At 32.1% G+C, this 465,294-nt stretch overlaps 5 protein-coding genes across 11 annotated transcripts in view; 3 read left to right on the top strand and 2 right to left on the bottom strand.

Annotated features, from left to right (window-relative positions):
* LOC118180464 (sulfotransferase 1B1-like) overlaps positions 1 to 46,986 on the top strand; it is a 144,482-nt gene extending 97,496 nt beyond the window's left edge. For both annotated transcript variants that reach the window (XM_085815720.1, XM_035349555.2), the window contains exons 5-7: positions 3,445 to 3,545; positions 31,477 to 31,660; positions 44,523 to 46,986. In XM_085815720.1, the coding sequence (XP_085671846.1) occupies positions 3,445 to 3,545; positions 31,477 to 31,660; positions 44,523 to 44,866 (629 nt within the window). In that variant the 3' untranslated portion in view covers positions 44,867 to 46,986. The remainder of the gene's footprint in view (positions 1 to 3,444; positions 3,546 to 31,476; positions 31,661 to 44,522) is intronic.
* An 8,436-nt stretch (positions 46,987 to 55,422) lies between these two features.
* On the bottom strand, positions 55,423 to 186,432 carry LOC118180445 (uncharacterized). 4 transcript variants are annotated; one of them, XR_004756665.2, is made up of 21 exons: positions 186,300 to 186,432; positions 181,199 to 181,296; positions 174,707 to 174,779; positions 169,280 to 169,387; positions 160,259 to 160,397; positions 152,744 to 152,869; positions 149,519 to 149,673; positions 143,689 to 143,754; positions 142,208 to 142,344; positions 135,957 to 136,012; positions 130,134 to 130,282; positions 126,000 to 126,073; positions 122,211 to 122,257; positions 119,394 to 119,527; positions 96,350 to 96,506; positions 90,637 to 90,763; positions 73,987 to 74,408; positions 70,558 to 70,616; positions 70,327 to 70,414; positions 68,122 to 68,208; positions 57,735 to 57,863 (listed from the first exon to the last, which is right to left on the bottom strand). XR_004756665.2 is itself a non-coding variant. In XM_035349544.2 (20 exons), exons 2-20 carry the CDS (start codon positions 181,270 to 181,272, stop codon positions 57,400 to 57,402), a joined length of 2,655 nt encoding a protein of 884 aa, XP_035205435.1. In that variant the 5' UTR covers positions 181,273 to 181,296; positions 186,300 to 186,432; the 3' UTR covers positions 55,423 to 57,399. The 4 variants fall into 4 exon arrangements, 3 of the variants coding, with proteins under 3 accessions (XP_035205435.1, XP_035205439.1, XP_085671847.1); XM_035349544.2 differs by lacking the exon at positions 68,122 to 68,208 and having other exon boundaries at positions 55,423 to 57,863; XM_035349548.2 differs by lacking the exons at positions 68,122 to 68,208; positions 186,300 to 186,432 and adding an exon at positions 186,105 to 186,265 and having other exon boundaries at positions 55,423 to 57,863.
* A 119-nt stretch (positions 186,433 to 186,551) lies between these two features.
* LOC118180484 (germ cell nuclear acidic protein-like) lies at positions 186,552 to 294,601 on the top strand. 2 transcript variants are annotated; one of them, XM_085815722.1, is made up of 11 exons: positions 186,552 to 186,644; positions 188,155 to 188,204; positions 200,406 to 200,451; positions 213,356 to 213,402; positions 220,636 to 220,681; positions 228,873 to 228,958; positions 231,797 to 231,969; positions 251,504 to 251,633; positions 268,936 to 269,035; positions 277,148 to 277,255; positions 294,413 to 294,601. In XM_085815722.1, exons 1-11 carry the CDS (start codon positions 186,610 to 186,612, stop codon positions 294,495 to 294,497), a joined length of 906 nt encoding a protein of 301 aa, XP_085671848.1. In that variant the 5' UTR covers positions 186,552 to 186,609; the 3' UTR covers positions 294,498 to 294,601. The 2 variants fall into 2 exon arrangements, with proteins under 2 accessions (XP_085671848.1, XP_085671849.1); XM_085815723.1 differs by having other exon boundaries at positions 186,580 to 186,644; positions 188,158 to 188,204.
* A 21,856-nt stretch (positions 294,602 to 316,457) lies between these two features.
* LOC118190396 (chymotrypsin-like protease CTRL-1) lies at positions 316,458 to 386,546 on the bottom strand. 2 transcript variants are annotated; one of them, XM_085815724.1, is made up of 9 exons: positions 386,388 to 386,546; positions 381,089 to 381,246; positions 373,823 to 374,054; positions 368,403 to 368,516; positions 361,141 to 361,354; positions 352,681 to 352,816; positions 343,582 to 343,747; positions 339,945 to 340,087; positions 316,458 to 316,659 (listed from the first exon to the last, which is right to left on the bottom strand). In XM_085815724.1, the coding sequence occupies exons 1-9, from the start codon at positions 386,452 to 386,454 to the stop codon at positions 316,492 to 316,494; spliced, it is 1,398 nt and encodes a 465-aa protein (XP_085671850.1). In that variant the 5' UTR covers positions 386,455 to 386,546; the 3' UTR covers positions 316,458 to 316,491. The 2 variants fall into 2 exon arrangements, with proteins under 2 accessions (XP_085671850.1, XP_085671851.1); XM_085815725.1 differs by lacking the exon at positions 316,458 to 316,659 and adding an exon at positions 325,907 to 326,378.
* A 40,046-nt stretch (positions 386,547 to 426,592) lies between these two features.
* Positions 426,593 to 463,699, top strand: LOC118183252 (5-formyltetrahydrofolate cyclo-ligase-like). The gene is made up of 5 exons (XM_035352728.2): positions 426,593 to 426,819; positions 426,936 to 427,067; positions 431,918 to 432,057; positions 441,312 to 441,442; positions 451,444 to 463,699. The coding sequence occupies exons 2-5, from the start codon at positions 426,942 to 426,944 to the stop codon at positions 451,665 to 451,667; spliced, it is 621 nt and encodes a 206-aa protein (XP_035208619.1). The 5' UTR covers positions 426,593 to 426,819; positions 426,936 to 426,941; the 3' UTR covers positions 451,668 to 463,699.
* Positions 463,700 to 465,294: the final 1,595 nt, after the last annotated feature.

The raw sequence follows: 465,294 nt of genomic DNA on the forward strand, positions 1-465,294 counted from the left end.
TCCGCGAAGTGAGAACTGAACTGAATGAGAAATATATCTGTAATGAAATTCGAGGAAATAAGTTTAAATGAAATGCTGCAAAAATGTGTATAATTTACTAGGCCGTACTAGGAACTCTTGTGTCCAGGTTAGATTTTTTATTTGTGTTGCTCCAGCAGAACGTCACTAAGTTAGCGATTCAAAATTATCTGTTGCTTATCCATATAATTCTTAGCCAATTTTACGGTCACTTTTCGATGAGGAACTATGTTTATTATGTTGGCTCTAAATCACATTTTTATGTTGTTTGCAGTAAGTCATTGAAGACTTTTAGTATAATTTTATTTTAAAGACCTTCTTCCACAACCATATAATTTACGTACTTTCGGCGTAGAGTATTGTTACAAATTTGTTTGTACAAGTGAATAATTTTAGTGAAACTTAATGTTAAATAGTAATATCTCTCGTATAATGTAACAAGAAAGGCTTCAAGAGAGAGAAGCTTCGTTGAAAGTAGAAGGTTACAGGAGCAAGTACATTTAATGCAAATGGCGAGATAGCCCCAAGCTGGTGATGGTTTCGGCGACTAATATTTAGCACCGAATTTGGGGCAACTTTTTGCCGATCCCTAATAACTGTGATTGGTCTGATCCCTATATATAACTGTAACTGTATCTGGCTCTATATATAACTGTAACTGTATATGCTTTCCAGCAATTTCGAGAAAGGTTCTGGAAATTTCTCGGCGGCCTGTGGAAAATTGTATAAGACTAGGGAGACATCTGTTTTTAGTCAAAGTTGAGTTCGGAGTATTGAAATATTTTCCTGAGAGCTTTGCTTTTTAGATAAGCTTTGCAGTGCGCTTCGTTTAACATTCTTAGTAGTTTGAAGTGGTAACTAATGATTGTGCTCTGTAAGACTTAGAAGAGTTGTACGAGTACCTTTCTGAAAAATTCAAAAACTGTAAAGTGCTTTTTTGGGGGAAAATAAATGTTATAAAGCTAGCGTCGGTTCTGTGTGCATTCAATCTGTTACGAACCCGAAAGCACATAACAATACGTAGTTGATTGCAGTACTAAATTCCTATACCGTAATTCATAAAACTCTTCAGTACCTTAAATTTCATTCCACCTTTTTTACTTCCCGCGAACCTATATACATAGATAAAGTAGGTTTTTCAGTTTCCGAATTCGATTTTGAGTTTTCAGTGATTAAGCACGAAATAGGGCTCCCAGTGTATGTATCTGCTGTTTTTCTGATGATGTGACGATTTCTTTTCTTCCACAATAACTCGTATCTAACTTGCAAAAACTTCCATTTTCCATATTTAAGATTTTTGCATTCAGATTAGATTTGAGGTAAAATTGGGCAACCGAAATTGGTACTTTACTTGAAGCTCATAACAGTTTTTAACGGACAACCGGAAATGGTATTTTACAAGAAGTCCATAACAGTTTTAAAATGATAGTTTATGAAAAGCTGTATTGAAATGTAATTCAAAATTTTAGCATTTAAGATAGTTATATCAAAGGAAATAACAGATTTGGGTTAAAATTAATAAATCGGAAGTGAAGCTGTAAACAGATTTTTGTGGAGAAAAATATATATTGTGATATAATCAAAAATTTCCCAGATTCGGTATTTAAAACAAGTGCATGAGATACAATCATAGCTAAAAAAATATAAGATTTTGACTGTATATAATAAATAATAAACCGTAACAGGTACTTTACTTGGAACTCTATAATATTTTTTTTGAAGAAATAAAGAATCACTATTATATCTAAAGTATTACAGCCCATATTAAAGTTATTTCTATTATATTTAGACATAATATTCATTGATATCAAGCCGTAGAAGAGAACACATTTTATAACAGCCTTTCATTTGCAGAAGTTCAAAATTCTTGAAATGCAGCCATGTTATAAAAAAAGTCTATTGTGGACACCACATGACTTTCTTGTACGCCTATTAAATTATAGGTATTTTTTGCTGTACTTCATTTAAACCTGTTTCCTCGAATCACTCTCACTTAATTATCTGATTCTTCAAGCCAAGTTGAAAATGACATCAAAAAAATGTTGAAAATGTTGAAGCTAAATTCCGGTCAATTTTTAGTCGTAGAGGAGTCAAACATTTTATTTTAACTTTTCCTTTTATTTTTATATAACGAGCATAAAATATTCACAAATATTAGCATAGGAACCAGGAGATTATATTAAAAGTTCAATTTCGTTATTTTTCCAAAATTAAATTATTTTTTTAATTTGAAATTGTAAAAACATGAATATTTTCATCATTTAAAAGATTTCTGTAATTGGAAATATATGTGCACGAACAACGATTGCGAAAATAAAGGCCGAGTAAGGACTTTTAAGGCGGGTAAACGGGATATATACATATATACGTTTTTTAGTATTGCCGAATTCAGTAACAAAGGGCAGTACACAACTAGATGCTATAACAGTCCCAAATACAAAATTTTAACATTCCACGGCCGATCGTTTTCGAGTTTTGCAAAGTACATACAGACGTACTTACAGACGTCACGAAAAAAATACATTTTGAATCCATTTTACAATCCGTTTTGGAATAAAGAGTCCTTTAGTCTATCTATACATTCATTGACACGCCAAGCAAAACAATAGTTAAAATGGATAATCTTGTTGAAATATGAAACCCGAAATTTTTCGCGATTATACTTTCTTTACTTCGTACAGGGAAGTAAAAATACACTTGGCAATCTCTTGCTCTGTTGATGATGAAGAGTACAAGAGCAAATAACAAATTCAGAATCACCTATTTTTTTACTTCTCACTGATCTTGGAACGCATAGCAGTCACTAATCAGCTATGATTTAAAAACTATATTCCAAAATACAAAATTTGATATTGCCAAATTTCAGTTTATTAGAATAAAATAAATTAGATTTTGTTTAGAAATGATCAACCGGAAGCGACATGTTACTTAAAGCTCTTTGCTATTTAAAATATGTAAATGGCGGGAGCTAAATGTTTTTGCCATATCAGATTTTTAGAAATTTACATTGGTCAGGAAACAGCTTTTGATTGGTAGCGAAATGTTCCATAATATTTAATTGTTACTAGGACTTCTCTTTCTCCTTCTTCCGCTACCATAGCAAATACCTGTCTTTGATCTCAGTAAATAGCAACTACATAAAGGTGGGCCGCGGTGCTTATAAGTTTGAGAAATTCTGGTCTTTAGACCAGAGTTTCGAAAGGTTCTAGCATATATTTTGCCTTTCTTAACCATGGGGGGGGGGGATTAGGCATTATCTGCCTTTCCTAAAGTACGCCCTTATCAGAAGATGTTATGTACTTTCTTATCAATTAAAGTTTGTGTTGACGTAACATCCCTTGCGTTCATTAGATTCAAAGTTGTTCTTCAAACATTGTAAAAATAAACATCTATTACAGTATCTTGATTGTTATTTTTTTGTTGCAGTGGTATACGGATCATGGTTTGATCACGTGCTACCGTACTGGGAGTTCTGCAAGCACTATCCGAATAATGTTTTCTTCATAGCATACGAAGAACTAAAACTCGTAAGAAAAAAATATTATACTTTTTTTTATTTTGAATAATCGCAGTCGAAATTCAAAAAGCAGAATTTAGTTCCAAGTAATTGAAATTTCAGGTTAACGAGAATTTTGAAAAATTATACTTGAAAAACTAGTAGATTTTGTATATAGCTATCCATACGAATCTATTTAATAAAGCATGCGAGAAATTATTGCTTATAACTACAATTATTTTGTTACATAAAAATTTTTGAAACATAATTAAAATAAAGCAAACCGAAGTTTACAGTCCTTATCTGCATTAAAAAATATTGCGGACAGTGGCATGAAATCATATGGATCAAACGACATGCTTTCGAAAATGATAAGGAAAATTAAGAAATTTTCCTCTTCGATATTTAAACTATCCCCTTCCTCATTTAGTAGTATCATTTTTTTCATTCCGAATAAACGAATAAATAAATATAAATAAAAAACTGAAAGGGTCTTCTTAAAGTTCAGTTTGGTTTATCAATAGAGATGGTCCGAGGGAAATAACGAAACATTTTATAGGCTACTAGATGAATATACATTTAGACTAGCATGGGAAAGTTATATATCATCTGTATATTTGAAATATCATAAATTAAATGCATTTTTATTTAAATCAATTAGATTAAAAAGTAAAAAAAAAAAATAATATTCTTAAGAACTTCATCTATTGCTTTTGCTTTCAAATAGCTTAACTTGTTAATCAATTGTAAGCAGATTAAATTTGGAAGGTAAATATCAAAATTGAAACAATTCCTCGCCCCCCCCCAAAAAAAACCGATTTAGAAGCAATTAATACGGGTCGGGTCGAGACGGGTGGAATAGTATAATATTTTTTTAAAAACTTTTTTGAAACGACTACCCACAGCTATACACACCTTTGGTCTTCAGTGGAGATAGTTGTCTCTTTTACAGAACTTGGATGTCGTGACGTTCAATACTGTTATATAGGGTGATCAAATAATCACATATATCAAACTTTCAAAACCTGTGAAAATTCTAAAATGGACATTAATGGCAAATTGCTTCAATGAATGACCCTTCTGTTGTTACCTGAAGCTGCAGTTTGTGCTGTTAGCTTTAAAAACCGTTTGGTGCAAGATGGAGATAAATTTTTTCAAAGCAGAACGTTTTATGATTGTGCATTACTTCGCAATGCATTCTTATGGAAAATTTATTGAAGCGTTTAAAGAGACGTTTCCAGTTGTTTGTGAACCAAACTGGAAACAAGAATTTTCCACTTTTCAACCCGATTTCGAGAAACTGGAAGCATTCACCTCAAGAAATGAAGTGACCGCTCGTCTCTTATAAGTTCGGACAAAGTGAATGGAATCAGGAATACAATGTTGCAGTCACCAACAAAGAGTGTGAGAAAGATGGCATCGCAACCAAATTATTCGTTGCGAAACAACTCTCAATCATAGAAATTCGTTCTCCTTTAATAAAAACTCATCTTTATTTTCCATCAAACAAATGGTTTTTAAAGCTGCAGTTGAAGTTGTAATTGAAATTCCAAGTGATATATTATAATTGTATTAGAATGTCGTCTATTGAAAGCATTTGCAATTAATATACATTTTGGAATTTCCTTATGTTTTGGAAGCTTGATGTGAGCGTCTTTGCGATCATCCAGCATAAATAATGCAATTTCAGAAGTAACTGCGATAAAGATTTCACTGTTTGCTGTATGTTTTAGACATCAGAAGCGATATATAAAGTGTCAGACAGTGAAGTTTAACTTTTCGGCAGTTATTCTTAAGTTTTACTCTTCAGTTAGATTTAAGTTTAATTATCTTCTGTTTTTCTTGACACATCAAGAAACTCACTTGAATCAAAAAGTTATGTAATCTGAACGGCAAGCGATATAGATTAGAAAGTTCGTTTAAACCACGATGCACATGAAGCTTGCATCGTTTTACCTATGACAGTCGCCTGCGCCTTTGTGAAGAAGTTGCCGAGAAGTATTGGTTAGACTTGATGAGTTGTTAAAGAATTAAGCGATATCTCGTTCCAACCGCAAATACCGGAATCTAAGCATCAAGGCAGGTAGACTGCTTTTGTAAGAGAAGTTGGTTTTAGTTTATCATCGTTTTAAGTTTCATAACGCTCATCAAGAGTCGCAAATAAAGACTTGATTAAGTTTTTACATTTGAGTTGTACATTGTGTAAATACTTAAGCAGTGCTGGGCGCCAAGTATTACATTACCTTCCTTGTGTATCCGTTAGGTGTTAAGGATAAGTTTTAAATTATTTCACAGCACAGAAATTATAACTTTATTCAAAATAAAATTATAGATTATAGTCCAAAAATAAATATAATTTGTATATTTATTTTTGGACTTATCAAATATTATAGTTCAAAAATAAATATATGAAGTATAATTTTAGATATTTACAACAGCTAAGATTGCAGCTGCTTCCTGAAGGTGACTAAATAATCCAGAAAAGAGCAGAAGTGACAATTGCTTCGCATTTTAGATTTCTGCCGAGGAGATATGGGTCATGATATCCTTGATAACGAGATAAACTTGGACTTCGGCTTATGGAGATAGAAATACCAAAAACGTCATTTCAGCGTCCTTTGAAAAGTTCCGACTAATCAAGTTAGAGAACTATTATCAAGGGAAGTTAATATGATTTTGAATGGATTTCACAGGATTTAGATATTCAATTTGACTTATCAAAAATTTCAATTTAGTCGAAGTTCTTATTGTACATTCCGCACAAAGATAGAGGGAGTCAGTTCTATATTTCTCGTTCTACTGGGTCGATTCACGTAATTTAATGTGCGTTTCCACTTCTCGAAAGCAGGACTTAGGATATGTATTAGATTTATATATATCATTGTCTTAACATAGGTGTTTTGACAGAAAATCGAACTTTTTCTGAAATGATATACTAACTTTTTAACATATTTCGATTCTACGTTTCAAATTACGCCTAAATATAATATTTTGAAAATTTTGCTGAGAAACTTGCCAAGATATTTAAAAATTTATCTTGACTCACCCTTTTCAAAGTTCACGCCAAGAATAATACAGTTGGCGAAATTTTTAATTTAGGGTAACATATTTTCCTTTCCCTTTCATTGTCCACCAACGGAAAAAGGGAGCATTGTTCATTATTTCAAATAATTTTAACGTGTTTTAACAAGTGCGTAAACCACATTTGGGGTTATTATCGCTTATAAGAAATATGCCAAATTTTAAAACGTGCGGATATATAAATTCATGTATATTTGGGGAAATTCCGAATAAAAACCTTTAATTTTTGCAAGTATGTCTAGAAATACATCTAATTTAAGATGATGGTGAAAATTTTACAGGTTATAATTCAAAATGGTTTTCGAAACATTTATAAAATTACTAAAATATACAAGTTTTAAACATAGATCAGAAAATATCTGTAATTTTTTTTTGGATTGAACTTAAATTTCAAACTGTGAAAGAAGGAATCAAGTAAGTTTAATTTAAAAATATATATATTAGCAAATATAAAACAAATTCAATTAACACCGAGGAGCTAAAGTTTTGAGAGCTAATCTTTTAAAACTACTTGCGCGATTTTTACAAAACTTGGCACTTTGGCATAATTTGAGTTGCGGAAATGAAATATGAAAAGCGTATGTCATTTCAGAAAACGTCCGATTTAGCGTCAAAATACCTGTATTAGTACCTACCCCCGCTATACATAAACCTAGGTTCCCAGATAAAAGCCCACTGGACGAAAGCCCACAAAAAAGACTCCACTGCGATAATTGCCCACGCGACAAATACCCACAGCGATGAAAGCGCACATTGATACGTTGTCAGAAAATGAATTCCAAATGTAGCCTCTTAATATTTCAACTACAGCAATTTGGAATAGTGTTTTTAATTTTCCTTTTATTTATTTATTTATTTTTGCGGGGGAGGGAATGGAACAACTCTTAAAGTCAACATATCTACTTAAATTTAAGTACAATTACCTCAAACTATAGTAATAAATATGTAGCATTTTATTAGAGATTGTGAAGATTACAAAGAACTATGCATATAATAACATCTAATAAAATTTTGTAACTACATAAATATATATTTATAGAGTCATCAGATTCAAAGTTCATCGTATTTAAATTCTAAGTATACATATTACATAAATTCATCATTCATTAATAGTATTATGTATAGTAATAGAAAATTAGTATTCAAATTGTAATTTTTTAATAATTTGTCTGGCATTTGCTGTATATTTGTTCAAGGCGTATGGATATCAGTTATATAACATGGAAAATACACAGAAAACAGCTAATGTTATATAACAGCTGATTGTGAAGGAAAAATTACAGTGCTCTTAATTACAGTTATAGTGCTTTTAAATTTCCCTATTGTAAATAGCAATTTAATCTAATGCCAATTAGAAAACGAATTCCATTATCCATTAGAAAATAATTATAGTGAATTATATCTATTGAAGACCATATTACCTTAAAAATAGTTAATCACTAAACACTGGTACTTCGGTCTGAGATACGAGTCCCGCAAATGGGCTGATTGTATGGAGATTTTCATTGGTTTCCCCATGTGTAACATATATACGAGCCATTTTCTCTTAGAAAGTCTTCCAAGAAGGCATCCCTTTCCTCAGGCAGATAATCCTCGAGGCTTTGCCGTGCTCACATACACCAAACCAAACTCACTAATCAACTTGATGTTCAGTAACAACAGAATAAGGATAAAAGTTGAAACCTTTTATTCAAGAAGAACTATTTACAAGAGAACACCTTGTGCTTAACATATAAGACCACTGCTTGTGGTGTTATGTTACGTAGAAGTGAAGGGGCCACCGTTCTGCCACCGCCGGGGGTTAAATTAGATCAAGTAAAATGCATTATATTACATAATATATATAGAGATACATAGTTGTACAGGTGCATGTTTTATGGCGTTATTTATTGTAATAGGTACAGGCATCATGTTTCAGGACATTATATATTGCAGTAGATAAAGGCGTGATGAAGATGATATGTTTCAGGACATTACATATTGCAGTAGATAAAGGCGTGATGAAGAAGATAAAGGCTTGATGTAGATGATGTTCTTTTAGGGCGTGTTTGCAAACATGATCTGTTTACATCAGTGTTTATTATCAAAATTAAGTTAGCACTATAAAATTGTTTACAAAGCTTACTTCATTCTGCATATTTATGCTTACTGCTTACATTTAAATATTGTTGTATAGATGTGCTGATACTTTAGCTACTCAGTATTGACGAATGAGTTGCTAAAGTATCAGTACAACCATACAACAATACTTAAATTATTATGTTGATATTTTAACAACTCAATCAACAAAACATTGAGTTGCTAAAGTATCAGCACAACAAATAAGCTTAACATTTCAAGGTAGTAAATTAAATAGAGGAATTCAAGATTAGCCTAACAGGCTTTCTCAGACAATTAACTTACTGACGCACTTAATGCAACGGCCGCAAATGGCTAAACCCTGACAGCAGAAGTCGACGTAGCCAATTCTCGCATTCCTTTTGAATCGCAAAAGCTTCGCCTTAAATACTCTTAACTCATTTGCATCCTAAACATGTTTACTTATTTACATTCGGGTGAGGAAGCGGAAAGTAGAATTGACAGTACATGCTGAAATAATACATAACAGAATAGTATTTTCTCCCTCCTTCCAGCATGCCTTCGTGGTGTAACGGTTAGCACACTCGACGCGAATTCGAGAGTTTCAAGTTAGAGTCCCGGTGAGGGCATTGCTCAAAAATCCGTAAAGTATAAAATTTTATATTTAATTCAAGTTGGCTCAGTCTAGACCAATGATTCTCAACAATTTTCCCCTCATGTGCCCTTTACACCATTGCTAAACGATCATTCAATCTCTTCTTCCCAAAACTTGAAAAGTACATATGCGTTTATTTAAATATGGATTATTTTTAATATAAATTAAACAAGTATAAAACATATTGGTAAATACCAAAATTTTAATAAAAGTGCTTTTTCATATTCATAAACTAAATCTAAATACTTAATACGTAAAGAAAAGGTTGACTAAATTACTCTCTGAAACAGTTAAATTCCCCTTAGGGCTATTCCTCCTGATTGAGGACCCATAGTCTACATACAGGTAATTTAATTTGTCACACTTCTCTTATACTAACTTTTGTTATATTAAACTTGGATTACGTGCATGTTTTTTGAAAATAAAAGTTAAGACACAAATTAAAAGAAAATTATGTTTAAAATTTGATGTTGAATTCAAAAATATTTATTTGGTAGCCAGACCTAATAAACCTAAGAGATCAAATTTGAAGTATACCTTTACTTCAATGTTCTTACTAACTTCTGCTTACTAAATTATTCATAGGAAAGAACCTTAAAAGCTGGTGAAACATTTCATGCTAGAAAACAAGATATAAGAAACTTTTGAACTCATTCAATAAGGAAAAAATTATTCAAAACGTAGCTCTATAATTATGCATTTTTTCTACTTGATCGCGAACACATGAGGTTTATAAGAAATATCTCCTACAAGTTATGTAGCCACTATTTCTGCGCTGTCAGAATATGAAATCCGTATAGGGAAAACAATGCATTTCGAGGTGAAGAAAATGACCTTAATTTGATAGTTTTTCTAAATAATAAATTTTTACATGTTATGTGTTTCTTTTTCTTAATCTAGGCGAAATAATATTCAACATGTAATAACAGCATAATACCCACAAAAGAAGTGTTCTAATAAAATTCAGTTTCTGAATGCTGTTTAAATTTGCTTCATTGAAAGTTTCTGTATATAAATAATTACGGTAAATTAAAACGAACTGTTTTTAAGCGTTTACAGTTAATCGAGTAACATAATATTTTTTATTGAAGTAAAAAATACTTTTAATGTGCAAGATTACTTTTCTTACAACGCTGGGCTCATGGTTCTTAAATCCTCTTGTTCTTGAGTTCAGAAACCTTCGTTATTAAAATTAGTCGAATAGTTTAACTTTTATATGGTTTCATATTTTTCATTTTAACTTTCATATGGTTGCGTTTTCAACCATATGAAAGTTAAAATGAAAAATATTACTTTTACATAAATTTTAATATATGTAATAATTTAATTTTTTTAGAAATAGTTCGGGTAGTTTTACTTTTAAACAATGGCTTTGCTTCGATATAACAAACATGTTTAATTAGTTCATCAAAAAGTTGTCAGAGACACTATCGAATCAGGAACTAGCATATTTTTCCACTCTGTAGTTTTACTGCAAAAACAGTGAATTATCCCTTTAAAAATAGTTAAGAAATATTTAATTCCATTCGTTTTTCAGTTATTGAAATTTTTTAAATAATTGAAATTCTAACTAAATCCATACATAAAACGTTATTCAAAAACTAGACTAAAGAAATGCAAGATAGGGGGTTAACTTCAGTTACAAGCGGAATTTCTGATATTGTTTTTTTCCAGTAACTAATAAAAAATATTTAAAATCCTCTTTAATTTATTCCTGACCAACCTTTAATTTCTCTCCTGTCACCCCCTCCCTTCTGAGGCCCCGTTCTTTGGCACCCCAGGTTCGACAGGGGATAAAGCAATTAAGCGAGACTCTCCTCTCTTTAACTGCTTTTTCACACAGCTGGGGGCAAAAGAAAAGGAATGCAATGGTTTCCCGCCGGAATAGCCAGCGGCCAGTTAGAAAACTGCGTGACAAAAGCCCACAAGATGAATGCCCACTTAAAAACACACATTTTCAGGAAATCCAAAATAGCTATGACTTCCTGAAAAATTTTATGAGTAATAATTATTATGATTAAAAATGAAATTTCAAGGGGGAAAGAAATTAATTTATGTAAAATCCAAGTTGTCAAAATTCAACTAGAATATTTGAAACCGTGCTTTAACCCTCCAAGTGGCCGAGCCGTATATATACGTTCAACCAAAATTGTGCTCTTGGATCTTGGATCATATCTTTACTGCTGGCTTTAGCTACTAGGAGCTCTTACCAGTATATTATCATTTTACCATAGGCCATAAAGTTAAAAATTTAAGAGGTGTATTTAAAATACACCGCGCCCGAAGGCGAGATCAATAAATGAGAGAACTCATAAAATAAGTTTTGCTAAGTTGCATATCATGGCATAGCATGGGTGATTATATACGTAAATGGTGGCGAGAAGCGAAATGAAATTCTAAACTTCTGCGTGAGTCAAGAAGAGAACGGAGCACGTGATCAGCGTCCGGCATTTAGATTGGTCGAGGAGTCAGAGTTCGAAAAATGAAGTTTTTGTAGTTTTTGGCAATAAATAAAGTTCGAACATAGTAAAAGCAACATCTATTTGTGAATTTAAGAGTCTTATGTCTTTTGAAACACTTGAAAATCTTCTAAACTTGCGATATAATCATTAAATGAATAGGAAACTGTAAAAGGTGAAAATGAGGTCATGTAGCTCACTAGGGCTAATGAGTGAGAGCAAGCACTTGGTGGTACCACGAACTTTGATTTTAAAACACACGATACGAAATAGTAAAAATAAAAAGTAAACATCTTGGTTAAATCATAGATTGATGTTACTATTGTGGATGAAGTTGCTTAAATTTTCTCCATTTCTATTTGTGACTCTACAGTTCCAAGAGGAATGTTTAGCATTTAAATCACCTGCTATTAAGGTGGGGTAGTTATTTTCAGTAAGTAGTTTCAGATTATTGAGATCAAGAGTGCTGGAGGGGGGATTGTATACGGAGATAAAAAGAAAAGGTTCTCTAAAACCACTATAGATAAGTACTGCAGCATTTTCTATAGTACAAGCGGGATTTAAATCATATTTGGCTGTTTTGATATGGTTTTTAATGAGAATTGCGTTTCCTCCCCCTCTATTATGTCTTCTGTCTTTTCTGTAGATGTGGTAGCCTTGTATTTTAAATTTGTCGCAAGAGCGGAGATGGGTTTCATTTACTAGCATAACATCAATGTTATGTCTAGTAAGAAAATTTGAAATTTCCACTTGTTGGTATCTGATGCCGTTTGCATTATAGTAACAAATCTTTAAGAAGCTATTTGTAGCTGAGATAAAATTTATTTGACTATGAGTTTGATTAAAATTCATAGTTTAGATTTGAGAAATATTCGAAGGCCGCCATACCGACCTCTAGTTTGTCTAATATTGTTTTTGCTGTTTTAAATTTCTGAAAGAATTCTTTAACTTGAGTGAATTGGATTTTTATCCAGTCAAAAAAGCTAAGTGGGTTTGAGTTTGTGTCTTCTGTTTTACTAGTGTTTTCATTTTCCTTGGAAGTATTCCATGCATTTTTTGGTTTGTTCTCAGTGAAGGAAAATCCTTTTTGTTAAATTTAAATTGTTCTTTTTTCTTTTCTTCTTTGAAAGCTTTAGATTCTTCGATTTGTTTCTGAACATTATAAGGATGTTTACTGCAACCTTTGAAGGAAGAAACGTGATTTTGCCCACAGAGGGCACAGACAGGGAGTTTGTTGTCATTTTTTGTTTGTTTACAAGTGAATGTTTCATGAGGCTCTGCACATTTTAAACAGCGAGGTTTATAGTGACATTTGTCCCGTGTGTGCCCGTACCTTTGGCACTTATGGCACTGCACGGGTCCAGGGCGAGCTTTAAAAGGCTCGATGAAGACATCCAGACCTCTGAGTTTCTTTAGGTCATATATTCTTTTACCTTCTTTATTTTTAGTACATTCTGCTATAAAAACAGGAAGATGAACTTTCTTTCCTTCAATAGTGTGAATTACTTGTCGAATTTTTTGAATTGGGATACCTTCTTGGGCAATTTCGTTTTTGATTAGTTCCATATTAGCTGTTTTTGGAAGTTTTTTAATTATTGCCTTGATAGGCTTTTCACTGTTGAGTTTATAAGTATGAAAAGGAATAAGTAGTTTAGTTAGGTATTCAGTAACTGTGCGGTAGTGGTCTGAGTCATAAACTCTTATGGTCAGTGTACCTCCCCTTAGGTTTCCACCATGGAGGTAGGAAGTAAGAAGGAGTCGCCCTAAACAAGTTTCTCCGTACCCTGCTCTGAAGCACCGGCGATCCCTACGTGGTGACCAAAACATTGGGTCATTTACCATTGAGTTCTATGGGATTTGACGCGTTCGGGTGTAAATATTTTGTAATTACGTCGCAAATATACATATAAATGTATATATTTTCTTTTTCTACAACACTTCAGAGTCCTAAGTATGTGAAAACAACATATTTTTAAACAACATTTCATTCTGAACGGAATTAAATGCTATACTTTTCACAGGACAGTTTTCTCAGAATGGTTTAATTTGAATGAAATATTTTCACAAGTTTTCGTTAATTACATTAGAAAAAAAAATTAAGGTAATTCGATTTTATTCGGTTAAGGTACAAAAACTAAGATCAAAGTTTATTGTATTATTAATATTAAAATTATGCATTATTTCTTTTCTATTTATAGAGCTTCTTCCTAAAATACTTTCTTAAATATGACATGATTTTTTGGCTTCTTTTAAATCGAAAAATGTAAGTCAATTTATAATTAATGCTCTATTCGGTTCATTTTAAATTAGAGAATTATTAGGAAAATAGTATTTGACTTTCTCTGAACATTTCTGAAAGGGAATAAAATAAGTTTTTTAAAACTTGTAACTGAGTTATTATAAAATGTAAAGGAAATAATTCTTTTAATTATACTTATCAGATTTTTTTTTTACCCTTCATTTCAACAATACATATTCCAAAACTCTTTATTACGTTCTTAGGTGCGCATCTCATAGCATTTGTTTTACAATACCTTTTAACAGATTGCTTTCCAATACGAACAATTCTTGCTTAAATAGTTTTATAACGTATTTGTGAACAGGATTTCAATTTATGATTACAATTCAATATTAAGGTTATTATATATTTAGATAACATTTATAATCATTATAAATTAGATACATTTAATCATTAGATTTCTTCACAGTACTATCACAGTTGTTTATAAGTGAATAAATTCTTCATTTCAAATACATTTATAAATAATTTAATGAATATTTAAGTATTTTTTCAAAGGCAGATACATGCTTTTTGCAAGCACATGCATAAATACCCATACATATTTCCTATTTATCATTTCCGGCATGTGCAAATCTTTAATTTCTGTGCATTCACTATATTTTTCGTGTAAAGTAATTTACACTAATTTAGCATACACCCGAAAGTTTTACATAAAAAATATATATGAATATAATTTGAATGAAAATTATAAGTATTATTTTTAATACCCACTCAAAGGTCAGTTTTTCTTCAAAATTCCCCCACGATGGCATCTCTCTCTTTAGGCAGATAGCCCTTGCATGCGTTACTCTATTTAATAAAAACTTAATCTGACCTATGTGCCTAACTACAAATATTTTAACATACATAATTTTATATTTACATTTAGCCATCAAGTTTCAAACTTTTCAAATCTTCTAGAAAATAAATTTTAGCAGATCTCTTTTAGCAATTTTCTTAAAATCTATATTTTTGTAGTGCAACAGCTTAGAATTTTATAAAACAAATTCATAATCAAAATCGCTGTTGTTAGTTATCGAAAAATAACCAAGATGTGATTTTTGCGTAAATGTCAGTAAACTATACAAATTGCTATTATCCATCACACTATGAATGTTTCTTTCATGCGAGAGTGTCCCTTTTTCGATTTCTATGGAACTGTCGTGTGTCGAAATACTATCAGAATTTTGTCAAGCGAGCTTCTGAATGTAAACAAAAAACACCCCGTCTGGTGACCCAAGCTTCAAAGCAGTGCTTCACTTCTAGCGCGGAATGGCCCCTCCTCCCTTTCCTACCTCCATGGTTTCCACGATATTTTTTTATATTTAATTGATCTTCAAAATCTTCTTTCATCTTATCCCAATCCCCCGTGAAGTCTGCTAAGACTATAGGGGAAATGTGTCCTGCTTTTTTGTTGGGTGTAATAAATTCACCTTCCTCTGCTTCCATATTGTCTTCAGGGTTTAGTTCCTCGAATTTATTTTTTTGAGCTGGTTCTTCAATTTCGGAATTTGATAGAGTTCTTTTATGAGTTTTTCTAGGGGTTATGTATCCTTCTTTATCTATTGTGGTTTTCTTTTTGATTCTAGATTTTTGACTAGCAGTAATATCAGATTGATTTGTTTCCTCTGTTGGATTATTTAGGGTTTCTTTTTGTTTCATTTCATTAATGTATAATTCTAAGATTTGTATATCCTTTTCCATAGCATTGACGTGGGCTAAGTGAACTTCAGTCGCATTTTTTGAATTAAATGAATTTTGATAAGCATGAAACTCAAAAAGCATAAGTTGCTTAAGTTTTTCTAAGTTATCGCAGGTAACTTCCAGATTTCTGTGATCACACACAGATTTGATACGGTTTTCAATCGCCTCTTTGTCCATGATATGCATGAATCCTAACTTTTAACCTAATGGCGAAAAGAATAAAGAAAACATACTTATCGTGAACATCAAGAAGAGACGACAGCAACTCAGGATCAGCTTCAGTAGTGAGAGCAATGTCGTTTTCCCTTACTTCACAAAATCGCAAGAAAAGCAACGCCGTAGACAGAAAGAACAATTTCTTTAATCAACAGCAACACCTCATGCCAGCACTACCAAATCGAAAAAATTGTGCTCTAAGCGCCCAGCAAGCATATATACGTCCAACCAAAATCCTCTTCTAAGCACCCAGCAAGCATATATACGTCTAACCAAAATCTTGCTCTAGGCGGCCAGCAAGCATTTATACGCTCGCGTTAGGATTTCTTTCCCCCAGCAATTTCGACGGGAGTGATTGCACTAATAGGCTCCCTGCTGGGAAGGGTTTCGCTTTTCTGAAATTTAGCTTGATATTTTTGGGTTGCTGCACATAACTGTTGAGTTGCCAAAAATCTATGTTTTCTTCGAATTTTTAATACTGCTATCGAATTAGCCAAGACAGCAGAAATACTTTCAACACGTACTGAAAGTAAAAATGGAATTTATTTCTACATCTAATATCTAAAATGGAGAATAAAAATAGTTGAATAATAACCGCTCATCGTCAACTAAAATCTGGTTTGACAGTTTGAAGCTAATATATAAATCCAGAGTACTTATTCAAAGTTCCTATTTTTAATTAGAATCGAATATCCGCAACACAATAAGTTGAACAGAATCATTAAAATAAATTTCAAAATGTTAATGATTTAAAGCACCTTAACATTTAATGAAGATTTCTTTTAATAGAAGCATATCGGTATAGTATTGAAAATTTATATATACAAGAGATGTTTTAATGACAGACTTTTGACAGCATAAGATTGATATTAACGTTATAAACATAGAAACATCTTTATTTTCGGAAATACTAGAATAATAAACATGTTACAAGAATTTTAAATAATCGTAAGCTTTAAACTGATACTCGTTGAAACTGGACTGACGTCACAGCAGGAGCGGCAGAATTAAAAGGCGGGAAAATTTTTAGAATTTAGAAAAACACTGAGCAGCAAAATTTAGGGATGGCAAAAATTTTGGGATTTAGGTAATACACAAGGCAGAGGCATTTAGAAGCTGAAAATGTTTTTTTAATTTAGTAATGCACCGGAAAGCAAAATTTAAAACCTTCAAAAGTTACGCCGATCGACAAAATGCCTAGCGCCGGCCATGGTTGCAACGCCTCGACGTATGCTATCATATGTTAGAGGTTCTGAATTTTATTAAGTAAGAACAGTAATGAGCAAAGTGATTTTTATTAAATATAAAAGTAAACGAGTAATAAAATAAATATTATCATTCTTTTCTATACAACTTTTCCTTATTTTCATTTATTATTAAATTTGTTATTATTATACCAATATCAGCTACTTATGGATCTTTCACTACATATTTTAAAGGCGATAGCTGAATTCATCTTCCGCAGTAATCTATAGTATAATAAACATATATTTAAATAGCTTATTGTTTCGTATATGTTTGGGAAAATGGACTAATTTTCATAACAGCAATCTTACAAATAATAAGCAATATAAATAGCTTTTTAAATTTTTTTTAGGTAAATAGCTTTTCCGTGCATTTCCATTTAACTTTATCAAAACTGTCTATAAACACAGACGTCTAGTGATTATCCAAACAGTATAAAAACGTAGTCGTTTAATACTTATGCGTAAAAAAAAATGTTATACATATTTTATTACAGTGTATTGTAAAAAGTGTTGCTTAAACACTGTCATAAAGCAGTGAATGAGAAGAAAAAAAAAGAGCTTCTCACTTTCCGTACAACTGTTAACAGGATCATTATTTTGTTTTCAAACAGAGAACGAAATTTTCAGAATAGAGAATTTTCAGAGGATGAAATATGTCGAAAGAAATTAATGGTGTTACCGCAGTTTCAGTTGCGCATTTTAAAAAATCCATACAATATGCACAAATCTATAACAATCACAGGAATGATTTTTAATACCCAATTTAGAAGACAGACCTGATATTTGATCAATATGCTTTCAGTTTTATCTTCTTCTCGGTATTAATAGATTGAATAAGTAATTCAATTAAACTTTTCCTTGAAAGCATCAATTTCATTTGTAAATGTTTTGCAATACTAAATACTAATATTATAAAAATTCCCAGCCTTAGTAAAAGGCCAACCACTGGCAGAGTGAATATGACTACTGTCATTGTGTTAAGCCGGCGTTAAAATCCCAGAGAATGAGGTGACTACTTAGTCGTTTTTGTATTTTTTTTTCCCATGAGCAATGCGAAAACGAGCTAGTTGCCCTTAAAAAATCCTCCTCGTATGCGTCCTTTGCCTTAGGGAAATAGCCCTCGTATGCTATATCAGGTGCGCTGCAAACTCGGGAAAGTTTATGTTCTTTCATTATAGTTAATTAAAAAAGCAATCAAACCCAATAATACTGTTTATGGATGTTTCAGAAGTTATTCAAGACTTAAAGAAACATACTACTTGTTCCTTTCGTAAGCGTTACTAGAACAGAATTTTTGATAGGATTAAATTAGATCAAGAAAATTGCAATCTATTGGCTATTCATTAAAGAAAAAAAATTAATTCCAAATTATCATTCATTTCAACACGTTATGGACAAATCTTTAAAAAATACGTATTTATAACAAAAACAAGATCAAAAGAGGAAAATATTTCAATTTTTCAATTTGATTGTGAAAAGTAGAAAAATTCAGTAAATTTTTCGTATGCTTTAAGAATTCTTCAGTTTCATAGTATCGACCTAGCGGTAATGTCGCTGAACTGGTAGTTTTACCTAGGTTGAAATCCTAGTGAACGGGTGGACTGCATGGGAGTTTTAATGGTTTTCTTTTCTGTAGCGTGAATACGAGATATTTTCCCTTCAGAAGTCTTCACGAAAGCCTCCTTGTTCATAGGCAGATAGTTTTAGTCTCTTAGTTAAGAAGAATCATATGTTACCTCACTTGCGTAAACAAACGAAAGTGAGTTCTCGCTCTATATTGGCTCTTATAGACTTTTGCATTGATTTAAGTTTAATGTAAATTTGAACGTGACTGTAAAATTAATTTTTTTATGTCACAAATATTATTAAATTTATATAGCATAATCATTGGTACGCAAGTGAGCTAACCTGTTCTTCTACGGACTTTGAGTCATTACGTCTTTTGATGCTGCAGACGTGAAAAATGTACATTGCTCTTTGCCGGGATTCGAACCCTGGAGCTCTCGAATACGCGTCGAGTATGATTCTAATTACACCGCGATGTATTACGTAAAGGAGGGGGAAAATACCTTATTAATTAAACTAACTATCATAGTGTCCAAACTCTGCTATTCTATTCTAAGCAAGGCATTGAAGAAAGTTGCTCTGCAGTAACTCTTATTCTCGAAGTAAAGGAAACAAACTACTGAAATATTATGTCCTTTGACTGTAATCAATTTTGAGTTTTCCTCGTTTGAAAATATAGTTATTTTAAAGGATTTTTTTCCTTTTATGAAAATTAACAATCTACTGTTTACTGAGATCAATGTACTAGGAAAAAGAAACATAATTTATCATATCAAATATACATGAAAACAATGAACAAATTAGAACTCACTTCAATTATCTGCAATCAATGCATATATTCTCTAGGAATACATCAAAGATGAATGCGTTGATTATATAATGGAATTCATAGATTTATATAAGATTAAAAGCACTTCCTTCATTAGGGACTTCAAAACGATATATAACGACGCAGGCGTGGAATTGCAATTAAAAAGCGCATAGGATAAGCGATTTTGTAGAAGAATAACAAATATCATAAACTTGAATTATTTTGTCGGTTATGGAACTTAGAATTTCAAAATTGTGAACATTACTGATAAAACAGTAATAATAATAAAAATAATAAAATAATATTAAATAAATAAATTATAAAATATTATTAATAATATATATTATTAAAATAATAAATTATGCAATAAGGCGCGTTTTTTAAATGTTTTGTGCGTTACTTTTATTTATTAAATATCATGCTCTTCGCACTTAAACCATAAAATTCAATTCAACAGCAATATCGCAAAATAATTTAAAAATAAACAGATCTTTAGAATTTCCGATTCAGAGTCTCGCGCGCTGAAGGTAAATTTTTTTTTTTTTTTAAATCCCTGATAATGTTGTCATTTTTCGCTTTGAAATTGTTGAGTTTGTTAATCAAAAATTCTTTAATGTGTGACAAAATATGAAATAAATAGTGGCCATTAAAACAGTGTTTGTGATAGCGCACACAAATGTTTTCTTAATCATAATAGAATACGGTACTTTTATTTTTTTCGTTGAAATGAAAGTTCGACTTTAATTCTCCATATTCATTGTATGCAAAATTCTCTACAGTGTTAAATTATTCTCTGCATATGATGAAAATTTACATACATTTTATACTTCTTATAATTTTGTAGAATTAAAAGAAGCAATATAGCTGGTATTCCCTATGTCGGACTTATACGAGGGCACTTCCATTTGTCGCGTAAATATAAGAACAAAGTTACACATACATGTATATGTTTTTAACTGTATTGTTTTGATTGACTCTCTGTTCTATATACATATAGGATTTTAATTCAGCCGGAGCCCGAAATGAAATGTGTTCCGCTATTTAAATTTATTGTTCAATTATTTGTTATTAATTTAATTTATTTTTTTATTTTATCTTTATTCATGAATCTGCTTTGTGAAGCTGAAGAAAAAAGGGGAAAAATATTAATTTTAACGTAGCATATATATCGTTGTGGGTTTTTGTCAGTGTGGGCTTTTATCAGCGTGCGCTTATATCTGTGTGAGCTTTTATCTGTGTGGGCTTTTACCAATGTGCGCTTTCATCGGTGTGGGTATTACTCGCGTGGGCAATTATCGCAGTGGGGTCTTTTTTTGTGGGCTTTTGTCGCGTGCGCTTTCGTCCAGTGGGCTTTTGTCTGGTCACCATAAACCTAATATACATCCAAAGTCACACTTTCGAGAGATGAAAAAAGGAAGTTAAATTTAGTCAATCGGTCCAGTGGAGCGTAAGATATAAATACTATACCCGCGTTACAGAGTGTACGTACAATTAATTATTCAAATCAGCATAAAGGAAATCGTATACCTGTATGCGAAATGAAATGATAACGTATAAAATGAGCATCATTTGAGAAAACTGGTAAGATGTGTATTATATTTTCTCATAAACTTCAGTAGGAACAAAACGCTCTATTTACATGCCGAAAATTTGCCTACTAAAAGTTAAGAGAGAAAATATATGCATGATTTTGCGGAAAAGATAATTCATAATACCTATATTATACTGGATAAAAATAGATAGTATAGTTTGTTATCACCACGAATTGACCTTTAGGAGTCGAAATTTTCTTTTACGAAATTCTTAGGCTGTAATTAAATATCATAGAATTTAAACTCATACTTTTTAGAGAGTAAGTTTGAGCTCCTGGAAGCTTGGAGACTGAGCTGGCATACTGTGATATGACGTGCAAAGGCATCCCGGATATTTTCAGGAGAAATGAATTGCGGAGTGCATGTGTGCTAGTCAAGTCGAATAATATCTTCACTTTCTAGTTACACATCCATTACAGAAAATGGATGAGCTGGAGATATATAGTCCATCAGGAGAAAATTTGGGGCTATAAACCTTTAGAAAGCCTTAAAGAGATGGAAGACCTCATTTGTGCGCATCTGACGAGTTTCTTACATCAGTCCGGCCTATTTTACGATTCCTCCTCAAGCCGCCACCAAAAAAACTGCGTCCTTCATGAAACATTTGATGAAAATTTGCACGTTTCAGATTCTCTTCAGATAAAAATATGTTCAGAATTAGCATTCAAACTGACTCCTGTTTCACTGAAGAAGAAAATTCAAACCCAATTATTTGAACTAGCGATGTAAAAGGCACTATCTTAAGTATTGCCGAGTGGGAAAGATAAACAGAGGGATACGGCATGCTGGGCATCTTTAATACAGGACAATTTTATGCCATATCGATAAACAGTTACCATAACTACTTTTATACGTTACAATGGCTTCTGCAAAGTTGCTTTGAAAAGACGCGTGATAATTCAATCACGTCTACGAAGGTAGACAATGATCTTCCAAAGCGATAAGACTTAGGATCACCTTGATTCTTTCGACGATTATTATTTTCTATGCTAAAAAGATGCTTTCATAACTTTTATATATTATTTTGTGAACTACTTAATTGTTTGGAAATGTCAAATTGTAACTCTCACAATTGTCACTGTGCCTACTAAGATGTGCAAATTAATTGGAAAAAAGCAATTTTTTTATAATTTATGTACACTGCTCAAAAAAAAAAAAAAAAAAAAAAGGGGGGGGACAGTGCTATATCTTCCGTTCTTCTGGGCTGATTGACAAAATCCAAACTGCGTTTTTCATGTCTCGAAAGCGCGACTTAGGATATATATTAGATTTATATATAACACTATTCTAACATAGGTATTTTGACACAAAATTGGACTTTTTCTGAAATAACATATCAATATTTTTCCATATTTCCATTCTACGACTCAAATTATGCCAGAATACCAAGTTTTGTAAAAATCGTACGAGTATTTTTTAAAATATTAGCTCTCAGAATTTTAGCTCCTCAATGTTAATTGAATTTGGTAAATATTTATCAATATCTCTTTTTTTATTAAACTTTTATTATTTTTCCTTTCACGTTTCGAAATTTAGGTTCATTCCAAATAAAATTTACCCATTTTTTGTGTTTTATTTTTTTTATTTCTATTTTTAAATAATTTTTATAAATTTTTCGAAAAAAAATTTGAATTATAACCTATGAAATTTTTACCATCATTTTAAAGTAGATGTATTTTTAAGCATATCTGCAAAAAACTAGACTTTTTTATTCAAAATTTTCTAAGATATACACGAATTTACATATTTTCGTGTTTTGAAATTTGGCATCTTTTTTTTGAGCGATAATAACGCCAAATGTGGTCTATGGATTTTTGTTACAGTGAATTGCCACAGCTATTTTTAACCTTAAATTTCAAGTAAAATTTTACGGAAAATTAATTATATGAAATTTTCTCCCTCAATGATGAGTAATAAATATGTATTAATACTATATGAAAAGCTATTTTTTTAATTATAGATGATATTATTCAAATTTTTAACTATTTTTTTAAATTTCTCTCTTTCTTCCTTTTTTTTTTAAAAAAAAAGAATAAGAGTACATTTTTGTAAGAGTAAATTTTTACCTTCGTTTTATAGTCTGCTACTTAACTTCGTTTAAATCGAATTGCCTAAAACTGAGAATTTTCGTTTGATGTTTATTTGAATTTTATGAAAATATTTTATGACGTTAACTGCATAATTTATTTCTAAACAAACTGTTGCTTATGAAGTGGCTGAAAGAGCGGCTGATACTATCATCCATATTTTTAAAGCACAGTATATTTTTATAGAAACATAATATTTAGAATAATCATTTTTATAAAAGTCAAATTATGATATAAACATACAACCCTCTAGAGACTGAATTAATGGAGTTCAATGTTTATGTAGAAATGATCTGGAGTTACTTAATGGCTGGATAATTCAGCAGGTTCTGTGAACAAGCAAGAATAATTATATAAACGACACCCAACATTCTGGATTCAATTAACAACGAGGATACGATGTTTATTAAATAAATTTAAGAAGTTTTAAAACATATCAACTCATTTTTTATCCTAAAATGTATTTTTGTGCGTAGCTTATTTTCATTATATCCTTAAAATTCTAATTTAGAATGTAACTGTCAAGAACTGAATCATGTGTGTGTGTGTATTTAATTATGGCAAAGCACACTAGGGCTATCTGCCTACGGGGAGGGATGTCTTCGTGGAGGACGTTTTAAGGGAAACTGGCTCGTATATACGTTACACATGGGGAAAACCACGAAAACACCCATGCAGCCAGCCTGTTCGCGGGATTCGAACCTCGGACCGAACTACCAGTGTTCAGCGACTTTACCGCTCGGCCGCTGGTGGGCAGAACTGAATCATAATCATCAGTAATATAATAAGTAATTATTACGGTTATTAATAAATCCTTCTTATAAAGTAATTGCAAATATTTCAAAAAACTTTCTGTTTGAATGCAAATATTTTTAATTTTATATTAATCAAGATTGCACACGATATTCGTATACACGTTACACATGGAAGAAACCACGAAAATGCCCATGCAGCCAGCCCGTTCGCGGGATTCAAACCTCAGACCGAACTACCAGTGTTCAGCGTTTTTACCGCTCGGCTGCTAGTGGGCTATTTAATTAAGGAATGGCCATCTAAGTTTAGAAACAGCGTACCGTAACAGCAATTCAATTATTGGCGCCGTATCTTTCATGTTACTCCCGATTGGCAAGCTATATGATTTTTAATGAGTATTCGGGTTTTGCTAGTAACTTCACTTGGAAATCGCGCTTAAACTAGGTTAGTTGGTTATTTGAACATAGAAAGAACATGGGAGCTATTTGGTTAAGATGCTTTCATAGAGAACCTTTGTAAAGAGAACCTAGAAAACTACGAAAACCAACCATGCAAAGCCTGTGCTAGACTTCGCAACAAACAATTAGTATTTCAATCTTCAAATGCTAGGCAACTGGTGAGGCTCCAATTTAATATTTTATTTGTAAATATTTAAAATATTGTTATATTCTTAGACACAAAAAGCAGAATTTAAGTTTTGTTAACTCGTTAGTAAACTACCAAACCGTAGTGCAAATGAATATTCAATTTCTTTTGCAATAATTGTATTCACTTAATATTCTTGGAATATGAGCTAAAGAAGGAACGTTCTCGGAAGATTAAAGGAAGTGTTTAAATCCAGTGATATTAGGTTTGTCTTACAAGCTCAGGATCAAAACGGTTCTGCAATTGCCCGAGTAGTTGACTTGTAAATGGCTGTGGATTAAGCAGGTGACTTTTAATCTTACGTTTTCAATCAGAAAACGTATTCCAAATGTTTTGTTTTGCATGACAATGCATCTTTTCATTATTCAATAACCAGTCGGAGAACCGCTTGTGTTCCGAAAATAAGTATGTGTACTCAATCGTCCTGCATCTTCTTGTGATTTTTTTTCTTTCAAAAAAACTAAAGTTGCCTCTCAAAGGAAAGTTTTTTGACACTGAAGATACAAAAGGAGTATGACATCTACTTTTAGAGGCATGTCAAAAACAGATCTCTACAAGCTTTCTCTTCCATTACATGTTGTGCAGTCAGACAAAAAGTTGCATCAGCGTAAATTCTATAATCTATTTTTATTACACTCTGATTACTTTATTAACATACAGTGAATATATACTAAATCTTTTACTTCAGCTTAAGTAATTCGGAATTTTTGAAGGGAAAGGTTGTCGGAACTAGGACTTCGAAAATAAATAAAATTAAATATTTTGATAACCCAATAAATTCAAGGTCGAAGTTTCAATATTTTATTTTCGGAGGGAGGGGAAATTTTTTCAGTTTTGGTCCATTATCCTAAGTATATTTGCTTCAATTCTTTATTTTTCCATACAAGCGAGAAATTTACACATGGTATACATATAACGCATAGCTTCAAATTAAAATTTAATAATACACAGAGTGGTTATAATTAAAGTTCCACATTGAAACGATCATAAAAGGAAAACTACTGGATCAAATGTTATCAAATTTGGTAATCGTGTAAAGGAGGTCATGGGAATTTATTTTCCGCGAAAAAAAAGAAGTTCGAAACCTCACCATCAGGGGTAAATGGCGCTGTATGCAATATTGTTAAACGAAATATGGGTCGGAATCTAACTTAACCTTTTGTTACATGAGTTTAATATGTTGTATACCCTTAAGAAAGTTTGAAGTAAGCAATATACCATTTAAACGCGTTAAATTCGATAAACGTCGAGTGCGCCATCCGTGTAAGTGAGAAATTCGTCCGTGAAAATCACGCATTAGCGATTAGAAAATGTGAGATCGCAAATCACTCACACAAGTGCGTACAATCTGGAAATCGTTTTCTGACAGATCGCTAATTTGTAATTTTTGAAGCCTGAATTCGGCCCTAAAACATGAAGATACTGATTCAAAACGCTTTTAATCGGTTTGGGCCAAAGAAATCCCTCATGTTATCTACCTAATTCCATTGCATTCTCCTACTGCATTCGATTGCATAGCAGTCATTCCACACCGTTTAGTGTTGAATATGACAACTAGTTTTATAAGTGAACCATTTTTCTCTGAAGAGCAGTCGACAGCTGGACCACTGTGACTGCAGCTCACTTAGAGTCAATGTTAAAATGTTTCGTGATACATGAACTGCAGTAACGTGGTATTTTAGATACTACGATTTTTATGCAGGGCTAGGCCTAACCTCACGTGTGTCGCACAGTTACTTAGGCAACATTTCACGAATGAACGTCTTATAAGCCAACACTTCCCCTCTTCTTACCAGACCTCAACCTCTGTGACTTTTGGCTATGGGGTTATCTCAAAAGAACTGTTTATGGTGATAATCTAAACAATTTGTCAGAAATGAAAAATGTGATACACTGACATGTCCGTAACATTCCTCCTGATATGCTAAGAGCTGCTGTTGAGAATGCAGTAACAGGATTTAACTTGATTTCGGAAAATGCTGGACGCTACATTGAACATGCTTTGTAACACGTTTCGGAAACCATTAAACACATTTTAAACAGATGTTTTCATGTCTTATTTCATTTAACAATATTGTATACAGCACCATTTTCCCCTTGGTGGTGAGTTTCTGAACTCTTCCCCCCCCCTGCGGAAAATAAACCTCCTTTACACGATTCCCAAGTTTGATAACATTTGGTCCGGTAGTTTTCCTTTTATGACTATTTCAAATTGGAACTTTAATCACCACGTAAATTTAAAAGTTTGACAGTTTGGTTCATGTCCCAGCTTTAAAAATATATATATAAATATAATCTTTTATATTAATCCTCTTAATTTTTCTCTCGCGTTACAGATTGTATAAAAAAACATGATCTTTAATATGATTTAGAATTTTTCAGCCGATATAAGAATCGGGTTACTCGGTGGTACAGAATAAACCCTGCTGGACTGTTTTATTTCTTTGTCATTTAGCAAGAATCTTTTAATTAAAATATTTATCATTTGGACTTCGATTTAAACTTTATTTATAGTTAAAATGACTAGAAAATGAAAAGCTGTCTTCAGCTGAAATGCAATTCATGTAATTGATATTTTAAAAAATTGACAAGAATGCAAAATTTATGGAAGTCTAGCAATCGAAAAATCTTAATTTTCTTTTGTGAGCACTGAAAATAACTGTTTTGTAAGCAGAAAATTAGGGAGAAAAGTAAGCAAAATTATGCAGGGAAAATTTAGCTGTCAGACATACCAAGATGTTTCAAAATGTTGGACGCTTTTGAATATACTTTCAGGATACTTCAAAGAATTTAGGCTTTCAAAGAGAAAACACTTGGACGTGTACACCAGCAAATATCATCCATTGAGCTTGTGTTAACAGAAAAGACAAAAACGATATCATTGCAGATTAAAGTGAAGAGGAACTGGTTTTAAACTATATGGTTGTATAAATTTAAATTACGTTATAGAACATCATATTGTATCATAAATGGAGAAACCCATGATTTTCTCAGTGGAATTATTTGAAGATTCAGGAATTTATCCACTGATGTATGTGGATGTCACCTAAAGATGTTTTTCCTCTCTCCTGATGAAACAGCGGCCGAGCGGTGAAGTCGCTGAACACTGGTAGTTCGATCCGAGGTTCGAATCCCGCGAACGGGCTGGCTGCATGGGCGTTTTCGTGGTTTTTCCCATGTGTAACGTGTATGCGAGCTTGTTTCCCTTAGAAAGTCCTCCACGAAGACATCCCATCCCTTAGGCAGATAGCCCTAGTGTGCTTTGTCATAATTAAATAAACTAAAACCTCTTGATGAAACCAGTCTTTCCTTTCATCTCATACCTTCAAAATGTTTAGCCTATAAAGACTGATAAAGGCTCTGACCAAATACTTCTTGAAGAACTTTCTAAGGGAAACCAGCTGGCATACACAGTACACATGAGAAAATCCACGAAAACTCCCATGCAACCAGACCGTTTACCGGGATTCGAACCCCGGAGTGAACTACCAGTGTTCAGCGACTTTACCGCTCGGTCGTTTGTGGGCTTTTATGAAATGGAAGGCGATAACTTTATTTAAAATGATTGTCAGAAATATCAAGATATTTCGAAAAGTTGGATGCTTTTTAATATACTTGCAGAATGCCTAAAGAAAAAGAGCAAGAATAAAGTAGTATGCCTGAAGAAAAAGAGAAAATAAATTTTTGCGTAAAATTTAATATTTGTATTTTTTTAAAATTTAAAACCTTTTATGATATTTGATTCTTGCGATTTCAAAAATAAAATACTTGACTAAAATATGAATAACATCTTAAAAAACCAAATGTAGGATAAAATTGTGTAAAGCAATGGGCACAATGATAAAACTGTTTAAAGCAGTGTATGCAAGTCATCCTAAGTTAAAATGTCGGTTATACATCTCTCTTATTTATATATATCTTTTCTGAACGGAACATTGAAAAGCGTGTTAACTGTGCTTTAGTGTATTTTCTCTTTTAATATATGCAGTTTTCAAACGCATCGTAGTGTGGGTTACAAAGTATTCTTCCGAAAGAAACGCAATTCGAATAAATAAAATCAAATTCTGAAAAATTTATATTAATAAATGTATTTAAAATGCTCAGTTCGAAGGAATAAATAGAAAATTTTAAAACAATTATCTAATTATCTGAAGAGACAATGCAACACAAACAATTAAAATAAAAGTATAAAAATTTAAAAATTACCTAAAATAATAACTATGATAAAAAATATATATAAAGAAAACTGTTTGAAAAAAAAAATAAGCGCTGCACCTTTATTTACGCAGTTCGAATAGGTAAATACAAATTTTTAAAACAGTTATTCGAAAAAAAAAAAAAAAATTATGCAACTTAAACAATTAAAATGAAATTCGAAATAGAAAAAAAATTACTTAAAATAATAACAGTTATAATTAAAAATATAATATAAAGAATATTATTTTGAGAAAAGGAACGATGGTGACTTTTTTTCCTCTCACGGGAAAGGAAACTAGATTGCCATATATTAAGAAGTTCGCCAAGTTAACTATTCTTGGAGCAAACTGAAAAAAAAATGGGCCAACAGAAATTTGTGAATTTCTCCGTAAATTTCGCTCCAAATTTTACAAAATTTCATTTTTAGGCGTAATTTGAGTTGTAGAATCGAAATATGTAAAAAAAAATTGGTATGTTATTTCAGAAAAAGTCCGATTTTGGGTCAAAATACCTATGTTAGAATAGTGATATATATAAATCTAATATATATCTTAAGTCGCGCTTTCGAGACCTGAAGAACGCAATTTGAATTTTGTCAATCGGCCCAGTAGAACAGGAGATATAGCACCGTCCTTTTTTTTTTTTTTTTTTTTTTTTTTTTGAGCAGTGTACATGCCTTCATATATTGTGATAATAATAAAATTTATAAGAAATATGTCCTCCTTTAGCAGAAATGACTTAAAGAAACTTAACTTGGACACAAACTTTTACTAGTCCTTACTTAAACGCTTGGGCACAAACTTTACTAGTCCCGAGCATATAATTCTTATTCTTTATTTTGCCAACACATTTTATTGCATTCTTAACAATGCGCTCTTTTGTCGTACAATTCATTTTGCTTGAGAATGTGCCATGAGGTTTTGATGTGTTGATGGGTAAGTCGAATGAATTTCCAGAACAGTCCAGCACAATAACTATATTTTCCAGCACGAACTATCTGACAGATTTCGAACTAGCCTTTGAACCAAGTCATGCTCAAGTATCCCTGAAAAGGTTTTCCAGAATGGCACAATCCTACATTTTAAATTTCTCTACACTTCGTTGAATTCCTCATTCAGTCAACAGTGACTTCCAGTGTCATCTGCAGTGAAAACCCCAAACCATTTGTTTTTACCATTAGGGTTTGTTGGATATGTTGAGATTTTATTGATTCACCTTTGCTTCGTCTAGCAACGTTAGATGTATAACCATGAGCAAATAAATGAGTCTCATTGCACAACATGCTTTTTGTCCCGTAATTTATGGCCGAAGATACTCAACAACAATCAATTTTATTTTATTTGATGTCAAACGTTGTTGTTTTATAATATAAGGCATTTCTCCTGCCTTCTTAGCATGCCTTTGTGGTGTAATGGTCAGCACGCTCGGTGCGTATTCGAGGGGTCAGAGGTTCACGTCTCGGCGACAGCATTGCTCATTTTTCATTTCTCTGCTTCGAAATAACCTAATGTCACTATAATACTTATAATTGGCTTTCTCACATTCCGACCAGCCGTACCTTTGAAGAATGAGTATGAATACCAATAGAAAATAGATCTCTTTTAAAGTGGCTAGTTTTTATTCGATTATGATGTTATTTTGGACAACGAATAGATCAGATTTTGGAATTGTTTTTCATTTCCTTCCACATTTGCCCTTCATTTCTGGAGAAAATGGTCCAATTTCAACGTGTCTCCTCAGAATTCGAGAAATACTCACTTTTCCATCAACAACTGCCAAAGCAATATTTCTTACAGTTACGGATGTGTGACTTGTTCAGTGCCATAATCTTTGCAATATTTCTAGGCTTTATATCCATTTTTAATACACTAAAATGAACGAATGCAAAACGTATTTAGAAAGTGTACAAAAGTAACTTCCTCTTATTAACAGAAATACTTAATGGTGCAATAATCCTAATTTATTATCTAAATTTAGTTCCAAGTAGTCGAAAGCAAACATCCAGACAACATTAAAGCAAATGAAACTGCTTTGATGGACCTACTGACCCCAGCTTGCAACCAATTTAAAATTCTGTGAAAAACTCGCTTTGGCCCAATTAATTTGCGCACTATATACTTATTGTAACTCACCATAACAATTATCATTATACCATAAACGCTTCAATTATCATTATACCATAAACGCTTCAATTATCATTATACCATAAACGCTTCCTAAATGCCGTCAATGAATCCTCTTAATAAGATGTAAGTTCTCATTAAATCATAAACTTATTTAAATCTAGACTGTAATAATTTTATTTTAATACTCATTCGTTCAGCATTGTCTCACCTATTCCACATTTGTGCTATTTCTGAGTTAATTCAGACGCAGGAACATATTTTAGCAATATTAAATTCAATTCAACTCCTACATTTACTTTTACAGAATCTTTAATCGGTAATGCGCGTTACGTATCATTTTCAAAGTTATCCTTTAATTTTGCATAGGAATTTAATATTCTAGAAATAATATTATGTGAAAATTTATGATTAAAACCAATATAATTTCACAAGGCTAATCAATACCCTATTTTGTTACTGTCAGGACCTCAAAGGCATGGTTCATAGACTTTGTGAGTTTCTGGAACAATCCTTAGAAGACGAGGTTATAGATGCCATTGTCGAACACTGCACGTTCGAAAGAATGAAGACAAACAACATGGTTAACAGAGAAGTTGTGCCCATTCCAGATCTTTTTGACATGTCCAAGTCAAAATTTATGAGAAAAGGTATTCTTTTTAAAACAATTACTAGAATTAGAATAATCTAATACCTTAAAAGTTTAGAAAATAAAGCATCTTAATATTTGCAGCATTTTAAAATTAGAAAAAATTATTACATATTTTAATAATTATAGCGACATAACGCTAGGATAAAGGCATGCATACTCATAAATTTTCATGCTTATCTTCAGATGAATATGCTGACGTTTCCTGTGTAACACGTGCATGTGCAAAAAGGTAGATCTCTCAATTAGCTTGGATAGAACACATAACATCATAATATATGACCAGAACTTGAGAAAAAAATATCACAGGCCTTTTATATGGAATTTATTTGACTGTGATATTTGATTTCGTAGCATTTACGTCCACTAATTTGATGAATGGATTTATGACCCCGAGCATTTGCCCTAGGTTTAGTTACCAGCAAACGGAATAGTTACATGAAGTTTCCATGTTTCTCTCTGTATAATATAAATGCCTACATAACGTTTCTTAGATAATTCTCCATTCAAGGCCCATTGAAGCCTTAAACAAGAAGTGGCATGTTGCAGCTCACTGTCGTAAGAATGTTTATACTTATTGAATATGATTAAATGGCTGGGTGCAGGTCAGTCCGACGGAATGGTTGTGTGTTTCGCTTTGCAAATTTTTCATACTTAGTGAGCTGAGGGAGCTCGAGAGTTATCATCCTTTCAAAAATCTGGCGTTGCAAGAACCTTTAAACACCTTAGCTGAAGGGTACGCAGAGCTACCGTTACAGTATACAAATTATTGTAATCATTTATCATGCTTCTTTTTCGGACACACAAGCCACTGCAATAAAGAAGGACTTGGATTTAATACTTGTGATGCCAAAATTCTTAGGTATTATGCTGTTTTTATAAGCATCGGCGATTTATCTTAACATTATGCTTTGCTGCAGGTTTTTTTATTTATTTACTTTTTTATTGTTGAATTTTAAATGATTGTTGAATGACATACAAATGCATATGCGTCATGTGACTAGTTTAATATTGGTCGCATAATGATTTTGTTAAAAAGTAGTTTATTGTCTATGGAAAGAAATATGTTTCGAGCAATTAAATCTATTAGTCATTTTTTTAACAACTTGAGTGTCTTTTGCCCTTGTCTGTTCGTTGGGCTAACATAAAAGGGTGTGTCCTAAAATCGAAGAAATACGGCTTGTTAATGTGCAGAACGAATGCAAATCTAGCATCTAGCATGGCATGTAGGAGCGATTGAATCTCAGCGTGGGAATTTTCTTCCATGCCTTACATGAGAAGGCTGGGAATTTCATAATGATGCTTTCTTCCAAAGAGAAATGCAGTAGATTTTTCTTTTTCAAAGTAAGAGTGAGACGTCCAGTGACTGGACTGATTTTGTAATGTTGTGATAACTGGGCTGAGATCTTTATTTGAAACAGAACTCCATGTTCATCAGCATTAAAATATAAGTTAATCTTTAAATTCAGTTCAAAATGAACTGACAGTTTCTATCTAGTTCTGTCATTCACTGAGTCTCTTAAGAAAGCACTTGAATTACTTACATTTGGATAATAATCCTTTATTTGGCACAATAAATGGATTTGTTTTTTACGACGACACACACTATGCTTACAAACTACATCTCAAAAGAAAAACAATTGTGGCGTAAGCGCCATCTACAGGTCTAGAGTTCTCAAAATCTTTTAAGGCTGAAAATTCATCAGGAGACCAAAACCTTCTCAAGTTCTGGTTGAGAATTCCACAGGACATAGCAGTTGCACAGGTCTTCTAAAGAGAGTTTAATTCGGGAGTCTCACAGTGCTTGCATGGATATAGCCATCACATCTGGGATATGTTTCTATCACAATGCCCATTCGCCTTGAAAGTCTAAGGTTAATTGTCATCGCTTATCAAAATCACGATGTTCTCCAAGTTTAGTTTGCCGATTGACTGGTCGGAATTGATGAGCTAAGTTCAAAAGGATAGGATGATTTCCATATTTTCCAAATTCGATTATGTAAATAATCTTCGTGTCTTCTCATTTTCAAAAGTTTGAGACTCAGAGGAAAGAATCTCTTCATTTGATTGAGGAAGAAACAGTAATCCCGTCCGATCAGGATATTATGAAGTGGTTGATGTCTTTGCTCGTCTGGATCACTGAAAACATAAGTGAGTTGATAATTGCTTCTCGATCAATATAACTTTCAGGTCTTGAAATGAAACTTGTGTTCTTCCTAAAATTCTAAGAGGCATCTTAAGTTATCTCACTAAGCATTCCCAAAACCCACTCCACCAGGCAGCCGTTTAGACAATAAATTACCATTTGGTAAATAACTTCCCAAAGAAATTTTGTACCTCTCCAACTCTATTGATTTTCTACAGAAGATTCAGTTCTCAGTTTGCCTTGTGGAATGTCATCGTAGTATCACAGTATTTGTGCTGCAAACGCCTCTCCATCCGAGACAGTTTTGAAAGGCTTGTAGAAATATCAAAGGTATCAAGTTAAGTGCCAATTTCAAATGTATCGCTCAGATTGCGGCACAAATGAAGAGCAGTATTTAAGGCTTCCTCGTGGTGTTTTGATGTTTAATGTATAACGGTTCTAAATAATCTAGCATAAACTTTTGAAAGTTATAGGGCTTTTGATATTCTGTCAGCTGGGAGTGGTGCAAGGATCTGAGGCACTGGCTTTGCACAAAATTTTGGCATAAAATGATAACACTCTTAATCCTTTTTTTCGCTTTTTAAAATCCATGTCTTTTCCCTTAGATACGCTTAGGGTTTGTGCTACATCTCCATGCTTTACTCTTTCATCGCAGTCCTTAATAATAAAATCAGACATGTGACAAGAAAGCAAGCTGAAGACATCCTACTATTAATATTATTCCCCTTTTATTTGAAATAGGGTTAAAAAAAGTCACAATGACAGAATTTTTGGCAGGGATTTTCCTTTATTTAAAAGCAATTTTTTTTGACGAAAGTACTCCATTCTGTGTACTTATAATCCAGTACTGATCAGCCAGCTGAAATTCTGCAGTTAAGCAGCCATTCTTCCTGTTGTGTGGATTCTGCATATTATTAATAAATCTCTGAATGCAAACTGTGATTAGTCATATCTTTCTGAATTTCAAAAGAGTTTGCTGAATTTCTGAATTTCAAAAGAGTTTCTGAGTCTACCTAAAATTAAAGTAATGGATTTATCTACTTTAAATTCAGATTCAGGTAAGTTCATGATTCGGTCGCGGCCAGTGGTCTTCTTTTCTTGTTCAGGACGGACTGTTCACCATAGTTCTTTGTCCTTCAGAGCAGTTAAGTTGTTTCTTTTAGACAGCAAATCCGAAGGTTCTTCTTTTTCGGAACAGTGATTCTACTATTCGAAACAATTTGGAATTAGAAAGCGTTTTTATTTCTTCAACTCTACTTTCTGCAAACACTTTCGAATTTCGAGAGTTGCATTTGATCCAGTAGCGAATAATTATGGAATGGGACCAGGAATAAATTAATAGCTTTAAGAAGTTCCAGATTATTTCGAATTTACTGAACTAATCTAGATGTTTGAAAGAAGTTTCAGCCTAGATAATATACTAAATTTCACCTACCGACGTACTGCAAAGGCAGATTATTCATCTTGCAAATTATGGTGTAAGGTGTATTTTAATTTTATAACAGTTTTTTTTTTTTTTTCTAATTTTGAAACTGTTTCCTTTCAATTCTTGCTTCCCACTTACGACTCCCTTTCAGAATGAATTTTTAGAATCGCTTTGAATGCAATTGAGTAGAAATAGTATTTAAAGGGAGTTCTACTTACTTCGAAAGAGGACTGCTTAGTGGCGCATGTTTGCCTTCTGGCTATCTCATTCTTGAATCTGTTGCGCTCGGCCGTATTGTACATGCCTCCTGATATGCGCCGGCTAGTTTAAGGGCCGGGTGTCTTAGATATTTGTGTCTAACTTCGGTTAAGTCTATTTTAGTTAACATTAGTTTAGTTTCTTATTTTCTTATCCTGAATTAAAAGCTCGACTCGGGCTTTCCTGTAAGCCCGAGAAGGGGCCATCTGTTATTTTTGTGAATGAATAAAAGGGTATTTTAACCTTTCCCCTCGTGTCTACGTTGTCTACTTGAACTCAGCGATAAATCGCTACTTAGTTCAGTAGGTTCCTCGGCATTTTATTATAGCCAAAGTAGTGAGGAACATTATAATGGATAAAATAGTTAACATATAAATTATTACTTAGAATTTGGAACACGGCTGGGTAAATTTCTTCGTACGTTTCATGCAGTATTTCAATGTTGTGTATCAAGAATGGATTCGACCTTAGTCCAAAACTGACCGGCGTCATTCGTAGAACTTCTGGTTCCATAGTCGTGTCATCCTTACTCCTTAGAAATCTGACAGCATTTCCATCTTCTGGAGCTAATACTATTTGCAGGAATGAACCTTCAATATTAATTGTCAAGTAGACTCTGTTCAATCAAATTTAATCAAAACTAAGGCAATACTAGCAAATGTAGTATTAAGTTCATACAAAGCTTCAGATAGTCATTAAGGGAAGCAAAATTAACATCACTAGATGAGGCATTAAAAAGAGTCTTTATTTTTTGGTTAAGTTATCTTTACAAATTACTGCTTCATAAGAGATATAATAAATTTTAGTTTCATTTTTATTCACTTTTAAATCAACTTTATCGGTTTATTACTCCTGCAACATGCTTCGGTATTATTTCCTCATTAAGAAGGATTTCTCTTAAACGTTTTAGACAATTTACTTCAGCATAGGCGATAATTATCGGATAAAGATTCAGTGTTTTTGTTACACAGAGGATTGACATGATAGGGACTATTAAACATTTTTATGGAATTTTCAGTTCTTTTTAACACCTCACACCTCGTTTTAAATCATCATTGCACGCAATTCTCAAGTTTTCTAAGCCCAATATTTTTTTTTTTTTTTATTTACTGGTATCTTCTATGTTTCCGTTTCAAGCAATAGCCTGCGTTTCTTTATCTTCACTGCGTTTGAGGCGTCAAATCCGTTGAATATATATATATATTTCCCAATTTTCTTTCCATTTCCATTAAAGATCCTGACATTCGTTTTATTCTCTAAGTAAGGATAATCAAAAAATTATCTAAACCAATTAATAGATTACATTGTTAAATTTTCAGAACCTGATTTTCAAGAGCCATTTTTATTTTTCTCTTTACAATATTTTCTAATTTCTTTACCAGGGCCTTTAACTATCGCTGTGGAAGTACATGGAGTTACATGGTTCATAGCTTTCAAAATTATTATTCCTTTCAAAATATAAGCACTCCTCTATTTTACTTTTAGGCGATTACTCATTAGTTTTTTTCTTTTCTCTTGAATCAAAAACAGTTAAGCGTTCCTGACTTGTCACTTCCAAATGTAATTGCTTATCAGTAAAAGTTTTTTGTGCTAGATCGAACAAACATTTAATGTTTACTTCCTGTTCTAGCTGAGTCAGCGGAAACGAAATAATTTGATATTGTTTTTGATGGTAATTTATATCGCTGATGTCATTCATATTTACGTTTTATATTTCATTCCCCAATAAACTTTTTGTCATTGTTTTCCTGTCCGCAAATATAATGGCTATGTTTTCGTTCATAGTTCTTACATTAAATGCGATCGCGGCGAAATCTGAAAACATGGTACATTTCCAAACAATTAAACGCAGAAACCAAGACTTAGTAAATTAGCTTTCCGTTCACTTACGAATGAAGTACATTTATCCATCTTATGTAGTACTTATCTGTAGAACAACACGTATACGCATTTTTATTTGTAGTACTTAATTCAAATGCTGTTGGTTAATGTTTAGAATTCTAACATTTAATGTACTACGAATCTTTTTAATTTTATTGATTTTTCGGTACTTAGCAGAATGATTATAAACATGATATCTTCAGGAATTAATTTACTAAAATCGCGAAAAGAATTCCACTGTAATTATATCTACTCCGACTGTTCGAGACTTCAAATCTGAATAGTAATTGTATCATATACATCCTGAGTTCTTTTAAGTTCGAACATCATTTCACAGAAGTCTAACCGTTTGTTTACTTTACATGATAGCGCACATAAATTCATTTTTATAAATCGTTTTTTAATAGCTCAGTTGCTAAATTATAGTTACATTGCAATATTAATCCTTGTACATATTTTAATGTGGAAATATTTAAGAACGGTTGAAATGGTTAAATTTGGCAGATTTAGTTAATTGTTTATTTTTATGAATTGCATCTTGCCCTAAAAATTCAAACAGTTTTCATATTTGTCCACAAAATGTTCTATTTTTAATTTCTGTTGTTTGACATTAGGATAATTAATATTTTATTTATCACTTCTTCAGAAGATCTAGATCTAAAGGATTCGCTAGAAGCACCAATTTTACTTTCGTTTCAATGTTTACGTTTAAAATATCCGTTTGCTTTCGATATGGCATTCGTAGCCATTTCGCGATATTCCTGACTTATCAGAACCTCAGCTTCAAGCATTTCTAAATTATTTATAAAGCTTTTCTGTATAGAATTTAGTTGAAAGATCTGATTAGCTTTCTCTACTGATTTTTAAACTCTTCCAAATCGTCATCAGCAGTATTGTCCCCCCTTTCATATATCAGTTTTATTTAAAGGAATTTGAATATTATTTCTTTTACTGTTTAACTCCTCTAATTTACTAAAAATTGCACAATTTTCTTTAGTCTTCGGATTTTTTCAGCACGATAAAACAAAAGTCAATCGTCAAACTCAACTCAAAATAAACTTCCTACCTGCTTATGCCATCTGCTCAATTTCTTAAGAAAGTAACCGAATGTATTCCATTAGAACAATAATTCTTTATTTCGCGTAACAAATTTCAGTCGTAGAACATTAAGGAATGGAGTTTCATGTTTACATGATGCATTAAAAGACTGAAATTTAAAATATTTTTAGAAATTTAATCGCGTTTCAAAAAATAAAATTAAGATATTAAAGTTTTAGGTTTGCCCAAGTAATTTACTAAGTAGAGGGCCGTTCAAAAGAAATAGAAATTTTGACTTGTATCCCAACAATTTTTGGAAATTGGTAGCCCTGAATGGTTCAGACGACGATATCCAAAACCTCTAGCCATTCAGTAATCATGGATAGTAGAATGGGTGCAACATGCCTTTGCTGTCAAAACATGTCCTAAGAATGGAAACGTTGAGTCGCACATAGTGCATTTCGGCGACAATTTAGTAACATGCATGCAACACCAGTCAACGATTCAAGCTCATCTAGAGTAACAGGATTGTTTCGATAGACAGCGTCTTTCAATGCGCACCACAGAAAGAAGTCACAAGGACTCAGATCGGGAGAATACGGAGGGCAAGCTATTCCTGTGTCAGTAAATTGCGGATAATCTAATGCAATTACTCTATTCCCTAAGTATTCGTGAAGAAAGTGGAAAAACTTTATTTGTTCGATGTGGTCGAGCCCCATCTTGCAGGAACCAGTCGATACCTGGTCGATCCTCCAACGCTAGTTGAGTGCTGACAAATTGTTCCAAAATTGTAACGTAACGTTCAGTAGTTATCGTTTCTCGTACGAAAAAGGGTCCAATAATGCCTCTGGCGCATACCGCAGCCCATGCCATAACTTTAGGCGAATGCAATGTTTTTTCTTCACAGAAATGAGGATTTTTGGTACCCCAAAATCTCCTTTGTTGCACAGCTTTCATGGGTTATGGCCTGATGACTTTGGATTTTGTATGGAAACAGCCGTAGGCTATTTTTAAATATTTTTTGTGTGCTCGTGTACTTCAAACCTGTCTCTGATGCAATCCGTCGGATGCTTTTCCTAGGATTTTGCTGAACAAGAACCAGAAACTTTGGCTACATTTTCAGGAGTGACTATAGTTTGCTTAGGCCCAACATTTCCCTTTCGATTATCAGCCACGCTGCCAGTCCATTCGAATTTCGCGAAGAACTTGCGAATGGTTTTCACATCGGGTCCAAGTGGAACATTGAATCGGTTTTGAAAATTGTGACGTGTTGCCGTAGGACTGTGTTCTAATTGGTGAAATTCCAGAACCAAAATACACGTTGTTGAATGGAATACATTATTTCACTTTCTTTCTGCCAACAGTTGTACTGATCACTTTCGATTTTCGAAGCACATTTTAAAGGCTATTGATAAGTCATTGCGATTAGAGCGCCATCTGCTAACGATTTTCATAACTAAATTTTATAAACTTTTGTACACCATTTTTACAGTTTTGCTAATAAACGTACAGTTTACCGCATAATTCTATTGATCTTTGTTGTAGAAATATTTAATCTTGAAATCAGGGCTTATTCGCTGATCAGCCTGTAGTAGCCTATCATTCCGTGGTGTCACTAGTCCGGCGGAGAGTTGATCGTTGCATTGTGTGCCTAGGTGGATCCTTTGTTGCATTGTGGGACACCGTGAATATGACTTCGTTCTTCATTTTCTCCTATACGGGAGAACGTGTGTCTTTTTATCACTCCAGGTCATCTGAATAGCGGACTTCCACGTTAGCTCACTGCTGTTGTTTTGTGGCGTCGTTTATGAGCAAGGATGAGAAGTGTGGTTTCGCAAGTTTCACTTCAAGGTGGTAAATGATCTTGGATGTAGACCTAAGGTCTGACGCGTGGAAGCAGGACATCTTACCGCCAGGCCAAAAGCAATCCATCCTGCCTAGTGTCATGGGCCGGTATTTGCTGGGTTTTCGTTGTTTCTGGGCTGCGGCTCCCAATGCGTGGTCTTGTATATTTGGTTGCTTTGCATCATTGTGAGCTAGGTTGCTGCTGCGCGTGTTACGTCTTTCGTCATTTTCCCCAAACTGGGCGATGGTATATGTTCTTGTTTTGCCCTTGATAACCAATGTGGCAACTCTCGATCGCAGCTCACATTATGCTGTTGCATACTACCTCGCATTGCCCTTTATTAGCAAGGATGGGGAGTGGAACAAAACGTGGACGTAGTCAGAGAGTGCAGGGAGGTGCCATTGCATCCCCCTAAGGAAATATAATTCTTGTTTTTTCTGTCTTTAAATGTTAATCAATAAGACTATGGCGAAAATATTTGCTCTTTTTCTTATTCTTATGTTAAGCTACATCTTTCAGATGCAAAAGTTGCTGGACAGATAGTTTTAATCTTGTACCGACTTCAAAGACTCTCAGATTCTCACAGTTTGTCATATGACTAACAGATGATCTGCCAACTGGGGTGAAGATAACAGGTAATTAGTTGTAATTTCAGAAGTTTCCTGGAAGCAAAAACCTTTTCTGTTTGTGCTTATCGTGTGACAAAGGAGCATCATCTTATGAATACCCTTGGGGTCTCTAATATAGACTTGTAAAAGAAGGTCTTCTTTCCCAAAAAGCGATTGCAGTTGTTGCAAAGCTTTACTATAACTTTCACCACCGGGCGGAAGGCTTTTGATTAACTCTTCAGCAGATGACCCTTTTTCCATAGACTGCACTAAATATGCAAATTTATCATGATCATCTAAATTGGGATCATTATCGATCTTTTTAAACTGGCCCCAAACTCCTAACCAGCTTTTAATATTCCCATCAAAAATCGGAAGTTTAAGCTTAAGATAACGTATTGAGTTAAGCTTTCATTAACAACAGAACCGTTTTCCTTTTCAGCTAGGAGCGAAACTAAATTGCTTTCTACCATTCTCCACTTATCAATATAGCATTCCGACTCATCAAACTCGTTATTTATCCCAGTTTCATCTTTTTAAATTTTAATCAATTCTTCTGTATAAGTCTGTCCTATTTCAATCATAGGTTTCGCTTCGTCCTCAACTAATTTAAGTTTCGAAATTTTTCCGTCTAAAGATAAATCATTTTCATTCTTCTCAAAATCATTTAAAGCTTTTGTAAACAATCTCTTAAATTGAGATCGTTTGCACTTCAAAACATCCATTATAAATAAACGAAAGAATTCTACTTACAGATAGCAGTCCTTCAAGCGGACGCCAAATGTTCAAAAATTCTCACCAAATTTGTTACCTCAAGAACTATTTATTACTCGGAAATAACTATCTATATCTCTTTAATTATTTATGACTCTACAATAATTAAATAATTCATTTACTCATACTCTCAAATGATGAAAACAAAAGTTACACTAACTCTCTAAAAAGAAGAACAACATAGTATATTGCCATTCTCTGAAACATAAACTGTTACAAAACATAGATAATAATAATATGAACAGATAATGAATAAAAAAAAACCTATAAAGAAAACGATTACATCTGCTTGAAGCTCGTGCAATATTACTCAGATGCTGCAGTTAGAAAAAATATAAACAAAAATATTAGAGTCAAAATATTGTTCAGGGCTCAAAATATGCAGAACAAATAGTCAAGTCAGATGCATTAATCTTTATACCCAAAACAACAGTACTGTATGATTTAAGAGCCAAAAAGGAGAAAGATTCTGATTACGAATAATAACAGCAGACTTGATATTTATGATATATAATCAAGATATTTCAATAAGGTATTGAAAAACGCTACTCCTTTTTACAAAGCAGTTTATTAGTTTTATGGACGAATAATTTTTTATTTGTAAGGTTTGTTCAACATAGCATAAAATGTTAAATAAATGGTATTTTTATAAATTGTTTATTTTTTCAATAAGTTCAATAAAAATAGTAATCAACGAATTATGAAACACGGGATTCCTTTTCATTAGGAGGAAAAAAATACGGGCAATTATAGATTCCCTAATCTTTTTCTCATTAAGACTATCATTTAGTTTTAATTTTTACAGTTGAAAGTTTCTATAGAATAAAAAGCAAATTGAAAAGAACTTGATCTAATTTCCAATTACATTGTATACACTAGAGAAATTTCGTTTGATGGTGTCATTTATCATTCTGATGCGTAATAAAGCTTTTAACTCAGCCGAAATCTATTAAACTGTTAACTGACAATAAAGTAAGCTATTGCAAATTATATGAGAAAATAAAAATAGCAAGAACTGCGATATATAATATATACGCGGTTTATTATATTAAATATTAATTAAAATAATTTGATTAATTAATATATATATATATATATATACATATAGACACCTGTTGCAATGAAGCAACTGAAATTATATTGGAAAAGCATTATCACTACACTAGTCGAAGCAGCGCTGACCTTATTCTCAGCATGCGTGTATGGTACAACACGTTAAGTACTGCGCAGTTGCGACAGATTTTGATTTTAAAATAACTTACATGAAATTGCAGTACGACACTGCTGTTATAATGCAGTTAATATTTTTCAATATGCAAATATGATTTATAGCCCAACTTCGCCAGTATTATGATTTTCTAATTGCTCTGTACAGAAAATGTAATATATTAAAGAAAGTAAAAGGTTTGCGGCAGATGTTTCTTTAAACTCATGGATCTGAATTAAATTTTCGCGATCCTAACATTTCGCTTTGCAACCCCATTTGGTGTTGCACCCACAGTTTAAAAAAAACCCTTTTTCGAATTATTCAAAAATTCCCATCTAATTACATAAATACACCATTCATCCATATATGGGTGAAGGAAATTGCGTTGTAACCTAGACAGCATCCACTTCGATGAAGTGACTTTTAACGTATTCAAAAACTCGGTGTTGTAAAATTTTAAGATTGACTTAAATACAAAATTTACCTAGATAATATTAAGGAAGACGTCCTCAGTTAATTTCAAATAAACCCGAGAAAGATGAATAACCCATGTTATAATTAACAGGCGGAGCGGGGAGAATTACATTTTTTGGGATTATTTCATTATGGTAAAACACCTGAGTGCTATCTGCCTAAGGGAAGGGATGCCTTCATGGAGGGCTTCCTAAGAGGAACAGGCCTTTGCCCATGTTACACATAGGAAAAACTATTAGTATTCAGCAACCTTATCGCTCGGCTGCTGGTGGTGGCAAATAATGGAAGAAAAAATTTACTGAAAAAACAGAGCTTGGGCAAATCACAAACTTCTAATTTGGGTAAGAAATCGACTAGAACGTTTCTTGTATATATATTCTGGTTGCATTCAATCGAAATACATAGTGTTGTATATTAGAGCTGGCAAATTTTATGATGTTATGTTATCCCTGTTATTACCCAATGCATTTTTCTTTTTCCTTTGTGTATTTTCTATAGAAGTTTAGTTTTATATTAATGGTTTGTGGCAATTTTTCCATACTTCCGCATTTTTCTTTAAAAGACACTAGTTAATTTGGGAGTTCACTACACAATCAAAACTGGATTTAACTATTTTTCCTATACAGCGAATTGTTTCTACTTTTCAAATAAAAACAAAAACTTTCAATCTAATTTGACAACTTGTAAGAGATTTCTAGATTTTTCCATTTTTTTTTAAGAATTTTTCCTGGAAAAGAAAGTAAGCCAATTCAAAAGGAAATAAATGTAGAAGAGTTATTCATTTTTTATGAAACACTGTAATTAATGCCACGACTCAAAACTTTTAAAGGATTCCGTTAAAGAATGTTTCTAACGTTAAATTGTTGATAAAAATATGGACGGTTATATTTGATTTATAACATAGTATATAAATCAAATATACTGTAAGCGTATATTGAGAATTTCATCCGAAGCAATTACAGTATGTTAGTATTTGTACATATTTGAAATTATGTACATATTTGAATATGTACATATTTGAAATTAGTATTTCATTGCATACTCATTAAGTTTATTTTTAATGTTTTCTAAGTAGAATAATCTCGATTTGAGGAATTTTATTGGTGGTTACCCACGATTTATTAAATCAGCATATTCGAACTGTATTTTAATTTAAAATCATTGTTATTTGTTTCCTAAAATAGAAAAATGCTTTTTGGGTGCAGGTATAATTGGCGACTGGAAGAATTACTTCACAAAAGAGCAGTCTGAAGCTTTCAACCAAATGTGCCACAGTCGTATGTCTGACAGTGACTTACCACTTGTCTTTGAGCCAGAAGAAGCGGCAGAGCTGCTCATAAATGAAGGAAGAATTATTTTCAACCATCCACAGAGAAGTACAGATGTAAACAATGAAAATATAATTCAAAGTGATGATGAAGACCATGATGAAGAAATTGAACTGCATTATTCCCAATATGAACCTCGCTATCCTGACAGATCTTCGTGGCTGCCATCTGTTCATTTGCATGTTTTACCTGATCCTCTAACTCTAGATGCAGTTGGATGACATATTTTGCAGGAAAGAAAACTTTTCTTTCATACAATATATACATATATATAAATGCATTTTAGAAAACAAAAACCATTTTTTAAGCTAATAGAATTTAGTTTTGAGAAGCAAACTCTTTCTACATCAGGTATTCAAGAAACATTACTACAAGCTGTGTATCCTTAAATATTGAAACCTAGATAATTAAACTCTTTCTATCTGGATAACTAAGGGGGAACCTATGTTCCAATAAAATATTTAGCAATTGAAAAATTTATGTAATATTTATAAAGGTATATAACATTAGTAACTGCAATATTAAATACATACTTATATGGTATGCCTATTAATTTAAGTACGAAATTTTAATAGTCATCTAATTTGAGGTCGTATGGATGGCTTAATAACAAGACTAGCAAAGTTCCCAAGTGAAAGTACAAATAACTTCATAATCCAGAAGATTATTGCTAGCTTCATAACAAGAATCTTTTAAACAAATCCTTATCAAATATGGTGAAATAAAATTAAAAAAAATGGTGAGCTGTTCCAGAAACATAGTTTTGAGGAAACTGCCATTTAAAGTCATCTTTAGTTTAATTGTAAGTCTTTATTCTACAATTCTTCATAATCTGAGGAAACATTTTATATACATTTATAAAACAATGGCAGAAAATATCGCCTGAAGATTCCAGAAAGATTACATATTCCCTGCAGGAAGGCGCATTGTCATGATTATTTTAAATAAATACAATTTTAAAATTCAGTACATATTTGAAATTAGAGGAAAACATTTAAATTCAGAACTCTATTGATTTAATTAGTACATTTGGCAACTTTATATGTGGTAGACAAACTGACATGTAAATCTTCTTCAAGATGAACAAGTTCTTTTCTGTGTTTGGATGTCAGTGTTTTTATTCTACAAACTATTGATTTATGTAAATATATAGAAAGGAGAAATAAATTTTTAAAATGCACATTCAAATTAAAAACAATTCATACACAGCACATCAGTTGGAAATTGTTAAAATCAGCATTTTTTAGTTTAAAAATTTACTTGAATGTAATTTTTAATTACAGACATAGTGATATGGTTTAAGTTACAATGTTCTTTAAATATCTGCAAATTTCGCCAGTAATGGAACATTTTAACATAAAAGAGCTAATCAATACTTTTACTAACTGGAGTTTTCACTCTACGAAAACAAAATAAAAAGTCAGATTTCATTTTTAGAGAACTGTTCTGTCTCTAATACTGAAACTACTTTCATAAAGTTTCCTACCTTATATTGGAGAATGCTGCAATAAAAAAAATAGATATTTACAGATATATAGTTTTTACTTTTTTAGCATCTAGCAGACTTAGCATGCACATTTTGCTTGAAAATAAACATTAAAAAAATAAAAATAAAAAAGAATTAAAAAAGAAAGAAAGAAATCTGAAAGCTTTCAGATTTTACATTACACCCAAAGGGGCGTTTTTTAAGGTTTTGTGTGTTACTTTATTTATTAAATATCATGTTCTTCGCACAAAACTCATAAATGCTTTACAAAATATGAAATAGGTAATAAAACAAATTTGAAATTCAGGCTTCCAGATGACCATATTTGGGTGGAAACTTCAATTATTCAAAATTTGATGGCTCTGTGTGAGTAACATGCATACATTTATGCAGATTTTTCATTAATTACTTTCTTTAAACATAATGCAGTGCTCTAATATTTGGTGACAACGATTTGAAAAGTGAACCGACATTTCAACGCAAAATGCCAAAACGAAATTAATAGTCCCTCTGGGCAAACTGCCCCTTTAGACTAAAAATAGCAAGCAAGATGGGTTACCTGTAAAGAACAATAATTAGATCAAATGCAGAACACTAAGTATATGGATTAGTTATGAGCTTTGCCTACAAGGAAATACCTTTCAATAGAATGAACAATAATATTTCCTTCTAGTGAAAATTAATTCCAGATGTAAAGTATAAACAGATACATTATTTGTATATTATAATGAGATATATTATTTTTATACAATTGTACATATATTTTTGAGTGAAATAAGATTCTGTATATAATATTTTTTATATAAAAAACTTTATACTTTTATGACTATAAATAAATATTTATATGTTACTTCATTTTGTTTAGATCTGCATGGTTTAATACACATTAGCCCCCCTCAAAAAAAAAAACTTTGAAAATATTTTTTAGTGTTATCATTATTTGTAGTGTTGTTAAAAGACTTTTTTTTTGGGGGGGGGGAGAATATTAGGAAGCCAAAAAATCAGTGGAACTCAACTTTTCCCCCCATGCACCCCTTTCACCACTGCTAGATGATCATCAACAAATATATATATATTAATTTCATTTTAGGTTACCGTAATTTTGGGTGGGTAAGCCGTACTGGCACCTACGCCACACGCATGATAATTGACTAAAAAAAATGAAAGTTCATTGGATAAGCCGCACCGCCGTATACGCCGCAGTAAAGCATTCCGAAACATGGCCCTTGATATTCATTTACTCAATAATTCCCTCTCATATTGATGTAATCATCATCGATAACATTTTATAACATTTACGACATAAATATAATCAGTAATATATAAATAAATAAGGAAGAAACATCTTACCTTGAACTTGCCGAAAACGAACTCTGATAATTTCTAATAGATATTTTTACAGGTTCGGTAAACTTCATTTATCATTTATCACCATAAATTACCATATTATGAAAAAAATACATAAATTAAATAAACAGAATTTTTAAATTAAACTAAACTACATTTATTTATACGAAACCTTCAAAATTCGACTCACCGATGTCAGAATTAAATAAATTTAACCAATTTATTTAATTCTGATTTTAGGTCAATTTCATCATTCTGTTCTAAATCCACTTCTTTCAACGTCACTATCTTCACTTTCCTTTTCTTTTTCGATGATTTCCGATTGAATGAAAGCTAACACAATCTTATTAGCTCGGAGTGCTTGCCAATGCTTTATCGATCCATAAAAGCAGGCTCTCATACGAAGCTTTTCTCATTTCTATCTGTTAGACCGAAGAGACACTCAGTCATTCGGACCTGAGACTCAGAGCGTGAAGGTGCGTAGTTTCCCTCGCTCTGTGCTACGTTCTGATTGCATTTCTGTTCAGTACTAGTGTTAGCACATAGAAGGTTTTCACATAGGTCTTCAGTGACCGACCGTGTTGTAAAACGGCCTTAGTGCATTTGTACTGATTTTAATTTTATTTTTCGCGACTTCGATAATTTACAAGTGTGAACCAAGATGGCTTTTCTGCTGCAAATGTTTAAAGAATTCGCCAGGCTCGGAGAACTCAAGAAAACTTCTACCTTAAACCCTGATGAAGCGCTTATGCTAAAGTTCCTGACCACGATTATGTTCTTTCTGATGGATGACGGGACTGACTTTCAACCCCTGTGTCCAGGCTTGAATTTTCAGGATATCCCGAAGCCGCATTCAGAGGAACAAGGACCGGAAGATATGGAGTTTCAACAAGTCAGAAATAAAAGGCCGTGCAGCCCCATCACCGGCGATACGGAACCTAAATTACCTAAAGCCGAATTTCAGAACAACATATATTCTGTCCTCCACGACGAAAGCGACGATAATCACGAACCGGAAGCTGAATCATCTTCAGTGATTCCTCAACCTAATAAAAAGCAGAAGGAAAAAAAAAAAAAAAAAAAAAAAAAAAAAAAAAAAAAAAAAAAAATCAAGCATAAACTTTCGGAATTGGCTAAAGAGGTAATTTCATTTGGAGCACAAGCCAAGTGTAATTTACAGGTAAGCATTCCTGCTCCCAAGCCCGTCACGACGCAGAACGCCACGACCGCGCCGGCCAATTAGGAGAGCCCCAACAAAGTCACCGTTCAACCGACCAATACAGAAGCTTCACAGGATGATCTTACAGATGGACTCCAATATCCCCAACGTAAAGCTAAAAACCCGCCGATTACGGTGAAAGATGCTGATATCACATGGAAGCAGCTAATTAAGCTGTTAGACGACCATAAATGCCAGGATTATAATGCACGCATGAAGGAGGATTATCAGTTTCACATAAAAGACTCCACGGCTGATTCCCACAGACAAATTACTGCTCTCTTCAACAGGAAAGAAATAAAATACTACACGCATGTCTTACCAGACGAGAAAAAGATTAAAGTGGTAGTAAGAAGCATACCTTCCTACACTCCGCCGGTTGACGTAGGAGAAGCTCTTACTGAGCTTGGATATCAAGTTGAAAACGTGATACAACTCACACGACGAGGCCCAGACATAGTTAAAATGCCCTTGTACTTGGTCTTTTTCCCTCGTAACGACAAAAGCAGGACAATTCATCAGCTTGAATATTTAATGAGTCTCAGAGTGAGTGTTGAGACATACAAAGGAAGAAGTGGCCCTACGCAGTGCTATCGCTGCCAGGGTTTTTATCATGCACAAAGTACATGCAAACTCCCGCCTCGCTGTGTGAAATGTGGTGCCGGCCATGAATCCAGGGAATGCACAAAACCCAGAGACGCATCCCCCACTTGCGCAAATTGTGGACTAGATCACGTCGCAAGCTATAGAGCTTGCAGTGCCTTTCCTAAATCTAAGCCGCAAAATAACATAATTTACTCAGAGCGGGTTATAACTAACAGCTCCGAGATGCAAATTTCCAGAAATTCCGCGGAAATTTCGGAACTTAATCAAAAACTCACGGAAGCCAAAGAAATGATTACTAAGCTCACCGCTGCTCTAAATATGCTTAAGGACTTACAACCAACTAAATTGGTTGAAAATGTAGTCAGGCCTCAATCCAGCCAAAATGAATAAATTTTCTCGCAACTCATGTACACCGGTCAAAATCATGCTGTGGAATGCACAAAATTTAACAACGAAACTTCATGAATTCCAGGACTTTGTCAGAAGAGAGGATGTGGATATATGTTTAATCACGGAAACTCATGCTATTCAGAGTAAAAATGTTCGAATGACAAACTTTATGTCCTTTAGATGCGACAGATGGCGCCACCGGGTCGGTGGCGTTATCATTTACGTGAAAAGGTCGTACGAGGCCTGTTTGATTAAAACAGACAACTCTAAGGCGTTTGGAATGGTGAAGGTTCAAGTAAAGCTTCCCAGGCTTGGAAAAATTAACTTTTGTGCAATATATAACCCTCCAGACAATCAATTGACGGATAATATCCTTGATGAATTGCTTCTCAGCCATGAACCCTGTATAATCGGGGGTGATTGGAACTCGAAACATGTTGACTGGGGCTGTCACAGTACAAACAGATATGGCAAGGTAATTCATAACTATGTGTATAATCAACCAGTTTATTTATTTATCCCTGAAGAAGCTACTTACTGCCCAAGCATCCCAGGCCGGCGTCACGATATTCTGGACTTTTTCCTCTCAACGGATAACATCCCTATTTCACTTCAGGTGCTTACTGATCTTCCATCAGATCACGTTCCTGTTGTAGCTAGAATAGGTGGAGCTCCCAAGACAAATCCAACTCTAAAGAAAATAGTGAACTGGAACCTATTTCACAATATCGCTAGTACATCGAAATTCAGTTTAGGCACTGCATTGACGCTGCAGTAAACATTTTTACCAATAAACTTCAGGAGTTCCTACAAAATGCAACTACAGGAATGGTGAACAATTATCTGGACGTCATATTTCCTGCACTTATCAGAGCGGTTATTACTCAATGGAACAGACTTCGCAAACAGAACAGTAAGGATTGAAATCCGGCTATTAAGACGGACATAAATAGACTCACAAAGCATATTAAAGCTCTCATCAGCGAACACCGAAACGAAGTATGGAGTTACAAAATAGATAACTTAAATCTGGATGACGGTTCATTCTGGAACTTCGCTCGGAACCTGAAAAGAGTTTATCACCATTCTCAGCCAATCAAAACTACACACGGTTTTGCATATACCGATCAGGAAAAAGAGGACACTTTCGCAAAGCATCTAAGCGAGCAGTTCACACCGAATGTAATTCCGAATAATAATGGCTCTGATAATGACAACTTTGTTCAAGAATGGCTTGAGATTAGCACACTGAACAACACGATTAGGCTCACTACTCCTTTAGAAATAAAAGATATCATCAAGCACACAAACCCAAAAAAGGCGCCTGAAAGTGATAAAATTACGAACAGAATGATGAAGAACCTGCCCCACTGTCTAATTACAAGCTGACTAGCATCTGCAATGCTTGTTCAACGCATTCGTATTTTCCAACCCCGTGGAAGCATGCAAGCATTTTTCTGATACAAAAACCAGGCAAGCCTCTTGATGAACCGGCCAGTTACAGACCAATTAGCCTCTTGTCGACACTGGGAAAAATTCTTGAAAGAATCATTTACAATAGAATTAAACCTTTTCTCGATAGTCTGGCGGATGAACAACATGGCTTTAGAAGAGGACTATCCACTTCTCATCAGTTAGTCAGAATCACTGAATATATTGGAGCGGCTTTACATAACAAAAATAGTGCAGCTATCTTCATGCTAGACGTGGCAAAAGCATTTGACCGCGTCTGGCATAGAGGATTTATTTTTAAGCTCATCAATTTGAATTTTCCTAGGGAAATTATTCTCATCCTCAGGTCATTTTTGAACTCCCGAACGTTTTCAGTGCGGCAAGGAGAATCCAGTTCAAACCCACATGAAATTTACGCATGAATTTACAAGGAAGTGTCCTTGGACCAATATTTTATACGTAAATAACTTCTAAAATTCAGTCAAGACCCTAATATTACGTTAGCATGCTACGCGGATGACACCGCCATCATCGCGAAGTCCAGACGACCAAACCACGCTTCGGAAAAGATTCAGCAGATTATTCCTAATATTGAAGCACGGTGTCAAAGATGGAAAATTCAGATCAACGTGGAGAAGTCAAAAGTTTTAGTTATCAGAAAATTCAAGATCGCAGACCCCCTCACCTGTAATGTTACTACTCTCTTCGGGAAAACAGTCCCTTCTGTAAGTATGGCAAAATACCTAGGAGTCATTTTAAATCGATCGTTTACCTGGAATGCACATATAAACAGTGTGTGTGGAAAAGCGTACGGCATTGTGAAAAAGCTTTACCCACTACTTTCTAAGGATTAAACCTTGCACGCAAAAGAAGGCTTTACACTGCAATTGTCAGGCCTGTTACCACATATGCCTCCCCGGCCTGGGCAAGTGCTAAGGCAAGTGAAATTCACCGGCTTCAAGTTCTGCAAAATAAGATCCTGAGAACCATCACGAACGCCCCATACTATATTAGAAATGAAGATTTACATCGCGACCTTCATATTGATTATATCAAAGACTACTTATCCAAGATAAATGGAAACTTTTTCAAGAAAGTAAAGACCAACAGTACAGCTAACTTTGAGTATATTCTGAGCTAGGACGATTTGCTGATCCATCTCTTCTGACAAGGATTCCAATCTAGATTTCGACCAATCACAGTGAAGTGCCAGCAGGCTACGAGCATCTTTGGAGTAATTACTTTGGATATGTTCTTGGTCGGACCAGTGTTGCAAATAGCTCGCGTCAGCTCCTGAGTCCAGGCGAAATATTGCGCCGTAATCCCCTTTTCTCCTTGTTATTTCTCCCCTCAGAGGAAACTCAATAAGGAATTTTCTATTACCAGGCTCCGCATGGAACTCCTTGCATGACTGGGAAGTATTGCTCCGACAATAGAAACCCAGTACAATACAGTATATCGCAGTATCGCAGCTCTTCTCATCCGTCCGGAATTTGTGAAGGAATGGAGTTCGCTTTGCATCCATTCCTCCCACTTTCGTAGTTCATGCTTGAAAATTCTATTGATAATCAGATCCAGCGGCTGTAAAATTTTTGTAAGCCCACCTGGTACCACTGAGACAACGGTGCTAAGTTTTTTTGTTTCAGATCTTACCTTATCCGCTAAATGAGATCGCATTGAATCCAGAAAAATTAGTCCTCGGGGTTAGAAAACAGCACCTTTCCTTTTCCGATAAATTTCTCTCAGCTAAAACAACAACACTTCTTCGCACATCCATCCTTTCTCGTTGGGGCAAATAATAACTTCTTTAGAGAAATTTCCTTTCGGAATTGTTTTTCTTTTGAAAATTATCAAAGGGGGTTAACTTCTCTCCATTGGCGGCACAACGCAAAACATAAGTAAAAGAAAAAGAAGTTTTTTCATTCTCGGTTGTTAACACTGAAATAATTTTTTCACCCATGGAATGAAGAGTTCTGCTCAGAGGACAGTCAAAAGTAATGGGCACTTCATCCATATTAATTATTTGCCCTCTTTTCAAATTTTGTTCTTTAATTTTCTTAGATGTGTACTCCAAAAAAGCTGTCTTTTTTTTTTTCAAGGCAGTCCACAGGAAGCTTTTATCCAACTGCTGTTTTGGTCCTGACAGATAATTTTCTCTAATACTTCTTGTTCGGACTTCCACTGCCGAATGCATCGCTTGTCAACTTGAAATTCTTTAGCCGCAGCGCGATTTCCAATTTTGATCGCTTTCTTCATTGCCGAAAGCTTAAAAGCAGCTGTATAAGTTTTGCTTCAAGTAGGAGCCATAATAATAATAATAATATTTTTAATGCGCGAATGATAAGACAAGCAAAAAGCAAGCTACAAAGAAGTAAAAACGTGTAAGAATGAATACAGCACTTGGCAAGTAAACGTAACTGTTTCCATTAAAACAAAAAGTCAATAGGAAAAACGCGGGCAAAACCATGGAGTTTAGCTGAAAGTACATGCATTACGGTGTATTTATAGAGAGCGCCACCTGTCTTAGTTAGGCGAGTTTGAACTTATTGCGCTGCCTTAGCGCAATCTGAGGTTAGAATATTGCAGCGAATTCTTATCGTTTCGATTGTGCATAGCTTACGATCTGAACTAGCAAAGTTTTAAGAACAGAGGAAAAATAAAATTTCCTCAGATACGCCACAGATCTAAATTTTCAACTTTTAAACACGTATAAGCCGCGGCTTATCTAACCGAAATTACGGTACTTTTAAATGTGTTTTATAATTTAAAATCATGAAAAAGTACAGAAAATATTGATAAATACCAAAACGTGAATAAAAATAATTTTTTATATTCATAAACTAAAACTAAGTACTTAACAGGTAAATAAAAGGCCCACTGAACTATGAAGTAAATTTCCCCTGGTTGAGAATCTCTGTTATAGATGTTTCAGGACTCTTCATGGAAATGCTCTTGAAATTTTTGCAGAAGGAATACATAAGAGGTGACTGCGAAGCTATATAATACCATTCCGGTTAAACACAATTTTTAAGCATAAGATATGCTTTACTTTAAAGTAAACTATTTGTACTACTTTAGGTAGACAATGTTGTGATGGAGTAGCTCCTTTTAATTCGCTTAGTTGTTACTGTGCATTCTGCAGTTTTCTGTTTTATTAGAGAAGTCTTCTTTATTAGTGTTACAATATAACAGATATTCCTGGATGTGTTGTCCATGCAGCGGCATGCACATTTTGTGGAATAATTAAGTTGTCAGATATATCCAGTAGAAAATAGCAAGCAGCCAGTTTCCCAAACCATTTGTCTAATAACAGTGGTTTTCTAAAATTAAATCCCTGACATAAATTTAAGAATATCCGAATCAGGAGGTTCTAACTCACAGGCTTTACAGCTTGATAATGTATTCCATTTGTATAATTAAAAAATTAACAAAAAGATGAAATATATAATTTGAAAATTTATGTTTTTGATGCTGCTGGATGTGGCAGTGTATGCTGGAAGCTACTCGTTGCAACATTGTACATAAAATTTCCTGAATTGGATATTATGTAGGCCTCTAAGTCTTCCAAAGTTCTCCTATACTCCCTTCATAGACAAATTAGTATGCAAAATTCTAGGGTAAAAAAATGTCAAAAGTACAGCTTCTTCAAAATATTCGTAAGTCATCTTTTTATTGTGTAGTATATATTCTAAGCTATTCATTAAGCATGAAAAATCATGAGACTTCTAAATCTTGTATAAATTATCCACTTTTAAAACTTTCAAACATTTTTTAAAATGTGACTTAATATGTGTTGATTTTAGGATTATTAGTTGTTCAATAGACACAGTTCATTCAAATATCCTTATCAGAAAGAAATTTCCTTCAAAAATTATAATTTCATTAGAAATGACAGTTTAGAAATCTATTTGAAGCAGACAGTTAAGTTAAAAACTCCAGACATGTCTTTTATGAATAAAGTACATTAGGACATAGATTAATTATAATTCATTTTTATTACTTTATATACTATTTATAAAATGTATTAAAAACTTGGTATTCATACATAAAGATGTATTTTTACAAAAAAATATAGTTTTATAATGATTGAGCAGTAAGAGTTAACATTTAAAAATATGCAATATTACAAATTACACATTATCCAAATATTAATACTGTGCACTAATATAATATTTAGATTTCTGTCCATTTTAAGTCAGAAACAGTCATAAAAGACTTAATATATGATAAACCAGTAAATGTTTTATTTATAACAGATGTATATGCAGTCAGGATGACTAATCTATCCATAAAGTTTACTGATTATGTTATTTCCATCTTTTTGGCAATACCAGCACAATGCAAAAACACTGGCATATTCGAGATATGTTTTTTTTCATCAGTACATGTTTTGTTTTTGTGAGACACATATAATGCAAATAATGACTATTTCACAGATCCCCCCATACATGGTTAAGATGGGCAGCAATGTGTTGCTGAAGTAATGAATATCAATAGAGTTATATAAAATTTCTTGTCAAACTTGAAAAGAAAGGAATAATATGAAATGTACACTAATGTATGAAACACAAAAGAAAGGCATAATATTCATAAAATATTAAAGTAGATGTACAGCAAGTCTATGAATTATTCCAGTGCGATAAATGCTTCAAAGAGGGACTAGAAGACATGATTAACAATGTGAGAAGAAATGGCTTCAAACTGCATTCGTCAAAGAAAACATCATTCATGTATTGTATTATCTACAGCATGATTGATAGCTAACTGCAAGAATGATTATTGAACAGCTAAATTTCTGAAAAATAATTTGTGCATATGATTTTAATTGAGAAATTAAGAATGAGAAAATTACAAGCAAAGATCACTCAAATGTTTATTATTAAATTCAGAATGGATAAAATGATGTGTTGATTGGTTAAACCATAATTTTCTTATTATGCTGATCATGGGTGATGAATCTTGGATTTATGAATATGATTTGGCATTGAAGTTTCAGAAAAACAGGGGAGATGAAAGAAAAAATATGAATTATTAGAAAACATTAAGGAATCAAAATTTTAATTTTTTTGGACATGCATAGAACTGTGCATTGTGAATTCATTCTCACAAACTTGAATATCTTGAGACACTTATGAGATTGTATATAACATATCATTCACAATGAAATGAAGTAGATGGATTTTGCATTATAATAATATACCATTGCAGCCAGCATTTATTGTACATGATCTCCTAGTCCAAATTTAATCACTTCATTTCAGCATCCTCCCCACTATCTTGATCTGCTTCTTAGTGAATTTTTCTGTGTCCCAAAATTGAAATGGAATTTCAGAAACTTTAAAGAATATGAACAAGCGTAAGAGATAATGCAATTGATGGACTTGGTAGAAAAGACCTGCAGCACTTCTTTCAGCAACTGAAATTATGTTTGCAGAAGTGCATCAGTAGCAAAAGGGACCCTTTCAATGATGACTATGTTGACATATGTAAACTAAAAATTTTTTGTTTACATATGTTTTTTTTGTTTACACATTTGTCCATGAACTTTATGGATAGACCTACATAAAATTCAATGTATTTGAACATTAGAAGAGAAGTTTAGAAGTCTCTTTAATTTCTGAAAAATTATTTAGGTGCAGCATAGCCTCAGTTATCCGATCACAGTAAGATCAGGATGGGTTCAGAAAATTAATTTTCTTACTAAAAAAAGACAAAATTGAGTAAATCAGTAACTTTTAAACATTACATTATTTAACTAAAGACAGATTTCTATCCAAACAGTATTTTATTTTTACATCACATTAATAAAAATAATTTATTTAGAATAAATATTCACAACTGTTAATTTTTCTGATTTGTGGTTCACAGTTAATACATCTTTTGCTCTATCAATCCTCCTTTTTTTAAACGACTGATGATTTTTAACATGTCTTATATTGAAAGCCTGTTCTTTTCCATTTAGAGGCAATAATTAGGCTTATAAAATAGCATGAATGAAACATGCAAGGTGAATAAAAAAAGTGAAGATACAGTGCCTTAGAAGAATAATAGGAATAGAAAGAAATTTTATGGTCCAAAAACTATATTTCTTAACAAATGAGAGCTGAAAGTCTTGATAAATTTCTCTTAACACATTTCTATCTTATCTTTTCCAAGATCTGATCAAGCATGTTTTAATGAGTTCAGATCACTAACTAGATAACTGAGGCATACTGTACTTTTAAAATATTTTAATCATGTAAGAAAGACAGCTATTAAGTATCATAAAAGCGAATTTCTTCATTGACCATATCCAAAGTATTAGAAGTTGAGGACTGGTGTATGTTACTTTGCTCAACATCTTCAGATATTCCTGTTTCATGAAGATGATGTGTTATGAGTTGTTTTCCCTTTCCAGGTAATGAAAGACTTGTGGATTTGCTCATAGACTTATCTTTTTCTGAAGAAAGTTTGTGAAAGCTTGTGTCATTAGAAGGAGTCATTGAATCTTGGGTTGAGGTTGGAGAGAACAAGAATGCCAACCTACTTGGCGGAATCTCACCTTCAGAAAGGGATACATCGTAACTTAACTCTCCTTCTGATACTGTTTCAGTTGAATGGGAGGTGGATGTACATTTCTTAGTTTGTACTTCTATATCTCTATCAGCAGGCAAATTGTCAGTCATTTGCGAGTCCTCTGGTCTAAATCTTGGTGTTAGATTTGCACTTTTATTTTTCACTGAAAAGAAATTATAAATGTCATACGAAGCATAAAAAGTACATATTTTGCAGGCCATGATTTTATAAGAAATGACTATACAGGCAATATTAGATTTGTGAAAGTTTAATGAAGGATTTTCTTCAAAGCTTGTTTCCACATATTAAAACTAATTTATGGAGGATTTTTGTTTAAAAAAAGATGGTGAAAAATAAGAATAGCATTAGTGTATGTTTTGAATAATGGCTATAAAAAACTATATCACTTTTATAAAGCTTACAAGTTGAGAATGAGTTTTCAAAATATTTTGACTCTGAATATTTATATCCTAATGAGGAGAAAATTTAATATTTCTGTTGAAATTAAAATACTTGCTTACCTAACCACAGTAAGATAAATTATGATAAACATTTTTCCTATGTGGTCAACTGCAGTATGAATGAAGTCTTAAAAAAATTACACATTTCACAAAAGAGAATTTTAAGACTTGCTATATAAATGACATGATTTGTAAGAAATTTAAAAATCCACTATGATATCAAAACAGATTTGGTCAATAATCATATTTTGAATTTAATGTACAATTTCTTTTCTAGAAATTATGTCTCTTTACACAATAAAATAAGAAATCTTCAAATATGATTCAATATTAGTTCTGAAGCACTGTAAATCAAGAAACATTTTTGAAAAACAGAATTTTAATTTTAGATTATCGAAGTACAGTTAAACCTTGGTTCATGACTTAATTTGTTCCTTCAGGTAGTTCATCTCTCAAATATTCATAAACAATTTTTTATAGGAATTAATGTAAATTGAATTAATCCATCCCTGAATCACAGATAATATCTTAGAAAAGAATATTTTGAATATACATTCCTAATGCAAAACTGATAAAACTCATTAAATCTATCACATACACAATTTTAAACACACACAAAATAGGATAACTTGAGCTAAAGCTTACTATATCTGTATGAAAGAAAATTGATGGAGTTCACAGAGAAAAAGTTAAAACATATTTTACTTTCTTAGGTTGCATGTATTAGTCACTTTTCAGTCAGCACTCAAAACTAAATCATTTTTTAATTGTTACTTTATTGCAGGTCCATTTATTTATATTGTTACTTTATTACAGGTTTTATTAATACAGAATAGGAAAAAAACACACAGCATCAATCCTTCCATTTCATGCATTATATTCGAACCACGGGGGGCATTCCTTCACACAGCTTACTCACAGATAAATTTTATACACTGAATACATTATATATATATACAATAAACATAAAATGTGCTTAAAAGTATAACAATTAAATTAAAAAAGTTATGTACCATTGTTTAAATGTGTATTTCTCTTTTAAACCTTTTTTACACATTATTCAAGTCTTATTTTTAAATTAGCATGTACTATTATCAAGCCTAATTTTAGAACATAAAAATGCTGTTGGCTAGTGCAGCCACCTATTGAGGGATTTGTAACTATTAGTTGTCCCCATATTACTCTCTTACCAGTAATCTTAGTTATTATGCAAAGAATCATGATGGTAGGTACAATAAATTGATATTAATTTTAAGGAAAAGAACAAAAAATGTAAACCTTTATTAAGCAGGCTTATAAAATATGCTGATATAATAATTTAAAGATAAACAAAATTCATAAACGGTTTCTACAGAGAATAAATATCATAGTGAACAATATATTATTCAATAGTTAGTACAATGTAAACACATATATACCTGCATGACTTTCTTAATATACTCAGATAGTAATGATTTTGGGCACTGTAGTTAATTTTGGTATTAATACAGGGTGTTTCATAGATCATGGAACAACCTTGGAGGGGTGCTGGAGCATACTAAAACATGCATTTTTTTATAGGAATGTAGGGTCTAAAGTGATGAATTAAGACAGGAATGCAAAAAAGCAACACAAGAGGAAAATGTGTTGATGTACAAAATCAACGCAAAGTGCTTCTTTGTAGCAATACAGTATTCACAATAAATGTTCAAAATTGCGACCACCAGCAGTAATACATGCTTGTTAACGTTGCAGAAGAGATTGATGAGCATTTTGAAAAATGACAGGAATTTTGCACATGCTTGCAGCCGCAATTGATAGTCACGCAACGAGGTCCTCCAATGAGTCAACGAGAGTCTCGTAAATGACGCTCTTCAGATGGCCCCATAAAAAAAATTCGAGCTGGATAAATTTGGCAAACAGGTCCACCACAGCCAATCCATCGGCCCAGAAATGTCCCGTCCAAGTAATTGCAGACCCGCCCGTGGTTATGGGCTGGTGCACCACATGTGATCACAAAGGACAGTCGGAACATCGTGCAGCAATTCTGGTAGCACCTGTTGCAGAAAAATATAATAACATAAGTCATTTGTATGTGCAGGTAAGAGGTATGGGCATATGAGGTGGTCGTTAACAATATCCGTCCACACATTCATGGAGAAGCGGGTTTGGAATGCATGTGGACGTGTGCCATGTGGATTATGAGTTGCCCACACAAGCATGTTGTGACTATTGAAGATGCCATCTGTGAGAAAGTTGCTTCATGCATGAATAGCACATCTGATGGGAAATCTGCCTGCGTCGCACACTGCTGCAAGAACTAATGACAAAAATGAACTCGGAGAGGGTAATCTGTCTCTTGCAAGGCTTGGACTCTTTGCAAATGGTATGCATGCAAACCATTTTCATGCATTACTCTCCAACGGTGGAATGACTCAGCTGCAGACGATGTGCAATAGCTCTTGTACTTGTCTGAGGTGATTCATGCGCATTGAAGATGGATTCTTCAATGCGAACTTGTCGTGCACTTCTTCTTCCACTCCTAGGTGTCAGAGGTGGCTTCAAATGATGCGTTTTCACACACAGACTGATGCAACCTCTTGAACATTGTATGCTTCAGCATATGCCTGTTCGGAAACCATTCTTGGTACAACCGTAGCACTGCTCTGTCGTTCCCATTAGCAGCATCATACATGAGATGCATGTCAGCTTTTTCCCTGTGCCTAAACTCACCCATCACGCTCGACATCAGAGTTGCGAATGATCTTCTGATGTATTGGATCGTGGTTTGTCTGACTCACTACCGCTGCACTGCCAGCAAATCACAGCTGTAGTTCCTATTACTGTTAGTGTTCCTTTTTTTGAACATTTATTGTGAATACTGTATTGCTGCAAAAAAGTACTTTGCGTTGATTTTGTATATAAACACATTTTCCTCTCATGTCGTTTTTTTGGGTTCCTGCCTTTACCCAGCACTTTAGACTCTACATTCCTATACAAAAAATGCATGTTTTAGTATACTAAACCACTCCTCCAAGTTTGTCCCATGATGTATGAAACACCCTGTATTGAGTATATTCATCGGGTCATATAATTATTCTAGAATATTTAAAACTGGGTTCAACTAACCAAAATTATATCAAGTTAACTGACCTTTGTGCTAAATCTTAAAGAAAAAATAATTATTAATCACTGGAATTTACATACATGGTACAGTCAAAAGTCGTTAATTCGGACACCCATAATCCGGAATGATCTATAATCCGGACCTCAAAGCTACAAACTTTCTGCGCATGCGTCAATGCATAATGCACGCGCATAACACTTCTATGCATGCGCGTTTAATGTATAATGGATGGTATAAGCTAAGCTAAAATTATCTAATTATCTTTTTCAGTTAATGTTGCAGATTGCGTTGTTCCTTAATCCTCGAATTGTATCTGGCTTATTATTTTTTGCAGACTATTAGAGCAATTTTATAAAAGTAAGCTTGAACTTTCGATTATGCCAGATAGAATTTCCAATGCTGGAGCTGCCAAAGGATCTACAGAGCGAAAGTATGTTTTGATGTCCATCAAACAAAAAGTGAAACTGCTGCAAAAAATGGATAAATGCATATCCTTTGTTCCTCTAACCATTCCGAAATCTGTTTATCAATTTCACGCTGCTCTATGGAGAGGGAACGTTGGGGGGGAGAGGGGAACGTCGCTGCGCGCAGTGAATTGGAAGTTGATCTTTCAGCACTATCCTTATCTTCAGGGCAGATGTTTTTATTTTATTTGGCTTATAATTCCTTTCTAAATGTAGTATTTCATCTCAATGTATTCCGTCTTTGATATGATTTGAATCAAATTCCTCGTCGTTATAACTCACTTCCGATAGTGAAGAAAGTGACACAGCATTATTGAAAACAAAAAAATTTCGATTGACAAATTAGTCGGTATTCTCGACACAGCAATTATAGGACTTAAACAGCAAAACTTTGTAACTGAACAAGAAATGATGTCTGTTTATAGAATTAAAGAGAAAGTATTGTAATGTATTCTGCAGTAATTTACAAACAAACAATCTTCTTAGTAGAACATAAATTTTATTTCTAATTCACGGTGATAGACAAATTTTATACAATTCTTAAGTGGCAAAATTTTTATACTACTCCTAGCTGTAAAATCTTCAGAATCTTATCTTTTAAAACAATATCTCACGTTGCTGACGTTTTAATACAAATATGGCGTTGCCACTTCAACAATAATTATATTTTTTTATTAAATAACAAGATATTACAACCTCTCCCCCCTCCAGATAAACTTTAATTTATATTTTTATAAATTAAAGTTTACGGTCTTTTTTTTTTTTTTTTTTTTTTCAAAACAACAATATCAGCACAATACAGAATTGAAATACAAGATATAACATAATAACATACACTGAGGAAGAGAGGAAGGAACAAAATATTTTTTTATCTATATAGAGAAACAAATTATTTAATCAGGCCAGGGAGTACGACTTAATGCGTCTACATTTTTATAGTTTTTACCACTTCTATGAACGATCGTGTAATTGTAGGGTTGTAGTACTAGTGTCCATCTCATAAGTTGTGGATTTAGACTCACATTATTTTTGAGCCAAACTAAGGGATTATGATCGGTCATGATGAGGAATTTAGTATGCCCGTCTAAATAACACTGATGTTTCTTTACAGCAAATATTATGGCGGCGCATTCCTTTTCTGTGGTACAGTACTTTTTTTCAGTTTCTGTAAACTTCTTACTGAGGTATAATACTGGATGTTCATTGTCTCGTTCATCTTTTTGAGCTAAAATGACACCCCTACCAGAGTTTGAAGCATCAGTTTGCAAAATAAACTCCATATTGAAATCAGGTGCATGTAGTATAGGCCTTTGAGACAGTTTCTCCTTTAGCTCTTCAAATGCTTTTGTGCACTCTTCTGTCCAATTTATTTTCCCTTTCTTTAAGTTTCCTTTCAAAGTTTCTGTTAAAGGTGCTGCGATAGATGAGAACATGGGAATGTAATGATTATAATATCCCGCTAATCCTAAAAATGCTCCGACTTGACTTTTTGTGAATGGCACTGGAAAATCAAGAATAGCTTTTACTTTCACTTCACTTGGCATTCTTATACCACGACCTACAATATGTCCTAGATATTTTACTCTATCTTGAGCAAATTTGCATTTTATTGGTTTATTAGTTAAACCAGCGTCCTTTATTTTGGACAAAACGGCTTTCAGGTGACTTAGATGTTCTTCCCAGGTGTTTGAAAAGATTGCCACGTCATCTAAATATGGAACAGCAAAGTTTTCACAACCGTGAAGGATTTCGGCCATCATTTTACTAAATGACCCTTTGTTAAATCCAAAAGAGTTATATATTTTGCGCTTGCTACCGTTTCTACTCGTTGTTCGATGTTAGGCAAGGGGCAGAATTGTGTTTTAGTCAATTTATTCAATTTTCTATAGTTGATACAAGGTCTTGGATCCCTCCCTGCTACTTCTACTAAAATCATAGGAGAAGTGTAATCTGAATCTCTTATTTCAATTATTTTATGCTGAAGCATTTTATCGATTTCTGTTTTTAATATATCCGTTTGTCTAGGAGACATTCTGTATGGTTTACAGTGGATTGGGGTGTTTTCTGTCAATTGAATATCATGCGTTATTAAATGAGTTTTCCAGGTTTATTAGAAAAGATTTTTGAAAACTTCAGCAGCATATCATGCAAATTCTTGAATCTGTTGTTCATTTAGCTTATCACTTAAGTAACTGTTTTCTTTATGTCCTCAAAATTGAACAATGTTGGTTCAGAGTCAATTGTTGGGAAATTTTTCTCCATACCATCAATTTCAGATTGATCTTCTGTAATCATAAGGATAACCGATTCTGCTCACCTATGATAAGGTTTTAGCGTGTTAACATGGTAGACTTGGTTAAAGTCATTTTTTCATTCGAAATCACAACATAATTAGTTTCGGATAATTTCTTCTCAACCTTCCCACTATCTTTCCATTCAACTGCTAGTCTGTTTGGTTTATTCGTTGATACAACTAATACTAAATCTCCTTCAGAGAATTCTCTTTTGATAGCTTTACGATCGTACCACACTTTTCTTTTGGTTTGCATTTCCAGCATTTTATCTGTAGCCAGCTCTTTGCATCTTTTTAACCGATTTATCAATTGAAAAACGTATTCAACAACATTATTTCCTTCGTCTTCAGGATTCATCCATTGTTCATATAATAATGTTACAGGTGTTCTAAGATTTCGACCATATACTAATTCTGCAAGTGTAAATCCCGTATTCTCGTGCGTTATTGTTCTTAAAGCAAATAGAGCTGTGGGAACTTGCTTCTCCCATTCAGGGGCTGCTTCGATACATAAAGCTTTTAAAATTCGTTTGATTGTTCGGTGAAATCTTTCAATAGGGTTGCTCTGCGGATAGTGTACTGAGCTACTTTTATTCCAAATTTTTCTACAAATTCAATGGCTAGATTGCTCATAAAGGAGGTACCTTGATCAGTTTGTATTTCTTTCGGGAAACCCATTCTACTAAATATTTGTAACATGGCTTCAATTACTGACGTTGTGCCAATACTAGGAACAGGTACTGCATCCGGATATTTTGAAGCTAAACAAATAGCTGTAATTAAATATCTATTGCCATTCGGTGTTATTGGTAAAGGACCGCATGCGTCAAAGTTAATTTTTGAAAATACTTCTGCAATAATTGGTACTAAAGTCAAAGGTGCTTTGGCTTTATCATTAGATTTTCCCACTCTTTGACATGGATCGCAAGTTTTAACATACTCTTCTATTTCTTTATAGCAATTAGGCCAGTAAAAGTATCTTGTTAATCTATCTTTAGTTTTGACGATGCCAAATGTCCAGATGTGCTATCATGACATAATGACTTTATTTGATCCCTATATTTTTCAGGAATAACAATTTCATTTCACCCTTTCATTTCCATTTTTATCTATTTTCCTTTTCACCAACAATCCGTTTTCTTTTACTTTGAAATCATTTGTCTTGCTGGAATTTTCACTTTTAGCTTTGTTAAGCAATGACGCTAGATCTCTGCTTTGATGCTGAGATTCAATTAATTCCTTTGAATTAACATTAATCACTTTCTTAATTTCTTTGTCTTCCTCATCAGCTTGCGGTAAAATATCTTGGTCAGTGTCAATAAACGTCAGTTCTTCTAGTTTCTCCATTTCGGTTTCTCTATTTCGATCTTCTTCACGAGATCTTTTTACTTGAGATCGTGTCGAAACTGCATTTATTTTTTCTAAATTTAAGAATGATTTATTTTTGAACAATTGGGCAGTTTTGTTACCCAATACATATCTGCCTGGATCATTTGTAACAACAGCTGCCTTTGTCTTTATATGACCAAATTTGCAATTAATTTCAACTTCCGCTAACGGTAGACACACTAAATGGTCATTTAAAAGATATTGTACCCAGACATGTTCTCCAGTCATTTTTGCGTTATCTATGTATTTCTGAGAAATAACATCAACAGTGGCTCCTGTGTCTCGAAGAATAGGCATTTCATACCCATTCACTAAACCGTTAACTGTATATGTCTCTAACAAATCATCATTCGAAGATACACAATTTACCTTTTCATTTGGTTTTAAGCGAGGACACTGAGGCTTAAAATGTTTGTATGATCCACACTCGAAACAATGTGGTCGATATCTTTTGTCATATAAATTTTCTTAGTTCTTGTTCTGAAATTGACTTCTTTGTCGGTGATCTTTCTGGTATTTTGAATCGTCCCATTTATCAGAATGCTTAAAATGAGAAGGATGCTCTATTTTTTTCACAAATTTATCATAACGCGGTTTAAATGATCCTTTGTTAATTTTCTCAGTCTGATTGACAGAAAATTTCGGTTTTATTGTTTTTCTCACATCTTCAATTTTCTTAAGTATTTCAGTTGGTGAAATGATGGTTGTCCATTGATCCATAAAATGTTCTTTGAAATCAGGAGAGGTACGCTTTTTTATTTGATCAACCAACATGAGATCTTTTAGCTGTTCAAAAGTTTTAATGTTTAATCCGTTAAGCCATCCTTCTAAATAATTCTTTAATTCATAGTAGAAATCATACCAAGTACTTTCAGTAGATTTTTGGTGTTTATTAAATAGTTGTCGAAAGTTTTCCGCACTCAATTTAAATAGTTGTAACAGTAAAGTTTTTACATATTCATACTTTTTCGCATCCCCTTCTGGTTCTCTAGCAATAAGCTGAACAATGTCAGGAGGCAGCAATGAAATAAGTTGAGTTACTTGATTTTAAGCAGGTATATTCATTATTTTAGCTTGATGCTCAAATAACAACAGAAATAAACTTATTTCATCTTCTTTAGGGTTGAAACGTGGCATGACATCGTGAATTCTGATTTTTAAAGGCTGCTCAGCTAACTGCGTAGTTTCTACTGGCTGTGCTGTTGCAGCCATTGCTTCCAACTGAAGTTTCTGTAGCTCAAAGGCTCTAATTCGCTCTTCTCTTTCACGCTCTTCTTTTCTTTTTCTTTCTTCTCTTTCGCATTCCCTTTCTCTTTCTTCCCTTTCGCGTTCTTCTCTTTCACGTTCTTTTTCTCTTTCTTCCCTTTCACATTCTTCTCTTCTTTCTCTTTCGCGTTCTTTTTCTCTTTCTCTTTCTTCTCCTTCGCGTTCTTTTTCTCTTTCTTGTCTTTCGCTTTCTTCCTTTCTTTCCCTTTCTTCTCTAATTGCAGCCAGTAGTTGAGTAAACTCCTCATCATAACCGGGACTTTCAGTAATCAGTTTATGCAACTGAGCAATCTTAAATTCAGGTTTCACGGTTAAACCTAACTCTTCTGCTAGTACTTTTAAATCCTGTTTTTTACTCCTAGCTAAGAATGACATGTTGACACAAGTTACTTTTAATAGGTTTCAATTTGAAATTCAATCTAAAAGCTCGTACTTGTATTAAAAATATATAATTTTTGGTGAGACTTAATTTCTCAAATACGAAATTCACACTAACCAATTGGAGAGAATTATTTAAAGAACTTTGCCAGGTTGGCACAAAATACTATAATACTATGCCGGGTTGACTTTTTAACTCACTATTCACAAGCCTCATTAGCTATAACTATATAAACACCTTTGCCAGTTAGGCAATACAATGGAATTTTACCCACGTCAATTTGACGTCTTTACTATCTATCTCCACTCCTGGTTGGCGATAACAAAAACAATTTTTGCCAGTTTGGCAATTCAACTTTTAGAATATACAATCTGTAATACATCGGGATGACGTTACTATCTACCACACGCCTGGATGGCGAGAACTTAGACTTTTGCCAATTCTGCAGTATAATCAATTCACTCTACGTCAGTTTGACATTATTATTTATTTTCACGCGCATGCTTCAATAAATTCAAAAACTCAGCTAGCAGTTCTTTTTTTTTTTATATAAATGCCAGGATGGCTTACACATATCAATTATCAACATAAAAATTCAATACAAATAGAAGTAAAGCATAAATAATAATTTTAAAATACTTCTTTACACAAATATCAATTATAAATTTAAGCTAAATATTTTTAGTGTCAGTTATTTTAAACACAATCTTACACGATAAACTATAATTCTGAAATAAAGTATTAAAATTCAATAAATGCTTTTTAAGAAAACCAAAAGTTAATCAATCTTATCTTCAATATCTCACGTTGCTGACGTTTTAATACAAATATGGCGTTGCCACTTCAACAATAATTATATTTATTTATTAAATAACAAGATATTACAGTATTATCACATAAAACGAAACAACTTACATCGAAAGAAATGTTTAATAAAGTAAACAAATAAATATTAAGCTTTCTTTTTTTGTAAATTTTGATACCCTTTAGATCATAATTGTTCTTTATTTCATAAATTACAGTTTCATATTTTTAATTTTATAATTTCTGCATGCCATCTTACCAGATTTAAACTGATGACCTATAATCCGGAAAATTCGGCAATCCGGAATCGCCTAAGTCCTGATGAGTCCAGATTAAAGACTTTTGACTGTAATATAAGTGCATTGGCATGATTAAGTACTCCGAAATATATACAAACATTAATCTTAAATCTAATAGGTTTTTTTGATTTCCCTAATATGTCATGTACTAGGTTTAGTATTAGGCACAGCATCAGAACCTTTGTCATTTAAAATCTCAGTTGGTTATGCTCAGTCATTGTTTCTGATATTTTGTCCAAAACTAACAGATAAGCTGGTTTCAAACTGTCAACTAATAGGCTGACTTATCTACCTTTAATTAAAACTGATAAATACTTACCATATTTGCACCACAAAAAATAGTCCTTCATATGGTGGCTCAAGTGCCTTTTCATACGATTAATTCTCGCAAACACACAACATGATTCTAAGTCTTTATGTACAAATATTTTTTCTTTGTTAATAGTTGGTGATTTAGCTGGTTTAAGCTGGTTCATATTTTTTTAAAAATTTGTTACAAATGATTCAAGTTCAATTTTTGTGGTAAGCTGGTTGAAAAACTCACCTGGTAACTTTATATGTGTACCAAATACCATCTGAGCTACAGAGTGATTAGTATCAGGATGTATTGCAGCTCTTAGTTCTAGAAGGGCAGGATTTCTGTCCATCTAATGTTGCTATGAGCCTTTATTACAGTTTTTAAAGTTATGAGAAATCGCTCCACTTTCTCATTGCATTGTGGGTAGTATGGAGTTGTATGCAAATCTTTAGCACCATATATTTTTGTAAGGCTTCTGAACAGCTAGGATTCAAATTGCCTTCCTTGAGTTGAGATTATGGAACTAGGTACACCAAGCCTGCTTTTTATGATCTAGCTGTCTAGCTCTTGAATATCTGTAGTAGTTATGTAATGCTTATGTTTTATGACTTTGGTAAACAAAGTTTTGATAAATTGGGATATTTGCACAACAATTCAAAACATTTTGCTGACTTAATGACAGCACTTAAATTATTATTTTGAATGGCTGTAACTTCTACATTGGATGAAAGGTTGGTTACACTATCAATTTTTTATTATATATGTAAATAAATAATTGAAAGTTATTTAAAAAGTCAGCTCCAATTATCTCTTTGGAAACTTTAGCCACAACAAATGGCCACCGAAATGGTCGGTGGAAACCTAAATCTAGTGAAAGCATTTTTATACCATATGTGGATATCTCAGTACCATTTGCTGCATATAATTTGTAGTCACAATATTTAGAATCATTTTTAGAAGGGAGTACAATTGACACATTAGTACCACTATCAACGAGGAACTGGCAACCCCTTTTTTACAAATAGGCAGAATTTGCGGTAATTGGATTCTTCTGCAGCAGAACTTACTGCCACATCTACTGCTGGGATGAGCAGTCACAAATGCTGGATGGGACACATTTCTCAGAGAAACACTTTTTTACCAAAATGTAAATGATAAAAACACAACTTGCTTTTGGGATAATATCTCTTATGAGACTGACTGCGGCTTCTGGGACTGTCTTTGCTCAAACTGCATACTTGCTATTTGTAATTCACACCACTTAATATATCATTTTAGAACCAGTCTTAGAAATTATTACTACCGAGGTCAAAACACAGCATCTAAAAAATGCACATGCATTTAATATCATTATTTTAACTGAATGTATACGAGAAAGAATACTAGCTCTACCATGCAAATACTGACTGGTTTGATATGGTTTATTTGATTAAAGCAAAGCATGTGAAGGCCATTCGCCTAAGGTGAGGGATGCCTTCAAGGAGAACTTTGTAAGAGAAACTGGTTCGTATGCGCCCAGTAGTGACTGGGATATTCAGATATGTAATAGCAAATAATACAAATGTCATTTACACATAAAATCATGTAAATTTTATTAATATTATGATTAAAATACATTCCAGAAATGTTTCTGTTAGCAAAATTAACAGGTTTAACAAACTGAAAACTTTAAACACCCTTTTCTCAATTTTGTATTTTTAATTACTTTAAACCAATTAAATTATTATAACCTAGATTACAATTAGTACAATGCTTTGCATTCTTTGTTAATAAATTATTAAAATTAATAACAGTTTTTAAATAAAATATTACACCTTTAAAGTATCACAAATTCGATAGAAATGCTATTTCATATATACTCAAATACCTTTTGAACTCTGAGCAGATGATGGCTGTTCAGCATTTAGGAGGCAAACATATTTTGGAGGAATCTCTCCTTCACTAATAGAGTAATCCTTTGAAAGATATGAAAAAAATTAATGCAGTTTAGATATAGTTAGTTATACAAATTCAAACTCTCTTAAGATCTTCATGAATACTGAACAATAACTTTAAAATATTTACTTGTTTATATAAAAAACAATAAACACATACAAACCTTGCTACTCATATCACTAGCTTCAGTTGCATTAGTTGAATTGTGGCTGTTGCCTTTATCTGAAAGAAAAAAATTGAAAAGCTACAGATTAAGATATCTAAACTTTAGATCAAACTGTATAACAGGAACTATTATTTCCCATTGGTATCAGATAATATTACTGTAACTGATCTCCAGTTAGCCCAATTCTAGACATCGTCAAAAGTTGTTAATCCGGACTCGTCGGGACTTCGGCGATTCCGGATTATCGATTTTTCCAGATTACAGATCATCAGTTTAAATCTGGTAAAATGGTATGCAGAAATTATAAAATTAAAAATATGAAACTGTAATTTATAAAATAAAGAACAATTATGATCTAAAGGGTATCAAAATTTACAAAAAGAAAAAGCTTAATATTTATTTGTTTACTTTATTAAACATTTCTTTCAATGTAAGTTGTTTAAGTTGCTTCGTTTTATGTGATAATTCTTTCTCTTTAATTCTATAAACAGACATAATTTCTTGTTCAGTTACAAAGTTCCGCTGTTCAAGTCCCGTAATTGCTGTGCCAAGAATACCGACTAACTTGTCAATCGAAATTTTTTCGTTTTGACTAACCTCTGTGTCACTTTCTTTACTATCGGAAGCAAATTATAATGATGAGGAATTTCTTTAAATCATATCAAAGACGGAATACATCGAGATGAAATACTACATTTAGTAAGGAATTATAAGCCAAATAAAATGAAAACATCTGTCCTGAAGATAAGGATAACGCTGACAGATCAACTTCCAATTCATTGCACGGCGCGGCGTCCCCCCCCACCTCAGAGCAGCGTGAAATTGATAAACATATTTCGGAATGCTTAGGTCATTTTTTGCAGCAATGCAGCAATTTCACTTTTGTTTAATGGACTTTGAAACATACTTTCGCTTTGTAGATCCTTTACATATTAGTAAATATATATCGGAAATTCTATTTGACATAATCGAAAGTTCAAGCTTACTTTTATAAAACTGCTCTAACAGTCTGCAAAAAATAATAAGCCGTATCCAATTCGAAGATTAAGGAACAACGCAATCTGCAACATTAACTGAATTAGATAATTTTAGCTGAGCTTATACCGTCCGTTATACATTAAACGCGCATGCGTAAACGTATTTTGCGCATGCGCACACGCGTATTTGCAGCCGTAAAGGTCTTATGCGCATGCGCAAAAAGTTTGTAGCCTCAAGGTCCATATTATGGGTGTCCGAAATAACGACTTTTGACTGTATACCCCAAAAAGTAAGATTTCAGTGAAAATTGAAAAAATGTGCAACAGTAACATTTAAAAAAAATCCCCCAATAAATTAAATTGTAAATATCACCACGAGTGTGAGTAACTGAGTACTTAATTTAGCAATACCTACCTGAAAAACTGAAGGTGAGGGCCAATTCAACTTTAACTTCTAAAAAAAAACAGGCGACAGCATCATGGAAAGAAGGGCATTTTTTATCCTAACAGTTTTTCTTTCTTAATTCTTCCACTTATTGGGCATATGCATCATTTGGTGCTCTGACAACACAATGGCAAATTTTACTTTGGCTCTCAAATGTGGTTACCATTCTAAAGAAGACAAAAGGTTCTGCCTCCACATTTGCACCCTTGCTTTTATGAGTAAAATATGATTCGTCTCTTTTATATAGCAAAAAAATACCCAGACAAAAAGAGGAATACATATTTATGTGATTCCTACTACTTAAATAAAAATTATCACATTTGCTGAAAAATGCTACGCATGCAACTAAATATGTTATTATCTATGAAACAAATGATGATGTTAATAATGAAATGTAGGTATTAACTCAGATTCCCCTTAAACATAAACTTCAGAGAATTGCATCAAAATTCCAAGATGGATATTAATATTAAGAGATATGATTAAAGCATTTTATGATTAAATAAAATAAAAATAATACTTCTTCAATTATTTAACCTATACTATCATTTTTGTCATTAAATTATCTGTAAATAATTTTGAATTTATATACAAGTCGACCCCTAAATTTCAGTAGCAAAAAATTTTCAATGAATACATGAAAATATATATGGAACTTTCTTTACACTTATACAGGCAGTAAAGATAAGAAAATGGTATTGCATTCAATTTTAGCACATATAGAAGTAAAAAGTCATTTCATCTTGCACTTGAAACAGTGCCTGGCAAATTCAGCGACTTGTACCTTACATGGCAAAATCAAAGACCGTATTTTGACTGCAAAAGCTTTATGTACACCATCGAATTTTCATTTTCGGAAATTGGATGTCGGGTTCGACGCAAAGGGCCAACGAGCATTTTACTTGAAACTAAAACAAAATGTGAATATCGCCAAATCTTTAAATGCGCCAAGGTGGCAAACTGAGAAGTAAATCTTTAAGACACTCCTACGAAAAATGTGTAAGAGCTCATTTCTATGGCAACAGACAGCTGCAGACAAACTAGCGAAAGCTGTTCTTACCATAGACAGACATTATGCAAAAATTATTGTTTCCTTCCATTTTATAATTTCAAGAATATGTAACAAAAATGCTTTTTTTTTTTATATATGTTCGAAAATTATCTGATATTTTTGTCACTGACTGTATCATCCCTCCCCGCAAAAAAGCTACAATCAAACTACCAGTTTCACACACAGATTTTTATTTAAATAAAAAAAAAAAAAAAATCAACTTATAATAGTAGATACATGTAAGGGAAAATGCATATAATACATAAAACAGATAATAATTATTCTGTTAACATAATTGTTTACTGCCTAAAACAATTTACTGTTTAAAAAGGCTTAAGACAAACCAAGGCAAACATAAGATTAATATGTACATAATCTCTCCTTACATAGAAACATTAGGATTCTGAAGAATTCTGCATTACAACAAATTCATGGATTTGGATTTGGATTATTTAATTATGGCAAAGCACACGAGGGCTATCTGCCTAAAGGGAGGGATGCCTTCGTGGAGGACTTTTTATGGGAAACTGGCTCGTATACATGTTACACATGAGGAAAACCACGAAAACGCCCATGCAGTCAGCCCGTTCGCGTGAGTCGAACCTCAGACCGAACTACCAGTGTTCAGCGTCTTTACCGCTCGGCCGCTGGTGGGCCCCAATAAATTCATGTCTGGCCTTCAAAGGGGGGATTATTTTTTTTGGATATTTTTGAAAATCCAGAGTTAACGGCTGTGATCTCAGTTAATCTGGGTTTTAACTCAAATTGCTTTTAAGATTTTGTTAAATGTTTCTTCTTATAACGATTCTATTTTTGATTTTAACTATTTTTGATTATTTTTCGATTTTAACTCCAATTGCTTTTAAGATTATTTTGATTTTAACTCCAATTGCTTTTAAGATTTTGTTAAATGTTTCTTCTTATAAACATTCTTAGGATATCTTAACACATACCAATGAAAGGTAGAAGTCTCAAATTCCATGGTAAAATAAGTTCTCCTTCAGATAGCATATCATCCATAAACATGCTGTCACTTACTGGAGTGCTTGATACTGATGTAGTGGTTGAATTTTCAGAATACGTAAACACAGGTAAAGGTCCCACAGTCTGTGAAGATGACTCTTTCAAAAAAACATGTTCTTCAGGTTCACAATTAGTAGAAGCATCAACTTTTTTTTTATTCTCCAAATGAACTTCCAAAGGCATCAAAGTAATTTCTGTACCAATTTTCTTTTCAGTTGTGTACACTGGAATAACACATTGATTTGCAGAATCTACTGTGCTACTTTCAGTAGTTAAAGTACTTTTTGTACTAGTAAGAGGAGGATTAATCTGAAGAGCAACATCTCTAGTTTGAACAGGAAGTGTAGAAGAACTGTAGAGGATATATATGAAATATTAATAGCTGATTTTTAATTTTTTAATGTATAATAAATAAATGAAGGATGCTTCAAAAAGACTGGATGACCAAAACTAGTCTGGACATTTAAATTAATATTATTATTTAAATTAATATTATTATTTAAATGTCTAGACTGGTTTAAATAAATATAGCAATTTTAGGTACTTGTGAGTTAGCGCAACCACCTTATAAGAAGTCGTCAAATATTTAAAATGTGCCACACTTTGGCTACTGTATCATAGCAATTCTTCAAGCAATCACATATAATTCTTGTGTTTTAGTAAACAACGTCACCATTTTCCTACTTATTCTTTTTTCTAATATCTCAAGTTTCAACAGTTTTTGCAATTAAATCCTGTTATTTCTTTTTCTTAAATTCACTTTTAATATATGTGCTAGTAAGATTTGCCTGTAATGGAAGAAACTGTGGTAAAATTTCTGCAAAAATAAAGCATCTTACCACAAAATTGTGAAAGGAAAAATTGCTTTAAATCTATCCTTAAAGCAATCACCTCGATATTTCCATCACAAGAAAAAAAAATCCACTCTTAAGTCGATTAATTGACCAATTTTTCTGGATAAATACTACTTATAATGTAAAATAAGTAAGCATGTAATTAATAACTTTTTCAGTTGCAAATCATCATTACTTTTTCTTCAATAAAAAACAAAAAATTGCGCTAAGGTGGTTGCGTTAATATTTAAGTACCCAAATTTGATAAAAGTACATTTTAATAAAATACAAAATATACATTATAATGCAGGCTCTCTATGAAAAACATTCCAGATAATTAGTCGTTCATTATCTTACTAAATTGTTTACTTATTTATTTTGTAATTTATTTAGGTATGGAAAATAATTCTCATTCAAAAATCGCACCCCCCCCCGAGACCAATATAAAATTCAGATTGAATATATTATTACTGAATGTTACATGACTGATTCTGTTACACTCTAAGGGTCTATCTTATTTGACTCACATATTAACTCTCCAAGCAGCCACAGATTTGATCCTGAGCTATTAAATTCCCAAAAAAAGGACATGAGTGAACAATATTTTCTTGATTATAATTTCAAAATGACCATCCTAATTTGTACCCTGATCCATTTTCTTAAAAATATATATGTTACTATAATTTTCTAGAAAAATTTTAAGGTGCTTGCCTGTGTATTTAAGGTTACCATAATTAATATTTTTGAATGTATAGATATAGTTTGGGCGCATAGAATATTAAAATCAAGATCCTGGGTCTCTGACCAATCACTCAAGAGATATTCAATCATGTAATTTTTTAAAGATCTTTTGCATTACAGAACAACACACAATTTTCTACACAAACGCATATGCAATAATGGAGCCTATCAACTACCATTAAACAGCTGTTCTCATAAAAATGTTGTTGCTTAAGCAAATACTATCAATACTTTTTTCAAATCTGTTTTGCTGTTTATCAAAATAATTAATCTGAGAGATAAATCTCTTATGTTTAGACAAATTTCTACTGTAGTTAATACAAGTTGATGACGAAAGCATATCTTCTAACTGGAAGCATCAAAGTGATGCACATAAATTTCCAGATAAAATTGTTTTGCACATGTTATTCCATGAAAAGATTTTATTTTTTATCATGAATATGTACTAAAATGTGAAAGGATTATAAATTAGACATGTTTCTATTCAAATTATCAGGTAATAAAATCACCACTTGATCTTGAGAATTTTTTTTATTTAGAGAAAAATGCATACATTTTATAAGAATGGTTAATTACTTTTATCTGTAACTAATAACTATTTTTTTAAATATTTTTGGTATGAAAACATACTTAGCTTGAGGCTTTTAAAAACTGGATTAAATTACTTTGAAAACACAAAACACCTGACAGCTGTGTGCTTAAGAGGAAGAATGTCTTTGTAGCAGACATTTCAGGAAGAAAACTGATTTGTATTCACATTACACATTAGATAAAACATGAAAACCTCCTGCATCCAACTTGTTCTACTGTTGTGAATAGGATCCAAAATAAATTACTAATTACTAAATTGATAATTTCCCAATTTTAAGAAATTAGCTACTGATCAGCAAAGTTTTTAAATGGACTGTGAATTTTTAATTTATATCAACTTGACTACAAAGCTATAACTTTCTTAACCCATTGCCAGTTTTCAGTTTGATGGTGAAAACAGACCCAAATGTCTCATAAATGTTTTAACTTTTGTCCTCAAAAGGGGCTTGCCTCCAAGACTCAAGTTGTCTCAAAACGGTTTTGCCTCCAGCAAAAAAATTTCTTCCATTCCTTTTTCTTCTGTTAAGCATTGAAGACAACAGAGTTGTAAAACTGAAGTGTATTCAAAGCTTAGATCCTCCTAACTTTCCCCTCCGGTTATTTGGAGCAGTGTTGAACAATACAGACTTCAACTTGTGTTTTGTAAAAAGGTTACCTACATCCATGACTTCTTCCATGACTGAGGTGTTCGTATGAAGTAGAAATTAGAGTTTCTACAACTGTTCAGCAAGATAGCCTTTCTTACTAATCTAGATAGTACAATATAAGCAATAAATATTTCTACAGAACCCTATATTAATATTTAATTTTCGTTTTATGCTTCTTATAATCACATTTATGAATACAGAAGTCTATTATGCAATGTTAGTTCCATTAAAAATATATGATTAAGAATGTTTCCTGTAAACTGAGTGGGTGAGCTAAGTATTATTAAATTGGGTCAGAAATAAAGAAAAAAATTTAATCTATCAAGTATAACTTTTTACCAAGTTTGATGTCAGTTATGTCTAATTATGTGCATTTTTATTTTATTTATTGGTTATTAACAATAATGCTTCATTTTAAAATCAATCAGTCTTTGATTCATGCCTAATTGATTCAAAAGAAATGCACAATATTGTCATTCAGATTGAATAATAATTGTTACAGATTTCACAAATGTCAAATTTATTAATATTATCTTTAAATTTTTAAGTTCTAAATTAAAACTGTATTTTAACTTCCAGAAGAAATTCTGAATTATTTGTTGGCAAAAATGTTGTTAATTATCATAGTTTTAATTCACAGGCTTGAAATTTTAATTAAAAATTTAATATTCTATAATATTATAATTATTTAATTCAAAACAAACTTTTTTGTTATAGGATAAAATGCTATATTATTAACAATTTTTAATTAGCAAGCAATCTTAATGCTATCATATAAATATTTCAATGGCACTTGCTATATAAATTTGAATGAAATGATCCAAGAAGAAATGTTTCCGAGAAAGTTAATATGGAAACATTCTGCGCATACAATATGAGAAGTTTACTGTCTGCATAAAGTTTTAGTTCATGCACATATAAAAAAACTGTAACATGTAAATAAGTGGTCAAAATAATACAAATTCCTGTAGATTTTATGTAAATGTTTATGGATTTCAACATCGAGTGATCAATGTGTATTTTTTACACGGGGGAAAAAAAAAAAAAAAAAGAAAAAAAAAGAAAACTGCAGAAGAGATTGTTTTGTCTTGTAAAAAGGTTAGGCTATTAGAATATGACAGAGTACATGAGAGATATTTGCTTAAGGCAAGGAATGCTTTCGTAACTGACTCAAAATTTCATTACACATGTGGAAAACCACGAAAATAAATCATGCAGTCAATGTCTTTGCCTAGGATCGAATCTCGGTCAAACTACCAGTATTCAGCTGTCCCACTGCCAGCGGCAGGACCTTCACACTTGCAAAGGCCCTTTAGCTTAAGAACTGTTTATCATCTCTTTCATTCCCTGATGTTAGATTTTTGTCATTAGGGGAATTTGTTTACTGTTGTTTGATTTCAACGAGTAATGGCAAAGCTATAAACCTGAAAGATAAAATACCCTCAGGAGGATTTATTTCATGCCTAATTGATTTGTTTCATGCATCAGGAAAATTACAGAAATGCCTATGCAGCCAGTCCATTCCTCAACATATGGAAGTAAGGCGATCTACAGGGTAAAAAAGTAAAACTGTAAGAATTGCTGAAAATTTAAAAATTGTTTTTGAAAAAATGTTTCATTAATTCTCATAAGTATACATGCTTATATGCATAATAATTACAAAAACTTTCATTGCTCTAATGTTACAGATTTTAAGAACTATCTCTTCTTTTTATTTTATTTTATGTTCATTTTGGATAAAGTTTCAGCGGCTATTATTTTTTCATTTAATGCAGGCTGGGAAGACAAACAGATGACGCCGACACAAAAATGAATTAGACGAATTCCCAATCTTTATTACCACGCATATAAAAATCTTCTCAGTAGATATTTATTCAATCATAATGAAATCTGATACATTTCTATGATTCAATCATAATGAAATATGATAAATTTCTATGCACGTTGGCTTTGTAAAAGAAATGACATAGGCATTTAAGCAAAGGTAAAGTGGCACGATGTTGACAGAAAGCAATTAGGGAAGGGAAGAATGTATCAATTAACTTAGCAGTATTTATACTGAGGTATAAGTAGAGCTAATCTGTGATTGGTTTATTTGAGGTTGTTACATAATATATAAGATTCTCGAATTTGGGAGAACACATGAATTTAGAAAAACAGTACCAAATCTAGAATGTTAATTTTGAGGTCGTCAATTATTTTAAAGCAGCTATAGTATTTTGTTATATCTTACATATATGTATAAATTAAGCATTTAGTTTATATATATAAAACACTTCTATATTAGCTCATTGCATCACTTTTAGAGCCCAGCAGCGGTCAAGTGGTAAAGTGGCCAAATAGTACTAGTAATTTGACCTAAGTTTGATTCAAAACGAGATCCCATCAATGGCAGAGCTGTAAAGTAGCTGAGAACTGGTAGTTCGACCTGATTTCGATTCCAGAAGATGGGCGTTTCATAGTTTCTTCAATGCATAACATGGATATGAGCCAGTTTCCTTTAGAAATTCACCCACAAAGGAATTTCTACACTTAACATATGGTTCTAGTGTGTTTTGCCACAATCAGATAATCCAAACCATTTATTCTAGACAAATGGGCTGGCTTCAGGGGAGTATCTGTGGATTTCCCCATGTGTAACATTGGTACATGCCAGTTTCCCTCAGAAAGCCTTCCATGAAGACCTCACCCCCCCTTTTTTTAGGCCGTTAGCGCCAGTGTTCTTTACCATAATCAAGTAATTTAAACCAATTAATACATCATTTGTATGTTTGAACTAAACTCATGAAGAGAAACTGCATTTTGTTTTCGGACAACAAAGTATTTTTGCATCCTGCTCTTTTTTAATAGGTCATTTGAGCCATTTTAGGTACAGTTGATGCAAACAAAGATATGTTTTCACATCAGTAATCTTTAAAATGTAATTTAATTAATTGCCTAGCTCTAAAATACACGAAACTTAAGTTGTACTTGCTAAGAAGTCATTTCATGGAAATATATAATATAGTAATGGTCAAGAATATTAGAAAATTGAAGTATAGTATATGTCATGAAGTATATATGTGTCAGCAGTAGAATGTTAGAGGCAAAGAAACAGTTTCAACTAATATGCTTTTATTCTCTCATAGTTACTTTTGTTTTTATTTTTAAGCTAAAACACAATTTAAAATATTTTCCTTTTCCAGCTTCATTTCTTTTACTTCTTTGTTACTTCATATATGTGCAATATAATCAGAGGGATGCTACTAATTATTTTCATGTATTTCCATTTAATTTTATTCATTAGAAATGTGAAAAAGGCTTACATTAATAAACAATTTCTAGTTATACACAATTAAAAAAAACCATAATTGGAACGCTTAAATTTTGCTTTCTAATAAATATACCTTAGTTGAATTAAATTTTTTAAATAAAATATTGGAGCATTAATTCAATTTTAGTACTAATATTAATTTTATGAGACTGAGAGTTGTTGAATTAAATTTTTTAAATAAAATATTGGAGCATTAATTCAATTTTAGTACTAATATTAATTTTATGAGACTGAGAGTTTAGAATTATCTGTTTAATATAAATTTTCATTATAATTATTAGGGAATTCCTCCTAAAGTGCACTGGTGTGTTAGTGGTAGCAACTGCCAATCTGAGTAGCAATTAGAAGATCTGTGGTTCGAATCCCAGTGACAGTTTGCCTGACTTTTTTTTTAATTATATTTTCTTATAAAAGAAACTTAATTTGTTTACATTGACGCACAGATTAAAACATGGCAGTCGAATATTCACATGTATTGAGTTCACTGGATCTAATGCCTCTCCCCTCGCTCTTTCATTGACAGACAACAAAAGGAATTATAGCATTTCCCCATATGGGCTCTATTGGTATGTTCATCCATTAGCATTTGGAAGATCCCACGTTTCTAATCTTAGCGAGGGCATGGCTATATTTTCATATTTCTTCAAAAAACTTAATGCCACTGCATGGTATATAATTTTTCGTGCAGCTTTAAAAATTATTTCAGTTTTCACAAACTTTTCAACCTTACTTTTTTCTGATATTGCTTTTTCATTATCACATGGGGATAAGTGAAAAAATAGATACTTCTGTCTACTTTCTTAAGTGAAGGAATTAGTAGAAAAAGGATTGTCGCATTTAAAACTTGTTTAAATGCTTTCTTTTTCTCTTTAAAAATTTTTACTGCTTATTTATTTATTACATTCCTAGCTAATACTCTTTCAAATATGAACATGATAAAAAGGAACTCCTTTCATTTCGAAATAAATGAAACTCTTGTATTATACTTTGAATTCCTTCATCTTTTTTTGCTATTAAGGATTCTTTCTTTCATCTTATTATATATATATATATATATCCAACACTTTTTATAACCTTATTACTAAAAAATTGTATAACTCAAAGAGTGTATATTTTTTAGCCCTTTTACATAATGTTTGAATTTTTAGAAAAAGGAAAGTCAAAATGCTTACATGGAAAATTTTTTTATTTGTCCCATTTAGTGCTATCTCTCTTTATTACAAGAGGCTATTTTCGCCCGAAGGCTGTACCTTTTTGCGAACGATTAGTGTTAGAGCAGGCAAAGAAAGAAATTGGCAATCTCCAAGAAGCATTGTTCCCCACTTAGTAAAATACACATGAAGATAAGAACAAATTTCCATGAAAATACTGTTTAGGAAGTTTTATTTTAGCATAGAACAATTTTCAATTACAAATGGAATTAATTTCGGGACATTTTTCACAAAAAAAATTTGTCAAGTTAAATTTGATACAACAAATTCATTATACATGTACACTATGTATTCAAGAAAATAAATTCCAGAAGAAACTATATCATAAATTAGGGCATTAATGCCATTACAACGTGAAAATATCTCCATGATTTTTTTTTTCCTTTGCCTCTTCATACAAGTAGTGTAAGAAATGTTTATTATGTCTTGCTCCACAATTTTAGATACTATAAACTATTAAGAGACTTACAAATTTTATTTATTTTCTTTTGTTTTGCTCAAAATATACAAGGACTCTCTACTTAAAGGATGCCTTTGTGGAGTACTTTCTAAGAAAAAAAATAACTTGTACTAATGTACACATGGAGGGAAAAACACAAAAAGATCTGTAAAGTCAGCTCATTCATCAGTATTTGGAGCCAAGTTGAACTACCATGGTTCAATGATCTTAATCACTCTTGCTCTAATAGTATTCATGAGCTTTGCATTTTTGTTGATCAGGCTAATTTATGTCGAAATCGCAAGAAATTTATCAAATTTTAAAAACTGCCTTCTGATGAAAATATTCCAGTAATTTTCATTTATCAGAAATTTCAAAATGTGTCAGGTTTCTGGAATTAAAACTGAGTTCTTGGATGCCCATACATATGCTCATACCAACATATCAGCATATATGTATGTGCACATGTGAGCATATAGCAGGTAAGTTTAGTCATTTTAAATATAAATCATGCAACACAGCTTTTATGATACATTGAGTAATCTTCAGTGTGATGTAATTAGTGCCCTAAATATGAAAGAATGTGAAACTTAAATTAGGAATTAAAGCAAATCATTCCATAGAAATATGCTATGCCTGTATTAATCTAGTAATGATTAATTATTCATGAATACTGTAGTATGCATGTCATGTAACAGTTTGTCAGCAGTACAGATATCATTAATACAAAGGGCATAATTTTGATATGTGTGCCTTTTGTTTTAGCATAGTTTTTCTCTCGTTACTTTTAAGCTAAGCCTTTAAGTAATTTTTCTTTTTCCAACTTATTTATTTCTTAAAATATTTCCAATAAAATCACAGTGATATTATTAACAATTCCCCTTTATTATATAATTATAAATTTCATCCTTTATTATATAAATATAAATTTCATCCTTTATTATATAAATAATTGAAACGTTTAAATTTGACATTCTAATAAATATTTTATCATTACTCTCTGAAAAATTCAACTCCTTTAAAAATGTACGAAAATGAATTAAATCGTGAATTTTTTCTAGTCTTGCGACAACAAAATTTTAGAACCATCAGTTGTATATCCACATTGGTTATAAGAAATTATCTTATTCTTCTCTGAGGGCTCTCATGGTGTAAGTGATAGTAGATTGGACTAGCAGTCGGAAGGCCTGTGGTTTGTATCCCAACGAGAGCATAGCAGATTTTCCATATTTTCTCCTCAGAAAAACGGAATGTCTCTACAGTGACGTCCAATGAAAATGTGATAGACAATAATTCGTCAACAAATGAATTAGGCCAACAGTGTCATGTGCTTCTTCTCACTTGCCCTTTCAGTGAAAAAAGCAATAAGGAATTATGCCATTCTCTCGCTATCTTGCGAAAATGGCAAGATAGCAAGTTGAGTAGAATGGATGTCCTTCTAGCTAGAATTTAGATGACCTCGTTGTTAGAAGCATAATGAGGGAACTGCTGAATTTTCGCATTTCTTGCTTTGTCTCTGCATGGTATCTTCCCACTCGTGCAGCTTTCAAATTATTCTGCCTTTTGCAAATTTGCTTTTTCTGGTATTGCTTTTCTATTATCCTACGTTGATAGGTGAAACAATGCAGATTTCTGTGTACTTTCTTAAGCTTACGTATCGGTACAAAAACATACTGTCACATTTAAAATTGGTTTCAATACTAAAAATGCATTTGATTGTTTGATTCTATTTTTTCTTTTTCTTCCTTAAAAGTTTTATTTTTCTTCCATATATTTACTTATTTATTACATCATAATCTAATAGCCTTTCAATACTAAAGCGATAAAAAAAAGTTCTTTGATTTTGAGATAAAGTAAACTCTTTCATTATGCTCTGAATTCCTTCATCATTCTTTCATTACTAGGATTTATTTTCTATAACCTACTGATTATATATGATTATATATCTGTAATATATCTAATTATATATGCATGTGAGTGTGTCTGATGATTTAATTAATTACTCATATAAATATATATGTAATTTTTTCAGTAGATAGTCTGGTATATATATGTACATATACCACACATTTTAAAAATAATTTCATTACACAAAAATTTTGTATCTTAGAGAGTAAATCTTTTATAATAGATTTTCATAATGCTTGAATTTTGAGGGAATAGGGAAAAGTCAAGTTGTTTACAAATAAACAAACATACTTTTCCCCATTCAGTGTTGTCTCCCGTTCACTGAGGAATTAATACCATAGAAAGGCTGTTTTTGCCCAAAGACTCGGCCTTTGTGTGAATGATTAGGGGAAAGAGGAAAAGAAAGAAACTTTTAATTCATGAATCGGCAATCTGTAAGAAGCATTGACTCCCAGAGACTAAAGACGACTATCTGGGAAGTTGTATTTTAGCATAAAATGGTTTGTAAATCCAAATAACATTAATGTGGTATCAGTTAGTTCAACATAGCCACCAGAGAGCATCACCGAGGTGAACGACGATGATGTCAGATGTTGTTTCTATGTGAAGGCGCTAACAAAAGAACTCTGTTAAAATAGCGAGCGTGAGTAGGTGCTGAGTAGCTATTTAAATACAGTACAAAGTCCGTAATCCGGACTCGTCGGGGCTTCGGCGATTCTGGATTAAGGGTTTTTCCGGATTATAGATCATCAATTTAAATCTGGTAAGATGACATGGAGAAATTATACAATTAAAAATATGAAACTGTAATTTATGAAATAAAGAGTAATTATGATTTAAAGGGTATCAAAATTTACAAAAAAAAAAAAAAAAGCTTAATATTTATTTGTTTACTTTATTAAATATTTCTTTCAATGTAAGTTGTTTAAATTGCTTCATTTTTTGTGCTAAACATGCATGCGTAAACATTAAACGCACATGCTTAAACGCATTACGTGCAAGGGTAAAGCATACAAAAAAAAAGTTTGTGGCTTTGAGGTTTGGATTATAGATCATTCCGGATAATCGAAGTCCGGATTATAGACTTTGTACTGTACTTAAAATCATGCAGAACTGTACATATATCTAACCAGCATGAGAACGCACAACGGTACTGTTATTTAATTCAAATCTGTAGCTTTTCTGTTATTATTCATCAAATGTCTGTGGTGCGGAAGACATGTGGAAGTATTATTTACTTAAGGATATCATCTTCAACTCCCACCCACAGAAAATCTGGGGGGGGGGGCTGTCCGGAATACTTCAAAATAAGGATGAGCGGCAGCTTAGAATTTATAGACACATCGGATTTTACTGCAATGGCTCAAAGTGAACTTTTTATGGCTACTGACATGGAATGGGATCCGAACAAGAAACAAGCAAGGTAAAACCTCTGGAGTTACATATGGATGTTAGTAGCCATGGTTTCGGTGCAGTGTTACTTCAATGCTCAGATGATGGATAGCTGCATCCCATCTATTCCATGAGTAAGAAAACATCACCCCAACAAGAAAAAAATGTCAAGTCATGAACTCGAAGTGCTAGCGATCATCTTGAAAAAATTTCAAAGTTATCTCTTAGGGAGAAAATGAAAATAATGTCCAACTGCGAAGCATTCCAGAAAACAATGCAGAAAAAAGAAGATCTGTTGCCAAAAATAGCTAGATGGGCATACTACTCGAAGAGTTCGAATAGGAAGTTATCCACAGACCCAATCAACAGATGAGACACGCTGACGCATTAAGCAGGCATGCTGTGTGCACAGTCACTTATTCGCAATGTGAAATCACCACTAAGATTACAATAGCACAAGAGACTGATGAGCGTCTTCAGTTATTAAAAACTCTGGTCGAGAAAGGACTCAGAAATGACTACCTGCCAAAAGATAATGTGTTGTATCTGCAAGAGGGAAGTCAAGAACTCATCGTTGTGCCAGAAGCGATAGACTTAGAAATTATTCGTAGCATACATAACAACAGACACTTTTGCTGTACAGAAGACAGAAGATATATTGAAAAGAGATTTTCATATTTCGAATGCTAAAAAGAAAATAGAGGAAGTTATAACTGTGTCGTGTGCCTCCTCCGTAATAAAAAGTAAATGCATCTTCACTTGGTAAGAAAGAACAAGAGAAGCGGTGTAGCGGAATGCTCATGAAGGAGCTGCAACAAGATGCTTACTTGTCGTGCGTAGGTGATCAGAGCTGGACTTATCCAAAGTGACCGCACATAGGTGGTCAGCTGTATCATGTACCTGTCTATACTGGAAGTGATATGATTCCTGTCCTAAACATAATCAATTCATCTGTATATACTCATTCTGTTTATCTTTATTTCTGTCGAACCAAGAAATAGTTGCTGTCTTGATATACCAGTGTGCTGATCCATGTTTTTGAGGTTGAAAACAGAGTCAGGATTGCCGAGCTGTGGTATCAGTTAGTTCAACACAGCCACCAGAGGGCATCACCTATGCGCTTGCAGGGAGAGCGAGACGAAAGACGTTGATGTCAAATGTTGTTTCCACTCAAAGGTGGTAACAAAAGAACTCTGTTAAAATAGCGAGCGCGAGTAAACGCTGAGTAGCTATTTAAATACTTTAAGGCATGCAGAACTGTATATGTATCTAACCAGTGCGAGAACAAGCAATGGTACTGTTATTTAATTTAAATCTGTAGCTTTTCTATTATTATTCATTAAATGTCTGCGGTGTGGAAGCGTCATTTACCTAAGGATATCATCTTCAACTCCCCACCCGCATTAATGAAGAGAAATTTGTATAAATGCAATCTATAACTCTAAGATAAAAGTAAGTAAAAGGGGGCAATGTAGGGTGACTGTCCAGGGCACTGAATGCAGAAATGTCCCATACTAATAATCAAGATGTTATGATCTCATCAATTATCATCTTTTGAGAAACGTTCTGTCTTGATTTCGTTACTTTTGATTTTTAGAGTAAGGCCTCAAACATATTACTGTTGGCCCTGGATTTAGATTTGCTAACTTTACTAAAGCATGCGATATCTATCTTCCAAGATAGAGATATTCCACTTCCGCCAAACTTTCAAGCAAGAAAAACTTGCTCGCATTTAGTTTACAAATAGAAAAAAATCATAAAAACTCCATGCAGCTGATCTATTCCGTCACTGAAAACAGAAGCCAGCAACTAGTTTTCCCACTTTGATTTTGGAACTAGATATATAATTACAAAGATCTCCATTGGAGGAGATCATAATTCATTATTCTTTTTCCACAGATGTAAAACCTGGTTAAATACGTTTCCTTGTTTATAAACTGGAGAAGATTTTTTTAATAATTCCTGATATTTTAAAGGAAAATTTTCATGTATTTTACCCCTGTAGAAGGTCTAAATAATTGTTCATAAAACCACACTAATTTTAACAATCTGAAAATGACACAAATGATGTGAACTCTTTCATAATTATATTAATCATTAGCATTAAAAAAAAAAACCCTTAAGTTGGGTTTAAGATTGCCTCAGAATTCATTTTTTTTTAATTTCCTAATTCAGATGTCATACAGTCTGGTAATAGTTATTTTTCCTATTACGGCCATATCAGTGGCCAATAAGGCCGCTAAATACTGGTAGTTCGACTTAGATTCAAATCCATGGAAAAATACAATGCAGCCGTCGCATTCGTTCATCTGGGTTCATCCTTATACATGAATATGAGTCATTTCTCTTTAGAAAGTCCTCCACGAAGGCACCTCTCTCCTAAAAGCAGATAGTCCACGTTTGTTTTGCTGTATTAAAATAATCCTAATCCTTAAACTACGGCACCAGTCACACTAAATAAAGATGAAAGGTTTCTAAACAAAATTTTTAATTGGTCTGCGGGCCCCAGTGACCAAACGGTAAAACTGCTGAGCACTTATAATTCCACATGGGTTCAAATCCTAGTGAATGCGCTTGTTCCATTAAAGTTTTCTTGGGTTTTTCTACGTTCAACGTGAATGAGATGTAGTTTCGAATCAGGAAGTCCTGCATGATAGTTTCCGTCCTCTTGCGCAGATTCGAAATCCGTTAAATATTTCTGCATTGAATACAATTATAATTATTTCTTTTTAAAGAAAATATTAGGGGGAAAATTTGTAAACATAAAATTGAGTGCGATTACAAATATTTTTAAGTAATTAACAATTTGAGCGGGGAAAACTTTTTTGTTACGCTAAATTTTTGAAAAATCATTTGATGACTTTACAGAAACTACACAGAAAACTAAGAGATAATCCAAAAGAAAACTGGAAGATGATTTACAAGAAAATTCTAATGAACCTGCTTAAAAGGCAGGAATGCATTGATAAAAACAATAAAAATAGAATTTCTCTCAAAATTACCGTTTTGGGGATACAAAACAGAAAAACTATCTGAAATTCAGATATCCATTCAGAAAAATTATCTGAAAATACTTGAACTTAATATTAACACATCTGCTGCCAAAGCTGATGTAATGTGTTCAAGGTCTTATTTACATTTTTAGTCTTTTAAACTATTTTCTGTTTTATTATTAAAATATAGATAAAACAAATTACTTTTTGGAGCAAACAAATTCATTTCAGTGTATAGTTGGCATATGAAACAACATTTTTGCTCCTCATGGCAATTACAGTATAACTTGGAACCAGATAAACAATACTCATCTATTCTTAGATTTTTCAGAAATGATTTTCAGAAATTCTTAGATTTTCACAATGAAAATGCAATATGTTATTTTCCAGTAGTCCCACCACAGCACTAAACAAGAATTTGAACAATCCATTTATAACATTTCCCAAGTGAATAAAATAATAATAATAAATATATAAAAAAATAAATAAAATATTTTTATTTAAATTATGCCCAAAAGGGCATTTTACGTGTTATCTTTATTTATTAAATAGCATGTTCTTAGCGCATAAACTATAAAATTTAATTTAACAGCAAGACCACAAAATAATTTTAAAATGAGCAGAGCTTTAGAATTTCCGATACACAGTCTCGTGCGCTGGAGATATATATATATATATATTTTCCCTGTACAGTGTTGCCATTGTTTGCTTTGAAATCGTTGAGTTTCTTATTAAAAAAATCGTAAAAGTGTTAACAAAATATGAAACTGATAATAAGACAAATTTCAAATTCCAAATTTGGGCTTCCAGATGACCATACTCAGTAGAAGATTTTGTTAATCAAAATTTGATGGCCCTAGGTACCATTGTTTTACTCCAATGCGAGAAACATACACACATTTATGGAGATTCTCCATTATTTACTTTCTTTAAATATAACACAGAGCAATAATATTTGGTGGCAACAATTTGAAAAGTGAACCGACGTTTATAATGACCCAACGCATAATACCAAAACGAAAATAATAGTCCTCCAGGGCAAATTGCCCCTTTGGACTAATAATAATAAGACTTTGCGTGTATGTTTGTGCGCTCGTTATTGTATTTACATTTAGAGAAATAAATGATCCATTCAGTATGCCAAGTGTATTATTTAGTCCCTTCCTGTAAAATCTAAACATTGCAAGCATTTGCTATGGCAATACTTGTACTCGATGATTTAAGCAAGGTAATAAATAATGAGTTATTTTGTAGCCTGAAAATATACACAGTTACTTATTTATGAGTTATTCTCGTAGATGGCAATGAACATGTTAAATATACTTGAAACTTTAATGAACTCAGTATTCCAAAGTATTACAAGATACAATACTTTGAAATAATAACTCAGTATTCCAAAATACATTGTAATCTCAACTTTCAGAGAAATATAACTACATAAAATAACAAAAAGAAGCAAATTTTAAAGAATTTACTATTGTATTTTTTTTTAAAAAGTGTGTTTTTAAATGTACCACATATTTTGCTTCATAAGAATTTAAGAAAAAAGCAGAAAATAAAAATGGTTCAAAATATGTACAACATGACAGTCCATGAAACAAAAGTTGATTATTTGACTAAATTTTAATAATAATAAAACTTCCCAATTTTAAATAGAAAAGGTAACAGACACTGCACAGGTTTGGATTAGTTTAAATTTCCCTATTTTTTAGTAGGAAGAATAATGAAAAATATATTTCATTTTTTAAATATTAATAATAGATTCATTTCACAGTATTATTAAAAAAATTAAGAATAAAAATATTTTGAAAAAACTCAAGCGCTCTTAGCATGCAGTGTGGTCATTCAGTTCCTAGTTTTACCTCTGAATATTTTTGTCAGCTGGTATCATTGTGTACATGTACAAATCGGTCAAAATCCCCTCTTTAAATCCATATTTCATTGGCACGTTTTTAATGATATGAAACCTCTGCCTGCACATACATAAGTTCATATGTTACACAGACTTAACAGGAATTGCAAATACTCTGTGCTTCTTGAAAAAGAAAAAAACTTTGAAATACAAATCTTTAGCAGATGTCTAGCATTGAATATATTCACACTGAATATGGATACATATAAGTCATCTGCAAAAATTTAAACCACTAAAATATTCTGCAATACTTTGAAATTAAAAATAATGAGATTGCCCTTGCCATTTAATAAAAACAAACTTTCATCATTTAAATAAAATAAAAAGAAATATACAAAGCATTGCAATCTAAATAAAGTGTTATCAGAATCATTAGGCTATATTTTTATGTTGATAAGAATGTAGAGATGGAACCAAATTAAAAAAATTCTCTATAGAAATACATAATACATGATATTAGAAAATCATTTCATTAATAAAACTTGTGTCAAAAATGTATCAAAATATTAAAAAAATAGTACATGGTGTTTTCAGCAATCTTAGCGATCATGAAATTTCTTTATTACCATCTAACGAATTACTCTTGCAGTCTTAACTTACCTTGAACCAACACCTGAATTTGAAGCTAAATTTGTGTTTTCACAAATGTGTTGATGTATCTGTTTCAAAATACTTTCAAGTTTATTTAGGTTTCCAACTGGTTCAGGAGCCACATCACCAGATCTCTCTGCAAGGGGTAAAAAACACCTAATTTAATATTTTGTAATTTGTCTTTTGTTATTAATTTCAATACATAGTTTCAAAGATATTTTTCAAAAATATTTTGTTTTATACTTTCCTTTGGGAGCTCCAGCATCGGAAATTCTATTTGACATAATCGAAAGTTCAAGCTTACTTTTATAAAATTGCTCTTACAGTCTGCAAAAAATAATAAGCCGGATCCAATTCGAAGATTAAGGAACAACGCGATCATCAACATTAACTGAAATAGATAATTAGATAATTTTAGCTTATACCGTCCGTTATACATTAAACGTGCACGCGAGAACGTATTCTGCGCTTGCGCAGACGCATATGCGGAGTCGTAAATGTCTTGCGCACATGCGTCATAGCAGCGCATGCGCAGAAAGATTTTAGCTTTGAGGTCCGGATTATAGATCATTCCGGATTATGGGTGTCCAAATTAACGACTTTTGACTGTATATATATATATAGAGAGAGAGAGAGAGGGATAGATAGATATATGTACCAAAATTCACGTTGTATATCCTAATAAATTATAATAAGAGCAACGTTTTCTGTATGAGAAAGAAAAGAATAGTGACTATATGCTACATTAGAATATTTGGCAATCATGTAGCATGCGAGCTACTGCTCTTAATTAACAATATATTTTTTTGATGAAGACACTATTCTTTTGTTGTTTTTTGTTATAATCACTTCTCTTTCCCGCAATTTTATCACACATTCAAATTTAGTTGAAAAGGAAAAATACAATAATATTGTACCCTTATTTTAAGATATAGGTAATAAATATATAAGTATGCTAACGATCAGGTATTGGATGACCTTAATAAACTACATAGTAGTGAAGCCTATATGTCATATGTCTTCAACAAACTATTATGGCTGAGCTTCTTTAATAGAGAGATAAATTGATGATGTAGTAATTATAGCCTTTCTGCAATGCAGTAAATTATGTTCGATGCTACATTTTTTATTTAAACCCAATATATTTTCAGCTATGTATGTAATTTATGGGTAATTGTATAGCACATTCAGTTTTTCATTTTCATAGCAATACTCACTACATCAAATGAGATACTTAAAAACTTATTACTGTCTGGTAACATAGCATTTGCATTAAATGATTATATGCAACTGTTCGATATTATAAATTATATAAGTATGTTTCAGATAAGCTTGGACAATACAATCAAAAGTCTTTAATCCGGACTCGTCGGGACTTCGGCGATTTTGGATTATCAGTTTGTACGGATTATAGATCATCAATTTAAATCTGGTAAGATGGCATGCAGAAATTATAAAATTAAAAATATGAAACCGTAATTTATGAAATAAAGAGCAATTATGATCTAAAGGGTATCAAAATTTACAAAAAAAAAAGCTTAATATTTATTTGTTTACTTTATTAAACATTTATTTCAACGCGCGCATGCGTAAAGCATACATTACGTATAGTCGAAATTAGAAAACTGCAACCAGAAAACTATTTGATGTGTATTTGTGATATTTATAATGACGACGAATTTGATTTAAGTCATATCAAAGACGGAGTACATCGAGATAAAATACTACATTTAGTGAGGAATTATAAGCCGAACAAAATAAAAACATCTGCCCTGAAGATAAGGATAGTGCTGACAAATCAACTTCCAGTTCATTGCCCTCCCCCAGATAAGCGTGAAATTGATAAACAGATTTCGGAATGGTTAGAGAAACAAAGGATATGCCTTTATCCATTTTTTTTTCAGCAATTCCACTTTTTGTTTGATGGACATCGAAACATGCTTTCGCTTTATAGATCCTTTGGCTGCTCCAGAATCGGAAATTCTTTTTGACATAATTGAAAGTTCAAGCTTACTTTTATAAAATTGCTCTAACAGTCTGCAAAAAATAATAAGTCGGATCCAATTCGAACATTAAGGAACAACGCAATCTGAAACATTAACTGAAATAGATAATTAGGTAATTTTAGCTTAGCTTATACCGTCCATTATACGTTAAACACGCATGCATAAATGCATATGTAAAAGTATTACGTGCATATGCGTTTATGCATGCGCAGAAAGTTTGTAGCTTTGAGGTCTGGATTAAAGACTTTTGACTGTATTTCTTTACCAGCATGCCCAATTCCCATTTCATAAAGAGGTTAGAATTTGTAACTTCAATCATTTAGCTAATTTGAACATCAATCATGAACCCATTTCATAAAGAGGTTAGAATTTTGAACTTTAATCATTTAGCTAATTTGAACGTCAATCATGAACCCATTTCATAAAGAGGTTAGAATTTTGAACTTGAAGAATCAATATGCCCTTTACTGAAAAAATTCTGCTTCAGTTTTCAGCGAGTAGTTTAATAAATCATCATCTACATCAAAAAATAGTGAAATGCAAACTAAAAAAACAGACTATTGTATTTTGAAATTGATTTAAGGAATATGCTAATCAGTCCAAAATTGATATTAAACACAACATATCTTGAAAACCTCTGTGAAATACACCAAGTATGATTTTCACATTAACAGACAGATGTTAATAAAATGATCATTAATCAATTATAATTATGAATTATTTGGTCAGAAAATCACAACTGCTGAATCAGAGTATTAATTAAAAAATATTGGGAACCACAAAGTAGACAATAATGTTCAATAATGTTCAATATGTCATAACAGATTAATGAATAATAATTATAATTTTGAATCTTTATCAGGGTTCATAGCCACATTTTGGTTAAAAAAATAAGCACCTAAAAGCACTTCTCAAGCACATTTTAAGAAAAAAATAAGCACCTGTCTAATTACATTATACATAACTGCATAACCTTAAAAATTAGACTCGTAATTTAAAATATTTAATGATGAAATTTCAGTTCAAAATAGAGGAAATAAATAATAATAAGGCATATTTATTCTATTCGCTTGGAACTTAATAATAAATACAATTTATTTTTCCACTTATATTGATATTTAACTAATTTAAATCTAAATTCTGAACATTTTCTAAATTTTCATTGTATATCAGTTTTCCCTTAACAGATATTGCAAGCAAAGTAATTTAAGTAAAAAAGAGGAACATTTCTGAAAGCAGAAGACAGAAATTTGCTTCATGCAGTCATCCTTTAACAGTAAACTTTAACTACCCGCATACTTAAAAATTGGCGAATATTCGAACTATCGAGCATAACTTGAAAAAGAGGAGCGGAGGGGGGGGGGATAGACTGTAGTCGTTCTTTAGATTTTTCTGCTAAATAAATACTTTTGACATTTCGGTATGTGCATCATATAAAAACAAATCAATGGAACAGAAAAATATTCTGCTTGCAAGCACAGTAAAACTCATTTAAGTATTCATAAACAAATCTTGGACCGGACATCAAAATTAATTATCTCTGCAAAATATCTTGTGCAATAAATGCACCTTAATTCTTCCCTACATGATATTACGCAATCGGATTCAACAGCTGCCGGTATAAGGAGAATAAAGAACTAAATAAAGGTAAAGAAAGAGACTTACCAATCTGGGGTGTTTTTCATTTTAATTTTCAACAGACTGCATTAAATTTCCGGAATAGAATCATTCTTCTCTTGGGTTGGTAGACCGCAGAACTTTTAGTCCTATTCAATCCAGATTGGGAAATGACAATAAAAAAAAGGGGGGGAAATGCTTGTTTTGCAGTGAACTGTAACAGTTTCAATATTCGAGATTTTGCAGAGAAAGGGGAGAACCTTTCAACCTTCGTACTGTATAATGTATTGGCCAAAAAAATGAAATTATTTTGACTATTCGATTACTTTCCCTTTATTTAAGCCATTCCGAATATTATTCCTTAGAAAGCTAATCTGTGTTAAAACACAACCATTTTTGGAAGTTTACTATACTTCAGGAGTTACTGCAACTATGTTATTATAAACATTCATACATATGCTCATAATATAAGCATAATGATCATAATAAACACGAATATGAACTGGCCAAGCGGAACGAGAATGCAAATTATTAAGATCTTGATAGAAATTCAAACGTGTGTAGTAGTGTAGTGTGGGTGGGAGGAAAAGAATGCCGAATGTACCGGAATTTTCTACTGCTTTCGCAATTCTTTGACCAACAGAATGACAGGCACCTGTCTGTACTCTTCCTGCACACCCAAGGTTATGTTAATGCAGAGAAAGGGGGAAAAGCTATTTCCGGGAGTATGATTCACCATCTGACATTCCATATCAGGAAGAAAAGTTGTTTATTTAGTTTCAGCTTTGGTACGGGGAAAAATTGTGTGTTCATTTAAAAAAAAAAGCACAAAAAGCAAAAAATAAGCACTAAAAAAAAAAAAGGTTTTAAATTAAAAGTAAGCACCTATAAGGGAATTTATATTTTATTTTCAAATATAAGGACTTATAAGCACTTATAAGGACCACTACGAACCCTGTTTATGACATAAGATCATAGCTATTAAGAGCCATTAGTTGAAAAAGTTAGAATTACTGAACTAGACTATAAAGTTCAGTAAATTAAGCCTAATAAATGTATAAATAAATGTATAAATAATGATTATAGTTCTCAATCACTGTGTCACAAGAACACAGCTGCTCATTTAAGACAGTCATCAGTCAAAAAAGTTGGGAATCACTGGAATAAATTAAGATATTCAGTAGGTCACGCATAACAGACATATGATGTAGTTCTGAAATATGATCATGACTGCTAGTCAAATAAAGTTGCTCATTAGTCAAATAAGGTTGGGAGTCACTGGGCTAGACATTGTATTCAATAAATTAAATATAATGGATGAATGAATAATAGCATATTACTTTGAATTGAAATTGCAATAGGGTTTTAAATCGAGAAAAGTACTAAAAAATAGTCATCTTAGAATCTAAAACAGAAAACTTGGATAAAAATAGCAAAAAATAGCTGCTTCAAAATTTAAGCTCAGTCGGATTAAAAAAGTTAGAAAATTGGAAAACTAATAGAAAATACTTAATATATTTACTTAAATTAAGAGTAATGTAAGAGTATAGTACACAATCTAATTTAGAGAGAATCTTCTTAAGATATGCTACCATTTTTGACGTCTTACTTCCCAAATGAGAATTCTCATCTTCATTATTACACCAGAGCACATTATTTTAAGAGCAATTTAAATGATTATTAATGCAACATTTAAAAAAAGGTAAATTTCTTTAGACATGTAAGATTGGCAGACCCATGATGTTAAAATATTATCTTTGAATTTAAGTTGCATCCAAATTATAAGTCTGAATAAAAAGTATGACTTAAAGTAATCTGGTAATTCTGAATTCAGTATGATAAGATCACAGATGCTCTTTTTCTCTATATACATACAAACATGCATCTTATACTTTTACACTAAATAAACATCAGATTTTTTTAATAAATTTCATTTTGATTTTCATGTTATTTTAGAGGTGGGGAACAGAAATACAAACTTGCGCAAAGATGCCTCATACCCATGTCACAAAAATAAATTCTCAACATATGTTGAGAAATATTAGGACTGAACAATTTTTATAACCTACCGCTGACACAAAATACACTTTTGAACTCACCTGTAAAACCTTCATTTTGCTTTTCTTTTGTTTGATTTGAATATACATGTTTGTCAGAATCTGTCTCCAACAAATGTACCTGAGTGGCTTTTGAAGCATTATCTATTATTATCGAAGCAGCTGTCAGTTTTTCCTCTGTCTGAATTTCTGTATGTATCTGAAGAGAAAAAAAAATAATATAAATAAATAAAATTTTAAAGAAGCATCTGACTGATTAGAAGAGAATATTTCATTATACAATTATTTAAATGCTATGAATAAATAAATAACTCAGAACTTCAATTATCCAAATTAATTACTTTAAAATAAATTTAAACTTCTTAATTTAATTACATGCTTTCAATAATAATAATATTTGTTGATTTAAATAAAAAAGTGCACAGCAGTGTCATATACTTTTTATGAAATTATTAAACTGATTATAATCAATCAGTATATAAGTAGACTAGCATGCAGTTTTATTACATGTAAAAAAATAATTAAATTTTAGCCAAATGAAAAGGGATTATTGCATTTTATTTTTATATAAGTAAAAATAGTACAGCACAAAGTTCGAAATCCTGATGTTTAATATCTGGACTGACAGACCTTCAGCAAAACAATTTTGGTTCTTCTGATTCCCCCTCTGAAAAGTATTCAGGAAGCAACATGTTCAAACCAAGACATCGCCAAAATATATTTATGTGGCAAACCAGGCAAAAATGTGACAAAAAAATATATTTATATGCATACACAATAGGTCAGCACTAATTTACATCCTTACATTTGGAGGTAACTTTTTCTAGTGTTCATTGCGCTGAGTAAATTTTTTTTCATGCACGGTATCAAAATTGGACTGTGCAGTTTGCCAGCTGATGAAAAAAAAAACAGTTAAGCTTCTTCAGAAGTATGGCATTTTAACTAAGAGTAAAGAGTGAAAAGTTTACATTCTATGAAACTGTCCTTCTTATATGATTGGATTTTAAAGGCATGCAATGTAAAAAATTGCAAGCAAAGAGACAGAATGTAGGATGCCGAATTTGTGCAGTTGTATGTTTTTTAAGCAAACACAAATTGCTTTGTTCATGGGAAAAACAACAGCACAGACAATTCTTTGATATTTTTTTAAGCAAAAACATATTGCTGTATACATGGGGACAGGACAAAAGAAAATTACATGAGGAGTTGTTGAAAAAGTTGTTTTTTATTAAAGTTTTATTATTCATTGTTCACACACAAAATTTTTAGTATGCCACTAGTTTCAGAAGGGCTCTTGCCTTTTATATAGTAGCTTGGTGTACAATTAACTGCTAATGAGTTGGCAACTTGGCTGACTTCACTTCTTACACTGTACTTTAGTTGCACTATGCTGGAGACAGCAGAATCAATTTTTTTTTCAGAATTTTTTTTCTTATACAGAATATAATATTCAAGCAAAAGCAAATGCGCTGCAAAAATAATTTTTCTCCAAACTAATGGAAATTTTTTCACTCACTTTCAAACACTTGCTATGTAGGTAATCACATCATGTCCAATGACAATACATTAATTGATGATAACCACAACCACATTTGCAACCCTTGACTGGTTGTGTAGGGAGGATTTTAGCATTTTTCTATCGAACATAAACAATGAGAGAAATGTTGTGAGCAAGATGCTGTTTATGCATGCTTTCTTTTGTTAGCATTATAGTTAGGTATGGAGAAAGTATTAGACTCTGAGAAACTTCAGTTAACATAACAAACTGCACTCTTGTTTAATTTTCTAATTTGATCCACCTTATTACCTTTTTAAAGCTATTACTATTACAGGTATTTTACCAAAACTACAGCTGAATTTTCAATTATGTCAAAAAGAGTTCCTAATTCTGGGGCTGCAAAGCAAAAGCATGTTTTGGTGTCAATCATGCAAAAAGTAGAATTACCGTAAAAAAAATGAATAAAGGCATATCCTTTTCAAAATTATGCAAGGAGTATGGCAAGTCTCTTCCAATCCATTATAAGACTTAAAATATTTTTGTGGATTTTGACCTTAACTTGCAATGAATAACAAAAAAATCATTCATTATGCTTGTCCCAGCCTTGCAAGAGACAATACTGTTCATGGCATCAGTCACGATTTTCTTAAACTGCAGAGTTTGGAAACTTCGGAACCTGGCAACAGAATATTTATATATTTTTATATTTCAAACCATTGTATGTTGAATAATAAAATTAAATGTGTACATAAATGCAACAATTCGGTGCCAAAACTTGATAGATGCAAGAATTTGAATACTATTTATATTCCTGTTATCTTAATTTAGAGGCAAGCTTTTTTTTTTTTTTTTTCCTTTACATTGGTTATAATTTTGTGTCCTTACATGCATGTTTGAAATGTCATTCCAAATGAACAGGTAAGTTCCATTTGGATGACATAACACTTTTTAAATGAAAATGACACTGTAAGAGCAAATATTACTCGCTTATTGGGAAGTTGACAGACACTAATAATGATAATTCAAAAGATGTGAACAATGATGATTTAGAATACTTTTGTGACAGACTTTGGGTTTGTTGATTGATTTCGAACTGTTTAGCAAACACATTAGATAACAGTATTCATAATTTATGTTTTGACGCTGAATATAAATCCAATATTTTACAATGTAAAGAATATAAAGACAGCATCAAATTTGACATTTTTAAAGCACATACAGCTTCAAGAAAGACAGAATTCCAATTTCTGTGTATGACTACATTTAATCCTGTCACAGATGTTATTTAATTCGGTGGTTACATAAAACTAATCCATGTGACAGCCTGGGATTTCTGCTTCATTCACAACTGTAAATGAGCAACATCCATCTTTTGATCTTTCTACAGCTGAACTAAGAAAAGTTAAAGATTATTGAATATATTCCATGCAGAAAGAATGTTTCACAACTGAAACAAAAGCTTTGGATCTGGAGTTCGTTTCGGACCTGACAACTGATAAGCTCATGATGGCATTTTAGAGGTTTATTGGTCAATGAGGAATCCCTTACACCATTTATACTGACACCACCACAAACAAAGAATTGGCCTTGCATTGGAAGACCATAATGGCTAATACGGTCCAAATTTTTATGCTATAAACACCACTGACTGAAAATTTATTGTGCAATAGGTGGCTTTGTGGAAGTGTTTAATAGGATTTACAAAATGCTGTTTTAGAAAATCACTTGGTTATTCATTTCTGAATGAGGAAGCACTTTCTACTGAATTCGTAGGGCTAGAGGCCACCCTGAAGAACAGACCATTAGTGTATGAGTGAAGAAGTGTTGATTCTGAAGAAACTCTGACTGTAGGTTATTTTCTCTCTGGTCAGAAACTGAAAATAATGAAATCAAAACCTGAATTTGAAAATGCGAAACTGACAAAAAATTATAATATGCAGCAAGATTTATTGGAGACAATTTGGAAGAGATGATCTAAGGAACAACTTTTGGAACTACATAGTTATTATCAAATATGCAATATCCACAAATTAGTCCCAATTAAGGAAATAGATTCTGTGCTTCTACAGTTGTATGTAAAGCCTCGGCATATGGCATATGTGGAAAAGAGCCATCGTTGAAAAGGAGATCAAAGATCATGACAGAAAATGCAGATCATGCATATTGCATGTTGATTGCACGGAAGTGACTTGATCAGTGTAGCTGATTATATCCCTTGAAAATGGCCAGGGTGGGAAGGATGTTCCAGCCTCTCAATAGACAGTTTTGCTGTGATGTCAGTCATGATTTTCCTTAAGATTACATTCAACTTTGTAATATGGTTTAAGCAATGTTTAAGCAAGAATAATATTTTATATTTTGAATTATTATATGTTGAATAACAAAGTAAAATGTGTATACAAATGCAACGATGCTAAAGAGACAATCAGGATAAATCATGATTAAAGGGGTGATTAACACTACAACAAGAGCGTGCCACTGATGGGTCCAATCCAATGCTAAAGACTGAAGTCCATGAGAAAATGGACTTGAAAATGGAGTGCACATACTCAGTGGGTTTGTTAACCAAATTAAAAAATTTGATGTGTACACCATATGACTTCCTTGTACGGAATATTAAATTATACGCATTTTTTCTTGCATTTCGTTTAAACTTATTGGATTGAATTAAATCTACTTCGCTGACAGCACATAAACCATAATAGAATAAATGCATTCTTTAAAATTCACTCTATTTGTTTACCATAGTGACACTCTGGCGCTAGGTTCACTTAACATTACAGTCAAAAGTCGTTAATTCGGACACCCATAATCCGGACCTCAAAGCTAAAAACTTTCTGCGCATGCGCCGCGTTGACACATTCGCATAGGCGTTTACGCGTGCGCGTAAGACCTTTACGACTGCGCATATGCATTTGCGCAAGCGCAGAATACGTTTTCGCGTGCACGTTTTATGTATAACGGACGGTATAAGCTAAAATTATCTATTTCAGTTAATGTTGATGATTGCGTTGTTCGACGACTACAAAACGAAAGTATGTTTCGATTTCCATCAAACAAAAAGTGGAATTGCTGCAAAAAATGGATAAAGACATGAAGAAGATGACGGCGAGGTTAGTGAAAACGAAAAAATTTCGATTGACAAGTTAGGCGGTATTCTCGACACAGCAATTATAGGACTTGAACAGCAGAAGTTTGTAACAACAAGAAATTATGTCTTGTTTATAGAATAGAGAAATATTCTATAAACAAGACATAATTTATAGAATTATATTTTATAGAATTCTAGAGAAAGTATTATCACATAAAATGAAGCAACTTAAACAACTTACATTGAAAGAAATGTTTAATAAAGTAAACAAATAAATATTAAGCTTTTTTTTTTTTGTAAATTTTGATACCCTTTAGATCATAATTGTTCTTTATTTTATAAATTACGGTTTCATAATTTTAATTTTAGAATTTCTGCATGCCATCTTACGAGATTTAAACTGATGATCTATAATCCGGAATCGCCGAAGTCCCGACGAGTCCGGATTAACGACTTTTGACTGTATTATATTTCGTTCATATTATAACTCAGAATGCACAAAATTTATATCATTTAAAGAATTATCTAACCGTTGCCACATGTTCTATTCAAATGCTATAATAAAGCTAGAACGATGTATAAAAGAAATTAAGCAAACATAACAAAAAAACAGTTTTTCACAGACGATTGATTCAATTAATTCATTTCTCACTTCGCAACAAGGCAAAAATACATAAAACTCAAAATACCTGTATTAAAAATTACGAAGTAAATCTTAAATACTAATTTCCTCGAAAAAATTCCAGAAATACAGTCAAAGTCGTTAATTCGGACACCCATAATCCGGAATGATCTATAATCCGGACCTCAAAGCTAAAATCTTTCTGCGCATGTGCCGCATTGACGCATGCACGTTTTACGCGTGCGCGCAAAACATTTACGACTGCGCAAGCGCAGAATACGTTCTCGCGTGCGTGTTTAATGTATAACGGACGGTATTAGGTAAAATTATCTAATTATCTATTTCAGTTAATGTTGATGATTGCGTTGTTCCTTAATCTTCGAATTGGATCCGGCTTATTAATTTTTGCAGACTGTAAGAGCAATTTTATAAAAGTAAGCTTGAACTTTCGATTATGTCAAATAGAATTTCCGATGCTGGAGCTCCCAAAGGATCTAGAAAATGAAAGTATGTTTCGATATCCATCAAACAAAAAACGAATTGCTACAAAAAATGGATAAAGGCATATCCTTTGTTTATCTAACCGTTCTGAAATCTGTTTATCAATTTCGCGCTGCCCTGCGGGGGGGGGGGACGTCGCGGCGCGCAATGAACTGGAAGTTGATCTGTCAGCACTATCGTTATCTTCAGGGCAGATGTTTTTATTTTATTCGGCTTTTGTTAAGTCTACTTTTATTTTTATTTATTTATTTATTTTTTTGTTTTATGACATAAAATGAAAAAAAAGGAACTTCTTGGATTTTTTCCAAAGTTTGACCTTCATTTGCAATGAATAACAAGAAAGTCATTTGATGTGTTGAATGTGATGATCATGACATAGTGATAATTTAGTGAGTGGGAAACACTACAGCAAGGGCCTACCAATGTCAGATTCAATGCTAACGGCTCAAGAAAAAACTATTTCATGAGGAAATGGACTTAAACCTAAACTGACACATGTTTGTTATTTAACCAAATTAAGAAAACACCATATTATATATATAAACACCTTTGATACTGAAGCAACTGAACAATTTACAGTGAATTCCTTGTACACATTAATGGTAAAAATTACCTTCATAAAAAAATTATAATGCTGACAAAACTGGTCCTTTCTGGCAATATGTAGCCCAAAAAACCTTGGTGACCACTGAAGAACAGGCCTTAACTGATGTCAAAGATTTCAAAGTGGGATTAAGAGTTTTGTTTTACGCAAATGTTGGAATGCACAAATATAATATTTTCAAAATCAGAAAAAATACATGATCTCAGGCATTTAAATTAATAAAGACTTTCCCCATCAACTCTTGTTCAAATAAAAAGGCATGGATGACACAAAAATTAATGGATTATTAGTTTAAAATTATTTTATACTCAATGCTCAGTGACATTTGAAATTGGTTGTGTTACCGGATGATGCAGAAATCATCCTCATTATAGGCAACTGTTCAGTTTATACTTAATTACTTCATTCTTATTTTTTCCTCCAAATAGTACATCCACCATTCAGCTAATAGATACAGGCCTGCTGCATGTGTTGAATGCAGATTTCAATTAGCTATTTTAAAATCTATGCAAAAATTTTTAAGCAGTGGCAAGCCCTTTCAAGAATGCTTTAAATATTTTAATATAAATCCTACTCTAAAACAGTGTAAGATCATGGGAGGATGTGGCTGAAGATATTTTAAAAATTGCTTGGCATAATTTGGCACTAGCTGTCATATTTCATGGTGATGATGATATCTGCAAACTGAAATATTTTCCAATATCATAAGCAAAAGGTAAAATTTTCCAGATCATGGAATTTGTGAAGAAATGAAGATGAGATAAGTTTCCCATTGCTATTGCAATGGAAAACTTATACCATTGTGATACCACTCATTAGTGAACTAATAGATGACAAAATTGGTAATATGGTTTTAAATACACAAAGTATCACCACTGATACTGAAGAAAGTGATAAAGATGTTGTTGATAATCAAGGTTTTGACTCACAATTTAGTGGGAATTCTTGACACAGCTATTGCAGGACTAAAATAATGGAACTTTCTAACTAGACAAGATATTATGTCTATCTTTAAAATTAAAAAGAAAGTATTAACACAAAAATTAAAAGAGCGTAAACAACTTTCGTTAAAAGAAATGTTTAATAAGATAAATAAATATTGAACTTTTTTTGTAAATTTTGATTCTCATAAACAACTATTTCATATTTTATAATTCCTAAATGTCATGTTATTAGATTTAAACTGATGATGTAGAATCCAAAAATTTCCAAAATCTGGAATCACCATAGTCCTAACAATTCTAGAGCTTGGATTATGTACTGGAATAATTTCTTCATTTAAGTTCAGAAGTAATAAAATAAAGATTATAATTTTTACTGTTTTAATTTAGCTAAAACATAGACACACAAAAAAGTAATTTCACTGTTTAATTACTTCAATCTAAATTTTTTTTTTTTAACTCTAGTTTCAACTCTTCATGTCTCACAATGTATACCACAAGACACACACAAGTTATAACACTAGCAAAATTAATAACGGGTACTATTCGGTTTTGAGGGCCGTAAAAAAACGTCAAACTACTGTTGATGCCAGTGCTGCCAAAAATAATTGCGGCAACCCTAACGCAAGAAAGGAAGTATAATAGTAAATAACTATCTAAGATTGATGTTTTAATTTAGATGAAAGGTTAATTTCATATAATACTTTTTTATTATTATAATTTATATAAAAAAGGCTAAACATGACTTAATGGAAGCATAAGAGTAAATAACTATTTCAGATCATTATTATAATTTATATAAAAATTGCTAAACATAACTGAATGGATGCCTGCATCGCTATTTCACAACCGAGTTTTCGCTAAAGCATAGTTTCATCTCGTTGGTTGTTTAAACATAATTTTCTATAATGAATGATGTAGTTTCTTTGAAAAAATTCTCGGTAAAGTGCAGAATCGCCCACTTATTTGTTCGCCGCTTTTACAAGGGTAAAAACAATTGGATTTTTGTCAATTTTATTTTACTTTTTAAGTGAAAATAGGTCAATGCGTGCATAGATAAAGTCAAGGGTGTGCGCAGTGCCATTTTTGTGCAATTCTGGGACTTTTTTTTTAAGTAGGTCGATGTGTTCATGGATACCGAGTATGTGGAATTCTTAAAAACGCGTCAAGCAGTGGGTGATTCTGAACTTTAACCAAAATTCTATTGCAGACTTTTCGTTAAACTAGTATTTCAGTGGCGTCTTAAGAAATATAGGACTATATAAACTTACGCAATCTGAAATCAGCTCATATGCTATATTTGGCACGCTGTTAAATGTGTGCGCTTGCTAGATTTGGCGCTTTTGCGCATACATTTTCGCTGCAATTTTTTTACGGTCCTCAAAACGGAATAGTACCTAATAATGTTAAAAAATGTACAGGCGCAGTAAGATGGCTTCCCCACAAAGCAGCTTTTGGGTTGCCATAAAATGGCAAGGGAAGGCAGGGTTGCCATATTTGGCGAGAAATCGTCCATTTGGTGACAAAATAGGCGATATACCATGGGCAGACGGAGAACCTTCTGGAACGAATTCTTACTGGTTTAGCCCAGAATGTTCTCGAACACAAGCCGAAAGCTATATAAACCCTGCTGGTCCGCAGTCAGTTAGTGCGCGTGCCTCGTCTAGTGAGCTGATAGTCAGTCATTGAGCGAGTGTCTCGAAGTCTAGCGCCGAGTTGGTTGTCGAGTGCATTAAAAGAGTCTTTTAGTGCATTGTCGAGTTTTGTCTTAGTTCTGTCTTAGAGTTTTGTCTTAGTGAGTCGAGAGCTATACTCTTGTGTATCGTCGAGTGCATCGCGTGGAGAGTCTCGAGAGTACGTGGAGTTCCGAGAACGACCAAGCAGAGCTGGGAGCTGTACTCGGGTGCTTTGCAGTGAAGCTGTCTCCACCATTATTGCCTGACAGTATGAAGGCTGTGTTGTAAGGATCTTAAGTTTTACTAACGTTTATTTTATGTTAAATCTTTACTATCACTTCTTATTTTCTACTTCCGGCCAGAATTATAAGCGTTAAGGTTTTTATGCAAAGTTTGTCTGGCGAACGCCAAGTATTTAAGTTGTGGCCTTTTGCCAAGCGAGAGAGAGGAAGCAGTGAGTCAACGCAGGCCGCTTACCTTAGAAGTTACGCAGTTGCTGTTTGCCTTCCAGGCTAGAGGTTTTAATCCTCTTGATAAATTAAACGTATTGTAGTGTTCACAGTCTCTGTGCTACATACGCTTCCTGTTATTATAAGGCCAATCTTCCACGTGTATTATTCTAAAGTTAAATTAGAGTTTAGTTTTATTTTTATACTTTTACGTTAGACCCCAAGTGGCGGGTCAGTGTATTCCGAAGTACGGAAGTTATTGTATATAGAGAAAAATAAAGGGTTTTGTATACCCTTCGTCTGTATCCTGTCTACTTACCACAATTAGTGAACATAGCTTTAGTAAGCTCTCTGTTCCGAGTCAGGTCCTTGTATGTTCCCGAAGAAGGTTAGAAGTAACATTGACCCTGATAGTGGCGCCCAACGAAGAAGAATAAGCATGGCCGAGTTTCAAGAAGAACCTGTGCTGCCTGCAGAAACAGCTCAGAATCCAGAAATGCCAGCTGCCGCCCTGGAAGGATTTGGTTACATCGTCCAGACCATGCGCGCTTCGATGAAACCAGAAGCAACATTTAACGGAAACTCACCGGTAACCAGTTTTTTGGAAAAATTGGATGACCACTTCATGCTCTACCCCGTGCACGAGTTTCAAAAAGTTACCTTAGCTACCAGCGCTTTGAGGGGCCAAGCGCTTAACTGGTTCAAATGTATAGGCAGAAGTCTCTTGGGTCAAGCAGGAAGTCCCACCTATACTTACGAAAATTTCAAGACTGCCCTACTAAAACCCTTCCCTGTTGTAAGGGATCATGCGAAATTAGAAACGGAAATTTTCAGTATATATCAACAAAGAATCGAAAACCTCTCGAGCTTTATTTTAAGAAAAATTCACGTTTTCAAGCTCTTATATGGAAACCGTCCGGATCCTGAAATAATTAAAGTGATTTTGCCGAGGTTACTGCCCCAAGTGCAAGACTTTATTGAATTGAGAAATCCGACTACACTGGAAAAGTTATTTGAGCTAGCAATCCAGTTTGAAAGTAGAAGAACGGCGGAAGTCGAAAGAAGACGCCAATATCAACAGCGAAACCAATTTGGTACGCCAAGACTACAGCAAACTCAAGCATACGGCTACGGAGAAAAAGCGAATCAGTGGGCAAGGAAACCCGAGCATTCAAAAACAGCCGGCGAACGTCGACAGTTCAATAGCAACCCAGGAAAAAAGTCTCAAGGCCAGGGGAAAAAGAAGGAAAGCACGGAAAGGAAAAATAATTTAAACTAAAACAGATTTCTGCTGACGAGAGGGTGCGGAAATCCGAAGGCCACGAAAACCCCTCTTCCTACAAGTTAAATACAGTAATGGTGAAAAATTTGACTCTTCCGAAGATTGAAGTCTTGGTGAATAATATCCCAGCCACCGCACTCCTGGATACCGGCACGCAGTGTTCCTGTGTGGCAGAAGAGTTTTTTAGGAAGTATTTTCGCAAATACCGCATATATAATGCGGATAATACGACAGTGTTAGCGGCGCAAGGAGAAAAATGTTAGTGCGTAGGTAAAGTACCTTTGTATATCCGTATCAAGGACGAACAAATAAAGGTGATGTTTTTTATAGTAAAGAATCTGCAAACACATTTAATTTTAGGAATAGATTTTCTTTCAGAAGCCCAAGCTATGCTGGATTTTAATGAAGCGTCCCTTAAGCTGACAATGAAACCAGTTCGTACTGAAAACGCTGAACCGCCGATGTTAAAACTTGACCACCTGCCTAATGACGAGCAAGATAGAATCCGACAAATGGTAAGTGAATTTGCTTCGTTATTTAGTGATATTCCAGGATTTACTCAGGTTACTAACCATAGTATCGACACCAGAGATGCAATGCCAGTTCGCCAAAAACCATACCGGTATGATAAGAATAAGGAAAAAATTATAGAATGGCATATTACCAATATGCTACGTAAAAAGATCATAACACCCATCTCAAGTAGTTATGCTAGCCCGGTGGTTTTATGTAAGAAAAATAATGACTATCCTTTGGAGCATCCAAAAAGGTGGAGATTCGCTATTGATTACCGTAAATTAAATTCCATAACGAAATATCCGGTATATCCGCTACCGATCATAGAAGAAATTTTAAGGAACATAAAATCAACCAAATTTATGACGACTTTAGACTTAACGACTGGTTATTTTCAAATAGTGGTGAGGCCTGAGGACGTGCCTAAGACTGCTTTTATAACCAAGTCTGGCACTTATGCATTTTTGCGTATGCCGTTTGGCCTTTCAGGGGCCCCGGCAACATTTCAGCGATGCATGGACATTGTGTTAAGACCTGTTCTTGGAAAGTCCACATTTATCTATTTAGACGATATCATTATTACTAGTGATAATCTCGACCAACATGTACAGGATTTAAGACAGTTTTCTTTATTAAATGAGGCCGGTCTAAAAGTTAATGTGGAAAAGTGCAAATTTGCAGCCCCTGAATTAAAATATTTAGGTTACAAAATATCTCAAAAAGGGATCGAGACAGATGAATCAAAAATAATCGCTGTACAAAAGTATCCGACTCCAAACACGGCAAAGAAGCTCTCTTCTTTTCTAGGACTTTGTTCATATTATAGGTCCTTTATAAAAGATTTTGCGGCTATCGCTGAGCCATTGTTAAAATTAAAAAGGAAAAAGGCAAGATTCTCGTGGACGGCCGAAGCCAATAGTGCTTTCGAAAAATTAAAACAAGCATTAACGCAAGCCCCTGTGTTGAAATTTCCTGAAAAGGATGAGAATTTAGAAATTTCAGCGGATGCTTCGGATTATGCGGTAGGAGCGGTACTTTCGCAAAATCTGCCGCCCGTGGCATTTTTTAGCCGAACTTTAAATCAAACACAAAGAAACTATTCCGCGACCGAGAGAGAGGCACTTGCAGTTCTGTTAGCAGTGCTAAAGTTCCGGGTCTATTTTGGAAAGGCGCCCATAACAGTATACTCTGATCATGCGGCGGTAACTAGATTGTACTCAGGGAAAAATTTATCCCCAAGGTTAATAAGATGGGCACTCAAGCTGCAAGAATATAATCTGGTAATCAAGCATACCCCCGGAAAGGAAAATATCATAGCAGATGCCCTATCAAGAATTAAAATTGACGAACAAGGTAATGCCGTAAAGGTGGCAATGCTTACAGCATGTACAATAAATTCCCGAGAAACTGTAATAACCAAATTGGGTAAGGATCCTGAGTTTGGAAGGATTTATGAGTATTTGAAGGATCCTGAAAATTTTAGCCACCAAGATATTGTGGCGATAAGAAATAGGGCGGCCCATTACGAACTAATAGATGGTCTATTATTCTATACAAAAACTACGAATTCCAACAATGAATTTCGACCTGTTATCCCAGCTAGTCTTAGATTAAATATCCTGCAGGAGCTCCATGACAGCCCTTTAGCTTCTCATGCTGGTATTCGAAAAACTATCCAACGCATACGCGAGGCAGTCTACTTTCCTGAACTGCAAAAGTTAACAAGGGCGTATGTCCAGTCCTGCCCAACATGTCAAGCAGTTAATTGTATTAATTTCCGCCCGGCCGGGTTTTTAAATAGTATTAAATCCGAATTTCCAAATGAAATAATTGGCATCGATTTATTGGGCCCTTTCCCAAAAAGTCAGTTAAATAAAAGTTCCTATCTCTTTGTTATGGTTGATCATTATAGTAAATGGACCGAAATTGTTCCCTTAAAACGAGCCTCCGCGAAATTAGTTACTGATTCTATTTTAAATAAATATATTTTAAAATACGGGGCGGCCCTAAAAGTTATATCGGATAATGGTCCTCAATTTGTAAGTAATACATTTGAAGACATGTGCCAAAAACTGGGCATACGTCATTTAAAAATGGTCCCGTATCGGCCGCAATCAAATATAGCGGAACGGGTCAATAGAAATATAGTGAAAATTATCCGTAGTTATGTTAAAAATTTTCATAAAAGCTGGGATAACTATGTCAATGAATTTGCTTTCGCCCTTAGGACCGCAAAACATGATACAACGGGCAAAACTCCTGCTGAGTTATTTCTAGGCAGAAAGATTATAACACCGTTAGATAAATTATTTTATGTGCAACAAAGAGCCCCAGAATTTAAAATGGGTGATATAGAAAAACTAATAAAAGAAGCAAAAAAGAATACGGAAGTAGCACAAAGAAAACAGAAGCTATATTATGATTTGAAACGACGGGGAGTAACTTATAAAGTAGGGGATGAAGTTTTAAAAATTAAGCATTCACTTTCTTCAGCACCAGAAGATAAAACTGCCAAATTTTTCCCACGATTTGAAGGACCATATGTTATAGAAAAAATAACTCACGCTGTTGTAGTGTTAAAAGCCAGAAATGGTGAAACCTGTTCCGCAAACATTGATCAAATCAAGCCCTACTTCGATCGTAATAAAATGCAAATCTTTTCAGATCTTTTGCAGGATCCGGCACGGCAGACACCGCAGGTACAAGCTCCAGAGGTGGAAAAACGACAAGTACAAGGGCAAGCCAATGAGAGACAGAAGCAAGTGAAAAGAAAATGCCCCGCGGAAAAATTGAAGGTAACAAGAAAAAGAAGCCGTTCCACCGTCCAGAAAAGAGAGTTCACGAACACCCCCAGAATGAAGAAGGGAGAAGGACGACGTATGTGAAGAGAACCAGGAGAAATTATGGCAACTATAACCCGGCTCTAAAACGGAAGATAGACTCATCCGACAGGACTCTCCGCAGTAAATGTTAGAGCTGGAGCAAACCGCATGTATTCGTTACTGAGTAACGGGTACATCGTTTGACTCGAAGTACCGATTCGGTACTCAGAAATTCATTTCGTTACTCGCATCTGTTCGTTACTCGCATCTGTCGTACGATGCGGTTTCTTCGAGTACGAATGATGCGGTTGCTATACGAATACGAATGATGCGGTTTTTATGCGAATACGAATGATGCGGTTTCTATGCGAATACGAATGATGTCGTTGCGTCACAATGCGCTCATATTTTTCATAGATAATTTTGAATTTTTTTGGGCATCGGGCAAGTTCTTGTTTACATTATGTGTTTTAGTTGAAATACTATTTAGTTGTTGATATTTAAGAAAATGAGCAATTTTGATAGCGTGAAGCGTTATTTTGTATTTGCTTTTTACTATTGCTATTTATGTTTGTAATTTGAAAATTTAGATGATTCTTTTTTTTTTTTTTTTTTTATCCCTTGAGCGTGCCATAGTCAGATTTTATTGATTTGAAATATTTATATACTGCACTTAGGTATTGTTTATATAAGAATATGTAGGTTAATATAGGTTCTTTACTTCCTTGTATCAAAGAAAATGGTAGTAATTATTGTAATCGAGAAAATTTTTGGGTATCATATTTTAATGGAAATATCCGTTTTTGACGATTACGGAATCCATGTGAATTATTTTTTGGGCTGACGCCTGTACGTACGAACACAATGAAGGACTCTCTCTTTTTTTCTTTTTCTTTTTTTTTTTTTCCAAAAAAACTTATTGTTAAATGTAATCCCATTTACTCTAAGCTGATACTTATGACTAATGATTAAGTTGATACTTGAAAGGGATTTTTTTCGTGATGTGTAAGTACGTATGTATGCATTTTGCATAACTCAAAAATGGTTAGTTATAGAACGTTGAAATTTTGTATATGGTTCCGTTATAACATCTAGATGTGCACCTCCCTTTTTATTGCAATCGGTAATACTACAAAACGTAAATATGTATATATATATCAAATAAATTATAATTAAATGTAAAGTACATATATATATGTCCTTATAATTAAATGTAAAGTACACACACATTTATATATATATATATATATAATAAAAGCCAAGTAAGGCGAAAATAAAAGCTTTGGCTTTTATTTTATTTAATTATCACTAAATAAGTTACTTGACTTTTATTTTCGCAATCATTGGTTGTAGTCAGGACTTAATTTTTAAAATTAGAAGTGCTGGAGCTCTATGGAAGGCCATCAGGAAAGATGAATAAATAAATAAATAAATAAAATAGCTATTACAATAATAAAATAATTAGCAACTATAATATTAAATGATTATTATTATAATTCAATAAAAATTTAAAGACAAATGAAAATTTAATTAATTCTTAAATTAATGATGAATAACTAAGTAATGAAATACCAGACATCGTCTTGTTTGGGGGCTGTGGCTAAAATTGCAATTTAAGAACTAAGTCGAGCATTAGCTAAATTTAGGCTGTTGATGAGCAAATAATGTACTGTTTACCAGAGTATAGATTGAAATTTGGTTATGTAGCCCATTCTTCTAAAACGACGTTTCGTAACTGCCTTCCACCACCAATTCCCCCCCCCCTTTTTTTTTTCGGTTTTGGTTTATTTGGTTACAGCAAAGCACACTAGAGCTATTGCCTACGGGAGGGAGGCCTTCGTGGAGGATTTTTTGACTCATATGCAAGTTACACACGGGAATAACAATGAAAACGCCCGTGCAGCTAGCCCTTGGCCGGGAATTGAACCCCGGACCGAACTATTAGTGAACTTTACCACTCGAGCTCTGATGGGCTCTTTTTCTCTTTTCATTCGCTGTCTGAAAAACGGTTGTTCACTTTACGATAAAGTAAGCACCTGTTTACTTCAATTAAAATGGGTTAGACGATATGACTCTTCCTACTTTAATCTCACTTAGCTTTTGATTTCTAATATTGATTCAATGTTTTCTGTAGACAAAGTATTCTGATTAGTATGATTTCAAACATGTTCAAAAGGTGTGTATCTGAATATAATTAGGTTTTTATAACCTAGGGCCCATTTTATTAGTTTCACATAGTTCTAAAGCAATTGAACCACAGCATCGCTGTTTTGAAAGAAAGTAAAAATGTGAGAAATGTATAATGAACATTAATATACAAGCTTTATTAAAAGTAGTCAGCCTTTTAAAACGTGACCGTCTATGCTTTTAGAGGATTTTTGGAGCTCTGTTCATTTGCTCTGGCATCTTAAAAAAGTGATGTTCAATATCAACGAATGTTTATGTTCTCAAAAATACAGGTTTCTTTCAGAAAGCGATCTCTTAGAAGTCGTCAATAAATGATTCAGTATAGTTATTTTCTAATAGACCATAGAATAAATTTATTTTAAAGTCAATTTAAAAATGGCTGCTTATACTATCAGGACTTGTATTCTTCTTTACTTGCTTTGGAAACATGAACTGTCCTGACTCGGAACAGGGAGCTTACTCAAGCTATGTTCAATAAATTGTGAAGTAGACAATACACACAGGAAGGGTATACAAAACCCTTTATTTTTCTATCCTTACAGTGATTTCCGGAACTTCGGAATACAGAAACCAACCACTTGTGGTCTGAACGTAAGAATATAAAAATACTAACTAAAACTCTAACTGAAACTAACTTTGGATTAATTTACAAGTGCCTAACTTTAAGATTGGCCGTTATTTAAAAAAATCCGTATGTAGTACAGAGAGCTGCTAAAAGTATGATACGTTTAAAATTATCAAGAGGATTAAACCTCTGGCCTTGAAGGCAACCAGCAACCGAGTAAAACTACTATGGCAAGCGGCAGGCTTCTAATAACTCCTTCCTCTGTCTTGCTTGGCAAAAAGCCACAACTTAAGTACTTGGCGTTAGCAGATTTTGTTGTATTAAGCAGACTTAAGTTCTCTGTTAGCTACTGTAACATAATTTCGGATGTTAGTGTAACATAATTTCGGATTCTATGAGCCTTCCAGAATTATTAGCAAAATAGTAGAAACGTCTTTAAAAAGTGTTTTTATAAGCAAACAGCAGATGTACACTGAGCAGTGATCAACTGATATATTTCTTAAATGATTTGGTTTAGTTGATTATGACAAAAAACACTGGGGCTATGTGCCTTAAAGGAAAAATGCCTTCGTAGAGCACTTTCTTAGGAAAGCTGGCTCGTATGGTACGTGGTAAGTTGGCTTGTAAGCTGGTACGGGAAAAAAACCATGAAACACTTATGAAGCCAACCCGTTTGCCTGAGATCGAACTCAAGTCGGAACTACCAGTGTTCAGCGATTTTACCGCTCGACCGCTGGTGGGCCATTTCTTAAATGAATAAAGGTATACTCATAGCATTATGAAATAACACTGATTGAAATATTTAGTGCTTCACTATTATCTCTAATAAAGTAACATAAAACTTTCCTTACCTTTTATAGATTTCTAAATTTCTTTTAAGTTCTTATTCGTACTTAACCTATAGATTTGCGAATGTTTTTATCGATTTTATTTTTAAGTGTAAAAAGCAACTTGACATTTATAATATAGCATTCCTTGTCTCAACAAATAACAGTCTCAACAAGGAGTTTTTGGAGAGGGGATGAATCGGGGAAATTTCACCCTTTCGTCATTCGCGGTTCTGATGAAGGGAATGGGGGAAGCAGCAAACGAAATAACGAATAACGGACAAATAACGAAAGCTAATCTTTAATGCGGTCTCCCAGTTTCTGTATTTGTATTTGGGAAAGTTTTATGGTCATTATGAAAAAGTGAAAATTTGATATGGATTCCGCATGACTTCCTTCTACGACTATTTAAATTATGCTTATTTTTTCTGAACTTCATTTAAACTTATTTCCTCGAACTATTCTAACTCAATTAAGCGATACCCAAAGGCAAGTTACAAATGGCATCAAACATTGCAAATTTTGAAACTAAATTTCCTGGTCAATCTTTGTCCTACGGGACTCAAACTTCTTGTATTTTTATTTTTTCATAACGAGTATAAAACTTTACCAAATATAAATATAGAAACCAGAAGACGACATTAAAAGTTAGATTTCATAATTTGCCCAAAACTAATTCTTTTTTTAAATTTGACATTGACAAAATATGAATATTTTCATCATTTAAAATACTTCTGTATTTTTGTTGCACCGTATTTAAACTTGCTTCCTCGAGTTATTGACATTAAATTACATTAATTCCATTATCTATCGGAAAATAATTATAGCAAATCATCTATTTACGACATCTCTAAGAGGTCACCTTTTAAGAGATCTCTATTTTTGGGAACATAAACAAACATTGGTAGTGAACATCATCTTTTTAAGACCACCACATGTAAAATCCTCTAAAAGCATGAATGGTTGCATTTAATGAGGACCCATTACTTTTAATAAGGAATGTAACATTAATCTTAATTATACATGTTTTTGATGTGTGTGCCAAAATAGTGATAACGTACTTCTGTTGCTTTAGAAATGTGTGAAATTAAAAAATGGATATTATACAACAAAAATGTTATTATATTCAGATACACACCTTTTGAACACGTCTGAAATTCATTATTCTGCTCAACATAATTTGTCTGTATTAAATATTAAATAATATTAAAAAATCAAAAGCTTAAGTCGAAGTAGAAACAGTCATCTCTTCTAAAACATTTTAATTGAAGTAAACAGACGTTCGCCTTATCGTAAAGTAAACACCTATTTTCCAAACAGCGGATGAAACGGCAAAGAGGGAATTGGTGGGGGAAGGCAGCGAACGAAATAACACTTTTTCGAGCTGGGGATTAAATGAGAAAAGACGAAACGATACTAAGCCAATAAGACAAGATCTGGTATTTTACTTTATTATTTAATTAGTCATCATAAATTTAAAAATTATTTTAATTTTTATTTGTTTTTACATTTTTATTAAATTGTACTTAAAAGTATTTTATATTTCAGTTGCTAATTATTATGTTACTTTAATTATTCATTATTTTAATCACTATTTTTTGTTATTTTAATTATTAAGTTTTTCAATAATTTTTTTGTTATTTTAGTTACTAATTAATGTTATTATTGTAATATTTATTTCCTTTCTTTCTTTATTTTTTATTTTATTTTTTCCTGTTTTCCTGACGGCCTTCCGTAGGCCCTTCTGAGTTTAGAAACTAAGCCCTGACAGCAATAGAAAATTTAATAATGAATCATATCCAGTGCACCAAAAAATAATAGCCAAAATAAAGTGAATTATTTCTACCCAAAAAAAGGCGACGGAAAACTAGAATAGCTCACGTGTTCAATGCAATGCGACGTTTCAAAGCCCTTTTTAGGGCCGTAGACCGATTAAATAGGCTCAGTATACGGATACCGATCGATTTTACCGAAAGTAACGAGTAACGATACGATAGTAACGAGTACTGGTTCACCGAGTAACGAATACATACGGGTACACAATTTCTCGTTACTTCTACAGCACTAGTAAATGTAGCCGAACTGCGGAAGGGCCATCAGCGGCGGAGGAAAAGTTACAAGGAAAATTTGAACGGCCAACAACGAGGTCCAAGCAGGAACACGACAGAAGTTTCCCGGTTCCGCCAAGACCAGCTGCCATCAAACGGCCAAGACCACAAGCAGAGGAGAAAAAGAAGGTATTCAAGGGTGGCCGAACTGGTGAAAAAAGGAAGCTTCCAGAGGAAAGCACTGAAGGGCGAGCCCGTACAAGAAGGAGGATAAATCAAACTACTATCTGCAGTACCTTTAAAGACTGGGCCCAGAAAAGGATGTCCGAATATTACAAAGATAAGTAAAATTTTATGTTACCTTGCAAACTTAAGTTAATCTTTCATTCTTACTGCAAGTGGCAAATTTCAAGAAGTTTTACCTCATGCGAGGTCTACCTTTATCGCCAAAAGGGCGAGAAATGAGTTGTGACCGATTTTCGTATTATGTTTTTCAATTACTCGCGCGTAAAACTAAAGTTGATGTATAATAGCGTTGTGTAAAACCTTAAATATTGTAAAAAGTTATTGTATAAATTTTATTTAAAACATTCTAGCAAGAAAGAAGTTTTAGTCTGAAAGACTTTTTGAAATGTAGTATTATTTCAATGTAGAAAGAATTGGCACTTGCTTTGAAAAGAATAGAAGTTAACAAGGTACTACTAATGTATGTTTTCAAATGTGTAAAATTAACGGCATGTTGATATGTTCTTATATACATGTGAACTGTTATTTTAAATGTTAAGAAATACCGTGATATGGTAAAAGTGAAAGTAATGTTAAAAATTTGTTATTCGTGTGACTGTAAAGACTAAATCATGGCGAATATGTGTTAAAGGTTGAATGATGTAGTTAGGCTCTCTGACGCTACACTTTAGAGTTAGCCACTTTTAGAATAGTACCTCAGGGTTTAGAGTTGAAATTAGGGTGTGTTAAGAGATCTTGTTATGTTGAATTTTAACACGTTAGTGTTTTGATTGTAGGAGGAAGTGTGGCACACGTAGACAGAAACACATTCGTGTTTGGTGTTCTTTTACAACACATGTCAGAGAGCACGGGGAGAGATAATTAAAATAGTCATGAATGAAATAAGAACGTTAAGAGAAGTATAATTGTATATGTTACTTGCCATTTCATTGTGTAACATTTCATTAAACTAGTTTTCCTTCCAGATCTCTGGAAGGAACCAGAATTGAATAAAAGCTCCTGTTTAGATGCAGTACAGATGAAAAAAGATTGTTGTATATCCTGGGAGCTGCTATTGTAACAAATTTCTTTCTTTTAAATTTCTAGTTTCTAGCGAAGTTATGCTTGTAAAAGATTGGCCTCGCGTTAGATTCTAGAGCTAAAAGTTTTCAACAAGGTCGTTTTAGACCTCAGTTTCAAACTAATTAACTCTGGCGGGAAGTATGTAAGGATCTTAAGTTTTACTAATGTTTATTTTATGTTAAATCTTTAACTATCACTTCTTATTTTCTACTTCCGGCCAGAATTATAAGCGTTAAGGTTTTTATGCAAAGTTTGTCTGGCGAATGCCAAGTATTTAAGTTGTGGCCTTTTGCCAAGCGAGAGAGAGGAAGCAGTGAGTCAACGCAGGCCGCTTACCTTAGAAGTTACGCAGTTGCTGTTTGCCTTCCAGGCTAGAGGTTTTAATCCTCTTGATAAATTATATTTTGTATACCCTTCGTCTGTATCCTGTCTACTTACCACAATTAGTGAACATAGCTTTAGTAAGCTCTCTGTTCCGAGTCAGGTCCTTGTATGTTCCCGAAGAAGGTTAGAAGGAACATTGACCCTGATAGTGTCACTGAACGTGTCAGCATGTTTATAACAGTTTGACGACAGTAAAAGCAATTTTGGAGCTATCTGATTAATATTGGTAAATAAAGTGTGTTTCGATACTTCATCAAGTGTCGTCGTTATTTACTCCAAATCCACACGAACAAGTAATGAACATAGTGAAAGAAGAAAATAACGTAACAATAAATAAATGTACAACATCTCTGATGCCAATAGAGAAAAATTATTAAAAAAATCATAAATAAAAATTAACTAAAATAAAATAATAATAATAAAATAAAGAGAAATCAATAATCTAAATAGAGAATGAAATTCTGAAAAGTAGTTTTTGTCTCTTTATTCTGAAAAATGTTCAGTAAAAAATTGGTAGCCAAGATACAGATAAGCACTTTGAAGTATCTTCCTCTGCTAGAAATGATGAATGCACTCAAGAACATGCTTTACATCTTCATAGCTGCTACTATAGCTGAATAAAGTGCTTGAAGCAAGCTTGCTTTAAATAGCTCTTAAAATTACCATGTCCAATCCAAAATTGAGATACTTTTAAATCTGTTGAAAATTGATCAACTTTTATCATATAAAAAAAATTTTAGGGAAAAAAAAAAAAAACCTTTTGGCCCACTGCATTTACTATTAATAATTGTTCATTTTTTGCTAAATAATTAAAAATTATTTTTAAAAAAAAATTGCTGAAATATGTGGGAAGAGGCTATAATATGAATTATATATAAAATGCCCAAATTTTCTGCATTTAAAGTCAAAGCATTTTTCTTACCTTTCATACATGTGACAAAAATCTACATTGTAATGTACTAGTTTATTAGTTAAAAATTTCTGAAATTTATATGTATATTTTCCTCCCTTTTAACCTTCTATACTAAAAGAGTAATTTTTATAAAAAATGAACTTGCTGTTCATTTTGTCAACTAAATTTTTACTATTTTTTTATTATTATGATTTAATTTTGAGTACTTCATTTAAAAAAATAAACTGCATTTTTCTTCTGTTCTTCAAAACTGAGTGGGTAAATATGGGACTGACTACAATTTAGGAGCTATTTAGATCTCGGATAAGAAAATAAAGCATTCCTCCCCGAGCCCTTATGATATGAACTATCTTCTAAATCTGGCCTTGAAAAATAAATAAATAGTAATAAAACAAAAATAAATAAATAAAATATAAAAGATGGCATGAAAAAATTGTGTGAAAAATAAAAAAATCCTTTTAAAACGTTACGAATTAATTGAAAATTACTTTTCAAGATAATATGACTATCATTTACAAAGGTATAGTTTGGGAAAAATGAGTTTAAAATAATAACCTTTAACCTTTGTAAACTTCCATATTTATATACTTACTGATTCTAATTATTCCTTTACATCAAACTTGTGTCTTCTTAATCACTGCAATTTTAATACATATTTGGAACCAAAACAGTCCTACAATTACTATTTAACCAGCACTGTGCTGATTTAAGTGATACGTCTGGTTACTTTTATCACGCTTTATATAAATATCATTACTATTGCTATAATATTTTGTTTATTTATAATTTTTAATAGTTACATTATGCCACTATAGGTTCTTTTTAAAGATTAACAAGAGTAAAACTGTTTACCTTGTTGAATACAGTAACTTCTTTTAATTCAGGTAATGAATCAGAACCATACTTAGGTTTCAGATCTTGTAATACTTCTTTTATAAGAATTTTTAATCTTTCTTTGTCTTCCTGTATCCCATACTTATCATTTTCTAAAAGAAAAGTATTAAGCACATATTGTAACTGAAAGCAAATAAAAATAATTGTAGTTCCTACCCAAAATACTAAAAGCTTAATAATACTAGGAAAGATTAACACTGTGAAATGTTAGTGTAATATGAAATTCAAATATTTTGCATATTAGGAATTAATTCCGGTACAGCTTGGATATAGGACCCTCCTGGCAATATTTTTGGCTTGGCGACATATTAAATATAAGAAGCATTTTATGCAGTAAAAGTGAAAGAAAACACAGGTTAAGTGTTGTAGAAAAGATTCAGGGAGTGCTGGAGGGGAATTTAAACTTTTGGAGGAAGAAATTTTTGAAAGCAAGGATGATTTCGCAATAACATGAGATAGTAAGTTGTTTACATTACATTAGTATCAGGATCTGCAGTTGTTTCTAGAAAATACATGTATAAGTTAAAAATGGAAACAGAATTTTAAAAAAAGGGAGGGGGGCAGAAAAGGTGTTTTGAATTGATCGACAAAATTGATGATAAATTTACATGGAAATTTTCAATTCTGCCTAATTTATGTTCCTTATAATTTTGAGAAATTTGTTAAAGCCATTAACATTTTGCTCCTTGCAAGATTTAGAGAAGATATAAAAGATCAAACAGACTTTTAGAATCTTCAACTTGATGCTATAGAATCATAACACATGCCAAAATTACTTCTGACTGCCATACATTCCATCTCTGGCATAATTTTCTTAGAAACATGCCTAAAATCATCTGACGTTCATTTTTTAGATTTAAATGCGATTTGAGAATTATACTTCTCATATAAAATTCCCTCTTGATTAACCCTGCTTTCTTTTAAAAAATATAGAAACAACTGCTGATCCTGATACTAATATAATGTAAAAAACTTAGTGACTATCTCATGTTATTGCGAGGTCATCCTTGCTTTCAAAAATTTCTTGCTTCAAAAGTTTAAATTCCCTCCATCACTCCCTGAATCTTTTCTACAACACTTAAAACTGGAGGTATGGTAAAATATAATATACAAATGTAATAAAAGAAAGCAATGCAACAAAGTTATGTCAAAAGCATAAAACAGCATCTTTGAGTTTTAAAATATGCTGAACTGCAGCAGCATTGCTGAAATGGAATATATTAAACCAAGATCCGTTAATACATTAATACATTGGACTTATGGCACATTACAATATTTATTAAAATAATATTCTCATTACTGTTTCAAAACTTCAAATATACCATAACTACCAGCCTTTAAATTTGAGATTTCCGCATCAAAATCAGAAAAAAGTGGAAAATTATCAAGCTGTGAGGTGACGTGATTTCAAGATTGCAAATTGATTTAAAGTTGCTTTATAATGTAGAATTTAGGTTACCGAACTATTTATAATATGGTTCTTAAGTAAAATATATTATTATTTAACTTGAAATTCTAAATTTTTATGCTTTTTCACCAATCTCATTTCATTCTGCAATTTTTATAATCTTTTATACTGACAAGATCCTTAAGAAGGAAGAGAAGCTTTTATTTATCTAAATGCTTTTGAATACCATGAAAATAAAATTAATAACTACTGACAATTAATTAGTTAACAACTAACTGCAAATTTAAAATGGCAGATCACATGCATGCAAATGCAGGAAAAAAAAATTACTTCAAATTGGTTAGTTTACCATCCCTTCACTTCATTTTAGCAGCATAAATGTGGATTCATTTTCAAAGCCTGGCATGGTCACATTGGCCATTCATTCTGTAGTTTGACAGGTGAAGAAATGGAGACGTGTCTGGCTACAAATTAAAAGCCGAGAGGCAGGGTGAAAAACTGGGATTCTCATATATCTATGACCCATATATTTTTAACAAGAGGAATAATTTCCTTAAAAATTTAAGAAAGGAACTTAATATCCATAAATATCAAGCATATAACTTATTTAGGGAAGTGAAAATTTCATCTAATGCCTCGCATAATTATATTGGCCCTTTGTTCAGAAGTCAAGACTGGCATTAGGCCTTTTGCCACTCAATGCAAATTCTGCCACCTAGTTTCTTCACAAATTCTAAAAGTTTTGATACCCTCAAATTCTACCAACTGGTGTGACTGCATCAGTCTTGAGTGTAGCTTGATAGAGGAAAAGACGAAGCTGCATCAGTAGTGGCAAAACAAGAGACTAAAAATTAAAAAGTTACGATCTTACATACATACTTTAAACAAGAGCAAAACTTCTCTAAAGAAATTTAACAAAGGAAATTGCTATACAAATATGAATATCATGTACATATTATTTTTAAAAAAGTGAAAGTTTATTTTCTGTATGAAAACACAATCAACTCTTCTTTTCAAAGAATTATATGCATAAGCTGATTTTAAGAAATAAAAAACAGAGATTCTAGATCCAGCAACTAAAAATGAATTCTTTTAAGATGTAATCTCAAATTGTATCTTCTGATTAGATGCACTTTATTCATTTTAACAACTTTCAAGTACATAAGAATCAAATAAAACCATTTTGAATAGAAGAGAATACTTATATACACACTTCACATAACTGAGCACATTGTAATAACACGAAAGATAAGTTGTTGCTATAAATACAGGTATGTACAGAATTGATAAAGAAAACTGTAATTAAGAGAGCTTTTATAATGCACATATCAGAAAACTAAATAACAAATAAGCTGAAGATTTATTACCTGTTTGTGTACACATCGATTTTCTTTCTATATGCAAAGAATTTTCCCTTGGGAAAAAGAAAAAGGGTAAAAATATTATAAAAGTTATTCTAACGAGTTTTAATGCCAAATCTGTAAATAATATTTTATTACAATTACACAAGCATGCTATTTATGATACCTGCATATATCTACATAATCTTTAAATAAATTCTTAAATATAAAAATATAACTTAATATATGTATTCCAAAATGAAAATGATCAGGTTCATAGCTGAAACCTAAGCAAAGTAATATCTTTTTTTAACATCTCTATACCAAAAGATATAAAATATTACCTATTTGTAAGCTTTGGATTTTTTCATCATAACAGAACATGTGTCAAACAATTCTCTTTGCAAATATGTATGCAACAACCTGTCACTTCCAGTGAAAAAACGTACTTTCATTGTAAGCATATTTCGAACATGTAAAATTTTTCAAAAAATAAAAAATATATTTCTTTATTTCCATCAATAAAGAACAGAATAGTATGAGCCACTTAAAAACTTTTTATTGATACTATTTTAAAAATGCGAATTCTGTTATAAAAAAATGATAACAACAATATATTGAATTTAAGGAATATCAATAGGCACTGGTAATTATATATATATATTTTCAAAATATTGTTTAACACGATGTTGTCCTACATCAAGAATATTTTAATATCATTTTCCAGTTAGTTTTTAAAATTCTCTACTTATCATTAGTAATAAATTGCTCTACCTGTATGATAAATTTCTGAATAAAGAAGCATGTATGGTAGTCCATCACTGGAAAGCCTACCTATAATATCCCACAATAAACATTTATTTTCTTTATTCTTCTTTATATGCAGGTATCATATCTTAATTCTCTATTTTTCATCCTTACTTGAAGACAATGATATTTTTATATTCCAGATTGAAAGCATTTCCAATGCCTTTATATAGTATTAGCATCACCAAAATAATTTATTTCAATTAACCTTTTGATACATTTGGCATTCTATTTGGCCTAGCCCAGAAAAGCCATTTATATTACATGTTCTTTAATCTAGTACTGCCTACAGAGTGCAACTTACTCTTAATTTAAGATAAGAAAACCCAGCATTATGTAATACAATATAAAATCTAGCCAATTTCTTGATTTTTAACACAATAATGCACACTTTTCAATTCTCTACTAAGTGTTCCTGAATTTCAGGAATTATTTCAAAATGGAGTCTTTAAATGGACTTGGTACCCCAAAATCGATTAAATTACTTATTTTCCAATTTTTTGCTTAAGATATATCTTAATTTCCTTACTACCTTGAGAAGAAATTTTACAGTGACCTGATAATAATAAATGGCATACAAAGGCAAGCCTTTTAGGCCACACCCACCTCAGTGCCTGTTTTCTTTTGCTTCTTAACTGCATCAGTTATTTATTAAGAACCAGTGTAGAAGAAAACGAATATATTTAGATGTGACTGCAACTATCAGTACATTCTGTTTATACGTATTAACTCATTGACTTTACTGACAGAAGTTTAAAAAAAAAAAACTTTTTTTCACTTTTGAACTTACAGAGTCCCCCCCTTTTTTTTACTCATCTCAGCAAATCTTCCTATGTGTATTATCAGCCAATTTTGTTATGCTTCTTCAGAAATGGATATTATTTGTGACAGACAAAAATAGAAAGACGTTTCATTATGAAAGTGACCAAGTGCCTGATTGTAGCATTATTGAAAATCATGCACGAAGAAACATTAAACTCAATAGTAATAAACAAGCAGTAAAAATAATTAATTAAAATATTCCTAAATCAATTTAAAATGCAATTTATATATGAGAACAAATTGCTAAAAGAAGAGAAGAAATCTCATAGATGCTGGGAAGTTTTAAATAAAATATTTCATATCCGTTCAAATTTTACTTTTTTGAAAAAATAAATAATATGAGAAATTAATACTATTAATATTGATTATATGAGTTTTAGAAAATATATTATAATTAATTCATATTTTAAAATTGTTTTGCATGTGTTTTACAAAACAAAAACAGGGAAAGAATTCTATTTGTATTCTAATTTTTCTTAGAGTTTTTCAGGTCAGATAATAGTTCAAATAAAAGTTTGTAATTTATGTTTAGATTCACCAATTGAATAGTAAGAGGTTTTATTTTAGATATATACATACTAAAATTCAAATAAAAGTTTATAACTTATGTTTATATTCACCAATTGAATAGTAATAGGTTCTACTTCATATATATATATATATATATATATATGATTTAATGACCATTTAGAGAGTTAACATTCTTTAAACTGCACTTTCTCAGTTTGCATTTTTTCGATAAATCCTTTCACTTAAAGTCCTAAAACTTAAACAAATATGGGCTAAATTATTTAATATTTTTACTGCTTGTTTATTACTATGCACTTAACAGAAACAATGATAGGTTTTCAACATATCGGAAGTAAAAATTATTGGAATTGAAAATGTAATTGAATCATATTTTTCTTCAAAGTTTTTATATATAAATATGCTTATTTATTTTTCTTCAGAAACTAATTTGCTAGCTGCAAAATCAATCCTTAATGTTATTAAGAACATTTCAATAAATATAATAAAAACATTGGGATAAAATATTGAAAATTGTAAGAGAAGATATTTTAATAGTCAAGTTTTTCTTCAAAAAATTAAATTAAAAAAAAATTAACAACCTCCCAATTTTTTTTAGCTTATATTTATTTTGCCTAACAAAACCATTATATAATATTCCTAAAAAAGAGATGAAACTACTGAGGTCCATAATGTACGATTTCAATTTAGGGGAAAGGAAATAAACTGCAAATACCTAGTCTGGTGAATAAACAAGGTATGACTGAGCACAGTTTAAACACTTTTTTGCAAACTGCTTGATGATAATAGCATAGCACTAAGAAACCTGTATTGCTTCAGATTAGTATTAGGCTTTTGAATCTAGAATATATACTGGTTTTAATTCAAACATAAAATCAGTTTCAAGTTCTTTTTATAAGCATGCATTAATTTCAAGAAATTAAGTTAAAATGTGTCAATTGCCTTTCTAACCATTTACCCTTAGTTTAGGTTGAAAAAACATAGTCTTAAAATTTTGTAAATACACTGCTTAAGAATATAGAGTAGGTACTGTTTAGAGCTAATCTCTATTTAGCCACTCTTAAGTATGTGAGCTCACATACTTAAGAGTACTCTTAAGTATGTTAATTAAGAGCTTTAAAAATTTTTGCTTAGAATTTATTACTGTTTTCAGAATTTTTTTGAAAGGGGGTGGAATTCTACAAAGGCAATATGTTTATCTTCCATTTTTGTATAGATTAATGTGCCCACAATTTCAAAGCAATTTTTTTGCAAACATTCAAGTCATTCTTTTGAAAAAGAGTATAAAAACATGTACTGACAAGAAGCTACAATTCAAAGACAAGCATACAATCTAAATAATATGCATACTTTTAGGCAAATTTTTCTTTTAAAGAAAATAGCACATACCTGCAAATTAATTTTGCTTAATGATTGTAGAAGAAATCAAAATAGATATAAGAAATTTTGAAAGTTATTTTTAATATACTAATAAATTATAAAAATGCGACAAATCTAACTTTAAAGATGCTATAAAGCACAGTTTAAAAATGCTCACAATTTAGCTGTAATGTATTTAAATAAGCAGAAGTTCAATAAAACAAGCAGTATTAAAATAGGAATACATCCAAAATAAATATAAACAAAATAAATAAAAAACTTTATTCATAATTTTCTTACTTTATAAAGGTTGGAGAACTGCAATTGACTGACACAGATTTATCAAGCATTTCAAATGATATGCTTTCCCTTTCCTAATAAAAGAATACATTAAAAATCACAAAAGGGCAAAAAAATTGTGCTAATATTCTCAAGAAATGATAAGCTGCATTTACTCAACTCACAGTGAATTTCACTTAACATGGTCAGATAATATTTTTATAGACGTTATAAGTGAACAATACATGCTATTGAAATTATATTACAAAGTAATTAAGAGATACATTTTATATAATAATCTATGGTTCTTGGCATCTTTTTGATTTTCAAGGTTTCATCTAAAAGTGACTTTTGAACAAACAATACAAAATAATATGAGTGATAACCCAGATTCTTTAGTTCAATTCTGAAAGTAATTCAACATATAATGTTCAAATGCATATATTAGAGAGGTGGGAAGACTGATATCAATCAAGATGAGAGTTGAGTGGGAAGAACGCAAACGGTCACAGCTACTGATGAAATTGCAGCACTAGAATGAACTAGATTTCAATGAAGTAAATTTGACATAGGCTTAGGAATTTTTCAACTCATGTTATCAAGATATCAGTAATAATGTTTTCATTAATATGGATCAGCAACAAGTAAATGAATTTAACAATGGCAAATTGCTAAAGAAGAAAATCTTTACAGAAGTTATAGAAAATGTTTCACACTGCTGAAGAGTTGAAACACAAATTATGGATCCAGATCAAGAAAGAAGTATTCAAGCTCACTACATGCCTGACATTGCACTAAGCTGCTATAAGGAAAAGTATTATATATATATATATATATATATATATATATATATATAAAAAAAAAAAAAAAAAAAAGTCAGTTTCATGATAATTTTAATGAAGTAATTACCTACATTAAGCAAGGGAGTTTTGTAGATATTTTTTATAACAATAGGTAAAGAAATCTATTAATTCATTTACCTTTATACGACAAAACAGATCATTCCATTATTATATGGTAGAAAGGTTCCCTCAAAAAGAGCAACATGCCAACTTATGCATATAAAAAACAATTAAAAAAAGTTCACTGCATATGAAAAAATAAAGGATGGTTTTCAGATATGAAAATACAATGCAAATATACTGTTTCTATGTAAATTACTTCAAAATCTTTACTTAAATCTTTATTTTTACCAATGCCGTTTAATATTATTTCTTTATGAAATCTCATATTATACTAAAATATTTAAGCACTAACTGTAAACTTGAAATGACAGTTCTGAACTAAAATACTGAAAATAACATTGAAGAGAATTTTTTATAAGTTTGATTTCTACATTATAAGCTATTTCCTTTCCCTTTCAGCATACCTTCATGATGTAATTGGAGGCATGCTCTATATGTAATTGAAGAGCCTCACAGTTTGAATCCTGAAAAATCACATTGCAGATTTCTTCAGTTTTCTGGTTTCAAAAAATTCTAAAGAGACTCTACAACTTGATTATTGGGGGGGGGGGAGGAGGTTTGTAAAATATTTACATAAACTTATTTTGATACTAATTTACTAAATTTTCTGCTCCCGATCAACATAAAATTGTTCTCATGGTTGCTTTTGATCCATTTTAATTGTTATCATTTTTTAGTTACAAGAGATCTTTGAAAGGACTACCCATAATCATAGGTATAGCTAGGGTTTTCAGAGCATGGGGACAATTGAAGATTTTACCCCCCTCCTGTTTGCCAAAATGCAATAGGAAAAGGAAAGAAAATGCACTGTGGATGCTGTGTACAGGGACAGATATCCCTCTGCACCAGTGGATGTGGTCATCTCAGAGAGGTGATATTTAATACTGATATTTATTTTACAGGGATATTATCATCATAAGATGGTTCACTGTATTTCATTATGTTTCTGTAGTTTTTAGTTTAGGGATTTTTAAAGCATAAAATGAATGTCTAGTATATTTTCTTCAACAAAACTAATTTAACCAGCGAAAACGCACGTTGATTTTAGCTACGTGAGGATGCACTTCGGGCTCCATAGGCCCGAAGCGTTTTTTTTAACTAAACAAAAATAAAATTGGTTGTGTAATTGTGTCTAATGCCTAAATAAAATAAAATTGCTTGTGTGAAGAAAAACATTTAAATAATAAAAAAGAGTGTATAAAATATACTTTTAATTTAATAAGTCTAATAAAGTTGTATTTTAAAACAATTTTAAGACAAATTATTTATCATTAACAACAAAAATTAAACTGATTTCTTTTTGAGCACAAATAAAATTTAGTACTAATTTATGCAATATTAAATTTTTTTCAAAATAAAACTTACATTTCACATTTTTTTGCAAATAATCATGCTGTGTTTACCACAAACATTTTTCTCGCACATAGCGCAGCAAATTTGTGATTTTCGGTACGTTACGCCAAGACTGTAAACTTTTTTTGCAATTTTCAACAAACTTTTCAAAGGCATATCTTATCGGAGCCAGTTTATTTATTTCCCTTCTAAAAAAGCGATCTCTTATGTCATCAAATCTCAAACATCTCATTAGAAATAAAAAACTTTTGTTAGACATTGTTTAATGAAAAATGTCAAGAATTGTTCTATTAGTCACCCAAAGGTCGAGAACATTTACGTGAGAAGCTTTGTGGAGTCCTCCAAAATAAAGAAGACCGATAAATGCTCTGATTTCTGTAATATTTGTGGATTGTGCATCTCTCTACCTTCCAAATTTGACGGCAATGGATTCAATATAAATGTTTGCACAATCTACTAGAATTTTTACTATTATTTTATCAATAAGCAGTTGACAAGAATTCATAGGGAAGGACATAAATTTTGCTTCACAAACATTTCCGAGCAATTTCCTCACAATGTTGTGAGCAAGAGTTCTCACAGCAAGTCTTGGTTCTTTTTTATTCCATTTTGTCACATTATATTTGAAAAGATAGCAATTCGCTGACGGAGACAAAATTACTTAATTCATTACTAGATTCATCGCTTGAGTCTAATGCCTCTTCAGAATTCGATCGGTGATCACTAAACTGTTCTTCACCAACTATTTCTTCGTCCTCTTCATTAATTGTATCTTCATCAGTAGACACTTTGGCTAATAGTTTCTGTAGTGTTTTCATTCCATCGTCATAACTCAAACAGCAAGACTTTTTTTGCAACTGCCTAATCTCTTTCACAATTTTAAATGACAATGTGAGCGCACGCCTCGGGCCTGGGAAGCCCGGTTACTCAGTTTCTAAGAAAAGATGAAGGGTTAAATTCCGGATGCTTGTGAATGACAAGTACATAACCTTAAACGCAGCTACTGAGAAGGTTAAAAATTTCACCAAAGGGAGAAATTTTTGTATGTATTAAAATGTATTTTTTCATAAAACACTTTTTAACCATTTATAATTAGGCTTTTACATATTTTTGTGTTATTGTGTACTTGTTTTATTTATTCACTTACTTTTTTTTTTTTTTTTTTGCTGTAGTTATGCATATTTTGTTTAATTTGCATTTATGATCTTTTACTGTATTTGTATGTGCTTATTTGATGAATTAGGTTATAGAACTTTTATTTTGAATTTACTGATGTTAATCTGGAATGATTTTTTTTTTAAGCTTTCAGACATGTTACCTCCTTTCCTTGAGCAACCATATAAATTTGAGACGATAAGCAGTCAGTGAGTTCAGAAATAGTCAGTTGGAGCAAATTTCTTAACATGTTTTAGACTCTTGACCTTTTATTCAATGATTACTTTTTCTAGTTTTTGTTCTGCAAGCAATTTTGGTGACCTGTGATATTACTTGCATGTCAAGGAGAATTTGATCTTATTTGTGTTTTCCTCATTGCCTTGTTTACAGCCATCTATCTTGCCTGTAAGAGCAAGTTTTTTCCAAATAAAATTTTATCTTCTTGTTCATCTGGCCTAGTCTTTTTGTGATGACCTTTGTGGACCCATTAAACAAACAGTAACATCATTATACTATTCCTATACATAGAGAGATCATACTAATATATAAACTTAAAAGAAACAAAACATAATTTTTTAAGAATGATAAGTATAGTATTAAAACATATAACGATTAATAAAGCTTAGAAACAAATAACTAATAAGACATTTATAAAGATTTCATTATCATTAGCAATACTCACTGTTTCTATAATACCGGCTTTCCTTTTGATTTTATCAGAAGAACACTCCAGTAAATTGGATTGAAACTGCATAGTTTGCAAAATTTCTTCAATCAAATTCTGTATCATATTCTTATCCACTTCCTCTGATTCCCTTAATTCTTTAATATCTAAATAATAATAATCACATTAATAATTATAAATTCCATTTTTTATCCCAAAATTTTATTATTTAATAAATACAGTTAATCGTATTATATTGCCCATTAAATAACATATTGCTTCACTTATACAATCAATTTTTCAAAATCTCAAAATACCCCAGTTTCTTCTTCATATTATTTAGACATTTTTCTCTCACATTCTTTTTTTTGAGAAGGGATCCTTTTTTACCATATCATTCTGAGTATGCATATTATTTCGCCTTCAGGCAAAATCAGAATTCAAAAATCTAGTCAACAATTTATTTCAGCAACAGAAAACTACAGAATAAAATAGTAAATTTAATTCATCTAAAATTCAGATTCCTTTTTTCTAACCATTTTGTTTGTTACCCTATAATTGTTTCTTTAGTTCATTAATACTGATTATACTATTGTACTTTTTGAGCCTATTATCTATCAAAGGTAAATTGTAAAGATAAAAACTAAATAACAAATCAAGATAAAAATTATACAGGCTGCCCAGAGGCGTAGCTAAGGTTTTCAGCACCTGGGGACAACTGAAGATTTTGCGCCTCTTTCTGAGTGCCAAGAATAGAAAACCCTTCATTCTAACATTTCGTAACATCAATTTGGCACTCCCTGGATGCTGCGCCCAGGTACAGATGTCTCCCCTTACCCCACCCTAGCTACGCCACTAAGGCTGCCCCATAAACATTCTGGTACAAACTTCAAGGGCAGAAAAAACAGGCTTTTAAGGACATGGTCAAAAGGATTGAGAATTGCATAGCAACACATGACATTGTTCTGCCCTTAGTAGATAGATGGTGCTCTTGTCGCGTGCCGAGTGACTTCAGTGAAAAATTTAAAACTTGGTACTTTGAAACTGAAGTTATTTTCAATTTGTGCATTCCTAGAAAACATATGTTAAATGATGAATGTGTAAATTTCGGCAGAACAGAATTTTATGTGTTTTGCGATGAGGATATGGGACTATTGCATATTTTCATGATTCTGATTCTTGCTCATCATCTTTTGTGCTCTCAAAGAGCTGTGTATCACCACATAAAAAAATCAACCTTGCCTCTTCTGGTGCTCTTGTCGCGTGCCGAGTGACTTCAGTGAAAAATTTAAAACTTGGTACTTTGAAACTGAAGTTATTTTCAATTGTATAATTGTTTGGTATCCAAGAAGATAATATATTTTGTTTCAGTGATTTACAAATTGTTCTTCACTGGATCAGAGGCACAATGAATAAATGGAAGCTCTTCATTGCAAATCATGTATGTGAAATACAAGATCTTGTTACACCTTCACAATGAAAATACTGTAAAGGAAATGAAAATCCAGCTGACATACTCTCACGTGGATTAACAGCTTTTGATCTATTGGGAAATAAACTTCAGTTCTATGGTCCATGGTTAAAATAGAAAAATCTACCTTCATCATCTTTTGATTGAGCCTATGATAGAAGAGGTATTGGTAGAAAGCATCAAAGTGTTGTATGTTCTGTTACTAGCCAAGAGATTGAATATGAGTTGATTTCCAGGTTTTTATCTTAGCAAAAATTGAAGCGTGTAACTGCATTATGTTTAAAGTTTTGCAACAACAGTAAATCTACATCTTTGAAACTTGGGTTTGTTAACAATTCAAGAGGCAAGCAATTTGACTTTTTAAATTATTCAAAATTCCGAATTTAGAGAAAAAATTAAACTTTTGAAAGCAGGGGAAAATTGAATCAAAACAGTAAAATCCTGATATTAAATCCTTTTCTTGACACAAAACAAATCCTCAGAGTCGGTGGTAGAGTCAGGAATTCGAATCTTTCGAAAAACAGAAAGTATCCAATCATTCTTCCCCAAAAAATACCAGGTTACTGAATTGATAGTCAGACACTTTTACAAAGAGAACCTCTATTAACATTATCAGTTCTACGACAAAAAATATTGTATCGTTAACAGCTGACAAATTGTAAGAAATATAATTTGAAAATGTATAAAATGTTTTAAAAATTGAACCACTACCACCAGTCAGATAATGGCCAATCTCCCAGCTTCTTGTGTAATGCCGGATAGAGCATTCTAGAATACAGGACTTGATTTTGAAGGACCCTTTCTGATTAAGGGCAGAAAGGGAAAAAGTGGAAATACATATAAATGTTACATTTACCTTTACATAAACTTCACCACAAAAACCATTCATCTAGAAGTAGTCAGCAATCTAAGAACCGAAGCATTTATAGCATCTCTGAAAAGATTTGTGACATGCAAAGGAAAACCCAAGATCTTTTCAGATAGAGGAATCAACTTTGTTGGTGCTGACCATGAATTGAAAAAATACATGACTAAATGTTCTTCTGAAGAAGCATTTCAAAACTACCTAATTGATAAACTGATTCACTAACCCTTCACCTCTCTTACGGCACCTCACTTTGGCAGCCTCTGGGAAGCTGGTGTGAAGCAAATGAAAATTCACTTAAAGCAGACTATTGCAACATAGATTTTAACTCATGAAGAGTTTTACACCCTAGTTACTCAAATAAAGGCATATCTGAAGTCCAGGCCAGTAGTTTCCATTTCATCTGACCCTGAAGATTTTAGTCCTTTAAAGCCTGGTTATTTCCTAATTGGAACTATGTTAACAGCAATTCCTGAATCTGATCTTACTAATAAAATAAACTAACTCCTCCTGCTGAAAGATGAAACTTGACTCAGCAAATTTTTCACAGCTTCTAAAAACATTTTTCTGATGAATGTTGGTCTGGACAAATAATTGAACTATATAAAGAAGCCTAAGGAAAAGTTCATGTTGTGAAACTAAAAACTTCATTGGTGAAATGAAGCATCCTCTTCATAAACCTTCCCTATTATCATTGAGTGAATAAAACTAAAATTATGTATTCATTTTTTTCCTTTACTGTTACTAATCTAGTGTTATGTTCCGCATTTAGAGTACGGATTAACAATGACAGATTTATGGAAATTTAGCAGTTTCATTAGTTTTTACTATTTGTTTTGCACTCTGAAGAATTTTACTTGTAATTTCTTGTGCTAAATTTAGTATTGTTATCTGAATTTAAATTTCTTGTATATATGTTTGTTTTTCTATGTGATTTCATTGGTGAACACTTTTGGAAAGCTTGTTTAAATTTAATGGTTTAAATATTAACATTTTGAACTAAATGTTCTTGTAGAATTAAACTTGAACCTTGAAGTTTGAAATACTGCTTATGATTTTCATGGCCACTGCTAGATGCAGACATTATATAAATATGTTGTGTTTCTTCAATAAAATATTTTGTGCTGTTCAATTAATTACCTTGGATTATAAATTACATTGGTGATTATTCCCATCATTCTAGTGTTCTTGAATTATGAAAACAACATTAATGCTCTCCCATTTGAAATATAGAATTTCTTGAGTCATGACAGTCATTGTATCTTGTTAGATGATGCTGTTTGTTCATGACGGTGGTCGAGGGGACCTATTCAATTTCTTATCATTCAAGCAGTAGCTTAAAATGAGCATGCAACATTATACAAGCAGGGATCTGGCAGATATATCTTTAGTGAACAAGCACAAGCAGCTGGTTAACGGCAATACACAAGCAGCTCAACGACTATTTGGAGAACAATTCCTACATAAAGATTTACCAGACCACCATTTCTTTTTGAATGTGCATCACAATTTGTGTGAATATGGGTCTTTAAGAGATAGGCATACTTATGAAGTAAGAAGAGAACTTATATGTCTTGCATGGAAGTTATATGCTTAACAAGAAACTCATATGCCTTCCATGGAATATAATATGTTGGATAACATACAAATGAATCCGAGTACCAGCATACATGCTGTCACTACTGCCATAGAAAGATCACAGAATAACATACATTACATTTCATAAGCCAAATCCTGATCCTGATACCTATATCATCTCCAAAAGGTACATTCACTGCTCTCCACAGATCATCCTGCAACATGCATTTAGCACAGTGGTATCTCCCTCAATGTGTTCAAGATGCTCTTTTCTCATATTATATTTTGTTTACTGATGAGGTGCCTTTCACAGAATATGGTGCGTCATTAATGGACACATGGGAATCCCTACAAAGTGAGACTGCATGATACCCATTATCACATCTTGGTGAATGTTTGGACTGGTTTGATCAGCAACTGTTTAGATGGGCTGTTCCTGTTGCCATCACCAAGCATCAGCAAATTATTGCATCTTTCTTGGAACAAGTGGTACAAGGTTTACTCAATCCTGTGCCACAAAACTGCGAGATTGTGAGATGCAACAAGTGGTTTCAACATGATATGGTACCTCCCCATTATGGAAAAACCGTTCAAAGACATCTGAGTGTGTCATTTGGTGATTGATGGATTGGGCATGGTACATCGGTTGTCTGGCTCCACACTCTCAAGATTTGAGCAGCCTGGATATCTTTCTTTAGGAAGCACTTAAAGCTGTTGTATATGAAACAACTAACAAGTTTGAAATGGATCTGGTTGAAAGAATTGTCAGCACTACTGCAGACATCTGAGCAAATCCAGCTGCAATCCATGATCTGTCATGTGATGCATGCATTGCTTGTAATGGTGGAAACTTTGAACATCTTTTGTAACATTTTGAAATGACCTACTATACCATATGTAATATTTATGAGCAATAAATATTTTTGGTAATCTTCTCTTCTCTTCTTTTCTTGTATCTCTGGTATCACGTTCCTATGATGTTTCCAATTATGGATTTCTCAATCCTTTTGATGTACCATACCTCTCCTCAGTGTCTGTAACAATACTCTGTATAATGCAATAACCTGAATTTTCTTACATTCTTCCTTTTCACTGCTAGTATCCTAAGATCTTTACTGTGAAAGCTGAATTTAAAATGGAAATCAAATTCTATTTCATGAAATGTTATCTACTGGCAAAGTTTAAGAAGGATTTTTTGCAATTTACTTTTCCTAAAATATCTATTTCATCTAAGAGTATTAATATACATCATATGCATTTTGGGAAGAAAACTGAGTTATAATTCTATATTTAATCAGAATTGAACTAGTAGCTATTTCAAAACAAAATAAAAATGATATAAAAATAAAAATGTCTTTCTCCCTCCAGATTAAATAAAATATTTTATGAGAAAATATTAAAAATAAACTTAAATCTTTATTGACTTTTCTGCACAAGTTTCATGTGTCACTTTTAAATCAATTCCGAGACTCATGCATATTCATGATTTAAGTATATTAAGTAAAATTAAAAATGCCAATATGCATTGTTTTTATTTCTTTCAATGACTACATCTCAGTCTTCATTAATAAAATGAAACACAAGGAGTTGATTGGAGGGGGGAAGTGACTGACATCATTTTCCCAGTTATTGAAAAATGAGTTAAAATGGTGGTTCCCAAAGCTTTTTGGCTCTTGTAACCTTTTGTGTATCTGAAATTTCTCATGATACCCAGTATCAGAACACAGGCTTCCAACTGGTTAATTTAAATATGTGTTTGTGTGTATACATAAACACATATACACACGTGTATGTGTACACAGATATATATACATGAAACATACATTACTAATTCATAAACAATTTATCCAAAAATAGTAAAAATAAGTATAAGAGTAAATTACGATACTGAAATGTAATGCATTTTATAAAGTATATATCAACTTACCAGTCTGAGTATGAACTGACTGTTTAAGACACTCTGGATATAATGTCTGCTGACTTCTATTAAAAAAAATTTTATATATATATATATATATATATATATATCCTAAGTGTAATTAAAGTAGAATTATTTTAAAAGTGTGCATCCATACTGGTAAGTTATATTTTGAAAGATTAATTGATTATATTATCTCCTAAGTTTAATTAAAGTAGAATTATTTTAAAAGTGTGCATCCATACTGGTAAGTTATATTTTGAAAGATGTTTTGAAGTAATTTGAAAGCAAAATGTTAATAATGTTTTAACGGGGACTGGAGTTAAATCATCACGAAGAATAATATTACAATTGTAAAAGGAAAAATTAAAACATGTAATTATTGTCATTGATCGGAAATTAGTTGACTTTTCAAGGGGAACAAACCAACTCCCGTTCAATGAACAATAATTGATAAAAATACGTAAATATGAAAGTGTTTCGTCTTTACTCGAGTTATAAGTTAAAGCCAAACCGGCAATTCTAGTCAGGCCAAATATTTCCGCGAATAGTTGCTACTCAAAGAACTTATTCTCATGAAGCATTTTAGTCAATTCAATTTGGAGTAAAAATCAATTACTGTAGAGAAATCCTGTAAAACTCGAGTAACTGTCCCCGACACTATCATCTTTATGTATTTGAGTACTATATTATTTGTAGAAATTAAACATTGGAAATTGTCATTATGAAATCGAAATCAAAGTAAAGTTGAAATAAACATAGAAGATTATAAAAAAGATAAATAATGCAAACTTTGTAAAAACAAATCAAAGAAAACATAAAAATAATATAAAAATAATATAGAAAATAATATAAATAAGATCAGTGAATGTACATGAAGATATAAAGGCCAGAAAGGTATTAAGTAACTTACATTCTTTCTAGTGGGGGAGTTGGCAATGTGTTCTCTTCGTGTCTGACTCAGAATTGTAGGGTGTCCGAAAATTCTTAGCGGCAGTAGGGGCTTTGAATAATATCAGTCGGTAAGACTTGGGTGAAGTAATTTATGGCAGTGGGTGGGACTTGGAATTCTTGAGGGATGTATTTTGTGGAGTTCTTATCTGAGAGAGACCGTCTGTTAAGATTTTTTCGAAAATACTAGTGAATGGAAATTAATTAATTTCTGGCTAATTGTCGTGTCGCAATGATTAAGAATTTAAGAAAGGAAAAAGGCATTTTCATTGTCCAAGAGCTAGTAGACAGTCTAAAGGCAGGAAATAGGCCCATTTTTTTAGTAACAGTATATGTCTGAAGACAATTAGCTTTTTACAATATATACAATTGAGTAATTACACTATATACAAATCTTTCAACTGACAGTCATCCAACTTATACCGCCTTCTCAGGTTTAGGAATAAATTATCATATCCCTATCAGTTAAATAATTTAGAGTGAGTATTTAACGCCTGCTCTTTTAAGGCAATGGTTGATAAATTGAAAGGGAATTAGATTATTTTTGAGAATTTTGATAAGGATCAAAATTTCGCGTTGTAAATCTATTATATCTGTGCATATAGTTTTAATTCGTTGTATTTGATTAATTATAGTATTGTTAATTACTTTTTTGGATATGTTGTAGTTCCAATTTATTAATTTGTTAGTATTGAAATTGAAGTTTCTTGTTTTGTCAAAAAGTAAAATTTTTTTGTAGTTAATGATTTGAAGATCTAGAAAGTCTATGCTATTTTGTGAATTATTAGTTTTATTAAGTTTAAGACAATTCGGATAAATGTCGGAGTTTTCAATTTTACCAAAATTATTAATTGTAATAAGGTCATCAATATATCTGTAGGTGTGTTTGTAGTAATTTAACTCTTGTGGTTGTAGATTTTTTTGGAAGTTAAATTCTTTGACAAATAAAAAGATATTACAGATCGAGGTGCTGGAATGTAAGCCCATTGGCAATCCTCTGACTTGTTTAAAAAGTTGATTTTGAAACTTGATGTAGTTATGAAAAAGTGTGCATTTTAGGTAGGTTTTCCATTTGTCAAGAGTCATGATATTGAGTATATTAGGGAAAAGTTTTGGTAGATCAAGTAGACTGGTATAGATTTCTTCTAGAGGAAGTGAGGTATATAAGTTTTCAAAATCATAGCAGTTAATGTTTTGGATGTTAATGGTATGAATGGTATTAATGACAGGAGTGTTATTATGAATGATCCAGCAATAGTTATGATTAGTGTTACAATCATTGAAAATAAATTTACAGATTTTATTAAGTTGAATTGAAAAATAATAGTCTATATTTTTCTTGTAATTATTAGTTCCATTAGCTATAAATCTAAATTTTAATGGTGTTTTATGGAATTTGGGAATTGCATAAAGATTAGTAAATCTGTACTGTTTAGGAAATAAATTATATATATATATATATATATGTTACTATGAAAGACCAAAATTGGATTGTGTCGACATTCTCCAGTGAATCTCAACACATACCAAACACATTGGTGAAAGACTGAATATTTGTTTATATTATCATACATTCAGACTATCAACGGTGTATGTCAATAAATATAGATATGCCCTGGTGGAAATCGAAACTAAGCTGAGAAGACAGATAGAGAGAGGTCGTAAAAGCAAGGGACTTTTCTGCAATTCAAAGTGCCATAACAGTTTAAGATATTGCAATAAATAAGAATGTATAGCATCAATCACATAAATAATTAAATAAATCACATAAAAATATTGTTGGTATTATTTTCTTTTCGCATTTAGAATGTACTGTTCGTTTTAAGAATGAACTGTTAGCATTTAGAATGAACCATTTATTTGCATGTGCTTTCTCCTATTTTGACATACATCATAATATGTTTTAAAAATAAAGTTTAACTTAAAAACATAAAAAAAAAAAAAATTTTATCTAACATTTACTATCAGCGTATGGTGAGTGTCGACATTTGGCAGTATAAATGAGAAATATGGATATTTAGCAAATATTTCAGACATATACCAAGCGACTATGTAAATGTTGACATTCTCCAGATTCCAGTCTGTCAAAATAACATACATACATATGTGTATATTTGTATATACATGTATATTGTATGTATATACACATACACACACACATATATATATGTATATGCATAAAGACAGTATATAAATTAATATCACTGAAAATATAATTTCACATCATGTATTTACTTGTCAATATGCTATTGGACATACGCAAAAATATTTATTGCTCCGAATGCAAATTTATAATGTAAAAGATTTAATTAATGCACTAACTGATGGTGCTGTAATGGTCAAAAGTTTGCTTTAAATTCTTATCTTCAAGATGTAAATTAAAAAATAGCACTAATTATATAATATTTTTTTTAAATAATGTAATGAAAAACATGGATTATTTACTTTTTGAATTCAGTAAAGCAAATATGTCAGCTTATCACAACATCTGTGAGGTACGCTGTGCAGAGGAAAAAAAAAAAAAGAAAAATAGCCAGTTCATCATCTCCCGTTTTACTGGGCTGATTGACGAAGTTCAAATTGTGTTTTTGATGTTTTGAAAGCGCAAATTAGGATATATTAGATTTACATATAGCATTGCTCTAATATAGGTAGACACAAATACCTATAATATTAGTCTGAGTATAAAAGATACTCAGACATATTAAGATGTATTGTACCTCGATAACGTGAAGACTTTTATCTTTTATAAACATACTTTTCCTTTTCCTCAACTTTAAGCCAGTACTGTTTTCATTTAAGATTTTACAGAAGACAGCATCTTTTAGAAGATTCTTATGCTGCCATTTTCGATCGAGTCGATGATCATCCTCCTTGTAAGTACACTGGTGTGCAAAACTTAAGAACAATGTAAATTTTAATCAAATAGCCATGAAATTGCAGAAAAGAGGTTCTTGCAATCAGTACAATGAACACGCAATTCAGTAGAAAGGTCATGCGTACGCAAATGTCAGGAACAAACGTCACAGGTGACATGAGCGCAATGCAAAACTTGTGCAGTTGGCGCGCTCAAGACTACATTAAAAGGAAGGATGGGGGTCGCAATTAAAGATATTCGCTGCAAGTGCAAGTGAGTTCTTTCATGAAATATGGCTAGAAGAAATCACCTGGATGACTCCTCACATGGAAGAATGATCGGAAAGCTGGAGGAGAGCGTAGTGTGACCTGTGCGGCTGAAGAGTATGGAATCAACAAAAGTGTCATTTCGTGCCCTTGGGAAGCCTTCCAAACCATAGGTACAGCAGTTAGAAAGCTTGGTGGTGGCTGTTCCAGAAAAACAACTGCAGTGGATGGCCGACATATTGTCCTGCAGGCGAAAAGAGCTCAAAACCAGTCAGCAAGCACCACAGCTCAGCAACTGTGTACAGCAATGGGGCGACAGGTGTCGTGGTTTACTGTGTCCGAACACCTTCACAAAGGTGGCCTATTTGCCCACCATCCTGAATGCTGCATTCTTTTGAAAGTTAGTCATCAGCGTCACTGTTTAGAGAGGTGCAAGGAGAACAAAAACGAAACATCTCATCAATGGAGTCGTGTCCTTTTTATGGATGAGAGTCGTTTTAGTGCCACAAGCGATTTTCAACGCCAGTTGATTTGGAGAGAGGTCGGGAAACGATTTCATCCCAGTAACATCACGGAAAGAGACTGTTACAACAGTCCTGGAGTTCTTGTCTGGAGAGGCATTATGCTGCACTGGAGGACAGAGCTCCCTGTTTTCAACAGAGGTTCTGTAACCAGAGATTGCTGTTATCAGCAGGTGATCCTTCCCCATGTGCATGTGATCCCATCATCCGAGGTGCCATTCAAGCAGACTTTGTTTTATGGATGACAATGCACGGCCACACCAAACTCCTGCTATTTGGAAACTACTGAAAAGTGAAGATATCACTCGAATGGCTTGGTCCATAGAACATGTGTGGGATGCTTTGGGGAGATGCCTTGCGGCACAATTATATCCTCTGGGGAACAACAAACAACTGAAATAGATGCTGATTGACGAAGAGGAACTCTTACCTCTTGTTCTGTTGGACAATCTGGTGCTCAGTATGGAGAGACGGTGCGAAGCAACCATTGCAGTAAGGGGAGGGCATATCCCATACTAAGTAACATGTGCTTGTTGGTCTTCCTCTGTTTAAACACAAAATTCTGTCTCTCATTTCTGAATTTCATGTCTCTCAGATAATTTCTCATGGAGTTATGGCAAAAGGAACAGCTGTTGCTTAAGTTTTGCACATCAGTGTAATAATTTGTACAGACCGCAACCAATATTTGGCACCCTTGCATACAAAGTTTAACAGAATAGGACATTTTGAACACATCTTTAAATACTTAATTCTGCTATTGGACACTTTAAACCTTATCGCATATTTTTCCAACAACTACAATTTTTTGCTTCTACAGAGCAGCTTTAAATTCTACCAGGAATACAGTTTGGTCATCTGAAAAATTAGGTATATTTTCGTTTAGAGATTGTCCTAAGATTTCAGTAAGTTTGCATTTTTTTTTTTTCAATTTTTGTTTCCAACTGGTTTCCACTTTTTAGCTGATTAGGCTCAGATTTGATTTTATTATTTAGACAATCTTTATAAAAAGTTTTTCATTCTCTTAGCATTAAAAGTTTAGCATAATCAGGCACCATCCAATTTTTGAGTGTTGTTTAAATGACAATTTGGTTTGAAGTATATTTGTTTTGTTCTTTATATTTATTTGCTTTCGAATTTCGGATTTGCATTTAATGATTTTAGACCAATTTGATTTTTTTGAATGGTCTTTTTTACATAATGTAAAGTTTGGTTTTTTTTTTTTTTTGAATAGTCAGTTTAGCACAATGTTTAGTTTTATTCGTTTTCCCGAGTGTTTCGAAGGTGTGTAGGGAAAATCCTGGTAAATTTGAGAATAAATTGTTCGGTTTTATATGAATTTTAATGTCTTAAACAAAAATTTCATAGATTCTTTTTTTGGTTTTGATCTCAAATAGATCAGAAGAACGAAACGCGTTTTCGAAACATATTAATCAACTTTTATGAAGCTTTACTTCATTTTCCCCTGACGAATTCTAAAATGGAGCTTTAGTAAACGAGATTAATTTATACTTTTATTATTTCATATTTTTTCCCCTTTTGCATTTTCATTTTTATTTTTAGAGTTTGTACTGCTATGATATAAATCAAGTGTTATTATTCAGTATTACTAAAACAGTGAAAATGAGATATAATATTATAATTGAATATTATTGCAGAAATACATACTTATTACAATGCACAGAAAGTAGTTGTTGATTAGAAGAAGAAGACTGAGGCACACAATTATTTTCTGCAGACATAGGCAAGAATCTAGTCCTCATACCACTTCCACAAAAAAAATCTTTCTGTTCAGTAAAATGAAACTAGAAATGCATAAAATATAAAAATTTTTTAAATAAAACAAAAATATATTACCAAAATCAAAATTTGAAATATAAAAATTAAAACAAATGTTAAGATTAACATACAACATTCAGATATTTCAGATAAATTTATATGTAGACAAGATGACATAGCTTCGAAATTTCTAAATGGGAGCAGGAAGGTTTAAAAAGATTACTGTCTGCAGATTATCACAGCCTGAATTGAGAAATAATAATATCTGAAACATTTCAAAACTTCAAAAACCATTAATAATTTAACTTATAAATGAATAACATGAAGATAAATGTTTTTTGCAAGTTTAACATTTGGAATCATGCTAAATTTTTTTAACACAATACTTTTAAATAAAATTATACAAGTAATTTTCAAAATGAATGCAGACTTGGGTCCTTTTTTTCTTGCAATTTTCATTTTCTTCAAGTGATATCTTATATGCATATTATTGTAAAATTTTTAAGAAACACAACAGAACTCTAATTTTTACTTGTTCTTCTTTCTAGATCAGATAAAATCAGATTACTATTAATTTATTTAATTGTTTTTAAATTTTGTCACTGGTTTAAAGATTATAAAAAAATGACAATGAAAAATAGTGAACACATTTTAAGAAGCTGTTAATATATTTAGATGAACATATATGATATGTATACCACCTGCAACATCTGATAAATATTAATGAAAAAAAATTACATGCTGTATGTAAGTCTTTGTTTGCTTCATTGGTCATTTCTTAATTTGAAAGTGCTGCTTAGTGAAACAGATGTGACAATAATATATTAACTTCTTCTTCAGACATATGCATATAATAAAAACATGTACGTGTGAATCATGATTTTTCAGCATTAAAATAGCAGTCACATTAACCTAAAACACCTTATTCAGGCTGAGGTTCAAATCCAAGACCACTTTCCTGAAAAGAGATTCTCTTACTAACTGAGAGAGCACAGCCAATAATCAGCTCCAGATAATCATCAGATGCATCATTTGATCTTATTTAATTTATTTGTCCAGACTTAATTCGGTGTGTACATCATATACCATTAGTAATTTACATGCCCATGTCGTGGTAGAATATACCCCGGATACAACAGGTGCATACATAGAACAGATTAACTAAAACCATCATACCCGATTAACCCAAATTAAAATACAATTGCAACATTATAAACAATGTTTTATTCCATACATACAACTGAATCTATTCTTTTAACAAAAACATTTTATGATAAAGGTATTATACTTTGAATCATTAACTTGTATCATAGCACTTTATAAAATATTACATTTCCAACAGCTTTATATCTTTGTTATTTATTACTTACATCAGACGTTTCAAAAGATTTTGCACTAAAATTAGCTTTACCATCAATACTGATACTAGGTAAAGTCTGCAATTAGAAAAGAAATTATAATATTAAATTAGTATTTTCTTCAACAAAATCATAAAAACAAAACATGATACTAAAAACTTCCTTATTATGCTTTACAAAATAGTTAAATTTAAATAGAGAGCTAAAATTTAAAAACTCTGAAAAATTGAAAAACAAAGTGAATTTTTAATAGTACTGTATACCTGTTACAGGTTTATAACACATAAAAAGAAAGTAAGATTATTCTACTGGACTGAGGGCTCTTTAATAACAAATAAGAATAAATAAACAAATAATAAAATTATTCATGAAACAGACAAAAACTGCATAGTAATACTAAGTCTTCAATATCGACATCCCTACTAAGCAAGCTGAAACCATGCAATTGAGCTGAAACAAAGCAAAATTACTTCCGAAGATGTATGATAAAACCGAGACAACATCCTGACAAACATGCATGCTAATTATACCCTCTCATTGAATCTTATTTATCTGAAGATATTATTAAAGTATGGGAAAGAAGTGCAGGTTTACTTGAAACTAGTAAATTATCAAGTAAACTGACTGCTTAATGAACTTTTTGAAATCTGAAGCAGAGGGTAAAGACAGAATATCTCTAGAGAAGCAAGGTTTTATTTTCTGCCTCACAATCTGCTAATGAAATGCAAAATAATTTACAAGCAGGCAGAACTGTGTTAAAAATGACATTAGATGATAAGTGAAAATTATTTTCAAGGAAATCAAGCTTCTTTTTGTGTAGTAAAATCAAACACAGGGCTCGAGACTGCAAACGCAAAAATATTTGCAGCAAATGTCAGGGCAGACTTTGTGCAGTTATGTGCAATGAAGAAAAATTAAAGGAACATAAAAAACAAAAGGAAAACCCTTCAGAAGTGAAACAGAATTCGATTAGTGATGCAGCATTAAGTAGTCAAACATGTACACATGAAGGCCTCTTACAAACATTATATGTGAGATTAGGCTGTACAAATGGAGGGAAAATAACTCATACATGCATTGATTTGGGTTCACAATGATCATATTTAAGCAGACCTATAGCAAGAGAAATACAATAACAGAAAATTAAGGAGAAACAGGCTATTCATAATTTATTTGATGGAAATGAGCATTCCAAGAAATATTTTAGATAAAGAGTATATTCAAAAGCTGGTGATTAACACTGCAGTTTTGAAATCCTTGATGAGCAGGGAATTTGTTGACATCCTTATTGCAAAATTAGAATCATATGTTTAAGAACTTTCTGACAATGACATAGTTTTGATAGACGAATAAAGCCTTGAAAAACAATAAATCATCAGAACATGATCTGTTAAAAGGAGATGACACAGCAGGTAAGATTTTTAATCTATAATGGAAAATTTATACACTTGTACAATAACTTTTCCATTACAGATTAAAAACAATTAATATTAACTTTAATCTGTAATGGAAAAATTGTAATACAGTCAAAAGTCGTTAATCCGGACTCGTCGGGACTTCGGCGATTCCGGATTATCGATTTTTCCGGATTATAGATCATCAGTTTAAATCTCGTAAGATGGCATGCAGAAATTCTAAAATTAAAAATATGAAACCGTAATTTATGAAATAAAGAACAATTATGATCTAAAGGGTATCAAAATTTGCAAAAAGAAAAAGCTGAATATTTATTTGTTTACTTTATTAAACATTTCTTTCAATGTAAGTTGTTTAAGTTTTGCTTCGTTTCATGTGATAATACTTTCTCTTTTAATTCTATTAAACAGACATAATTTCTTATTCAGTTACAAAGTTCCGCTGTTCAAGTCCTATAATTGCTGTGTCGAGAACACCGACTAATTTGTCAATCGAAATTTTTTCGTTTTCACTAACCTCTGTTACTTTCTTCGCTATCGGAAGCGAATTATAATGACGAGGAACTTGTTTTAAATAATATCAAAGATGGAGCACATCGAGATGAAATACTAATTTGGTAAGGAATTATAAGCCAAATAAAATAAAAACATCTGCCCTGAAGATAAGGATAGTGCTGACAGATCAACTTCCAATTCATTACGCGCCTGCTGCGGCATTCCCCCCGCCGAGCAGCGTGAAATTGATAAACAGATTTCAGATTTCAAAACATACTTTCGCTTTAGATCCTTTACATATTAACAAATATATATTGGAAATTCTATTTGATATAATCGAAAGTTTAAGCTTACTTTTATAAAATTGCTCTTACAGTCTGCAAAAAATAATAAGCCGGATCCAATTCGAAAATTAAGGAACAACGCAATCATCAACATTAACTGAAATAGATAATTAGATAATTTTAGCTTATACGTCCATTATACATAAAATGCGCACGCGAAAACGTATTCTGTACTTGCGCACACTCATATGCGCAGTCGTAAAAGGTCTTACGCGCACGCGTAAACGCCTATGCGCATGTGTCAACGCGGCGCATGCGCAGAAAGTTTTTAGTTTTGAGGTCCGGATTATAGATCATTCCGAATTATGGGTGTCCGAATTAACGACTTTTGACTGTATACATATGTGTAATGTACAAATGTATAACGGAAAAATAATATAATTTTAATATACAAATGTGTAATGGAAAAATTATAATAATTTTAATATACAAATGTATAATGGAAAAATTATACATTTGGCATGTGTGCTGGTGGCTGTTCAAATACTATTCAGATGGGCTTTAATGAGAACACTATTAGAATAAAGTGGATGGAAAACATACCCTGCATGGATATTGATGCTAATTCTACAATGATAGTGTCAAATATGCTCGTTAATGATGCCCCTCTATCAGAACTGTGCAGACTTGAAGTTACCAAAATAACAAAGGAGACCCCAATGAAGACAAGAGGAAAGTGATTTACAAGCAAAAATGCAGTTTCAAAATTCTGTATCACTGAGCGAAGAACAGCATTAAAGTTGCACTTCTTTGGGCTGAAAATAATTTTACCACATCCATTATAAGGATTCAGCATTGAAGCATTACAATCTACCACCCAGAAAATTCTTTCATTAAAGTTGTTTTCCTTACATGATGCAGTTTTTAACGACTGGTATAATTTAGGGGTAACCAAAGAAGTTAAAGAAAATTTAGCTATTGACTATGGACACTATTTGCCACACACACTGGTGATTAAGGAATATAGCTCAACACTAATTTGGCTGGTGTTTGATGTGTCTGAGCATGCAAAATTATCTCCTTCTCTAAATCATTATTTGGAGTGCAGTCGAAATTTGACAGATTAATTTCTTCTCTCCTGTTGAGATATCGAGGAGAAGGCAAGATTGCTACTAGCAGACACTGAGAAGGCCTTTATACAGATCACAGTAAAGCCTCAAGACAGGGAGTGGCTTCGAAATTTTTGGTGGTGCAAAAATATTTCTTCATACTAGAGTAGTCTTTGGGATCAAGAAAAGTCCTCTGCTTTTGGAAGCTGTCATAGAATTCCATCTATAAAAGCACATGAAAATTTTCATTATGATAGGAAGATAATAGCTAAACTCTTGTACAGCGTCTATATAGATAACGTTGTTGCCACTTCTGATGATGATTCTGAGATGATTCAATTCATCAAAAAATCTCAATAATGTAATCTTTCAGGCTGGTTACATACTAAAGATAACTTAGGAAACTGTTTCACTCATAATGGTTCTGTTATGAAACTATAAGAAAGACCATATAACATTGAATCTGAATTTTCTGGAGGATTTCAAAATGAACAGAAATATTCCGTCTGCAACACATAAATTATCTGATCCTACTGGAGTTGTAAGCTTTGTTCTCTTGCACCTCAAAACACTGCTGCAGAACTTAAAGACAACAGGAATTTCTTGGGATGTTGAAGTTGACAAAACCATGAAAGAAAATTTTCTGAGCTGATATAAAAACAATTGTTTTTTAAAAGAAACCTCCATATTATGATGGATACATTCCAGCAAGGGCAATAAACAGTTCTGTAGCATTCCCCTTTTCTGTAATGACAGTAATAATATGTATGCTGCTGCAGTTTTTTGAGAACTGAAACTCTAAGTTCATCTACTGTTATCAAACTCTAGAGTAACTCCTGTTAAATCTATCATGATTCCTCATCTGGAATTAAAATAGCTGCCATGACAACAGCCATATTATGCTCTTCTATGTAAGATGGTTTATGATGGTAAAATGCTTAAATGTATTTTTGGACAGATTCTACAACAGTTTGATATGGATCCAAAAGAGGAGATCAAGATTATCTCTGTGGAAAACAGAGTCAATAATATTAGAAAATTGACAGATTTGAATGCTTGGAAATATATTCCTGGAGTAAATAATCCAGCTAACCTATCAAGAGGTTGCACTGCCAAACAACTTTGGAAGTCAGATAGTGGAAGGACCTGTACTGTCTGAAGAAAAATAGTCCAAATCAAAATCTACAATCATGAAAACATAACTCAAGAAACGAGAAAAAGGTGTAATGAAAACTTATATCAATGTAGAAATTGAAGAAATCCACCACTGAATTTTATTGTACAAAAAAACTCATTAGAATAGTTGTTTTTGATACCCGTGGATTAGTTTATGTCAACTTTGTGAGAATAAAAATCAGAAGACTTTTGAGAAAAATTCAGAAAAAAACGTAAGCTGTATTTTATGGAGAAAGCTAGTGCATATCTCAATAATCAATTAGAAGAGACATTTCACAATGGAATATTTAAAATCAGGCAAAAAAGAGCAATCTTATTTTGATATAGATCTTGAACAAAACTCTATCAATTTCAAAGGTGATAAGTTATGGATCCCTTTTTTTCAAGAAGGGGGGAGGATTGATAATTTTCAAAACTAATAGAGTTTTATTCAAAATCTATACCAAAATAATGTGGCTTTTTTGCCTAATTTTAAATCCTATCTGAATATTTTAAAAGAACTGCATTGGGAAAATCTCTTAATAAAAATTAGGCAAATGAAATTCATTTTAACATAATAACAATGATTTTTTTGTTTTGTTTTTTCCTAAAAAATATTTCTAAAATTCTACTTTATAACATACATTATCTTGTTTAAATTTCAGAATCAAAATGTTTGAAAATTGCCAAAATAAAAGGTAAGATAATTTAAAATATGATTGGTAGAAATTAAAATATTTTATTTTAATGTCAATTTTCTAAAAAACACAATTTACTATCATTATTTTAATTTAACAATGCTGTTATTACTGTTGAAAAATTGCCATGAAATTCACAAATTACTAGATCAAAATTTTTAGGTAAATTTATCTTAAAATAGCCAAAATATTGTTAATTTGTCAAATTTGCCAATGCACAACAAAAGAATTTACATTGCAAAAAGAGAGAGTTTATTTATTTGGGGAGGGGCAATATGGAAAGCAAATTTAAACATGTTAAACTGAATGTTAAACATGTTAAACTAAATTTAAACATGTTAAACATTTAAACTAAATGTTTGCCAAATGTACATGCTTAAATAAAAATCACTGAACAAAATCATCAAACTGTCATCACAATTTTTAGCACTTTTATAAAAAATTAAGGAGAAAAACAATCCTACATTGGTATAAATTTTTAATAAAACACTATTAGTTTTGAGAATGATCAGACATAAGTCCTTTTCAAGAGAATTTTTTTTTTTTTCTTTCTTTATGTGAGAGAAGCAGTGATCAAATTTAGAGTTTTATTCAAAATCCACACCAAGTTAAGTTTGCTTTTCTGTCTAATTTCATACTACATTAAATATCATACACTCACAAAAATACATATTAGAAAAACAAACCTGAAAAGTCAGCTTCTTTTCTGGATATTGCATAGAAGTAAAATGATAAACAGCATTGTTGTTGGTATAGTTTTCCAAATTTTTTGATGAATTTGCTTCCTTTCCTTTCCTGAAAACGGGATTCTTTTTTGTATCAGGAAGTGCTAATGGTACAGCTGAAATAGGAGGGAAAATACTATGCAAAACATTAGAGAAAATTTATACTGAAACCAAGTAATATACGAAAGGAAAAAAGACTGAACGAAATAAATACATTGCATAAACATCTAAGATACAAATTATATCCTGATATATATATTAATAGCTAAAATTAAGCACTGAGAATTTGAGGATGAGAAATCAGAAGTGAAATATAATACATGTTTCAAGATGCATTAAGTAAATAATTATTGAAATTATTAGACAAATTGAAAAGAAGAAAATTTCATATCAGAATGATATCTGTAGATTCAAAGTAATAATTTAGATTAAAATAAACAGGAATAATGCTGATAAACACAAAATAACACAAGAGATAACTGTGAAAAAAAGAAAATATGGTGTTGCAAATGATTGTAACAAAAAGCAAAAATGTAAGTACTTTTGAAATTTTCCTTCATTAAGTATGTAAAAAACATTGGGAGAATTTTTCATTTTTTATTCTCCATTATTTTTTTAAGTATTATTGATAATCATTCAGTAGAATTTATAGAGGTAATATGAGTAACATTGAAATATTTTGCAAGGAGACATCTGAATAATGTCTTCCTGATGACATGCAAGCAAATAAAAGAGAAGCTCTATAAATAAAAAATGAAGCAACATCAAAAGTCTCTAAGAACATAAAATTTGAAGGAGACATATTCTAGTGCATTATGCATTAACAAACAAAGACTTGATGAGACCTTTTGAGACTTAATTTAAAATCAAAATACAAAAAATGTGAATCAAATGCTTTCATTTAAATACAAGTTACCTTTTATAAATGGAAGAGTTTTATGCATTTTGGCTTTCATATAATTAAGCAGAATATTAGAATCTTCTATTTTTACATTCACAGTGTTAAAAAAGCATTAAATTTTGCAACTAGCCATCCAATTATTTAATTACTGCATACAAGACCTAATGCAGAAGGCTAAAACTATTTTATGGTAAATTTGACTGCAGGCTTATTTTACTTTAAGCATAAAATAACACACACTGATATTTTTTTAGGTCTATTAAATTACTGTTGAATTATTTTGTTAGTATTTAATTCTTTATATTTAAAGCAAAGAATCAAAAATTTTAAAAATAATGATGATGATAAAATATAGCTTAAGGATCTTTTCAAAGAACATCTATATTTCCAAATAATAAAAAGCAGTTGATGTAGCTTTTATCTCAACGACATTAAAAATAACTTTCACATCTGAAATATACTAATAAATATAAACTGTATAAAAATATTCATATGCAATTTACAGTACCCGAGGTTACTTATGTTTAAAGAAGTGTATAAAGATTTTTATAAACAAGATGAATATACTTCTTTCAATTTTCAGAAAACTACAGGGCTGTGGAGTTGGTAGGGAAAATGACCGACTCCAACTCTGACTCCTGGAATTTTAATAACTCCAACTTCGACTCGTCCATATGTATGTAAACATATAAACATGGGTACAGTTTATTTTTTTAATATAAAAGAAGTAGTAGATGCTACAGATAAAAATTGATGCATAGCAAAATTTTTATATTAATTAGCATTTATTATGAAATGGAAAAACTGGCATTAGAAATTTCTAAGAAACAGCAAAACTTCGGCAAGATCTTCTTTGTTAGAGGACCATAGATCCGATTTGATAAACTTCAAAATTGAAAAGAGTCTTTCCACATTGACTTGAGTAGAAGAGCTGTTACTGTTACGGCTACTTCCTTTAACTTTTCAGGATAGATTTTTGTAAGTTATAAAAAAAGTGTCTTGCAAGAGCAATCATATTTATCTGTTTTTTCAAAGGCTATGTATAAATCTTGTTTGTATTTTTTCATTTTTATATCTAAAGGCTCTTGGTTCTTTATTTTCATTCGCTTTGCCTTAGCCATTTCAATATTATCCAAATATTTCTCAAAATCTAATTCATCAGTGGAAGATGATGATAGAGACTCAGTTGCAATGTCTTCAGTTTGACTGTCCTGATTCAAATACTCCAGTTGTTCTGAGAATAATTTCATTCTTAATGAAAGTTCATAGATGGCTTTCTTTGCCTTTTTAATTTGTTTGTCATCCAACAAATTCGGCGTTTTGGATCTACATTGATTGAACCCAGCGCGATCTTATTGTCTAGCAAACTAGTTTCTCTTTTCTTTATTGAAGAAATGATTCCTTCTGCAATAAAACCTCTATTTCAGAAAGAACAAACATCGCATTCTTCCACTATTGCCTCTTGTTAATTCTTCAGATTGTAGCTTTATAGTGGCTATATACGGTATAGAAAGAAGAGTTTCCAATTCTGCAAGATCATTCCACAGTTTTTCTGTTAGTGAAACATTAAGGTTATCTACATTTTCTAACATTCTCGTCTCCTGTTAATTCTTCAGATTGTAGCTTTTTTGTGGCTATATACGGTGCTGAAAGAAGGATTTCGAGTTCTGCAAGATCATTCCACAGTCTTTCTGTTAGTGAAATATTAGGGTTATTCACATCTTCTGAAAAAGTTCTTAATCCTAACGACCACTATATCACCAAATATGTACTTCTCCATTGTGATGCTCCTTTTCCTGCTCGCTTCCTAAGAATGGCATCAGTTTTGGGAGTTCTTGCTGCTTACCTCAATTCACCAATGAGATTAGTAACTAAATGAATCAGTTTCATCAATAATGGCAAATATCACATTCATCCTGCTTCCTTATATTTATTTACTAATATGTCAATAAAATAGAAAATAGTAACTATTTATCATTGTGTATAGTCCATAAATAAAAATATTAACTCAATTTGTCATTAATTTTTTTTCAATTCACTTAAATTTTATTTCAAATTCAAACTGTTCAACAAAAGCTGGAGTCGGAGTGGACGTGTTTTTTAGCAACTCCAACTCCTTTTACCCAAAAATCTACCCGACACCGATTCCAACTCCGCAGGCCTGGTTTTAACTCCATCTTTGAACCATAAGTTTTTACTAATTTTATTCATTTTATTCTAGTTTCTTTTTTACTCACAGAGACAAACTGTACAACATTTGAAGCAAATGTGAATATAAATCTTACCACATGGAGTATATACAGCTTTAGATTCAGCTTGAAGAACTCTCTTCTTCATACTATTAAGGAGAAGAGATGATGAAAATCGATTTAAGAATGTAACATTTGATTGCTGAATCCTGCTTCTGCTATCTGAAAATTATAATTAATTTTTTTCTGGTATTAATGCTGGAAGAAGTGGAAAAAATATTATTTTACTAAACGTTATGAATAAACATATTTATGCATATATACATTACATTATCAAACGATAAATTTATTACAATAAATTGTTTATAAACATACAGTTAATTATTATATAATAAACTTCAGAATAACTAATAATATCTAAACTTTCTTCACTTAAAATTGCAGAATAATCAGGAAGAAATGCAAGTACTTTCTCTTACATAATCAGGTCATTCCTTGTATTAGCAAATCCTTAATTGTCTAATTTTACATTTGCATATTTCTCTTTCTGTTTCATTCATGGGCATCAAAATTAAATTTATATCTATAGCATCATATTTATTTCCTTCTTGGTATGGCTATTTCAACAAATTTTTTGTTTCAGAGTTATTATTTTCTTGATACTTTACAAAAGTATAAATTGAGGTATCTAAAGCATTTTGGAGCTGAAAAAACAATTGTTGAATTGCACAAAATGCTGCAGCTTTCACTGATACGCTGCATAGAAATTTGAGTTGAATTTTTTTTTTTTTTTTTTTTTTAATTTTACAGAAATATGTGCTATAAAATTGACACCTTTTAAACTGAAAAAGCTATATCATCTTAACACAAAACAGCACAAAACTATAATTTGCTTGGTAAAATTCAAGGTTAAAAAATAGAATTTTTTTTTTTTTTTTTTTTTTTTTTGGAGGGAAACAAATAGAGAGAGAGGCAGTACCCCCTTCCAAAATGGCAGGCTTTAGCCGTTTATAGGGGTTAGCTGCTATTAAGGCCAGAAGCAGTGATCTCTTTATTATGTAGGCACCTAATAGGTAGACCACTGTTGCCACCACTGATAAATTTCTTTCATAGGCCTATGAAAAGATGGACAAATTACATTCATGCCTTTTCTGGGATTTGAACCTGGGTCCTTTTTGATCAGTCAGAGTCACTAAACACTTTCTCATCAGGGCGGCTAAGGTACGTATATGAAAAAATAGTAGATATGCCAATGGAAAATTCATTTTGAAAACAAAGCTCAGGTCCATTTTTGCTTAATGCATTCTATAATTACAAATGACAAAAAATTAAAGAACATAAATGGATTTATGTTAGATGCAAAGAATTAGGGGAAAAGATAAACTGTGAGAAACACACTGAAAGTTCTTGGAAGTATGATGTATGCAAAATGTTTTTTTACAAAACATTCTTTTATGTTTTGGATTTCGAATAATGGAACACAAAGTAAAGGCCTTTTGCAGGGCCACAAAATGGCTCTTTTCTGGACCACAGAATTTAAAAAAGGAGAAAACTTGCATCATCATAAAAATATATACTGAACCCAAATAGGCATATATACACAGACATGTTAATGCATGCAAATATGTACTCTTGCAAGCACGTAATGTGTAAAAATATTTATTAAATACCCATATTTTAATATAATTATATTTCCATATGTCTACCTGCAAATTTACATAAGTGATATACGCACATGTACATTTACCTATACTATAAGCAGAAATAATAATAAACATATGCAACTAAATAAATAGAACATGAAAGAATAATGATATTTATAATGAATATTCATATCACTGTAGAAAATGATACAATAAATAAAACAAAAGGAGCACAAATTTTGATTTATTCCTCACACAGACAGGATCAAACTAACAATCAACAAATACAAACATAGCCATTATTTTTGTGAAAGGTAAAATAAAGAAAAATTAAAACAAACAACAACAAAAAAAAAAAAAAAAAAAAAAGAGCAATTTAATTAAAGAGTAATGAATTAACATGCAAAAAAAAGAGGTACTCAAAGTGAAACCTTAATCCTCTGTTTAAGCATTAAAAATAAGAAATTCCTGAAGAAGTTACATTAAAGAATTCTATTTTTATTACATTCACGAACAAACAATAGGGTAAGTGGTTGAATATAGCAAAACATACAAGTGATCTGCTTGAGGGAACGGGCGATTTCTGGGAAAATTTTTCAATGGAAACTGGCTCGTGTTTAAATTACATGTGACAATAGTATTATATGTCTTTTGTTTAGCAGAATCAACTTTTTATTCTTTACCAAAAGCCAGAAATATTTACATACTTTGGAAAATTTATAATAAAATATCTACTGTTTATGCAGCAATTTTGCTGTTATTTAAAATTTTAAGAATTACTTTTAATCCACTTATTCCTTCATGTAAACATAAAAGAAACACACAAAATCACAGTTGTGATCATATTAAAACCAGGGTGAGTTGGTGAAGCTACATTAGTCAATAACTTTCATTTATCTTGAATATGAAGTACTGACAGAACTTGAAAATATCATTTGTTTTTCAAACAGGCTAATTTTTGCATAACATGCTTATAAAATATACAAAAATAAAAAAAATCCAAATTCTTGAAAATGTTTTGCATGATAATAATTCATTAGGGAAAGAAGCATTTAATAATTAATTTCCCAATCCAAATTTCATATGTAGCTAAAGTTTCTTTGAAAATTATCAAATTTTTAATGCCGTGCCTTCACCAATTAATGAGATTTTAAAAATGGAAATGTATTGATTAAAAATATTTATTAAGAACTCCAGTGTGAAAAAGAAAATGTAATTTAATACTGAAATTTTTAATGGAACAATATAGTTCAAAATCGCCACAACAGTGGTGAAAATGAAATTAACTTAAAACAATATTTCCATCTATGTACAGGGGTTAGTGAGCCTGACTGCCTTAGTGATGGGCCCAGTTTCGAATACCAGAGAAGGCATGGTTGTAAATGCCTGTTCCTTCATAGGAGGCATGGTGGGCACCTATTAGGTGCTTCCATAATGAAATGGCCACCACTTCCAGCCCTTATAGTGGTGCAAACTTTATGGCTATTAAATAAAGTGCTGTCATTTAAAAAAAAAAAAAATTCCATCTATATAGTTAAAATGACAAAATAAAATACTATATAGTTAAAATGAAAAAAAATATTAGGTACAACATTTCAATAATAAACTCTTATTATTGCATAAATAACTTTCACAGTAGATCAGTTTTCCTGTCGTCATATGAACCAAGTAAATCACTGACCATAAACCTGTCTGAATTTCAGAATCCATTTATAAAGTGGCTAATTGATACTCCTTGTTAGGAAGTAGAAACAGACATTTGAAAGACATCTGAAACCTTCGCAGCATATTGTCCCTTAATAGATGAGGGCAGGTGGAAAAACTGCTGTGAATCTCAAATGGTAAATCAGGCATTTCAGTAATTTAAGCATATAGGTTTGTGAAGGCTCTGCCATCTAAGAGTTTAAAGGAAAGGAACTAAAAGGTAAAAGGAATATAAATTATTCACTAGCATAAGAGAAAATATACATCATAGCAGCACATGTGCAATAGCATGCTGAGAAATAATGAATTGAATATGCTCTCTTGTAAGTGTTCAACAGATGACCTGCGACCACCTAGCTATCAGGATTGATAAATTTCTTTCATAGCAGAAAAAAACATAGGAAAAACTACAGAAAAAAACCCGCCAGAAGAAATAGGTTTCTTCTACTAAATTGGTAGAAACTAGCTTTTAAAAGTGTTCCATGTTTACATTATTTTATTTATATTTTAGTCATATATTAGCATATGCATTTCTAATTTAAATTTAGAATCTAATTTTAAATTAGTTTCTTAAATTATATTAGAAACATTTATTTTCTATATAATTTAAGAAACCTAATCTGTGTGCTTGCTTGGGAATATATATGCGAATGTGCACGCAAACGCATATGTATGTTTGTATGTATGCATGTATTTTTTGTACAATCACAGTGAGATATCTTTCACATCTGTGAATTTACACACGACAGTGAAATTAATTTCTGTTCATACCAGTATCAAAAATAGAAAAAAGAAAGAGTAGAAAATAAGACTGAAATAAAAAAGAAATGAAATTACAAATCTGAATCCATATGAACACAAAAAGAATGTAAACGAATTGAGTTCTGTCTCCCTCTCTTTTTTTTTTTTTTTTCTTTTTCTGTCGCATGCAATAACCTATTTTGAAATTTTGGTGATGATTAATAAAATTTAAAAGAGGGAAAAATTTGAAAATTTTCTATTAATCCTACTGAACTTTAATCTGAACTACATTAAATAGTTCATGTGTTTTTTTCTGAAATTTTATCCTCATGATAGATAATACCAGTGTAAAATAAAATTTTAGAAAGACTTTATTCTTAGCAGTTTTAGGTAGTTTCTTCAGTGGGAGAGAAAATCAGTTGGAAGAAATTGATTTTTTTTTTTTTTTTTTTTTTTTTACTTTCTTAGTGGTAGTATATTTATTTTATTCATATATAACAAAGCTGTATTACTAATCAATTTAAATATGAGGTTTTAACGAAAGTTTCCCCACCACCACAAACATCGTTTTCGCAAACAGTTTGGATTGGCGCATTTTGTCAAACGATTTTTGCCATTTGAAAGAAGGAAACTTGCTTCAGAACACTATGCTTTGAAATTTGTAAAAATATACAGTTATCATTCAGTAAAAGGTATCTGAAATGGAACTATCATGCTACCAGATTAGAACCATGATTTACATACAGTTCTGATGCAAAAGTCAGCTACGGAATGTCACCAAATCATGAGTACACCTTTAGGTACTAATGCTGTATCATATGACACTGTGAGGGTTCGGTACCAAAAGTTCAAAAACAAGGACTATGACATTCAAGAAACAGAGTGCTCTGGCTGGCGTACTGATGTTGATGAGGCATGCCTGCGAGAGCTTGTGGAAAAAGATCAGTTGAAAGAGAGCTTCCTAAGGAGTTAGATGTTAGTGTCATGTCTATTAAACACGCTATGCATTGCAGAAATTTGACATACAAGTTCAATCACTAGATGAGCTGCATGAGCTGACTCAAGCAGATAAGGTCAGACCTGTTCGAGCCTGCACTGATCTGTCCGAATATCAGTGAAAGGGCAGAATTATGAACCAGAATAGACTTGTGATGAAAAGTGGATTTACTTCAATAACACAGGCCAAAAAGGGTTGACATGCATCCGATGAGACCATTGGCAGAGTCATAAAAGCAAAATTTGACGAACAAAAAGATCATGCTTTCTATCTGGTGGGATTCCCATGGTATTACCTACAAAGAGTATCTAGAAAAATGCAAAACCCTTAACAGTATGGTGTACAGCAAGATGCTAGTCCGTGTTGACACTGCTATCAAGGAAAAACGTCGAACTGAGTTCTGGCATAAGAAGGTAATGTTCCATCAAGATAATGCAAGACCACATGTGTCTGCATTCACCGGCCACGCTCTGTACAGATTTGAATGGGATCTTTTGGCACACCCACCATATAGCCCGGTTATAGCTCCTTTGGACTTCTACCTTTTTTCACACCTGCACCTACATCTTGCTGGTGCTATCTTACACTCTGCACATGACGTCTGAAAAGACGATCTGTTTTTGGACCCATGGCCACCAAGTTTCTCAACCAAAGAGTCTCAAAAACTACCAAAACGTTGGCAAAAAATCATGGATTTGGGTGGTGATTACTACCCACACTTAAGTACTGCTTTCATGTTTTTTCCCTAACTTTATTAAGAACGTTTTCTGGTGGAAATCTTATGTTACAACCAAATATTTATGTTTTATGCATTTACACTTGATTATCTCATATGAAATAATAAAATTTTACTCTTGATAAATAATTTTCTTTTACATAAAATAAGAATTTTGATGGCAGTGTATATTGCTGTAATTGCATATATTTGATATTAAAAGAAAAATAATAAAAGTGAAATAAATAAACAAAAACACATACATAAAATAACAAAATCTGAAAGGTTTCAGATTTTAACAGTTTCCCAAAAGGGTTTATTAAAATTTTTTTATGCTCTCGCTGAGCTTGTAGTCTACAAACCTGCTGTTACACTCACTCCAACTAACCCATCCCCCCTTTTAGCTTTATTATTAAGCATCATTTTCTTCACACTTATGCCATACACAATTCAACAACAAAATTAGAAAAATTTTAAAAGCAGGATAACAGAGAACACTGAGAATTCTTGATGCAGTATTAAGTGTTGGCATACCTTTTTCTGTTTTTTTCAATCTTTTCTCAGTTCATCGTATTAATGTTCAGTTTTCTTACTAAGATGGCTTTTTTATTATTAATGTTTTGTGTGCTTACTTTTTTTTATTAACTATCACATTCTTGGTGCTTACCCCACATAAAATTCCCTTCAACAGCAAAATCACAAAATATTTAAAAACAGCATAGGTTGAGAATTTCCAACAGACAGTCTTTGTGCTGCAGATAATTTTTTTTTCATACAGTGTTGCCACTGCTGGCTTTGAAATCATCGAGTTTGCTAATAAAAAATTTGCTAAAGTATAACAAAATATGAAGCAGAAAATAAAACAAAGTCGGGCTTTCAGGAGCCCATGGTTGGATGTAGGATAACGTTATTCAAAATTTGATGGCTCTAGGTACTGTTGTTTTTTCCACATTGCGGAAAAAACATACATATATTCACGCAGATTCATTTTTATTTGATTCCTTTAAATATCACACAGGGTGATAATATTTAGTGGCAACATTTTGAAAAGTGATACAAGGTATTTCAGTATTTTGATCACTTTAATAACAGTGCATAACCATGTGCATTGTATTTCTTAAGTTTTAACAAACATCATACATTTTCTGTTCAACTCAATGTTAAAATACACACTTTGCTTAGCAGTGCATATTTTAACATATTTGCTTAGCAGTGAAAGAAACTGTGTAATTGCTGCGGGAACATTGCATCTCTTTTTACAAAATTGAGCTGGAACACATTATGCAATGGTTACAAAATTTCTACCAGATCAAAAGAATCAAAAATTTGCTTGTAAATTTATTGACTGTTTGCAAGATAAATTAAAAAATGCATAATAAAAATAAATAATAGTATATATGTAAATAAATAATTTAGCATAATTATAAAGATATTATTCTTTTTCTTAAAAAAATCACCAAATTAGACTAAAGTGGTTATGCAAATATGTAAATAACTTAAAGACTTCATAATTGGAGTTTTGCAGTCCAAAAAACCCAACCAATGTATAATATATTACATCATTATGTTATCAAAATTTCAACTAAATTTCATGTCTCATTTATGCCCTCCTTTTTTCATGCACACACACAAAAAAGATAGTTTTTGGAAAATAGCACATCATCATTAAATAACTGTAGATAAAAACTGAGCTGAATACTAGGATAATAGACAAATAACATTTTTAATACAAAATTGTATCTTCCTTTTTATTATGCAAAAATAATAAAACACGCTATGAATATATACACACATAAAAATATTAAACTTACAATTGGGATCCCCATCCGTAATAAATTCTGCATGATCATCTTGCAAACTTGATGAATATACAGATGAATTTTTTTTAACACTATCCAAAATAAATGATTTTCCAACAGATTTAGGTCTGTTTTGTGCAGCAGGTAATTCCTAAAACAAGGAATGGAAATGTTTTTATTCTTTAATTAAATATGTGAACATTAGAGAATATTACAGTAATACTGAAATTAGATAGCTCATTATGAAGCACAGCTTTCCAATACATACAGATGTACAAAAATTACACTCAGATATGATGCCCACTAATAGAAATTAATGAAAAAATATTATCAAATACATTAAAAAGGAAACATTGTTGCATGCATGCAATATTGTTCAAACCTCACTCTTCATACAAGGTGGCACATTTCTATCACCTATTTTGAAAATAAAATACTCGGCTCTACAGGCTATGCAACTCCAAATATTTTACTTGACCTCTTTTGCTACATTTGCATTTTTACACTCATGCCATGCAGACTTTACTAATGTACTTTGTGCGTATTTAGTACAGTTATTTGGCATGTATGTAAATGGGAAAGTGTAGCAAAACAATTTTGAATATTTAACTATTTTATGGCTAATTAAAATTTTCTTTAAATGAAATTGGAATATAACATCCTTCTAAACTGTATTTGCAAAAATATTTACATTACTAGAAAATAAAAAAAAAAAAAATAATAAATAATAATTAAATAAAGTAAAAAATTTGGAAGACTTCCAGATTTTATATTACGCCTAAAGGAGCATTTTTTGTTTAACATTTTGTGTGCTACAATCATTTATTAAATATCATATCCTTCGCACTTAAACCATAAAATTCCATTCAACAACAACATCACAAAATATTAAAAAAAGCATATCCTTACAATTTCTCATACACAATCTTGAGCACTGGAGATAAAAATGTTACCATTGCTTGCTTTGAAATTGTTTTTGAGCCTCTTAATCAAAAACTCATAAATGCTTTACAAAATACAAAATAGATAATAAAACGAATTCCAAATTTGGGCTTCTAGATGCCCATATTCACTCCTCATTGCAAGAAGTTAGATAGTGCACAAACATTGACCAATGAAAATCTGGTCAGAAAAAACTGCACGCTCTGGTAGACATGTAAGGTTTCCAACGCATTACGATGATTAATTACATGCCATTCATTAATGTCATTTCATATACATTTTACGTATATATTTCCCTTTCAAATTTGTATACATTGCATGCACACTGAAATTTTTCTTATTGTTATTGCATACTGTAAACTATATTATAACTATATTATTAATGGGGAAGGAGTGATGTAGTATCTCATATATAATATTATCTTTGTTGTTGAGAAGTTTAGTTATTCTAGAATGGCAACAAATATAGATAACAATAAAAAGTTTGCTGCTTGATGTTTGTAATTCTAAATGTTTTTTCCTTTATTACTGTGAATTAAAATATTCCTAATCCATTCTGGAATAATAATTTAATTTATTAAATTTTGTCATGTATTGACTATGCGTAGGATCAATGAGAAGACAAATAACATGCTTCCCCACTTTATATTGAAACTCCTCTATGTTTTGCATAGGAAATGGGTTTTCACTTATAGTTTGAAGGCCTCAATTCCTTATAAATATGAGGTTGCTTTCTTTCAACATCCAGTTTTAACCAGATGTTGTGGGATCCTACTTCATATTTAATTGCTCCATGAAACACTACATGGAAAAATTTGATCAGTCGCTCAAGCAATTCTTTTGTACCCTATCTAAAATGTCTCCAGTAATCTGCAGTACCAATCCTATAAAGCAACTTTTCTATTTTCAGGTTCCTTTGAATAGGGCATGCTGCAGCTGTTCAACTTTTGCACCAGTTTCAAAAATTATTCCCACTACATTTATGTGTTTTATGTATTTCTGCAACTTGTTTTGATGAAGATGTTTAACTGATTCATTGGGTAAGCTCACCAAAAATGAATGTGGAGATACCTTTTTTCAATTATTTATACAGGTTCTGTCTATTTGAAGCAAAGTTTTTATTTGTTGAAAATGGTTATAATACAAACCTAATCTCCTATATCAAATTCTCTTTCTGTGCATCTCAAATTGTGATAACAAACATACTTCTGCTGGTTATTTTCCAAATTTTTTTAGGGAATATTTCCACCTCCTGTAAGCTATTTCTAAGCGAAATTCCATTACTGATTCTCCAGCTCCTTGCAGTAACACTGCTTCATCTACCTAACTTGATATAAGTATCTCCAAAAGTTCAACTGGTACTTGACCAAACATTTACCAAAATGGTGACTCCAGTAGTCGAGTTCGGTATCTCCCTATACCTCATAATAAATATAGTGTATGTCCATAGTAACTGTTTATAACAGCTTCCTCTCTGCTTACTTATTCACGTAATGCAAACACTGATTTCCTTGTTCTGATCCATTTTCCATCAGCCTGTATGACTATGGATAACCCGGCGTAGAAAATTTTAAAGGCTCCCTTGTTGACTCAAAATCTCTTTCATTAGCTTTAAAATTCATCCCATAATCCAAGGCAATCATTCCTGGAATTCCAGTTCATACAAAAATATCAATAAAGGTGTCATAGGCAACCTTCACGATCACCACTTTAAGTGGTACCAGGCCATCTATGTACCTCTGTTGATAACTACACAAAACTCAGACTGGTGCCCTCATAAGTATTTTGGTTACATCAGCCATAAAATGTTCATGTTTACAACTTGAGAAGAAAGTTCTGACCTCTTTATTGCTGTAATGGGTGCTCCTTCCTTCACTGCTATCTTTCTTTGGAGCTGGCATTCCTTGGAAGCTGCACACCCCTTCCAGAACTCATATTCCAATACTTCCCACCAAAATAACATTTTTATCATCTTCATCGCCTTTTTCGCTGCATAAAACTCCTTTTGCAAGTTTTCATGAGCCAACTTCCTAATTTCTTTCCTATGACATTCAGGAACCACTAATTGACCACGCTTCACATACAGTTTACAATGCAGCTGTGTCACAATGCAGAGCAAAACCTTATAGTCACTTCACGCAAGTATGATTTCCTAACATGGATGAAGTTAACATTTCTAAATAGCCAATCATAATTTCAGAGCCAGCTCAATTTACCACTTTGAAACACTTTCTGCTTTTTGCTATTTTAATTTGCTCCATATCTTCTAGCACCACATTCCTATCCATTTCAACATCACAAAATTTAACCACATACTTCTTTGTGTAGTACTTTGCTATTATTACCATTCATCATTTTTAATTTTTAGTGGTTATTTTTTGTAGTTTTTATTCTGACTAAATCCTATGGACTGCGACATTGTGACTCGTCCTCTGAGTCTGGTTCCAGTTGATGAAACTTATTGTAACAGGAAACTTCCAAACACTCCTTTGGAGTTTATATTTACATTTTTATTGTTACTACACACACATAAAATAAAACACACAATTTTTACATGACACTATGCACAAATACATTTTTTTTTCTGCCATCATCTTATGCATGGCATCCAAGCTGGTCATGCTCCCACTGTCCTGCAGTTATACTCAACTCACCAGTTCTCATGAATGGTTTTCCAGTCACTATGTCACATTTTCCACAAGTTTTTGATTAGGTTGAAGAAAACATTCTTGAATTGGTTATTTGCTTAAAGATAACTTTACAGATGCCTTAATGGAACATTTTCTAAAGGAATTTGTCCTTACATTGGTTCTCTATACATTACAATTCTTATTAATGAAATACATAAGCAAATGGTACTTTTCTTTATCATAATTACCTCTAACTCACATGGCAACTATTCGCATAATGATTCTTCAAGCAACCATGTTCATAAAAATCCTTCAGTCAAGCAATGTTGCCATTTTCCTCATACATTGTTTTTTGATGTGTTCCAGCAGCTTTAATAAACAAATCATGATATTTTATGCCTTACTCAATTTTAAAATAAAATATACACTTGTGGAATTTGCCAGTGGTGGATGAAAGTGACGTAAAATTTCTTCAGGAACAGAATTTTGAAGCAAACTCTCTAAAGGGAGGAATGATGAAATTAGTTTTGTAGATAGCTGGTGCTACCGAGGTTTCAGCAATGTTGTCTTTGCAATTCTGATTTTTTTAAGCAAAAATAAATCACTGTGTATGCAAGAAACAAAATAGCATAAAAAATACAGTGATTTTGGAGACAAATAAGTATTTTATTTTTTTAACATATCACATAATCCTTATTTAAAAATTAAAATTTTTATTTTAAATTGATAAAGTATGTTAATTTTTCATATGTTGATAATGCTTGCCAACTTACAATAATTCCCAATACTTCAGAATGTTTTCGTAAAAAGCTGCGAAAACAACCAATATGCACTTGATAAGTAACTTTTACTTCTCATCTGTAAAAAATTGCCATATTGTACCCATGTGGTTGCATAACTACCAACAAACTATTAAATATTCTTAACCTGAAATAAGTAAGTACAAAGTGAATTTCACATGCATATTTTCTTTTTTATTTTGTGTTAAAGATGAAATTACAAATTGGCGCACTAAAAATAACAAATTTTTTTACACAGTAATTTTATGTAAATATACTTTCTGTCAATATCTTCACAATTTAGTTTACAAATTATAGTGTATATATATATACACCATAACTATACATATTATATGTACTGATTTAGAACTACTAGGAAGTAATATCCGTATATATGCAGAGAATGCTGCATCCTATTCAGAGAATGTTGACTGGAAAAGTTCAATTAGTTACAGGTTAGTACAGTGATTCTCAACCTTTTAAAAGCTGCTGCTCCCCCTAAGGAGTAAAAAATTTTTCAACGCTCTCATGTGCAAATCCTGTAATTTAAGGTGTGGGAAAGAGGGCTCCCTGAATTATAAAAGTTATTAAAATTTTAAAAGTTAATTTTAATTTGTTTAACTCTTAAAAATTTAATTCTTTTCAGTAGACTTACACACCAAATTTGTTTGCTTAACTTGATAGTTTTGCCCTGGAAGGCAATTGCATTCCTTTGGTTAAAACTGAAATGACTAATATAGAATAATTCTTAAATGCTCTTTCATGTTTAAAAAAATTCTTTATTCTTAGTTAAATAATTAAAATAACAACACAAATACATTAAATGAGTAACATCAAATAAAAAATCAAGTATGATCATTAGGATGTTTGTGCTTGATGTTTCAGAGCCAGTTTCTGAACATTCGGTTCAATATATTTAGTGAGATAACGGTGCAAGTCCTTGCTTTCCACGATTTGGAGTTGACTTTTCTTTTTTGTAATTAGATCAGTCACAGCACTGAATCCTCGCTCAACAATGTAGAAGGAAGAGAAGGCAATTAAAATTTTTTTGATGATAGTCCACAATTTTGGGTACAGGCAAATGCCAAACTTTGAAGCCAAAATTCTGTGAGATCACCATTTTAGAAGCTGGTTTTCAAAGATTCATTATCTGAACATTCAACTAGTTCCTCCTGAATCTGAACCTCTGCTTTCTCAATATTTATAAAAGGGTTTATGATCCATTGAGGGACTTCCAGGGACAAAACCTCCACAAAACGCTCAGCAAAGTCCTTGTGCAAAGACTCAAGATGTTGACAGTAAACTTTGTTTCACTGAACGGGATTTCAATGCTGTTGTGCAGATCCGACAAGATCAGACACTGGCTGAATTCATTGCAACCAAAATTCTGCTTTAAGTGAGTTTTTTTTAGGAAAGCAGAAATAACAGATTCTGTTGTGATCAAATTCAGCTCTTTGTCTTGAAGCTGCAAATTAATTCCATTGAATTTTGCGAATAAATCGGTCATGTAAGCAACATCAATCTTAGCAACAACCTTGTAGCAATCTGTCTTTCAGAGCTACATCTTCCTCTCTGAGGAACTCAGATACGAAGCTGAAAAGATTCCAGAACATACCCACCTTTAGGTGCCTTCGGAAGCCAGCGAATCTCAGTGTGTAAAAGCAAGCAACTGAATTCTTCATCGTTGTCCTTACACAGCTGCTCGAATAATTGATAGTTGAGAACATTACTGAAAATTTTGTTCACAGTAGAGATGACATACTGTAATGACTGATGTACATGGTTCACTGAGGTTTTTTGCAACTAAATGCTGCCTATGAATCATGCAGTGGATAATTAAAACCTCTTCCTTCAAATGCTTCCTCTTGCGATGACAACTTGCCATTGCAGGAGCTCCATTGGTGGCAGCAGGCATAATGTTCGCAAGAGGAATATTTTTTTCTTTAAAATAATCTTTGACAGTGTTAAAAATAACAGGTGATCAAAAAGTCAGTATAAATTTGAAAACTTAGTAAATTATGGAATAATGTAGATAGAGAGGTAAAAATTGACACACATACTTAGAATGACATGGGGTTTTATTAGAAAAGCAATAATTAGAAAAGTAATAATCTGATCAGAAAAGCAATAATTAGCATAACAAATTAAGACAAAGCAAAGATGATGTTCTTTACAGGAAATGCTCAATATGTTCACCGTCATTCCTCAGCAATAGCTGTAGTCGAGGAATAATGTTATGAACAGCACTGGAAAGCATATTCGGAGTTATGGTTAGGCATTGGTGTCGGATGTTGTCTATCAGCATCTCTAGAGATGTCGGTCAATTATGACTTCAGGTAACCCAAAGCCAATAATCACACGGACTGAGGTCTGGTGACCTGGGAATCCAAGCATGACGAAAGTGGCGGCTGAGCACACGATCATCACCAAACGACACGCGCAAGAGGTCTTTCATATAGGGGTGAGCAATATGGGGTGGAGCGCCATCCTGCATAAAAATCGTACGTTCCAGCAGTTGTTTAGCAGAAAGGCTGAGGACGATGCGATTCTGTAACATATCGGCGTACCTCTCACCCGTCACGGTAGCAGTTACAAAACCAGAATCACGCATTTCCTCGAAGAAAAAAGGCCCGATAACAGTAGATGTGGTAAATCCAACCCATACTTTTGAACTTTTTTTTTTTTTTTTGGTTCTAATAAAACCCCATGTCATTCTAAATATGTGTGTCAATTTTTACCTCTCTATCTACATTATTCCATGATTTATTAAGTTTTCAAATTTATACTGACTTTTTAATCACCCGGTACATTCACTTTAAGTATCTGCAATCAACTTTTTCCAAAAAGCATCTCTTGAATAATTTTTCCTTCCTTCACAAACCGGACATATGCTAACATTAAAGCCTCATTAGTACTTGACAAGATTGCTTCATCAACCTGAAGATAAAATTTGGTGAGTTTCAAAAGTTTGCATTAGGAAGCTTTATCTTCAGCCATCTCATCAATTCGTCATCATACTGTATCATTGCTTAATTGGGCATTATTTTATAATATTGGGTGTGGCTGTATAGTGTAAAACTGTTTCTAAAACTTCCTCGGCAGCCGGCAGTATCAACTCTTCCCGATGGTATGAGCTTTTCTTGATTTAGCAATTAATTTTGATATATTATAGGAGGCTATCAAACCATCAATGCATGGTTTTCATGATGCTAGTAGTAAACCTGAGACAGATGGTGCTTTCAGGAACTTGTCCCTGATGTTCATGAAAAACGACAAATCTTTATTTTGTTTGTCAGGATGAAATTTTTGCTGACACTGCAGTGAACAAGATGGTTTCACTGCCTCATTAGATAACACTTTGTTACAAAGTAAACACATTAGCAGTTGCAAGTTTGGCAGCAAAGGAACGAATCTAAACTTCAAGTACGTGGAACTGTATTGACAACATTTCTTTTTATTAAATGGCATCATTAGCAGCAGCAAAATATGATGAGGGAAAGTTACTATTTCTCAAAATTAATAATTCATGATAAAGAACTAATAAGTGCATTTACCTAGGCGACTGGCCAAAGAAACAATGAAAGTAAATCGAAACAGAAGGGGGAAAAACAGAAATGAAGTGAATGAAAAGCAACACAAGAAACAAGGAAGAAATCCAAAATTCATATTGAAAGGATGCTCAATGCATTGCACTGATTAATAGTGTGGGGAAATAGCTGATACATGCGTTGTGCTGGTTGGGATCGCAGAAAACCGTAGTGTCGAGTCCTTCAAGGTCATCCTAAATTCACCTCATTATTCTTAGAAGCAGTCGCCTAAGTTCGTTTTATTGCTCGTACATATGGTGTCAACTGGATAATTGATTGAATAATTTTTTTGGCAGTTTTAAAATTAAGTTTGAAGGCCAAAACATGGTCACTGCTCTCTACCACCCAGAACAGCCCACTGCCCAAAACAAGGTCACCACTCCTCAGCATCCTCCTACTGCCCCTAAAAAAAACTATATTTCTGATACTAAAAAAACTATTTTTATGTACTAAGAAACTTTATGTACTAAAAAAGTTTTTTTAGTACTATATTACTAAAAAAACTATATTTATGATTTTAGAGAGAAAGTTTGTTACTAAAACAAATCCTTTCTGTAATGTTAATCTGCTTTTTGAATACAATTTGAGCATCAAATAACACAATTTTTAAAGCATAATATTTTTCAAGAAGAATATCACTTCCATGTTAATGCTAATTATATGCAAAAATATATCTTTAACAGAAAATTTCAGAGAAATAATGACTGTAATAAAAACAGTACAATAGCACCATATTATTTATTGAGTGGCCGAAGATAAACCAAATGCAAAGAAAATAAGAAAGTATAGTCTCCCATGTCCAGTTCAGCTTTTCTTGGCTCATATAATCATGAGTAATAATTGATAAGGTGGTATATCATGAAAAGTGCAGATCACTTCATTAGCAACTTCCAGCCCAGTTCTTAGAAAAGAGACTATTTCCAAAAATATTATAGATAAAGATTATATAAAATATTTATATTATAAATCATTTATAGTTTACAACTCTGTGTAAAGATTATATACAGTTCATACAGCAAATGATTTATATTTCTCTAAAAGATAAACATTCACAAGAAACCAATTTTTGAAGCTGAAATAAAGTTTACTACATACCTTCAGTGACGAAGAGGATTTCTGCCCATTTTGAGCAGCATTAATATCCCTACTTTTGGATGTATTATTTTTACAAGGCACTCTTTTCTTTTCTTTCTGTATTAATTCCTAAACAAAAGCAATTAAATCATTTCATAAGTACAGAATTTAAATGCAATAATAAAATCTACATACCAAACAAGTGTCTAATAATAAAATCGAGTAATTTAACAAAACTATAAATTCATATGATGGTTTAAATAAATTGCCCCTTTAGCTCCTCAAAAATATTCATCTCTTTATTAAATACAAGTGCCCAAATTTATATACAGCAATTCAAATTCTCTAAATGTAAAATCTTTCAGATATCATTACATGGTAATTTTCAGTTAATTGGAAGATAATCACCAAAATGTGTGCCGAAAGTGGTAGCCTGTTTATATTGCTTCATGAATAATATAACTGTACTTTATTTAATGTGCATAATGGTAAGGCTGTGCCTGATGCCAAATTTGTCAATTCTCCGATTTTTTTAAGTGAAAGCACATGGGGGAATTGTTTGCTCCAAGTACACAGCAATCTCTATACAAATTCTACACCATGTATAGCTTTGGCACTATGCACATTAAACATGATTCACATTATATGATACATTACTGTTATCACAAGTTCTGATTTTCATGAAGTTTTACATAGTGTTAAAGTTGCTGCCATCTATTTAGTTTTCACACAAACATTCAAGCTTGATGTTAAGTTGTGTGCCATTAACAGAAAAGTTCCCATTATACTTACATTTGTACAACTTTAGAATTACATTATATAATATTAAATTCATATACATCAGTTTTAAAATTTGAAACAACTAATAGAGACAACAACAAGTTTTGGTCAATGAGTCAATATTTTAAATTGTACGATTTTATGTTAATTAACCAGTTATTATGATATGAACCTTTACATCTTATGCTATGAACTTCTTTCAATAGTCCTCAACAGAATGCAAATTAGTTGCTGTGTATCTAAGCCAAGGGTTTGAATGTTTTTAGAACTTCTGGCAGCCTCACATTGCAATTATGTACTATCACCAGCTTTGCTTTTAAGTTTTATTCCAGCTTTACCCATCTTGCCAGCAAGCATTTAAAATATGTGGTCATTATTTAACTTGAGCCATCTTAAGAAGTTTATTTTGTGTATAGTCTCAGACCTAGATTTAAATAACTTCACCTTACATTATTTTAAATACCTGTAAGTATCAGAGGTTCATCTGTAGCACAAGTAGTGCCTTAATTTTTGCCTTCTGTTAATTTAAAGAGTTTAATAAAAAGGTTATTTTAATCTTCATAAGAGTATGTCATCTTAATTCAGACTAGAGTGATAACTAGTTTCTCAGTCTAGTAGGGTTTGAAACACATTGATTTAAGTTTCTGTGCAAGCAGTATCCTACAAAGCTATCTCAGAAATACAGTGGAAGGACAAAGATGAGAAAAAGGCCCATAAGGAATATGTGTGACTGAAAATACTATTAATATTTACTGAATTTGTCACTGATAATATTCTCAAACTTCTAAGCAATAATTTATAACTTTAATATAAAGTTAATATAATGTTTATGTTAAAAGCAAAGGAGAGTTAAATTTATATGAATAACACCAGTGTTGTTATATCTCATAGTTAATTTAGATAGATATATATCTAGATATAAGTCTCAAAGTGAAGTTTTATAGTGATAGTCTCATAGCGATAAGATATATCTCATAGTGAGTTTTTGATGGTAACTTGTGAAACCAATAATGTTACATTTTAAGACACAAACATAAAATAAACAAAGTTTAAATTTCCTATTTCAATAACTGACACACATACATTTACACAAAAACAATATATATATATATATATACTATATATGTATGTATTTAAAAAAAATTATATTACGCTTAAAGGAGCATTTTTTGGGGGGTGGGGACAATTTGTGTACTACAAATGTGCAAAAAAAAAAAAGCTTTCAGATTTTATGTTATGCCTAAAGGAAGCACTTTTTTTTATATTTTGTGTGTTACTTTTATTTATTAAATATCATGTTTTTTGCATTTAAATCACATAAAATTCAATTTCAACAGCACCATCACAATTTAAAAAAGCACATCTTTAGAATTTCCAATAAGACAATCTTGCAAACTGCTTTTTTTTTTTTTTTTTCTTTTTTCTTTTTTTCCCCCCTATACAGTGTTGCCACTGCTCGCTCTGAAATTGTTGAGTTTGTTAATCAAAAATTTATCAAAGTTTTGCAAAATATGCAATAGATACTAAAATAAATTCAAAATTCAGCTTCCAAGTACCTATATTAAAGTGGAGGATTACATTTTCTAAAACTTGATAGCTCTAGGAACTGTCGTTTTTTCACAATGCGACAAAAATACATACATTCAAGCAAATTCTTCATTATTTAATTTCATTAAATTTAATACAGGGTGATGATATTTGGTGGCAACAATTTAAAAAGTAATATGCAAGTTTATGATGAACTGATGAAAACTGCCATTGTGAGACTAATAGTCCTTCTGGGCTAATGTTCCTTTGGGCTAAAAATTTATTTAAAATGCATTGTAAAATTTCTTTTTAATTCATTCAAATCTTTAATATTTCAAGGTCAATTTTCAGAACAAAGCAAATTTTAATTGACACACGCATCAATAAATGAAGGATCTGAAGTTATCTGTTCAAAAACTATTAAAGATAAAAAGATTTGTTCAAAAAAATATTTATCTCCCAGAACACTATTTGGTACTCATGTATCAATTGTAAACTGGGTACTTTTCCGCTTTGCCGGCACAGGCGATAAAGTCGCCAATAATGGTACAACTGATGCCAAACAGAATATCCTTGCTGGTAACATTTACGCTTCATTTTCAAAATAAGTCGCAGCCATTTCTTATCAAATTGACAGTTTCAATACTGCATACAATTAGACAGAATTTTTACCAGATAGTTCAATTTTGTGCCCTAAGGCCATTTGCAGTAATTAAGTCAATTAGGATGCAATCACACTGCTCACTCGAAGGCAAAAATATAGAAAAGGCAAAGTCAAGGATTAAATTCATTAATTCTAATGAGTAAAACACTGTGGTTTTACATAATTTATGAGTAAGCTATTCGTACGAATTGAAATAATTCTTGCATTCCAAATCAAGATTTAACTTGAAATTAATGTAGATAATTACTGAGAGAATTATATTTTTGTAGCCTAGTTTGCATGAAATGAGATCATTTGGGATCACATGATATGAACCGGCGAATCAGGATGTTGAACCATGAAAGCATAGTAAATTCTTAAATTAATGTCTTTTTACAAATTTATTGTTTTTATTTATTGGCTTTTTACAAAATTTTAAACGATATTAAAATGTTTATGCCTTCAAAATTAAAAAACCTTAGAACTAACATTTCTTTATGTGTATACTGTATGTTGTCGCCAATAAAGTTTGCTTGGCGAGATTTGTGACGGCGAAACGGAAAAGTACCGTAAACTGTAGCAAAACAGCACAATTTAGTGCTAATTATAGATAAAAGTGACATACAACAAACTCATAACATCTATGCTTTCATTTGATATCACCCCAATTGATTCTCAATATGTCACCTTTTGTTTTTATGAACAAGGATATAAATTAATTATTATTACTATAATTTTTTCCCTTTTATTTTGGAAAAAATAATTAAAATTTTGGACCTAAATTCTTGCAAAATAGTAAGCAGTGGATTGTTTCCAAAGTTATAGGGATTCAATCAAAAAATGTGCATATTAATGAATGCAATATGGTCAGCTGAATATGATCACCTAAAACAGTAATAGATTGAAACAATAACTTGTGGGAAGTTTGTACTTGCAGGCATTCTAAAGTGTGTTTCCAATGAAATTGGAGGGCTTAACAATGTACAGAAATCAATAAAAGCCTTTTCATAAAGCACAAAAATGAAGTACAATGAATAGTGATTAATTGTTAAATTAAGAGGTGTCAGTTCCTCCGGAATTCTGCAGGAACAAGTAATGCATGTTTGGTGAGATCTCCACCAACTTTTATAGTTCGATGGCAGTCAACTTTCATCATCAATGGAATAAAAAGTATCCACCATTTTTAGCAAGAAATATACTAAGGTTACTTTTTTTGGCACTTACGTATTAGGGCAACCAGGCTGGCAGTTATCTTAAACATACACACACAATTCAGAAGTAAAACAACAAAAATCAGTGTTATATTTTGAAATTTTCACAGGACTAGTTTCTATGGTCTTACCAAACCACCATTTGCACTTTTGCAGCTGAGGATGGTGGTTCGGTAAAACCATCAAAACTAGTCCTGTGAAAATTTGAAAATATAAAGCTGATTTTTTTTGTTTGACTTCTGAATTAGTATTTGTTCAGCGTGTTATTGTGTCTTAAATATACACACAAAATAAATAATAGTAAAAAAGAGAAAAGAAAAAAAAAAAAAAATACTTACTATATACATATTTTACATTTTAATTTCAAAATGCGCCAACCCTGGCAACCATTCTCATAAAAGCTCTTTAGTTTTAGGAAGCAACGTTACTATTTTCATATACACTCTTTTTCACACGGCTTTTATGGAAAATTGTGACATATCTTGTCTTAAACTCAGTTTTAAAATATATATTTTCCAGATTAACCTGTAGCGAAAGAAACTACTTCAAAATTCCTGTAGGAATACAGTATTTAGCCACCAGCTCATATAAAGGAAGCAATTGCTTTTCATCCTTTCATATAAAGATTATCATGAATTTTCAACCAGAATAAAAGAAACAAATATTTGCTTATAAGTAAGCTTATTGACCAATTTTCAGTATAAATACATAATTAAACTACAAAATATGTATGTAATAAATATTTATTTATAATTATAATACATCATTCATTTTCTTCTGTAAAAAACCTCCAGCTTGAGCCAAGGTGGCTATGCTAATATGTAAGCACTAGAATTGCTTTGCTCAAGATTGCCTGAATAATTATTACGTGCATGGTAGCCAGTTTGGCACATTCTGTAAGTTTTGTGACTTCTACTAATACCAACTCTATCAATACCCAGGAAAGCAGACATTACAGTGGGCTGCTTAGAAGCAATCAAATCTGAAAGTGAGCAGTATATTTTGAAATGTAAATGAACATAAATAAACCTCTTTAATAAATACTACCTCCACATAAGACCTAAATCTTTCAGTAAATCATCTACAGCCATAGATTTTTATCAACAGAAGTTAATACTTATTTTTCATAAATTTCATCTGTGTGAAAAATTATTTGCTTTATCATATATTTCAAATAAAATTATGTAATTTAATTAGAGTAACTAGATACACACACATGTAATAAAATGACACAAACAACAGTAAAATTTAATATGATTTAATATTTCTTAAAACAAAAAATTGTACCAGATTTTCTTTTTCTACTTTCAAAATACTGTTTTCAAGAAGCCTCCTCAAGCGAATGACTTCAAATGGATCACTAAAAATATACAAGTCAAGTCTACATTTTAAAATCTATGTATGAATATCTATTTTGAATGTAGAATGAATAAGTTGAAAATTTTTGAAGAATATTTCAACAAGTCATAAATTAATGCCAATAAGCAAAATTCCATTTGTAATATGTTATCATTCAATTACAACTGAATTTTCTTTATAGAAGTCATTGTAAATATGGCTGTTTCAGAAATTTTATCAGCTGCAATAATCACCATATAAACTACAATGGTCCACGTTTACACAAAAAACTGATAATGTATAGCATATAAAAACAATAATTTAGAATGTCTTAAAGTGTATTAAAAAAAAAAAAAAAGACTGCTATAAGCTTTACTTCTTCAAATATTGATTTTAAACATATATAGTTAGATTCTCCTAAGGTGATAACCTACTATCCCTGATAGTTTACATCTTCTTATAGGTTTATACCATACAGATCATAATTATCTATAAAGTTCAACATCACGTAATTATGTTCTTGGAAATATTGATCACTTACAGAAGCAATCATCTTAGGATAGTGGTTATCACCAAAAATTTCACTCTGATTATAAAACAAAAAATTCTAAGTAATAAAATATTAATTAATCAGTCAAAAAAATTAAAATCTTTATAGGCTGAAGTTAAGACAGATGCAATTTCACAAATGTTATTCATTTTAATGCATATTTATGATCAGAATAAATTCATCTCTTTGAGAGGTTAATGACACAGAAAGAGAAATATGAAATCATCTGATTCCATCTTTTGCATTCCCATTTATTGACACTGAGATGCAACTTGAGTAAACAGCCTTAATGTGTTTTGCCTAAATAAAAAAATCCAATTAAGTCAAGACTTCTGAAAACAAATTTAGGGCACAGCAATAAAACAAAAGCAGCTTGTTTTAACATTTACTAATTTCAGTTTGAATAACAATCACTGCAGTTGGTAATTCAGTTTTCATAAAAATGTTGACTATCATATCTTAATGAATTTTATAAATAATATATAGAACATTTTTTTTTTTTTTATTGACTAAAGGATAATGAAAACTACTAATTACAAGATCTACACTTCAAAGTCTTATAAAAGTTTAGATGAGTGAAGAGGATTTATACAGCCTTTTCCATTCATAGAATCAAGATTGTTTTCATAAAGTTCAACTTGTTGTTTTGAGAAACTTTGTAAATGAAAGTACAGTAGAACTACAAATATCTAAATTAATTAGGTCCTTAGTGTATCTGAATAATTAGAATGTTATTTTTTGATGAACCAAATACATATAGTATATGCCTATATATTTGGTTCTAGATTACTTATTTCCTGTCTATGATTGATTTTCAGTAATGTAATGGAAATTTTGATTTAAAATAAAAAATTTTGAAATACTATCAAAATTTTTAATATACATAACTTTTGTTTATGCTAACTTTTGTTTAGTGGAATAACATGATTTGAAGTGTGGTGGAAGGCAAACCGAAGAAGGTTTACAGTAAACTGTAGCACTGAAGTTGGATGTGTTACGTGCGACCAGAATGTCGAGAAACGGAAGAACTTTGTTGAAAGAACTTTATTTAAATCATCCTTATTACCTACAAACAGGGTAAAAGTATCATCTACGTAGTGGAACTATACCAGGAACTTTAAAGTTTCAAACAATATTGATTCAAAATAATACATGTAGATATCAGCCAGGATGGGACTGAGGGGGCTAATCCCTCAGTTTGCTTGTAATATTCATTTTGGAAAACAAAATGCGTTTGTTTCAAACAGAGTTGAGTAAGAGAAATTACCTCATCAATTTCGATGCAAGAGAAATGAAATTCGCGAAGTCTGGTTTCTAGACATCTTAATGCATCCTCTACTGGAACATTGGTGAATAATGATTTTTATATCAAAAAAAAAAAAAAAAAAAAAAAAAAAAACACGAGTAAATTTCTAGAAGAAATGTTTTTAACCTTTTTTACAAACTCTATTGAATATTTTATGGTGTAAATGTTATTGTACAGTAGAGATGAAACTCTAGAAACTAAATATTTAGCTAACGGATACAAGGCATTACCTAAATTTGACAGAATAGGGCAGAAAGGAATACCACTTTTATGAATTTTGGGAAGACCATATATTCTGGCACAACTCACAACAGACGGGATAAGCGAATGTTTTAAGCTGCTTGAAAGAATTTGTGAAGATTTGATCACAGTTTTTATTTTTGACAGGTCCGAAGGTGAAGGATCTTTAGGGATTGGATTATATGGTCCTTCGTTTAAGAGTTTAGTGACACCATCGATGTAAGGGTTCTCATCCATGACGACTACCTGGCCACCTTTGTCGGCCTTTGAAATGATAATATCTGGGTCAGAATGAATTTTGCACTTAAAAATTGCAAAAAAGTACTTACTGAAACTCATGCAATCACAAAATGACAATTTTTAAGTTCTATTTGTGTTTTACATATTTGAATATTGTGCTTTGCTTATCTGATTTCATGCATTTTAGTTGCAAATATTTTGTTTTCTATTCATTTCAGTGTGAAATTTTTCTGCTGTTTTATTATTGGTTAGTTAATTTAGTTTGATTTTCTGTATTGTTTATCAAGCCTTCATCCATTAATCGTTTCACTAAATTATGTCTGAAACGACAAAAAATCCTGAATCATCTTGACTTTTTACTTAAGTTTAAATGTAAAAAATTGATCTCCAATATCATTCAAATCAAATCTAATCAAAAACCTTCCAGTCGCGTTTGAAGAATTCTGTTAAACTGTAAGCTAGCCTTACTTCGGTCCATCATAAGGGATACACATCAACGGTTGTCCAAAATTGAACATGAGCTCTATAAGCTTCATCTGAAACTCACTAATTCATATCCAAAATTCATTGCCCTTGAACATTCTCCCATCAATAAAAGTCTTGGTCTAGAATGGAAAATGCAGTTAACCGTCATAAAAACACCCTTGCAGTTAAATTCAAAAAACTTCTTTTACAGTCTTGTTCAAGTAATTCAAAAAGTCTTCCCATAATAAACATTAAGCCAACAGTTAATATTTCTAATGTTAGTTTATCAGAAGAACAAGAGAGAATTCTAAAATATAATTTTAACTTCTCACAAACCTCTAAACCCACTATTCCAAACATTTTGGCTCCTATCGAAAAAGCTTTCAAGTTCAGTAAAGTTTCAGATTCACACAAAGAAATGATTAGGCACCTTATCACTCATAATGTGAAATTTGCTCATAATGGAAAGGTGAAGGATCTTTAGGGATCGGATTATATGGTCCTTCGGTTAAGAGTTTAGTGAGATCATCGATGTAAGTGGTCTTATCCATGACAACTATCTGGCCAACTTTGACGGCCTTTGGAATGATAATATCCAGGTTAGAATGAATTTCATACGTTGTAGCTCTTTTTCTTGCGGTTAGATTTGGTTTCAGAGGTTTATTATTGAATTTCACATTATGAGCGATAAGGTGCCTAATAATTTCTTTTTGTGAATCTGAAACTTGAAAGTTTTTCGATAGGAGTCAATATCTTTGGAATCGTAGTTTTAGAGGTTTATGAGAAGTTAAAATTATATTTTAGAATTCTCTCTTGTTCTTCTGATAAACTAACATTAGAAATATTAACTGTTGGCTTAATGTTTATAATGGGAAGATTTTTTGAACTACTTGAACTTTAAGACTGTAAAAGAAGTTTTTTGAATTTAACAGCAAGGGTGTTTTTATGATGGTTAACTGCATTTTCCATTCTAGACCAAGACTTTTGTTCAAGGGCAATGAATTTTGGATATGAATTAGCGAGTTCCAAATGAAGATTATAGAGCTCATGTTCAATTTTGGACAACCCTTGATGTGTATCCCTTATGATGAACTGAAGTAAGGCTATCTTACAGTTTAACAGAATTCTTGAAACGCGACTGGAAGCTTTTTGATTAGATTTGATTTGAATGATATTGGGGATCAATTTTTTACATTTACACTTAAGTAAAAAGTCAAGCGATTCAGGAATTTTTGTCGTTTCAGACGTAATTTAGTGAAACCATTAATGGATGAAGGCATGATAAACAATACAGAAAATCAAACTAAATTAACCAACCAATAAAAAAACAGCAGAAAAATTTCACACTGAAATGAATAGAAAACAAAATATTTGCAACTAAAATGCATGAAATCAGATAAGCAAAGCACGATTTTCAAATATGTAAACACAAATAAAACTTAAAAATTGCCATTTTGTGATTGCATGAGTTTCAGTAAGTACTTTTCTGTAATTTTTAAGTGCGAAATTCATTCTAACCCGGATATTATCATTTCAAAGGCCAACAAAGGTGGCCAGGTAGTCGTCCTGAATAAGAACCCTTACATCGATGGTGTCACTAAACTCTTAAACGAAGGACCATATAATCCAATCTCCAAAGATCCTTCACCTTCGGACCTGTCAAAAATAAAAACTGCGATCAAATCTTCAGAAATTCTTTCAAGCAACTTAAAACATTCGCTTATCCCGTCTGTTGTGAGTTGTGCCAGATTATATGCACTTCCCAAAATTCATAAAAGTGGTATTCCTTTCTGCCCTATTGTATCAAATTTAGGTACTGCCTTGTATCCGTTAGCTAAATATTTAGTTTCTAGAGTTTAAACTCTATTATACAATAACTTTTATACCATAAAAAATTCAATAGAGTTTTTGTAAAAAAGGTTAAAAACATTTCTCCTAGAAATTTACTTGTGGTTCCTTGTGATGTAAAATCATTTTTCACCAATGTTTCAGTGGAGGGTGCATTTAGATGTCTAGAAACCAGACTTATTGATGAGCTAATTTCTCTCACTCCTGAGGGATTAGCCATGGGAAGTACCCCACTCAGTCCCATCCTAGCTGATATCTACATGCATCATTTTGAATCAAAATTGTTAGAAACTTTAAACATCCTGGTATTGTTCCGCTATGTAGACGATACTTTTACCCTGTTTGAAGATAATAAAGATGATTTAAATAAAGTTCTTTCAACAATGAATTCCATTGATCCTGCTACTCAGTTCATTTTTGAACTTGAGACTTGCAATTCTCTCCCATTTCTCGACATTCTGGTCTCACTTCAGTACTACAGTTTACCGTAAACCTTGATCGATTTGCTTTCCACCACACTTCAAATCATGACATCCGACTAAACAAAAGTTAGCTTCATTTTATTCCTATGTTTTCCATTCTCTTCAAGTTTACTCTTCCAGACTATCCCCGATAAAGAATTATATTTAAAAGCAATAGCTGTTGACATGGGCTTTTCACCCAACATTATTAATCAAGAAGTTAAAAAATTCTCATCTCAACACACCAAAAGGCACACTTTTATTTTAGGAGATTATAAAAATTCTGCTGTTATTCCCTTCTTTCCATCAATTACCCATAATATTGCACGTATTTTGCAGAAATTTAACTTTCGGGTCATTTATTCTCCCATCAATAAAATTCCGATATCCATACTCAAGGACCCCAGTTTGGATATGAATTCCTAGGGTATTTAAAAGATTCTTTGCGAGTGTGGTTTAATTTACAATGGGCAAACTAAGAGAACTTTAAAATTTTGCACTAAGGAACATGAGGCATATGTTAGAAAAAAGGAAACACAGAAGTCTTCTGTTGCCCAACATTATTGGTCTGAAAATCACACTTTCAATATTTCTGTTGCCAAAATTATTTAAAAAAATCTTCCATTGGGGAGCTGGATTTTCTAGAGGCATTTCACATTCAAAAAAATCTTTCTGTTCTAGTTAACGACCCTAATTCCAATCCATGTTTGCCTTCAGCCTTTAAAGAAATTATGTTTTAGTTCTCGTTTCATCAACAGATGGCGACAGTAGCTTATCTCATGTCCAGGCTTTCTGATCATTATATTATATCTTATCTCATTCATTTGCACTTTTGCAGCTGAGGATGATGGTTTGGTAAAACCATCAAAACTAGTCCTGTGAAATTTGAAAAGATAATGCTGGTTTTTGTTGTTTGTCTTCTAAATTAATATTTGTTTGGCGTGTTATTGTATCTTAATTATTACATGATTTTTGGCATAATATAAATAATTTTTTATTGTAGGCCAACAAAAGTTTAATATACATCTATCAAAATTAAGGTACTTTCTGATTATCCATGAAGTCTAAAACTGTTTGGGAGGATGCTATGCACATATTTGCATTGCCACATAAATACTTTTAGGCAACAACATAGTTGTTACATATTTTTTGGTGACATGGCAGGTTTCCTAAACAAAACATTTTTGCAGCCATTCCGGGGGGGGGGAGGGGTGCAGATAATCAGAAAGTGTCAATTAATTGATAAATCCAAATTCGAAGAAAATAAAACAAAGAAAGTGTCAATTAATTGACAAATCCAAATTTGAAGAAAATAAAACAAAGTCACATACTCATTGTTAATGTTACATTCAGGAATACTTATATCACAGCAATAAGGCTCATCAGTTATCCAAGGGTCAATCATCTTTCAAGATAATAGTATTTTAATCTGAAATATACATATATGGAGATATTACAATCAATATTTATACTGCAAAACAATTTAGCATAATAATATACAATTCTTAATGAAACTTCTAAACATACACATTATATTTATTTTAAATTTGTGGAACTTTGATTTTGTACCAGGTAATGGTACTAGTAGTGGGTTACCTCATATTGAAAGTTATTGTAGATACCAAAATAACTTTGGCAGTGATTTCCACATTAATTACTTATTATACAGCAACTGTGGCAAAAGAAGTAACTAATGTAACATAATGACTGGTCTCTCCTCTTCCTCCAGTATATACCACCTAGCTATCATCTGTAATATGGCTTCAGAATATACTAAAAAAAAGACAGTTAAATCATGCAAGGATGTATTTGCTTGTTATACTGGAGGTCAAACTCAACCTCTTTTGATATCTTATCTACTGTACTGCTGAAAAGGCAGAAATAAATTATTTATCTTGTGGTATGTATAATAAGGTAAGGCTATGGTTATAGCAGGTAGACAAACATTTATTGGCAGGTTATTATTAATTTTGTTGTCTATAATAGTTCTTGATTCAGATAAACGGTAAGTACCATAAATATACATTGATAATTGAATAAAATAATAAATAATCTGACAAAATACTGAGATCTGAAAGAAAACATTTTTCTGCCTTTATCTTTTTCAAATATCAATACAAAAAAATCCACTTGCAAAATAATTTAAAATTCTCCTGAGATAATGGTTAAAGTACATTACTTTAAATATGTGACTCAGGATATATGACACAAAATCCAAGATTTAGACTCATTGGGACTTCAGCAATTTTGAATGTTTCTCGATTTAAGATCATCTGTTTAAATCAAGTAAGGTGACATGTAGAAATCATAAAATTAAAAATATGAAATAGTGGTTTATGAAATAATGAAACCTTTATGACCTTAAGAGACTCAAAATTTATATATATGCAGTCAAACGTCGTTAATTCGGACACCCATAATCTGGAATGATCTATAATCCGGACTTAAAAGCTACAAACTTTCTGCTCATGTGTTGCTTTGATGCATGCACATAGGCATTTGCGCATGCAGGTAAGACCTTTACAGCTGCACATATGCATGTGTGCATGCGCATAATAAGGTTACGCATGCGCATTTAATGTATAACGGAGGGTATAGGTTAAAATGATTCAATTATCTATTTCAGTTAATGTTGCAGATTGCGTTGTTCCTTAATCTTCTTATTGGATCCGGCTTATTATTTTTTGCAGACTGTTAGAGCAATTTTATAAAAAGTAAGCTTGAACTTTTGATTATGTCAAAAAGAATTTCCGTTTCTGGAGCTGCCAAAGGATCTGCAAAGCGAAAGCATGTTTCGATGTCCATCAAACAATAAGTGGAATTGCTGCAAAAAATGGGTAAAGGCATATCCTTTGTTTCTCTAACCATTCCGAAATCTGTTTATCAATCTCACACTGCTCAGCAGCTGAGGGGGGGGGGGGAACACCGCAGTGCGCAATGAATTGGAAGTTGATCTGTCAGCACTATCCTTATCTTCAGGGCAGACGTTTTTATTTTATTTGGCTTATAATTCCTTACTAAATGTAGTATTTCATCTCGATGTACTCTCTTTGATATGATTTAAATCAAATTCCTCGTCATTATAATTCGCTTCTGATAGTGAAGAAAGTGACACGGAGGTTATTGATAATGAAAAAATTTCGATTGACAAATTAGTCGGTATTCTGGTCACAGCAATTATAGGACTTGAACAGCGGAATTTTGTAACTGAACAAGAAATTATGTCTTTATGGAATTAAAGAGAAAATATTATCACATAAAACAAATAAATATTAAGCTTCTTTTTTTTTTTTTTTTTTTTTTTTTTATAAATTTTGATACCCTTTAGATCATAATTGTTCTTTATTTAAAAAATTACGGTTTCATATTTTTAATTTTATAATTTCTGCATGCCATCCTACGAGATTTAAACTGATGATCTATAATCTGGAATCGCCGAAGTTCCGACGAGTCCGGACTAACGACTTTTGACAGTACATATATATATATATATATATATATAATAATATTTGTTTGATACTTATTTATGAAAGCAACCACCTTGTAAAAATTACTTATATGGGTGCAAGTTGGTGGTTTTTGTTCCTTTTTTCAGAAAGATTCCGAAACTAAACGCAATGGTTAGCCTATATTTTAGGGTGCCCCTTGGATTACCATTAAATTGTTGTTCCATTTATAGTACTTGTTGAATGTTATGGAAACCTTATTATGACGTCATTGGTTGCATGATTGTGGTGAATTTGGCCAGATGGAAAAATATTTGTAAGGTCTTCTTTCTGCATTGGATATCAGTTACGAAGTACATTGCATATTGTAGGCTTTGCATCATAAAATGGCAGCCGGTGGTAAACTGGATGTTTGGTGGTATAGAATGAGAGAGTGGAAAGGTTTTTTTTCTTTTGAAGTGGTTGAGGATAGAAGAAAAGAAACTTTATTGGAGGTAATTCAATGGAATTATAAGTGTGTTTGTACAGAGGAAATGCATATGGTCGAACGTAAAGATCGTTCAGATGGATTTGAGTGGGTTTGTCGCAAGAAAGGTTGAAATGCTCATCACATAAAGCATTCTATTAGAAAGGGAACATAGTTTAAGGAAAGTGTTTAGATGCTATTAAGGAATTTTGTGTGCCACTGAAGACACAGAAATTTCTAAATAGGGTAAGTGGATATTTCCTTTATGTAATGCATAGACGCATTTCCTTTTTTATGTTATTTCACTGTTTATTTTAAAATGCAGTTTATTGAGATTATATATTTTTTGTTTGGCTGCAGTGTAGAATTGGGTGCTCTTTCAATTTTTAAGTGAAAATAGATCGATGTGTACATGGACACCGAGTTTGTGCAATTCTTTGACTTTTTATTTTGGGTTTGTGTAGACATGATTTTTTGCGACTGTCCAGCAAGGCCAATTTTTAACAAAAGGCACCATTAAATATAATGTTACCAAGGGATTTATCATAAAGCAGTAAACATTATCAGCATATCAAACAAAACATGCTTTATCAATTTAAAATAAAAATTTGAATTATTAAAGAAGGATCGTGTGATACATTAATAAAATAAAACACATCCTTTTTCAAATCTTTCTGTAATTTTTTTGTGCTATTATTTTTCTGAAGTACACAACAATCTATTTTTGCTTAAAAAAAATCACAAAATTGTGCAGACTAGATTTTGTGCAACTCTTGGCAACAGGAATTATCTAGGAAATACAACACCTCATCACTTCTTTTAGAAAATTTTCAGCAAAATTCTGTATTCCTCCAGAAATTTTACTGCAGTTTCTTCATTACTGGCAAATTCCACAAGCTTATAATTTAAAACTAAGGCAAAAAAATATTACTATTTTTTCATAAAAACTGCTGGAATTTGGAATACAAGAAAAAAGAATGCATACTTGGTGGCCCTGCTTGACTAAAAGACTGTTACGAGCATGGTTGCCAGAGCTTGGCTCATTCAGAAAATTTGGCAACTTCTACTAAGGCATTAATACATAAGTACTGTTTGTTTTAATGAACGTTGCTTTCAATGTAATTTACATAAGTTGCTTCATTTTTTATGCCAATACTTTCTCTTAAATTCTACTGAAAGATAAAATTTGCTCAGCTACAAAGTTCCACTGTTAATTCCTGTAATTGCTGTGTTGAAAATTCCCAAAATTGTCAACTGAAATTTTTTCACCAACGTCTCAGTCACTTTCTTCATTGACAATAGCAATATTAGAACAGACACTGAAATAAAACTTTGGGAAAAAAAATATTCATTCAAGACAATGAAACTAGAAATATAAGATAAGAAAAATAGAATGGCCTTCACCAAACAGGAGAAAAAATAGTTCAAATCTTCCCCAGAAAAATTAAACTACGTTTTAAAAGCTAATAATATATAAAAAAATATAAGGAAATTTTGGTTACTTTTATGTTACAGTAGCTACTTAGGGCAAAAAAAATCTCACCTCCATGATTAATCACAAAATTTATTCTGAAATGATAATCAACACTAATTAATCTGTTATTTTAAAATAGACACTTGAAGATCATAACAACCTTCCCCTCATAAAGATTCATAACATACTTCATCATTACTACACAGATGGAATCTGAGGATTTTACAAAATATGTACCAATTTTTAGTTTATCAAGAAGCGACGAAAACCGAGTAGCATTCTTTCAAGAAACTTCATCTTATTTCATAACATAAAATGCAAAATCATAAAGTTAACTTATATTCAGGAATGCAAGCATATGAAGATACAATCTCAAAGCTTGCAGGGAAAAGGCATTTAAGTATGAAACTATACAAAAGAAATAAAAATAAGTGTAATTTTGTTACATTTTTTGTTTTCTTCATACTATTTTTACTATTTCCATATGCTTTTTGCTTCAGACCCTTTCCATATTGCAAAACTGTATTTCGCGATTTTGGTTCAATGTATTCATATTTAGTTTATTTTTTGTTAAATGAACATATAAAAGATGTTTAATCGAGACTTGTGTTCATGGAATTACTATTTACATGCATTACATTGCTTAAACTGATTAGAAAACTTATTATTATGCTTAGGCTCAAATATCCATATATAAAACATAAATAATCTTCGATTATCCGTCAAACTCTTACAGAAAATACAAAATAAAAAGTGTTCAACTATATTTGCAAAATCATAATGTCTCAGTGTGTTTCCACATCGAGCAAACAATATCAGAGAATACAAATTTTTGCATTTTGACAGTGTACCATTATATTTTAAGAATCTCTAAATATATTCTGGGTAAATATCACATAAATAATAACTATACGCAAAAATATTTCGTGAATGTCCTTTCTCCCATAGTGAAAATTATTCATAATTTAAATACACTCTTATTAAAAAACAGAGATTGGATATGCTTGAGATGATAAAAATATAATGATTACAGTTACATCTATTACCAATCAAATCATAACTTAAAGCCTAGCTTTCAGCTCATGTTTGTAAACAAACTTCAACGGTTACTTTTCCCGCGACAACATTACTTCACATTACTTCAATCACGCCTTACAACTCTCATAAACTGAATTGTTTAAATAATATCCCAACAAAATTAACATGCTGATTTATAAATTTTTTTAATATAATTTTTAAATACGGCTTATTTTTTACCATATATTTATGAGAAAAATTAACATATAAATCGAATTTAAGAATTGGCAACAAAAGGAAAACACCCTTTAAGGGGACAGCATTCGTCAATCAGTTCGAATGACGCAGGAGGGAATTTTGAAATCAGATATGGAGTATATTTATTATTTATGATTATTTCCAGTTTTTTTAAAAGCATGAAACTTAATTTTTTGTTGCTAGACACTATTTATTCATTTAAGATTAAGTTCTTTTCCTATTATTTTTATGTAGTAATTTCAGATTAGGTGTATACAGTGCTTTGGACACTTGTGTTTTCAGTTTTATTTTCAAATCTCATTTACTAATATAAGCGAAATGACTGTTTTTCTTTCACGTATACTATTAAAATTTTTGGTCAAAAAGTAGTTTATTCAGTTCAGTTAGTTAGTTTATGAAAATGAACTCGCATAAGTATTCAGACTTTTTGAACAAGAACAAGTAGTTTATGGTTTAATCCTAAGTAGGATTAAAGCATATAATAGTTTATGGTTTAACATTAATTTATTCCAACCCATTCATCTAAATGTGCTACAAGTTTTATTTTACAAGAGTAGATTTTTGGTGTTTTGTTTGATTTTTCATACAATAAATCTCCCATTCCTACATGTTACCTTAGAATAGCATCCATAATTCAGTACGTTTTGAAAAGCTTCCATCATTTTAATGCACCCAAGATAGTTGAAGGCTTTGTATCAGTGATATTTTTTGAGTACTTTTATCATCTTTAAAATCAAGAATAATTAAATTTTGAAGAGAATGTTTGGTTAATCATCTTGCTATATTCACTTTAGCTGTTAATATATTATACTAAACCATAATAATTTCCAAATACAGACAATAAGTCTTGTCAATTTTTTTAAAATTTAAAACACACATAATAAAATTATAACAAATATAGTCTTCTGAAACATCTCAAAATACTCTCGAGTGTTTAATTATGTAAGTTACTGATGAACACATTTGGAATAAATTATTTTATTGCAAAAAACATTTTCATAGTGTTTAATTTGAGTAAAATCCTAGTATACAGTACGGCCTTGTCCTGATTCTGAAAATTGCCGTCAACACCAAAAGGACCCGTTTACAACTCGTAAATATCGCATTTACTGCTCATCATAATGTAGTCATAAGTCACCAAATCCCACGTGTACCGTATACTAGGATTAAACCTTTATTTTGTAGCAAGCAAGTGTTAAAATAAAGAAAATATATTAGGAAAAAAAATGTGGAGTTTGTATTTCGATATTTAGCATAAGATCTATGCAAATAAATTTTAATGGATGCAATGGTCAATCACAAAGAAAATTCTTCATCGATGAGAAAATTCTAAAAATATGTCTGGCATTTGTAAATCCATAGTAAACAAAGAATTATCACATTGTAATGTTATATTTGTAGGTGAGTCATATTTAATATATTTTGAATTCGCTGAATAAATATTTGAGAAGTGAACGCTAAATGAAGAACTGAGCCTGAAAAAACTACTGCTAAGCATGAAGATGGAAACAGAATGTTTCAAAAACATATATGATTCACTGTATATTGCGTTATTAAAGAAATAAAGAAAGTAAAAATTTTTGTTACTTTTATAGTTACATTTTTGTTTTGTTTTTCTTGTTTCAGTAGCTCTGTTATTGAAGATGAGGAAAACTCCGATGAAGAATTCAGTAAATGTGAGTAATTTTATTTCATAACTTTTATGTAATCTTGTATTTATTTCTACTATTACAATACAGTACAAAGTCTTTAATCCGGACTTATCGGGACTTCGGCAATTCCGGATTAGGGGTTTTTCTGTTTTATAGATCATCAATTTAAATCTGGTAAGATAGCATGCAGAAATTATAAAATTAAAAATATGAAACCCTAATTTATGAAATAAAGAACAATTATTATCTAAAGGGTATCAAAATTTACAAAAAAAAAGCTTAATATTTATTTTACTTTATTAAACATTTCTTTCAATGTAAGTTGCTTCGTTTTTTGTGCTAATACTTTCTCTGGTGCTACTTTGGTCGACGGTTGCACGGATTTTGGCAATTTTTTTTTTTTTTGGTGAGTGATACGACTTATTGTAAACCCATTGGTGGATAAGTAATTTATGGTAACCGATACTTTGTGGTCATTTTACTATGCATAAATTCCGTGTTTTAAATATTATTTATGACTTCTAAATATTACAAATCAGTTTAATTTTGTATTTATATTTAAAATAAAAATTTATTGTTTATGATATTTTATATAATTTTATGTTGTGGATGATGTAATCAATGATGTCACCTTGCTTTAAAAGTAATTGGTTTTAATATCTATAAATTTAATCTAATGTTTTAAACATTATTTATGACTGTTAAATATTAAAATACAATTTAATTTTGCATTTTTTTTGGAAAAATGATTTTATTATGCATGATTATTTAAATAATTTTAATTCTAGTTGTGATGTAATCAGCTCCCTGATTGGTTACAGAATATTTGTGCATTACCTCTCCATTTTAAAATTTTATTATTCATCTCTTCGAATTCCTTAGATTTCGTAGGAAACGGATATATCTCTTACAAAGGTTTATGTTGTTATTTGTAAGTACCAAGAGTTATTGGTATCAAAATAAAAAAATTATCTTTTGAGACCTTACCAACCTTGCTTTCCTAATCAAAGATTTATTTATAAATTGCTGCAAGGGTCAGAGGAAATTTAATTTAAATTTCTGGAGGAAACCTCGCTAATTGCTTCTTCAATGAAGTGCGAGAAATGCGGATTACAGATGAAGATCGTTGGGTGGCCGTATATGGTATTGTGATCACGGTGGAAGAAATAACCGCTGTAAAGTTAAAAAAATTATTAGACATTCCTCCTTTTTGACCGGCAATAAATTAATTGTTGTCATTTTAGCTTTAGTGTATGAAGCATTCTTATTTACTTATTTTAAAGTATATGAATTTAAGTAATATTTTAATTCTTTTAAACATTGGTATGATGGTTTTTAATTCGATATTCAATTTACGTAATATTTTAATACGTTGGTGCAATGTTTTTATAGCGGTGTTTTTATTCTATTTCTTTGCTACATGAAAGTAATAATTTAACTTTACTTTAGTATTTTATACTCATAGTAAATGTATGGCTAATCTTTGGAATATGGTAACAGGTAGTTTGGCGACATTTTGGAGGCGATAAAGGTTACTACCTAGGACTTTGGGAATAATGTGAGAAGTACTCAGTTCCGATTACGCATTATTTTGTGTGAGGGAAATGAGAGATCATGAGATATGTCATGTGACATTAATGGACGAATCACTGTTCTTTAATCGGAAAAGGGGATAAATTTGTAAAAATATCTGCGGTACTTTATAGTATTAATTTCATTCTATGTTCTGTGAAACAGTGTTGTTTAATATTTGGATTCCATGGCCCTATATAAAGTAAATTCAAAATTTTTATTGCATTTATGTGTAATTGAAAAGAATTGCTTAATTGCGGATAAGTATGAATGTCCAACATGTGAGAATGAAATGAGATTGTGTGAAAGGAAGGATATTACAGATAAGTTTGAATGGCGGTGCAAGAAATCTGGTGAAAATGGACATTTTGTTATCAGCCATGCACTCAAGATTCTGTAGAAGATTAGGTAAGTTAGTATTTTTAATTATTTGAGGATATTATTTTTATGCATTGTTCTAAATGTAAGGAGTAAATAAATTAATATGGTATTATTGGAAAATTGTTATTAGCAATGATTTAGTTTAAAATAATTAGGATTGTAAGCTAATTTTATTAATTTAATGTATGTGCTTATTTATATTTTAAGTAGTGTTTTTTAATTTAATTATATTTTAATTTAATGATTGTCATTTTGAGAGTTATATGTTTGTAGTATTTTGGAATATGTTTGAGTAGAAGTAACTGTGCATGGAAAGAATTTAAGTATTTGTAACCATTTTTAATGTTTGCGTTATAAATTGGCAGGTGAGGTTTATAATAGATAATTTAGAGGGAAAAGTTTTTGGATATTTTATTTATTTTATACGTGCAAATGTTCATCCTTGGAAAGGGTATATACTTTTTCCCGATCAGGTTATTTCATATATGTCCTTTTTACCGAATTTAAAGATTCACAAAATTTTCCTGCATTTTCATGCAAATTTTTTTAATTTATGAGAAAATAGCTGTGTAGATGGATAAAGTCAAGAGTGTGCGCAATGCCATTTTTGTGCAATTCTGGGATTTTTTTTAAGTAAAAATAAGTCGATGTGTATGTGCGATACTGAAAAACGCGGCAAGGAGTTTGCAATTCTGCACTTTTTCCTAATTTTGCAGTTAATATTTGTCATGATTAAGCAGTTTTGTTCCATAAAATTTCTAGCATAAGTGTATTTCGGCTAGCAGATTGTTGGAAAAAGTGTTGAGTAAATAAAAAAAAAAAAGAAACATGTCTTTACTTGTTGAGACAAAATGGCGGCGAAAAAAAAATAGAGTTGCTGTAGCAGACTTGGTCGCCAAATTTTTGCCAAAAAATCGCCAAGTTACCATAATCGAAAGATTAACCAAATGTATTTATTTACATTTGCCTTCCATCTTAAAAAAACGTTTTCAACCAAAAATTAATCCATTATTTTTAATGATATTTATTTTTTTAAAGTTTCGAATGCTTTACTATGTGTAAAAAGAGCGTTTTTCAAGATGGCTGACGATTGCACCAAACTAAATCGCCAAAAATCCGTGCAACCGTCTACCAAAGTAGCAACATACCGACTAACTTGCCAATCGAAATTTTTTCGTTTTCAATAACCTCTCTGTCACTTTCTTCACTATCGGAAGCGGTACATCGAAACATGCTTTCGCTTTGTAGATCCTTTGGCAGCTCCAGAATCAGAAACTCTTTTTGACATAATCAAAAGTTCAAGCTTACTTTTTATAAAATTGCTCTAACAGTCTGCAAAAAATAATAAGCCTGATCCAATTAGAAGATTAAGGAACAAGGCAATCTGCAACATTAACTGAAATAGATAATTAGATAATTTTAGCCTAGCTTATACCATCTGTTATACATTAAACGCGCATGTGTAAACGTATTATGTGCATGCATAAACGTATTATGCACATGCGTAAATGTATTATGCGCATGTGTAAGCGCATTATGCATTTAATAATGCGCATAAAGTTTGTAGCTTTGAGGTCCGAATTATAGATCATTCCAGATTAAAGACTTTGTACTGTATTATTTTACATTACAATTACAAAATTGTTCTAAATAATATTAAGAATTTTTTTTTTTTTTTTTTTTTTTTTTTTTTTTTGCAGTATAGCAAAACAGTGTTATTTTTATTGTTTTTATACAATGAATTGTGCAAAACACAAAGTATGAATTAGGATGTTTCTTATTAATAAAACTGTTTCAGAAAGTGCCAAAATATAATGCCTAAAGTGACTAGGCAGCCTAATTTAATCAGCCTAATATTCGTTTTAGAGATTTAAATCTGGTTTGAAATACATTCTGAATTTTAAAATTGTATTGAAAACAAATTGCTATCTTCTGAAATAATGTCCATAATTGTAAAATCTATTATCTCTAATTCCTATAATCCTTCCAACATTATAGTTAGATCAAAGCCAACTTTAAATATGTGACTTTAAATAGCTCAAATACTCATGATATGATATTGATCAGCTAGGAGTCATTTGATTTGTAATAATATTATGTATTGAAAATAAGATATAAATAATCCATCTACAGTGCAAAGTTCGTAATCCGGACTCGTTGGGACTTCAGCGATTCTGGATTAGGAGTTTTTCCGGATAACAGATCATCAATTTAAATCCGGTAAGATGGCATGCAGAAACTATACAATTAAAAATATGATGACATAATTTATGAAATAAAGAGCAATTATGATCTAAAGGGTACCAAATTTTACAAAAAAAAAAAAAAAAAAAAAAAAAAAAAAAAAAAAAAAAAAGAAAGAAGAAGCTTAATATTTATTTGTGTACTTTATTAAACATTTCTTTCAATGTGCGCATGCTTAATGTATGCGCATTCTTTACGTGCATGCATAAAGTTTGTGGCTTTGAGGTCTGGATTATAGATCATTCCGGATAATGGACGTCTGGATTACGGACTTTGTACTGTATTATTTATTTTTAGTTGATAAAAATTATTAAAAAAATCTAGGTTTTTTTCTCTTTCTTTCTTTTTTAATGCTACTCAGTATTACAAAAAAAATTAATAATTACTACATCTTTGTCATTCATTTTCTTGTTCAGACCAACCAATAACATCATCTAATAAGAAATATGGGTAATGTGATTTAAAAATGCGATGCTGAGTATGTATATTATACGCAAGAAACCATAATACGGGTCTAATGAGCACATTACCGCACAACGCAAACTCCAAATTTTCATTGGTGAATCAGCTCTCTATGGCAGTTAGATTGTATTGAATCCATTAAAATATACACTTTTGATAATGCATGCATGCTTTGAATTAAAACTTTTATTATATCAGAGCATTCTTTGGCAATAAACAGCTTGTAAAAATGTATAACTCTGGGCTTACTTTAATTGATAAATATACTTGGTTCATCCTCTCAGTTCTTCAACTGTTAAATGTGGAAAATCTGCCAAGCTATTTTCTGTCATTTCTTGCCAGATAAGTCATTTTTTAACCCCATTTCATGATTTACTTATGCTTCTAAATCATCTAATGTTCTGCCTGCAATTATTCTACTAATTTCATCATCTTATGGTCTAAAGTCATTGCAAATACTACACATTATTCTAACATAGTCTCCTATGTCGGGCTTAATTTCTAAGATTAGAAGTGCCAGAGCCCTATGGAAGACTGTCAGCAAAGAGGAACAAGAGAAAATAAATAAATAAAATGACTATTAAACTCATTAATAATTTTAAAATTAAAGAGTTAATTATTATCAAATGAATTGATAGCTATTTATTTAATGTTTATAAATTGTTATTCAATCAATAATTATTATATAATTAATTAATTATAATTTAATTGATAATTATTAGATAATTAATTAATTATAATTTAATTGATAATTATTAGATAATTAATTATTATTTATTGAAATAATTAAATAAAATGTAAAGAGATAAATTGAAATTTAATGTGTGGTTTTTAATATAATTTTATTGTTAAAATAAAATTTTCAAGATAAAATTTCTACTGAAATTGTTATTCAATTACATAAAAGAAGTGCCGCAGTCTTCTTATTCAGGGCTCAGGTGCGTTCCGGCTAGAATTATGATTTATTACAGAAACTAAGAAGCACCGGAGCTGACACCCGGTGGGCTCCGGCTCAATTTAAGCTCTGATCTTAAAGGGGGGGGAGTTCTTTTATCATCACAAAAAAGTTAAATATACTTAAATTATAACTGAAGAAAATTCCAAGGCAAAACAGAATGAGGGTATAACAAAATGAGGATAACAAAAAATGAGGGAAATCTTGGTGAGAGAGAACGTTCTCTTTGACCGCGGCTCTCTGCTGATATAATCATAGCCATCAAGCAGATGTGTTTAAGGGGTAAAATGAGTCCTGAATCTGACTCCTAAGGATGAATGTAAAGTTGCTGGTTACGCTTCCCCCCCCATTAGTAAATACTGTGGGAAGACGATGTATAGGACATGCTTCAGCAGTTTATCTCAGTATTTCACTCTTATTGTACTTGCTGTGACTTAACGCACATTTAAGAACACAAATTTTCCTTCCTGCAAGGATAACTACCTGTAAGCATCGATAACAATAAACTAGATACGATGGCATGGCGAGAAATTTACGCATTCCTAAACAAACTCCCCCAAATTTATTGCTTTTCTTAAAGGGAAAAGTTTTCGCATGTGAGTGAGGGGACTTTAATTGAACGTCTCATGTTCTCATGAGTTCGTATTTCTAGGGAAATAGAGTATTGCAAAGTCTGCTTGTTGTTAAACTAAAACATTAGGAATTCTAAATTTTCTCCTTTAAATTGTGGTTCAGTTTTATAAAGAGAAGTACCAGAGCTCATCTTATTTAGGGCTCCGGTGCGCTCCGGCTAAAATTGTAATTTATCTTAAAAATTTAGAAGCACCGGAGCCGGGCTCTGATGCAATTTAAGCACTGCTCCTATGTATGGCTCTTGTGAATTAGGCTTCATGTGATTTTAAATACTTCAAATATTTTTTATTAGCCTATTTGCAATTTCTACTACCTATCGTGCAGATGTCACTAATTGTGACTCATGATTACTGGAGAAGCCCTCATGTGCTAATTCAGTAGTATGTGGCTTTGTTTCTGCAAAAAATGTGGCTTTCTGACATTCAAGTTAAGTTCTTCCATCAGTTTGCTACTATCTCTAAATTCCCTGTCAACTATTATATAAATTTCATATAACCAGCTTCTTAATCCTTCTGCTTGTTTTCTCATGTGATCTGTTACATGTTGTCTTATGCGAGACATCATACTAAAATTTTTTCTGTCAGCAAAGGAAGACCCTAAAGTATCTTAAATGCATCCTATTGTACTCGCAATTAACATTAGCATTACAAGCAGTCTGCCAGTGTGTAACAAATAGGTTGAAATAACTTCAAAAATAGTACTTAGGACTCTTCTCAATTTAAGTATAGGTCCTATCTAATGCCAAAATTAATTTGTCTTCTCTTTGAATGAGCATAGTTTTAGAAAACCTCTTGGTAAAAGTATATTTTAGGGTACCCCTTGGCAAAACTTGACGATTTTTGCGGTACACAGATGCCGAGTTTGTGCAATTCTTTGACTTGTTATTTTAGGTTGCGTATCGGTGATTTTTCGCGCAAAAATCACCGCTACACAAAGCCAAAATAACAAGACAAAGAATTGCACAAACTCAGTATCCATATACACATCAACCTATTTTCACTTAAAAAAACATCCCAGAATTGCACAAAAATGGCATTGCACACTCTCTTGACTTTATCTATATACACATCGGCCTATTTTCACTTAAAAAAACATCAGAGAATTGCACAAACTAGGTTTTGCATACTCCCTTGACTTTGTCCATGTACACATAGAACTATATTCACTTAAAAAGGTCAAAGGAGCAGCCAACAAAAAATATATAATCTGAATAAACTACATTTTAAATCAAACAATGAAATAACATAAAAAAGCAAATTTATCTTAGCACTAAATGAAGGAAATATCCACCTACCTTATTTACGAATTTACGCGTCTTCAATCAAACAAAATTCCTTAACAGCATCCAAATGCTTCTTAAAATTATCTGAACTAGAATCTGTACACTGCTCTCGCCACATAAATTCACAAAAATAAGAGTCGAAAATATCCGATGTTCGACCATACGCATTTGCTTTCTTCAAACAGGACACTTAATAATGGCTACTAAGTAAACATTCATGTACACACCAGTCAATTAATGCTTTTTTCCCTTTCGTTCCAAATCCTACAGAAACTTCAAATTAATCTTACCACACTAAGCCAATTTACTGTGTAAACCACAAAATAACAACGTACTAATCCATCACACACAAATCCGACACACACTTCCAAATTTTTTCCCATGATTCAAATTCACCATAACCAATTACATCATAATAGGGTTTCCATAGCATTCAACTGCTCAGGTTGTCATAAATGAGACAACAACTTGGTGAGAAATGAAACAACAATTTGATGATAAATGAAGCAGCAATTTCGCTATAATACACGGGGTACCCTAAAGTCAACTCTAACCAACCTCTTATATGATTTTGAACAAAATTCTCTCTTTATATGATTCAAGCCAAGATGCAGCGGCACGAACTCCTCTATTAAAGATTTTTGATTAGAATAAATGCATCTTTTATTACATCTTTGAATAACATAAAGTGTAATAAGAGAGCTCAGTTCGAAATTTTGTTAAGACTGATAATCTAATTCTAGCACTTCTGCTCGTAGAACTTCTAGCCGGCTTTTTAGAAAGTTTAGCATATTAAAATGCTCAATGCAAGTTCTGTTTAGTCACCAGTAATCATCATTTATCAGCATACTAATTCAGAAGTCAAACAACAAAAATCAGCGTTATATTTACAAAATTTTCACAGGACTAGTTTCGATGGTTTTACCGAACCACCATCTTCAGCTGCAAAACCGCAAATGAACCAGATAGGAAATAATGATTAGATAAGAAAAGAAAGCCTGGACAAGAATAAGCAAGTGGCGCCATCTGTTGGTGAAACCAGAACTAAAACATAATTTCTTTAAAGGCCGAAGGCAAATTTGGATTGGAATTAGGATCGTTAACTAGAACAGAAAGATTTTTATGAATGTGAAATGCCTCTAGAAAATCCAGTTCTCCAATGGAAGATGTTTTTTGAATAATTTTGGCAGCAGAAAAACTGAAAGGGGGGTTTTCGGACCAACAATGTTGAGCAACAGAAGACTTCTGTGTTTCCTTTTTTCTAACATGTGCCTCATGTTCCTTGACGCGAAATTTTAAGGCTCTCCTAGTTTGGCCAATGTAAATTAAACCACACTGGCAAGGAATCCTATAAATACCCCAGGAATTCATATCCGGAATGGGGTCCTTGAGTATGGAACTCGGAATTTTATTGATGGGAGAATAAACAACCCGAAAGTTAAATTTCTGCAAAATATGTGCAACTTTATAGCTAATTGATGGATTAGCCATGGGGCTTCCCATGGCTAATCCCTCAGTTTGCTTGTAATATTTATTTTGGAAAACAAAATGTGTTTGTTTCAAACAGAGTTGAGTAAGAGAAATTAGCTCATCAATTTCGATGCAAGAGAAATGAAATTCGCGAAGTCTGGTTTCTAGACATCTTAATGCACCCTCCACTGGGACATTGGTGAATAATGATTTTACATCAAAAGAAACCATGAGTAAATTACTAGGAGAAATGTTTTTAACCTTTTTTACAAACTCTATTGAATTTTTTATGGTGTAAATGTTATTGTCTAATAGAGTGGAAAATCTAGAAACTAAATATTTAGCTAATGGACTTGAGGTAGTACCTAAATTTGATACAATAGGGCGGAAAGTAATACCACTTTTATGAATTTTGGGAAGAGCATATAATCTGGCACAATTCGCAACAGATGGGATAAGCGAATGTTTTAAGTTGCTTGAAATGATTTGCGAAGATTTGATCGCAGTTTTTATTTTGGACAAGTCCGAAGGTGAGGATCTTTAGGGATCGGATTATATGGTTCTTCGTTTAAGAGTTTAGTGACACCATCAATGTAAGTGTTCTTATCCATGACGACTATCTGGCCACCTTTGTCGGCCTTTGAAATGATAATATCCGGGTTAGAATGAATTTCATGCATTGTAGCTCTTTCTCTCACAGTTAGATTTGGTTTCAAAGGTTTATTATTGAATTTCACATTATGAGCGATAAGCTTATCGCTCATAATGTGAAATTCAATAATAAACCTTTGAAACCAAATCTAACTGCGAGAGAAAGAGCTACAACAGTGGGATAATAACTATCCCACTGTTTCATGAGCTGAAGGAGTTCAGGGCTCTGGTGATTACTTGTGAATAAAGACTTAAATATAATCATAGTATTGTTTCATACATTTTCATTTGGACACTCAACCCCCGCATATATATAAATTTAATTCTATTCAAGTTTAGTATTTATCAACATTTCTATACTTTTTATTGTTTAATAAATAAAGCACATTAAAAATAATCTAAATCTGAATAGATGCATATGTAATTTTTAAGTTTTGGAAAGGAGGAGGGAGTGAACTTATTATTCTTATAGCAGTGGTGGAAGGCGTACATAGGGTGAAAGGTATTAAGAACCCCTGATCTAAATGATTTTAACAGCAGTGAACTCTTTAGTATATAATAAATCCATTGCCTATAAAAAAACTTAAAACGAGCTTCTAATGGTATAATCTTGTTTTGACTCTTGCGTGCAATGGATCACTTATAAGTGCCAGCAGTACAATTAACAGTAATCGCAGTATTTTTGCAGAAATGTAATAGTTTTTTCTCTTATTTCTGCAGAAGCATTACACTCATGGGAATTATATGATCATATGGTCCTGATTCTTCCGAAAAATTCTCATGATTTCTCAACTCGATAGAGCCCAAAGTATATCTATTATGGCATTTATAACCTTCCAAATAATATTTACCACAAACTTTGCTGTTTAACATCAAATTGGATTTTTTAAGATTTAAGTATAATAATCCCATATTTTATTAGTATTTAAAATCATCTAAAGATTTCAGAACTTCGCAGCAATGGCAAGTATAATACTTAATCAATTCATAATACGATATTTATGTTTAAACAAAAAAAAAACTAAAACAAAACACAGTTGTTCTGATCAGCAAATAACAGTCAGCAACCAAGTAAATACAGAGAAGATAAAATATTAAATTGCTTTCAGTTATATAAAACTTTCCTTGTATGTTATCCTAACGCAATTTTGTATAAGTTCATTTTGATTATTGTTTATGTCAAAGATTTTATGTTCTCACCTTGCATATTTAAAAATCTTTCAGTACTCATTTGTGCTTGATATAAAACACCAGCTAAAACCACATAAAATTATTATTCTTATATCAGCAGCCTTTATCGAAGATCAGAATGTAAACTGTGTAAAATGCAATATCTTCAAATGTTGAAAATGGAAGTAAAAGTTTTTTTTTTAAATTTATTTTATTTTTATTTATTTATTTATTTTTTAATAATCGTTCATTGTATTTACAAAAACTTGTTGTTGGAGCCAAAATAAAGGGTCTTATCACCACCTCTTCTTTTCTAGAGTTTTTCTTAATGCTGACATAGCTTAAAGATATAGCAGATTCATATGTACATTTTAAATACATGCAGTATTTTCTTTTGGACTTTAAATTTATGCTGTGTATTCTTTTTAACTTTTTGGTGAGCTTGTATCGGGAGAAATTAGATCAGAAAGTATAAAATTTATTTTCTTTAATAGTTTAAAATAAATTTGTTAATTACTTGATAACATTTAAGGTTCTCAAATTAATAATAATGCATCATTATACTTTTCTGTTAGAGAGCTACCGATTTTTTCTATGCAAGTATGAAAGGTGGTGATCTTTTTACCAGAACATGTCATGTGGTATGCATGCGTGTTTTTCCCCATCTATAAATTATTCTTATAACTAGAAATTGTTTGCAGTCAAAAATATCCACCAAAGTACCTGGGCATGAGCATAAAAGTAAAATACTTGCATTCTATTTACAGTTCTGTTTTATGCTTAGAATGGTACTATAATAGTGAAATCAAGTTCATTAGTAATGTTTTTAATTTATTCCATTCTTGTCTGCTAACAGATCCTTTTTTCCTAACTAAAAGTCCTTAATTTTGTTAAAGAAATGTGTGTATAATTTCTTTTCACAATGTAATTTATTTGTGTCATTTTATTGTTTTCCAAATTTGCGAAGAGTAATACTTCGAGGGATAAACTTAAATACTTCAGTGTTTATGCCAGGTTTTACTGCAAGCTGTGTCTCAAAGTAGAATGCATTATTAGTTAGACTGGTTTTGTTGTGAAAATTATAAAGTAGTTTGAGCTTTTTAATGCTTGTAAGAGCTACACCTGCAGCAAAAAATTCATTTAATCTCACGATCATGATCCGGGTGAGGATATGTAAAGAAATTTATAAATGAGTTTTCTTGTATTGTAATTTGTGTTGAATGCAATCCAGATTGTTAAATACACATTATTTATATGACTGAGATTATTTTTTAAAAATACATTTAATGTTTATTTCCTAAAATATATTGTTAATGCTATCCTTATTTCAAAATATACAACACATCAGCAGATTTAAGTTATTATTTAAGTAAAATTATTCATATTTTATGCTTTTTTCTTTTAGTTTTATTTGCTACTAAAGAAAATCTGTCAAGGTTGACTCTTAACAGGTATGCTAAAATGCAATTTTCTTTGATATTTTAAATTACTTATTTATTTTAATTTCTTGTTATTTTTATTTGTAGAAAATTTAGCAGGCCAGTCTGCATGCAGTATTTTAATTGCTCTTCTATTCGTACATGGTGTAAACTTCTCCACCATTCTTATAAATATCAGTTTTTTTTTTATCATTCAGCCACTGAAACATTCTAATGAACGTAATTAATCCAAAAGAAGAAAGCAAAGCATAACTACAAGTACAAAAAATCATAATTTGAAACAAGCTTTATTGAGCAGTAAAACTTTAGTTGTTTTGTTGCTGTAGGATGGTATCTTGGTCTACAAACAAAATTCATTCTTAAAGGTAATTCAATATCCAAAATGCTTCTATATGAACCCCTCAGGAGGCTCACTTTTGTGAGTACGGGTGTGGCAATCCCAAGGTACCCTAGCCCTTCAGGGGATCATCTTCTTGGTGAGACGGGTGTCATGATCCTCTGGAATGTTTTCCCTTCCCTTCTCCCTTGTGGTTTCTCTCTACGGAGTTTGGGGCTTGTCACGAGAAACTGGAACAGCCCTTCTCTCTAGTTCTCGAGTGGCGAGAAAACTGCCCACGTGTTTGCCGTGCGTGGAGACCCATGTCGCTGGAAAGGAGGGTCCTGGTAGTTGAGGGGCGAGGTACTGTCCCCAACACACTACTTTGGCCTCTGCTTCAGCTAAACGGGACGCACCTTAGTCGTCCTCACGGGTGTCAATCGGCTGGTCACTAGTCCTTGTGTCAGTGGCTTGGGGTCAAGCTCTCGGGAGTACCTGCTTTCGGGAAAGCCGACTGTGGGGCTTCAGTTTGCGTATAGGTCCGGCTAGCCCTAGCACAGGAATCTGTGTTCCCTTGTTGGGCTCTGTGGTGGGCAGGGCCGTCGGACCCGAATCTTTTTTCCTTCACTATGGCTAACTCACATATATACTTAATTAAAGATTTCGAGGTCACTCCAGTCACTCAACCTAGTTCTGAAAAGTCTACTGCAAAAAAAATTACGTACAGATGCAAATGAAAAAAATCATAACAATAGTCCCCGTTTCCTAGTCATCTCTAGTCCTTCTGGCGAAATGCATAAGATGTCTCCTTTTGTAATAAACAAATGCATCCAGTCTTGTATTGGTGAGCCGAGAAATATAAAGCGTCTCCGCTCCGGAGACTTGCTTATTGAATACAACCTCAGCCACCCAGTCTGCTTCTTTACTTCAGATAACTAAACTTGGGCAAGCGAATGTCACTGTAACAGCACATAAGTCACTGAACTATTGTCGTGGTGTAATCTCAGAATTCGACCTTCTGTATGTTTCTGAAGAAGAGATTGCTTCTGAGCTATCCAACCAAAATGTCTGCTGTGTAAGGCGGATCAAGATGCGTAAAGAAGGTAAGTTGATAGACACGAAACACGTGATCCTTACCTTCAACACGCCTGATCCGCCTAAGAATATTAAGGTGGATATCTAAATATTCCTGTAAGACCTTATATTCCAAACCCTATGCGATGTTTCCAATGCCAGCGTTTCGGCCATACTAAGACGTCTTGTCGTGGCAGCCTCACATGCGCCAGGTGCTCACAGATTGGCCACAATTCTGATAATTGTACCGCTGCGCCTTTGTGTATAAATTGCAAGAGTGACCACCCAGCATTTTCTCGCTCGTGCCCAAAATGGAAATCGGAAAAAGAAATCCAGACTACAAAAGTTACTAGGACCATCTCGTATACTGAAGCCAGAAGATTAGTCCAAAGCACACAGCTTCGACCAAATGCATCTTATGCCAATGCTCTTAAATCATCTCATACAGTTGCCACCCAAACATCAATAGGCACACAGACTCTACCAAATAAAACCCAACCGTCTACATCCAATAAGAAAAAAGAAAATGCCACCCATATAGTACAAAAAAAAAAGGAACAGTTATTCAAAGTAAGCCCAAAACTGCCACACAAAAAATATCAAATAAAAATAGAAGTCACAGCAATAGCTCTCTTGATTAGATGATTTCTGAATCTGCAGATTCAGACAGTATGGAAGTAGAAGAGGGACTAGAAGTTCCCAGGCATCTACTTCCATGAAAAACAAAAGAACAGCACAGAAAAAACAAAAACCATTCATAATGGCCACCCTCGTGTCATGGAACTGTCATGGTTTCCACCGAAATTTGCTTGACATCAAATCTATAATAAATGCGTATCATCCTGTGTGCTTAGCAATACAGGAAACAAATCTGAAATCAGAACAGCATGCAAAACTTCGGAGGTTTTCTTTCGTCAGGAAGGATAACCTTGCAGGTGAGCGTGCCAGTGGAGGTGTAGGTCTCCTCACCTCACTGGATTATCCCTCCAATGTACTATCTTTGGCGATATCCCTCCAAGTTGTCGCTACTAAAATAAATTTTGATATTGTTGTTTCATTTGTTTCTTTGAATTTGCCTCCAAAGAGCACATTTATCAGCAAAATTTAAATAATCTAATAGAGCAGCTGCCTGAGCCTTTTATCATAATAGGAGATTTTAACGGCCATAGTCCACTCTGGGGTAGTAAAGATACAAATTGCCGAGGAAGACAAATTGAGCAGATGATTGAAGATCATAGCCTTTGTCTCCTGAATAATGGGCAGGATATGTACTTCTATGAGCCTTCAAGGAGATTCCACGCTCTCTACCGTGCCATCTGTTCACCATCTCTGTTGCCATTTTGTACTTTTAGTGTCGGAAATGACCTGTACAACAGCGATCATTATCCCATTTTTGTGTCTCTTGCACGAAGAGGAGCAAACCCCTTGTCGAGAGTCCCTCAATTTATTCTTGACAGGGCAGACTGGGAACTCTTCTCTTCCGTTGCAGAGCTGACAGATGAAATGGTAGAAGATGTGCATATTGATGATGCTGTTGAAGCTGTTACTAATACTATTATTCAGGCAGCTATTCTGTCCATTCCTAGAACATCAGGAAAAATGCTCAAATATACGAAACCATGGTGGAATTGCGACTGTCATGAAACACTGAAACAACAGAAAAAAAGCATGGGGTATTTTTCGTAGATATCCAACTCTGCGAAACCTCATAGCATTTAAAAGAGCCAAAGCAAATGCATGAAAAGTAAGGAGGCAGAGCCAAAGGAATTCTTGGATTTCCTACATGTCGTCAATTACATCCTCTACGCCTAGTAAGCGGGTTTGGGAAAGAGTTCGAAAAGCATGCGGAATATATAAAGACCACTCACTTTCCTTTTTGGAAAAAGATGGCCGAGTGATTAGCTCCATAGAAGAAATTGTGAATACTATTGGTGAGACATTTGCTGCTGTTTCTTCCAGCAGAAACTATTCACCTGCATTTCTCTCTATCAAGCAGCACTCTGAAATAAATCCCATCGCATTCAACTCTTCCAAATCTGAGCCTTATAATAGAGACTTTACTATTCTTGAATTAAGGAGAGCTTTGTTGCAGACACATAGGTCTTCTCCGGGTCTTGATGGCGTGAATTATGAAATGCTAAAGCATCTGTCCTATAAGTCACTGAATGCCCTTCTCACACTTTACAATAGAGTGTGGAAGGAGCGTACTTTTTCCAGTGCATGGAGGAGAGCTGTTGTAATTCCTATTGCTAAGCCAGGGAAAGATCCAAGGAATCCCTCCAACTATCGACCAATTGGCCTTTACGAGTTGCCTATGCAAGCTGTTTGAAAAACTGGTAAACAGCCGCCTAGTCTACTTCTTGGAAAAGAATAATATTATATCGCCTTATCAAAGTGGTTTTCGAAAGGGGAGGACTACTGTAGATAATATGCTCCTCTTAGAGACATCCATTCGAAAAGCTTTTGTAAGAAGAAGTCACCTTGTCTCGGTATTCTTTGATATTGAGAAAGTTTATGATAAGGCATGGAGATACGGTATACTTCGGAATCTTCACGAGAGTGGCTTGCGCTGCAACCTGCCAATTTTCATTCAGAATTTCTTGAATACTAGGACTTTTCAAGTAAGGATTGGCTTTGTTATGTCAGATGTTTTTGAACAGGAAGAGGGTGTGCCTCAAGGCTGTGTGCTAAGTGTAACCCTGTTCATTTAAAAAATAAACTCTGTACTAAAAGAACTTCCTCCCACCATCTTGGGATCTCTATATGTTGATGATCTGCAGATTAACTGTCGAGGGGCAGACATGAGATACGTAGAGAGGCAAATGCAGATGCCTCTGAATAAAATTCAAGAATGGTCAGACAAACAGGGATTTACTTTTTCCAAGCAAAAAACTTTGTGCGTGCACTTTTGTAGAAAGCAAGGTCTCCATCCTGAGCCTGAATTATACCTCAATGGGTCTGTGATTCCAGTTGCACCTGAAGTAAAATTTTTAGGGGTGATGTTCGACCGAAAATTGACTTTCCCCTCTCATGTTTTAAACCTGAGAAAGAAGTGTTTAAGAACACTAAATATTTTAAAAGTGTTGGCGAACGCCTCCTGGGGTGCAGAGCGTTGCTCTATGCTTCACATTTACAGAGCGCTTGTTCGCTATGGCTCAGTTGTTTACGGATTCGCCCGGTCATCAGTATTGTTGAAACTGGATCCTGTTCACCACCAAGCTCTGTGGATTTTTTCAGGACTTCTCCTGTCCAGAGCCTATATGTTGACTCTAATGAACCATCACTTTATCTGAGGTATGAACAATTGTCCCTTTTGCAATATTTTAATATTCTATCCCAACCTGAACATCCCAATAAGCTGTGCTTACTTGATGATGTGTGTAACACCTTATTTGAAACACGTCCATCCTGTGTTCCTACATTTCTTTTAAGAGTTCGCCCTGTCATTGAGGAACTTTCCCTCTCTGATATGCACCCCCAAGCAGTACAGAATTGTGAAATCCCACCTTGGAAAAATGCACGGATTCAGCTTCTTGATGTTTTCAAGCATCACGTGAAAGCAAACACTAATGAGATCATTTACAGACAACTCTTCGCTGAGCACAGGCACAAATATAGCAGTTACCGTCCAGTATACACAAATGGATCTAAGTCAAATGATCATGTCGGGATGGCATTTGTAATCAGAGATCACATGGAGGGTAGACGCTTGCACCATGCCTTCTCTGTCTTAACATCTGAACTAACTGCAATATATTGTCTTTTGTACATCTCAAGGCTCTGCCACAAAAAGTTTATAGTTTATACAGACTCCTATAGTGCACTTAAATCATTAGAAGCTTTTTCTAACACTCAAAACCCAGTCATAGTGGATGTTCTTAAGATACATATAAATTTAACGAGTCGTGGATATGAAATCCTGTACTGCTGGGTTCCCGGTCATGTGGAAATTAAAGGGAAGGAGCTGGCAGATATCACAGCGAAATGTACTGTTGAACTGTCCAGTCGCCTCATCCCTTTTGGAGATATCTGTTGTGTTGTGAAAGAGAAGATCCGAAAAAAATGGCAGCAATTTTGGGATGTTCAGCTTCAAAACAAGTTAAGACATGTAAAGGCTAGAATTGAGCATTGGGAATCAACCAAAAATCATAAGGAGGAAGTTCTTTTGACTCGCCTCAGAATTGGTCACTCTAGAGTGACACATAACTATCTTTTAAAAGCTGAGAGTGAGCCTGTTTGTTCAAATTGTAATGTTTGTCTATCTGTTCGTCATATTTTAATTGAGTGTCCCTGTTTTAACAATCTTCATCAGAAATATTTTAATAGCTGTGACTTACCTCTCGACCGTTTAATTGGAAGAGAGACCAATTGTAATTTATTTTATTATTTAAAAGAGACTGGCTTTTATTACTTGATGTAATCTGTTCAGCAGATTTTGTATTATATTTTAATGTGTGCTTTTATCAGGTTTTTTATATGACTTCATCCTCTGGATTTGGTACATGTAGCTTTTTAAAATTTTTTATTAATAAGTATTTCATTTCATTAAATTAGGTCATCCCACCATTTGTTTGGCGCATGATAATCATCATTGGTTTTTGTGCCAAAAAACTCACTCACTCACTCACTCGCTCGCTTCTATATGAAAACTGTTTCCCTGCAGGGGAGTTAATGTGAAATGGAATAATCTGTTCCAAAATTACCAGGAATTGCTTATTTTAACTTTTATAGTATTTTGTGCACAATTTCAGATCATAAAATCAACTGATATCATTAAACTTAAGAACACTCCCTCCTGAAAATGATAATGACAACATTAAATTTAAAAAAATAGAAATGCTGAGTATTGAAAATTTGGTCTGATGTTAGAATCCCACTAATGAGCTGGCTGTTTGGGCATTTTTTAAATTTTTTCCTTGCGTAACATATAGGAGCCAGTTTTGCTTAAAAATTCCTCTATGGTGGCATGCTTCCCCTTAGACAGATAACCCTTGAGTGCCGTGCCATAATCAAATAACTATTAAAAAAAGATAAATTCTTTGAATTTTATGGTAACTTATGAAGATGAATTGACAGAATAAGTAAAAAATGGGAAGAAAAGAAAAGATAAGAGATCCTATTGTTTGGAGGGGAATTGTCCTTCTGAAAACACAGGTGTCTTTGTTAAACTTCTTTTCTACTTTTTAGTTTTGTTTCTTAGTACCATCAATTCTGCATAAGACTCATTCTGATCTGTGTCTAAAAATTTATCCAATGTGATTTATTTTTGTCTCTATTTTAAAAAATTACTAAAGCAAGGTAGCCCATTATCTCTAAAAATACATATACCAGAGGGGGCCTAGTTTGACATCAATAGGAATAATTTTTTATAGTTCAGGAAAAGTGAAGAGATTTTCCGAGAGCTGCAACTACATTTTTTGTAATTTCGAAAGCAATAAAAAGTTTTTTGACCAGAAAAAAAAATGTTTCAAATAACTTGATAATTAATGATATGCCATTTTATAATTAATGTGATGATTTAGCATAAGTTTAATTCTATTGTTTGTACTGTGTGTTTGGAAAAGTATGTTTTAACAACATACAAATTAAAAATTTTTGTGTGATGAAACTTTTTTTTAGACAGAAAAACTTTCCTTTTTTTCTTGTTTCTAATTTTTTTATTTTAATTCTAATCACATTCGTTAACTGATTTTAACATAAGTAAAAATACAGCAGTTCTTTATTACATTTTGGTAAATAATGAAGTGATTTGGGGAGGATGGGGGGGAAAGGATAAGGATTTTGATTTACTCTTAATTCTAAAATATGTCAAAGATGAGAACAAACATAATGAGATAAAAATAAAATTAGCCATTTCTTTCATTCATAAAAGGTAAGGTAGCCATTAAAAACACTGTCTTTCTTCCATTGCAAATTAGAGTTAAACATATTTGTAACTCCTCTCTTAAAGATTTAAGGAAGATTACATCATCAATATTATGTACTGCAAATGTAACTTTTTCTCTGTCTCTTTTTCATATTCTGAACGTAGTAATAAAATTGCAGAAAAGTGCACAGTTTGAAGTTTTTTTTAATTTAATGTAAATGTACTTTAAAAAGGAAATTAAAGATTATAAAAAAGTGTGTCGCAGCATGATTTTTTTTTTTTTTTCACATGTTGATATGGTATTTTTTAAATGAAATTATTATGCCTTATGATGTGAACCACATTTAAAGGGATCAGAAAGGTGCAGTTTGGCCTTGCCCAGTATTCATTTAATGGTAGATTAAATCTTTAAATTATTGTTTTATGTCAGAATCAGTTGTCAAATCAATCAGCTGCACGCTGTCGGCTTAATTGTCATCGTGAAAGAATTTCGAACCTAAGAATGCTCTTCCTGCCATCATGACAATTATTGACCAAGTTTTTAACTGCAAGTCATGCAAATGCTGTATTATTTCAATACAAATTTTAATATCTATTTTTAAACTTTCTTCATTTTTAAAGTCATGTAAGGCAGGAAAACAATCAAACATATTCTCTTCTAGCAAAGGACTTCAGAATATCAAGCTTTGTTTGAATTCTGAAAGACACAATTTTATCCATTAGATTGAAAATGGAAATGTTTCTTTTTTGTAATAAAAAATTATCTTGCTATACCTAGTAAATATAACTCTCATTCTAATTTATAAAATTAATTTTACTGTAGTTTTTTTTTTTTTTTTTTTTTTTTTTTTTTTTTTTTTTTTTTTAAATACTGCTTATTTCTTACCTTGTGTTTGTGAGGCAAATTAATATCGTAATCGAAATTAAGAAGAATTCGCATTAAAAGGAGAATGGTTAACATGTAGAAGCGGATTGCATTTGTCAAATAACTGAAGTGACCCAAGATGGGAATTTGAAATGAATATGGACTAATTTATTACTTATAATTATTTCCAATTTTTTAAAAGAATGAAACCTAATTTTTTGTTGTTAGAAACTACTTATTTGTTTAAATTTTACACATACGTAGTTATGTGAATACATACGTTCCTTTTCTATTATTTTTATCTAGTCATCTTGAATTAGGCGTATATAGTACTCGCATTTGTTTTTGGACACTTGTGTTTTCAGTTTTATTTGCAAATCTCAGTTACTAAATATTAGTGAAATGACTTTGTTTTTTCTTTCATCTATACCAGGGGTGGCCAAGCTCCTTGGTAGTCTGAGCAATTTTTCAAAATTTGAAATTTTTCGCAAGCCGCAGTTAAATGCATATTTAAAAAGTAGGCAAAAAAGGTATTAGAAAAATTTTTTTACAGAAATTATATTTATTGAAAACATATAAATAAAAGTACAATATGTGTGTATTGAATTTAAATATTAAAAATTAAACATATTTATTTTACTTCTCTTGATAATTCTTTAAAATTTGGTGAATAATTGATGACAGCACTTCTCAGTAATTCTTTGAGATGCTGGTTAGTTAATACTGATCGGTGTTTGGATTTCACGAATTTTAAAGTGGAATAAAAGGATTAACATAAGTACGTTGTTCCAAATATTGAAATAATTCGACAAGTAGCCTTTTTTTAATTCAGGATACTTTGATTCTGGTACAAATTTCCAAAATTCAGAAATCGGCATCAACTTATATTTTAATTGTAGAGCTTGATCTTCTTGCATCTCTATTAATTCTAATTCTCCAGATGCTTTTTGGGTCATAATTACATTGAAAATGGAAAACTCACGTTGAATTATGTTAATTTCAAATTCAGAAAAAAATCAAGAGACGATTTAAAACATTTCAAGCCTTGAAATCTATTTTAGAATTTCATCTATATTCCTTCCAGCTTTTTTATATACTCGTTGAGTTTTTCTTGTTTAATACTGGAACAAATTTTTGTAATTCGAGGAAAATGACAAAATGTTTTATTTTTAATGTCCCTTTGAAAAAGTTGTAATTTGGTTTGAAAACCAAATATACATTGTGAAAGGTCAGATATTATTTTATCTTTCCCTTGCAATTGTAAATTCAGTGTTTGCAAATGTTCCATGACATCAGTCAAAAACATTAAGTCTTGTAACCACTTGTCATCATCTAATTCTGAATAGGTTATTTCCTTTTCTTTTAGAAATGCAGTTACTGGATCAAACAAATCTAAAAATCGATTTGATACATTGTAGCTAGATAACCATCTAACAACGGAAAAGAAATTATTGTCATTTGGAAGTTCTTCGTCCTTTAATTCTTCAAAGAAATTTTTTAATTGTCGATTTTTTTTTTTTTTTTTTTTTTTTTTCATTGGTGCGAATGTAATTTACAATGTGTAACACTGTTTTCATAACATCAGGTTATTTTAAATATTTTGAATGAAATGTTCTCGGTGAATTATGCAGTGAATCAGTATGAATTGTGGAATTTGAGAATCATCTCTTAAAAGTCCAATAAGATCGATTTTTTGTTACCCAGCATTGCCGCAGCTCCATCAGTTGCAATGCTTACAAGTCTATTAAGAGGCACATCAAAAGTTTTCATTATGGAAACTAATGCATTTTTAATATCGACACCACAGGTTGACTCTTGAAGTGCTACTAAATCGAATAATTCTTCTTTAACAACGAAGTCAGGTGAAACAAATTGTATGAAAACTGCCAATTGTGAAAGGTCTCTGATATCTGTCGATTTGTCAAGGGCTAAGCTGAATGCAATGCAGTTTTTCAAATCGTTTTAAAATTATATTCAAAAGATGTATTAATTGCAGTTATGCGTCTTTTTTTTTCTGTATCTCAAGATGGGAATTTGTGAAAGAACTTTGTGCAATACTGCATTATTTGGATCTAAAACTTTAAGTACATCTTCCAAGTTTTTTTTAATAAACTCTCCTTCTCCATACAGGCATTTTGCACGAGCAATATACCAGGCAATAACAAAACTGGCTTCAGCCACATTATTAGCTTGATTGCTAAAGGTCATCAAAATTGACACAGTGACACAACAGTCAATTTTGATAAATTTGATTTTAAAGAAGCAAGTTTATCTGATCTTAATTTGGAATTTGGTGCATTCTGATTAAAAAACTGAGAATGATTGGTTTCATAATGTTGACTTAAATTGCTAGCTTTATAATTTTTGATTGTTGAATGACAAATAGCACATGATGCTTTTCCATTATTGTCAATAGAAAAGAAATTTTCCTCCGACTCATTATTAAAACTTCTATTTTCTTGCTCGTATTTTCTTTTTTTATTTTCGTTCTCTGTCGTCATTATTTTTAAAAGAACTGGAAATAGATAAAGAAATTTAGAAAATAGTTTAATTTTGTGTTATTAAAACAATAACATTATGTGTTACATACTAAGAAACAAATTATAGTTAACTTACCAAAAAATCCAGATTACAAATTATATCCGTAGCAAGGGTGATACAAATTGTTTCCTCCTGAGCTCAATGTCAACTGTCTGTTGTAATGAATGTTTACAAATTCAAAATCGATCTGGAGTCAGTCGATTACGCAGATCGTTATTCGTCGAGAAGCAATTGGCCGGATAAGGTCTTGACTCCCATATGTTTCTCATAATTTACGAGGCAGTCGAAGAAGAAGAAAATCCGACGAACAGAACTGTTATGCCACTGTTTATGTTCGTTCGCTCAGTTTTTGACGAGTCATACCATTCTTAACTTGGAAATGAAATTTGTTACAACGTCGCACTTTCATATTTATTGTCAGTTATTTAAAAGACATTTGAAACACATATGGAATGATAATTTTTTTAAATATAATAACACAAAAATGAAAAGGGAACTCGAGTACATTTATCTAGAACCACAACTAATCCTTCAAAGAGCTGCATGTGGCTCGTGAGCCACAGTTTGGCCACCCATGATCTATACTGTCAATCATCTTGTTTTGAAAAAAGTATTCAGACACTTTGAACAAGAACAAGCAGTTCATATTTGTTAAAAACAAAAAAAATAACAGGGCATCCAGCACTTTGTCAGATATTCTCAGCGAAAATGGCACTTTTTATGTGGTTTTGGCATGGATTTAACTAATTGAATTAAGAATGCTCTATTTTGTTTCATTTTTCCGTAAGAATTGCTTTTTATAGAAATCTCATAGACATATCATGTTTACTTATCCTTTTCTCCAGCTCGCTGAATACGTGTTAGATAAATTGGAAATCTAAAGAATATGGAAGAGTTTTGATAACTTCAAAAAAACCACAATTGAATATTTAATTATTACTCCGTACATGTTCGATAGGATTTAAGTCCGCAGAATATGGATGAGTTTGATAAATTCAGGACAGTTGTATAATAAGGTACAAATGAACATTCAGAGTTGTATCTTTAGTATTGTTATCGTGATAGAACTTGAATGTATCTTGCATTCGAAGTTTTGTTGCAGATGCTTTCAGATTTTCCTTAACAATATTTTCCATATTATTTTCTGTAAAAAGCAAGTTTGCCATCCCATAGGCAGCAGAACATCCTCAAACCATTATGCTTTCACCTTCATGATTAACAATAGGTTTCAAATTCAGTTCTTGGTTTAACATTCGCTTCAATAAAATTTGTTCAGTGAATCCAAATTTAATAAAATTTGACTCGTGCTAATATAACGTTATTACAATATGATAAATGTTAGTTTACTATGGATTTTGCTAATACCAGATGTATTTTCATTGTTTTCTTGTTGATGAATTTCCTTCATGATTGCCTGTTGTATCCATGTACCCTAGCAACTCTTCTGATAGGTGCAGGGTTAACTTTTATTGTACACCATTCATCTAAATGTGCTACAAGATTCGCAGAGTAGATTTTTGGGGTTTGATAAATGTCCATTCTTACATGTTAACTTAAGTCCATAATTCAGTACATTTTAACTAGCTCTTGAACAGATTCCATCATTTTAATGCATCTAAGATAATTGAAGGCTTTGCATCAAGGATATTTTTGAATATTTTGAATGCTTTTATCATCCTTAGAATCATGAATAATTAAGTTTTAAGGAGAATTTTTTGTTAATTTGTAGCTTATGGCCATGTTCACTTAGCTGTTAATATGTTTTACTGAATAGTAATAATTTCCAAATGCCTTTAAATAAAATAAATATGAAAATAATTTCTAAATGGATAACTCTTGTTAAGTATTTTTATTTAAAATACACACACACACACACACACACACACACACAACAAAAAAAAAAAAAAAAAAAAAAAAGTTTGACAAGAAATATAGTCTTCCAAAACACCCCAACAAAAAATTTTCGAGTGTTCAGTTACGCGAGTTACTGATTAACACATTTGGAATAAGTTATTTTATTGCAGAGAATATTTTGTAACAAGCAAGTCTGGAAATAGAGAAAAAATAATATATTAAGAAAAAAAATTGTGGAGTTTATGTTTCAGTATTTAGCACAAGATTTATGCAAATAAATTAAAATGATACAAGTGTCTGTTGACAAATGTGAGTCACTGTATATTGGATTATTAAATAAATAAAGAAAATAACAATTTGTTTTACTTTGAAACCTCTATGTTTTTTCTTGTTTCATCAGCTCTGTTTTTGAAGATGAGGACAATTCTGATGAAGAATTCAGTAAATGTGAGTAATTTTATGTAATCATATATTTATTTCTACTATAGCAGTATTATTGTAATTACAATACTGCATTACTAATTATAACATTAGATAACTACGTAATTATTAGATAACACTAAGAAAAGTTATTATTTATGAGTATAGCAAAACAGTGTAAAAACTGCATTAAAATTTGTATTTGCATTGTTTGTATAGTGTGAGCTGTTCAAAATACAAAGCATAAATTAGGTTACTTATTAATATCATCATTCCAGAAAGTGCCAAAATGTCTTTCCTAAAGTGACTAGGCATACTAATTTACTTAGCATGCATAATATTGGTTTTAAAGATTTAAATCTGGTTTGAAATATGTTCTGAATTTTAAAATTGCATTGAAAACAAATTGCTCTCTTTGTAAATAATGTTCATAATTCCAAAATCTATCGTCTTTAATTCCTGTAATCCTTCCAGCATTATGGTTGGGTCAAAGTCAACTTTAAATATGTTTTTAGAAATGTTGGCTATGTTAGCTCAACACTCATGAAATGATATTGATCAGCTAGGATTCATTTGATTTGTAATAATATTTATGTATTGAAAATAGAATATAAATAATCCATCTGTTATTTATTTTTAGTTGGTAAAAATTAGTTAAAAATTCTAGGGGTCCCCTTCCTTTCTTTCTTTTCCTTTTTTTTTTTTTTTTTAGTGCCAGTGCAGCAGACCAAACAGAGATGAGGAAAATCTTGTCTGCAGTCCCTCACAAGTCGCTGTTGTCAAGCTGTTACGATGTGTGAGACGACATGGTCTGACATCACAGATGCAATAATTTGTTCCTATTGATAGTGTCAAGAGATTTTAGCATTTTGCACTGTGTCATCAAAGCCTCTTGATTTCAGGAAGGCTGTTGAACCAAAGATCTTGTTTTTCCTCTGATATCGTTCCAGATAAAACGAATTGGAATATGTAATATACAATTGAAAAAATAAGGAACTATGACTAATTCAGTCTGCAGATTGTTTCCTACAGGAGGGAAGGCGATAAGCCTTTTATTTGGCTCTTGTTTCCTACAGGAGGAAAGGCGATAAGCCTTATATTTGGCTCAGCTGATGCTCCATTTTAGTTATGGTATATTAGTATTTACCTAGGTACCAATGAAGAAAAAAATGGTTTCATATTTACCAAATAAGGATTGATCCATTTCAGTTTCAACAATAATTTCTTTTTAAGAAATATTTTTAAAAAATAAAATAACTTTTTTTAAATGACCATGCAAATCTGTAAAATATGTGTAACTATTAAAAGTGTAAAATACAAATACTTGAAAAAAAGTTTAGTGCTATTTGATTATCTGCAACACAATTGAAAAGTCACAAATTTATTTCCGAATTTAGAGAGCATTTATGAACTCATTCGCTACTACTTTTTCATTTAAGCTATTGCACGAAAGGCAACAGTCATTTGCAAAATAGCAGTGCATTAAGAATCCCATACAAGAGCAGTTAGTCAATAAAATAAAAATAACAAGTTGCATGTAATAAAACACTTTCTTTTTCAAGAAATGCTTCTTCCCCCCCCCTTTTTTCGCTGTTCTTCCTATATACACAGTGGTCTGTTTTCTTTTAAAAAATGTCAGAGAATTGTGTAAACTCAATATCATATACCTGTCCTGTTGTGCATCGGCCAAAATAGACATGCTACATGCATACGTTGGTTACTTCTCTGTGCTGGTGCTTTTTGCTTAAAAGAATCTCAGAGAATTAATTGCACAAACTCAGCATCTGTACCAATTTGGTATTTTGCACTGCCCAAAGCCGATGTTTGCTACCTGTACATCTGGGTTGCCGCATAAATGCATTTTGACAACATACTGCTTTACTTTATAAATACTTTTTGAAACTTTTTGGTGAGGTTATATCAAGAGAAATAATAAGAAATTATATCAGAAAGTATCAAATTTTTTATTTACTTTTTGTCTAGTTTAATTAAATGTGTTAATTATTTGATAACTTTTAGGAAGTTAGTTTAATTTTCAAATTAATTTAATAATAAAAAAAGCATCCTTCCTTATTGATGCAAGCGTAGCAAGTGGTGGTGTTTTGATCATAATCTGCCATGTGTTTTGCATGCATGTTTTTGTCATCTATAAATTACACTGGTGTGCAAAAATTAAGGACGAGACGGTTTGTTCAGTATAACTTTGTACAAAAGCTTTCTGAATCAACACTTTTAATACCGTAAGATCCCCAATACGTAAGGACATGAGTAATGTAAGCAACACTTACTAAAAGAGAAATCAGAGGGATAAAAAGCTTTATTGAAAAAGTAGCATGGAGCGCAATGCGACTGAAGGCCGAAACATCCTTGTGATGGGTGTCCAGCAAGAAACATCCGGTCTTTAATAGGGGATATGATCTCCCCTGACTGCTAGGCAGGTTTCACAGCGTCTGCCCATGCTGAGAATGAGGGTGTCAATGAGTTGTTGAGGCATTGCTGCCCATTCGTCTTGCAGCGCCAATCGAAGCTCCGGAATCGTTACTAGTGGTAAGGTACGAGCTGCCAAATGTCTGCCTAGAAAATCCCATACATGCTCGATGGGATTGAGATCCGGAGATCATGCCGGCCAATCCATACGTTCAATATCCTCACTCTTTAAGAGCTGTTCGGCAGCTACTGTGCGATGATATGGTGCATTGTCGTCCATGAAAAGGAACTGTGGACCCATAGCGCCTCTAAAAAGACGCACATATGGAAGAGGAACCTCATTACAATAACGGGTCCCGTTGACTGAACTTGCGTCGAAGATGTGAAGGTCTGTACGACTATCAAGCATGATGCCTCCCCAAACAAGAACACCACCACCTCCATACCTGTCCCTTTCAGTGATGTTCAAGGGATGATTGCGGCTTCTCCGCTCTCTCCAGATGAGTATGCGATGAGAATCACTACTCAGACTGAATCTGCTCTCATCTGTAAAGAGTACTCATCCCCATTCATTGTCTCTCCAATTCCGGTGTTCCCGGTACCACAGAGAACACCTTCTCCAATGGGCAGGCGTTAGAGGTACACACCGTACAGGGTGTCGTGCAAACAGACCACCACCGTGCAGTCTTCTGGCCACGGTAAAACGCGATATCGGTCGTCCAGTCGCCTGTGTCGTGTGTCTAGCGATTTCCCCGCTGTCTGCCGCCTGTTTCTTCTGACCTGTAAGGCAGTATACCGGTCATCTGCGGGTGTGGTTCCTCGGGGACGACCACTACTAAACCCCTGGATAGCTGTTCCTGTAGTTTGAAATTGTCTCCAAAGTCGTGAAACGATGCTGTGAGCAATTCCGAACTCTGCAGCCACACTTGTCACACTGCGGCCTTCCTCCAACTTCCCAATGATTCGACCCCGGGTAAAAGCATCCAGATGTTGTCTAACAGATTGATTATTCACCATTTCTCGCTGAGGCAGCAACTCGGTGTGATTTTAACTGTTATACGGCGTGCAATCTCTTTGCCAGAAATACTGATCTTACACCGACAACATGCTTTATACTACTCAGACACTCCCCCATTACGTCTACCTGCATATCTGCACATGTGCTACCATGCATCACCTTACTTAATCTCCTGATTGGTCTTTCTGTCCGCTCTGCCTCTTCGTTCAGCTGATATGCTAATTTTTCGACTTCGTCCTTAATTTTTGCACACCAGTGTATAACTAGATATTGTTTGCAGTTAAATAAACTCTCAAAAATGCCTGCCGAGGTGCATAACAGAAAAGTACTTGCATTCTATGTCCACTTCTGTTTTACAGAGCTCGTATAATCCTAAAAGTACTTAAATCTTCTAAGATGTTTTGGAAACGATTTTTAGTCCTTAAAAGTCTTTAATTTCGACGAAGGGTTCTTAATTTTACTCATTTGACATTTCCCTGTGTTTTTTATGACAACTATTTTGAGTTTGAATTAACATTTTGGTGGAATATATTATGGCTATGCATTGACAAATTTAGTGGATTAATATTTGAATTATTTCCTACTTCTTAATATACTCATGGATACTTAAGTTTTTCGCTCAAGTCCCCGACTCGAAATGTAAACATTTCGAAATAATTTCTTTTGGGAGAATGAAGAGTTCATAAGAATAAAAAACAACCTTTTCCTTTTTGGGATACGAGTTCTTTCATATACAAAAAATGCTGAATTTGTCAACTTTTCAACATTTTAGCGATTTTGAGATTAATTTGGATGCAAAATAATTTATTTGAACATTTGCCACTTTTTGACGATTTTTTACAAACATATGATATCAATGATAAATATCGTAAAATAATGCTTATGTATTAAAATTATATTAATTTTTTTTTTTTTTTTTTTTTTTGTCTTCTGCTGTATTTTAAAATGACATTACTTTTGATTTGGTTGACTTCAGAATATTTTGATTCTGAAAAATAAGTGAGATGCTATAAAGCACAGTGTCTTTCTAAAACACATCCTTAAAAAAAAAAAAAAAAAAAAAAAAAAAAAAAAAAAACTTTTATTATTTAAAAATTAATTTCAAATGTCCTGTTTTATATTTTTTCATGATAACAGTTTTTTTTTTTTTTTCATGTAATTGTTTAAATGTATATCAGGTTTTTCTTGAAAATTCATTTTACACTTTTCTAATTTTTTTTCTTTTTCAAAAGTTTTCTGGCTTTTTGCTTTTACAGTTTGGTAAGCATAATTTTTCTTTCCAATTTTAGACCTTGCACCTTAAAGATAAGAATGCAAGATTTATAGACCTACAATTTTCTGAAAAATATGACAAGATGAAAAGTGTCTTCATGGTATTAACATGTAATGGATGTACTTTATAGGGAATTTGTGTTGAATATCTTATCTTATGGAGAAGTTTCAGAACAAAACATCTGAAGAAAATATTTTTTGAATTTTCTCATTTTGATCCCAGATAGCTTTCTCTTAATATGTTTATCTTCCCTTTATTTTCTGATCTTTCGACTGGATACAAGCATTGAAGCAATCAAAGAAAGCAAAGGAACTGAAAACTGACATCTTATTGAAAGATTCATCATACATGTCTCGGAGCACCACACATACCTCAGTCCTGCCCTAAAAATTTTGCCTTCACTAAATTCTAAAAATTCTGCCACATTGGCTTTGGTGCCAGCCCTGACTTTATAGTATTTCATATTTATTCTAAATACTCATACTATTAAAGAAATAAAATTGGCAGCTTCTATGCATACCAGGTACAAGCAGTTCCTTAGAATAACAGAATATTTTTAATTAGATCTGAAAATTCTAAAAGTGAAGAGGAACTCATTGAAGAAAAAATGAATTTTATAAAGAGAGAGAAAATGATTCTTCAAAGGTGCATTGTTGAAACATTGCCAAATTAGGAAAAACAGAGACTAGGGGGAACATTGATTTTTTTATCGAAATAAATGAACTTAGAAAAAATGTTAAGTAGAAGAAAATGATGTAAATTAGCTAAAATATCTAGAAAACTTTCACATTTTGTTGTTTGATGTTGCTACAAAATCTGTTTCAAAGCTTTTAATGTATAATTATACTAATATCATATTAGAATGAATATCATAAATTATAACTGCTGTAAAATGTTCTTTGTGCCTTTATTAATAGATACATTTTAGCTATAAAATTATAATTTTAACCATATAAATCTAAAACAATGAGAGTATCTAACTTTGTTATTTAATTATTTGTAACTGCCTATTCAAAGTTCTCTCTACATATTAAGCTGAGTTATCACATTTCCTTAATCCTTATTGTTAATGAAAAATACAACACAAAAATGTTAAAATTAACATAAAACTTTATTCTTTACAGCTAATAAGACTTAAAGTAATGCAAAATAATCTATCATCTGGTGCTTCAGCTTTATTGGAACTGTATATTAAATAATGCATATTAACTGGATTAGATAAAGTGCAGCTAACTTTCAACACTTAACAACCGTACTAACTTCAAGCATTCACATCTATTCTGATGAGTCCCTATCTGCCTCTAAGCGAGCAGCCATGGTGGCAACAGCCAAGTTTCTGTTATGTATCATCCTAATTATTATTTTACTTACATAATTTGACTTATGCCACTTGACAAAATTTATATAACTCTGTAGAATGAGTATGTGACAAACTGAGGCATAAAATAAAGAATCAATATAAAGCTAATTCTTAGCAAAATTTGAATAAAAAGCCACTGATCTTCTTTAAAATATATGGAAATATTAGAAATTTAAAATACAAGTGTTTCATTTAAAATACAAGTTTATATTTTAATGTTAATTGCTTGAAAAATTTATAGAGTTAATTTTATTTTTGAATTTGTTTTATAATTAAGTTAAATCTTAGATTATGCTTAATAATAATGCACCCTGTTTAGAGATTTATTTTATTCTTACAAATTGCAAAAGTGAAGTTCATGTGTAGATAAGTCCTTTATTGTATTCAGTTCCTATTTGTTTAATAAGTCCTTAATATTTTTTATTGATGGTCCTTAAAAATCCATAAAAGTACTTAATTTCTGCAAGCAGAAGCATGTATGAACCCTGGTTTTAGGCTTAGAATGGTATTATAACAATGAAATCAAGTGCATGGATGATAATGCCTTAATTTATTGAATTCTTGCTTGCATAGAGGTCCTTTTTTCCATTGATGGCCCCTAAAAGTTCTTAATTTCTTCTAAAGAAATGCATGAATAATTTATATTCAGAGTGTAATTTTTTGTGTCATTCTATTATTTTCCAAATTTAAGAATAGTAATGCTTCCAGGCATAAATTGAAATACTTCGGTGCTTATGCCAGCTTATACTGCAAACTCTGTTTCAATGCAGAATGCATTATTAGACTTTTTTTTTTTTTTTTTTTTGTGTGTGTGTGTGTGAAAATTATAAAGGAGTTCGAGTTTCGAGTGTTTTAATGCTTATATGAGCTACACCTGCAGCATATGTGCATTTAATCTCAGAATCGTGGTCTGGGTAAAGATATGTAAAGAAATTCATAAATGAGTTTTCATTTATTGTAGTTGTTGTTTAATTTATTATATTCATTTTCATATATTGAGTGCAATTCAGATTTTTATATGCAATATTTATGCATCTGGAATTATTTTTTAAAAGTGCATTTAATGTTTTTTCCCTAAAAATGTTTTGTTAGTGTCATCCTCAATTCAATATAGGCAACACATTAGCAGAATTTTTATTTATTTCTTAAGTAAAAATATTCATAATTTATTCTTTTTCTTAGTTTTAGCTGCTACCAAAGAAAATCTATCAAGGTTGACACTTAACAGGTATGTTAAAAGGCTTTTCTCTTTGATATTTAAAATTTTTGCATTTTTTATTCGTAATAAATTTAGCAGCCCTATCTGCATGCAGTATTTTAATTGTCTTTTCTGAATGCACAGTGAAACTCAGTTATCTCCATCAGTCTTATAAATATTAGTTTTCGTTATCATTCAGCCACTTAGACAGTCTAATGAACAGAATAAATCCAAAAGAAGAAATTAAAGCATAAATATAAGTACGAATAATCATAATTTAAAATAAGCTGTATTGAGTAGTAAGCTTTTAATTGTTTTGTTACTGTACAGTGGTATCTTTGTTTACAAACATAATTCATTCTTAAAGGTAATTTATTATCCAAAATGCTTGTATATGAAAACTGTTTCCCTGCATGGGAGTTAATGTGAAATGGAATAATCTGTTCCAGAATTACCAGGGATTGCTTATTTTAACTTTTATAATGGTATTTTATGCACAATTTCAGATCATAAAATCAACTGATATCATTAAACTTAAAAACACCCTCTCCTGAAAATGATAATCACAACACTAAATTTAAAAGGGGAGAAAAAAAGTCTCTGAACACTGTTAGTTTGGTCTGAGGTTAGAATCCCTCTAACAAGCTGGCTGGTTGATCACTTTTGCGATTTTTCCCGTGTGAAACTTATATAGGAGCCAGTCTCGCTTAAAAATTCCTCTATGGTAGCATGCCTCTCCTTAGACAGATAATCCTTTATTTCTGTGCCATAATCAAATAACCAAACCAAACCATTTAAAAAAAAAATTCATTTATGTTAACTTATGACGATGAGTTGACAGAATAAGTGAAAAATGAGGAGAAGGGAAAAGGCAAGAGATCTTATTGTTTTGATGGGAATTTTCCTTCTGAAAACACAGGCAAGTGTCTTTGTGAAACTTTTCTACTTTTTAGTTTTGTTTCTTAGTATCATTGAATCTGCTTAAGATTTGTTGTGATCTGTGTCTAAAAATATATCCAATGGGATTTCTTTTTGTCTATATTTTAAAAAGTTTCTAAAGCAATGCATCCCATTATCTCTAAATATATATATAAAAATATATATAACAGAGGGAGCCAAATTTCATCTCAGCAGGAATCACTTCTTAGAGTTCAGGAAAAGTGAAGAGCAAAGGTACTTTCACCAAGAGCCACAATAACATTTTATATAATCTTAAAAGCAATAAAAAAATTTTTGCCTAGAAAAAAGATGTTTCAAATAACTTGATAATTAATGATATGCCATTTTATAGTTGATATGATTATATAGTGTAAATGTAATTGTACTGCTGGTACTCTGTATTTGAAAAACTATGTTTTTACAACATACCAATTTTAAATTTTTGTATGATGATTCTAGGCCTTGTTTTTATAGACAGAAAAACCTGACTTTTTTCCTGGTTTCTATTTCTCCCCCTAATTCTGATTATATTTTAAACTGATTTTGACAGCAGTTCTTTATTTCATTTGAGTGAATAATGCACTGATGTTGGGAGGAGAAGGGGGAGAAAGAAAAGGATTTTTATTTACTCTTAATTCTAAAAGATGTCAAAGAAGAGAACAGAGTGCTCTGTTGAGAAACTGCAAGTCTGGCAATTTGAAAATTACTTTAAATAAGCCATCAAATTTCAACAGCTTTGCGTAAAATATAACTATTTAGCTTTCACATGCAGCTAATGTAAGGGCCAACACAATGAGGTAAAAGTAGTCATTTCTTTCATTCATTAAAGGCAATTTAGTCATCATAAACATGCAAATTGCAGTTACAGATATTTCTAACTCCTGTCGTAAAGATTTAAGATAGTGTAATCATCAATATTATGTATTGCAAATGCAACTTACTTTTTCACTATTCATTTACTTTTGCGTGTTCTGAATGTAGTATTAAACAATAATAAAACTGTAGAAAAGTACGCAGTTTGAATTACTTTAAAATTTAATGTTCGCATACTTTAAAAATGAAATTTAAATGTTATTAAAAAGTTTGTTCTAGTATGATTTTTTTTCCTTGTTGATATGGTATTTTTAAAATGAAACTATTATTCCTTCCGATGTGAATCACATTTAAGGGGTTCAGAAAGGTGCAATATGGCCATGTCTGGTATATCCTGTAGCGTGCTTTATAAGAGGGATGTCATTCCTAAAATTTTATGCCTTATCTCCCTTTCGCAGAAATTTTGTGGATCAAAATTTAGAATCATCACATTTAGATCACAAAGTATAGCTGAAGCCAAAAAATTGTTAACTGGAGTTTTTATTACATACAACACGCATTGCATCAAGAACAATTTTCATGTGCATGTAAAGCCCCAATTTAAATAACTCTTATCATATTTTCGTTTTGGCATGCTCTTCAAGGGCACCTGCATTTTAGATTGAACCTTACTTTCTTTCCTAATCACAGGTATATCCAGAAAAGTACTTGTTGTTTTTTCTTTCTTACTGTGCAGTATTAACCAAAAATGCATATTTTCAAAATTCCTATATTTAACCAAGAATCCATTACTGTATTATCCAGTGATAAAATGGAGGAAATGATATTAATGAAAGTACAGCATGAAATGGGCTGTTTCTATTTAAAATAATTTTTTATAAAAATAATTAAGCAATTCATTTGAAAAAGGCACAGGAAAAATAAAGCTAGGTAGAAGTGTACACTAGCAAAATTATCAGAAGTATTATACATTTAAATTTTGGTTTGCTAATTTGTTAATAAAAATTTACATTTATTTATAAAAATAATATTTTAAAATTTAAATACAAGAATATGTATAAATATGTATCTGTATATATGCATGTTCATGCAGTTACATTCATTTAAATTTTAATGGCTACTTTACTTGTAGATTAATGTGTTCATGATAACTGATGAAAAGTCATTTTGGGGAACAACAACAACAATTTAGGCTTCCCTGCCCCATGAACTAAACCACACTACAGGTCTACTCCCTCTTTGGGCACGTCGTGGAGGTTCAACCTCCACTATTATTCTCCAGAGGAGCAGCACACCACCTGGAATTCACCAGGCAGCACCGGTCGTCTAAAGCTCCTACCAGTCGCATGGGCGAGCCCGTCGCAGTGGGCCGTTACCCAGCAAACCGGGGGGAACCAAGCCCTCCGGCTACGGTTCAACACTGCTCGTGACATGCCAGTCCCCGAGGCCGGCCAATAAGTGACCTTTCCCAGGGGCTTCAGAGCCACCAAGTTCATAAATTTTATCCCCTGTGGCCGAGACTGCCTAGGTACAGATCCTAGCCAGTAGCTTCGCAGAGTTCTCTACGTCGACGTAGTCATTTTGGGGAAGCATGCTGACAAGGCCAATGGTTGAAATACTTTGAATCCTAGTTAATAAAAAAATGTCAAATTTCAAGGCTTTTTACAGGTTTAGCAAAACACTTAGTGACTGTTTTTGGAACGCAGTTTGGGAAATGTTTGTCTAAACAATCATAAGCATACCAAAAATCATACTCTTAATTTACGAGATTATAAGAATTCTGTTGTCATTCCTTTCTTTCCACACGTATTTTATAGAAATTTAACTTTTGTGCCGTTTATTCTCCTATCAATAAAATTCTGAGTTTAATACTTAAGGACACCATTCTGGATATGAATTCCTGGGGTATTGAATGGGATATGAAGAACAGTTAAAGGTTGTAAAATAAAATGCTTAATTGAAATCTATCTCTATGTTTAAGAAATTTAAGCATGTTAACTTAGCTGAAATAGTAAAATCAAAAGCGTAATTACAATCAAAAATTGTAAAACAGAGTTAAATTTTAGAGTATGTTGAAAACTAGAAAGAAACCCAGTGTCAGAAAAGTATAACAATGACATCTAAAATTATCTAAAGTTCATGCGTATGGTAGGAAAACGTAATAAACAAGTTCAAAATTAGAGTACTCTAAAAATTACGAAGGTATAAAATGTACAAAACATGTTAAAAATAATATTTAAAATTAAATAAAGCTCATATACATGGTAAGAAAATGAAGGAGTTAAGCTGAAATTAAGAACCTGTTTGAAATTAGGAAGATTAAAACGTATGAATGTCGTTAAAAATTAAATGAAAGTCATGTGAAAATATAACAAATTAGTTAAAATTCTTAGTATGTTGGAAACTAAAAATGATAAAAAATAGAAAAAGGAGTTAAAATTTACATCTAGAAATTAAATAAGTCAGGTATATAGTAGGAAAATGTAATAAGCAAGTTCAAAATTAGAGTACTTTAAAAATTACGAAGATTTAAAATGTACGAAACAATTTAAAAATTATATCTAAAATGAAATAAAACTAATATATATGGTCAGAAAATATAGGAATTAAACGAAAATTAAAAGTATATTTGAAATTATTAAGGTTAAAATGCATGAGAGAAATTAAATGAAAGTCATGTACATAGTTTGAAAATATAGCAAATTAGTTAAAAATTCAGAGTATGTTGGAAACTAAAAACGTTAAAATATAGAAAAGAAGTTAAAATTTATACCTAAAATTAAATAAAAGTCAGATATATCATGTGAAAATATAGAAATTATGTTGAAATTAGGACTATATTGGAAATTTTGAAGGTTAAAATGCATGAAAGATCAAGTAAAAGTCACGTATATAGTGCTAAAATATAGGAATTATGTTAAAATTAGGAGTATACTAGAAATTATGAAGATTAAAATGTATGAGGGAAATCAAGTAAAAGTCATGTATATAGTGTGAAAATATAAATTGGTTAAAAATTAGAGTATATGATACAGTGTGAAGGTTAAAATGTACAAAATGAGCTAGAAATGTTACATCTAAAATTAAATACAAGTCATTTATATGATTATAAAAAGTATGAAATAAGTTAAAATACAGAATATGTTGAAGATCGCTAACTTTAAAAAGAAGGAAAAAAGTTAAAAATTACATTTAACATTAAGTAATATAACACATAAATTGCGTGTTTTAGTAATTACACTTGTAAAATATAACAAATAAGTTAAAAATATGGCAAACAAATATGAAAAAACTTTGGTTAAAATGAATTTAATAATAAAAATGAGTAATGTAATTAAGATTACGGAAAGTATATCTGATATTATGAAAAGAAGATTTAAGAAATAAGGTAAAATTCTGAGTGTATAGAATTACTCAATCATTAAATTCGAAAATAATTGTCGTTAAGAGTACCTAAGAAATAATCAACATATACGTAGTAAAACAGTTGGAATGCGAAGAAAAACACAATAGCTAAAATTTTATTAACGAAGGAAATCATCTCCGTAAAATCAGTAAAATATAATAGTGATGACATGTGGCAGTTTTGCAGATATTCAGTCATAGGATAAATACAAGTAAGAAAATAATTATTTTCCAAAGAGGTGAAGGAAACATTTTATTATATACTTATATCTGTTTAAAGAAAATAAAACACCTACTTGATATATGTTTTTAAGAATTCAATATAAATAAGAAAGTTTACACATTATCATATAACTACTAAATGTCTAAATTAAAACATAGTACTCACTATGATTTGTATTTTAATAAACTTATGATTTGGTTTCAAATGTCTGTATGAAACCCATTATATGTTGCAGTATTATAGACATTAACCTTTGGGTAAACGCAAGTAAGAAAATAGTTATTTTCCAAAGACTGTGAAGGAAACATTTTATTACATACAGTGGATGGAACAAAAATATGGAAACACCTTCTGAAATGCATGTTTGAAAAGAAAGATTGATTTTAATGAAATATGTAGGTGGCGCTGGCATTTTTGACTACTGACGCCACCTATACAACTTCGTAAATGTGCTAAACAGTTCAGTTGTTGTCGGAGTACTGTTATGTGAGGTTGTCATTGCATTATGTCAGAGTTAACAGACTTTGAACGTGGGCAAATTGTTGGAGCACGTATGGTAGGTGCTTCCGTAAGCAAGGTAGCCGAGGTGTTTAGTGTTTCAAGAGGTACTGTATCGAAGATTTATTCCGCATAATTGAAAAGCGGAAAAACATCATCTGCTAAATCACAGCACGGACGAAAGTGTGTCCTGAGTGATCGTGACAGATGATCATTAAGGGCAATTGTGACGAAAAATAAGAAGACCACTGCTGCAAAAGTTACTGCTGAAATGAATGTTGTGTTACCGAACCCTGTGAGTACCAAAACAATTAGAAGGGAGCTTCATAAACAGGGAATTACTGGCCGTGCTGCAATTGAGAAGCCACTCATCAGTGATGCTAATGCCCGTAACAGGAAAAGGGGGTGTTTAAGTCATAAAGCCTGGACTGTAGAGCAGTGGAAGTGAGTAATATGGTCTGACGAGTCTTCTTTCACATTGTTTCCCCTTTTCTGGCCGAGTTTACGTCTGGAGAATGCCATCTCAAGCCTATAATACAGATTGCTTGTTGCCAAGAGTGAAACATGGCGAGGGTTCTGTTATGGTTTGGGCAGCCATATCGTGGTTCTCTGCTAGCCCCATGATAACTGTGTCAGGGCACATGACTGCCAAGACTTACGTGAACATTTTGGCCGATCAAGTTCATCCTATGGTACAAACTTTGTTCCCCGATGGTGATGGTGTCTTCCAAGACGACAAAGCCCCTGTTCACACAGCTCACATTGTCCAGGACTGGTTTTCTGAGCACGAGGATGAGTTGTCTCATCTTCCCTGGCCACCACAGTCACCAGACCTGAATATTATCGAACCTTTGTGGTCTACATTGGAACGGAAAGTGCATTCTCGTTATCCACCGCCAACATCGTTATCTGAACTTGCCACCATTTTGCAGGTAGAATGGTATAATATTCCCTTGGCAAACATACAGGAACTGTATTTATCCATTCCGAGAAGACTGCAAGCTGTTTTGGATGCCAACGGGTTTCCTACACCATATTAAGCAAAGAAACATGTTTTTTTAAAGGTGTTTCCATATTTTTGTCCAACCCCTGTATGTTAGGAAAAGGAAACACTGTAAGTCCTCCATTACCCAGCATTATTGGTCTGAAAATCACACTTTCCATTTTTCTGCAGCCAAAATTATTCAAAAAACATCTTCCATTGGTGAATTAGATTTTCTAAAAGCTTTTCACATTCAAAAAAAATCTTTCTGTTCTAGTTAATAACCCTAATTCCAATTTATGTTTACCTTCAGTCTTTAAGGAAATTATTGTTTCATCAATGGATGATGCCAGTAGCTTAACTCCTGTTTAGCCATTCTTATCTTATCACTATGTCGTATCTCGTTCATTTGTTCTTTGGCAGCTGAGGATGATGGTTTGGTAAAACCATTGAAACTAGTCCTGTGGAAATTTTCAAATATAACGCTGATTTTTATTGTTTGACTTTTAAGTTAATATTTGTTTGGTGTATTATTTTTGCCTAAATTTTAAGCAGTTAATTTAATTGAAATAATTCAGCCTTGTGAATTTGCTTGCAAGCTCAATTCTGTAGATGAATTTAACAGATTCAGAAACCAATCACTTTCACATTTTCTTTCTTCCCCCCCCCCTTTAAAAAAAAAAAAAAAAAAAGAATCGTTTTAGCAGGCAATAAATGTTTGCATTACATTTAACATTCCCCATATTATATATGATATCAGTTTTTTTAAACTTCACTGGTAGCTATATTGAATTTATTGAAAAGAAAAATTTTTACTACTTTAAATTTTGGGTATTACTGTACATTGAATACGCACATTTGCTTAAATACATAGGCCATTTTTATTTAGATTGTAAGTACTTTTTGCCATTTGTAAAAAATATATTTTACGTTTCATATAGAGAGAAAATAAATAATATTAATAAAATTTAGCCAGCTAAATATACTAAATTAAAATATGTTTCATTTAACTGAAACAAATATAATATAAAAATATGCTTTATAACAAATTAACTTTAAAAACTTTAAAAGAATAAAGCTAGAATGTGTTTCTCAGAAAGTTAATGGTATGGTAGCGTAATGTAATGAAAAAAAAAAAAAAAAGAAAAGAAAAGAAAAGAAAAGGGGAAAAAAAAAAAAGAAACAATAGACTTCAGTCATTTCTAAATGTCAATTGGGATTCATGAATTATTTTGCTCACTTTAAAATTTGAAATGTTTTGTTTTTGCATAGGATCGAGTTATTAGTATAGGCAAATTTCTTTTTAAAAAAAAATTTATATTTTGAATTTAATAATTTCTTTTTTACTCTTCTTTTTGCAGCAAACTGAATTCATTTTCAGCAAAAGCACAAATGAATGTCTTAGAGAAACAGAGATCAACAAGTGCCTCTCTCTCTGCTAATGAAGGTGATCATATATAAATTACATATTTCATAATAATAAATTTTTTTTTTTTTTTTTTTTTTTTTTTTTAATATTCATTCTAAGTTATCTTGTTCTTTAGTTAAGTGATAACAGGAATATATCTGAATATCATCAAGTATTTTTTCCTCACTTGCTATTTGTTAACATGCTCATCATATATCAGACCAGAGCTGATAGATTGGTTTTTTTTTTAAGCAAAATTCCAGGAATTCTTCACAGTGACGCATTTTCAACTATCTAGCTCTTCAATCTCAAGAAATACCTGCCTTAGGAATTTAAAAAAATAAAAATTCAGAAATTACTTTTATTTCCATTTAATTCTTTTCTGATCGCTACAAATAAAGATCAAATGTTGCTTATTGATAAGTCTGAAAATTTTTTATTTATCTTCCGTATTATAAAAATGCGTTACTCAACAAGGTAATGAAGTGAATCAATTAAAATGTAATTTTATCTGAACTTCTCAATAAGGTTTTGCAACAAATGTTTTATATCATCAGTCCCCCACCCCATAAAAAATACATTCAAAATTGCAGATGGTGCTGGCCAAGATGATCATGATATATTTTAGTTTTATGACTGAAGGAAAAGTAAACATTTGTGAATATTCCCTCACGTCAAAAATATTTCTTTATTTAACCAAACTACTGGTTAAAAGTTTTAAGATATGTTTTAAACAGGAATACTATGTAAAATAGATTTTTTCTCTTTTTGTACCTCAAATTCATGCCATTAATAAATTATGAGTAGTTCAGGATATCTTTTATGAAACACTCTTCAGCCTCCTCCCCTCCTGACAAGCATGTATTTAGTGATTAAATATTAAATGTGTCATTTAAAGTTGAAAAAAATGTAGCTAATTTTTATATATATAAAAATAATTATAGTAGCCTAATTATACTTTAAAGTTATTCTTGTAGTATAGCTGCTAACTCCCCCAGTTTTACTAGGAGACTTCCAGTTTTCTTCATATCTCTGTGGGGGGGGGGGCCTCCTGATAGATCACTAAATCTCTCGGCTTTCTTAAGTACAGAAATTTATTAATGTTATTGAATTAATTAATTAATTAATGTTATTGAATTAGCTTTTTTGGGACTGGAGCCTCAGTTCCTCAAAGTGTTGTATTGGGATTGCATGCTAACAAGATGAGTTGTCTTGTGGAGATGGGCAATTTGTGCTGCTGTGTCTAACTTTGGAAAAAATTCATATAAATTAAATTAGTGATCCAAGTGTTCTGACTTTTGGCATATTATGTGAGAAACACTCAGCGGTTAACAGAATTAATTTTGAAACTTTATCATTATTTTATTCCTTAAAAATTATGTAAAATAATAAATTTTAGTTTAGTAAAATTTTGGATCTTCCACCCATAAATATATAGAGAAAAAATATCCAGACAATAACATATTTTATTTTATTAATAAAATTATTAAAAATCTCTTTCATTAAAAAACACTGTAGAAAGAACAAAAAGGAAGCATATTTCAAAAAATATCTTAGGCTTTTTGATTATTCCCATAAAAATAATCAGCCAAATAAACACTTTCATTTGTTTTGATGTTACATCTGAAAATTTCACTAATTTTGAAGAAGGTGGTTTTGTGTGAAACTGTTTGTTTCTTTTACAGTGTATTTTATAAGATCATCATTATAAGAAATATTTCGTTGATAATACTTCTAATATTAATATTTGGTGTTCCTATAAAATCACAATTTCAAAAGTGTCCTAGTCCAAAATGTGTCAACTGAGGTGCTGTCCTGAAATGTAGAAAACATGCAAGCTGCAAAAATGTCTGTATTAGAATCACTACAATTATCATTTCCATTTTTTTAGAAATATAATCACTTTTATTAGTGTCAAAAAATGACTTATTTGCCATATTTGTATATTCTTCTTCAGTTAAGTATGTTTTCATTTTGCCATTTGAAGTATAAAAAATATTTCACTAAGTGGTACATAAAGTATTCATCTCAACCCTAACAAGTCTCTTAAGAGGAATAAATAAAACCTCTAAAACCATATAACATTTACCCACATATTGCCAAAAACAAAGGTATTTAGAAACATTGCATGTGTTTATATCAACTGATGGAAATAACAGCCAGCTGTATTTATTTACTTAACTCATCTCCATGATTCTCACTTTTATAGCTTTTATTCTGAAACCAAATTTAAAAAAAAATACTGCAACAAAATGAAGGTCAATGTTCTCCAGTCATGGTTAATTCCATTATACTAGATATAAGGCTATATCTGATGGCAACAAAAAATTCCAATTAAATGCCTTATGTAAAAATCCATATGTGGTACCCTGTCCTTAAGTCAGTTTAAACAGTGATTCGTATATGATACATCCAGCTATGAGATAACATCTGTGGCTGATGCATATATGACACATACATTTCAGAATCTGTAAGTTGGGGACCATCACGCATCTTTAACTTAATAAAAGCTTTTTTTCCCTACTCAAAATTTTGTCTTTATAAAAGTTTAAAAAGAAATTAATCCAATAACTTAAAATTTGGAATATCTAATTAAATATTAATGTATTTTGCATCAAAACCATATTATAAATAGTTCGGTAACCTGAATCATATATTATAAAATGAACTTATGTTGATTTGGAGTTTTGAATTTGTGCAAATCTTCTAAAAACTTGCAGTTTTTGATACTTCAGTGCTGACAGCTATGCTGTAACATTTTTAATTTTAGATTTTATAGCCAGTAATTTTTATCTCATATTATACATACATTAGTAGTAAATTTGATAGTATGTGTTAGAAGAGTTACTTTACCTTAGAGTGTTTTTCATTTTCTAGAATCACCAAAATGCTTGCAGAATCTGACAAACAGGAAATGCAAATCTGCATCTGACAGTAGATCTAGAAGCATACTCGGTGAAGAAATCGAGTCACTGCCTTTTATGAAAAACCGAACTGTTTATGCTCAAAAGTTATTTGAGTATTTTAATGAAAAAGTTTTTGAAAATCAGGTATGTGGAAATTTAGAAATCTTAAGTTTTGTTTAGCCATAAGGGAAAAAACATTTTATTAAATTGTTTTATTGTTTTGATATTAGACATACCTACAATTATTACAATAGTCCTTATAGTTCGTTAGTTTAAAGCCTTTCTATTTACACAATATATTTTTAAACTTTATCCCATTTCCCTTTTTATTTTTTTGACCAACCAGCGGGCGAGTGTAAAGTCGCTGAACATTGGTAGTTCGGTCCGAGGTTCGCATCCTGCGAATGGGCTGACTGCATGTGTGTTTTCATGGTTTTCCCCATGTGTAATGTATATATGAGCCAGTTCCCCTTAGAAAGTCCTCCATGAAGACATCCCTCCCCTTAGGCAGATAGCCCTCGTGTAATCACATAAACAATACCAAATTTTTTTATTTTTCTTATGGCACATTGTCTCTCAGTTTTCTTGTCTTTTTGTATCATATTATGCTGCATTTATGTGTTAAATTAACAAGAGTACTGTGAAAATAATTTTCAGGATTTGTGTCTAAAATAAACAATCTTATTCAATCCTTTCATATTATATGAGATGATAATTAAAATATGCAATGATCTTAATACATTATACACATACAGTTTATATATATATATATATATATATATATATATATATATCCGTTTCAAAAGTTATCTTGTAGTTAACATGTAACAGAAAATTCTTACTAATAGCCAATTATGGGGTAATTTATACCCACATAGGTTTTAATTTATCATTATTTTGCTAAAGCAGAATAAAAGGTGAAAGTGTAAATTCATCAATATTAATTAAACTTAGTCAAGATAGTCCACAACCTGTGATTCTCATAGTTAGTCCTCTCAACTAGATAGATCAACATATAGATCATCTGTTATGAATTATCTTGTAGTTCGCAATTGGCATGTTTATCAACCACATGACATTTGCCATTTGAGAGCACTGTTCTGAATCATACAGAACAGGCCAAAAAGCCTTAATTGTACAAACTGACAAATTACCTTCGTAGAGAGTGCAACTAGTCTTATTAAAGCTTTTTAATTTCATTTATCTTTGAAACTATAGCAATGCTTTGCATATCGGTGAAACAAACTGTAAAATTTGAAAACAATGTAATAATTTTTATCTATGATTTATTACTGTATTAGTTTAAGCGACATTTTTTATTCAGGCATTAAATTTGTAATGTTAGGATGAAGCTGAAATTGAAAACTTCTATTTTTAATAACTTATTTATTAATTTTCTCCAATTTTCCAATTTTAATAATCTTATTGCGTTTTTAAATTCAAAGTAATATAGTATGGTACTTTTCCATTTCGCCGATGCAAATCTTGCCAAGCAGACTTTATTGGCGACAACACAGTATACACATAAAAAATGTTAACAAATGTTAGTTCTAAGAATTTTTTATTTTGAAGGCATAAGCATTTTAATATCATTTAAAATTTTGTAAAAAGACATTAATTTAAGAATTTATTATGCTTTCATGGTTCAACAAGATGATTCTCCGGTTCATATTACATGACCCCAAGTGATCTCATCTCACGTAAACTACGCTACAAAAATCTAATTCTCTCAGTAATTATTTACATTAATTTCAAATTAAATCTTAATTTGGAATACAAGTTTAAATGCAAGAATTATTTCAATTCATACGAATGGCTTATTCAGAAATTATGTAAAACCACAGTGCTTTACTTCGCTAGTGTATTCTCATTAGAGTTGATGAATTTAACCCTTGATTTTGCCTTCCTATATTTTCCCCCTTAGGGTGAGCGGTGTGATTGCATTCTAATTGACTTAATTACCGCAAAGGGCCTTAGCATAAAATTATACTATCTGATAAAAATTCTATGTAATTGTATGCTAGTATTGAAAGAAACAGTCAATATGATAAGAAATGGCTGCGACTTGTTTTGAAAATGAGGCATAAAAGATTACCAGCAAGGATATTCCTTTTGGCATCAGTTGTACCATTATTGGCAACTTTATTGGTTGCACCGGCAAAACGGAAAAGTACCTATAGTACTATATGTTTTTGGTAAAATATGTAATATATTTAAGTGATAATTTTTATAAACACCTTTCCTGTGATCTGCAGCAAGGTTAGCAAAAGATCGTTATCATTGTTATTGTCTGTAAACTACCTGGTGTGTATACATTTTCATCCCTTCTTCTCATAGTTGTGGATATCATAGCTGCTAACTTACTAGTTTTTAACCAAGAGATTCCTAATTTTTTATCACATCTTCCAGTTGTTAAATTGTAGTCTTTACTAAGGAAAATAATTTTCAGCAATAAATGAAACTTGAAGTGTGCAGAATTCATACCCCTATCCCTAGTGGTTTTCAACATAATTTTTCTTATTAAGATTTTATTTGAACAAAATTGCCTTAATCTAATGTAGATATTTATATGAAAATTCAACTGAAGTTTAATCAAGTAGAATATTTTCTTTTTATTTTATTTTACATGAAGGTATGTACATTACTAAGTTTATCCGTATAATGCTGTGTATGTGCATTAAATTTTAGTTTTATTTTCATCACGTTTAAAAGTACTTTGATAAATTAAAACTGTCCCTCTCTATTCAGGGTTTTCTCAGGATAAAATTGTAGGAAAATTACAAAATGAAATTAGTCAAAGAATATAAGATTTTGAATATCTAATTAAATATTAATATATTTTGTATTAGAATCATATTATAATAGCTCAATAAATCTGAATTATTATAAAATGAACTTAGGTCAATTAGGATTTCTTTTCACTGCACAGAAGGAAGCTTCCCGTTTTTGGGCCCAAGAACCCCCTGATTCTTCATATTTGAAGACTGACTGCTATGGAATATTAACTTGTTTGGGATGTGTAATTTTAAAATAAAGCCTTCATTAAGTTATGTGTCACACATTTATAAAAGTGCTATATTGTTCCCTAAGTGTATCTTATAAATGAGTTCTCTTTTAAAGAAAATGTCCTATATTGTATGGGCATAACTATATATTCCAAATTTATTTTCTGTTAGGTCTTGATTCTGTTAGGTCATGATATTATTCTGTGTTCAAAAAGACTTACTAAACATAACTTGACATAAGTGTTATTGATATGATGAAATAATCTGTATTTATTATTCTAGGAACCACTTTTTGATATTATTTAACCCTTTCGACTCGACTTTTGCTTGATTAAAAAACTATGAAAAGTAGTTTAATTTAATGTTGACATACTAAAAGAAGTGTAATATGAGTTTAAAGTTTTTAACTTTCCCATTTCCTGGAAACCTCCTGGGCCAATATGTCCCAATTGTATTGTCAACTGAGACTGTTTGTTCCAATCGTCTAGGATATTTCCCTTTCTCAGATAACAAAATTAAAATTTTTGGTAATATATAATGTGAATATTAGAAAATGTAAACTCTGCCACATGCACCAATTCATATACAACTAAAATTTTCATATATGTTTCATAAACATAATATGTCAGCATGTAGTAATTTGATCACTGATGGGACATATTAACTCGCTGTTCAATACAACTGGGACAATATATCCCAATATATTTACCCAATAGACCATGAAATCTAATCTCTGGGACGCATGTGCCCATTAGGAAGAACGGATTAATCTAAACACATTTTGTGCACTTGATCTCAACTCACATATTGGCTTTGCCCTTTAGATGTACAAATGCTAGTCTCTGTTGCCATATAGTATTTTGTACCTGGTTACAGAAAAAATGTATGTTGGCTTCCAAACAATTAGTTACATTTTATAAATTTTAAGTTGAATGTTATTTGCATGTAGTGTTACATTTGAAACCAGAAAATTGGTCAAAATTTGTACTATAAATTAATTGTATAGTAATTATAAATTTACATGATGCAGACATTTTTATATTCTGTATTCTATCATGACTTGCTGTATGAACAGTGGCTGCATGATTAAAGCTCTGAAACATAATAATCATGACTTCTGTTTGTAGTAACTGAATGCACTGCCTACATGAGATTTCTTTCCATGTAATATAAATACAGTCAATATTCCTCAAAAAGTTTTTAATGATGACATTTCATCTCATGGACCAATAGCTTTAGTGATCTTAATCAAAATAATGCAATTTAATTGTGTATTGCTAATAAATAATGTATGATGAATTATAATGACATTTTATCATGAATCATTATGTATTGTTAATGTTAAAGATGTGTCTTTGATTTCCTTCAGTTAAGTACTAGAAGGTTTCTTACATAAATTCTTAACTGTATTTTTCTAATTTTAATTGTTTGCTCACAAATAATGAACTTTTCATGCCTTTACAAATATTTATTACAAATATTATTGTTACAAATATTTATTTTCATAAAAATAAATATTTGTAACACTAAAAATTAATATTTTTGTGTCTGATGGAGATGATCTGTCATTTTGGATGTGTTTCTCAATGCCTGATAGATTTTCATCATTTGTGATGGTTGATAGTCTACCTAACTGCGGCTGGTCTTGGATGTTGCAGTCATTACCTCAGAACCTCTAAAGAGATCAACACACATTATTTTGATTCATTACATTGTGCTGATAGGCTGACAGCAGCATACTGTTGATTGATGTTATTGAATTATCCCCGGATTTGTAGGAAAATTCAGTCACTCCACTATGCCAAGTAGAATCTCGTATTGATCATTTATGGGACTTTCTTACAACAGGAAATAATAGATAGGTATAGGTTAAGTGGTAATGAGAGAATTCTTTCTACTTACAAATTTCATTTATTTAGTTTTTACTTTTAACAAGCTGAATTAGATTGTGTGTTACTTTTTGACTGAGCTATGTATTTATTTTATTTTTTACTTTTATTATTCATTTTACTACTACTGAGGAAGTTTTGGTAATGGTTGCCAATCATTACTGCAGAATTCTAAAGCACACAGTCATCTATAATTGACAATAAATTGCTCTACTTGGTCGATTGATGGGATAATACATAAGTACCCTTTGTTCTGTAAGTTTGGGAAAGAAAGCTAAATTTTCTATTCTTTAATTCCTGTTGTATGGTAGAAAAAGTTTTTTTTTTTTTTTTTTTTTTTTTTTTTTTTTTTTTTTTTTTTTTTTTGTGTGTGTGTGTGTGTGTGTGTGTGTGTGTGTGTGTGTCCCCACTAACTGCTAAAATGTTATTTCCAGTAAATGTTATTCCTATTGTAAAATGTAAAACCATTTAGCCAAACGTGTTGGAGAAAAACTAGGTAATTGCATATTTTTCTAAAGGAAAAAGTGAATTTTTTAATTTTACTTTAATGTACTTAAACTTTTTGACATCATTTTCTGAAATAATGTAACGAAAGTTCTAGATCAAAGTTGAATCACTCATAATCCAAAAAATGAGATGCATGGCCTGGAGGGTTTTCCATAAATTTTAATTAAACTTAATATTTACATATATACAATGTAGGCTAGAATGCCTGAATCGAATATTTAATGCTCAAAAGGCAAGAACGGAATAGTTCCAGCTAAAATCTCAATCGAATTCTATTGCGTAGTGCATCGAAATTCTACCTTCAAGAAGAAGAATATTTTTTCAAGTCACGTGTTCAGAAGGGGAAAGGTTAAGTAAGCCAATAGATGGACACCTAACGCCATCTCTTGGCGATATCAAAGAATATTCCTTAACACACTCCCCACCTGAACTCTGACAAGAGTTCATCTAACTCAGCTATACATACAATCAAGTACATAAATCACTATTCTATAAAAATATTAAAAAATACTAATTAGTCAAACACTTCAATTCCAATACAGGTATCAAATAATAAATGTTATAACTAATAAATGAATTAAATTTAAAAATAATTTCCACTTAACTGAACAAACTTAACTAACAAATTAATCATTAATAGACAAAAAAAAAAAAAAAAGAAAGAAAGAAAGAAAGAAAGAAAGAAAAGAAAAACATAACTAAATCGTTAAAGTTCAAAATATCTAAAGTTCAAGAGGATATAGATGTTGAACAGTACGTTTTAAAGTCCCATTACCAGTTTTTAATTCGAATGATTGGACTTTACCATCATGTCCAGGAATAATTTTTATGATTCTACCAAGTTTCCATAAGAGTTTGTTTTTATTATCTCCTTCGACTAAAACAACATCTCCTACTTTTAGTTCTGGTTGAAGTTGCAGATTCTTCAAGAAATGGGCAGTTCTAAGATCTAATAAATATTGTTGCTTCCATTTCCACCACAACTGTTTTAACAGCAATTCTTGATAACGCTTTCTTTTTAACAGCGTTTCTCTTGTCGTTTCGCTACCGATGATTCTAGCAAAGGTCAAAGGATACTTCAAATCAGTTTGTCCAATGTTTAAGAAGTGCATTGGAGTCAACGGTTGCGGCTCGTCATTGTCGTTGTAAACGTAACTTAGAGGTCGTGAATTAAGAACTGACTCCACTTCGACAAGTAGTGTAGACATTTCTTCGAAAGTCAACAATGCTTTTCCTACGATTTTTCTTAAACATTCTTTAACAGATCTAACAAGTCTCTCATAAAACCCTCCCCACCATGGGGCTCGTTCGATTATAAATTTCCAATGGATTCTTTCTTTGGCAATGAAATTCTTGAATTTGTCATCTTTTAAAACTTTTGAAAAATTCTCAAGTTCTTTCTTTGTCCTCTTAAAGGTCTTGGCTTTGTCAGAGTAGATGATTATGCAGTTTCCTCTTCTGCTCAAAAATCTGCAAAATGCAAGTAAAAAGGATTCTGTTGACATATCTGATACAAGTTCTAAGTGTACAGCTCGGGTTACTGCACAAATGAACAAAACAATATAGGATTTTCGAATGTCTTTAGAATTCTTTACGTAAACTGGTCCGGCGAAATCAATTCCACAGACTGCAAATGGAGTTGATTCTTGGATTCTATCCTTTGGTAAGGGTGCTGTCATCTGGTCTGCTGGTTTAGCTAAATATTTTTGGCAAATTATACAACCTTTTAATGCTTTTTTGACTAACTGTCGTCCTTTAGGAATCCAGAAGCGTGATCTGACTTTAGCTAAAGTCGCAGCAATTCCTCCATGCATTATCTTCTCATGTTCTTTGCATACAATTAGAATCGTTAGTCGAGAATTTTTAGGTAAGATTATTGGATGTTTATTATCTAGTGAGAAGTCAGAAAATTCCAGTCTTCCTCTCAACCTCATGATTTCCTTTTCATCAATGTAAGGAAGAAAATTATACAAAGGAGAATTTTTTCCAACCGAATTGCCTTCTTTGAGGGATTCATATTCTTCGGCAAAAAACTTCTTTTGCTCTGATCTTATCCAGAAATTTTCTGCTTCTTGTAACTCTTCAGCTGTGAGAGTTCCTTGAATGTCGCTAGTTTTTCTTAATTTTCTAATAAAAAATGTTGTCCAAGCAGTGACTCTTAACACCTTCTCTAATTTGCTATATTTTGATATGTCGAAAAGATCATCTGCACTTTTTTCGATTGTACATTCAAGTTGATGTATATCACCGGATCCCTTTCGGTATTCCAGCTTGTTTTCATCTATTGTTTCTTTAATATCTAATCTTGGCCGAAGTTCGTGAGGGAGTTGAAGCCATTGGGGAACTTGCGTCCAAATGGTCTCATTTATTAACTTGGAAATCTTCGTTCCCCGAGATACGAGATCTGCAGGATTGTCGACACGTGGGCAATAATGCCAATCTTGAGGTGAACTCAATTTTTGTATTTCTTTGACACGATTCCTGACAAAGGGTTTGAAGGCTTCAGGTTGTTTCTGGATCCAAAAATAAGTAATTGTTGAGTCTGTCCAAAAATAGCACGGAATTCTCAATTTCAGTGCTTTCAGAATATTGTTGACTAACTTAACTGATAACAATGCCCCTATTAATTCTAACCTAAGTAAGGGATTTTAGTGGGGCTACCCTATTTTTAGAAGAGACAAAGGCCGTTTTGATTTCTTTATTTTCTGTCGTGAAACGTAAATATGCGACTGTACCATAGGCTTTGACACTTGCATCTGAAAAGCAATGTAGTTCGAGATTTTCGACATTAATGTTCGAGTGCATGAAAAGGTAACGAGAGATGGAGAATTCAGCCATTTGAGGTAGCTCTTCACACCACTTTCTCCATTCAGAGGACAAATCTTCAGGTAACGGTTCATCCCAATCTATTTGTGACAATCAAATCTTCTGTATTAAGCACTTTATTCTAACAGTAAAAGGTCCTAAAATTCCAATCGGATCGAATATCCGACCCAACACTTGTAGAAGAAATCGTTTTGTTTCTATTGGTTTAGATGTGAAAGACAATAAGTTCCGAACATCAAAATACAGTAAGTCCTTTGAATTATCCCATGCCATACCTAAGACTTTAAATGGGAAATTTTCTCTATTAAAATCTTCAGGATTTTCATCTGGAACGATAACCTTTTTTACCCACAATTCATGTAATTGTCTCGAGTTACTATGCCATTTGTGAAGCTGCATGCTTGCTTCCTTAAATATTTGGACCGATTCTAGACTCGTAGTTAATGCTTCATTGATCGTTGGTTGGCTTCCAATCACATCATCTACATATATGTTCTCATTCAAAAAGTTAACCGTTGTAGGATAAAGTTTATTATATTTTTTCAGATGATGTTTAATGGTAGCGGCTAATAGAAATGGACTACTATTTATTCCGAATAAAACTCTAGTGAACCTATATATGTCAGGAGAAATGGTTTCATCATTAGGGAAATCGGAAAACAGAAACCTGGTTGCGTCTCGATCTTTTTCATGTATGAGAATCTGTAAAAAGGCTTGTTTTATATCTGCGGTGAAGGCTATTAGATTATACCAAAATCTTAACAATATTTCGAATATTTCAGGGTATAAATTTGGTCCAACATGTAGACAGTCATTTAAAGAAATGGATCCTGGGGCATGCGATGATGCATCATAAACAATACGTAATTTACTTGTAGCTCGATCCTCGCGTATAACTTCCTTATGTGGCAAGTAAAACACGACATCCTCTTCATTTGAAATTTCTGAAACTGGTTCGATAATATTTTGTTTTAACTGATCTCTTAATATGTTCCTGTATTCGGAAAATAGATTAGGATCTTTTTTAAATCGTCTTCTAAGTCGATGAAATCTTTGTTCTGCGATTTCCCTATTATTATTTAGATTTGATGTGTCATGTTTCCAAGACAATCTAACTTTATAGCGAGAATTTTCATATGTTATATTTGATTCGAAATATTCGACGACTTCATTTTCAGTTGAATCGAAGTTTTCCCTCTTATCAATAAGTCCTGAGTTTTCCAAGTCCCAAAATTTTGTTATTTGTTTGGAAATCAAATCTTTCCCTACAACTACATTGAAAGCTAAAGAGACATCATCATCACCTTTTCGTCCATGTAGGCACCAGCCGAAAATAGTTTCCACTGCAACAAGATTTTTGCTTAAGTATTTAACGTGTCCCATTACTATGTTGTAATAATAATCTGCACCAATTAGAATGGCAATGGGTTTTTTACAATCGGGAAAATCTGTGAGCAGCAAATTTTTTAATTGTCTGTTTTGCTTAATTTCTTCTGATTTAGGAGGTGGAATATCTGTACCTGATATATGATCAGTTACTAATAATTCAACTTCTTTTCTAGAATCGGGAGAACTTCTATGTTCTAAAGTTAATTTAACTATGTCATAATTTTTTTTTATGGGAGAAGTATTCCCAAAAGTGTAGACAGTCAATTTTTCTTTTCTTATGACTTCGAGGTTTAATCTGTCCGCTAACTCGCGAGCACAAAACTTTTCATACTTCCACTATCCAAGAGAAGTCTGGCAAACACCTTTTCCTTAGCTGTTTTAACTTTTATCGTGCAAGTCTGTAAAAGAATTGTATTATTTGCATTATGTGAAACGGCCGAAACAATTTCTTCTTTCTGTTCCTTAGTTTGTGTATCATTTTTCGAAATTAATATACTATCCTTTTTACCACTTGGTGTATTTTTAACTATCCAACTGGATTTAAAACATATGGCTTCTGAATGTTTACCTTTGCAAATTTTACAAACTTTAGTTTGGCGTTGCCGGCACTGTGAGATTTTGTGTTTAGGGGCCAAACAAAGAAAACAACGTGCTTGTTTTTTCAAAATATCTCTCTTCTCATTAACTGTAAGGCATAAACAGGACTCTTGAGTCATGGTTTTGAAAACAAAAAATGCAGTTTCCATTTGATGATGCGGCTGCCATAAATTCATGTGTTTTGACAGTTTGTTTATGTTTCGGCGTCGGTGGATATCTGTTAATACCTTTCATTTCCGGTTTTCACTTGCGTATAAAGGATAACGAATTAATCTTTTCTCGCGATTCTATTTCTAATCGGAGAAAGTCTAGAAATTTGTTTAAATCATAGGTTGAAGGATTTTCAGTATTTGTACGATGAAATTCTAAAGTTATATCGTTCGGGACAATTTTCATCAAAATTGGAATAAACATGTTGGAATATGTTTCTGGTTTCACACCGAATGCTAAAAGGCTTCTGACTTGAACGATAATTGTGTCATAAAGTTTTCGCAATTTTGCCACTTCACTTGAACTTTGAACGGAATTTAAATTTAAGAGATTAGAAATGTGTGTATTGATAATAAGGTCACTTTGACCGAATCTATTTTTAAGAATGTCTATAGCAGAGTCATAATTAGCCTCTGAGATTGAGAGACCTTCTATAGCTGATGGTGCCTTTCCACATAAATAAGTTCTCAAATAATTAAATTTGTCTGTCTTCGAAAGTGTAACATTGTCATGAATAGTGACCTTGAATGAATTCCAAAAATTCATCCAATCGTTATAATCTCCGGAAAATTTGTGAATTAAGAGATTGGGCAATTTCACATTGCCTTCAATCTGTGTTTTGGTTTCAACTTCTGTAGATGAATTATTTAAATTCGTGTTGATATTTTGAGTATTGTATTTCCTTAAATAACGGTTGATTTTAGACTTCGCTATTATTATTTTATCGTTATATTCCATGGAAGTGTTAATATCTGAATCTAATTTTGATTCATCTTCAATCAAATTTTGTATTTTTTCATTTAAATCATGTAGTTCCGTTTCTTTACTATTTAACAATTCCAAACAATTTTCTAACTCTTCTTGATTTTCTTCTTTTAAATACTCATCTACATTTTTAATAATTTGAGTTACAGAAACACGTATATGTGCTCGATTCTTAATTAGTGTCTTCTGTTCCACTTTAATAAATTATCAAAGGAGACTTACCGTGAGAAGTCTTCGCTTACAAAGCTAATCCAAAAGGCAAAAAACACAAATTTTCAAATTAGATTCTTTTCTGGAGCCGATGCACCATTATCTAACGAAAGTTCTAGATCAAAGTCGAATCACTCATAATCCAAAAAATAAGATGCATGGCCTGGAGGGTTTTCCATAAATTTTAATTAAACTTAATATTTACATATATACAATGTAGGCTAGAATGCCTGAATCGAATATTTAATGCTCAAAAGGCAAGAACGGAATAGTTCCAGCTAAAATCTCAATCGAATTCTATTGCGTAGTGCATCGAAATTCTACCTTCAAGAAGAAGAATATTTTTTCAAGTCACGTGTTCAGAAGGGGAAAGGGTAAATAAAGCCAATAGATGGACTCCTAATGCCATCTCTTGGCAATATCAAAGAATATTCCTTAACAATAAAAGTTTCTGATCATTTCTGTATGACACTCTAGCAACTCTGACTAACCTCACATTATAGTGGGTAAATTTTGCACTATGAGAGTTCCTACAGACATGGTGCATAAGGTTGTATAATAAGCAGATACTAAATGCTGCCATACTGAAATGTTCACTTATGTTTGTGGCAAAAATTCTTATTAAAATCATCTTAATTATGTATAAAAATATTAGAACTGTTATTAACGAAATCTGTTCTTTGTAGGCAACTTTCTTTTTGTATTTATTTATTTTCCTGATAAATTTTTGAGAATATATTATTATGAATCTATGGAAGCAAAGCATATCAACTTTAAATTTCATAAATTTTGATCTTATTTTTGATGTAAACTTTATAGAAAGAGTTATGTACTTATAGGAAATTGGACATAAGCTTGGTAATTGAAAGAACGATAATATTCTGTTTCATGTAGCTGAAAATACATTGTTTAAGAAAGCAATGGAAGAAAAAAACTATAAGTAAATGTTAATTAAAATGTAATCTAAAACTTCAGATTATAGTCTGATGCCTCAAAGGAATCATGTACAATAATAATAAACATAAAACTTTGTCATTAATATATACAGTATGCACCACTTAATGTGCTGGTTGTTGATGTTATCATTAGAATATATTGTCATCAAATTGTCCCACCCATTTGTATACAAACACATGAAAAATACATCACTTTCTGTGATTAGCAATTTGGTTAATACTGCAGAATGGATTTCTTAAGCTGAAGCAAAATCACCAAATAAGATCGAAATAAAGTATAGGCAAGGATCATGCGGCTTTTTAAAGTACTTAAAGGTCCTTGGGTGTTTTGGAAACGGTTTTGTCCTTAAAGGTCCTTAATTTTGGTCTACTCATCTGACATTTCCATTTGTTTTTTTACAGCTGCCATTTTGAGTGTAAATTAATATTTTTGAGGAATATTTTTTTAGCGACATGTTGACAAATATGTAATTCATGGTTAACATGTGAATTCTTTACTACTTCTTAATATAAATGGTGGATGCTTATGTCTTAGGCCCAAGGCGCTGTCTCAACTAAAACAGAAACATTTTGAAATTATTTCTTTTTCGCGAATGAAAACTTCATAAAATATTCATAAAAAAAGCTTTCTCTTTTTTAAATATGAATGCTTAAGTGTGGCGTTAAATCTGGCGACTTATCAACATTTTGGCAATTTCAAGATCAGTTTGGATACAAAGATTTTATTCAGAGATTTGCAAATTTTTGGACAATTTTTTTAACAAATATGATAACATAGATAATCATTAAAAATGATATTTAAGATATAACATTAAACTAAAACATTTTTATTTTCTCCTATCCTGTTTTAGAAGTGGCATTACTTTCCCTTTTCATGACTTCTGAATATTTTGATTCTGAAAAATAAACAAAATGATAAATGCTATAAAGATAAAACATAGTTTCCAAAACACTTTTAGAGGGGGGAATGCCGCTGTAGTTATTTTTTAATTAATTTCATTTGTCTTCTTATATATATATATGTCATAATAAAAGCAAAGGAAGAGATGGAACACTGTAGATGCGTGCTTAGATCCATATTGAAGAAGAATTTTGATTGCGTAGTATTTAAAGAACTTGGCAGTCAAGGCAGTTTTAATTCCATTTTTATTTCCAATTGATATTTGTGGCCACAATCACTTGGCACTCTAGTCGTGCCTTTCCACAGAAGATTTACATTTTTGATATTGTTGGGATCGAAAGCAAGCCAGCGAAATTACATCTTAGCAGAGTAAAGAGCAAAGCTGAAGTGCGTCGTTATGAAAGATGGAAGCACGCGAAGAGAAAAGTTTTGGTTTACTATTCGGTGATTGGTCGTCAAGAGGTATCTGGTATTAACGGTTATATAAGATCGCATGATTAATTTGAATGACGCAATGCAGATAAGTTATTACGATTTTAGAATACAGAGGAAGAATTAATGTTTATAGTTATATTATAATTCTGATTCATACATTTTTATCTTACATATTTCCCCCCTTCAAAAAGAGAAAGGCGTAGCGACAGAGAAGCCTTTTTTAAAGAGAAAGAGTAAAACACTAGCAAATTAAAAAAAAAAATATAAATAAATAATAAAATTTTGATCCTGTAATGTATTATTTATAAATATCAATTTTTTTAAAATAAATTCTTAATTTTTAGAGTCCTATTGAATTTTTCAACATTTCAGTCCAAAACTCTTTTTGTTTGAGAGTTCACATAAGCATAATTCATCAGGGAAGGTTCTTGTTATTACAGAATATCACAAAAACTTTTACATAATCATTTCTTATAATTAAATATAATGCACATAAATATTTATGATATTAATTTTCATATTGATAAATTATATTTTAATACCATATAATAATATGATTAAGATTTTCAGAATTTATGTTTTCACCGTTATCATCTTTCATTTACAATTCCTGATTTTACCAAACTGGAAGCCTCGCAATACTTCTAAACAAACATATCCATCAGTAGGACTGTCCTCTTGAGCTAACCAGTGTGTTCTCTGCACTGGTGGCCCAGGGTGCCTAGACAGTTACTTGAAAAGACCTCTGTTCCTTGCATTAAGGTAACTGGCCTTTGAGAACTGCACTAATACATTCCATAATAAAAAAATATAATAATAATAATAATAATATTAAAAAAAATTACAAACACTCATAAAATGAGAGCCTCCAACATTATCTTTCATAAAGAGGGTAAAAGGAACAACTGTACAGAGGTAATTACAGGCCTCTGTTGAAGGAACCAGTACACCCTCAACATACACTATACTTAACATACAATCACCCATAAATTTAACATGCATTTACCATAATTTCATATTACGTATCTGTAATAATTTTACTTATTTTTAACATCTACTTCATTTTTAGAATAATTATAAAATTCGTATTCAAAATTATCAACAAAATTTCAAAAACATAAAAACTTATCTTTATATCCTTCCCTATGAATAATTTAAAGAGCTTAAAATTCATTACTTAATTTGCTCACACATAATTATGAAAAATTAATGAACAAGAATTTCAAATTTTCTCAAAACAAATTACAGAAATTTTAACCAAAGTTGAAATGAAAACTATTGAATTCGCAGCACATTAAATAATTTAGTTCCTGAGCTAGGTTCACACGAATGTAATAATTTTTGAGCTGTTGAAAAAGCAGAAGTGCAAATAATTTTCTGTCGCACATACTTGCAAACACTAACTCAGATCGACCTTGAACCCGCTGCAATGCTTAATTCCTAAACGGTAATTCAGTGATGATTTTATTTTCACTAGGCATTCGAACTTCTCAATTTATCGAGAGATCACTTTCAATCTGTAAACACTAAGCGTAATTATTATTTTTTTGAAGCACTTGCACCACAGCAGAAGAATGATCTGTTATTTTTTAAACACGGAAAAAACAAATTTGATGATTCACTTCTTTCACATTATCTTGGATTTATCACAAAACGATGATTTGAAGAGCTGAACTAAATTTTCCATTGAGGTTTCAGGCTGCAGGAAACTATCCTTACCGGCTTAATTGTCATAATAAAAGCAAAGGAAGAGACGGAACACTGTAGATGCGTGCTTAGATCCATATTCAAGAAGAATTTTGATTGCGTAGTATTTAAAGAACTTGGCAGTTTTAATTCCATTTTTATTTCCAATTGATATTTGTGGCCACAATCACTTGGCACTCTAGTCGTGCCTTTCCACAGAAGATTTACATTTTTGATATTGTTGGGATCAAAAGCAAGCCAGCGAAATTACATCTTAGCAGAGTAAAGAGCAAAGCTGGAGTGCGTCGTTATGAAAGATGGAAGCACGCGAAGAGAAAAGTTTTGGTTTACTATTCGGTGATTGGTCGTCAAGAGGCATCTGGTATTAACGGTTATATAAGATCGCATGATTAATTTGAATGACGCAATGCAGATAAGTTATTACGATTTTAGAACAGAGAGGAAGAATTAATGTTTATAGTTATGTTATAATTCTGATTCATACATTTTTATCTTACATATATATATTGTGTGTGTAATAAGAGTGCTTTTTCCCATTTATTCTTTTCAGAATATTTGGATGTGTATGAGTTTTACTTTACTCTTTTTCTGAAAGCCCCTTTTCCCTGAAAAAAAAATCTTCTGTCTCTTTGGTTATAGGGTTAAAAGGGATAATTTTTCCCCCCGGGTTTTAGATTTTGCACCTTGGAAAGTTAAGAAGGATTTATAGACCTACAATTCCAGACAAATATGATAAAATGAAAAATGTCTTCATAGTGTTTAACACATAATGGACGTGTTTTATAGGAAATTTGTGATGAATTTCTTATCTTTTGGAGAATTTCAGAAGAACAGTGAAAACAAAATTATTTGAATTTTCTCCTTTTGATCCTGGAAGTCTTTCTCTTAACAGGTTTATCTTTCCTTTATTTTCTTTCCTTTCCATTAAGCACAAGCAGTGAAAGCAAACAAATTGAAAACCAACATTTTATTAAAAGTTCATCTTATGTGTCTCAGTGCACTACACATACCTGATCAGTTCCTGATCTAAGTTCCAAAAATTTTACCATTCATAGAATTTATTGCTCGGTGCTTCACTCAATTCTAAACATTCTGCTACACTGGCTATTAATACTCATATTATTAACAAAATAAAATTATCGGTTTCTTCTGTGCATTCTAAGTAGAAGCAGTTCTTTAGAATAGCAGAAATCTTTAATTCAATCTGAAAATTCTAAAATAAAGAGGAAACTTATTGAAGAATAAATTGATTTCATAAAAACGAGAAAATTGTTCTACAAAGGTACATTGTTGAAATGTTAAAAAATTAGGAGCTGAAGCTAGTGGGAACATTTCTTTGTTTAGAAACAAATAAACTGAAATATATGAAAAATTTTCAATTAAAAAGATACATAAATATTTTGTTTATTGTTGCTACAAAACATTAGATGTGATTATAATTAATATCATAAATTATAATTTCTGTAAAATAATCTTAGTGCTTTTTTAATTGATGTTTTTTAGAAACTTGAAAAAAATTATAATTGTAGCTATGTAAAATGTTAAGGTGAGTTATTGGCTTTCCTTATTCCTTATTGTTGATGCTTAAATTCAACACAAACTAATGATACTTAAAATAATACGAAACAACCTATCACCTGAGGTGCTTCAGTGGCTAATCGGAACTTTATATTAATTGGGATACAACACTAACAAATGAACATGAAGCTGTAACCTAACTGGGTCAGATAAAGTACAGCTAACTTTGAACACTTACCAACCGTATCAACATCAGGCATTCACAGCTGTTCTGTTCAGTGGCTCTGTGTCTGCAAACAAGCAGCCACGGAGGCAACAGCCAAGCTTCTGTTATAAATCATGCTGATCATTGTTTTAATTTTTAATTTATGCCAGACATAAAATCTGTATAAACCTTTGGACTTAGTGAGTACCTTATGAAATGAGGCATAAAAGAAAGAATCTGTATAAAGCTAATGATTAGTGAAATTTGAATAAAAAGTCATTAAGCTGTAAGGATCTTAAGTTTTACTAACGTTTATTTTATTTTAAATCTTTACTATCACTTCTTATTTTCTACTTCCGGCCAGAATTAAAAGCTTTAACTTATTTATGCAAATTTGTCTGGAGAACGCCAAGTACTTAAGTTGTGGCTTTTTGCCAAGCAAGAGAGAGGAAGGAGTTAGTCGAAGCAGGCCACTTGCCTTAGCAGTTTTTACTCGGTTGCTGGTTGCCTTCCAGGCCAGAGGTTTAATCCTCTTAATAATTTTAAACGTATTGTAGTGTTAACAGTTCTCTGTACTACATACGGCTTCCTGTTAATATACGGCCAATCTTCCACGTAGGCCCTTGTTTATTATTCCAAAGTTAAGTTAGAGTTTAGTTAATATTTTTATATTCTTACGTTCAGACCACAAGCGGTTGGTCTCTGTATTCCGAAGTACGGAAATCATTGTAAAGAGTGAAAAATAAAGGGTTTCGTATACCCTTCCTGTGTATCTTGTCTACTTCCCACATTTATTGAACATAGCTTTAGTAAGCTCCCTGTTCCGAGTCAGGTTCATGAATGTTTCCCAAGCAAGTAAGGCGGAACACTGAACCTGATAAAGCTTCTTTAAAATATGTGGGACTGTTATAAGTGTACAATATAAATGTTTGAAGAAGTTTTATAATTTAATGCTGATTACTTGAATAAAATGTATGAAATTGATTTTATTCTTGAATTTCTTTTAGAATGACATTAAATAATAGTTTATGTTTAATAATAATGCATCCTACTTGTAGATTTATTTTATTCTTACAAATTACAAAAGTGATATTATGGAAGTGTGGGTGTAGATAATTGCTTTAGTTTATTCAATTCCTCTTTGCTGATAGGTCCTTAACTTTTTTTCATTGATTGTTCTTAAAAGTACTTAATTTTCATGTGTTGAAATCTATACAAAGACTGTATAGGAATTGCCAAAGGGCAGAGACATCTCGCCAAGCAGCTTGATTTTAGTTTGAGACTACTATGTGCAAAGGAGCCCATTTATCCAAATGGTGGGAAGGTAAACTGAATTAATCAGGATTAGTGAATAATGAAGTGGAATTCTGGATGACCTTTCCTTTTTTGATGCAAAATATCTTAAAAATTTGGGCCAAAATCTATGAAAAAAGTTCAAGTTGAAACTTAGATTACAGAAGAAGATATTGCTAACCATTTTCTGGAACAAATCTAAGAACAACATACGATAAATTTCTGAAGAATAAAATGATGAAATTGGTGAATGTCCTACAAATGCTGTGGTGATAGAACATTACAAATACTAGTTATATCTGTATTTAATTAATAAAGTTCTATTCCTGTCTTGAGGAATATTTTTTGCATCACTTATTGTTGTTATTTGGTTAATGTTATCAAAATAGTTCTGGACAAAGGGGATCACATTAAGCAGTGCATTACTTTCTGTAGCCATTAAGCTAACTTATTTTTACTCACTTAATTAATAGTCAAATTCATTATCTTTGATTTAAGCCATAAATGCTCTCTGCTATAAGCACAAGCAGTGCATTTTATTAACTTATAATTGAGTTAAATAAAAGGATCCTTTATACCTTTTTTCAGTCTCTGTGATGCCTTACTAGATATAGTGATAATTCACTTTAAGACATTTGATACATTTTATGCTGCCGAACAATACAAGATGTTATAATACATCTACAAGTTATCTTATAATCAGTGCCCTGGACAAATACACAAACTATAAGTTATCTCAAATAGGAAATTATGTGTTGAAAGTCAAAAGAGTGATTGAGATACCAGCAGTGACTATAGTGTTGAAAGATTATGTATTGCTTATTTTCTGACATAAGATTCCTTTTTTTTTTTTTTTTTTTTTTTTTTCTAAACGTTTGAAAACTTTTTAGTTTAATCGGGGATGTTAACCTTTTGATGGTCATCAATGAACTCAGCTCAACACAGTGGGTGCAAATCATTGCAGCTAGCATTATAAATTTATAACTTACAAATATTGTGCATTTTTGGGTAGAAAGAATTGCTTAATCTTGCAGTCGCCAAAGTGTTAAATCATACAATACTGACAAGGCATGTTATGAAATCTTTAATAATTAGCATGTCTTTAAGACACAATTTGAATTTTGTCTTACTTAGAAATTGTCATTTTTATCAAAATTATTTTGGAATACCATATAAAAATATATCAAGTACAAAATAATTTGGCTGAATATTATATTCTAAAAATTAAAGAAAGTGAATGTTTTAACGGAAGTTTTTTCTTTCAGTTGCCAAAGGATATGCCTCTTCTTTGGAATAATAATTTGAAGACAACTGCAGGCACTACTGTATGTTTAAAAGAATCTGGCCAATATAAATGCAAAATAAATTTATCATCAAAAATTCTAACTTCATATGGTAATCAGCATGCTTTTAATCGTACTTTTTATTTTAGTATTTGTTTATTACTTTTACAGGCATTAAACACTTAAAATTTCTGTAAATCATGCACATTATATCCAACAAAGGCTTTTCAACTGGACATGGTGAAAAACATGACTATAAATGGCTTGCATTTTCTCAAAGACAACGAAATTGATGGAAATACATCAAAATTAATTTCAAATTTCATTGTACTATGAAAGACTATGAAATAGATGCTATAAAAACTAAATGCTATTTAGTTTGATTTTTAATTGAACTTAACTTTCCAATTTCAGTTTTAGACTATTCAAAATAACGTTCTAATGCACTGTTGCCGTATTGTGCCACGGCAAAAACTTAGCTGTGGCCACACCAGAACTGCTGCAGTTGTGAAAATGCATGCAGATAGTAAGTACTGTTGCCAATATTCTAAAATCAGTGTGCAATATACCATTTGCTCTAAATACCCATGGAAATAATGATAGAAAATTTTGCCTTTTGATTATGACATATTTCAGCAAAGTAAAAGAAGTACTTGCTTATCAGTTGAAAAACTTGCATATCAGTGTCCTCAAACTGGGGTTCTCACGCTTCTGGAAAACCTCAAAAACCGTGAAAATTCGAAAATTGACTAGAAATGTCAGGGAATTAAAATAGTTTAGCAAAATCTGCAAAAGTCAAGGAATTTCATACAGTGATCCTCTCCCGCAAAAAAAAGCGACTTTTATGCCACGTTGGAAGCAATCATTTTCTTGATGAATTATGTATCACTTTATCATCATTTGGGAAGCTGGCATAAAGCTAATTCTCACAGCTCCAATCAGATTGTCTTTTAGAAAGGAAAAGCAAGTTTTCAGCAACTTGGGTTTCCAGTAACCTCGAGAATCGAGATTCACGTGTGCATGTGCAGTGCATATCGAACAAAAGAAAATAACCTTCCCATTCTCACATAAAACAAAATTGGTTTAATCCTAGTATACAGTACACACATGATTTGGCGACATGATGATGAGCAGTAAACCGGCCATTTATGATGAGTAGAAAACAGGCCATTTTGCTGACAGTTTTCAAAATTGTGCCATGGCCATACCTTATAGTAGGATTTTACAAAATCGTTTAAACCTTTTTATTTTTCTTTTTAATAAATGCCTTATTTGTCATTCTGAAGTAAAATAAAAAATAGTGATCATTCATCTATGCTAACAATTTAATATAATTATATTCGCCAAAATATCTTTGATTATTGTAATTCAGTTTTTAATCTTTAAGCCGTTAACTTTATTATAATGTCATTCATGTCATTTAATGTGGCTTCTTCTTTCTAAGTTTATTTATTATTCGTTTCAAATTCCAGGCAATTTTCTTTGGCATACTCAGGAAACTATTTCTATCAGTATGCTGACATGCCATCACGAAATTTAATGCACATATTTTTTGCTTATGTATGCTGCTAAGCAAATATGAAATATCTGAATTTCTTTTAAAATATCATCAAACAGATTTCTTTCTTTTGTTTAGCTGCAAAATGTCTGCCTTCCCCAAAAAACAGGGTTCGTACAGTTCTTAAAAGTGCTTAATTTTTTCAAAAATGATTTTTAGTTTTTAAAAGTCCTTAATTTTGGCCAAAATGAATAAGCGGTCCTTAATTTTGCTCATTTGACATTTCTTATCATTTCTAATGATTGCCATTCTATGTGTGAATTGTGATTTCTCGTGAATATGGAAGTAAAATTGCACGGCTCTTAACCAATCTGTTGGCAGATTTGCATTGCAAACGATAAAAAAAAAAAACAATTAGCTACCCGAACGAAAGTATCGGTGTCTGATTGGCTATTCACCCAATATTTCGAAACAGGTGTTATCCATAAATTTAGGCAGATTGTGACGAAAGCGTGAAGCCGGAAGTGGCGAAAGTGATGATGAAGGTGCTCGAGAAAAAAAAGGGGGGATTCTGAAAATATTTGCCAAAATTAGAGCAATTCCAACCTGGAAGGCCACAACCTTTCCGACGCCAATAGGAACGAGATGCCTGGAAAATGCATTTTCAATAAACTGTGGCTTCATCAAGCTGACTACAAAGACTGGATATTGATGGATGACAATTCTTATAAAGCTAAATGTGGTCTTTGTCTGAAACAGATTGAAATTTCTATAATGGGAGAATCAGCGCTGAAAATTCACATGAAAATTAAGTTTCGTTTTATCATTTCAATTTGTTTTTACACGGTTTTGCTTAGCTTAATTTCTGTGTTTGTTTCAATTAAGCCATAAATTAATTTTTTATCACTTTCTACGGAGTTTATTCTCTTTTGCACATACTATATGTATGGGATATCGGGATTATGAGTTTATTTCTGCAGAGGGTCTGTTATCGATCGCGGCTCCATTTCGATTTTAGGTCACCAAGGGAAAATTCGGTAACGCTAGCCGAGAAAAAGTGAAGTTCGGAAATACGTTTTGATGCTTCAATGGACAATTAAGTATTTGGTTTAATCCTATGCTGTTGATAGTAATGCATTATTTTTGCTAATGGCGATACAAATATTAGTTGAAAACAACTAACTAATTAAAATATTTTTAATATTTTTAAAGCTGAAAACAACTAATTGAAACAAATTTTCCTGAATTAACTAGACGCAAAATTAACTTTCATGAATTACTAAAGTTATTGGGTAGAAGTTTAACTGAAAATATACATTCCGTATTATATATATTTATACAGTACAAAGTCTGAGGTCGGAACTTCGGCGATCCCAGATTTGAGATTTTTACGGATATTAGATCATTTTAAATCTAGTAAGATGGCACGTAGAAATTATAAAATTGAAAATATGAAATCATGATTAATGAAATAATGAAGCATTTATGATTTAAAGGGTATCAAAATTTACAAAAGAAAAGAGCTTAATATTTATATGTTTACTTTATTAAACATTTCTTTCAATGTGAGGTGTTTGATTTGTTTTCTCTGCTGATACTTTAGACTAATACTATAGACATATAATTTCTTGTTGAGTTATTAAGTTCCATTGTTCAAGTCCTGTAATTGCTGTGTCGAGAATTCCGAATAACTTGTCAATCAAAATTTTTTCTTGTTCATTAACCTCTCTGTTACTTTCTTCACTATCGGTAGCTGTATTTTCTGGATTTAGAACCATACTACAAATTTCGCCCTCCGTTAATTGATTGATGATTGGGGCATTGTCATCGCAATAAAAAACTTCTGTTTAACTTCCCTAAATTCTGCCGCCTGGTGCAACCATGCGAGCTCTGGCGCTGGTTCTGGCTTTATGTGAATAACAAATCAGTTATTCTTAATTCAAATAGCACTAAATATAATCGTTTGTCCTAAGAGTATCATTAACAAAATCTATTTTTAGCATAAGGAAAGAAATTTCTGTTAAATCTCCCCTTGTCAACATTTTACCGCATTAAACTTAAATCTGTAATCGGATAATACTCTGTTATTTGGCGTCGCTGCATGAGTCATCACTCAAGTTGTCATCCGTTGATAAACATGCGGTGATGAAAGCAAAATACAATAAATAATGATTCGCGATTTCGGCATCAAGGATATAAAATATTAGTTGCTGTAAAATTAACAAATGTTTCGGTATGAGATAATGCCAAGCAGATACGCAGCTATGGAGTCAAGCTATGGACTATGGAGTCAAGTTACTAATCACACAAATTTATGCTAAAATAATTATTTCTTCAATAATGAGATATTTTATTTAGCTCCAAACTGAGATTAAGAATCAGGATTTCTGGCATATTTTTTTATGATGAGGGGAAAAAATCTAATGCGCATGCGTAAAGCATACCCCTTCCCTCCAAAAAAGTCCTAAAAAATTGGTTGGTGGTGGCTTTGAGATTAGATTAATTTAGATTAGATAATTTTAGATCATTCCAAATATTGGATGTCCGGATCTCGGAATTTGTTTTGTATATATATATGTACTGTATATATATATATATATATATATAGTAAAAAATGTATATTTTCAGTATACATTTCTTATTATATATATAGATTTCTTATTATATATATATATATATACATTATATATATATATATATATATGCGATACTTAATTTTACTAATGCCTTGCATGTAATGCCCCTTTTAGCTGCAAAACATCTTTCCCTTCTCAACTGCAGAGTTTCTTCTTACAGTATCATGAATTTTGTCAGTATCATGAAGTTAGAAGAACCATCTACTTCAGGAAAAGATGTAACTGCGAATTCAACATCAATAAGTGTAGAAAATAATAAAATCAATTCTTTTCTTTTCAAATCTGAAGTTACAGATGCAGAAATATTGTGGGCTTTTAAGTGCATCAAAAGCCACTATTCTTTTAAATCGTGCGATGATATTGGGCCGTTATTCACTAAAATGTTTCCGGATAGTTCCATTGCAAAATAGTTTTCATGTGGCGAAAAGGAATGTGCTTATATCTGTTATTTGGGTCTTGGCCCTTATTTTAAGACTTTTTTACTAAAGCATTGTAAAAATGCTGAGTTTTTTACATTACTATTTGATGAGACTCTTAATCTGACAAATCAAAAGAAGCAACTAGATATTTATGTGAGGTACTGGCATCACGAAAATAAGGTCAGAACTCAGTACCTTACTTCTGCATTTATAGGGCATGCAACAAGTGAAATTATTTTATCCAAATTTTATGAATGTGTTGAAAAACTAGACTTGTCAAAACTCTTATAAATATCGATGGATGGTCCTGCCAGTAAACTGGAAATTTTATGAGTTATTGCAACAGGACTTGACAAAGGAATATAACATTCAATGCTTGACATTAGGGACATGTCGTTTACACATTCTTAACAATGCTTTCAAGCATAGGATGTCATCCACTGGCTGAGACATTCCATCATTCTTATCCTCCTTATATTGGATTTTTAAAGATTCTCCTGCAAGATGTGAAGCTTTTTTTTAAGTATATCTGGCTTAAAAAAGCTACCTGTGAAGTTCTGCTTTTACCGATGGTTGCAAAATGTCCCAGCAGTTGAAAGAGCCATTGAAATATGGGATGACTTGCCACTGTACATTAAAAAAGTTGAAATAGGGAAGTTTAAAAAAAATTCATCAAAATCCTTCTCAAATATTTTGGAGGCAACTAAAGATAAAACATTTCTTATAAAATTAAATTTTTTTCTCTCTCTGTCGAAAATATTATTGCCTTTCCTTGAATATTATCAAAGTGATAAACCACTTATTCCCTTTTTTGCTGAAGATATCTTAAAACTTGTAAATGATTGCCTTCAGCAGTTTAAAATTTTGAAACTAGAATATTAAAAAATAAGTAAAGCAGAAAATCTTTATAAATTTAATTTTAATGATCCAAATTGTTATAATGATAAAAGTAAAGTTTATTTGGGATTCATTGCTGAGCCGCAAGAAGGACATTTCACAATCAGTTATTTTAATCTACAAAATATTCTTACATTGTGATTATAATAGTAGTTGACTGTGTTTAAATAAATATCAAGTAAGTTAAATAATAATCATGTAAATCTCTAAAATAGTGACTGTTATTAGTGTAAAATACACTTATACATGTTTTTAAAGAAATTATGTTCCGAATTTAATGTTATCTACATCATAACTTGTAGGGAGTTAGTTTAATTTTCAAAATTGTTTTATGGTAAGTATTAAAGTTAATTTAATAATGGTGCATAATACACACTTCTGTTAGTTTCTTAAAGTGAAATTACAAGCATGAAGTCGGTTGTATGGATAATTGCTTTATTCTATTCATTTTTTTGTTTGCTGATAGGTCCTTAATTTTTTCTTTGATGGTCCTTAAAAGTTCTTAATTTTCATGTAAGGAAATGTGTACGAACCCTGAAAAAATGTTTTTTTAATCCAAATTGGGCAGATTCTAATCTCAATCTGCATTGGAGAAAACAATTCCTATTGTTGTTCTTGTCTTGTCCATATTACATGGAACAATGGTTGCCAGAGCCTACTCGAAAGAGAGGTTGGACTTCTATTTTCCACCCCCAATTTTGAGAGAGAGTGTCGCAAGGGGGAACAACTCCTATTATAGTTATAATATTAGTGATCCGCAAAGCATTACTATATATCATTACTATTAAAAATGGCAATACTGGCCCAAAAAAAACATTATAAAGTCCATTAATCATAAAAAAGTCCAGGGTTCGAACGGTCCTTAAAAGTCATTAGATTTTTTGGAATCGATTTTTGGTCTTTTAAAGACCAAAAATTAAGGACTTTAAAGTCCTTAATTTTGACCGAATTCAGCAAGAGGTTTCCATAATATTCCCAATCATCAGCATTAAGAATTTCTTGCAACTGACGAAAATGTTTCATCAGAGATACACTTTTTCTTTCCAATTCTGCTTGTTTAGCAGATAATCTCTTCTCTACCATTTTTCTCGTGCAATCCTTTTCTAAAGTTAGCTTTTCTTGCATTTTCAATTAAACATGTTGAATTTCTTTTTCTTGCTCAGGCAGGGTCTTATCTTTCATGCTCATCTGAAATTTTGCAGCTTCTACTTCATTCTTGGCCTCTGATAGTTGTTTCTGTTACATTTCTAGAGTTTATTCTGATATTGTAAGTTTTTTCTCCAAAGATCTAACTTGTTGTTCATGGCATCCAAAACCATTTGTTCAATAGATTTTCCTGTTTTAGTTGGACACTTTCTTTATCTATAATTCATAAATGTTTAGGTCTCAAAGAAATAGATTTGTCATCTTTTAAAATAATATGCATTTCAATATTAGCAGTTTTTCCTTTGGTTTGCCTTCCTTTAGGTTTTTCGGACATACCAGAATTCAGTTCCTCAGCCAGAAATTTCTCTTACTATTTACTCTTTTTTTACTGCCAATATTTCTGTTTCACCAGCATTATCTTCAACCAGTTTCTCAGATTCTGAATTCTTTCTTCTAGAACTCTTTAGCTCTGAAGTGAATTTTTTGGAAGCATTATTTTTTTTCACTACTCTCTTTGATTTCCTGAACTTCATTAAGTGGATTTCCTGAACTTCATTAAGTGGATATTTTTTTCTTCTTCCTTTAGGAATGAGATTCTTCCCTTTCTCTACATTTTGCAATTTTCCTTTTCCACATTTAAGATTGCTTTTTTCTTCTTGAGACTGCTTTTCCATTAATTCATTTTCAACATCATCTGTTTCTTCTATAGGGTTTTTCAGTTTTATTAGGAATATAATTTTCAGTTGAGTGTTTTACTTTAGACCTATATGCTTTATTAATATCCAAACAATTATCTAACTCATTTTCTTGATCTACATTTATATACATTAATTTAGTTTATTTTCATCTTTTACTGCTTTCATAGATATGCTGTTCTTGTTTATACTAATTTCCATTTGCAAAAGCAATTCATTTCCAATAACAGCATTTTCTTTCTTTCTTTTTTTTTCCCCTTGGTGTACAATATAAATATTTGATTCAATTTCACAATCATCAATTCGTATGGAACCTTTAAAATAACCAAGAGGTTTTACTTTATTATTACCAAAGACAACTAGAATCAAATCAGAAGAATTAATACTACAATTGTGGTATAAATATTTTCCGATACTATATTTATGTCAATTCGTGTATCAATGAGAGCTTTTACTTCTACATTATCTATCGATACAAAGTTATGCATATCATTCAACTGCTTGTTTACAAATATATGATTCAATTTACCAAGATCCTTTAAATTCATCTTACTTTTTATACATTTCATTGCTCCAAATGAATATAAATTATAATAATAAAATAAATTGTCCAAATGAATATAAATTATAATAGTAAAATAAATTGTCCAAATTAATAAAAATTGTTATAATAAATAAATTGCTCAAATAAACGAAAGCATTTTTTCCCCTTGCTCTTATTTTTGCAGAAATTCTCCATGTGACCAAGATTTCCACAGTTATAGCAACAAATATTTGTTTTTATTTTACTTTCAAAATGATTTCTTCTAGTTTCAGAATTAAGCTTAACAAATTTATTTTTATTGTAATCGAATTTATGTTTTTTCAAATATCTTAAGTTTTTCCTGAAATTCTGCCAAAATGTTATATTTATAAAGAATAGATTTATTTAGTATAGAATTATATATATACCAGCGGTTTTCAACCTATTGACTAACTCGTAACATCTACATAAAAACTTTAGTATCACCACTACATTTTACAATGATTGTTTTTCAATTTCTGAATAGAAATATTTAAGAAAATACTTTGCCATCTGCACAACCTATTGGCTATTTGTATTAAATAGGCACATATTAAAAAAAAAATTTGATTAAAAATTGATTACTGCTTCAATTATAAAAATTTGAGTTGTAATACTTTAATTCTAAAGTTTAGTGCGAAATTTGGGCCTGTTTAAGAGAGATCAATTTCCTTATATCTGCTCTTATTTCATTTTGACCATAAATTATGATCCAATTTTAATTTTGTTCTGTATTTAATTTTCAAATATAGCTTGGAAGAAAATCCTTGTTCAGAAAAATATGTTATGGAAAAAGGCAATAAAATTTAATAGCATTATTTGAAATGTCTTTAAATTATTTTTTCAGCCAAAGTTTAACAATTATGTTATTTTTGAAATCTTCAGTTAGAATTCGATCACAGAAAATTTCTATCAATTGTTCTTTTTCTTTACGAGATAAAATTTCAGGTACATTTGAACAAAGTGGATTCCTAATCCAATTTTCTTTTTCATAATCTCCAGGAAAATACAAATTATGTATCAAATGAGAAACAATAATTTTTAATATAGGAGGATGCTAATTCTTTTATTTTCAAATTATTTTAGGTTAGAAAACTTTCAGTAAGTTGTAAAAAGCTTAAAATATTATTATCCGGTTCTTTAAATTATTAGCTTAATTTTTTTTTATCATTGCATTTATTTTATCTCTAATGGTAAACAAATTAACACTTTGCTCTTGTAATGCTAAATTTAATTCACTTAACTTTCCAAAAATATCAGCTAAATGAATTTTGTTAAACGTGCCAAACATAAGTCACTAAATAAACATTTTTGCAATTCAAATTTTAAATCGCAGAGGAAAATTTGAATTTCTGTTCAATACAGTACAAATTCGAAAAGAAGATTTAAAACTTCTTTTCTTTAAAAAATTTTTTTTAGATTTCAAAGCAACTTTTATCCTCTAGATAACCACCTTACTTCGGAATGTAACAAAAGCATTTCATGTTCTCTGTTCATCTCTTGACATTGGGCATAAAATCATAAATATTCTGGAATTTAAAGCTTGGCTTTTAATAAAATCAACAATTTTCACAGCTGGATTCAAAATGATTTTCAGAGATTGTTTTAGCTACTAAAGCTTAACGATGAATGGAGCAGTGAGTAAATTTAGTTTCAGGTAGGACTTTCTTTATTTGAGAAATAAAGAAATTCTCGTTAAAGCCTCAAATCCATCACTGCATATGGCAATGCACTTATTCCAAGGAATATCATTCTCAGACATAAAATTGTCAATCACTTTGAAAATGTCACTTGCAATTGCTTTATCATTAAGAGATTCACAAAATAAATACTCTTCAGGAATTCATTTATCTTCTTTAAAGTGTATGTAAACTAATAATTGGCCAAAGTTCATTATATCAGTACTTTCGTCCAACTGCAATGCAAAATGCTGTTTCATTTTTTTTTTTTTTTTTTTTTTTTTTTTTTGAATAAGTGTCTCTTTTATGGAATTTGCTAGGTAACTAGCTTTCAAAGATTTTTCACCTGAAGTAACAAAACCTTTCATTACTTGTTTACTATTTTTGGACTGTTTTGAATTTTGATAACTTCCTCTTAAAATATTCTTCAGATTTATCCTTTAAACTGGCATGTTTGAATTCAAGATGTCTTTTAAGAAATGACTGATTGAATAATTGGTCAGGACAAACAATACATTAAGGTTGAGGATCCATTTCATTTCCATTCCAACTAAACCCAAATGAGAAATAACTTTCATTATATTTTCTCTAAACAATTTTTCTTTCCTTTTCAGTATTCTTAGTGCTTGTAAATTGTCCTGGATCCATCACCTGTGAATCATTACTTTTCTGCTCATTCAATTCAAAATCATTCAATTCTAGCCATTTTTCCATTTTTGAAAATCTAGATTTTTTTTTTTACAACTATTTAAATGCACAATATATTATGAATTCTTCAAAAAGAAATGACAATATTCTCAAGTTGCGTAGAAAAGTAAGGAATGCAAAGCAACAAGAAGACAAAATACCTGCTGTTAGAGAGCAAATCAACGTGAAAAAATTATTCTCATTGAAAATAGAGTCATATGAGCCCAGAAATGGTAGAGCATAAAGTGAAGACATGCTAATAAATAGATATACTAAATGAAGTAGATGTACTTTTTTTTTTTTTTTTTGTAGGAACTTATTATATCCTATTAAATACAACATCCATTTCTATTACTCCTTTTAAAAACATCATTTATGACAAATTTTGTGTATGACTAAAAAAATATTTGTGAAAATAAAAGCAGATTATCTTGTAAAGTGTAAATTTACGAGTGTTAGAGAAAAAGCTTAAACAGGATGTTGAGGTACTTAATTTTTAAATGTAATAGTTAAAAATACTTTGTTTCTTTTCGTACCACCTATTTTTTCCTTGCGTACCACTGGTTGAGAATCGCTGATGTTATACCATTATACCATTAATAACATGTTCTCAAGTAAAGCGGCATCTTCAATATTACCTTTGGAACATAGATTTTTAATTACCAAACAATATTCATATGGAGATTCTTTTTCCTGTATTTTAAGTTTTGATGATAATTAATGTAAAATTCATGTAACTGAGCAGATTTATTCTGAATGCCATATGCATTTACTAATAAAGCCTGAAATGCATTCCACAAATTAATTTTCGTTTCGCTTTCAATAAATAATATTGTTTTCCCAGTTAAAGATCTTTTGGCGAATATCAGTTTCTGTAATTCATTTAGTTTTAAAAAATTAGATACATACTCAAAGTTTTCAATGAATGTGTCAACTGAATTACACGTATTACCATCAAATTTAAATATCAAACTTTCAATGTCATTAAAATTTATAAAGATATTTGAAAATGGAAACTGAAGTGATGACTTATCAGTTGTAAGGGCATTATTCTGAACATCATAAGAATTAGTATTATCTTGAGCTGCATAATTTTCAATTGTATCAGATATAGTATCATCCTCTAACTCATCTGGAGTTATGCTATTTAGTAAAGTACATATATCTCATTAATAACTTAATATCCTTTTAATTATTTCTGATTTTGAACCATCACAAAAGAAACTTAATACATTTTGAACTGTAAGTACATCTTTAAAAAAAAAAAAAATTAGCATATTCTGTTTCAAAAAGTTGTCATCATCTAGTTTAAATGTAAAACCAGTAAAATCCCTGATTTTCTTTTGGTACTGACAGTCGCTTTTGTGATGAAATGTAAATTTATGAAGTAATTTAATATTCCATATTTTTTTAGATTTCAAAGCAATTTTTATTTTCACTAACTTCATGTTATAATATATAACAAAATTTTAAAGTTGACTTACATCAGAAATATATAGCATTTAATCCCATAGTTGAATATCACAATCCATATGCACAATAAGCAATGAAATACAAAAGTGTTATTCTTAAACAATTATTTGTTTAATCCCAGTGACACAATATTTGTGGTTTTTATCTTGGGCAAGTCACAATTCATCTTGAAACAAAAAGCAAATTTAATGAAACATTAGTGGTTTTAATGAAGCATTTATAGTTTAATACATATACAACATCGTTTATCTCACTTTCAGAAAAACAAAGTGACAAGAGTTCCATCAATTTTACTTGTGCTGTAAACAGTTAAATTAGATAGCACGCAAGAAAAAATGTTAGGCTATGGAGTTATAATCCTACATTTATACATATATGTGGTAACAGATTTTCTGCGGTTGGGGAGTTGAAGATGCTATCCTTAGGTAAATAACACTTTCATACATCTTCCACACTACAGAAATTAAATGAAGATAAAAGAAAAGGTACAGATTGAATCGAATGACAGTGCCGTTGCGCCTTCTTGCACTTGTTATATACAAATAAAGTTCTGCATAACTTTTACATATTTTAAATAGATGCTTGGCTCCTACTCACGCTTGTTATTATATTCGGTTATTCAGTTACCACCTTCGCGTGGAAAACAACATCTGTCTATATGAGTGACATTCTCCTCTTTTCTCTCGCTGCAGGCGCATAGGTAATGCTCTCTGGTGGCTGTGCAGAACTAACTGTTACCATATATATGTATATAATGATTTGGTGTAGATGACTTGTTGATTCCAAACTGTACACATGGAATGACATAGCAGGTTAGGTTAGGTTAGGTTAGGTTAGGTTATTTAATTACGGCAAAGCCTCAAGGGCTATCTGCTTAAGGGGAGGGATGCTTCCGTGGAGGACTTTCTAAGGGAAACTGGCTCGTATACACATTACACATGGGAAAAAACCACGAAAACACCCATGCAGCCAGCCCGTTCACTGGATTCGAACCTCAGGCCGAGCTACCAGTGTTCAGCGATTCTACTGCTCGGCCGCTGGTGAATGACATAGCAGAGGAAGGGAAGATACGTCAAGTGACACACAATGGAGAAGAAAAACTAGCAGAAGCAGCTTTGATTCATTTATAGTTTTATTCTCATAATTGAACAGATTCACATGTCATTATTATGGATGCTTTATGAACCTGCGCAATTTTGAAAGCTTAATCTTTTTTAGACAAATAGAAAGTATGCTATAATATGTGGCTAGCAGAAGCAAGGCAAAGCAAGAAAGAAAGGAAAAGAGATTTTGCAGTTAGTAGCAGTGATATTTGTGGTAAACATTGTAAACATTTTCTTTAATTTGATTAGTTGAGAACCATATGCAGCAGAAGGTTAAGATGACATAATACATGATGCGACTTAGGAAAAGTTATTACTATTTTTCAAAAAGATAGGGAAAGTACCCAAGTTAAAAAGAGGAATTAAGAGGCTATTGCTAATTTAAAGTATAATTTATAGTTATATCCATATGTATATCTATGTTTATATATATTGTGTCAAAAGATTAGAGAGCCACGCCATAGTAAAACATACAGTTTGGCAAAACAACAGCTTTATGTCTGGCATAGATTTTAACCTTCCTGATGAAAAGTGTTTGCCCTCAAAATCCAAAGAAACTTGCTAAAATCTATGCTGAACACAAGGTTGTTGCTTTCCCTAACTGTATACATTTCATGTCTCTGTCTAGAAATTATTATTACTTCCATGTAGAAATCAAAATCCAAATACTTCATAAAGATGTATGGTTTATGGATTCTGATTTGCCCTATGATTATTTGTGATTTAAAATGTTTTCTTTAATAATATATTAGTAAGTTTAGTGATATTTCTGCTCGAGTAATAAAATAAAAATTTAAAGTTAAATATGCATATAATTTATAAGAAGTTCTTTAATTATTATTATTTTCTTTTAATTTAAGAAGTTTTACCATATATACCCGCGTATAAGTCGAGATATTTTGGACAAAAAAAAAAGACTTCAAAGTGGGGGGTCGACTTATACGCGGGACCATAAAAAATTAAAAGAATCGGAAGTTCAAAAATTTCTTTACATAATGCAGTTGTTTTCTTCCCGCACTCAAATTGGACGACTTATCAAATACTTGAACTTACTTGAAGTAATTTCATGACTTAAATTATGTGACGAACTAATCACAGAGTTTCATACTTTAACTAGAGCAAGTTTCGATTAAACCAAAGAATTTTCGGCCCCCGAACAACCGATCAATATCGAGCAATAAAAATGTTTTGCCAACACGCCAAGAAAAGAGAAATGCAGATAGTTTTTACGTACGTATAAGTCTTTATAATAGTTGTTGTTCATTCATGAAATACTTTTGTTAACAGGCGTACACGTCAAAATTTAAAAAAATAGCCCACGCATTAACTGAATAATTTTGAATATTTCTTTTAACTTTTAAAAAGGGAAAATGCAGATAGATTTTACGTACGTGAATCTTTTCCGGAACAAATTCTAGAAGGTTACTATATACGATCAACTTCAAATTCTAGAAGACAACATTAAAAAGCCCGATATTGCATTAACTGCTCAGTGGGTTAAAGATGCTTGGAACGAAATACCCTCTGAAATGATTATAAAATCATTTAAAAAATGTTGTATTAGCAAAGAACTAGACGGCACGGAAGATGATGCTGTTTTTGAAAGTGAAAATGACGACGAAGGCTCTAGTAGTGATTGTAACAATACAGAGTTCGAGACTGAAAATAAGTATGATGACGAGCCAATGACGACAGAAGAGTTCTATGAAATGTTTGGCGAATCTGACCATGAATTGGACGTTGAAGGATTTTGATTTTGTTTATTTACCAAGGTATTTTTTATCGTATATTTACTTTTTTTTTCTCAGATGATTCTGAATAAATGTAGTACTTAAAAAAATTTTTCGAAGTTTCTCAATCGATTTTGGAAGTGGGGGGTCGACTTATACGCGGGTTTCTTATTTTCTACGACTTTTCTATGTCGAAGTGGGGGGGGGGTCGACTTATACGCGAGTATATACGGTAATTTAAATATAGATTGATTAATTTAAAAAAATGTGTCTTACATGCACATTTTTAAAGTTGCAAAAATGCTGGAAAAGGAAAAAAGGAGGGGGAAGAAAGAAAGTCACAGAATTTTTTCTACTGAGCAAATATGTATTAAATTTTTATAAGAATTGCACTTCAAATAACTGCTTCACAATTTTTTCCTTTACACTGAATTTAATCTGAAAATTTTGAAGTAATCACCAGCCTATAGTACAATAAACTATTCTAAATGGAAGCATCATAGAAAAGTCTTAAAAAGGGGATGAAGAGTTAAAAAAAGGGGGGGAATGTAAGAAAGAAAAAAACTTGCGATCTGAAAACTTTAATATATGAAGTTTTCAAATTTTATTATTCAGTAAATTATTCCAAAATTCTACAGTACATTTGAAGTGAATTTTAGGCAGCTTCTAAGGAAATTAATGAACTACCATTAATTTTGACATTATTCTAGGAAAGGATTTATTTAATACAAAGTTTGTATTACTCTTTGCAGAATATTATAATGTTTAAACTATAGATCTATTAGTATTCTTCATGTGTTTTTTCCAACATCATTTTTAAGACATTCAGCTAATAATGATAATTGTAACAAAATTTTTTATTTGTGTATTGTATTTGCATTATCATTTGTGTATATATTATTTCCTTTATGCAGTTCAGATTTAAATTTAGAGATTAAAAGACAAGTTTCTTAATTAAAACAAGTTTCTTAGTTTTATCTTATGTAAAACGCATTCAAAAGTACCATTATTGTCAAGATTGATGAATACAAAAGCCAACTTCTTTTATTCTTTTTCTATGAGAAGGGATTGTAATAAATTCATTATGGATATCTATAATAATCTCTCTCTTTTTATCTTGAACATAGAAATAGAGGTATATATTCCTTTCAGTTAAACATGATATTTTAGCAAAATAAAAGTATTGCTACTTGAGAAAAATGTTTGCTGCAGATCTGATGTGCAGACAATCCTTTGAAATAAGTCCACAACTATATTTTGAATAATTCTTTCGTTAAGAAGTGCATAAACATCCATTTGATGATAATTTATGATGAAATTAATATCAAACAAGTTTTTTCGCCTACCATTTTTTGTTGCTATTATTCCCAGTATAGTTTGTGTTCTGTATCTTGTATTACTGAGGAATTAATTCTTAAACTAGTAAATTAATCATAATTGCTTGGCTTAAAATTATTTTAAATGTTAAATTGGATTTCATAGAATATTTTTCATAGACTTTTTTTTAAAGTGTTTTTGATATTGGAGTAGCAAATCCCGCCCCCCTTCCCCCTTTTTTTTAAATATATATATATGCAAGTAAATTATTTTTCCTTCACTGAATTAAACCCGATTTTTTTTTTTTTTTTTTTTTTTTTTTAAGCACTTTAAACTGCATTTGTAATGCCCATGCCTAAAGTTATTTGATTTAACATTTTTTAACAATTTGAAAAATAAAAAATATGATAGTTTGAGTGCATTAAAGAATTTTCAGAAACAGCAACATTTTGCAAAAGATAACAGTATTTTATTTGTTTAATAGGGATATTTTGGAGAGAAAGAGAAATCAGATTCTGGTATTTTCCAGTAAATTGTTGCAGCTTTCAATGGTGTTATGTATTTTGGGAACAGAATAGGTTTTCCATTAAGGAAAAAAGTTTATCACAAGTTCAAACTGAAAATAACTTCATAAATTAAATTCTACCTTGAATAATTACGGAGAAATAAGTTATCCATTTAGATGAATAATTGATCTGTTTTTTAACTTTGAAAAGTTAATGTGGTAAGCAAAATGATGTGTTATCCAGGTAATAATTTAAAGAGGTGTAACTGAGTTAATTTTGCACGATAATTACTATTTCTATATTTTGAAACGTGGAATACAAAAGAGATTTTTGAAACTGCTTCTAAATAATAATCAAGTTGTGATGGCATAATCCTATAGTAAATCCTCATTATTGCATGTGATTAATGTTTGCTAGATGAAACTGCATTAAGAAAATGCATGAAATAATAATTATAGCTCATCCATTGGTCAACATGAATTTGAAAAAAAAAAAAGTAAGAGATAAAATTATCAATTTAGCATCTAAGCATTTTATTGAACTATTCAAAAATGTTTGAATAAATGTCAGTGTTTCCGTTCCCCCCCCCACCATGCAATATACAGTGGTAAACAGTTACTTTACTAAAATTTTGTTTTTCCAGTTGCAGAATCAGCACTATACAGAATTTCATTCTCTATTATGATTGAAATCTAGTTAACTGAGAATCAAGAGAGTAAACAGGTGCCATTTTTTCCCATCCATCTGATAGATATTTTGCATATCTAGGGGGGACTGCTTAATCTTGCAACTACCGAAGGGTTAACTAAAAGTAAAATTTCCAGCATAATAGCGAATTTAATTGCAAATAAACTTAGTGAGTAATTTACTCCCTGTGAGGTAAGCTTAAAGGAATGAAAACAATACAACTAATAAATTAATGCTTTTATGGGTTAAACTATTTATTTAATCATATTTTATTAATATCTTTTACTTTTTTAAAAGAAGAAAAGTTTTTGTTTTCCAAATTTTGTTATTTTGTTAAATTTATGTCATTTGGTATTTTAATGCACATATTTTTTAACAGATCGTTTGCAAGACACTCTTCTTCATGAAATGTGTCATGCTGCAGTGTGGATCATAAACAAAATAAATAATGTTTGTCATGGTCCTTTATGGCAAATATGGTAATCATAAATTTTTATTTTATCTTTTTTTATTTTTAACCTGAAAGGATTATAAGTCAATTCAACTTTTTGTTAAACCGCTTTTGTGTCATATCACTTGTCTGTATCACTATTTAAATAAAGAGATACCATGATATCGGGTTAGTCAAAGAGGGAATGCTTTTTATCATATGAAAAAGTCTGACAAAGTAATGCATCAATAAATGGTTTGGCTTATTTGGTTATTTAATTATGCAAAGTATGCTAGGGTTATCTGCCTAAGGGTAGGGATGCCTTCGTGGAGGGCTTTCTAAGAGAAACTGGTTAAACCACAAAAACGGCCATGCAGTTCATGGGATTCGAACCTCGGACTGAACTACCAGTGTTCAGCCATTGGTGGGCTCATCAATATATGAAAGCAGACCAATGAAGAATATTGGTCTAAACACTGAATGACCTAGAAAATAAACCATTTAAACATCCACTGTCAGAAGAAGAGAAGCTCTTATAACTTGAACAGTGAGCTATGAGGCAATGTTAAAATCTGAATTATTTCAGAGCTTTTCTTTATGTTTTCATTTTATTTATTTTTTGCATAATTTAGTCATTATAAAATCACCTGTAAATGAATTGCTGCTGTTTTTATTAATCAGATTGATAAATATAATTACATGCTGTTTACTGAAGCATTAAGAGTTGTATATTTTTATGATAATTATTAAAATCATTGTTCAAATATTTGAGGAAAAATTCCCATAGCTTCCATAAAAACTGTCTGTTTATACTATTTTTCCTCCTTCTGTTTTGTTTGTGGGTGTCATTCATTTTATATATGTATTGAGATATCTAGAACTGTGTAATGTAGATCATTTATTTCTAGGAGACACAAAATTAAATGTTTTTAATTCTTTTGATTAAATTTCATAAAAAAAAGTACTTTATTAAATTTATTTAGTTTAGATGAATGAGTAATTGATAGATTGACCTACAGTATTTAACAAATTTGTAGCTTTTAAAAAATTTCTAGAAATCTATAGTTATTATTTATGTAAATCGAAATTTTCTCAGCTTTGAAAGATTTTAACATCCATGATGAAAAAAAATCTTAAATTTATCTCACCCATTATAACAGCACATTATTTGATCATCATATAAATGATAAATAAATAAAGAGTAGAGTTTCCATTGACAGTGTTTTGAGACTCGCTGCATAAACAGGAAAGTGCAAATCATACCAAATCCTACACATTCATGTCATATGCATAAATATAATAATAAAGTTAAATTGATAAATTATGCATTATGAAACATTACCACACTTAAATAAGGTAATAATAATCTGTATTTGCATATAGAGCAGCAGTTCTCAACCTTTTGACTAACGTGTACTGTCTAAATAAAAATTGAAAAACTTCTCTTCAGAAATTCTCCATGTGACCAAGATTTCCGCAGTTATAGCAACGAATATTTGTTTTATTTTACTTTCAAAATTATTGCCTCTGGTTTCAGAATTAGGTTTAACAAAGTTATTTTTATCGTTATCTAATTTAATTTTTTTTCATACATCTTAAGTTTTTCCCGAAATTCTGCTAAAATTTTATAACCATAAAGAATAGATTAATTTAGTATAGAATCATTTATACCAGTGTTTTTTAGCCTGTTGACTAACTCGTACCATCTAAGCAAAAATATAAAAACTTTAGTACCACTACTACATTTTACAGTGATTATTTTTCAGTTTTTGAATAGAAATATTTAAAAAAATTTTTTGCCATCTGCACAACCTATAGGCTATTTGTATTAAATGTGCACGTATTAAAAATATGAGATTAAAAATTGGTTACAATTTTAATTATCAGAATTTAAGTTATAATACTTTAATTCTAAAATTTAGTGCAAAATTTGGGACTGTTTAAGAGAGATCAATTTATGTCTGGTCTTATTTCACTTAGCTTTAAGCGTAAATTAGGATCCATTTTTATTTTTGTTATCTGTTTATTTTTCAAATATAATATGGAAAAAAATTCTTGTTCACACAAATAGGTTGTGCAAAAAGGCAATACAAATTTTATTGCATTATTTAAAATGCCTTCAAGTTCTTTTTTCGGTTCAGCCAAAAGTTAACAAGTGTGTTATTTTTTGAATCTTCAGTTAGAGTTCGATGGCGCAGTGGCTAGCACACTGCACAGTAGCACCAAGGGTCCGGGGTTCAATCCCTGGGCTGGGCAAGGTTGACTCGACCTTTCATTTCTTGAGTGACTCGATAAAATGAGTACCAAGTTCGCTTGGGGACTAAACACCTGGGTCTTACGACAAACTGACTACTTGTCCAGGGCATATGCTCGTGCATCCCGGAACCCTAGGGCACTTGCAGGCCTTGGCCCACTAGGGTTGTTATGCCATTTAGTTTTAGTTTATTTAAAATGCCTTTAAGTTTCAAGTGAGAATTTTGTTACTTGAGAAATAACACCGAAATGTTTTCCTATTAAAGCTCAAGCTCTGTCTCTGCATATGGCAATGCATTTATTCCAAACAATATTATTCTAAGACATAGAATTGTCAACAACTTTGAAAATTTCATTTGCAGTTGCTCTATCATGAAGAAATGAACAAAATGAATACTCTTTGGCTATTCAAAGTGTCTCTTTTATGGAATTTGCCATTTCATGAATTCATCGATTTACTGTAACATTTGATAATGGAATATTATTAAGTTCATTTAGACACTTTTTCATTAAATAATGTTAAAATGTATCTTTAGCTGCTGGTAACACTACAGGGTTTTCTCCAATAGTGTAAACCTGCCCAGTCATGGCAAAGTAGGTCTTAGGCTTACTCAGTAACTAGCATCCAAAGCCTTTTCACTTGAAGTAACAAACTTTTCATTATTTGTTAACTATTTTTGAACTCTCATAATTTCTTCCTAAAATATTCCTCAGATTTATCCTTTAAATTGGCATGCTTTTATTCAAAATGTATTTTAAGAAAACAATGGTTTCATACTTTGGCTGGATAATACTTCACTGCAAACAGCTGAAGTTGAGGGTTCATTTCATCTTCATTCCAAGTAAACCCAAATGATAAGTAACTTTCATTATATTTTCTATAAACATTTCTTCTTTTCATTTCAATATTCTTGGTGCTAGCAGATTGTCCTTCATTCATCACTTTTACTTTTAAGCTTAATCAATTGCAGCCATTTTTTCCTTTTGAAAATCTAGGTTTTTCACAAATACTTAAATGCACAATACAAGTTCTTCAGAAACAAAGCCCTCCAGCGGCTGTACAGTAAAGTCGCTGAACACTGGTAGTTTGGTACAAGGTTCAAATCCCACAAACAGGCTGGCTGCATGACCATTTTCATGGTTTTCCCTATGTGCAATGTGTATACGAGCCAGTTTCCCTTAGTAAGTCCTTCATGAAAGCATCCCCCCTTTATGCAGATAGCCTTCAAGGCTTTGCCATAATAACATGTACCACTTTAAAAACAAAGGACAATATTCTCAAATCGCGTAGAAAAGTAAGGAAGACAAATCAAGAAGAAGACAAAATACCTGATGTTAGAGATACAAATCAACATTTTAAAAAAAAAAATGATTCTAATTGAAAATAGAGCAATATGAGCTCGGAAATGGTGGCGGCATAAAGTGCAGACATGCTAATATATCGCTTAACTCTAAAAGAATTAATGAAATACTAATATCTTTTGATAGAAATATATTTTGATTTCCTATTAAATACGACATCCATTTCTATTACTCCTTTTAAAAACATCATTTATGAGAAATTTTGTTATGTCTATGGCTAAAAGCATATTTATGAAGATAAAAACTGATTATTTTGCTAAAGTCAGTTAGTGGGTATTGACCTTAAACAAAGCTCAGATCAAACAAATTTATGAGTGTTAGAGAAAAAACTTAAACAGGATGTTGGGGTATTTAATTTTTGAATTTAATAGTTAAAAATATTTTGTTTCCCTGCATACCACTTATTTTTCTGTTGCGAACCATCGGTTGAGAATCGCTCATTCTCTCTCCCTTAAGGCAGAAGTTGGCAAACGTTTTTTAGAAAAGGCCACATTGTAAAACTTTTAGACTTGGCTGGCATCTAGGTATGAAATGAGTAATATTGTTATAGAGAAAAGAAAATATTCATTTTTTATGAAGTGATGCATAAAAAATGAATTACTTTACATAATATTTATACACATTTTTCAAACACTTACAAAAAAAAAAAGAATAAAAAATTTACATTTACATATTAAAAATCATTGTTATTAAATAAATTAAAATTTCTAATGTGAGGAATATTTTTTTTTTTTCTTATCTGAGATAATATCTTATGATACTGAAGTTTTAAATAAGTACTTCCTACTAAGTTGCAAATGGTCATCTGTTAATGATTATTTGAATTGTGATTTTTATATACTTTATTTTGGAAAATGTCTTTTCGCTTTAGTAAATACTCCCAAATGTGGATATCCAACCCCGTGCATATGATTTTAATAGAGCATATTTATCTTCTGTAATACATTTGTAAAACTGAGTTAGATCCTTTTATTTAGACATTATTTTTCAAATCAGTCATTCTCAATTTAAGGCCTGATGGAAGCTCCTCAATTATACAGTCAAATGGATTTTGAAAATGGAAATTGTATTTAAGGTCAGAAAATATATCCTGTGTGTTTTTTTAAGGCATTTGGCTAATATTAGAAATTTTCTACAGCATGGAAAAATGCTATTTGCATTTCAAACATTGCAAATTTTCAGCAATATGCCTTTACAGTAGAATATGTTTTGAATATGAGTACTGTTTCCCCTGTAATTTTTAATTCAATTCATTGAGGTATACCACGATACCTGTGACAAATGATAATTTCCATAGCCATCTGCTCATCGATAATAAAGGCTGCAGGCAATTTTTCTCTTTCAAAAAATATCTATGACTTCTCTCATTTTGAAGAATATCAACAAAATTTTGCCATTGCTGAGTCTTCAAACAGCTGCATGATTAGGCAAAAAAGACTATTTAGCTTAAGTCTCTAATAAAAAGTCATGAAACTGGCAATGGTTAAGTCCACTAGAGCGAAAGAAGTTTACTAATACAGCTGGTTCAATAATAGATGACAGAATGAGGTGTTCTACATGTATTTTTTCCTCAGATGTGACATATTTTAACTGATTCCATTGCAAATGATATTGTATTAGCATTTTCTTGACTTCCTTGAAGATACCTGTAGTTGTTCCACACAGACTATTCATATAAGCTGAATCTTCAATCACCTCAAGTTCAGTATTGACTCCTCAAATAAATACCAACAATTGGACAGTATCAGTAATATCTGTTGATTCATCAAGAGCCAACACCATTTGAAATTTTTTGCCTTGCATTTTAATTGACTTTTGATATGGATCCTGATGTTCTCAAGTTTTCTAGCAGTTGTTTTCGCCAAAAGACAAACAGATCAAAACGTATATATTCTTTCTGTTCAATTGCCACAAGCAAACATGATTTGATCAATTCACCATCGGTAAATTGTTTTACTTTCATGGCTAATAAATGAGCTATTTGTAAGCTGACTTTAGTTTCTGTTTCCGTATCTTTTTTTTTTTTTTTTTTTTTCTCTCCCCTGCACAAATAAATTACATTGGGAGGATAACTGTTTAAAACTTTCTAGTTTTAATGATAATTCACTTTCTATGGGGTTTGAATACCGTGTTACATGCATAGCTTGGTAATGATGATGTATATTGGACTCTTTTTGCATAGCTATTATATAATTGCATATTAAGCATAAAACTTTGTGATTTTATCTTATGAAAAAATAATTGGCACTGTATTCTGATTTAAAAGCCATTTAAGGTCTATTTTTGTCTTCTTATTTGATTTTGAGAGTAACATGATAACAGTAGGTACTGAATCAAATGAAATAAAAAGAACAAAATATCACAGAGTGCCTTGACAGACTTCTATAGTGATGCACACTGCGGAAAAAAAAAGTGGGGGGGATATTTCTATATCTCTCGTTCTACTGGGCCGTTTGACAAAATTCAAATTTTTCATGTCTCGAAAGCGCGACTTAGCATATATATTTGATTTATATGTCTCATTGTTCTAACATGGGTATTTTGACACAAAATCAGATTTTTTCTGAAATGACATACCAATTTTTTTCCCATATTTCCATTCTACGACTCAAATTATGTCTAGATATTAAATTTTGTAAAATTTGGTGCGAATGTACGGAGAAATTCCAAAATTTATATTGGCTCAATTTTTCAGTTTGCGGCAAGAATAATTCACTTGGTGAACTTCTTAATATATGACAACCATTTTTCCTTTCCCTTCTATTATGCCAGAGCAGAAAAAAGTCACATCGTTCCTACTTTCGAATAATTTTAGCAATGTGTCTAAACCACATTTGATGTTTTATCGCTTTCAACAAATATGCCAAATTTCAAAACGGGGCGATATATAAATTCACACGTATCTTTGGAAATTTCGAATAAAAAACTGTAATTTTTTGCAGGTATGCTTAGATATACGCCTACTTTAAGATGATGCTAAAATTTTTATAGATTATAATTCAAAACATTTTTTGAAAAATTTATAAAAATTATTTTAAAATACAAATTTTAAAAATAAATTATAAAAAATGGACGAATTTTATTTGGAATGAACCTGAATTTCGAAATGAAAAAGGAAGAATCAAATAAGTTTAATAAAATAAAAAAGATTAATAAATATATACCAAACTCAATTAACATTGAGGAGCTAATTTTTTAAAAACTACTCTTGCGGTTGTTTCAAAACTTGGAAGTTTGTCATAGTGTGTCGTAGAATTGAAATATGGAAAAAAATTGGCATGTTATTTCAGAAAAAGTCTGATTTTGAGTCAAAATGCTTCAATTAGAACAATGATATATATAAATCTAATACATATCCTAAGTCACACTTTTGAGATATGAAAAACACAAGTTGAATATCGTCAATCGGCCTAGTTAGAACGGAAAAATCGAACTCCACTACCCCTTTTTTTGTTTGCGTAGTGTACATGCATCACTAAGGCAAAACTGTCAAACACTTGTGCAATGCAGAAATATTCATCTTTTGTTGTGCTTTTACAAACAATGACATATGACCGAATACATCAGTAGCACCACTCACAGCCATTATTCACAATTTTTCAACTCAACTATCAGCTGTTGCATTATAGTGCTTGATTTGATTTACTTTTAATGTAAAAACAATACCCCTTGGATTTAATTTGCTGACTACTGATGTAAACACTGAAACATTAGTCCAGTTCTTCAGTTGATGCTTGTTATCAAAACACCCTTGGAAAGAATGTATTGAGGGTGTTTGGGCTGTTGTATTTCACTCACATACTGATCTCATTTATCATGCTTTTAATAATTTATGGACCTTTTATTTCAGAAAGTGTTAGGTTTTATGTGAGAATCCAATTGTATATATTTCTTTTAATTTTTATACATGTTTTATTGTATTATATTTCAAATTATAACTGTACGTTAATGCTTATTAGTGTAAAACATGAACTATTTAAGAACAGCATGCTTCTTAATAATTTACATAAATATCAAAGATAAAATTGCATATCTAACTGATAATTTGGCACAAATGTTCACATCACTAATATAATAAATAAAATATTCTAATAAAAATCTTTGAAATATATTTTTAATTCTAACCGTTGAAGCCATTTTGTAGAATATAAGATAGTAAATTGCATCCAATTCATGATTAACAATTGGGGAAAAAAAAAAAAAAAAGAAATTATAACATGTTTATTTATTTATTTTTTTATTTATATTTTTTATTTTTTTTTTTTTAATTATTATTTATTGCATGGTCTGTCGTTTGTACTACTCGGAAAAGGAGGGATGTTCCCTATAAGACTTTTTAAGGAAAGCTGCCTTATATCCATATTTGAGAAAAACTACAAAAATGTCCATGCAGCTAAACTATTTTCCAGGACTCAAACCATGGACCAAATTACCAGTGTTCAGTGGCTTTTACTGCTTGGCCACTTTGTGGGCCATGACAATAATTTCAATCTGATTATTTTGCACTAGGTTTTAAAATTACTTGATAAACTTTTCTATTTTTAAGGGCTGCAAGGTGCAACTGGATATTACCTAATATAGAAGTTCCCCAGAGGTGCCATAATTATGAGATTTCTTTTCCTTACTTTTACAAATGTGTCAAGTGTGATTGGAAGTAAGTATACTTGAGACATTCCAATTATCTGTTGGAGGAAGTATTACTCTGAGGTTTAATCTTTCTCTTCAGTTTTTAACTGCATTTAAATTTTGTTTTGGTATAGCTGTTTAATATATATATTTCAGAAGTTTTGGTACAGGTATTACAAGCTTTATTTCTTTAAACATTGATTCCCAGATGCTCTCCCCCCCCCAATTAAAATATTTCTTTAAATAAGTTGCAATTTTAGAGGAAATGGTCTCTATGTTATTAGTAGGAAGCTTCTTAAAAATGAAACCCCCTTTTTCTTTTTTCATTACTATCCTTCTATGATAAAAATTCTAATAAATCCAATACTATTATTTATAAACAACAATTTCTATCTCTTTAGCTGTAAAGTACCCAAAAATAAATTTACATACCCCCTCCTTTTTTTTATTTATTTTTTATTTATTTACTGTTTCTCTACAATAAAAATTCTAATAACTAAAAGTTTATTATTATAAACAGCATTTTCTGTCTCTTTAGTTACAAAGTACCCAAAATGAATTTACTTATTAAAATCTTTTTTGCGTACTTATTAATAGAGTTACCTTATCTTTGAAAGCAAAATTGAGTAGATATTGTCAGCAAAAACTTCAGCTTCTTATAAAAAATGGGGGTGGAAGTACAGAAGAAATAAATGTTTTAAAATGTCTTTTTAGTCCAAAGGGGCTTTGTCCCTAAAGGACTATTGTTTTCGTTTTGCGATTTTCCGTTGAATCACTATAATCGGCGTATCACTTTTCAAATTGTTGCCCCTAAATGATAGAGTCCTGCATTGTATTTGAAGAAATCAAATAATAAAGAATCTTCATAAATGTATGTATTTTTCTCGCCATTCTCTCGAGGCTTTGCCGTAATAACATCAAATTTTGAATAACATTTGTTTCTACCCGAATATGGACATCTGAAAGCCCAAATTTAGAATTTGTTTTATTATCGATTTCATATTTTGTAAAACTTTAATGAAATTTTGATTAACAAACTCGACTTAAAAGTGAGCAATGGCAACACTCTATTGGGGGGGGACCTTTTTATCTCCAGCGTGCGATACTGTGTATCAGAAATCATAAAGATATTCTCATTTTAAAATTACTTTGTGATATTGCTGTTGAACTGAATTTTGTGGCTTAAGTGCAAAGAACATGATATTTAATAATAAAAAACTCCCTTGAAATGTATTTTAAAATCTGAAACCTCCTCTTTTTTTTTTTTTTTTTTTTTTTTGTTTGTTTGTTTATTCTGCCATTCATTCTGCCATATATAAATAATAATAAACTTTCTTCCAAAAGTTACTATTTCGCTTTTTAAGAGTTCATTGAGATCATTTGATAATTTTTCAATTCAAAGCTACTTTTGCAAATGAAATTTCATTTTTGGAAAAGCTGATTCAGTATCTTGAATAGTAAGAATGCCGCTGTGAAAACTAAGACTGATAGCTTGCTGTTTTCTTTCTTGCTATCTCCCCCCCTCCTCTCTCTCTCTCTCTTTTTTTTTTTTTTTTTTTTGTGTGTGTGTGCGTGTGTGTGTGTGCGTGCGCGTGTGTGCGTGCGTGTGTGAGAGATTAGCTGGAAAAAATAGTGGTGAAAAGGAACATGATTTCAAGCCTCCTCAAATATAAAAAGAATTGATAAGTTACTCTAAATCTTTTTTATATCTGGTGGCAGCCCAATGCAAACCAGTCCATATATTTTAGCAATGTTTAGTTTTTAAATACCCTCATTTTTCAAAGAAATTTTTCAGATTTTTTTTTAGAATATAAAAGGAAGTGTTTGAAAAGAAATTTTTATGTTATTTTCTTGGCTGTATACTAATCTCCTTATTCTGTATTAGTTTTAAATTTTTACCTTGAAATCTTGCCTAAAATCGAACAGCGAATATCAGGTGTGCCCAGAGTGGGGTCACTAAGAGACTAGGACAAGATCAATAACTGTATCTCTGTTTCTCTACAGCTGTCAGTCAGCTCATTAACTATAGAAAGGTGGGTCCACACCTGTGTTTCATTTCCTGTTTTCTCTTTCTTTCTTTTCTCTTGGGGAGGGGAGGTTTGGTTATTAGCTAGGAAATTCTTTAATTTTATCATTTAGCTGTTTTTCTCTACAGCAGTTTTCTTTTTCTCTTTCGCTTTCATTCAAAGAAGTTTTGTTAGCGCTACATTTTGACAGCTTTGAGTTGTTGAAGTTTATCTAATTTTATTTTATAGTTTATAATTTCTGATTGCAGATATAATGTTAATTTATTTTTTCTGATTTTTAATTATTTTGCAAATGGATTGGGGAGAGATGACCATTTCTGAAGCATTGAAAGTGCTACACGAATTGCCTTCAAATAGTGAATCTGATAAGGATATCACTACATGTGCAAAACATGCAATGTTGGTTTGTGCTTTTTCAAAGGGGATGGATGTCACTTTCTTCGAAAAGTGCCACCATGAAAAAAATAGACGAAAGTGTAAATATGAAATGTAAATAATGTAACTATCATACACCCAAGTTACTTTTTTTTTCATTTATCTGCATGTAATCATCATATAATCAAGAAGAGCTTTTTTAGAGGGTGTGTAGAATAGCAGGCGTCCCCGTGGCACACCCTGGGTAATGCTAAATCTGCTACGGTATTCAGAATCTAGTGTTTTTTAATCGTAAGTAAAATCTCTTACTCTTTTATGCGTCTCCCAGCAATGCTTGTTTCAACACTCTTTTTGAAGCTCTATTCATTCAGTGTGCCCGCCCACAGAATTAAAATAAGTGCTATCTTGACAAAATTTTACCTGTTTAATCTTCCAGGCTTGATTAGACTGCTATTAAAGGCCTTTTTTTTTTAAATCAAAATTCCAACTTTTAAAGGTAGTGTTTTCTATTCTTTGTGTAAAAATCAAAAAATATCTGCAAGTTTTAATAATTGCAAATGTGTTTGTACACTTTGAGAAATTTCAAGGATTTCAAGGCCATTTAATTAATGTTTAAGATGTAAAGAATATTTTTTTTTTTTTTAATATCAGTTTGATAGCCATTTTTCTGGTCTGTTAAGTCTGCAACATGATTTTCATCATAAAAGGAGATTTCTTAAAATTTCCGGGGATTTTCATTTCTCTTCCATTATTTTCGAGAGTCCTTCGTTCATGGTGGATTTGCACTTAAAAAGAGTTCTTTGCTTTGTATTGATGAAATTTCACTCTTTGTCAGTGAGATAAAGAAGTGGGATTTCTTCAGTAAATATCAGGTGTAAAACTTTAGTATCTTCATAACACATTGAGTTGATTTTAACACTTTTTCCCACTCAACTTATTTTTTAATTTTCCATTATAAGAGAATTCTGCGACAATAATAAACCATTTACTGAAACTTTTTTTGCATTAACGGAACCAGGTTTGTACATTTTTTCCATTTGTTTTTGTTATTAAATAGGTTTTTTTTTTTTTTTTTTTTCCCCCAGTCATTTAGGCAAACCCATGCATGCTTCTTCAAGGGTCACAATGTATTTCCATTTATCTCGTATTAAATACTTTTCATGCAGAATTCTACAAATTATTTATAAACAACAAGGCATGTGGCAAAAGCTAGTAAACATAATGTTTTTTTAGGTTTTTCAAGCTCTAAATCTTGGTTTATTACTTTATTTATTGTTGTTACATATGTATTTAAGGACTCTGCAGTTTATTTTCTGCATCAGCATATTTTCTCTTGTTACCAATGATTTAATTTAGAAACACATACCTTTTCCAGGTATTTGTTTAGAGTCTTCTCTCCATGTAGAAGTAATGGTTGATGGTTTTTCCCTTTCCAATTAATGTTGCTTATTTTGCATTTAGAAATTTTAATTCCATGCATTTCACAATGTTTTAAAATTATGGCATAGGAATATATTTTTTCAGAAAGTGCAAAAATATATATACCTCAATCTACAGCTTGTTTATATGCTGTATTTTGAAAGAAGAATAAATTTAAAAGTAGCAGACAGTATTTCTCATTTCAAGTAAAGAACTATTGCCAGAAAATTTTTATTCCAAAACATTTTTTTTTAATTCTTTATTGAAATCGCTCTGAAAATGTATAAACACTCTCCATATTGTTTCTATGGACAGATAAGCAAAGAAGGGGTTCATTACTACTTTTAAATAGTTTTGAACAATATAGGCACAACTTCTATTACTACAGCACTCCTAAAAATTGTCTACTTATTTTTTCTTGTAACTTTGAACAAGCCTTAGTTTTGGCCTGTATTTTAATCCCCCAAAACCTAAATTTGTGATTCTTGGGCATTAAAACATAATTTATAATACTTAAGAGTTTACCTTTAAGAAATACCCTAGTGCTTTTTTCAGAGTTTTAATAGCTCGTTAACATTTCTGCTATTTCTTGTACTTTCTGATTACCTAACTGCACTTCCCTCCCCAAAGAGCCAACTGTTAGCAGTGTTTTTTTTTTTTTTTTTAAGTCCAAAGGGGCTTTGTCCCTGATTGGACTATTGTTTTCGTTTTACATTGAATCATTATAAATGTCCGTTTCACTTTTCAAACTGTTTCCACCAAATGTTAGACAGGGTTCGTACGATCCTTAAGAGTCCTTAAAAGTCCTTAGAATTTTTGGAATCGATTTTTGGTCCTTAAAAGTCCTTAATTTTGGCCAAAATCAACAGAAGGTCCTTAATTTTAATCATCTGAAATTTCTATCTGTTTTTACGACTGTCATTTTGAGTGTGAATTAGCATTTTGAGGAATATTTTTGGCGATTCACTGCCGTATGTATGGTAATCTTTTGAATGGGTTCATGAATTGTAATTTGTTTCTAATATAAATGATGGAATACTCAAGTTTCTATGCAAGAAGTGAAACACGAGCATTTTGAAATCCATTTTTTCTAGTAAAGAGCTCTTAAACAACTTTTTGCTTTTGGGGATGTGAATTTTTTTATTAAACGGTTCTAAATTTGGTGACTTTTAAACATTTTGGCGATTTTAAGATTAGTTTCTATAGAAACTTTTTAATTCCAAAATCTGAGAATTTTCCGACATTTTTTTTTTTAAACATCGTAACATTGATAAATTTTATTAAAATAATGGTAATATACCGAAATTATATTTAAAAAATAACATTAAAGTAAAACATTTTTATTTTTCGCTGTCATATTATAAAGTTTAATTTTGCCAACTTACACAATATTTTAAATCTGAAAAATAAACAAGGTATAAAGCTATAAAGCACAATTTACAAAACAGCTCTTAGCAAAAGCAAAATTAACTATGGAATTAATTAAAAATGTCTAGTTTTTAATTTTTTCATAGTAAGAGTTTTTCCCATGTAATTGTCTCAGAATATTCAAAATTCTCAGAATGTGCATCAGTTTTCTCTATAAAATTAATTTTATACTTTTTTTCCGAAATATTTCTGGCTGTTTTCTGTTACAGAAATGGTAGGGATAATTTTTCTTTAGGATTTTAAATTTTGCGGCGTGGAAAGTTTAGAAAGATTTGAAGGCAAGATTTATAGACCCACGATTCTAGAAGATTCAAGAAATATGTGACAAAATGAAAAATTGTTATCAACATGTTATCAACACGTAGTGGATGTATTTTACAGAAAGTTTACAATGAATTTCTTAATTTTGGGAGAACATCTGGAAGAACAATGAAAACATAATATTTGAATATATTACTTCTGATACTAGAATCTTAACATGTTTATCTTCTCTTTATTTCCTCTACTTTTCATTAGACAAAAGCATGGAAAATATCAAAAATGTTTCTGATCTTATCACATGGACAGGCATTATAGAAAGGGATTTTTTTATTAATAAAGAAATTGAAAACTTACAATTTAAAAGATTCATCTAATATTTCTGAATGCATCATACATATAGCTTGTTTATATGCACTAGGCATTTTCCCACCTGATGCACCTCTGTGGATCCTAAGTTCTGCTGCCTACTGCCTTTCTAAATTCTGCTTCCAATGCTTGCTCTAAATTCTAAAAGTTTTGCCATTTCTAGATTTTGTTGTTCGGTGTGTCACTAAATTCTAGAAATTCTGCCACATCAGCTCTGTAACCGTCCTTTACTTTATATATTTCATATTGCTTCTGAATTTTCATATTACTAAAGAAATAAAATTAGCCACTTTTCTGTACATTCTAAATGCATTTAGTGTTTTTTAAAATAATGGAAATCCTTAATTAAATCCAAAAATTCTAAAATGAAAAGGAAACGTGTTGAAGAAAGAAACTGAGTACATAAAGAAAATTATTCTTCAAAGATATGTGCAGCTATTATTATGTAAATTACCCAATTGTTTATGATTTCAACCTTTACTATAATTTCCCATTTCTCTTTCCTCATATGATAGAGTTATTGAGTCAGATTAAATTACAATTAAATTGTATAATCTTTGACCACTAGTCCACATTATTAGTTTGAATTTGACTGTTCTTGTTTAATTACATCACCATGAGCTGTAATTGATTTTGTTAGCATTAGAATATGCCTTTACGTTCTAAGTTCTTTTTAAATAAGAGGCTTATTTAAACCTTTGTCTGATATTGTAGTTAATTTCAGACATAGCGATAATATGCTTCACGTCTGTCGGGGGGTTTTGGACTATTTAATTTTTACCAGATCAATTAACCCATTAACCGCCAAAACTACAAGGAATGTTTCTTTTCTCATGGAAATAATAACAAATATTAAATTAAGCATTTATAACATAAATTTACATTGAAAATAGAAAAAATACTCTTACTTGTGGAAAAAGCGAGTATTGCGTTCGCGCAAAATCAGCGGAATAAGACTACGGATGTTTAAGTGAGTAGGTTTGTACTCGTGTGATGTTTCTTTTGAGTGGAGCGCAGGATTACTTTTTAGCTGTATAACGTTTTGCAAATCTACAAATCACTTTACTTGTAATTAATTTAATATTAAAATATACATTGTATTTATTTTACAAATACAGATTATTTCATTTGAATGATTCAAGCATGAAAAGCTTGATTACGATCATGATGTAAAGCTACATTACATACTTTGCTGTAACTATAAACAGTCTGGCTATTGTACTCTTTACAACAAAGTCTTTTGTTATCAATGGACCTACGATAAAATGTCTACCATCTCCATGCAATGGTTTTTGAATGCTGAATTTACTAGGTCTTCCTGTTGCTGATCTATTTCTGACTAATTCTACACTCTCTATAGGAGTTTGCAAAAATAATAATGCATTCTCGCGTCTGAAATCTAAAAGAGACTTTATATTTCCAGTAGTAAAAAGTGGTGATACTTAATAAGTTTAGATACGGTCTCATCTCATATAATTTATCAGTATTGTCAATTTGACTATTGTCAAATGCAAATTCTGCTTCATATTCCTGCAAACGTGATACATGTACTGCAAACGTGATATCGATTCTCGTACAACAGGAACAGAAATATCTTTATCAAAAGACCAATACATTTTTTGAGGTAAAGAATGATATCCTGTATAGATATCCTGTCCAATAAATCTTCTCATATAGGCTTCAGGTGCAATAAATTCTGGGTTTTTTTTTTATTTATTTATTTATTTATTTATTTATTTACCTGAGCATATATATTTGTCTGTTCAACGAGAAGAGAGTAAATGTCTAAACCAAAAAGAAAATCGAAAATCTGTGCACTAGTTTTACCTTGTGTTTTTTTCTTTTATAATTTCTCTTCTATCTCTTTCTTCATGTTCTTCCTGAGACATAACTAACAGTTCCTTTTTTATCCACTTCAAGATTTCAGTCTTCTGTTTTTAAACTTTTTAGTATGACTATAACTGCTTTTAGAAGGCTGAAACTTAGTTCTTACATGAATTTCAACTTCCCCAGCAGTATCATTTGGTAAAATATCATTATCGTTATTTAAAACATTGCCATTCCTTTCTTCTTCATCACTAGGCTCTGCAATTTTTGGGGGAACAACAACAATATCAGATTCATCATTCTAGTCATTATTAACATTATCATCATCTGTTTCTTCATCAAAAAATCTTTGAAGGGCTTTTTCTAATGTAAGATACCTCATTCTAGGCATTTTTAAACAACCAGAACGTGAACCAAAACATCGAAAGGAATGAGAGAAAAAGGAGATTGACTACCCGTTTCCTGCTGACGTTGTGTCAACGCAACCCCTGTTTTCCCTCCCTTACCAACACAAATATAAACATCTGACTAATGTAATGTTCTGATAAATGGTGACCTTGACTAAAAATAGATCACTCATAAAGACGGAGATTCTTTCGTTAAATATTTTCAGCAAAAATACCCGGTTGAACATTTTGTGCATCATATTTGAAGAAATTAAAGAATGAAAAATCTGCATAAATGAATTCCACCCCCCCCCGCCAATCTAAGACATGAAAGACAACAGCCATGTGCAAAACTTGCAGCACCCTAAGAATTATCTAAAACAACAACCAATTACCTTACCCCCTTTTTTTCCCACTGTTTATCCTGTGTATACAGCAATCTGTTTTAGCCTAAAAAAATATCAAAGAACTGGAGAAACTCAACATAGCACATAACTTTGGTCAGGTGATGAAGTCAATAAGGTGGATACCAAGGTTTGGCCCTATCCTGTTCATAATGTATGAACAGGGTACGATAGCTTTGTTGTACATAGCATATAATACACCAAACAAAGACCAACTGCAATTATAACATTACTAAGAATTCTCAAAGACGCATATCATAACAGGAGGAACCATTTGGATCCGGATGTCTCGGCATGTTTTTGCTAAATATCAGAGTGCTAGATATCAATTCTATTGACTTTTGAAATTCATTATTTAACTACAGACTATCAGAATACCTATTGATTAAGTTCTCTAACAAAAATCTAAGGACTGAATATTTCAAGACTATAATTGGTCTAAAAAATTTATTCTATTAGATATATTAACAATGTATTGAATCTGTGATATAGCTGTGATCTATATAACACTTGTAATACAAATTCTGAATTAAATATCAATGTGCAAATCATGTAGAAATTATTATGTGTATATATGTCAGAATTATGCAACACTTGAAGCACTAACAATGCAACATGTCACAAGAAACACAGAGCTTTGTATATGTAACCTTTTTCTTACTAAGAATCAATAAATACCATCGGAATGACTTTAAGACACCTACTAACTATGCCAACGTCAGATTTTCATATCTGTTCTTATTAGCAGTTCGCTCTCTCTAGGCAAGAGCAGTGGTGGCAAATGCCAAACTTCTGTTATAAATCATGCTGATTATTATTTTGCTTCTCAATTTAAGCTATGCCACTTCACATAAAATCTACCTGGTATTTACTAAACCTCTGGACTGACTGAATACAAGATATAAAAGGAAGAATCAACATAAAGCTGACTATTAGTTAAACATAAATAAAATGTCACTAATCTAAAATGTTTATGACTATTATGAGTGTACAATATAAATGGTTCATGAAATTTTGTAATTTAAAGCTAATTACTTGATTAGTTTTACAAAGTGGATTTTATTCTCACATTTGGTTTGTAATTATGTTAAATATTAGATTATGTTTAATAATAACATATCTTACTTCCAGATCTGTTTTATTCTTAGAATGGTACTGCAAAAATGAAATTTAGGCATAGATAACTGTTTTAATTTATTCAATTCAAATTTGCTAATAGGTCCTTATTTTTTTCATTGAAGGTTCTTGAAAGTGCTTAATTCCAATGTGCAGAAATGTGTATGCACCCTGTAGATCACATACTACATGATTATCAAGTTCAGTTTGTTTCTTGCAAAGTGAAAGAAAAATTGCAATCATAAACCATCAGTGTAAAAGAAATTATCTACAGAAAATTTTATAAAAAATAGAAAATGCATAGGATAACAGCAATGATAGCAGATGATGCAGTATTTGTGTCATTAATATGAAATTTATCATAATTGTGTATAATATATAAACATAGTTAAATGATCTGTTAAAAGTAAATTGCTCAATCATTGTAATCCAAATGGCAGAATTTTTTTACTTCTGAAGAAGCGATCTGATCTTTGTCTGATCACCCTCAAAGCTAATAGAATGTGTTTAAAACCTATGCCAAAATAATGTCACTGTTTTACCTAATTTTAAGTTTTATGCTGTGTTTTTCTTTCCCTGTTTGAAGTGTGCATCTGTATACATTCTCATTCATTCTAACTCAGATCAAAATGCAAGAGTAATGCGAACATAAATACTGATTTAATTTATGTAACTCAATGTACTTTTTCTGCAGATTAAATTCCTTGAAAATAAAACTAAATTTTCAATAGTACTTTTCTATTAATTTTAATATGAATTGTTCCACTTTCTTTTTGTTTTTTAACTGTTCTGTAATCAACTGTGATTTTGGGTGAACATGGATCGTCCCTAGTATTATTCCCATTAATCAGGAATTGACTTTATATTGTACTATATTTATTACTGAAGCTGTATTTGTGATGTGAACTAATTTAATGGACATTTTATTAATTTTGCTTTAGTATGGAGAAGTATTATATATAGTATAGTATGGAGCAGGTATTTAAAATACAAACTGTACATGCTAAATACAGATGTAGGGCAATTTATAGCCAATTCAAAATCAGGACATTTGAAAATATTAAGTCTAGAAGATTACAAAGATGATATAAAGTTGTTCTATTGTGAAATTTTGTAAATCTTTAAAAAGACCTTAAATTTTAATCAATTTCTTTATTTTTGGTATAATTACTTGTGAATCATTTCTGCAATATCGAATTCTGAGTATTTTTGTATATATATGTGTGTATTAATCTACTAATCTACAAATATGTGGTAAAAAGCTGCTGCGAAAATACCACGGATAGACAAAAGAATTATAAATAATTACATTTTTTGGTGATGCAACATTATTTTGCAGTTGTCCAAAATTGGATCGTGAGATAATTGATTCTCAGAAGAAAAAGGGAAAATAATGAATAAAAAGATGCATGCAGAATTTTAATTAATTTAATTTTAATAATTTCCATTCAATAATGAGTTTTGTGTGTTTGTATGTATATATATATATATTGAGTCACCCACAAAGTTCTGCAGTTATTCAAATAGAACCGCTTTTTCTTCGAATCATTTTCTTACTGCTGATAAGGAATGATTTTGGTTGATGCGAATTTCTAAATACAGTTTTTTTAGCATGTGTTGAGGGATAATTCCTGTTTCAGTACAGGGCTAAGAATGGAGAGCCCAAAAGTTCATTTTCATGATATTTTCTTTTATTTTAAATAAGGAAGAAATGGTAATCAGACTGTTTGTAACTTGCTAAATGTGAATAGAGTGCTGTTTCTGATGACACAGTTTAAAGGTGGTTTGAGAAATGCAAAAATTTTATCCTTGAAAATGATGCTCATTTTGGATGATCATTCCTGTAAACAGTAACCTATTAAAGGAATCTATTGCTGAAAATCTTCGTTATACAGTTCAGGAAATATCTGGCGGATTAAATATCAAAAACATGCAGTGCATGATCATTTGAAGAAGTTTACAAAAAAGTGTACAAAGTGTTACAAAAAACATATCATGGGGATGAGTCCTTCAGCAGCATCGAAAGGAGATCTGCATGACTTAAAAGCAATGCATTGTGCATTGTAGGACTAAAAGGAATTGGATATAATGAATTGTTGTCACCAAATAGACAATAAATTCTGAAAAATGCTATTCCCAAGTGGAAGTTTTAAAAGCAGAAATCAAAGCAAAAAACTAACCAATCTCCAAGTTGTTTTCTTCTGTCTTGACAATATTCGGCCCCACATTTCAGTGAATGTCAAACAAAATCTTATTGTGTGTGGCTGAGATATTTTGTGTCATTCCCCATATTCACCATACCTTATCTCCTCAGATTTTCATCTCACTGCAAAATTATATGACTGGTTTGGAGTTTACTTATTTGCAGACAATCCAACAGCATCTTGATAACTCCTTTGCAAATAAATGATTAAATCTTAAAAAATAAGAAAGCTAATGACTTTTTTTAAAAAAGGAGTTTTTAGTGGCTAGAGGGATGACAAAAAGTCATAGCACTGTTGGTACTTATGTGCTTCAATGAAATTTTCGTTATGTTTTTGTATTACTTCCTTTGTATGTATCAAAAAAAGAATTGAAGAACTTTCCTGATGACCCAGTATTATATTTATTACTTAAGGTTACCAATATATTTATTTGCAGGCAGTATTTTCTTAGACTTTTACAACAATCGGTGCAAGAACTTAGTTTCATATATGTATACATTTTTTCAATTAATTAGGCCAAAAAAGTGCAAATGATAACTGTTTGACAATAAAAGTACTCTTGTAAAATTTTTTAAATTTCAAAATGCTGTGAAAAAATAATTTGCCTTTAGTAGTCAAAATATCATATTTAATAACTTTTTCTGGGTTATCTATAGAAATTTAGCAGTTAATTTTAACTGGTACTATGCATTTTGAATGTATGGAATTAGTTTTACTATTTCCAAGCTACTTTTCAGTTCAAACTTGGGCAACCTTTCTTCTAAAAAGAAGCATTTTTTGGAGGGGGTGTATTCTGTGGCAAGTTGGTTTATTTTATATTATAAAAGAAAACGACTATAGAGTTAAATAAGAATGATGTGTTATGAAAACTGATAAAGTTGCTGTATGTTTTAAATTCATAATATTTTATATTTTTTTTTTTTTTTTTTTTTTTTTTTTTTTTTTTTTGTTTCCCCCATTTGAAAGAAATAGGAAAATAGTTATAGCTTTCCCATCAGGGGTAATGGTTGCTGTGATAGTTAGCAAATGGGTTTCTTATTATGGTAGGATACGAACTGCACGAAATTTAATAGAAGACTCCCCCTTCTTATCTAATCCACGAACTGTGCAACGTTTTCCTGTCCTCTCTTTCTAAGAACTTTTCCCAAGAACATGTGTGCTACAAAAACTCCTTTTTCACTATTAATGGGACATTTTATTGAGACTACAAGCATCTTTTTTCATTTATCAGATATTGTAAAAATTTTGCATACAAAATAAATAATAATTTAAAGTCTGGCATGTGCTAAAGTAAAAAGGAATTTCTTTTACACTTATTTTAAAGTTTTATGATGCTTAAAAGAATAATGAGCTAGATCTTTTTTTATTCTCTATAAGAATTAAAAACTTTCCAAGTTGTAGATTTTAGCTGCTGATATATATTTATATTTTGAATAATAAAACTGATAGATTAATGACATACATAATCAACCTATCAAATATTGGATTTGTAGCCGACCTTAAATAAGTTTTCTTGTCTAGATAAATATTAACAAATCTTCTTAGATAGCAGAATGGTTTTAACTTTCAAATTTACCATTTTAGGTAAACAGTTCTAATTTAATTTTAAAAAATTCTCTTTATTAAATCTAAAAATTGAATTTCTTAAGTGGTTCTAAATTCACACTAATATTATTGCAATATTTGCCTTGTTAAGCTTTTCATTTTTAACCATTGAAGTTATTTTAAGATTATTTAACTTTCCTACAAATTCCATATTTTAATATTGGAAGCATTTAAATATTTAATCTGTTTTCCAGTTACTCTACCTGAAGTACGAGTAATTTGGCATACATTTAATTTCTAATTCACATTTAATTAATAAATTAATAATTATGAGCATCTGCAGAATTTTCATAATTGCAGAAAAAATTTTAACTCTCTTGTATTCTTCCTTGGGATTTTCATTTCCCTTTTAATCCATTCTTTTTTCACATATTGTTGCATTGTATTCAAATTTTCATGTATGTGGAATTTATATATTTTGTATTCTATTTATGCAAATTTATATTTAAATGATAATTTTTATAAATTCTTTCATCATAACTTTAGTTAAGAGAAGATATTTCTAACACCTTAGTAAAGCTTAATCTTCAGCATGCTGCTTATTTTCTAACCTAGTTTGTAGGCTGAATTATTTGTAAAATTTACTATTTGAAATTATTTGTTAACAAAGATGGTCGCTAAATCATGCTAATAATATTTCTTAACTGTTGTAATTTATAATCAACAAGTTCATGTGATTTATAATAGAATTCATTCATAATTTTTTCAGCAGTATTGAAATTAATAGCAGATATTGATAATGTTATACATTTAGATTACAATGACTTAGATTGCCATTGCCTTCTTCACTGATGCTTTTATGTTACATTCCTAATATTTCATAATGGCATACAGATAAGTTTAACTCACTCACCAAACATGTAAATCTCTAGTTCAGCCCACTTTTGTTCTTACATGTGCTGTATCTTCTATTTTCTTTAATATATTGTTCAGCCTAATTTCAAAAGGTCTTATGATCAAGCAGAAAAGTCACTAAACATTGGTAGTTCGACCCGAGTTTCTAATCCCAGAAATCTCCCAGCTCTTTCTTTTTTTGTACTTATTTACTGTGTAAAAATGTATCGTAAAAATTTTCAATTCATGAACCAAAAATAGTTTTTTAATTTATTCTTTAAAAATATTGCAAAAATTTTCACCTTAGCATATCTTTTTACAAATCCCTTTAATAAGAAAAAATAAGTAAAGGAATTAAGTCGGTTTCTGTGATTGATACCTCTGTGATACAAATTATATGTAACTTTTCCCAAAAGCATAGAGTTTATATGAATATCAATAAATTGTGGATTATTTCTCCATCTAATTTTCTTAACATGTTCCAAAATTTTCCTTTCCCACTGTAGCATTTAACTTTATGAGTTTTCTATAATCATTCAGTTTCTCTAGCTATGACAAATATGCATACCTTCTGACAAGTAGTCGTATTTTTAACCATATTTGTAATTTATGTATGTATTTTAATACATAAATTAGGAATATGGTATACTGTATTTTAATTCCTGTTAACTAACAGTACATTATTCACTTGTTTCATAAGTGCAACTTTTATTTTATATGCAGATCTACGTAAAATAGCAATAAAACTTCAGTTATGCGGAGCTCTTGATCGATTGTTTGTTTCAGACTGAATGAAATTAAGCTTAATATTGCTGTTAATTAGCTTGTTATTAATTGAATTATATGTTTCTAATATTAATTTCATTATCTTATTTCAATTAAAATAGAAATAGGTGGTGATTGTATTTAGGCATATGAAATAAAATTTATTGTTTAGTTTTTTGCAAACATATGTGTGTAGTACTTTTTATTTTATTTTCAATTTTTTTTTTTTTTTATAATTTTACTGGCAGGATATGAACTGCGCAAAATTTCATTGAAGATCCCTTTTCTTATTTAATCCACGAACTGCATGAATGTGCTTGTTAGATATTCTTTACTTGTTCTTGTGATATGTAATTCTATTTCTTTATTTTTATTTTCCTCTTAGCTACAATTGGCTTCGAAAAGTAAAACTGTAACCTTGTAGGCAACGGGGGGGGGAGAGAAATTTTGATTTGCGCAAGTGGCGTATACCCAGACAGTTGGGGAGAAACTTTGATTCGCGTATTTGGCGTATATCCCTTATTATTGTGCTGCTTACTAGTTAAGCTGCGATAGGATTTTAAAATTGAAAAAAAATGATAAAAAATTAGCTGCCTTTAAATTTAATCAAAGTAGGACTCTGTCAGTATAGAAAATATATATTTTTTTAATAATAGGTAAGGAAAAATACGAAAAAAATTATTTACTGAAATAGGTACTAGTATGAATATAATAAGCTGCCTCATTTACACGTAATCTTTTTTAAATAGCAGAAACACCTGTCACTTTTTACATCACTTTTAGAATTTGAATACTTATCTTCTGTCTTGCACCAGAGCACATTTTTGCCACTGAGCTACAATATTCACTTTGAATTTAAGCTTATCCTAATTTTATGTCTTAAGAATTTGAATAAAAATGTAACCAAATTTGAATTAATACAGTAAGTCTTCAAAACTTAATTTTACCAAAGAGTGTTTTTAATACTTGTTATATGAAAGATACAAACCTCTGAGAGCTTTGTTTGTTGGATGACAATATTGTAAAACAGCAGTACTTATACTATTATTATAATTATAAATCATATTTTTCTACATTTTTCTGTTTTTGTAACTTTGATAAATTGGTATTCTATCACGTAATACTGATAGTAATAAACATCAACAACTAGTTTATAATTTCAGCAATATATTAGGATAAATATCTTTAAATATTATTTATGAAAAAATTATATCTTAAAAGAAAGCATTTATAAAAAGTGGCCTCAGTTGTTTTATTATTATTATTATTATTATTATTATTATTATTTATTATTATTATTTCTTAAGATACTGTCATGGTGACCTCCTTTTGAAAGTGATTAGTATTTCTAAGAATATAAACATTGGTACTGAATGTCAACTTCGCAAGACAGTTGCTTCTGTAGAAGACCAAAGTCATTTGGAACCATGAAGATAAAAGAATTCACTATGCAAAATAATCTTTTATAACAATCAGTTTTGCAAATCAACTATTGCTTCTGAAAATTTAATTAAATACTATCAGTATTAAATTGTGTTGATAGTAATGTTATCTTCCATAAGCACCTCTGCAAGATCAAAATGCTCTGGAACCATGGGTGGTGCCTTAAGGTGGTTTTGTTCTATTTGTATAGCTTTGTGTTATAAACTTGAAAGTATTCAAGAAGAGATTTACTGAATAATGATTTAAATTTAAGTCTTTTATAATAAATTTGGCAAAAAAACTTTAACATGAAAGTTGTTCACTTTAATGATTGCTATTAGATAAATCATAACTATAAAATTATAGAATTTTTTAACTAAGCATTATGAATATATGGATGACTCATATAATTAATTAGAGTTCATTTTTGCTTCTTCACAATGGTATTGAAACTATTATCATAAACTTATTTATATTCCTTTAAGAATAGTTTCATTGTCTAGGATTAATATTTAACAAAGCCTGTGACCAAAAGTTTTGAGCATTTGTGTATGACTAGAGAATTGTACTGATATTTGCAATAAAGAATTTTCCAGATTTATATCTCAAATTTATAATTTGGGATATAAATTAATTTTTAATTATAAAATTCTTCTTCATTCCAGTAGTTATTTTTAATTTGTTTGATTATGAAATTCACAATTTTTTTAATATTCATAATGAAAACTCTGCTGTTTTTATTTTAGATGTGGTCGATACAAAAGGAGCCAGAAGCTTTCTCGAGCCTTGTGCCCAAAATGTAGAAATCGGCTTTCTCTGACTATTTCTTAAGTCATAGTCATATGCAAGTGTGAAATATCTTCTAAATATTTATTCTTTTATGTACATTTCTGATAATCATCATCATGGTTTTAATAAAACATTTGTATTTTTTATTCTTCTTTAACCTTTTTGTGTGGGCTCGAAAAACAGTTGTGTACCTTCACTGGGGGCTCTTGGCTCAGTGGTTATGCAAAGGGGGGGAAATTATAGAATCGAGTCTTGACGACTAGGTGATTAGTGCTCTTTTGTCGGGCAGGCAAGGAAACTGTCATGATTTCCTTTCAATCCAGTTCCAATGTTCTAGGCGTTAGAATGTGGATGCGCTAATCACTTTTACACTGCAGGTAGATAGATGAATGCAGTTTTCTCAAGAGAAAAAAATATATTATTTTATCTTCTTCAGATGAAAGGTATGCTACAACTATAAAATTTTGTTCTAAAAAGTGTTCCATTTTATGATTAAACTAGTTTTTTAAACTTGCACGTAGATTATGTACTAAAAAATAAGCGAAGCAATTGGAGTTAAATATATTCACTTGTCATCGTATCGAAAATTCAGTGAGTTAAAATATTCAAACATTTCCTGCAAACAATATATACATTTTCATCTTTAACCCCTTAACTGCCGCAGGCGTATATATACGCCTTGCTCAGCCGATGCGTTAACTGCCCCAGGCATATATATACGTCCTTCCAAACTGCTATCATTTGCTTTGCGCTGCTACACCTAAAATTATTCGCAAAGTTAACACATCGGCTGAGCAAGGCGTATATATACGCCCGCGGCAGTTAAGGGGTTAATAGCATTATTATTCTGATGTTGAAGAGCAAATTAAATAGAATTTATTTACTACATAGAAACTAAAAACTTTACTAAAAAGCATTTCCGGATTCGAAAATGAGTGTTATTACTTTTACACCTCTGGTAATATTCATTTCTGAAGAAATAGAAATTGGTCATTGCGTTTGTACTTCACTAAAAATTTGCAATGCATGAGCCAAGAAATTTTTTATTTATTTTTCTTCCATGTGACATTGCAAATAGCGATCCCAGAGTTGATCTGCCTTTACATCAGGCATATAAGATGTTTAATTCTTTTAACTGCTTAGTTTTTGGTTCAAGAAAGAAATGCAGATGCAAAACCCTGGAGCTTTAGAAAATAAAATCTTTGTGAGTTTTAATGTATTCAAAAATTTAGTTTTATCACTTAGAGAATAGAAAGGGAACAGTTGTTCAATGATTTATATTGCTACTCCATTTTATCTTTGAATGCAAAATTGCATACACAGGAACGCATTAATATTTCAGAAAGTAAACATCTTTGTTGAATAGCGAAATATTTGTTCAGTTTTTTATGATCTACATTTTAAGATTGCTAAAATCACCTTTGAGGTATCAAACTGTTATGCGAAATTTTCAGATCTCGAGCTATTTACACTTGCTTTCTTTGGGAGTAATGATGATTCGTACTGAGTTGATGAATATTAATGAAGATTTGCACTGGGTATTAAATTCAGGGAACTAAAAAGTGGTACACATCTGAATTCCTGTATATGTGCTTAGTATTCCAATATTTAAATTTGATTCCCTCCAAAACACAATTTTCATATAAAATTAATTACTTTCTGAACACTACTAGCAACTGAGTGGTTAAGGCCGCTGAATGCTGTTAGTTCAAGGTCAGGCGATCGAGCTGGCTGCATGATCAGTTTTCATTGTTTTCCCCATGTGAAACATGAATACGAGCCAATTTCCTCTAAAAGATCTCCACGAAGGCATCTTTTTCTTTTGGTAGGCAGCCTTCGTGTGCTTTTCCATATTCAATTAACCTAAACAGTGACTAATTTCTGAACGAATTGATATAGATATGACATTATAGACATAAACATATAACAACAAATAAATTAATAGTTTTGAAACTTTTTTGAATTAGAAAATATTCCATAATAATTGCTTTAGTAAAAATTTGTATTTCATTTGTCGCACAATTAAAATTAATTTTGTCATCAAAATCATTCATAAACGGAAATGCTCATAAGTTTAGCTTTCTTATTTCGAATATAATTTTATATTTATTTGTCAGATTAAAGAAAGTGTTATCTGCCTAAGCGAAAGGGGCTATCGTGGAGCGCCTGAAAATTGGCTGATATACCCTAATTATATTTGAGAGAACAAGAAAAATTCATGCAGTCAATCCATTCATCGGAATTTGAATACAGGTTAAATTATCAGAGATAAAGAAATATTATCCACTCTGCTGCTAGTTTACATTTAGAACATAACAAACCAAAATTTCACGTGTATTGGATTTGGTGAAAATTAATTTTAATATTATTTCTAAATGACATACATGGAATGTATGCCATTTAGAAATAACATTAAAATTAATTTTCATTACCGGAAACATTTATATTTATTTACACTGCCTTAACATGCACATTAAAAAATGGAAAAAAGTGGTAAAAATACTTATGAAAAGAATGAAACAAAGACAATTTCAAATTCGAATTGAAATTAAAAAGAATTTAATCAGAAATAACTGGAAAAAATTATGCATTTTTAACTACATTCAAGCTTTTAAAATAATTTGTGAAGAATTTATGCAGACGAACTTAAGAAAATAAAGTTTCTTTTATATTTGACCTCCAAACTGTATTTACACAGGGAAAAACCTGAAAACGCACACCCCTGTGAATCGAAGTAACAAATTATTCTTTTTATTTTCTCCTCTCAACAAAATATTTCCTAGAAGATACCAAATTTGCCAACAACACATGCAAATTCAAAACACGGACAATTTTCCCTAATCCTTTAGCGGAATTCCACCAAAGAACGCCCTCTATGGGGTGTCATGAAATAGTAATCAAGCCTCAAGCGCTAGAATTCCTACCCCTGCCACCAACGACAAACTGTCCCGAGCCCCCAGTTGTTATATACTTACTTCGGGACACATACGTCCCAGCCCCCGGGAAAAGGTTAAAAGCAGAGCATCTTGCTTTCAAATGGCCTTTAAAAGTTATTGTTAGCTTTAAAAAGTATTTGGTATTCAGAAATTGAATATTTTTATCGATATAGTAAGTATTTCTGATGCATTACACACATGGCAACAAGCAAATGCTTAATTCTCCCCCTCCCTTCTAAGAAGTTCTGTGGGTTTTCACATCAAAGCATATTTTCTTCTAACTGCTGTTAAGGAAGAACTTTAATTGAAGCGAATATTAAAATATGGTCTTTTCTAATGGTGGTGCATAATCATAGCATGTACTGCAACTCTTTTTTTTTTTTTTTTTTTTTTAGTGCTGTGGTAAGAATGGAGAATCGAGATTTTCATTTTCATCATATTCTCTTTAAATATATATATATATATAAATTGCTTAAATAAAAATAAAAATTGGTTAAAAGAAGCTATCATTGAAAATTCCTGTTATACAACTAAGCAACTATCAGGTAGAGTAAATATTCCCAAAAGTGCTGAACATAATCATTTGTAGAAGATTGGGTGTGTAAGCTGCTGTGTAATGTTACCCCATTAATTAACAATGCAGAACATCATCACTGTACTTGCGGCATGTCTTTCTTTGCCGAAAAAATCAACAAACCTCCTTTTTTAAAACGGCTCATTACTGGAAATGTGAAGAAGATACAGTAATACTAAAGATCATGGAGCAAGCCAAAAGATCCTCTTTTAGTAACATTCAGAGGAGGACAGGAATTATTATTTTTTATCTGAATCTTATTGTAAAATCCTTATTAATTACTTCAAATATACAGCTTTGCATTCAATTCTCGATTTTATTTAGTATCATAAATTAAATAAAAAGGTGCTATTGTGTTAGTTTTCTGCTTCTGTATGCTGTCTAAAAACCAGCATCGTTAACTAAATACTAATGCATTTTACAAAGGCAAAGGAGGAAATATGTCCCTTCTGTCTTTCTGCATTTTTAAAGAGCTGCTAAAGTTTTCCCTGTCCTCATGGTGTATGATTATTACAATCAACAAAAAGAAGTACTTGTATGTTTTTTAGCACTGAATTTGGCAGAGTTTATTATTATATTTTAGGCATCATTTTTATGAAAAGATGTATTTTCTGATTTGAAGTTTGATTTGTACTGTAGATTTAAGTTTGAAATTGTTTAGTATTTTATTTAAAATTTAAAAATGATTATTCTTATTTCTGGGCATCTCTCAAAGTTCCATATAATAATAAAACTCTCTCTCTCTCTTTTTTTTTTTTTTTTTTTTTTTTTTTTTTTTTTTTTTTTAAGAAATTTGAAGCATAACTGAAAATAAAACAGAGGCTTTTAAGAGCTTAATTCAACTATTCAACTAATGTTCAGATTTTTCTCTGCAAAATAAAAATTTCTTTAAAATTATAAAATTTAAAAGGCATATACAGTAATGCATAAGATAAAAACTCAATGTGTATGCAAATTACATAATGCAAGAAAACTAGCTAACTATAATGCTTAGAATTTGCGATTATCCTGGAATGGTCCTTACACAGTCAAGGACTGTCTCAATGTGACTGTAGTTCGGGAGACGGTTATTTCTGTCGAATTATATTCCATAACCACACCTTGTCACTTTCGTTGAACCGATGTCCTGTAGCTCACATGTTTTATTGGATCTTCCTCTTCTCCGTCGCCAAGTTGGCTACTGTCATACAAATTTGTTCATCACTTCAAACAGTACCTGGTGACTGAATATACTCCTCAGGCGATTGAAGGCACATTTGGAGGGCAACCAAACAGGAGATCACAAGGAAGATGAAGGTCACAACCGAGGAAATCTGGAATGGGAATAGTCTTGTGGACAGCACTGCAATAGGGAAGTAGGAACAGAGGTAATTTTTTGTTCTAGTCCTGTTGGTTTCTAGAAACCACAAGCGACAGGTTATTAAGGATGGTTTGATTAAACCTCTCTGTCGTGCTATCTGACCCTGGATGTAAAGGTGTCATTTGAATTTTGTCTATGCCAAGTAATTTATATAGTTCTTAAATTACAGACGAGATAAAATCCCTTCCTAGCTCAAAATGTAACTAAAGAGGCACTCCAAATGTATAAATCCACTGCTATTTCATTACACCTGCCACCATGACAGCCTATAGATCATCAATAGGATGTGCATCATATAAATTTGTAAAGTAGTCAGTGATACAAGGATGTATTTGTTGCCATCAACACTTCGTGACAGCATCCCAGGATGTGATGCGTTTAAAAGGTGCTACTACATTGTAATACTGCGGCTTCCCTCGGCTGCGTTTCTTTGGTTCTTTCCAGCCCGTATGACCGGCACTCTTTCTGTATGTTAGCTCTTTCTTTACTGTAGTAGAAGCACTCAGCATTCTCAAAAGTTTCCATTATTCCGAAGTCACCTTCTGGCAGACTGCCATGCAGTTCCTTAAAGACGTCCAAGATCTTGGAAGTATCAACTGCCATTGGGATCCCTCTATCAACTGATTCGAACTTCTCTTGCAAGACACCATTTTGAATATGGAGTGAGTCCCAGAGAGTCCAATATTGTTTTCTTGTAGAATTAGTGATCAAAATGTTCTGCCAGATAGATTTCTTATTTGAACACTCTATTAGGTCAGTTATAGGTTTAATGTCGCCATCTTCCAATTGGTCTTTTCTGACTTCCTCGCTCCGTGGGTCTGGGTCAGACAATGCTGAAATTGTAATTTGTGCGAATGGACTAACGAGCTCAGATTTCGTTTCAACACTTGAACAATATCCGCAGCTTCCTGGGAAGATTTTTCTAGACAGGGAGTCACCATTTCTGTGTGATCATTCTTTCCAATGACCGACTGTGATTATATTCCTGTAGTCTTTGTATCCATCTGTCTATTTCGCCTTCGGGGATTCTTGAAATTTAACAGCCAGGTCACCGAACGCATGATCTTTATGGAGCAGGAATTTTGTGCCGTAGAGGTAATGGTGGAAATGTTCCATGGATTTAACCATTGCAAACAGTACCTTTTTTTTTTTTTTTTTTTTTTTTTTTTTTTTTTTTTTTTTTTTTTTTTTTTTCATGGTACAGTAATTCCTCTCTGGTTGAAATAGGCGTTTGCTCTAGTACGCTACGAGACGTTCTTAGCCGTTTATGTCTTGGGACAAAAGAGCACTGACAGTCTTACTTCTCACATCCACTTCAAGAGTAAATTGTTTATTGAGTTGTAGATATTTCATAATAGTCTCAGATTGTCTTCTTTGATTTCTATAATCCATCTTCATATTGTTTTGCCATCAGAAGCTTTTGCTTGCTCTCTCTCAATCTTTGAAACTCTCCTCTTACAGAAAGAAAGTCCTTCACAAATCTCCAGTAATAGGTGCAAAGACCCAGGAAACTTCTCAGCTGGTGGATATTTCTGGGGCGTCTCCAGTACTTAACTGCTGACACTTTTTTCAGGATCCGGACACACATCTTCAGCAGAAATGACATGTCCGAAGTAAGTCACTTCCTGCCTGAATAATTTACATTTGTCGGTTCTTAACTTTAGATTGGCTCCTTTAAGTTTCTGAAGCACCTAAGATTTTATGGGTGTTCTTCAAAACTCTTCCCGACGATGATGTCATCCAGGTATATCAGGGAGGCTTTGTATAAAAGAACTCTCAACAGAATCTCTATGAGGCGTTCGAATGTTGTCGGCACTTTGTATAATCCTAATGGCATCACCTTGAATTACCAAAGTCCTTGTTCGGAGTTTCTTTTTTTTTAGTCCAAAGGGGCACTTTGCCCAGAAGGATTATTAATTTCATTTTGGCATTTTGCATTCATTCACTATAAATGTCGGTTCACTTTTCAAATTATTTAAAGAAATTATATAATGAAGAATCTGCATAAATGTATGTTTCTCGCATTGTGATAAAACAACGGTACGTAGAGCCATCAAATTTGAATAACGTGCGTTTCCACCCGACTATGGGCATCTGGAAGCCCAAATTTGGAATTTCTTTTATTATCTATTTCATATTTTGTGAAACTTTAACGAATTTTTGATTAACAAACTCAATGATTTAAAAGCGAGCAATGGCAACACTGCGCGAAAAAAAACACATTTTTATCTCCAGGGTGCGATACTGTGTATCAGAAATTCTAAAGATATGCTTATTTTAAAATTATTTTTGAGATATTGCTGTTGAACTGAATTTTATGGTTCAAATGCGAAGAACATGATATTGAATAAATAAAGGTAACACGCAAAAGTTAGAAAAAATGCCCCTTTGGGTGTAATGTAAAATTTGAAAGCTTTCAGTTTTTTAGCCGAACGTCTGACTTAATAGCTATTAGCCTTATGCCATGAATAGGGCTGGAAGGTATAGCCATTTTATTATCAAAGCACCTAATAGACGGTCACTGTTGCCTTTTATGAATGGACTATACCGGCTGGGTAGCCGTTGTTTGGTAGTAAATGCTGTCTTTTCCCGGTAATCAGGGTGTATCTCTACCTGCAAATATCCTCTCTATAAATCAGCGTTGAAAAGCACTTGCTTCTAGAAAGAGTGCCCAGAATATCATAATGGTAAGAGCGTAGCTATCTTTCTTCTTTGCGCCGTTCAGTCCACGAGAGTCAAATAAAAATATAGTTGGACAAGCTTTCTTTGACAAAAACGATGAGAAAGGCTCAAGGACTTGCTGAAAGTTCGATAACATCACTTCCATGTTCTTTAGAAATTCTACTATTTATTTCTGTTTAGCAATTAGTAGATGTCTTGGATGTTGCTTCATTGGTGGATGATCCCTGTATCAATTTTATCTCTGCATATCTGGTTCGACCTACGTGAGAAGATATAGGGGAAAAAACTTTTTGAATGGCGCTCTGCAGCACTCCTCTCTTCATCACTTAGTTATGGATTCTGTAGTAACAGGGTTGATAGGCTCTCCGAAGTAGACTGGAAGACTACTGGCTCGTTTAAATGCAGGTCACAGGAATACATGCTGCAACAACTTCATCTTACCTAATGACTTTCGCATTGTCAGTTACGTTGACGACTCTCGCCGAGATGGGTCGTTGAGAACCGAGGCTACTAGTACTTCTCTCGGGCTGTTATAGTTGTTAGGATATTTTATTATGCCGTATTGAAAATTTCTGTTTTCAGCTATAGATCCAGGTAGTAAAACTTCATTATTGCTGATACTGTTATATCATCTTGTGTTATTATTTGGTTAACCGATTTGTCCTCTTTATCTTTGATTCTGAATAGGGTTATGTCCTCCCCAAGTAGTACGATGACGTAGCAGTCTCTTTGCGCATGATGTTGCAAAGACGTTGTACTACATTTTCTTTTTAAGATGCCTAGATGTCCGCGAAATGTGTCGCTTTTCTTCATTACACACCGTATTTTCTTCGCAAAACGTGGATGTTAGGTTGTAACCACGTTGTAGTAGACTGCCATAGTCGTGCCGATGGAAACAAGAATTATTGTGTTATCCGTAGCGTGGGGTTAATTTCCTTCACACATGTTACTGTCGATCGACGCATAGATGACACTTTTTTACTATTTGTTTAACAATAAACTTTAATAAGTAAATAATTCTTGATTATTATACATTATAGGTACAAACATGAATAGGTCCGGCATTGTCTCCGTATAAGAAAACAATCTCTGCATAACAACAACAAAAAAAAAAAAAAAAAAAAAAATGGCGATGTCTCTTCCGCCATAAAAAAAAATTCGGACCATCCCGTCCGACATCCAGGGTCAAAAGTTCCCTTGTTCTCATTGTCCCTGTTCGTTCTTTCTCTCCTTTCTTTTTTCCTTGTTTTTTTTTTTTTTTTTTTTTTTTTTTTTTATTATTATTATTATTATTACTTCCGTTTAAAAACCACTCGCCGCTCGCCAGGGATGGGGCTCCGCGGATTAATTATTCCGCTGACCAGGCTTTCCCTTCTCGGGCTCGTTATGTAACGATGCTTTAGTAACGCACTACTAAATCCACCTTTTTTTGCGAATTTCGCGCGTTAAATAGGTAAACTAAGAAACTAATTAATTCTGTAATTTACACTTTTGAGATTGTTGCAAAGGCTCATTATAACGCATTTTTGTTAATGTATGCCGTTTTATTGTACCATTATATTTATTGAAATATTATTTAGTTTCATTTACTGTTCCCCCCCCTAAATACTGGCATATATCTACTTACTTATTATTTGGAACATCTGAATAAAGTACATATTTAACCCTTTGACGCGCGAGATATTATTTTTATAATTTTTTTTAACTAAAAACTCTAGAAATTTAATATTATGATCCTAGAGACAAATAATATATGAATTTAAAAAAAATCTACTCTTGCCCATTGTTTTGTGGGTGATGGTCGCACTGTGAAATCACCGCGCGTCTAGGACTTTGAAACTTACCTAGGTAGTAGGAAAAAAAAAAAACTTGCCTTTTTCCGTGCGCGTTTCCAATAAATGACGAAATTTACGAATTAAAAAAAAAATGCATGTAAGAATTGCATAATATATATTTTTTTTACATTATTTTACAAACTAAATCATCAGAAAAAATTAAAAAATAAATGTTTATGTAATTTTTCTATCGCAGTGAAAGTATAAGGACGTTTGGCTACATGGATTAAAAAACTCAATAAAATAAGTATTAAAAAAAAAAAAAAAAAAAGAAGGACTCTTTTTTTCCCCTTCCCCCCCCGGAACAAATATTTTTTGTGACACTGTTCAAAGCATCATATTTTGTCTTTTTGGTACATGCATAGACCCACATTGTACGTTTCGCACGTGTGTCTTCTTCTATGATGTTTCTTCCTTGTGCTACAAAATGTACACTGATTGGATCTAAATTTCACTGGTATATGTCCAGCGTTATTTAGTCTTTTCATCTGGCACATGGAATTTGTGGTTTTTTTATGTCAATGGGGGGGGGGGGGCTTGGTCTTTTTGGCTTTGGTACGGATCCTTCGTTTCCCATTCATACTTATTTTATTCGTATTTCATCTCAAAATATTCAGAAAATATTTTAAAATTTAAATAAAACTTTACACGATTTCTATTTTTAATTACAGCAAAGTATATTTACTTTAAATTTAAACCACAGGAAATAATTTATAAAATCACAATATTAGCTTGGGGTCAGAGAAAAGTCTCTAGAAAAGAAAGACCTTTTTGCTGGACAGGTGCATCTATTGTTTAATAATAAAATAACTCTGGATTTCAAAACCCCTTATCTATATCCGGGTAAAAATAAACATTCCTATTTGAGAAGCAAGCAAACGCCATTGTAAAGAGCAGTGGTTTCAAGGCGCGACCACAATGCCTCTAGTGGGGCAGTGGTCGCGCCCTGAAACCACAAAGCAAATGCCATACATATAGAGGTTTTTTTTATATATATGCAGTTTAATTTTTGCTATTTTTATTGTTTATGATAGAAATCATGATGTGCGATGAATAACTTTTGAAATTTAAAGTTGTTTATGTTAATAAAAGGAAATTATTTTGTCTCATTGAAAACGAATTTTAACCCTTTGACGGGCGGTAGTTGCGCCCTGAAACCACCAATTTTCGAAATTTTTCCCGCTTTTGTTTCCAAACTGTTTGAGTGAAAACCGATTGATTACTTATCTTTTACCTCTAAATAACGCAAAATTACTGCAGAACTATACATTTTTTAGGTCTTAGTATTTTAAATCGGATGCCTTTTAAAATTCATTTTCAGTGAGACAAAATAACTTCCTTTTATTTATATTAATAATTTAAAATTTAAAATTTTTTTTATCGCACATCATTATTTTTATCATAAACAATAAAAATACAGCAGTAATTAAACTGCATATATAAACAACCTGTGTATATTTATGGTATTTCCTTTGTGGTTTCAGGGCGCGACTACTGCCCCACTAGAGCATTGCGTTACAATCCTCACATTCCCCTAGAGGCTCGGTGGTCGCGCCCTGAAACCACTGCTCTTTATAGTAATGTTTGCTGCTTTGAAATAGAAGTGTTTATTTTCACCCGGATATAGATAAGGGGTTTTGAAATCACAGAGTTATTGTATTACCAAACAATACATGCACCTGTCCCCATAAAATATTTTTCGTTTCTAGAGATTTTTCTCTGCTTTCAACATGCTTGCTCTCTATGCTAGTACTGTGATTTTCTAAATTATTTTGTGTAGTTCCAAAAAATTGCAAATATATTTTTGAATAATTAAAAATAGAAATCGCGCAAAAATTTAATTAAATTTAAAATATTTTGTCAATAGTTTATTTTCTACTGTTGAGATTCAAAATGCCTCGCAAAGGGTTAGAAATAGCTGATGTATTAGCGTTACTTGAAGAACTACCTTCAGATCCAGAATCAGTGGTCTCTGAGGATGAAAATGAAGGCGAAGGAAATACTCCTGTACCCCCTTCCCTCCTGCTTATGGAAATATAGAAGATGAAAGTGATGATCAGTCAGAAAATTATGATATAAATTTACCAGGTCCTTCCAGAATTGCAGATGTAACATGGAATAAAATGCAGAATGTAGTGAAATCCATTCCCGAATTTTCTGAGGATTATGGCCCAACTGACGAAATTACCTCTATGGAAGATGCAAAACCCATGGATATATTTATGGTTTTTTTTACTCCTGAATTCATGGATAATGCAACTCAAAAAGGTAAGCCGTTTTCACCTATAACTCTTCAGGATAAGTTGAATTTTTTAGGGATAAACATTCTAATGGAAATTAAAAAACTCCCAAGCTATCGGGATTTCTGGCCAACTAATGAAATACTGAATGAATCTTACGTGGCAAAGCAAATGGCGGTAAAGAAATTTTCATGGATTTTAAGTAATTTGCATTTGAACTATAACAACCTAATGCCAAAAAGAGAGGACAAAACATTTGACAAACTTTATAAAGTTCGGCCTCTATTGACTCATTTGTCGGAGAGATTCGATAGTCTCTTTAGAATAGAGGGAAACGGCCGGTTCAGCAACAGGAGGCGGTGCGCGGCGCAAATTCAGAGGCGGTGCAAGCGGAGGCGCAGGAGATAAGTAGGAATGTTTCGGGATTCTTGATTTAACTGATAAGATGACGTCACACTTTGATAAGAGATTATCTTTTATTGATTTTATGGAAGTTCTTTGTTAATCAGTTTCTAGCCTTTGTATTTCAGCTATTTTACTATGTATGTGATGGTTATTTTCTAGGTACCTTTAACGACGATTATTTTCGAATTTAATGATTAATTCAGAAGGCCTTAATTTTAGATGTAAATTTTTGCAAGACTTCCCTATATACTCAGAATTTTACCTTATTTCCTAAATCTTCTGTTCATAATACCATATTTACTTTCCGTAATCTTAATTACATTACTCATTTTTAGTATTAAATTTATTCTACCCAGAATTCCTTTTAATCAATACTTTTAACTTATCTGTTATATTTTACAAGTGTAATTACTAAAACACGCGTTTTTTATGTGTTATTTTATTCAATGATAGATGCAATTTGTAACTTTTTTGTTCTTTTTAAAGTTAACAATCTTCAACATACTCTGTATTTTAACTTATTTCATGCATTTTAACCTTCATAATTTCAAATATGCTTTTAATTTTAGTTTAATTCCTATATTTTCTGACCACATATATTAGTTTTATTTCATTTTAGATGTAATTTTTAACTTGTTTCGTACATTTTAAACCTTCGTAATTTTTAAAGTACTCTAATTTTGAACTTGCTTATTACATTTTCCTACCATATACCTGACTTATTTAATTTCTAGATGTAAATTTTAACTCCTTTTTCTATTTTTTATCATTTTTAGTTTCCAACATACTAAGAATTTTAACTAATTTGTTATATTTTCACATGACTTTCATTTAATTTGTAACGACTTTCATACGTTTTAACCTTCCTAATTTCAAACAGGCTCTTAATTTTATCTTAATTCCTCTATTTTCTTACCATGTATATGAGCTTTATTTAATTTTAACTTGTTTACATTTTATACCTTCGTAAATTTTACAGTACTCTAATTTTGAACTTGTTTATTACATTTCCCTACCATACGCATGAACTTTAGTTAATTTTAGATGTAATTTTTATACTTTTCTGGCACTGGTTTTCTTTCTAGTTTCCAACATACTCGAAATTTTAACTCTGTTTTATAATTTTTGATTGTAATTACGCTTTTGATTTTACTATTTCAGCTAAGTTAACATGCTTAAATTTCTTAAACATAGAGATAGATTTCAATTAAGCATTTTATTTTACAACCTTTAACTGTTCTTCATATCCCATTCGTTGAATAGCCCCTACTTAGTCCATATTTTATACTACTATTTTAATTTAGCAATTCTACAATTTATCATTCTGTAGTACGTTTACCATTACTTATCCGACTATTTTATTTCATTATTAACTTCATTTGCATTTTCAAACTTTAACATTTCCTACGTATTCTGGTATTTCCTTTTAATTCTTAATACCCTTTATATCTGAATATATGTTTTTGAACTCTTCAATGTTACCAGTGTTCAGTTTTCAATCTTGATTCTCATTAAGCTAGTTTGATAGATTCCGAATTTTTAGAATAAAATCTCAACTTTCATCCATAATTTTAGAAGCATATTCATTCTTTCATGTACTCATACAAAATTCTTATTATTTTGAACGCTCAGTACCTTTTAATTCAGTAATTTGTACTAATTGAATGCATTCTACGTCACTTTAAATGTTTCGACTATGCAAATTTTCACTTTATTACCTTTTTCGTACACCAAGTACGGATATTTCTGCCTTCATGAACGGCTTTCATGTGTAATTGATGAAATTTGACGTTACATGTATAAAAGAAATTTCTAAGATAAACATTTCCACTATCGAATAAGAGATGAATGACCATCGATTTTACCCATATGTTACAATTTCATCTCTTGGAAGTTTGTTTTATTGATAGGCATTTATTTCTAACACATTTTTTTAACTTAGTCCAGTTCCAAATTAATTCACTAGACAATTTCATACATACTCTATTTTTTAATTTCTTTGACTAAAATATTCTTTTCGCAAATGTCAGTTTGCATTAATTTATTTAATTAATTTTCTTATGAACGAAATCTTGTGAAATATTTTACACAACATATATCATTACCAATATACCTATACTTACAGAAGGAACCAAAGAGAGAAAGAGTAAGAGATATTTTACCCAAATCTCGACTATAATTTCGAATATTTTAATCTTCTTCATCACAAATACAGAAATTTCTTCGTATAATACTCATCATAGTAGTTAAATATTCCTTACTAATACACATTTAATAATAAGGAATAACTCATTTTCAATAAAAAATTACAACCAAATAAGTGTTACGTTTTCTTATACTTGTACATATATGTTTGCATTATAGGAAATTTCTATGCATTTTTGAGAACTGTAATTTGCTAAATATTACCTTTTTCTGAGAGAAAAACTCCAAAGACCATCTAAATCATTTAACTTTTCCTGCAGTACTTCCAACGTATAGAATAACTATCTTAGAACTATTTTCTTAGTATTAACAACTAAATATGAAATAAGCATTTTTCACTGTAGAATATTTAAGTTTTTATCCAAATGAGGATATAACCTTTACCGAATTCAAGTTATTTACCCAGAATTCCCAACAAATGTTTAGAAAATGTGTGATAGAAAGCAATTTGAAAAAAATCTGAGTTAAAGAGTGATAAAGAGTGGTAAAAATGCTAAGTGAGCCCTTGTACGGTAAAAATCATAGAGTATACATGGACAATTATTTTACATCCTATGAACTTTTCAAGTTTTTAGAAGCGAAAAACGTATTTTGTTGTGGAACTGTAAATATAAAAAGGAAAAACCTTCTCAAAACACTGATGGAAGATAAGAAATTTCCTTATTATGTACGTTCTTATGTTTTCACTGCTGCAGAAAAATTACATAAATTATAATTTTTTTTTCTGATGATATACTTTGTAAAATAAAGTAAAAAATTTATATTTGATGCAGTTTTTTTTTTTTTTTTTTTTTTTTTTTTTTTTGAATTTGCAAATTTCGTCATTCATTGGAAATGCCGTACGGAAAAATAAGTTGTTTTTTCCTACTAACTCAGTAAGTTTCAAAGTCCTTCCTAGACGCGCGCTGGTTTCACAGCGAAACCACCACCCACAAATTAATGGGCGGGAGTAGATTTTTTTAAATTCATATATTATTTGTCTCTAGGATCATAATATTCGATTTCTAGTGTTTTTAGTTAAAAAAATTTTAAAAATAATATAGCGCGCGTCAAAGGGTTAAAAAACATCCGATTTGAAGTACTAAGACCTAAAACATGTATGATTCTGTAGTCATTTTGTGTTATTTAGAGGTAAAAGATCAGTAATCAATTAATTTTCACTCAAAAATTTCGGAAGGAAGAGGAGAAAAAAATTCGAAAATTGGTGGTTTCAGCGCGACCACCGCGCGTTAAAGGGTTAATGTAAAATTACATAGTTCAGCAAACTCTTAATTAGATAAGAATAATTTATAAAATAATAAAGTTAAATAGAAACTTCAGACATGTCCAGATCTTTCAGCATACAATGTAATTGATTTAATAATATAAGCATTATTATGAATAACTTTTTATTTCTTGATTTTAATTATTTCTATATATATAAATCTTATTAAATTTAGAAAATACATTTCTCGTGAGTCCCCTTTCTTTCAGCAGTTTGAAACGAAGTAAAAATTTAAATTAATACATATGTTAAATCTGAAGTTTTATCTACGAATTTATGTAAAAATATTCACCTCATAACTGAAAATATAGAAAAGCATCATTATTTATTTCTGTTGAACATACATTGCTTTGCCTCTACATGTCGAGTTTTAAATGCTTTCATTTCATCAAACACTACATTTTAAGTATTATTCAAATTCCTTTTCTATTACGTTTTCTCACAATATGAATTGTCTACAGAATTCATTATTTTAATTATCTGCTTCTATAGGGACTTTGTATAAATTGTTGATTATAATCCTTTTCAAGATATACTAGAGTTTCCTTCCTTAATAGCACAAAAAAAAAGTGTTCCTTTGATAACAAAACTAATGGAATTCCACAATTTTTGTTATTAATTAGTGTAACATGTATTCACATTTCATGCTGTATAAATAGCAGTGTTAATCCCCTTTGCAGGCACACTGCGCAAAAAAAAAGTGGGGGGACAGTTCTATATCTTTCGTTCTAACTAGGCCGATTGACGAAATTGAAATTGCGTTTTCATGTCTCGAAGGCGCAACTTAAGATATGTGTTAAATTTATATATATCATTGTTTTAATATAGGTGTTTTGACTCAAAATCGGACTCGAGTAATTTTTAAAAAATTGGCTCTCAAAGTTTTAGCTCCTCAGTGTTAATTGAATTTGATATATATTTATTAATATTTCTTTTCTTATTAAACTTATTTGACTCTTCCTTTCATATTTCGAAATTTAGATTCATTCCAAATAAAATTCGCCTATTATTTGTTTTATTTTTTAAATTTGTATTATTAAATAATTTTTATAACTTTTTTCGAAAACAATTTTGAATTATAACCTATAAAAGTTTTGCTATCATCTTAAAATAGGTGTATTTCTAAACATACCTGCAAAAAACTAGAGTTTATTCAAAATTTCCCGAGATATACGTGAATTTACATTTAGGCGCTTTTTGAAATTTGGCGTATTTATTACAAACGATAATAACGAAAATGTAACTTACACATTTAGTTAAAATTATTTGAAAGTATGGACGATGACTTTATTTCCTACTCGTGAACAATGAAGAAAAAGGAAAGTAGAATAAGTTGCTATAAATTGAGAAATTCGCCAAGTGAATTATTCTTAGCTCAAACTGGGAAAAAAAAATCGCCAAGATAATTTTTAAATTCCTCCATAAATTTCTAACCAAAAATTCCAAAATTTAATATCTGGACTTAATCTGAGCCATAAAATCCAAATATGGAAAAAAAACTGGTATGTTATTTCAGAAAAAGACCTGTACATTAGAGGTATCAAAATACCTATGTTATAGTCCGAATTCGTGTCCAAATACCTATGTTAGAATAATGCTATATATAAATCTAATATATATCCTAAGTCGCGCTTTCGAAAGAATTTGCAGAAATTAATGTGCAGAGGAAATGACTTAAGATACTGTACTGGATGCATAGAACATCGCACTGAAGCATCTTTTATAGATGTTAGTGTAAATGCAGTAGTATTTTTCAGCAGTTTCCAACAGTATTATTCTGTATGAATCTCAAAACTTTTTAACATATTCATTCTAATTTAGGTTAAAAGATATATATTTCAAATTGACTGAGCTCTTACAGCTTTTAAAAGAATGATATTTAATTTATCATACATAGTAAATAAAATTATGTGTATCAGAAAATCACTCATTCATTCTGTGATACGCATTTCAAACTGGCATTACTTAACATTGAACTCTTTCTGCCTTTTTGACATTTAATTTCTCATAGATAGCAAATAAAATGATGCATAAATATCATACATAACACGTAATTTTGACAGAAACTTCGTGTAAAAATTAAGACGTTTTAATATGATTTAATCCAAATAAGACCAAACCTTCAAAAAAGCATTATTTTAATTAAACACTGGAGCCATATAATTCTTCGCACATGTATAACATTTTATCTATCATGATCATAACGAATAATAAGTAAATAAACTACATTTCATAAAGTACTAAATACATTTCTCTTTTAACCGTCTGTATTCTTATGAAGAAGAGATAAAGTATGAATGCTTGGAACTACTCGATGCCAGTAATTCTCATTTCCCCACGCATTGGTCTAAATACACATGTACTTTAATATCAGTTAAAAATATTCAAATGCAAGTTTTCGAACAGCGAAAAGATAGGAACACAATGAACTTAATTGATGAATACGGAAAAGCATGCAAAAAAATGCATTCTTGGAAGACATTCTCAGGTAAACTTGCTGTATTTTTCATTTCAGATTAAGCAAACATTCAAGATAATTCCTGTATAACAAGGGATTTTATTCACACTAGTTCCTAAAGTAAATTAGAATAGTCGCAGACGTATAGGAGAAGCATACAATATCCATGGGAAAACCTCTTCCCAAGCCAAACAGAAATAGCGAAATATAAAATAGAATAAGAAAATATCAGATTTATAGCAAAATGTAAAGAATGAATTTTTTTCTACTTATATTTTGAATGAGAGAAGTCAGAGATAAGAATCTTAACCAGTTTCAAGAACTGGGCATGAAAAATAATAAAGTATTTTTAATCTTATTTTTGTTTATACTAAATTTACTTACATTAAAATCTTCCGTTTGGGCGACTGTATTCTACATTTAATCACAAGTTGTGTTCTGAAGCTTCAGATTCAGAAATATTACAACCTCAGAAATAATCCAACTGAAAAGCAATAAGATTAGAACAACAGAATATATCCTAAGCAAGAAACATGATAAATTGCTTTTTTTCACTGATTTTTATGAATTCGCAGATCGGTAACAAAAGTGTCATGCACTTTATATCAACTTTTATTTTTTATATTCATTACGAACATAGTTTCCATTTCAAAGACTTTAAGAAAATATTTTGTGTTAATTAAACTTTTTTCATAAGATTTATTCTCGTGCTTAAATAATTTTAGCATATTTTTTATTTATTTACAGTCCTGAAAAAAGATAAGAGAGCTTTTTTTTTTTTTTTTTTTGAAAAAATATTTCTATTCTGACTCAAACATTAGTAGCACAAAGGGGCGTTGGCATAGAAGGGCTATTAGAGTCGAAACGGCGTTTGCATCGAATCACTATAAACAGCTGTATCACTCTTCAGATTGTTGCCACCAAATATAATCGCCATTTATTATATTTTAAAAATTTTAATTATTGGAGAATATGTAAGTATGTTTCTCCCTTTGTGAAAAAACAACGGTACCTAGAGCAATCAAATTTTGAATAACGTAGTACTCCACCCGAATATGTGCACTTGGAAGCCCGAATCCTGAATTTCGAATTTGTTTTATTATCTATTTCATATTTTTCTTTTTATTATTATTATTTTAACTTTAACGAATTTTTTAATTATAAACCCAACTGTCTCAAAGCGAGCATTGGCTACACATTGTACGGAATAAAATATCTTTATCTCCAACGCACGAGATTGTCTATCTGAAATTCTAAAGATATGCTGCTTTTAAATATTTTTAGCTCAAAGGGGCGTTAGCCCAAATGCTCTCGAAACGTGTATGTATACGCAAATGAAAAAAACGCCCTCGGCTTAATATAAAATCGGAAAAGCTTTCAGATTTTCTTTTTTCTTTAGTACCTTTGAAATAACCAATTAAGCATACAGTTACCTCGTATTGGTCTAAAAGCCGCTAATCTTGCTCTTAATTTTTATTCCTTATCATGCAAATGTCTAAAGAAATTCATGTTTCGCTTTAGTTAGAGAATTTAGGTAATATTTGACCAGTAAGCAGAATTTTTTTGCATTTTCAATGAAATTTGACCGAATTCTGTGTTTTATTACTAATTTCAGTTTTTATTTGGAATAAACACATTCAAACATTATAGTCAAAATATTGCATATAAGTACGTTTTTCTGCTTTTCTGTCATTTTCAAACTATTTCATTTCCAGTGAAAATTGATTCATTGCCAAACAGTAAAATGTTTGTTAATTTTCACTTTCGATTGCATATCATATCTCCCATATGCCCAATGCAGTGACTTCACAAAATCAGAAGGAAATTAGAAAGTGAAATTTCTCCAAAACTGAACGTTTAATTTCAGAAAGTTTACATGAGAACCGTCATTTTTAATCCTTTAATGTTTCTTTTCCTGCATTTCAAGTAAATTTACGAGCACAAAACTTAAAATAGTCTGGTTTCCAGAATTCATTTGAGAATAACTGTAATATCATGATATTTTCAAAAACCGTTTTGGGGAATTTTCTTATTGATAACCATTTAAATAAATGTATTGCCAATAATAAAATGTATTGCCTCTTTTCACATTGCTACAACTGCGTCGAATTATCAGATATTTTCCTAATTATTGTTTTTTGCAGTGTCATCTAAGGATTCGTCAACAAATTTTACTAAGCTGTTACACGGGCTGATTTAATAATTTTTAGTTGTTTGAAAAATTCAGCTTAAAAGGAAATGGAATTTAGCTTAATATACTACTGTGATAGACTAAATTTCTCTGACACTGATGCATTCATATGTTTTATTTTACAAAGTCCAAAAATTAGCACTTAAGTTCACGGGCTCTCCAGTATTTTCTAAAAATGTCCTCATACCGAGAAATGGCAGTACAATTATTTAAATGTTCAAAAATAATAGGCTGATAGGAGGCGCACAAAACTCAGTTTGGGGAATCCACCACTCCAGTTTTGTAAAGCTGGCTTCGTAAACGGTCCTATTCAGTCAGACGTCTGAATAGAGCTACCACTGCCTTTCTTGAAAAACTGGGAATGAAAGTACTCTTTTTCCCCAGAATCCTCCATCCCTTATCCATAGCACGTTGAATCATATCCTGCTTAAGAATTTTCTTAAGAGTCAGTCTAACAAAAAATTTAGTCGTATGAAAAGAAAGCGGTCCATTAATGCGTTGCATTATCAATGTTCCTTTCTCAGGCTATGTATCAGCTTTTTCGCTGCTCGTAATTCCACAGTGGGCTGGAATCCGCTGGAAAGAAATTATGTGTGCCAGTGCCTTAAGCAAAGACCTACAGTCTAAGATTCTTTGGGAACTGATCTGATTATTCAGAAGGGTTTGAAGAGCAAGTTTGGAATTTGACAATATGGCTGCCTTTACTGGCAGTGTGTGGCTACAAATCCACAGTTGTTGAATAGCCGCAGCAATAGCTTCATACTGCGTTCATATGTAGCATTTATATGCAGGCATTCATATGTAGTAATCAGTAGCATTCATAATATTCATTCATATGTAGGCGACGGAGATTTTAACCACTTCGTACAAACGTAGTATCTTTTCTCTCTCTAAGTTGTTATAATCACTGACTTGCATTCCCGTAGACTTTTCTTGAAGTCTATTTCTTCTTTGAAAGAACTATTTATACTATAGTTTCTTAAACTGTGGTTCGTGACCCCTCTGCAGTTGGAGGTCACCAAAAATTTTATAAATTTAGATATTTCTTTAACTTATTATAATAATTTTCCGATTATCAAATATTTTTACATAATGTTTTAACTCTTACATAATGGCTCAATGCGGATTAATTTTCAGATCATGTACTTTAGATCCAATGAAAGGGACATAGACGAATTAAAATGGCTATTACTAAATTAAAGTTAGTAGTTTCCGTTCATACTTTATATCCCCCATATATGATATATGGTTTTATTTATTTATTCAATTTAAAGAGTACATTTAAAAAATTTACATTCATAAAGTTAAAGACATATCTGCCTTCAGTAGTAGCTACCAAATTTTTATTTACTAATATTTTGATGTTTTTACTTTTGTAATATCATTAATTAGATGGTAGAATTTTTTTAAATTTATTTATGTAGTATCACCGCCTCCAAACCTTGTTTCCCCCCCCCTCTGAAGAAAAGGGACCTATGTTCGTATGCCTTCGAATAGAATTACATTCAATGTATTTATTGTTGTCTAATGTTGCTTTTTTCCCTAATTAATTTATTTTCCTTTTAAATTAATTTCTTCCTTTTCAGATACACTTTGTCACTTCTCCTTTTTGTTTACCTCAGGCAAATTCCTTGCTCGAGTCAACCTTGTACTGACCCAGCTGATTTCTATCGTTGCCTATCATTCTTTAGTTTGAAGACCTAATTTTCCAATAGCACTATCTCTCTTCCGTTAGCCATAACAATTTCGTCACATGATGCGATAAAATGTGTAGCTATATTTCTGTCCAATCCAGTAAGCTATCATATGTAATATGAAAACAGTAGACTTTTTAAAAACAAAGCTCACTAAACCCTTTTTTTAACTTTATTTTTTATTACAAACTTCTAGGAATAAGTATCTAAAACACTCTGTATCCATTCGATATAGAAAGAGACCAGAGTGTATATGCCAGGTTGTTTCTTGTCTGCGCAGATTGATCCACCAGTTGATACAATTCCAGCCAAGTGCCACTTCTCGTCTTTGAAGTAGACTAGTGGGCCGCCACTATCACCCTGTAAAAAGAGTTTTAGATAATTATAGTCCGTCTAGCAATTAGAAATGTGTAAAAAGTATATTAGGTTCTAGGTTTCTTCTTCTCCCTGTTTGAAACCGAAAGTAAAATCATCTAGCTGCAGTCTTCAGTTTCTTTTTATCTGACTAGCACAGGGTTTCGCTAAAAAAAAACCCAAATTTTGCAAAATGACAAAAATTTATAAAAAGAGGGGAAATTATTTTGTACTATCATTAAATATACAAAAAAACTGTACTCAAAAATATATTTAATTGGGACATACAATATCCTAATATTTTAGGCAAGAAAAAATAAGTATTTCAGCGGCGATTTTAAGGACATAATTTTTTATATACAAAAGAACTTCAAAAAATACTGTGTGCATATATTAATTATATTGATATTGTAGGGTCATTAGGATTTTTTGAAGCAGGAGGGAGAAGAATGAGCATTGCCCTCGCCGGGACTCGAATCTTAGACCTTTCGAATACGCTTCGAGTATACTTCCAATTATACAACGAAGGCATGCGGAAAGGAGGGAGAAAGAAATCTTATATTCCCCCCCCCTTTTAAAGAGCGACTGGGAATTAGAGGGCTGCAACTCCAAATCTTGGTGGTGACAAATTATCGTACACCCCCATTTTGTTCGAGCGCCACTTGTAGCCATTAGGTTTTTTTGATGCAGAATAGGTGAAAAATGTGCAGTGCCCTGGTCCTCTCGAATACGCAACGAGTGTGCTTCCACTTATACTACGAAGGAATGCGAAAAGGGGGCAGAAAATACCTTATATACTCCACCTTTTAAAGAGCGAGATGAGGGACCCAACTGCCAAATCCTGGTGGTGATGAATTATCGTCCACCACCTTTAAGTTCAGGAGCCATTTGTAGAGTCATTAGGATTTTTTGAAGCAGAAGATGTGAAAAATCAACAATGCCTTCTCCAGGACTCGAACCCTGGATCTCTGGAAGATGCATCTAGTATGCTTTTATTTACACCACGAAGGCGTGTGGAAATTAGGGAAAATTACGGAAATGACACCACGGAGGCATGCGGAAAGAATTAATTTACAATTTTTACGCGAAGAATATAATCCTGGTTTCATTGATGCTATGAATGATATATAAGGATACATGAATGGCGTAATGTTTTTTAGATGAACACAACTCTTGCATGCAACATCATGATGGATAGATATAGCTATGGCACCACTAATGAGGAACACTCATTTGAATCTGGACTTGTGCAGAAAATAAAATACAATTGCAAGAAGGGTTTTTATATGATAAACTTTTATTTAAAATAGCTATGATTATTAAAGCACTAAAAGGAGAAAAATAGTTTATCATTTAATTTTTTATCATATAGTTTATTTGGAGTAATAGAGTAAATAATTCTACCTACAGAACTCATCTAAAATTTTGCATCGTGAATAATAAAAGTGTGGGGCGCCTAAAAAACAAAATTTACGAGTTTAATTGCACTGTTAAATAAGCCATTATCTTTATAAATTTAGCATGACCAAACTCACTGTTTTTTTATTTAATTTTATTATTGTTTTATTATCCCTTAATGTATAAACTATCATATCCATTTTAAATAAAAGCTTATTGTAAAAAAATCCTTTTTACTTCCTTGTACGAAGTAAAAAGGAAGTATTGTAATCGCGAAAAGTTTCAGGCAACATATTTCAACGAAAATATCCATTTTGACCGCTATCGAATGCAATTTAACGATGTTTTTGCGTGATATCTGTACGTAAGGACAGAATAAAAGACTCTTTTCCTCCAAAAAAATTATAAAACTGCTTTAAAATTAATTCTGAAGAGAATTTTTCGTGGCGTCTGTACGAACGTATGTACGTATCTCGCATAACTCAAAAACGAGTAGCCTCAGAACGTTGAAATTTTGTATATAGGACTGCTATAACATGTAGATGTTCACCTCGTATTTTGGTTGCAATCGGCCGCACCAAACGTATATAAATATATTTATATATATATCCACTCTGTTACCCGGCTCAGTGATCTCAGTTTCTTTATTCTTATATGCTTGTAAATTGTACATATTTTGCTTTAAAAATGATTGAATTATGTTGTTTTTAGCTTCCGGTTAAAGATTTTATGCCTTTCGTAATTCTGAAAGCAACATTTGTACAATTATCAACAATTTAAAAGCTGTTTAAGTGCGGCTAAGTTTTAAATAACATGGCGGACATATTTGTTTACATTTGAAACAGCAGAATTTTAGATTTGTTGCCAATCTAGAGAGAGTAAGCTTCGTAGCACAAAAATAACGCCTTCATTTATTATTGCGAATTAAATCATGCTTAATCCTTTCTGGATTTTTTTCGAGGAAATAAGCGTTTGAGATTTACTTCGTAATTTTTAATATAGATATTTTGAGTTTTTATGTATTTTTGCCTTGTCGCGAAGTGAGAACTGAATTAATTGAATGAGAAATACTAAATCGTCTGCGAAAAACTGTTGCTTTTGTGTTTTGTTTGCTTAATTTCTTTCATACATCGTTTTAGCTTTATTATAGTATTTGAATAGAACATGTGGCAACGATAATTCTTCAAATGATATAAAATTTGTGCATTCAGAGTGTCGTTATAGTAAACAAATATAGTGAATTTTAAAGAGTGCGTATATTCTATTGTCGTTTATGCGCTGTCGACGAAGTAATTTAATTTAATCCTATCAATTTAAATGAAATTCAAGAAAAAAATGCGTATAATTTAATATTCCGTACAAGGAAGTCATGTCGTGTACACATCAGATTTTTTTTAATTGTATTTTATTTCCTGTTTTTTCAGTCTCAATTACACTTTATAAGGCACGAAATTTTCAGTCTTTGTTAAAACACAAGCAATAAATTATAAGCAAATTATGAAATAAAGAAAAATAACTGAACGTCATTCAGAGATCGAAGAAAGCGCTTTGAATATTCAGTTTCAGAAATAAAATGTAATGTTAAAACAAATATTTTACTTAAAACGAAAAAGGGAAAAAAAAACACAAATATCGTCAGCTTGTCATTAAATGCAGAAAGATGGCAAACTTAAAACGTCTTTTCATCCGTCTGCTTCAGACTGCAACACATTAAAAAAAAAAAAAAAAAAACATAGACAATAGCTCAGTTTATATTTTTTATCATTCTTATTTTAAAACAGCGAAAAGTTTATTTTATAATTTCTGAAAATTTTAAAGCTTTATATACGATACATTTTTAAGTGTTGAAATTTTAAAATCATAAACGTCAAATAATTAAAAATTCCAACAATTCTGTAAAATTCAGAAATTAAGTTACAATATTCATAGAAGTTTAATTGAAGAGATTTCTTTTTCTTCTGCATTCAATGGTGCAAACAGTGAAATTTTTATATGCTCAGTTTGCTGGTTAAACGAAAACATGTGCAAACAATTATTAAAACATTAAATAAAAAAAAGTCTAAATTGAACTTTGAAAAAAATTCACTTTTCCGCATTGTATTGTCATCGAAAAACAGTCTGCTCACAAAATTTGAACTCGATAGCTTATCAGGAAATAGGTTAAAGATAGATGATAAATTCCACCCACTGTAAAACACCATATATGAACTAAACAAAAGCTTGTAATTAAACTCATTTTTAATTATGTACGTGTTTTTAATTTTTTCTTTGATTTAAATCATCTAACTTATGCAGATATCACACTTCTACTAAAAAAATAAGCAAAAAAGGCAAAACACGGAATAAAATAATAATAATAAAAAAAAAAAAAAAAACTATTAATGGATGTGCGTGAAATTGATCCAAGAGGTTAGTGTAGCACTAGTAGATCACATAGTAACAATAAAGCAAAGGCATACAAAAAAACACGTATATTACGACCATCACATCGCGAAAGACCGAATGGGTCGGAAGAGCGTGCCATGGAAACATCACGCTAGTAACGAGTATGATGCCCTCTATCTGAAATGCATACTTGGTAGCGGTTAGGCAAACGAGCAATAGTGTCGTTGATCGCTTGTTGTGGCACTAGTACCCATTCTTGAAGTAATGCATGTCGGAGCTCGTGGAGGGTTTCCTCGGGGCACTCTGCGATCCGCTATCTGTACCCCCAACATGACCCTGCATGGGATTCAGTTCCAGTGATCTAACAGTCCGCGGCATGCGGGAGTTATCGTTCATAAATATCGCGTCGTGCCCATTGCAGCGATAAAAGGACCCACAAGAAGGTATAGAATTTCGTCGCGATATCGGACGTTTGTGATGGAACCACAAGGAATCATATAGAGGTCGGTGCGGCCGTTTGTTGCTATCCCAGCTTATACAAGTAAACCTCCTCTTCTGTAATGGTCTCTTTCGACGATGTATGGCGCCCGATGCTGTGTCCCTGGCTCTCTCCATATCATTACCGCTCGGGAATTGTTCTGAATGTTAAATGAAGACTCTTCCGTGAATAGTAAATGGCCCCCATTGTTCTGGCGTCCAACTGTGTTCAGGGACCCAAATTCAACAATGCTATTCATGCAATGGGAAATGAAGGTACACAAACCACAGTGGTTGTATGTTGTACAATCCACCTTCATAAAGTCGACGTGACACAGTTTGGCGGGATATGGCCGTCCTGCAGCAGCAGAGAGAGGCAACGCCAGTTGTCTGCTGTCAGTTATCTACGAAGGCTTGCACGTAGCAACAGGAAGCGGTCATCTGCGATTGTAGTAATCCTCTGGTATCTAGGCCCACGCCTTCTACAGGGATTTTGATCTCTCTGATAACGATTCCATATCCTATTGATGACACTACAATGCACATTCAGCTCTCTCGCAACAGCAGATTGTCTTGCACTAGTTCGCAACATCCTGACAGCTCTCGAACGCAATTCATCGTACAAATGGTGTCTTCGGCTCATGATTTCCGCTTTGGTTATCTCATATTATATACGGAACTATCGTTGCTTGCTAACCGATGCTGCAAAAGTTCGGCATGCCCCTTTTTAAGGTGTTGTGGTGTGTTTGCGGGGTTGCATTTTATACTAATTTTGGTTGCCTATTTGCATTCGGTTATGCAACTGTATGTTTCAGTTCCCCTTTTTGCATTTGTACCTTTTCTTTTAACGTTTGTTGCTTACTTTTTGAACACGAGTGTATTAAGAATCTGTGTATTGTACTATTAATGTTTATATTTTAACTAATTTGCGTCAATAAAAATACGAATTAAATTAAGATATATAATGCCTTTCTTTAACTGAAATTAAAAATAATTTCCTTGTTTGAGTTTAGCATATATAAAAATAAGAGTATTCTATTTTAGGGAAAATCTTGATTTATTGATTTTGTTAAAACAGGGAATGGTTGTGTATTTAGAGAAATAAAAAGTAATTTGCTTGTTACTTTTATTTTCACAAAAAAGATGTATATTGTATTTTGTTTCATGGAAATAAAAGCGCATTTATTTAAGAAGAAAATGTATGCTCCCATAAATAAATTTACTGCAGCTGTAAAGCTCCAACTTGCAAATATACAGAGAGTATGTGCACATTTTTAGAAGGATTTGAGCCGTTGAATTAATGTTTAAAATATAAAGAGTACTTTTTTAAATATTAAATCTAAAGGCTTTTTTTTCCTTCCTTTTTTTTTTTTTTTTTTTTCTTTTGACTATAAATTTGCATCGCGATTTCCATGAAAGGCCTTTTCGAAAAATTTCCAGGGGTATTGATTTCCATTTCTCCTCTACTATTTTCCATCGATCATGGTGGATTTGCGCTTATAAACAGATCTTTTCAAGGCACAATAATCCACAGGTGAAACTTCAGGGGACTTGTAAGGAATATGTTGAAAATTTGTATGTATAATACCTATATCAGTCTTCATTTTTTCAAGGAATGCAGAGGTACTTTTCGAAGTATGACTTGCTACTTTGTGTTTCACTCTTTGAAAGCCATTGGGATAAAAAAATGAAATTTTTTCTGTAAATATCGGACGTATAACTTTCTCTTGATAGTATAGCGAGTTGATTTGATTTTTTTTCTTTACTTTTCCCATTTTTGATTATTTATTTATTTGTTAATAGTGTTAATATTTTGTTTGTTATATTTTGGTGGCTTTGCACTTAAAAAAAGCTCTTTTCAAGAGACCAAAGTAAACATAGTAATAAGTGAAATGTCAGGAGACTTTGCAGGAATATGTTGAAAAGGTTATATATGCAATATATGTAATATGCTACATATGAAAAGGTGTATATGTAATATGCTATATATGAAAATGCTTACAGGAGGCAGTCTCGCTGCAGTCTTCAATTTTTCAAAGAATGCAGTGGTACGTTTCAAAGTATGACCTGTTGCTTTCTCCTGATGAAGTTTCATTCTTTGAGTGTAAAACTTTCTCTTGATCGTACGTTGAGTTGATTTTGAGATTTTTTTCCCACTCTTCTTGTTTTTAATTTCTGTTAGTAAGAGAAGCCAACTTTGAGAGAGAGAGTGGCAAAAAAGGCAGACGCACGTAAATCAGAAACTCTGATTCTCTCTCGCTAAGACCAAAGAACTTCGCGGTTAAATACCGCTCTTCCTCATATGTATTCAGACGTGATTCGAAAACTACGTTCTGGTAAGTAGTAAGTTCAGTTAAGAATTTGACAGGAAAGGAACTTAAAATTTAACTGTTAATAAAGTTAACATAATCCTTAAAAAGTATATAAAACATGTTGGTAAATACCAAAATTTGAATAAAAGTGCTTTTTTATATTCATAAACTAGATCTAAATACTTACTACGTAAAGAAAAGGTTGACTAAATTACTCTCTGAAACTGTGAAATTCCCCTTAGGGCTATTCCTCCTGATTGAAGACCCATAGTCTAGATAGAATTAGTTTTTAATAGTGACTGAATATACAGATAATTTAATTTGTCACACTTCTCTTACACTAACTTTTGCTATATTAAACTTACGTGATGGATTACGTATATGTTTTTTGAAAATAAAAGTTAAGACACAAAGTAAAAGAAAATTATGTTTAAAATTTGGTGTTGAATTCAAACACGTTTATTTGGTAGCCAGACCTAATAAACCTAAGAGATCAAATTTGAAGTATACCTTATTTGTTCTTACTAACTTCTGCTTAATGAATTATTCTTAGGAAAGAACCTTAAAAACTGATGAAACATTTCATGCTAGAAAACAAGGTATTAGAAACGTTTGAACTCATTCACTAAGGGAAAAAAATATTCAAAACGTAGCTCCATAATTAAGCATTTTTTCTACTTGATCGGCAGCCCACCAGGGGCCGAACGATAAAGTCGCTGGACACTGGTAGTTCGGTCCGAGGTTCGAATCCCGCGAACGGGCTGGCTGCATGGGTGTTTTCGTGGTTTTCCTCATGTGTAGCGTGTATATGAGCCAGTTTTCCTTAGAAAGTCCTCCACGAAGGCATCCCTTCCCTTAGGCAGATAGCCCTCGAGGCTTTGCCGTAATTAAAATAACCTAACCTACTTGATCGCCAACACACGAGGTTTATAAGAAGTAGCCACTATTTCTGTGTTGCCAGATATGAAGTTGGTATAGGGAAAACAACGCATTTCGAGGTGAAGAAAATTGATTTTGACCTTAATTTGATAGTTTTTCTATATAATACATTTTTACATGTTGTGTGTTTATTTTTCTTAATATAGGCGAAATAATATTCAACATGTAATAACAGCATAAAACCCACAAAAGAAGTGTTCCAGTGAAATTCAGTTTCTAAATGCTGTTTAAATTTGCTTTATTGAAAGTTTTTGTATATAAGTAATTACGCTAAATTAAAATGAACTGTTTTTTAAGCGTTTACAGTTGGTCGAATAACAATATTTTTTATTGAAATAAAAATTATTTTTAATGTGCAAGATTACTTTTCTTACAACGCTGGGCTCATGGTTCTTAAATCCTCTTGTTCTTAAGTTCAGAGACCTTCGTTAATATATGTAATAATTTAATTTTGTTAGAAATAGTTCAGTAGTTTTACTTTTAAACAATGACTTTGCTTATGTTTAATTAGTTCATCAGAAAGTTGTTAGACACTATCGAATCAGGAACTAGCATATTTTTCCACTCTGCAGTTTTACTGCAAAAACAGTGAATTATCCCTTTAAATATGGTTAAGAAATATTTAATTCCTTTCATTTTCCTGTTATTGAAATTTCTAAAATAATTGAAATTCTAACTAAATCCTTAGATAAAAAGTTATTCAAGAATTAGACTAAAGAAATGCAAGAAAGGGGTTGACTTCAGGTGTTATAAGCGGGATTTCAGATATTCTTATTTTCTAGTAACTAACAAGAAACATTTAAAATCCTCTTTAATTTATTCCTGACCAACCTTCAATTGCTCTTCTGCCACCACTTCCCTTCTGAGGGCGTTCTCTGGCACCCCAGGTTCGATAGGGGATAAAGGAATTAAGCAAAGCTCTCCTCTCTTTAACTGCTTTTTCACACATCTTAGAGCAAAAGAAAAAGAACGCAATGTTTTCCCGCCTGAATAGCCAGCGGCCAGTTAGAAAACTGCATGACAAAAGCCCACAAGACGAATGCCCACTTAAAAACAGCACACATTTTCAGGAAATCCAAAATAGCTATGACTTCCTGAAAAATTTTACGAGTAATAATTATTATGTTTAAAAATGAAATTTCAAGTGGGGAGGAAATTAATTTTATGTAAAATCCAAGTTGTCAAAATTTAACTAGATTATTTGAAACCGTGCTTTTAACTCACCATTAAAACAGTGTTTGTGATAGCGCACACAAATGTTTTCTTAATCAGAATACGGTACTTTTATTTTTTTTCGTTGAAATGAAAGTTCGGCTTTAAATTCTCCATATTAAATTCCTTATATGCAAAATTTTCTGCAGTGTTAAATTATTCATAAATTATTCTCTGTATTTAATGAAAATTTACATACATTTTATAATTTCAGATTAATCTGTTGACTAGTGAGATCACCAGCAATCTTACAGAAGGTCATTGACAATTTGCATGATCCCGTAAACGATTAGACCTTATAACTTGTTTGTTAGCTCCATTATTGACGCTAACATTCAAACATAAAATTAAATAAAATTCTACGTTTTACTGGGGTTAAAAAAAATTTCTATTAATAACTAAAAAAATTCTATTGATTTCAAATGAGAAAAAAATTTTGAGCATTTGTTGAGATAAGCAGTATGCATAACAACTTACATATATTACATTCTAAATGTGAAAACATTTTTTGATTGGTAGAAGAACGTATCTCGTCTAAGACTTAATCATTTATTTTCTATTCGCAAAACTTTCTAGACATTGTTCCTCTGAAAATAAAACTGAGAAAAAGTTTAAATATCGGTAAAAATAAATAATTAGTTAGATGAATAAAAATTGATAAAAAAATGGAATAAAAGCTGCACATTAAGAAAGCGTCATTCATCCAATTCTTAAGCATTTCATGTAGGCACTAGGCTCACCAGTGGCCAAGCGGTAAATACGCTGAACACTGGTAGTTCAAATCCCGATGGAAAGGCTGACTGCATGGGCACTTTCGTGGTTTTCTCCTTGCGTAACATGTATACGAGTGAGTTTCCTTTAAAACATCCTCCACGAAGGTCTTCCCTTGGTTTAGTGCCATTTCGTCCATTCTCTTTTCATGTCGAGTTCGAAATATTGTCGTTTGTCCACTGCCGTTCGCCCTTATTCTGTCTTTCCCATTTCATTCGCTGTTCGAACACTCTATGATTAAAAAAAGATATATAATCAGACGAAATGACCGTTACTACTTTGAGCTGACTTAGCCTTTGAGTTCTAATATTTATTAAACATTTTCTTTAAGTAAATTTATTCTGTGCAGAATAATGAATTTCAGACATGTTCAAGAGATGTGTTTTTGAATATAATTCCATTTTTGTCATATAGCGTCCATTTTTTTAATTTCACATACTTCTAAAGAAATAGAACCACTATTCCTCTGCTTTGACAGAAAATCAAAATGTAGCAAGTGTATAACGAAGATGTAAATGTTTTATTAAAAATATAGGGAGCCCTCTATATACTCAATCGTTCACGGTTTTAAAGGATTTTGGTTGTAGATATGGTGACCTTAGAAATATGATATTAACTGGCAATGTTTGTTTATGTTCACAAAAAGTACAGGTCTCTTTCCAAAGGCGACCTCTTAGAAATGTTGTCAATAGATATGATTCGCTATAAATATTTTCTAATGGATAATGGAATTAATTTAACTAATGTCAATTAGAAAACGGCTAGACTAGAAGAGAAACACGCTAATGTGACAATCAAAATCGTAAAAAACAACCTTATATTTAGCGTAGGTATAATGAAACACTCAATCGATTTCGAGGGCAGCTAAAGGTCCCTCCTCATCAGGAGAAAGAATTACATAGAAAGAAAAAAATAGGAATCACAGAAACACGTGGTGCTTATCAGCACTGCACGCGGTTATAACTAGATTTTTAATCAGAGTTGCACTGGCCGCCTACTTTTACTGAGCCAGGCTGTCTGAACAAGCATAAAGAAATATTAGCGAAGTTAAAATAGGGAGCGAGGGGCAAATGCACATTACGCTCAAAATCTGAACTTCAAATAATGGAAAGCAACCACTGAACGGATTTTTTTATACCCTCTGGTAGTACCAAGTGCGAGGAGGTAACGCCATCTATCGGCAAAAATAATTGAATTAAGACAGTAGAATTTTAAAGGCATTAGGAAGGACTGGATTGGACTTCAAATCATTAACTAAACTTTCTAAATCTTTGTGAATGTGAAAAGCCTCAAGAAAATCCAATTCGCCTATGGAAGAAGCCTTTTGGATGATTTTTGCAGACCCAAAATCAAAATTATGGTTAAAAGTCCAGCTATGATACGCTATTGAAGACTTGTTAATTTCCCCTTTTTTGACATAAGATTCATGTTCCTTGATACGAAACTTCAACGCTCTTTTTGTTTGGCCAATATATCTTAAACCACACTGACATGATATACTATAAATTCCCCAAGAATTCAAGACAGAAACGCAATCTTTTAGAATCGAAGGGTGAATTTTATTAATAGGGGAGAAACCGACTTGAAAATTGAATTTCTGGAGAATCCGTGCAATTTTATAGCTAACAGAAGGATAAAATGGAAGCACGACAAGGTCATTGATATTATTTCTAACAGTAGAATGTCTTCTTTGATGGGAATCTGAAAATTTTTTGACGGCTTTATCAATAATCACGGGAGAAAATCCACGGTCAATCGCAACTGCTCTCAAATAATTAAGTTCATTGGTAAGCAAAGATTCAGAGGAACAAACTTTTAGCGCGCGGAAAACATAATAGTAAAAAGAAGCCATTTTATGCTTAACAGGGTGGCATAACTTGGCATGGGGTGGTAAACAAACTGCAAAGGGTTTACGGTACACAGTGGTGCTAAAATCGGTTTCATTGCGGATTATAAGAATATCGAGGAAGGGGAGGGAATTGTTGGATTCAATTTCAAGAGTGAATTGGATGGCTGGATCAATTGAATTCATAATAGATAGAATCTCGGATAAATCCTCTTTATAACCGTCAAAAAGTGCGAAAGTGTCGTCAACATACCGAATCCAAAGACGAAAAGATAATTTATCAAATAATTTCATCTCAAAATAGTGCATATAAATGTCAGCAAGTACCAGACTGAGAGGATTACCCATAGCCAATCCTTCAACTTGACGAAAAATATGCATTTTGGAAAACAAAGTGGGTTTGACTTAGAGAAACTTTAGTAAGCGAAACCAACTCATTAATTTCAGTATGTGTGAAGTGAAATTCCCGAAGCCTAGTTTCAAGACAATTTAGTGCTCCTTCGACCGGAACATTAGTAAACAATGATTTGACATCAAATGAAACCATAATGGAACGAAGTGGGGAAATATTTTTAAGTTTATCAATGACTTCAACAGAATTTTTTACAGTGTGAATATTGTTATCAAGTAGAGGAGAAAATCTGGAAACTAAATATTTGGCCAAAGGATATGAAGCAGTACCTATGTTGGAAACAATTGGTCGAAAAGGAATACCGGTTTTGTGGACTTTTGGAAGAGCATAAAGTCTAGCGCAATTAGTAATAGGCGGAAGCAATCAGTAAAAGTAGGCGGCCAGTGCAACTCTGATTAAAAATCTAGTTATAACCGCGTGCAGTGCTGATAAGCACCACGTGTTTCTGTGATTCCTATTTTTTTCTTTCTATGTAATTCTTTCTCCTGATGAGGAGGGACCTTTAGCTGCCCTCGAAATCGATTGAGTGTTTCATTATACCTACGCTAAATATAAGGTTGTTTTTTACGATTTTGATAGAAAACGGCTATTTACAATAGGAGATTTAAAAGCACTATAGCTGTAATTAAGAACACTGTAATTTTTCTTTCACAATCAACTGTTATATAAGATTAGCTGCTTTCTGTGTATTTTTCATGTTATATATAACTGATATCCGTACGTCTTGAACAAATATACAGCAAACGCAAGACAAATTATTAAAAAATTACAATTTGAAACATTAATACTAATTTTCTATTACTATACATAATGCTATTAATGAGTGATGAATTTATATAATATGTATACTTATAATCTAAAAACAATGAACTTTGAATCTGACGACTCTGTAAATACATATCTATGTAGTTACAAAATTTTATTAGATGTTATTATATGCATAGTTTTTCGTAATTTTCATAATCTCTAATAAAATGCTACATATTTATTACTATAGTAGTTTGAGATGATTGTACTTAAATTTGTAGATGTGTTGCCTTCTAAGATATCCATCCCCCCAAAAAAAAATTAAAATTAAAAACACTATTCCAAATTGCTGTAGTTGAAAGATTAAGAGGTTACATATGGAATTCATTTTCTGACAGGGTGTCAGCTGACAGTTTTAATTTATTCAGAAATCTAAAAGAAAATATATCTAGAAAAATTGCCAAATTATAATTGTTACATTTAAAAAAGCTTTCAGTGAGAAATATGTTTAAACTTTGATAATAAGTTCAGTATAAAGTAAAGAATAAAATATCTCTTAGCCAAGTTTTCATTGTGCTTAACTGTTTTAATATTCCTAAACTAAAAAGGAAATAAAAGGAACTAAAGGAAAAACTAAAAAGAAATAAAATAAAATTCAAGTGTTTTTAATTAAAAAGTTAATAGTTTTAATAGTGAAACTTAATTATATTTGATCTCAATGATATTAGTTTAAAAATAGTATGTGAGAAACTCCGCAATGATATGTTTCATTTTCACAAACACATACCAAAGTTAAATAAGTAAATAAATAATAAAATGCAATTTCAGATTTATCATCGAAACGGTATAGCTAATCACTTAATCATAAAGTTTGCTTTCAACCTAATAAATTAAACAAATAAAGTAGTGATAAAATATACAAAGAAACATATATTTCAGACAATAAAATTCAGATCTGAATACTCCATTTATTATAGTTAAAATTATAAATTACACGGTTTAGTAATAAAAAAACCATAAGTCCCTTTTGATTATGTGCGCATTTATCAGCGTGGGCTTATATCTATGTGGGCTTTTATCAATGTGCGCTTTCATCGCTGTGGGTATTTTTTGTCGCGTGGGCAATTATCATAGCGGTTTTTTTTTTTTTTTTTTTTTTTTTTTTTTGGCATTTTGCGTCGGACTCATAAATGTCGGTTCACTTTTCAAACTGTTGCCACAAAATGTTAGAGTCCTGAATTATATTTGAAGAAATTAAATAATGAAAAATCTGCATAAATGTATGTATATTTCTCGTATTGTGATAAAACAACGGTACATAGAGTCATCGAATTTTGAATAACGTAATCCTCCAACGAATATGAGCATGTGGAAGACCAAATTTGAAATTTGAAATTTGTTTTATGATCGATTTCCTATTTTTTAAAACTTTGACGAATTTTTGATTAACAAACTCAAGGATTTCAAAGCGAGCAATGGCAACGTTGTGCAGAAAAAACATTTTTATCTCCAGCGCGTGAGTCTCTGTATCGGAAATTCTAAAGATATGCTCGTTTAAAAACTATTTTGCGATATTGCTGTTGCACTGGATCTTATGGTTTAAGTGCGAGGAACATGATATTTAATAAAGAAAGGTAACACACAAAATGTTAAAAAACGCCCCTTTGGACGTAATTTAAAATCTGAAACATTTCAGTTTTTTTTTTTTTTTTTTTTTTTTTTTTTTTTTTGTGGGCTTTTGTCGCCTGCGCTTTCGTCCAGTGGGCTTTTGTCTGGGAACCCATTTTGTTATGGGTCTTGTATTGTCTGGGAACCCATTTTACGTTAAATATGTTATACCCATGCATTCTTTGGCTACAAGTGTGGTATTGAAAATCGCTTTGCTACAATTTTCAAGACATTAACAAAGAATATGCTGAAACAAATATGGCAATAATTTGGTTAACTCTTTGTGCTGTTTATATATTCGGAATCTGAACAGCTTTTGTTTGTGCTTTATTTAACAACCTGTAATCTTAAATTTTCAAAACAAAGTTATTTGTCATCGAGTCAGTGTCTTGAATTAGTAATATAGTTTATTACGCAGTGCAAAAGTAGAGAACATTCGTTTAGAATTTCATAAAGTGAGGACGCAGTTAATCATTTGTTTATATTGCATACATTTTTAACGATTCCAATAAAAGTTATCAATTCATTCCAAAAGATTCAAAAAAGCTTAATTTCTGATGGAGCTTGGTCCCAAAAAGATCTCAATTTTGCTGTAAAACTCTAATCCCAGCAGGACGGCACAGAAGCCTCAAATAATCTTGTAAAGGTTAATCTCAATGTTGTTTCAAAAATAAATTTTGTCATAACATTCTGTTTAGGAGTTAATAAAATTAATACTAGCAATAGATATTGAATGTATGTCTCATTTTTCGTAAAAAGAATAAAATATGTGGGAAAACTTCAATAACGGAAAAAGAAAATCCTCACGTCAAAATACGATCCTTTCATAATGAGTAATTTTTATATACTGTATAAGGTATTTCTCCCACCTTCTTGGCATGCCTTCGTGGTGTGGTGATCTGCACGCTGGGCGCGTATTCCAGAGGAGCGCGGTTCGATTCTCGGCGAAGGCGTTGCTAATTTTTCATCTTGCCTGCTCCAAGAAAAGTACCTCTTGTCTCTACAACTGTAACCAACTGTTCAAGAAGTCTCTGATGGGTTAGAAAGCAAAATAAGATAGTAATTTTACCTGAAGTAAAAGTATTTAAAAGACTAGCCATTATTAATCTATTAAATATATTGTTTTGTAAATTTTTAATATTTCTTAAAATTTTTCTTGAAAGGTGTTTCTACTCCTTTTTAACTCTTAAAAAGATGTGTACGATAGAGCACAAAACACTGCATATCGTGTAATCGTCAAAGTTTCTTTAGACAGAAATTTATTCTAGTATTTATTGAAACGATTAACATAGATTTTGCTTCGAATAAACTTTGCATCAACTATCCCTTACTCTCCAAAGAAACCATTGGGATTAGGATAAATAAAATTTCAAGAAGGGGCTTACAATAATGTGCACACGTTTCTCGCAAATCGGTGTCTTCTCACGAACAACTGTATTATAGCCCTTCCAAAAACTAAACATAAAGTAAATTTGATAATTTTTACAGAAAATTATACAAAATTAAGCAAAGCCATTAAAAAAAGAAATGTAATTTCTAAAATAGATTTTAGAACGCAATCTGTATCTAAAATGAAAAATAATGCAATATATATCTAAACTAAAAAGTAAACCATTAGTATAAATTTTAAATAAAATAGTTTTATATACTTTTTGATTACGAGGCTCGCTGAACTGTTCCAGTTCTCTATATTGGCACTCCATGTTTTTAACATGTCAGGCAAAATTAGTCGAACTAAGAAATTTTTGAAAAAATACTTCACCACATAGTATTGTCATCAATAAACAATGTATGCGTGAAAAATTTGAGCTAGCTAGCTTATCAGGAAAGAGTTTAAAAATCGATGGTAAATTTTATACCATGGTCACAAACAGCATGAGTGAGCTAAATAGAAGTTTGTAAAATTTGTTGAGAAAGGCTAAATTAGAGTGATATATTTTTGTTCTATCGTAAAGGTTCTTCATAGGTAATTTAAACACCCAACAAAAGTTTATATTATAAATTGAGTGCATTTTCATAATTAAAGTCACAGTTTTCTTCATCAATTTTATAAAATAAGCTAGATTATATTTTAGCTTTTTCCCCCCTCCTTTTTCAAAACCGCAGAGTTTCGTAAAGCTGGGATTACTAGTATTATGCATAAAGCTGGATTAACCATTAGATAAAATAAGCTCCTGCAGGGCAAGAAAGAGAGCACCACAAAAATTTCCCCCGCGGGTTTCATGATGAAATATATGGTATATGGTAGAGAATAAATAGAGGGGAAAAACAAGGCAAATGGATGCGAGGTCCCAAAATCTTTTAAGAGCTTAGGGCATCTTTTCTTTCTTTCCACCGACAGCGAGGCAGCCGGTCCACTGGGTAGTTAGCATATCGGCCAGGTAGCCCCGCTGACGGAAATAACTTGAACCAAAAAAAAAAAAAAAAAAAATCTGAAATGTTTCAGATTTTAAATTACGTCCAAAGGGGCGTTTTTTAACATTTTGTGTGTTACCTTTCTTTATTAAATATCATGTTCCTCGCACTTAAACCATAATATCCAATGCAACAGCAATATCGCAAAATAGTTTTAAAACGACCCTACTAAAAATGCCCCATAGAAACCAGTAAAACTTTTTATGGGTACCCATAAGATTTTATGGGTTTTTTTTATTGACTTTTACTGGTTTCTGTTGGTCTCTGTGGGTTTTTTTTACTGGTTTCAAAATGGTCCCATAGAAACCAGTAAAACTTTCTACTGGTACCTATAGAATTTTTTATGGTCTCTTTTGACTTTTACTGGTTTCTATTGATCTCTGTGGGTTTTTTTTACTGGTATCAGTTGACACCCATACAACCAACATTCAGTGGCAGAACTTTGTACTGGTTTGTATAGGTTTATACTGACTTTTGCTTGTTTTCTTACTGGTATCAATATAATAATAAATCTTCTGTTGGTTTATATGGGTTTGTGCTATTTTTTTATCTGACGTTAATATACTTCTTGTAAACCATAAAATTAACAGAATGAAAATATGATCTCTTTAAGACCACCAGAGTAACCTGTAAACGCAGGTGGTCGTTTTAGAGAAGTTTTTACTAAATATGCTATTTTTTTTTTATTAAAATTTTTTTCGGAAACAATAACAGTAATCATATACACCACACACAACGAGGTCTCTCCAAGGCGACCAGCCGCAAATAAAAATTCATCTTTGCAAGTGGTCGCCTTAGAGAGGTGATGCTCAATACCAATAGATACTCACGTTCTCAGAGATACGTTTATCTTTTAGAGGTGGTCGTCTTAGGGAGATTGCATCTACGGAATGAATATCTCTAAGGCGACCAGACACACTTGCAGAATTTTCTTTGTGAATGGTCGCCTTACAGAGGGAATATTCAATACCAAAGTATACTTATGTTTTCAGAAATACTGGTTTCTTTCAGAGGCGGTCGTCTTAGGGAGGTGGTTTTTGCTACGAGTTGGTTCTCTGAATACACACACATAAGCACTTACATTTCTGATATTACAAATAAACACCGGTATCAACCAACATCTCTTTAACGCGAACAAGTTCATTCACAATCGCAAAACTTTTCCCCCTGTTAACGCTGACGTGAAGAAAAAAATTCCCCCTTCCTCCCCCACTCTCAGAAGTTTCCCAAACAAGCAATATGGCGCCGCTCTAGTTGTTGTTGTGTGATTCTGGTGTTATTTTCTTCGTGGTTGTAGTAATGCAATATATTATTTACTAGGATTTACTGTATTACAAATTTTACTATGTTTTACTGTTTAGAAATTAGTAATAAATAATATAATACCAGCACTGACTATGAATATACCACTAAAGCCATGCACGTGTAATCGTGTCTAATGTTTGAGAGAACGTTGCTGATAACTGACTAGTTGTGAAATGGAGTTTCTGAGCGTGAAATTGATTTTCCATCTTTACTTTTATCCTGAAAAACAATGTGCTTAAAGACTGAAAAGTGATAATTTGAGGCTTGATAATTTGTTTCAGTGTGCAGATGCAGAAATGTACTTTTTGCATTCTACTGAAACTGTATTTTGGAAAATTTATTTTTTTCATTACAGTTTAGAAATACTTTTTTAAAGCTTGTTCATGTAGATGCTTTATCATTTGAATATTATGTACTAATAAATTTGAGCATTCCTTACTTAAAAATGATCTTGCATGATTCAATTTTGAATTTTTCGACTAATGTGATGTGGCCGAGCAAAAAGAAGGTTTTTTATGTTTTAAAAAATGTACTAATTATATTTCGCGAGCAAAAAAGGTAAGTTTTATTAATGAAATAAACATTGAAGTATTTAATGTGTTTATTACTTATTGAATGGGGTAGACAAGACATACAAGCTTAAGGAATCTTTTTTCCACTACTAAAATTATGTGAAAATTTAGATGTTCATAGTAGCTTACATTGTTTTTTCTTTTTGGTCTATTTTTCTTTACAAGTATGAGACTAGAACCACATTTTTACATTAAATATTTTGTGCTATTTTGTTAAAACACATATAATCATTTTTATGCATACTTTAATTTTCATTATTATTAGTTTGATGAAGAAAATTTCAAATGTGTTTTTCATAAATTGCTTTTGAAATAGAAATAGATTTGTGAATAAGATTTATGTAATATTAAATGTACTAGTCTTGGGAGTATAAAAAGTGAATTATTTATTAGAAAAAAATTACATTAAGTTGAAACCTCATATAGTGGTTATTTTCTTAAATGACCACCTCTGATAATGGCACATTTGTCAGGACAATAATTAAATAACAGGACTTAAAAATCATTCATAGTTTTGTCAGGCTATAGGAAACTCGCATTATCTCGAATTGTGGAGTTGATTGTTTTAGGAACGTTTTGCTGTATAATCAATTGACTTCGGTGTAGTAATTTTTACGTGGGTATGAATTTTGCAGAAGTAATTGAAAGTTTTTACGAGACATTTAAAACCAAAGCTTTTTGGATCATGAGTCTTATAAGGGCACTGTTATAGCATTGCTTTCAAATATAGTTAGAGTAATATTTAAACATTATTTTCGGAATCACTTCCACAGGGAATCCGGTTTTTCTCTGCGGATGAAAACCCATATAAATAAATCTTCTGTACAGCCTTATACAAATGCAGTTAAAATTACTGTCATTACAATTAAGCGAATATAGCCACATTTGTTTACAAAAAGTTATTATTGCTAAATACTGCACTATATCAATTTCATTTAGCATTGTAATTTCAGAAAATGCTCTGCATGAGGTATTTTTATATTATATAATCTACTGTCAAACACAATAGCTACCTTTTCAGTACTTTAAATTTTACTATTGAGAATTTTTATGGTTCAAAATAATATTTCTATACATTATTTCAAGTATTCTTTCTACAATAGAAATCTAAATAACTCGCACCGAAAACACTGACTCAAATTTATTCCAATAATGCATCGCTTTAATTAAATTTATGTTCCCTTGAGATGATATATGAAAAACCTTCTGTAATAATAAATTATTAATATATATAGGTAAATAGTATTTTTATATATATTTTTTCGGGTAAAGTGCAGAATCGCCCACTTATTTATTTGGCACTTTGTACAAAAGTAAAAGGAATTGGATTTTTGTCAATTTTCTTTTGACTTTTAAAGTGAAAAATAGGTTGATGTGTACATGAATAAAGTCAAAGAAGTGCACAATGGCATTTTTGTGCAATTCTGAGATGTTTTTTTAAGTGAAAATAGGTCGATGTGTACATGGATACCGAGTATGTGCAATTCTTAAAAACACGCCAAGCAGTCGGCGATTCTACACTTTCCCCATTTTTCTATAGGAATTTAGTTTCATTAAATTAGTTATTTAGTATAATTATGTGTATATGAGTATATTCATACTTATTTACATAGATGGAATTTTTACATTACGAAAGTTTATCTTTTTTACATCAAGAACTACATATACTATAAATATCCATTATGTTATAGATTTTATTTATATAAAATCTGTGGAAGATTATATAGCACTAAAAGTGAGATACGGAATAAAACATTATACGCTATGAGATATTTTCTTAATTCCCGAACTGTGCATTGAGAATTGGTATTTGTTGAAACTTGTAAATTTTTTTAAATTCATTTTGTTACAATATAATTTATTGTATTTTGGGTACTATTAAGTTTATTATATGTTATCTTCATGTTTCATTTATCTTTTGAGAGATACAGGTAACATTCAAAGTATTGTAATAAGGGGTCGACACAGTGTTTGTATATTATTATTTCTTCACTACATTATATTCTTGGATTCATCCTTTCTTCCACGCAAATCATCTATGTGTATGCATGTCATAATAAGCTGCAGGGTGTTACTATCATTGGTAAGTAAGCTTTAAGGGGATAGCAAGTATGCTAAATTTGAACTCTATGTTAAGTTTCTAATTTGCAAGTCCCGTATTCTTTTTGCTTGCTTGTTAATAATGTTTCTCTTCATGAAAATTTGGGTTTCTTCTAGTTTTGTTTTTTAATTTGGTTTAGTGCATTGTAGGTAACTTAAAATTTAAGCAGATGCTAGAAAGTACCATCCTTTGGCAATACATTTCTCATTAGGTATCAAATTGTTAAACAAGCTGATGGGATTAAATACAATTGTTTAATTTCCCAATTAAAGAACTGAAATACAAATATATGCAGTGAGGTACAGTACTATATATATATATTTATAATGAAATCAATATTATATATACAGTCAAAGTAATGATTCGCAACCATCAAATGAAATGATATTATATATATATGTAATAGATTCTGTAGTCGAATACAAGCAGCGGAATCCGTAATGAACAGCAAGAATTTTGATGGCTTAGAGATGTTGAAACTCCTGTCCACAATGAATAAGAAATTTGGCAGTCGAGGTAGATTTAATTCAACTTTTCTTTCAGCAAATATGTTGCAGCCACAAACAAGTTGGCACATTATTTATGCCTATTCCCAAAATTAACATTTTTGATAAATGTGTAGTAAGAAACAAGGAGCAGACAGACTGCAATCCAGCTAATACAAAGCGTAAAAAGCAAATGCGTTACGTTAAGGGTGAAATCTTAATTCAGACCGAGTTAATTTTGGTTCTCGATGCATTTTTACTCGTCTTTGATAGTTAATACTGCTGTAAAATTACTATTGGCTGTTTGAGTTTTAGTTTCTTTTATAACATCAAATTATGTAAGAGTCATATGACATGAATTAATCTCCAAATGATGCAGTGCAGAAAGATTACTGTTTTTAGAATAGAGAAGGAAAATTAATTTTATGCTGCTAATTTAATCTTTTGCATATTCCTTATTTTTCTTACATATATATATGTACATATATCATTCGATGGTTGTGAATCATGACTTTGGTTATTATCTTTCTATTCATTTTATTTTCAGAATTATATAAAGGTAGTTTAAAATTTTGTAAAGAGAATTTATACAAATATTTTGTAATATGTTTATAGATATTGACGTGCATTAAGAAGGACGGGCTCGTAGGCTTCTAGATATTTTAAAATTTTTATTTATTCGCATTGAGTTTTATTTAAAATTACTTTACATGCTTTCTCCGCAATTTAGTTCTGTACATTTCATCAGTGCTAATTATGTACTTCTGCTGGTGTATGTTTTTATGGAAATTTGATTTACAGTTCTATTTTTGTGTATTGTTTTTTTATAGGGATTCTGTATATGGATACCCGTTCTATGTACGATTCTATGTATGGATACTCCACTATGGTATAATGCTATTGGTTCTGTTTATGGGTTTTATGCAGCGATTTTTCCAAGAGGTACCTTTATTGGTCTGTGGATTTTTGTGTAGTGGTTTTTACAGGATTTGGCGTATGGGTGCCTGTATAGGTGTACATGCTTTTGTTTACTGGTTTTTACAAGGCATAGACCTACGGAATATCCATTTTTTTAATGGAAATTTGGCCAATGGATATGCATATAAAGTTTTGATTTTTGGCTATGGGTTTTTACTGGGATTTTGTTTATAGTGCCTACAGTTCTACAGAGATTTGGCCTACTCGTAACCGTACAGTCATACGGGTTTCCGTTTACAGGTTTTTTACGGGTATTTCGCCTACAGGTACCTATACAGCCATGCAGGTTTCTTTCTATGGGTTTTTACGGGTATTCGGCCTATGGGTACCCGTACAAACGAACAGGTTTCTTTTTATGGGTTTTTACGGGTATTTGGCCTACGGGTACTCGTACAACCGTACGGGTTTCTTTCTATGGGTTTTTACGGGTATTTGGCCTACGGGTACCCGTACAACCGTACGGGTTTCTTTCTATGGGTTTTTACGGGGATTTGGCCTATGGGTACCCGTACAGTTGTACGGGTTTCTGTCTGTGGGTTTTTACGGGGATTTGGCCTACGGGTACCCACAGAGCTGTACGGGTACCCGTAGGCCAATTCCCCGTAAAAAACTTTTATGGGTTTCTACTGGGCATTTTTAGCAGGGGAGCATATCTTTAGAATTTCCGTTCAAATTTCAAATTTGGTCTTCCACATGCTCATATTCGTTGGAGGATTACGTTATTCAAAATTCGATGACTCTATGTACCGTTGTTTTATCACAATACGAGAAATATACATACATTTATGTAGATTTTTCATTATTTAATTTCTTCAAATATAATGCAGGACTCTAACATTTTGTGGCAACAGTTTGAAAAGTGAACCGACATTTATGAGTCCGACGCAAAATGCCAAAACGAAACTAATAGTCCTTCGGGATTCAAATCCCTTTGGACTTAAAAAAAAAAAAAAAAAAAAAACTTATAAATACATATTGTGCTTAAGACGACTGCTGGGGGCAGTGCAAACAAATGCTGGACGAAGACGATAGTGCATGATGTTAAGAAGGGTGCATTGCGGGTGTGAAGAACAATTTCAGTTACATATTTACAGAGTTATGGATAGGTGGTTACAAACACTAAAAGTAATAAGAAATAAAATACAAGAAAGTAAAACAATACAAAGTCTTGATCTGTCCCTGGTTATGGAACAAAATTTATGTGAATGAAAATTAATGCAAAAAAAAAATATATATATATATTAAACAGAAAATTCACTGTTTCTTACCTGGCAAGAGTCATGACCTCCTTCAGCATGTCCAGCACAAACCATTGTAGGAGCCACGTTAAAAAATCTGTGCCACTCTCTGCACTTTTCCAGTGACACAACAGGAACTGCAGCCTGTTTCAGTTCTAGTTCAGAACCTGTACCTATTTAAATTACATTTCAGATATAACTGAAGAATGAAATAAATTTTTAACTTGAGAATAATGGTTATTGATGATAGACTCTTATGTTGTCCGCCTTCTCTATTGTGAAGCAGTTTTACAAATTATTGATTCGGTACTTCTCAAGTATAAGGGCCACCTAAATAATTTTTTTAAACTGTATGCAAAATTTAATATGTGGATATAAACGCGAAGAAATATGTTATCAACTGGTTAGTTCTAAAACGTCATTTAGCTATAATTTTCTTTGACTGATATTCTAGGACAATATGTCTAACCTGTGGTAATATAACTCTTGAGGTTAAGCCGTGACAGTTTAGAAATCGCTAGAACTTAATAATAAAATATGAGAAATTGAAAAACTGCCTGTATATAAACTTTTTAGTTAAATTTTTATTTTTAATTACTTTATAAAAATAAAAATAAACAATCTTTATAATAATAAGCATTGGTTGTATGTTAAAAACGACTTGAGATTCTAACTCAGGGATGGGCAAACTACTGCCCGCGGTCCAACTCCGGCGCAGCGGAAAGTTCTATCCGGCCCGCGGATAGAATTTTAATTTTCCGGCCCGAGGCAAATTAAAAGAAATATATATTTATATATTATAAATGCGTCTCCTTTTCTACTTTGTTTAAATATTTTTTTTTTTTTTTTTCCTTCCTCTTTTTCAAAGGACTGATGATCTTTTTACTTTCTCTATTTTTGTTCTACAAAGCATAAATTGACGGAAGTAGCAAACACAGACAGCTTTCAATCGATAAAGTGTTTAAAGTTATTTATTAGTTATAGCTGTAGCTTGGCGACAACAAGCGTTATCTCTTTCTAGGGAAGCAGACATACGCGAATCTAATATAGGTGAATTAGAATTCGCATGTGGCAGACTGTGCGTTTTATTTTAAGCTCCAGCGAGCGGCTTTTTCTTTTGGCGCGAGTTCTAATATTACTGATTGCGGATGGAAAAATTGCGGACATATAGCATCATTGTGAATAGTGGTGAAATTATTAAAAGTATAGCGTTGCTAGTGCTTGTTTTGGGTTTATTTCAACCCCAAAATGGCTACTAAAAAACGAATGTGTCTCAGCTGCAATGAAGCTGTAGTAGTCTTCAAAGAATGCAACCTTTCCCGTCATTTCACATCTCAAGCATTAGAATTCTAATTACGAAGCAATGTCCGAATATGAAAGAAAACAAAATGCAGAAAATCTTTGTAAAAAATTGTCAGACCGACAAAATTTTTTCGAGAAAGTAAACAGTATATCCAGATTTCAAGATTTCAGTGCCATTCAAGCAGAATTGGATATTTTTACCATGCCTTTCAACGTTAATTATGAAGCAGTGAGGTCAGATTTGCAGCTTGAATTCATTGAGTTACAATCTAACAATCTCAAGCAGTTGTTTCTAAATATGCCGAAGTTAGAGTTTTGCAAATCTTTATCGAAAGTAAGTTTCCCAAATTTAATATCTCACGCCCAGAAAATAGTGCTATGTTTGCTTCATCTTATACGTGTGAACAAGAGTTTTCAACTATGAACTTTAGAAAGAATTATTCCAGAAGTAGATTGAAAATGAGTATTTAGCCTTGTTACTTAGAATCAGTACATCTCACTTCGAACTATTTTCACTCAATATAAGGAACTTTTAAAAATGTAATCGCAATTTCATTCATCTCATTAACATATTTAAATTGTAATACTTGTATATTGTTTTTAAAATTTTAGAAAAATTTATCTTGGCCCGCCAACCATCCCCCCCTCCGATTTTTGTCCCGCGACCGAAAAAGTTTGTCCATCGCTGTTCTAACTTAATAAAAGAACTCCAATTGTAAATTAACTGTGTAAGTGTAGACAAGCGGTGCATTTCTCTAACTACTCAATCAAATGTTTACGGCATATTTTGCTTTTAGCGATACATTTAATTTAAGAATATAAAATTTCGTGTTTCTATACACACATTTCATTTTAATCCCATTGTTATATACTATTAGTTTCGGCTGGGCTATGCGCAGAGTTAAGAGGCTTCAGTTAAGGAGATGGGGTTGTTTTTTTTTCGAAATCTCAGGTAGACAGTGATTTTCCTCTCATTTTGGTTCAAAGTAAATTGGTTCAAAATTTTTCCAAACTGGAATAAAATTTTAGAGGCCAAGTAACGCTTTTAATAAGAACTAGTACTTGCTTTGTTATCGGTCATGTCTTTTTTCGGAAATGAGCTTTCAAAAAATCCTCATCCACTTTGCCCGATTTCTTCACCATTTTCGAAATATTCTAAAAAAGGTTCTGCTCTGCTCTGGAAAGTTCTACACTTTTCGAAAGAGTAAATGAACGCGGCACCATATAACGGCTTTAGTAAGACCTGCGGGAAAGTAGTAAGCACCTTTAGTAAGCGGGAAAGCAACATCAGCGACGTGATCCTAAGATGAGTGAAATGATTTCAAAATTGAAACTGTATAAAAATGTTAAAATTTATTTTTCGTAAAAAAGCAATTATAAATCGAAACTGTGTACAAATACTGATATTTAGTTTTGTAAAAAAACACAATTATAAATTCTTTGTGTAATATTTATAAGATCCATTGATAGCGGGAACGCAACAACGGAAACCTGAGTGGGTGAAGTGAGCGCTATGCTCTATACTGGTAGCAACACATGTGACAGTAAGATACTAATAATATAAGATACTAATAATAAATAAATTTCCTTTAAATCACTAAGTTTGTTTATTTAAATTCGAAGACAAATAAAGTGCGAGGGAAAAATAGACTGCTTTTATACCGCTGAGTTTTCTGATTAAACTTGAAGCATAAACGTTTTGCATAGTGGCAACACAAAGCTTTGCCGATAACCAATACACATGTTCTTACATCATTTATTATAAATATATTTGTTCGTTATTATATATACGTTTATCTATTAATACAATGGATGTGACGTTTCCATGCACGTTTTCAAAGGTTTCGCAAAGCTTACCAAAAACAAAAAAAAAAAAAAAAAAAAAAAATGAAACAGAAGGCTCGAGTATACTACTTCAATTACAAATAATCCAGATTCGAAAGAAGCGTGTTCATTTTATTACTGAAATTATCGAGAAAAATCTGAATTATTAACCATGCGCATTTCTTCAATTGGGACGATTTAAAATTCAAGTCATTTTAATGCTTTTTTTTTTTTTTTTTTTCGAACAGTAATTACATCTTTTAAATACAAAAAAAAAGTTCCTCCAATTCGAACTGAAATAATATCTGTTAAATTAAATTAGTAATAACTTCAATAAGCCGCTTGGATTTAAACTGATAGATTTTCGTCGAATTTCTTAATTTTAAGGAGCTTTAAGTTTTTGCTTATGTTATTATTTAAATACACACACACACACACACATATATATATATATATATATATATATATAAATAATAACATAAGCAAAAATTTAACTATAGTACTACTATAATAAACACAGTGGGAGATTCTGATTTCTTACCATATGTTTCTCCCCATCCAGTAACATAGCACATAGTTCCGGGGGATAAGGTATAGTTGACGGATGGCAAGCACACGGGAGATATGTAATCCGTCTCTGTAACAGGGGCATTGAGCTTCACCAGAGCGATGTCATGCTGTTTTCTAATCAGCCACGGCGTGGAAGGCTGCAAAATAAAAATTGAAGTTGAAGTTTTCAAAACTGTTAATAAATTACATTATTAACTGTAAATAAATGCATCGTTATACTAGAGCTTGCATATAATTCCAACTGTTCTTCGACAGAAGTTGCAAAATATTGATGTTAAAAAGTCTTAGGATTGAAATTTACGGGAGACTCATATGACCTAGCAAGTGATATCATTACACGAGAGGTAAGTTCTTCGGATTATTTTCCAAACTGCAAGTAGCCACTTTCCAAAATATTGCCTTTCAAACGTAACTTTAGAGCTTTAATTTAAATTTTATCTTTTCAAATTATAACTTGACGAATGCTCAACAAACGAGCACTTTAAAAATATAAACGCAATTTTTAATAATTTAAATATTTGTCTCATTTTTAAGTAATATAGTATCTAACTGATATAATTTCAAATATACTGGATATTATTAATTCAGGAAAAATCACAAAAATGACGACTACTCAAATCGTAACATGCAGACTTTAATGAAAACTGAACCACAATATACAGTACATAATAAAGTATAAAATAACATTAAAAGAAATTACCAGACAATTATGGGTTATAGAAGTTAGCGTATGTATAAAATGAGCAAATCGGATGTGTCAGTTTGATGTAGGAAAATTAACTTCAATATGGAGTATGATTTCCCTAGAACCAATACTGCATATATAGCGATGTGTGATACTGTCAGTTATGCGGTCTATCAGTTCCGTAGGAAATAAGAACCATTACTCTTGCAAAGCAGTTGCAAACGTGACAATGGTCTGAAGAGGAGGATTGACAGTAGCTATACGTCTTTCCCAAAGCATCTCAAACATGCTCAATAGGATTCACGTCCGGTGATTTAGCAGTCTATGTGCTGAATTGTTTGCTATCGAAGATTGTTATCAACGATGCGATCTCTGTGAATCAAAGTAGCGTTTCTATTTCTAGGGTTATCGTCTTGTAGCAGGAAATCATCCCCTATTGCTATGGCATCAGGGCACACAAAAGCATCAAAGATGTCATCTCTACAGGCCTGAGCATTCACGGTTCCACTTGAAAATCATGGAGGTCTGTGCGTACCCCAACGAGATAACACTCCAACCACAGACACTGCCTCCTCCGTATGTATTTCTTTCACCGGGTGTTTGATGGATGATATCAGGATCCAGATTCTCTCCAAATCAAGTAACGCCTACTGTCGCTTTGGAGACTAAACTTAAACTCGCCTGTAAAGAGAACAGCCTTTCATTGATCAGCCGACCAGGGGACATGTTGATGTGCCCACCTCAAACGTTCCCTTTTATGACGTGACGTGAAGGTAAGCAAATAACTTGTCGCCTCGCGTACAGACCTCCTTCGTGAATCCTTCTACGCACGGTTACGCAGAAGCCAACCTTCCAATGGCTGCAGCAACGGAGGATCTGAGCTGAATCGGAGTTGCGTTTCTATTCCTTCGCATGCATAGCAACTATTTAACTCTCCAGCGCTCGTCGTAGCGATTCGGCGTTCTTGGCTGAACTTTGCTCATGTCTTTGCTTATGTATTAGGTAAAGGTTTCAATTTCGTTACTAATGTACTCAAAGCTTTGAATTAACAAAATTATATAAACAAATATATAGAAATTGCCATAAATCTCTTAGATTCCATCAATTGCGGAATAGCGTAGAAAACATTATTATTCCAGGAAAATATTTTTAATTTTTTTTATTATTTGATGAAAATGACATGGTCAAATGGACAGAATTCATGAATTCGAAACCGAGAGAGCTATGAATAGTTTAAAAGAATGGGGCTAGTGCTTTGGCAATGGAACATCCACATCATGTTTTTACGCAGTCTGATCAGTTTTACGGTATTCCTTCAAATGCTGAAAGCTCTGATAATGTAATAAACACAGTGCCAGTTATATATGCTTTATAGTCAGATAAAAAAGAAGAAATATGCAGGAGTTTCTTTTTTTTTTTTTTTTATTAATTTTTAATTAAGTGATAAAATAAGATCATGGTGACCAAAATCACTTAGAATCGATTTGAATTATCTCTTAATCATGCAGTTAAGAAAAAGCAGTGGACAATGGATGGTGAAATTTCCAAAATAAAGAAACAAAAATTTTCATAATTATATGATCGAGCAATGATGAGAGAATAAATTATTGGTGATATAAGAAACTGTTATTGTGAACGCCGTAGTTTTAGACAGTTGGAATAGTAAAATATATAAAATCTTCTGGAAAATTCACCCCACTAATTTGAATTTATTCTGCGTTTGTAAGATGACGCAGCATATTACGATTTTCTCCGTAGCAAAGTGGAAATAAATTTCCTCATTGAGAAGAGATTAAATAAATACTGAGCCACAGACAAAAGAATTTTAAAAAGTAAAATATTTCAGAAATAGAAAAATTCCTTTGAAAAATCTTTAGAAGTATTAAGCTATATAAAAAATTTTAGAAACAATTTAGTTATAAAAGTTTAGGAAATGAATAGCCACTAAAAATCTATTTTTAAATAAGTATTGAAATATTTTTAATTATTAAAATGACAGAGTAGTTAGTATTTCATTTTCTTTATACTCACATACAATGCCCAAGGCTCACATCAAGGGCAGGCGCAATCCTGCGCTCTTAGTCATGATAAAATTCGTAGACTTGGCTGTGATGTTTTTGTCAGACAAGTGAGATAAGTCACACTAACAACTTTTTAAATAATTTTCCCAATTTACTTTCTAAAACAATAAAGAAACTGCAATGCATTCTGTTGGACTAAGGAAACTGATGCTGAATTAAATCTGAATCTGTAGAATACGCTGATGTATAGAATTATCAAAATAATGTTTGTTTAGTGGTTTAAACTTATTTATCTGATAATCGTTTTGCCATATTCGTTTCTTACCATATAATATAATCTCAGTTATTGGAGGAAATATGATAGATGCTATCTTAAAGAAAATAAGAAATTGCAATCATTTCGGGAGATAAAACAATTATTACAAAAACTGCGACAATTTATTTATATGCATCATTTTAAGTCTGTTATCGCCACTATTTGAGTTTAATGCTATTAAAATGTGTTTTCCAGCGAAGATGAAAAAGTGTGGTTCTACATATCGTTTAATATTGTTGTGTCATAAAAGAAATTAATTAATTTTGAAAGAGATGAAATTAAACAAATTTATTTCATAGTTCCGAAATTATAAAAAAATACACAGCTGGCCATTAAAATTGCAACACCAGGAAGGAATGATCTGACGAATGTCAAAATCAAAGAAAGGAAGAAGTTGGGATATGCAACTGATTAGTATTTCAGCGCATTTAGACGACGCAGGAGGAAGAAACGACATCTGAAGCACTGCATAAAAGAAAAGTTGCATGCACATCTCTAAAGTTGTGTAGCTGTTTTTCTCATTCGGAAAGTGCTTTTTAAGGTTGGAGTCTGTTCAGAATATCGTGTTATGCCTCGAATAAGAAGAGGAAATGCTTACAAGCAAGTTTCGGAATTCGATAGATGTAAGATAGTTGCCTGTTGAGAGTGTAGATTATCGTTCCGTGATATCACCCGTCACACTGGTCGACATCCAACCACTGTCATGCGAATATGGAATCAGTGGATTGCTGAGAGTCATACTGAACGGCATGCAGGATCTCAACGCCCTACCATGACTAACACCAGAGAGGACAGACATATTGTAAGGTCAGCCCTGTAAAACTGTACGACCACATCACGAACCATTAGTCAGGAAATGGCAATGTTTGCAGCACGCCCAGTATCAGCTCGTAAAGAACGTCGACGTTTGCAGCAGCGTGGACTATCAGCACGGTGACCATTACTTCGGCTTCCCTTGACAATGCAGCGTAGAGAGAGACGGCGAGTGGTTGTGCTGTATCTTTGAGGCCCCCCAAACACCATGTTCCAAAAAGATAATGCAAGACCACATGCTGCACGTCGTGTTCTGACCTTCCTCGATACACGGGGTATTCGAATGCTGCACTGGCCTGCACGGTCTCCAGATCTGTTACCCACTGAAAACATCTGGTCATGGGTTGCTGAGAGACTGGCCCCCACCACTCTCCAGCTAATACGGGTTGATGAAGCGTGGCTTAGACTTGAAGCAGCATGGAATGAGTTGCTCATTTGTGTCATCCAAGCCCAGTTTGACTCCATGCCTAATGGGATAAGGGCCGTTTTAGCTATCAAAGGTGGCAGCTGTTTCTATTAATTTCGCACCCTTGTAAGCCCTCGAAATACTTACAAATTTAATCATTTTGTCTTCATGCTATACTGTTTATATGCAATAAATATCTTTTTTGTATTTGCTTTCCTTCATGGTGTTACAATTTTAATGGCCAGCAATGTATTATTAATAGCTAAGATTTTTGAGATATAAAAACTGCCTTGTAGCTTAAATTAAAAATATGTAAAATGAGATATAAAGGCTTGTATTAAAATAATACAGAATAAAACTAAAATCAAAATATCTCTACGATGTGGTTTCCGTCTATAATATCCCAACAAGATAAGCCACGATAGAAAATGTGTTATATTGTTGAAAGCACTGACTTCTCTTTCTTTTGTTTATAAAAAGAGCGCAAAAAGACACATTATGTTATAAATGCAATGAAGGGATATATTCTGATCGGGCTGTATTGGGAATAAAGTTACTCAACCTACCCCTCAAAGGCTCAGATGGGAACAAAACTGTTAAGCCTGAATTGGAAGGCTCAGGAGCGAAGCACATGTATACAGGCGCCTAGACTAAAAGCCTCATCCTAAATGTAGCTCATTGCAAATTAGCATGACGTTCCTAGCATAACATGATGAAGCAGGCAGAAAATTCCAAAAATATGGTATTCTCACAAGATGTTGCGATGATGAGCCATTCGTATACAAACTCTGCTGAATTGGAAATGAATTGTCACTTTAGCACTACTAGCAAAGAAGGTCTCCAAACTTTTGAATTTTCATTCCAGCTTTGAACCAATTCCCAAATTTAACTTTTGAATTTCTGAGAAAATTATTTATGATCATAAACTCACCTAGAAATGCACAATATTAAAAAAAGTCAGCTGCTGATATGCTATTGGCAGAAAGCTAAACAATTGTAAAAAATAACGAGATTTGGTTTGAAAATTTGGAAAATATAAAATAATGAATGAAGAGATAAAAAGCGAAAGTAAGCATGTTTTAGTTTCCAATACATACGTATTTAAAATAAAATGTTTGATAGAGCCGATGGAAGGTTAATTCTTGAAAAATCAGAATGCAAGAAATCCTGTAAAACATTGTACTGTGGAAAATTGAGCTATGTTTTAGTCATTTTAGCGCGATAAAAACGCTACTGCTTTACGTAATAATAAATGTCTGATTACGAATGTCTGATTACATACCACAGCTGAGTGCAGTAAAATGTCATCAAAGTGGTAAGCTGTCTCACAGCAATTACAACTAGCGAACTCATTAGTTCGATAAGTTCGTATCAACTGCCAGATGGCTCATAGATTGGAAAGAGAGGAACCTAGCACTAGAGACTGAAGGAATGACTTATTGTGTTATTAATATGGTATATGAATTCAAAAGAGCAGAAAACCTAGATGTTTGAAAAGAGTCAATAATTTACCTCTAATTTAACATAGCAACAAGAAATCGTACATGACAAGCAGTATTTTCAATGATTTTCTTTTGAAGTGAGACAATGAGCTGAAAATGGAGGAGAAAAAGCTTTACTAATTAGCTATCTCTGCACCCCATACATCTCTGATCTCTTTCTGAAAAACATAAGTGTCTTTTCCTGCAAATACAACTTCGTACACTTAGCTTTTAAATCAAAGTATTATTAATAGCTTGCAAATATCATCAGAGGAAAGATGTTCAGGAAATGTTAAACAAAACTGAATTTTGTTAAAATTCAAGCATTTCGAATTAGATAAGTAAATCGATGTCTGTGCTAAAGACCATGCATAATATAGTCAATTCTTGAAGCTAATGTCTTAAAACATACATAAAACTGCTTTCGAAATGTGGCTTCTAGAAGAAGCCTCAGAGGAACTGCTGTAAAGACATTATATTCTAACCAATTATTTTTAGTTGTGAAACTTTTCTTTTTCTTCTGATTTGAGTTTCCAGCCAGAATGTAAAATTTAATGACTTTTATGCAAATTCGAAGTGAGTTCGGAAGCAGTATTTAAGCAGCGGTTTTAAGAGTTCGTGAGTAATAGTAGAAGAGAGTTAGTTCCAAGTTTATGCTGCGTGTTTGAAATAGCTATAGTACGTGAATAGTTGGTGTTAGCTACCCTCTTCAGATTATATTGATATTCTAGGTTCGGCTTTGCTGTGTGCAACCGATTTAGCGGTTTAGATAAATAAGGAGCCAGTCCTGTAGCCCATCTCACGTTATTGTGATTTTACATTTATATTTTCTGTTCTAGTTATTTAGGCGCAAATGGGGGATTAAATTGGGAGCACCGAGTGTGCGCAATTCTTGTTACGTTTAGTTCAATGAAAAGGTTATTTAAACCTTCTTCTGCAGTACCTGTTCTTGACAGACATAGCAAAAATCCGGTACTAAGTCTTTTCAGTACCCTTAGATAATCTCGAAACAAACAAGAAGACTTTACACTGCAAGCTGTAGCTAATGTTTCAGACTCCTTTTTAGAATATCTATTTAGTTGACGACAATTTTGTGACAACGTGCGTAAAAACTGACTGTGATATTATAGAACGTGTTAAAAGAAGTGCGGAAACTGACAGTGAAAGTGGTATAGAAAAAGGTGATGCCATGCCAACATCAGCCGAATCTAGAACAGTGCTGTAAATTCTAAGCAAAACTCTTGAAGTAAATGGTGTTGATCAAAGAAGCTGCTAGTAGTTTTACGAAATTGAGACTGTAACCGAAAAATAGGAAAAACTGTTGATGAAAAATAGGAAAGAAACGCGGATAGAACAATTCTTTTGAAGAACTTAAAAATTTCATCCAAACCGAAATTATGAAAGTATTTCTATTAAGAATTAAAAAATTGTGTAAATCGCTTTATTTCGACATTAATTTTTAATTATTATTTTGGGATTAATTATTAGATTTAATTGCTAGTTATTATTTTATGAAGTAGGAGTACAGAACCTGATGTAACAATATGCAGTACGCAAATTGCCGTCTATTAAACTCATCAGCAAAATGAATTATATATCTATAGGGTGATTAAAAAAATATCTAGAAAAATATAGAACAAGTAGAAATAAGCAGACTTTGCAAAGGAATGTGTACTCAAAAATAGCGCTTTTGAGTGGTACAAGATGCCCTTTTTGTGGTAAGCAAAAGCATTATGCTGTCTTAAATGCTGTGCATTTTGAGCGGTACTGATCCTTATAGCCCCATCACACAGAGGACGCTATTAAGAAACTTTTCTGGGGAAAGCATTTCTCTCAGCACTAGTACGAAACGGGAATATTCCAGTCGAAATAGCTGCATTAAGTACCCGCAATGAGACTGAGGACATTAATTCTCGTGCAATTCTATCTCCCGTAGGAGAGGAAGATTTTTGGTAAGATTACTACACTCAACCAATCACATTTCCTGGAAGCAAAAATTTGGGAAAATTTTTCTTTCTACGAACAATTGAGGTTAGCTGAGTCTGGCAGTGGTTTTACCCGAACGCAGAGTTTGCGGGTATGCATTTTATCTAGTGGATGAGGCTAAAATGAAGCAGTTCCTCAAAGATGATGCAGAGGTGATTCCCGAGGTGGTGGAAATCACACAAAGATGCTACCCGAGAGTTCCCGCTTTTAGCAGTTGCTCCGCATTATAGTAAATACGTTTCAGTTCGTCAAGGTTCGCATTCGTATAGCGATAAAAACTGCGTGCAATTCGTACGGGAAATGAGGATTTAGGCCAGCAGAACACTTTTACGTACCCGTCAACAACGCCCTATACCACCTCAAGGCGCCATTTGAACATAAATATCCATTGTAAAATCTGCTTATTTCGGTTTCATCTATCTGCCTTTACATTTTTTCCAAATATTTTTGTATCACCAAGGGAGTTTTAAAACAGACCTTCCCAAAAAAAAAAAAAAAAAAAAAAAAAGAAACTTTCAAACGAGCCTTCCCTCAAAATTATAAGATTTTGTAAAATAGCTTACTAATAACATAATATTAAATTGATAATTTTACTAATTGTTTTGAAATAAAATCCCTTTATTTTAATTTTTAAACAATTCATATTAAATTAACTTAATTCTTTAAATTTTAATTTAAAGTAAATTATTTTAGAGCTTGGTTTATTTAATTTGATTTAAATGTGAAAAAAATTGCTCTCATTTTTTTATAGATTTTAGCATTTTTTTCCAACTCTTTTATTAATGAAAAATGAATTAATTTTGTAAAAGAATAATGTAATACCTCAAAAACAAATTATATAATTTTTAAAGACTTAGAAAAAGCCGATTAGTTATTTTCTTTCTCCTACTGTAAGAGATCTTTCCCTTTCTGTTCTTCATTGTAAAAGAAAGTGGACCGAAACTTAGCTTCCTTGCTTTACATCTTAAATAGCTAATTTGCCAAAGGATCTTCCTGGCTATTGTGGTTGTAAAAACTGATATCATGCCGGTCAAGATGCATTAAAAAGAATAGAAAATAGCTAATCACGATTTCAAAAACAGGACTGAGGTCTTAGGAAACAGGAATAGGAGATTCTTTAAAAAATAAGAAAAAATATATTTTCCAAAGCAGCGAAAAGCTATACTAAATATTATTGCGAACTTCTTATATGGAAAAAAAATTCGAAGTAAAACGCTTTATGCAAGATTTAACAGAATCAAAATATGAAAGTATTTCCATTTTGTGAAATAAATTTCTTAAGCGAGAAAATTTCTAAATAGGTTTTAATTTTTTTAAATTTAAATTCAATTTATTAATTTTTCTTTTAATAAAGGAGCTTACTTTGGAATCGTTGAGCCCTCGGTATTCGGGATGTATATGAATTGACTCCATGTAACGGACTTGCTCTGTATCGTCTGGAACAAGACGAAAGTGTTTGCCCAGCAGCACGTTCCATTTTTTGGTATTCAAGTTATCGCTGAAAGAGGAAAAAGAAATTCTTCGTCTTTAAGAAGTAGCATGAATTCTGTTGTGTCCACAGACTTCATTCAGTATTTTCATTAATAAGCTTACATTAATTTATAAGTCAAACAACAATTAATAATTAAGCTCACGTTGCTAGAAATCCGTATAGATCTATAGCTGATATTCCTTATAATAACTTCCCACATGCTACTGGAAAAGGATGTTACAGTGACTGGTCATTGCAGTTAATATTGATTTAATATTTTCTCCCCACTATTGTAACTGGTAGTTGTAATGAAATTGTTTCTGCAAAAAGTGATCTTTGTATAACGTGAATACGAGCAAGCTTTCCTCCCAAAGTCCTCTACGAAGGCATATCTCCTTTCAGGCAGGTAGCTTTCATAGCTGTGTCATATTCAAATAACCTAAACCAAGGAAATGATCTTAAAAAGAGCGCCTACTATATATACAAAGTTCTTTATAAAATTAAAAATTGGATATTGTTATATATTAAAGATCCGTCAAAATTTCCTTAAATAATCAAACCAAATGAATAGAACAAGTTTTTAGATTATGAGGGGAGGTAAAGAGCAAAGACAACGGAATGATCACTCTAAAATTCTCCTTAAAATAAGATGAATATCGCTTGTTACAAAATCGCTCACTTACGATAGTGAAATGGATATAACAGTGAATAGTAATAATTCGACACTGCGAAAAGGACGAAACGCAGACGCACTTTTTTGATGTTCTTCATATATATGTGAATATGAGCCAGTTTCTTTTCGGAAGCCCTCCGCAAAGGCAGCGCTCTCTTAGACAAATAACGTCAAATTCTTGCATTACGTCATCACATAAGTAATACTTTCATTTTTACTTCTTTTATTCTTTAAAATTTTTTTAAAAAATGCGTTCTTTTTTAATCTGAAACACGCTTTCTTTCATCCTCCGCTAATTTTTAATAGTTACAATGGGATTTAGTTCAGCCAGGGTTTGCAGTAGGTTCTCGTGGAGCTTTACAGATCCAACGTTCTTTGACAGATCTTTCAGGAACAAGCTAGTCTTCTAGGCTGTAGTTTCCAGTTCAGAATTTCTGGAACTGCCGTCTGGCTTACGCTTGCTATCCGATTCCCATACGCCGTAGGAATATTCTTATTTATAATAATTTAATTCAACTCATGAAGCAAAATACACCTAATACGCTCCTTTTTCATTTTCATTATAGCTTTGAAAAAATAACTGTTAAAACTGAACTGCTCTCTTCAAAAGTTGCGCTAAGAATAAGAACAAGGCAAAATACTACCTTTTTTATAGCAAGTTGATGCAAGTACTTTATTCCATCCCCCTCCAACTTTTAGTTCGTATGAAAAACATTGCATTACTTTTGTGGTGACCCAATATTTCGTTATTCATGTTTAAGCGAACAAATAAACAAAATCACTCACAGAACAAAACCTAAAAATCACTAAATATTTAAATTCCATAACCCATCACTCTATATAGCTTAATTCTTAACCTACTGGCGGCTACTTGCAGCTTCCTATTTATATTACTGAACTCTTCCAGAAAAATTAATCCTATCATCAAAATATTTGTTTTTTGAAAATACCTAAAATATTGCTAAACTGGCAACAAAAGTTTTCTCTAGGACCTGGTTGGTATCAGAAGCCTGAATCTCCCTCATCTTCGTAAATAATACCAAGTCTGTTTAATCAGATTTAATCAGAAATGCAAAAATTTCGAAATCATAATGCAATTAAATATATGCAAATATAATAAGTAACAGATTACACAAAGTAAAGATTATACGAAATGCTTAATGAATAGCCACAGAACTGGCTCATACATAAACATAACATAATGGACATAAATAACGCCCTAAATAAATATTTGAAAGGAAACAGAAATATATAGCAATAAAAATTACATTTAAAGCAGTACTAATTAGTATAAAAGCAAACAAGTGGAAATGTTTAAATAAACCATAACTTAGGAGTTTTGCCTCATTCCTTGTTATTGCAGCAGTATGTATGTATTTGAAGTCTGAGGAATTCTTTAAGAAAATAACATGCCCGTAAGAGAATATAATTACTATTTTGGTACTTGATATACCAGTAATCGATTATTAAAATTAATCCTAAAGGTCATTATCAGATAGTCAAATTTATCTTTAAATTTCAATGTTAATAATTAGCTTTATCAATTTAGTATATCCTTATTAGATGTCGATGATTATAGCCTTTTTTATAATTTGTCATAATATAATTTTGTTTTGAAAAATCATTTGACATAATGTGCTTTATGCAAATCACACGGTTTTTTTACTATGACATTGTTTCTTTGCATATCTGATATCCAAGAGAATCTTTGACAATATCGCATTAAAGTAAAAATATAGGCCAAATAACAATTATTAGAGACTTCAGGCTACAAGAACCAGAGGTAATTTTTATAGATTAGCAGTATTAATTTTGATGAATGTGTAGTGAAACATCCAAACTAGTACTTCAAATTTATAAAAACTTACTCCTGATTCCTGTTGAGTGAACTCTAATAATATCGCATTAGTCTATTTCTGAAATTTGATTTGTTGACTTTTATTGGTCTAAAACTGAGCTAGCTAGCTGCTAAAAGTATAAGAGACTATTCTTCTTAATTGAAGTATTAATTCTTTCGGAAGTAATTTTCACAAACAAATTACATTAAATTTATTGTTTATAATTAGTGATAAAATCCTTTACAAATAAAGAGCAAAAATACGAGAATACATTATGGGCAATTGATTCAGCATGAGATATTTAACTTTCACATTATAAAAGTGCGCTCGTAAGTTTGAATAAAACTATTGATTTTAAGAGCGATCCGACGCAGGTCCCTCTTTATCAGAAGCAAAAAATATTTCTTTATCTTTTAATGATATAAGACTTGCGTCTGGTGACCCTGAACATGGATAGAGTTTTATTCAAAATCTACACCAAATTGAGGTTCAATCCTAAAATCTCGGGGTTGAGCTACCTCTGTGGCATATATATAATTTTTTAACACTTCAAAATTTTAAGTTTTTAGAGTATTTTCACTCATTTCTATTTCCATTACAATAATTGGTTTATCTTTGAATTATGGTAACTTGGCAGTTTTTTGGTGAAAATTTGGCTTGCCAACAATCCGCTAGCCGATTTACGCTTATACTAGAACTTTTATGGAACAAAAATGCTTAATCATGACGAAGATTAGGTGCGAAATTGGGAGAAAGTGCAGAGTCACCCACTGCTTGCTGCGTTTTTAAGAATTGTACACGTCGACCTATTTTCACTTAAAAAAACATCTCAGAATTGCACAAAAATGGCATTGCGCACACTCTTGACTTTATCCATGTACACTGCTAAAGTCTTAGCTAGTAACCTTTTTTGCCTTACCAAAATGTCGCCAAACTACCTGTTACCATATTCCAAAGATTAGCCCAATAATTAATGCAATTTAGAATTTTTATGCAAATCTCAGTTACACGATCTAAACTGTAGTTCATGCTGACGCCTTGTCTGATTAGATTCGGCTTCAGAAAGTGCTCGTTGCTTTTGGAAGGCCCACCAGCGGCCGAGCGATAAGGTCATTGAACGCTTCCAGTTTGATTCGGAGTTCGAATGCCCGTGAACGTTTTGGCTGCAAGCGCGTTTCCGTGGTTTTCCGCATGCGTAGCGTGTATACGAGCCTGTTTACCTTAGAAAGTCCTCCACGAAGGCATCATTCCCCTTAGTCAGATAGCCGTCGAATGCTTAACCATTATCAAATAAAACAAATCGTTGCTTTTGGCAATGTGCTTCTGACTTACTAGTTCGCAGTGTGATAGCATTTATTAGGTACGTGAAAATAGAAATTTGAGAATTAAAAATCTTCTAAGTGTCCAGTTGACTTATTTAATTAGAAATGCAAATACTTAAAGATTTTAGGCCAGTTAGGGTCTTCTTCGATTAACTGGGCCCCATTTGGTTAACTGGTCAAATTTAACTAGCCATAAGAATGGGAAATCTAACAATATAGACAACTTGTAGAAAGAATGAGTATTTAAATCAAAATAAATACAAAAAGCATAGACAAATACGTATATTTACAAATAAGAACGTACATAATTATTCCGATGGGCAGTTTTAGAGTGATTTAGTTTCATTCTTAGTTGCAGTTCCTAGAATTCTACCAGCATGAGCTATTGACTCCAGAGGTAAATAAACCAAATAGCCTTTTGAAAAGGAATGCTCGAACCTTCAAACCAGCATCCCCGCTCTATAAACCTTTTCGCGGCACTATCTTTCGTTTCAGCGCCATTTTGATGCTTTTGTAATAGTAAAACGCAATTTAATTTTTCACTTTTCCGAACAATGTTTTGGAGCATGGATGATATATTTTCTTGCAAAAATTAAATCGCGAATTCCTGTCATTTAAACAATAATCAAATCATAACCCATATTAATATTTTTTCCTTTAAAAAACAAAAAATGAAAATTTCTACTGAAAAACAACTGAAAATTTCGAAAGTAAATTTGTAAAATCGCATGATCAGTGTTCATTCTTCCTGCGTATTTGTAATGACATCACTGCATAACTATTTATGAGGTGAAATAAACAGATTACCACATTTGACCTTTTTGCGCATAGTTGCGACTGGCTTTCCGTTAACCGAAAAGAACGCCAGTTGTATCAGGTCATTCTACCAACAATATCGTTTTTTGTAGCAGATTTTGAAGAAATAAGTAAGATACTAATTTTACAAATAATTAATAATAACTTAACAAACTCTGTATTCAAAATCTGATCAATAACATTCTTCCAATGCTGCAACAGTTTTTTTGAGCAGCTGTTGCAGCTTTAAGAAAATCAACCGGATTTTAGAAGAAAATGTCATGAATGTCCGTTTCAAGTGCCTTATAGAAATTGAAATTGTTTTCATCAATGAAATTTTGCAAGTTTCGAACTTGTAGTCATTTTTTATCATTTATTTTGTTTAGTTATTATTATTATTATTGTTTTAGATATTTAAAAAAAAAAAAGGAGAATTTTTTTCACTTGAACATTTGAGATGCTCGCACGTTCTCTTTCATTAGCGTCTATAAGTTCATGTGGAATCCGCCTAGCGAGCTTAGAGATAATTCCAAGTTCCTTAAATGGCAATGTGCAAATGATAATGATGTGGTGTATTTAATTACGGCACACTAGGGCTATCTGCCTAAGGGGAGGGATGCCTTCGTGGAGGACTTTCTAAGGGAAACTGGCTCGTATACACGTTACACATGGGGAAAACCACGAAAACGCCCATGCAGCCAGCCCGTTCGCGGGATTCGAACCTCGGACCGAACTACCAGTGTTCAGCGACTTTACCGCTCGGCCGCTGGTGGGCCCAAATGATAATGATGAATGAACCTCTTCTTCCAGCTATTCAACTGCGACTTTAAACTTTTAAGATCGACTTGTCGAAATTTACAGAGACTGAATTAGCTCTTTATGAATATTCAAAACAGCTTTATCATACATTTCCTCTTCATTTTTATAATATTTGCTATGCTATTGTGTTCTTTTTTATTCGTAAAGCATGATGCATCTGAATGTGCTCTTCTGTGACCTCGATTTTCATTGAAGGGCTATTAAGGCAAGAGTGGGGCTTACAAGCCCTGCGTATATCTAAATGAAGCAGTCTTCGTTTGGTGATATGTATACATGTGAAAAACACTTGTTGTGTGCAAAGTGTGTACAAAATTTTATTATAGTATTAATGAATTTAAATGCTATATACAAAAATTATTTTAGATGATTAAGGAATTTAAATCAAATTGTTTGGTTTTAGAGTTAATAAAAAATACACTGCTGGCCATTAAAATTGCATACCATGAAGGCTGCATGCAACAAACGCCGGATTTGCATGGAAGGTACTACATGCTGGGGTTATGTAAATGTTTAGAATTCCAGCTCATGCGTACAAAACTGGTATGAGTAAAGCCATCTACACTGTATATAAACGGGATCCAATGACTGTCAGGTGAATCTGAAATAGATGGATCCAAGAGGGCCATACTAAACGCAGCTCAGGCCCTTAACGTCTGAGAGGACAAGCATGTTGTCCTCTAGGCCTATATAGCCCCGTCACGTGCCCTGAGTCAGGAGGTCTGCGCGGACAATGTGACAACGTCTACAGATCACGAGCTGTTGGTACAGCGATCTTTATTGCTGCTTTTCTTGAAGCTGCAGCAAAGGCAGCTGCGCCTACAGTGGTACAACAAATGACGACATTAAACATAGGAATGGCAGTATGTCGTCGTTTCAGATTCTGGTTTTGGACATAGCATCATGACGGACTAATCCGTTTGTGGAGGTACCGTGGAGAAGGAACATTACCAGCTTGCATTTGTCATCGTCATGCGAGCTCAGCAACCTAGATATCTTGTAGGGTGCCATTTAATATACATCTCGATCACTTCTTGTTTGCATGTGGACGGCGGTCGCTACATTTCTGGCGTGTAAGGACCGTGGCTGGGCCCCAACTTCAAGACCTTTGTTATGTCATCCTTAAATAAGTTAATTCATGACTGTATGCTGTTCGTGCCTTTCTGACCTTCCCCGATGCAGAGGATATTCGACTGTTACTCTGGCCAGCATGTTCTCTAGGTTTCTCACCCACTGAGAATATCCGGTCATTAGTTGCTGAGCGATTGGGACGCATCCACTCTTCAGCCACTACGACTGATGAGCTCTGGCATAAAGCCGCATGGAATGAAAGTTCCCGTAACTGCACCCAAGCTCAGTTCGACTCGATTCCCAGCCGGTTATAGCCGTTGCTGTTGCCAGAGATGTGAGCTCTGTATATTGAATTCTGCATGCTGTCAGCCCCAAACCATCTGTAAACTTAATCATGTCTTCCTCCTATTAATACCCTATACGTATAATAACTAAGATTCTGCTATTTGCTTTCCTTCTTGGTGCAGCATTTTTAATGGCCAGTAGTGCATTTCAAAGACAGAAATTCAGCTGTATTGTATCTTAATTGTTTAGTTTTTGTTCAAATTCTCACTGCTTGGGAATTTTAAGATGCGGCTGTAAGCATGGATAGGAAAGCCTTTTAACTGCTGGGTTCAAGAAAAGAACATAAAGCGGGGCTTTTTGTCAGTTAGTCATTTACTTTTCAAAGAATGTTACAGGTAATTTTACCAACTGTCAAAATGAATATGATAATCTAGGAGTTAATATGTATTTAAACCTAAAATTCTAGTGATTTTTTTCTATGGTCTGTCAAGTCACCCCATGTGATCCTTATGGAAAACAAGGGCTATACGAAAGAAACTGTGTTGATTAAAATTGCGATTTTGAATTGGGAATTAATTAATTATTAGTTACTGCAGTTTTCATTGTGCTTTTGTTTGTGCCAATCAAACTAATTAGTCTTTGGAATGTTATTTAACTTGAAATGTTCAATTAGATTTAATGTATGGATTAGAATAATATGAATTCATAATATTAGTTGAGTGATATATTTAATAATATCAATATTATTTGGTGATTTATTTTTATGTGCGATCGTTCTTTTCTGGTGTCGTGATAAAGTGGTATTATTGCATTCAATGAATATGTTTAATGTTTATATTAACCTATCTCTGATTTGGAAATGCTATAAATTATGAAATTACAGAGATATTAACTGGCTAAAAGAGAGAGTATATTTTAATTTTGAAAACAAAACTTAGAATTAAATTATTATTGAGAATAAAATTTAGATTTCAGAGAAGAATGATCACTTTACTTATAAAATATGCCTAGTTAAGCCATAGAGCCACTTGTGGTCAGATGGGCGGGCTGCTCCCACAAACAAACCTTATAAAGTATTGAATTTAATTAGTTTGTTTATTTACGAAGATAAACTGAGATTAATTTAATTGATTAGTCACCAGAGTCCACTTTACAAAATTTCAGGTTCTCAGTTTTTTTTTTTCCCTCCGACACTTGTTGATTTGGCATTAACAAAGTCAATTTCATATGATGTCAACTTTAATACGAGTAATTTAACTTTATTTCCATAATACACTTGTTTAAACGTGTTAGAACATGTATAACAAGTCCTGCGTGAAAAGTGACATGAGTTATTGCATTATCTGTTATTTTTTCTCAAGCTTATTTTTATATTGTACATTATTTTCAATTGTACAACAACTTGTGGTTTCTGTAATATTTTTGTTTATTAAGCTATTCTGCAAGTTCTTTACATGTAAGTTAGACCATTTGGGTAATATCAAGCTGATTCAGTGAACTTGAAATACACATCTGCTGGGAAAACACTTTGGGAAAGACACGTGTGCTTACTTTTTGAAACAGTGAGCAGCGGTTAGCAACCACTGCTTATGAAAAAGGACTCCGCCACACCAGTGACTGAAAGGCTCGTTCTGAACCAGACGCAAAGAAGCTTGCCATGGCCAGCTGCCGGGAACAGCCATTCTTCCTCCCACAATACGGTAGCTGTCCAACACGGGAGGTATCTTGGGTATTCCACACTGCTCATTCGTTGTATTTCTGACTCCTGAAAATGATCTTAGATCGTCAGTTTGAACCCTCACTAAAATAATTCTAAGTTGCTTATGTAGTAAAAGTTATCTTGAAAGAAATTGTGAATAAAATAAAACTGAATCGGTAAGCCGAAAAACTGCATTTTTTAATGAACTTTTCTTATTTATTATTAGCTATTATTAAAAAAATAATGCATATTTTATAAGGAAAACAAGTGACTGATGTGCATGTGTATTAAAGAATGATGGGCTATGAAATTCCTGTTCTAGAGGTGGTCTCTGAGTACTTACATTTAAAGCCTAATTTCAGAAGAGGGCGAAATGCGTACTTTCTCCGTACATCTACTTTCAAAGAATTTCTAGATTCTCTTGAAAGCTAGATTCTCAAATTAGCTGCTATGGAAATCATAGTTATTCCGCAGTCATAAGTTTGTTTTGTTTTGTAGCAAACAATATTTTCAATCTCTCTTTCTTTAAGCAAAACTTTTCAGGCTTTCTCTCTCGCCTTTTTTTTTTTCTTTCTTTTTCTTCTTCTTCCTCTTTTTTTTTCCTCTTAAATTTTAAGAATGCTGTGTATTTTTAATTCCTAATACAGATCTCAAGATAGGTTAAGCGAAATTCAGAAAGAATAGTACTGCTTCCAGAAAAATCGGGAGGGTTAGCAGCTGTACAATTTCCTCTGAAACACTTCGAACTGGAGATGTGATGAAAAAACATCACATCTCCCGGAAGATGAACAAATCTCCCGGCTTTAATTTTTAGCATTTGTTAGAAAAATATTTCCCAGCGTGTAAGAAATTAATACATTTAATTATATGTATAAATTTATGTAAAAAAATGTATAAATTTCATTTTCTCGTTTCTGTAGAATTTTAGCATAATTTTTCTTATTAAATATTATTTGATTTGAATTGTAAATTTTCTTAATCTACATCAGACATGTGTGGAACATCTTATGAAGATTCAACTAATATTTAGTTAATTAATATTAGTATTTAATTATGTTTTACATCAATAATGACGATGAGTTTATCCGCACAGTAGTTACATTAATTGTTAATTTTATTTTCTTCGTATTTAAAAGCACTGGGATAAATAAATATTTTCTTTCTTCTTCAGAATTTTCTCAGTATAAAAGAGTAAAAAAATTACAAAATGAAATTAGCCAAAGAATAGCAAATTTAGAATGTCTAATTAAATATAAAAATACTTTACGTCAGAATAGCATTAAAAAAGAAGTTAAATAAAATAAAATAATTAATAAAATTAATTTAAATAAATTGCATTATAAAATAAATTTTAATTAATTTGGAGTTTTCTTGAAATATAGGCACCTCATGGTGCTATATCCTCCCACAACTCCTGGCTTTTCTTACTTCAAGACTGGCTGCTATAAAAGTGGAAAATTTGACTTTATTGAACTACTTTTTTCAATTAAATGTTTTTATTAGATTATTTGACTTATAGAAGCATTTTGTTTGAATTGATGATTATTTAATTTATGAGATATAACGTATTAAACTGAAATGATCACTTAAAATTAAAAATTATACATTATTAAATTATAATTTTTAATTAACAATATACTATTTTTTAAACAATTCTAAAATTAATTTTTGAGATGCTCAGGATATAAAAAACGTGGAACGATTCATCAAAAGAAATGATTTCTTCCACCTTTCAAAGAAACTAATTTTTTTAACTGTACACTGAGGAAAAAAAAAAGAACGGTTTTATACCGCCCGTTCTACTGGGCCGATTGACAAAATTCAAACTGCGTTTTTCATGTCTCGAAACTGAGACTTAGGATATATATTAGATTTATATATAGCATTGTTCTAACATAGGTATTTTTACACAAAATCGGACTTTTTCTGAAATAACATATCAATTGTTTTCCATATTTCGATTCTATGACTCAAATTATGCCTAGATATAAAATTTTGTAAAATTTGGTGCGAAATTTACAGAGAAATTCAAAAATTTATCTTGGCACAATTTTTTCGCCAAGAATAATTCACTTGGCGAACTTCTCAATATGTGGCAACCAATTTTCCTTTCCCTTCCATTATGCCGGAGGGTAAAAAAAAGACACCTTGTTCTAACCTTTCTTTATGCATTGCGCATAAATGGAAAAAAAGCCACTTCGTTTCTACTCCCAAATAATTTTAGAAAAGTGTCTAAATCCCATTTGATGTTTTGTCGCTTTCAACAAATATGCCAAATTTCAAAACGCGCCTAAACAGAACATAAAAAATAAGCGAATTTTATTTGGAATGAAGCTAAATTTAGAAATGTGAAAGGAAGAGTCAAATAAGTTTAATAAAAAAAGATATTAATAAGTATATATCAAATTCAATTAACATTGAGGAGCTAAATTTTTGAGAGCTAATTTTTTAAAAACTACTCGTGCGATTTTTACAAAACATGGTAGTTTGGCGTAATTTGAGTCATAGAATCGAAATATGGGAAGAAATTGGTATGTTATTTCAGAAAAAGTCTGATTTTGTGCCAAAATACCATCTAATACATATCCTAAGTCGCGCTTTCAAAACATGAAAAACGCAAGTTGAATTGCGTCAATCGGGCCAGTAGAACGAGAGATATAGAACTGTCCCCCTTTTTTTTTTCGCAGTGTATATTTTATTCATATATTTGATTATTGAATGGATAAGCAGTTTAACAGCATTAATTTGGTCGTATAATCTAATTTAATTAAAATTTGAAGTAAAGTCAATAAGAATTTTCCAAGTTTTTCCTTTTTTTCCAGTTTCTTTCGGGGTGTTTCCCGTTTAAAATTTGTAAATTTGTGTTTTATATAACACATATTAAATTGAAAACTTGAAAACAAAAATTACGAAAAGCTGAAATGTACTCTTTTGTTTAATTAAGAATGAATTAAGAATGTTGAATTATAACATTATTTCAAGATTACAAAATGCGCTTTTATATTAAATATATTCTGCATTAGTGACATCGACTATCTTGAAGAAAAAAAAAATAAAAAAAAAATAGAAGTATGTTCGTAATAGAATCCTACTCTGACCCCCAGTTTTGTAAATCTGACTTTGCTTCATTATTTGGTGGTTTGTGTTAATTAAATTTTGCAGTATCTAAATCACTTCTCTGAATCCAAAATAATCTTTGGCTTTAAGATTTCAATTAATTATCAAAAAAGAAATTTTTGCGGTACATCCGAAGTGGATACTGGATGTCGCGTGAAGTATGGTGCGCCTTTTTGCCTTCAAGACGGCAGAATTAAAGTCGTTCAATGTCATAAAATGATTCTTATCGTACCGGCAGTTACATTTTGTTTCATTTATGTGATTTACGTAAAAAATGCTTTCAAATTTTGACGCTAAAAATATTTCAGCGAAATCATAGCTTAGGTCAATGGTCTCAGAATAATTCTGTGAGGTTTTCAATTAAATGGGATGAAACACTTTTAAACGAAACCCTAGCAAAGAAAAACAAGAAAAAATAGGAAAAATCTTTTAAGTTCTTGTTAAAAAAAAAAAAAAAAAAAAAAAAAAAAACTAATGACGCAACGCGCGTTAATCGAAATTCGCATTAACCGATAAAATTTCCTATAATAATACCATGCATATCGGAAATTTTGTTCATGTTAACCGAATGTTCATCTTAAGCGAGTTCTTGTTAAGGGGGATTACTGTATTTCCTTCTCGCAGAACTGAATTAACCGTTAAGCAAAATAAGCATTTGTTTAGGAAAGAAGGCACCACAGAAAGATGCGTTGGGACTCAAGAAAAGAAGCTCCACAAAAATTTCTCATTTCCAGAGACAAAGAGAGAAGTAATAAGGGGAAAAACGCCCGGCCTAAATGTATGCCACCGCACCAAAATCCGTAAAGCGTTTAGGGCCTCTAAGAGTCTTATGATTCGTTCCTGCCTTTACGTTATAATTATTATATATGCATGTTTATATAAATACTTATTAAGTGAAATTTAAAATTTAGTTTAAAAAGAACTTTAATTCAGTAAAAAAATTTCAGTCCTTCAACTTCTTTTAGGTTGTGCGTTTAGTCCGCCCGAAATTTCAGTTTAAGACCACTGGTGCAGGTAAGTAGGATTCACGTTCTTTGCCCTAATTAAATGATTTGATCCAATTTCTAGTCCGCTGTCCTACGATATCGCTGAGATAGTTATTCATTCATTATTATTGCTTAATGGATAATTCAATTTTTTGTCTATAAGATTACTGAATTGCAACGTGAAGACAACGTGAGACAACGTGAGTTGTATTTTTTAAGCTGAAATGGCGCAGGAAGTAAAATAATGTTTTACAGTGTCGCAAGACATATGTAATTTCTTTAAAATAGTATGAAATTTTAACCACATTCTCCTACCAAAGGTTAGAGCGGTTGGCAATTTATTATTTCCTTTTAATCTATAACCAATGTTTAATTTGTTGCAAAACTGGTTTTCGAGGGACATATAGAAGGAAGTCTTCGAAATTATTGACCATGACTTGCAAGTTTTTGTCGAATGCTTTTAATTCACTCTCAAATTAACCTCAGAGTACGGTGTTCATGTTCTTAAATGCGATAACCTCAAATAAAAAAACTGAGACTGAAAAGATAAATTCTCTATTATCTGAATTGTTTCCGTGTTCATTATTTTCTACTCTCTTCTCTTTTTTCTTTCTGTCTCCTCTGTTTGTTGTTATTTAGCTGATAAAGGTTATTGCAACCCCTAAGTCCTTGAAGAGAAAGTATACTTTAATCAGAACTCACAGATTTAATGCTTAGGGAAAGCATTTCTACTCTACACTCTTATGTCAGACATTAAAACTTAAACATTCATTATGATAAAAATGTTTTACAGAATTAAGGAGAAAATACTCGTACATAAAGTATAAATAAGTATTCGGTATTGTTTTTAATTCAATTCGCTGCCATTAGGTTTTTGAGCTTGTGGATTATTGCCCGACTTGAAGTATTATTTCTTCAATTGCTATTTGTATTCGAAATGCATTACATTGATTTACATACGTAAAAGCAAGAATGAAGATTTCATATTCAAACTGGTTGGGAAAAATTTAAACCAAATAATTATTCTTTACCAAGACATGTGATATTAAGTTACAGAAGTTATCAAATAAAATAATACTGCAAATTTTCATCAAAGTTATCGATTAGATATATTATAAATTATATTAATTAAAACATATTTTTATAAATAAATATAGAGATTCTTGAGAAACTTTTTTTCTCATAAAAACGGGCAGTTTTTTTCCCTGAACAGCCATTGTAATAATCTAAAGAATAAATTAAAGATCGTATGCACTTTGAAAGGCAACATGTCGAGAAATTTCATTTAGATTTTGAATTAACAATCTCATTTCTTTTGAAATAGCAACAATTTTAGGTCTCGTGAATTATAAATGCTCTGCTAACATAATGTTAATCGGCCTTTTTAAAACACCAAAAAGAAAAAGCTGTGAAAGTTTTTAACACTTAAATTAACATATTATTTATAACTGGTAGTCCAACAGCAATTTCTCGTATTTCTTTCGATGTCAAAAACGTTTTCAGCAAGTGTTATATCATGTTGTGCTACCATGCATTTATCATATACACCTTGGTAAGAAGATAATGAAGTCACTTGTTTGGGGAAATGCAGTCTTCCCTTTCGAGAAACACTGCTCTGTCCTGTATATCAGCAATTAATCAGCACTGTCCTATATATCAGCAATTAAGTAAGCAATTGCATATCAGCAATTGCTTCTTAGGCGTTCACAAAGGAAGGGCAAATGGATCCCCTCGGAATCAAATTTAAAAAAAGGTGTTTTTTTTTATAATGATGGCCACAGAGTGTATATTGTGAATATGTATGCATACGATACTTGACTTTATGCAATACTGTATTCTGTAATCGACTTGTGATTCCTTCGCAAACAAAATAAGTAAATAAAAATGTATATTATATAACTATTTGTTCTAATCTACCTCTGAAACATTTTCTGGAGAAATATATGATCTACCTGCGTTTGATAGTCATAGCTGAGACAGGCACCATGAAAGCACCAGTACTTTACCGTAAGGCAATGGATGTTGCCCTTCGACTACAGCTTTTTGTTCATTTAGCAGTTCTCCAGGATGTAATTACTTTTTCAGTATCAGTGCTTAGCAGGTTTGTTAAGATGGAATAAATTGTGTGTGTGCCACCGTTGCATTTTCTAGGTTACAAAGATTGTTGTGGGCCCACCAGCGGCCGAGCGGTAAAAGCCGCTGAACACTGGTAGTTCGTTCCGGGGTTCGAGTCCCGGCGAACGGGCTGGCTGCATGGACGTTTTCGTCGTTTTCCCCCATGTGTAACGGGGATACGAGCCAGTTTCCCTTAAAAAGACCTCCACGGGGCATCCCTCCCTTTCCGTGTAGTGCCTAAGGGCGGAGCACGTAATAAATAAATAAAAAAAAAAAAAAAGAAGATTGTTGTGAGTTGCTCTGTTAATTACTTCTCTGGAATGTAAGTTGTTGGAGTAGCTTATAAAATGAAAACAAATGATATAAGGTATTTTGGAACTTGAGATTTGGAACCTCGTCTATAGTTTGGTTAGGACATGAGATAATACTGGATTACTTTTTAACTTCATGATTCGCATTGTTACCGGATGGTATATTCTACATCAGTATGATATTAATTTGTGCATATTTTTGCCACTCCCTTTTTTATTATTGATTATTTTTCTGTGATTTTTACTTTTTATGAGGAAGACTTTTTTCATCATAGCATATTTTCTTATCAGGCATTTGATAAGCTAATGTTAGCCGTCTCTTAGTTGACTGATCTGAGCATTCGTTGAGGGAAGGTTTCTGTAGCAAACGTATCTACGGAATAGCTACTACTCTCAAGTTATTACTATTTGATGTACCATCTAACACTATACATATGTATTAGACATAATTGTTTGATTTCAAATTTGTGTAGGTATTTTATATGTGCTTCTCTTATCTTAGAAAGCTAATAGCAGTTCAACATAGATAGTCATTACTGAAATTCATCATACAAAATGTGAACTAAATAGCTGAAGGATACTCACCACAATTCTCCTCATCTGTACCATCACCACAATGATCGATGCCATCGCACTGTTTTTCCTTCGGTAAGCATTTAGTCCTATGACGGCAGGTTATCTGTTCATCCGTACATCTGACTGTAAATGAGAAATATCGAGTAATTAAACATGAGAAGTAACAAAATTAGTGGCAGTAGAAAACATCTCCCCCCACCCACCCAAAAAGAAAGTAGAAGAAAAAAGTGTAGTTTGTGAAGTGTCCATAACAAATTTAGGTAAATGAAAATGTTGCATCATTTTTATTATTTGGAGAAAGGATCCAAAGATCTGGTGATAGCAAAAAAGTTAATAATGTTATTTATTATTATTATATAAATAATAATTATTATTATGCAATTTTAATAAAAATGGAAGACTTTTTCTGATTTTTCAATTATTTTCAAATTCAGCGAGGCAGCATCGCAACTTTTCTTTCATTTTTCTCCAATCATGCATTTCGGTGTATAAGCCAATAAATTTCAGCAAAATTTTAATGTTGAAGTTTGGGTGTAGATTTAAATACGAATTCAAAATAATTAAAATTAATTTGACTAAAAACTTATATTATAGTTTAAATAATTGAAAAAATTATTTAAATTTTTAATCCAAACGTACATTAATGATATTTTTCAGTATTCTTCAGTGATATTTCCGTGTCCTGCTCGAAATTTTCTAGAAATTCTTAGAAATTTCTCTGCTAGAAAGAAGTCCACGTGTATGACATTGATTTTTTTTTTTTTTCGTCATAATAATATCATCTTCAGTTCCGTTCATAGCACTGTTCACCAAAAATGATAGCATTCAGTTTATAACCAGAATACGCAGTGCCTTTTTATTTCCTTGTACGAAGTAAAAAGGAAGTATTGTAATCGCGAAAAGTTTCAGGCATTCAACGAAAATATCCATTTTGACCGCTATCGAATGCAATTTAACGATGTTTTTGCGTGATATCTGTACGTAAGGACAGAATAAAAGACTCGTTTCCTCCAAAAAAATTATAAAACTGCTTTAAAATTAATTCTGAAGAGAATTTTTCGTGGCGTTTGTACGAACGTATGTACGTACGTGATTACGTACGTATCTCTCATATCTCAAAAACGAGTAGCCTCAGAACGTCGAAATTTTGTATATAGGACTGCTATAACATGTAGATATGCACCTCGTATTTTGGTTGCAATCGGCCGCACCAAACGTATATAAATATATTTATGTATATATCCACTCTGTTACTGAAGTATTGTAATCGCGAAAAGTTTCAGGCATTCAACGAAAATATCCATTTTGACCGCTATCGAATGCAATTTAACGATGTTTTTGCGTGATATATGTACGTAAGGACAGAATAAAAGACTCTGTTCCTCCAAAAAAATTATAAAACTGCTTTAAAATTAATTCTGAAGAGAATTTTTCGTGGCGTTTGTACGAACGTATGTACGTACGTGCGTACCTACGTATCTCTCATATCTCAAAAACGAGTACCCTCAGAACGTCGAAATTTTGTATATAGGACTGCTATAACATGTAGATATGCACCTCGTATTTTGGTCGCAATCGCCGCACCAAACGTATATAAATATATTTATGTATATATCCACTCTGTTACCCGGCTCAGTGACCTCAGTTTGTTTACTCGTATATGTTTGTTAATTGTACATTTTTTGCTTTAAAAATGATTGAATTATGTTGTTTTTATCTTCCGGTTAAGGTTTTTATGCCTTTAGTAAATCTGTATGCAATATTTTTAGAATTATCAACAATTTTAAAGTTGTTTAAGTGCCGCTAAGCCTTCTTTTTTTTTATGGCGGCCATTGATTGTTTACATTTAAAACAGCAGACTAGTGGATTTGTTGCCAATCTAGAGAAACTTAGCTTCGCAACAACAAAGATAACGCCTTCATTTATTATTGCCAATTAAATCATGCTTAATCTTTTCTGGAATTTTTTCGAGGAAATAAGTGTTTAAGATTTACTTCGTAATTTTTAATATAGATATTTTGAGTTTTTATATATTTTTGCCTTTTCGCGAAGTGAGAACTGAATTAATTGAATGAGAAATAATCAATCGTCTGTGAAAAACTGTTTCTTTTTTGTTTTGCTTGCTTAATTTCTTTTATACATCATTCTAGCTTTATTATAGTATTTGAATAGAACATGTGGAAACGATTAGATAATTTTATTCTTTAAATGATATAAATTTTGTGCATTATGAGTTATAATATGAACGAAATATAATACTGTTAAGTAAATCTAGCGCCAGTGTATCGCTATGGTAAACAAATACTAGAGTGAATTTTAAAGAATGCATTTATTCTTTTGTGGTTTATGCGCTGTCGGCGAAGTAGATTTAATTCAATCCAATAAGTTTAAATGAAATGCAAGAAAAATGCATATAATTTAATATTCCGTACAAGGAAGTCATGTGGTGTACACATCAGATTTTTTAATTTGGTTAACGAACGCACTGAGTATGTGCACTCCATTTTCAAGTCCATTTTCTCATGGACTTCAGTCTTTAGCATTGGACCCATCAGTGTATTTTCCACCGTAGTGGAACTAAAGAATTGTATTATAATCTCAAAAGCGGAAGCGCAACTGAGAGAGAAAGATCATACGAATCCTTGAGAATAGTTACTACAGTTAAGAGCCAAAATACACTGGCCGGAAAATTAAAAGAACAACTTTGAGAAAGGGCTTTATATTATTTCTATTAAGTATAATGAAAGATAATTGGTTTGTAGTTCAAAAATCAGCGTTATCATATAATCCCACGGGATTTGTCAGTGCCAAACAAAAGCGTCCAAGTTTTTGCGCCCATTCTTTCAGCAAGTCTGGAAGGAATGAAAATGAGTGTTTCAGAATCCAATTTCAAGAATTCTGCGAATAGCTGGCTAAATTCTTTCGGGCGGGGAGAGTGGAACATGTTATTGAGAAGGCATCTGACGAATTGTGAGCAAGCAGCGCAAATTCTCACACAAGTCTGTAAAGACCTAAAATGAATAGCTAAAACGTTATCTCAAAATCTGGCATTAGTTTAAAGATACTGGAGATATGTACAAAAAGCCAGGTAATGTCTAAAACGTGCGACGACAGACTCTCAAGACTGTCATTTAGCATCTTTTTTTAAAAGAAATAGGCAACTAATATCCGTCCAGATTTAACAAGGAAGTTCTGTGCACCTACATGCGCTCGGCTATCCAAATATATCGTTAGTGACAAGCTGCATACAAGAGGGCTGCATGCAAGGGAACCTATGATTCCCCAGCCGTCCGTATATGGCTCCAAAAGCACTATCAACTCTACTTTCCAAAACATTAGATTTTCCATTCCTTCAGTTCACTATAATCCTGTCCAAGTATGTTTTCCGGGGTACAGAGGGTTCAGGTCTTCAACCTCTTCTTTGCCACTCAACATCACTCATTACGGTTACCACATCATGAACTTTCATCATCATGCCCAATGTGGAATTACATCAGGTTACAAGAAAGTACTGCTTATGCATTAGTAATCCTATATAACCATTCCCATATCAACGTACCACAAAAACTTATGATGGGTGTTTACGAAATCGGTCGTCAAAACAGCAGTGGTGTAGAAATCACCATAGCTGAAATGCCTCAGAACGCAAGAACTGGATCCCCGTCCTGTGATCCTCAAAGGGCCTGCCTATCGGGTATAAGTGTGTCCAAGCTCCTGAAGACCCCTTCCACGTTTTCCTTATTGACGACTCTGGTTTTTGTTAGGATAGGGATTCTAGCTACAATCTGGAGAGAGCAAAACACACGCGATAAGTCTGAAAACATCCATGAAGGGTGTCTGTACCAAGGGGGTGGAAACAGGATATGGGCGGGCATCGTTACGAACGGCCGCACTGACGTACGCACTTTTACCAGGGCAACTATTAATGCTGGTACTGCGCTCAGCATTAATAGCTGAACAGCTAAGATTCTTGATCCTTATGTCAAGACTTTACGGCCGCAATCGGTAATATTTTCCTTCTAATGCTCGTTAGTTAGTACTCCTCATCATCTCGCTGCACTAATGACTGATTATTTGAAGACAAAGAATCCAGCGGATTGAATATCCTGCATATCCTGCGTTTTTAAATGCGATATAACGTATATGGAACTCACGAGAAGGCTGATTTGCATGACTGCAGCCCCCACCATGCATTTTCCTGAAGCTTCAAGGTATCTTTGTTATCGCAGAAACTCCTGGGCAAACTAATACACAACATGTAAAATGACTGTAAAGTTTGCACTTCGGTCAGGGGGTCAAATATTAGCCAGAAATCAGCATATTGTTCAAGTAGCCACCAATCAAAGTTTGAAGCTTCAGCAGTGCAGCACAGATTTGAGAACGGCCTCGCCAAGCAAAGTAATTGGTATGACAGTACCACCAGAGAGGCCGAACTCTTGCTAAAAGATTTCTGGTCAAGTCCAGTGGTAGATTGGATTCAACAGATGAGGTCTGATTAAGTTCAGTAGCCTAGTAGGTTCTGCCAAAGACCGATCTTATTCCCAGAGAGACAGAGTGAAATTTCCATGTCACTATCTCCATTCTCCAGTTGATGAGCGGAATATGTCCAAGAGAAGCCATGAAGTAGCAACAAGAGATGTGCAACTTCACTTAAGCCATTGTTCTTAACCTGCATGTGCCACGTTCACTTTCATCAGTTCAAGTTGGTTTCAATATTTTTATTGGATAATTTGCGTTTTCTAAAAAGTTATATTTCAAAGTCAGATAACCACAAAGTTTTCAAGAATTAAAATAGGAATTAAATTTCAAAAGTTAACGAAGGATGAACACACACTTCATTAATTTTTTTCTATGTATTTCAGAAACATTATAATAACAACTTTTCCCTGCCCAAGTTTATATATTTTCTTTATTCTTCATAAAATTCATTTTTTGAAGGTAGTTCTGCATTTCAAAGAAGTGTCAAGCATGATCTAAAAAAGCTCATGAGCAAGTTAAATGTCCTTAGCTCCAAAATAGTTCAGGTTACATGAGTTATTTCTTTAATTTTTCAGCTAGTGTAATTTTCGCTACGGTACTACCAGAGCTTCAAATGATTCACATGCCTTTATGTTGAGAGAATTAGGGAAAAGAAATTATTAGTACCAGAAGTGTACTTTCATTATAAAATGCTCCCACTTCTATTTTTTGAATGAAAGGCTGAAGGTGAATTGTCACTCAGCTCATCCCATAACTCTTTCTAAATTAAACGGCCAAATAGTCGCACTTTTGGTTATATGTAATTGGATTTACAGTATAGTTTTAAATTAGGTTTATACAAGGTTAATCAGTTTTAGCCGAACTTTGCAGTTAAAGTTGGGCTCTTTACTTATATTCGGAAATATACAGTATAAATTTCAGAATGGTGAAGTATCATTGGTAATACTCACTGATAGGCAGCATTTGCTGAAAGTAAAACTGGAATCCAACATTTCGAGGTGTTCTCCCACTAATGAAGTTCAGATGCAAAATATTAGTTTTTGATCTAAATGTCATGGGTACCCAGTATCCACAGTATTTGCCGATTTTCTTATGATTTGGTGGTTCACCTTCGTAGAGGTGAAGTGCATCCGTACCGCAATCCAGGTTCAGTGCGAAGTACATCTTTTTCAGTAGAAATACCTGTAAAAGTCACAGACTGCATGTTACATACCTTGATGCGTTTTCATAATGAATTTAATTAGAAATCCATGAAGTTTATGGTAAGATTGTAAGACCACCGATTTAATTCTCAGCAATAGTGCTTAAATAACTAGGATTAGATCAAAACAGATCACTATAATCAGTTTCGATGTGGGTATGCATTTGAAGTCATCTAGAATCTAAACTGAAAGAGCCGATTCTTTCTCGATTAGATCGAACAATGAATCTTTTCGTTTTTAAAGCGCGTATGAATCAATTGTATCAAAAGCATGTGTAAATTCGGAGGAATCCCTCACCTTAGGCAGATAGCCTTCGATTGCTTTGCCGTACTCAAATAAATCAAACCAATTTGTAGTGTGATTTATAATGGGCATCTGAAGCGCGAGTGCAGACTATGAGTGCTCTTTCATTTGCTGATTTAATCTTCGACTTAGCAAGCGACAGATTCCTTGTTCGACCTTTCAAAGAGGAAATCGTTCTATGGGAATATCAAGAGCGTGAAGAAGTGTCAGTGATCAGCCATCAGTTCAAAGTAGCCTATACTCGTCAGTATTTTATTCAGCGTGATGAGAGAACCCAGTTAGAAACATGTGAAGATACCCAGAAGTTACACCACCGCAACCGATTTGTATATCTGTCTGATACGAAGAAGGCAGTGCTTCAGGGGGTTTACGCCACAAACTCTGTCATCCGCGTACAGCAGTAGGAAGCTTGATTCATTGGATTCTATGATACGTTTCCAGTCTTCTGCCTTGCAATGGCAGTGCGATTTGCCAAATTGTGGTCGCAGTAATTGATGTTTTTCCACTAGCAGTAGAATCCAAGATGGCCGTCGGCTGCTGTAACTGAGCTGCTTCAGTTACCGACGAAAAGCGATCAGCGACATCACTGATTTATGGCCACATTTTGCGCGATTCCCATCGCTATCTCCTCTTTCCAGGTATTGTTGGTAAGCCCGTGTATACGACATGTACGCCATTTCAGCTGTTTCTGATATCGAACATCCTTTCTGGAAAGCGCCGGCAATTTGCCCTGATAAATCACACTTAAATAGCTGCCTTTATTGGATTATAACAATCTTTGGTATGTTTATTGAAACTCTGATGTTAATACTATTTTACGTCACTGAGGACAGTCAGCTTCTCGGAACTCACTGGTTCTCACTGTGTTTATCTGCATGGTCGCATCGGAGATGTATATAATAGTTTGATTTTTCAGTTATGTTAAGCTGAAATTAATTCAGTATGAAACAAAAATATTAACATATTGACTTTTGATAGTTATAATCGTAAAGGTTATAACTATCAAAAGGTGGAAGTATGTAAGCTTGGTGTAAAATTGTACAAGAGTCATATATATTGTGCATTCGGATTCATTTCAAAATGCAGTCTATTCGTAAGTTAATAAATACAGTATTGTGAAAACAATTTTGTAAAGAATTAAAACTGTTTACGTATTTAAAATATCAGCTTTAATATAAAAATTTTTACAAAAGAAATAATTCATGAAAAACACCAGTGGAGACAGCTGTAGTGTATACTTTCACTTGTTATTCAGAAATGATATATTCTTCTTCTTTCCCTCCTCCATCTCATTTTTATACTATAAAAGATAACTGTTTTTAAAACTTAGCCTACAGATGATAGATTTCGCAGAGAGATTTTTTACAATGCACATAATTCTGCTCTTACATAACAGGTATGTAAGAAATTATTACATTGTTTTGCCCGTGCTACTATATTAAGGGTTAGCATATCTTGTAGCATTGGAAACTGCGTGATTCTAATCCTAGCGAAAACAAAACTGGTTTTTCAGTTTTCTTGCTCTGAAACTCCTAACAGCCTTTAATAGCCAGGGGAATAAATAAAATGCGTTCTGAAAATTTCAGATTACAATTTAAATGTCAATGAAGAATTTAGCGTTAAAAATTTCATAAGAAAAAACTATATTAAAAAAACTGAATACTATAAACAATCATTAAAAGTATTTTAAAAATAATTACAATCTGATTTTCCTTCAGACTGCAGTTTAACATCTGAAGTAGCTTTATTATAAGCCGTTATAAAGAGCTTATCGATTTAAAATATATCCCAAGATACACAACATTAAAATCTTACTTTTTAAAGAAGCTACTCAAAATATCAGTTCTAGATAGTACGAAGAAGCGAAATTGCTACGACCCAGCACAATCCTAAATAATCGTTGAAGACTTTTGGGTTTGTTTAATAAATGACAGGATTGGATTTATTAGATTACGGCCAAAGCCCATAAGGATTATCTGTTTAAGAGTATAGGGATGCCTTAGTGAAAGAATTTCTAACCCTCATATGCAAGCTAAACATGAGGAAAATCACGGAAAATTCAAATCCCAGCCTGTGTTTCGGGATACAAATACGGGTCGAACTACCATTATTCAGTCTTACACACTCAGCCGCTGGTAGACATTTGTTTAGAAAGGAAAACTCAATAGTGGAAAAAAAAACTTTGCATTTTTTCTCCACTGGCTTGCTTGAGAATGAGGTTTGCAACAAATATGTCGGTTAATTGAGATAGCAGGAATTTCTGCTTTGTCAGGAGACGAAATTCGCTCAGTGTAAATACTAACACCTCCGTATGAATTGTTAAAATGATTGCTTACAAGAATAAAAAAGGAGCGCAAATGATGCTTATTTATTATCTATAAACAATCAAGTGCAAAATCGCATGAGACTGCCTGTAGAAGGATAGAGATGCCTTCGTGAAAGTTTATCTAAGCGACTGGGTTACATTCATGTTACTCAAACAGATGAGCATTTGCCAAATGTCGCTCAAGGCCACATGTCTAAAAATTTGTTATGAAATATCTTCGATGAGTATATCATAATTAGTAAGTAAAATCTCTGAAAAGATAGGTAGGAATTTTTTACAAAGCTGTGTCAAATTAAATTACAAAAATTTTCTAAAAAACTTTACCAGTAAAAACAAAATTAAGTGCTTTCCGTTTATACACTGGAATTATTTCTCTATGGGAAAGTTTGCTTGAAGAATTAGAATTTTGATGAGTACATTTAAAAGATGGTCTGCAAGTTCAATTCTGATGCCTGAATTCAAGGACTTCAATACAAGCCCATCAATGGCATAAAGATGCTGAACATTGACATTTTAGTACAGATTTAAATCCCACGAACGACTGGCTACACAGGAGTTTCCTTGGTTTCCTCATGTGTATGATGAATATAAGAGATTTTCCTTTAAAAAATCATCTACGAAGATATTTCTTTCCACAAGTAAATAGAACTCGATTGCTTAGTCATAATTCAGATAATCTGGTCCAGTACTTTTACAAAGCCACATCGCATATTTTATAGAAGTAGGAAAATCGTCAGCAACGTATATCCCATACTACAGGGCACACGACAATTAAAATCAAAATTATGAAGGATTTGCCGTGAGTCCTATAGTATGGAACATACGCTGCTATTGACACACACTAATGAAGTTCTACATTTTTACATGAGCAATGTTAAAATTAAATATTGCTCATTTGTATCAATTTATTCCAGTTCGTTAGATGTGGATTATACGGGTAGTCGCCAAGTGCATTAATCTGAATTAGATTCCAGGTGAAACAAAAATTAATTCTTAGTTATTTACATCATGTAAATAATATAGATCTAGAATTTGAAAAAAAAAACCGCATATGAAAAAAAGACAAATATGGCAGACTAATTGCTTTCGATATAGCAAGTCGTTGCAGAAAGATTACATAGGTGAAGAGGTGGACGAAAATTATTATTATTGAAAGCCGTCAATTTGACTTTGGAAATATATCCAGTTTTAATTAAGATCTTGCAATCACAATCTGTACAAGGCAATATACTCCAACGGGAGTAATGTTATCAATGAAGAAAAGGCAAAATTTGCCAACCAAATTGTGAAATTTTACAAAACTTTCGCGGCCAAAAAATTACGCTTAATAGTTAAACGAAAATTTTTTCTGCAAAGAATTTGAACTAACATTTCTATAAACAATCTAGATCAAGTACAAAGCAACAATGCAAATAATTTATACGTAACACGTAAAGCCTTAACAAAATATTCGAAGAAGGAAACAAAAAGCAATGGAAAATTCAAAAAAACATGTGATTTCCTTATTAAATCAGTTTTTGCGAAAACGTTTAGTGTTCCCGAAATTTCAGAAAATTTCTTAAAAATTCACCTTCGTAGAAACTTTATAAAATAATATTTTGTAAAATTACTTAGAACACTAGAAATTGTTGGAATGTCTTTACTGAAGAATGCAGTCGCATCGATATTCATAAAGCAAATAACATATGTTTAAGGGGTAAATACATTCTTGATTACAAACAATAGAACACTTTTTTTTTGTATGATTGTTTTTCGTTGATAATGAATATGACGTAATGTTCTGGATGATATTAAAATATATTTCAGTTGTTGACATTGGTACTGGTTCTTCGTTTTCTGCGTATGATAAAAAGACCTTATTGAATATTTTTATGGGAAACAGTTGCACAAGCAAAATTATCTCCAACTTGCGTAATGATAAGCACAGTATTTACGTGCCTTCAATCATTTGATAGCGACAAATTCACATCTGTGTGAACTTAAACGATTTTTTTAAAGCTGTCATGTTTCTGCTTGATAAAAATGCAACACAAAATTTAAGTCTCTAGATAGAATTGGATAAGGATTCGTTTATTAAGCATTATTATATATAAGCAAAATGAAATTTCGACGATATTCTAGAAAAGAAACCGAGATGTTCTAAAAACTGGAAATAACTTTCTGAAAATGAAGTAGTTTAGAGCTCTGAAACAGCAAGGAACATATAAAGATAATTCAAAAGATTCAAATACCCAAAAACCTGCTGCCGGCGTTAGGGTTTTTTTTTTTTTTTTTTTTTTTTTTTTTTTGTATTTCTCATGAACATTACGAGTATGAACTATTCTGCATCTGAATTCTAACCAAATTGTGAAATTTTACAAAACTTTCGCGGCCAAAAAATTACACTTAATAGTTAAACGAAATTTTGAATCCTAAAGGCATCCCTTCCCTCAGATAGCCCTCGCTTGCTTAGCCGTAAGTAAGTAAATAAACAAACATTTACCCTCCAAATTTCAACTTAGTCTTAATTAAATACTCTAAGATTGCGATCAGTATTTCATGGTAAGCGCACATTAGAGGGAAAATGTAATGACACCCCAAATCAATATAAAAATGAAGAAAGAGACTACGAATTTTCATTCGAGTTCAATTATTGTTTTTTGTGTTGAAATTCATGTTATAACTTGCATAAGAAAAAGAAACTCATGCCAGTACATCTTAGAATACGATCTCTGGAGAACAGTAGCCTACTGGAACTGCAAATTATCGTACTGCGCAGTTGATATTGTCGTTGATGGAGATTTAATAAATGTTATGAGAATTTGCAAGCGATCTCTCCAGAATGGCATACCCATAGCTACGTGCGGGATCTCAGCGGCTTCCACTCACTAATGATTGAGAGGACAGACATTTTCTCCTCATAACATTTAGGGATCGTAAGGCCACGTCATTGCAAATTTGGATGTATTGCTTGCCACCAAGTATCCGAAAGTACAGTTAAATGATGTATGCAACACCAGGATTGTTAGCAAGAGGATCATTGCTTCGACACCAACTGACAGTAGGGAATCAACACTCTACAATGATCCATTCAACAACGCACATGGGAGCATCAGGGGCATGACGTCACCTTTTCTGACAAATTCTGCTTTTCCTTACATCATCCTGATGGCCATATCTATCCACCGAAAGAAACCAACGATGGAAGCTTGCATAATTCCGCTTCATATGGGCCCATAATTTGGACTAATCATATGAGATGCCATTGGGTGCACATTTCATTCACCAATAGTTCTCATGCCCGGTATTTTGACTAACTACAGTTACATTACTGAGGTTTTAATGCCCATTCTTGTTCCATAAATTTGGAAGTTACATTTCTCCAATTTTCAGCAAATTCAGTGCGAAACCACACGTTATTCCGGCTGTGCTGTATCTCCTCAACACACAAGATATTCTGTTCTTGTTTTGGTCCGTTTGTACTTCAGATCTGTCACTAAATGAAAACGTGAGTGTTTCCGAAGAGATTGGCCCAGTAATATTCACCAACCAGTATGATAAATAAAATTTTGACATTTAATTGACACCGCATGGACTGCAATACCCGTAGTTCTCACCTAAAATCTATCTGATTCAATTTGCAGCCGTTTAATAGGAATTATTATTGCCAAAAGCAAAAGCTTGGGCTGTTGAATTCTGCTTGTTCTGTACCTCAAAAATTATCCAGAATTTTACTCATTTTATCCTTGTAATGTATTTGTAAAATAAATACGATTTTTAACTTTTCTTTTATCGTATATATTAATTTCTTTTATCGTATAATAATTTTAATATCTAGAAGTGTAATATTCAGTGAATAAGTGAATATATAGAAAAGTCAAGGGATGTCAATTCCAACGAGAATGATATTTTCATGGAGGTTTCTTTCTAAGCGAAACTGGTTCATTATTGCGTTACACAAGGCAAAAAACCTCATCTCATAAGCTCAGACCCTTGAATGGGAACAAAAGCCCCATCGAATTACCAGTGTTCACCGTTCTTAGTCATTTGGTCTAGACTAGTCTCTAGTCTAGTCTAGACAAATGACTAAGATCGGTGAACTAAGTATATGATTCTAGTCTAAGTATATGATTCTAGTCTAAGTATATGATTCAGCATCATTTGTAATTAAAAACTGGTAGCGTTTAAATGTGCCTCGTAAATGGATTGGCATAACTTCTGAATTCAGTAAATTCTTGTGATGGATGCTGAAAAGAAATACGACACTCTAAAAACCTACAGATTTAACTATTAAGAAATAAACATAATACTTTTAATTTGCTGTGGGTTTATCAGAATACAATTTTATCACAAGCGAATTTTATCACAAGTCTATATTTCGTCGTAAAATCAATAGCATAACCAACCTTTCCTTCTGGTGCTTTGAATGTCCATGAGCAGTTCTTGTTGGCGGGATAATAATTGAAGTTATCAAAGCGAGGAGACGTCAGAAACCCAAATTCTTGTGTTACGACAAGGGGTCTAGACGGTCCGCATGCGACGCTGTTGTTAACTGCTGGTATTTCTGCAAGGTAAATAGATATGTTAGCATTCAAACTGATAAACCGTGTAAAAGTTTGAGAAAGAAAGTATGAAGTAGACGGAAAATCTAAAATGATGACTCATGGCGAAGGATTGAAGGCCGCTGAAAGAATGTTCCCTTATATAGATGAGCAAGGTCTGGACGTATGATGAGGGTTGGTAGTAACTGCCTGACACACAGAATTGAGAAATCAAATTTTATTTTTTTGATTGATTTATAAAGTATATATACCTTTTTTTCAGAAGTTGTATTTTATATCTAACTTCTATGTTTTCGAACACTCGCCGCCTCCAGGAGGAGTCTTAAATAAGTTTAAGAGTCAAGAATAGCAGGAATTGCTAGTTTGCGGGCCAATCTTGTATTCCTACTTTCGTATCATTGTAAAATTATTATATTCAATCCAAGTTATGGCTAAATTCTATATTCAAGTTCTTATTATTCGAGTTACTGATCAAGTCATTACCAGATATCTTATATACACTCATGTCTATAAATTAAGGATAATGCAAAATCAGGCAAAGGAAGAGTTAGAAGCAAAGCAAATTTGACTTATTTGTAAGGCTTATTTATTAAACAAAAGGTAAAGAGAGAAAAAAATGCTATATGTTTGATATTATTAAAAAAATTAGCGATTTTTTCTCCCTGGAGCAAATTACAAAAAAATCCTATTTACAAAAAACCAATATTACATGGTTGGTATGATTGTTAATACATTGTATGTCTCCCAGACGATGCAATACAGTCCGTACAACGTCTCAAATTATCGATCTGATCTTGGGGGATATTATACCACTCAAAAAGCAATGCACTCCGAAGTTCCGGTAGACATGTAGGAGGAGGTTGACGGGCTGCAACTAGTCAGCCAAGCCTGTCCCACACGTGCTGTACTGGATTCAAGTCCGGTGAGAATGCTGGCCAGTCCATATTGGTGATATCCTCCGATTAAGACATTCGCTTACGATGTTTGCACCGGTGAGGACGTGCGTTGTCATATATAAACACAAATTGTGCGCCCATGGTGCCCCGAAATAAACGTACATGTTGTTTCAGAATTATGTCCCAATAGATTTGGCTTGTCATGGTTCCAATTTGAACATGCAGGTCAGTTCTGGAACCCAGAATAATTCCACCCCAAACTAGCACTCCTGCACCACCGTAATGGTGTCGTTCAATGATGTTTTCTTGGTGGTAACGGGTACCTGGAGCTCTCCATATGAAAGTTCGGCGAGAATCAGACTGCAGACTAAACCTGGACTCGTCGGAAAACATCACACAAGCCCACTGTAGCGGTGTCCATAATGCATGCTGTCTACTCCAGGCTAACCACAGGCGACAGTGAGTTGCAGTAAGTGGAACGCATCTGACAGGTCTACGAGCATATAGACCAATCTGCCCTATGCGTCTGTACACGGTCTGCCTTGAAACTGCCGTACCAGTGGCAGAAGAGAGCTGACGAGACAGGTCTGAGGCTGTGCTCCGCCTGTTTCTTTTGGCAGTAACTGCCAAATATCGGTCCTCATTCGGCGTTGTAACTCTGGAGCGACCTGTGCTGTAACGTCTACTCACATTACCATCATCTTAGAATCGTTGCCAAAGCTTGGAGATGACACTCTGGGCAATTCCAAGTACGTCTGATACTTCCAGTTGGGTACGCCCACATTCCAGACCGCCGATAATTCTACCACGTAAAAATCATCCAAATGCGTCCTTTGTGTCATAACTATTCGGTTATTGCACTGAAATGCTTATAAAGCGCCTGCGAACAATTTTACTTCTTTGCCTGTATTCCTTACATATCACTCTCTTACACTCTCGTCATTGTGACGTACCATCGGTGTCATCTGGTTACTTCCTGAAATTTGCATATGATTCTTGAAGATGTGTGTAGTGATTTTACAGGTGATATATTTATTTTAGAGTTCGATTTCCGAGTGACTCCGAATTATCCTTAATTTATGGACATGAGTGTATATATATATATTAACTTATCAATCTATATTCAGTTTGGAAATGAAGTGCTTGGGGTAGAGTTATTCACATTAGAGGTTGGTTAATTTAGAAGACAAAACACTCGAGCGCTATATGCATAAAAAAGGAGCTTCCTTTCGTGGCGGACTTTTTAAGGTGGTAGTGATCCTCCCTTTTATCTACTCGTTAAGTGTGGAGGAACCTAGCGAATTACTAAGCGAATAATCGCTTAAGTCCAGAAACAGAAGCGTAAAAATCAAGAAAGGTTAATTACCTTTTATTGCTCAAACTAAATGTGTACAGACGGTCCCTTTCTCAGAACGTTCAACAAAACGTACTTAAAAATATAAGAAATAAGTCTTAATTAATGATTAACTAAAGAGATTTAGCCGAAGCTAACACAATTTCTAACTAGTTGGCCCCTAATATGAAATTAGCTAGCGAAGCTATCAAGGGCACGTAATACGGCCGAGCGCATTAGCAGCTTAGAGAGACGTAGCCAAAAGACAAACGCGCGTAATTCAGGAAATTGAATTCTCTCTCCCGAAGTCAGTGGAACTTAAATACTATTCCTTCCCATTTGCATTTAACGCGATTTTAAAAACTCATTCTGATAAGGAATTGTAAGCTGAAATTAGGAGAGATAGGAAAGGAGCATTAACTTAAAAATAACTGTTATAAACATAAGATAAACCTTACAATGTATTCACTGGCTGATATTCAAGTAATGCATGGAAAAAACCATGAAACACTCATGCAGTCAGTCTGCTTGCCAGGAAACAAACCTCTTTAGAAATACCAGATTTCACAAATGTATTTTTGCGCTTTTGGGCTTTTAAAAAGCTTGTTGGCCAAACGTCGACCTACAACCTCCTTAGACTTTGGAAAGCTGTTTGAGAGCAATGGGGTAAAGTATCTCTTCCGATATTACAAAAGGCTTTATTGTCTTGGAAATGAAAGTGTATAAAGTTAGTGAAGGATAAGGGTTGTCAAGTAGAACATTTTAAAGATAAAACCTTTATGTAAAATATTTCTGTAATTACAATTAAAATCGTCTAAAAAATGTGCGAACAGCCTCTGTAGAATTCCATGAGGATGTCTGTGGGATGACTAAAGACCTTTTGAGGACATACCTGGAATATGAAAAGTAGAGCACCTGGAATAGGAAAAGTAGAGCACCTGGAATAGGAAAAGTAGAGCACCTGGAATAGGAAAAGTAGAGCACCTGGAATAGGAAAAGTAGAGCACCTGGAATAGGAAAAGTAGAGCCTCTGGAATAGGAAAAATTAAATCCAAATGATATTTACTTTTCGTGAACGCCAAGTGAAAATATCTTAAGGGTATTCCTAAGTGTGACATATTGCTCTCGGGAGAATAATTAAGACTCACTCACTGATTAGTACTGCATTCTTATAAGTTTTTATTTTTTTAATTACAAGTTCATATTTTCTTCAGAATCTGGTCTAAGAAAGTATGTCAAAGAATCTTTCAGGGAAATTTAATAAAATTAGGATGTTAAAGTATAAGATATTTTCTCACTCCTTCTAGAATGCCTTCGTGATGTAACGGTAGCACACTTAGCCTCTATCCGAGAGGTCCATGTTCGAATCCCAACGAGGGCAGTGTTCATTTTTCATGTTTCCTACTTCAAAACAACCTAATGGCTCTACAAAAGAACGCATCTAAGCTTTGAAGGAAAAAATTACAGTACTTCCTTTTCTTTATTTTTATAAATCAGATAAATATATTTAGCAGCTATAAGAAAACAACTAGCAATAAAGATAGTAGAAAGTAGTATCAAGTAGTAGAAAAGATATACTACGCTTATCTGAACTCTGGGATATATAACAGGGGTCAAAATAACCCACGCATCTATTAATTCATCAAAATCTTAAATTTTTCTTTATATTAGGTTAAATTTATTCAAATTTTTATACTGTTTATTAAATAATTGTACATGCTTGTCTAAAGAAAAATTTGCTTTTAATAAATTCACGAACATCTTCGTACATTGTGGGGCATAAAGTAGAGCACAAATCAAATAATCTTCCAAAATACAAATCAAAAACACTCTTATCATTTTATAAGGTATTTCTCCCGCCCTCTTAGCATGCCTCCGTGGTGTAGTGGTCAGCACGCTCGATATGTATTCGAGAGGATCGTAGTTGAAGCCCCGGCCACGGCATTGCTAATTTTTCACATTTCCTGCTTTCAAAAAGTACCTAATGTCTCTACAATTTATTAAATATTTATTAAAATATTTTAGCTATTGTTTACTATTTAATTAACTTTAGATTAGTTTATTTAATCACGGCAAGGCGCACACTTTCTACTAGGACTATCTGGTTAAGGGCAAAGATGATTTTCTGGAAGACCTTTCTAAGGTTAAACTGTCTCGTATTCAAGTTACACACAAAGAAAACCGTGAAAACCCCCATACAGCCAACCCAGTAACCGAAATTAATTTAATATTGTTGCAAATAACTATTTTGTATAATGTCATTGTAATAATTCTGTCATAATAGCCAAACTCGTTATGCTGTTGTTACTTGTCTCAGTTGTCTGACAGTACCATTAGATCAATTACACGAATTCACAGCGGAAAGCCAATATGTGCTTGTCATTAGACAAGGCCTTGAACATCTAATAGTGACAGTGCGAATTTGTCCAATTCCCCCTCTTCCCTTTACAAACATTCATGCTTTCTCCGGGATTTGAACCCGGGATGAAAACTATGGCAATTAGCTCCATTAACCATCATACCAACAAGGTAACAAGCAGTATATTTTTTTAAATTTATTTATTGGTTCCATTGGGGGGCTCTAGCCATTTATAGGCAATGGCCACTTACTAAGGTCGGAACGGGAGGTGTCTTTATTATGCAGGCACCTAATAGGTGGGCCACCGTTGCCTTCTATAAAGAGACCGACAAATTGCCTTCGTGCATCCTCCGAGATTCGAACACGGACTCTTCGGTACGGCAGTCAGAATCACTAGCCCCTTTCCCGTCTGGGCGGCGAATTTTATTTTAATTACTCTCATATATCGCTTTACACGTTACAGTCATGCTAACTACTAGTGTAACTTGTGAAGTTTTTTAATTATGTTCCATAAAATTAAATTGGTAAACACAATTACATTATTAAAAAACTCACCTTTTGCTGCAATAAGCTGAGCTGTACATAAGACTAATATAACAACAACACAGTACTTTGTAAGCATGGCGGCGCCACTTCTACGTGAGATGAAAGACACTGGTTGTATGCTTCTCGGGAGAATAAAAGTGTCTTTAAACAACCCCCCTATTTATCTGTTAGATTGTTCGTGCTCGACTAAATATCTTCATTTCGCCTTTGTTATTAGGTTGTTTATTATCTCTTAGAAACGCCTGCATTTCATCTCAGGCATCGAGATTGTGGGCATTATTCACAAGAATTTTTAAATCAGCAAACGTCACTGTGATTGCGAAGGATTATTCTTTGCTTTCACTTTTTCGCCATAACAAATATCTTTCTGCGTTTTGATATTTTTGCAGGACGACATTTCATGAGTACGATCTGTGCACAAAAGTTATACCGCCGTTTCCTTTTTCGCAACTATTGGTCGTAGACATACACTTCTAGTTACAAAAACGTTTTAAATGACGCAGAGATTCAGATTTTAGTAATTTTTAATTTAAAAAATAATCATGTTTGTAAAAATCTGGAAATTTAACATTTTATACCGTTTTTTAGTCCGTATTATTTGGTATTAATTACATTTACGAAAAGTTATTTCATTATAAAAAAATGAAACACGAAAAATTTTACTTCCATGCCACAAAAAATGATAGAGTTTATTTAGTTTTTAAAAATTTGCAATTTTCGATTTCATTTTTAACTTGCCTTCAGAAGTTCTTTAATAAATAAATAAGTTAGATTCATTCCAGGTTTATTTTTTAATGTCATGCACTGTTATTCCAGTGGGATTTACTAGTGTGCAACATCCTTTGACTTATATTTTCTTTTTTACAATTATTATGCCGAAAGAATTTTCACACAAGTAATTTATATGCTTTTAAAGACTAAAAATACGTTATTAATATTCTCGTGTAATTTAATTACTTTAGCATCACAATGTAATAATCGTATAAAAATTCATTAAACTAGACATATTTTTAATTTTTGATTCATGCAAAACAATGTTACGAGTTGACTCTGTGTTAGTAGCTGAAGCATGCCAGTGTATTATAGAATGTAAATTTCATAAGATTTTATGAATAAGATCTTTTTTTTTTTTTTTTTTTTTGAAACAAATACATAGATTAAAATTTTTTTTCACTTCACTCTGCATAACAATTCTCGTCACTTAATCGATTAACATCAGAAACTTTTTTCCTAAGCCGATTATTTTACTTTTAGTTACGCACAAATGCGAGATATTAGATTTTCAATTCATGTATGGTCCTACATATGATCTCATAATTTAAAATTAAATATCTTTATCAGTTTTTATCTTAGGCTACTCAAAACATTCCTTTACTTTTTATTATACGTGTAAACTTTCTTAAATATAACTATAGGAACCGAGGAACGTATAAAAAATTAAATTTCATAAATTTTATAAAATAACTTTTTAAGTTTAAAATACTAAAACTTTAACATTTGAGTCATTTAAAACATTTTTGTATCTGATATTATATGTCTATAATTAATTCTTGAGAAATTAAAAGTCGCATGAAAACTTTTATGAACACAATGACATAATCTGCAGCATGAACCACAACAATAGTAGTAAAAACACTGTGTGATTCTGTGCCAAGTTAAGTAATAAAACAGTTTTGCAATAATTAAAATAATAGAGCTGAAACTGGGTCTCATTTCCAAAACATCAAACAAGGCACTTGCACGAAGCATTTACTTTCAAAGGCCTTTCCAAACCCATCAAGAAAAAAAGCCTCTTCGACATATCCTGAAGATGTTGCACATAGCGCATCATCCGAGCGCTTTGCGTCACATCCAAGCACATTTTCAGGACATCTTTGCTAGGTTCCATCTTCTATGGAATGTTTTCAGAATTTAAAGTCCTCCTTATGATATTCTCAGAATATCCCTTTAACTTTGTAATCACATTCTCTCGATCCCTCCCACATCCACTTTAATGTTTACTAGTGTAATTTATTATAGAGCAGTAAATTATCAGAAATACGTTTATTGCTCTTATATGATATGGTTTATGCAATTATAGACATTAAATTTTTAAAATAAGTTTAAAATCGTGTACATTGTGGAGCGACAACACTCTAAGAATTTGATATTCTGCGAAGTTCTTCGGGTAATAAAACTTTGCAGAGTCACGTAGAGAATAAATATTAAGCAAAAGTATTAGAGAAATATTTTTGAAAAATTTTCGCTAAGAACATTTCTGATACCAAAATCTTGTCTCTTACTAAAGTAATTATATACTCCTGGCACTGCAAAACAAAGTAAAATAGATAAGCTATCCCAAAAATTATCACCCAGAATCTTTTCTGAAACAAGAAGTGCAATTCTATATTGGAGACAAATACATATAAAGATCGACCGATCTTCTATTTATTTTCCTTTTTCCATTTTAAGTGTGTACTTTCATCAGCTACATATTTAGCAATTTTGAAAAACTGCTGTATGAAAACTTCAGACTACATTTTAATACCTCGAAGACCCTATCATTAAAGTTTGAAAGAGCATTAAAAAAGCATTAAAAATATAAAAGTTACAAGATCAATAAGAAATTGCATATTTTTAGTCATAAGAATAAAAAAGAAGCGAAGATTTCAGTTTATTCAGTTAGCGAAGAAGTTTGACGTTAAATACTAATTATGATAAAGGCCTATTGGTACTCCCGAAAGTTAAAGACATAGAATATACAATATTTTGCTTAAAACGGAGCTGTTCAAAATGGAAAATGTAAATGCTAGGATTACCAGGTTATTACTTCATCGTGAATTAACGCCAGGAAGATGAGTTATTTAGTGCAGAAAAGACGCACTATTCAAAACGTAGCTGTGTATTCAGAAGTTTCCTCGAGCAAAAAGCTTTCAAAAGATATTCTGAAGTGACAGAAATCTTTCTGTTTTGTCAGGACACAAAATCCACTAACTTAAAATAATAAATACTTCGATGATATTTTTCCTCGAGATATTTTAATAAATGCATAGCAATATCAATTAAAAAATATCAGTACACAAAATCCACTAACTTAAAACAATAAATACTTCGATGATATTTTAATAAATGCATAACAATACCAATTAAAAAAATATCATTATGTAAAATATATAAACACAAATATTTACTGAATGAGAACATTAATTATTTTCCTCTGTTGGTAGATAAGATAGGAGTTCTTTATTCATTTCGTAATTGGATTATGACGGAATGCACTTAATGGTGCAATATTTTATTTTTCAAATATCTTCTCTAATAATGTATGTTGTCACCTTTCTGCAAAAGTCTCGAATTTGCAAATCGGCCAAAACTTGCTTAAATATCTGACGTTATTTTATTATGAGGGAAAACATGTTTACTTTTCTAAATAATAATTCTCGCGAATTCATTTCAAGAATATGCTGCTCTTCCTCTTAAATTTTTTTAAGCTCTGAAATTATTAAATAGTTACTTTAGAGTGTAATTTGACTCTGAAAGATGAAGTAATAAACGGATTAAGACACAAAAGCACGTCGAATAAATACTAATTCAGAAGTCAAACAACAAAAATCAGCGTTATATTTACAAAATTTTCACAGGACTAGTTTCGATGGTTTTACCGAACCACCATCTTCAGCTGCAAAACCGCAAATGAACCAGATAGGAAATAATGATTAGATAAGAAAAGAAAGCCTGGACAAGAATAAGCAAGTGGCGCCATCTGTTGGTGAAACCAGAACTAAAACATAATTTCTTTAAAGGCCGAAGGCAAATTTGGATTGGAATTAGGATCGTTAACTAGAACAGAAAGATTTTTATGAATGTGAAATGCCTCTAGAAAATCCAGTTCTCCAATGGAAGATGTTTTTTGAATAATTTTGGCAGCAGAAAAACTGAAAGGGGGGTTTTCGGACCAACAATGTTGAGCAACAGAAGACTTCTGTGTTTCCTTTTTTCTAACATGTGCCTCATGTTCCTTGACGCGAAATTTTAAGGCTCTCCTAGTTTGGCCAATGTAAATTAAACCACACTGGCAAGGAATCCTATAAATACCCCAGGAATTCATATCCGGAATGGGGTCCTTGAGTATGGAACTCGGAATTTTATTGATGGGAGAATAAACAACCCGAAAGTTAAATTTCTGCAAAATATGTGCAACTTTATAGCTAATTGATGGAAAGAAGGGAATGACAGCAGAATTTTTATAATCTCCTAAAACAAGAGTGTGCCTTTTAGTGTGTTGAGATGAGAATTTTTTAACTGCTTGCTTAATAATGTTGGGTGGAAAGCCCCTGTCAACAGCTATTGCTTTTAAATAATTTAGTTCTTCATCAAGGGCTAGTTTGGAGGAGCAAACTTGAAGAGCACGGAAAACATAGGAATAAAATGAAGCTAACATTTCTTTAGTCGGATGACATGATTTAAAGTGTGGTGGAAGGCAAACCGATGAAGGTTTACGGTAAACCGTAGTACTGAAGTTGGATGTGTTACGTGTGACCAGAATGTCGAGAAACGGAAGAGAATTGCAAGTCTCAAGTTCAAAAGTGAACTGAATAGCAGGATCAATAGAATTCATTGTTGAAAGAACTTTATTTAAATCATCTTTATTACCTTCAAACAGAGTAAAAGTATCGTCTACGTAGCGGAACCATGCCGGGAAGTTTAAAGTTTCAAACAATTTTGATTCACAATAATGCATGTAGATATCAGCCAGGATGGGACTGAGGGGGCTTCCCATGGCTAATCCCTCAGTTTGCTTGTAATATTTATTTTGGAAAACAAAATGTGTTTGTTTCAAACAGAGTTGAGTGAGAGAAATTAGCTCATCAATTTCGATGCAAGAGAAATGATATTCGCGAAGTCTGGTTTCTAGACATCTTAATGCACCCTCCACTGGGACATTGGTGAATAATGATTTTACATCAAAAGAAACCATGAGTAAATTACTAGGAGAAATGTTTTTAACTTTTTTTACAAACTCTATTGAATTTTTTATGGTGTAAATAATATTGTCTAATAGAGTTGAAAATCTAGAAACTAAATATTTAGCTAATGGATACGAGGCAGTACCTAAATTTGATACAATAGGGCGGAAAGGAATACCACTTTTATGAATTTTGGGAAGAGCATATAATCTGGCACAATTCGCAACAGATGGGATAAGTGAATGTTTTAAGTTGCCTGAAATGATTTGCGAAGATTTGATCGCAGTTTTTATTTTTGACAAGTCCGAAGGTGAAGGATCTTTAGGGATCGGATTATATGGTCCTTCGTTTAAGAGTTTAGTGACACCATCGATGTAAGTGTTCCTATCCATGACGACTATCTGGCCACCTTTGTCGGCCTTTGAAATAATAATATCCGGGTTAGAATGAATTTCACGCAATGTAGCTCTTTCTCTCGCAGTTAGATTTGGTTTCAAAGGTTTATTATTGAATTTCACATTATGAGCGATAAGATGCCTAATCATTTCTTTCTGTGAATCTGAAACTTTACTGAACTTGAAAGCTTTTTCGATAGGAACCAAAATCTTTGGAATCGAGGGTTTACAGGTTTGTGAGAAGTTAAAATTATATTTTAGAATTCTCTCTTGTTCTTCTGAAAGACTAACATTAGAAATATTAACTATTGGCTTGATGTTTACAATGGGAAGATTTTTTGAACTACTTGAACTGGAAGATTGTAAAAGAAGTTTTTCGAATTTAACTGCAAGGGTGTTTTTATGATGGTTAACTGCATTCTCCGTTCTAGACCAAGACTTTTGTTCAAGGGCAGTGAATTTTGGATATGATTTAGCTAGTTCCAGATGAAGCTTATAGAGTTCACGTTCAATTTTGGACAATTGTTGACGTGTATCCCTTATGACGGACCGAAGTAAGGCAAGCTTGCAATTTAACAGAATTCTTGAAACGCGACTCGAAGGTTTTTGATTAGATTTGATTTGAATAAAATTGGGGATCAATTTTTTACATTTACATTTAAGTAAAAAGTCAAGATGATTCAGGAATTTTCGCCGTTTCAGGCGTAATTTAGTGAAACGATTAACGGATGAAGGCATGATAAACAATACAGAAAATCAAACTAAATTAACTAAACAATAATAAAGCACACACAAAACAGCAGAAAAATACCTCACTGAAATTAATAGAAAACAAAACGTTTGTAAGCAAAATGCATGAAATCAGACAAGCAAAGCACAATATCCAAATATACAAAATATAAACATAACTAGAAAATTGCAAAAAAGTACTTACCGAAACTCATGCAATCACAAAATGGCGGCCACACCACGTGCAAAAAAGAAAGCAAAATATAAGCCTGTTTGGGGCTTCTATAATTAAGACACAATATTTGTGTCTATAATTATAGAAGCCCCAAACAGGCTTATATTTTGCTTTCTTTTTTGCACGTGGTGTGGCCGCCATTTTGTGATTGCATGAGTTTCGGTAAGTACTTTTTTGCAATTTTCTAGTTATGTTTATATTTTGTATATTTGGATATTGTGCTTTGCTTGTCTGATTTCATGCATTTTGCTTACAAACGTTTTGTTTTCTATTAATTTCAGTGAGGTATTTTTCTGCTGTTTTGTGTGTGCTTTATTATTGTTTAGTTAATTTAGTTTGATTTTCTGTATTGTTTATCATGCCTTCATCCGTTAATCGTTTCACTAAATTACGCCTGAAACGGGGAAAATTCCTGAATCATCTTGACTTTTTACTTAAATGTAAATGTAAAAAATTGATCCCCAATTTTATTCAAATCAAATCTAATCAAAAACCTTCGAGTCGCGTTTCAAGAATTCTGTTAAATTGCAAGCTTGCCTTACTTCGGTCCGTCATAAGGGATACACGTCAACAATTGTCCAAAATTGAACGTGAAATCTATAAGTTTCATCTGGAACTAGCTAAATCATATCCAAAATTCACTGCCCTTGAACAAAAGTCTTGGTCTAGAACGGAGAATACAGTTAACCGTCATAAAAACACCCTTGCAGTTAAATTCGAAAAACTTCTTTTACAATCTTCCAGTTCAAGTAGTTCAAAAAATCTTCCCATTGTAAACATCAAGCCAATAGTTAATATTTCTAATGTTAGTCTTTCAGAAGAACAAGAGAGAATTCTAAAATATAATTTTAACTTCTCACAAACCTGTAAACCCTCGATTCCAAAGATTTTGGCTCCTATCGAAAAAGCATTCAAGTTCAGTAAAGTTTCAGATTCACAGAAAGAAATGATTAGGCATCTTATCGCTCATAATGTGAAATTCAATAATAAACCTTTGAAACCAAATCTAACTACGAGAGAAAGAGCTACATTGCGTGAAATTCATTCTAACCCGGATATTATTATTTCAAAGGCCGACAATGGTGGCCAGATAGTCGTCATGGATAGGAACACTTACATCGATGGTGTCACTAAACTCTTAAACGAAGGACCATATAATCCGATCCCTAAAGATCCTTCACCTTCGGACTTGTCAAAAATAAAAACTGCGATCAAATCTTCGCAAATCATTTCAGGCAACTTAAAACATTCACTTATCCCATCTGTTGCGAATTGTGCCAGATTATATGCTCTTCCCAAAATTCATAAAAGTGGTATTCCTTTCCGCCCTATTGTATCAAATTTAGGTACTGCCTCGTATCCATTAGCTAAATATTTAGTTTCTAGATTTTCAACTCTATTAGACAATATTATTTACACCATAAAAAATTCAATAGAGTTTGTAAAAAAAGTTAAAAACATTTCTCCTAGTAATTTACTCATGGTTTCTTTTGATGTAAAATCATTATTCACCAATGTCCCAGTGGAGGGTGCATTAAGATGTCTAGAAACCAGACTTCGCGAATTTCATTTCTCTTGCATCGAAATTGATGAGCTAATTTCTCTCACTCAACTCTGTTTGAAACAAACACATTTTGTTTTCAAAATAAATATTACAAGCAAACTGAGGGATTAGCCATGGGAAGCCCCCTCAGTCCCATCCTGGCTGATATCTACATGCATTATTGTGAATCAAAATTGTTTGAAACTTTAAACTTCCCGGCATGGTTCCGCTACGTAGACGATACTTTTACTCTGTTTGAAGGTAATAAAGATGATTTAAATAAAGTTCTTTCAACAATGAATTCTATTGATCCTGCTATTCAGTTCACTTTTGAACTTGAGACTTGCAATTCTCTTCCGTTTCTCGACATTCTGGTCACACGTAACACATCCAACTTCAGTACTACGGTTTACCGTAAACCTTCATCGGTTTGCCTTCCACCACACTTTAAATCATGTCATCCGACTAAAGAAATGTTAGCTTCATTTTATTCCTATGTTTTCCGTGCTCTTCAAGTTTGCTCCTCCAAACTAGCCCTTGATGAAGAACTAAATTATTTAAAAGCAATAGCTGTTGACAGGGGCTTTCCACCCAACATTATTAAGCAAGCAGTTAAAAAATTCTCATCTCAACACACTAAAAGGCACACTCTTGTTTTAGGAGATTATAAAAATTCTGCTGTCATTCCCTTCTTTCCATCAATTAGCTATAAAGTTGCACATATTTTGCAGAAATTTAACTTTCGGGTTGTTTATTCTCCCATCAATAAAATTCCGAGTTCCATACTCAAGGACCCCATTCCGGATATGAATTCCTGGGGTATTTATAGGATTCCTTGCCAGTGTGGTTTAATTTACATTGGCCAAACTAGGAGAGCCTTAAAATTTCGCGTCAAGGAACATGAGGCACATGTTAGAAAAAAGGAAACACAGAAGTCTTCTGTTGCTCAACATTGTTGGTCCGAAAACCCCCCTTTCAGTTTTTCTGCTGCCAAAATTATTCAAAAAACATCTTCCATTGGAGAACTGGATTTTCTAGAGGCATTTCACATTCATAAAAATCTTTCTGTTCTAGTTAACGATCCTAATTCCAATCCAAATTTGCCTTCGGCCTTTAAAGAAATTATGTTTTAGTTCTGGTTTCACCAACAGATGGCGCCACTTGCTTATTCTTGTCCAGGCTTTCTTTTCTTATCTAATCATTATTTCCTATCTGGTTCATTTGCGGTTTTGCAGCTGAAGATGGTGGTTCGGTAAAACCATCGAAACTAGTCCTGTGAAAATTTTGTAAATATAACGCTGATTTTTGTTGTTTGACTTCTGAATTAGTATTAGTTAATAAACAGATGTAAAATAATACTTTGTATAAAGAACGCAATTCGTTATAAGAAGGCATTCGCTTTACGAAATTTTGAGAATTATACGAAGCCATGAGAATCATTTTAATTTGTACCGAGCAAAGTCCAGTATAGCGAAACATCGCAAACAAAATTCAAGATAATATTGAAAAATATCGCCAACGTTAGAAATGCTAGGAATTTATGAATACACTGACTACCAATAAGTATTTGGACACCTGTGATAGAAAAGAAAAACTAATTTTATTCAAAATAAATAGTTGGTAGAGCCTCCACGAGAGATAATTACAGCGTGGACCCTCCGGGGCATACTTTCCAGAAGTCTTTTATGACAGCTAGTGGTATTTTCTTCCACTCGGCTTGGAGAAGACATAGAAGTTCCTTCACTGATTTTGCACGGGTAGTGCACCCCTGAATTCGGCGATGCGACTCGTCCCAGAGGTTCTCGATAGGGTTCAGGTCTGGATTCTGAGCAGGCCAGTCCATTCGATGAACTCCATTGGCACCATACGAAGCCTTGGTTAACGTCGAAACATGACAACTGGCATTGTCGTCCTGAAAGTTACAGGGGTCCAACCCGTAAAACTGCCCCAACGTAGGAAGCACATTGTCATCCAAAATAGTGCAGCAGGTATCGGAGTTGAGGTTACCATGAATGGGAACCAAGGGTCCCAACCCATACCAGGAGAAACACCCCCAGACCATAATTCCACCTCCGCCGAACTTGAAGGTTGGCACAATGCATTTTGGCAGGAGATGTCCTGCAGGTAGACGCCGGACCCAGACCCTGCCATCCGAACGGTAAAGAGTGAACCTTGATTCGTCACTCCAAAGAACCCGTTTCCACTGATCTACGGTCCGATTTTGATGGGCTTTGCACCACATTAACCGAGCAGCGCGGTTGGACTTTGTGATCAAAGGCTTATGGGCAGCAGCACGACCATGAAAACCAAGGAGATGTGCTTTCTTACGGATGGTATTCATTGAAACAATACTCCCGGATGACTGTTGAAACTCCTCGCGGATGAGGGCCATCGGTTGGGTGCAGTTCTTTCGAATTTCTCTGGACAGCACTTGTTGGTCTCTATCTCCCAGTTTCTTTGGTCTGCCGACTCGGGGCACATTCCAACAATCACCGCTCACCTTCCACTTCTTAATCACATAGGGCACTGTGCATTTTGGGTACTTCAGATCGCTAGATATGTCCCTTAAGGATCGGCCACATTTGTGATACCCGATAATTATACCTTTCTCGAAATCAGAGAGCTCTGAACTGCGAGGCATCTTGCATGCGACTAAAGCCGATGATGTTTCCTACACGATATATATCGGCGGAGTCCGTGACGTACCATAGGACAGCAGATATCGTCATTTGCATAGGTGTCCAAATACTTATTGGTAGTCAGTGTTTATCAACTACGAAAAAAAAAAAGAACAAGATATTTACGTTCATTGTGTAGATATACATTCTCATAGCTTAGGTTTAATCAGCTTAATCAAGTCTTTCGAGCGGCCAAGGGATAAAATCCCTGAATACTGGTATTTCGACCTGGATTAAGATCTGAACAAGCGAGATGGCTGCATAGGGTTTTTAAAGTTTTTCCTAGACTTAAAATAAGGTCTGGATGGATAGCCTCTGTAGAGTAAACTTCCAGTATGTTTTTCCTCTGCGGTCTGACAGAACCACCCTGCTTTGACGAAGATTTCGCTCTTGACATACGCATTCCTCAGCTCCCATACTCTTCCAAAAGCACTCATTACCAAACGATACCTCGGATATAGAGCCGGTTCTGAGAATTTCGTCACCTAGTGTAATTTCTTCAGGTATTAAATTATGCTGCCCTGTGGCTCCACAGGCGTTGCTGGGGGGAGCAAGGGTTCCAGGACGCAGCATCCAGGGGGCATCAGATTGATGTTAAGAAATTTTAGAATAAAACGTTTCCTATTCTTAGCAAACAGGAGGGGGCGCGAAATCTTCAGTGTCCCCGGGCACTGAAACCGTAGCTATGGCTCCGTGTGACTCCTTAAATTCTAAAAATTGTGCCACCCTTGAATTCTGTTGCCCAGCGCCTTCCTTGAAATCTAAAAACTTTGACGTACCTAAATTTTGCTCCTCGATTCTTCTCTAAATCTATGGGTAAAAAATTATGACGAACAAGAAATTCGTTCTTGTAAGCGACGGAGTTTCAGCTTTCCTCATGACAAATGACCATTTGTCATGAGGAAAGTACTATATAAGAATCATATGAGAGGAATTAATTTTGAAATGATATGGTTCAGAGAGATTTTTTGTAAGCAAGTTACTAGTTTTGCACGCTACCGAAAGGAGAAATAAGCAGGTTAAATAACAGACTTAAAGGGCGGTTACAAATTAAAGATAGGATTTTACATGTTTTTTGTCTATATACTAGTTAACGCTAATTTTAAAACTTTTTAAAGTATGCGTGAACATATTTAGCAAAATAATTTCTGAAATGTCTTACTTATATTTATTTTCAATATATAAAAAGAAATGGTATTAATATTTAATAACACCTAGAATTAAATGTAGTCTGAAGAAGAGGTACTGGAAGGAAAGAATTTTTTTAATTTTTTATTTCCATGCCTAAAAGTGTCTACCTGTTCGACGTCGGACAGTTAGCCATTCTTACAGTATGAGTAGTTGCGCAGAGATATGTTTTCGAAGTCTGCGTATTATCATACTTTTTATTTTATTTTGTTTTCGTACGTGATCAAATACCATGTTGCGAGTATTAGTGTGGTTTCTGTCGTTCCTGATTTAAGCTGAAATTAAATTTTTAGTGCCTTTCCTATTTGAATGAACAGCCTTTTAAATGCAATGATTCATTTTAATGTGTATTCAGTTTTTCTAATTAGACACATTGGCGAATTAGTTCGTTTACCATTATATTTCTGGACGTGTAGGTAAGAGTTGTTTTTAAATTTGTAAACAGTTGATTAGTTTTCAGTATATAATTATTTATTAATTGTATATAATTTATTGCTATATTATAAAATTTAAGACATTATTTCTCTGACTTCCAGATTTAAAAAAAAAAAAAAAAATCTGAAAGGTTTCAGATTTTAAATTACATCCAAAGGGGCGTTTCTTTAACGTTTTGTGTGTTTATCTTTATTTATTAAATATCATGCTCTTTGCACTTACCATAAAATTCAGTTCAATAGCAATGTCGCAAAATAATTTTAAAATGAGCCTATCTTTAGAATTTCCGATACACAGTTCCGCACGCTGGAGATATGGTTTTTTGTTCTCCGTAGAGTGTTGCCATTGCTTGCTTTTAAATCGTTGAGTTTGTTACTAAAAAATTCGGTAAAAGTTTTACAAAATATGAAATCCGTAATAAAACAAATTCCAAATGTCACTTGCCCATATTCGTAGGAGGATTACGTCATTCAAAATTCGATGGCTCTATGTACCGTTGTTTTATCACAATGCGAAAAATATACATACATTTATGCAGATTTTTCATTATTTAATTTCTTCAAATGTAATGCAGAACTCCAACATTTGGTGGCAACAGTTTGAAAAGAGAAACAGACATTTATAGTGATTCAACGCAAAATCGCAAACGAAATCAATTGTCCTTCGGGGACTAAGCCCCTTTGAACTAAAAATTTAATGATTTTTTCGATTCAGAGTATGAAATATGATCTACTTAGAGGCATAGCTGTGATTCAAAGATCTGACGTTTTCTGTCTCAAAAGTATTTATTTCTTCTCTTTACAAAAACGTTAGTTCATTTGTAACATATTTCAAGTAATTAAGTTTTACATTTCAATAAATAGATCACATAGTTAAGAAATATTTTTCTTTTTTATTTGTATAGGTGAGAAAAACTGATTTGTGTTGTTTATGTCCTTATTTGCCCATTTTTCTTATTAAATACTGCGAAATTATTTCTTATTAAATATGCTTGTATTTCTGTGCTTTCTTAAACACATGATCACATTTTATTTGTGTTTTTAGCCCAAAGGAGCGTTAGGCCAGAAGGGTTGATAGTCTCAAACGGGATTTTGCGTTGAATCTCTATAACAATCTGAATCATTTTTCAAATTGTTGCCTGCCCCCAAATATTATCGCGCTGCATTATATTTAAAGAAATTTTATCATGAAGAATTTGAATGTATGCATGTTTTTCGCATTCAGAAAATACAGCGGTACCTAGGGCCATAAAATTTTGAATAACGTAGTCCTCTACCCGAATATGGAGACCTGGAAGCCCGAATTTTGAATTTCGAATTTGTTTTATTGTTTATTTCATATTTTGTAAAACTTTAACCAATTTTTGATTAACGAACGATATTATTTCAAAGCGAGCAATGGCAACACTGTACGGAAAAAAGTATTTTTATCTCCATCGCGCAAGTCTGTCTATCAGAAATTCTAAAGATATACTGTTTTTAAATATTTTATTGTATATTTCAAATTTTGTAAAGCTATAATGAATTTTTGATTAGCAATTTTAACGATTTCAAAGTCTGTAATGGCAACACTGCACGGGGAAAAAAAAAAAAAAAAAAAAAAAAAAAAAAAGAGGGGGGGGGGAAATATCTCCATCGTGAGAAACGGTGATCGAAAATTCTAGATACGCTGTTTTTAAATATTTTTATATTTTTACTCCAAAGGAACATTAGCTCCAATGCTCTCGAAACATGTACGTGTATGTAAATGAAAAAATCGCCCGTTTGGGCGTAATATAATATTTGAAAGCTTTCAGATTTTATTATTGTTATTATTTTAAATATCAGATGAACAGTGGTGCTAAATGTCTGACTGAACAAGTAAATAAAATATTCCCTAAACTAGCAAATATTTTCGTTATGAGCTCAACTTTCAGCATTTATTGGAAGTCAGTTTTAATAATGCTTCTAACTGAATATGCTTAACCAGAAATATTAACATTGTATCCTCAGTGGAGCCAGATCATTTAATGTTAGACCGGAAGCCTAACATTATGTGTTCTTTCGTGAAAAATGCTATAGGAGTAATTTGTTGTTGTTGCTTGTAGCAAAAGTAAACAAAATAATAAGTACGCTCACTCCTTTTATCTTGTCGGTGTGCATTCTGCTCCTTCGTGCCCGGAAGCTGTTAATCTGTTTGGAATCACTCAGAAAATACTTCGCTTTTTTGTCGGATGCACTACTCGATGGTATATTATGTAAAAGTGTACAAAATACAACTTAAAAGGAAGCAGCCAGACGAGATGGTCGACAAAATATGTGGCTGTGAAAGTCCTTCTAATGAATTTACCGGAAGTATAAAATATTTAAAAGAAATTAAAGATATTTCTCTTGATGCGGAATCAAAGCATGAGGTACATGCTGGTACATGCTGTGAAAATTTTTGAATTTACTATATCAACTTGAAAATTGATATGGGAAACTTGAAAATTGAGCTAATATTTTTCCAGAATTCAATCGAATAAATATAGAAATTCAAAAGAAATCCCTCTTCAGCGTTCTGTGTAGTTAATGAAACAACTGACCAAAACTGGGGAATTATAAAAAATGAGAGAAAAATCCTATGGAATATTGGATACAAGAGTAAAACAGTAGCCGAAAAAATTGCAGTTGAGTTATTCTGACAAAGAATTCCAAAGCACAAAAAGCAATCTGATGAACTATTTGAAGACGAATCACGAACACTTCAACCTGTTCAGAACGAAGTTTCAGCAAATTAAAACACATTAAAAAATATCTGCGATCATCGGTGAGCCAGGAGCGTTTATCAAGTCTCGCGATTCTGACAACCGAAAATCAAACCGCAAATCAAATTATGACGATTCCATGCACTTAGTTGCCGAACAAAAGGCTTACAGAGTAAAATTTTAATTTTCGTTACTAATTCCGTGATATTTTAATAGTGTTAAGGCAGGTAAGAAAATTAAAATTACTTATGAAATAGGAAATATTAAAAACAAGACAGGAAGCACGAATACTCTCAGCAATAGCCCATATCTTGTATGCAATGGCCTTAATAGTGGCTGGGCAATAAAAGCCGCTGAGCACTAATAGTTCAGTCCGAGGGTCGAGTATATGTGAATGACTGTATGATCATTTCCGTGATTTTCCCCGTGTGTAACATAGATACGAGCTAGTTTCCCTTAACATTTTTTTCCACGGGGCATTCCTCCTTTTCTATGCAGTACCTAATGGCGAAACACATGGTAAATAATCAGACAAATCCGCTAAATACTGGTAGTTCGATCTTGCCTGGGTTCAAACCTAGGCGAACGGGCTGGTTGCATGGCCTATTTTTGTGGATTTCCTCATGTGTAACTTGAATACGAGACAGTTTCCTTTAAAAGGTTCCTCCATGATAGCACCTTCCTCTAGAATACGAGCCAGTTTCCCTTAAACAATTTTTCCACGGGGCATTCCTCCCTTTCCATGCAATGCCTAATGGCGAAACACATAGTAAATAATCAAACAAATGTCCTCAGCAGTGGCCGAGTGATTAAGACCGATAAATACTGGTAGTTCGACCTTGCCTGGGTTCAAACCCAGGAAAACGGGCTGACTGCATGGTTTGTTTTCGTGGAGTTCCTCATGTGTAACGTGAATACGAGCCAGTTTCCTTTAAAAACTTCCTACACAAGAGCACCTCTCCTCTAAGCAGATAACCATCCTGTTTTTGCCATATTCATATAATCTAACCTTACCTAATTTAACCAGTATGCAATAATACGGAATAGTGAGAAACTTACGAGATGCCCGTTCTTCCTAGAGGGGAAAAACGAATGTTGGCGAAGGCTAGACGATTAGTTGGGATTGAATCCGAAAGTAAGCTCACCAGAAAGGCGATTCTCCTAGAAGCGGACGATTTTCTAATTATGTAACCTTGGTACTTATTTTTCCTTTATATATATATATAAAAGAATTTAATACAAAATGTAGCTTAGGTTTTTTACCCTATCTATTTTAGTATTTATAAAATAAATTAAAACTTGTTAGAGAAGCTTAAAAGATGATGGGTTAGGGCGGCAGTTTTAGCTTTTGCCCCACATCAGAAAAATCAAAGATCCGGCACTGCATCCGGCCCCAGGTAAACAAAGCTCCTAGGTCCGTGTAACAAAAAACCCTAGTAAAATACAAAGCAAAGAAATAATAAAATACAAGCAGTCTTTTACTATCCAATATACAATAAAAAAACATCGCTCTTTTAAGACTGCCTCTAAAACAACACAAAAGAATAGAGAAGAAAAACTCAGAATAACTAACTAAGCAAATTAGTAGTTTAGTAAAACTAAATATAAAATAAAAGTAAAAGACAAGCACGTCACACCAAAACACACACATAAATGGTTGCAAAGGAACGAAAGAACACCAACAAGAACTCATCAAAAAATCTCAAACACAAATCCCCACAGCCAGTCGCTGACTATTTAAAATCCTTACAACTTCTTAACAGTATGTACAAAATTCCCTAACGTTTTCAAAGTTGTTCCAATCAATTCTAAAGTGTTTTTTAAGTTTTGTAAAAATCAAACACTCTTTAAGGTAATGATGTGCATCGCCAACAACATTACAAACCAGAGATAAGTCATTTCACTGAATATTAAATCAGTCAAAAATCGCTTAGTATCTATATCTGAAATGGAAAAAAAACTTTTTATATTTATACAAATCTAAGTATACTAAATAATTCTTTCTTTTATCTGAACTAATCCAACAATCATTGCACTTCGAAAAATAATATTTATAAATTCTTGAACATACAATTCATTTTGAAGCCTGGACACAGGCAGTTCCCTCGTCATTCCCCAGAGTACCCTCTTTGGCGAGAGCATCAGCTCTCTCGTTTCCCATAAAACCCTAATGTGCTTTTATCCAACTTAAAGATATATATTGTTTTTCGATTAGTTGAAAGTATAATAGCTTAAAATCACTGATTAAAGTATTATTAGAGTCAGCTACACCCAAAGCCTCAAGAGAAGACATCGAATGAGAAAAGATATAAAACTCATGTTTGTCTACAAAATTTTGTTTTTTAATCCATTTTAGTGAATATAGTAATGCAAAAAGTTCCGTTTGATAAACTGAATTAAATTCATCCAACTTTTCATAATAAATTTCTCCTCCAAAATAAAACACAACAAAAGCAAAACCAACATTTTCATTAATACAAGATCCATCTGTGTAAATTTCAAACTCCCTTATATCATCAAAATAATTTCCATATGTAATAATAAATCCTTGGTTCGGGTGTATTAAACTAAAATTAAATTTTGAAAAGGCAGACTAAAAACAAATATCATTATTATCATAACCAATAAAATCAAATAATTATTACGTAACTTTGCTTTATCACAATAGTATTCATACAGAATTGAGAGAGGTGGCGTCCCAGCCAGTACACACATTAATTCATTAGACACTGTACGAAAACAACGGGTAATCAGAATTAATCAGCCTCGCTGCACCGAATCCAGCTTCATTCTCAATATAACAAGTTCCCCAGCCCTGGAGCCCTATGCACAAACTCCATACATTACAACTGGTAAAAAATAGTTTTTATACAAAGATTTCAAAATATCTATCTTTAATGACATATAATTAAAATGGTAGATAAAATTTAATTTCTCATCTATACGGATTCCCAAATATTTAAGGCTTCGTATGGTTTCTAATATTTTACCTTTTAATCGAAATTTTGGAAGACGAACGTGGCGAGCAGCTTTTGGATAAGCTGTTTAGAAACAAGCTTATCCAGAACCTTTCCGAAATATTTCAACATACAGATGGCTGTTAACTTTTATCGTTTGAGATTAACACAAGACGTCCAATCTTCCAAGAATTCGGAAAGATCTGAAGCTTTAAGCATTTGGTATAAAGATCAACAAAAAAACCCTGGAAAATAAGAAAATAAATATTTAACCAACACAGGTGTGATCCCATCGAGACCCGGAGCACTGCGATTCTGTAAACTATTAATTACATTTTGGAAAAAATAAGAATTACGTTTTCAATTCATTAATTAACATTTTTTCATTATTACACCAGTTGTTTAAAATAATCATAAATAATTCGAATTTATTTTCCAGTTTTTTAAAGAATCAGCATATAACAAAAGCATTAAATCATATGCATAAGCCACCACTTCGACTCCATCTGCAAAATTACTTTCAAGAAGAAAGTGCATAATAAGGCTCCAGAACAGGGGAGCACTGTTAGAACCTTGTGGACATCCTTGAAATACCCTTCTAGAAATAACAACATTTAAAATATTTGTTTCGAAAATAACATTACGATTATTAAAGAAGTCCCTAATTAAGAAAAAAAAAAAAAAAAGATTAGTCAGTAATTTTAAAGTATTAAGACATCTCAAAAGAGTGAGCCATTGGACAGCATCAAATGCACCGGATACATCGAAAGAGATCACAGCAACGTGTTTAAGTTTTCTATAATTACGAATAACATCTATTACCCGATGTAAAGCACCTTCAGTCGATCTTTCAGGAATAAAACCAAATTGACGATTTGAAATAAAGTTATGTTTAAACATATAAATAATACAAAATGTTTCGGAAAGGTTCTGGATAAGCTGTTTAGAAACAAGCTTATCCAGAACCTTTCCGAAATATTTCAACATACAGATGGCTGTTAACTTTTATCGTTTGAGATTAACACAAGACGTCCAATCTTCCAAGAATTCGGAAAGATCTGAAGCTTTAAGCATTTGGTATAAAGATCAACAAAAAAACCCTGGAAAATAAGAAAATAAATATTTAACCAACACGGGTGTGATCCCATCGAGACCCGGAGCACTGCGATTCTGTAAACTATTAATTACAGTTTTAATTTCAGCAAAAGTAAAATTAGAATCATCAGAACACAGATTATCATAGTGATCCACCAAGGCACCAATACTCCCAAGGTTTCCAAATTTAACATTCTTATCTATTCGAAATATCAGTAGTTTGTGAAGTGAAGAAACTCTATGTGTAGCAGTACGAAAAGGAAACTCATAATAATTCTTAATACCCATAAACATTGCAATTTTATAATTGCGTTTAACAATCTTAATTTCTTTTCTATAAATAGCCAAAAGTTTTTTATATTCAATTTTTCTTCTTACACGAATTTCATTACTTAAATTTTTAACTTGTGACGACGATCTCAAGGCCCGGACCCTCCTAAGAAGGGAGACCAGAGCGTCCGACCACCAAGTCAAAGACTTCTTAGTTTTTTATTCTTCAAACTAAGGTGAAGCACCATCTTGTTGACCAAAGAACTCTCAAAATCATATACAAAATTACCAAAAAGATTTCTGTCATTAAAAAGTTTCAATTTCTCATGAAAGCCATTTATCATATGCTTAATCTTCAGACAAAATTTCTGGATCCTGAATATATTTTTAGAGAAAGTTCGTTTTAAAACCCTCTCATCACTTAAATCAGTACAAAATGAAACAGTGACATATTTATGATCAGAGAGAGACTCTTCTTTAAGAATTTGCATCTGAACGCCCCAGTCACCAACCGGTGAGGACCCGAGAAATAGGTCAGTCCACCCTCGACCAACCGAGGGAACAAAGGTCAGAGGTGAATTTTCTTTATTAAATAATATAAGATTCTTACTCAAAATAAAATCCTTTGTTAAAGTATCCCTACTATCGATAACATCCGCCCCCCAATTGCAATGTTTCGAATTGAAATCGCCAAATACAACAAACTCATTAAATTTAGATATAACACTTTCAAGTTCAAGTAAATGTCTTTGTAATTCCTCGGCCGGGGAGAAGTAGACCGAAACTTCTCCGAGAGATTGCTCATCACTAAATATAGGTATTGCAATAATTGTATCACTCAAAACTCAATAAATTCAAGATTTTTATTCAATATGTAAATGGGAGTAAAGATTTTTATTCAATAAAAATGGGGGAAGAATCACACGCCAACCACCGGGAACATGTGCAGGGGAATCACCAATCAAATAAGTTTCATGTATTGTAATTAAATCTAACTCCAAATGAAGCAAGGACTCAATTATTGAAAGCTGGCAGGCAGCAGTGTTAGAGTGATTGAGATTAACGTTCAAGAAATATATAAATCAAGTTCAAAAACACAATAAACAAAACAAACATCAAAATATACAATACAAACAAACTGAACCGGCCATCAAGGCTCACAAAATAATTATAACCATAAAATCATAATTTGTATATCATTAAAATGCCAATCCACACTCATGATCAATCTTCATGACGTTGCAAATAACGAATCTGCTCCCGGACAATCCGGACAATCCGGAGAACCAGCCGCATGACAACAATTCAAATCCCCCCGAAACATTCTTTACCGAAATACAGCTAACACACACCAATGTTTGAGAAGTACAGTCTTTAGTTGCATGTTGTTCTGCACATATTCCACAACGGACCTCATTAGGACAGACTCTCGAAGTATGACCATAAAATTGACATTTCAAGCACCTCATAAAACGCATGAAAAGTTTGAGATCATGCGTACGCCATCCGATGTTAACACATGAGTCTTCAACAGTGCGCAGCTGACATTTTGCCGAGACTGCAAAAACACAATGGCAATAATCAACTCTCTCCCAGACTTCATATCAAACAATGGTTTCACGCAATTGCCTGATTCACAAACACAATATCTTTTCAAATTACAGACAATTTGATCAGTTCGTATCGATCGATGAAGATTATAAACAATGATCTTAGGCCGAATAAATCGATTTTTTCTTGCTCTTACCACTCCCTTTAATTCAAAGTTACCATGAATTGCGTCAAGAAGAGATTCCGTGTCAACGGCATCTTTCAATCAAAAAATCACCCACATTACGTCGAGGCATAGCCTTTCGTGGAACCACACCAGAATTTTCCGGAGACAGAACATTATTCATAAGATCTAGTACATCCGTACCAGACTTAGTAGGGTTCACAATAACTTCGTTTCGATCCTTCTCAAGATCAAATTCCTTATCTCCAGGATCCGTGTACACAGTAACGGACACAACTCGTTCTTTAATCGTTAATCGCACACAGTAACGGACACAACTCGTTCTTTAATCGTTAATCGTACACAGTAACGGACACAACTCGTTCTTTAATCGTTAATCGTACACAGTAACGGACACAACTCGTTACCATGTAACTACTCAAATCTTTTAATAATTTCACTCTCCAATTTTACCAATTGATTACTCACAGACGGAACTTGCATTCGATACATTTACGGATTCAACAATTTTCAATGATTGATTCACGGCAAGATCATTAATAAGTTCCAAATTATATGTAAGATCATCAGTATAACGTAACCAACTTTTTTTGAACGCATAATTCGAATAATATCAATGCCCTGCTTAACCAACATAATGCTAGAAGCTTCAACATTACTATCAACTTCACGAGTTGAAATCGTAGATTCAATCTGAACCAGAACCCCAAACGTCGGAGCCGAGAGCAGAGGCATCAGAAGCAACATCATGAAATACAACATTTTCATCAATCTTGTGAGACGTCAGCCTTTGCTGAACTTAGACTCATGGTGAAAAATTTATAAAATTTTTTAATACAAAATAGAGAGCAATAGGGGACACTACGCCAACAAAGGCGATTTTCAAGTGTGTACAAGATACAGGGGGAATACAGAGACCACACCAAAGGCCATTTATATTCCTATTTACCAATAAAGTCCCTATTGCCTGCTCCATAAGGAGACTTTACAAGCTTAACACTAAGATTTACAATACCAAGATAACCACTCCAAAAGGAGGTTCACAATACACCGAAAACTGATATTATTTTACCTTTTACCAACTTCCCCGTAAGATCAACCAATGAAGATTTTACAATTACCTTTTAACTTTAGATAAGATGGAAATCGAGGATTACTTAGATATTTTAAAGCGGAACTTAAGAATTTAATCACCGAGTCTTACACACTTCAAAGCCGGCTCCACATCTTCACTTGATCTAGAAAGAAGACATTCTACATACAAAAACACTTTACTCCTAAAATTACCATTTACACTTTTAAAACCTGTAAGAGAAATCCCCGATGACCGGTCCCCCCATGCGCGAACCTAAATCATAAAAGAGAACATCACATACAAAACTTAAATACCTAATTGTGTTACCCGTATGTCACCCCAAGGAAGACAGTACACAAGCAATACATAAACCAAATACAATCAATATAACATACATAAACAAATACAAAACATAAAATTGCGTGCTCGATACAGGGCAGTATCAATTAGTGCCACGTGGGTGGAACGATCTTCCTCTTCTTTCCTCCTCTTCCTCTTCTTTCTTGACTGCCTTCAGCCTCTTCCTCTTTCACCTTCAGACACCGTCCAGTTCTTCTCAGCAAAGTCCACTTGATCTAGAAGGTCCACCTCAGTAGATCCACACAGCAATATCACAAGGATGGTTTTGTTTTTGTTTTTGCTAGAACGCCCCAACCCGCCTGATCACAAAGTGATCTTATGGTCCAAAAAGGGGGCGTCCCACTCACACCACATTCCGAGTAACTAAAAATGTTAGTATAATCAACTAAAGAAAATAATAATTATACATCCCACAAGGTTGCCATACGACTATATAATTTTATTTTATTTTTATTTATTAATTTTTTTTTAAAATGGCTGGATTAACGGCACAACAGGAAAGAAGAAAACCAAAAATAACTAAATCAAGAAAACTGTATTAGTAAAAATGATAGCATAAAATAAGGAAGGAAAACACACATAAAACACACAACGAAAATATGACATACAGTCACACATATCATCAAAACACGACGGAAAAGATATCCTAAAATAAACACATTGAAAATAAAATGAACTTAGTTAAAAACCCAATCGCATGTCTATTGCCATTAATAAAGGCCATCAATTCTCTTGCATATAATTTCAAATGTTTAAAATCAAAATTCAATAAATCAAAATGTAAATCACAAAAACTTCGTCTAATAAAATCAGTCAATTGGCAGTCCACCACGAAGTGTTTGGCATCACCCAAAACATTACAATTTGGACATAGATCATTATCTTGTACATGAAATCTTTTTAAATAATGAGGAAACCTACCATGTCCGGTGATAATCTGATTCATATCAATGTCATCATAGATTAAAACTTTATCTGTAATTTCAATATTAATCAACAAATTATTTTTTCTTGTTGAACTTTTCCACAGATCTTTCCATATATTTATATAATATTTCTTCATACTCGTAATGGCAATTTGTCTAGAGCCAGAAATTTCCACAATGGGTGCATTAGTTGAAACACATGCCTCCTTGGCCAGACTGTCAGCCCTCTCATTACCAAAAAACCCCACATGGGCTTTAATCCAATGAAAAGAAATCGTAGAACTGATAGATTGTAACAGAAATTTAATATCCATAATAATACAGTTAACATTATCGGGGCAAGAGAGCGACTGGAGCAAAGAAAGACAATCAGTATACAGATTTATAGTAACACATGTTTTAATATTCATTTTAATCCATTTCAAGGCCTTCAAAACAGCAATACATTACGCTTGAAATACTGAATTATAAGAATTCAATCTATATAAACCATAATCAATTTCAACATCATAAAAATATACAACAAAAGCAGCTCCAGTACACCCTCCTAACCCCAAACCATCCGTATAAATATCATATATTCCAATTTTTGGAATTTCTCTATCAAACCCATAACTGATTCTATTTACAGGGTGTAATAAATGTACATTAAATTTTTCAAAAACATATTTAGTAATAATATTAGAATCAAAACAAATCATATCAATATTTCCAGAACGTAAAAGATATTTCTTGTAATAAAATTCGTAATAAACTGAGAGGGGAGGCAGTCTGGCCAATACACAAACCACCTCCGTGGGGACTGTCCTAAAGCAGCGAGTAATTGCAAGACCCCAAGCTCTCTGTATAGAATCCAACTTCATCCGGAGCCTCACCAGCTCCCCCGCTCTGGAAACCCAGGCGCCAATTCCATGCATCACAAATAGGTAATACAACGGCTTTATATAGAACCAATAGTATACCAGATCTCTTAGCAAAAATATCGCCCGCAAAGTTTTTTCTGTAGGCAAGTAAAAGCTGATCTGTTCTTCGCTGCACGTTCTTAAAGTGTTCAACAAAAGTGAGCTTACAGTTCAACACAACACCTAAATATTTCATATTTTCTGTAAATCTAATTCTCCTATTATGATACCGAATTCGAGGAGGTCTCACCACACGTCCGCCCCTCGGAAAAAACATAGCTTGTGTCTTATTAAAATTCAATTTTTCCCCATTACTCCAATAATCAAAATGCACAGGTCTCATCAAACAATTTTTCCAGTTTTTCAAGTGAGTCCCCCCTAAACAATGCAACGACGTCATCAGCATAAGCAACAAGTTCCACATTCCCAGAAAATTCACATTGAAGCAATTTATTCATAATCACGTTCCAGAACAGAGGAGCGCTGCAGGAACCCGCGGGCAGCCTTTACCAATTTTAAAAGTGGACCCATATTTACTTTCCGAAAAGCAATTAAAATACACTCTTCTACTCTTGAAATAATCCAAAATCAAATAAAAAATATTTCTGGGTATATACAAATCTTGAAGTAAGGATGGTATCTAATAATGTCATCTTTTCATAACAATAGTATAGAAATTTGAGAAAGTAGTCAGATGGAAAGTGTCGCCAACTCCTTGTGGAGACGAAGTATGGTCTATCACATTTTAGTTCAGGCAGCACTTGTTAAACATTTAGATATATATTTGAGACATGAAACAGTAAAAATTAGCGAATGTCCTTCTTGGTATTCGCACTCCGGAGATCCCGATTGCCAGCCGGACCTGCTTTTAATTAGAAAACGAGGGCAAGCGTCAAAGAACGATAAAATTAGTTACAAAGTTTCAAGAATAAGTACTGCTTCATTTTGGTTGCATATGATCCCCGTCTCTGAATATACATATTCCCCGGTGAGTGGCATAAATCCTAACCTTCCTTGTGGACAGTGCGCTTCCGCTATAAGGTAGTTCTTCCGCCTTCTTAGCATGCCTTCGTAGTGTAGTGGTCAGCACGTTTGGCGCGCATTCGAGAGGTCCTTAGTTCGAGTCCCGGCGAGGGCATTGCTCATTTTTCACATCTCCTGCTTCCAGATAACCTAATGACTCTACAGTGGCGTTCGAACAGGGATGGGTGGTGGATGATGATTCTCTCCACTAAGATTTGCGATTGAGTTCCCTAATCCTCAGTCGCCTTTTAAAGAGGGGGAGTGTATGAGATATTTCTCCAGCCTTCTTAGCATACCTTCGTAGTGTAGTGGTCAGCACGCTCGGCGAGTATTCGAGAGGTCTGTGGTTCGATTCTCGGCGAGGACATTGCTCATTTTTCACATCTCCTGCTTCCAGATAACCTAATGACTCTACACCGCTATTATAAAATAATGCGATCTGGTAAGTCATCCATTATATTTGATCAGTTCTACAGTGATGTGCAAAAGTTAAGATTGAAATAGAGAAAATAATATAACGTTAGTACAAATAGGAAGAAACAAAAATATCAATTAGGAGATCACCTAGGGTATGGTATCGTACAATCGTACAACATGTGCATGTACAGCATGACATCCTGTGGGGATATATGAGATGATATAAAGCATGAGGAGGGGGCATACTAAATATATGGCAACGCAAGCTATTGCACAGTACATTCAGTTTGAACAACATCATTTTGTAGTCCCAGTGTGACATTTGCCTGAGACCTTTGATCTTGCCTGAGACCGAATCATTGGAAGGTTGAAAGAAGGCCAAAGTGGGACTAGTGTGGCCAAAGATTTCGGGACTGCATGTACCATCATATCACGCATTTGGACTACATTTCGAACAATGCGAGCAGCTATCTGAAGGTTTGGTAATGCTCAGTGCCGGATTTAAACTTTTACAAGCCGTAAGCATTTATAAGATTTTGGTGCCTCCATATACATTTAGAGTACAACGTCTTTTCCTCACCATTCCTTATCTCTGTCTTGATTAACTGCACTATGCATACCATGGCAGTGAGTCACTATCCATTCCACCGACCAGTGAAAAATTTATTTTTGTGGCGCCTTTATATCCCCGTCCCTGATGCACTAAGCACGTGCTTATTTTGCTTAATGGTTAATCCAACTCTGATTTAACTATTAAGCAAAATAAGCACGTGCTTAGTAGGCAATCAATATCGTGTTTTACTATGGTTAGGGACGTATATGGAGTCTCCAGCGCCCGGGCACAACTAAAGATTTCGCGTGCCCTTCTATTTGCCTAGAATGGAAAATATTTCAGTCTAAAATTTTATAACATCAATTTGGCGCCCACTAGATGCTGCGCCCTAGGACGGATGTCAGTCCATAGCTATACCACTGACTAAAGTTTCGAAACAATCAGATGATGATTTGTTCATCCACCTTTCTTCGGAAGCAATTTTTCTGTAGTGCAGCCAACACAAAAGTAACTCAGCAACCGATTCGAATTTTAAAGATGATAGCAACAGTTCCTAGCAAGACTAAATCAAGAGTTGTCATCCAGTTTAAAAAATGACAGTGGCAGCAAATATAAGACTACATCAGAGGTTGCCATCCAGTTTCATAAAATAGGATAACAGCTCTATTCTTACTATATTTATTTTATCTAGAAATTCTGGACATCTAGATATCTCGACAAAGCGGAGAATACGCAATCATCCCTCTAACATTATAGTGTTGCGAGGCCCCAACTTGTCATCAACAGTGGTAGTGACTGCTATGAACTGTAAATTACACAAACTCATAAGAAGTGTTTAAATCCCTTTTTATTCCACTTTAGAAATAACAGCTGCGTTCACTTGACGCTCACAAACTACGCCGACCCGGCGGTTTAACAAAACAGAAATGTGAAACTAAAAATAAATGACAGGATGAATAAATAACGAGATCACTACCTACGAGGCTCTAAAATCGTAACTAACTTAACCGCGTTCTAAGATACAGCTGAGATTCAGCAAGCTTACTGATTAAGCAGTTGAAGATTCAATGAACTGCCGAAATAGGCACACAGGCCGAAACACGCGGTTCTTAAATTTCTACCTAGCAACCTTCACGCTCGCGATTCAAGAAGCACGCATACAATCTCGTTTCCCTTCTATTTAAACTCAACTTACTTCTGCTAAAATTTGAATACTCTGCGCGTTCTACTACAATTTACATACTCTGGCATTGACAATTCTAGGGGAAAGTAAAGGCTTGACAGGAGAGATAGCTTAAAATAAATGTTAGTTAAAATAAATATAAACCCTACAACATCATCAAAGGGAACCAGTCTACAGGTGGTGAAATTCCGGTTTTGGGAAGTAAAATGCTTGGTGGCTATATGAAGCTCCAAATCTCTGAAGGAAATTCATTCGCTACTGACCGCAATTGTGTCAAAGTTCTTCCCATGCGAATCTTTTTCAGGATTCTTCGCGAGAACGGTGTTACACTTTGTGATATAGGAGCTGTCGCAGACTAGTTGGAGAATGAAGATATCCTATGCCTATGCATTCTAAGTTCTCTTATGCTCCAAATGAATACATGGAATATTATCTGGAGACTTCCGGCCTCATGTCGCTATCAATGTTTCTATAGCTGCAGACAGTTCTATAACAGGAATGGAGCATGATGCCTCAGAAACTCGTCGACTGTCTGGTACCGAGCATGATTAGACAGTAAACAGACTACATTAAAGTTAGGTGGGATCATATCCCTTAGCGAAATTGCATTTCTGTTGCCTGTCGGATTACATGGATATTCGCTTTCTGCTTTGAATAGATTCCTCTATCTATTTTAAACTCTATCTGTCATACGTGGTCTGAGTTGCCTTACAATCCTCGGTATGGAATAAAATGCCTAGAAAGTATGAAATGTTTACTATAGGATTATATCAGTGCCTGTTCAATTCTATACCTCAATGCATTGCAGTCAGGACTTAATTTAAAAGTAGAAAGATTAGAGCCATATGAAATGTCTTCCTAAAAGATAAGAATAAGCAGAATAATAAAAATAAAATGTAAATTAATAAACAAATAGGAAATTTAATTTAATTAATGAAAATAGTAGCTCAGTAGTAAATTAAAATAACAGAATTCATCTTAATCTAGACTTCAGCTAGAATTACAATTTTGCTTATAGACTGAGAAATACTGGGGCTGGATTTCAGTTCAATTAAAACTGTCGTTGTGGCTTTGAGGCCGTACTGACAATGACTACACAGCATATTACATATCCCTCTGTAAAAGTCCTACTCCCATCTAAGAGTCCACCTCAACACGATGGAGGGGTGGTTAACGGGCTTATGCCCCCCATCAAGCTGCTGGCGGTCTCCCATTATAGGGGGCATGAGCAGCTTTCTTAGTGGTACGTAGAAACAAATCCATACTCATAGTACATACATGGTAGTGAATATACCGTTTCTTCTCGGAGATACTCGTAATGTCGGGGTACGTCTGTGAGAGCTTTATAGCCCAGTAATAGGACGTTACTCTAGTCTTGGGACCGAATAGTTCCAAAGGTGCAATTGTCCTGTTATGTTTCTGCTGCAAAGATCCCAGAACAAAAGAACAAAGCATAGATCTCACATAGCCGAAAAGTTCCGAATCTAGAAATCAACCAGTGACATTTTTAGCATCTACAGGTCACATAATGTCATGATAAAAAGCATTTGTGCTAACCTGTCAACTCAACTTCAACAAGGCCCACCAGCAGCCGAGAGGTATATGCGCTAAATAAAAGTAATTCGATCTGAGCTCGATCCATCTCGACGAGCAGGCTGGCTGTAGAGGAGATTTTCCTCTTTTCCTCATGTGTAAAGAGAATTAGAGCCAAAAGGCAGATCTTCCTTTAGGCAGATAGCTCTCATATTTGTTGATATAATAATCCAATCCAATTCCTATCAGTTATAAATGCAAGATTATAAGGCAAATTCAGCAGAAAAATTGTGTTCTTGCATAACAATGCTCCAGCATACAACACTAAAATATTACAGTTTTTTATTTGTGAATTTCAGCTTCTACCCTATCTGCCATGTTCACCAGACTTGTTCTCAAATGACTTGTTTTTGTTTCAAAAACTGAAGCAGTATTTTTATGTTTCATGTTGCAGTCTGCTGATGATTTGAATGATGTTCAGGAATGATTTGAAGGCTGTGATTTTTTTTTTTTTAAAACTGGAATTCAAAGTTTAATGGATTGCTGTGCTAAATGCACTGAACTCTACATAGGAAATTGAGAAAGAAATTTTACATATTTATCTTCTACAAATTTGTTGTTAGGCTTAAAACTTCCTGAAAGACCTTATATATACTAGAAAGAAATTAGGCAGGGAGAAGGAATATTTCGCAAAAGGCATGATACGACAAAAGTGAAATATACATAAGCTGTACAAAGAAGATTCGTAACATTATGATATAAGGCACAAAGATTTAAGTTTTCTGAATTGCATAAAAATAATACACTTGTCACTTTAAGCCAGGTAAACTTTGAAATTTCAGATGGTAAGTTCATAAACGTAAAAGCTATTAAGTTAAACAGCAGGAAACTTCTCAGAAGAAAAACTAAAAACTGAAAACACAAAATTACTGAAGAATTAGTGCATTAAAAAAAAAAAAGATTAAAAATTCATAGCAATCTACCACAAAAGCCAGTTTTAAAAAACTCAACTAAGGAAGCAGCTATAATTTTGGAAAAGAATAATAATTATATATATATATATTTTAAATCATTAGGGAAAAGATCATAAAAAAAGCAGTGTAGTCATTGTATTTGAAGTCTCAGCTCTTCTAAGTATAAACCACTGGTAACTTTAAACTAAAAAAATAAATAAAGGCCCTGAAAGACAATATGATGTTTATGAGAAACTGACTCATTGCAGTTAACAATATTTCTAGAATTGTGTTTCTGCTAAAATCAGTTTCTTGTGCATTTCAAGGTTTTCAAAAGTTATAAAAATATATCAGCTGGGTTAAAATTAATGTAAGGAGTTGAAAAAAAGAACTACATTAATATTACGTATATATTATTTTAGAACTTATGTTTTAAAACCATCAAAAATTGTTTTCTTAGAACCATCAAAAATTGTTTTCCATATTATCTCAATAGATGGTTTTACAAAACTCACATTCTCTTTTTTTGATTACTCAGGGTGTTAAATTATATTGCTTATATTATTTGTTACTGTACTAAAAATGGTTTACATTAATAGAAGTTATGTATTATTTACTCTTAAATGAATTAAGTTTACTCATATATAAAGCAAACTAAAACAGTACAGTCAAAAGTCTTTAATCTGGACTCGTCGAGACTTCGGCGATTTCGGATTATCGGTTTTTCCGGATTATAGATCACCAGTTTAAATTTGGTAAGATGGCATGCAGAAGTTATAAAATTAAAAATATGAAACCGTAATTTATGAAATAAGGAGCGATTATGATCTAAAGCGTATCAAAATTTACAAAAAAAAAAAAAAAAGTTAATATTTATTTGTTTACTTTATTAAACATTTCTTTCAAAGCGCGCATGCGTAAAGCATACATTACACATAGTCGAAATTAGAAAATTGCAACCAGAAAAATATTTTATGTGTATTCGTGATATTTATAATGACGAGGAATTTGATTTAAATCATATCAAAGACGGAGTACATCGAGATGAAATACTACATTTAGTAAGGAAGTATAAGCCGAATAAAATAAAAACATCTGTCCTGAAAATAAGGATAGTGCTGACAGATCAACTTCCAGTTCATTGCGCGCCGCAACGTTCCCCCCGGCAGAGCAGCGTGAAATTGATAAACAGATTTCGGAATGGTTAGAGGAACAAAGGGTATGCCTTTATCCACTTTTAGCAGCAATTCCACTTTTTGATGGACATCGAAACATGGTTTCGCTTTGTGGATCCTTTGGCAGCTCCAGAATCGGAAATTCTTTTTGACACAATCGGAAGTTCCAACTTACTTTTATAAAATTGCTCTAACAGGCAGGAAAAAATAATATTCCGGATCGAATTAGAAGATTAAGGAACAACGCAATCTGCAACATTAACTGAAATAGAAAATTAGATAATTTTAGCTTAGCTTATATCGTCCGCTATATAATAAACGCCCATGCGTAAGCGCATTATGCGTTTACGCATACGCAGAAAGTTTGTAGCTTTGAGGTCCGGATTAAAGACTTTTGACTGTATAAATAAAAATATATACATGTGTACATATAAGTTGATAAAAAGGTTAAATTTTTATTATTGTTTACTCAAAGCATCAAACATATGTCATACATGTAAGATTTATATGTATAAATTGATTCACACATATTTGTATTAAATTGAATCTTTTAAAATACATTATATTAGATTAAGCATGTAAGCATGTATTTATGTATAATTTACTAATATGTTACTTTATATAATACAAATCTATTGCATTATTTCAGATATCCCCCCCCCAAAAAAAAAGAAAAGAAAAAAGAAAATCTGAAAGGTTTTAGATTTTAAATTACGTCCAAAGAAGCGTTTTTTTAACATTCTGTGTGTTACCTTGTTTTATTAAATATCATGTTCTTCGCACTTAAATTCAATTCAACAGCAATATTTGAAAATATACATATATGCTTATCAGGTTCAGTATTCCGCCTTACTTTCTTTGGGAACATGCAGAGACCTGACTCGGAACAGGGAGCTTACTAAAGCTATGTTCAATAAATGTGGGAAGTAGACAAGATACACAGGAAGGGTATACGAAACCCTTTAATTTTCACTCTTTACAATGATTTCCGTACTTCGGAATACAGAGACCAACCACTTGTGGTCTGAACGTAGGAATATAAAAATATTAACTAAACTCTAACTTAACTTTGGAATAATAAACAAGGGCCTACGTGGAAGATTGGCCGTATATTAACAGGAAGCCGTATGTAGTACAGAGAACTGTTAACACTACAATACGTTTAAAATTATCAAGAGGATTAAACCTCTGGCCTGGAAGGCAGCCAGCAACCGAGTAAAACTGCTAAGGCAAGCGGCCTGCTTCGACTAACTCCTTCCTCTCTCTCGCTTGGCAAAAAGCCACAACTTAAGTACTTGGCGTTCGCCAGACTAATTTGCATAAATAAGTTAAAGCTTTTAATTCTGGCCGGAAGTAGAAAATAAGAAGTGATAGTAAAGATTTAAAATAAAATAAACGTTAGTAAAACTTAAGATCCTTACATGCTTATAATGCTTCTGTATACAATTCATTTAAATATTTAGTTTGTGATAAAAGAGTTAACTTAGTAGTGAATCTTTCTATAGATTCATTGATTTTAAGAACTCATACGGTGTTTTAAGGTTACTTTTTCAATTCCGTTTCTTAAAAAAAAAAAAAAAAAAAGTATGATTTTCCTGCTTGCATGCATTATTTATCTTAACTCCTTGACTAAAATTTCATGAAATTCTGATTATTTGTGTAACCTCCATGTCTGTATAAAATGGCCAATTATTAGAAAATTAAAACAAGAATAAATAGTCACATATATCTATAGTTCTTTACATTGTATAATTTCAGATATCAGTACTATTCGGTTTCGATGGCCGTAAAAAATCGCCAAATTATTGTTGATGCCAATGCTGCCAAAAATAATTGCGGCAACCCTAATAATTGCGGCAAGAAAGGAAGTATAATAGTAAAGAACTATCTAAGGTTTATATTTTAATTTAGATGGAAGGTTAATTTCATATACAGTAAGACCCCGCTTAACGCGGGGGATACGTTCCATCAAAGTAGAGGGTAATGCGAAACAGCGCTAAACGAGGCTATCTTTACATGTAAATATTGGGGTTAGGGTAAGATGGCTAGGAAATTGGTTAGGTATTAAATTTAAAAAGTGTAAAGATCGTGACTTGTAAAGATCATGACTTGTGAAGATCGTGACTTAAAGAGAACGTGAAATATAAATAATAGGACAAGAACTTTCATTTTACGGTGTGGCAACAAGAAGAGGATTCGAAAGATTTTTATATATTTTGTTTTAGAGAGTTTAAGATTTTACTTTTTTAATAGTTGTAAGAGTTTAACTGTAGTAGTTAAGAGTTTAAAATTTTGATAGTTTAGAGCTGCAGTATTTATTTTTTTTTTTTGGTTCTGTTTTAAAATTTAAATAAAAGTATTTTGTTTATTCTGAAAAATTAGCTTTATTCTTCCTACAAGATTCAATATTCATTATATGAAATAAGGAAAGGATTTTTACTGGCGCAGTCGACAGGATCGGGATTTACCCGCATATAATTACGAACCAAAATAACTCAGAAAAAGAAAAGAGTCTATTGGCTGAATAAAATCGAGACATGGCTTTTATGGGACGTGGGAAAAAAGAGGATTTGCTGGCTTTAGCTGCTGAATCAGAAATTCAAGTAGATCCAAGTATGAAAATCGTGGCGATAAAAAATGAAATAATTCAAAGTGATACATATGATGAAGCATTTGCTAAAGAAGTGTTTTTAACGATTATTGAAGAGAGGAAAAGAAAAGAAGAGGAACAGCGAAGAAAGGAGAAAGAAGAGATTGAGGAACAGCGAAGAAAGGAAAAAGAAGAGATTGAGGAGCTTGAGGAAAGGCGAAGGAAAGAAGAGATTGAGGAACAGCGAAGAAAGGAGAAAGAAGAGCTTGAGGAAAGACGAAGGAAAGAAGAATTAGAAGCACAGCAGAAAAGAGAGCAAATGGAATTTGAATTGAGGAAATTCGAAATTGAATCTCGTGTTCGACTAACACAAACTCCACCAACAAATGAAAATGGACATCATAATTTTGATTTAATTAAGCTTATTCCCAAATTCAATTTAAGACACGATGATATTGTGATTTATTTATCCTTATTTGAAAGACAAGCTAAAAGGACAAAGATTGATCCTAAAGATTGGGTTTCATGTTTATTGACTTTAATGCCATCTGAAATCATTCAATTAATTGGTAGGGAATCTGAAGAAAATTTTGAAGATTATGAGTACATTAAGGCCATTTTATTGAAGAGATTTAAATTAAATCCTGAAAGCTTTAGAAAAAAATTTGTGATGCACCAAAAGAGCGCTGAAAAATCATGGAGAGATTTTTGCTACGAAATTACAAGTTATTTTGAAGAATGGATCAATGGTCTTGAAATCACAAATTTTGCCGCGTTAAAAGACTTGATTATTACTGACCAAATTAAGAAAAGAGTACCCTATGAAGTAAGAGACCATCTTCTTGACGACTGGGCGAAATTCGTTTCTCCAACCAAATTAGCTGATAAACTTGACGAATATGACAGTGTTCGTAATATCTCAAAACAGAATGGTGGTAATCCATCAGCAGACAGAACTAATAAAAAATGGCAACCTCGTTCTCCACTTCCAGAAAGAGCTTTCAGAAATAAATCGCTGTACGCTGAAAACACGCCAAGAGTGTACCCATCCCGTAAGAGTGACGAACCACAAAAGACTAATTTCAAATTAACTTGCTATAATTGTGGAAAAGAAGGTCATACATCTAAGTTATGTACCAAAAATCGGATACCAAGAAGTGCTTCTGCAACAGCACAAAACAACTTAATACAAACACAAGCACCCCTTACAGAAAAAGAAAAACCAGAAGTGCTAACTGCCAAGATCTCTATTCCTGTCTCAAAATCAGTGGACGTGTCTAGAAACATAGATGAATTAAAACTTGTCAAAGTTAAATGTGGAGATATTATTTTAAATGGAATCGTTGACACGGGAGCACAAATCTCAGTAGTCCGTGAGAAATTGGTTGACAACATACCTTGCGAAGGAGAAAGTAAAATAGAGATATCTTCTGCTTTTGGTGAAAACGAAATTACTCCACTAAAGATTTTCCAGATGAAAATTGACGATGATTTTCACGGTAGAGTGTCCATTACGTGTGCTGTTTCAAAAAAGCTAGTTACCGATTTGCTATTGAGTTCTTCAGCTTATGAAACACTCTGTGGGAATATCGAACTGTTTAACTGTGATCGTTATTGGGATGCATCCCCCTTAGAGTACAAAGAGACAGATGATAAACCCTCACCAGTTGAAGACAATACTACAAATTTGGCTGTTGTTCATCAGATTTCCCAAGAAAACATAGAGTCTCTGAAAACAACGAACAGGGTAAGAATAGAATTCAAGACACATCAAGAACAAGACGAAACTCTGAAAAAATGCTTTGAATGGGCAAATAAAAATCAAAATTCATATACTTTCGATGATGGCATATTACTTCCTTCCGAATATATCTGTGGTGAAATCATTAAGCAAGTTGTGTTACCTTTAGAAAAAAGAAGGGAAGTCCTAAGAATGGCACACGAAATCCCTCTTGCCGGCCACCTCGGTGAGAAAAAGACAATTCAACGAATCAAGTACTCATTCTTTTGGCCTACTATTAAGCAAGATGTTAAAAAATTCTTTGAAAGTTGTAAAGAACTGCCCTTTACAGAAATAGAGAAAACAGAAATGATAGAAGATGAAATTGTTGAACAGGAAGCACAGAAGGAAGAAATTATAACAGGAGAAACTAAGAGGGTAGAAACAGAAGATGAACTCAAAGAGGAAAAGTTAATTGACAGCAAAATAACAGATGTAGAAATTATTCCACCTGAAAGTAAAAACGAATTTATGGGTGAGACTGAAATCCCAGTTGAAAAAGAAACTGTCAATGAAAGTGAAACTCAAGTGAAGCCAATAACCAAAACAGAAAATACAGATGATGCTGAAACTGCAGCTGAAAAAGAAATAATTGCAGATGACAATAAAACTCAAGTAAATCTTGATTATGAGAACATAGAAGAGAAAGAATATATTGCTGAAATTGGAAACGAGAAGGAAAAAGTAGATGATAAAAAGAATGACTTAATAATCCACAAGGAAAGTATGAAAGCTGACTTAGTAACTGAAAATGAAAATGTAAATCACACAGAAGCTGCAGATCTTGAAACTGAAAATAAACTTGCAGATAACAGTGAACTATTACAATTTACTGAAAAAGAAATTCTGGATGATAACAGAAACAAAAAGTACAATAAGGACAGCATAGATACTGTTGAACTGGGAGATGAAAAAGAAAGTGTGGATTATACAACAAAAGTTGAAACTGAAAAGGAAAATGTCATCCACGATGAAACTGAAAACCACAGAAACCTTTCAAGTTCAAGGGTGAAAACATGGAAGATTGAACAGAAAGTTATTCGGATAACAGCGAAGAACTGGAAGACGAGAAAGAAACGGAACGAATTGCTGAATTAATAGAAGAGCCCGAGCCCGAGATGTAGACGATGTACATGTTGATGAAGAATTATTAGAAAAAGCAGAAAAAAAAAAATTGCTGAGATTTTTTTTTTAGTTTATAGGACTTTCACCAAGCACAGAAATCCTATATTTGAAGAAATTGATAAAGCTGAAACAATTGATGAATGGAACAATGATGAATGAGCTACTCGACAAAGCCATTGGAAAGATAGAAGAGAAGAAAGATGATAAGGAACAACAGCTACTAGAATTGCCTACCATAGGTGAGAATGATAATGAACATAAGCCATTTACAAAAGAAATGCCCATAACATTTTTCAGCAAGAAATTAACGCCCTGTCAACAACGATGGTCAACCATCGAACGCGAAGCATTTTGTGTCATCGAAGCCTTGAAAAAATTTGACACATGGATTTTCGGTGCCAAAGTGCAGATTGTGTCTGATCACAATCCCCTCACCTACTTGACCCAAAGCGCCCCTCATGGTGCTAAACTGTCTCGTTGGGCCTTAGCGTTACAACGGTATAACATGACTGTGACATACCGCAAAGGAAGTTCACATGGGAATGCTGATGCTTTGTCAAGGTTAGCTGTTAACTTTTTCTCTCTCAATGAACTCTGAGCAACATTGTCTCTACGGTGACGAATGTGCTTCTTGTGGGGAGACTTGTAAAGATCGTGACTTGTAAAGATCATGACTTGTGAAGATCGTGACTTAAAGAGAACGTGAAATATAAATAATAGGACAAGAACTTTCATTTTACGGTGTGGCAACAAGAAGAGGATTCGAAAGATTTTTATATATTTTGTTTTAGAGAGTTTAAGATTTTACTTTTTTAATAGTTGTAAGAGTTTAACTGTAGTAGTTAAGAGTTTAAAATTTTGATAGTTTAGAGCTGCAGTATTTATTTTTTTTTTTTTGGTTCTGTTTTAAAATTTAAATAAAAGTATTTTGTTTATTCTGAAAAATTAGCTTTATTCTTCCTACAAGATTCAATATTCATTATATTGAAATAAGGAAAGGATTTTTACTAAAAGTATGTTTTTTTAATAAAAATAAAACCAAACATTTATTTCTTAAAGCCCAAATTAATACCACATTATTATTTCTTGCAAAAATAAAAACAAAATATAAATAACAAAACGAATATTCTTAAAAAAAACAAATAAAACTCTCAGTCAGTCATATTTAGTTAGCCTTCCGCGTTTTCAGTGTTCTGCCTTTTTGTGACAAAAGCATCTAATGTTGTTTGCCTTTTTCTTTTGCGTTGTTCTCTTAAAAGTTCTTCATAAACGGATAGAGCATCTCTAACACCCCGCCTTACTTTTGAGCTCCTGTCAAAATTCGGATCATTTTCAATGAATTGATCCATTATTTCAGTTATGGTAGACAAACTCCTTTTTACAAACGCCATCGAAAGTTCTTTTTGCTCTTCTTCTGAATCACTGCTGTCAACATTTTTGTTTTCTTCTTGTTCAGTTAATTCCTTGAGCTCATCATTAGAAAGACTAGCCGCTGCTTCTTGAATTATTTCTTCGACATCTTCCACATTTACCCCTTCAAAATATGTCTGTACGATACCGCACCAAACAAGAAATACAAGTACACTCTTTCGGATATGTATTTGAAACCTATAGCTGCATAATATTTCGGGGAATCCCCGTATGCTGCGAGCGATTTCGTGGAATCCCCGGGTTGAAATAAAAGAGCGCTAAACCGAAACAGCGCTAAACGAAACAGCGTTAAACGGGGTCTTACTGTAATACTTTTTTATTATTATAATTTATATGAAAAAGGATAAACATGACCGAATGGAAGCATAAGCGTAAATAACTATTTCAGATCATTATTATAATTTATATAAAAAATGCTAAACATAACTGAATGGATGCCTGTATCGCTATTTCGCTACCGACTTATCGCTAAAGTATAATTTCATCTCGTTGGTTGTTCAAACGTAATTTTCTATAATGAATGATGCCTTTTCTTTGAAAATATTCAGAATCGGAATTCAGAAGTGCAGAATCGCTCACTTATTTGTTTGCCGCTTTTTACAAGGGTAAAAACAATTAGATTTTTGTCAATTTTATTTTACTTTTCAAATGAAAATAGGTCGATGTGTACATAGATAAAGTCAAGGGGGTGCGCAGTGCAATTTTTGTCACAATTCTGGGATTTTTTTTAAGGGAAAATAGGTCGATGTGCCCATGGATACCGAGTATGCGCAATTCTTAAAAACGCTTTAAGTAGTGTGTGATTCTGCAAATTGTTAAATACATAGGATATCAAAAAAGGATTTAAAATCAAAAAAGGATTTAAAAATTAAACTAGTATTTCAATGGCGTCTTAAATATAGAACTATAGTCAAAAGTCCTTAATCCGGACACCCACAATCCGGAATGACCTATAATCCGGACCTCAAAGCTACAAACATTCTGCCCATGCGTCAACGCATAATGCGTTGACACATGCGCGTAATATCTTTACGCATGCGCGTAATACGTTTACGCATGCGCGTAATACGTTTACGCATGCGGGTTTAATGTATAACCGACGGTATAAGCTATACTAAAATTATCTAATTATCTATTTCAGTTAATATTGCAGATTGCGTTGTTCCTTAATCTTCGAATTGGATCCGGCTTATTATTTTTTGCAGACAGTTATAACAATTTTATAGAAGTAAGTTCGAACTTTCGATTGTGTCAAATAGAATTTCCGATGCTGGATCTACAAAGGGAAAGCATGTTTCGATGTCCATCAAACAAAAAGTGGAATTGCCGCAAAAAATGGATAAAGGCTTCTTTGTTTCTCTAGCCATTCCGAAATCTGTTTATCAATTTCACGCTGCTCTGCTCGAGGGGGGGGACGTCGCGGAGCGCAATGAACTGGAAATTGATCTGTCAGCACTATCCTTATCTTCAGGGAAGATGTTTTTATTTTATTCGGCTTATAATTCCTTACTAAATGTAGTATTTCATCTCGATGTACTCCGTCTTTGATATGATTTAAATCAAATTCCTCCTCATTATAAATATCACGAATACAAATCAAATAGTTTTCTGGTTGCAATTTTCTAGTTTCGACTATGCATAATGTATGCTTTACGCTTGCGCGCGTTGAAAGAAATGTTTAATAAAGTAAGCAAATAAATATTAAGCTTTTTTTTTTTTTTTTTTTTTTTTTTTGTAAATTTTGATACCTTTTAGATCATAATTGATCTTTATGTCATAAATTACGGTTTCATATTTTTAATTTTATAATTTCTGCATGCCATCCTACCAGATTTAAATTGATGATCCAAAATCCGGAATCGCCGAAGTCCCGACGACCCCAGATTAAAGACTTTTGACTGTATGTAAACTTACGCAATCTGAAACCAACGCGTACGCTAGATTTGGCGCGTTTGCTATATTTGGCACTTTTGCGAATAGATTTTCGCTGCAATTTTTTTACGGCCTTCAAAACAGAAGAGATCTATGATGTCTATGACCCAGATATCTAAGAAATAATGACAGCAATTATTCATTAAACGAAATTTAAAAAACTTTTTTTTTTTTTTTTTTTGATATTCTTCTCTTGACACAGAAAGCGAAATTACTCTTGTAATCAATACAGATGTAAACAAACATTTCTGCACGTGTGGTCAGAACCCGAAGATACCAGAAAAGGTCTCTGCGCAACGAGTAAGACATTTGGCGTTTGTACTATCAAGAGTGTAAGTTGGTTGGTTACTGTATATCAGCTAAACGTCCTACGTCGGACTGATAGACACAGCCCAAACTTCAGAAACCTCAACTCTTAATAAATTAAATAGCAGACAGTAGATTAGATTTCTGATAGTATGTTGTATCTCTAGGCTCGAATTTGTTTTGTTGGAGTACAAAGTCTTAACACCATCCTCTAGAACTCTACTTATCTGTTTCGAACTTAATTTCGTAAGAGATACTTGCTAGTTTCTTCTATCTGCTGTTCTACTCTTTTACCTCAAAATAAATTATATTTACCACTTCTGTTGACTGAAAATTTTTAATAATATTCCATAATTCCTCAGATAGCAATGACTAGTACTGCAACAGCTGCTTTGCGAGCTGCAAAGGCTGCATTACGAGGTGAATTGAAAAAAAGAATTGCTAGTATACCGCATGAAGAACAATTCCGTCAGTCTAAAATAGTGACTGAAAAAGTAAGAACACAACTTAATGAAACATTTTAGTTTGAAATAGTAAATGTTCTAACTTAACATATGTACCGCTCTTGATCATACTAAGATATTAAAAATGTAACTTTTTGTATTTTGGAAGTTTAAGGAATAGATGTAATTGTTTTTTATTCAAATGACGTAATGAAATTTCCGCAGTGTATGTTTTATTTTCAGTTTAATAATACTGTGCCTTTATCTGATTTTTTGTAATTATATAAGTATTTTCTTTTTCTTTCAATTTTTGGGTTTTGCTAAGTTCTAAACATATTAGATATCCTCTTAATGCTATATATGTTATTGATAAAATAATTAATAGGTTGTTTGTAAAATGCTCAATCAATTCATTATTTTGGTTTATAATTAGCTGCATGCAGTGAGCTCATTTAATTTATTATTCTAATTGGGCATTAAGCATAATATTTCATACTTTTGGGGCACTATCTTTTAGTTATTTTATGATCAATTTTGATACTTTTTCAGGGAAAGTGAAGAATTACCCACTGCTGGCGTGTTTTTAAGAACTGCACATACTCAGTATCTATGTACACATCGACTTATTTTCACTTAAAAAAACATCCCAGAATTGCACAAAAATGGCATTGTGCACTCCTTTGATTTTATCCATATACACATTGACCTATTTTCACTTAAAAAGTCAAAGAAAATCCAAATTGACAAAAATCCAATTACTCTTTTATGTAAAAAGCGCCAAACGAATAAGTGGGCAATTCTGCACTTTGCCCCATTTTTCTTATTTGCACACTCGAAAACAGGATTCCGACACATTGGTGACTTTATGAATTGATGAAAAATGTTTGTTTGGTAAACTTTATAGCTCATAGGTAATTTTGGTTGATCTTTACAATATGGTAACTGGTAGTTTGCCGACATTTTGGAGGCGATAAAGGTTACTACCTGGGACTTTGGTAATAATGTGAGCGGTACTCAGTTCCGATTATGCATTATTTTGTGTGAGGAAAATGAGAGATCATGGGATATGTCGTGATATTAATGGACGAATCACGGTTCTTTAATCGGAAAAGGGGGGAATCGGGAAAAAATCTGGAAATTTTGTATTTGGCTTTATTCTGTGTTGTGTGAAACAGTTAGGTGAATTTTTGGATCCCATGGCCGTAACTGAAGTGAATTCGAAATGGGTATTTATGTATGTATTAATTTAATGTATGTGCTCATTTATATTTTAAGTAGTGTTTTTGAATTTAATTATATTTTAATTAAATGATAGTTATTTTGTGAATTTTATGTTTGTAGGAATTTGGTATACGTTTTAGTTGAAGTAAACGTGCATGGAAATTTTTATATTTAAATATCTGACACTAAGTATTTGTAATGGTTGCGGTATGAATTCGTTGGTGACGTGTATAATGTAATAGATGATTTAGAGGTAAAAGTTTTTGGATATTTTATTTATTTTATATGTGGAAATGTTCATATTTGGAAAGGGTAAATACTTTTTCGCGATCAGGTAATTTCATATATGTTCTTTTTACCGGGTTTAAAGATTGAGAAAATTGTCATGTATTTTCGTGAAATTTTTCTAATTTATGGGAAAAAAGCAGTGTACATGGATATAGTGAAGAGTGTGCGCAATGCCATTTTTGTGCAATTCTGGGATGTTTTTTTAAGTAAAAATAAGTCGGCGTGTACATGGTTTATGTGTATGTGTTATTTTGAAAAACGCGTAAGGAGTATGGTATTGTGCACTTTTTCCCAATTTTGCAGTGAATATTTGTCATGATTAAGCAGTTTTGTTAGATAAAATTTCTAGCATAAGTGTAATTCGGCTAGCAGATTGTTGGAAGAAGTGTTCAGTAGATAAAAAGAAAAGAAACATGTCTTTACTTCCTGAAGACAAAATGGTGGCGGGGAAAAAAATAGAGGGTTGCTGTAGGAGAGTTGGTCGCCAAATTTTCACCAAAAAATGCCAAGTTACCATAATGTAAAGATCAACCGTAATTTTCTGTTTATAAATGGTAGTTAAATGAAGACTTTCATGAGACAAAACAGAAATCAGTACTTTCTAATTATCTGCATGCCCACTGAAAAACATCAAGAAAATATTGATAAAGCAATGCATCATTTTGCCAAAAGGTATATACCAGGTTGTTCAATAAGTTCGCGGAACGTAAATGAAGAAACCAATTTTTATTTGTAAAAATGACTATTTTTCAACGTAGTTTCCCTTAACTTCAATACACTTATCCCTACGGTCTTCTAATTTATGGATCCCTTGACTGTAGTGGTTTTTCGGCAGCTCTGCAAAATATCCCTCCACGGCAGCTATTACCTCTTCGTTTGAAGAAAATCGTTTTCCACGGAGATATTGTTTGAGGTGTGGGAAGAGCCAGAAGTCGGAGGGAGCTAAATCTGGCGAATAGGCTGGATGTTGCAAGAATTCGTACTTCAATTCAGTTATTTTAGCAATGGTTTTTTTTAGCTGTGTGTGCAGGTGTGTTATCTTGGTGGAAAATGATTTTCTTCTTCTGTAATCTGGGTCTTCTTTCACGAATTTTTTTCGTCTAATTGATTCAAAAGGTTACAATAATAATCCAGATTAATTGTTTTGCCAGTTTGAAGGTAATCTATAAACAAAATTTCTTTTGCATCCCAAAAAACTGATGCTAACACCTTCTTGGCTGGTTTTTGCACACGAACTCGCTTCGGTGCCGAAGAACCGGGTTCACACCACTCCTTAGCCTCCTGTTTTGATTCAGGATCATGATGGTAGACCCAAGTCTCATCCATTGTGATAAATCGATGGATAAAGTCGCTTTTATTCTTCTTAAAACGCTCCAAATGTTACTGGCAAAGTTGCATCCGAATGTATTTTTGCTCCATCGCTAGAAAATGCGGCACCCATTTTGCACAGATTTTTTTTAAACCCAAATAAACACCCAAAATATTGCTCACTGTGCCCAATGAAATACCCAAAGCCTCTGTTAAATCTGTTTCAGTCAGTCGACGGTCTTCCAATACCATATCTTGTATTTTTCCAATGATTTCCTGTGTTGATGCAGTTTTTGGACGTCCCTCTTGCGGATCGTCTTCAAGGCTGGTACAACCACTTTTGAATAAACTAGCCCACTTGCAAACCATTGTTTTTGAAGGAGCAGATTCACCTAACACATTCACCATTTCGGTATGAATTTCCATTGCCTTTAAATCTTTCTTTACAAAGAATTTGATAACTGCACGTTGCTCAATTTTATCCATACCTGAAAAAAGAAACAACATGTTAGATATAAAGGGCGGTTAAACAGTGAATAAATTAACAGATCGAAATGAAACTTTTGACATGTTCCTAAGAAGAACAAATATGAAAATGGCATTGAAGTTTTAGGTCTAATATTGACGAATAGATGGCACTCCGCAAACTTATTGAACAACTTTGTATATGGCAACCCAGCCCTCGCATGTGTATAGTATCTCCCTAGATGGTTTTCCACTTCTCTGAACATTTGACTGCAGATTATAATCCTTCATATAGGAAATTCAGTGTCTTAACATAGTACCATATAGTATAGTTTACACCATCTTCAGAAAACAGGGAATGCCACGGCGCGCAATGAATTGGAAGTTGATCTGTCAGCACTATCTTTATCTTCAGGGCAGACATTTTTATTTTATTTGGCTTATAATTCCTTACTAAATGTAGTATTTCATTTCGATATACTCCGTCTTTAATATGATTTAAATCATATTCCTCGTCATTATAATTCGCTTCAGATAGTGAAGAAAGTGACACGGAGGTTATTGAAAACGGAAAAATTTCGATTGACAAATCAGTCGGTAATCTCAACACAGCAATTATAGGACTTGAACAGTGGAACTTTGTAACTGAACAAGAAATTATGTCTGTTTAGAGAATTAAAGAGAAAGTATTATCACATGAAACGAAGCAACCTAAACAACTTACATTGAAAGAAATGTTTAATAAAGTAAACAAATAAATATTAAGCTTTTTTATTTGTAAATTTTGATACCCTTTAGATTTAGATCATAATTGTTCTTTATTTCATAAATTACGGTTTCATATTTTTAATTTTATAATTTCTGCATGCCATCTTACCAGATTTAAATTGATGATCTATAATCCAGAATCGCCGAAGTCCCGAAGAGTCCGGATCAACGACTTTTGACTGTACATCTTCTAAAAGTTTTTGAAAACGTAACATTTCTTCCTTATGGTATAAATTACGCAACATGTTTGCAGCTTTATGTGCTATCACAAATGAACAACGTTACAGCAATACAAATAGGCGGGCTGGGTTTGAAAGACCCAATCCGATCGAAACAAAACTTCGAATCAAATTTCAGGTGAAAAACTTTGGAATAATAAAGAGGATGGCCTTGGAGGAGATTACACTGAACCACAACCACTTGGGAAAAATAGGGGCGTTTTTTAAAAGGTTTCTTTAATCGGATGGGTCTATTGGACCCAGCGCGCTCGCGGGTTAACAAGTTTACTGCCATCTGTATACATATAAACAGTGTTCATAGAGACATTATTAATTAATGTCTGACCATAGAAGCTTCCTCTTACCCCATCCATGAATAGTTCAGAAAATAGATAGAATGCATTGTTGAAATGCATGCTAACATATCCAAACAAATGTTTCTCTCTAAAGTCACCAACAAATTAATGCATGAATAGTAGTTAATGAACTGATAAAGTTCATATTCATTCAGAGTTCCAAAAATGTACATTGGCTTGGAATTATGTATATATTTGCCAAGTGTTTCAGTTTCATTGACCAACCTTTGTAAGTGATAGGTTATACTAGTTCTCTTAAATGTTTAATATTTTCCAGGTACTTGAGAATGCTCGTTTCAAAGGATCCCGTCGTATATCAATATATCTTAGCATTAATGAAGAAATAAGAGTTCAGACTGCTGGGATATTGGAGCAAATATTTAAGCAAGATAAAGAATGTTTTGTCCCCAAGTTCACGTTAGTATCTTTTTTCCCCCAGCAAAGTATTTAATTAATACTTTTGGGGTTCTTTATCTGTATACTGGTAGTGAAGATCATTATGCAAATGCATGCACATAAACAGAAAATGTTGAATTCATTCTTATGAGGGGGATGAAACTCAATATTCTTGTAATTTTTTTTTTTAAATAATTATACAGTATTTATCCAATTTCATTAAATACAGTTTCACTCTGTTGATAGCATGGGGTAAAATCCCATTTAATGACACTGTATAAAAGTAACATTGAGTCTGAAAAAAAATTAGCCACTCCATTTTTTAAATCGGATTGGTGCTTTAATTAGTTTGATGTTAAATAAAATCATGATGTTTAGAAACAAAAGATGTAATAAGTAACCATATACTGCTTTTCTTTGTTAAATTAGCAAAGATTTTATCTGAGCCACAATGCTTATTAACAAATTGTAATAAATTTAATCTATTTAAATAATTTTATATCTTAACTAATAATGGTTTTACTGGAAAAAAATGCTTGCAAAATAAAAAAATGTGAACCCATTTTTATAATGAATTTTTAGTGCTTGAATAAATTATTTTGTGTAATTATCAACTAAATAATTTTTTTTATTGACAAATTTTAATTCACTGCCATTTCTATAAGGGGTGAGCATATTTGCCATATTTAGTAATTTAGCACTTGCATCCATCTAACATGAAAGTACTGTGATATTTTTTTCATTATCTTATTTAAAGTACCTATTTTATAAAATATTCAAATGTTGTGAGAACTGTATGTAAAAATACTGAAGAATTAAATCTCTGTCTAAGAGAAGTCTAATAAAAGCCTGACAATCCAACATTCAAGTAATAGGAATATTTTAAAAGGTTAAAGGGTGCCCTTTGTATTATTGCAAAGTTGTTGTTTCATTTATCGCCAAGTTGTTTCATTTTCGCCATGTTGTTGTTTCATTTATGGTAACCTGAGTAGTTGAATGTTATAGAAATCCTATTATCAGTGGCATCATTGGTAAATTTGTATGGGCTTTTGGTGTGTGTTGGTTAGGAAGTATATTGCTTGTTTTGTGGTTTAGACACTAAAATGTCTGAATGTGGTAATATTAATTTGAAGTTTCTGTAGGATTTGGAATGAAAGGAGCAAAGTTAATTGACTGGTGTGTAAATGAAGGTTTAACTTAGTAGCCATTATAAGTGTCCTGTTTGTAGGAAGGATATACGTACGGTCAAACGATAGCAATGCTACAGAGGATATTTTTTACTCTTTATTTTGTGAATTTATGTGGCGAAGCCAGTATACAAATTCTAGTTCAGATAATTTTAGGAAGTTTTTGGATGCTGTTAAAGAATTTTGTTTGACTGAAGACATGTTAATTCGTAAATAAGGTGAGTGGATATTTCCTTTGTGTAGTACAAAGATGAATTTCCTTTTTTTATATTATTTCATTGTTTGATTTCATATATTTATTGAGATTATATTTTTTTGTTGGCTGCTTCTTTGACTTTTTAAGTGAATATAGTTCAATGTGTATGTGGACAAAGTTAAAGGGAGTGTGCAGTGCCTAGTTTGTGCAATTCTCTGATGTTTTTCTAAGTGAAAATAGGTCGATGTGTACATGGATAAAGTTAAGGAATTGTGCAATGCCAAGTTTGTACAATTCTCTGAATTTTTTTTAAGTGACAATAATTTGATGTGTACATCGATACCAAGTTTGTCTAATTCTTTGTCTTGCTACTTTTGGCTTTGTGTAGCGACGATTTTTGGCACACAAGTCACCGCTACACAAGCCGAAATAACTAGTGAAAGAGTTGCCCAAACTCAGTATCCATGTACCGCTAAAAATCGCCAATTTTCGCCAAGGGTTACCCGTAAATATATTTTTACCAGAAGGTTAGATTCTCTGACATTCTACGTATTCCCCTAAGTTCTTCAAATCGGCATCATTCTGATAAATTGAAAAAAGTAATATTCTTGATTGCATGCAAATTTCAGAAAAATGTTAGATGTACCTATTTTCAATTAAGTCACTCTGTTAGCTGAAAGAATGAAGTTATTTAACTCAGCACTTTCGATTAGAGCTAGTGACATTTAATCCAATCAATTTCTCCAATCAGGAAACAAATAGCATGATTGTTGATAATGACAATGCAACACAGCAGAACAGTGTTTTAAACTCTACTAAAACTCAAATGGGAATGAACTTTTCCGTGTAGACCCAGCTAGGTGCAACCTTTATCAAGGCCCTCATCCTGCAAGCTACTCAGGTTACCGAAGAATCCCCCACAAACTTACGTGGAACTAACAACTTCATTCACAATCAGATAAAGAACTCAATCTCTAGCTCAACTGTAAACTACGGACTTCTAACTCTAAGCCATTGCAGCTCCAGTCGGTTTTCATTTGTTGTTTATCAAAGCTCTGAACCTCAAAAACATTCCAGCAGTTCTTCTATCATTAGTAACATTTCATTTATCAAGATTTTAAAATTTGGACCATATAATAACCTAGGAAGAAACTAGAAATGAAAAAAGAAACTGGGAAAACTAATAAATTCATCTCCATGGCTTAGATAATAGGCAAATGTTCCAAACTTCAGGCTGAATAAAACGAGAAACATTCTATCAAATCTTAGCATGCTATTGGTCTTGTAAAAAGAAGGAAGACTTGCAGCGAATCAAACAATTATTGAGGCCGAACAAGAGTTCAGCCCCAATACTTCTTTGAAAGAATAATTAAATTTTAATTTGGAATTACTTTTTATTATGTGCCATATCTTAGAGATGAATGAAATTGAGAAATCTTGAAATTTATATTAAAAATAAAATAAAATAAATAATTTTTGCTCTTTTCACGTGAAAACAGAAAGTAATGGTAAAAAATGTATTGATGCATACAAACATATTTAAAAATAAAAACTATAAAAATTGCTGTAATAGTGTAATGGACTTACTTCCCTTTTCATGAATTCACCGAGTCTATTTTTTACCATTTTATAGTGAATTTTTTCCAGCCATATTTGTATTGGAAATTCTAACTTCATTAATTTTCTCTTGCAAATGATTGCAAACTAGATCAAGGATTGAAGTAGAGTAAATACAAGTGTTTTGATTACATTGAATCCCAGCATATAAAGTCCACAGTTTGTAAATATGAGTGAGCATTATGATTCGGGTGGTAGTCTTGATAATGTTTAATTTATGCCCATTTTTTGTGTGTTGCATTTCAAATTTTGTTTTAAAATATTCAAATACATAAAATTACAGAAATACATTAATAAAATAAAAATTTAAATGCTGCAAGCTTCTCGTCTAGCCCAAGACCATCTGGTTATTGCCTGTCTGATCATTTATTGAAGGAGTGAGATTCTTCATTTGAAGTTCTGTACTGGGTTTTTAACCACACACACACATTTACTTTAATTACTCCCAAAATATCAAGTTTAATTACATCTGTAAATATAGCCAAATTCTCAAAATTTTTTAACTATGCCCTTCGATTCAAAAATGACTTTCTTCTATTTGACCATAAAATTATTTTCTTAAAATATTTCTAAAAAGGTAGGTTTAGTAAATATTCTTTCACTTCCGATTCCTCTAATTTCAGGATTATAAATGACATTTCTGACAGTCCACTTTTTGTCGGGTTTAGTAAATCTCCTCGGATGCCTTGCTTGTGGTTTGTTTTTAAGTAAATTTGCTGTATAGTATTTCAGATCAGTATTATAAATCAGTTGGTCATTTTTGGTTTGGTTTATTTGATTACGCCAAAGCACTCGAGGGCTATGTTCCTGGTAAGAGGGATACTTTTGAGGAGGACTTTCTAAGGAGAACTGGCTCCAATACACGTTACACATGAGGAAAAACCACGAAAATGCTCTTGTAGGCAGGCCGTTTGCTGGGATTCAAGTGCTGGATCGAACTACCAACGTCCAGCGATGTTACTACTCAGTTGCTGTTGGGGCTACCTAGGTTAGCAAAATAGGTCTTAAACTGTATCTTTTCCATGTTTATAAGCCTTCTTCCATACGTTTTATAGTACAGTACAAGGTCAGTAATCCGGAATCGTCAGGACTTTGGCGATTCCGGATTAGGGGTTTTTCCAGATTATAGATCATCAATTTAAATCTGGTAGGATGGCATGCAGAAATTATACATTTAAAAATATGAAATCATAATTTATGAAATAAAGAACAAATATGATATAAAGGGTATCAAAATTTGCAAAAAAAAAAAAAAAAAAAAAAAGCTTAATATTTATTTGTTTACTTTATCAAACATTTCTTTCTGTCGTTGTGTAAGATGCTTCCACAAAAAATTCAAGAAGTTCCTTTTTCTTGTGTCACATATAGTGGACTTTCCAATCCATACTTCTCACATAATTTTGAGACGGATAGGCCTTTGTCCATATTTTGCAGTAATTCCATGTTTTGTTTAACCTTTTGAGGCCAGGGATTCGGTAGCAGTAAAAGCTAGCAAAGGACGGGGAATCCAGAACGGAATGCTTTTCCCCCTTTAAGAAATCACCTCCTATTTGCAACAAAGATTCTTGTGTGTAGTTTAATGAATTCTTAGAGGGGTGCATCTATGTCGCAAAAGGAAGACCTTTGAAAGAGATAAGTGGTTAAAACACCAGGGACGTCAAATTTGACATTTCATCCCACTTGATAGCCTGGAAAATGGAGGAAAAAGACATGGCCACTAAAGTGGACAACCCCGTCTTACACATATGCGTATGCGTAAAAGCATCATTTATGCGTTTACACATGCACATAAAGTTTGTAGGAGCCTACCAGCGGCCGAGTGGTAAAGGCGCTGAGCATTGGTAGTTCGGTCCGAGGTTCAAATCCCGAGAACGGTCTGGCTGCATGGGTGTTTTCATGGTTTTTCTCATGTGCATCGTGTATACGAGCCAGTAGGCCAATAGCCCTCGTGTGCTTTGCCATAATTGAATAATCCAATCCATAAATTTTGTAGCTTTGAGGTCCGGATTATAGATCATTCTGGATTATGGATGTCCGGATTACAGACTTTGTGCTGTATAAGTCTGTTAGAACTGACTCTTTGTAACATTTGTACCGCAATGCTTTATCTTAATTTCGTATGTGCTAGAGTAGCTTGACTAGTCTTTGACAGCTAGACACTTTGTATGATAGAAAAGAAGGTTGGTTAGAGTAGAGCGAAGGGTACTCCTTGTGTTATCATAAAGTTGTTTCATTTATCGTAGCCTGAGTAGTTGAATGTTATGGAAAGCCTATTATCGGAAAAATCATTGTGCTAAATTTGTAAGGGTTTTTGTTGTGTGTTGGTTAGGAAGTGTATTGCTTGTTTTGTGATTTAGAAGGTAAAATGGCTGAATGTGGTAAGTTTAATTTAGAGTTTCTGTACGATTTGGAATGAAAGGAGCAAAGTGCATTAATTAACTGGCGTGTAAATGAAGGTTTACTTAGTAGCCATATAAGTGTCCTGTTTGTAGGAAGAAAAACCGTATGGTTGAACATATGAACATATGGAAGATATCGACCCTATGAAGGATATTTTTGACTTTTTTTTTTTTTTTTTTATGGAAATTATGCGGCGACGCTGATATACGGATTCTAGTTCAGATAATTTTAGGAAGTTTTTGGATGTTGTTAAGGAATTTTGTGTGCCACAGTTTGAAGGACACAGACATTTCTAGATAAGGTAAGTGTATATTTGCTTTGTGTAGTGCTTAGGTGCATAAGATAAATTTACTTTTTAGTTCAAAGGAGCTTTGTCCTTGAAGGACTGTTGTTTTCATTTTGTGATTTTGCGTTGAATCGCTATAAACGGCGAATCACTTTTCAAACTGTTGCCACCAATTGTTAGAGTCCTGCATTATATTTTCTGAAATTAAATAATGAAAAATCTGCAAAAATGTATGTATATTTCTCGCATTGGGATAAAACAACGGTACATAAAGCCATTGAATTTTGAATGATGTAATCCTTCTATGAATATGATGGGCATGTGGAAGACCAAATTTGAAATCTGAATTTTTTGTTTTATTATCGATTTCATATTTTGTAAAACTTTTACCAAATTTTTTAGTAACAAACTCAACGATTTAAAAGCCAGCAATGGCAACACTCGACAGGGAACAAAAAATCCTTTTTATCTCCAGCATGCAGAACTGTGTATCGGAAATTCTAAAGATATGCTCATTTTAAAATTATTTTTGGACATTGCTATTGAACTGAAATTTATGGTTTAAGCGTTAAGAACATGATATTTAATAAATAAAGGTAACACACAAAACGTTAAAAAAAAGCCCCTTTGCATGTAATCTGAAAACTCTCAGATTTTTTATGAGTTATTTATGTTATTTTATTGTTTTATTTAAAATGTAGTGTAATTATGTTTTTTTTGCTTGGCTGTAGTATAGAATTGTGTGGTTCTTAAGTGAAAATAGATCGATGTGTACATGGACAAAGTCAAGGGAGGGCGCAATACCAAGTGTTTGCAGTTCTCTGATTTTTTTTGGAAGTAAAAATAGGTTGATATGTACATGGATAAAGGGAGTGTGTAGTGCCAAGTTTGTGCAATTCTCTGATTTTTTTTAAGTGATAATAGGTCGATATGTACATGGATACTGAGTTTGTGCAATTCTTTGACTTGTTATTTCGTCTTCGTGTAGCAGCGAATTTTTGCGCAAAAATTGCTGCTACAAAAAGCCAAAATAAGAAGTCAAAGAACTGAACAAACTCTCTATCCATGCACTGCCAAAAATCGCCAGTTTTCATCAAGAGGCATTCGAAAAAAATATTTTTACCTTTTAGAATTTTAGAAAAAAAATTTGCAGTTGAGAGGCTAAAAGTTTACAATTGGGTGCCCCTTGTTTTATTGGCAATTCTTTTTTGATACCAATATCAGCGCCAAGAAGGCACAATTTCAAAATGGCCACTACACAAAAACCAAATTAAGAAGTCAAAGAATTGCTCCATGTCTGTGTCCATGTACATATCGATCTATTTTCACTTAAAGAAACATCAGAGAATTGCACAAACTCAGCACTGCACACTGGCTTGACTTAGTCCATGTATACATTGATCGGTTTTCACTTAAAAGAATCAGGAAGCTAAAACCAAGTTAAAACTATCATGGTAATCAGAAATGAAGTTTCATCACCAAAACTGAACAAAATTTGTCGCCAATCAAAGGTGCACCCAATTGTACACTAGAGCTGCAGAGATTTGTAATACTATTATAAAACTCGTAATACTATTAATATACATACATTGTCGCTAAACAGTGTGATTTAGCACCAATAATAGATTAGTATGATGTCATAACATAATCGTAAAACATTTGTTTTGATTTAATGTTAACTCGATTAATTCTCAGTAAGCTAGTTTAATTTTTTAAAGAAATATATATGTTCTGTTTTTTCCCTCACATTTAAAAAAAATAATTGGTTAGTCTATATTTTAGGGTGCCACCTTGGATTATCTCCAAGTTGTTTCGTTTATCTCCAAATTGTTGTTTCATTTATGTTAACTTGAGTAGTTGAATGTTATGGAAACCCTATTATGACGTGATTGCAGTGAATTTGACTGATGAGAAAATATTTGTAAGGGATTATTTCTGTGTTGGATGGTGGTTAGGAAGTACGCTGCATATTTTGTGCTTTGCATTGCAAAATGGCTGCCGGTAGTACAGAACGAGAGAGCAGAAGGTGTTTGTTTTTAAAGTGTTTAAGGACAGAAGAAAAGAAACTTTGTTGGATATAATTCAGTAGAATATTTTACATGAAGCAACGATCATATCCAACTACTGGAAGTCATATGATTGTCTTTTTGATTCTGGCTTCCTTCACTACTCAGTAAAGCATGCAGTGACATTTAAGGATCCGGAAACCGGAGTTCACCACTGCTCTAGTATATCTGAAATTATAATGATTTAATCTTTTCATTGTAAGGACTGTGTTAAATAAATTGAGTTGTTTTGTCTGTGTTTCTGGTGTAGTCATGTATTTTTTAGATTTTTTGTAAATAAAAATTTAATTCATTATTTTAATTGAAATAAAATTTTTTTTCTGTATTCAAGCAAGTAAAAAATCAATTGTTTCACTTTAACAAAGGTTTGTTTTGCTGAAATAAATATACAGTCAAAAGTCTTTAATCCGGACGTCCATAATCCGGAATGATCTATAAACCGGACCTCAAAGCTACAAACTTTCTGCGCATGCGTAAACCCAGTGCATATGCGTATACACATGCGCATAATACGTTTACACATGCACGTTTAATGTATAACGGATGGTATAGCTAAGCTAAAATTATCTAATTATCTATTTCAGTTAATGTTGCAGATTGTGTTGTTCCTTAATCTTCTAATTGGATCCAGCTTATTATTTTTTGCAGACTGTTAGAGCAATTTTATAAAAGTAAGCGTGAACTTTCGATTATCTCAAAAAGAATTTCCGATTCTGGAGCTGCCAAAGGATCTACAAAGCGAAAGTATGTTTCGATGTCCATCAAAAAGTGGAATTGGTGCTAAAAGTGGGTAAAGGCATATCCTTTGTTTCTCTAACCATTCCGAAATCTGTTTATCAATTTCACGCTGCTCTGCCGGGTAGGGGAACGTCGCGTCCTTATTTTCAGGACAGATGTTTTTATTTTATTCGGCTTATACTTCCTTACTAAATGTAGTATTTCATCTCGATGTACTCCATCTTTGATATGATTTAAATCAAATTCCTCGTCATTATAAATATCTCGAATACACATCAAATAGTTTTCTGGTTGCAATTTTCTAATTTCGACTATGCGTAGTGTATGCTTAACGCATGCACGTGTTGAAAGAAATGTTTAATAAAGTAAACAAATAAAATATTAAGATTTTTTTTTGTAAATTTTGTTACCCTTTAAATCATAATTGCTCTTTATTTCATAAATTACAGTTTCATATTTTTAATTTTATAATTTCTGCATGCCATCCTACCAGATTTAAATTGATGATCTATAATCCGGAATCGCCGAAGTCCCGACGTGTCCAGATTAAAGAATTTTGACTTTATTTTTTTCTGTAACTAATGTAATCTTTATTGAAATAAAATATAATAAACAAAATAAATTAATAAAATACAAAGAAAAGAAAATCATCTAAATTTTGTGAGTATCTGGGCTTTTTATGAAGTTTTTTTTTCATCCATCATATCGATTACTTTAATCAAAATGTTTATGAATTTGTTATCATATAATAAAATTTTTATTTAATGAATTATTTTATTTTGTAGACCAAATAGTCATACAATGGCCATGTTAAAAATTCATTCTTTAGAAGATTATGCTAAGCTTGTTGCTGATAACTGGGAGGTGAAACCTCCCACTGATGAAGATATGAAGCGGGAAGATGCAAGTTCTACAGGTTTGTTATTTTAAATCTATTAAAATAATTTGCATATTTACTAGTTTCATAAAAATAATAATTCTGAAGTGTATGGTCATGAATCTGTGAACAGTGATTTTATCAATGCTTCTTATGGTAAAATTTTAAGTGTATGTACATCTATCTATATATATTAATTTGAAAATTGTTTATTTTATATTAATTTAGAAATTGCTGTTTAGCATTACTTTTTCATAACCAGATAATTCACAAACATTTATATACTGTATCACCAGTTTGTTTTGCAAACCATTATAGACTATAAATGTTCCAGTGTGTCATCAGTTTTTGGCTGTATAAATGATAATTATGTTTGCATTTTTACTCATTAAATGTTTAAGGGCTGGTTTTGTGAGTAAAATACATCTGCAATTTTATAAAAATATTTCTTGTAAAATTTTTAAATAATAAAGAAATACAATTAAATTTGATTAAAAAAAGTGGATTGCAGTTGTTCATTGTAGCTTATGGTATAAGGTTGCTATTACTGGTGTGGCTGTGTTCATTTGGACTGCTGCATTATTAACAGATAATTGCCAAAATTACTGTTATGGTTTAAGAAATTACATTATAAAAGTAGTAAATTGATATATTTTTGAATTAATCAAGTTTTTTTATTCGTCTAAACTGTGTATGATTAGACTAATTACATTAGAACATAGTCAAACTTCAGTAGCTTAAAGTTTGTTACTGAAGTTGAGTCATATTTCAGTAACTTAAAATTTATGGTAAATTAAGCAATGCTGATCACAACCAATTGTATTAGAAATTAATTATATTTTTCAAATAAGATTTTTTTTTGAATTTTTGATAATGCTAAAATTATTATTTTTTCATTTTCTGTCAAGTCAAATTCAAATAGCATGATGAAGCTGCTGAGGTTGCATGTAAACCCCCCTTTTTCCCCCAGAATCCTTAAGTACAGAATAATTTGAAAATTAAATTCCGGTTGTTTTTCAAACCAGTACTTACTTCACATGTATTGAATAGTTTTGAGTAATTGTTATTCTTAGGGGAGTTGTATTCTTCTTTATTTTAAAATATATTTTTAAAAAAGTTTTAGAAATGAAGTCTGTGATATTTGGTTCTTGCATATCGTTTGTCACTTGGGACTGTTGTTGTAAAACTTCACTTTGTAATAAGTATTGACTGCACTATCTTAGTGTTATATTATGCAATAAGTTTTGACTTTTCCAGATTGTAGCAAACCTTAGTATTGTACATTTTAGCTGTGTTAAAACGATTAATATATACAGTCAAAAGTCGTTAATTCAGACACCCATAATCCGGAATGATCTATAATCCGGACCTCAAAGCTACAAACTTTTTGCACTTGCGTCGCGTTGACGCATGCATATAGGCGTTTACGTGTGCACGTAAGACCTTTACAGCTGCGAATGCGCGTGTGCGCATGCACATAAAACGTTTATGCATGCATGTTTAATGTATAACGGACGGTATAAGCTATGCTAAAATTATCTAATTCAGTTAATGTTGCAGATTGCGTTGTTCCTCAATCTTCGAATTGGATCCGGCTTATTATTTTTTGCAGACTGTTAGAAGAATTTTATAAAAGTAAGCTTGAACTTTCGATTATATCAAATAGAATTTTCGATATATATTTGCTAATATGTAAAGGATCTAAAGCGAAAGTATGTTTCGAAATCCGAAATCTGTTTATCAATTTCACGCTGCTCGGTGGGGGAAACGACGCGGCGCGCAATGAATTGGAAGTTTATCTGTCAACACTATCCTTATCTTCAGGGCAGATGTTTTTATTTTATTTGGCTTATAATTCCTTACTAAATGTAGTATTTCATCTCGATGTACTCCGCCTTTGATATGATTTAAAACAAGTTCCTCGTCATTATAATTCTCTTCCGATAGTACAGAAAGAGACACCGAGGTTATTGAAAACGAAAAAATTTCGATTGACAAATTAGTCGGTATTCTGGACACAGCAATTATAGGACTTGAACAGTGGAACTTTGTAACTAAACAAGAAATTATGTTTGTTTAATAGAATTAAAGAGAAAGTATTATCACATGAAATGAAGCAACTTAAAACAACTTACACTGAAAAAATGTTTAATAAAGTAAACAAATAAATATTAAGCTTTTTCTCTTTTTTAAATTTTGATACCTTTTAGATCATAATTGTTCTTTATTTCATAAATTGCGGTTTCATATTTTTAATTTTGTAATTTCTGCATGCCATCTTACCAGATTTAAACTGATGATCTATAATCTGGAAAAATCGATAATCTGGAATCGCCGAAGTCCCGACGAGTCCGGATTAACGACTTTTGACTGTATAGGCACTTCCTTATTATTTTAGTACATATTATTTAAATGATATCAAATTTTAAGAATTTATACAACAACACATTTATTCTTACATGCAGTCTTTAGCTGCCATGTTTAAGTGGCTGATATTTACATCAAAAACCTTTTCTTACCCCAAGTTGTCAAAACGTATTATTTTCTTACTTTTACAACTTTTCACTTTGCAACTTCAAATACTTTCTGCAATGTATAGTTTCATTTAATAATCATTTTCACATATCTAAATGCAAGTAAAATGCCTTTTTTGTAGAAGAGTGATGTAACAACTTCTTCATTTTTTGGAAAATCAAAAGTTGTTAACATCTTTCCTATAAAAAAGACAGAAAATGTGATAGAAATAAAATGATAAACCGTGACCTACTCAGAGCTCTTTTCATCGTGTGTGAACTGTAAGTAATAGTGGTTATAACTTCCGGCCATTTGGTGACAGTTTATGATATAAATCCGTCATTCATCAATAATCTTGGTGTTGTTTAAATAATGATCCCCCGGGGAAAAGAGATTAGTTAATACAATTTTAGTGTGCTTATATGAGTTATATGTGTCTACTGTATATATGAGATACAGTCAAAAGTCGTTAATCCGGACTCGTCAGGCGATTCTGGATTATCGATTTTTCCAGATTATAGATCATCAGTTTAAATCTGGTAAGATGGCATGCAGAAATTACAAAATTAAAAATATGAAACAGTAATTTATGAAATAAAGAACAATTATGATCTAAAGGGTATCAAAATTTACAAAAAGAAAAAGCTTAATATTTATTTGTTTACTTTATTAAACATTTCTTTCAATGTAAGTTGTTTAAGTTGCTTCGTTTCATGTGATAATACTTTCTCTTTAATTCTATTAAACAGACATAATTTCTTGTTTAGTTACAAAGTTCCGCTGTTCAAGTCCTATAATTGCTGTGTTGAGAATACCGACTAATTTGTCAATCGAAATTTTTTCGTTTTCAGTAACCTCTGGGTCACTTTCTTCACTATCGGAAGCGAATTATAATGACGAGGAACTTGATTTAAATTATATCAAAGACGGAGTACATTGAGATGAAATACTACATTTAGTAAGAAATTATAAGCCAAATAAAATAAAAACATCTGCCCTGAAGATAAGGATAGTGCTGACAGATCAACTTCCAATTCATTGTGCGCCGCGGCGTGAAATCGATAGCAACATTTCGTATTTCGAAACATACTTTCGCTTTGTAGATCCTTTACATATTAGTAAATATATATCGGAAATTCTTTTTGACATAATCGAAAGTTCAAGCTTACTTTTATAAATTGCTCTAACAGTCTGCAAAAAATAATAAGCCGGATCCAATTCGAAGATTAAGGAACAACGCAATCTGCAGCATTAACTGAATTAGATAATTTTAGCTTAGCTTATACCGTCCATTACACATTAAACGCACATGCGCACACTCATATTTGCAGCCGCAAAGGTCTTACGTGCACTCGTAAACTCCTGTGTGCATGCGTGATCGCGACGCATGCCCAGAAAGTTTGTAGCTTTGAGGTCCGGATTATAGATCATTCTGGATTATGGGTGTCCGAATTAACGACTTTTGACTGTATTAGCTATTATATCTACTTTCTTGTTTTGGTGGATTTCGCTGATTCCTCTCATTGCTTGGATGCCTTGGCATGGTTGAGGGAGTCCCTTACTGGGTTTAAAGTTGACGCTTAAAACTAACCTACTACTGTTAGCCGTAGGGTATTGGGATGACAGCACCTTCTCTGGATCGGATGACTTTGCCAGCTGATCGGAATATGGACCTTAGCAAAAAGCATATGTAAAAGAGCTGCAGATAATATGTAATGGACTGGAAGATCTGTTAATGACAGATCAAACAATATTTCTAAGACTGTGGCTCAATTAGATATCAGTTCTCTTTGATGAGTTTAATAGTCGATCAATATCTTCACTGAAATAAAAGAGAAGGAAAACAGGAGCAATTTCATATTGATCAAGAAAAAGTAAATAGGACATATGCTGATGCTGTAAAACATCTGCCAAGATCTACATTGCAAACAACAATAAAACCTAAACCAAACAAACTAACTAAGCAGCATGGTTACCATTTACCCAATGGAGGGCACATCATGTTTTAAACAAATTAAAAGACAAATTTTGAAAAGCATCAACTTCAAGTGGGTATAAAAAGACTGCAAAGCATAAAAAATGGTGGGATTATAATGAAAACAAGTAAAGAAGAAGACCTAGAGATCATTAAAAATGAAATTAAGAGCAATAAAACTGTTAAACAAAAGATAGAGCTTAAGCATGCAAAGAAAAGAAACCCTAAAATAGTGATCTATAATATCTCAAAAACGGTCTCAAAAGAAATCATTTTTGCCCAAAATGGTGAGATTAAAGCAGAGCAAATTACAATCAAGTAACTCATCCATGTTCAAAGACTTTGGGTATTAGAAGCATTACCTGAAGCTTATAAAACATTAATGAAGCTCAGAAAGGTATTCTTTGATTGGGAGCAATTAAAGGCAGATCTTAAGCCTATACAGTCAGCATAAATGCTGTCAATAGGGACATATTAGCACTAAATGTGCTGCAGAAGAAGCCTGCGGATTGTGTGGAAAATTGGTCATAATTATTGGAAATGCAATAGCTCAAGCAAGAAATATGTTAATTGTTGCAATAGAAATGCAAATAGCGGTTCAAACTTTGTGCGATCGAAATTGCCCTACAAGAGCAATTGAAATCGAACAGCTGAAGTGTAAGATAAACTACTAATTATTAAGGATGATAATATAAAATCAGTAAAAGCCATACAAATAAACTTAGCTCATTGCCAAGCAGCAACAGCTCAGCTAAAGCAAAAAGCAAATTTTTATGACATAGCATTAATTCAAGAATCCCATTGCTTAAACTCAAAACCTGTGGTTTCCAAATAAATGGTAAACTGATATATGACCACTCTGAATAGCCTTGTTCACTAATTCTAGTGAAAAAAAAATTATCTTTTATTATGACTTTTGTCTCAAGAGATGTTGTATCTATATTCATGGAACTATCAGAAAAGGAAATACATATAATAAACAGCTATTGTCTGCCATCCGGTGATCTAACAGAACATCTATGAAGTATTGAAGACCTTATCAAAAGGTATGATTATGATATTGTCATAGTGAGAAACTTCAATTCATAGGGTATAATTTGGAGCTCCCCATTCAAAGATCTTAGAGGAGCAGAACTGAGGTAATTCTCAAGTATACACAAATTTCTTATTGAAAATGATCTAGATAGTCTAGCAGCATGCTCATGTAGTAGAGGAAGAAGTTGGACAAATACAACCATGACAAAACATGGACATGATATTCCTCTTTTTCTAACTGGATGGTTCTGTATGAAATATCTGGAAGTAATCATTAATCATCTAACATTTGAAGATTCAAATATTAGAAGCAATAGTTGCAAGTGGCCTTGAAAACCCTCAACAAATTTAATACTGAATCTACCTTAGTAAATGGAATCAGAAATATCCTGGACAAGATTAAAGTAACACTTCATTGGGTTAAAGGCCATGTAGGTCATATCGGAAACGAAACTGCAGACACATTGGCAAAAGCAGGAATTAGTAATGGAGTACCATTGAATATAAAACTGTCAAAAGTTAAATTAACATTAAAAGAATGGCAATGCAGATGGGATTAACTGGAAACTAGTAGGCTGATTGATAAAGTGCTTCCTAAAGTTAAAACCACGAGACTATGCTTGGATTTCTTCTTGATTCAAGTTTTCATAAGACACGAGGCTTTCTTATCCTATCTAAATATGTATAAATTGATGAGTGCTAAATGTGTTTGTGAATTAAGAACAGCAGATGCATTACATATCTTAATTGAATGTCAAGAATTATCTCAAATCAGAAAATGTTACCTAACAAAATATGTCTCCTTCAAATTTCAAAGATTATTACAAAATGAAAAAGGCCAGAAAATTATCTCTAGATTATGTTAAATATCTCTATGACAATGAAACTGCATTGTATACTTCATAGCTATTATACAGAGGCTGTTCGCACATTTTTTAGACGATTTTTGGTAAGCGGTAATAAAAAATCATTTGTTGCGAAAGAAGTAATTGATATTGTACTATGTTTTTAAAAGTCAAAATTATCGTCTGTGGCTTGAAAGTTTTGTTTTTATTCAAAATGGCGAATTTAACAAAGCAGTAGTTCGAAGGCTACATTTACGCTCTTTCCGAAGAGAAATATGCATACTCCATTATCCAAAAACAATGTGAGAGTCATGGTTTTGTGATATCTAAAGCATCGATAGGTCATATCATCAACAAGAGAGGAAACAAACATCAAATCGGAGCCTCAAGGGGACAAAAATTCCAAACAAGTATCCAAGGAAAAAACGGACAACTTCGACTATTGCAAAGGTACGTTGTTTAATGTTAAAAGAAAATCCCCCTAGTCAAAGGACAGTTGCAAAATCATTAAAATGATTGGTGTCCACTGTAAACAAAATGATAAACGTTGATTTAAATCTTAAGAAAGCGAAAACACGCAATGCGCATCGTCTTCTTCCAAAGCATATCGCTCAACGCAGGACACCTGCAGAATTCTATATGAGAAACCCTTATCCAAAGAAAAATGGAAAACAATTGTCACAATAGATGAAGCATGGGTGTATTTAAATGATTGTAACAAAAAAAAGAGCCATTTATTATCATAAAAGGGGAGAAAAAAATTTAAGTACATGGTTCAAAGAATCGAAAGAAAGTTTTTCTAAGGGATTCGTGATTGTTGCTGGTTTTCCTTATAATGGCAAGTTAAAAATAAAGAGAGTGCAAAAAAATGTCAAGATTAACTTCAAATACTATCAGGAACATATTTTATCGCCAATTTTTCTGAATGAAATGCCATCGCTTTACCCTCAGTGCCATCAATCTGTGAGACTCCATCAGGACAAAGCTAGCAGTCACACATCAAAATCCATAAATTTCCTAAAAGAAATTGAACAAAAGAACTGGTATCAAGGCCATACCCTTCACTGATATCCCTACTAAATCACCCGATGTGTCACCTATGGATTTTTGTGCTTTCGGACTTTTAAAAACTGCATTATCCAAACGTTGTCCCAAAACCCTAACAGGACTCTGGAAAGTTGTTCGGGAGGAATGGGATAGAATACCTCTTCTGCCACTTCAAAAGGCATTATTATCCTGGAAATTACGGTTTCGAAAGATAGTTCAGAGTAAGTGATGTCAAATAGAACATTTAAAACACAAGAATTTTATGTAATTTAGTTTTATGAATACAATATACATCGTCTAAAAAATGTGTGAACAGCCTCTGTACTAGGTTTGCATATTATATCTCTAACAATTGTTATCATATCTTGAGTTGTTGTTGTATTTTTCAATATCATCTGTTAAATAATATATTTATCATTTCATTTTTGTATTTCTCATTGTAATTATGTCTTCATCATAATTCACTTAATATTGTTAACTAAATTTTTCTTCTAATATAATATAATTATTCTATGTATGGAAATGTTGTAAATAATTATAACTCTAGCTTGTATTTTGGTATAATAAAGAGTTTGATGAGGTCAGCAAATTTTATTAATGTTTAATTTGGCAAATCTGTAAAAATAAAAATTTAGTGGAATTCAAAATTTCTTACCTTTTATCCTTCAAGATGATACCTATTTGAAGAGGTAAAGACTTTTCCTCCACTTCTTGTTGTTTAAATATTGAGGGCCATGACAATAACAAAGTATTGTATACACATATATGTATATATATCATCTGGCTGTGGCAAAAGTTTTCTGCCAAAACACGTTCTTAATAAAGTTAGGGGAAAAAAACCATAAACAGTGCCTTTAGTACACATAGTAATCACCACCAAAATGTATGGTTTTCTGCCAGCATTTTGGTAGTTTTTTAAAGCAGGCCGCGAGTGTAAAAACAGATTAACATCATTTTGGACGTCCTGTCCAGAATGGAAGATAGCATCAGTAAGCTGTAGCTATAGGTGAGAAAAAAGGTAGAGGTTCAAAGTAGCATGCTGGGGCTATATGATGGGCATGACAAAAGATCCCATTTGAGTCCGTACAGAGCCCAGCTGGTGAATGCAGACACGTGGTCTTGCATTATCTTGATGGAACATTACCTTTTCATGTTGGAACTCAGTACAACCATTTTTCCTTGATAGCAGCGTCAACACGGATTAGCATCACACTGTACACCGTACTGTCAAGGGTTTTACCTTTTCCCAGATGCTGTTTGGGAATAATACCACGGCAATTCCACCAGATACAGAGCATGATCTTTTTGTCAGTCATATTGCACTTTGCGATGCTGCCGACGAGCTCACCGACCGCAGACCAACCCTCTTTTTGGCCTGTGTTGTTGAAACAAATCCACTTTTCTTGACAAGTAATGATCCAGTCCATAATTTTACCCTTGCATTTATATTTGAGCAGATTAGTGCAGGCCTGAACACATCTGTCCATATCTGCTCGAGTCGTTTCATGTGGTACCCAGTGATTGAGTTTGTTCATCAGGTTTATGCAGTGCATTGCACAAATAACAGACATAGCAGTAATGTCTAACTCCTTAACAAGTTCTCAAGCAGTTGCATGCTGATCTTTTTCCATTAATTTCTTGCAGGCAGGCCACAAGAACATCAGTACGCTGGCCAGAGCACTCTGCTTCTTGAATGTCATAGTCCTTGTTTTTGAACTTTCGGTACCAAACCATCACAGTGTCATATGATACAACATTAGTACCTAAAGCTATACATATAATTTGGTGAATTCTGTAGCTGACTTTTTGCAACAGAACTGGATATAAATGATGGTTCTAATCTGGAGTCATGGTAGTTCCATTTCAGACACCTTGTACTTAATGATAATGATATTTTATAGAAAAATCACAACACAGGGTTCTAAAGTAAGTCTGTTTCTTTCAAATGCCAAACATTGTTTTACAAAACACCATTAAACACACCTCCGTGGACTGTTTGCACAGACGATATTTGCAATGGCAAAAAATTTTCGTTTAAATCCGATATAAGTATGCGAAGGACTAGATTGTATGTATTATTTTTCAAATTCATTTTATCCAAAAGCCTGTGCAAAACTACATTGTACCTAAGACACAATAACATGCCGAACAAATACTCATTCAGAAGTCAAACAACAAAAACCAGCGTTATATTTTCAAAACTTTCACAGGACTAGTTTCGATGATTTTACCGAACCACCATCCTCAGCTGCAAAACCACAAAAAAGCAGACATTTTTTTCAAATTTATTTTATCCAAAGTCTCAGTAATTGGAATATTCATTTTTTCCTTCTCTCTTTGTTTTAGCTTATGAAAATTTAATGGTAGTATCTAATTTTGCTGCATGAGCAGATATATATATATATATATATATATGTAAATAAATAAATAAAAAGGAAAAAGGAAAGGGAAAACGAAAAGGAAGAAAAAAGTTGTAAATTTTATATGGAGTATTCATTATTTTGCATTAGTAATTATGATTAAGAACCTTTTCTTTTATATGTTTTTTTTTTTTTTTTTTAAATATAACCCTAAGCCATTTTTATTATTATTTTATGTAGAAAAATGAACTATTTTAATTTTAGGTGGTTTAGACCTCATGATTGTACCTGGTTTAGCTTTTACAAAAAGGGGGCATCGCCTTGGTGGTGGAAAAGGCTACTATGATGCTTATGTTCAGAACTGCTCTCATGACCCCCACGGAAGACCTTATACTATAGGATTGGCATTTAGAGAACAAATACTTCACAGCATTCCAGTTGATGTCCATGATTTTATGGTTGATGAAGTTATGTATCCTGATGATTAAATAATTTTTTTTTATGTGCATATCCTTTGACAAATAAAACATATCTGTTTTTAAAATTAGATATATTTAAATCAAATTTTATATGAAATGTTTTTACTAGAAGAACAAATTAAGTAAAATTTTATTAGAAAACTTATATGTATTCTTGTCAGATATTTTAATTTTGAAAAAATTGAGCTAATGCTTATAGAATGATCTAGGGAGCCCAGTATAAAATGGAATCTGCCCTTTGAAGCAGGATTTTGCGGCTGGAGTTTCACAAAGCTCAGATGTTTTGTGAAGTTCTGCAAAAAATAGCAATAAATAAGTTACATATAAGTGTATTGAATCATTTTGTAATTTCATATTAATATATTTAATAATTTACATGAATTTTCTAAATATTAATACTAGAATTTGATAATTTATCTTATACTTTTTCAAGTAATTGTCATTAAATGACTTATGAAGTACTCATGAATATGAATGAGAATTATTGTAGTGAGTTTTATCTATTTATCTTCTGCTTCCATATGTTATGCAAGATTTTTTTGGGAGGTGATAAACAAAAAACTTCTGTATCAAGTCTTTTCAACAAGCATTTTGATTCCCCCCCCCCGTCTTGGTTTATAAACATACAAAAAATATGCTACTTTTTGCTTATTGCCATTCATTATGAAAAAATATGTTTTCAAAATAAACTGCATAAGAGGCAAAAACTATTAATTGTAATAAATACTGGTTTTCATATAGGGCTTGATTGAGATTTGAATATCGTTTCATGAGTTACACTAGCTTAGAAAGATTGAGAAATGCTACCATTCTTGATACAGGGCTTTAATCCTTTCTTTCCTTTTTTTTTTTTTTTTTTTTTTTTTTTTTTAATTTGGCAGTTGGGAATTTTATAGCAGTGATCTCAAACTGGCAGCCTGCAAAGACATTTCCGTTATTATTTAATGCAAGTATGATGTTGCAGAGATTTCAGGAGTCTACTTATTTGAAATCCAAGTTTACATTATTTTCATTTCCGTTAAAATCAAACATGAATAATGCACCACAAAATCTATAAATAGAGATAATCAAATTGTAGAGGGATATAAATCTTTATTTACAGATTTTTAGGTACAGATTTTATTAACTTTGTTGGTACTTTACAAAGAATAAATAAGCTCAGTAACGAATTCTTGTACTAAAAATAATTGCTTAATTTGGGGATTTACCTCTGTGTAAACAGATTTTTTTTTCACAGTAGAAAACTAGTGAGAAAGAACCAGTTGACCAGTGAACATCTGTGATGAAGGTAATTTGTAGTAATTTTTCACCAAGGTTACACACTTTATCAGAATCGTAACACTGTCAAGTATCAAGCTTTAGTAAGAAATAAAGACGTTTATAATCACTTACAAACATGCATATTTTTATTTGTGTGTCGAAGGAAAATTTAATAAATAAGAAAAAGAACGAGTTGTTATTATCTAAAGTTTTGTTCCACTTGGTATATTTTCTCTTTTAATCTTTTTCTAATTTATTTTAGTTGTTTATTTTTAGTTTAAATTAAAGTAAGTTTTTTGCATGTTATAATTATTTGGGAGAAATGTCAAGCTAAGAATTTAAGATGTAGCTATCAGTATAGTTTAATTGCAAAATGTAACCAACAAAAATGTACAAGTAGGTACCAAACTTTAGATTTGGATTAGAAAAAGTAAGTATAAATTTGTTAATAATTTTTTTTTAAGAAAGATTATGGTCTGTCAGCAGGTTTTAGGTTAAACATTTGGCCCACATGCAAATTTGAGTTTGAGACCAATGTTTTATAGTTTCTTCAGTAACTTTCAATTTTGCCAAAATTTGCAGTTTATTGTTAAATATTTTCTTTATAGTAACACTATAAGAAGACATCTGGTAGAATATATTTTTAAATAGCGTTATATTCCAAAATATAGCAGGTCCAGAATATGAATGCATTCGTGTTCAAAATTATGAGTGCTATCACAACATAATGATAATACTAGATGTTTCAACTATTTGAATGTTGGAGCATTTATTTAAACAAGATGTAGTGGTGTTTATATATATTTAACACAGATCAGTAGGTTACATTTTATATGGACCACACTTCAGTTTGAAATTTTCAGTCTCTTAATGTATTTTCATTGCCTTTTCAAAATGTGAAAAATTCTAGATTTTCCCTAATAGACCAGGAATTAAATATTGTAAATGGGAACCAAAAGTGATTAGAAGGCTGAGAATTCGAACATTGGCCAGATAAATATTGGTAATAAAGTAGATAAATGTGTGTATATGCTGCTAAACTACACAAAATTCTAAGAGAGACCAGGGCTTAATTTCTAAAATCAGAAGTGCTGGATCCCTCTAGAAGGCCATCAGAAAGAAGGGGGTGAATAAATTAACTGAAAAAACTAATAATTAAAATAATTAAATTAAAATTTGATAAGTGTAAAGATGTAAATGAAAAATTAATAAGTTTTTAAATTAATGATAAATAGTTAAAGAAAAGAAATAAAATATCGGAGCTAGTCTTATTTGGGGCTGCAATTGGACTTAAATTTCATACAAAAACTATGAAATAGGCAAATAGCTCAGTTGGCGTGTGGCTGAATTTAGACCTTAAATATTCACTAAAACATACTGTTTCAATGGAGTGGGGAACTATTATTTTTCCAGCATACCAATGGAAAGCAATTAAAGCGTCACTAATGAAAATGGAGAGAATGCTAGAAAATATCTAAGAGTATGGAAAGAAATTTTATGGAGAATTGTAGCTTTGAAAAGAAAGAGAAAAGTGTCCAATGCTTTCTGATCACAATACCTTACCAATGTAATTCTATCTGTCAAGCAGAATTCCACTGGCCGAAACAATTTTCTCCAAATCCGATATAATGACATCACAAAAACAAATTTAAGGTCTGCTTTAAGTGACAATATTTTTACCCCATATTTCGTTACATAGTTCAAGTCTGCAGGAGCTTTGCAGTGAGAGGTTACCAGCACTGGATGTGGAAGACCAAGATAATCACAGTTAATACTTTTGGGAGCAAAATATTCCTTCAATAAACTGCTTTCATAAATTTATTGCATTACCTGGAGAATAAGCCTTTGAAATATGGATGGCGGCTTTTCTTTCCTTGAAAGTCTTAATCTTCATCAAATATTTCCCAGAGAAAGATAGACATGAATTCGGAAGTTATAATTGATTTTAAAGGTATATATATTTTTTTTAAATAAAATGTGTCCTATTGAAACAGTGTTTCCCTTACATAAAAGAAGTACTGGAGCCTTTTTACTTAGGGATCTATTACGTTCCATTTAAAATTACGATTTACATCAGAAACTGAGAAGTACTGGAGCTGGGTTCCAGTGGGCTCCGGTGCAGTTTAAACTCTGAGAGAGACTGAAGATTGTGCACTAAAATAGCTAGAAGTGCTACCTATAATTTCAAAAGATGTTATAAAATATAAAATTCAGCTCTTTTGCTGGATCTTGGTAATTTCTAAAGCTTTCTTATTTCAAAATTCAAATTCTTTTTCATCGTTCCCACCCTCAAAAAAGAGGAGGGCACCCTCGAAATATGTGGACTAGGACTTAGCTGTATACAAAAATGGAACAGTGGCCCATCTAGGTATTCCCCCTTCCCCCCAAAAAGAAGGAAAATTTAGTTGTGGTTTTTTTTTTTTTTTTTTTTTTTTTTTTTTACCTCTTGTAGGTCAAATATGAATTTACTGTAATGCATGTTTGGTATATGGAAGGAATTTTTATTTAATTTCTCAAAGATTAAGCTGCTAAATTGTTTTCCTCTTTAAAACAAAATGCAAAACACTATTTAAAACAAAATTTAGACATTTGAAATTTTATTTTATTTGTATGGGCCAAAAGGCTAATAAAATGTAACTGACAGCAGTTAAACTCTATTGTAAAATAAAAACTCCTTCAGAAGAAGACTGGTATATCATACACACATTCATCTTGTCTATTTGGGGGAAATAAGCACTCCTTATGTTTAAGCCTTGCTTTTATGAAGTAACTAAACGGCCTTTGTACAGCATGTAGTTGCTTTTAATTAATATTTGTGTACTCATATCTCTGTATATTATAGTTTAATCTATAATATGCACAGATTTTTATCTGTGTATATTATAGATTATATATTATTGGTGTATAATATGCTCAGATTTTTATCTGTGTATATTTTATAGGCAGTGTTACTTGTTTGCATTCATTTAGAATTTTTTTTTAATATGTGCTATATTATGAAACCTTTTCTTATTATCAAGTTCAAATGAAATATTGAAAACACATACATAATTAAAATTGACTTGAGCTTTAAGGAAAAAAATCTGAATTCTTCTGTAGTTTTTTTCTAATCTTTGCTACGCTTAGTTGCGTTTCCATCCAGTCAGGAATAAAATAATTTTGCATTATATTATTATGCAGGCTTCTTCAGTAATTATTGGGCTAAAAATACATTAATAATGACCTTTTACAAAAATAACTAAGATGAAAAGATCTGTGTATGTGTGATTTGGATTATGTACTCACCAAATCATAATTTTTTACCTAAATAAAACTGTGCTGACTTTTTTTATGCTTTTGTTTTCATAACCCCTTTATTTTGTATAATTTTCCAAGAAACTGAGAAGGAATAAACTGAAATATTAGGAAAAAGTGAAATTTTTCAGCCTGACCAAATATATTAATAAAAGTGAAATTACAAGGAAAATGTTTAATTTGTGCAGTATCAGCAAAATGAATTGAAATAGTAAAATGTTTTTTATAAAAAAATTTTAATGTCTTCATGAAACAATTACAAAAATACATACATAAAATGAATTTTAAAAAAAATTTTTGTGGCCAAGATTACAATAATTATTGTTCTTGAATTTAATCTTCTCTTTTATAAATTCAGAAATTTGGCTAAGGATTTATTTAATCAAGTCTTCTGCCCTGAAAAGAGTTTGCTTGAATCAAACTTTATTTGTCTCTCATTTTTTTATTATTATTATTTTTCTCCTTAAAATATTTGTTACATTTTTTGTGCTTTTTTTAAATTTGCTTTATTTCTTAATTATAAGACTTTATTACTACTACATTTTAATTTAATTTTGTGTTTGTATTTTTATTATTAGTTAATTTTTCTTATTGTTTCATGAGGATGTTAAATAAGTGTGTATAAAAATTTTATTAATACACAATATATTTGTATATGTTATATATGTGTGTATATATTGTGTTCAGTATAGTGTTTTCTTAAGCTACTAAATTAGTTTAAAGGAATATACATGACACATAGATTAGATTTTTTTTTGTTCAGTAATTAGTGAAAGTACATGGTCTTGCTATGAGTAATAATAGTTTAGTTTAATTTTCATTTAAAAGAAATATGTTATAATTTAGTTTTGTCAAAGGTAAGAAAATATCTAGTTTAATTTTAATACAGCTAAAATAAAAACAGATTGCATATTTAGTTTTATACTTAATGTAGGCAAAGACGTATTTCTTTGTTGTATTTAAGTTGAAGTAGGTTGTGCATTAAGGCAAATAAAAATTTATTTACCTGCTTAATTTAATTTTAAAGAATGTTTTTCTGTTTGATAGGAATTTTGTATTATATCTGTTGAAATAGAATGTGAGGAGTAAAGTCGAACACACTGAAAGCAAGGGTGGGGACTTCACTTTTATAGTAATCATTTCAGTAAATAATCACTTTCTAATCACTTCAATAAATATATATTTATTTGGCTTACAGTGAAAAGACAACCAGCTTTCCAATCTTTTTTTAATTTCTAGATAGACTGTAATGCCCTAGTTAATAAGGTTGTATTTGGAATTTTACTGTATTTGAATTATGTTACATAGTGTAAGCTTGGTAGCCTTTTATGTTTATTATAGAAGAATTGGAATTAACATGTAGTGAAGTTCCCTATTATAATAAAATTACTCTATGATGTGCATTTTTATTGACATTAAAAAATAATAATAATAAAGTTAGGAATGGTAAATCAATTTTTGGCTACATTCAGCTATTATTTTTTCATGTTTCTAATGAGAACTTATCACATGAAATTTTAAACCACAAAAAATTATTAATCATTTTAATAAGTTTTTGTTTCTTGTAATCATACACTGTAATGAATTTGAACTTGTTCAGTTAAAAAGAACTTACTCATTTAAACATGTTTATTGCTACATAAGTTTTCAAGACTACATACTTATTTTTTACTTTTGTGTTACTATATCCCTATGTGTTTATTTTTTACACAATGTATCTATCTAATTTGTTATTAGCACATTTAAACTTCATATGCATTAGAATGATAAAGCATTATGTGGTACATTTATGTAACTTTATCTCTTCTAGCTGTGCTATATGACTCTATCTTGAATTTAAATGTTGACTCATTATGATGAGGAAAGAATATTGCTTAGGTTTTTGTTATTTTGTTATTGGTACCATGCTGAAATAAATTTACTGTTTCATTCTTGATATCTAGTAATTATACTGCAATAATATTATGGTTAAAAGCTATTTGTGACTAAAAAAACTATTTCTAAGCTGCTTGTGATATTAATAGCATTTTTTTAAAATTTATTGTTGGTGTTTTAATTTAACAAAACTCTTCAAAAAGTACTGTGTAATTCATGCAACTTTTGTAGATAATTTTGTTCTCATCCAAAGATATTTTCATAAAAAATTAAAATAAAGATATTTGAATAATTACAGCAATAAGACCATTTATATTTTCTTTTTCATTTCTAGAACCTAAAATGGAATTAATCCCTTTTCATTATGACATAGTGCAAAATTGGGTACAGCTAAAAAAAAGTGTTTAAGGTATGAAAAAATGTTACACTTAGGTGTGAATTAAACCAAAGACATTACCTATGATACATTTGAAAGACGGCTGTTTTATATAAAAATCAAGAAAATTGTTCCCCATGTGTTGCTGTCGTAAAAGTATAAAAATATTTTTTTTAAATTCTTGTCATTTTATTATTTTAATTTTAACAGGTATTTCATTTAAAAGATAAAAGTAATAGTTATCAATGAAAAAAAAAAGCCTTATATTAAGAGAAGTTAACTGAATTAATATGAATACTTTAGCAAAGAGGGGATATATAGTTTTATGTTAGCCAGATATAAACTTATCTCATAGCACTCAAAAAGCATGGATAGAAATAAATTGCCAAGCATAGTTTTTCTTATCACCAAACAGGGTAATTCTTATATAAAAATTTCATTCAAAAACATCTTAATAAGAGTTTTATGCAATGCTTTTAAAATATTGTAATAAATTTAATATATAAAAAAAAATTACTATTGTTTCAACATTATGAAGGTCATTTTATTAGTAATTTTTTATTCGTCATCATAATCAGTATGTGTGAAGTAAAACCTCATTTTGCAATTTAGCACTTGTTCTCTGCAAAAATGCAAGTTTGAGATGTTTTTAATTTACACTCTCCAAAATTAGAGAAATCTATAATATAAAACATTCAGTATAGGTTTCTTCTTGACTTGTAAAATTAACAGATTTTCGAAGTGTATTTTCGTTTGAATGTGTTCATATAGAGAATGTGCTATATGAGATAACAGCACACTTCTAAATATGTTTTATAATGATGATCAGTTATACTCTTGTCGTACTGTTGTTATATTAGATTTAGTATTAATTTCCATCTATATGTGTATACTAGACAAATATATTTCAGAACATGAACATATCACTTTGTGTATTACCTAGACTCTACATATAATAAAATTTACTAGTATATTACCTAGTTTTATGTTGGTTGCAAATATTATCAGCGTTCATTATCTATTTTATAATGATTCATGTATATTTTGAACCATTTTAAATAAAATGTATTTCCCCCCTTATATGTGTATATGCACAGTGATCGATGTAGTATTATGTAAATACTGAAAATTTTATAATGAAAAGTTTTGTGATTGTATTAAAATTTGTATTGTGTGTTGCTCAATGTAAATTAATATTGTATGTAAAGAAATCAAAATAGTCTTGCCTTCAAAAGTCAGAGTTTGTTTGACAATTCTTATCTCATAGCTGCAGTTCCTAATCAAAAAAAATCCTTCCCTTCAAAAAGGGAGATTTAATGTGATTATTTTATTGTAATGGCAGAAATTCCTATTTTTTACCCATTTATTCTTAGTTCCAGCTGTACTGCACTGGCAACAAATAATTGCAGGTGTCTTTTAATTGTATTGTTTATTGAAAACTGTGATTTAAGGCCCATTTCCATTACTGTGTTGCCAATGTGATGCATATGCGTTTCTCCAATCAGCGAGCGAATTCACTTTGATTGACATCTGCAATCTGGTGTGCAATGATGGATGACAATCGGATGAAGTTCAATGATGTTTAATTTCTATCTGTATGTCTGTGGAAGCTCTGGGGTCATGTAGTAAAAAAGGAGCAATCAGGTGTTGTCACCAAAAATTAATGCTGACAGAAATAGCGATGAATGCTGAATCAGGGAAAGAATGCTTTGCTAAAAAATACTTATTTCTGAATTAACATTATAGTGAGAAATCTGCATGCTGAAAAAGACAGCAATCAACTGAATTTAGTTAAAAAAAAAAAAAGAAAAGAAAGAAAAGAAAAAATAAGATAACTGCAACTACAGTACTAGTTTGCAGAGAGCAGTAGTGATTATTGTCAAGAAACTGCTATAGCCAATCAGATATGGCATTAAAAGATTTTTTTTAAACAGGTAAAGACTAATAATATTATTAGTAAATTAAATCTGATAGCCTTTTAAATATTCTACTGCATTAAAAGTATGTTAAATTTATATTTCTCTATTTATGAGTATATAATTTTGGCTAACATATATTTGTAAGCACATCTTTCACTTAAAATATATTTTTAGCACTCCATCTAACTTCAATTAGAACGCCACTTTAAAATTATGTTTTTGTAAGAAATTCCCTAGAAGCTGAAGAACAAATTCTGGTGAATTTTTTAGACAATAGCACACTGAAATAAGACCAAAAAGTTTAGTTTAAAAAATTCATTTTCTTGATGATGTATATAAGCCAAAATTGCTAATCACATGTGTGTGATAATAGCTAAGTGGTAAAGCTGACAGTGGCAGGACTTGACTTTTGGGATCGTGAGTTCGAATCCCATGCTTTTTCCCCACCCTGTTTGCAACTTTCTTAGCTCCGTGTTCCAATTTGATCTATATTTGTGTTTAATAATTTATTTGATTTGTATTATCATGTGCATTAAATATAATGTTTTATTTATGCTCTTATTTATTTAAATTTTCCCCACAAGAATTTATTTTGAAAGTTATAATATGAATTTAAATCGTACTTCCCTGTATATATATATATATATATTAATATTTTGTTTCACTTTTATATGGATATACATCCATATGCTGAGACATAGAGAAGAAAGCTTATCTTTATAACTACTTTCATAAAAAGAGATATGAATTTAAAATTTATAAATTAAAAATAGTATTTTATAAATTATGTGTAAAATATAACTGCACATAAAACGAGATTTGCAATAAATTATCCAGCTATGACAGATTTGATGCTAAAATTGTATATATTACTCATATTCTTCCCAAATTTGGTCATATTTTAAAAATATACAATCTCACATGGCAGTCATCGGTGTTACAAGCATAGCAAATTTTGTGTAAATATTGTGAATCTTTCTTTACATTTGCTCTGTATTTTTAAAGTACCAGCTATTTTTAAATGTTTTAAACTTTTTTATTTGTTTTGCAGTAACAATACATTTTAGTTTCCATTATATATTATTTCATTAATATTTAAGGCTTCTAGAAATGCAAAGAAATTTTCAAAAATTACTTCAGCTTCTATGCAATTAGAGATGTTCATAATATGCCTTACTTATTAAAAATTGCTAACGTGCTGTACTTTCACAGTTCATAAGCAAAGGGTCCGAATCCCGTAAGTTAAATACAGAGACATTTGTTGACAATAAATGCAATCGACCACTGAACTTCTGTACTTGTAAATCCAACGCAATAGTGTAAATGCTCGTCTGTCTGCGTATGCATTTCTCCCAATGACGCTATGTGTTCGCATCGCACTAATGGAAATGGGGCTTTATTCTTAAAACTGAAAAACTGTATTGAATGTTAGGAATTGATTTTCAATAGCTGTCATTCTGAATATTGTGAACATTCAGTTGACATTGTCTGTGATTATTGAATGTGATGTTTGCCTATCTTTTTTAATTAATACCTAACAAGATTATTTAAATTTAAGTTATAATGAGTTAGATGGGTAATGTTTGGCTAAATTCATACTAATATGTGTTGTACTAGTATATGTTAAACAAGATTTCATTGTGAAAGTATGTGTGTAGTCATTCTGATAATGTCTTCTTTTGTTACTTAAATGAAAGCTATGTTATGGAAGCCATGATTTCCTCACCTCCCCCAGGGCAAACAAATGAATATCTTCAAAACCTTTGATTTAGGTAGGATAGTTATGCTTTAGAAGGGAGAACAGTAAATCACCATTATTTACAGTATTTGACTTTTGATGATACTGAATTAATATTTAGATTATAATGTATTTTATTGTGTAATATGTTGATTGAAATATATTGATTATTTATGCTATTATTAAAATACTATATTAAAGCATTTAGAGAAGCCAGCTTGTATAATCAATGATAGATGTTTTGGGTCTGTTATAAATAGATTTCAATAATTCTGAGTTTGTTAAGAAGATATTCATTGTAATAAATTTATGTATCTATATTATTTAAAAAAAGTGAGTGATCCTCTTCCCCCCCCTGCCCAAGATTTAATTTAATTGTATTTTGGCCCCTAACTGTAGCACTACAGGCTGTGTGTTTTAATCTGCAAGACCAAGCTAGCTTTGATATGGAAATGGTTCATTTTCAACATATCATTTTCAGCAAATTTCAGTCTCATAAATGAAATAACATAGATCTGTAATTACCTAAAGAAAATGTTCAGTTTTTGTTTTTATTGCAAATAACAGTTTTAAATTACTGAAACTATTTTCATGAGTAAAAATTAAAAAAGAGCATAGTAAAAGTTAAATAGTTTTGTAGCATAAATTTTGCAAAAGTAAGAATTTTGCAAATTTTTTTTAATACAAGAGATTTTTTAAAAAAAATCTTCATATCCCCTCAACAACTACGAATTCAGTTTCAGAAATATTTTTCTAGAATACTCTCAACATCAGGCTAGTAACAAAATTATCCTTATAAGAAAGAAAAAATTTAATCGGTATTCCGTGTAGAATTTTATTATAGTTACTGAAAGGTGTTTTCGTTAGTTTCAAATTGCTCCTGTTCTTGAAGAATTACATCAATACTTTATTAGATTTTTGAATTATATCCAAAAGTATATAGAGCAGCTTTAGCAAGTTGGCGATAGTGAAAGGAGAGAGAGAATACTACATATCCAAGATGAAATCTATGTTTAGAATGAATCGATTTTAATTCATATTAAACCCTAATGGTAAATGATAAGTTTCATTTCCCAAATTTGAAATAATTTTTAGTTGACATAGTGTCTACATTATGAGCATAATGTAAGAATTGGATGACAGGGATTAATTTTGAAAATTTGTTTCTAATTTGTGGCATAATATTTTATTATACATATCTAAATCAGTTCTTAAATAAGTAATTTGTTTAAACTAAATATTTGCTAAAAAATATTCAATTAATTACACATGCATATTTGTATTAGAGTGCAGATATTTTTGAACAAATGTTAATATTGTGAAAAGATGCTAAAATTTGTGCAGTTGCTGTTAAATTTGAAATTTATGCTTCTAGCTATATCTTCTCTTCAAATGGGTAATTTGATTGCTGTCTAAATTGTGAAATGAAAACTAGTTTATAATCAAAAGTATTTTTTATATGTGTTATTTTTATACAAGTAGAAATGTTTATATATGATAATATTTTAAAAATTGTATAAATAAGATGTTTCTATTGCCATTTGGGATGAATGTAGTGAAATAAATTATTGAATTAAAATGTGTCTTGTATTTAATATAAATTTCAGGTTGTATAAATGCACAATTTGGGTTCTTTTCCATTAATAGCAACCTCTGAGAAAGGCATCAAGCATATAAGCTGCCAACTGGTAAAATCACTGAATGATTTGAATACCACCTGAGTTCAAATCCCAGTAAAGTTGACTGCATGGGATTTTACAGAATTTTCACCATGTTTAATGTGTTTCGTCAGTTTCCCTTGGAAAATACTTCCATAAGGCAGATAACGATTGAGTGCTTTTCCGTAATGTAATCAACATCCTGAAAGGCATCAGAGTGTTTTACCAAATGAATAGTCTGGTCATCACATTTTGTATTTGTTTTTGCTTTGTGCAGTGTTTTATATGCGCATAAAAATAATAAATTTAAAAGCCTATATTTATTTTCATCGTATTCTGTAGATTTTAACTACTTCGCTATTTTTATCTCAAAATTAAAAAAAAAAAATCTTTTGTATTTATTAAATGCCTTCCAGACAGGTTAGTAACCCTGATTGCCATATCGAAGGCCTGAGTTCGAATCCAGGAGAAGGCATGGATGTAAATAGTCCGTCCCATCATAGGAGGCAATGGTGGCCCACCTATTAGGTGCCTCCATAATAAAGGGACCTCTACTTTCGGCCTTAGTAGTGCCAACGTCGATGACGTCTTGTGCCTGCTGTTTTGGGGGGGGGGGAGTTTATTAAATTTTATCTTCAGCAGATTTTATATATAAAAGTACATACACTGCTCAACCAAAACGCGATTAGTACCTGTAAACTGTGACAATGTTTAGAGATAGTACTAGGGCTGTGTAATCGGAGTCATGCAGATTTTGGTGTAAAAGGAGTCGGAGCTGGAGTCGCTAAAAACAGGTCGATTCTGCCACCAATTTTTGTTGGACAGTTTGAAATTAAAAGGAATTGAAAAAAAAAATAATGAAAAGCTGAGTTATTATTTTTATTTATGTACTATATACATCAATAAATAGTTATTTTCTATTTTATTGACATATTAATAAATAAATATAAGGGAGGAGGATGGATGTGATATTTGCCATTAGTGATTAAATTCATTCATTTAGTTACAAATCTCACTGGTAAATTTAAGTAAGCAGCACTAGCAGCAAGAACTCCCAAAATTGAAGCCATTCTTAGGAAAAAGAGCAATTATTGATCAAACAATGCGATAAGAAATCTTTCTACACCGTATATAGCCACAAAAAAGCTGCAATCTGAGGAATTGACAGGACCTAGAATGGAAGAATGTGATGTTTGTTCTTTCTGAAATGGAGGGTTTATTGCCGAAGAAATCAAATCATTTCTTCAATGAAGAAAAGAGAAACTAGTTTGCTAGACAATGAGATCTTGCCGGGTTCAATATATATAGATCCCAAACACCGAATTTTCTTGGATGAGGAACAAATTAAAAAGGCAAAGAAAGCCATTTATGAACTTTCATTAAGAATGAAATTATTCTCAGAACAACTGGAGAATTCGAATCAGGACGGTCAAACTGCAGACATTGCAATTGAGTCTATCATCCTCTTCCAAAGATAAATTTGATTTTGAGACATATTTTTTGGATAATATTGAAA

Source organism: Stegodyphus dumicola, chromosome 4 (assembly GCF_044657685.1).
Source record: "Stegodyphus dumicola isolate Sdum_Otavi_A_Nest chromosome 4, ASM4465768v1".
NCBI classification, from domain to species: domain Eukaryota; kingdom Metazoa; phylum Arthropoda; class Arachnida; order Araneae; family Eresidae; genus Stegodyphus; species Stegodyphus dumicola.

Bases quoted from the DNA above. Each gene is read 5' to 3' on its own strand.
- LOC118180484 (XM_085815722.1), top strand. From the start codon at position 186,610: ATGACGCAGGAGGGAATTTTGAAATCAGATATGGA. The intron at 269,036-277,147 runs GTAATCATAAAT...TCTATTTTTAAG, and splicing joins GGTCCTTTATGGCAAATATG to GGCTGCAAGGTGCAACTGGA. The intron at 277,256-294,412 runs GTAAGTATACTT...TTTTTATTTTAG, and splicing joins TGTGTCAAGTGTGATTGGAA to ATGTGGTCGATACAAAAGGA.
- LOC118190396 (XM_085815724.1), bottom strand. From the start codon at position 386,454: ATGCTTACAAAGTACTGTGTTGTTGTTATATTAGTCTTATGTACAGCT. The intron at 381,247-386,387 runs GTGAGTTTTTTA...TTTACCTTGCAG, and splicing joins TCAGCTTATTGCAGCAAAAG to AAATACCAGCAGTTAACAAC. The intron at 374,055-381,088 runs GTTGGTTATGCT...TGACTTTTACAG, and splicing joins TCAAAGCACCAGAAGGAAAG to GTATTTCTACTGAAAAAGAT.
- LOC118183252 (XM_035352728.2), top strand. From the start codon at position 426,942: ATGACTAGTACTGCAACAGCTGCTTTGCGAGCTGCAAAGGCTGCATTA. The intron at 427,068-431,917 runs GTAAGAACACAA...AATATTTTCCAG, and splicing joins CTAAAATAGTGACTGAAAAA to GTACTTGAGAATGCTCGTTT. The intron at 441,443-451,443 runs GTTTGTTATTTT...TTTTAATTTTAG, and splicing joins GGAAGATGCAAGTTCTACAG to GTGGTTTAGACCTCATGATT.
- LOC118180445 (XM_035349544.2), bottom strand. From the start codon at position 181,272: ATGATTGACCCTTGGATAACTGATGAGCCTTATTGCTGTGATATAAGT. The intron at 169,388-174,706 runs GTACAATTTTTT...GCTTTTGTTTAG, and splicing joins AAGTAGAAAAAGAAAATCTG to GAATTAATACAGAAAGAAAA. The intron at 136,013-142,207 runs GTATGTATTTCT...TTTTTTTAATAG, and splicing joins CTTTCTGTGCATTGTAATAA to AAGTCAGCAGACATTATATC.